Raw genomic sequence first — 502333 nt, forward strand, 5'->3', positions numbered from 1 at the left:
AGTGATCAAGTTGAAACATAAAATTCTCAAGAGGCTTGACAAGATAGATGCTGAAAACATGCTTCCACTGGCTGGGGAATCTAGAACACAGCGTGACAGTTTCAGAGTAAATGTATTGGCCATTTAAGATTGAGATAAAGAGGAATTTCTTCCAAGGTATGTGATTCTTTGGAATTCCCTACTCCAGAAATCTGTGGATACGTAGCTGTTGAGGGTGAGAGATATTTGGGAATTAAGGACATAATGGGAGAAAATGATAATACAGAAAGATGGAGTTGGAGGTAAAATATTGCCCAGGATCTTCTTGAATGGTGGAGCAAGCTCAAAGAGCTTAATGGCCTACTCCTGTTCCTACTTCAGAAGTTCTTATGTTATTATGAAAGGCACATCTGTCAAACACAGTGCTATTCTGGGCGCGATTCAGTGGACAAATGTTAAAGTCCGCTTTTGGGCGGGGTGTTTTTGGGAGGCTGCAGCGCTGAGAAACATCCCATTATTGAAAGGCGCTTTGCTGTTTTTTTCTGGCCTCAGGGAGTTTCTCCCCACTAAAGCCACACTCAGAGAGATTTCAGAGCGATGCGAGCTGATCTCGCCAGCAGGAATAGCTGCCCGCAGATCAGGGCACCATTTTGAATGGCGGCCTCGATCTTTCCTGCACGCACCTCCTTTTTCAGGCCCCCCGTCCGCTTCATCAACCCCTGCCCCTCTTCACGCCCCCCCCCCCCCCCCCCACCTTGTCGAGGCCCCTGGACCCCCCCCCCCCCCCAATTCGCAAGATTCCCCTGCCCGGGCCTGACCCCTGGCAGTGCCAACCTGGCACACAGGCACCCTGGCATTGGTAGCCTGGCACCTTGGCAGTGGCCCTAGCATGATGCCTGGGTGGCACTGTCAGGGTGCCAGGCTGGCAGTGCCAAGGTTCCTAGGTGCCACAGGGAGGTTCCAGGATGCCACCCTGCCCTATCCCCAATTACCTGGGGGAATCCAATGCTCTGCAAGAGCCCACAAAGTGCTACTATGCCTGGTTTTGCGAGGTCTCACAGGTGCGGCCGTTAAGTCCTGTGCGCCAGGTGAATCGATTAAGCTCATTTAAATATGCTGATCTGCACCGGGCTGACTCGTGATCGGCCCGATGCAGAGCCTGATTTGGGGCTCTTGCGCGATCACTTGTGCAATGGGGGTCACTGAATCGGGCCCTCTACTTCTCCCTTGCAGAACAAGATGGTATGCTATAGAAGTGAGCAATGCGGAACTGATGGGGATAAGGACAACCCCTGAGCCTTATGGAGGAGATGTTTCCCTGGATCCAACTTCACTCACACCATGAAGGATAATGATATGTTCACTTGTGAGATGTGGGAGATTCATGACACTTCCAGCATTCCAAACAAGTACATCTGCAGGAAGTGTATCCAATTGTGGCTCCTCACAGACCGCATGGATCGGTTGGAGCAGCAGTTGGATGCACTGAGGAGCTTGCAGGTGACGGAAAGTGCCATAGACAAGAGTTTTAGAGACATGGTCACACCCAAAATGCAGGCAGGCAGATGGGTAACTGCTAGAAGGGGCAGGCAGTCAGTGCAGGAATCCCCCATGACTGTCCCCCTCTCTAACAGGTATACCATTTTGGATACTGTTTGGGGGGGGGGGGGCTATCAGGGGAAAACAACACTGCAGCCAGAGCAGTGGCACCACAGCTGGCTCTGTTTTTCAGCAGGGAGGGCCAAAGCGCAGAAGAACAATAGCTATAGAGGACTCGATAGTCAGGGGCACAGATAGACGCTTCCTTGGACGTGTAAGAGACTCCATGATAGTATGTTGCCTCCCTGGTGCCAGGGTCAAAGATGTCTCTGAACGGGCACAGGGCACTCTGAAAGGGAGGGTGATAAGGCAGAAGTCATGGTACAAGTTGGTATCAATGACATAGGTAGAAAGAGCGATGAGGTCTTACATCAAGAATTCAGGGAGGTAGGTAGTAGACTAAAAAGCAGAATCTTTCAAGTTGTAATCTCTGGATTACTCCCAATGCCACATGCTAGCAAGTACAGAAAAGGAGGATAGCGCAGATGAGTGCGTGGCTTAAGAGTTGCTGCAGGAGAGATTCCTGGACTACTGGGACCGTTTCTGGGGAAGGTGGGATCTGTACAAGCGGGAAGGTCTATATCTGAACCAGAGTGGGACTAACATCCTTGATGCCGGGTTTGCTAGTGCTGTTGGGAGGATTCTAAACTAATTTGGCGGGGGGGGGGGGAAGGGATGCAGACTGTTAGCAGAATAGGGACACAGCATAACACAGAAAAGCAGTCAAGTCAGAGGGAATACAGCGGTAGTAAGTTTCAAGGGAGTAAGACAAGATTGGATAGCCTCTACTTTAATGCCAGGAGTATTACAGATAAACAGTTGAGTTAAGGGCGAGGATTGACATGTGGAATTGTGATATAGTAGCCATCACGGAGATTTGGTTGAGGGAGGGGCAGGATTGGCAGCTCAAAATCCCTGGCTATAGAATCTACAGGCAAGACAGCGGAGGGGATAAAAGAGAAGGAGGCATTGTATTATTAGTTAAGGAGTCAGTTATTGCGGTAAGGGGAGATGATATCTTGGAGGGGACATCAATGAAGCTTTGTGGGTAGAGCTTAGGAACAAAAAAGGGACAGCCACATTACTTGGTGTTTATTATACACCCCCAGATAGTCAGCTGGAAATTGAGGAGCAAATATGTGCGCAGGTCGAAGAGGTGTGTAAAAATAATAATAGGGCAATTATATTAGGTGATTTCAACTTTCCAACATTAATTGGGATAGTCACTGTGTTAAGGGCTTCAATGGAGTGGAGTTCTTAAAATATATACAGGAGAACCTTTTAGGTCAATATGTAGAAGGTCCAACAAGGACGGTATAGTGCTGAACATTCTGGGGAATGAAGCTGGGCAGGTGGTTGATGGGGGAGCAATTTTGGTGATAGCGGCCACAACATAGTGCAATTTAAGTTTGTTATGGATAATGAAGTGGACAAGTTGCAAAAAAGATTGGGGAAGAGATGATTTTAATAAAATAAGGCAGGATCTGACCACGGTCGACTGGAAAGAGTTACTTGTGCGAAAATCTACAGAAGAGCAGTAGGAGGCATTCAAAAAGGAAATTGGGAGGGTACAAGCCCAACATGTTCCCTCTAGGGTAATTGGAAGGCATAACAAATCCACAGAACCACGGATGACCAGAAACATTCAGGATACAATGAGAAGGAAAAGAGAGGCATTGAACAAGTATAAGGTTAGCAAATCAATGGAGGATTAGTGAAGTACAGAAAGTGCAGGATGGAGTTTAAGAAAGCCATTAGGAGAGCAAAGAGGGGATATGAGAAAGCTCTGGCTGGTAAAAGTAGGGAAAATCCCAAGATATTCTATAAATATATCAATGGGAAGTGACTAACCGGGGAAAGAGTAGGGCCCATTAGGGACCAAAGGGAAATCGGTGACTGGAGCCAGAAGACATTGGTAGGGTGTTAAATGAATATTTCACATCTGTCTTCACCCAAGAGAATGAGAAGGTAGATATAGAACTCAGGGAGAGAGACTGTGAGGTTATTGAGCAAATTGTCAAAGGGAGTGACAAGGTATTGGAGGTGTTGGCAGGCTCAAAAGTGGACAGATCTCCAGGTCCAGATGAATTGTGTCCCAGGCTGCTGTAGGAAACAAGGGAGGAGATTGCAGGGGCTCTGACTCAAATTTATAATTCCTATCTGGCCTCAGGGGATGTGCCAGAGGACTGGAGAGGTTGAGTGTCTTGGGTTACAGGACGATATAGTCAGAATATTCAAAGGGGCAGAAAGGTGGCTGGTTGAATTTAACTGTGAAAAGTGTGAGGTGATACACTTTGGAGGGAGTAATGTGACAAGGAAGTATTCAATGAATGGCATGACACTGGGAAGTTCTGAGGAGCAAAGGAACCTTGGTGTGTTTGTCCATAGATCTCTGAAGGCAGAAGGGCAGGTTAATAGGGTGGTGAAAAAGTCATATGGGACACTTGCCTTTATCAATCCAGGCATAAATTACAAAAGCAAGGAGGTAATGTTGAAGTTGTATAGAACTTTGGGGAGGCCACAGCTGGAGTACTGTGTGCAATTGTGGTCGCCACAATTATAGGAACTATGTTATTGCACTGGAGGGGGTGAAGCGGCGATTTGTCAGGATGTTGCCTGGGATGGAATATTTAAGTTATAAAGAGAGGTTGGATAGGCTTGGGTTGTTTTCGCTGGAGCAGAGAAGATTGAGGGGCGACTTGAGGTGCACAAGATTATGAGGGGCATGGACAGGGTGGATAGGGAGCAGCTGTTCCCCTTAGTTGAAGGGTCAGTCACGAGTGGACACAAGTTCAAGGTCAGGGGCAGGAGGATTTGAGGAAAAACCTTTTTATCCAAAGGGTGGTGACAGTCTGGAATGCACTGCCTGGAAGGGTGGTAGAAGCGGGTTGCCTCACATCTTTTAAACCATACCTGGATGTGCACTCAGCGCATTGTAACATTCAAGGCTATGGGCCAAGTGCTGGCAAATGAGATAATGTAGGCAGGTCAGGTGTTTTTCATGCATTGGTGCAGACTCAATGGGCCGAAGGGCCTCTTCTGTGCTGTATTATTCTGTGATTCTGTAGTCACAACATATCGGCAACATCCAGCTATCTGGAATAATAAGAAAGTTGTTGATGATGTGACTATGCTTCTCACCCCACCCTCCAACCCTCACGCCAATCTTCAGCCTCTGAGTTCTTGCTTTAAGACACCCACATACAAGAGCCCCTGGAGAAGGAAAGAGAACAGAACAGCACCAATGAAGACACCCTGCAATTGTTTATTCCTTCTTGGGATGTGAGCATCACTGACAAAGCCAGAATTTATTGCCTATCCCTACATTCCCTGGAGAAGGTGGTGATGAGCAACCTTCATGAACAGCTGCAGCCCATCTGCTGTAGGTACATCCATAGTGCTGTTAAGGAGTAAGCTCTAGGATTTTGCCCTGACTTGCTGGACTATGTTATCATTGAGGATGCGGATGTTTTTGGAGCCTTCTCCTATGGTTAGTTGTTAAACTGTACAGTACCATTAACTGTTCAAACCGTTCAGGATGTGGCAGGACTGCAGATCATTGATTAGATCCATTGGTTGTGGGACTGTTTAGTTCTGTCCACATGCTGTTTCCACATTTAAGCATTCATGTAGCCTTGTATTCTCGCTTCATCTGGTTACTATCTAATTTTTAGGTATGCCTGATGCTGTCTACTGTAATGACTGAGATTCTCCTGACTCAAATCGAAGTGCTTCGGCCAGCGGGAACTGGTGTGTGTAAAAGCTTTAAACTGCATTGTTTACATTCAATTTCATGGTCCATTACCTAGTGCAAGCCTCTTGATTGGCAGGTCCAGGCCATTTCAAAGGAGCGATTAGCTAGTGTTTTTATAACTCTTCATGATCCATTCATTCTTTTGAACAAGAGCTCTTTCTAACCGCAGTTTTTTTTAAAGGGGCTGTTTCTTTGTTCTGAAGAGCTTCCTAGAAAGACCAAGGTGCGATTCAAAACTTTTAGGCCTCTTAACATGCCCAGAGACGTGAAAAAGTTAAAGGGGAATGATATTTACTGTGAAAAAAAACTTCAAATGTTTCCAAGACATCAAATGGAAGAATTTCACTTTCATCCTACAGATCATTGATATTCACATGCTGGGAGAGATATCAACAGTTTCTGACACATCAAAGGGAAGACTTTCACCTTTGTCACTTGACATGCTGGCAGACAGTTTAATGATTTTCAAAGCTGCCGAGGGAAGACCTGCCACACAACTTCATCCCGGAACAGGCACATCATCAGCCCCTCCAGCCCAGCCCTAGCCCCCGGATCCTCACCTCTCCTGAAGGAGACCCTCAGAACCCTGGAGATAAGTGTGAAAAGGGTACTCTACTTACCCTCTTGCCTCTCCTCATGTCCACGGTACCTGGTCTCCGCTTGACTTGGGACTTCCAGCATTTTCAGTGCCGGGGGGGGGGGGGGGGGCTGGTGTTTGCGGTAGGAGCATACTGGGAGGCTTCAAACCTGATCATGACATTTAAATTCATGGAAATTAGTTTTAACCAGGTCTCACCTGATCAGGTAGGAGCAACAGGCCGGGAAACTCGCAACGGATTTGAGACCCAGCAAGAATCCCATTTTGGCACTGATGCCCCATTCAACGGGACATTGGGAATCCTGCCTGGGGCTAGCAACCCCAGAGAATCACGGCCAACATTTGTAGCCACCAGCTCAAACATGTACCTTGGACACTGGTATTGAGTTGGAATCCGCAGGTGTTGAGTTTCTTGGAACGAGTGGGCTGCAGCCAGGCCGGAGTAATGGATGGTTTGTTTTCCAGCTTCTTGGAGGGTGAAGTCACAAATCGGTACTGCTGCAAAAGGCTCAGATGAGGATCCTAATTGGGGTCACATACAGGAGAGCACTGATGTGCATGCACTGAGTTGTTGGGTGCATTGGCTGACCTGGCAGACAGCCTCCTGTCTCTTTCAAGGAGTACAGAGGAGTCGAGCTCCGGGTTGGCAGAGCCTACCCTCTCTGCAGCCTCTTCTCCATCTCCCTGTTGTGCCACATACCCAACGGCACCGTCACTGCTGCCCCACATCTGTTGCAGCTTTTGTGTGCAGAGGTCACCTAATCCTCTACCCTACCCCCATCCACATACATCCATGGGTCTGCAGTAACACTCTGGAAAATCCATGATCTCTCAAAACACTTCCAAGATACTCTCGGAGTACTTCCTGACTTTTCAATAGAAAATTTTGCAAAACATGAATTACCTGCAGTTCCCGGGTCACTGCCCATGTGGAGTTTGCACATTCTCCCCATGTTTGCGTGGGCCTCATCCCCACAACCCTAAGGATGCGTAGGCTAGGTGGATTGGCCACACTAAATTGCCCCTTAATTGAAAAAAGAAAATTGGGTCCTTTAAATTTATTTTTAAAAAACTTACCTGCAATTACAGTGCCCTCCCTTTAGGTAACACTGCTACAGTAAATAATGCACCCACTGCCTGGGCATTCATTGTCCAAATTTGGGATCTTGGTATAACTTCAGCAGTTGGGCTGTGTGACAGTAGAATGATGGTGAGTCAAAGCCTTCCAAGGTAAGCAGGGGACATGCCTACATGCATCCTTATTCTGGGACCGGCAGTGTTAAGTAACACACATGACACTGGTAGAGCAGTACAGTGGTGTGGCATAAGGCTTTTCCTTGCCCCTAATCTTATGGCTAAAATGCAAAAAACTGAACTACACCCTTCCGTACAGCTACAACAGCTCTGATTCTATTATCAGCTATTGAGACATCGAATTTGATAAATTCTTGCCTATTCCGTTCATGAAAGGACTGCTGTTACTGTGACACTAACTTCAGAAGCTACAGCATTTGTAACTACAATTTCTCATAATATATTCCCTGACCTATTTTGAAATGCAAAAGGAATGGAATTATAATACTTTAGCGCTGTTTGTCTTACCACTCCAGTGTCCGGTGTTTCTGCATCAACAAACATTGAAATGCAAGGTGAAGACAGTTAAACCTGACCTGACCATCCATATTTTAGTGGATCTGAAATAGCACAGGGATTAAGTTAAGGTGGATTGGTGTTAATATTAGATTTTAAACTGTGCTGCATGGAAGCAAAATCCAATCCCACCCCAGCAGTCTCCTCTCAATCATCAGCTAAGTGATGGACGGTATTGACAGTGTCATCAGTTGACATTTATTCGGTAATAACCAGTGCACCAATGCTCAGTTCGGGTTCCACCCGTCTGCTCAGTTGTAGCCCTCATTACAGGCTGGGTTCAAACTAGGCAAAAGAACTGAACTCCAGAGTTTGATTGAGAGTGATCGCCCTTGATGTTAAGGAAGCATTTGGCCAAGTGTGAAATCAAGGAGTCCTTGCCCCCCGCCCCCCCAGGACCCCGGAGCCCGCCCGCGCCGCCTTCTCCCGCCGGTAAGAGAGGTGGTTTGATTCTCGCCGGCGGGACAGGTATTCCAGCAGCTGGACTTCGGCCCATCGCGGGCCGGAGAATCGCCGGGGGGGGGCCCGCCAACCGGCGCGGCGCGATTCCCACCCCCGCCGAATATCCGGTGCCGGAGAATTCGTCAACCAGCGGGGGTGGGATTCACGCCTGCCCCCGGCGATTCTCCGACCTGGCGGGGGGTCGGAGAATCCCACCCCTGTTCCTCATAATCCCTGTTCCCAATGGGAACTTCTAAGCACTTCTGTGTTTTAGTGGATATACATGAGTTGTCTCCAATTACTTGAGCATTTCTCTGAGGTTTCTGAATTTGAGGGGTAGCTGGAGTCACTGTGAAACATTAGTAAGGATGACAGCTTGCTTGATCTTACGTTTCAGGTAGTGGTCACCTTACAGGTAGCAAGAGTTCAGGATGGTAGATGGGGTGGCCATCTGAAATTGTACGAAGTGGAAGTACAGGAGCCTTCGAGGTGTGGGTCACTCTCAAACAATACTCGGAACCGGAGACTGCTAGGAGTGAAAGCATGACCTTGGCTCTAATGGGCAAGGGACCTCACAGGATGGACCAGAAAACAGTTAAAATGCAGTGATTTTCAGGGATTCCAAAGTTAGGAGGACAGATAAGCATTACTGTAAATATCTTGATGTGTCCTGCAAAGGGGGGGGGGGGGCCTCCCTGGTGTACAGGACATCATGGAGACAGTTTAAATATTCTGCAGGGGAAAGCGAGTGAGACAAAGGTAACAACAACCATGGAGAAGGGAGGTTTTGAGGTTCTATTTTCAGGAGTTAGGTAGGAAGTTAAAAAGTAGGGCCTCAGAGGGAGTTAGCTATGGATTACTCCCTGTGCCATGCACTAATGAGAGTAAAAATGGGAAGATGATGAGGATGTGTGTGTGATTTGAGGCATGGTGTTGGAGAGATGGCTTCAGATTCAGGAGACACTGGGATCAGTTCTGGGACAGGAGGCACCTATTAAAAAGGGATCAGTTGCACCGATCCAAAAAGGGTCAGTTGCACCGAAACAGGACTGCGGCCGATGCTCTCAAGAGCAGGTTCACTAGTATGATTATGGAGGGCTTAAGCTAAATTGGCAGAGGAATGGGACCAGTGTACAGGAAGTATAAAAGAGGAATGAAGAGCACAAAGTGAGAAAGTTGGATAATACAAGAGAAAGCCATATTAGTTGAAATGAGACAAAGATTAAGTACAAGGAATAATACAAAGAATGGTTTAGAATGCATTAATATATATATGGACGCAGTGTGGTGATTATGATATGATGGGAATAACAGAGCATGGCTATAAAATGGTACGGACATAATATGCAAGGATATGCAAGGGTGGTTGTAGAGGGTTGTTTTTCAAACTGGAGGCCTGTGACCAGTGGTGTGCCTCAGGGATCGGTGCTGGGTCCACTGTTATTTGTGATTTATATTAATGATTTGGATGAGAATTTAGGAGGCATGGTTAGTAAGTTTGCAGATGACACCAAGATTGGTGGCATAGTGGATAGTGAAGAAGGTTATCTAGGATTGCAACGGGATCTTGATCAATTAGGCCAGTGGGCCGACGAATGGCAGATGGAGTTTAATTTAGATAAATGTGAGGTGATGCATTTTGGCAGATCGAATCAGGCCAGGACCTACTCAGTTAATGGTATGGCGTTGGGGAGAGTTATAGAACAAAGAGATCTAGGAGTACAGGTTCATAGCTCCTTGAAGGTGGAGTCGCAGGTGGACAGGGTGGTGAAGAAGGCATTCGGCATGCTTGGTTTCATTGGTCAGAACATTGAATATAGGAGTTGGGACGTCTTGTTGAAGTTGTACAAGACATTGGTACGGCCACACTTGGAATACTGTGTGCAGTTCTGGTCACCCTATTATAGAAAGGATATTATTAAACTAGAAAGAGTGCAGAAAAGATTTACTAGGATGTTGCCGGGACTTGATGGTTTGAGTTATAAGGAGAGGCTGGATAGACTGGGACTTTTTTCCCTGGAGCGTAGGAGGCTTAGGGGTGATCTTATAGAGGTCTATAAAATAATGAGGGGCATAGATAAGGTAGATAGTCAACATCTTTTCCCAAAGGTAGGGGAGTCTAAAACTAGAGGGCATAGGTTTAAGGTGAGAGGGGAGAGATTCAGAAGGGCCCAGAGGGGCAATTTCTTCACTCAGAGGGTAGTGAGTGTCTGGAATGGGCTGCCAGAGGTAGTAGTAGAAGCGGGTACAATTGTGTCTTTCAAAAAGCATTTAGATGGTTCCATGGGTAAGATGGGTATAGAGGGTTATGGGCCAAGTGCGGGCAACTGGGACTAGCTTAATGGTAAAAAACTGGGCGGCATGGACTGGTTGGGCCGAAGGGCCTGTTTCCATGCTGTAAACTTCTATGATTCTATGATTCTATGATACATTGGGCGGGATTCTCCCAGCCCTGGGCCGGGCCGGAGAATACCCGCGAACAGGCCACGCCGCCCCGACGCTGGCACGAGATTCTCCGCAGTGCGGAGAATTGGCGCCATTGGCGCCGGCGTGGTTGGTGCCGGTCGCAGGCTACTCTATGTGGCCGGCCCGCCGATTCTCGGCCCGGGATGGGCCGAGCGACCGTCAGAAAAGAGCCGAGTCCAGCCGGCGCTGTTCTACCCTGCTCTGGGCCGGTGGGACCTCGGCGTGTAAGGGTCGGGTGGTGGCCTTTGGGTGGGGGAGGGGGGGTCCGACCCCAGGGGGGCCTCCGATGTGGCCTGGCCCGCGATCGTGACCCACCGATCGGCGGGCCGGCCTCTGTGGCTGGGGGCTCCTTTCCTACACGCCGGCCCCTGTAGTCCTGCGCCATGTGTCATAGTCGGCACGTTGAAGGAGGCCACTGCACATGGGTGCGTTGGCGCAGACGCAACTGTGCATTTCCTCATTGGCGCTGGCGCAACTGCACATGCGCAGATCCCGCGGCGCACAGTTCGCGCCGGGATCTGCAGCTGGAGTGGCGCGAACCGCTCCAGCGACGTGCTGGCCTCCTGTAGAGGCCAGAATTAGTCGTGGGAGCAGCCCGTTCACACCGTCGTAAAACACGACGGCGTTTACGACGGTGTGGACACTCTGCTGCGGGATTGGAGAATTCTGCCCAAAGTGTTCATTTAAGATAGAATAAAAGGGAGATGAGTTGCAGTAATGATTAGAGAAGACATTGTAGTATTGGAAAGAGGGGAGGTCCTTGAGGGGGAGAGCACATTTACAAAGGAAGAGGATGCTGATGAAACATAGGTAGAAGTAGAGATGGTCGAAGTAACAGATGAGAAAAGATTGATGGGCATGATGAAGTGGAGTGCTTGGACTGAATACATCATCTGGTCTGATGGCTTGCATCCCAGGTTGCTAAAGGAAATGGCCCTGGAAATAGCGGAAGGGCCTGTTATAATCTTCCAATCTTTTCTCGATATCTCGGGGGTGGAGGATGCGACTGGAGGAGGGGATGCGGTTGGCAAGGTGCCAGAGAATCGGAGAGTGGCAAGCGCGACACTCTTATTCAAGAAAGGGTGCAAGGACAGTCCTAGTAACTACAGGCTGGCAAGTTTACCAGCATTTGTGGGTAAGGTTTGAAAAATAATAATCAGGGGATAAAACCAACAGGTACTTGGAGAAGTTTGAGTTCATTAAGACGAGCCAGCACAGATTTGTAAAAGGCAGATCGTACTTGACGATTTGAATGGAATTTTTGATGAAGTAACAGAAAAGGTTGATGAAGGGTGATGGATGTGACAGATGGTGTCCACATCAATTTTAAGAAAACAGTTGGCAAAATACCACGTAAAAAGTTGGTTAACAAAACTGAAGATCGTAGAATAGGAAGGTCAGTGTCAGTTTGGATAAAAAGCTGATTGAAGAACAGAAACAAATGTCATGGTAAATTATCGTTTTTTAGGTAGGAGGATGGTAGACAATGGTGTTTCCCAAGAAAGTAATTATCAATGGGTTTCATAAATAGAGGTATTGAGTCCAGAGGCAACAAAGCTGTGCTGAACCTTTATATAGAACTGGTTAAAGCTCTGACAGATGTCATTAGATTTGGGGAAATGTGAGCTCATCCACTTTGGATCTGAGAAAGAAAACTTGAACTATTTACTCAATATTGAGAGGCTAGGAACTGTGGAAAAGCGAAGTTTTAGTGGTTATTGCACATGGATACCTGAACATTAATGCACAGTTACAAGATGTAATAGAAAGTAGAGAAGCTTTGCAACAGCTGTGCAGGGCCTTGGTGAGACTGCATCAAGAGTACTGTGTACAGTTTGGTTTCCTTACTTAAGAAAGGATATAATTGCATTAGAAGCAGTTCAGCGAAGGTTCACTCGACTGATTCCTTGGATGAAGGAGTTAGCTTATGAGGAAAGGGTGAGCAGGTTGGGCCTGTATCCAATGGAGTTTAGAAGAATGAGAAGTGATCTTACTGAAACATAAGATAGCAGAATTAACCAAGAATACATTGTTCAAATCACAAGAATATATGAGTTGGGAGCAGGAGTAGGCCATTAAGCCCCTCGCCCCTGCTCCCCCATTCAATAATATCATGGCTGATCTCATTGTGGCCTCAACTTCACTCACCTCTCAGCCCCAATAACCCTGACTCCACTATTGATCAAAAATCTATCTAACTCAGCCTTGAATATTTTCAATGATCTAGCCTTCACTGCTCTCTGGGGAAGAGAAATCCAAAGACTAATGATCCTCTGAAAAACAAATTCTCCTCATCTCAGTCTTAAATGGGAGACCCCCAATTTTAAAACGTGTGCCCTAGTTCCAGACTTCCCCACAAGGGGAGACATTCTCTCGGCATCCACCCTATCAAGTCCCCTCATTTTCTTATATGTTTGGGGCTCTCCCGCAATTCACCCGTCGCGCAGTCATGCACGACGTGGTGGGAAAATTGGGCCCAATATTTCAATACCTCAAAAGTCATTAAAAACATTGATGCACGATCAATTACACAAAGACGAGAGTAGGATGTAATTGAGGCTTTATTACACGGAGATGTGTGGCCTCCTACAGCAGCTGACGAAATGGCTGCTGTACTGGGAGCACACATATTTATACTCCGCCTATTGGGCGGAACCAGCAGGCAGGGATCTACCCCCGTACCTGGACAGGGGCCTTACCGTAAAGCACCTATATCAACATCCTATATATACAATATATATCAGTGGTGACTACCACAAGCACAAGCTAAAGTGGGATAATTGAAGTCAGTGGAAAAGACTCTTGAGAATCATGTACAAAATAAAACAGATTACTGACTCATTATGAGCCTATTACACATTTCTGTCCTGGTAATTTCACCGCATAAAGCCTGCTCACAATAAACATCCATTAGCAACAATATAAACTGAACTCCAGCAATGATTCCATCCTCTAGTCACAAGTTAATTATGGATGACAAGAGCCATCTAGCCCAGATCATCTCATCTATCCAGAATGACATCTAAACATCCATATTAAGAGCAGAAGTGAGCGATTCAACCCCTCTTGCCTTCCCCACCATTTGATAACATTGCCTACATTATACCAGTGACTTCAACACAGAAATACTGAGCGACTTGGGAGATTGTGAAAGGTGCTGTCTAAAGGTAGGTTTTGTCTTTCTATCATTAGACAGAGGGCTGGATTCTCCGCCGTCGGGATGCTCCGTTTTGCTGGCAGCCCGAGGGTTTCCCGACGGCGTGGGGCTGCCCCACAATGGGAAACCCCATTGACCAGCCGACGAAACGGAGAATCCCGCCTGCGTGCTGAACCAGAAATCTGGCGCAGAGGGACGGAGAATCCAGCCCAGAGTGTCTGTAACAATGGAAAAATTGGAGGCTCTGTGCTGACCCTGTAAGGATACTTAATCGCAGAGAAATCAATTGATATTAGGAAATTAATACATTTAGAAAACAATTCAACTCTGTAGCTAATACAAACTTCTCTGGAGCCAACCCACAATAGCCCATGAATGGCACCTGCCCTTTTTACACTATTGACCTTATGCCCAGGATTTGTTAGACGACTTCCAGCAGCACAAGAAAAATGTAAATTGAATTGCTGATCTAAATTTTTTAGAGGAGAATGATACATGGTACAAAAATTCATTGCGACCTTAACTGAAGAATTGGATTGTTTCCCCTTCCCCCAGAAGCTGTCATACAAATTGTGCTGTACACTGTGAATTAACAGCCTGTCTGGGTGAACCAATGATAGAGAAACATTTCTTCAAACAATCTCCTCGTAACAAATAGGGGTTTAATTCCAAGACTTTGCAAAACTGATAAAATGGATGATAGTGAAGCAACATCCTGTTTTGCACCACTCCCAGTATTTAGGTTTTTACATCTTTTGATGAGGCTCAAGAGACTCAACATTCTGGCACACCAACATCATCTGATTTCTGCCGACCTACTTGAGGGCATAAAGAAAATTTAGTTTGCTATTTACATGTTGGTTTAAATTCGAAAGAGCAAGGGCAGCACGGTGACACAGTGGTTAACACTGCTGCCTCACGGTGCCGAGGACCCGGCCCCGGGCCACTGTCCATGTGGAGTTTGTACATTCTCCTTGTGTCTATGTGGGTCTCACCCGCCACAACCCAAGGATGTGCAGGGTAGGTGGATTGGCCACGCTAAATTACCCCTTAATTGGAAAACAAAATTGGCACTTTCGAATAAATAAATTCAAAAGAGCATTTTGGGGAACAGTGCAGTATTTAATTTTGCTAGAATTAAATGTTAAAAGTGATCTTCTCAACCCCGACCACCCCACTCATACATTCCCCCTCACCAATCCTTCACCCCCACCATCATCTCAAACCCCATGCCCCCATCCTCTCACTCACCACCCCCCACATCCTCCCAACTCCCCACTCCTCCTCATCCCCACACCTCTCACACCTATCAATCCCTCGCCGAAGCGCCCCCTCCCCCTCTCTCCCCAATCACAGCATCCAATTTGTCTCTAGAATAATTACAACAAACACTCTCCTAACAACAGCTGGGAATAGTAACTGCTTCCAACCTTCTGGTAGTTTTGTGGCTTTCTAGCAGGTTTAAAGTAAAATTGGACCCACAAGGCTGCCTGAAGGCCGGAGACAGCAGTGCAGCAACTCAGCAAAATTAACTTGACAGACCGCCTTTAAAGAATTGGAACTATCAGGCTGACAGGCTTTCAGGTCTGCTCTCTGGCTGCTCAATCTGGATAACGAGAAATTCTGTTCACAACACTGAATGCGGACCACCCCCGAGGCCCTGGGCCCTGGTGTTTGGCCCTGCATGCACTTCCCTTTCCAGGACCCTGCTGCCAAGTGGACTTGTGATGGAGTGGGTCTTAGGAAGCAGAGTGAGAAGGTAGTGTGATTACCACATTGGGATGTCAGTGAGCTAGGCATTGTACTCATCCTTCTTGCCGTGCTTAGGTCATAAACTCTTTTCAGCATTGAATTCATGAGCATGGCACCAGGTTCCTGCTGTTGACCGTGTGGACAAACTCCAGCCACACCTTCCAAAAGCAAAGGACTGTGGAGACTGGAAATCTGAAATAAAAACAAAAAATGCTGGAAATACTCAGCAGGTCTGGCAGCATCTGTGGAGAGAAAAATGAGTTAACGTTTCAGGTGGTGACATTTCATCAGACAATTTGGGTTATTAAATGAAAGCAAGCACAGATTTGTTAAAAGAAAATTCTGTTTAACTGCAGGAGTTCCTCAGGGTAGTCTCCTAGGTCCAATCATTTTCAGCTGCTTCATCAATGATCTTCTCTCTGTCACAAGGACAGAAGTGGGGATGTCTGCTGATGATTGCATGATGTTCAGCACCATTCACAACTCCTCAGGTACTGAAGCAATCAATGGACATATGTATCTACACCTGAGTATTCAGTCTTGGATCGAGATGTGGTAAGTTACATTCGTACCAAGCAAGCGCCAAGCAATGATTATCTCCAGCAAGAGAGAATCTAATCATCGCCCCTTGACAGTCAATGACATTAGCATCATGAAACCCCCACTATCAAAATCCTGGAGGTTACCATTAACCAGAATCAGCTGGAGCAGCCATACAACTATTGTGAGTGTACGAGTAGATCAGACGCTGGGAATTCTGTGACGAGACTCCCCGAATCTGTCCACTATCTACAAGGCACAAATCAGGAGTGTGATGGATTACTCTCCACTTGCCTGAATGAGTGACAGCTCCAACAGCACCCCCAAGAAGCTTGACATCATCTACGGTTAGCCCACTTGATTGGCATCCCATCCACCACCTTCAACATTTACTCCCTCTGCCATTGACGCACAGTGGCAGCAGTGAGTGTCATCTACAAGAAGCACATCAGCAACTCACCAGCGTTTCCTTCACCGCACTTTCCAAATCTGTGACCTCTACCACCTAGAAGGACAAGTGTAACGGAAGCATGGGAACACCAGCTCCTGCAAGTTCTCCTCCAAGCCAGACACCATCCTGATCAATGGAACTATATGACCGTTCCTTCACTATGGATGGGTCAATATCCTGGAGAATAAATGCTGGCCTTGACAGTGACGCCCACATCCTGTGAAAGAATGAATAAATAACTCAGCTGAGTTATTTGATGATGAATGGAGAAGGTTGATGATTTTTTTCCTTCTATAATTCTAATAAATTTATGCAATGCATGAAGAAGGTAAATGGCATGTTGATCTATATTTAAGAAGGTGGGAGTAGAAGAATAAAAAAGTCTTGTTACAATTGCACAGGAGTTCGGTGAGACCTGCAGAACCGTGCACGGTTTTTGACTCCTTATGTAAAGAAAGATATTCTTGTCTTGGAGGCGGTGCAATGAAGGTTCACTAAATTGATTGTCATATGATGACAGGTTGAATAAATTCGGCCTACACTATCTGCAGTTTAGAAGGATGAAAGGTGATCGCGTTGAAATATGTAAAATTCTGGAGGCTTGACAAAGCAGATATCGAAAGGCTGTTTTCTTTGGCTGGATAGACTAGGGCTAGGGGTTATAGTCTTACGATAAGGGATTGACCATTTAAGGCTGAGATGAGAAAGAACGTCTTCACTCAGTAGGTTATGAATCTTTGAAATTTTCTACTCCAGAGGCTCAATCATTGTGCATATTCAAGGCAGATATAAATAGCGTTTTTGAATCAAAGGATATAGGGATTGGGCAGTAGAATGGAATTGAGGTTGAAGATCAGCTATGATCTTTTTGAATATTAGAGCAGACTCTGAGGGCTGAATTGCCTACTCCTGCTGCTATGTCTTATGTAGACTCTTCGGAATTACATAAATGTAAATGAGATAATATGGGCTTGATTCTCCCAAAAGGGAACAAAGTCCCCTCGCCAGCGCGTTTAGCCTCATGTTTCCGGGCCCTCACAGTACAACTCGCATTGGATAAGGGGCCTGGACGGGGAATGTGCGGCTGAACTGCGCATGCCCTGTTTTGTACAGGGGCTCGCCGGACCTCCCTAGTGTGGCGAGGTCTCTGAAACGATCTGGGACCTCTCCCCCAGCCCGAACGCACTATGGGAGGGTCCCCCCACTCCCCAACACCCACGCTGGACACCCCCACTCTGATCGTGCATGCACAAAAATGCCAGATTGGCACCTGGGCAGTGCCAACATGGTACCCTGTCAGTGCCCGTGCCAGCTGGCAGTGCCACCTGGGCACCACCAGGCTGGCACCAAGATGCCACTGCCAAGGTGCTAGATTGGCACTACTAGGGCACCACCCTGCCCAAAGGACATGCAGCTGGGGGCCTCCGATCCCCTGGGAGACCCCCACGAATGTCATTCCATTTGATCGGCCGAGGTCTCTGAGGTGAAGAGGTGAATCCCAAGGCCTCAGATACTCGGGAATCTGCACATTAGAATAAGGCTAGCTGCCTCGCTCGAATATTCAGATTTGCCAAAACGTGATCCTGCCCACAATGGGCGGGATTTACATCGCAACATCTCATGAGATTGCGTTGCATTTCGAAAGGCATGGCGAGCTATGTAGATCCAGGGAGCAGGGTCTCCCAGCTTTCATCAGATATGCTGCGCTGCGGCAAACTGCTTTTCGGGCTGTTGCTAACTTTTGGTTGGTTCAATTTGCTCTGTTTTATAACCTTTGCTCTAGAGTCACCAGGTATCTTTATACCGCCACGAGGTTCAAGTTCAAGTACTGATCAATAACTCAACACACCAATTAGTAAGATTCAAATCAAAACACATTTATTATACACAGTCAATCGCTACTCATGCATAAATTCTACTTAATAAACTATCTTTATCACTAACAGGCCTATACTTAGCTTTGGACTGGCCCACCAGGTCAGGGGAACAAATGGCCTTTCGTTCGGGTTATGAAACTGCAACACGGTAGCATTGTGGATAGCTTCACAGCTCCAGGGTCAGAGGTTCGATCCCGGCTTGGGTCACTGTCTGTGCGGAGTCTGCACATCCTCCCCGTGTGTGCGGGGGTTTCCTCCAGGTGCTCCGGTTTCCTCCCACAGTCCAAAGATGTGCAGGTTAGGTGGATTGGCCATGATAAAATTGCCCTTAGTGTCCAAAATTGCCCTTAGTGTTGGGTGGGGTTACTGGGTTATGGGGATAGGGTGGAGGTGTTGACCTTGGGTAGGGTGCTCTTTCCAAGAGACGGTGCAGACTCGATGGGCCGAATGGCCTCCTTCTGCACTGTAAATTCTATGATAATCTATGATTCAAAAGCTGGTATGGACTGGGAGCTAGGAGCACCTATCTTATAGCGTGCATTGACTGGAGACTTACTTGGTTGATGCGGCATCTTGGGCAGTTCACTCTCAAGGGTTGATTCGCTGCTGAGTGACCCTGCCAAGAAGAACAATTTGAACTTGGGGGCTCTACTTTATAATCCACAGGTGCTATATCCCGAGAAATTTCCAAACTCCCTCAATATCTGCATGGCCTCTGTCATCCCCCCCCACTGGGTCCGTCACATACAGCAGTAGGTCATCCGCGTAGAGTGACACTCGGTGTTCCTCTCCCCCTCTAATCACCCCTCTCCATTTTCTGGAGTCTCTCAGCGCTATGGCCAGTGGTTCAATTGCCAGCGCGAACAGTAATGGGGACAACGGGCGTCCCTGTCTTGTTCCCCTGTGTAGTCGAAAATACTCCGACCTTTGCCGATTTGTGACCATGCTTGCCGTTGGGGCCCCATATAGGATTTTAACCCAACTGACAAACCCCTCCCCGAACCCGAACCTCCTCAGCACCTCCCATAGATATTCCCACTCCACCCTATCAAATGCCTTCTCTGCATCCATTGCCGCCACTATCTCTGCCTCCCCCTCTGCTGGGGGCATCATTATCACCCCTAATAGTCGTCGCACATTGACATTTAATTGTCTCCCCTTTACGAACCCTGTCTGGTCTTCGTGCACCACCCCGGGGACACAATCCTCCATCCTCGTTGCCAGCACCTTTGGCAGCAACTTGGCGTCCACATTTAGCAGTGAGATAGGCCTATAGGACCCGCACTGCAGCGGATCTTTATCGCGCTTCAAGATTAGCGATATCGTCGCCTCCGACATTGTCGGGGGTACCGTCCCCCCTTCTCTGGCCTCGTTAAAGGTCCTTACCAGCAGCGGGGCCAACAAATCCACATATTTTCTATAGAATTCCACCGGGAACCCATCTGGTCCCGGGGCCTTCCCTGCCTGCATGTTCCCCAGCCCCTTGGTAACCTCGTCCACCCCAATCGGCGCCCCCAGGCCTTCCACCTCCTGCTCCTCCACCCTCGGGAACCTTAATTGGTCCAAAAACTGCCGCATCCCCTCTTTTCCCTCCGGGGGTTGGGACCTATATAGTCTCTCGTAAAAGGTCTGAAACACCTCGTTTATCTTCCCTGCTCTCCGCACCGTGGCTCCCATTTCATCCCTAATTCCCCCTATCTCCCTTGCCGCTGTCCTCTTTCGCAGCTGGTGGGCCAACAGGCGACTCGCCTTTTCCCCATATTCATATCTCATCCCCTGTGCCTTCCTCCACTGTGCCTCCGCCCTCCCTGTGGTCAACAGGTCGAACTCCGTCTGGAGTCGTCGCCTCTCCCAGTATAGTCCTTCATCCGGGGCTTCCGCATATTTTTTATCTACCCTCAAAATCTCCCCCAGTAGTCTTTCCCTTTCCTTGGCCTCTGTTTTCCCCTTGTGGGCCCTGATGGAGATCAGCTCTCCTCTGACCACCGCCTTTAGTGCTTCCCATACTACTCCCACTCAAACCTCCCCGTCGTCATTAGCCTCCAGGTACCTTTCGATACATCCCCGCACCCTTCCGCAGACTCCCTCATCTGCCAATAATCCCACATCCAGTCGCCAGAGTGGACGCTGCTCCCTCTCCTCTCCTAGTTCCAGGTCCACCCAGTGTGGGGCATGATCTGAAACAGCTATAGCTGAGTACTCAGTTCCTTCCACCCTCGAGATCAGTGACCTTCCCAAAACAAAGAAATCTATCCGGGAGTACACCTTGTGGACATGGGAGAAGAAGGAGAACTCTTTGGCCATCGGCCTAACAAATTGCCATGGATCCACTCCCCCCATTTGGTCCATAAACCCCCTAAGCACCTTGGCCGCTGCCGGCCTTCTTCCGGTCCTTGATCTAGATCTATCTAACCCTGGGTCCAGCACGGTGTTGAAGTCCCCCCCCATTATCAGGTTTCCTACCTCCAGGTCCGGGATACGTCCCAGCATCCGCTTCATAAATCCCGCATCACCCCAATTCGGGGCATATACGTTAACCAACACGACCTCCATTCCCTGCAGTCTGCCACTCACCATCACATATCTGCCACCGCTGTCTGCTACAGTGTTCCTAGCCTCGAATGACACCCGTTTCCCCACCAGTATGGCCACCCCTCTGTTCTTTGCATCCAGCCCTGAGTGGAACACCTGTCCCACCCATCCTTTCCTTAACCTAACTTGGTCCGCCACCTTCAGGTGCGTCTCCTGAAGCATGGCCACGTCTGCCCTCAGTCCTTTCAAGTGCACGAACACTCGGGCCCTCTTAATCGGCCCATTTAGGCCTCTCATGTTCCACGTGATCAGCCGAACTGGGGGGCTGCCTGCCCCCCTCCCCTGTCGACTAGCCATCACCCTCTCTGGGCCAGTCCCACGTCCCGGTTACGCGCACCCACCCGTTCCCCAGGCGGCGCAATCCCGCCCCGACCACCTTTTCTTTTACCAGTTCCTTTTCGATCTCTGCAGCAGCAACCCAGTTATCCCCCCCACCCCCCCCCCCCCCCCCCATCCACTAGATCCACATCTAGCATGGTTACTCCCCCCATATTGCTTCCGAAAGTCAGCTGACTTCAACTGACCCTGGCTTCTCACACTCTCTCCTTGACCCCCCCATGTGGGGAACTCCCATCTACCTTGCGCCTATCTTCCCGCCATCATCTTTCTGGCGCGGGAACAAGAAAAACAAGCCCCGTGTTCTCTAGAGTCGTCCCACCCCTCGTGGCGCAGCTCCCTCTGCCGCCCCACTCCCATTCCCCATCCCCTGCCTATGTCTCTTCTTCCCCACTACCGGCGCCCACATTTCTCAGTGTCCCCCCTCTCCAATTTACATCTCTATATACATCAGCATTGTCGTTTCCCCTCCAACATCAGTTCCTCAGTACTGATCCAGTTTCTCGTTTTTAATGAAGGTCCATGCTTCTTCCGCCGTTTCGAAGGAGTGATGCCTCTCCTGGTGCGTGACCCACAGTCGCGCCGGCTGCAACATCCCGAACTTCATCTTCTTCTTGTGTAGCACCTCCTTGGCTCGATTAAAACTCGCCCTCCTTCTCGCCACCTCCGCACTCCAATCCTGGTACACTCGTACCACCGCATTCTCCCATCTACTACTTCGTACCTTTTGGCCCATCTCAGAACCACCTCTCTGTCATTGAAGCGGTGAAATCGCATAATCATCGCCCTAGGTGGTTCTCCCGCCTTTGGTCTCCTCGCAGGGACCCGATGGGCCCCTTCCACTTCCAAGGGGCCCGAGGGGGCCTCAGCTCCCATTAGCGAGCGTAGCATCGTGCTCACGTAAGCCCCGCCGTCCGCTCCTTCCACTCCCTCGGGGAGACCCAGGATCCGGAGGTTCTTTCTCCGTGATCTGTTTTCTAGGACTTCAATCCTTTCAATGCACTTTTTGTGGAGCGCCTCGTGCATCTGCATTTTGACCGCCAGGCCCAGAATCTCGTCCTCGTTGTCCGTCACCTTCTGCTCCACTACACGGAGCTCCATCTCCTGGGTCTTTTGTGTCTCCTTAAGCCCCTCAATTGCTTGTAGCATCGGGGCCAGCACCTCCTTTTTAAGCAGCTCCACACACCGTCTTAAAAATTTGTCTTGGTCCGGCCCCCATGTCTCATGGGCTCCCTCCGCTGCCATCTTGCTCCTTTTTTCCTTCTGCCCCTGTCCTCAAGGATTCTTCGCGATCTAGCCGCCGCCGCCGATATTTTGCTTTTTCGCTGGGGGGGACTCCCTGTTGTCTCACCCCACACCGGGTTTCGTCCCGAAAAAATTCCCCGTTGGGGCTCTTAAAAGAGCCCGAAGTTCCGTTCGAGCTGGAGCCGCCGAAACGTGCGGCTTAGCTGGTCATCGCCGCAACCGGAAGTCCGTTAGGCCACTTCTAAGTCGGATCCCGTCAGATGTCACCAGTAATATGTTGCTAACTTTTGGTTGGTTCAATTTGCTCTGTTATATAACCTTTGGTCTAGAGTCGCCAGGCATCTTTATGATACCGCCACGAGGTTCAAGTTCAAGTACTGATCAATAACTCAACACACCAATTAGTAAGATTCAAATCAAAACACATTTATTATACACAGTCAATCGCTACTCATGCATAAATTCTACTTAATAAACTATCTCTATCATTAACAGGCCTATACTTAGCTTTGGACTGGCCCACCAGGTCAGGGGAACAAATGGCCTTTCGTTCGGGTTATGAAACTGCAGGATTCAAAAGATGGTATGGACTGGTAGCTAGGAGTGCCTATCTCGTAGCGTGCGTTGACTGGAGACTTAGTTGATACGGCAGCTTGGGCAGTTCACTCTCAAGGGTTGATTCGCTGCTGAGTGACCCTGCCAAGAAGAACGATTTGAACTTGGGGGCTCTACTTTATAGTCCCCAGGGGCTTTGCGCCCTTCGGGGCAGACCCCATACCTGGTTCCAAGTGATTGGACTACATTCCGATCACTTGGATCGATTTCTCCAATACTGGAGTTGTTCCCTGATCGCTGGGCGGTCCCTGAGTGTCCGTTGGCCTTTCTTTGTCTTGGCTCCTGCTGGCGCCGAGGAGTCTGGCTTGGCCTTATTCACCTGAAGTGTATCAATTGTGACTGGGAATCGCTCATTACTATGCAGATGGCTGCTGGTTTCAGTGCTGTCTGGTTTTTGCAAGTTCCAATACACAGGATTTCTGCACTTGCTCGTTTCTGCCTGTGTTGGCTGAATTTCCCTTTAGTCTTTGCGGTTCTCCATTTTAAGTCGGGAAGTGGCCTACCCAGGTGGCTACAGGGCGCAGTGTGGCCGTTGGATCAAGCTCCATATGTATACTGTATAAGTTAAACAGAAATTATACATATAGATGTCTCAGCAACTTGGTGATAATTTTCACCACAAGAGCTACCCAGGTTGATCAAAATAAAAATCTCTAGTACAGTAAATGATTAACTTTAATAGGAAACTGGAGTCAGTCTTAATTGTTGAAGCCAGGCAGCATATTGACCATCTATTTTACACATTTCAATAGAAAATGAAACCAGACCAGGTGTAAATCAGGATAACAGAGTCACAACCATTTGTTTCCTACCTGTCAGGAACAGTCAAAATTAACCCACTATTTTGTCCATAAATTACTTTTAAGAATCTTAAAATTGAGATTTTAAGATCTATATATCAGAAAACAATATATCAGAAAAATTGTTCGATCAAATATTGTTCACAAGGAAAGATTACATGGCGGGGTTTCTCACAGTCAGTCAAAGAAGAATAATTGCTACAAATGGAGGCGGACCATTTATTGTGTGTTATTTCAATGTCATTGTCATCTTCCCAGACGGAAAATTTCAGAGGATGAACCACACATTCCTGTAATTTTCCGACTAATTCTATTGATCAGTACACATGTCTGCATTATTCGAAGCAAAGCATCTTTCTTGTATCTCTTCATATTGACTTACCATTCCACGAGTACTAATACGGCCAAGTAATTTCTTCATGTAAGTCGAAATATTAATGGGGGATATTTGGATTAGGCGAGAAAATGGTACCAGAATAAATATGCTGCTGCTTGAATTGAGGATATCCCTGCATCTATTGGTAGCAATTCAGGCAGCAGCAAACAATTGGTGCCTGTTAATTAAAATCAGAGTTGTGCGCAGTCCAGTCTTAAGCACACTGAATGGCTGTATGCCTCAACGTGGGGCCCAGGTTTCTGAGACTTTTGCACCAGTTAAAGCTAAGCCTGCATTACGTGCAGCCAGCCTACATCTGTTAAAGGCTAGTACAGCCTGATTACATTGTCAGAAAAGCTGAAATCTAGAGGTTCATGCAGGTTCAAATTGCTGCTATCACACTCCAGGAAAGCAGTAGTGGCTCTTTGCGGCTCCTGTTCTCTCTCAGGATGACAATATTTGAGCTCCCCCCACCCCCAATATGCCCCTATTGTTGCCCATCAGCCATCCTGGACTGCTGCTGCCTATGTCAAGATGATACAGCTGGGCCTTCTGAAAGTCAGTCATCTTCCATCAGCCATGTTGCAACAACTGATGTAGGACTGTGGGCGAAATTCTCCGTCTCGCGCCACCGGTAGTAGAGTGCCGTGAAGAAAACAGGAATGGTTTCCGATACTCTGGCCCCCCCGCTGGCAGCAGAATTGAGGTTCATGGTCTGCACCAGCGGGAGGATGCAATTGGGTCATTAAAATCCATTTGCATCCACTTAGTGGGCTAAATTGAACAATGCTGACAGCTGGGGAGTGTGGAAGCTGTCAATCACAGCCTAGTAAAATGAATTACAAAGAGAAATTAATGAATGGCTTGCAGATCAAAGATCCAAGGGAGTTTAAACACAGCTGACTGGTTTTCTCTTTCCAGGCATTCACAGTGCTGCTTCCTCACCCACCCTGGTCTGAGCCAGCAGGTGTATTGCCCAGGTGAGTGTTAAAGCAGTGATTTTTTTTTTCACTGCCTCTGTCTGGACTGCACTCCAGCTGCCAGACAGGGGTCTCTCTTCTGGGAGGTCTCTTTATTTAAGGGGTCTTTGGGGTGGTATCCTCATTTAGGGGGTCTCTGTAGGGGCCTCCTGATTTAGGAGGTCTCTGGGGGGGGGGGGGGGGGGGGTCTCTTTATTTAGAGTTCTCTGGGGGATCTCTTTACTTAGGGAGTCTCTGGGGTGGGGAACCTAGGAAATCCAGGGGTGGGAGGCTGAATTGTGCTGCGGGGTGAGGGTGGGGGGGGTAGCCTCGGGACCTCGCTATCAGGCCGCCCGTTCAAGCTGGCGGCCGGATAGCAGGACCTCGCCATGCATAAATTTGTTAACGATTGGGAATCACTTCCTGATCTGCGCTCCCGGGGTGCAATTCAGCTCTGGTGGGAGAATTGAGGGCGTGATTCTCCGGAAGCTGTGGGAGCAAGTGAGAACTGCCGTGAGCTTCTCAGTGATCAGCCTGGCGAGGCTGTTCAACGCTAATTGGTCCACTTAACAAGACCCCCACGGGCTTCTCGCCGCAAATGAACGCTCGCTGATTCGCCGGCATCAAGCTCGCCAGCTCCCCACTAACAAGATCGGGCAGTACTTAAACAGCAGTTGCACAACCAGCCCCACTTACCTCACAGCCATGGCACCAAAAAGACCGGCCCCAAGATTCGAGGATGCAGACCTTTTTTGTTAATAAACATTTTATTGAGGTATTTTTGGTTTTACAACAACGGCAAAATAAACAATGTACATGAGTCTATAAACATAGTGCAAAAAGCCTGCTTCCTCCCTTACAGGTCCCACCTTTGTTAACCCCCTACTCTAAGCTAAACTAACCCCCCCCTTCAGCTGATGATTAATTTGCTGCAAAGAAGTCGATGAACGATTGCCACCTCCTGGCGAACCCCAATAGTGACCCGCTCAAGACGAACTTGATTTTCTCCAAACAGAGAAAACTAGCCATGTCAGATGGTCAGGTCTCCGACTTTAGGGGCTTTGAGTCCCTACAAGCTAATAATATTCGTCTCCAGGCTATCAGGGAAGCAAAGGCCAGAACGTCTGCCTCTTGCTCCTCCTGGATTCCCAGACCTTCCAACACCCCGAAAATCGCCACCTCCGGACTCGGTGCCATCCTTGTTTTTAACACCGTGGACATGACATCTGCAAACCCCTGCCAGAATCCCCTGAGCTTTGGACATGTCCAAAACATGTGGACATGGTTCGCTGGCCCCCCCGCACACTGTGCGCACCTATCTTCTACCTGTAATGTGAGCCTAACTGTATTAGGCTGAACCTGGCGCATGTTGTGGACGCGTTGACACTACTCAACGCATCCGCCCAGAGACCATCCTCTATCTCTCCTCCTAACTCCTCTTCCCATTTGCGCTTCAGCTCCTCAGTCTGCGTGTCCTCTGACCCCATGAGTTCCTTATATATGTCAGAGACCTTCCCTTCTCCCACCCCCACTCTGGAAACTACCCTATCCTATATCTCCCTAGGTGGTAGGAGAGGGAAGGTTGATACCTGCCTATGTAGGAAGTCCCGCACCTGCAGGTACCTGAATTTGTTTCCCCTCACCAATCCAAATTTCTCCTCCAGCTCCCTCAAGCTAGGAAGGCTCCCCTCTATAAACATATCCCCCATCCTCTCAATTCCTGCCCTCTGCCATCTCCGAAATCCCCCGTCCATCCTTCCCGGGGCAAACCGGTGATTATTACAAATTGGAGACCAAACCGATGCTCTCTCCGCTCCCACATGTTTCCTCCATTGCCCCCAGACTCTCAGGGCCGCCACCACCATGGGGCTGGTGGAGTACCGTGCCGGTGGGAACAGCAGAGGCGCCGTTATCAACCCCCCCAAACTGGTGCCCTTACATGAGGCTGCTTCCATAAGCTCCCATGCCAACCCTCCCCCCACCACCCACTTCCTAATCATGGCTATATTCGCCACCCAATAATAGTCACTGAAGTTTGGCAGCGCCAGCCTGCCCTCTCCCCGGCTCCGCTCAAGCATCCCTTTTTTTACTCGTGGGGTCTTGCCCGCCCATACAAAGCCAGTGATAACTTTGTTAACCTGTTTAAAAAAGGACCACGGAATAAAAATGGGGAGACACTGGAACACAAATAGGAATCTCGGAAAGACCATCACCTTCACCGTCTGGACCCTCCCAGCTAATGACAACGGGAGCGCGTCCCACCTTCGGAAATCGTCCTTCATTTGGTCTACTAGTCGGGCCAGATTTAAGTTTGTGCTGCCGTTCCCATTCCCGTGCCACTTGGATGCCGAGATACCTAAAGCTTCCTCCTACCACTCTAAACGTTAGTTCCCCTAGTCGCCTCTCCTGTCCCTTTGCCTGGATCGCAAACATCTCGCTTTTCCCCATATTTAGTTTGTACCCCGAAAACCTGCCAAATTCCCCCAGAATCCTCATGATTTCTTCCATCCCCTCTACTGGGTTGGAAACATACAGGAGCAGGTCGGCTGCGTAAAGCGAGACTCTGTGTTCCACTCCCCCCCGAACCAGCCCCTTCCAGCCCCTTGAGGCTCTTAGTGCAATTGCCAACGGCTCTATAGCTAACGTGAACAACATTGCGGAGAGGGGGAATCCCTGTCTCGTCCCCCGATGTAGCCTAAAATAGTCCGATGTTGTCCTATTCGTCCGTACGCGCGCCACAGGAGCCTGATACAGCAACCTGACCCAGTCAATAAAGCCCCGCCCAAATCCAAGTCCCAGTATCTCCCACAGATATTCCCATTCTACTCGATCAAAAGCCTTCTCTGCGTCCATTGCGACTACTACCTCCACCTCCCTGCCTTCTGGAGGCATCAAGATCGCATTTAGCAACTTTCTTACATTGGTCACCAACTGCCTTCCCTTAACGAACCCCGTCTGGTCCCCCCCCAATCACGTCCGGAACGCAGTCTTCAATCCTAGAGGACAAAATTTTGGCCAGCAATTTGGCGTCCACATTCAATAGGGATATCGGCCTGTAGGACCCACACAGCTCCGGATCCTTGTCCCGCTTCAGGATCAGTGAGATTGTGGCGTTACATCGTCAGGGGCAGCACCCCTCTCTCCCTAGCTTCATTGCATGTCCTCATCAACAGCGGCCCAAATATCCCAGAGAATTTTTTATAGAACTCCACTGGGTACCCATCCGGCCCTGGGGCTTTATCCGACTGCATGGTCTTCAACCCCTCCCCTATCTCTTTGATCCCGATCGGGGCCCCCAGCCCTTCTACAGGGAGTCTACCTTCGGGAAATTCAGCCGCCCGAGGAAGTGCTTTATCCCCTCCGGCCCTGGTGGGGGTTCCGATCCGTACAGCCTACTATAAAACTCCTTAAATGCCTTATTCACCCCTGCTGAGTCTCCCACCAGGTTCCCGTCTCCATCCTTTACTTTCCCTATCTCCCTGGCTGCCTCCCTCTTTCTAAGCAACTGTGCAGGCATTCTGCTGGCCATCTCTCCATGCTCATAAATCGCCCCCTCGCCTTTCTCAGCTGCTCTACCGCCCTTCCTGTGGTTAACAAGCCGAACTCTGCCTGTAGCCTCCGCCGTTCCCTTACAAGCCCTGCCTCTGGGGTCTCCGCATACCTCCTGTCAACCTGTAGTATCTCCTTTACTAGTCGGTCCATCTCTACCCTGTCTACCTTCTCCCTGTGGGCCCGTATCGAGATCAGCTCCCCTCTAACCACCGCCTTCAATGCCTCACGAAATTGGGGGATGCAGACCTGGGGAGGCTCCTCGATGCGGTGGAAGCCAGGAGGGATGTCCTGTTCCATCGTAGGTCCCGGAGGGTGAGCCACAGGGTGGCCAGTGCCACCAGGGATGAGGTGGCAGCGGCCGTCAGCTCGGGAAGCATGACCAGGAGGACCGGCACCCAGTGTTGTAAGAAGCTCAACTACTAACACCGGGCAGTATGGGTGAGTTGACACCAATGTGCCCCCCCCTCGCCCAAGATCTTTCCAGCCCCAAGTGAGAATCCACCCGCCCCCAATCCTCCATGCGGTCTCCAACCCTCCCTTCACTCCCCCTCTCCCTTCAACCCCACCAATCCTTCCTTCACACCCCTCACCACTGTGTACCAACCGTGCAACTAATGATGCCCTCTCTGTGTTTCCGCAGAAGCTCTCCCACAAGCTCTCCCAAATTTACACCCACCAACAATCAATAATCGGTAACAAATATGTCAATCCCCATATCAATAACAACGATCGCATCCTCCCACCAAACCCCAAACATTAGCCCGCATGTTCACATAAACAAATGACAAAAAGGAATTAGGGATCACCCATAGTCGCCATTAACATACACAGCCCCCCAACCCTCCCACCCACACACCCCAACTAATGTTCGATGTTATCCAGTTCTTGAAAGTGCATGATGAATAATGCCCATGAATTGTAGAACCCCTCCATCCTTCCCCTCAGTTCAAAACTAACCTTCTCAAGAGTCAAGAATTCCAACAGGTCCCCCCGCCATGCCAGGGCACAGAGTGGAGAGGTTGATCTCCCACCCATCAGGATCCGCCTTCGGGCGATCAACAAGGCGGAGGCTACAACATTTGCCTCCGCACCAGGTTCCAACCCTGGCTGGTCTGGCACCCCGAATATGACCTCCCGGGGCCCGGGTCCAGTTTCACGTGCACCACTTTAGAAATTACCGTAAAAACCTCCTTCCAGTAATCCTCTAGATTTGGACAGGACCAAAACATATGAACGTGATTGGCGGGGCCCCCCCCCGCAATGTTCACAAACATCTTGTGCAGGTTAGGTGGATTGGCCATGATAAAATTGCCCTTAGTGTCCAAAATTGCCCTTAGTGTTGGGTGGGGCTACTGGGTTATGGAATTGGGTGGAGGTGTTGACCTTGGGTAGGGTGCTCTTTCCAAGAGCCGGTGCAGACTCGATGGGCCGAATGGCCTCCTCCTGTCCTGTAAATTCTATGATAATCTATGATTAATCTAGGACAAAGGTTTGGCACAACATCGTGGGCCGAAGGGCCTGTTCTGTGCTGTATTTTTCTATGTTCTATGTTCTATCTTCTGCTCCTTCAAAGAATTGGCTCATCCTCGTCCTCGTGAGGTGTGCCCTGTATACCACCTTTAACTGTATCACCCCCAACCTCGTGCAAGAGGTGGAGGCATTCACTCTACGGAGCACCTCACACCAGAACCCCTCCTCCATATCCTCTCCCAACTCTTCCTCCCACTTTGCATTGATCCCTGCCAGTGGTGCCTTCTCCTCTTCCAAAATAGCTCCGTAAACCACCGACAATACCCGCTCCTCCAGTCCCCTTGTCGTCAGCACCTCCTCCAGCAATGTGGAGGCCGTCTCCACTGGGAAGCTCTGTATCTCCTTTCTGGCAAAATCTCGAACCTGCATGTATCAGGGGCTGGGTTAACACAGGGCTAAATCGCTGGCTTTGAAAGCAGACCAAGGCAGGCCAGCAGCACAGTTCAATTCCCGTACCAGCCTCCCTGAACAGGCGCCGGAATGTGGCGACTAGGGCCTTTTCACAGTAACTTCATTTGAAGCCTACTTGTGACAATAAGCAATTTTCATTTCATTTCATCTAAACATTTTCCCCTGCTTCAGCCCATACTTTTCGTTTCCAGCTCCGTCAATCCTGCAAACCGACCCCTAAGAAACAAATCTTTTCGTGCCTTAATCCCCTTCTCCTCCCATTTCTGAAAATTTCCATCCCACTTCCCTGGCTCAAATCTCTGGTTCCCCCAAATCGGCATTTCCCTTGACACTGCCCTCAACCCGAAGTGTTGGCGAAACTGCCTCCAAATTGTCAATGAAGCTGCTATTACCGGATTCCCTGAGTATTTCCCCGGGGCCATCAGGAGCGGCGCTGTTGCTAGTGATTTCAATCCCAACCCCCTGCACAAACTCTCCTCCATTCTGACCCACTGGGAATCAACCCCTCTGACCCAGCTCCGCACCTTCTCCATATTCGCCGCCCAGTAGTAATACATCAGGTTCGGAAGATCCAAACCCCCTGCCTGCCTTCCCCTCTGTAGCAGCACCTTTCTAACACTGGCCACCTTCCCTCTCCATATGAACAAAATAATCCTTCCCTCAATCTCTCTGAAAAAAGCCTTTGGCAGGAAAATCGGCAGGCATTGAAAAATAAACAGAAATCGCAGCAACACGTTCATTTTAACCACCTGTACCCGACCTGCCAGTGACAGAGGGAGACCATCCCACCTTGCCAGATCAGCTTTCACTCTCCCCACCAAACTGGAAATGTTGTACCTGCACCCTCAGGTACCTAAAGTGAGTCCCTGCCCTACAGAATGGCAGCCCACCCCACCCCCGGCCGAGACACCACAAAATACTCACTCTTGTCTAGATTTAGTTTGTACCTCGAGAAAGACCCAAACACTCGAAGCAGCTCCAATATTCCCCTTATCGACACACTCGGTTCCGACACGTATAACAGCAAGTCATCGGCATATAAGGACACCCTATGACTTCATTGCAGTGTTAATGTAAGCCTACTTGTGACAATAAAGATTATTATTATTAAAGACTGGTGGAGGGGCACCGGACATGCAAATTCTCACCATCTTCGAGGAGTGGGCCCAGGAGGTGACGGGAGTGGCTGAGGACAGAGCGGTCACCAATGCAGAGGTTGGCGAACGCCACAGACCTGAGGATCCCACCCAGACAACCTGTTATACTAGAGTTGTTATTGCCAACCTGACTGATCCATCTCTCCCACTGACCACATGTTCATTCCATGTCCATTCTCCCGCAGGTCCTCCAGCCGACAGCACCAGCCCATTCCGGGCGACACCCTCGCCAGCTTCCCATGAGACCACCTTGGAGGAGACTACGGGAATTCCACGTTCAACGTATCACAGCTGTCAACCCCACCCTCCGCCATCGCAGATACACACACCTCGGTGGGAAACGTTAGTGGACAGGCTTCTGGGGCACAATATGGTGAGCACAACACAGCTGCTGATGTTTCTCAGCAGGAACGCCCAAGCAAGACAGCACTCAGAAGTCTGCTGGATCCCAGGTCCCAACTGGGTTCCAGCCTTTGCTGAGCCTCTGGTACAGGGTTACATGGAGCTGATGGAGACATTAGGGTGCAGCCTGGACATTCAGAGGGAGATGTCAGCGACACTCCAACAGGCCCATAGCCGATTGGAGGAGTCCCAGAGGCTACGGGCAGAGGAGATGTCACGCGCAATGCATGGCACAGAGGGCAACACTGCTAAGGTGGTGACCACAGTGAGCCTGATGCACAACGTCGGCAGCATAAGTAAAAGTGTCCAAGGTCGGTGATGGCCATGGCTGAGGGCCTCAGGAGAATGTCCGGCTCGCTGGGGTTGTTATCCAGTACTAGGCTGATCTTGATGAGATGACATGTCCCGCTCGCAGGGTGGGGGCGGGATGAGGGTGTCGTGGGGAGAGTGGGGCAGCACCATTGAGAGAGTGGGGCATTGTTGGACACCTGTGACACGTTAAAAATCCTTGGCCACAAGCAGTATGACACCTCTATCACTTTCTTCCACAATGTGGCCCAAACTCCGAACCCTTGGCCCATCTTTCCAGGCATCCACCCTCCCTGTAGCACTCACCCACTCTCCAGCCGTGGGCATGTCCTCGGAGCTGTGTTCCATCCCCTGAGTGTTCGGATGTTGGCCGATGAATCACGTGAGGCCTTTAATTGCATGGAAATAAGTGGTGATAATTTGTTTATCGCCACACTACGGTGAGATCCCGATTTTGCCTACGGGAGCGGGCTGGTTGCAAACTGTTTGGCGCCTGGCGTGGTTCTCGTTTTCGGCCTCTCTCACTATTCACCGGCCACATTTCACTCGAGCGAGAGCACAACAAGGCCAGAGAATCGCGCCCATAGTTTCCCAAACAGAGTATCTCGCCCTGTGTTGGAGTATGAAGCAAGGAAAAAGCAACTGCAATAAAGATACAAAGAGAATCACAAGGATGACAACTTGACATTTGTTTAGAATATTGCATGATATGTTGGATAAAGTTGGTTTAGAATTTTTATTTTCTGGTGATTTTTATTCAACATTGTCGCCAAAAGTACGCTTGATGGCACAGAACCGAGAAATGGTAAAGTTACAAATGGGGATTTGAGTATTCAGAAGCAGGCTGTCAATTCCTCCGTTACAATCACCTTGATTGTAGGTCCATTAGGGCATATTGTAGTGCACCATGCCATTTGAGTTTAGCTAACTCAGTATAAGCCAAGGGTTAAATGTAGTAGCTTCCTGTTTTTTTTATTTTTCTATTTCTTGTTTGCATTTCCATTACTGAGAACTGTGTGACAGAAACCAGGAAATAAGTGCAAGATTGCAAGCAGTACCTCTAGTACACATTTACTGCACAAAACAGCCCTATCAAATGAATGGGGTATAAAAGCCATCCACACAACAGTTAATATTTTCTCCATAACATTATCTAAATTAAAACCAGACCTGCTACGCCTGCCTGCAGCAAAAATAACTCACATAAGTCTTGTAGTTTCACATACACACATACTGCCACATCTCTGTTTCCTCTCCTGTATATATGAAGAAAATTTTAATGAAATACTGCTGCCTTAAATGCTTCTCCCTCCTTTTCCATGGTTTTTGTAGAACCTTCAAGTTGTTGTTACTGCTTTCTGCATAGCCTGCAATTGGTTCATACTTCCAGTTATCACTTGCCCATTGTTTTCGCTCCAACCCACAGGAGCTTCAGCAGTTCAAGAAGATACCTCACAACACTTTCTCAAGGGCAATTAGGGATAGGTAATAAATGCTGGCCTAGCCAATGATTCCTATATCCCATTAGCAAATAAAACATAACCCTCCTATTATGCACTAAGCTCATTGGGGCACGTCATGTTTTCTGATTTCCATACGTTAGAAATAATCACAAAATGGATTGCAAATTTAGGACTAAGGTGTGGGCCTTGATTTCACATCTGGCACAGGTGTGCAGAGGCGACAATCTCAGAGATGGTATCGGGCACACCACCCCAGATACTAATGAGAGACTGCCGCAGGGGCTGCCGAGTGCTAAGACAGGCTGTTTAAAAGGCCCAGCTTGGTTTTCTGAGATTCCACCTCAGTTGTTTTGTTAAGCAGGAGACCCTCACCCCTCACAACCCCCTCAACTCCCCTACATTCTCCCCATGCCCATACATGCCAACTCATTCCACCACCCACATCCACGGCCCTTGGCAGCCCCTATAACAACGTACACAGTATCCACCATGTGCAGACCTCAGGAGCCATGCTGAGATGAAATAAAATAGTTCTAAATATCTTTGACAGATTTCACTATATAATTCATTCATGAATTAATTAATTTGAATTCCCTCAAGTATTTAATCCTTATAAAAACAAACATTTGTATTCATAACACCCCATCAAAAAGTTAATTTTTTAATAATCTATTTGAATTGTCAATCAAACTGTGAACTTACAGCATTCCCCCTCCCACAATGGTGTGATGATGATAGATTGTGGAAAGCAGTAAGGTATTAATAATGCTATAATTATAGCATTTAGGATTACGTAAACAGCTATTAAAGCAGAATTTCTTTAACTTTTAGAGGCGCAGACAAGCATTTTTTAAAAGGGCTGGAGATTCAAATAACTTCACAGCTTGACAGTTCTATATATCTGCCTTCAAGAGCGTTTACATGTATTCTAAAAATTTGCGGTTTACACACCGCAGGATAAAGCCTCAGCTGCAGCGAAAATGGGGTATGTTTGAACTCAGCACGGAATTCAAATTACCCTGTTGAGTTTGGTTTCCCTCATGTTAGTCACGTCCCCCCCCCCCCCCCCCCCCGCCCAGCCCTCCCTAGCAAAAATAGTTTCTGCTGGATATGAGGGCAGGGGCTCTGGATTAGGGGTCCGAATGCTATTTTGGGTTCACCATGGAGACTCCATGACTTGACAAATATCCAGGTCAAGGAGAAACTTCTTTATTGTTGTGTATTCTTGGAATTCCCACCTCAAGAGGGCTGTGAATATTCAATTGATTAGTATATGTAAGACAGTGATCTTGGTTTTTGCACAGTAAGTGATATGGGACAATGCAGCAATGTGCAGTTGAGATAAATATTCAGCAATGATTTTGTCATGATAGCACAGTGGTTAGCACTGTTGCTTCACAGCGCCAGGCTCGATTACCGGCTTGGGTCACTGTCTGTGCGGAATCTGCACATTCTCCCCTTGTCTGCGTGGGTTTCCTCCGGGGGCTCTGGTTTCCTCCCACAAGTCCTGAAAGACGTGCTGTTCGGTGAATTGGACATTCTGAATTCTCGCTGTGTACCCGAACAGACGCCAGAATGCAGCGACTAGGGGCTTTTTACAGTAACTTCATTGCAGTGTTAATATAAGCCTACTTGTGACAATAAAGATTATATTAAAAAATATTAAATAGCAAGGCAGGGTTCATGGGCTGTGTGGCCTATTCCTTTTCTTGTTTCTTATGGAACCAAATACTGAATTTCATTAATTGTAATGTCTTAGGCTATTGATGGACATAGGAACAAAAGGTAGCCATTTAGCCCCTCAATCTATTCTTCTGCAATTCAATCAGATATTGATTGATCTGGACCTGAACTTCATTTATCCACCATTGCTCCAAATCCTTGCCGAACAAAAAATTATCTTGGCTTTGATATTTTCAATTAGAACATAGAACTTACACTGCAGGAGGCCATTCGGCCCATCAAGTCTGCACCGACCCACTTAAGCCCTCACTTGCACCCTATCCCCGTAACCCAATAACCCCTCCTAACCTTTTTGGTCACTAAGGGCAATTTATCATGGCCAATCCACTTAACCTGCACATCTTTGGACTGTGGGAGGAAACCGGAGGAGACCTACGCAGGCACGGGGAGAACGTGCAGACTCCACACAGTGACCCAGCAGGGAATCGAACCTGGAACCCTGGCACTATGAAGCCACAGTACTATCCACTTGTGCTACCGTGCTGCGCTAGGCTTGACCTAGGCTTGACAGCTTTAAGCGAGATTGTTCCAGATTTTCACAACCACTTATTGTCATGATATTCAAACACACACATCATGATGGACACACTAACAGGCAAATCAGAGTACACAACACCACAACCAATCACAGACAAGAACACCAACCACATAAAAAGCACGAGCACGACACCTGGAGGTCAGGAGGTCTGGGGAGAAGGGAACAGAAAGAGCTGATGAAACACCACAAGCAGGGAGCCCCCCACGTGCAGAGTGCAAAGACCAAGTTGTAAATAGTGAGTTTAAATAAAGAAGTGTTGTACCATATGCAACTGTGTTGGCTCATCTGTGTGTCAGAACACCCAACACCACATGGTACAGGAGTGGATCGATACCTGCCTACTAACCTGCCATTCTGGACATGGACCACACCGGCAAACCGCAGCCGATGCAAGTCACGGGGAACCTAGGCACCAACTGGAAGCTCTACAGGCAGCGATTTGACCTGTACATCCGTGCCACCGAAAAACAGAATGCCTCGGATGATTCGAAGATTGCAATGCTCCTCTTCTACGCAGGCCCCCACCCGAACGATGTCTTTAATTCACTGGTGTTCGAAGAAGGCGAAAACCAGGCCAAATATGACACGGTCATCCTCAAACTGGACCAGCACTTTCAAACTGAAGTAAACGAAACTTTTGAAAGATACATCTTTCAGCAACGCCTGCAAGGTAAGGAGGAGCTTTTTCAACCCTTTTTGACGCACCTCCGGATTCTAGCGCAGTCCTGCGGTTACGGCACCACTACAGAGTCCATGATCAGGGACCAGATTGTTTTTGGCGTTGCCTCTAGTGGCCTACGCCAGCAGCTTCTTAAAATAAAGAGCCTCACCTTAGCGTCTGCTGTGGAAGCCTGTGTCCTCCATGAAAATGCTACCTGCCGTTTTGCCCGATTTCAGGCGTCCGAGTTGGCACGGAGGGGGTCCCCAGCCGTCGAATCGGCAAGCCAGGCCGCCCACGACGTTGAACGCATCCAGGCCGTCGATTTCTTCCCGCCCCACGGCCCGGACGACAGCGGCCGCTTCCCGCGCTTTTCGCGGTCTCCCGCGCAGGTGCGCGCCAAAAATAACGGCCACAACGAGGGACGCACTGCGCAGGCGCGCCCACCGCAAGATCGCACTGCGCATGCGCAGTGGCGCAACGAACGCCGTGACGTCATGACGTGCAGAAATTGTGGAGGTCTACACTTAAAAGGGCAATGTCCTGCAAAATACCGACAGTGCAACAGATGTGCCATGATAGGCCACTACGCAGCCCGCTGTCGTGCGGCTCAACCCATGGATCCGGCGCATCCTCGACAACCTCGCACACGAGTCAGGACCGTCCAGCCCACGCATCAAGACTTCCAATTAAGTGATGCAGATGACCAGGATGACTTCCGAGTTGCCGTCATTGATGTCAACAAGGTCAATGCCATCAATCCAGACGATGAGTGGTGTGCCACCCTGACGGTCAACCGATCGCGCGTCGCCTTCCGTCTGGACACCGGCGCATCCGCCAACCTGATTGCTTACTCTGCAGTCCAGGCCATGAAGGTCAAACCACCCATCACACCATCCCGGCTTAAGATGGTTGACTATAACGGGAACGTTATCCCGTCCATAGGATCTTGCCAGCTACAGGTGACTCACAAGAGGTACACGGCCACACTCCCCTTCGAAGTTGTGGGCTCATCAAAGGACTCGTTACTGGGCGCACAAGCGTGTAAGGTCCTTCACCTGGTACAGCGCATCATGTCTCTCTCTCCAGATGAGATATCCGACTTCCCGGATGCTGAGTTCCACGCGAATCTCCATTCCCTCCTCGCTCACAACCAGGAGGTTTTTGAAGGCATGGGGACATTGCCACACACGTACAAGATTCGACTCAGACCGGACGCCATCCCTGTCGTTCACGCACCTCGCAGGGTTCCTGCGCCTCTCAAAGACCGCCTCAAGGCACAACTGCAGATTCTTCAGGACCAAGGGGTCCTATCCAAGGTCACGGAGCCCACGCCATGGGTCAGCTCCATGGTCTGTGTAAAGAAGCCCTCTGGCGAGCTCCGTATATGTATAGATCCAAAAGATCTGAACAACAACATCATGCGGGAACACTATCCCATCCCGAAACGAGAAGACCTCACCAGCGAGATGGCGCGAGCCAACATATTCACTAAATTGGATGCGTCCAAAGGATTCTGGCAGATCAAACTGGACCCGGCCAGCCGAAGACTATGCACATTCAACACCCCTTTTGGCAGATTCTGCTACAACCGGATGCCATTCGGCATCATTTCGGCATCTGAAGTATTCCACCGCATTATGGAACAGATGATGGAAGGCATCGAAGGGGTACGTGTATATGTGGACGATATCATCATTTGGTCCACCACTCCGCAGGAACACATGCATCGTCTTCGACGTGTCTTCACCCGCATACGGCAAAATGGCCTGCGTCTCAACCGTGCGAAGTGTGCTTTCGGCCAGACGGAGCTGAAATTCCTCGGGGACCACATCTCAAGGTCCGGGGTCCGTCCCGATGCAGACAAGGTTAGCGCCATCACAGCCATGCCACGACCGGCTGACAAGAAGGCTGTCTTAAGATTCCTCGGCATGGTCAACTTCCTTGGGAAGTTCATTCCCAACCTGGCTTCTCATACAACAAACATGCGCCATCTCGTAAAAAAATCGACGGAATTCAACTGGCACCAGTCGCATCAGCGGGAATGGGAGGAGCTCAAGCACAAACTGGTCACGGCACCAGTGCTGGCCTTCTTTGACACGACTCGCCCTACAAAGATCTCAACAGACGCCAGCCAATCTGGTATTGGAGCGGTACTCCTCCAAAAAGACAGCACGTCATCATGGGCCCCGGTTGCGTATGCCTCACGAGCCATGACCCCTACCGAACAGCGCTACGCGCAAATCGAAAAAGAATGCCTGGGCTTGTTAACTGGACTGGACAAGTTCCACGACTATGTGTATGGCCTGCCACGATTCACGGTCGAAACTGACCACCGCCCCCTGGTCAACATCATTAACAAAGACCTGAACGACATGACTCCTCGCCTCCAGCGCATCTTACTCAAACTCAGGAGGTACGATTTTGAACTGATCTACACTCCGGGGAAGGAACTCATCGTGGCGGACACTCTTTCCCGAGCAGTGAGCACACCACCAGATGCAGAGGGGTTCGTGCGTCAAATTGAGGCACACGTGACTCTGACAGCAGCAAATATGCCAGCTGATGATCCTAGTCTGGCCCACATACGCGCAGAGACGGCGACTGACCCTCTGCTGCAGCGAGTGATGCGCCACATGACGGAAGGGTGGCTAAAAGGGCAGTGCCCCCAGTTTTATAATGTGCGAGATGATCTCACCAATATAGACGGGGTCCTTATGAAATCGCATAGGATCGTCATTCCACACAGTGTGCGCCAGATGATTCTTCGTCAACTACACGAAGGCCACTTGGGCGTCGAAAAATGCAGACGAAGGGCCCGGGAGGCGGTATATTGGCCGGGTATTAATGAAGACATAGCCAACATGGTGCTCAACTGCACAACCTGTCAGAGGTTTCAGCCAGCGCAACCTCCGGAAACACTTCTACCACACGAGATGGTGACGTCCCCCTGGGCGAAGGTGGGTGTTGACCTATTTCACGCGCTCGGCAGAGATTACATTGTTATTATAGACTACTTCTCAAACTACCCGGAAGTCATGCCTCTCCATGATCTGACGTCGTCCGCAGTCATTGGGGCCTGCAAGGAAACGTTTGCTCGCCATGGCATTCCAAGGACTGTCATGTCAGACAATGGACCTTGTTTTGCCAGCCGTGAATGGTCGTCCTTTGCCGCAGCATATGGTTTCACTCATGTGACATCCAGCCCTCTGCATCCACAATCGAACGGGAAGGCTGAAAAGGGTGTCCACATCGCAAAGCGGCTCCTGTGCAAGGCGGCTGATGCCGGATCGGACTTTAACCTTGCCTTGCTGGCCTATCGATCGGCCCCGTTATCCACGGGCCTCTCGCCAGCGCAGCTACTAATGGGTCGCTCCCTCAGGACGACGGTACCTTCCGTCCTGGCACCGACAACAGACCATGAGGCGGTTCTTCGGAACATGCAACTGCAGCGTGATCGCCAGAAAGGTCGGTACGACACACGAGCGACGGACCTGCCCCCCCTGTCCTCCGGAGACAAAGTACGCGTCCATCAACCGTATGGTGGCTGGTCAGCACCGGCCGAAGTCCTCCGACAAGTGGCTCCCCGCTCGTTCCTGGTTCGCATGCCGGATGGTTCCGTGCGTCGCCGCAATCGGCGCGCCCTTCGCCGACTTCCACGCTCACAGCCACACAACACGCCAGATCCTCAACAGGCTTCCGAGGATGACTTTGTGGAGCTGCCGCACATCACGCCCTTTCCATCGCCACCCATGGCCATGCCTGCACAGCAGCCGGTGGTTCTTGATCCACCCTTAAGGCGGTCAACCCGAATTCGTCGCAAACCCATTAGAATGGACTTATAATACAGTTCATATGTTTAATAAGTTGGACAATTTTACATGATAACCTGTTGTTGTTTATCGTTCCAGATGTCGTCTGACTGGACAACTGATCAAATTTTTTTTTCTTCTTCTCTCGTTCGCATTTCTGTTATGTTATGGTACAACTGGATTCATGTGACGCACTCGACATCGCCCCATGTACATAGTTCCGTCATAGACACATGCTGCACACGACACACACACACTCTTAGATGCACTCACGTCACGATCATATTTATTACCACGTAGGCACATATCTTTGTAAAAAGGGGGGATGTCATGATATTCAAACACACACATCATGATGGACACACTAACAGGCAAATCAGAGTACACAACACCACAACCAATCACAGACAAGAACACCAACCACATAAAAAGCACGAGCACGACACCTGGAGGTCAGGAGGTCTGGGGAGAAGGGAACAGAAAGAGCTGATGAAACACCACAAGCAGGGAGCCCCCCACGTGCAGAGTGCAAAGACCAAGTTGTAAATAGTGAGTTTAAATAAAGAAGTGTTGTACCATATGCAACTGTGTTGGCTCATCTGTGTGTCAGAACACCCAACACCACACTTATGTGAAGAAAAACTTCCCAACTTCATCCAGCTGTAATTGGAGTTCTGGACTTTCAGAAGAGGAAATATTTTCAATTTACCCTTTCAAATCCTTTAATCATCTTAAACCTCATTTAGATGATCTCTTAATCTTCTATACTCAAGGGAGTACATGCCAAGTTTATACAACCGGTCTTCATAATTTAACTCTTTCACTCCAAGTATCTGTGCTGCACTTCCACCCAGTCTTTCCATTTCCTTCGCCCCACTGTGCTCCCTCTGCACGTTTAGCCAATGTGGTGCAGCCAGTGCTCTGAACAAGCATAACATGCGCTTCTTTGTATTCCAGCTTGGATACATTATTAACTACTCATTATAGATTTTAGTGATTTCTATGCATGGACCTCTAAAGATCTTTGTTTCTCCAGTTCCTGGGTAGCTTCCTTTGGTCCGAAGTAACTTCCCACTCCTCCAGTAAACTCCATCTGCCAGAGTTTTGCACGCTCACTTAATCTAGCCATATTCCGTTGCAACTTTCTGCTTCCAACGTTACTTGCTCTGCCACCTTATTGAATGTTATCATCAAACTTGAATATATGACTCTTTATTCCTTCATGCTTACTTGTTGCAGAATTGTCTTGCACGTGGTACTGAGGTGTGTTATTTTATTATTTGCTTAGGGCAAGAAGAGACGTGAAATAAATGCAAACGAGAGTGGCTTATTTTAGCTCATTTATGCAGAAAGAAACACCCAGTTCCACATCATTGGCGAGATAGCAAAGGATATTTCTAACCGAGTCTTCACTAACTGCCTGACAGTGACCATGAGAATCCCACGAACTATAATATTTATCACACAACTGATTCCAGGTCTGCACATAGTGTTACATGTCCGATTGCAAGAAAATAACTTGGTCAAGTGAATTACATTTTTGCTTCAACGATATCTCTCAAACAAAACGTTGCACATATTAATAATGTTTGCCACTTGAGGTCAGGGGATTTGAACAGAAAAATCACATGACGCCAACAGCCATTTTGTGAATAAATTTGCAGAATTTGGCTTCAGATGTCGTCAGTGTCGCAAAATAAGACTTCGAGACAAAACATTTAAACGTGGCTGCGCGGAAGATGCCTTATTTCCACTAATTGTTTAGGAGACATTTAAAGTCTGTCAGAATATCTCCTCTTAATTTTTTTTTGCAAAAACTAACCATAGCGGAACAATGATGTCACATCAGCAGATTTTGCAATTGGCTTAGTCAAAGCCAGGGCACGAGCTCCAATGGGCTGCTGATGTTTTTCGGATCGAATTAAGCTAAAGTTTCACCGAATTTTAATTCTCCAATTAGCAGGCCAATTTGTTGGTCCCCGCCGTTAATATTTTGATAGTCTCCCCAAAATTATTTCTCTCTGGCGTAGATTGCGCATTTGTTGGCCTCGGGCGCGAAGGTCGGCGCCCCATTGGCTGGCCGCTGCGTCAGTCACCCCGCCGCCCCGCCCCATCGGCCCGCCCGATTGGCCGCCTCCGACTGCAGCGCGGACGCGTGGATTGGCTTGTGCGCGCCTCATCGTCCGATTGGTCGGAGGCCACGTCAATCGCGCAAGCCCCTCTCCGTCCCTGCGTCCAATTGGCCCGCGCGAACGCCACTCATCGCCCCACCCGCCCGGAGCCCAGTGGCCGCCTCATATAGCGCTCCATCTCGAGGTCGCGCTCATTCAGTGGCGAAGCATCATCCAGAAGGTGGTTGTATGAGCAATTCATTTGTACAAAACCAACTTCAATTTTTGAGAAACATAAAATTCTAGCATCTAGAAATAGGTTTTAGTTTACTGAGCAAAATTAAACAGTATATTTCATATATCAGCGAAAAAAATAAAGCAAAAGGCAACAATGGTGGATTCCGCTGGAACAGGATGCGCTGGCACAAAGACTAAAGATGTGGTTGTAAACGGCATTAATGGCCATATCGAAAGCGCTATGCAAGACGGAAAGACCGTGAAAGGTGTTAGAGCCCCGGAGGAGAGGGAAGCTATGCTGACCGGCGATGTGAAGCCGATCCAGACGCAGATTTACTGCAAGCGGTTCCTCATCCTAGCCGTGTTCAGCCTCTACTCCATGGTGAACGCCTTCCAGTGGATCCAGTACAGCATCATCGCCAACATCTTCTGCCATTTTTACCAAATCTCCTACGAGCAGGCCGACTGGCTCTCGGTGGTCTACATGCTCGTCTACGTGCCCCTCATCTTCCCCGCCGCCTGGCTGCTGGATAAGAAGGGCTTGCGCACCGTGGCGCTGCTGGGCTCCGGCCTCAACTGCATCGGAGCCTGGATTAAGATCGCCAGCGTGAGGCAGGACCTGTTCGGGGTGACCATGTTCGCCCAGACGGTCTGCTCCATCGCTCAGATTTTTATCCTTGGGTTGCCCTCTAGAGTGGCATCAGTATGGTTCGGGCCTAAGGAGGTATCTACAGCGTGTGCTACCGCCGTCCTGGGTAATCAGGTAAGGAGCATAGAGTGTGAGGGGCTTACTGCAGATTCGCGGGCATGTTTTTTAAAGAGGACATCGGGGTGCGGGCCCCCTCCCAACGCCGGCGCTGCGGAAAATCCCACCCGGCCGTGGGTTTTGGCGGGACGGCCGCCATTCGACACGTTTCCGCCCGGGGTGGGGGTGCGTTTCGCTCGGAGAATGTTCCACAAGCCGCGCCCGTCCCTCAGCGAAACCGGTCACGACTCCTCTCCCTAACGCCCCCTTTCCCCACCCCAGTCAGGCTGGAGCGCGATCATATTTGAATCGTCCTCAAATCGCTAAAACATTATTATTGCCGCTCCCCGCCCCAAGAACAGAAATGACCGGTTTGGCAACCTCGGGCGGGTTGTTTTTTTAAATAACATCCACAGGCAGATGTTTGAACTTGGCTTTATCTTGATTTCCAAGTCGTTATCTGCCAGTTGCATACCCTTCCCAGCCACGATGCCAGCTTTTCCAAGACCACATTTACTCCCCCCGCCTCCCAGCTGTGTCGCGCTTTCATGAACACGTTCGTTTCTTAAGTGGAATTCATCACCAACGTGATTAAAGCAGGAAACCTTCAAAGAAGATGGCAGCTTAAGAGAACACGGCAGAAGAAAATGGTGTCCTGACTAACATCCAGTTTGAGTTTGTAATCGGTATCTTGCACCCATTGTTTAACGAGTTTTAACAACGAAATCAGAGTACATGGGCAATCTTGCACAAGATCCCTTTTTCTTTAAAAAAAAATCGTTCACTGGAGGTAGATCAGCTGGGAGCTGCTTCCTCGCCCTCCTGCCTCGGCAGCTTAGAATGACAGGTCATATGGAGCAAGTCATTATTTTTGTCACCACAAGTTCCTGAAACTCTGGTCTTTTATTGGAACCAGTTTGGTCAGTGAGCTTTCATCTGTTTGAAGGATTGGCTATTTGAGTCAGAAGTGTGATAATCCTTCATTTGCTGCACTTTTTGGGTCACTCTTTTTTGATATTTCCAGATTTCTTATCCGCGTTTTGCAATTACTACACAATTTAGTCAATGTTATTTTGAGGGGTTGATGAATTTAGGTTGGCAAAACCCCTCCCCATTCTGTTCAGGCAGTTTTATCACCCTATGATGCTCTCTATTTCATGTTCTTAATGATTAATTCTGCATCTGTCAATCAGTGACTTTTTTCACACCCTCCATTCTTACTTTTTTTGATTGGGGGTTTTACATGTCACTACATTTGGTGTCCACTGTTTGTTTGAACGGCCATTTTTGTTACTATTTGTGTATGCTTAACATGTCTTCTATTTTTTCTTAAAATCTGACAATAAAAATTTTTATGGAAGGAAAATTTCAGAACATTTCTGTGCGGTATGCTGAACTTAATAACTAAAAAATTCACGAAATGGGAACAAGGATCTCCTATAATTTTTACAGCTGATACAGATGTTGATCAGTTCTCTTGGACTGAAGGAGAAAATGGATTCAGACATTGAATTTTCTGATTGATTCAGACATCGACATAACAAGTATGCCATTCTGTTTTTAATATTAAGAGTAGCAGAAACAGGTGAGACAGACTCTTGACACAGATATGAGCAAACCTTGTGCTGAAGAAAAACATAGAATGTTTAGACCAGCTAGACAGAAACTACAGTGAGCCGCTAGACATGTGTATGTCAGCTTCCATAAATAAACAGCTGCATGAAAAATCACGTGATACCATCCATGGGCATAGATTGAACATTGGAAACATCTGATTTGCAAGCTTCAGGCATGGAACAAACGCAGCATTGTAATAACACCCATAAACAAATAGCATCGTCAAATGTTTCTGATGGTAATAACTCCTGCAGAGAACAAGTACCCTGCCAGAGGCAAACACTGCAGAATGTGCAATAAACAAAATTGCTTTGCATAATTCTGTCATTCCAAATCATGGAACAGTTCTACAAAACAACGGAACCCAAGACTTCAGAAGACGGTGTACGAAATAACGCAACCAGAGGGTGGTGACCTAGGCTTTCCAGACCTTAATACAAAGTAGGTGATGAATATGTCAAGTAACCTATTCAAATCACTGGTGATTGAGCAAGGAATGATAGACACCAGAGTAAGTGCAAGCTTACTCAACAAGAGTGCCTATAACAAACGAGCATCAACATGTTTCATTGGATGGCAGCCAGCTCTGGTTGAATAATACATCTTGTGATACTATTCGGAGCCACAGTTTTTGAAACTTTACCTCCTCACAATACTGTAGAATTAGCTCCCAAATCCAGGTACATAAATATATTTCAGAAGTTATGAACAACGTAATAATGGAATTTCTTCAGCATCATTCCAAAATGCTATCCAACATACTTTATTGGCACACCTGGATACCGATGTTCCATGCAGCCCAAGTGAGGTAAGAAGCCTACTGGGAATGATAAATGATTGTGCCAGATTTATACCTGATTTTTGCCACAATCACCCAATCCATTACATGAATTAACACAAAAATTGTTAGTTGCCACTGGGAGCTGAAACGATGACTGTTGAGATACAGAAGAACCAAATAGTGAGTAACACAGTAATGGCATACTTGCACCCAGCCAAGTTGGCTGAATGTTATGATAGAGGCAAATCTAGTAAGCCTGGGAGATATTCTTTTGTATCCAAAGGTTCCAGTTTCTGGATACAGCTGGTGTAATCGATTATTCAGTCATTGACACCTGACGTACATCATTTACTTAAAAATAGAATATGGACTGACCAGCACATGGAGCTTTGGACACTTTCATTTATACAATTTCTCGTGCTCAATCCATATGGAGACTGATCAATAAACTTCTCCCTGATATGACAACTAGAATCACCAACCTTTAGACTGTTTATGTAATAGTTTCATGAGCAGATTAAAATGCTGCATCACACTCCATTTTTACTTCATCCTCACTGGCATCAATCTGCACCAAAATTAGTTATTACTTCATTCAAGAGCAGTTTGAGTCAATCTGGAGGGTGGAGGAGTCCAACTTTTTTGTTTGGTCTATTTTCTTGATTTTTCTCTCTCAACCTCTGGAAGGGGGGATTTCATCGGTGCAATATGCTGTGGTAGCCCTCCACTGTCTTTTCCACCATTGGTTGTCCTTATTTATGAATTAGGATAATAAGCGTGGGCTATTCGATTCAGGAACGTAACTTCAACTCCTTTTGTCACCAGGTTCCCACAATTGCTGTAAAATTCCACTCGTTGTTACTGGACCAGTAATCTAAAGGCCTGAATGAATGATCTAGTGATGAGTTCAAATCCTATACTGGGAGCTGGAAAATTTTAAATTCAAGCTAATCTGGTAAACCTGGAATAAGAGAGTAGTTTTAGTCATGTTTACCCTGAACCTACCTAATTACCATAAAATTCCCTCTTATTCCTTTGACTTTACCTGGTATGGCCTGTATGTAATTGACCCAACAATGTTGCTACCTCTGAATGGTCCTCTGAAATGGCCCCTGTTGTCTCACTGCTGCAACAAAAGTTAGAATAAAGCTGCATGGACCAGCTGTTATCAGCTCTAGACAAGACATCTGATTCAAACATGACCAAGCAAACCCAGTCAACTCTGCAAAGCCCTCACATCCAAGGGCTTGTGCTAAATTTGAGAGAACTGTCCCATAGACTTGACATGCGACAGCTTGATACAGTCAGGTACATAAAATGAAATGTTTCAACCAATGTCCAAAACGGCATCATCACTCCCTGGGTCTGCCTGTCCCACCAGAGATGGCTAAACAGTGCGTGCAGTGAGGAAGGGCTAATCCTGGAAGCACTCAACATTGACTTTGGACACCATGAGGTCTCACTGGATCAGCTTAAAGTTGAATAATCGAACCCCTTGTTGGTAAATCTCTCAGCAGTTGAATTTGTCCTTCCCCCATTTTAAACACCACTGACGAAGCTCTGAGGGATTGTGTAAGGGCACAAGGAGAGGTTTCAATGTCCTGTCATCAAGAATTGCTTGGTAGCACCACTGCTGATCAAGTATTGAAGGACATCACTGCAGAATTGGTGTAATGGCAAGTGATTAGAAAACCTAATTGTCCTCGTCCTTACCAATTTACCTGCCACAGTTGCGACTGCCCAGTATTGGTGGAGTGATCACTGCAAGGTCCTTGTGGAGGCAAAGTACTGTCCTCGGACTATGGACAGCCTCCATTGTGTTGCATCGCACCACAACTGTAAAGTGGGAAAGATTCCGATAAGATCTATCAGCTCAACTGGACAGCCTTAAGACCCTGTGGGCAATCAGCAGCAAAATTATATTCCACCGCAACCTATCCTTCTGGTTCAGCATATCCCTAACTGTCCCTTACCTGGTAAAGCTGCAGCACAGGACTACATGCATGCTAAACCTGCTAGTCATCGCTAAGTGATTAAATGACATTGAAACAAAGCTCTGCAGTTCTGCCATACCCAATTATGGTGCAATTAAACCATGAATAGAGCAGGTGTGGGAATAGTGGAAGAATAGGAGGAATCTTCCGTGATGGCAGAGCCCATGTTGAATGCAGAGAACAAGGTTGAAGCACTTGCTTTGTCCAGAAGTGGCGGCAAAGTAGTATGCACTACTACATTATAGTGCCAGGAACCCAGGTTTGATTCAGACCTTAGATGACTGGAATTCATGCTCTCCCTATGTCTGCGTGGGTTTTCTCCCACAGTCCAAAGATGTGCCAGGTAGGTGGATTAGCCTTGCTAAATTGCTACATAGGTTAGATGGGGGATAGGGCGAGTGAGTGGGCCGGGAGTTCTTTCAGATTTGATTGGCCAAATGGCCTCCTTTTGCACTGAAGGGATTCTATGGAAAGTGCTGAAAGGATATCCATCTCAGTCACGTCCTGAGGTTCCCCACCATCATCTATGCCAGTCTTCAGACAATTCTATTCACTCCACCTAATAACAAGAAGCAGCTGAGTGCATTGGATTAGGCTATGGGCAACAACAGCATCCTAGCTGAGGTGCTGAAGTCTGGAACAAGCAATCCCTCTAACCATGATACTGCTTTACAGCTGCAGCTGGCAGCAGGGGAAGTTGAGGGTGATTTCCCTGCTGGCTAAGATCCTACCTAACTTAAAGGAAGATAGATAGGGTTGTTACCTGTGTCCTACTTCCATCTATTTGCCTTTTCCCCCATCATAAGGTTAAAAAAAAGTAATTATTGCAGTTTGAAGTCTCATTTGCATCTCCTCCAATGCGAGTCAATAATGACTCCAACAAGTACATCTAGCCACGTCCTCTTGCCACTCTGGCATTAAATTCTGGGGGTCATCATTGATCAAACATTTAAATGTACCAACCGCATTATATACTGTTACCACAACAGCAGGTGAGTATTCAACACTAAGTGACTTGTCTCTTGACTCCAAAAATCCTTTCTTGAGGTAGACAATTCAGGTGGGCAAGGAAGACTCAGCTTGCCTGGGTGGGTGCGGCTCCAATAGCATAACTTGACCCCATCCAGGGAAAAGCAGTCTGCTTGATTGGCACCCTTTCCAATGCCTTTAAATGGTCAATCTATCCACATTTGGTGCACTGTGGCTGCAGTGTGTGCAATCTGCATGATGCACTGTAGCAACTCACCAAGGCTACATTAACAGTACTTCCCAATCCTCTGGCCTATACCACTAAAGACGGACAAGAGCAATATTCGCATGTGAGCGGCATCTCCAATTTCTCCTCTGAAATCTTGTACTATTCTGACTTGAATGTATTTCTGGGTCAAAGTCCTGCAACAACTTCCTTACAGGAGTACCTTCACGGGGACTGCAGCAGTCACAGGTGGACAATAAATGTTGGTCTTGCCAGTGATGCCCACATCCTATAAATAAATTCTGCTGTTGAGTGGCTGTTCAGCTACTTCAGAAGTTGGTTAAGAGTGTGATATATGTGTTATATTCTAAGTCCCTGTGGCGCTTCGATACTCACCAACGCAGCCATGATTCAAGTTGGATTCAAGGGGAATTGGATAGTTCAGGTGCGAAAAACCCTGTCCTCCGAGGGATCCACATGCACACTTTAGTGGTGTTTTTTGAGCAGAAATTATTTCCCACTCCACCCAAGTCTTCAAGATGGTGCAAAAAATAAAATGCCTACCATTTAGTAATACTTGATCTTGTTTTTTGATTTCTTCAGGCAAAATGTCACCTGTTGCATTCTCAATGAATGGGAAGAGCAGGAAACCTTTATCTAGCAATTTTGGCGTTTACTTAAGTTTTCCTTTTCTGGTTTTGCATTTTTGTAAAGGCGCCTTCCACCACCTTTATTTCGTTTGAGCGTTGTGTTTCATTTAACAATAGAAAATACAGCTACTCGGATCTGGCAAATAATGAAAGATACCTAACGAAACTACCTTTCTATATGCGACATGTGCCAAAATTAACTATTAAACTTCAAACGAGGCTAAATTATAGTTCCCAGTTGTGAAGTTTCTGATTTTAATATTTGTACAAAGAAGTTGCCAACAGTGGCTAGGCTATCTGTAGGAAGAAAAACTTATTTTATAATACATCAGTTCTGGTTTGTTCCAAAAGCTGGGATTATCCCCACCAATAAAATACTCCTAGCTGCTAAAAAGGAAACCGCACTGAACATCAGCTCTGTCTTCACCGATTAGACAGGCTGTGAAGGGAGACCCAAGACAGATGAAACAATAAGCGATCAAAGGCCACAGGTTTAGTGAAGAGATGCTTCAAATGTAGACCTTGGGCTGTGTTATCCTTGGCATGCAACTATTGTGCTTTTCTAATTGGGAGTCCTAATGAGCAATTGATTCTCCTTTTGAAGTGATATTTTGTAATTCATCAAAATATCGATTGGAATCTTTGTATTTTGAAGTAGATGGGTTTTTTTCTGTTCATCAGTGTGATCGGTTCATGAAATATAAGCAGAATCTCATCAAAGTAGCATTTTGTGCATATAGAACATTACAATGCAGTACAGGCCCTTCAGCCCTCGCTGTTGCACCAACCTGTGAAACCACTCTAATGCCCATCTACACTATTCCGGTCACGTTCTGCAATGTTTGTATTTCTTCATTCAAAATAATGTGACGATTACATTTTGACTTATTCACCGTTAATGCTTTTAGGTGACACTTAAATTTCAAGTAGATTATTTTGAGAATGCACAAGCAATTTAGACAATCTTAGGTTTAAATGAAAACTAGAAAGTATTTGCAAATATTAGTGTTTTGACCAAAATGAGGTCTTGAGAAAAAACATTGAGCGTAACTAGCTAAATTCGACAATCTAGAGTTTCTTCCTTGGGCGCAACATGGAAATTAGACCTGAAAATGTGTCTAATGTTTTCCTTGTTTTGCTAATGTCAAGTACTCCCAAATATCCTCCCAATCTTATTAGAATGCGCCCAAATTCAAAATGGGTATTAACCAGTTGAATGCTCAGGAAATGCCAAGCCCATTCATGTGCAACATATTTAAGAAACTAAAATGTTCAACTTGTACTGTGCCTTCAGAAGTATAAATCAGGTCTCAGGATAAATTGAGGAAATGCACTCCAAAAATTGAAGCTGGCTATAATCTTGAGGTGTTTCACTGCCCCCTCTCCAACCTCCAATGGAATGTATTTGCAGGGCACTCATTCAAGATCAATCTTATGGCTGCAGGTTTAATTACTGGATGTAAAAGAAACTTGGGCGTACTGTAGTTGGGTGGATAGCTCACTCATGGTCAACAAACCCCCCCCCCCCCCACTCTTCCCCCCCCCCCCCCCCCCCAATCATCTTTGAGCCTATGTAATTAATTAAAATGAAGTGGAGACTTTTGAACTCAAATTACCATTATTGAATCTTCCTAACTCTACAATAGATGCTATATTTTTATATTTGATTTGTTTTTTTTCACAGCTTGGTGTGGCTTTTGGTTTTCTTTTGCCTCCAATTTTGGTGCCTAATACTAAAGATGATATTAACCTTATGGCAAAAAATATAAGTGTATTGTTCTATGGAACAGCAACAGTAGCCACAGTGCTCTTCATCTTGGTTGTAGCAGGTAAGTTTATTTTGTTCTAAGAATTTGAAGTCAAGTGACAGTTTATATTGATGGCTGGTACCGGAAGGTTTTTTAAAATTCATTTGAGTTTGTGGTTGCTGGCTAGACTAGCAGCATTTATTGCCCATTCCTAGTTGCTGTTGACTGGGTGACAGCTGCTTTCTTGAGCCACTGTCATCCTTGATGTGTAGGTACACCCACATGTGCTGTTACGGAGAATTCCGGGATTTAGGAACGGTGATATTTCCAAGTCAGGATGTAGAGTGACTTGGAAAGGAATCTGCATGTGGTAGTGTTCCTCGGTATCTGCTGCCCATGACATAGATGGTCGTGATCATGGGTTTGGTAGGTGCTGCCTATGGGACCTAGGTGAGTTCCTGCAGTGCATCTTGTAGATGGTACATACTGCTGCCACTGTTCACCTGTAGTGGGGGGAGTGAATGTTTGTGGAAGGAGTAGGTGTTCTGGGTGGTGTCGAACTTCGAGTGTTGTCGGAGCTGCACTGATCAGATACATTGAGATTATTCCATCATGCTCTGACTTGTGGCTTTTAGATGATGGACAGCCATTGAGGAGTCAGGCGGTGAGTTACCGCAGGATTCCAGCCTTGGAGCCACAGTATTTATATGGCTAATTCAGTTCAATTCCTGGCCAGTGGTAACCATAGGATGTTGATAATGGGGGTTTCAGTGGCGGTAATGCCAGAGAATGTCACGGGGTAATGGTTAGATCCTCTCTTGTTGGAGAGTCATTGCCTGACACTTCTGTAGTGCAAATGTTACATGCCACTTGTCAACCCCAACTTGGTTATTGTCTGGGCCTTGCTGCATTTGGGCATGGACTGCTTCAGTGTCTGAGGAGTTGCAACTGGTGCTGAACATTGTTCAGTCATCTGCAAACATCCCCACGTCTGACCTTCTGATCGAAGGAAGGCATCTGATGAAGCAACTGAAGGTGATTGGGCCTAGGACACTACGCTGAGGAATTCTCATATCCACAGGCTTGATATAAAAAATAACGTGCCATGGTGTAGGAGCACTAATTTTTTTACACCATGAAAAACAAACATTTACTCCTGAATAGGAAGTCAGCAGCTAACAGCATGAGTTGTAAGAGGCTTTGTTGGAATAACGTTCTGAAATCATGTAATTACTTGCTGAACCACACTGATTTAAATTTGTGTCCAGTAACTCGATAAGATTGATTTGGCAGTTATAAAGATACAGACTACAATCAGAATCACATCTGATATTGTTTGGTAAAGCATCAAAGCTGCTACAGAAGTCAACCATGGATGTTCAAGACATGGGTGTGATGCCAGAACATCAGAACATAGTGCTTTGCTTACAAAGAGATACAAAATATTTCAAGGCCATTTTGGCCAAATTAAAGCAATGATTTGCAGTGCAGCTAAACTCAGGAAGCTCTTATGGTGCAGTGAGTAACGTTCCTGCATCTGATTAGAAGTTCCCGGTTCAAGTCTTTCTGCAGGACCTAATGGCCACAAAGCCAAACCAGTTGCTTATCAGCCTGTATGTCCTTCCAATATGCCTGGTGGCAGGCAGTAAGAGCAGGTGCATTTCCTGGTCAGCAATTCTGCAGTACTTTACCAAGCACAATTATGGAGTAATCCAGTGGAAATGCATGGTTGCCAATGCCCTCTTGGGGCATGATACCAGGAGGAGGGGTTCTGGATATCCTATGTTCAAATGAAACTTAATGCATTGTTTCACATGACTAATGTTAAATTATAAATAAACCTTAGGACTTCTTGGTGATCTCTAAGTAGCTCCTGGATTAAAGTATCTGGGCCAAGGGTCTACTGTTTTTTCCCTTGTTAGAACCTGCTGATGCATGAGCTAGAATCTGGAGATCCATGTAGAAATTGAAAATGCCTTGCCTTAATGTACAAATAGATTTTGTAAAGAAATACAAATGAATGCTAATATTTCAAGAGAATAGAAACTCACCATTCTAGAATTGATACAACCCCCCCCCCCCCCCGACCTCCATAATATATATTTACAACACAGCTGGTTAGTTTAGCTGCGTAATTTACTTCTCTCCTGGTCCCTCTATCGCCCCCTATAATCGCATGGTGATAATTGAAGCCGCACTTATCTACACACAATCATGGTTTTAGTTTTTGATAAGCTGAAATTTTATGAACTATGCTTTGTTTCTTGATTTTCTTTTTTTTTTTCTTCCAATAGTATTCAAGGAAAAGCCTCCACTTCCTCCAAGTCAATCCCAAGCAGTGCTTTTGGATACTCCTGATGATTATTCCTACAAACAATCAATTATAAACTTGTTCAGAAATGTTCCATTTGTGCTGCTACTGCTAAGTTATGGTGAGTAATTCCATAATTATTGTTTTAGATTGGATTATTCGGCATTTCAGCAATATGTTTCAAACCGTTCACTCCATTCTTTTGTTATAGTTAACCTTTACTTCGTTGAATGTTCTGTATAACTCAGTGGTCCGTTCTGAAGTTTTTCTAATTTTCTTGATCCAGGTCTTGTCATAGAAAATGACTCGCAATATATATAAATTACCAATTACTGTTGAAAGAAAAGTACTGAAATACTGTGGTGCCACCATGGCCTTGTAGAAAAACACTAATTAACTAGTGTGATTTTTCTTTTGCTTTCATAACCGATAGTGTGTTTGCCTGAGTGCATGGTCTTGTGTCCAAGTTTTGCTTTGTAACTTAGTCTGCTAACAATTCACTGGTATGCATTACTTCTTAACCATTGAACACTTCAATTTTGCTGAAAAATGAAAGGATTTTACATTTATAAAATACACTGTTTTTAAAATTTATTTTTGTTTATCCTGACTTTGAAAATATTTTGAGCATATTTCCAAGCAACCCATCCCCCCCCCCCCCAACTCTGGTTTCCTGGAGGTGGTTACTCTTGTGTTGGCGTCGAGCCTAATAGGTGTTTTAAGTCCTCTGGTAGCTTGTCATTCTTGTGAAAGCCTTTGCAATATAGGCAAACTCATTTAACTGAATGGCATTGCAGCTGACCCTGTCCTAGCTCTATGTTTGGGTTACTTTCCAGGATAATTTCAGTGGCTGAAGCTTAGGGTTATTTAACCCAGGTACTGCAATGAGATGCCTAACTAGCACACAAAGAAAATTCATATACTGGTTGATGTGGTTTAGTTAATGGCATACTTGTTTAAATTTTATCGAGGGTTTGTAGTTTGTTTTGGCTATGTGGTCCAATGTGTGTTGATTCCCAGCATGCATTAATTGGACATGTTGAGCATAGGGTTGATTAAGACTTCCAAATATTTTTCAATGCCATCTAAGGAAGTAGCAAGAAAGATGGAAGTACACTAAAATTAAGTTAGCTAAATAAAATTCATAGTTTTAAGAAATTGATTGTTATTATCAGCTAAGGTATTACATATGTTATTATTTTTTTAGGTATACTGACGGGGTCCTATTATTCTGTCGGAACACTATTAAATCAAATGATCATTACTTACTATGAGGTAAGTTGATAACCAGTATATAAAAAAAACTTAATTTTTCTTGAAATGCTACCTTTTATTAACCATAAAGCAAATGATTTATTTGTGAAATGTTTGATCTCCATCGGCAAACTGCATGTTTACTTGGACCAAAATTCAGTGGCCTTCTTTCCTTAGCAAAAAGTAGGTTTCTGAAAGCTCATTACTTTTAAAACAGATACATTTGTAGGCATGTGGCATATTTTTGGTTTAAATTTTATTAATACTGAAAAAACATATTTTAGTTTTTTTTTAAAAAAAAGCTATTACAAAATTCTCGAGACAGTTACTAATTAAATTGGGTATGAACTGAACGTAAGCAGGTAGTGTTTTAGGATTTAAGCCCTCACTGATGATTGAATCCGACATTAGCAAACTTTGCTACATGCATTTATTTAACTCTATTAATGTAGTTGCATTCTCTCATACACTGTTTCTGTCCACCATATTAGTTTGCTAAAGAGTCGACACTGAATTTAGTTCTTGATTCCTTATTGTAAGAAGTCTTGCAACAGCAGGTTAAAGTCCAACAGATTTGTTTCAAATCACTAGCTTTCGGAGCACTGCTCCTTCCTCAGATTCACCTGAGGAAGGAGCAGTGCTCCGAAAGCTAGTGATTTGAAACAAACCTGTTGGACTTTGACCTGGTGTTATAAGACTTCTTACTGTGCTTACCCCAGTCCAACGCTGATATCTCCACATCATTGATTCCTTATGGTGATTTAGAGCTCCACGTTCATATTACTTCTCCATCCTTCATTAATTAATTAATCCTTTATTAATTGTGTGTATAGTATCAGTTTTCTACACATTGTTACAGCTGCCAAACTACTTTGACTTTCATTTCTTTTCATAAAAGAAAGTCACTTCCTAATGGATTCTTCAGCCAAATTGGTACAAACAGCCATAGTTGCCCTCTGACCTAAGACGAGAAAGTTGTAGTTTAAATGCTAACAACGAACAATATTTCAGTTCAGTCTGTTTTTATTTCAAGGGAGAAGAATTGAATGCTGGGAGAATTGGACTTACTTTAGTGGTATCAGGGATGGTAGGTTCCATCATCGCTGGTTTCTGGGTGGACCGTACAAAGACATACAAGTGAGTATAATTGTGTCAGCACTCACTGCAGTTAGTGTAAGTGGTGAAGAAACCAAATTTGACAATGCTCTGTAAGCATTGGATACGATTATTCCAAGCTTCAGGCGTCAGACTAAATGTGATAATGACTCAGCATGTTTGTGCACATCCTTGATTTTCAGTACTATACTTCTCAAACTTTTTTGCTGCTGCCAATTTGTGTGTGGTTTGTTTAAGCATTGTACCGTTAGGCCTACAAAAGAGTCCTATCCTGTAAATAGCTTATGGATTGTGGCAGGAATGACTACTACACTGACTAAACTATGGCTTGCAACCCAAGTATTTTACCACTATATCTGAGGTCTTGAATTATTAGGTTTCTGCTCATTGAGATTATAATGTATAAACACTTTATGAAAATAACATTCTGCTTTCAGTTTGTATTGTGGTAATCTGCATGTATTTTAGAATGTAAATATATTTCTTTATAATGTGTGTCTTTCTACTCTTTCTCTCCTCTCTCTGCCCCCTCATTTCTTCCGTATTATTGGCTGAAAAAGCTGACCCATCCAATCTGGATAGAAATCTGGTTCTTCAATCTCGAGACTTTTTCCTTTGCAAAGCTATTTTTGGACTCCATCCATCCCCTTCTTGCCATTCAGTCTTTGGTTAGATTTAATCCCAAACTGGCATTTTAACAGTTTTTCTCCCTTACAAACAATAACCCCCCCCCCTCGTAACAAAAAAAAACAAAAACGAGAAATCGCGCAGAGCAAGATATATACATGGCAAAATGATATATTTACACAGCTTTGTACACTGGCCCTCACCCGTACGTGCCAGTTTCCCCAACCCTTCATGTTGTCTCTTGCTCATCCACCCTCCCAGGCAGTCTCTTTTCCCACCCCCCCCCCCCCAAGGTTGCTGCTGCTGCTGACCGACCTTCCTCTAACGCTCCGCGAGGTAGTCTAGGAATGGTTGCCACCGCCTGTAGAACCCCTGCGCAGACCCTCTCAAGGCAAACTTAATTCTCTCCAACTTTATGAACCCAGCCATATCATTTCTCCAGGCTGGGGGGGCTTCGCCTCCTTCCATATCAGCAAGATCCTTCGCCGGGCTACTAGGGACGCAAAGGCCAGAATGCCGACCTCTTTCGCCTCCTGCACTCCCGGTTCGTCCACTACTCCAAATATTGTTAGCCCCCAGCTTGGCTTGACCCGGACTTTCACCACCTGAGATATTGCTCCCGCCACTCCTCTCCAGAACCCCTCCAGTGCCGGGCATGACCAAAACATATGGACATGGTTCGCCGGGCTCCCTGAGCACCTTCCACATCTGTCCTCTACCCCAAAGAACCTACTCAACCTCGCCCCCGTCAAGTGCGCTCTGTGGACCACCTTCAATTGTATCAGGCTGAGCCTGGCACATGAGGAGGAATTAACCCTACCTAGGGCATCAGCCCACAGACCTTCCTCAATCTCCTCCCCCAGCTCCTCCTCCCATTTACCCTTCAACTCTTCTAGCAGCGCTTCCCCCTCTTCTTTCAACTCCTGGTGTATTTCCGACACCTTGCCCTCCCCGACCCATACACCCGAGATCACCCTATCTTGAACTTCTTGTGCCGGGAGCAACGGGAATTCCCTCACATGTCGCCTCACAAAAGCCCTCACCTGCATACATCTAAAGGCATTTCCCGGGGGTAACTCGAACTTCTCCTCCAGTGACCCTAGGCTCGCAAACGTCCCGTCGATGAACAGGTCCCCCATTCTTCCAATCCCCGCCCGATGCCAGCTCTGGAACCCCCCGTCCATCTTCCCCGGGACAAACGGGTGGTTACCCCTGATCGGGGACCACACCGATGCTCCCATTGCACCCCGGTGCTGTCTCCACTGGCCCCAGATCCTTAGCGTTGCCGCCACCACTGGGCTCGTGGTATACTTTGTCGGCGAGAGCGGCAGCGGTGCCGTCACCAACGCCCCCAGGCTCGTTCCTTTACAGGACGCCATCTCCATCCTCTTCCATGCCGCCCCCTCTCCCTCCATAACCCACTTGCGGATCATCGCCACATTTGCTGCCCAGTAGTAGCTCCCCAGGTTTGGCAGCGCCAACCCTCCTTGGTCCCTGCTGCGTTCCAGGAACCCTCTCCTTACTCTCGGGGTCTTATTCGCCCACACAAACCCCATAATCCTCCTGCCTACTCTCTTAAAAAAGGCCTTCGTGATCACGATGGGAAGGCACTGACACAAACAGAAACCTCGGAAGGACCACCATTTTGACCGACTGCACTCTACCCGCCAGCGAGAGCGGTAACATGTCTCATCTTTTGAAATCCTCCTCCATTTGCTCCACCAACCTCGTCAAATTCAGTTTATGTAGGGTCCCCCAACTCCTGGCTATCTGGATCCCCAGATACCGAAAGCTCCCCTCCGCCCTCCTCAGCGGTAGGTCCCCTATCCCTCTTTCCTGGTCCCCCGCCTGTAATACAAAGAGCTCACTCTTCCCTACATTGAGCTTATAGCCCGAAAACTCCCCAAACTCCCTTAGAGTCTGCATAGCCTCCACCATCCCCTCCATTGGATCCGCCACGTACAGCAACAGGTCATCCGCAATTAGCGACACCCGATGCTCTTCTCCCCCTCGGACCACCCCCCTCCATTTATTAGACTCCCTCAATGACATGGCCAATGGTTCGATCGCCAATGCGAACAACAGGGGGGACAGGGGGCACCCCTGCCTTGTCCCTCGGTACAGTCGAAAGTACTCCGACCTCCGCCGGTTCGTCACTACACTCGCCATCGGGGCTCTGTAAAGGAGCTTAACTCAATTGATAAACCCTACCCCGAACCCAAACCTACGCAGCACCTCCCAGAGGTACTCCCACTCTACTCGGTCAAAGGCCTTCTCCGTGTCCATAGCTGCCACTATCTCTGCCTCCCCCTCCTCCGATGGCATCATTATCACGTTAAACACATTGGTGTTTAGTTGCCTGCCCTTTACAAATCCCGTCTGGTCCTCGTGGATTACCCCCGGGACACAGTCCTCGATCCTCGTGGCCAGCACTTTTGCCAGCAACTTTGCATCCACATTGAGGAGTGAGATCAGCCTGTACGATCCACATTGCAGTGGGTCATTGTCCCGCTTTAGGATCAAATAAATTGTCGCTTCCGACATTGTCGGGGGCAGGGTCCCCTCCTCTCTTGCCTCATTAAAGGTCCTCACCAGTAGCGGGGCCAACAGGTCTGCGTAAGTCCTGTAGAACTCCACCGGGAATCCGTCCGGTCCCGGGGCCTTCCCCGCCTGCATGCTCCCCAAACCCTTGCTCAGCTACTCCAACCCAATTGGTGCCCCCAAACCAGCCACCTCTTGCTCCTCCACCCTCGGGAATCTCAGCTGATCTAGGAATCGTCTCATCCCCTCTTCCCCCGCTGGGGGCTGGGATCTGTACAGCTCTTCATAAAAGGCCTTGAATACCTCGTTTATTTTCGTTGCACTCCGAACCGTGGCTCCCCTTCTATCTTTGACTCCCCCTATTTCCCTCGCTGCCATCCTCTTACGGAGCTGGTGTGCCAGCATCTGACTAGCCTTTTCCCCATACTCGTAGGTCGCCCCCTGCGCTTTCCTCCACTGTGCCTCCGCCTTCCCTGTGGTCAACAGGTCAAACGCCGTCTGGAGCCGTCGTCTTTCCCCAAGTAATCTTTCCTCCGGGGCCTCTGCGTAACTCCTGTCCACTCTCAAAATCTCCCCCACTAACCTCTCCCTTTCCATACCCTCTGTCTTCTCCCTATGAGCCCTAATGGAAATTAGCTCTCCCCTGATCACCGCCTTCAACGCCTCCCATACCACCCCCACCTGCACCTCCCCGTTGTCGTTGGCCTCCAAGTACCTTTCGATACACCCCCTCACCTTCCCACACACTCGTCCGCCAGCAGTCCCACATCCAGCCGCCACAACGGGTGTTGGTCCCTCTCCTCTCCCAGCTCCAGTTCCACCCAGTGCGGGGCATGGTCCGAAACGGCTATAGCCGAATACTCCGTCCCCTCCACCCTCTGGGTGAGCGCCCTACCCAGATCAAAGAAATCTATCCGGGAGTAGGCTTTGTGTACATGGGAGAAGAAAGAAAATTCCCTGGCCTGTGGCCTTGCAAACCGCCATGGGTCCACTCCCCCCATCTGATCCATAAACCCCCTAAGTACCTTGGCCGCCGCCGGCCTCTTTCCAGTCCTTGATTTGGAGCGGTCCAGTGCTGGATCCAACACTGTATTGAAGTCCCCTCCCATTATCAGGCCTCCTATCTCCAGGTCCGGAAAGCGCCCCAACATGCACTTCATGAATCCTGCATCATCCCAGTTCGGGGCGTATACCACCCACGTCCCTTGCAGCCTACCGCTCACCATTACATATCGCCCTCCATTGTCCGCTACAATAGTCTTGGCCTCAAATGACACCCGCTTTCCCACCAATATTGCCACCCCTCTATTCTTCGCGTCCAGTCCCGAGTGGAATACCTGTCCTACCCATCCCTTTCTTAGCCTGACCTGGTCCGCCACCTTCAGGTGTGTCTCTTGGAGCATGGCCACGTCCGCCTTCAGTCCCTTTAAGTGCGCAAACACTCGAGCCCTCTTCACCGGCCCATTCAGGCCCCTCACATTCCACGTTATCAGCCGGATTGGAGGGGCTCTCACCCACGCCCTGCCGACTAGCCATCTCCTTTTCTGGGCCAGTCCCGTGTCCACGCCTCACTCACCCTCCAGTCCCCAGAGGGGGGACCCCCGTCCCGACCACCTCTTCTGTGTCCCATTCCCTTTCAGCCAGTGCAGCAGCAACCCTTTTTCTCCCCCCCCCCCCCCGCTAGACCTCTGTCTAGCTTTTTTGCTCCCCCCATGTACTCCCGTAAGTCAGCTGACTCCTGCTGACCCCTGCTTCCCCCACCGTCCCATTGACCTCCCCGTGTGGGAGTCTCCCAATCCATATGCATTCCTTCGTTCCCCTTCTCGCCTTTCTTCGCGCGCGCGGGAAAACACCCCGCGCTTTCCAAAGCCCGCTCCGCCCCCTCTGGCGCAGCTCCTGTCGCGGCCTTGTCTCTCTCCCCCAGCCCATGTAACATTTCCTGCGTGTAATTGACCCCCTATATACAACAACCATCACACATCAAACACCAAAACATCCCCCCCCACCCTCACAAACCCTCAGGTTATGTAGAGTCCAACTTTTCGGCTTGTACAAAGGTCCACGCCTCTTCAGGCGTTTTGAAGTAATAGTGTTGGCCCTTCTATGTGACCCACAGTCGCGCTGGCTGCAGCATTCCGAATTTCACTTCTTTCCGGTACAACGCCGCTTTGGCCCGGTTGAAACCCGCTCTCCGCTTTGCAACCTCCGTGCTCCAGTCCGGGTATATTCGGATCTCTGCATTGTCCCACTTACTACTCCGCTCCTTCTTGACCCATCTCAGGACCCACTCTCTGTCCATGAACCGGTGGAACCTCACCACCATCGCCCTTGGCGGCTCATTTGCCTGGGGCTTCTTCGCCAGCACCCGATGTGCCCCGTCCAACTCCAGCGGCCTCGAAGGGGCCTTCGTGCCCATCATTGCCTCGAGCATCGTGCTTCTGTATGCCCCGGCATCAGCCCCCTCCACTCCCTCAAGGAGACCCAGGATTTGCAGATTCTTTCTCCTCGGCCTGTTCTCCAGGTCTTCGAGTCTTCCCGCCCACCTCTTGTATAGCGCCTCGTTCTGCTCCACTCTCACCGCCAGGCCCACGAGCTTGTCCTCGTTCTGACTGACTCTTTTCTGTACCTCCTGGATCTTAGCTTCGTGGGCCTTCTGGCTGATCCCAAGTCCTTCAATTGCCGAAAGCGTAGGCGCCAACATCTCCTTGCGCATCTCCTCGCGCTGCTCCTCGAAGCAGCGCTTGATGAACTCCTGCAGCTCCCCTTTGTCCCTGGCCGCCGCCATTTTGTTTTCTTTCCCTCGCTTCTCCCGTTGCTCCAGTGCCGCTCCGTTGGCCGTTACACTTCTGGTCCGTTTCATAGAAGTTGGAGGGGGACCTCTCTCTTCCCTTCCCCACGGGTTGCGTCCAAAAAAAAAAGGTTCGGTTGGGGCTCCTCTAACGAGCCCGAAAGTCCGTGGTAGCGGGAGCTGCCGAATCGTGCAGCTTAGCTCCGCATAGCCGCAACCGGAAGTCGAGAGGGAATCCTTTTGGCAGTGTTCACTTCACCAGTCTGCCCCAAAAAGTCTATGGAAACTCCTGAAAAAGGTCTGCGAGTCGGTTCCAGACTGGAGCTGCCGAATGCGCGACCTACTCCTTCATGGCCGCCACCGGAAGCCTCGTCCCTGCTTCTTCATTGGCCTTGGTAGATCTTTTCACAGTTGTTCCCTCTGCTGCTAGAATTCACCTTTGATAGAGTCAAGTCAGATTGCAGCTTTAAGCTTGCCCTTCCCCCGCTTGCATGCTGGAAGAGGCTTTGGTCTATTCCTGCAGCTCAAGCCAAATCTTTTACTGTTTCTGCCGGGTCTGGTAGCCAAAAGACATAACATTCCTGGGGGATGCTGCAGTCTTCTTCCCACACTGGGAAATGTCAAACAAATGCCGTGGGGGCCCTGTAAAAGAGCCCAAAAGTCTGTTCCAAGCGGGAGCTACCGAATATGCGACCTAGCTCTGCATAGCTGCACCCGGAAGTTCAGTAACTAATTCCTTAATCAGTTATCCTAATATTCTACAACACAATGCCTAAAATTCTAAGAGTCAGCTAATTAAAGAGTGAGAGAATAATCATTGAAGCCTACTTGTGACACGCGATTGTTATTATTATTAATGCAAAATTGCAACAGAAAACAGGAGCTCAATCCGTATCAAAATTTAAAGTTCATGGATGGGCAAGAAAATTAGCCGGATTTTTCCGAGGATTTCAAATTAAATCCTTTATTGATGTACAAGTCCAGTAAGCACGTCACCTGGCCATATTCTTAATAGCTTATTGTAGAGCACTGCTGCTTCACAGCTCCAGGGACCCAGGTTCAATTCCCGCCTCGGGTGACTGTGGAGTTTGCACTTTCTCCCCGTGTCTGCATGGGTTTAGTTTGGGTGGTCCGGTTTCTTCCCACAGTCCAAAGATGTGCAAGTTAGGTGAATTGGCCATGCTAAATTTCCCAAAAGGTTAGATGGGGTTATGAGGATAGGGTGGAGGCATGGGCTTAAGTAGGTGTTCTTTCCAAGGGCCGGTGCAGACTCGATGGGGCGAATGGTCTCCTGCATTGTAAATTCTAGGAGTAATCTGAATATTTGTGCCCAAATTCCCAAGTCAAATTTGTTATAATTGACTGAACGAACAATGGCAATTCATTGCAATTCTAATTGTTAACTGGTATTTCAAAGCCTGAAACAGGACCTGAACATGTTTTCGCTCGGTTTTTCAAAAACAGAACTAGGATTTGGTTAAAATTGAGATTAATGCAAGCTACTTGAATTGCTGCGTTCGTATGGACTTGCACAGTGTGCAAGTGTTTACCAACCACAACCCATGAATGTCCACAATTTATGATGAGCCATTGGTCCTCTGCCATAGTACTTACCATTCATTCTCTTAAACCTGGTTTGCCTGCCGTTGGCCCATATCCTTTGATAACTTGATGGAAACAAAGCCAGCAGAAACTGGGAATTTGAAATAAGATTTGTTCGTTATGCCATGGCCACAATTAGAAAAAAATTCCAAGCATTTAAAGAGGCCTTTCAATTGTTAATGCTCAGTCCAAGCTCCATGGCAGCCAATGCTCTCTGAGCATGTGACTCTGCTGGGGCCATGACCCACAGTTTGGGGAGCCCTGATTTAAACCATGGTGTAAATTTGGGACATCTGCACTTTATCTTGCAGTATAACCGAAGCGTCACATCTGCACCTGTGTCTTACGCAACACGGTAGCATTGTGGATAGCACAATTGCTTCACAGCTCCAGGGTCCCAGGTTCGATTCCGGCTTGGGTCACTGTCTGTGCGGAGTTTGCACATCCTCCCTGTGTGTGCGTGGGTTTCCTCCGGGTGCTCCGGTTTCCTCCCACAGTCCAAAGATGTGCAGGTTAGGTGGATTGGCCATGATAAATTGCCCTTAGTGTTCAAAATTGCCCTTAGTGTTGGGTGGGGTTACTGGGTTATGGGGATAGGGTGGCGGTGTTGACCTTGGGTAGGGTGCTCTTTCCAAGAGCCGGTGCAGTCTCGATGGGCCGAGTGGCGTCCTTCTGCACTGTAGATTCTATGTTACAATCCCTATGAGTAAAGGCCTATATTCCATTTGCCTTATGGAATACTTTTTGTACGTTATTTGCATTTACATTGGCCTTTTTTTCATTGTAACATCTATAATAAATGTTGGACCTTTAGATGGGCATATATTCTGTGCGCTAGAAGATGGGTCGTCAGTTGCACTTACGTTTGTTGAAGGAAGAATGTTGGCCAGGATACTGGGAGTTTCTCATGGACCAGTATGCAATAGTGTAACTCTTGACTCCAGTGGGGAACTGTAGGGGTAAAATGTTGACCGTAAACCAGAGTTTGAAGGAGTTATTGCACATTTGTTCACTTCTCTAACCAAAAAATAATTTATATTTATTACAGTAGCCCAAAATTGGTGTTTTTATTACATTTAGACTTTACATTTATTTTTCAAAATGGGGAACTTTGTAACCCTTTTTGCCTGTGCTTTGTGACAGTGGGCAGCAGTGTCTGTTCTATTGTCTGCTAACATCAGTCATTGAAGACTATTACTCACTGACGTCAATTAGTGGGCAATAGTGAAAACGTTCTGATATGAAACAACTCTTCAGCCAATTGTGTTTAGCATTTCAGTGAAAGGTATGATTTAAAAAAAACACTTAACACTGTATCAACCCTATTAGAAATATGTCTGCTTATATGTACATAAATTGGCATGAACCAATGGCCCAGAATTTGCTGGGGAAATTAAGTTTAAGGTGCATGCCATTTTTAGTATGTAAATTATCCAGCAATTTGTGATAAGGACGGCAGCTCATCATCAACCTCAGAGTTTCAGGAAATGGATACATTTACACAGCAATTACCAATTACTTTGGCCATAGAGAGTTGGTGCTGGTACTTGGAAGTGTTGGGATACTTTGAATTACTCGATTATGTTCCTACAATGTCTCTCAACTCCACTAGCACAGAAAAGGATTTATTAAAACTGGAAACTGATTCATGCAGGTAGCAAGTTATTCTTCAAATTTTTTAAAAAACAACTCTTGCTTTGGATTTGGTTTGGTTATTGTCACATGTACCGAGGTACAGTGAAAGGTATTGTCCTTCCTACAGTTCAGACAGATTGTTCCACACATGAAAAGAAAATACATAGGGCAAACATAAAATACACAATGTGAATACATAGACACAGGCATCGGTGAAGCATACAGGAGTGTAGTACTACGACTCAGTAGAGACGTTGTGTGAGGAGATCAACACACTCCGTAAGGGTCGTTTAGGAGTCTGGTAACAGCAGGGAAGAAGCTGTTTTTGAATCTGTTGCGTTTTCTCAGACTTTTGTATCTCCTCCTTGCCTGCCCGATGGAAGAAGTTGGGAAGAGTGAATAAGCCGGGTGGGAGGGGCCTCTGATTATGCTGCCCACTTTCTCAATGCAGCGGGAGGTGTAGACAGTGTCAATTGATGGGAGGCGGATTTGTGTGATGGACTGTGCAATGTTCACGACTCTTTAGTTTCTTGCAGTCTTGGGCCGAGCAGTTGCCATACCAGGCTGTGATGTAGCCAGATAGAATGCTTTCTGTGGTACATATATAGAAATTTGTAAGAGTCGTTGTGGACATTCCGAATTTCCTTAGTTTCCTGAGGAAGAATAGGCGCTGTTGTGCTTTCTTGGTCGTAGGGTTGACGTGGATAGACCAGAACAGATTGGCGATGTGCACACGTAGGAAGCTGTCAACCATCTCGGCCTCGTTGATGCAGACAGGGGTGTGTGCAATACTTTGCTTCCTGAAGTCAATGACCAGCTCTTTAATTTTGATGGCATTGAGGGAGAGATTGTTGTCGTTACACCACTCCACGAGGTTCTCTATCTCCCACATGTATTCTGATTCATTGTTGTTTGAGATCCAACCCACTACGGTCGTGACGTCAGCAAACTTGTAGAGTGAATTGGAGCCAAATTTTGCCACACCGTAATGTGTATATAGGGAGTATAGTAGGGGGCTAAGTACGCAGCCTTGGGGGGCATATTGAGGACTATCGTGGAGGTGGTATTGTTGTTTATCCTTGCTGATTGTGGTCCATGGGTCAGAAAGCAGAGGATCCGGTTGCAGAGTGAGGAGCCAAGTCCTAGGTTTTGGAGCTTCGATATGAGCTTGGTGTTGAAGACGGAACTGTAGTCACTAAATAGGAGACTGATATAAGAGTCTTTGTTGTAGACATGCTCCAGGGATGAGTATAGGGCCAGGGAGATGCTGTGGATCGGTTGTGGCAGTATGGGCATTGGAGTGGATCTTTCCTTTTATCTGTTAATCTAATCTTTTCTTCCCTCTATTTCTTTCTGTATCTAATTTACTCTAAATCACCCTACATTCTTCTGTCATTTCCTGTTTTTTGTCCTTAAATCTTATTGGTTAAGGAGAATAGACTGTTGGTCCTGTCATTCACCAAGGTCCCAGCTACCCAGTTGTAATTCAATTTGCAACACATCTTTTGGGCTGGAGGTAAGGGGAAAAGTCTAAACTAGCAGGGCACGCTTCAGCAAATTCTGGGCCAGTGTCTCTTTCAATGTTCCCTTGAAAAATTTTGAATACTTATCTAGAAATTTGTTCTTAGCAAACATACTTCTTCATTTGTTAAATATGTGCATGTTTTCCCCCAGTTGTCCAGAATTAATGTACTGATATAAATGTTGTATGGGAACCCGGTCTTAAATTATTTTTCTAATTTGCAGGCAAACCACCCTTGCAGTCTACATTATCGCATTTATTGGGATGCTCGTTTTCACCTTCACATTAAATCTTGGTTACCTCCAAGTAATCTTTGTCACAGCAGGTTCCTTGGGGTAAGAAACCATTCTTTGTTTCAACGAAATAGGCCCTGGAATGTCCTTAGTGTGTTTTGTCTATCTCTTTACAAATTCAGAAAACTGAGACTGTCATTGCGTCTACTGTCGCAATGAAAATGTTAATTGTCAGAAATGTTATATTGAACTGATAGTTTGAAGCTGTATCTATTTTAGATTAACTTGTTAAATGATCATGTTAAATTTGCAGCTGGATTAACTTAAATCTTTTAAGATACAGTATTTAATCATATGGAAATTTGCCAGACCATTTTGGTGACCCTCTTCTCCTTGCCAACTTTTCTGCTTGCTCCATTGGCATTGACTCCTTGATGGGGTCTAGTTTCAGATGGGTTATGTGTAAACCTTGATGCAGATTATCATCAGAGTATTCTTCATTTGGTATCAGATTTCAGTCCTACCTGTACCTACTCACTTAAATTTTCTGTAAGGGTCAAACTGAGATTTTGTCGTCTTTCCATTCACCCCTCTACACCACAGGAGTAAGGTCCATTCTATTGTCTATACCCCTCTATTGGGTAAAATTAGATAAAAACGCAGGAACCTCATCTCGAGCTATTCACTAAATAAACTTGTCGAGTCACCAGGGGAGACTGATGATTCGTCACCAGATGTATTGTAGTGAGTGAGCAAATACTGGTAATTAGGTGACTTTTGCAGCTTACTTTTTTAATGCTGTGAGTTGGTAATTTTTGGAAAGGTGTAACTATATCTTGGGATTAGAATTCATAGAAGTACTAATTCAGAATCCCCGCAAGTGCAGTGACAGCACTGACAGCAGCTCGTACTCGACATCTCCAGTCTGACTTTAAAAGACTTGCAGTCAATAAAAAGGAAACTTTTTTTTTTTAAAAATATATTTTATTCAAATTTTTCGGCCAAACAAAACAATACAAAGGTTTTCCTTTTTACAACAATAAAACAATATAAATAACAGTGGCCGTTTTAACAAATAAATAAATAATATATAAACTAAATGGCAACTGCCATAACAAAAATAATAACTCTCCAAAAATAAAATCAAACAATCCATTATACATAACCTAGTACAAATATCTATACAAAAACACCCCGGAGGGCCCACCCGAGCCCCCCCCCCCCCCCCCCCCCCAGGTTGCTGCTGTTACCTTCCCATTTCCTTTATCGTTCTGCGAGGTAGTCAATGAACGGTTGCCACCTCCTGGTGAACCCTTGAGCCGAACCCCTTAGTGCGAACTTTATCCGTTCTAGTTTTATAAATCCTGCCATGTCATTTATCCAGGTCTCCACGCCCGGGGGTTTGGCTTCCTTCCACATAAGCAATATCCTTCGCCGGGCTACTAGGGACGCAAAGGCCAAGACATCAGCCTCTTTCGCCTCCTGCACTCCCGGCTCTTCTGCAACCCCGAATATAGCCAACCCCCAGCCTGGCTCGACCCGAACCCCCACCACCTTCGAAAGCACCTTTGCCACCCCCACCCAGAACCCCTGCAGTGCCGGACATGACCAAAACATGTGGTTGTGGTTTGCTGGGCTTCTCGAGCATCTCCCACACCTATCCTCTACCCCGAAAAATTTACTGAGCCTTGCTCCGGTCTTATGCGCCCTGTGTAAAACCTTGAATTGTATCAGGCTTAGCCTGGCACCCTACGACGAGTTTACCCTACGTAGGGCATCAGCCCACAGCCCCTCCTCAATCTCTTCCCCCAGCTCTTCTTCCCATTTCCCCTTCAGCTCATCTACCATGATCTCCCCCTCGTCCCTCATTTCCCTGTATATATCCGACACCCTACCATCCCCCACCCATGTCCCTGAGATCACTCTATCTTGAATATCCTGCGTCGGGAGCTGCGGGAATTCCCTCACCTGCTGCCTCGCAAAAGCCCTCAGTTGCATGTATCGAAATTCATTCCCTTGGGGCAACCCATATTTTTCCGTCAGCGCTCCCAGACTCGCAAACGTCCCGTCTACGAACGGATCTCTCAGTTGCACAACCCCAGCTCTGCCATGCTCCAAATCCCCCATCCATTCTCCCCGGGACAAACCTATGGTTATTTCTTATCGGGGACTGCACCGAGGCTCCCGTCCTTCCCCTATGTCGTCTCCACTGCCCCCAAATGTTTAGTGTTACCACCACCACTGGACTTGTGGTGTATTTCTTCGGGGAGAACGGCAACGGCGCCGTCACCATTGCTTTTAGGCTGGTTCCTTTGCAGGACGCCATCTCCAATCTCTTCCATGCCGCTCCCTCCCCTTCTCCCATCCACTTACACACCATTGAGATATTGGCGGCCTAGTAGTATTCACTTAGGCTCGGTAGTGCCAGCCCCCCCCCTATACCTGCTACGCTGCAAGAACCCCCTCCTCACTCTCGGGGTCTTCCCGGCCCACACACAGCTCATGACACTTCTCAATTTTCTTGAAAAAAGCCTTCGTGACTATCACCGGAAGGCACTGAAACACAAAAAGGAATCTCGGGAGGACTACCATTTTGACCGCCTGCACCCTACCCACCAGTGACAGGGGCACCATGTCCCATCTCTTAAAATCCTCCTCCATCTGTTCCACCAATCTTGTTAAATTAAGCCTATGTAAGGTTCCCCAACTCCTGGCTATCTGAATCCCTAAGTACCGGAAATCTCTTGTTACCTTCCTCAGCGGTAAGTCATCTATTCCCCTGCTCTGCTCCCCCGGATGTACCACAAACAACTCACTCTTCCCCATATTCAATTTGTACCCCGAAAATTCCCCAAACTCCCTGAGTGTCTGCATTATCTCAGGCATCCCCTCCACTGGGTCCGCAACATACAGCAATAAATCATCTGCATACAAAGATACCCGGTGATCTTCTCCTCCCCTGAGTACCCTCCTCCACTTCCTGGAGCCCCTCAGTGCTATGGCCAGGGGCTCAATCGCCAATGCAAACAGTAACGGAGACAGGGGACACCCCTGCCTCGTCCCTCTATGAAGACGGAAGTAGTCAGACCTCTGTCTGTTCGTGACCACGCTCGCCACCGGGGCCCCATACAGCAGCTGTACCCATCCAATAAACCCTTCTCCAAAACCAAATCTCCTCAGCACCTCCCACAGATAATCCCACTCCACTCTGTCGAATGCTTTCTCGGCGTCCATCGCCACCACTATCTCCGCCTCCCCCTCTGGTGGGGGCATCATCATTACCCCTAGCAACCTCCGTATGTTTGTGTTCAGCTGTCTCCCCTTAACGAACCCAGTTTGATCCTCGTGGACCACCTCCGGGACACAGTCCTCTATCCTCATCGCCATCACCTTGGCCAAGAGCTTAGCATCTACATTTAAAAGGGAAATGGGCCTGTAGGACCCACACTGCAGCGGGCCTTTTCTTCAAAAGGAGCGATATCGTTGCCTCCGACATAGTTGGGGGCAGCTGCCCCCTTTCCCTGGCCTCATTAAAGGTTCTCGTCAAAAGCGGGGCCAGTAGGTCCATATATTTCCTATAAAATTCCACCGGGAATCCGTCTGGTCCCGGGGCCTTCCCTGCCTGCATGCTCCCAATCCCTTTTACCACCTCCATCTCAGTCTGTGCTCCCAGTCCCGCCCTCTCCTGCTCCTCCACCTTAGGGAATTCCAGCTGATCCAAGAAACACATCATTCCCTCCCCTTCCGGGGGCTGAGCCTTATATAACCTCTCATAAAATGCCTTGAACACCCCGTTCACTCTCTCCGCTCCCCGTTCCATCTCTCCCTCCTCATCTCTCACCCCACCTATCTCCCTCGCTGTTCCCCTCTTCCTCAATTGGTGGGCCAGTAGCCGACTCACCTTCTCTCCATACTCATACTGTACACCCTGTGCTCTCCATACCCATACTGTACACCCTGTGCCCTCCTCCACTGTGCCTCTGCCTTACCCGTGGTCAGCAGGTCAAATTCCACATGTAGCCTTTGTCTTTCCCTGTACAGTCCCTCCTCCGGTGCCTCCGCATATTGCCTGTCCACCCTCAAAAGTTCTTTCAACAATCGCTCCCTTTCTTTACCCTCTTGCTTCCCTTTATGTGCCCTTATGGCTATCAGTTCCCCTTTAACCACCGCCTTCAACGCCTCCCAGAGCACTCCCACCTGAACCTCTCCATTGTCATTAAGCTCCAAGTACCTTTCGATGCACCCCCTCACCCTTAAACATACCCCCTCATCCGCCAATAAGCCCATATCCATTATCCAGAGTAGGTGCTGTTCTTTTTCCTCTCCTACCTCCAGGTCTACCCAATGTGGAGCATGGTCCGAAATGGCTATGGCCGTATATTCCGTCCCTGTCGCCTTCGGAATCAGTGCCCTTCCCAAGACAAAAAAGTCTATCTGTGAGTATACTTTGTGAACATGGGAGAAAAATGAGAACTCCTTACTCCGAGGCCTACTAAATCTCCAGGGGTCTACCCCTCCCATCTGCTCCATGAAGTCCTTGAGCACCCTGGCCGCTGCCGGCTTCCTCCCGGTCCTGGACCTCAACCGGTCCAGCCCTGGATCCAGCACCGTATTGAAGTCTTCCCCCCATTACCAACTTTCCCGCCTCCAGGTCCGGGATACGTCCCAACATACGCCTCATAAAATTTGCATCATCCCCGATCGGGGCGTATACGTTCACCAGAACCACCGCAGCCTCCCCTTGCAATCTGCCACTCACCATCACATATCTACCCCCACTGTCGGCCACTATGGTCTTTGCCTCAAACAGTACCCGTTTCCCCACTAAGATAGCCACCCCCCTGTTCTTCGCATCTAAACCCGAATGAAGCACCTGCCCCACCCATCCTTTACGTAGTCTGACCTGGTCTATCAGTTTCAGATGCGTCTCCTGCAACATAACCACATCTGCCTTTAATTTCTTTAGGTGTGCGAGTACCCATGCCCTTTAAATCGGTCCGTTCAGCCCTCATGTTCCACGTGATCAGCCGGGTTGGGGGGCTCTTTACCCCCCCCCCCCTTGTCGACTAGCCATCCCCTTTTTTAACCCAGCTCATCACCCGGTTCCCACGTACCCGTATATCCCCCCCCCCCCCCCGTCGGCGTCCTCCCGCCTCGACCTCGGAGGTCTTCCCCCTTCTCCTTACCAGCAGCAACCCAGTTTAAACCCCCCCCATCCCCCCTCCGCTAGATCCCCTTCTAGCGTAGTTGCACCCCCCCATGTTGCTCCCAGAAGTCGGCGAACTCTGGCTGACCTCGGCTTCCCCCCTTGTCCTCGACCCCCACTGTGCGAGGCCCCCTCCTTCCTGCGTCCCTGTTCCCGCCATAATTACCATAGCGCGGGAACAAAGCCTGTGTTTCCCACTCGGCCCCGCCCCTAATGGCCGGCGCCCACAGTTCCTCGTACCCCCCCCCCCCCCAACATGGGGAAGAGAGAAAAGTTACAGGATCACAAAATTAACAAATTGATAAATCATCCCCCCCCTTTTCTCGCCCCACATAATCACCCCACCACTTTGTCCCAAAAGCTCTTTCTCTCGCCAGACTATTCCAGCTTCTCGTCCACAATGAATGTCCACGCCTCTTCTGCCGTCTCAAAGTAGTGGTGCTTCCCTTGGTGTGTGACCCACAATCTCGCTGGTTGCAACATTCCAAACTGGATCATCTTTTTGTGAAGCACCGCCTTAGCCCGATTAAAGCTTGCCCTCCTTCTCGCCACCTCCGCACTCCAATCCTGGTATACGCGGATCACCGCGTTCTCCCACCTACAGCTCCGAATTTTCTTCGCCCATCTGAGGACCATCTCTCTGTCATTGTAGCGGAGAAACCTCACCGCTATAGCTCGAGGTATTTCTCCAGCCTTCGGTCTTCTCGCCAGAACTCGATAAGCTCCCTCCACCTCCAAAGGGCCCGCCGGGGCCTCCGATCCCATTAGCGAGTGAAGCATCGTGCTCACATATGTCCCGACGTCCGCCCCTTCTGCGCCTTCGGGAAGACCCAGGACTCTTAAATTCTTCCTCCTCGAATTATTCTCCAGTACTTCCAACCTTTCCACACACCTTTTGTGCTGTGCCTCGTGCGTCTCTGTCTTCACCACCAGGCCCTGTATTTCATCTTCGTTTTCAGCAGCCTTTGCCTTCACGACCCGAAGCTCCAGCTCTTGGGTCCTCTGTTCCTCCTTTAGCCCTTCAATCGCCTGTAATATCGGGGCCAACAGCTCCTTCTTCAGCTCTTCCACACAGCGCCGCAGGAACTCTTGTTGGTCCGGGCCCCATAACAAACGGCCACCTTCCGACGCCATCTTGCTTTGAGCTTGCCTTCCTTGCCGCTGCTCCAGAGGATCCTCCGCAATCGGGCCGCTATCCTTTCCCTTATTCATGCGTGTCCGTGGGGATTCCCTTCTGGTTTACCGCACAGTGTTTTTGGCCGTTTAAATTGCCGGTGGAGCTCCTATTAAGAGCCCAAAAGTCCGTTCCAACGGGAGCTGCCGAAACGTGCGACTTAGCTGGTCATCGCCGCACCCGGAAGTCAATAAAAAGGAAACTTAATTGACATCCTAGATAATAAAATAGAACTTGGAACCATAACTTAGAACCTTTTTTAACCATTTTGAATCGGTGCATCTATTAATAAACAAAACTTAGTACTGCACTTAGAAATAAATTGTAATACCAATTATGACCCCCTCTCCAATTTAAATGTAACAGCGTAACTGGCTATAGTTTTGCTGTTGGCTTTCGTTTTGATGATTGTTGGCCCTGCTGTAGCAGTCACACTGAGTCACAACATTTCAAAGATCACAGAATTTACAATGCAGAAGGCGGCCATTCGGCCCATCGAATCTGCACCGGCCCTTGGAAAGAGCACCCTACTTAACCCCACACTTCCACCCTATCCCAGTAACCCCACCTAACCTTTTTGGACACTAAGGGCAATTTAGCATTTCAAATCCACCTAACCTGCACACCTTTGGACTGTGGGAGGAAACCGGAGCACCTGAGGAAACCCATGCAGACACGGGGAGGACGTGCAGACTCTGCACAGACAGTGACCCAGCCGGGAATTGAACCTGGGACCCTGGAGCTGTGAAGCTACTGTGCTACCGTGCTGCCCTTTGTTACCATGCTGCCCTCATTTGTATTCAAGTAACATTTTGTTTTTATACAATACATGGGACATCCATATTTTCTTTAATGCTGCATTGAGGGTGAAAAATGGGACATTCCAGGATTATTATTAGCTGCTTAGCAGTTATTTTCATTTCATTTATACAGCCGAATCAGTCAAATCAATAAAACTCAATTAATTAAGTATCATTTATGTGGGAATGAGCTTGCCCATTGAACCCTCCATTGAGTTGTAATGGAATCTTTATCAAGTTTATTTGTGACAATGTATCCGCTTTTTACTGTTCTTTAATACCTGTTAGGGACATAATGTTTTTTAAAATGTTTGTAGGTGGCCCAGTGGTGTACTAACATGTTGCGCCACAGAGTAATGGACATGGGTTCACCGCGCGATTCCTTGTATGGTGAGTTCTTGATCTCAACCAGTTAGTCTAAGGGAGGGACTTCCCCAGAGCAAGGGAGGGAAGTCACCTGCACACCTCCGAACAGCTGGTTCAAGAGCACTATTAACAAAAGCTTGGGAAGAGGTGGCCACCCCACCTTAATTAAGGAAAATCTATGCCATGCAGGTTGAGAAAATAAGTCTCAGAGCTGAATGGAGTAATTAGATTCCTGCCCTAGCTTTGAACTCTTGAGAAGGTTTGACTTTCTCATTCAGAGGTGAGCATACCAAGTTAATGAATTGTGTCTACAGCGCACATTTACTGAGAGCTGGGTACATTGGAGCAGTTACCCTTACAGTTGTCTGTAAGAGTTTGTCAGCTAAAGCTCCAGGACCATGCAATAAGTAAGAAATAAAAATATTCCTTTTACAGTGGTTTTATTAACCTGTTGAAAATTTGTTCCTTTCCACTTCTAGAATGTAAAATATAAGTTAATAGTTGTGAACATAGTATATGTTGTTGCTAGTTTCAGTTTACTTACGAAGTGAATGAGATTCTTCATGATGTTCCCTCTACTGTAGGATGAAGTAATGTATTTTGTTTGTTGCTTTTGATTGATAATCACTAAATTTACTTCACTGACTATTCAATGAAATGTAGATTGAATAGATTTGTTTGCACTCGATTAGTGTAACCTATTATTTCTAATGTGACATGTCTAAAATACCATATGATGTACAATTAATTAACTGCACTGTTAAATTATGAACTATCAGTTTTCCAACCTTTTCCTTCATGTGGTGCCCTATTTGTAGTGGTGAACAAGAGCTGAATAAGCACGCAGTTTGGTCGTCTTGGTGACTATAAACCACACAAGCGAAAAAGACGATTCACTGGAAGCTCACTTCAGTACGTGCCCAAAAATCGAAGGGGTCAGACATCACTTGATGTTTTTCTCTTTTTTTTTAAAGCCACTTTATTTTTGTCAGTTTAACTGTCCTGTGCTCCTTGTAGTGCAGGTCTGTCAGAATCTGGAGGTACATAGCATGTTTCATATATAGTTTTTTTTTAAATCAGTACTTTTTCTAATAGAACTTGAGCACTCTTGTGGAGGATGCTGGTAAAAGTACTGACACCGAAGTAACTTGTGAGTTATGCTGCAAATATCGCAGTTGTACCGAAAAGAGATTTGAATGGTACATAAATTTAGTTGTTTCAGCAAGGTAATATAGATGTTAGTATCTAGAAGCTTCATTTCAGCAGTGAGTCAAATCCATGTGTTGTCCTTTCCCAAGAAAGGTGGTTTTACCGCAAATGTTATTTGCTTTCTGCTGGACTTTGAGAGCAGCATTGAGGTTCCTTGCATGGGTTTGATTTCTATGGCTACTTTATAGTATCCCTTTGTTATCCAAATATTAATCCTTAACGGATTAATTCTTGCCTCAGGTGTAGGAATAAATTGATCTGACCCAAACACAGATTTCTAATATGAGGGGAAAATAACCGTGTAAATTCAGGCATAAGAAAGGGATATGCACCAGGAAATGTTTATCGTATAACTGATAATTTAGGGATGATATGCAACTCTTCCCCACCCCTTCCTCTAATGCCAATCTTATTCTTTCTCCATCTATCTGGCTAGGTTTGCGATTTAAAACCAACCAAGGCTGCTATTACAGTCTTGTCCTAAATTAAGTTATTTTGACCATACTATTTCAGTTATTGATGCCTGCATGTCAATATCATTGACTTAATAATTTGGGAACAAATGGGAAAATCTGAAGGCATACAGTGCAGGGAGGAATGAATAGTGGGTATCGGCGTCCACTTGAAATTCCCGAGTCAAATTTGGATGTGTATTACACTGTAGTTAGATATTTTTTTAATTGTAGGAAGATAAATTTTGAATTTGAGAGTAAATTAATTAAAGAAAAGGAAAATAGCTTTGTTTATATTACTTGCATACTGGACTGGAAAAGTTCAGTACAAACACAATTTAAAGAAGTGTTTGCACATTAATGCAAGCAACAAGGTTTAACTACAGTAAATTCTCTCCCACATAAACCCAAAACAAGGCAGTTTGTTTGAATATGCAGCAGAAATTGTAGTTCATGCTGGTCTAGGACATTTATTTTCTCTAATTTGAAGCAAAATCTAACTATTGCAACAATATTCTAAGATGCATAAATAGATTATGCTCCAAGTGGGGTTTCTATGGGATTGTATGTAAAGGTTTTAGTCTACAAGTTATTGTGGGCTTTTATATCAACTTACATGGCAAATGCGCCTATTATACTAACTAAATTATTTGATGGTCTACACATTGTGCATTTGCAACTCTTGGGGGTGAACTTGTAAAATCTGAAAAATAACTCCATGTTTCAATGCTAGATCTATCTTTTTGGCTACATTTTTTTATAACTTACACTAAAAATCCTAGATCTGCTAAATATTGGAATCCAAATTATAAACATTCATGCCCATTAGAATATTATAAGCATTTATAAATCTTTATAAAATAGTTGAAAGTATTTTTGTATATGAATAAAATGTTTTGCATTTACTCAACATTTCACAGCTGATATTAAAACTGGACAATTTGAAAGTTCACAGTCGTCAAAGGATTCAAAAAATGGTTTGACATTGGTTATTGGTTGTGTTCCCTGTGCAAAGTGACTAAATACATTTTTATATTTTCAGTTTTTTCATGACTGGTTATCTTCCATTGGGCTTTGAATTTGGTGTAGAAATAACCTATCCAGAACCCGAGGGGACATCATCTGGACTTCTCAATGCATCTGCACAGGTAAGAGGTTAAAACGGCCATTATGTTTGTAACAGGAGGGCCATTAAAGTTAGTTGATTATCTTGATAAAATAAGTACCTTTATAATTGGTAAATAAGCAAATGAACAATATAATTCTTGCTTTCTAGTCATTTTAGTTTGTTTCAACACTGAATGATGTGGTGTGATTGTAGTACACAATAGCTTAATTGCAGTGTTAATGTAAGCCTACTTGTGATACTAATAGAAGATTATCAATTATGTGAGATCTGCAACATCAGGTATGCAATGTTAAATATATTCTGTTCTGTCTTAACTGTGAGACGTATTAATATGTTGTGCTAAATTAGGTTTGGCCAACTTCAGTTTCAAATTTTTTCCCCCACTCGGTGCTGTTGAGCAATGAATTATAAAAAATATATTGGCTCACACCTAAAGTTTTTTTTAAAATCCGCCAAATGCAGAACAGTGGTTTGGCACAACATTAAACATGAATTTTTTTTAAGCCTGATTTATGAAAAGAGGCAAATTATTGCACAAAAGCAATACGTTCCTAATTTTTAAAAAAATAAATGAACATGATTATTATGGGGTCGGTGTGTTTGTACCCGGCTCACACTCAGTCTCGGGATGCTCACTCACCCACTGTGAGTGTGTTGATGTTTGTGGGGTGAGTCTGAATGAGAGCCTTGAGATTGGAATGAACCAGACACAGACACCTGCTCTCCTGTCTCCCGCGCGCATGCATCCACTCGCACGCAGTTGGGCCTTGCCCTCCCCTTCGCATGCAGTAAGGCCCTCCCCTCCCCCTCACATGGTGTGCCCCCGCCCCTAGAGTTTTAGCATCTAATTAAAACCTGATGGAATGGGACTTCACACTTGTATTGTTCTCATTGTGTGGCATTTGGCAATTATATTGTTTAAGTACGCAGCACACCATAGGGAATTGACATGCTATGTAACTGGATTTTTTTTCCTACTCTGGACTATATTTGTGTAGTTGCTGATAGAACCCCCAGGTGTGACTTCATAAATGTTTACATGCGTGAGGGTGCAATATTGTAAAATATAATCTTTATTATTGTCACAAGTAGGCTTACATTAACTCTGCAATGAAGATACTGTGAAAATCTCCTAGTCTCCACACTCCGGCACCTGTTAGAGTGCACTGAGGGAGAATTCAGAATGTCTAATTCACCTAACGAGCACATCTTTTGGGACTTGTGGGAGGAAACCTGTGCAGACTCCACACACGGTGACCCAAGCCAGGAATTGAACCTGCAGTTGTGAAGCAAGAGTGCTAACCACTATGCTACCTCAGTGTACCCGAAGAGGCACCGGAGTGTGGTGCCAAGGGAATTTTCACAGTATCTTCATTGCAGAGTTAAACCCAAATAGACTGGAAACTTGAGAATCAAACATTGGAACTTCCTTGATTGCAAAGGGATAAGTCACAGCACTCACTCTGTATTGGGCCTCTTGGCCTCATTTACACAATCCTAATGAGCTGCCTGCTAGCTACCAAAATTAATGGTGGAGTAGATTTAAATTTTGGGCTGCTGCATCACCCGGGTGGGGAGGGGTGCAGATGACTGTGGGGGATAGGCAAGGGGGAGTATGCAAGGATCTGCAATAGTCTTGCACTGCAGTGGGTATGCTCCTCCCAACAAATCTAACTTCAGATGCTGGAGCACAGAATCCAGGATTGTGTTCCAGAAGCAATACTGAAGGAACACTGCATTGTCAGAGGTACATTTAGAGCCCTGCCTGCTCCCATCAAGTGAGTTAAAAGATTCATGACGTTGTTCTAAGAATAGGAGAATTCTCCTGACCAACATTTTTTCCTCAACCAGTGTCACTAAACCCTGTTAGTCTTGCACTATCTCAATGTGGCAGCATGCTGTGTGAAAATTGATTGCTGCATTTCCTACATTACGAGTAGAGACTAAATTATTTAGTCCATTGGGTGTCCTGAAGTCATGAAAAACGCTTCATGAAAGCTCTTCCTTTCTTTCATTTCTGGTGGCAACCTTCAAAGGATGTCTGATGTTAGGCCATGTGTAAATACAAAGTGCACATTTAAGGCAATAGCCTGTGCCTTCCTGCTGCCTTTAGGTGGGTGCTATATTTATGGCACCAGAGCGTGCATGTCATTACCAGTCAAAGTAGACTTTCCAGGCTTTAGCGTATCTGGTACTTACTAACAAATGCTAATTTTATACCTCATGGGATTGACAAATCGCATTGTGTATGCTTGTTTTAAAAAATATATATATGTTAAATGGGACTAACTTCGTTGGTTGTTTGAAGTGAAGTAAGACTAATTATTAAGTTGCAGTTGTGGATTTAGAATGATACATTTGGTATTAGGGGCACAACATAGTCTTGCCCCTCTGGTTCTTGTTCTGTGTTGTATGGCAATACGTGCTAACGTTGTATATGCTGATACCCTGAGGAAATAATTGTTTTTTGGTAAGATGCAATAGAGTTATTTGCCAGCATTAGTACATCTTTAATAAGCACTTTAGTGAGGTATTGTCGGGGAATTGTGGAACTGCTCATTCCTTCTGGAAGAACCTGGACAGTTATTTCAATTTTGAGTTTTATATAATTGCAGCTATTTGGAATTGTGTTCACGTTGGCCCAAGGAAAGTTGAAAGCAAATTATGGCACATTAACAGGAAATCTCTTTCTTTGTTCTTGGATCTTTGTGGGAATCATTCTTACAGGTAATTAGTGGCTTTTACTATTTGAAAATTGTTGTGTAATACATTTTTGTCTGAGGGAAGCAGCGCCTTAATCTGTCAATCGTATAAAACGTATTATGGAACAAGAAAAAGGCTGTTCAGCCCATCAAAAGGCCATTCCCTCCACAGATCTTGTACGTTCTCTCCTATTCAGGACCACTCAGCCCCATCAATCTTAAGAAGGAGGCAGCCAACAACTGATAAACTCCAAGAAGAAAAAGCTCTGAAATTTTACTCAGATCCACTCTGTTCTTGCTCTTTTTATCTTTCCACAAGCCACTCCTCCTGGCCTCCCACATGAAGGGTAATGAAGCAAAATCTCTGGATCATTCCAATCCTGCAATGTGCACTACTCAATGCCGACTAGCTCCACTTAGTCTCTGTTGTGCTTAGAACCTTCACAATGGTTCTTTAAATATATTTATCTGACTTTTTAAAAGAGTGAACCACTTTTGCTGCGAACCTACGTATGGAGAAGGGAGAGAAAGATGCTTTTCTTCAATCTCTTAGTCAGCTTCGAGGGTTGCTAATTTCCTTTTACTTTCATGATAGTCCATGTTCAGGAATAGTTTTCTCTTTGCAACTTAGGGCCCCAAGTCTCCCAGTTATCTTCATTGCCCTATGAACATCTTGCAGTGCATCAGGGTCATTTATGTGCAATGTTCCCAGTGAGATTTCATCAGTAAGTTACACTGGACCAAACAAACCTTATTTCAGTTTAGTTATTTGAGCTACTATTGGTAGTTTGACTAACTGGTAAGAGCTTTGCATTAGCTGAATTTTTTCAGAGAAAAGTTAGTCTCCACCTAAATTCCTTTCCATAATTCATAATGCACATTTCTTACGCGCGCAAGCCAAGTATTACCTGTTCTAGCTTGTCCATCTGATTTTCCTTCCACGGTCACTTTAAACCACCTAGATTTCTTGAAATGCTTTCAATCTGCTGTTTGACTATTTTCATGGCATTGTCAACAAAATTTAAAATCATCCCGATCATGTTAAATAGCACAGCAGGGAAGTCAAAACAGTCTACTGCATAATGTCTCTCCGATTCATCTTTTTTCTATCATTGGCAATCGTCACTCTTATTCTTGGTCAATTTGTGTTAATTTTCAAGAAATGAAGTCAGTCTCTTCCCATTTGGAACTTGTATCCAATGTTTCCTGAAGATTCAAATAATCACCGGACCTTCCCTTTCTCAATTTAATTACAACCTTAACTAATTTCATATTTATGGGGCATAACCTATTGCTTGTAAAACCATATTGATTACTCTTTAATGCCCCATTAAAATCATCATGCTTCTGTCCCCATCTAGCCACTGCATGGAGCTCATGCAGTGGTAGATATATTAGTGTCTTATGGCTTAATCTTTGATTGTTCTAGGGAGTATCATTTAACATGTGCCTTTCTGATCATGTTTACGTGAGATTTTTTAAGCAATTTGACTGTTCCTGGAATTTGTCTAGTTTTTTTGAATGGCGAATGACATGAATATTAATACTAAGGTCATTAATTGACCTGTCTATCCAGCCTTGCACAAGAACCTACCAACTTATTTCTTCGAATTGCGTTAGGTTATTTTGCATTTTTCTAACTGCTATCTTCAGTCTTCATTTCCATTATTATGGAAGTATGGTTTCTATTTCATTAGTTGTTTCTTGCTGTTTGACAACACATTTTCTTTTAATGCTCCTTATTCAAGTACTGTAATATCGGGTTCCAGTTTTTCTCCTAGGAATTAACTTTTCTTTTTAACTTCTCCCTTTACTCCATTATGGAGGAATTCAGTCCAAGTTCACTACTCGTGCCCAACTTAATTAGGATATCAAGTGCACTTATTCCCAAGTGTTTCACACCTTTCTAGATTTATTAGTCATTTCTGATGGATTGATGAATCTGCATCTATTTCTAGATCTACTGCAGTACTGCTTCCCATGTTAAGAAAAGTAACTTAACTGTATCTATGAAATTGTTCATCCCCTTCCATTCAGTTAACCCTAGATTGCCCCAGGGTATCTAACTCTTCCATTTTAATAGTTTTATTTACCGAAGCGTCTGAACATCTTTCATCACTTGATTATTGTGCTTTTATTAATTTCTGCCCTTTATTGGTTTTGCCAATAGATTGTTGCATTCATTCCGTGATACCTGTAGTTGTTTTATCATCACTCAGTAACACTGGCTGTCTGCCTAGTTTTATCATTCAGAAACATTCCATCATTGTAGCTTCATCTCTTGCGAATCATGTGTTTGCAGCTGTGATTTTATGCATTTTTATTAACTGCATATCTAACCTACTTCAATTATTTATTTTTGTTAAATGCAAAAGCATTTATTTTTTCTACCTGGTTGTGTGGTCATTCTCTTCCCCCCCCCCCCCCCAAAAAAGTCAGTTCCCTTCAGGACAAAAACAATCACTGAACTAAGGTATCCTGCCTGTTTGTACCCTGGGTGACTCACATTACACTCTCATTGTTCTCTCTTGTTTCTGATACTTTCTAACTTTTTTTCTTCTCTACAAGATCTCTGGTTCAACTTTACTCCTTTAATGGAACATCAACCCTTATTTCTTTGGCCCTTTTGCTCCTGGCAAATTATGTCCTGCACTTGATATTCATACACAAATCACTTTTATATACTACACTTCCTGTTAAAATGGCAAGAATTAACTGATGTGCCATTAAATCATCTGTACCATTTTGCTCTGACATGCTTTCATTGATTCAACAATGAGGCAACGTGCACTTTCTTTCACGCTTTTACTGAGGAATTTGGTAGTTTCTACCTGCTAGATGTCTGCGTAACTTGCAGTTCTTCCATCATTTTACTTGTAGATCTCACTCAACTCCTGTCATTTAACTTTCTTTTTACAAAATATTTGTTCATAACACGATCCCTACACCCAAAATGTCTCTTACTTGTATTTATCTGTCACATTCATCCTTTTTAAGTAATAGGTATGCCTTAAGAATCTACTGTGTTTCATCCTATTTTGATTCTCTGGTATCCCTGGAGGTTCCATATTCAGCTTCCTTTATTTTTGGATTTCTTAAGTTCCAGTATTGTCTGTCAGCAACTTCATTTTGAAAATCCTTGCTGCACTCATTGGGCTTTTACTCACTGGGGGGAAAAAGCTGCAGCTAATCTTGAACTTTGCAAACTCAAAACTTAGATCTGTGTACCTTCAAAGTTTGTTGATAAAAATATTCAACTGACTGTAACTGTAAACATTGTGCACACTCTCCACCCAAAATATTGTATATTCTTAACCAATTTACCCAGTTTTTTTCCTAATAAATCGCAGAGCTCCTTTTACCAGCTGCTCCTCTCTCCAGCACAGGAAGTATATAGCCAGTTCAACAAACTACAGGTACTAAGTTTTGATTGTATGTTGAGTACTGTAAATACATATAGTAAACTACAGTAGGTTTTCACAGCATTTATGCAAAATCTATATCAGCTAGGTGAATCAGTTAATTAGATAGTTGTATGCAAGTTATTAGTAGCGGATAGTGAGAGAGTTTTGAGACAGGGGATCAAACAATAGTTGGAACTCGAGACCGTGAAAAGACCGTCTTATTTTTGGAGAATAATGTTAGATCCTGTTCTTGAAGTACATGGCTGAAGAATGAAATTCAGAGAAAATAAGTTTAGAAAACGTCACTCCATATTCCTTGAAATGCTGGTGGAATAGATCACTGAAGAACTTTTGACAAAACTGGAAAGAGACCAACTTCCTTATAGCGATATAAACGGCCTGCAACCCAACGTGCTCTTCTGGTCATCCAGATGCAGCTCTGGGTGTATAAACCAACATCTCACCTTTCTTGAAATTTAGACAAGATGTGAGAGCAAGAGGCCCTATGCAATAGTTGAGATTCCATAATGATGAGTTGCTCTCCTATGGGAGGCTGCTACCGGTTGTCCCAAGACTGAAGTTGTGCACAAATACTCAACTAAGTATACTGACACCAACAGAACTTCTTGATTGTTTTGCAACTTTCTAACAGATTTCCAGTATCTTCTCTATACAGTGCGTGAATATTAAAATGCTGATCACTCTTCTGTCACTTGAAATAAAGGCATGTGGCAAAACATGGTGGCTATCAAGTGGCGGTAAGAAAAAAGCAGTGGTAAGGACAGAAGTTCACTTAATGGATAAATGTGAATGGAAAGCTCAATGAAAGGGAGACAGAATAATGTAAATTATAAAGACAGGTGGAGCACTTTTCAAAACTTAACTCCTTTTCAGAGACATTGTGATATTCATAAATTATTACGCCTTCATTCTTGCAGTTTGACATCCTGTGAACTCTTGTGTGTTCTGAAACATTGAGACACACTCAGTTCTTGTTTGGTTTACTGACATGTTTGTATTAACAAGTCAATTGTGAAGCTAGTCTGTTTAGGTTTTAGGCAAGGAATATAACCAGTCTACATGAACGAACCAAGATTGTGACTGTCCATGGAAAATCGTGTACAGGGTAAGGCGGCGTTATGCTGCTGCTAGTAACAGAAACCATCGTGTAACCAGAAACAATTCTGATGGGGATTTGATGGTGCTGTGGATTGGAACACTGTCCTCTCACCTCTGGGACATGTGTTGAAATAAGGCTGAATGTATGGAATGAAAGCCTCCTTTTGGTTTTAAAGACGTTAAATGATGTGAATCCTGTATGCACATAATTCCACAGCACAAGGCTGCCTGTATACTTGACACCAGTCAGCAACCTGACTCTTGAGGCTATAAAAAAAGCTGAAGAGGAAAATCGCACTGGTGTTCTGAGGTTGCTGTTAAGACACTTGTTGGGGCAGTTTAAAGGGAGTTTTACTCTGCATCTGACCAATACTTGACCTTGGCAGGAGTGCATGATGCTGGCTGGGGATGATAAAAATGAGTTTCTAACTCTAACTTTACTTACTAGCACAAAGAAACCCTGATCATCTGACCTGCTATGAACACTATTCTGTACACTTCAAAACAAGATAGTGTCAGTTTATTTTTTTGTTTCTCCAGCAGAAGGTTCATACTCTAGTCTGTCCACCCTCTGATGTGGAAAAGTGACAATTTTTTTCCTCCAGCCACTAGACATGGTATGCAACTGTTGTTGTTACAGGTAATGAATCTGTAGGGATATGGCTTAAAAGTGAAATGTCTTTCTTTTAAAATCCCTTTCCATGTTAAATGTGCACACAGTTACTGAGGGCAGTTGGGAAAACTGCATATGTTATCAAAGTCACAGATTCTTCTAACAACTATAAAATCTAGTGGGTAGCATTTACTGCATGCACAAATAATCCTTTGATTAAACTTTAGTTTAAAGCATAAACTTGAAAAAAGAGCGGAGCCACTGCACAACTGCCATAACTCAAATCTACACACACTCCGCATCAGTCATGCAGGTATAATATGGTTAATTAGCTTCTGTACTTGAGATTGGATGTAGTTTTTAATCCACACTGAATGGACAAGAAGGAATAGCTGGGAGTGATTGAGGCAATAATTTATTTGTAGTTTTTCATAAATTACAACATAAATCTCATAGCTTCTTAAGTCATCCACCAATCAATTCTTTGTAACACTTTAAACTTCTCAACCAGCACTCTGCAATGTTTTGTATCTCTCATAAGCAGCTATCAAAATAACTGGTGCTGCATGTGATGGATGATGATAATGCCAGTGTCTGTTGAGGCCAATTTCAACAGCAGGAAGTATACTTGTATTGTAGTTGCATCAAATGTTAGTACTATGAGGACACTCCACAAGCAATTCTCCCTTCATTCTTCGCAACTCGTGCTCCAAACACGCATCTTGGGCTGTTATTGTGAAAAATGGAACTGACCTGCATGATAGTACCAGTTAACAGCTCTAGAAATAAGCACTTGTAAATGTTTTAAAGTTCTTGTATAATTCAAAACGTACACTTGAGAGCCTCTAGTTTGCGGAAAATAATCCAACAATCTCAGGCAATTTTAAATCACACCGTGGCACTGAGCATGTGTTTTTGTGGCAGCTGTTGCACAATTTTATTTTGATACACCTTCATATTCTTTTATATGGCCTTGCAATCACTCCCTTCTATTGGTGACTTCTAATATATGCTGGACATTTTTATTTCTAAATTGGTTAGTCTTATTTCAGCCAGTGTTCTGTCTGGAAGCTGTGTGAGGTAAGGACTCTGCAAAACTGTAAAGTCAATACTTATTGTTGCGTGTGTGGTGCTGCTATTCGATTAAATTAAAATACATTCCTTGTCAGCAATTTTTTTTTGGTAAAAGAAAGGGTGACAGAAGCTGATTGCAAATTATTTGTTCCTTGCTGGTTTCTGTGAAAAATTGACACAATTGTGTAACATCCACAAAGATATTGAGGCAAATGTAATTGATTACAATGGAATTGTCATAACAAGAACAACTCCTGTTTAAAGAATATAAATGAGACGTGTTTCAATAATACTTCTCTAATGTTACTTCTAATAACCAGAAATGCTTTGTAACATATTAGTTTGTATGATGGAAACTATGAAAATCTTCATTTTAAGTTGTGCATTTTTGAAAGTTTCGTATTTTCATGGTTTAAAAAGTTGTGAAATAGAGTTTGCTGTACCAAATGTTATAAAATGTTATGGTTTAATTGACTATGTAAGTAAACTAACCAATCTTCTTTTAGAAGGTTGAAAGTGTTCACTTTCATAGGTCCCATTGCTGATAAAAATGTGCATATAACAGGAAATAGATTGTTTCATCATTTCTATTTTCTTTACAGTTTTCATAAAATCAGACTTAAGAAGACAACGAGCAAACTTAGCTGCAGGTGCACAGGTAGGTTGATCAATATTCAGTTTCACTTGTGGAAAAGGATAATGGAGTATTTGTTTGATAAACATCTTATGGATGAGGATCCAAGAGTTTAGGTTCCTACCATCCACCTATAAGAAAAGTGATCCTTGAATTGTGAATCGCCACAAGTTGCTGGCTGATTTGCACTGTTTGTCATTAACTTTGCAAAAATCGAACCTTACATTTGTGATTTTCATGGATGTTGCTACATTTGAACAAGAATTGTTCATTAAACTCACCACAAATCAGCACAAGTACTGGTTTGATGATGTGATAATTATTAATGACTAATCATTCACTCTTGCCCAGAAAGTAAAGTTTTAAAGGTGACATCTCATTTCTTAAATTTTGAATTGTTTTAGGTAATTTTGAAATGTCAAATTTTCCTTTTTGCTTTTTTTTTTCTCTTTCAATTTCTATACCAACCGAGGTCACTGCTGAGGGGCAGCAGTGCTAACCTCTGCCACCATGCTGCCATAAATGATAAGTCACTCCAAATCCCTGATTTGAAATTGAATTAACCCACTGACATTGGACCATATGCTCAGCCCTATCTTTATTACTGAGACAATTCTTTTCCAAGATATGACCAACACTGCTGTTGACTGTATAAAAAAACAACTTCAGTATACACAATGAAGACAATTTCAAACTGGCTAGCCAATTGACAACCGTCCAAGCTTAATTCTTGGAAACGCAAAGAACACACCTAAAATGCATAGCCATCCAACTATAAATTTGAACATGGTGGATACCAACAGAAATCTGAATACACTGGCCTTCCACTTCTTCGTAGCGTAAGGAATCTGGGATCATTCCCTTAACAGATATAAACTGCAGAGGAATTTCCATGGTGCGTGAGTAGTCCTTAACTTGTTAGCCACATCGGGCAGCACGGTGGCGCAGTGGGTTAGCCCTGCAGCCTCACTGCGCCGAGGTCCCAGGTTCGATCCCTGCTCTGGTACACTGTCCGTGTGGAGTTTGCACATTCTCCCCATGTTTGCGTGGGTTTCGCCCCCACAACCCAAAGATGTGCAGGTTAGATGGATTGGCCACGCTAAATTGCTCATGAATTGGAAAAAATCAATTGGGTACTCTAAATTTATATTTAAAAAAACAAACTTGTTAGCCACCTCAATAGATTGGCGAAGTAACGAATAATTTATCCACACGGACCATGAAGATCCCTGTTCAATGATAGAGCTAGTTACAATGAAGGGAAATTTCTTGATCCTAATCTCCATGCTGGAAATTTGTTGAAGTGAAAAGCTGATTCAAGGCCCTATTAGCCGAACGCAGTAGACCTCCGGATTCACGTGCAATACCAAACCAGAATCTTAGACGAGGATTCCAACCTAACGTTCAAAACCTATCCCTTAAATGCCTACAAAAAACTCTAGCCCTCAAAGTTCAATGCATGGTTGATTAACACTGCTGACCGTGTAGGTGTCTTAGCCTCCAATTTAAATAATTCAAGAATCATAGCAGCAGGGAATCTTATTAGTGGACCTGCCATATGTGTCCAACTTCCATTTGGTAAAGTTAATTTGCTTTCAATGGGCATCCTCTCTTGGCAGGTGATGTGGATTGGTTTACTGAAAATAGCACAAGTTCACCTCTGCACCCAGTTGTTCAATGTTTTCCAAGATGACTCCTTGCAAAATGTATTCACTATCTTTAATTGGAATGTCCTGTCTTCAAATAATATTGCTTTGATATTGCCTATTAATCTTGAGTGTGCTGTTTTGATCTGGATATCTAGTGATAGTACAGAATCTTTCATGGAACCATAGAATCCCTATAGTGCAGAAGGACACTATTAAATAGTTTCAAGAAGGAGATAGACATATTTCTGATTTTGGAAAACAGATTAAAGGGATATGGGGAACAGGGAGGGAGGTGGATTTGAGATCAGGAAGAAATAAACCTTGATCCGATTGAATGACGGAGCAGGTTTGAAGAGCTAAATTGCCTACTCCGAATTTCTGTGCACTTTGTAGGCAAAGCTAGAAATGGAAGCATATACTCAATGGAAAAAATGGAAGAATAGTGGTGAACAAGACCATCAGAATTAAATGTACACAACTTAAATGTGTCAAGTGAAGGAGCTAATGCCATATAAAATAGCAACCAACACTTTAAATTTAAAAGTATGAAAACTTGTTTATGAACATTCAACAGTGGCAACTGTCAAGTTACATGGTATTTTTTTTTTCTCCAGCTTGCCGTTCGAGATTCACTAGAAAAAGTTTCGACTTCACAAAATGAACTACGAGCACCAGCAGAAACTTCAATCTGATTATAATGGGAGAATGGATAGCAGTGGTACAACGCACAACTAGTACATAGCACTGAATAAAATATGAACAGCTGCTAAGGGTGCAATGGTTAGAAAACTGTGATAATTTATTAACGGTGACCAATATTTATTAGAAGTTCTTAATAATTGACTCATTTTAACAGGTTTCAAGAGCATTACATTGTTGTATCCCAGTAACTGGATCAGGTTTACATTTTAAGTGTAAAAAGCCTGCTAATCTGAACATCATTTTCATTCCTGCATATCTTTTTGCTGTCTGAATGTCATTTTTAATGTGTTCAGTATTTTTCCAGGTGAAGCACACAGAATTTTCAACATTATTCTGGGGCAAGTTGATCTTGTGATTTTTGTTAGTTATTGCTCTTGGGCATGTTGAATGAGTATCAAGAACTGGTCAGTGTTTTGTAAAGTATTCTGTGGATTGAATCCTCCACAAAGTAAACTTTCTAGCCGCCTTAACATTCAAAGAGAAGCTATTTTTTTTTAGTTAAATTGTGTATAAATGACGTGCACAATTTGTAACATTGTAAAAGCAATTTCAATGGAAATGCACTTGATTCTTGTTAAATAGTCAAAACTGTATGTGCTTAGCAAGTAGCTTGCACAGATTTGATAGGTTTTATATATATATATCTGCAGTGAGTTACAATTTTTGATCTGTAATGAAATGCTACAGATGTCTATGTATGTAAGGATGCTAGTGGACAGAAATAATTTGCACTTAAATCTATTAAATTCACAGGAATACAGTAGATTTAAGATTCACAAATTATGTTCTATCTTGAACTTCATGTGAAGCTAGAGAGTTAAAAAGTGTACAGTTTGTTGTCCAGTGCAGTTTATGTACTGTAAACCCCCAAGGGGTGGGGGGAACAAATATCTGTTCATCAAAATAGATGTGCCTTTAATATTGATATGAGAAGATGTAACAGATTTCAAATGTGTTAGATGCATTGAATTCTAAGAACTGTGTTACGGTCCAAATGATCAAACTCATGCAAGATCATTAGTCCCTAGAAGCTGGATGGTACTGTATATATTGACAACGTAGAACCAAAGGTATTTTTTCCCTTTCCTCTTCTCATCAGTGCTAACCTGAACAATTCTATGTTTTTGTCCAATTGCAAAGACTCTTAGTTCTCTTATTGCTACCAGGTGATGCTGTCAATTTATAAACCAGTCACTGTGGAAGTTGACATTGTAGTTATTTTGGTTTAAGTTTTACATATCTGTATATAATTGTAAAGATTTTCTTCCAAGTGATTTTAATACACAATGAAATTTTTATTTTGCATACAATGATTTGTTGTGGGTTTTTTTTCTCCCTCTCTTCCCCAGATAGCTTAGCTGAAATCAGGAATTGGTTATGTAGAGAATTGTAGTGTCCTGTCTACAGTCCACCATTGTGCAGTACAGCTTATGATTGCACCTATGTGTGTCAGAGTGTTTTCATGTTTATTTTTTTTTGCCTGAGAGCAGGTCGGTTACACTTAAAAAGACAATCCATTTTTTCTCTGTTGGTGACCTTGCTGTGAAGTATGAACTGCATGTTGAATTTATGCAGTCTAAGCCAATTTTTAAAAGTATTTTGAAGCTGCTTCATACTAATATGTCATGATGAATGCATTTTAGGAAAAACATACTGTCCTGGTTAAAATTTCAATTGAAATTTAAAAAAAATTAACTTTAGACACAGACACCAACATTTTAGTAGCCATTTATATTTATGCCCCTCGTGGCAATAAATTGTCCATTAAATATTAGTAGTTCTGTAATCTCACTTGCAGGGGATAGCTGGTGTACATTACTGCATTGTCCTTTCATCACCTGGATTCCAATCATACCCAGTCTAACTGAATGAAAATCTCATGACTCTGGCAGAGTCCCATGTGGAATAAAGCTAAATTGTCTTATTAATCCAGTTCTTGCATCAGGCCTACAAAGCACAATTATTTAGCATAAATTGGAAATCAGATCGTAGAAAGTGGCAAAAAAATAAATTTTAAAAATCTGATGCATGTTCTTGTGCTGTTAAGATTAAGGTGGATGTGAGCCTAATTCGGCCTTTTCAAATCTGACCTGGGAGTATTTAATTTTAAGAGCACCTAAACATGCGGCTTATTTCTCACCACAGGAGACTGCTCAGTTGTTAGGTCTTCCTCAGCCAATCCTTCGGAAGATTTTTTGTCACTGCATTAAGCTGAATTTTCTTCTGAACAACTATTTAGTAAATGCATGGGAGGCGTTAAAGCTCCCTAATAGTTGATTGTAAGCTATTAAATGAATTTGTACCACTTTTGTAGGTCCTACTTGCTCGTGCTGTGTGTAGATGCTGTGCATTGCCATGAAAGATGGTAGCATAGTGGTTAGATTACTGGACAAGCAATCTAGATGTCTAGACTGAAGATCTGGGAACAGGAAAGCATATGCCAACATCAATTAATTAAAGCCAGAATAGAAAGCTAATAACAGTAACCATGACCATGAAGCTATTGGAATGTTGTAAAAGAAGGTCCTCATTGCCCCCCTAAGAAGCCTAGCAAGCCACTCTATTGCCTTGAAGGAATTTGGAGATGGGCATTAAATGCTGGTCTCGTCAACAACCTCAGCCCATGAATTTTAAATGTACCTTGGTGAACTGTTTGGTCCCAGCGAGTGACAATTTGTGAATCTAACCATTTTCTCTCTTTAATGGCATATGTTTTCAGGGGTTCTAATTCCTTTACCTGCCAAGCTGGTATTCATTTGCGAATATGGTCGATGAGGTTAATAAATGTTTCGATCACCGGGACGATCACAGTTGAACCCATATGCACTTAGGAGGCTCCAGTGAGGTTTCTGGAACCCCCTAAGTTTTTTTTGTTCCCTTCAGATCCACTGGTATCTTGGTAACTTCAATCAGACTGATGTTCTAGACAGTGCTATTAATATTCAGTATGGTCCATGGGCAGAATTTCTCACTGCCCTCATGGAGGCGGTTGCAGCCCACCATTTATTGGCAGTGGGACCTTGCGTTCCGTTATTCGCATCCTGTAACAGCAGGGGATTACCATTGGTGGTTCCAGAAGATCCTGCCAGCAGGAATGGCTGGAAATTCCCACTCTGTATGCAGGAAGTGCCTTATGTCGAGAGAGTAGAATAGGCCTATATTTCCTCGAATTTAAACGGTGTGATCTAATCGAAACATAAAATTGGGACTTGACGGGATAGATTATAAAAATGTCTCCCTTGGCTGGTGAGTATAGAACTAAGGGTCACAGTCTCAGAATAAGTGGTTGGCCAGTCAGCACTTGGATGAGGAGAGATGCCTTCACTCAAGAGGTTGTGGATGATCACCCTAGAGAGTTGTGGATGGTGAGGCATTGAGTAAATTCAATACATAATTGAGGAATATGGGGATAGTGCAGGAAGATGGGGTGTAGAAGGAAGATCTGCTATGATCTTCAATGGCAGAGCAGGCTCAAATGGTCTATTGCTCCAACCTATGAATATAGACGGTCATCCAAGAGAAATGCATGGCATTTATCCAACATTAACGTTACGAGAATGCTATCCCGTACCAGCCTCCCCGAACAGGTGCTGGAATTTGGCGACTAGGAGCTTTTCACAGTAACTTTATTGAAGTCTACTCGTGACAATAAGCGATTTTCATTTCATTTCAATTGAGTTGACACCATGCTGATTTGACTGCACATTGCTTTGTCAGGATTAGGATTCTAAACCACATTGGTTTGAGATATAGTATATTTTCCATTCATAACTTCAAGCTTCCAAGTTTATACATCTTAACATATCTTTAGTTCATCTCTATTTGATCACACATTCATTTTTGGTATGATTTTGTAGTTGTGATTGAATACCTTGGCATACAAAAAAGATCGAAGCCAAATGACCTTTCCTTTAAAAATACCTAGCACGCATCTTGGGGAAGTAGTTGGCTTTATTGAAAAATTAGATTCAAATGAGCACACTCAATTATTTAGTACTGGCTTCCCAACAACAGAGGTTATTTTGACCGAACTGACTGACTGCATTGGTTCGGCCATTGTTTCAAATCCCATCTGATTTGACTGCTTTCGAAGTTGGTGCAAAGCTGATCCAATCCATTCTTCTGCCAGGTGGTTTGAGTTGAAATTATACCTGTGTGTTTGTAGATTTGAGTAGTTTTAATCTAATGGCCATTGTTCGTATCTGATTAATTCATTTTCAGAAGTCACATTATAAGATATGAAAGCCACCTATCCTTTGGTGATTAGAGAGAAGTTATTATCCACATTTGATTTGTGTCAGAGATCTCATTTTCTCTCAGCTTGAGAAATATATATGTTGATTGAGGGAAACGGTGTGAGATTGTTGCTTTTTTAAAAAGTAACTCTAATCTCGCCAATAGTTCACTTGCTATTTGAAGTGAAAATTGCTGAACTCTTGCCTGCAAATGCTTGTACCTAATTTTGAGAGTTGTGACCTGCAAAGCAAAATATCAAACTCATTTCCAAATGTTTTAATTTGTAACGATCTGAATGCTAAACAGCATTGCTGCAACTTAATGAGTTTTGTTTGATGGAAGCTGAGAGCAGCTAGTAAAAGGAAATTAATTTGTGTCCTAATTTGAGTATTACTTGTTTTTACCCAAATAAACAAATTCACAGATTAATTGCTGCTGAATGTACTAGAGTTGTCGCCATTCTTTCCCTTACTCAAAAAATAGTTTTCTCTAATGCTTATTAGCTCAACTGTATCAATCTTCTATTAACTAATATAGCGTGTTCTAATTTAGTATTTGGTCCATTGAGCATCTGAGGCTCTCTGGGAATAACTGAGTTCCCCTTTTGAAAGCTATGATTGAATATGCATCTGCTCAAGCAGTGTATTCCAGATATAATTATTTCATTCTGGGTTTCTTGCCAGTTACCTTAAATCTATGTCCACAAGCTATCAACCACTCACCCATGGAAATAGATTTTCCTGGTTTGCACGATCAAGGTCCCTTGCAATTTTGAAGTCCCTACTAAATATTAACAGGAGATATTGTTTTAGGAAAATTTCTCCTTGCTGTGTGCAATCAATTGTTATTGTCTACCAGCATTCCTTATTCAACTGAGGAGTTTGGGCCCAGTTTTATGTTGTAGTATGCTATCTGCAAATATTTAGTACTTATTTTATTTCGAGAGATAATCTGAAAAATGTAGCAGTGAACATTTTTAATGCATAAAATTAAGCAGCTAAGATTTCTGGGGTGATATGCAGTGAGAGAGGGGGATATGAGTTAATGGTTATAGTTTCCCGATTCTTCCATTGTCTAAATACACCCACACTTCCTGATCTCAGCTGTGCTATTGGAGAACCATCTGACCCCTGGTACTTTTCCTTTTTCTTCTTACCCCTCCATCCAAAATAAGTCAATGGTTTCCTTCAGTTCGTAGAAAACTAGAATTTTGAGTTCTGCGCCAAGGAAACGTGTGGGAAGAAAATTGTGCTGAAAGGACAATTTGAACCTCATTTGTTAGTCACATTCCAATTAATTTTATATATACAAAGATTCATAAAAGGGCTCCACTTTATAGAACAATAGAAGAATGGTCAAATGGTTTAGCAATTGGGTTTTGGTAATATATTTTAATTTGTCTTTCTTAACTGATTTATCATTTGGCGCCCTCGCGCACATTCTCCAGCTCAGAGTTGAGCAGTGTTCTTTTCCGCATTGAAGAGATTGAGCTTTCACAACTGTAAATACTGTAATATATAATTGTGTACATGTGTGTATATGTTTTATATATATATATATATATATGATGTATAATAATGGTTGTTATACACAATGTTCAAGTGAATTAGGTGTTTTTAAATGCCCTAATAGAAGGAATCCGCTTTCAATGCCCAGACTGCTACCATAACCAAATTTGTTGCACCACGCACTTCAAAAGCTTAACATCTTGTAACTCAGCATGTGATGGATACATGAGCAGAGTTTAAAAGCCTTTTTTGAAACATGAAATTGAAATCTGTTTGATGATATCATTAATCCAGCAAATACCATAATGAATGGGAGAAAAACATAGCTATAAGGCTCCCCTTTAGATGAATATTTCTCACCATCAAGGGTGTCAGTTACAAGATGTTTTTCTCATTAGTGATGCATGTAGTTTTGATTGACCATAACAGTATTCTAAGTGAAATGAATTTAGTGTGCATGTTTCCCAAAGTATTTGCTGAATCACCAGTGCCCAGTATAATTCTTGGGGTGATCATAATTCCGATCTATTGAGTGGCTTTGAAGTTGCAAATTTACTGCTTTTTAACTTAAATCCCACACCATCTCAAACTTATTGCAGGTTGAAACAAATAACTGACCATGGTTTCTAGATTTATACCCTTGAGTAGTTATTCCCATCAATGTTCTTCTATAAAGTGTTGCCTCTTTTAAAATAAATAGTGTTGAATTTATTTTTCACAAAACCTTGCATTTTTTTATAGCTATACATCTGAATTCTGAGAGCATAACTGAATTCTGTTGAACTTCTAAGTTAGCTCTGTTGAACTTGTAAGTTAGCTAACATGTTTGACTTACCAAAGTGTTTTTTTTAAGTGATTTATTTTGCCTTTACAACTTAAAACTATTATGTAGTTTTCAAACTTTTTAAATCTGTATGATAAAATTCCACTATTTTTGACTTGTGGAACAATAATTATCAATGTAGTTCAAAAAGCAAAATACATGCATTGCTCAAGTTGGTCGACCACTGAACAAAAGTGCTGTGGTTGGAACTGTTGCATCATTGCAGTATATATGTTGGCTAGAAGAGGGCAATTAAAATGAGTCAAATATGCCTTATTCAGGTTACGTAACTAAGCTGTTCAATGTTGTGCTTTGTGTACCAGATGTTATCTTTAAATACTCTGCTTTTGTCTGTCTGAATTATATCATAACACCTCATGCTGGAAACACTGGATGATTGATTTCAAATTGATTATGCATGTGTTCTACAAGTTGCTTCAGAATTTTAATTTCAAGATCAAAATGTTTGGTGCTTTATTGTGTGTGTTTGGCAAAACCATATTACAGCTTTGGAAGAAAGTAACCTAGTAAACATTTATAAAAGATTCATATTTTTCCATTTGGTTAGCTAGGTAGTATGTTTAGTGCTTTATAATCCTCTTGTCCCCCTTTGGAAAAGGATCAATTCACTCCAGTTTCTAGTGAAACTATTTCCAAAAATGTACAAGCATGCTATTTTTACTGCATTGTAGCTTGGTGATAATTGCAACTGGTACACTCTGTATGTAGTTTGAACAGCACTGATTGGAGGCCAAGATGCAATTGTGTTTCAATTTACTTGTCCATAAAGGTAGGAAAACCAGTCTCATTCCAATATATACTTCCGAAATAACCTATGTTAGGCACAATTCATGTATCATTTCAAATTGCTCAATTCCTGCAGTGCGTATTTGCTATTGAACCCATTTTCTGACATACATAATCTTAATGCAAGCTATTTAAGTTCAGCCAAATGTAATAATTGTGTTTTTGTGCTGTTTTATGTTCTGTAATAATATGGCACAACCATGGTTCTTTTAACATGTGAGCTACCTTTGAAGCAGGAGGGATCCATGAGTACTCTTGAACATTTTCTTATTCTAACCAAAATCACTCGGTATATTTAGTATCTCCATTGATTTTTTAAAAAGTTAGTCACCATTATTCCAAACCATTGGCGTGTGTTTTTGAAGACAGTTAAAAACTGGTAATTTTTAGAAGATAATTTTTTTTTTTAACTATCCTGGAAATGAGTTCACATGGAGGAGTAGAGGGGATATCAGTTTTTACTTTGAAAATTTCTCATGAGTTTGTAGGAGCTTTCTGTCAAAGCTACATTAACGTGAGGATTGGAGGTCTAGTACAATTGTTTGTTACTTCTGTTGTCTTGCTTTCTATTGGACTTGGATTGAAACTTTGTGCCGAGCAGTCCATGAATCATGTGAATGTGAATCATCGTATTTGACTTTCAAGAGGAAATTGAATTGCTTAATCCATCTAAATATCGATTGCATAAAGACTTAGTAGTTTGAATGGGTGCATTATTTACTTCTACTGAAGAAGTATCAAAAAGTAACCATCGTTAAAAGATGAGCAAGATTTTATTACTTTCTATATAAGCAAAATAAAAATTTGGATTAATTTGTCGTTCTCTAAATAGAGAGAAAGTTTGTAAAGTTCTCTGCATCCTAGAAAAATGGTCCAACAATGAAATACTCTGCTTGAGCAGAATGGCATATTCCAACACACTTAACAAATATAGCTGGATATCAGTGAAACGGGAACATTTGCCCTTCAGCAAGCACCTCCAATTCAGTTCGTTAAGGAGGTCCATGGCCTTGTGAAGTGTAACACATTTCAACTGATAATCTGAAACTTTTCAGACCACTGAAGCTCCATCTTCAGGGGTGATCAAAACCCTATGAAAATTGCTAGTGTCTTAAATACCAATAAAACGGAAAGACTTTTCAAATATAGCCATTCTGTGTAACTCTAAATGCATTAGGAAGCTATGGGCAGTAGAGCATTACCTGTGCCAAAAGCATACTTTAGTTTATAATGGTTGGACAGTTTGAAAGGGGAGGGTGCACCCATCTAGTTTTTACCCCTTTTTTTCTTTGTCGCTCTTCTACTACTGTTCTTTCCTAGAACCTTGGTTAAGGAGAGTTTATTTATTGTCTACATTAGATTTGAATCATTTAACTGCATTTAGCAATGTGTATAACAACTGTATATTTAGTGTTTTGCTTCTTGGAAGCTATATTGTAATTATGTCCTGTTGTACACATGCTGTATTATCTCTTGTTTTTCATGAAATATTTAAAATAAAAAGTTTTAAAATAAAATAAATGTCTCCAGTCAAATTTGTTTAGAGTGCACAGTTTAACTTGAACAGAGGAAAGCTTTTAAAGTTGATATGAATCAGTGTTTTCTCTAAGCCTTGCAACACCCCATAACTTTCAGTGCAAGCCGCATACCAATGCTGGAAGTGCGCGTTGTTCAAGAATTTAAGGGGCCTATACACTTGAGGAAATCACCGATCACTGTTTATCTGAAGGTGTTTTTCGTTCAAAGGAATGTATCTGGCATAAGGCATTGGTCACCAATACAGTATAGTTTTGGTTTTAGTTGGCTTGTGTGACAGTTTTCAGTTTCCTGGAAAAAAAACCTTCAGTCAGCTGTCCCAAGAACATTTAATATAGTTGTTTGCTTTAATATGGGAAGATCAAATTGCGTCAACATAACATATGACTGGATGCTATTCAAAAAATAATTAAGAACTTGTGCTGTGCTTTCTGTTTTTTAAAATGGCATTTTCTGCAATGTTTCAAACTATTTTGGTTCCACTGCTGTTGGGTAATCATCTTGTAGCTTGCTCAGACATGGCTTTTTCCATGTGTGAACCTGTATGGAATTGTAAAGTTACCTAACAAGGAAGATTTCAGCCCATTGCACTTCTAGTACAGTTTTTCAGCTAGCACAGTCTGGTTTACAGTAAATATCATACAATTTTGACCCTGGCGGCTAAGGCCAATTATGTCCTTTCGAGATGACTACATGTATGTATTCGCAACTTTTTTAATTTGCCTCTGGATTACTTAATGGTTGAGTTTTTTTGGTGCTAATGTTGTGGAAAGACACCTTAAATTCTAATTTGTGGAATATTTCTCAGGAAATTATTTGGTGGAGTGGATTGCATCGTCATTGGGTTCCTAGTTTCCTATTAAGTATTTGAAATACATATCTGCATAAATCTTCCTGTCAGAATATATCTTGTGGGTAACTCACCTGACTCCTGTCACCTGACTCTCCAAAGCCTGTCTACAAGACACAAGTAAGGAGGTGATGGAATGCTCATCACTTGTCTGGATGAGTGCAGATACAAGAACACTCAAGATGTTTAACACCATCCAGGACAAATACCCCATCCACCACCTTCAACATTCACTCCCTCCAGCACCAATGCACAGTAACAGCAGTGTGTCCCATTTACAGGATGCACTCCCAACTCACCAAGTCTTCAACCAGTGACCCCTTACCACCGAGAAGGGCAGCACGGTAACATAGTGGTTAGCACAATTGCTTCACATTTCCAGGGTCCCAGGTTCGATTCCCACTTTGGTCACTGCTGAGTCTGCACGTTCCCCGTGTCTGAGTGGGTTTCTTCTGGGTGCTCCGGTTTCCTTCCACAGTCCAAAGACGTGCAGGTTAGGTCAATTAGCCATGCTAAATTGCCCATAGTGTCCACACAAAAAAAGGTTGGGTTACAGGGATATGGTGGAGGTGTACAGATAGGGTTGAGTGTAGGCATAGGTACGGTGCTCTTTTTTAAGGGACGGTGCAGACTAGCCAAATGGCCTTCTGAACTGTAAATTCTATAGAAGGAGAAGAGCAGCCGAGCATGTGAACCAACCGGTACCTGCATGTTCCCCTCTAAGCCACATACTATGATTTGGAGCTCTTGCCATTCCTTCACTGTCGCTGGGTCAAAATCTTACAGTTCCTTCCCTAACAGTACTCTGGTATGTACCAACGCCATCAGGACTGCAGCAGTTCAAGAAAGCTCACCGCCACTTTCTCTAGGGCAATTAGGGTTTGGCAATAATGCCAGTGACACCCCCAAAATACAGCAAATATATTGGTTGTGGTTAATTAGCCAAGTGCTTACAAATTTCATAGCGCAATTATGAAGGTAGATTTTTATTCAACTCAGATTTCTGAATATTCTGACTTTATCCCCTTTCATATTTGATCTATGGCTTTTTATTCTTCTAACCATCCCAAAACTGGAATCAAAGGTAAACATGCTGACAAAGACTCATTAAAAGCAAATCTGCATTTTTCAATAATTTTTAAAAAATTTAAAGTACCCAATATTCTTTCCAATTAAAGGGCAACTTAGCATAGCCAACCCACCTACCCTGCACATCTTTGAGTTGTGGGGGTGAAACCCATGCAAACACTGGAAGACCTGGGAGAATGCACAACTGGGACCAGGATCGAAACCTGACTGCACGGGGGACCCGGGTTCAATTACGGCCCCCTGTCACTGTTCTTACGGAGTTTGCACATTCTCCCCGTGTCTGCATGGGTCTTGCCCCCACAATCCAAAGATGTGCAGGGTAGGTGGATTGGCCTGCTAAATTCCCCCTTAATTGGAAAAAAATAATTGGGTACTCTATGCTGTGTCTCTTCAACATCAAATTGCATGGTTTAGTGAAAGACTTGGTGCAGCAATTGTTCTGTGTACAGTCCAGGCAGATCGTTCCATACATGAAAAAACATACGATATATGATAGATGACAATGTGTAGACATAAACATCTGGTGAAACAAACAGAGTGTAGTACTAAAGTAAAGATGTGTGGAGAGATCAGTTCAGTCCATAAGTGGGTCATTCAGGAGTTGGGTAACAGCGGGGAAGAGCTGTTTTTGAATCTGTTAGTGTATGTTCTGAGACTTCTGTATCTTCTGCCCGATGGAAGAAATAGGAAGAGTGAATAAACCGGGTGGAAGGGGTCTTTAATTATGCTACCCGCTTTCCCAAAGCAGCGGGAGGTGCAGACAGTCAATGGATGGGAGGCAGTGCGTTAGACTGGGCTATACTTACGACTAGTTTCTTACGATCTTGGGCTGAGCAGTTGCCATACCAGGCTGTGATGCAGCCAGATAGGATGCTTTCTATGGTGCATCTGTAAAAATTGGTAAGAGTGTGGTGGTGGGGGGAGGGCTATCTGGACTCTACCCATGTATATTATTCAGAATAACAAAATTTGGAATTTGTTTTGACAATATGTCACTTTGAACGAAAGATGTTGGAGTATCCCTTCATCAGTTCAAGCATCACCAGATTCCACCCCCCTCCCCAGTTCTAAACCCAAACTCCAAACACGAGTGCTGTATTTGTAGCCATTCCCTTCTGAATAAAGTGAGCAACTGGAAGTTGTCTGCTTGCCACAATTGACAGATCTGTTTTTTGAGTCAAGTAGTTATAAATCTAAACCCTATATGAAGAATTGATTTAGGGTAATATTCCAGTGCAGTACTGCATTGTAAGAAGTGTCCTTCTTGAAGTGAGCAGCTAACCTTAGGCCTCGTTATAGTTCATTTTTCTTCAAGTTATTTTATTATTTGCTACAAGAAGGCAGTTTCCCTTAGTGCATCTGGATTACTAAGAAATACAAAATACTGCTGATGCTGGTCATCAGAAAAACTCACGTCTGGCAGCACCTCTGGGAAGAGAAAGATTTGGGAGCGGATTCTCCGTTTCAGAGACCAAGGTCGTGATTCTCTGGATTTCTAAGTGTTAGCCAGCGGGGATTGCCGCGAGTATCCCGGCGCTCGGCCCAGCGAGGCCGGCAATGCTCTTCAACGTTAATTGGTCCACTTAACGAAGCCTCACGGGCTTCTCGCCCCAAATAAACGCTCACCAGCTGATTTGCGAGGACTGTGCTGGCCAGCCTCCCCGCTAACAAGGTTGAGCAGCACTTAGGCTGCACTTGCTCAGCAAACCCCAGCCAGCTCGCAACTGCCGAGGAGACCAGCCCCAAGATTCGGGGATGCTGACGTGGGAGGCTCCTGGATGCGGTGGAGGCCAGGAGGGATGTCCTGTTTCCCTGCGGATCCAGGAGGGTCAGCCACAAGGCAGCCAGTGCTGCCTGGGTGAGGTGACGGCAGCTGTCAGCATAGGAAGTATAACCTGGCCTCCAGTGTCGGAAGAAGGTCAACAACCTACACCGGGCAGCACGATTGGGTAGACAACGTCCCAACCCCCAAAGGAGCATACCCCCCACCCCCCCCCCCCCCCAAAACTCCCTCCACGCACCACTTCAACCCTCCCTCCACCCACTAATATGAACCATGTGTGTGGCTAGCGATGCCCTCTGTCTCCTCCGGTCAAGTTCTCCCATAATCGGCGGGAGAGGGCCCAGACTGGCGGTGGGGTGCCAGACAGGAGAATCCTCAGCTCCTTCGAGGAGCAGGCCCGAAAGGTGTTCGGTGTGGCTGAGGACACGGTGGTCACCCATGCAGAGGCTGGCGGATGTCGCAGAGGTGAGGAACCACCAGGCTCCGACCGGACGACCTACTGATCGCCTTACTGACTGACCCATCTTTCCCACTGAGGTCCTCCAACCAACAGTGCCGGCACATCCCAGACGGCACTCTCCTGACTCCGGGCAAACACCAAGGGGGGCATTGATGACTACCTTGTAGGCCGCTGCAATTGCGGCCCGGGCCTGGACACCCCCCTGGATCCAGGGTCATTCTGATGCCATGGCCCATCCCCTGGTCACCCCTATCCACCCCTGCTACAACCCCCCCCCCCCCCCTCCCCCCGACCCTTGTGAGACGCAACCCCACCCCCTGAGCCAGCCATGTCAGCGGCAGGACCAGCAGCCTATGGTCGCGCCTCTGGAAAAGTCCTACATCCTGTTTCCCTCCGCACCCACTGCGCCTGTTTTCCGATTTTTAAAATGACAAGTGAAACTCGCTGTTGGTAATTCCAACTAGTGGAGGCGGAGTTGGGCCCTTTAACCCTTTCATGATATTTTCCAGCAGCATTTACTGTACGTGCGGAGTAGAATGCATTGACGTCGCTGTTGAAGTCGGAGCATGGCAGTCCGTCGGGAACTCCGTACTGGTCACGATTTTTGACTTGCGGTTCTCCGCCCAATCGCGTTTTTCAATTCAGGTGTCGCCGGATGGAGAATCCCGCCCTTGATGTTTCAGATTGATGACCTTTTGGTTATGACCTGACTAAAAGTGATCGACCTGAAACATAAACTCCTCCTCTCCCCACAGATACTGCCAAACTGTGTATTTTCAGTGTGTTCTTTTTCATTCCACTCTCAGCTAAAGCCTATGGGCTGGATTCTCCGCCGGCGAGATGCTCTGTTTTGTTTCCCAACGGCGTGTGGCAACCCACAATGGGAAACCCCGTTGACCGGCCAGCGTAATGGAGCATCTCGCCGGTGGGGTGAAACAGAAATGGGGGGGACGGAGAATCCAGCCCTACATCTTTATTCTCCACCTTGTACAGGTTCATGGCTCCTGGTTTAACCATTAGGAAGTGCAATGCATTCACTCAAGATAAAAGGTGTAACAAAAAAATTCTAAATTCTTGCCGGGTGGCTGGCACGATTCTGATCTCAATCCACCCACACTTCAAATCTTTTTTGGAGGGAAGGAATTTATGCACCGACACTGAGGTGGGGGGCCTAAACACACCAGCTGGCCTGGCTTCACAGAGAAATAGAAAGGACGGCCCAATCTGAAAGCGACAGTAAAGTCCCCCCGCCCCCGACACACATTGCTGACATCGGGACTTAAGTGCTCCCCCTGCCATGCCTCAAAGTACGCTGCTAGACCAATGTATACAGCTAATCTATTTTGTCAAATTTGTGGGTGAGGTACAAAAACTGCAACAATAAGATACTAATGGAACTCCGTAACCAGATTTACGTAATTTGTAAATTCAGTTGATAATCCCAAGAAAGTCGTAGAAACATTCGGCCCTTCAAGCCCGCTCTGCCATTCATTATGATCATGGCTGATCATCCAACTCAATTGCCAAATCCCGCTTTCCCCCATATCCTTTGATCCCCTTCATCCTAATTGTTTCTTGAAAACAAACGTTTCTGCGGACGCAAACGAGAATCCAGGTTGGTACGTTGCCTCCCTGGTGCAAGGGTCAAGGATGTCTCGGAGCGGCTGCAGGGCATTCTGGAAGGGGAGGGTGAACAGCCAGCTGTCGTGGTGCATATAGGCACCAACGATATAGGTAAAAAACGGGATGAGGTCCTACAAGCTGAATTTAGGGAGTTCAGAGTTAAACTAAAAAGTAGGACCTCAAAGGTAGTAATCTCAGGATTGCTACCAGTGCCACGTGATAGTCAGAGTAGGAATGACAGGATAGCTAGGATGAATACGTGGCTTGAGAGATGGTGCAAGAGGGAGGGTTTCAAATTCCTGGGACATTGGGGCCAGTTCTGGGGAAGGTGGGACCTGTACAAATCGGACGGTTGCATCTGGGTGGGACCAGAACCAATGTTCTCGGGGGTGTGTTTGCTAGTGCAGTTGGGGTGGGTTTAAACTAATGTGGCAGGGGGATGGGAACCGATGTAGGAAGTCAGTGGGGACAGAAACAAAAGGCAGGAAGGGAGAGTGTGTAAAGCTTGACCAGAGAAAGCAGGGCAGAGAGCAAGGAAAGTCTACATTAAACTGCATTTATTTCCATGCAAGGGGCCTGACGGGCAAAGCGGATGAACTCAGGGCATGGACGGGCACATGGGACTGGGATATTATAGCTATGACTGAAACATGGCTAAGGGAGGGGCAGGACTGGCAGCTCAATGTTCCGGGGTACAGATGCTATAGAAAGGATAGAACAGGAGGTAAGAGAGGAGGGGGAGTGGCGTTTTTGATTAGGGAGAACATCACGGCAGTACTTAGAGGGGATATATCTGAGGGTTCGCCCACTGAGTCTATATGGGTGGAACTGAAAAATAAGAAGGGAGAGATCATCTTGGTAGGACTGTACTACAGGCCCCCAAATAGTCAGCGGGAAATTGAGGAGCAAATATGTAAGGAGACTACAGATAGCTGCAAGAATAATAGGGTGGTAGTAGTAGGGGACTTTAACTTTCCCAACATTGACTGGGACAGCCATAGCATTAGGGGCTTGGATGGAGGGAAATTTGTTGAGTGTATTCAGGAGGAATTTCTCATTCAGTATGTGGATGGACCGACTAGAGAGGGGGCAAAACTTGACCTCGTCTTGGGAAATAAGGAAGGGCAAGTGACAGAAGTGCTAGTGAGGGATCACTTTGGGACAAGTGACCATAACTCCAGTAGTTTTAAGATAGCTATGGAGAATGATAGGTCTGGCCCAAGAGTTAAAATTCTTAATTGGGGCAAGGCCAATTTTGATGGTATCAGACAGGAACTTTCAGAGGTAGATTGGGGGAGACTGTTGGCAGGCAAAGGGACAGCTGGTAAATGGGAGGCTTTTAAAAATGTGTTAACCAGGGTGCAGGGTAAGCACATTCCCTTTAGAATGAAGGGCAAGGCTGGTAGAAGTAGGGAACCCTGGATGACTCGAGATATTGAGACTCTGATCAAAAAGAAGGAGGCATATGACGTACATAAGCAACTGGGATCAAGTGGATCCCTTGAAGAGTATAGAGATTGTCGAAATAGAGTTAAGAGGGAAATCAGGAGGGCAAAAATGGGACATGAAATTGCTTTGGCAAATAATGCAAGGGAGAATCCAAAGAGATTCTACAGATACATAAAGGGGAAAAGAGTAACTAGGGACAGAGTAGGGCCTCTTAAGGATCAACAAGGACATCTATGTGCAGAGCCACAAGAGTTGGGTGAGATCCTGAATGAATATTTCTCATCGGTATTCACAGTGGAGAAAGGCATGGATGTTAGGAAACTAAGGGAAATAAATAGTGATGTCTTGAGAAGTGTGCATATTACAGAGGAGGAGGTGCTGGAAGTCTTAAAGCGCATCAAGGTAGATAAATCCCCGGGACCTGATGAAATGTATCCCAGGATGTTGTGGGAGGCTAGGGAGGAAATTGCGGGTCCCCTAACAGATATTTGAATCATCGGCAGCCACAGGTGAGGTGCCTGAAGATTGGAGAGTGGCGAATGTTGTGCCCTTGTTTAAGAAGGGCAGCAGGGAAAAGCCTGGGAACTACAGACCGGTGAGCCTAACGTCTGTAGTAGGTAAGTTGCTAGAAGGTATTCTGAGAGACAGGATCTACAAGCATTTTGAGAGGCAAGGACTGATTCGGGGCAGTCAGCATAGCTTTGTGCGTGGAAAATCATGTCTCACAAATTTGATTGAGTTTTTTGAGGGGGTGACCAAGAAGGTAGATGAGGGCAGTGCAGTAGACGTTGTCTACATGGACTTTAGCAAAGCCTTTGACAAGGTACCGCATGGTAGGTTGTTGCAGAAGGTTAAAACTCACGGGATCCAGGGTGAGGTTGCCAATTGGATTCAAAATTGGCTGGACGACAGAAGGTGGTTGTAGAGGGTTGTTTTTCAAACTGGAGGCCTGTGACCAGTGGTGTGCCTCAGGGATCGGTGCTGGGTCCACTGTTATTTGTGATTTATATTAATGATTTGGATGAGAATTTAGGAGGCATGGTTAGTAAGTTTGCAGATGACACCAAGATTGGTGGCACAGTGGATAGTGAAGAAGGTTATCTAGGATTGCAACGGGATCTTGATCAATTAGGCCAGTGGGCCGACGAATGGCAGATGGAGTTTAATTTAGATAAATGTGAGGTGATGCATTTTGGCAGATCGAATCAGGCCAGGACCTACTCAGTTAATGGTATGGCGTTGGGGAGAGTTATAGAACAAAGAGATCTAGGAGTACAGGTTCATAGCTCCTTGAAGGTGGAGTCGCAGGTGGACAGGGTGGTGAAGAAGGCATTCGGCATGCTTGGTTTCATTGGTCAGAACATTGAATACAGGAGTTGGGACGTCTTGTTGAAGTTGTACAAGACATTGGTACGGCCACACTTGGAATACTGTGTGCAGTTCTGGTCACCCTATTATAGAAAGGATATTATTAAACTAGAAAGAGTGCAGAAAAGATTTACTAGGATGTTGCCGGGACTTGATGGTTTGAGTTATAAGGAGAGGCTGGATAGACTGGGACTTTTTTCCCTGGAGCGTAGGAGGCTTAGGGGTGAACTTATAGAAGTCTATAAAATAATGAGGGGCATAGATAAGGTAGATAGTCAACATCTTTTCCCAAAGGTAGGGGAGTCTAAAACTAGAGGGCATAGGTTTAAGGTGAGAGGGGAGAGATTCAGAAGGGCCCAGAGGGGCAATTTCTTCACTCAGAGGGTAGTGAGTGTCTGGAATGGGCTGCCAGAGGTAGTAGTAGAGACGGGTACAATTGTGTCTTTTAAAAAGCATTTAGATAGTTACATGGGTAAGATGGGTATCGAGGGTTATGGGCCAAGTGCGGGCAACTGGGACTAGCTTAATGGTAAAAGCTGAGCGGCATGGACTGGTTGGGCCGAAGGGCCTGTTTCCATGCTGTAAACTTCTATGATTCTATGAAACATTTCCTTTTGCTGATTGAATAATTTCTCAAGGAAATCAAGAGATCACCATTTTAACATTAATGAAAATGGTGTGAATAGGTGAATCTTCTCCATAGCCGTTGGTGTTTATCTTGGGGCGACTTCTCAAGAGTGTTTTGTGCCGCCTCGCTTGTTTCAAATGGGCCCTGTGACCTAGCGTTTACTTTCTTCAGTCACCACGCTTGGGTTCCTATTTGGTGTTGAAAGGGTTGACATCCAGATAGTAGTTTGAAAAATTGCAATGGCATCCATTCCTTCAACTGGTTCCCTTGCAGCAGCTCATGCCTATTACAGGAGGCGCCTTGGTTCTGCTTCCAGTAATAGTTCATGTGGTAGCTCTGAGCACGTTGGAGAAGTGATTCCATACCATCCAGGATCACCAAAGTCTACAGCGGGCCAATGGTGGATCAGTTTTTTCTTTGGGAAAACTCAGAACCATCCAGTAATGACAACCCTGTCGGAGTGCTCTGAGTGTGGCAAGATAAACTGTATCCTGCCTCAAGAGATGGTGAGGAAACGACATGCCAGTGAGCCCAGCAAACCTTCATCTTAATGATTTGGCTTCTGAAGACGACGTTAGGAATTTCAGGCATTCCAAAATATTAATCTTTAAAATAAAGGCTGCTTTAGTTTCTAGTCATGCTTTTTTAATAAATCCTTGTTTTTAAATCGGTGGGGGATTGTTGCAAGTGTATGTCCATTTGGCATTCTTTGAACATCTAATAAATGAAATACTTAAGCAGCCAAAAAAACAAAAACAAAAAAAGAAAATGGTGTAAATTGAGATTTTTGGATTGACTAAATTGTTGGTAATTGGAAAAGAACTGTCGCCTTCAGGGGAAATTGTGATCGAAAAATATCCCATGTTTTTCAACACATCTGTAACCTGCTTGAAAAACAGCAGTTTACTAGAACATTGAATCAGACATATTGGCCCAGAACTTTTGATCTCTGGAGGGTTATGCCATGCAGATATCCCAGAAGTTACACTGGGGGGACCTGCAGAAGTCCCTTTACAAGGGCGCCACAGGAATTGCCCAGGAAGTTTAAGCTTCTGATGGGCAATTGCCCTTCAACTAGAATCATTTGAAATTCCGATTTAAATCAGAGACCTCAGATGGTTCAAAATCCCTCAGCAGAATAATTACCCAGGAAAGGTTAAAATAATTAAAACCACTTCTAACTCCTGGGTACCTATGGTACTGGACTCCTGCCCCACCCCATATCCCTCACCACCTGAGTGCTCTCTACAACTGAACCTTCGACATTACCCAAGCCCCCTGCCTGACCACCCGACCCTCCCAACCTCCCTGACCAACTTACCCCAATCACATGACTACCCTCCTGATCATGTGACCACCGTCTCACCCCATGACTACCATCTGACCCCTCCCTACCCCCCGACTACTAATAATCTTTATTAGTGTCACAAGTAGGCTTATATTAACACTGCAATGAAGTTACTGTGAAAATCCCCTCGTCTCCACACGACGGCACCTGTTCGGGTACACTGAGGGAGAATTCCGAATGTCCAATTTGCCTAACAAGCACATCTTTCGGAACTTGTGGGAATAAACTGGAGCACCTGGAGGAAACCCACGCAGATACAGGGAGATCATGCAGAGTCCATATAGATAGGGACCCAAGCCGGGAATTGATCCTGGGTCCCTGGCGCTGTGAAGCAACAGTGCCTATCCTCACACCCAAACTATTCCCCCCACACCGAACCTCCCTCAACCAAATACCCCGACACCAACCAGCCTAACCCCCCCTCCCCCACCAACTTACTCTGCGCATTTACCTCTCCTGAGCTGCTTTACAGTAGTTGATGCTGTAAAATGTATTTGGGCTATGTTTACCTAACCATTACATATTTAAATTCTGTCTGTATCCCATCTCCTTTTCTTTAATGCACTCTTTCTGTGACATATATTGTTTTATAGTCAGATTTTCCCCATCATTCTGTTGAAAGCACTCTATTATACAATCAGACTTAAGTTCAGCAATGCCACAGGAGAGTTAGTAAAATATCAGAAGTCTTGCTTCTACAAGCGTACCAATTACTTTTTGTAACATTTTTTGTTGCAATTTTAATTAGAGTTTTTAATGTTATTTCCATTACAATTCCAATGATCTTCCCATACCTAGTGATGCACTAAGGCAGAAGTTCATCTGTTTCCATAGCTAGTAATTCCCGGAGCAGGTCACTAGCCTGTCGCCAGGGGTTTATAGCTTGAGGGGAGCCACTCCACATTCAAGCGTGGCTGACCAGGGGTGTCTCCCGCTCTTACCGCTAGCCATTGACTTGAATGGGAGGATTTATAGGTTGACACTCAATCTACGTGACCATATTATGAACGCCCTTACCTTGACCATCAAGACCTAAGGTGGAACTTGAACCCAGAACTTCCAGCTTAGAGGCAGGGGCTCTACCCACACTTAACTTCAGTGTGGTGTGATGATGTTATGATTAAAAAGGCACTACATAAAATACACATCTTTCTCCTGCATTTCCCCCCCACCCCTCTCCCATTGATCTAGCGTTGTCCGAAACTTGAGCCACCTAGTCACTGTGCTCTGGAAGTCCTCCTTAAACCTCTCCTCCTCCCTATCTTCCATATAAACCCTTCTTAAAACCAAGTGTTTGGTCACCCAATCTAGCATCCCATTCTTTGGCTCAGTGGCTGTTTTTTGATTACACTCCTGGGAAATACCTTATAACTTGTATTTTTCTAAGCTAAAATGAGTATTGTTTTGCAACACTTTGGGATTATTGAATGTTTTGTTCACATTCTAGGGAGGTGCTATGGGACTGGGCATGGTTGCATGGATAAGGTAGCAAGAGCATGAAGGAATGTAAAGATCTGAATTTGCTGGAGTGAGCATCTCACTTGGTGCCCTGTGAGTTAGACATGTTCCTCCACCCTTCAGCTTAGAAATGTTTACACGCAAATGTTGAATGAGTGCAAGGTCAACAGGGCATCTGGGACCTTGGGGAAAGATGAGACCAATAGTCTATCGCCTTAACCAATGAGATTAAAGGATCGAGATATAAACCGATGAAGGCCTGGGAAGAAGAAATCTGCAGATGGATTTGATATCAAATCAGACACAGAAAGAGCAGTAAAGGCTGCAGTATTAAACCCGGCAGGACCCTTGTGTTGTATGTTGTATGAGATACCATCTGTTCTGCTGCAGAGGCAAGTAAATAAAGTTAGTACAATAATGTCTGACTGCAACATGTTAATTTTAGTGCAGCACACAACAGAACAATATCAAAGAAGCTGGTGGGGGGGACTTCCGGTGGCGTGGGTGAGCAGGGCGGCCGCAAAAAAAAGAGCTCCTGCCGGTGGCCGCGATTCGCGGCGATTTCGGGGAAGTCTTCACGGTTTAAAAACAGACGAAGAACCCCCGCGCGGGTGTCGGGCGGCAGGGGCTGAGGCGCCGGGCCTGGCAGGTCAGAGCAGTGGGGGCGGAGCTACGAGGAGGCCTGTTGCTCTTATTAGCCTTACTTTTATTGGCTCTGATTATGTCACCTTTGCTCACAAGTCGCCAGGTATCTTTCTGATACCACCACGTGGTTCAAGCTCGAGTTATGATTAATAAGACAGCACACCGCTTAGTAAGATCGAAATCAACGGTCATTTATTATGTACAGCAATAAATACTTACACAATAATCCTACTTTCAATATCACTACCTACCACGACTGGCCAATACTTAACTTTTGGGAATGGCCCACCAGGTCAGGGAAACAAATGGTTTATCGAATTGGGTCTGGCCTGTGGGATTCAAAGGCTGATACAGGTCGATGGCTAGGAGTCTCTATCGGGTAGCGATCGCTGGAGTCAAACTTACGGTTTCTGATCGATGGTTCTTGCGAAGGTTGCGAGCAGGAGAAGAAGGGAGAGAAGGTCGATCTGAACTTGGCCCCTCATTTTATAGGGCCCAGGGGCTTCCTGCCTCTCGGGGCGGACCTTGACCCTGAGCCCAAGTGATTGGACTTGTTCCCAATCACTGGGTTCGATATGCTCCAATAATGGGGCGATTCCTCGATCGGGGGGTGGTCGTTCACCTGTCTTTGTCTCGGCCACTGCTGGCACCGAGAGGTCTGGCCCGGCATTCAATTGCTAATATGTTGCAATTGTTCCCGGGGATAGCCGATTAAACTGCAGATGTCTGTGTTGATGTGCTGCTAATGGTCGCAGGTATCGATCTGGGCCGACTTCCCCAGAGCCGAATACGCTATTCTGTCTGCAGCTGTCCGTTTGTGCCCTGTTGGCTGCTTTTCCCATCAGCCTTTTTGGTTAGCCATTTTATATCGGGTTTGGCCAAATTAATCGGGAATCAGCCATTTTAGGTGGCTACAGGCCGAGGCGTCAGGCCCGAGGCCAGGGCACCATGTAGGGAGGGTGCTCCACGTCGGATGGCTCCCAGATAGGAAGAAGAAAGAAGGTTGAAGCCTGGTCCCAGGTGAATGCAGAGGAGAACAAAAAAAGATTTAAGGAAGTTTGGTAAAAGTTTTTTTTTTCAAAAAAGAAGAATGACAGATTGATGAAGGGCAGGAGGGTGAAGGGGGAGAGAGGAGAAAGGAAAGAAGATAAAAAACAATAAGCCGCTAAAGGATGCGAAAAGCAGCGTCGATGAAAGGAGGAAACGCGGTTTCTCCGCCGAAGGAGAGGACGAGCAAAAGTGTTGACAGGGTGGCGGAAGCCAAACTGCAAGGCGGGGCCGCACTACTGACGGTGGAGAAGGTGACCGAGGTGATGGTGGTGGAGCTGGAACAACGTTTGGTGAGGCACATGGAGGTCCTGAGGAAAGAGATGGCGGTCGTGTTGAGGTCATTGTTGGAGGAGGCAATCGGCCCGATGAGGGTGGAGGTGGCAAAGGCATTGGCCGAGGTGAGAGAGCAGGGCGAGAAGATGAAGGTGGAGGAGGCCGTGACACGACAGCGACCAGGTCACCTCGATGGGGGACGAGCTGCGGAGGGTGGTGGAGGTTAACAGAGGACTCCGAGCAAAGCTGGAAGACTTGGTAAACCGCTCAAGGCGGCACAATTTGAGAATTGTGGGCTTGCCCGAAGGGACAGAGGGCCCAAGGCCAACGCAATACTTCGCTAAGAAGTTGGCGGAGCTGATGGGGGAGGGCGAGAGCCCCACCCTGTACAAGCTAGACCGAGTGAACGAGCCGCCAAGGGCAGTAATTATCTGCTTCCATAAGTTTTGCATAAAGGAGAAAGTATTAAGCTGGGCGAAGCAGGAGCGTGAGGTGCTGTGGGATGGTACTGCGGTTCGGATCTACCAGGACTGGACGGTGGAGTTGGCAAAAAGATGAGCGGCGTTTGGGCGAGTGAAGGCGGCTTTGTACAAGAAGGGGGTGCGATTTGGTGTGGTGTACCCGGCGAAGTTGAGAGTAACATATAACGCCAAAGACTTTTATTTTGAGACAGCGGAGGCGGCTGAGGCGTTTGTGAGGGCAGAAGGCTTGGGACAGACGTGAAGAGCGGAACTGGAAGAGAGACTGTGGACTGTGTTTGAGCGGCTGGAAAATGTACAAATGTTACAACTTTCATTTTACTGATTTGTATTGAAATTTACTTCTCTTTGCATTGTTACAGAGTTCATGTTAATGGCGTTCTGTGTTGCGACGGTTAAATGTTATGTTAGTGAATTGTAGGGGTTGGACTGTTGGGTTTGTTTTGGTGTTTCTTTCTCTGGGACTGGGTGGAAGGGGCCGAGAGGTCTTGGCGGGGGGAGCCACCCGTGCTAGCTCACTAAAGTCAGTTAGTGAACGGGGGTGAGGTGAGAGTAGGACTGCGGACGTTGGAGCCTGGATAGCAGGCTTCAATGGGCCTACGAGGCAAGCAAGAGGGGGTGGAGGGATGGATGTTGGGGGATGTTTTTGTAGGGGGGGTTCTTGGGAGGGGGGGAAGGGGTTCGATGTTAACAATGGACAGGGGCGGGTCAGGCTTATGAGGCAGGGCCCGGGGGTATGGTGATGGTGGATAAGAAAGGTGGGGGGTGGGGGGGGGGGGGGGGGGGGGGGGGGGGTGAGAGACCCCCAGTAAGGATAATCACATGGAACGTGAGAGGGCTAGGAGGGCCGGTCAAAAGGTCAAGGGTGCTTGCACATCTTAAAAATTTGAAAGCCGATGTAGCAATGCTGCAGGAGACTCACTTGAGGGTGAAGGACCAGGTGAGACTTAAAAAGGGCTGGGTTAGCCAAGTGTTTCACTCCGGATTTGATGGAAGGGCTCGAGGGGTAGCGGTGCTGGTCAGCAAAAGGGTACGCTTCCAGATGGAGAAGGTGGTGGCAGATCAGGGGGGTAGATATGTGATTGTGACAGGGGCACTGGAGGGGAGATTAGTGGTGCTGTTAAGTGTATACGGTCCCAATTGGAACAATGTGGGATTCGCGAGGAAGGTGTTTGGGGCTATTCCCGACTTGGACACGCATGAGTTGATTGTGGGGGGACACTGGAACTTAGTGCAGGAGCCAAGGTTGGACAGATCACGGCCGCGCTCGCTGGTCCCATCAGGGGGGGGCGAAGGCGCTGGCTGGGCTAATGGTGGAAATGGGAGGGGTGGACCCTTGGAGGTTCCTGCACCCAAGGGAACGGGAGTATTCGTTTTTCTCAGCGGTCCATAAGGTATACTCGCGGATCGACTTTTTTGTGGTGGGGAAGGCTTTGCTGGCTGGAATCAAGGGGTCGGAATACTCTGCAATTGCAGTGTCAGATCACGCTCCACATTGGGTGGATATGGTGCTGGAGAAGGGGGCAGCGCAGAGACCGGGGTGGAAACTGGATTTGGGGCTTTTGGGGAACCAAGTGTTCTGTGAGAAATTTGAAAAGGTAATTAAGGAATATGTAGGTTTCAACTGTACGGGTGAGGTGTCGAAGGCAGTCGCCTGAGAGGCTCTAAAGGCGGTGGTGAGAGGTGAGGTAATTTTGTTTAAGGCCAGGGTGGATAAAGAGGAGAGGTTGGAGCGGCAGAGGGTAATAGATGAGATGTTGGAGGTAGATAGGAGGTATGCAGAGGATGGGGACCCGGCGAAGCTGGAAAAGAGGAAGGAACTCCAGGCGAGCTTCGACCGACTGTCCATCAGGAAGGTGGTGCGCCAACTGAGATGAGCAAGGGGTGCAGTTTATGAACATGGAGATAAGGCGGGGTGGCCTTCCTCTGTCACTGGTGAGTCGGGTACAGACGGTTAAAATGAATGTGTTGCCGCGATTCCTGTTTATTTTTCAATGCCTACAGATTTTCCTGCCAAAGTCTTTTTTCAGGGAGATTGAGGGAAGGATTACCTCATTCATAAGGGGAGGGAAGGTGGCCAGAGTGAGAAAGGTGCTGCTACAGAGGGGAAGGCAGGCAGGGGGTTTGGGTCTCCCGAACCTGTTGTACTACTACTGGGCAGCGAACGTGGAGAAAGTGCGGAGCTGGGTCAGAGGGGTTGATTCTCAGTGGGTCAGAATGGAGGAGAGTTTGTGCAGGGGGTCGGGGCTGAAGGCACTTGCAACAGCGCCGCTCCCGATAGCTCCAGGGAAATACTCAGGGAGTCCGGTAATAATAGCTTCACTGAAAATCTGGAGGCAGTTTCGCCAACATTTCGGATTGGGTTTAGGGTCAAGGGAAATGCCGATTCGGGGGAACCACAGATTTGAGCCAGGGGGGTGGGACGAAAGTTTTCGGAAATGGGAAGAGAAGGGGATTAAGACGCTAAAAGATTTGTTTCTTCGGGGTCGGTTTGCAGGATTGAGGGAGCTGGAAACAAAGTATGGGCTGGAGCAGGGAGAAGTGTTTAGGTACATGCAGGGTCAGGATTTTGCCAGGAAGGAGATACAGAGCTTCCCAGAGGAACCGGCCTCCACAATGCTGGAGGAGGTGTTGACGACAAAGGGACTGGAGAAGGGGGCAGTGTCAGCGGTGTACGGAGCTATTCTGGAAGAGGATAAGGCACCACTGGAAGGGATCAAAGCAAAGTGGGAGGAAGAGCTGGGAGAGGTCCTGTCCAAAGCTAGGGGAGTACTGGAAGGAGGTGTTTAGGGTAATTTCCAAGGTGGTGTGTGTGAAACTGGACCCGGGTCCCCAGGAGGCCATATTCGGGGTGTCGGACCAGCCAGGGTTGGAAACGGGAGCGGAGGCAGATATCATAGCCTTCGCCTCGTTGATCGCCCAAAGGCGGATCCTGCTGGGATGGAGAGCAGCCTCTCCACCCAGTGCCCTGGCGTGGCAGGGGGACCTGTTGGAATACTTGACCCTTGAGAAGGTTAAGTTCGAACTGAGGGGAAGCTCGGAGGGGTTCTGCAAATCATGGGCACTATTTATTATGCACTTTCAAGAACTGGATAACATCGAACATTAGTTGGGGGTGTGTGTGTGGGGGGGGGGGGGGGGGTGCTGTGTAGATTAAGAGTGACTACGGCTAATCCCTGATTCCTTTTTGTCATTTGTTTATGTAAGCATGCGGGCTGATGTTTGGGTGTTGGTGGGCGGATGGGATCATTGTTGTTATGGGGATTGACATATCTTGCTGATTAATGTTTATTGTTGATGGGTGTAAATGTGGGAGAAAATGTGAAAAAGGAGAATAAAAATATTTTTTTAAAAAAGAAGCTGGTGGGGAATTTTCTTTTATGCTTCATTTGAGAACAGCATTGTGATACATTTTTGGAACTCCTAAAGTTGGTTTGAGGAAATTGGAGCGAAATGCGTGATTGCTTCTTGTGCACTTGTCGTGTTCGAGTACACAGTGAACAGAATTCTCCAGACCAGCTCATGGTGGGCATGGTGACTCTGGCAGGAGCCTATTAAAATCTCAGACCAGAACCCAACAGTTGCCAGGATACCAGACAGAAGCTCCATTTTTTTATTTAGTTTGTAAAATTGTGAGGAAAGGATAATTTGCTACAGGACTGATTCCACACACAAATAGGGATATGGAGTATCAAAACAAACTTTATTACTAACACAGTATTACTAACTTTAACATCATAAAGACAATAGTTTACAATTACCAGTTAAACAATGCTGTACAATGCAATGAAACAATAACCCTTAACTGCTACCTTTATTTCCACTCAAACAACACCCATCTCAGATCAAAATCCACTTTTATATACACTTAGCAGACCCAAGTGTAGCCACCTGGGTTGGCCACTTCCCGACTTAAAATGGAGATCCGCAAAGAATACAGGGAAATTCAGTCAAGCCAGGAAAAACTAGCAGGTGCAAAGTTTCCTGTGTATTAGAACTTGCAGAAACCCAGACATCACTGAAACCAACAGCCATCTGCATATTAATGAGCGATCCCCAGGAACAATTGAAACATGTAAGGTGAATAAGGCCAAGCCAGACTCCTCGGTGCCAGCAGGAGCCAAGACAAAGGAAGGCCAACGGACACTTGGGGACCGCCCAATGATCAGGGAACAACTCCAGTATTGGAGAAATCGATCCAAGTGATCGGAACGTAGTCCAATCACTTGGAACCAGATACGGGGTCCGCCCCGTACGGCGCGAAGCCCCTGGGGACTATAAAGTAGAGTCCCCAAGTTCAATTCGTCCTTCTTGGCAGGGTCACTCAGCAGCTCGAAACAACCCTTGACAGTGACCTGCCTCGCTGCCGCATCAACCAAGTAAGTCTCCAGTCAACGCACGCTACAAGATAGGCGCTCCTAGCTACTAGTCCATACCAGCTTTGAATCCTGCAGACTCAGAATCGAACGAAAGGCCATTTGTCCCCCTGACCTGGTGGGCCAGTTCCGAAGCTAAGTATAGGCCTTTCAGTGTTAGAGATCGTCTAGTAAGTAGAGTTTTATGCATGAGTAATGATTGACTATGTATAATAAATGTGTTTTGATTTGAATCTTACTAATTGGTGTGTTGAGTTATTGATCAGCACTTGAACTTGAATGTCGTGGCGGTATCATAAAGATAGCTGGCGACTCTAGAGCAAAGGTTATAGAAACAGAGCAAATTAAGTAAAGACACAACGAGCAATGAATTAAGAGCCAACCAAAGTTAGCAACATTTACTGGCGACATTCTGATGGGACCCGACTTAGAAGTGGCCTAACCACTCCTGGAGAACACAAACTTTGAATTAAGAATCCAATTGGGAACAGAAAAACCACAAGTGTTCAAGCAGTTCTGCTCAATCCTCATAATTCGGAAACGTGTTAATGCATGCATAACTATCAGGGCTATAAGGTAAAACTGATAGATTTTTGTTGCAAAAACTTTTGGGAGTTTGTATTCCGGAAAATAGCGCACGCCATACCCGTGTTTACAGCACCGCCTTTGTACCCCTCGTTCCAAATTTTAAAAGAGAGCATTCAGATGAGAGAAATGGCAATGAAGGCAATGGAACGCCTCATGAACCCTCAGGAATTCGAGGTCGCAGCGACCAGCAATAGAGTAGGACAGTGTCCCGTTTGGGAAGAAGACATCAGACAATATCTCAAAGGGAAAGGATGGCCCCTTTGGAGTGAATTCTGTGATAATGAGGAAACAGGTCCCGGGAGTATAGGACATACTTGGTGGGAGAACCTGAGGGAAATCCATAAGAAGACCTTAGGGAAAGCTCGCAAGCTGATGGCAATCGTGTCCTGTCTGGCACAATTGCGAGGCACAGAGGAGGTCGTTCGGACGCTCCGCAAAGAGATAGAAGAGAGACATCGAATGAGCAAGGTCGATGTTAGTGAGATCGAGAGAGCGAATATAGATTTGAGAAGGAAGTTAGAACATAGAACATAGAACAATACAGCGCAGTACAGGCCCTTCGGCCCACGATGTTGCACCGAAACAAAAGCCATCTAACCTACACTATGCCATTATCATCCATATGTTTATCCAATAAACTTTTAAATGCCCTCAATGTTGGCGAGTTCACTACTGTAGCAGGTAGGGCATTCCATGGCCTCACTACTCTTTGCGTAAAGAACCTACCTCTGACCTCTGTCCTATATCTATTACCCCTCAGTTTAAAGTTATGTCCCCTCGTGCCAGCCATATCCATCCGCGGGAGAAGGCTCTCACTGTCCACCCTATCCAACCCCCTGATCATTTTGTATGCCTCTATTAAGTCTCCTCTTAACCTTCTTCTCTCCAACGAAAACAACCTCAAGTCCGTCAGCCTTTCCTCATAAGATTTTCCCTCCATACCAGGCAACATCCTGGTAAATCTCCTCTGCACCCGTTCCAAAGCCTCCACGTCCTTCCTATAATGCGGTGACCAGAACTGTACGCAATACTCCAAATGCGGCCGGACCAGAGTTCTGTACAGCTGCAACATGACCTCCCGACTCCGGAACTCAATCCCTCTACCAAGTTAGCAGCAAAGGACGCAGAGATGGATGATGCCAAGGGGGCACACCAGTCTTGTCTAGCGCATCTAAGCAGCTTCCAAACTCAATACGATAAGGCCTATCAGGACACGCAACGTGCAGTCCTGGTAAGAGAAGAGACAGAGAAACAGGTAGAGGCATTGCAAAGGCAGTGGAGCAATCTAAAAGCAGCGTTAAGAGCACTCCATGCTGCTACCACGGAGCACAGACAAAGCTCAGTGGATCATGCAAAATGTAGGAAGCAGATTGCAGAACTGTAGTCTTTGCTTTCAGTGCAAAATGGGTTTCAAAGCACCTTTGGATCCCAATTAGATGAAGAAGACGACCCTGATTGGCAAGAACTAAACAAAACCGCGCATAGATATGTACAGGGAACATATGCGCAAGAAAAGCCCCAAATGAGAAAAGCACCCCAACCCCCCACAGAGCAGATAGATCAGGCACCCATGAATCCAGTAACCACCCACTGCACATTAACATCGGAAGGAGACGCGGAATTCCTTTACACCACCCCCTTAACCGTGACCCAATTACGGGACGCGTGCAAAAAGATCACACCGTTCCTCCCCACCTCAGATCCCCACCACTTCTTTGTGAGAGTAAAGCAGCAGGCGACCATGTACGGCCTGGATGAGCGTGAGCAAGCGAAGCTCACAATTTTAAGCTTAGACCCTTCGGTTGTAGCAGCCCTTCCTGACCCACAGAATGTAGGAGGAGGCACCCTTGCAGAGATGCACACGGTGATTCTAGACGTGATCGGTTATAACAGAGGTGACCCAGTAGAAGGCCTGAATAAGTGAGGCAGAAGAAAACAGAACACCCCACAGCGTTCGCTGGACGCCTGTGGATCCATTTTACAGCCGTTTTCGGAAACTTAGACCGCGCACATTTGTCCCCAGACAACATGGCCAAATGGACCCGCACCCTTATCTCCCATTCCACAGAGGCAGGACAAAAATCTTGTACCAATTATGACCCCTCGGAAGAAACGCGCACCGAAAAGTGGGTTTTAAAAAGGTTGTCCCGCACCTGGGAGCAATCTGTCTAAAACAAACCCGTGATTAGGAAACCCGAAGAACAGCAGGCAGAGGCAGATATCCAAGCAGTGAAAGCGCACCAGTACCCCGTATGGGTGAACAAAGGCAGGAACTGCCCCCCACAGAAACCACAGGAGTGTTACAACTGTGGACAATTAAGTCACTTTGCACGAGATTGCAATGCCCCACGAAAGCCACAGGGAGCCCAGCAGGCAGGCACTCTGAATGGAAACAGGACAAAGCCCATACATAGTGTAGGCATCCGTTCGGATCAGACAGACATGAACGGAACTGACTGACGGTGTTCGGACTTCCCGACTTGGGTCTGCGACACCCTTTGGGATAGGTCCGGCCAACCAGTCGTTGCAGCGAAAATACGGGGACAGCCCATCGAATTTCTCTGGGACACAGGAGGGTCCCGCACCACAGTTAATTCCTCCACCATGTTCCAAAAAGACACGTGGCCCACTATAGCCACCATCACCCTCAGTGGCTTCACAGGTCACTCACAACAGGGACACATCACAGCCCCTGTACCCATTCAAATTGGCAACATTACGACAAAACACCCCATAGTTTTGGTCGATCTGGACCACACAGCAGAACACATTTTGGGCATCGATTTCATGAGCTCCCACAACCTTTCATTTGACCCCGTAAATCAATGTGTCTGGAAAATGACAAAGTCAGCAAGAGCCCCCGCAACGCTCACAGTAGGTGAGTATGCTAATAAGATTAGCGCAGTCGGCGATTTTTGGTTTGACCCGACCACGGTTAGTGCAGACAAACAGGTTAGGGCAGTTCTTCAGAAGAACAGGACCGCATTTGCAAGTCATAAACATGACTGCGGCAGGATGGTTGGTTCGGTTCAAATAACAGGACCTGACCCTGGACCCCAAAAGCAATATGGTTTTCCCCAAGAGGCAGAGGGAGAAATCTCAAAGGTTATTGATAGCTTATTAGAAGAAGGCGTACTTAGATCAGTAGCCTCTACTAATAATGCCCCGATTTGGCCAGTGAGAAAGCCCGATGGATCATGGCGACTGACCATCGATTACCGGGAACTCAACAAAGTCACCCCCGCAGCAGCCACCACGGTAGCCACAAGTCCCGAGACCATGCTCAAACAGGGACTCAACTCATGATATTTTACGGTTTTGGACATCAGTAACGGATTCTGGTCCATTCCATTGGCAAAGGCGTGCCGGTATAAATTTGCCTTCACTTTTAAAGGTCAGCAGTACACGTGGACATGCCTTCCACAAGGATTCCACAACTGCCCCTCCATTTTCCACCAACAGCTGTCTAATGGTTTATCAAAATATTCTCGCCCCGAATGTCTGGTCCAGTATGTAGACAAATGATTACTGCAGACAGACACCAAGGCAGAGCACATCGCGCTTCTGGCCGAACTCCTGGAACTCCTACAGCAAATTGGATGTAAAGTGAACCCCAAGAAAGCCCAAATTTTGGAAAACAAAGTGGTATATTTGGGAACGATTATCACGCATGGTAAACGCAAGATCGAGCATAAAAGAATTGACTCGATTAGCAAATTGCCCCTTCCTCAGAATGTTTCAGCCCTCGGTCATTTTTAGGACTGGTTGGCTACTGCCGAAACCATATTGACGGTTTCACCACCAAGGCAGCACCCCTCTAGGAACTCCTAAAGAAAGGAGCCCCTTGGGAATGGCTTCCGCGGCACACAGGTGCTGTAGATGTTTTAAAGCGCGCACTCATTGCAACCCCCGCACTACAGGTTCCAGACCCACTTTCCCCCTATGCTATAGAGATAGCTAGCACAGATCGTACCCTTTCGGCCGTGCTCCTCCAGGAACGGCACGAACAGTTAAGACCCGTGGCTTTCGCCTCCAGAGTTTTAGATCCTGTGGAGCAGGGATTTTCGACCTGTGAAAGGCACCTGCTTGCAGTTTTCTGGGCAATTCAATACTTTTCATACATCACCGAACTAAACCCCATCACAATCCTCACGGAACACCCCCCCACCCAACTTTTACTAGACGGACGACTAAAGGACGGTACAGTCAGCCAGATTAGAGCAGCCTGATGTACCCTTCTTTTGCAGGGACGGGACATCACTGTTAAAAGGACCAAGACCCACACTTTCCTGGCCGACAACCTTCAGTACCCAGGCACCCCCCACCAATGTGAAATCATCTCACCGCACCACAACACAGGCTTCTTTATCGCGAAAACATCCCCCCAAAAGATAAGTAGTTCACCCCAGAGCCCCCAGCACACAGACACGTGCGCACCTTTGAGAATATATGTGGATGGTTCTTCCACTGTATTAAACGGGAAGCACATTACAGGATGCGGCATCTATATTGAGGACGCGCAGGGACGCGCTCTAGAAGAAACTCCTTAAAACTACCAGGCCACTTAGACGCACAGGCGGCAGAACTAGCAGCCATTGCGTACATTATAGATCACCCAGATTCCTTCCCCAGCCCAGCAGACATATACTCGGACAGCCTCTATGTCTGTAACAGCCTCACAGAATTCCTACCCCTGTGGAAAACAAGAGGATTTGTTTCCGTGAACGGAAAACCCCTCCCTTCAGCCCCATTGGTCCGGCATATTTTGGAACAAAGCACAGGACAGGACATTTGGTATCATTAAAGTACGAAGTCACCACCGTTCCTCCCCACCTGGAAATGTAAAAGCCGACGCACTGGCTAAAGCAGGTTCCAGACACGGACATTTTTGGAACCCCCCCCCGAAAGCACCCCAGTGAATGCAGTTCAGGTCTCACAGACTAATATCGAGGATTTAGTGCAGGCCCAGAAGCAAGATAGTAATCTCAGGGAGATTTTAAAAGGAAACTTTCCAATTTATTATTTATGTACAGGGGGGAGGGAGGTAGGGAGGGTTGCTTTTCTAGACCGTGTTTTGTACTTAACCCTGTTGGGTTCCTTTTTCATTTTGTTATTGATATTTTATGAAAACCTTAATAAAAATTTTTTTTTACGATAGGTTTAAAAATGCACTGACCACACATGACGGTGTGGTCCTAAAAGACACCCTTTATGTGGTTCCTGAACAGGACAGGAATCAGCTTATTTGTTTGTTCCATGATAGTCATGGGCATCAGGGAATTGACCCCACTACAGCCCACCTCAGGCAGATCCGTTGGTGGCAGAATTTAAAGGAAGATGTCACGCACTATGTTGAAAATTGCCTTATCTGTGCCCAAAACAATCCGGACAGATATGCAAAGAAAGCTCAGCTTAGCCACACCCGCCCCGTTAATGGCCCCTGGACTAACCTCCAGATTGATTTTATAGGACCATTGCCCCCTAGCAGGAATGGTCACAAGTACGTGTTAGTTAAGCATTCCCAGCCCGCACAAACACGGCAAAGACTACAGCGAAGATTTTAACCCACCACATATTTACAAGATGGGGACTCCCCCGCAGCATTGAATCCGACCAAGGTTCCCATTTTACGGGACGTGTCATGAAGAACGTCCTCACGATATTTGGCATTACCCAAAAATCCCACATCGCATACCACCCCCAATCAAGAGGTATCGTGGAGCGAATGAATCGGATCCTAAAAACAACCCTCAGGAAAATGGTCCAACAAAACAGCACCACTTGGGATTCAGTCCTCCCCTTTGCACTAATGTTTCTGCGTAACACTGTTTTGACATCCACAGGATATACCCCACACACTCTCATGACCGGACGCCCCATGAAAGGCACAGAATTTTTATTAGGACTTGACTTGACCAGCCCCGAAGTGACGGCCCTCACACACGAGAATGCAGTAAAACAATTAGTTGAGAATGTAAAAACGGCTCAGTAGGCAGCCGCAGTAAGATTAGGCACCAGGAAGAAACAGAGCAAAGCCTGTTTCGACAAGACAGTACATGCGACTGAGTTTGATGTAGGACAGCAGGTCATGCTCACCATTTACAACCCAGCACTTTCTTTTCACACAAGTATTTGGGTCTGTACTCCGTTGCGGACAAAGTTAGCCCCTCCGTTTATAAGATCAAGTACCCAAACGGGAAGACCACGTGGTTTCATATTAACCAGCTCAAGGCATATGGGTCGCAGTCTAACCACCCACACCACGTCATGCTCAACGCAGCAGACCACGCCCCGCCCACAGCCCACGTATCCCCACCCTCCCCCAACACGTCCACCCCATCCACGGAATCGACCTCGACTCCACCCCCGAACTCTAGACTCCGCCCCGGAACGCCCATAGACAGCAGCAGCAACGACAACGACTGTGACACAGGCAACAGCCACAGCACGCCTCCCTACTATCCCCATGCAACAGGACCCACACGCAGCGAATCTGAACACGATTCGAGTGATCCCTTCCTGATCACATTCCTTGACAAACCTCACCAAAGACCACCGCCCTACGATGACGACCCCAACTCCATCTCCACAGAATTAGGTACAACTTTTTGGCACCGCGACAATTCGTACAGGCTCGTCCGAAACGACGAGATGGCCCCTAAGTCACACTATGCAGCTTTAGCAACCCTCATCCACTCACGAGTATGATATCCGGGAGAAGATGATGACTTTGAGTCTGACTCCCAAAACGAGAACCCCTTTGCGACCCTGTTCGCAACTGATAACTGAGGTGTCCAGATGATGTTTTAAAGGAACCGCTTGGGAGAAACGGTGTCCTTTCTGATGGAACCTGCAGCATGTTTGTTCAATGTTTGGTCGTTAATGTTATCGTTAAGTGTTGTTTGTAAACTCGGAAGTTTCACGGCCCCACGCCACCACTCCGTTGACGCCCGGCTGTTAATGGAACAGGTTTGTCCCAGACAATAGTTCAGAGCAACTAGTCTGTCGACAGAAAATTGTTAATGGAACAAGTCTGTCCCAGACAACAGTTCAGAGCAACTAGTCTGTCGACTGAAAATGGTTAAAGGTACAAGTTTGTCCCAGACAACAGTTCAGAGGAACTAGTCTGTCGGCAGACAACAATCATAACTACTCTCCTGATTCGAAGGTAATCACGAGAGGCAGCCCCCACGACGACCACATTCTTACCCGTTCTTGCCAGTTGCTCAGGCAGTGGAGAAACGGCATTGGTCTCCGCCCTGCCTGAGGACCCCCCTCTGGTCAGCTACGCTCGGGTAGAGCACATACGGCATTGATCACCCTCCTACCCGGGGATTCCATCCAAATCTTACCCGCCGCGGCCCATACGCACCCCATTTTGGCTTGATTACATTCAAAATTCTTTTGTTTGGTTTAGCAACCCTTAGGATTGCTTCGCTACGCTATTTACATCCTCAAACACTGGGATGGTAAATCACACAGGCTGCGAGACGGTTCACAGTACGGCAGTATTTCTTTAGATGTCTAGTCCAAATATTTGGTTAAGAACATTTTTTTAAAATGAGGGAGTCACACATGGTGACCAATTATAAAGGGAAATTGGCACTAAAAGACAGACATGCTAACGTTCAAGATATCAAACAAGATAGTAACAGAAACTATGCTTGATTTACAGAATTCCAGAAGCTCCAGGAAGAGAGAAGAGATGAAACGGAAGAGAAGAGCAGAAAGAAGAGAACAATGAAGACATCATACGTGTTTTTCGTTACCATGATAATTTGTATTCGGTTACGCGTGGACACGAACCCCCTGACCCCAAACCCCCCGGCCGTCAATGATTCATTTCCCCATAGCACCCAGAGCCCAGTGACAAGTAACAACGCACCATCATGGTGTGATAGGTTTATAACATGGTACTCCCTTTCATACATAATTGAATCCCTTTTAGTATTGGTGATATTCTGCAGCTTTGTGCAGACTATCCGCATGAGAAAATGGCGAAGGAGAGCCTACCACTCTCGCACCCCAGTATACAGGATGAGATCCCCTATTTTCGGTTTTCTCCAGGCCCCCGAACCCCTTGATCTACAATAAAGGACATTCGTTCGGCGTCATTTTGTGAATAAAGACAACTGAAAGATTGTACAACTCTGAGCTTAACCGTCAAGCCAGAGGGAAATGTGAATGCTGCTATTATTTTTGTATTGTTAGGAAGTTAGTATGATCGGATGTTTAAGTGAGTGTAATTTATCGAAGATAGTTCGAGGTACCGTTTTTATGTATGTTGTAATGCATGTCCCTGTTGTGACATAGTGCCACTTAGAACTGTCAGTTAAAAATTTCTTACATAGTTATGGTCAGTGTAGAGGCCATGGAAGAGTGCTCGCTGGGTCAGGAAGTGAAGACGACGCAGTTACATGATCCTTCACGCTTCGCGTTAGGGATCACAAGGAGGGTGTGTAGCCACCTGGGTTGGCCACTTCCCAACTTAAAATGGAGATCCGCAAAGAATACAGGGAATTTCAGTCAAGCCAGGAAAAACTAGTTTCCTGTGTATTAGAACTTGCAGAAACCCAGAAAGCACTGAAACCAACAGCCAGCTGCATATTAATGAGAGATCCCCGGGAACAATTGAAACATTTAAGGTGAATAAGGCCAAGCCAGACTCCTCGGCGCCAGCAGGAGCCAAGACAAAGAAAGGCCAACGGACACTTAGGGACTGCCCAACGATCAGGGAACAACTCCAGTATTGGAGAAATCGATCCAAGTGATCGGAACCTAATCCAATCACTTGGGACCAGGTACGGGGTCCGCCCCGAACGGCGCAAAGCCCCTGGGGACTATAAAGTAGAGTCCCCAAGTTCAATTTGTCCTTCTTGGCAGGGTCACTCAGCAGCTCGAAACAACCCTTGACAGTGACCTGCCTAGCTGCCGCATCAACCAAGTAAGTCTCCAGTCAACGCACGCTACAAGATAGGCGCTCCTAGCTACCAGTCTAGTCCAGCTTTGAATCCTGCAGACTCAGAATCGAACGAAAGGCCATTTGTTCCCCTGACCTGGTGGGCCAGTTCCGAAGCTAAGTATAGGCCTTTCAGTGTTAGAGATAGTCGAGTAAGTAGAGTTTTATGCATGAGTAGTGATTGACTGTGTATAATAAATGTGTTTTGATTTGAATCTTGCTAATTGGTGTGTTGAGTTATTGATCAGCACTTGAACTTGAACCTCATGGCGGTATCATAAAGATACCTGGCGACTCTAGAGCAAAGTTTATAGAAACAGAACAAATTAAGTAAAGACACAACGAGCAACGAATTAAGAGCCAACCAAAGTTAGCAACACAAGAATACTTGCTTAATAGAGATAATAATCTTTATTATAATAATTATCTTGATTAGTATCACAGGTAGACTTACATTAGCACTGCAATGAACTTACTGTGACAATCCCCTAGTCACCACACTACGTCGCCTGCTCGGGTACACTGAGGGAGAATTGAGAATGTTCAATTCACCTAACAAGCACATCTTTCAGGATTTGTGGGAGGAAACCGGAGCACCCGGAGGAAACCCATGCAGACACGGGGCGAATGTGCAGACTCCGCATAGACAGTGACCCCAAGCCGGGAATCGAACCCGGATCCCTGGCTCTGTGAAGCAACAGTGCTAACCGCTGTGCTACCATGCTGCTCATGTTTTGGATACTCTGCTTTGAGAAAGAGATATCCATCCGGACCGAGCTTGCAGATTCATGCCTGTTTCAAACTACTGTTTAACCTACGAGCCTTTGAGAAACTGCTCCCGTCCTGTTCACAGGCAAATCTTTAACTCACCGTTTTGAGAGACATTGGTCCTGTTCATAGATAGCTCAAAAACTCACTTTTCAGCAAAGCTGCTTGTCAGTCTGCATCCCAATCTATAACTGAATTTCAAAACTGAAAAATCAACACCTGACTGCTTCAGTCCCTGGCTTCTCCCATTAACTGCATCATTTTACTAAGCTGAACACAATCGGCAGAATTCTCCGTTTTAGCAAGAAAGTGTTGACGCTGGGACTGCATCGGTGGTGTTCTACGGCAGCACAATTGGTGCCGTTACCAGACCAATTTGGTTAATGTGCTAGCACTGGCGCCACATGGAACATGGCTGATTCTAATGAAAAACAGTGTCTGATTCGCCAGACACTGGATTGACACTCGAGAGGCTGACAAGCTGCAGCCACATATAAGCACACCACTCGTCGCACACTCATCCCAGCCAAGAAGATGGCAACAAGGAGCGCAGCACCACGTTTCATCGTTGTGGAGCTCAAGACCCTGTTGGGTGCCGTAGAGGAGAGGCGGTCCACCCTGTACCCTGGGGTAGGGAGGCAGTTCCGCCCACTGGGCCTGGGTGCAGGTGGGGGAGGTCGTAAGCGCCATGGGCAACACCACCAGGACCGGCCAGCAGTGCCATAAAAAGCTGCATGACTTCCTCAGGGCAGCCAGGGTGAGTAGGCAGCCCTGTGCCCCTGGCACTAGCTCCAACCCACACACCGCAACCTTTCCCATGCCCCACCCCTTACAACCCCCCCCGTGATTTCTACCGGCCTCACTACAGGGTGCGGTCCCTGGGTTGGCAGTAACAGTGGGTCTGATCCATAGGATGGAGGATGATGACCACCCGCTCTGTGATGAGCTCTGGTGCTCCACATCATTCGACAATGCTGACTCCTGCCCACGGTAGCACTTTCCACCGTTCACCTGGGTGATTCCTGCATCTGAGCTGGCCATTCCGTCACACGGTCCCATCAAATCCTTCGGATGGCAGAGGTGAGGACGGTGGGGTAGACAGAGGATTGGGGGTGGGACACCGGAGCTGTGAGTGCTGGCTGAACTGCGGTCCCTGGGCTCCCAATGTCCGTACATCCCCTTCACCACCACCCACCTGCCACTCTGTGGCCAGCCCAGCCCATCCCTCACACCCTTCTGACAGAGCACCGAGGCAGGTTGTAACGTTGTGAACAGGTGTTTAATTGAACAAGTGAATATATATATATATATCATAGTAAATAGCTTTATGCCCTAGCCCCTATCACTATACTGTGTTTGCACCCATGCCAATTAAACTGGTGTCAGCTTTCTGGCCTTACGGGCCCTAACTCTATGTGTAGGTGGATCTCCAGGTGGTACATCAGGAGTGGAGGCGGTCTGCTGTGATTCCCACCCTGTGACCTGAGTCCCCTTTGGCAGCCGTCTTCCGGTATGACCAGACCTGGATGGGCCCGGCTACTGCTCGGGTTTCCCAGGTGGTTAGGTGCCACCCTGTTCTGCCCACAGTCCACCAGATTCACCCGGATCAGGGGGGAGTCACCGGCACAGGCCCCAACACCTCCTCCTCCCCTGGGGTGCCAAAGGCCTCTGGGCTACTCCATGGGACAGAGATGCGAGCGGAGGAAACACCTGAGGCTTCCCCGCTACCTGGCACTGCCGGTCCTGGAGGCCCATTCCCACCCCAACAGGGTTTCAATGCTCACGGCCGTGGAGCACAGGGAGTGGACCACCTCCCTCTGGGAATCTGCCATATCACCCTGGGACTGTGCTACCACCTTCTGGGACTGTGCCACATCAGCCAGTGACTGCACCACCTCCCTCTGTGTCTGTGCCACGATGGCCAGCAACCTGGCAATGCCACAGATTCCGTCAGCCATGACGCGCAGTGATTGGGCCACGCTCTGGATTGCAGCTGCAATGTCGGCAGCCCTGTAGGCCTCGGCCACTGCTGGCACCCAAATGCCCCAGGCCTTGGACATCCTGACCCATGGCTGTAACCTTCTCCCCCAAGGTCTCCACCATGGTTGCACACCAGCTGCACGTTCATCGAGTGGAACCCCTTCAGTTTGTAAAGACCGGCCTGTCATGAACCGGTGCTCGTAGGGCGACATGCATCCCGTCAATCACCCCCTGGAGCATCTCGGCGATGATGGTGAATCCCGCTGCCAGGGCATCCTGGTGGGCTCGGCCGTGTTTGAAATTGATGTATTCTGGTGACCAAGATTATAGGGCTCCGGACAGGTCCCCCCTCGACACCTGGAAGGACCCCATGGCGTAAACTTTCAGGGTGACCGTCACCTTGACGGCCATCGGGAGTGGGTGTCTTCCCACATTCCGCCACGGTACTAGGTGCGCCATGATCTGGCAGATATGTCACACTGCCTCCCTGCTCAGCTGGAGTCTTCGATTGCATGCCCGGTCCAACAGGTCCTCGAATGACAGGTGGTGCCAGTACACACAGGGCCTCATGCGTCATCTCCTTTGCACCTTCTCCTTCTCGGCCTGTTGGGCGGCAGGCTCTCCACACTCACCGGCTGCCTCCTGTTCCTCTGGGGCAGGCTCCGCAGTTTCAGGGTCCCCGTCGAACAGTGCCAACGCATACAGCCTCAGTGCATCCTGCAGCGAGCAGGATGAAGGCCACCATTCTAGGTTGGATTCCGAAGTCCATTATCTGAGGGGGTGAAAGTCAGGCATGTTTGGATGGTGCATACCCCCATGCCCAACAAGATCCTGCAGGCTACATGGTGGCCCCAGTCTGCACTGCAGCACCTGCCCCGCATTTATTCTCCCCTCCTGCCCCATCCCCATTGCCACGCCCACCTCTTGCTGTCTCCCCGGCACCATGCCCTTCCCAGCCCTGGCCCTGTCTGTGCCCGGCACCGTGGGGCCTCTGGCACCTGTCCCTACTGCCAGATGTACCATTGGCTGGCGCTACCCATGCCAGTGCCCTCCTGCAGGAGCTACTATTGCCCCTGCCCTTGGGTGGGCAATGTGCTACTTCCCAGGCGGGTGGCGGCCGGTTGGGGAGGGGAGTTGGTGGGGTGGGAGGTGGCGTGCGGGGGGTGGTAGGGTGAGGGCACCCATACGGCTGGTGATATTCTGCATGAACCATGTTTGGCAGTCAGTGGGGGGGTGCATGGCTGCCTTGCAGACCGCGGCAATGGCGGTCCATGCCTGGATTCCCCGGACCCGTGGAGGGTCACCCCGACCCCACTGCACATCCTCTAGTCACCCCTGTCACTACCTGCTGTCCCCCCCTGGGCCTAGTGGAGGCCCACGGTCATTCCTCTACATGTCCTACCTCCTCTCTCTCCCTCATCAACCATGGCGCCTGTTTCACGATTTTTAAAACCACAATGAAACACACCGTCGGGAATTCCTCGCAGCAGAGCAGGAGAATCGTGGAGGACCCGGAGAATGCTGGGTCTGGCCCACTAATGATAAGCGAATGGCATTTACTGTACGTAGAACTCATTGACGCCGCTGTCGAGGCACCAGAGCATGGCAATCTGCCGTGTGCCCGGCGCCCGCCACAATTCTGGCTTCACGGCCGATTCTCCGCCCAATTGCCTTTCCCGATTTCGGAGTCAGCTAATGGAGAATTCCACCCAATGTCTCTAATTACCTATTCAGGAAATTGCTCTTTATCTAAACAAAATCCCAATAGCCCAACTTTTACGATGCTTTAATTGCAACTCTGTCACCAAAGAGCCTGCTGCCTTTCAAATCAGGATTGGCTGCAGCAGTCACATACTAACCCAGGTTTTTAACTCTTACAGCACCAACTACATATAACACAATGTATCTGAAATTCCTATATTTAGAACAAGCCAAAAAGTTAGAAACCCACCCATTTCAGTTCCCTCAAAGGCAGGTCAATGGCGGGTCACTTTTCCCATTGCTAGGTGGCGCAAGTGCTATTTACATTCATTTGCATTTCATGAATGCTCACAGTTGCCCATTAGTGTCTCGTCAGGCCTTTCAACTTTGAGTCATGCCAGTGTGAAATTACGTTGGTGTGCAGTGCGGTGGAGCAATGGTTAGCACTGCTGCCTACGGCGCCGAGGACCCGGATTCAATCCCGGCCCCAGTTCACTGTCTGTGTGGAATTTGCACATTCTCCCTGTATCCGTGTGGGTTTCACTCCCGCAACCCAAAGATGTGCAGGTTAGGTGGATTGGCCACACTAAATTGCCCCTTAATTGGAAAAAGATAATTGGGTACTCGGATCAGTACTGTGCGTGGTGTCACACAGCGGATGGATGAAGACTTCAGATGCGGCGGGTCGAGGTGCAAATGGGATATGGGTGCCTCACAGGCGGTGGGAGCCTGGTTGAATCAAATAACAGGTTTGTTGCGGGTGCTAGCCTTTTTCCTCAGGGTTGCTGACATCCTGTATGGCCTGGTGAAGACACGTAGGCTGGGGAGAATTATATGAGTCTGCTGGACTGGTATTTAAATATGGCGTCGGGACCTTCGACCCTGTCAGCTTAGGGCAAGCAGATGAATCAGATGCTGGCTGAATCTGAATCAGAATCAGAGGGGAACTTGCTTGTGCATAATTAATGAGCCTCCAAGAACTTCATCTGGTGCGGGATCCTGCTATTCTAGTCAGCGGGACAGACATCAGTGGAGTCTCCCACTACTGCACTTAGTCTCAAAATGTGACACTTCCACCCAGTGAATCTACATGGTGGGTAATTGAAAAAATACCAGTGAAGGCATATTTAGGGACATGGGGGAATTCAACCCTAAAAGAGGAGAGATACAGTGACAATGAAAGGTTTCACATTTGGCTGAAAGGTAGTAGGAGATGAGGATAAAGTAAATACTTTTCCCCGCACCGATTGAGCAGTATGCTTTTGATGTAATTTTTAGCCAACTTTCTGTCATAATATACACCAGTATATCATGGTGCAGACACACGCTCATACACTGATGGACACGCAGTGGGACCAATCAGCATACACAACACCGCAGCCAATCACCAGTGAGAGCACACGCACTATAAAGACGGGGACAGGAGAGTTCCCGCTCATTCTAGTAGCAGCCAGCTCAGAGCACAGAGCTCACAGCCTACAACACAGACATTCACCATGTGCTGAGTGCATCACCTGGTTAGGACTAGGCAAGGGTCAACAGTGAAAGCTGGTGTTGCATTTACCCACAGTTCATGTTAATATAGTTAACCTTATAATAAAATAGAGTTGCACCACTTCCAGTGTTGGTGACCTGTTTGTGATCCAGAACACCCAACACATCACTTTCCCTTTGAGAAATTCTGGACTCATATTATGGCACAACTAAAAATGAGATTACATAAGTCATTGCATTATGTGAAGGGAAGAAATTGTCACTTGAGAGTAAGTGAAACTGTGGCAGATTGAGTTCAATGTGGAGATAGGTGAGTTTATCCTCTTTAAGCCTGAGGAAAATAGATTAGACTATGTTCTAAATGGTGATAAACTATAAGCTCAACTTCTAGGTTTCTAGATTTAAAGGTCCAAATACAGAAATAATTTAAAACCAGTTGAAAGAAACAAAAATGAAAAAGGTTAATGGAACGCTAGTCTTCATCTCAGATAGATAGGAGAGGAAGTTACGTGGCAGTGTGTGAAGCTTTGGTTTGAATGCATGTCTCGTACTGCATTTAATTCTGGGCACTGCACCTCAAGAAGGTGTTGCACAAATTCACCAGAATGATTGCAAATTCAAAAGGGCTAAATTATAAGGAAAGGGTACATAGACGAGGCTTTTATTCTTATTATTTATTCTTGGAACGTGGGCATTTTTCCCCATCCCTAATTGCCCTAGAGGAACGTAGGAAATAGGAGCAGGAGGAGGCCATTCGGCCCTTCGAGCTTGCTCCGCCATTCATTGTGATCATGGCTGATCATCCAATGCAATAGCCTGATCCCACCTCCGCCCCCCCACCCCCCCCCCCCCCCCCCCCCACCCCCACCAGATCCTTTGCTCCCCTGTGTCCCAAGTGCTATATCTAACTGCTTCTTCAAAACATACAACGTTTTGGCCTCAACTACTTTCTGTGGTAGCGCATTCCACAGGCCAACTACTCTCTGAGTGAAGAAATTTCTTCTCATCTCTGTCTTAAACGGTCTATCTCCTATCCTCAGATTGTGATCCGTGGTTCTGGACATCCTCATCATCGGGAACATCCGTCCTGCATCTACGCTGTTTAGTCCTGTTAGAATTTTACAGGTTTGTATGAGATCCCCTTTCATTCCTCTGAACTCCAGCGAATACAATTCTAACCAACTCAATCTCTCCTCATACATCAGTCCCATCATCCCAGGAATCAGTCTGGTAAACCTTCGCTGCACTCCCTCTCGTGCAAGAACATCCTTCCTCAGATATGGAGACCAAAACTGCATACAATATTCCAGGTGTGGCCTCACCAAGGTCCTGTATAATTTCAGCAAAACACCCCTGCTCCTGCACTCAAATCCTCTCGCTATGAAGGCCAACATACCATTTGACTTTGTTACTGCCTGCTGCAGTGGGTGGTGGTGAGCTGCCATCTTGAATTGCTGCGGTCCATGTTGTCTAGTTAGCTGGATAGCTGCAGAACAAGGCCAACAGCACAGGTTCAATTCCCGTACTGGCTGAGGTTATTCAGCCTTCTCAACCTTGCCCCTCGCCTGAGATGTGATGATGCTCATGTTAAACCACCACCAATCAGCTCTCCCCATCAAAGGGGAAAGCAGCCTATGGTAATCTGGGACCATGGCGACTTTACCTTTACACCCACAGTTTTGTAGGGAGAGAGTTCTAGAATTTTGACCCACTGACAGTGAAGGAACAGCGAAATATTTCCAAGTCAGGCTGGTGAGTGGCTTTGAGGGAAACTTTCAGGTGGCGGAGTTCCGAGGTATTTGCTGCCCACCTCCTTCTACACGGTGGAGGGAGTGAATGTTTGTGGATGGGGAGCCAATCAAGTGGGCCACTTTGTCCTGGATGGTACCAAGCTTCTTAAGTGTTGAAGCTGCACTCATCCAGGCAAGTGGACAGTATTCCATCACATTCCTGATGTGTACTTTGTAGATGGTGCACAGGCTTTGGGGAGTCAGGTGGTGAATTACACGCCTCAGGATTCCTAGCTTCTGATCTGCTCTTGTAGCCATGGTGCGTATATGGCTAGTCCTGTTCAGTTTCTGGTCAATGGTAACTCCACAGGATGTTGATAGTGGATGATTCAGTGATGTTAATGCCATTGAATGTCAAGGGGCAATGGTTAGATTCTCTGTTGTTAGAGATTATCATTGCCTGACATTTGTGTGGCACGAATGTTACTTGTCACTTTTCCAGCCAATATAGGAAATTAAGGAGTGGTGAACTATTTGCAGTGTTTAAAACAATTAAATGATCTGATTGATGTAAGGGTTCTTCCTGTTGATTCCCTTATTTTCCATTTCTTTTATTTTGCCATTATCATTTTTGATCCATGGATGGTTAATGGATATATACTTTTAAGTTGAGCAGAGGAAGTGAGGAAATCAAAAGTTGCAAAATAGTACACTGCTAGCTTTCGAACAGCAGAACTCAGACTTTTTGTATCCGAGAGATCGGAGTAACCACGTTCAATTGTGTGGCTGGTGGCCAATGAATTGGCCTAAAGGGCATATCCTGCCCGGCAACAGGTGGTGATTGGGTCCAACCCAAGTGGGATAGTTTTCAGAGAACTGAGGAAGGGACAGTCAGGTCCTGGAAGCTGAGGGAAGAAACTGTGCTGAAGCTATGAAGCTGCATAACTTCGGTATTTCTGAATCTACAGAGAACCTTGATGAATCTACAATGAAAATCATTACAGACTGAAAGCAGAAACCTCAAACTAAAAGCCTAGACTGAAGGAAGGTGTGCTGGAAGACAAACATCTGAAACAAAGACTCTTATCCTTTTACTTTCATCATTATTTTTACACCCCTCTTTTCCCCTCTGTATTTGTCTCTCTGTTTTGTATGTGTGTAGAGTGTGGGGCGAGATAAAGATGGGGGGGGGGGGGGGGGGGTGTAGCCACGTAAAATGGCTGCGTTCCGATTAATCTGGCCAAAACCCAGTTTGAAATGGTTAACCCGAAAGACTGCTGGGAAAAGCTAACAAGACACAAGCAGGCAGCTGCAGACAGTATTGCATATTCGGCTCTGGGGAAGTTAGCCCAGATCGATACTCAGGGCTATCAACAGCCCATCAAACCAGGTATTTGCAGTTACATTCAGGACTGTTTGCAGCCCATCTATTCAGACATCCACAGTTAAATCGGCTATCCCCGGGAACAATTGCAATATATTAGCAATTGAATACCGGGCCAGACCTGTCGGCGCCTGCAGTGGCCGAAACAAAGACAGGTGAGCGACCACCCCCCGATCGAGGAATCGCCTCACCATTGGACACATCGACCCCAGGGATTGGGGACAAATCCAATCACTTGGGACTCAGGGTCAAGGGCCGCCCCGGGAGGCGGGAAGCCCCTGGGCCCTATAAAAGTGAGGGGCCAAGTTCAGATCTCTCTCTCTCTCCTCTTCGCCTGCTCGAGACCTTCGCAAGAACAGCAACCGGCAACAGTAAGTTTGAATCCAGCGATCGCTATCCGGTAGAGACACCTAGCCACCGACCTGTAGCAGCCTTTTGAATCCCGCGGGCCAGATCTGATTGGACAAGCCATTCGTTTCCCTGACCTGGTGGGCTCTTCCTAAGTTGCGTATTGGCCAGTAGTGATAGGTTTATTATATAGAAAGTAGTATTAGGGTATTAATATTGCTTGTTGTATATAATAAATGACCGTTGTTTTAATCGTTACTATGCGGTGTGCTGTATTATTAATCATAACCTGAACTTGAACCATGTGGCGGTATCATAAAGATACCTGGCGACTCGTGAGCAAAGGTGACGTAATCAGAGCCAATAGACTAAGGTTAAAAAGAGCAACAGGGGGTTAGTAATTAGATAATAGTTAACCAGTTGTATTTGCTGCATATTTAATTATAGTTACTGTTATTAATAAAATTAATTGTGTTTAATTTACAAACCTGGTGACTAGTTATTGGGCAGCTAAGGGCTAAAGACTTTGGGTGTTTTTCTATTATTTGTTAATTTGAATTGTGTTGCGATTCCAGGTCAAGTGGGGCTGGAATTGACGGTGCTCTAGCACATGAGGTCATAACATTGATTAGATAGAAACTATTTCCTCTGGTGAAGGTGCCATGGGAGTGTCCCTTTAAGAAATGTTTTTGTCTTATCACATGGCTTCAGTGATGTCATTATGTGGGTGGAGCTGGGCTGTGGCTCTGGGAGTTGGTTTTACTTTCGCTTTGGTTTGGGGCTTGTTTGTGGCTCTGAGTTTTTTGCTTTCGTTTTCACATTTGGCTGCTGTACTCAGAAAGAGAAGTCTTGGCCTGTCACTCTATCTTCAGTTTAAAAGCTGTTTCCAGATTACTTGGTAACTTAAAAGTGATAACTGTGTTCTGGAAGGAACTCAAACCTGCTGTTTTGGAAAGGAAACAAAAGCATCCATAACAGGTTTTGAGTGCTGTGTGCTGGGCCACACCTTTGAAAAGGGGGTACTTGTTTATGGGATCTTGTTATTAAATTGGAACAGTTAAAGGGGGGAATTTATTAAGGGTTATACATAGATTACTGTAACTGTGCGGGGTATTTACGTTTGCAGTTGATAAAAATGCTTAATGGGTGTGTTTATAAAAATGTTGCTTAAATTCGAAAAATAAAGCTTGTTCTTGATTAAAAGTGCTTAAGTCCGACTTCCAGCTATGCCGAGGTAGGTCGCATGTTCGGCAGCTCCCGCCAGGAACGGACTTTTGGGCTCTTCAGAGGGGCCCCAACGGCAATTGTTCGACGGCTCCCAGTGTGGGAAGGTGACAGCAAGGTTCCCCCGGCACTATATGGATTGGACCAGGAGTGGAGCGGTTAAAAAAGTGATCCTGGTGCAGCGGAAAGTGCGAGGGAGGAAAAATAAGATGGCGGCGGGTGGAGACCAAGCAGTGTGGGTGCAGTGGTCGCAGGAGCAGCAGGAGTTCATTACACGCTGCTTTGCGGAGCTGAAGACAGAAATGCTGGTGCCAATGAAGGCGGCGATTGAGAAGCTTGTGGAGACCCAGAAGGCCCAAGGGGCGGCGATCCGGGAGGTGCAGCAAAAAGCCTCGGAGAACGAGGACGAGATCTTGGGCCTGGCGGTGAAGGTGGAGGCGCACGAGGCGCTGAACAAGAGATGGCAGTAAAATTTGAGGACCTGGAGAATAGGTTGAGGAGGAAGAATCTTCGGATTCTGGGTCTCCCTGAAGGAGTGGAGGGGCCCGATGCCAGGGCATATATGAGCTGATGGGCGCGGGAGCTTTCCCGAGGCCCCTGGAGCTGAATGGAGCTCATCAGGTCCTGGCAAGGAGACCCAAAGCCAACGAGCCGCCAAGGGCTGTAGTGGTGAGGTTCCACCGCTTTATGGACAGAGAGTGTGTCCTGAGGTGGGCCAAAAAAGAACGGAGCAGCAGGTGGGAGAACACGGAGATCCGAATCTACCAGGACTGGAGTGCGGAGGTGGCTAAGAAGAGGGCTGGTTTTAACCGGGCTAAGGCAGTTCTCCATCGGAAGGGGGTGAAGTTCGGGATGCTGCAGCCAGCGCGATTGTGGGTCACGTTCCAAGATCGGCACCACTATTTTGAAACGCCTGATGGGGCATGGAACTTTATACAGACTGAAAAGTTGGACTCAACCTGAGGGTTTGTCGTGGGGGGATGTTTACATGTTTACTGTGTTTACTGCGTTTGGGGAATGTTCTTTTTGTTTTGGTGCTGGGTGGGGATGGGTGAATGGATTTGATGTGGGGACTGTGGGAGAGTGTGGGCGTCGGTGTTGGAGGGCCAGGGCCCCGTGGAGGAACAGGGACGGGTGGAGGCCCGGGGATGGGGAGTTGGGGTAAGGCCGCAAAAAGGAGCTGCGCCAGAGGGGGTGGGGCCGGCTCAGACAGAAAGCGCAGGCTTTTTCCCACGTTAGGGAAGGATGGGGGCGGGGCCGGGGGAACGGCGGCCCTGGAGAGGAGCGCACACAGACTGCCAAGGGGTAGCGGGATTCTCACACTGGGGGGGTCGATGGAATGGTGGGAGAGGCCGGGGTCAGCAGGAGTCAACTGACTTACGGGAGTGTCATGGGGGAGCAAAATGGCTAGATGAGGATCTAGCGGGGGGGGGGGGGGGGGGGGGGGGGGACTGGGTTGCTGCTGCATTGGCCAAAGGGGAGCTGGAATTAGGAGAGGTAGTAGGTGTGGGGCTCCGCCGCCTGGGGGACTGGAGGGTGCGGGAGGCGTGGGCAGGTGGCTGGCCTAGAAAAGGAGATGGCTAGTTGGCAGGGGTGGGGGGACGAGTAGCCCCCTGATCCGGCTGATAACTTGGAATGTGAGGGGCCTGAAAGGGCCGGTCAAGAGGGCCCGGGTGTTCGCGCACTTAAAGGGACTGAAGGCAGACGTGGTTATGCTCCCGGAGACACATCTGAAGGTGGCAGATCAGGTTAGGCTGAGAAAGGGATGGGTAGGGCAGGTCTTTCATTCAGGGCTGAATGCGAAGAACAGAGGGGTTGCAATACTGGTGGGGAAGTGGGTGTCGTTTGAGGTACTGAATATTGTAGTGGATAATGGAGGTCGATATGTGATGGTGAGCGGTAGGTTGCAGGGGGTGCGGGTGGTAGTGGTGAGTGTATATGCCCAGAATTGAGATGATGCCGGATTTATGAAACGCATGCTGGGTCGGATTCCGGATCTGGAGGTGGGAAGCTTGATAATGGGTGGGGACTTCAACACGGTGCTGGACCCAGCACTGGACCGTTCTAGGTCCAGGACGGGTAAGAGGCCGGATGCGGCCAAGGTGCTCAGGGGGTTTATGGAACAGATGGGGGGAGTGGATCCATGGAGGTTTGCAAGACCGCATGCCAGGGAATTTTCCTTCTTTTCCCATGTCCATAGAGCTTACTCCCGGATAGATGTTTTCATTTTGAGTAGGGCGCTAATCCCGAAAGTGGAGGGAACGGAGTATTCGGCCATAGCCATCTCGGACCACGCCTCGCATTGGGTGGAGCTGGAGTTGGGGGAGGAGAGGGACCAGCGCCCGCTGTTGCGCCTCGATTTGGGACTGTTGGCGGATGAGGCGGTGTGCGGGCGGGTGCAGGGGTGTATTGAAAGATATTTGGAGGCCAATGACAACGGGGAGGTGCAGGTGGGGGTAGTCTGGGAGGCGTTGAAGGCGGTGGTCAGGGGAGAGCTAATCTCCATTAGGGCCCACAGGGAGAAGAGAGAGAGGAGGAAGAGGGAGAGGTTGGTGGGGAGATTTTAAGGGTGGACAGGAGTTATGCAGAGGCCCCCGAGAAGGGGCTACTTTTTTTTAATATATAATTTTTATTAGGATTTTCACAAAATATCAAAATATCAACAACAGAATGAAAAAGAAACCCAATAGAATTAAATACAGAACAAAGTAAAACAACCCCCGCGCCCCCCTCCCCCCTATACATAAATAATAAATTAACACCCCGAGTTAACACAAAGCAAACATAGCAAATATATACACTCCCTCAGATCCCCCAGGGTAAATAAACAAAAATAAAATAGACCCCCCCCCCCCCCCCCCCCCGGGTTGCTGCTGCTGACCATTGTCTATCGTTCTGCCAGGAAGTCCAAGAACGGTTGCCACCGCCTAAAGACCCCTTGTACCGATCCCCTTAAGGCGAATTTCACCCTCTCCAATTTAATGAACCCCGCCATATCGTTGATCCAGGATCCACGCTTGGGGACCTCGCATCCCTCCACCGAAGAAGAATCCTTCGCCGGGCTACCAGGGACGCAAAGGCCAGAATTCCGGCCTCTTTCGCCTCCTGCACTCCCGGCTCCCCTGCAACCCCAAATATTGCAAGCCCCCAGCACGGCTTGACCCTGGATCCTACCACCCTCGACACCGTCCTCGCCACGCCCTTCCAAAATTCCTCCAGCGCTGGGCATGCCCAGAACATATGGGTGTGATTTGCTGGGCTCCCTGAGCACCTAACACACCTGTCCTCACCCCCAAAGAACCGGCTCATCCTTGTCCCAGTCATGTGTGTCCTGTGCAGCACCTTAAACTGTATGAGGCTGAGCCTCGCGCACGAAGAGGAAGAGTTCACCCTCCCTAGGGCATCTGCCCACGTCCCCTCTTCGATCTCCTCTCCCAACTCCTCCTCCCACTTACCTTTCAACTCCACCACCGAGGCCTCCTCCTCCTCCTGCATCACCTGGGAAGTTTCCGAGATCTTCCCCACTCCAACCCCCACCCCGAGAGCACCCTGTCCTGTACTGTGTGTGGCAGAATTCCACCACTTGCTGCCTGGCAAACGCCCTTACCTGTAAATAACTGAAAGTGTTCCCCTGGGGGAGTCCATACTTCTCCCCCAGTTCACCCAGGCTCGCGAACTTCCCGTACACAAACAGGTCCCCCAACCTTCTTATCCCTGCCCTGTGCCACCCCGAAAACCCTCCATCTATTCTCCCTGGGACAAACTGGTGGTTCCCCCACATTGGGGTCCACACCAAGGCTCCAACTTCCCTCCTGTGCCGCCTCCACTGCCCCCAGATTTTGAGGGTAGCCGCCACTACCGGGCTCGTGGTATACCTCATTGGAGGGAGTGGCAGCGGCACCGTTGCCAGCGCCTTCAGACTCGTACCCTCACAAGACGCCGTCTCCAGCCTCTTCCATGTAGCCCCCTCCCCCTCCGTCACCCACTTGGCGGCCCACTGAGGTTGGGCAGTGCCAGCACCCCCCTATCTCTACTCCGCTCCAGGAACACCCTTTTCATCCTCGGAGTCCCTCGCGCCCACACAAACCCCGTTATGCTCCTGTTGACCCGCCTAAAGAAGGCCTTCAGGATAAGCATGGGGTGGCACTGGAACAGGAACAAAAACCTTGGGAGCACCGTCATCTTAACTGACTGCACCCTACCCGCCAGGGACAGCGGCAATGCGTCCCACCTCTTGAACTCCTCCTCCATTTGCTCCACCAGCCTCGTGAAATTAAGTCAATGTATGGCCCCCCAGCTCCTGGCCACCTGGACCCCCAAGTACCTGACGTTCCTCTCCGCCCTTTTTAGTGGGAGCTCGCCAATCCCCCTCTCTTGGTCCCCTGGGTGAACCACGAACAATTCGCTCTTCCCCATGTTGAGCTTGTACCCTGAGAAATCCCCAAACTCCCTGAGGATCCTCATTACCTCTGGCATTCCCCCCACCGGGTCCGCCACATACAGCAGCAAGTCGTCCGCATAAAGCGACACCCTATGCTCCTCCCTGCCCCGCACCAGCCCCTCCAGATCCTCGACTCCCTCAGTGCCATAGCCAGGGGTTCAATCGCCAGTGCGAAGAGCAGGGGGGGCAGGGGACACCCCTGTCTCGTCTCTCGATGCAACCGAAAGTACTCAGACCTCCTCTTATTCATGGCCACACTCACCATCGAGACCTCGTACAACAACCTAACCCACCTGACAAACCCCTCCCCAAACCTGAACCTCTTCAGCACCTCCCACAAGTACCCCCATGTGGTAGTATGCATTAGGGGTCATGTGGGACTGTGCAGCCATGATGTCATTGGCTGACAGATCCCGGGTCCTGGTTGGACGTTGACCTCTAGCTCCGCCCTGAAGGCGGAGTATAAGTACCTGGAGTCCTCCCCCGCAGGCAGTCTACTACCGAACTGCGGGGGAAACAGTCACGCTTAATAAAGCCTCATCAACTTCACTCTATTCGTCTCTCGGAGTCTTTGTGCGCTACAATTTATTAAGCGTGACTAAAGGACTATGGAGCTCAGGATCATCCCGGAATGCCTGAGGATCAGCCCCCACGCAGTGAACGCGGCAGCAGCTTTCAAGCACTGGCAGACTTGTTTTGAGGCCTACCTCAGAACGGCCACCGGCCGGGTCACAGAAGACCAAAAACTACAGGTCCTGCACTCGAGGTTAAGCACGGAGATTTTCTCTTTCATCGAAGATGCAGAGGATTTCCAGACGGCGTTCGCAGCACTAAAAAGTCTCTATGTCCGCCCAGTAAACCAGATCTACGCTCGCTATCAACTCGCAACGAGACGGCAAAGTCCCGGAGAATCGATAGATGAATTCTACGCCGCGCTACTAATTTTGGGACGAGCCTGCAGCTGCCCGTCGGTGAACGCAAATGAACACATGGACATGTTAATGCGCGATGCTTTTGTGGCAGGTATGAATTCCTCCCAAATCCGCCAAAGACTTCTAGAAAAAGAGTCGCTAGGACTCTCAGAGGCACGGGCCCTAGCAGCCTCCCTAGACGTGGCCGCGCGAAATACCCGCGCCTACGGCCCCGACCGCGCGGCAGCCCATTGGGCTCCGTACGTACCCGCCGCGACAAACCCACCCCCCCCCCCCGGACACCCCACAGGCTTGCGCGGTCCAAACGCCAAGTCGCACCGGGGGCGCCCGCTGCTATTTCTGCGGCCAGGCGAAACACCATCGGCAGCGCTGCCCGGCCCCCGCAGCGATCTGCAGCACGGTAGCATTGTGGATAGCACAATTGCTTCACAGCTCCAGGGTCCCAGGTTCGATTCCGGCTTGGGTCACTGTCTGTGCGGAGTCTGCACATCCTCCCCGTGTGTGCGTGGGTTTCCTCCGGGTGCTCCGGTTTCCTCCCACAGTCCAAAGATGTGCAGGTTAGGTGGATTGGCCATGATAAATCGCCCTTAGTGTCCAAAATTGCCCTTAGGGTTGGGTGGGGTTACTGAGTTATGGGGATGGGGTGGAGGTGTGGACCTTGGGTGGGGTGCTCTTTCCAAGAGCCGGTGCAGACTCGATGGGCCGAATGGCCTCCTTCTGCACTGTAAATTCTATGATAAAAGCTGCGGAAAAAAGGGCCATTTCGCGGTTGTGTGCCGGTCCCGCGAGGTCGCCGCTGTCCCGGGAGAACAGGGAGCCCTGCACGCCGCTTACGCTCCCCAACCCCCCCAGCGCCCCATGTACGACCCGCAGGCGCAGCCACTCTGGGTCCCGACCACCGCGGTCCCGGGAGAACAGGGAGCCCTGCACGCCGCTTATGCTCCCCAACCCCCCGCCCCCGCGCCCCATGTATGACCCACCGGCGCTACCACTTTGGGTCCCGACCACCGCTCTCCCCGGAGAAGAGGGAGTTCTGTGCGCCTCTAACGCCCCCCAAACCCCCCCCCTCCCCCGCGCCCCACGTATGACCCGCCGGCGCTACCAATTTGGGTCCCGACCACCGCTGTCCCCAGAGATGAGGGAGCCCCGCGCGTTCCTAACGCTCCCCAACCCCCCCACCGCCCCATGTGCGACCCGCAGACGCCGCCATTTTGGGTCCCGGCCACCACAAGGGGAGGAAGGGCGCCGCCATCTTGGACCACCCCAGACCTGTACGACGCATGGGTCGGCCATTTTGTCCACCCCCGCCGCCATCTTGTGACCCCCCAGCCATGTGCGATGCATGGTGCAGCCATTTTGTTCACCCCCGACGCCATCTTGGACGGCAACAACGGACCCCAGTGTCGACGGCTCCACGGGGTTCGAAGAAGACGCTCAACTACTACAACCACGTCTCGCTTCAATAACGCTGGACCAAGCTCGGCCCCGGACACTCCAGACGACGACGACAACGGTGCTGATAAACGGGCACGAGACACCATGCCTAGTCGACTCCGGGAGCATGGAGAGCTTTATCTACCCTGACACGGTAAGACGCTGTTCTTTGACCACCCATCCCAGCGCACAAAAGATTTCCCTAGCTGCAGGATCCCACTCCGTACAGATCAAAGGCTTCTGCATAGTTACCCTAACGGTGCAGGGGAGGGAGTTCAAAAACTACAGGCTCTACGTCCTTCCCCAACTCTGCGCCCCCACATTACTGGGATTAGACTTCCAGTGCAATCTACAGAGCCTTATCTTCAAATTCGGCGGCCCAATACCCCCACTCACTATCTGCGGCCTCGCAACCCTCAAGGTGCAACCCCCGCCCTTGTTTGCAAACCTCACCCCGGATTGCAAACCCGTCACCACTAGGAGCAGACGGTACAGCGCCCAGGACCGGACCTTCATTCGGTCCGAAGTCCAGTGGCTACTAAAGGAAGGCATAATCCAGGCCAGCAATAGTCCCTGGAGAGCACAGGTGGTAGTAGTAAAGACAGGGGAGAAGCAAAGGATGGTCATAGACTATAGCCAGACCATCAACAGGTACACACAACTAGACGCGTACCCTCTGCCCCACATATCCGACATGGTCAATCGGATTGCCCAATATAAAGTCTTCTCCACCGTGGACCTCAAGTCCGCCTACCATCAGCTCCCCATCCGCCCAAGTGACCGCAAGTACACAGCCTTCGAGGCAGACGGGCGATTATACCATTTCCTAAGGGTCCCATTTGGCGTCACAAACGGGGTCTCGGTCTTCCAACGAGAGATGGACCGAATGGTTGATCAACACGGGTTGCGGGCCACGTTCCCGTATCTCGACAATGTAACCATCTGCGGCCACGATCAGCAGGACCACGACGCCAACCTCCAAAAACTCCTCCAGACCGCTCAAGCCTTGAACCTCACGTACAACGAGGACAAGTGCGTTTTTAGCACCAACCGGCTAGCCATCCTGGGCTACGTAGTGCGCAATGGGATAATAGGCCCCGACCCCGAACGTATGCGCGCCCTCATGGAATTTCCCTCCCGCACTGCTCAAAAGCCCTGAAACGCTGCCTGGGGTTTTTTTCATACTACGCCCAGTGGGTCCCCCAGTACGCAGACAAGGCCCGCCCCCTAATACAGACCACGACCTTCCCTCTGTCGACAGAGGCTTGCCAGGCCTTCAGCCGCATCAAAGCGGATATCGCAAAGGCCATGATGCACGCCATCGACGAGTCCCTCCCCTTCCAGGTCGAGAGCGACGCCTCCGACGTAGCTCTAGCGGCCACCCTTAACCAAACGGGCAGACCCGTGGCCTTTTTCTCCCGAACCCTCCACGCTTCAGAAATCCGCCACTCCTCAGTGGAAAAGGAAGCCCAAGCCATAGTGGAAGCTATGCGACATTGGAGGCATTACCTGGCCGGCAGGAGATTCACTCTCCTCACGGACCAATGGTCGGTAGCCTTCATGTTCAATAATGCACAGCGGGGCAAAATCAAAAACGACAAGATCTTAAGGTGGAGGATCGAGCTCTCCACCTTCAACTACGAGATCTTGTATCGTCCCGGAAAGCTGAACGAGCCGTCCGATGCCCTGTCCCGCGGCACATGTGCCAACGCACAAATTAACCGCCTCCAAACCCTCCACGAGGACCTCTGCCACCCGGGGGTCACTCGGTTTTACCACTTTATCAAGTCCCGCAACCTCCCATACTCCTTAGAGGAGGTCCGTACAGTCACAAGGAACTGCCACATCTCCGCAGAGTGCAAACCGCATTTTTTCAGGCCGGATGGTGCGCACCTGATTAAGGCTTCCCGCCCCTTTGAATGCCTTAGTCTGGATTTCAAAGGACCCCTCCCCTCCACCGACCGCAACATATACTTCCTTAATGTGGTGGACGAGTACTCCCGCTTCCCATTCGCCATCCCCTGTTCTGACATGTCCGCGGCCACAGTCATTAAAGCCCTGAACACCATATTCACACTGTTCGGTTGCCCCGCATACGTCCACAGCGACAGGGGGTCCTCCTTCATGAGTGACGAGCTGCGCCAGTTCCTGCTCAGCAACGGGATAGCCTCGAGCAGGACGACCAGCTACAACCCCCGGGGGAACGGGTAAGTAGAGAGGGAGAACGGCACAGTCTGGAAGACCGTCCTACTGGCCCTACGGTCCAGGGACCTCCCAGTTTCACGGTGGCAGGAGGTCCTTCCGGACGCCCTCCACTCCATCCGGTCACTACTGTGTACTAGCACTAACCAAACGCCTCATGAGCGCCTCCTTGTCTTCCCCAGGAAGTCCTCCTCTGGGACGTCGCTGCCGACCTGGCTGGTGGCCCCAGGACCCATCTTGCTCCGAAAGCACGTGCGGGCGCACAAGTCGGACCCGTTGGTCGAAATGGTTCACCTCCTTCACGCGAACCCGCAGTACGCTTACGTGGAGTACCCCGACGGCCGACAGGACACGGTCTCTCTGCGAGATCTGGCGCCCGCCGGCAACACACACACCCCCCCGACACCAATCACCCAACCCCCCCCCCTTCCTGCCACCGCCGCACCCCGCGACCGCCCCCTTCCCAGGAGGATCAGTCCTCCTCCCAGGCCCGACCAGGAATAAAGCCCAAGCTGAAACCATAAGGCTCCCGGAGACGACAACACCGGAACAAGCACCACCACCACCACCGGGGCCGAGGCGATCGACACGGACGACCAGACCGCCCGACCGACTCGTGGCGTCGATCTAACAGTACAATGTGGACTTTTAACAAGAAAATTTTGTCTTTTCCTGACGATTACTGTAAATAGTTTGAAACAAAAAAAAAAACCTTGTACATACTGTTATAACATGTGAAAGTTTTCCTCCCAGGACCAGCCTTGTAAACCCTTACCACCATGCGAAGCATCACCCCGCCGGGTTCATTTTTAACAAGGGGTGAATGTGGTAATATGCATTAGGGGTCATGTGGGACTGTGCAGCCATGATGTCATTGGCTGACAGATCCCGGGTCCTGGTTGGACATTGACCTCTAGCTCCGCCCTGAAGGCGGAGTATAAGTACCTGGAGTCCTCCCCCGCAGGCAGTCTACTACCGAACTGCGGGGGAAACAGTCACGCTTAATAAAGCCTCATCGACTTCACTCTATTCGTCTCTCGGAGTCTTTGTGCGCTACACCCCACTCTACCCTATCGAAGGCCTTCTCAGCATCCATTGCCACCACTATCTCCACCTCCCCCTCCCTCACCGGCATCATAATAACGTTCAGGAGCCTCCGCACATTCGCGTTCAACTGCCTCCCCTTCACGAATCCCGTCTGGTCTTTGTGGATCACCTGCGGCACACAGTCCTCAATTCTCGTGGCTAAGACCTTCGCCAGCACCTTGGCATCTACATTTAACAACGAAATCGGCCTGTAAGACCCACACTGCAGGGGATCCTTGTCCCGCTTCAGGATCAAGGAGATCAGTGCCCAGGACATTGTCGGGGGCAAAGCCACCCCCTCCCTTGCCTCATTGAAGGTCCTAACTAGCAACGGGCCCAACAGGTCCACATATTTCTTGTAGAATTCGACTGGGAATCCGTCCGGCCCCGGTGCCTTCCCCGCCTGCATGCTCCCTATCCCTTTGGCCAGCTCCTCCAGCCCAATCGGGGCCCCCAATCCCACTACCAGTCCCTCCTCCACCTTCGGAAACCTCATTTGGTCCAGAAAGCGGCCCATCCCTCCCTCCTCCCGTGGGGGCTCGGACTGATACAATTCCTCATAAAAGTCCCCGAAGACACCGTTGATGTCAACCCCACTCCGTATCACACTCCCTCCCCTGTCCTTAATTCCCCCGATCTCCCTAGGTGCGTCCCGCTTCCGAAGCTGATGCGCCAGCATCCGACTTGCCTTTTCCCCATACTCATAAATTGCCCCCTGGGCCTTCCGCCACTGCACCTCCGCCTTCCTGGTGGTCAACAGGTCGAATTCGGCCTGGAGGCTAAGCCTCTTCCTCAACAGTCCCTCCTCCGGCACCTCCGCATACCTCCTGTCTATCCTCACCATCTCCCCCACCAGCCTCTCCCACTCCCTCTGCTCTCTCCTCTCCTTGTGGGCCCTAATGGAGATCAGCTCTCCCCTAACCACTGCCTTCAGCGCCTCCCATACCATCCCCATTCGGACCTCCCCGTTATCATTGGCCTCCAGATATCTCTCTATGCTTCCTCGGACCCGCTCACTCACCTCCTCGTCCGCCAACAGCCCCACCTCCAAGCGCCACAACGGGCGCTGGTCCCTCTCCTCCCCCAGCTCTAGGTCTACCCAATGCAGGGCGTGATCCGAAATGGCTATCGCCGAGTACTCGGTATCCTCTACTCTCGCTATCAGTGCGCTACTCATAATAAAGAAGTCGATCCGGGAATAAGCCTTAAGAACATGCGAGAAGAATGAAAATTCCCTAGCCCCCGGCCTTGCAAATCTCCAAGGGCCCACCCCTCCCATCTGGTCCATAAACCCCCTCAGCACCTTAGCCACCTCCGGCCTCTTACCCGTCCTAGACCTGGAGCGATCCAGTGCCGGATCCAACACCGTGTTAAAGTCTCCCCCCCCCCCCATTATCAGGCCCCCCACTTCCAAGTCCGGGATCCGACCCAACATACGCCGCATAAAACCCGCATCGTCCCAGTTCGGGGCATACACATTGACCAGCACCACCCTCGCCCCTTGCAGCTTACCACTTACCATTACGTACCTGCCGCCATTGTCTGTCACAATGCTCGACGCCTCGAACGACACCCTCTTTCCCACCAAGATCGCCACCCTCCGATTTTTGGCATCCAGTCCCGAGTTAAACACCTGACCTACCCACCCCTTCCTCAATCTTACCTGGTCTGCCACCTTCAGGTGTGTCTCCTGGAGCATGACCACATCCGCCTTCAGCCCCTTCAGATGCGTGAGCACCCGGGCCCGCTTGACCGGCCCGTTCACTCCCCTTACATTCCAGGTTATCAGCCGGATCGGGAGGCTACTCACCCCCCTCCCCGCCGACTAGCCATAACCCCTCCTTGGCCATCCACGCGCCCGCACCCCACGCCCGGCCCGTTCCCCACGACGGCAGACCCCCTTCCCAACCCCCGCTACTCGCTCCAGCTCCCCCTTGACCATAGCAGCAGCAATCTGGTTCGCCCCCCACCCACCCCCCCACTCCCACCCCAGCTAGGATCTCTCCCAGCTGCTTTACTCCCCGCATTGCACTGCCGCAAGTCAGCTGACTCCTGCTGAACCTGGCTACTCCCTCCTCTCCTTCGATTCCTCCCATTGTGGGACATACCCTCCTCCTCCATTACCCATCCACAGGCTCTCTGCCTCCCCCTTCCATCCCAAGCGCGGGAAACAATCCTTGCTTCCCCACCCCGGCCCCGCCCCCTCCAGCCTTCAGCGCGGGAAAAAGCCCGCGCTTTCCACCTGCCCGGCCCCGCCACCTCTGTGGTCGCTCCTTTTACAGGCCCAGTCCCCTCACTTGGGCTTCACCCTCTCCCACGGGGCCCCATCTCCCCTACCGGCCATCCACCCCTACTCCATTTACTTACCCCCCTCCAAGAGCCCACCCGACAGACCCAACCAAAACAGTGCCCAACCCACCCTAACCACCCTCATCGAAACAAACAGAAATAAGAGCAAAGAACCCCCCCCCCTCAAAGTGTAACACCCCAACAGCAATCCCTGACCACCCATCACGACCCTCAGTTTGTGTCCAGTTTCTCGGCCTGAACAAAGGCCCACGCCTCCTCCGGAGACACAAAATAATGGTGCCGGTCCTTGTAGGTGACCCACAGTTGCACCGGCTGCAGCATGCCAAACTTCACCCCCTTTCTGTGCAGCACCGCCTTTGCCCGATTGTACCCGGCCCTTTTCTTCGTCACCTCCGCACTCCAGTCCTGGTATATTCGAACCTCCGCTTTCTCCCACCTGCTGCTCCTCTCTTTCTTGGCCCACCTGAGCACACACTCCCGATCAGCAAACCGATGAATCCGCACCAGCACCGCCCGCGGCGGCTCGTTAGCCTTGGGCCTCCTCGCCAGCACTCTATGGGTTCCTTCCAGCTCCAGGGGCCCCTGGAAGGACCCCGCTCCCATCAGCGAGTTTAGCATGGTGACCACGTAGGCCCCCACGACCGACCCCTCCAGCCGCTCCGGGAGGCCCAGAATCCGCAAATTCTTCCGCCTCGACCAATTCTCCATCTCCTCGAACCGTTCTTGCCATTTCTTGTGCAGCGCCTCGTGCGCCTCCACCTTCACCGCAAGGCCTAAGATCTCGTCCTCGTTGTCGGAGACCTTTTGTCGGACTTCGCGGATCGCCACCCCCTGGGCCGCCTGGGTCTCCAGTAGCTTGTCGATAGAAGCCTTCATCGGCTCCAGCAGGTCCGCTTTAATCTCCCTGAAGCAGCGCTGGATAACCTCCTGCTGCTCCTGCGCCCACTGCATCCACGCTGCCTGGTCCCCACCCGCCGCCATTTTGCTCTTCTTCCCTCACTCCTTCTTTGGGTTCACCACCACTTTTTTAGTCGCCCCGCTCCTGGTCCAAGCCATACACTGTTGGGGAACTATTGCAATCTCCTTCCCACACCGGGAAACGTCGAAAAAAATGCCGTTTGGGGCTCTGGAAAGAGCCCAAAAGTCCGTTTTTAGCGGGAGCTGCCGAAGGTGCGACTTAGCTCCGCATAGCCGCGATCGGAAGTGAGGAGGGGCTACTTAGGGAGCGACGGAACCTCCAGACGGAATTCGACCTGATGACCATGGGGAAAGCAGAGGCACAGTGGAGGAAAGCGCAAGGGGCGGTTTATGAGTATGGGGAGAAGGCAAGTTGGATGCTGGCACATCAGCTTCGTAAGAGGGAGGCAGCGAGGGAGATTGGTGGAGTTAGGGATAGAGGGGGGAATACGGTGCGGAGTGCGGTGAGAATAAACAAGGTATTTAGGGACTTCTATGGGGATCTGTACAGGTCTGAGCCCCCAGCGGGAGAGGAGGGGATGCAATGATTCCTAGATCAGCTGAGGTTCCCGAGGGTGGAGGAGGAGCAGGTGGCTGGTTTGGGGCGCCGATTGGGCTGGAGGAGCTGGTTAAAGGATTGGGGAACATGCAGGCGGGGAAGGCTCGGGACTGGATGGGTTCCCGGTTGAATTTTACAGGAAATACGTGGCCCTGCTGGGCCCGTTGCTAGTGAGGACTTTTAATAAGGCGGGGGAGGAGGCGACCTTTCCCCCGACAATGTCCAGGGCGCTGATTTCTTTGATTTTGAAGCGGGACAAGGATCCATTGCAATGAGGGTCGTATAGACCGATCTCGCTCCTCAATGTTGACGCTAAGTTGCTGGCGAAATTGCTGGCTACGAGAATTGAGGACTGTGTCCCAGGGGTGATTCAGGATGAACCGGACGGGATTTGTGAAGGGTAGGCAGCTAAATACAAATGTGCGGAGGCTCCTCAATGTGATTATGATGCCTTCGGTGGAGGGGGAAGTGGAGGTAGTGGCAGCTATGGACGCGGAGAAGGCCTTTGATCGGGTGGAGTGGGAGTATCTATGGGAAGTGTTGCGGAGGTTTGAGTTCGGGGAGGGGTTCATCAGTTGGGTCAGACTGCTATATAGAGCCCCGGTGGCTTGTGTGGCTACGAACCGGTGGAGGTCGGAGTACTTTTGGCTGTACCGAGGGACGAGGCAGGGGTGCCCCCTATCCCCCTTGTTGTCTGCATTGGCAATTGAGCCGCTGGCCATGGCACTGAGGGAGTCCAGGAAATGGAGGGGATTGGTTCGGGGGGAGAGGAACACCAGGTGTCGTTGTATGCCGATGGCCCTGTTGTATGTTGCGGATCCAGTGGAGGGGATGGCAGAGGTCATGCGGATCCTTAGGGAGTTTGGGGACTTTTCGGGGTATAAACTCAACGTAGGGAAGAGTGAGCTCTTTGTGGTGCATTCAGGAGACCAGCGAAGCGGGATAGGCGAGCTACCATTGAATAGGGCGGAAAGGAGCTTTCGGTACCTGGGGATCCAAGTAGCTAGGAGTTGGGGGGCCCTGCACAAGCTTAATTTGACGCGGTTGGTGGAGCAGATGGAGGAGGATTTTAAAAGATGGGATGAGCTGCCACTCTCACTAGCGGGTAGGGTGCAGTCGGTCAAAATGACAGTCCTCCCGAGGTTTCTCTTTGTGTTCCAGTGCCTTCCCATTTTGATCCCCAAGGCCTTTTTCAAACGGGTAAGCAGGAGCATCATGGGATTTCTGTGGGCGAATAAGACCCCGAGAGTGAAGAGGGTGTTTCTGGAGCGTAGCAGGGACAGGGGGGTGCTGGCACTGCCGAATCTATGTGGCTATTATTGGGCAGCCAATGTGGCGATGATCCGTAAGTGGGTAATGGAGGGAGAGGGGGCGGCGTGGAAGAGGCTAGAGATGGCGGTGGCAACCGTTCCTAGACTATCTCGCGGAGCGTTAGGAGGAGGTCAGCAGCAGCAGCCCAGGGGCCGGGGGGAGGGAGGGGGGGTTTCTTTTGGGGTGGCGTTTGGGTTAAGGTGGGGGGTTTCCCTATTTGTGTTTTTTACTGTTATATGGGGGGTTATTGCATATGGGGGAAATCCAATGTATAACTTCTGCTTGTTGTGTTCTTGTTTTTTGGGTTTTTTTTTCTTGTTGGGGGGGGGGTTTGTTGAAAATTTGTTGAAAAATGTGAATAAATATATTTTCAAAAAAAAATGTGCTTAAGGCCTCTGTTGAATAACACCTGAAAGATGGGCTCTTGTGCTCATCATAACCAAAATCGATAAATAGTTGTATGTCAGGTGAACTCCATGATATACTTTGGAGTTTGCTAAATCCTTTTTTTTCTAAACCCTAGTTTTCTTGGGGTTGGTTTAGCACAGGGCTAAACAGCTGGCTTTTAAAGCAGACCAAGGCAGGCCAGCAGCGTGGGTTCAATTTCCGTACTGGCCTCCTCGAACAGGTGCCGGAATGTGGCGACTAGGGGCTTTTCACAGTAACTTCATTTGAAGCCTACTTGTGACAATAAGCGATTTTTATTTCATTCAACCCTGCCCATAACAAAGGAGCCAAACAAGGCCATAACCTTAAAATTAAAGCTAGTCTATTCAGTGGTAATGCCAAGGAGCACTTCTTCACTAAAAGGGTAGTGGAAATCTGAAATTCTCCAAAAGATTGTTTGTTAGGCATAAGTATGGGATTTGGAACCAAGAATAGTAGAATAATTGAGTTAAAATACAAATCAACTGGGGGTCACGTGATGTGAGTGCAGGAGCAGATGCATTCTCGCAAGCTCTGGCTCTGCTCATCATGTAATCCATTATTTTATCCTAGTGCCCATTTCATATTTGTTTTCTGTTTGGGATAAATGTCATGCCCTACGTCCCTGGTTGATCCAGATTGGAGGAGCTGAGTTAAATCATAGGGAATCCTTGTTTAACCGTGGGGTCAGAGTTGACTGAGGTGGGGCCCCAGATTGCAGTGGTATTGTTGCTAGTGAGCAGTCCTTTGCCTAGCAGTGCTGTGTGCATCAGGTTGATGTCCACCATTGAGAATGCTGTTCTGTCTAAGGGTCTCGGCTCCATGGATCCCCATGTCCTTGGAGGTCACTTTGAGGAACTGAGAGGTATCCTTGGGAGAATGGTTGAGGCACAGGATCGAATCCTTGTATTCAAGAGAGCACTTTCCCTTGTAAGGGTCCGCCTTTTGATTTGTTGCGATCCTGGTGTGTTGTCCATCCTTTTCTTAAAATTTAGAGTATCCAATTCTTTTTTTTTCCAATTAAGGGGCAATTTAGCGTGGTCAATCCACCTACCCTGCATATAGACCATAAGACCATAAGACATAGGAGCGGAAGTAAGGCCATTCGGCCCATCGAGTCCACTCCACCATTCAATCATGGCTGATTTCAACTCCATTTACCCGCTCTCTCTCCATAGCCATTAATTCCTCGAGAAATCAAGAATTTATCAACTTCTGTCTTAAAGACACTCAACGTCCCGGCCTCCACCGCCCTCTGTGGCAATGAATTCCACAGACCCACCACTCTCTGGCTGAAGAAATTTCTCCTCATCTCTGTTCTAAAGTGACTCCCTTTTATTCTAAGGCTGTGCCCCCGGGTCCTAGTATCCCCTGCTAATGGAAACAACTTCCCTACGTCCACCCTATCTAAGCCATTCATTATCTTGTAAGTTTCTATTAGATCTCCCCTCAACCTCCTAAACTCCAATGAATATAATCCCAGGAACCTCAGACGTTCATCGTATGTTAGGCCTACCATTCCTGGGATAATCCGTGTGAATCTCCGCTGGACCCGCTCCAGTGCCAGTATGTCCTTCCTGAGGTGTGGGGCCCAAAATAGCTCACAGTATTCTAAATGGGGCCTAACTAATGCTTTATAAAGCTTCAGAAGTACATCCCTGCTTTTATATTCCAAGCCTCTTGAGATAAATGACAACATTGCATTTGCTTTCTTAATTACGGACTCAACCTGCAAGTTTACCTTTAGAGAATCCTGGACTAGGACTCCCAAGTCCCTTTGCACTTCAGCATTATGAATTTTGTCACCGTTTAGAAAATAGTCCATGCCTCTATTCTTTTTTCCAAAGTGCAAGACCTCGCACTTGCCCACGTTGAATTTCATCAGCCATTTCTTGGACCACTCTCCTAAACTGTCTAAATCTTTCTGCAGCCTCCCCACCTCCTCCATACTACCTGCCCCTCCACCTATCTTTGTATCATCGGCAAACTTAGCCAGAATGCCCCCAGTCCCGTCATCTAGATCATTAATATATAAAGAGAACAGCTGTGGCCCCAACACTGAACCCTGCGGGACACCACTCGTCATCGGTTGCCATTCCGAAAAGGAACCTTTTATCCCAACTCTCTGCCTTCTGCCTGACAGCCAATCGTCAATTCATGTTAGTACCTTGCCTCGAATACCATGGGCCCTTATTTTACTCAGCAGTCTCCCGTGAAGGCCTTATCAAAGGCCTTTTGGAAGTCAAGATAGATAACATCCATTGGCTCTCCTTGGTCTAACCTATTTGCTATCTCTTCAAAGAACGCTAACAGGTTTGTCAGGCACGACCTCCTCTTACTAAATCCATGCTGACTTGTCCTAATCCGACCCTGCACTTCCAAGAATTTAGAAATCTCATTCTTAACAATGGATTCCAGAATCTTGCCAACAACCGAGGTTAGGCTAATTGGCCTATAATTTTCCATCTTTTTCCTTGTTCCCTTCTTGAACAGGGGGGTCACAACAGCGATTTTCCAATCCTCTGGGACTTTCCCTGACTCCAGTGACTTTTGAAAGATCATAACGCCCCCACTATTTCTTCAGCTATCTCCTTTAGAACTCTAGGATATAGAACATAGATAGAACATTACAGCGCAGTACAGGCCCTTCGGCCCTCGATGTTGCACCGACCTGTGAAACCACTGTAAAGCCCATCCACACTATTCCCTTATCGACCTTATGTCTATCCAATGACCATTTGAATGCTCTTAGTGTTGGCGAGTCCACTACTGTTGCAGGCAGGGCATTCCACGCCCTTACTACTCTCTGATTAAAGAACCTACCTCTGACATCTGTCTTATATCTATCTCCCCTCAATTTAAAGCTATGTCCCCTCGTGCTCGACATCACCATCCGAGGAAAAAGGCTCTCACTGTCCACCCTATCCAATCCTCTGATCATTTTGTATGCCTCAATTAAGTCACCTCTTAACCTTCTCCTCTGTAGAGGGTTCCATCTCTGCTACTCCACTACTGGGCCGATATCTGGGGTTTGAGTATCTGTGTGTGTCTCTCTCCAGCTGGCACTGAAACTTTAGAGGCCAGGGGATGCCGCACTGGGACACCTCCACGGAAGAGAGCACTGAATCAAGCCTGCCGTTTATCCCTAACCGGAAGCCTGAGGCTTATATCACACAGATATCCAGACCCCCACCAATGCCCAGGTGATTCTCTCTCTTGCCGGTGGTGCAACACCCACCCGGTTCCTACTTCGCTGGAGTAGCTTTCCCAAGAGAGAGAATAGGACACTGCTGTTTATTACCTAACCAGCAGCCTGTCCTGAGTGAACGGGTTTGAATCGTTCAAGATGACCCTAGATTCTCGACCCCGGAATTAAGGTGAGGAATATCTTAACAATGACTTGGTCAGAGATCGCTGGTGAGAGATTGAAGAATTTAAACGACTCCAATTATCAGCAAATTGAGGTTTCTTGCAAAACCCAGGTCAAAATCATCAAACAGAAGAAATTATAATAAAATCTTAAACTCTAACACAAACTAAGTCTATTCAGAAAGTACTATAATGGACACAACGTAAAATCTTATTGTTACACAATTTTAGCAAGGGCACAAAACACAAATCAAGCCCCCTTCCCCAAAGCCTCAACCACTATCAAAGTCAAGGGAGTTTTGCACGCCGCTGCAGGGTACTTACGGTCACAGGCTGCGAGAGGTCAAGTCGAAGGTGGAGAGGTCAAGCCAAGAGACCCTCAATCCCAACACAGCCCCTTTTATATCTGTTTTACCTGGCTTTTTCCTGTGTTCAGCCAGTCCCTTTTGCATTGAATTGGTAACGTTTAAAGTTCCCGCTGGTCCCGCCCCCTTTGAGCCGGTCAGACCTGTTGACGTCCGGGTTCTCCTCGCAGGTCCGCTCCTTCCAGCCAGGCAGACCTGCCGCGATTTGAATTTGGCGCGGGCTCCGCCCCCTCCACCCAGTGAGTTCCTGCCGGTGGCTTCTGTCAAGATTGGAGTACCTCCCCAGGTCCGCCTCCAACTTGGTTTTTTCTACCGTTTATCTTCAAGGGGCTTTTCCAGCGCAACATACTGAGCCCAGACTGTCTGCTTTTTGGGATAACAAGGTTAAGCTCTCTTGTGAAGATTTTCAAAGTCTTCCATCTGCTCCGGAGATCGCTGCTATTCTCACCTTGCTATGTTGATGGGGTGTTGATTGGATTTTGCGCTGGTGGAGGCCAAGTCATTTACATCTGCATGGGGCTATGACCATCCCATTGTCCTGCTTGCAGGCAGGCCCCCTGTGTATTCCCGTGCCCCTTTGTCTGTGTTTTAATCTTATCTAGTTGTCTGGCTCCTTCTTCCTTGTAGCTCCTGGGGGGGTTTGTAAATACCTATGCCCCTACTTGGCTCAGCGGACCAAGCCTGCTGGGAAATCTGGTTACGTTCTTTTGGCTGACAAGTGTCCAGTTTACAGTCTCTGGGTTTTATTCCTGGGCAGTCCAAAAAGGGCCGGATTGCCCGAAAACCTTACACCTCTCTAACGAAAACAGCCTCAAGTCCTTTAGCCTTTCCTCATAAGATCTTCCCTCCATACCAGGCAACATTTTGGTAAATCGCCTCTGCACCCTTTCCAATGCTTCCACATCCTTCCTATAATGCGGTTACCAGAATTGCACACAATACTCCAAATGCGGCCGCACCAGAGTTTTGTACAGCTGCAACATGACCTCATGGCTCCGAAACTCAATCCCTCTACCAATAAAAGCTAACACACCGTACGCCTTCTTAACAACCCTCTCAACCTGGGTGGCAACTTTCAGGGGTCTATGTACATGGACACCGAGATCTCTCTGCTCATCCACACTGCCAAGAATCTTACCATTAGCCCAGTACTCTGTCTTCCTGTTATTCCTTCCAAAATGAATCACCCCACACTTTTCTGCATTAAACTCCATTTGCCACCTCACAGCCCAGCTCTGCAGCTTATCTATGTCCCTCTCTAACTTGTAACATCCTTCCACACTGTCCACAACTCCACCAACTTTAGTGTCATCTGCAAATTTACTCACCCATCCTTCTACGCCCTCCTTCAGTTCATTTATAAAAATGACAAACAGCTGTGGCCCCAAAACAGATCCTTGTGGTACACCACTAGTAACTGGACTCCAGTCTGAACATTTCCCATCAACCACCACCCTTTGTCTTCTTCCAGCTAGCCAAAACTGCTAAATCACCCTGAATCTCATGCCTCCGTATTTTCTGCAGTAGCCTACCATGGGGAACCTTATCAAATGCTTTACTGAAATCCATATACACCACATCAACTGCTTTACCCTCATCCACCTGTTTGGTCACCTTCTCAAAGAACTCAATAAAGTTTGTGAGGCATGACCTACCCGTCACAAAACCGTGTTGACTATCTCTAATCAAATTATTCCTTTCCAGATGATTATACATCCTATCTCTTATAAACCATTCCAAGACTTTGCCCACAACAGAAGTAAGGCTCACTGGTCTATAGTTACCGGGGTTGTCTCTGCTCCCCTTCTTGAACAAGGGGACAACATTTGCTATCCTCCAGTCTTCTGGCACTATTCCTGTAGATAAAGATGACTTAAAGATCAAAGCCAAGGGCTCAGCAATCTCCTCCCTAGCTTCCCAGAGAATCCTAGGATAAATCCCATCCGGCCCAGGGGACTTATCTATTTTCACACTTTCCAGAATTGCTAACACCTCCTCCTTCTGAACCTCAATATCTTTTGGGTTGTGGGGTTGAGACCTACGCAGACACGGGATAATGTGCAAACTCCGCACAGACAGTGACCTGGGGCTGGGATCGAACCCTGGTCCTCTGTGCCGTGAGACAGCAGTGCTAACTACTGCCCCATTATGCCGCCCCTTGTGTGTTGTCTATCCTGACGGGTTTGGGAGCTAGCGGCTAGGCACAAAGTGTCTGTGAGCCAATCCCTGGCGAGAAGTGGGAGGCGTGATTCTGATTGAGTTTGAAAATTGACTGCCATGCTTTAGTAATTGGGCGTATCAGATTCGATGGAGCAGAATGTCCAGTCTTCAAGGCCTGGGGTGGGTTGGGCCCCCAACCACTGGTCCTATAATTATCCTGTTCTCGATGCTCGTCATGAGGTTTGGAGGTGGCCGATCATGATGCATCATATTTCCCCACCCCCACCCCAATCGGGGCCTAGGTTGTGGATCACTTGGGCGTCGGGATGGTAGCGTGGTGGACGTGAAGGTGCTTCGTTTGTTGGTATCCTCGAGACCCTGAGGAGTTTTCAATGATCCTGTCATGGGTTAGCCCTTTTCAAGCAACATAGACGGTGTTATTATCCTGCAGTTCTTCAATAATCCTGGATGTTACTCCATTGTGATTATGTTGCTGATTATTTGTTGTCTTTTCTCCTGCGAGGGCGAGTGAGGTGTGAGCACGAGGACATGAGTCGCCTGTTATCCTGCTGCAGCAAAATCATATTGAGCTGATTTGGTGAAATGTGGTCTGTGTAGTTTTACTCTTTTTTTATTATGTGGTGTGATGCTTGTGGTTCTGGGAAGCGAGTGTATTTTGGACATTTCTCATCTCGTTTATAATGAAGATGAGTGGAGCCACGGCAGGGTGATGGGTTGACTGGTGTGGAGTTGGGTGGTAGGGTGAGTTAAGTCCTCACTGAGATTGAAGATAGCCCCACAGCTATTTTGTTACATTGAATTTAAGAATCTGTGCTAGTGTCCTTCAAAGGCTGAGGCAGATTAAATCTCATGTGGAGGATTGGGTTCCTTCTGACTTTTCCTTGAGGTTGGAGTTTGTTTTGCAGGGTGCCTTTTTTGTCCTGAGAGCTAATAGAATAGGAGGATTTGAGTGGTGGTGCACACCAAGGTGGGCTTGATCAATCCTTGACTGATTTGTTGAAGAGCGAGACTGTTTGCCATGTGTCCACATTGTTGGAGCCCTTCTCTCCTGTGGCGCGGGTTTGATGGGAGAGTTAGGCACCCTCCTCTAAGAGGTCCTCTTTGGTGGTTTTCTGAGTGTCCTCCTCATTGTGGTTGGGTTTTTCATGCGGAACCAATGTTTGTGACTGTGTTGAGGCAGCACTGTCACTTCCCTGAATACCCTTCTTGAGTCGGCATGTAGTGCGTGGCAGTGCCTAATATTCCAAGGTCAGTTCGGGTGTTCTTCCCTGAAAGGTATTTTTTTCTTCTCTTCACCTGGGTGAGCAGTGTGCTGCTATAAATCCTGGTCCAGTCAGGTGGGTCTATGGGAAGTTACCCTTATGGTACAGGAGAGGAGGGATCCAGTCTCCCCCTCCTCCCACGACGGCCAATTATTGGGGGCCTTGAAGATTTTTCTCTTTGGTGATGGGGTCTCCTCAGCTGGGGCTGGAGTAAACCTTTTTTATTTTGGTATAGATGGGGATGCTGCAATGCTCTGGGTGTGGTTGGTACGGTGCAGGATCGGCTGGGCTGTAGATTTTAGGTTGCGCTGGAGGTCCTGGGAGTACAGATTCCTGTGTTAGAATGTGCTGGGCTAGGCTAGGTCTGGTGCTATGGTTGCTATCCTTTTATCCCCTGGAGCTTGGAATGTCACTTCTTCAAGGCACTTATTAGGGATATCCTGAGAGACCGGGTTTTGCTTCATCTGTGCACGGAGATCTGGGGTGGAGCCGAGTCTTGTACTTGGGTTGATATCCTGCTGCCCTCCTAATGGTTGGGATACTTTTATATTGCATTGTGTGCTATATATGTAACACCCTTTAGAACTGGGATTCTCGAGTATATTTGTAGTATGTTTCCTTATTTTTACGGGTGGGTATAAAAATCCGTGATTGGTTCCTGCATGGGTGCAGATGGATCAGCACGGTAGGGGCAGCACAGTAGCATAGTAGTTAGAACAATTGCTTCACAGCTCCAGGGTCCCAGGTTCAATTCCCGGCTTGGGTCACTGTCTGTGCGGAGTCTGCACGATCTCCCCGTGTGTGCGTGGGTTTCCTCCGGGTGCTTCGGTTTCCTCCCACAGTCCAAAGATGTGCAGGTTAGGTGGATTGGCCATGATAAATTGCCCTTAGTGTCCAAAATTGCCCTTAGTGTTGGGTGGGGTTCCTAGGTTATGGGGATAGGGTGGATGTATGGGCTTGGATAGTGTGATCTTTCCAAGAGCTGGTGCAGACTCGATGGGCCAAATGGCCTCCTCCTCCACTATAAATTCTATGATTCTATGATCTGGTATCCGAGGGGAGGAGGTTGCGGTGTGTCATTGGTGCTTCTGGTGCTGCTGGAGTGGAGGGTGATATGTGTTGGTGCGTGCCCAAACACGGTGCAAAAAATCTATCCTGGACTCTTGTGGCAACTGCGAAAATTCGCTGCTGGAGAAGATGTGCACCATTTTACTATTTTTTCATGGCCTTACCTGTTTCTCCCTTGTTCTCTGGGCTTAAAGAGGCATCAAGTTATATCTAACCATTGTATCGAACTAGTTATATTTCTGTTTTCCTGTCCCCCTCTGTATCCATGTATGCCAAGTTTTTTTTATTTGCATGCAGTGTTGTAGCATTCTTGTGGTTTTGTTGCATGTTGTTAAAATGTTAAACCTCAATAAATATATTTTTAAAAATACAGATCAACCATGATCTAATTTAATGGCAGTACAGGCTTGAGATTTTGAATGGGCCTACTTTTGCTCCTATGTTCCGAGTTGCAGAAACCAGTCTCCAGGCTCTTGTCTCTGCAACTCTCAGAATTTATTTTCTGTTTGTCTACATGACTGATTACGTAGTGTGCATCATAAAATTTGTTTTTGAAAGCCCTGGTCCTGCCTGTCCTATATCCAATGAAAGAATGCTGACACTGAACAGAGCCACATTTGGCAGCAGTGAAAATAATATTTTTTTTTGTGTAAGAAAAGCCAAAGGTAGAAAAATCTTTCACATTTTCCTCAGCTGACTCGGCTGGGAAAACGTATATTCACAATTTGGTTAGCAAATACTGTAAATTAAAATATAACATTTTGAAATGTTGCCATGGTAATGTTTGTTTACACTTTGTAATTCAATCCATTGTAACGGCGTTTCTTGCACTTCTGGATATCTGAGAGAGATGTCAAAAATAATTTGTAGTAAAAAACCTGATTCATCGAAACAGCAAATTCTAGAGAGTGCCATTATTCAAGGTTCTGAGTAAATGTCCTAAATTTAAACATAGTTATTTGAACAGAATAATAAAGAAAATGTCAGTGCTGGAAGTACAAAATAAAAGGAGCAAATACTAGAAATATACAGCAGATTAGCATCTGTGTACAGAAAAAAAAGATGATCAATCATGCAGAGGAGATCATGTATCAAATGACCTGCAGGATGCCTATTAGAGAATGTGAGGTAAGCAGATGCATAGAAAGTGTAAAATTGCAAGCAATGGAGAGCACAGTAGTATAGTGGTTAGCACAGTTTCTGTGGCCAAGGGAACGTACACAGTACATACAGAGTAGACAAAAGAATAATCGAAAGGGTACATCAATAAATGGGAGGATACCGAGAGGTGCGGAGGAAGTTGGGGATATTGTGTGAAGATCCACTGGTTCCTGAAGGTAGCAAAACAGATTGAAAGATGGTTAAGAAGAAATATGGAATCCTTTTCTTTATTAGCAGAGGAATAGAATATAAGAACAAGGAGATTATGCAGGAACTATATAAAACTCTAGTTAGGCCACATCTTGAGTACTGTGTGCCATTCTGGTCACCTCACTACAGAAAGGATGCAATTTCATTAGAGAGGGTACAGAAGAGATTTATAAGGCTGTTGCCAGGACTGGAAGATTGCAGTTGTAAGGGAAAATCGGATAGGCTGGGGTTGTTCTCCTTGGAACAAAGGAGGTTGAGGGGAGATATGACTGTGATGAACAAAATTGTGAGGGACCTGGATAGAATGGATGGTAAAGGCCTATTTATGTTAGCAGAGAGGTTAATGACTAGAGGATACGCATTTAAAGTGATTGGTAGAAGGATTAGAGGGGAGATGAAGGAAAATGATTTTAACCAGAGGGTGGTAGGTTCAAGAGCTCACAGCCTGAAAAAGTAGTAGAGGCAGAAATGCTGAGCTCATTTAAATGGTGCGTGGATGTGCATCTGAAGTACTGTAGCCTCTGGGGCTTTAGGCCAAAGATTTTGAGGCTATGGCAAAGAGCAAGAGAGTGGGACTCTTGCAAAGAGTTGATACAGGCAGGACAGGCTGACTGGCCTTCTTGATAACACTAAGAGCTGCTCCAGAAATATTATGGAAAGAGGGATAGATGTGCTTTACATACATACAAACATAGGAGCAGGAGTGGGCAATTCAACTCCTCAAGCCTGCTTCACCATTCAATTGGATCATGGCTGATCTGACTGTAACCTCAACCCCACATTTCCACTACCACCCCCCACTCTTTTTAAAAATCAAGAATCTATCTGGATGTGCCTTTAAAATACTTGTAGACTCTTCTTCCACTGCCTTTTGAGGAAGAGGGTTCCAAAGATTTACAACCCTCTGAGAGAATTGTTTTCCCCTAATCTCTGTGCTAAATGTGCGACCACTTATTTTGAAACAGCGACCCCCTAGTTTCAGATTCCCCCACACGAGGAAACATCCACTTTACATCCACTCTGTCCAGAACCATCAGGGTCTTATATGTTTCAATCAACTCGCCACTTACTCTTTTAAACTCCAGCGGATACAAGCCCAGTTTGTCCAATCTTTCCTTAGAAGACAACCCTCCCATTCCAGGTATTATTCTGGTAAACCTTCTCTGAGTTGCATTTACACCCTTTCTTAAATAAGGAGACCTCAAACAGTCCTCCAGATATGATCTCAACAAGTTAATTTTTTTTCTCAGCTTTTATATTCCTTAGGTCTGGCACTTAAAGGTTATTCTCCAAACAGATGTAGCAGCGTTATCCTCGGTTCTGCCCCCCTGATGACCCATGTACAGATTAATTGTTATGTGGAATTTGTATGTGCAGAAAATAACTATGCATTTGTAATAAGTCATGAAAGCATTCTTTTATTTCCCCAAGTCGTTGAATTAGCATGTCATTATCTCTTAGCATATCCCTCAAATGTGCGTTTCATATCCATTCGTCCTCCTTTGCGTTCATTCTTCTAAGAGCATAAATTCTGATTTAACATGTGCAGTGCCCACAGATGTGGTGATGTAGATTTATTTATTTCTAATTGCTATTATTGTATTTATTTGATTTTGATATTCTTTAACACAGCGTTATGCCTTTGTTAGGAGTCTATATTAAAAGCTAAAGTGAATATCCAATCTTTCATATCCATATATATATAAATTGTTGGTCTGACTAGGGAGGAAGCCAGCGGGTGGCAGTAGTGCAGACCCACTTGTAAAGAACACAGGACCGACCCTCAATATGTTACAGACGACTTGGCGCCCATTTACTGTGCTACGCGAGGTCACAATCGAGGTTCAGGAGAGATCTTAATTTATGTTTATTTATTCACTTTTAGCCCCGCCTTACAATTAACTCGCAGCCAATGGAATCGTCGTGAATGTCATTACTGCCGCTTCATTCGATGGCAGCAGCCAATGTGACCGCACGGATGACTCATGGCCACGCCTACCAGCTCCTGGGATCAGCCAATATGAATGAGTGAAACTGACCGACTGCTGGGTAACGGAGTAACAAAATCTGGTTTGTAACAAGCAGGGGAAGACGGTGACTCCGGATTGTGATCATGGGAATCGCTGAGGCAGCAATTTCAATGAATTTGGAAGGAAGCGATTAAAACCATATCGCTGCGATGAATCCATCATAGATGAACATTGGACTGAAGGGCAGGGAAAGGGAATCGGGGGGTGCCAGGATATATTAACATGACAGGAGTCAGTGGCAAGAGCGTTGGTGTTAAAGTAGGCAAGCAAACCAGATCAAAGGCTGCTAATACTACAGGTGTAAATCCGGGAACAGCTTCGAGTAACAATGCCAGCAAATCTTCCGGAGAAGAAGACGAGAAAGATGGTGGGGTGCTTTTCTATGTGAATAAAAGTGGCTTCCCGATTGATGAGCGAACTTGGCAAAGAATGTGGATGCATGTGGCAAAAATACACCCGGGAGGGAAGGAGATGGAGGAGAGTATACGGAAAGCTACGTGTGTACCCCGTGTAAGTGAAAGTCTCTCGCTGTGCAGGCAATGGCATTTTACTAATGGACAAATCAGGTTGTTCTTTCTGTTACCACCAGTGCTTCGCATATTTTGCAATGTGGGAATATGTATGTGATTTGGACAGATCATTTCTAGTACATAAATCGATGCGGACGGGAAGTGATTGTAGTGTGTCCACTAACTTGAGTAGAAATTCTTCGCTTGGATTGAAAATGGGTACATTGACATTGATTGTTTTGCTTCTTGGAGAAGCACAGCAAATCGGAATGAATGTTACTGATGTCTCTTCATGTTTTCGTTATGTTTATTAAGAATTATACTCTTTCAGTGAGGCATTTAAAAAAATTACTTGGGTAAAGTTAGAACAAAGTATGACATTCTCAGAGCAGTTTAAAATGTTGTCCATGAACTTTCACTTAAGTAGCAATTCTAAAAATGCAATAAAATATCATGAAGAGAAATTACAAGTTTATCTTAATGGGAACATACATTGTACTCAAATTAGCAAAATAACATTTTATGAATATGTTACAGTGAATATATTGGGTTGGCAACCCAGATCTTGTTTTCTATGTGTGTGTATGTGTGTGATTTGGACATATACGTCCTAGGGATAGTTTGTGATACAAATGTATTGGTTAAGACCACATATATAATTTAACTTGCTTGCCGTTTCTGATGAAATGCTAAATTGTTATGAATGTGCAGCTATTCAGCATGTCTACTTCCTCTGGTCTGAATTGTCAGCTATGTTTATAACCAAGAATAGGCGGTCTCACATGTTCATTGATTCAGATGTACACTGTTTAAGCAAGTGTGACGGGTGAAGCCTTGCATTTGAAATTTCGCATTGCTTTTTTTTAGTGCTCCGAGTGTAAGAAATACATCTGAAACAGAACACTTAAATAAGAACAGCAGGGCAAAGGTAAATCTGAAGAAGATACATTTTAAATGACCGATTGATTAAGAAAGGAGTATTAAATAACACTTACTGAATTTAGCCCTCACCAGGCTTAGCCAATGAATATCTATTAGAATGACTGATCTTCCTGCACGTTCATCTCTGGAATCCATCCGCGATGGCCTCATCACATCCGAACTCTGACGCCCCCCAGCCTGACAACGGTTCAAGATTTCTGTGTTCTTCCAGTTCTGGCCTCCTGTGCATTCCTGATTTTCATCGCTCCCCCATCGATGGTTATGTCTTCAGCTGTCTAGGTCCTAAGCTCCGAGATTTCCCCTTTAAATCGGTCCTCAAAACCTCATCACTCTAACCAAGCTTTCAGCCACCTGTGCTAATACATCAATGTGGCTCCGTTTCAAATTGCATCAGATAACGTTCCACAAGTCCTGTGGGTTTTCTTTGCCATGTTAAAGGCTCTATTTAACTGCAAGTTATTGTTGAGTCTCCCAGGGAATTTACCCGTAGCCCATTCCTATTCCTCACCCTCCTGCTGCTCAAGGGTAAAATCACCCAAAAAACTGAATGTCTAGTTTTGTGTGGATGCTGACAACACCCAACTTTACTGCACTGCACCTTTCCCCTCCACTGTTATCAGCTTGTTCATTCAGGATCCAGTCTTAAGAACAAAGAAATGTACAGCGCAGGAACAGTCCCTTCGGCCCTACAAGCCTGCGCCGACCATGCTGCCCGTCTAAACTAAAATCTTCTACACTTCTGGGGTCCGTATCCCTCTATTCCCATCCTATTCATGTATTTGTCAAGATGCCCCTTAAACGTCACTATCGTCTCTGCTTCCACCACCTCCTCCGGTAGTGAGTTCCAGGCACCCACTACCCTCTGCCCTCTGAACCAGTCTTGAACCAAACATTCCTCCAGTTAAACATTGGCAAATCCAAAGCCTTGTCTTTGGTTCCCACTACTTACTGTATTCCCTAGCTAATAATTAAATCACCCTCTTTGGCTACATTCTCACGTTTAACCAGACTGCTCACAGCATTGAACTATATGACCTGAGCTGAGCTTCCGATACGGTTTCCACCCCATCACCCGGACCGCCTACTTCCACTGTCACAATATCACCTGAAGCCATCTCTGTCTCAGCCCACATACTGATGAAACCCACATATATAATTATTTATTCTCTCCATTCTTCCAATGCTCCTTTGGCATTGATTTAAATAAAAACATAAAAAACAAATTTAAAACTAATTAAATAAAATAGAGATGGAGTGTCAGGTGATGTGTTGTTCCTGCATGATGTGGGAGCTGGTGGACCCCATTGTAGTTCCCAGTGACCACGTCTGCAGTAAGTGTTGGTTGCTTGAGGAACTTCGGCTCAGAGTTGATGAGCTGGATTCTGAGCTTCGGATGCTGCAACACATCAGGGAAGGGGCGGGTTACCTGGACACTGTGTCCAGGAGGCAGTCACACCCCTTAGATTATATACCTTGAATTCGGCCAGTCGTCAGCGACAGGGGTGTGTGGCTGCAAGTGAGGCAGGTAGAGGGATCCAGGTGGTAGGGTTGCAGGAGCCTCAGCCCATGGCCCTGTCCAACAGTAAGAAGTCTTACAACACCAAGTTAAAGTCCAACAGGTTTGTTTCAAATCACTAGCTTTCGGAGCGCAGCTCCTTCCTCAGGTGAATGAAGAGGTGGGTTCCAATTGGCCGGTACGATGTTGTGAGTATCACAAGAGACGTGGTTGCAAGGGGATCAGGGCTGGGATCTAAATATACAAGGAAATGTGTCTTATCGAAAGGACAGGCAGATATGCAAAGGGGGCGGTGTTGCATTGTGTTGCTAACTTTTGCCTTAGTTCAATTGCTCTGTTTTATCACCTTTGCTCTTGAGTCGCCAGGTATCATTATGATACCGCCACGTGATTCAAGTCCGAGTACTGATCAATAATCCAATACACCGAGGAGCGCCTATCTCGTAGCGAGCGTTGAAGTAAGACTTACTGGATATCGGAGGCGGCTGAACCGGTCACTGTCAAGGGTTGGTTCGTGTTGCTGAGTGACCCGGTCAAGAAGAACGATTTGAACTTGGGCTTAATTCTTATAGTCCCCAGGGGCTTCCCGCCTTTCGGGGCGGACCCTGTACCTGGTTCCAAGTGATTGGACTTTGTCCCAATCACTTGGTTCGATTTTCTCCAATGCTGGAGCGGTTCCCCGATCGATGGGCGGTCCTGAGGTGGTCGTTCACCCCCTTTTGTGTAGGCTTCTGCTGGCGCGAAAGAGTCTGGTTTTGCTTTATGTGTCTAAATGTTGCTCATTGTTCCCGGGGATTGCTCATTAATATGCAGATGGCTGGTGTTTTGTTATGCTGTTGGTTGCTGGTATCGATCTTGTCTGGCCTTTCCAGAGGTAAATACACACTCAACCTGCAGCTGCTTGTTTGTGTACTGTTGGCTGACTTTCCCATCAGCCTTTGCCGTTCGCCATTTTAAATCGGGAGTTAGCCATTTTAAATCGGGAGTTAGCCATTTTAACTGGCTGCATTCCCTCCTTGTGATCCTAACGCGAAGCGTGAAGGATCACATAACTATGTTGCTTTCCATTCCCTGACCTGGGGGGACACTTCCTTCATGGCCTCTGCACTGACCATAGCTATGCAAAATTTTTTTAACTAACAATTCTAAGTGCGCTATGTCAAACAGGGACCTGCATTACAAAACAATAAACTGGGAACCTCTAACTATTCTTAATACACTACACTCACTTAAACATTTCATCATCCTAACTTCCTCAACCATACAAACAAAATCATAGCATTTTATACATCAGTCTTCCTGGCTTGGCAGTCAAGCTCAGGATCGTACAATTTACTCATGAACAGTTCTTTACATTTCTTTATTTACAATAAACGCAAGTGAATGCTCTTTATTATAGATCGCGGGGGTCGGGGGTCTGGTCGTATCTGAACATAGGGGATCTGATCTGATATACCGGGGTTCGAGCGCGGTAGTCTCTCCTTCTCCATTTCCGTAGACGCATAGTCTGCACGATGCAGCAGAGTATCGCTAATACCAGTAATGTTTCTATTACATATGCCAGAGAGTACCAGGTTATAAACCTGGCACACCAAGATGATGTGGTGTCGCTGGTGACTGGGCCCTGGGTACTGGGGGGAAGTGAAACATTAACGGCTGGCGGGCTTGAAGTCATGGGGTTCGCGTTCATTCGCAACCAAATGTTTGTAAAGGTGATGATCCATATGAAGGAAGTCCTCATGGCTCTTCTCTTTCCTTTTCTTTCTTCTCTTCTCCGGTCCTGGAGCTTCTGTAGTTCTGTGGAAATAAGCATAGTGTCTGTAACTATCTTTGTTTAATATCTCGTACGATAGTGTGTCTGTCCTGTAGTGCCAATTACTCCCTTTATAATTGGTCACTATGTGTGACTCCCTCATTTTTTTTTCAGAAAACGAATTTTAGGACAAGACACACTTCCCAATAATGAAATAGAGCGAGCCGTCCCGCAGACTGTGCAATTTACCATCCAAATGTTTCAGGATGTAAATAGCATGTGGTTGGCAACCTAAAGGTTACCTAAACAAAACAAAACTTTTTGAACTGAAAGTGCCAAAATGAGGTGCGTATGGGCCGCGACGGGTAAGAGTTGGATGGAGTCCCCGGGTAGGACGGCTACCAATGCCGTGTCTCTCCTACCCGAGCGTAGTTGACCAGAGGGGGGTTCCCAGGCAGGGTGGGTCCCAAGCCGTTTCTCCACTGCCTGAGCAACCGACAAGAACGGGCAAGATATGTAGTCATCGTGGTGGGGCTGCCGTAGTGGTTCTACCTTCGAACCAGAAGGGCAGTTACGAACGGGCATCTGGTTCCTTAACCAGTCTCTGTAGACAAGCTAGTTCCGCTGAACTAGTGTCTGCCAATAGTGAGTCTCTGTCGGCAAGTCCTCAGAGGTTTCGGCCGAATAGGTGTGGGGCAGTGAAATATTTTTCCTGTCTGACAAACAACATGTAACAGACTTACAAACAACATAAAACATTCTGCAGGTTCCATCAGAAAGGACACCACTTCTCCCAAGCGGTTCCTTTTAGAACATCATCAGGACACCTCAGTTCTCGGTTGCGAACAGGGTCGCAAAGGGGTTCTCGGTTTGGGAGTCAGACCCAAGGTCCTCATCTTCTCCCGGGTGCCAAACTCTTGAGTGTATCAGGGCTGAAAGGGCTGCATGGTGTGACGAGGGGTCGCTCTCGTCATTGCGGACGTGTCGGAACGAGTTATCTCGGTGCCAATAGCTGGTGTCTAGTTGTGTGGGGACAGAATCGGGGTCCTCAGTGTGGTTCGGTGGTCGGTGGTGGGGTTTGTTCAGGAAAGTGATCATGAAGGGATCACTTGGATCGTAGTCGGAATCGCTGGGTGTGGGTCCTGTTGCATGGGGATAGTAGGGAGGTGTGCTGTGGCTATCGTCCGAGTCACAGTCGCTGTCTCTGCTGCTGCAGTCTGTGGGCGTTCCGGGGCGGAGTGTATACTTCGGGGGTGGAGTCGAGGTCGAGTCCGTGGCTGGGCTGGACGTGTTGGGGGATGGTAGGGTTACGTTGGCTGTGGGCGGGGCATGGTGTGCTGCGTCGAGCATGACGTGGTGTGCGTGGTTCGACTGTGTTCCATATGCCTTCAGCTGGTTTATATGGAACCACGCAGTCTTACCGTTGGGGTACTTTATTTTGTACACGGAAGGGCTTACTTTATCCGCAATGGAGTACGGACCCGAGTATTTTGGTGACAGGAATGTTCTGCGGTTATATACAGAGAGCATAACTTGCTGTCTTATACTGTACTCAGTCGCATGCACTGTCTTGTCGAAACAAGCCTTGCTCTTTTTCTTCCTTGTGCCCAATTTTACTGCGGCTGCTAGCTGAGCCGTTTTAACATTTTCCACTAATTGCTGTACTGCTTTCTCGTGTGTGAGGGCCGTCACTTCGGGGCTGGTCAAGTCCAAACCTAATAAATATTCTGTGCCTTTCATGGGGCGTCCGGTCATGAGAGTGTGTGGGGTGTAACCTGTGGAAGTTGAAATTGTGTTACATAAAAACATCAGCGCAAAAGGGAGGACTGAGTCCCAAGTGGTGTTGTTCTGCTGGACCATTTTTCTGAGGGTGGATTTTAGGGTCCGATTCATGCGCTCCTCGATACCACTCGGCTGTGGGTGGTATGCTATGTGGAATTTTTGGGTGATGCCAAATATCATGAGGACGTTCTGCATGACACGTCCCGTAAAATGGGAACCTTGGTCTGATTCAATGCTACGGGGGAGTCCCCATCTTGTAAAGATGTGGTGGGTCAAAATCTTGGCTGTGGTTTTTGCGGTGTTTGTGCGGGCTGGGAATGCTTCCACCCATTTTGTAAATGTGTCAATTACCAGAAGTACATATTTATAGCCATTCCTGCAAGGGGACAATGGTCCTATAAAATCGATCTGGAGGTTAGTCCAGGGGCCATTAACGGGTCGGGTGTGGCTGAGTTGAACCCTTTTGGCATATCTGTCCGGATTATTCTGGGCACAGATAAGAAATTCTCGATGTAGTGATTTACATCATCCTTTAAATTCGGCCACCAACAAAGTTGCTTGAGATGGGCTGTAGTGGGATCGATTCCCTGATGTCCATGACCGTCATGGAACAAACAAATCAGTTGTTTCCTGTCCTGTTCAGAAACCACATAAAAGGTGTCTTTTAACACCACACCGTCATGTGTGGTCAGTGCATTTCTAAATCTCTCATAGGGAGCTGGATATTGTCCTTTCACAATCTCCTTGAGATTGTTGTCCTGTTTCTGGGCCTGCACTAGATCCTCGATCTTTGTCTGTGAGACCTGAACTGCACTCACTGGTGCGATTTTGGGGGGTGTCCAAAGGTATCCATGCCTGGAACCTGCTTTAGCCAGTGCGTCGGCGTTTACATTTCCAGGGTGGGAGGAACGATGGTGACTGCGGACTTTGATTATCCCAAAGGTCCTGTTCTGGGCTCTCTGTAAAATATGACGGAGCAATGGGGCTGAGGGGAGGGGTTTTCCGTCTGCGGAAACAAATCCTCTTGCTTTCCACAGGGGCAGAAATTCCGTGAGGCTGTTGCAGACATAGAGGCTGTCCGAGTATATGTCTGCTGGGCTGGGGAAGGAATCTGGGTGTTCCACTATATACGCGATGACCGCGGGCACTGCTGCCTGCGCGCCTTAGTAGCCTGGAGGTTTTAACGATATTTCCTCAAGGGCGCGTCCCTCCGCGTCCTCGACATATATACCGCAACCTGTTATGCGCTTCCCATCCAAGACTGTGGAAGATCCATCCACATAGATCTTTATGGGCTCACACGTGTCCGTGTGCTGGGGGCTCTGGGTTGAACTACCTATCTTTCTGGGGGGTGTTTTAGCAATAAGGGGGCCTGTGTTGTGGTGGGGAGAGATAATCTCGCGTTCATGGGGGGGTTCCGGGGTACTGTAAGTTGTTGGCTAAATAGGTGTGTGTCTTTGTCCTTTTAACAGTGATGTCCCGTCCCTGCAAAAGAAGGGTCCATCTAGCTGCTCTTATTTGACTGTCGGTACCGTCCTTGAGTCGTCCGTCCAGTAAAAGTTGGGTGGGGGTGTATTCGGTGAGAATTGTGATGGGGTTCAGTCCGGTAATATATGAAAAATACTGGACTGCCCAGAATACTTCTATAAGACCATAAGACATAGGAGCGGAAGTAAGGCCATTCGGCCCATCGAGTCCACTCCACCATTCAATCATGGCTGATTTCAACTCCATTTACCCGCTCTCTCTCCATAGCCCTTAATTCCTCGAGAAATCAAGAATTTATCAACTTCTATACTGCGAGCAGGTGCCTCTCACAGGCTGAAAATCCCTGCTCCGCAGCATCTAAAACTCTGGAGGCGAAAGCTACGGGCCTTAACTGATCGTGCCTCTCCTGGAGGAGCACGGCTGAAGGGGTGCGGTCTGTGGTCGCTACCTCTATGGCGTAAGGGGAAAGCGGGTCTGGAACTTGTAGTGCGGGGGCTGCTATGAGTGCCTGTTTTAAAGAGTCCACAGCATCCGTATGCTGCGGGAGCCATTCCCAGGGGGCTCCCTTCTTTAGGAAGTCTGAGAGGAGTGCTGCCTTGCTGGCGAAACCGTCAATGTGGTTTCGGCAGTAGCCAACCAGTCCTAAAAACGACCGGAGGGCTGAAACGTTCTGGGGAAGGGGCAATTTAGCAATCGAGTCAATCCTTTTATGCTCGATCTCGCGTTTACCGTGCGTGATAATTGTTCCCAAATATATCACTTTTTCTTCCAAAATCTGGGCCTTTTTGGGGTTGACTTTACAACCAATTGAGTGCAAGAGTTCGGACAGAAGCTTTCCTTGGTGTCTGGCTGCAGTAGTAGGTCGTCTACGTACTGAACCAGACATTCGGGGCGAGAAAATTTGGCTAAGCCATTTGCCAGCTGTCGGTGGAAAATGGAGGGGGAGTTGTGGATGCCTTGTGGCAGGCATGTGCTTTAAAGGTGAAGGCAAATTTGTACTGGCACGCCTTTGCCAATGGAATGGACCAGAATCCATTACTGATGTCCAAAACCGTAAAGAATCGGGAATTGAGTCCCAGCTTGAGCATGATCTCAGGACTTGTTGCTACTGTGGGGGCTGCTGCGGGGGTGACTTTGTTGAGTTCCCGGTAATCGATGGTCAGTTGCCATGATCCATCGGGCTTTCTCACTGGCCAAATCGGGGCATTATTTGTGGAGGCTACTGATCGAAGTACGCCCTGCTCTAATAAGCTTTCTACTACCTTTGAGATTTCTCCCTCTGCCTCTTGGGGAAATCCATATTGTTTTTGGGGTCTAGGGTCAGGTCCTGTTACTTGTACGGAGCCAGTCATCCGTCCACAGTCGTGCTTGTGGGTCGCGAATGCTGCCCTGTTCTTTTGCAGAACCGCCCTAACCTGCTTGTCCGTACTAAGCATGGTCGGGTTGAACCAGAATTCGCCTACTGCGCTAATTTTGTTCGCATACTCTCCTATGTTGAACGTTGCGGGGGCTCTTGTGGATTTTGTCATCTTCCAGACACACTGGTTGATTGGATCGAATGAAAGATTGAACCAAAATTCGGCTACTGCGCTAATTATGTTCGCATCCTCTCCTATGTTGAGTGTTGCGGATTTTGCCATCTTCCAGACACACTGGTTGACTGGATCGAATGAAAAATCTTTCTGAGGGGTTTTTTTGCAATAAAGGGGCCTGTGTTGTGGTGTGGAGAGATAATCTCACATTCGTGGGGGGTTCCGGGGTACTGTAAGTTGTCGGCTAAATAGGTGTGCGTTTTTGTCCTTTTAACAGTGCTGTCCCGTCCCTGCAAGAGAAGGGTCCATCTCGCTGCTCTAATCTGGCTTACTGTACCGTCCTTGAGTCGTCCGTCCAGTAAAAGTTGGGTGGGGGTGTGTTCTGTGAGGATTGTGATGGGGTTCAGTCCGGTAATATATGAAAAATACTGCACTGCCCAAAATACTGCGAGCAGGTGCCTCTCACAGGCTGAAAATCCCTGCTCCACAGCATCTAAAATTCTGGAGGCATAAGCTACGGGCCTTAACTGGTCGTGCCGTTCCTGCAGGAGCACAGCCGAAAGGGTGCGGTCTGTGGTCGCTACCTCTATGGCGTAAGGGGAAAGCGGGTCTGGAACTTGTAGTGCTTGTAGCCTGCTATGAGTGCTTGTTTTAAAGAGTCCACAGCATCCGTATGTTGCGGAAGCCATTCCCAGGGGGCTCCTTTCTTTAGGAAGTCTGAGAGGGGCGCTGCCTTGCTGGCGAAACCGTCAATGTGGTTTCTGCAGTAGCCAACCAGTCCTAAAAACGACCGGAGGGCCGAAACGTTCTGGGGAAGGGGTAATTTAGCAATCAAGTCAATCCTTTTATGCTCGATCTCACGTTTACCATGTGTGATAATTGTTCCCAAATATATCACCTTATCTTCCAAAATCTGGGCCTTTTTGGGGTTGACTTTACAACCGATTGAGTAAGAGTTCCAGGAGTTCGGACAGAAGCTCAATGTGCTCTTCCTTGGTGTCTGTCTGCAGTAGTAGGTCGTCTACGTACTGAACCAGACATTCGGGGCGAGAAAATTTGGCTAAACCATTTGCCAGCTGTCGGTGGAAAATGGAGGGGGAGTTGTGGAAGCCTTGTGGCAGGCATGTCCACGTGTACTGCTGTGCTTTAAAGGTGAAGGCAAATTTGTACTGGCAAGCCTTTGCCAATGGAATGGACCAGAATCCATTACTGATGTCCAAAACCGTGAAGTAGCGGGAATTGAGTCCCTGCTTGAGCATGGTCTCGGGACATGTTGCTACTGTGGGGGCTGCTGCGGGGGTGACTTTGTTGAGTTCCCGGTAATCGATGGTCAGTCGCCATGATCCATCGGGCTTTCTCACTGGCCAAATCGGGGCATTATTAGTGGAGGCTACTGATCTAAGTACGCCCTGCTCTAATAAGCTTTCTATTACCTTGGAAATTTCTCCCTCTGCTTCTTGGGGAAATCCATACTGTTTTGGGGGTCTAGGGTCAGGTCCTGTTGTCTGTACGGAGCCAGTCATCCATCCACAGTCGTGCTTGTGGGTCGCGAATGCTGCCCTGTTCTTTTGCAGAACTGCCCTAACCTGCTTGTCCGTACTAAGTGTGGTCGGGTTGAACCAAAATTCGCCTACTGCGCTAATTTTGTTCGTGTACTCTCCTATGTTGAGCGTTGCGGGGGCTCTTGCGGATTTTGCCATTTTCCAGACACACTGGTTGACTGGATCGAATGAAAGATTATGGGAATTCATGAAATCGATTCCCAGAACGTGTTCTGCTGTGTGGGGCAGGTCAACTAAAACTACGGGGTGCTTGGTGGTGATGGTATCGATTTGAATGGGTACAGGGGCTGTGATGTGTCCTTGCTGTGAGTGGCCTGTAAAGCCGCTGAGGGTGATAGTGGCTGTAGTGGGCCACGTGTCCTTTTGGAACATGGTGGAGGAATTTATTGTGGTGCGGGACCCTCCTGTGTTCCATAGAAATTCGATGGGCTGTCCCCGAATTTTTGCTGCAACTACCTGTCGTCCGGACCTATCCCAACGGAGTCGCCAAATAATGTTGCTAACTTTGCCTTAGTTTAATTGCTCTGTTTTATCACCTTTGCTCTTGAGTCGCCAGGTATCTTTATGATACCGCCACGTGGTTCAAGTCTGAGTAATGATCAATAATCCAATACACCGATTAGTAAGATTTAAATCAAAGCACATTTATTATACACAGTAATCACTACTCATGCACAAATTCTACGTCTAAGCTACTTCTACAACTAACAGGCCTATACTTAACTTGGAACTGGCCCACCAGGTCAGGGAAACAAATGGCCTTTTGTTCGGGTTCGGAGCCTGCGGGATTCGAAGTTGGTACAGGTTGGTAGCTAGGAGCGCCTATCTCGTAGCGAGCGTTGAAGTAAAACTTACAGGTTCGATCGGCTGCCGAAGAGTGAAGAGAGCTGGAGAAGTGGTGGTGAAGATGTGAAGAGAGTGCGATTTGAACTTGGGGCTCAATTCTTATAGTCCCCAGGGGCTTCCCGCCTTTCGGGGCGGACCCTGTACCTGGTCCCAAGTGATTGGACTTCGTCCCAATCACTTGGTTCGATTTTCTCCAATGCTGGAGTGGTTCCCTGATCGATGGGGGGTCTTGGGGTGGTCGTTCACCCCCTTTTGTGTAGGCTCCTGCTGGCGCCGAAGAGTCTGGTTTTGCTTTGTGTGTCTAAATGTTGTTCATTGTTCCCGGGGATTGCTCATTAGTATGCAAATGGCTGTTGTTTTGTTATGCTGATGGTTGCTGGTATCGATCTTGTCTGGCCTTTCCAGAGGTAAATACACACTCAATCTGCAGCTGCTCGTTTTTGTCCTGTTGGCTGACTTTCCCATCAGCCTTTGCCGTTCGCCATTTTGAATCGGGTGTTGGCCATTTTAAGTGGCTACACTATATGAATGAAAATTGTTAGTATTGTTAAACATGATAAACTAACAGCTCTTTGATAAGTTTTGTTTATTGCCCTTTACCAGCGCAGACTCAATGGGCCGAATGGCCTTTTCTGTGCTCTATGACTCTATGCTCTTTTCTGTGCTCTATGACTCTATGACTCAATACCAGTGAGTAAATATGCAAAGATCCTGAATTTCTCACTTCTGCCACACTTTATCTGCCGTTTTGCTCACTATTTCATCCTATTTTACCTTTAATTACAAGAAATGAAGAAGGTCAATTACTCAGAAAAAGAGATACCTGACAAATCTAATGTGGCCTTTTGAGAATCTAACTAATAGGGTAGATAAAGGAAAGCCAGTAGATCGAGTATACTTTGTTTTCTAAAAGGCTTTCGATAAGGTGCCGTGTAAAAGGTAAGGTTCGTGGAGTTGTGGGATAATTGACATGGATGGAGGATTGGTTAATGGCAGGAAGCAGACTGTAGGGGATTAATGGGGCAAAGAATGCTGCTACAGCTGTAACCAAAGGGTGCTTCCCCTCTGACCCCCGGTCTCTGAATGTTTAACTTTTAAAAACATCCTGGTTGGAGGCTCGAGGTCTCCAGTCCGTCTCAGGAGAGCCCAACTCTCCTAATGGTGTTGTTGAGGCTTCAGTACTGCTGGCCTTCTGATTGGACTGACAGCATCAGGAACCTGCACACTGTCCTTAATTGGATGGCTCTCAGGCAGCCAATTAGGAGACCACCTGTGATAAAATTGTCGAGCTAGTCCTGCCTCCAACGATTGTGGGTTCTGGACCCACTTTTTGAACTAAAGTCAGTATCTCACCATGTGCAGATCTACCTCTATGCCACCCTCTAAATTACAGGCAATGGGCAGTATTTTCCAGCCTCCCAGCCACATGTTTCCCGCTATTCACTGGCGGCGGGTTTCTCTGCTCTCGCCGCTGCTAATGAGAATTCCCATTAAAGCCACTGCACCTTGCAGGGAAACCCACGGGTGAGGGTGCGCTGCCAGCGGGGCCAGAGAATCCTGGCACCAGCGAACGGCCGGACAATTTCAACCAATGTCAGCATGTGGAGCTGCTGGCTAGAAATGTAAAAATTGAGTGACAGCGCATCTGCACATCATTCCCTTTTTGCCATTTCTCCATTGCCTGACCAGATTGTACCTCTTGGGGAATCTGAATGGAGAAAGGAACAAGTGTAATATTGTGGTGCAAGAGTGGGGGCGGGGGTGGAGGAGGGTAAGATGTACATACAGGCGGCATGGTAGCGTAGTGATTAGCACTGTTGCTTCACAGCGCCAGGCTTGGGTCACTGTCTGTGCGGAGTCTGCACGTTCTCCCTGTGTCTGTGTGGGTTTCCTCCAGGTGCTCCAGTTTCCTCCCACAAGTCCCGAAAGAAAATGAAATGAAATGAAAATTGCTTATTGTCACAAGTAGGCTTCAAATGAAGTTACTGTGAAAAGGCCCTAGTTGCCACATTCCGGCGCCTGTTCAGGGAGGCTGGTACGGGAATTGAACCCACGCTGCTGGCCTGCCTTGGTCTTCTTTAAAAGCCAGTTATTTAGCCCAGTGTGCTAAACCAGCCTGATGTGCTGTTAGGTGAATTGGACATTCTGAATTCTCCCTCCGTGTACCCGAACAGGCGCCGGAATGTGGCGACTAGGGGCTTTTCACAGTAACTTAATTGCAGTGTTAATATAAGCCTACTTGTGACAATAATAAAAGATTATTATTACTATTACATATAAACAGTTAAGAATTCAAGCCAGGGGCTATTTCCATACTTGTTTGTGCACACTGCTCTGTCCAACATTAGACTGGGTTCTACATCACTGTGTGGGTGGTACTGTACTCAGTCCCATGTTAACCCTATGCATGCCAGACTCTTATCTACAGTGTTGCCTTCCATTAACAAGGGCCTTGGTGACTAACTCCTTTCAAGTGGAGCTTCAAGAAATTTCCGTTACACCTGTAATTCACAAGTGTAGTTATAACTGATCTAAACCTCCACTGTGAAACTTGTAAGTTCCAGTTTTATTGGTGCCATAGAAACGTCATCTGTGGAATGTCACTTATCATTGCGGGATAATGATAGATATCCGAGAGATTTTTTGCCTGGTTTTGCTTTTGGGATCAAAAAAAACGTTCTAATTTTCGTCCGAAGTGTTATTGAGCTATTTGTTCTGACAATTTGCATACATGTGGAAAATTAAGAGCTTGTGACTATACACATTTTACAAGCTCCTATGGCTAATTCTATGTTCCACATAATATGTGTGAAGCTATTCTATTGCTCTTAGGTCCAAAGTAACATTTGAGCCCTTCCCCACCTTAAAACTGTAGAAGCTGGTACAAGCTCTGGTGAAAGTGAAATGACACAACAGGGACAAGGAGTAAGAGCGACATTTTACAAAGGCAGCTCTTGTGTCATGTGGCACGCACAGTTTCTGAGGGTATGTTAGAGATCCCTGCAATCCAACTTAGCTCTGCTACCACAAAAATATTTTTATGGCATCACTGAGATACAGCATAAGAGGGCCAATAACACCAGGGCCTGGATAGTTGATTGTTGGGAAGTATGTTTCCCGGGGTGTTTATTTGCTGTAACCTGTTTTGATACACGTTTGTAATAAAAATACATTAAAAAAAAAACAAATTCCACTCCCCGAAGGGTCTCTCTCCCTTCTTGACCTGCACTCAGGTCGGGGTTTTTATACGAATGATCTAATTCCCTGTTAAGGGAAAGCCTGCCCCCGTTACCAGGGAAGCTCACATTCAATGGAGGTTAAAGGGAATCTGATAGTCCTGATGCAGTGACCTCTGTGAGAGTTATAACAATGGGCCCTTTAATTCTGCAGATACAACATGTTGAGTGATGTTAGTCTAATATAAAGTACCATCAGGGAATCTGGAAATGTATCACCGGAACTGCTTGACATACAAGCCTCCATGTTATCGAGGAAGTATGTGCCAGGTCTCCCACCATAGATGCAGCATTCAAACATAAACCATCACTTGTACCTCTGTGTGCTTGTGCTAGACGATTCACCCTGCTAGAATTCCGCAGATCGTGGAACCTCTTCCCACATTGAATCTACAATTAGTGATGGCCCCCTGCTGCACTCGTAGCTGAGGCTATCTCTTGCCACCCCATCATGATAACTGTAGATATAATATTGTGCACTGGCTCTGGACATCTTCCACCAGGATCTGGGCTCCTGGTCACTGCAGTGAGTCACAGCCCCTCTCGCTCCTTCACCAGTTTCTCTTGGCTGAGACATTCAACATGAGGAATGGAGGAAAAAAAGCATGTAAAGCTTCCAGATTCCGCTGGTCTCATATATCTGCTAACGTATACAAACCATATTCTCTACCTCAGCAATGCCGAATGTGTGTGTGGGGGTGTGGGGGGGGGGGGTGCAGTGGCGTGGGTCTGGATGAATGTAAGGCAGCCCAACTTCAGTTCCTGTGACTCCCAGATGACAGGCTATGCTCCCAATCACTAATTACCCTGCTGGCTTGCTCCCTCTGAGTCAGAGTGTTGTGCCATGACAGTGTGCAGCTGTGAGGATCCTGGGCAAGGCTCAATTGCTTGGGGACACCTTGAGAGACACGTGTAAAGAGGGTAAGTGGTAGGTTGTGACAAATGCGGTGCATATCAGCCATACCCCGAGGTATTATAGTAAATGGAGGTAGGAAGGGAATCCCAGATTTTCTGGGCAGCTGAATCATGGTCACCAATAGTAGGGTGATCAAAATTGAAGATGCTCAAGTGGCCAGAATTAGATGGGTGTAGATATCTCGGGGGATTGTGCAGCTGGAGGAGATTGCAGAAATAAGGTGGTTGGTGTGAATTAAGATATTGTCACGACAACTTGGGCGAGTGTGCGGGCAGTTCCAGCTCACTCGACAAAAGTGAATTACCAAATAATTCTTAGAAATGTGTTGAGGTTTTGGCCCTAGACTGCTGCAATGGGATGCAGACACCTGGGGCAAAATTCTCCCCCAATGGCGCGATGTCCGCCGACTGGCGCCAAAAACGGCGCCAATCAGACGGGCATCGCGCCGGCCCAAAGGTGCGGAATGCTCCGCATCTTTGGGGGCCGAGCCCCAACATTGAGGGGCTAGGCTGGCGCCGGAGGGATTTCCGCCCCGCCAGCTGGCGGAAATGGCGTTTGTTGCCCCGCCAGCTGGCGGAAATGGCGTTTGTTGCCCCGCCAGCTGGCGGAAATGGCGTTTGTTGCCCCGCCAGCTGGCGGAAATGGCATTTGGTGCCCCGCCAGCTGGCGTGGAAATGCGGCGCATGCGCGGGAGCATCAGCGGCGGCCGACAGTTTCCCGCGCATGCGCAGTGGGGAGAGTCACTTCCGCCTCCGCCATGGTGGAGGCCGTGGCGGAGGCGGAAGGGAAAGAGTGCCCCCACGGCACAGGCCCGCCCGCGGATCGGCGGGCCCCGATCGCGGGCCAGGTCACCGTGGGGGCACCCCCCGGGGTCAGATCGCCCCGCGCCCCCTCCAGGACCCCGGAGCCTGCCCACGCCGCCTGGTCCCGCCGGTAAATACCAGCTTTGATTTACGCCGGCGGGACAGGCAATTTCTCGGCGGGACTTCGGCCCATCCGGGCCGGAGAATTGAGCGGGGGGTCCCGCCAACCGGCGTGGCCCGATTCCCGCCCCCGCCCAATCTCCGGTACCGGAGACTTCGGCGGGGGCGGGATTCACGGCGGCCAACGGCCATTCGCCGACCCGGCGGGGGGGGGGGGGTCGGAGAATGACGCCCCAGATTTATAAGTAAAAACGTTAACAAACTGTTTATTAATAACAAGAGGAAAAGATGAATATATGAAGAAATAACAGAATAATGTTATAACAATCTACCTAATCCCCAAATCCCATCCCACCCTCCACCCAGGCACACACGGAGGAAATTGGGGGCGTGGAGGAAGGTTTAAAATGAAAAAGGGATTAATAGGCATGAGTTTGTTCTTTATTGCCGATGTAGCTCTTTGTCGCCAGCAATTTCCAAATGGTGTCTTCAAACAGAACCTGAAGATGGTAGAATGCTCTCTAAATGAACAAGGAGGGCGAGAGAGAGAGAGAGAGAGGGAGAGCACTGTCTCATGCCTGTATCTCGTCACAGATCAGCAGACAAAAATGGCACTCTGGAACTTTCTGTCTGGCCTCACCAATCACAGGCCCAATAGAAGAAGGCTGCAAATTGCCCATTTCCTGATTAGCTGCTTGCCAAATCTATCAAATCGACCTCACCTGTGGTTGTACCACAGAACCTAAAGGGGATGTCTTGGCCTGGTCCATCACAATAGGGGTGTTTGAACTCTGCCTAAAATCTGTAAATTAGACAGAAATCCCAGATGGTGTAGCAACATTGTAGCAGCTAACCGGAAGACTAGATTAAAGCAGGCAGCAGAGCGGGGTAAAAAGGGGAACACAGGGCAGACAAAAGGTTTTACAACAGTACCATAACAATATGGGCAGCAGTTTTGGATGACCACAAGGTTACAGAAGGTAGAATGCAGAGACCAACCAGGAGTGCGCTGGCATACAAAACCTGGATGCTGGAAATCTGAAATAAAAACAAAAAAATACTGGAAATTATCAGCTGGTCAGGCAGCATCTGTGGAGAGAGGAGCAGACCTTTGATGACCTTTCATCAGAACTGAAGAAATATATAAATGTTAGAGTTTTTAAGTCAGTAGAAGGGGGGAGGGGGCAAGAAGAACAAAGGGGACAACCTGTGAAATGGTGGAGGACAAGAGAGAATTTTTGAATGTTTCATAGTGAAAAAAACAACAAGAGTGGTAATGGGTACAGTAAAGAGGCAATGTGTCCAAATAAGGTGTGAATGGCAATATCACAATCATCCGAATGTAAGATGAGTGGGTAATAAGAGAAACAAAAAAACAAAACACTTGAAACAAGATGGGGGCAGAGGTTATGATCTAAAGTTGTTGAACTTAATATTGAGTACAAAGGCTGTAAGAGTGCCGGGACGAAAGGTGAGGTGTTGTTCCTCAAACTTGCGTTAAGCTTCAGTGGAACTCTTGAACAGGCCGCGGAGTTGGAATAATCGGGTCTGGAAGTAACAAAGACATCAATGAGGGTTTCAGCAGCAGATGAGCTCAAACAGGGACAAAGTCGGGCGATGTTTCCGGGGGGTGGAAATCGGCAGTGTTAATGATGGCACAAATGAATGGCCAGGAACTCATCTCAAGCTCAAATATATTGTGTGCAGACTCTAAACTAAGATTGTTGCTGAAGAGAGGGATGAAGTCAGTAGCGGGGAAGAAGAGCTTGGAGTGGGGACCTGAAACAATGTCTTCAGTCTTCCCCAAATTTAATTGGGGCAAGTATTTGCTCATCCGGTACTGAATGTCAGCTAAGAAGTCTGATAATTCAGTAAAAGTGGAGGGGTCAACAGAGGTGGTGGCAAGGTAGAGCTGGGCGTGAAAACTAATGCCCTTTGGATATCATTGTCAAGGGGCAGTATGTAGATGAGAGGGGAGGAGAAGCCATTACCAACGGAACTCTGGTTATGATTAGATAGATAAGAACTGAAGCAGCTGGGAGTAGCTGGATGACAGTGGAGAGGCTTTGGATGAGGAAGGTATGGTCAACCACGTCAGAGGCTGCAGGAAGTCAAAGGTTTACCTTTGTCACAGCCACATAGAACAAAGAACAAAGAAAAGTACAGCACAGGAACAGGCCCTTCGGCCCTTCAAGCCCGTGCCGACCATGCTGCCCGTCTAAACTACAATCTTCGACACTTCCTGGGTCCGTATCCTTCTATTCCCATCCTATTCATGTATTTGCCAAGATGCCCCTTAAATGTCACTATCGTCCCTGCTTCCACCACCTCCTCCGGCTGCGGGTTCCAGGCACCCACTACCCTCTGTGTAAAAAACTTGCCTCCTACATCTACTCTAAACCTTGCCCCTCACACCTTAAACCTATGCCCCCTCGTAATTGACCCCTCTACCCTGGGGAAAAGCCTCTGACTAACCACTCTGTCTATGCCCCTCATAATTTTGTAGACCTCTATCAGGTCGCCTCTCAACCTCCGTCGTTCCAGTGAGAACAAACCGAGTTTATTCAACCGCTCCTCATAGATAATGCCCTCCATACCAGGCAACATCCTGGTAAATCTCTTCTGCACCCTCTCTAAAGCCTCCACATCCTCCTGGTAGTGTGGCGACCAGAATTGAACACTATACTCCGACTGTGGCCTAACTAAGATTCTATACAGCTGCAACATGACTTGCCAATTCTTATACTCAATGCCCCGGCGAATGAAGGCAAGCATGCCATACGCCTTCTTGACTACCTTCTCCACCTGTGTTGCCCCTTTCAGTGACCTGTGGACCTGTACACCTAGATCTCTCTGACTTTCAATACTTTTGAGGGTTCTACCATTCACTGTATATTCCCTATCTGCATTAGACCTTCCAAAATGCATTACCTCACATTTGTCCGGATTAAACGCCATCTGCCATCTCCCCGCCCAAGTCTCCAAACAATCTAAATCCTGCTGTATCCTCTGACAGTCCTCATCGCTATCTGCAATTCCACCAACCTTTGTGTCATCTGCAAACTTACTAATCAGACCAGTTACATTTTCCTCCAAATCATTTATATATACTACGAACAGCAAAGATCCCAGCACTGATCCCTGTGGAACACCACTAGTCACAGCCCTCCAATTAGAAAAGCACCCTTCCATTGCTACTCTCTGCATTCTATGACCTAGCCAGTTCTGTATCCACCTTGCCAGCTCACCCCTGATCCCATGTGACTTCACCTTTTGTACCATGAGGGACCTTGTCAAAGAAATGAATGAAAATGAAAATCGCTTATTGTCACAAGTAGGCTTCAAATGAAGTTACTGTGAAAAGCCCCTAGTCGCCACATTCTGGCACCTGTTCGGGGAGGCTGGTACGGGAATTGAACCGTGCTGCTGGCCTGCCATGGTCTGCTTTCAAAGCCAGCGATTTAGCCCAGTGTGCTAACCCACTGCCCTACCTGCATCAATCATCTTTGTGACCTCTTCGAAAAACTCTATCAAGTTAGTGAGACGCGATCTGCCTCTCACTAATACGTCCATTTGCTTCCAAATAGGGGTAGACCCTGTCTCGAAGAATTCTCTCCAGTAATTTCCCTACCACTGACGTAAGGCTCACCGGCCTGTAGTTCCCTGGATTATCCATGCTACCCTTCTTAAACAAAGGAACAACATTGGCTATTCTCCAGTCCTCCGGGACATCACCTGAAGACAGTGAGGATACAAAGATTTCTGATAAGGCCTCAGCAATTTCCTTTCTAGCCTCCTTCAGTATTTTGGGGTAGATCCCATCCGGCCCTGGGGACTTAACTACCTTAATATTTTTCAAGACGCCCAACACCTCGTCTTTTTGGATCTCAATGTGATCCAGGCTATCTACACACCCTTCTCCAGACTCAACATCCACCAATTCCTTCTCTTTGGTGAATACTGATGCAAAGTCTTCATTTAGTACCTCGCCCATTTCCTCTGGCTCCACACATAGATTCCCTCCCCTGTCCTTCAGTGGGCCAACCCTTTCCCTGACTACCCTCTTGCTTTTTATGTATGTGTAAAAAGCCTTGGGATTTTCCTTAACCCTATTTGCCAATGACTTTTCGTGACCTCTTCTGGCCCTCCTGACTCCTTGCTTAAGTTCCTTCCTACTTTCCTTATATTCCACACAGGCTTCGTCTGTTCCCAGTCTTCTAGCCCTGACAAATGCCTCCTTATTCTTTTTGACGAAGCCTGCAATATCTCTCGTTATCGAAGGTTCCCGAAATTTGCTGTATTTATCCATCTTCCGCACAGGAACATGCCGGTCCTGAATTCCTTTTAACTGACATTTGAAAGCCTCCCACATGTCAGATGTTGATTTATCCTGAAACATCCACCCCCAATCTATGTTCTCAGTTCCCGCCTAATATTGTTATAATTAGCCTTCCCCCAATTTAGCACATTCACCCTAGGACCACTCTTATCCTTGTCCACCAGCACTTTAAAACTTACTGAATTGTGGTCACTGTTCCAAAAATGCTCCCCTACTGAAACTTTTACCACCTGGCCGGGCTCATTCCCCAATACCAGGTCCAGTACAGCCCCTTCCCTAGTTGGACTGTCTACATATTGTTTTAAGAAGCCCTTCTGGATGCTCCTTACAAACTCTGCCCCGTCCAGGCCCCTAGCACTGAGTGAGTCCCAGTCAATATTGGGGAAGTTGAAGTCTCCCATCACAACAACCCTGTTGTTTTTACTCGTTTCCAAAATCTGTCTACCTATCTGCTCCTCTATCTCCCGCTGGCTGTTGGGAGGCCTGTAGTAAACCCCCAACATTGTGATTGCACCCTTCTTATTCCTGATCTCTACCCATATAGCCTCGCTGCCCTCTGAGGTGTCCTCCCATAGTACAGCTGTGATATTCTCCCTAACCAGTAGCGCAACTCCGCCACCCCTTTTACATCCCCCTCTATCCCGCCTGAAATATCTAAATCCTGAACGTTTAGCTGCCAATCCTGTCCTCTCAACCAGGTCTCTGTAATGGCAACAACATCATAGTTCCAAGTACTAATCCAAGCTCTAAGTTCATCTGCCTTACCCGTAATACTTCTTGCATTAAAACATATGCACTTCAGGCCACCAGACCCGCTGTTTTCAGCAACATCTCCCTGTCTGCTCTTCCTCAGAGCCATACTGGCCCTATTCCCTCGTTCTCCCTCAATGCTTTCACCTTCTGACCTATTGCTCCGATACCCACCCCCCTGCCATACTAGTTTAAACCCTCCCGTGTGACACTAGCAAACCTTGCGGCCAGGATATTTATGCCTCTCCAGTTTAGATGCAACCCGTCCTTCTTATGCAGGTCACACCTCCCCGGAAGAGCTCCCAGTGATCCAGATAACGGAAACCCTCCTTTCCTACACCATCTGTTTAGCCACGTGTTTAGCTGCTCTATCTTCCTATTTCTAGCCTCACTGGCACGTGACACAGGGAGTAATCCCGAGATTACAATCCCAGAGGTCCTGTCTTTTAACTTTCTGCCTAGCTCCCTGAACTCCTGCTGCAGGACCTCATGCCCTTAGGAGGCATAGGAGGTCTTTGATAAGAGATGTTTTAACACAGGGGCAGGGGCAAAAACCTGATTGGAGGATTTCAAACATGGCGTCCCAAGAAAGTTGGGCATGGATTTGGGAGGTGATAACATGTTTAAACACTTTGGAGCGGGAAGGACTTTGGAGATGAGATGGTAGTTTTCAAGGACAGTGGGGTTAAGGTTTTTTTTTATGAAGCGGGCAGATTTTCAGCAGAGGAAGAGGGACAACACCCAAAGAGGCAACCATTAACAATATCCCCTAGTGGAGGGCCGGGAGAGGACATTGGGTGCTCAGCAATTTAGTGGGAATCGGGTCAAGGAAGTAGGAGGGAAGAGTCTGAACTTGCTTTAAGCTTCAGTGGAACATTCGAACAGGCATGGAATAGGAATAGTCGAGTCTAGAGGTAACAAAGGCATCAATTAGGGTTTCAGCAACAGATGAGCTCAGACAGGGGCAAAGTCCAACTCAGAGAGGGCATGAGGGGAGATGAAAGGGCAACTAGAGAAAGGTGTGAGTTCAGGGCTAGCCCACGGAGCTTTGGAGGAGCTTTGAGTGGCTTTAAAGTAGTCAGCGATGAAAAGCAATGTTTATAAACATCAAGCTATGATTGACAGCTCTTGGACCATATCAAAGAGAGTTAAGTTCTATCTGTTAATTTCACAGCCGACTCCTTCAAAGCCACAAGTGTGAAGGGAGATGAATGAAATAATGCAGACAGCTGGGTGTGTGTAAGTGTCAATCACAGCCTAGAGAAAACAATTTTACAGAGAGATGAATGAAAGGCGTGCACATCAAAGATCTTAGGGGGTTTAAACCTATCTGACTAGTTTTCTCTTTCCAGGAATTGACAGGCGCTGCTTCCTGTGTCTGAGCCAGCAGGTGTATTGCATGGTCGAGTTTTCAAGCAGTAATTATTTTCAGTGCCTCTGGCTGCACTGCTCTCTACCTTCCAGTCAGGAGTCTCTCTTCTGGGAGGGGGGGTTCCAGACAGGGGTCTCTCTTCTGGGGGGGGGGGGGTCCAGACAGGGGTCTCTCTTCTGTGGGGGGGGGGGTCCAGACAGGGGTCTCTCTTCTGGGGGCTTCCAGACAGGAATCTCTCTTCTGGGGGGGGGGGGGGGTCCAGACAGGGGTCTCTCTTCTGGGGGCTTCCAGACAGGAATCTCTCTTCTGGGGGGGGGGGGGGTGTCCAGACAGGGGTCTCTCTTCTGGGGGCTTCCAGACAGGAGTCTCACTTCTGGGAGGGGGGTTCCAGACAGGAATCTCTCTTCTGAGGGCTTCCAGCTGGGGTCTCTCTTCTGAGGCGGGGAGGGTCAAGCAGGGGTCTCTCTTCTGGGGGGCTCCCAGACAGGAGCCTCTCTTCTGGAGGGGGAGGTTCCAGACAGGAATTTCTCTTCTGGGGGGTTCCAGACAGGAGTCTCTTTAATTAGGGGCTCTCTGGTGGGGTCTCTGTAACTAGGGCTCTCTGGTGGAGTCTCTGTAACTAGGGCTCTCTGGTGGGGTCTCTTTAACAAGGGGCTCTCTGGGTGGGTTCTCTTTAACCAGGGGCTCTCTGGTGGGGTCTCTTTAATTATGGTCTCTCTGGTGGGTGGGGTCTCTGTAACTACGGGCTCTCTGGTGGGGTCTCTTTCATTAGGGGCTCTCTGGGTGGGTTCTCTTTAACTAGGGGCTCTCTGGTGGGGTCTCTTTCACTAGGGGCTCTCTGGTGGGGTCTCTTTAATTAGGGGCTCTCTGGGAGGGTTCTCTTTAATAAGGGGCTCTGGTGGGGTCTCTTTAATTATGGTCTCTCTGGTGGGGTCTCTTTCATTAGGGACTCTGGTGGGGTTTTTAACTACGGGCTCTCTGGTGTGGTCTCTTTCATTAGGGGCTTTCTGGGGGGGTTCTCTTTAACTACGGGCTCTCTTTAACTAGGGGCTCTGGTGGGGTCTCTTTAACTAGGGGCTCTCTGGGGGGTTCTCTTTAACTAGGGGCTCTCTGGTGGGGTCTCCTTAACTAGGGTCTCTGGTGGATTTCTTTAACTAGGGGCTCTTTGGTGTGGTCTCTTTAACTAGGGGATTTGTGCAGTGGTCTCTTTAACTAGGGGATTTCTGCTGTGGTCTCTTTAACTAGGGCTCTCTTAACTGGGGTCTATGGAGTGGTCTCTTTAGCTAGGGGATTTCTGGTGGGGTGTCTTTAGCTAGGGGCTCCCTGGTGGGGCTCTCTTTAACTAGGGGCTCTCTGGTTTGGGGGGGTGGTAGCAGGGAGGGTTCAGGCCACCCCGTACTGTGATGGTGGGTTGGGCAGGGAGAAGGGGGAGCAGGGATGGGTAACCCAGAAAATCCCAGGGGGAGGGGCTTCAATTGCATTGCGGGGGTGTGGGGTGATCTCAGCTGCCGGACCTCGCTATCGGGCTTCCCGCTCAAAATGGCGATCCGTAGTGAATCCCTCTAAATCCTTACCTTGCAAAAATTTGCATGGCAAACGATTGGGACTTGCTTCCTGATTTGTGTTCACAGCGTGGGCGCAAATCAGGTGTGATTTAGCTCCAGCGGGGGAACATACTCTCCTAAATGGAAAATCTCGGCCTATATCTTTGATTTGTAGTTAAGCCCAACATTGTTTTTTTCAAAAAATTGTTCACAGACCGCCAGCGGGATTCTCGGACCCCCGCCGGGTGGGAGAATTCCTGGGGGGGGGGGGGGGGGGCGGTGCGAATCCCGCCCTGCTGCCCCGACGCCGGCTGCCGTATTCTCCGGTGCCATTTTTAGGATGGGGGCCGTTGGTAGCGGCCCCCCCCCGGCAATTCTCCGGACCCCGATGGGCCGAACGGCTGTCCGATTTTGGCCAGTCCCGTCGGAGTGGGTTAGACATGCTCCCACACGGCGGGACCTGGCAGGTAAGTTGGCGGGAGCGGTCCTCGGGGCGCGCGTGGGAATCCAACTCCGGGGGGGCCCCACGGTGGCCTGGCCCGCGATCGGGGCCCACCGATCTGCGTGCGGGCCTGTGCCGTGGGGGCACTCCTTTGTACCGCGTCGGCCCCTGTAGGGCTCCACCATGGCCGAGATCACGCTGGCTCTTTGGCGCATGCGCGAACTCGCGCAGTCCCTTTGATGTCGGCTGGCTCGGAGCCAACCCCTCTGGCGTCCACCTAGCCCCCGGAAGTGCAGAGAAATCTGCACTTTCGGGGGCTATTGATGCCGGAGTGGTTCACGCCAGTTTTCCCGCCGGCGTGGGGACCTAGTCCCCGGAAAGGAGAATCCCGCCCTGCGTCTTAGGCAAATCCATCCCTTATTGGCCATTACCAACAACCCTTAAGAAGATGGCGGTGAGACATTTTTTTGAACTGCTGCAGTCCATGTGGTGTAGGTACACCCATAGTGCTGTTATGGAGAGAGTTCCAGGATTTTGACCCAGTGACAGGGAAGGAAAGGCAATATGTTTCCAGGTCAGAATGGTGTGTGACATGAAGATGAACTTGCAAGTGGTGATGCTCCCCTGCATCTGCTACCCTTGTTCATATTAGTGGTAAAGGTTGTGGGTTTGGAAGGTGCTATTGTAGGAGCCTTGGGGAGCTGCTGCAGTCTACCTTGTAGATTGCGCACACAGCAGACATGCTGTGCCAGTGGTGGAGGGAATGAATGCTTAAGGTGGTGGATGGAGTGCCAATCAAGCAGGTTACTTTCTCCTGGATGGTGTCAAGCTTCTTGAGGGTTGTTGGAGCTGCACTCATCCAGGCAAGTGGAGAGTATTCCTTCACACACCTGACTTGCGCCTTGTAGATGGTGGACAGGCTTTAGAGGGTTGGGAGGTGAGTTATTCCCTACTGAATTCCCAGCCTCTGACCAGCTCTTGTCGTCACAGTATTTATTTGACTGGTTGAGTTAAGTTTCTGGTCAATAGTAACCCCAGGAAGGTGATAACAGGGGATTCAGCCATGGTAATCATGTTAGGCTCTTTCTTTTTGGAGATGGTCATTGCCTGGCACTTGTGTGGCATGGGTGACACCACTTTTCTGCCCAAGCCTGAATATTGCCCAGGTCTTGCTGCATATGGACGTGGACTGCTTCAGCATTTGAAGAGTTTTGAATGGAACTGAGCACCATGCAATCACCAGTGAACACTCCCAATTCTGCCTTTGTGGTGGTCATTGATGAAGCAGCTGAAGATATTTGGGGCCCGAACACTGTCCTGAGGAACTCCTGCAGCAATGTCATGGGGTTGGGATGATTGACGTCCAATAACCATTACCACCTTCCTTTATGTTAGGTATGACTCCAGCCAGTGGAGAGACTTTCCACTTATTCCCATTGACTTAAATTTTAGCCGAGGATCCGACACAACCTTCACTTTTCTGCTGATTGAGAGTAAACTGGCAGAGCAAACCTTGGCTAGATTGGATTTGCCCTGCTGTTTTTTGTGGGCAGCTCACACTTGGGAAATGTTCCACTTTGTTGGGTATGTGCCAGTGTTTCAGCTGCACTGGAGCAGCTTCTCTAGGTCAGGAATGCAAGTATTTAGCAATGCAGCTCGCGTGTTAGAACTAAGTTAACAGCTTCCTGCAAAATATTTCTTGTGGCCTTGTGGCTGAGTTGAGGAACTCCTATGCTGAACCTTATCAAATGCCTTCCTGAAGTTCCCTAGCGACAACACTCCTTTATCCACTATCCCCTCAAAACATTCAACTGTCAGACATGACTAATCCTTCTCGAGTCAAAATGTTGATTCTGATCAACTGACGCTAATATACACATAAATCATCTATTTTAGGATTCCAGTCATGTTTTTGTAATAGAAGCTAAGCAAACCAAATATATATTTAAAAGGACAGGTTATAAAAAATTATAATGGAAAAATGTGTATGGGCATTATTCTCCCATCCTGCCCGGGGGCGGGTTTAAGGTGGGTGGCAGAATCCAGTGGCAGGGAACAAGTCAGAAACCCACCGGTATAAAAATAGTTTATAACTCCCGCAATGGCGAGTTAATGGCAGGTCAGGCATCCTGCTGACTGACAACGTGAACGCCATTTGCTTTTGTCATCATCTCATGAATGCCAGAATCATGTGCCATCTTCCAATCTTCTCAACAGTGGGATATCACCATGGTCTGAGTCCTGTAGGAAAAAAGGTGGCAAGCACACACCAGACCTCACTTCCCTCGAGACTTTGAGGTGATGCAACACAATTGACGCAGTGCTAGTCTGGTTGAAATGCTGCTGGAATTCCACACTGCTGGTATATGGGTTGGTTTGCTCCCAGTGTAAACACAAGGACATAACTGTGCAGCGGTGCTTAGGCAAGCCTCAACTTTCAGCACTGAGACCAGGGGTGAGGTTTATGGGTGGTCCCCTCCCAGTGGGTGTCACCATTATCCAGAAGGACACCACTGTGCAGCGGCACTCAGGCAGGGAAGAGCATTCAGAAACCAGCATATCGACTGGAGATGAGTTGGGAGGTGGGGGGCGGGAGGGGGAGGCTGAACTCATGGGGAGCAATGGTGAAAGAAAGGGAGGGTGGGGTGGAAAAGGCTGAACACTCTGAGGGAAATGAGAAAGGAAGGCTTTGCAAGAAGTTGGGGGAAAGCGGCAAGATGGAAGCCAGAGGGGCAGGAAGACTTTGCAAGATAGTGGAGGACGAGGGTGAATGACGGGAGGCAGAGTGTAGATCGAGGGATAGGAAGCTGGACCCCACAAGGGTAAATGAAATGTGAACAAACAAGGGCATGACAGGGATACCATGGGCTGGATTCTCCGATTTATTTATTTTTCTTCTTTTTTTAAATATAAATTTAGAGTACCCAATTCATTTTTTTTCCCCAATTAAGGGGCAATTTAGTGTGGCCAATCCACCTAGCCTGCACATGTTTTGGGTTGGGGGGGGGCGATACCCACACAAACACGGGGAGAATGTGCAAACTCCACACGGACAGTGACCCAGAACCGGGATCGAACCTGGGACCTCGGCGCCATGAGGCTGCAGGGCTAACCCACTGTGCCACCGTGCTGCCCTGATTCTCCGATTTTGAGGCTATGTCCTGAAGCCAGCGTGGGAACGGTGGTCTTTTACCACCAAAGATTTGGCGCAAAACGGTCAGCGATCCTCTGTTTGGCTGGGGGCTAGCAGCCGAGCAGTGTAGAACACCTGGCTTTAGCTGCCGATATGGCCCGGAGAATTGCCGGGTTCATGGCCGTCATGTGCACAGCGGCGGCCTGCGCACGGACCCGGCCTGCAAAATAGTGCTCCCCTTTGGTCTGCTCGCGAGCCCCGGACCAACCCCCCCACAGTGCCCCAGCCCCTGACAAAGTCTCCGCTGCTCACGGATCGGCTCTCCCCTGACTGAGTCTGCAGCTGGACTGAGTCTGCAGCTTTTTCCTACTTGCCAAAAAAGAGAGTGGAGATGTTTTTAGGTGAAACTCTGCCCCTAAAAATGCCTGCTGGCTGTGACCTCACTGGGTTTATTCTCTTTCTTGTTACTTTTTTTAAATATAAGTTTAGAGTACCCAATTAATTTTTTCCAATTAAGGGGCAATTTAGCTCGGCCAATCCGCCTACCCTGCACATCTTTGGGTTGTGGGGGCGAAACCCACGCAAACACATATAGAATGTACAAACTCCACACGGCCAGTGACCCAGAGCCAGGATCGAACCTGGGATCTTTCTTGCTACTTGGCTGATTTTTTTTCTCTTAATGCCTCTCTTTCGCCGATCTATGCTTTTCTATATTCAATATTTTCCACTTGATTTTCTTTTGTATTTGAGCTGTCACACATCTGCTTTTTGAGTCTCATTTGAATTTTTAATATCTCCACCATTTAAGGAACTCTAGCTTTTGCTGTGCCTCCTTTAATTTTTGTGGGAATGGGTTGAGATTCTATCCCACACACCTCCCATTCGAAAGATTTCCATTCTGTAACCTTTTATTCATCGACCAGTTCTTCTTTCCAGTTTATTTAGGCTACTTACCTTTTTATCTTGTTGTCTTGTCTACAGCAGAACATAAATTGACTGAAGATAAGTATTGCTTGACTGAAAGCAATGGGAGCAAGGTTACGCAAGATGCTGTTGTGTAAGGCTGCCTGAACCTTGGACATTTGTCAAGCTTTCTAACTAGATTTATTTTCACTGCAGCAGCAGAGACTGGGTCAGCATTGTCCATATCGACAGCAAAATTAAACAGCTATGTTTGATCGGAGTTGAGATTAAGGAACTATTCTTTCTAATCCTGTTGAGAATTAATCTAGGGGTTTTTGCAAAACAGCATTTACTTTGAGACAGGGGCATGTTATTGCTTCTGGAGATTGCTAAAGTCAATAATTTACAACAAAACAAATAGGTGTGAATGAATTTCATTAGAAATGCACTTACACCATCAGCCCCAGACTACTGCAGACACAGAAATCAGAATTTCAAGGATCAGTAATAATCCAGTAAAAAAAACCATAACTGAAGCAGCATTTTAAGCTTTCTTGTGGTTTAATTATTACTGTGTGATGCTCGGTGTGGGTGGGCACTGCTAAGCAAATAAAGCACACTGTCAAAACATGTTGAAGTGACTGTAAGAGCATGATTTGTTTTCACTTCAGCTCCTACCTTGCAATATCTTCAGGGAAATGAGTTTCAATCCTTTGTTGAACAAAACTGAAATGAGAGGAAAGGCAATCCTGAAACATTGGCAGTCTAATGAAGGGATGAGCAACATTACTGTATCAAGTGTTTACTATGCAACACAATGGGCGGGATTCTCCCAAAATGGGGCTATGTCCCCATGCCGGCGTAAAAACACAGGCGTTTCACTCCGGAGTTTCCGAAAAAAAAAGATAAGACAATTCACTCACCTGCAGGGGGCTAGCAGGGGCCCAGAGTGACTCACGCAGCTTTCCCTGCGGTTATGGGCCCCCGCACATCCGGTTTCGAGTCTGCGCGTGCGCATGGCGGCGGCCTCCAGCGGCCGCGCCAAGCGCCATGGCGGACTCGAACCGCGGAGGCAGCTGCAAAATGTAGGTTGCCCCGATCAGCTGTGCGCCTGAAGATCCAACCGGCCTGATCTGTCCCCCGGCCGCCCATAAGGCCCCCCCCCCCCCCCCCCCGATGTCTGATCCACCCGCCCACTACCAGGGTAGCCGCGGACTGAATCTGCAGCCGCCACGCGAGCTTCCCGAACGGCGATAGGTGGTTCGAACCCCGGCATCGGGAACTCGGCCGGTCGGGAGCGGAGGATCGCTGGGCGTGCCTCTGGCAATGGCCCCCCAGCCGCGCGGAGTACTCCGCGAATACGGCGATTCTCGGGTCCCGGAGAATCACCGGACCGGCACGGGCCCGATTTCGGCATGAAAGTTGATTCTCCGCCCCTCGCACCAAACGTGATTTCAGCGCGGGGCTGCGGAGAATCCAGCCGAATGTTTTTTTTCACACATTGGAAATGTTGTACCAGACTCTGCATTCATCATGATGCAGGCAGAATACAACGCAAACATAACATTTTGTAAATTGCAAAATTCAGCTCTAATATCTTTTGTATTTTTGGTGCAGGTTTAGGAGAAAAATGGCACCTACTACCATCCACTTCCAGCACAGCCCATGCCAGACATCATGTTGTTGAGGGCAATTGCTCTCAATAAACCTACCCTGGAAGTTTGCAGAATAGGCAGATTGTGACATCAGTCAGCATCTAATGCTGATTTGACACATGGGGTGGGATTTTCCGGCCCTTCCCACCGGAGACGTTCCCCCATATGGGCAGGTGAGCCATACAAAACGTCATTGACCTCACCGGGACTGGAAGATCCCGCAGGCAGCCTCCTCCGCCAGAAAACATGGTGGGATGTGTGTGTGAGTGGGGGGGGGGGGGGGGGGGGGGGGGGGGGGGGGGTGCGGGGGGGGGGGGGGGGGGATGCTGAGGAGGGGGGCTGTAAAATCCCCGTGATGGTTTGCACAATTTTCAACCTCAGTGCTCTAGTGAACAGCTTCCCTTAAACACACCCAGCTGCACGCATTCAGCAACACAAGGGACCCCCGTGAGTGTTAATTAAAGCATTATCATCCAACTTGCAGGGGGCAGCAGGGTGGCGCAGTGGGTTCGCATTGTGGTCTCAGGGCAGTGTGAGGATGGTGATGCCAATGGCCATCAAGGTGACTGAATTTGTTCACCAGTGGATCCTTCTAGGTTGCAATAAGTGACATTGCAAACATCTCCCAGTCACTGTCCATCACTGTATCTGATGAGAACAGTTTCACTGTCCTCTCTCTAAACAAAAAGAAGCAGATATAGCACACCATGGCTTTGCCAGGTTAGCAGGCTTTCCCCAAGGTGCAAGATGTCATCAATCACACACACCTGGCTTTGCAGGAGCTGCATCTCAATGCTGAGATGTATCAAAACCACCAAGGGTACCACTTACTCAATGTTCAACGTTTGTGTGAGCACAACAAGAACACCATGCTTGGGACATTGGTAACAGTCATGATGCATTCATCTCACTCCAGTCCACTCTTCCAGCTACCACTTTGAACCAAAGGGGATCTGCTCAACAATGAGTGCTATCCACTCTTCACCCATTGATGATTCTATTCTACAACCCCACCACTTGTGGGCCAGCACTCATACAATAGGAGCCACAAGGAATGGCATTGCTGCATTTTAAAGCAATGCTGCCTGACCTTCTGGAGAGGAGCCCGCCAAACTCACAGGAGAAGGCACTTCCAATCTGTGGTGGTCTGTTGCATCCTCCATGATCTAGGTATCATGAGGGTGCAGCTCTTGCCACCATGGATTTGATGAGCACATCAGGAGGAGGAGCAGGAGGAGGCAGCCAGCATAACCAAATGAGTTGTCCCTGAGAACGTCATCTGACTCTGGTTACCCTGAATGAAACCCAAGATCGCTATTTATTCAACAGCTCCATAGAATCCCTACAGTGCAGAGGGAGGCCATTTGGCCCAACGAGACTGAACCGACCCGACTCAGGTCAAAGACCACCCTATCTAGGCGCAATCTCCGTAGCCCCACCTAACCTGCAAATCCCTGGACACTAAGGGGCAATTTAGCATGGCCAGTTCACTTAACCTGCCATCTATCTCGCTGTGACAGACTTCTTTCTCGGCTGCAATCCTGAAAAAAGCTGGCGCAAAGCAATCTGTCCATAATAACTTTATCCAATGACATGTCTCAGAAGGAAGAAAACAGTAAAAATTGGGAAATAAGAATGCTGGTCTGAACTGTTTGTTCCTATTGAGACGTACCAAACCGAACCATTCAATCTTGTGCATCCGCTTTGTGCCTGTCTCGTGGATGCAGCCTCTGAGGAAACACTGGGGAGGAGCACTAAGCTAGGCAAAGCCAAAAGACACTGCAACTTGGTCCTCTGGTGGAACTGACTGTCATGGCCACCTGCTCCCCCCACCCCCCCCCCCCCCCCCCCCCCCCTTGTCCCTGTGCCAATTCTTCAGGGAGTTTTGGGTCTTCCAGCCAGAATGCACCTGGCTTTTAAGAGGTGTGATCTGATTTTAAGCAGTGCAGACCAATCTTTAAAGGATTGCGGGGCGCGGGGGAGGGATGCTGGGCTGCTCACTACCATCATTATAATTAAAAGGCAGTATAAGATTAGTGCATTGCTTGCATCGCTTTCAACAGGCACATTTTAATCAGACATCGCAATCCCCACACCCGATTTTGGGAGCCATCCTGTTTTGCAGTTTTGATCCCAACACTTTCCTCTTCTTCCCTCAATTCTTTCCTTTATCCATATTTTTTGTAGAAAGCGGGCAGCACGGCAGCACAAGTGGCTAGCACTGTGGCTTCACAGCACCAGGGTCCCAGGTTCGATTCCTTGCTGGGTCACTGCCTGTGTGGAGTCTGCACGTTCTCCCCGTGCTGCGTGGGTTTCCTCCGGGTGCTCCGGTTTCCTCCCACAGTCCAAAGACGTGCAGGTTAGGTGGATTGGCCATGATAAATTGCCCTTAGTGTCCAAAAGGTTAGGAGGGGTTATTGGGTTACGGGGATAGGGTGGAAGTGATAGCTTAAGTGAGTCGGTGCAGACTCGATGGGCCAAATGGCCTCCTTCTGCACTGTATGTTCTATGTTCTATGTAAATATTGTCATGGTGCTGTTCCACAGTTGCTGAAAGTCCCAGCAAGCTATTCGACTGCCAATATCACAGCCTCCAATCTCACCTGATAAAATGCTGATTTTCCTGCACCTTTACTATTCAGTCCAGCCTAAACTCCAAATCAGACTTCCCGAGCTGTGATTAAAAGATTCCTTTAAAAACTCTTCATCTATTTCTGCTTGTATACAAAGAATTGAAGATTAATTGAAGATTGTGAATTTATCTGCACATACTCGTTGCTGCTCGGACCTAAACTATTGACAGCCTCTAGCTTAGTGTCTTTCCACTCCTATTCCCCAATCTCTATCAGAATTGATTCACTTCCACTCCCTGGTTTGTGAAGCTCACCACAATATTTGTAAACATCTAGCTATAATTGACAGGTCCTTGCCGGATCAAAAGTAGTTAAGTGCTCTTTGCTGAGAATGTTTATAAACATTGTGGTTAGCTTCACAGCTGGGAGTTTGAGATGCATGAAGGGAAATGATAATAAACAATCCAGACACCTGGCTGTCTGGAAACTATTGTCCTGTCAATTACAGCCGACTAAAAGCTATTTCTCTTTGAAAGTGGACAGAGGCCTTGTGATGTGTTTTTTTGCTTTCTGTGAAGTAAAAGCTGCTGCTTTCTACACCTTTGTCTGACGTAGCAGGTGTAAGGGGATGGTAAATGACAAAGCAGTGATTTTCCACTGTTTCTGCCTGGACTCCTAGCTCCATAAGACTCCAAGGCAAAGTGAGCCGTAATAAGCCAATGTATATAAACAATTAGCAACAAACAATACACAGTTATTTTCCAATTATTTGAAATAAATAGATCCTTTTCCGATTGACAGGCAGTGACTAGTGGGGCACCGCACTAGTCACTAGTCACAGACTCCAACTGTTCACATTATATATTAATGGTTTGGACAAGGGAACTAAATGTGTTATCTCCAAATTTGCAGATGATACCAAGTTGGGTGGGAGGGTGAGCTGTGAGGAGGATACAGAGATGCTACAGTGGGGTTTGGACAGGCTGAGTGAGTGGACACATGCATGGCAGATGCAGTATAATGTGGACAAATGTGAGGTTATCCACTTTGGTAGCAAAAATAGGAAGGCAGATTATTACTTGAATGGGTGTAAATTGAGAGAGTTGGATGCTCAGTGAGACCTTGGTGTCCTGGTGTATCAATCGCTGAAAGTAAGTGCACAGGTACAGAAGGCAGTAAAGAAAGCAAATGGTATGTTGTCCTTCATAGCGAGAGGATATGAATAGGGATGTTTTACTGCAATTGTATAGAGCATTGGTGAAGCCACATCTGGAGTTTTGGTGTCCTTATCTGAGGAAGGATGTTCTTGCTATGGAGGGAGTGCAGCAAAGGTTCACCAGGCTGATTTCTGGGATGGCGGTATTGTCATATGAGGAAAGACTAAATCGGTTAGGATTATATTCATTAGAGTTGAAGAAGAGTGAGAGGGGATCTCATAGAAACTTATAAAATTCTAACAGGACTGGACAGGGTAGATTCAGAAAGAATGTTCTCAATGGTGGGGGAGTCCAGAACTAGGGGTCATAGTTTGAGAATAAGGGGTAACCCATTTAGGACTGAGGTGAGGATAAATTTCTTCACCCAGAGAGTGATAAATCTGTGGAATTCGTTACCACAGAAAGTAGTTGAGGCCAAAACGTTGTGTAAATTCAAAAAGGAATTAGATATAGCTCTTGGGACTAAAGGGATCAAGGAATATGGAGGAAGGCAGGATCAGGGCATTGAACTGGATGATCAGCCATGATCATAATGAATGGTGGAGCAGGCTCGAAGGTCCGAATGGTCTCCTCCTGCTTCTATTTTCTATGTTTGTTTCTACGTAATGAATAATTGTGCATTGGGGAAAGAATCTCTCAAAGTTCACCAAAGGGACTGTTGTGGAACTGAGGCCTTCCTCAGGGCATTAAACGTGATAGTTTTGAAATCTAGCAGAAATTATGAAGCTTTAAATATCAGAGACATTCTCTTTTGGTCCTTCCCTGCCTCTGTACTTGCTGCAAAGCTGTTACATCGCCAACTTCGAGTTGAGTTGAAAGGTGATCAACCTGCAAAGTTAACGCTGTTTCACTCTCCACAGATGCTGTCAGGCCTGCTGACTATTTCCAGCATTTACTGTTTTTATTTCAGATTTCCAGCATCTGCAGGATTTTGCTTTTGTTCTTTGGGTTTCTTTTTTGCACCGTGGGCCCATTTTGTTTTCACATTTCACGACTCACATCACCGTGGTAAACCACTGTATTGTATTGTACTGTTGTATTGTTACATGCCTGGGCTTGTCCCTACTGGCTCCGCCTGTGGCTCCTCCCCTCGGGCTCATGTATAAAGGTGGCCAACCTCCAGCCCTGCCCTCATTCTGGGACCGGCTGCCAGCAGGTGTCTTTAAGCTGATTAAAGCCACAGTTTTTCTCCCGACTCCTCATCTGTCGTCAATTGATTGTACATCAATTTAATCAGCTTAAAATTTTCAGATGGATCCATCGCTAAAACCTGATCGCCTGGAGCTGGACCCCCAAGCAGCCGATGCCACTATTACGTTTGAACACTGGCTATGCTGCTTCAAATCGTATGTCGAGTCCTCCGCGATCGCCGTCGCCGAGACCCACAAGCTGCGAATCCTCAACTTCCGGGTGAGCCTGCAAGTATTCCTTATCATCAGGGACACTGACACGTACGAGGATGCGATAACGCTGTTGAAAGGACAGTATGTTAAGGGAGTCAACGAGGTGTATGCTAGGCATCTCCTTGCCACGATGCGACAGCGCCCCGGAGAATCGTAAGCCGAATTTCTGCGCGCATTGCGGGTACTCGGCCGGAACTGCAGTTGTCAGGTGGTATCGGCTGCCAAGCACACAGAGCTGCTGATCCGGGACGCCTATGTCGCAGGCATAAAATCGAATTACATCCGCCAGCGCCTACTAGAAGGGGGTACACTCGACCTCCAAGAAACAGTACGGATTTCGGACTCATTAGAAGTGGCCTTCTGCAACTTGGATGCCTACACCTCCGACCATGCGGCACCCTCGTGGACGCCGTGGGCACCGCCATCACCCGACCTGGGGGCGCCGCAAGCCTGTGCCGCGCAGCAACCTGCCAATCCCGGAAGCCCAAAATGCTACTTCTGTGGCCAGGCAACGCTGTCCAGCGAGGAGCGTGATCTGCAATGGGTGCGGTAAGAAGGGCCACTTCTCTAAAGTCTGCCAGGCCCGACCTGTTTGTAAGCCCAGCAGCGTTGCGTGTAACTTGTGGAGGCCGCCTTCTTCAACACCACCCGCCACGTGCGACCCTTGGGGGCCGCCATCTTTGCCGCCATCTTCGACGCCACCCACCACGTGCGACCTGTGGGGGCCGCCATCTTGGCCTCCATCTTCGATGCCACCCGCCACGTGCGGGCTGCCATCTTTGCCGCCATCTTCGATGCCACCCGCCACGTGCGACCCGTGGGGGCCGCCATCTTGGCCACCATTTTCGACGCCACCCGCCACGTGCGACTCGCGGGGGCCGCCATCTTTGATTACCCCGCCGCCTCCCGGAACCCCTGCTCATCCGATCGGCCCGCCCACCTTCCAAAGATCGCCTCCATCATCCTCGACCTCATCACCTTGCCAAATCCATGATGGCAGTCTGGATCTACGGTCACGAGGCGACCTGCCTGTTCGACTCCGGGAGCACAGAGAGTTTTATTCACCCAGATACGGTATGGCGCTGCTCCCTCCCAAACTTACCCGTGACCCAGAAAATTTCCCTGGCTTCCGAATCTCATTCCATGGAAGTCCATCGGTACTGTGTTGCAACCCTTACAGTACGGGGCGTTGAGTTCAAAGGGTTCAAACTCTACGTCCTCCCACAACTCTGCGCTGCCGTGCTACTAGGTCTTGACTTCCAGCGTCACCTCAAAAGTCTTACCCTGGAGTTCGATGGACCCCTGCCCGCCCTCACCGTATGCAACCTCTCGACCCTTAAAGTCGCCCCACCCCCGCCCTTCGCTAACCTCACCCCGGACTGTAAGCCCGTCGCCACTAGGAGCAAACGATACAGTGCTCGGGACAAGGCCTTTATCAGGTCGGAGGTCCAGCGACTCCTGCGGGAAGGGATCATAGAGGCCAGTACCAGCCCCTGGAGAGCCCAAGTGGTGGTCGTCAAAACTGGGGAGAAGCGCCGGATGGTCATCGACTAGTCAGACCATCAACCGGTACACGCAGCTTGATGCATACCCCCTCCCCGGCATATCTGACATGGTCAACCAGATTGCGCAGTACCGAGCCTTCTCCACCATCGACTTGAAGTCTGCGTACCACCAGCTCCCTATCCGCCCGGAGGATCGCCAAGACACTGCCTTCGAGGCAGGTGGCTGCCTCTACCACTTCCTCAGGGTCCCCTTCGGCGTCACCAATGGGGTCTCGGTCTTCCAATGGGAGATGGACCAAATGGTTGATCAGTACGGGCTGCGGGCCACGTTCCCGTATCTGGCTAATGTCACCATCTGCGGCCATGACTAGCAGGACCATGACGCCAACCTCCAAAAATTCCTCCACACCGCCAAGCTCCTTAACCTCACATACAATAAGGAGAAATGCGTTTTCCGCACAACCCGCCTCGCCATCCTTGGCTACGTTGTGGAAAACGGAGTCCTAAGGCCCGACCCCGACTGCATGCACGCCCTCCTGGAACTTTCCCTCCCCCACTGCCCCAAGGCCCTGAAGAGATGCCTGGGGTTCCTCCCTACTACGCCCAGTGGGTCCCCAATTATGCGGACAAGGCCCGCCCACTTATTAAATCCACCCTTTTTCCCCTGACGGCTGAGGCCCGCCTGGCCTTCAACCGCATCAAAGCAGATATTGCCAAAGCCGCGATGCACGCAGTAGACGAGTCCATCCCGTTCCAGGTGGAGAGCGATGCGTCGGACTTCGCCCTGGCCGCTACCCTCAACCAGGCGGGCAGGCCCGTGGCTTTCTTCTCCCATACCCTCAAGGGCTCCGAAATTCGACACTCCTCTGTCGAAAAGGAAGCCCAGGCCATTGTGGAAGCTGTGCAACATTGGAGGCATTACCTGGCCGGCAGGCGATTCACTCGCCTCACTGACCAATGGTTGGTTGCCTTCATGTTCAATAACACACAGCGGGGCAAGATCAAGAATGACAAGATCTTAACGTGGAGGATCAAACTCTCCACCTATAATTATGATATCTTGTATCGACCTGGGAAGCTCAATGAGCCCCAGATGCCCTATCCCGCGGTACATGTGCCAGCGCACAAGCAGACCGACTTCGGGCCCTCCACAATGACCTCTGTCACCCAGGGGTCACCCGGGTCTTCCACTTCATCAAGGCCCGCAACCTGCCTTACTCCATCGAGGAGGTCAGGACCATGACCAGGGACTGCCAGGTCTGCGCGGAGTGCAAACCGCACTTCTATCGGCCAGACAGAGCACACCTAGTAAAGGCCTCCTGCCCCTTCGAGCACCTCAGCGTCGATTTAAAAGGGACCCTCCCTTCCACTGACCGTAACGTGTACTTCCTCAACATCATTGATGAGTACTCCCGTTTCCCTTTCACCATCCCATGCCCTGACATGACCTCTGCCACAGTCATCAAGGCCCTGCACAGTCTCTTCACCTTGTTCGGTTTCCCCACTTATATCCATAGTGATCGGGGTTCCTCTTTCATGAGTGATGAGCTGCGTCAGTTCCTGCTTAGCAAGAGCATCGCCTCAAGCAGGACAACCAGCTACAACCCCCGGGGTAACGAACAGGTGGAGAGGGAAAACGCGACGGTCTGGAAGGCCGTCCTTCTTGCCCTACGGTCTAGAAGTCTCCCTGTCTCCCACTGGCAGGAGGTCCTTCCCGATGCGCTCCACTCCATCCGGTCGCTCCTGTGTACCGCCACCAATGTGACCCCTCATGAGACGATGTTTGTTTTCCCCAGGAAATCCACCTCAGCGGTATCGCTTCCATCTTGGCTGCCGGTCCCAGGGCCCGTCTTCCTCCGGAAGCATGCGAGGAGTCATAAGTCGGATCCACTGGTCGAAAAAGTCCTTCTCCTCCATGCTAATCCCCTATATGCCTATGTGACACCATGACGGGCGGGAGGACACAGTCTCCCTTCGGGATTTGGCACCCGCAGGTTCCCCAGTGACCATCACCACTACCCCCGACCCTACACCGTCTCCCCCCATTGCTACTCATGTACTACAAGACGCAGAAGATGACACGCTACTGGACACGCAGGCCTCAACACCTCATCTGACACCAATATCCACACCACAGCCGGGACTGAGTCAGTCACAGCGGAAAGTCAAAGCTACTGATAGACTCGATCTATAATTCAACCCATCCACTTCACCCCCGCCGGACTCTTTTTTTTAAACAGGGGGTGAATGTGGTAAACCACTGTATTGTATTGTTACATGCCTGGGCTTGTCCCTGCTGGCTCCACCTGTGGCTCCTCCCCTCGGGCTCATATATAAAGGTGGCCAACCTCCAGCCCTGCCCTCATTCTGGGACCGGCTGCCAGCAGGTGTCTTTAAGCTGATTAAAGCCACAGTTTTTCTCCCGACTCCTCGTTTGTCGTCAATTGATGGTACATCAATCACTTGATGGGCTGGGTTCTTCCACCCCGCCCGCCGCAAGATCGGCACGTGTGGTACAGGGACCATGTAAAGGTCCATTGACCTCGGGCAGGAGTTTCCGGTCGCCAGGCAGGCGCGGACGGAGAATCCCGCCCGATATGTACAAATCAGATTGCATAGATATGAGTTGTTGCTGGCCAGAAATCTTAGAGTGGGGATTGCATATGAAAATATAAATACTTTTAAGACCTATACCTTGGTTATAACATTTGCCCATTGTGTTGTTTCAGCCTCCAGTTCCATTACTGCCAAAATACACGCCATCCACATCAATCCCAGAATGGCTACGCACAATACAAGTCTACATGAAGCTTCTGCAGTATCCTTTCTACTTTAATCTTTTGACCAACAATTTAGCTGTGCTACTCTGCAGTGTCAGGAAATAAATTAATCTGTGGTATCCAAATACAGGGCTGTTCTGGAGGTTAAATTTGATGCACGTCAGATCTCAATCTCTGACGCAAATTCCTCATTCCAGTCATTATTTAGGAACTTTGATTCTGACCTTCTGTTGCTAACTATCCTTATCTGTATTATTTACAGTATTATTATTGTCTTTTTAAACTGGGGTTCTTTTGATCACAGATAATTTATATAATTGACTATTCTCAAAGCTGCCTTTAATGACATTGCAAACACTGAATAATTAAATTGTGGTCTTTCTGAAGTAAATGTTCCACAAGTCTATCTAACTAAGAATATTTGTTAAGCGAGCATTTACATTTTGAAATAAACTTCCTTTTTGTTTTGCCTTCTCAAAATGATAAAATTGATATTGAGTAAGTATAAGTAGCTACACTACTTGTTCATTGTTGTGGTCTTTTGTAACTGTGTAATGTATTTCTCCTTGAGCCTATAATTACAACCCCACTTTTAGGGAACTTTGTTATCAAGGTTATTTGAATATAGTTATCAATTATTACATGGTCATAAATAGGTGTAAATATCTTGCCTTTTTAAAGAAGCCTTTTTAAAGAAGGCAGGCACCTCTCACATTATACAATCTAATTGATGGTTCAATGATTGATTGCAAAAGTCTCAGAGATCTTTTTTGTATCTGTTCTTGGGTGGACGTCCTAAATCTGCATTGGCCATTATAACCATGGCCGGAATTGGTCGTTGAGATTCACTTTTCCCGCCAACAGTGCACCTCGGCCAGCGGCTTCAATGGGACATTCCATTGACAAACAGCAGGAAGATAGAATCCTGCCGTCAGCGAATGGCACGCAGCCGAAAAACACACGGCTGGGGAACCGGAGAATCCAACCCCATGTGATTGGATCCTTGTCCCATTCACCTATCACCCTTGTGCTCATTGATTTGTACTGGCCCCTGTTCAAATAACATCCTGACATTAAGATTCGTGTCCTTGAGCAGGATTCTCCTTTTGGGAGACTGAGGGTGTGATTTTCCCAAAAGGCAACAAAGTCCCGTAATCAGCTTGTTTAGCTGTGTGTTTCCTGGCGCTCGCAATGCCGCGTTGAATAAGGGGCCTGAACGGGGAATGCACGGCCGAGGCCACATATAGCCCCGTTTTTTACAATGGGGAACTCCCCATGGACCAGCACTCTGTCGGCGCAAATCCAGAGTCAATTCCCGGCCCAGTGGCATCCTAACTGCTGGGGCCGGAGTTAGCGCTAAAGTGTCTTGGAGCTGGAGCTGTTTTTAAGCGCTCCACTGACCACATACTCACTGCAGCCACCAAGATGGTTCACAGAGATGTGCCCCCCTGAGGTCGGGAGTCCCAGGTGGACCCACAGCACCAAGCCAGTGAGGGAAAGAGAAACACCTTCTTCCCCAGGTTAGGCTGCAGACGCAAGCCTGCCCTCCTGAACAGCACCTGGGAGATGGTGGCAGAGGCAGTCAGTGCTGTCAGCTTCACCAAGAGGAGACAACGCTGCCAGCCTCACCAGGAGGAGATAGTTGACGATCTGGCGGGCTGGAGGGCACTAGTGAGGACTCTGCCCTAAGTGGGACAGAGAACCAGGGAGGGTCCAAAGGCCACGGTGCAGGTGCCCTCCGGTTGGGCTGAGCTCTGCTGATCTCCTGCTTCCACTGCAGTGGGGCAGCGCTTCTGAGGAGTGCAAACCTGGTGGGTCCCAGATTGAGGTTGACCATGCCCATACCCTTGATGTTACAGCTGGGGTATGAGAGTGTCCAGAGGGGTGACCTAGGTGGCCTCCCAGATGACAAGAGGCCTTCTAAGCATTCATAGGACACAGGCAGAACTCAGCAGTGTGAGAAGCCAGTATCCTGCAAGTAGCACCAAAGGGGTGCATTTAAAAGACAGACATGCAGCAAATATCAGTCTGAGCCAGGCCAATCCCGCGGGGCACACCCCGAGTCCATGAAGTCGAGAACAAAGTCCCCGCTACTGCCCCCGGCCTGGGCAGCCACCCCCCAGCAAGCCTGACAGTTTTCAATGGTTTTTCAGTGTTTTAGTAGCCTCCCGCTCCCCCTCCACAGCCATGGCATTCGCACCTGCAAGACATACATGAGCATCGCGGAAGTGTGGAGCATGTTGTGTCCAAGCCACTAATCGCATTTAAATGCATGCAAATGCTGGTTCTGCATGCCCTTGCCGGCAGGGGATGAAAACGTTGTCTTCGCCGCCGGGGAGGGTCTGGAGCATGGCCCCCGAATCGATGCCGGGCGCAAACCTCAATTTTTGCCAAATGTCTGATTCTCCGCTTGATCGTGATCCGCAATTCCGGTATCGCGAGGCGGAGAATCCAGCCCCTTGTTTCTGAATCCCTCCGTGGTCTTGCCCCGTGATGCACAATCACTCACCTCAGAAACGAGATTGGAGACAGTTGAAGGCTTTAATACGCTCGATGTTTCCCCCAGCAGCGCAGGTACAGAAGAGAGCTGCTGGGGTGGCACGGGCTCTTATACCCCACCTTGCAGGGCGGAGCTGACATACAAGCTTAACCAATGGGAACAAGTACATTCTCCACCAATTGTATTCCGGCATTACTAGGTACCGTAATCCTCCTAACACTGACTACCACATTCACCCCCTGTTAAAAAAGAGTCCAGCGGGGGTGGTAGCTTCGTATTACAATGTGGTAAAAGTGGTAGAAGTTACAGTTATGAAGTTGCCGTAATGCCTTCGTACAGCGTTTTGCCTCATTACAACTCTTAACTATTTACATCAGTAATGTCCATTTCAAAAGGAAGCAATTAGTCGATCGGGGGCCCTGGTCGTCCTCTGCGATTGTCGTAGCTTTGGTGGTGATGGCGGTGGAGGAGCGGGCATCTGTGACTCCGGGAGCGTGGTTTCGGCTTCTGTGGCAGCTTCATCACCCCTAGACATGGCTGGTGGAAGGGCCGACTGACCTGGGAAGGGGGCGGCTGTGGGGTGCACCGATGGGCAGGGCCTAGACGGGGCCAGTGGAAGAACCGATCCACCTGGGAAGGGGGCGGCTGTGGGATGCGCCGGTGGAAGGGAGGGTGGGACTGGTGGCAGGGTTGTGTGTGGGGATCCAGCGGGCGGCAGGTCCCGTAGGGAGACCATATCTTGTCGGTCGTCGGGGTACGCCACGTAGGCGTACTGAGGGTTAGCGTGGAGGAGATGGACCCTCTCAACCAATGGGTCCGATTTGTGCGCCCGCACGTGTTTTCGGAGCAGGACGGTTCTGGGAGCTGCCAGCCAGGTCGGGAGCGAGGTCCCAGAGGAGGACTTCCTGGGGAAGACAAGGAGACGTTCGTGGGGTGTTTCGTTGGTCGTGGTACCCAGCAGTGACCGGATGGAGTGGAATGCATCCGGGAGGACTTCCTGCCAGCGGGAGACTCCTGGACCTCAGGGCCAGTAGGACGGTCTTCCAGACCGTTCTGTTCTCCCTCTCTACCTATCCGTTTCCCCGGGGGTTGTAACTGGTCGTCCTGCTCGAGGCAATGCCCTTGCTGAGCAGGAATTGACGCAGTTCGTCGCTCATAAAGGAGGAACCCCTATCACTGTGTATGTAGGCGGGGAAACCGAACAGCGTAAAGATACTATGGAGGGCTTTTATGACGGTGGTTGCGGTCTTGTCGGGGCGGGGATGGCGAATGGGAACCGGGAGTACTCGTCAATCACATTCAGGAAGTACATGTTGCGGTCGGAGGAGGGGAGGGGGCCTTTGAAATCCATACTGAGGCGTTCAAAGGGACGTGAAGCCTTTATCAGGTGCGCTTTCTCTGGCCTGTAGAAGTGCGGCTTGCACTCCATGCAGATTTGGCAATTCCTGGTGGCTGTCCTGACCTCCTCGATGGAGCAGGGCAGGTTGCGGGTCTTGATGATGTGGAAAAAAGAATCAAGTGACCCCCGGGTGGCAGAGGTCCTCGTGGAGGGCTCGGAGGCAGTCCACTTGTGTGTTGGCACATGTGCCGGGGGATAGGGCATCAGGAGGCTCGTTTAGCTTCCCGGGACGATACAAGATCTTATAGTTGTAGGTGGAGAGTTCGATCCTCCACCGTAAGATCTTGTCGTTTTTTATTTTGCCCCGCTGTGCATTATCAAACATGAAAGCAACCGACCGTTGGTCAGTGAGGAGAGTGAATCTCCTGCCGGCCAGGTAATGCCTTCAATGTCGCACAGCTTCTACTATGGCCTGGGCCTCCTTTTCGACTGAGGAATGGCGGATTTCAGAGGCGTGGAGTGTGCGTGAGAAGAAGGCCACGGGTCTGCCCGCTTGGTTGAGGGTGGCCGCCAGAGCTACGTTGGACGCGTCGCTCTCAACCTGGAAGGGGAGGGACTCGTCGATGGCGTGCATCATGGCCTTTGCAATGTCTGCTTTGATGCGGCTGAAGGCCTGGCGGGCCTCTATCGACTGGGGAAAAACTGTGGATTGGATCAGTGGACGGGCCTTGTCCGCATAGTTGGGGACCCACTGGGCATAGTAGGGAAAAAACCCTGGACAGCGCTTCAGGGCCTTGGAGCAGTGCGAGAGGGGGAACTCCATGCGTTCAGGGTTGGGACCTATCACTCCATTACGCACTACGTAGCCGAGGATGGCTAGGCGGTCGGTGCTAAACATGTATTTATCCTTGTTATACGTTAGGTTAAGGATTTTTGCGGTTTGGAGGAATTTTCGGAGGTTGGTGTTGTGGTCCTGCTGGTCGTGGCTGCAAATAGTGACATTATCGAGGTACGGGAATGTGGCTCGTAAACCGTACCGGTCAACCATTCGGTCCATCTCTCGTTGGAAGATCGAGACCCCATTAGTGATACCGAAGGGAACCCTTAAGAAGTGGTAGAGCCGCCCATCTGCTTCGAAGGCAGTGTATTTGCGGTCACTCGTGCGAATGGGGAGCTGGTGGTATGCGAAGTCCGCCGTGGAGAAGACTTTGTAATGCACGTTGCTGCTGACCAGGTCGGATATGCGGGAGAGAGGGTACGCGTCGAGCTGCGTAAACCTGTTGATGGTCTGACTGCAGTCGATGACCATCCTATGCTTCTCCCCGGTCTTTACAACCACTACTTGGGCTCTCCAGGGGCTGTTGCTAGCCTCAATTACACCTTCCTTCAGTAACGGTTGGACCTCTAACATAATAAAGATCCGATTCTGGGCACTACACCGTCTGCTCCTGGTGGCGACGGGTTTGCAATCGGGGGTGAGGCTCGCAAACAGGGAAGACGGATCGACCTTGAGGGTCGCGAGGCTGCAGACAGTGAGGGGGGGTATAGGGCCAGCGAATTTGAAAGATAGACTTTGGAGGTTGCACTGAAAATCCAACCCTAGCAGTGTGGCCGTGCAGAGGTGGGGAAGGACGTAGAGTCGGTAGTTTTTGAACTCCCTTCCTTGGACCGTGAGGTTAGCTACACAAAACCCCTTGATCTCTACTGAGTGAGATCCGGAGGCCAGGGAAATTTTTTGATTAACGGGGTGGACGGGGAGAGAACAGCGTCTTACCGTGTTGGGGTGTATGAATCTCTCCGTGCTCCCAGAGTCGATTAGGCAGGACGTTTCATGCTCATTGATAAGCACCGTCGTCGTAGCAGTCGATAGTGTTCGGGGCCGAGACTGGTCCAGGGTCACCGAGGCTACTCGTGGCAGCAGTTGAATGTTTTCTTTGGGCAGTGTGTGGTCAGCCGAGCTGGGAGTCCATCCAAGATGGCGGCGCCCATTGGTCGCACATGGCTGGGGGTGCACAGAATGGTGGCGCCCATCCATCGCACGTGGCGTCCGCGGGACAAGATGGTGGCGCCCGGAGGCCGCACGTGGCCCTGGAGGAGGAAGATGGCGGCACCCGCTGGCTGCACGGGGACCGTGGATAGGATTGTGGTGGTGGTCCGCATTCGCCACCGGAGACCGCAGCGACCGCCCGGGCCTGGCATACCGCTACGAAGTGGCCCTTTTTACCGCACCCTTGCAGGTGGATGCACAGCGCTATCGGGGGTGCTTGGCCTGCCCGCAAAAATAGCAGCGGGGCCCCGGGGTTGCCAGGCCGTCTTTCAGCACAAGCTTGTGGGGGGATGGGAGATGCTCAGGGTCGGCCGCGGGGGGGGTTCCACGCTGCCCAGGGGGCTGCCACGCGGTCGTGTACGTAAGTGCGGGCATTTCGGGAAGCCGGCAAGTGCCCGTGCTTCGTTGAGGCCTAGTGTCTCTTTCTCCAGCAATCACTGGCGGATTTGGGAGGACAGCATCCCTGCTACGAAAGCATCCCGGATCACAAGTTCTGTGTGGTCGCTTGCCGAAACTTGCGGGCAGCTGCAGTTTCTTCCCAACATCAGGAGCGCACGGTAGAATTCTTCCAGCGATTCCCCAGGGATTTGTCGCCTCGTCGCTAGCAGATGTCGGGCGTAGACCTGGTTTACAGGGCGAATATGATGTCGTTTCAGCAGCTCCATTGCTGCATCGAAATCGTCTGCGTCCTCGATGAGGGTGTAGATTTCTGGGCTCACCCTTGAGTGCAGAACTTGCAGTTTCTGTTCTCACGTGGGTGTGTTTTCGGCCGTTCCGACATATCCGTTGAAACACGCCAGCCAGTGCTTGAAGGTTGCCGCTCAGTTTGCCGTGTGGGGGCTGAGTTGCAGACACTCAGGCTTGATGCGGAGCTCCATTCTTTTAAATCTAGCGCATTAAATTGATGCACAATCAATAACCTCAGAAACGAGATTGGAGACAATTGAAAGCTTTAATACGCTAGATGTTTCCCCCAGCAGCGCAGGTACAGCAGAAAGATGTTGGGGTGGCACGGGCTCTTATACCCCGCCTTGCAGGGTGGAGCTAACATACAAGCTTATCCAATGGGAACAAGTACCTTCTCCAGCAATGGTATTCCGGCATTACTAGGTACCGTAATCCTCCTAACACAGACTACCACACCCCGCCCTCTGCTGCAGCCCCACCACCCTCAGACAAGGCTATATTCTTTTAATTCTGGCCTCTTGTGCATTCGCAATTATAATTGATGCACCATTGATGGCTGCGTTTTCAGTTGCCTAGGCCTCAAACTCTGGTATTCCCTCCCTTCTCTGCCTCTACCTCACTTTCCTCCTTTTTAAGACACTCAGTAAAAGCTACCTCATTTACCAACCTTTTGATCTTCAGACCTAATATCTCCTTATGTGAATTAGGATATTGTTGCTATTACGGAGATATGACAGGCTGAAATGCAGCACAGTGGGTGGCACTCCTGCTTCACAGCACCAAGGTCCCAGGATCGATTCCCAGCTTGGGTCACTGTCTGTGTGGAGTCCGCACCTTCTCCCCGTTTCTGCGTGGGTTTCCTCCGGGTGCTCCGGTTTACTCCCACAAGTCCCGAAAGACGCGCTGTTAGGTGAATTGGACAGTCTGAATTCTCCCTCTAGATACCCAAACAGGCGGTGGTATGTGGTGACTAGGGGCTTTTCACAGTAACTTCATTGCAGTGTTAATGTAAGCCTACTTGGGACAATAAAGATTATATTATTAAATTAAAGGTTGCTTAATGGTCCGGGATATCGATGTATTAGACAAGACAGAGGGGGATAGTAGAAATGGTGGGAGTGTTGCAATACTGGTTAGGGAACAAATCACAGCAGTGATGAGGGAGAATATGTAGAAGGGATCCTGCAGTGAGGCATTATTGGTAGAGCTCACAAATAGAATGGGTGCAATCACAATGTTGAGGCTGTATTATTGGCCTCCCAACAGCCAGTGGAATACAGTGGAACAGATAATAATCTTTATTACAGCCACAAGTAGGCTTACATTACCACTGCAATGAAGTTACTGTGAAAATCTCCTAGTCGCCACATTCCGGCGCCTGTTCGGTTACACTGAGGGAGAATTCAGAATGTCCAAATTACCTAACAGCATGTCTTTCTGGACTTGTGGCAGGAAACTGGAGCACCCAGAGGAAACCCACATGGGGAGAACGTGCAGACTCCACACAGACAGCGACCCAAGCTGGGAATCGAACCTGGGGCCCTGGCGCTGTGAAGCATCAGTGCTAACCACTGTGTTACCGTGCCGCCCATATGTCGTCAGATTCTGGAAAAATGAGAAAATAGCAGGGTTGTTGTGATGGGTGATTTTAATTTCCCCCATATTGACTGGGACTCCCTTAATGTCAGAGGTTCAGATGGAGAGTAATTTGTTAGGTGTGTCCAAGAGGTTTTTGAAACAGTATGTTGATAGTCCAACCAAGGAGTGGGCCTTACTGGACCTAGTATTGGGGAATGAGCCCAGCCAGGTGACCAAATTTTCAGTAGGGGAAAATTTTGGGAATAGTGATCATAATTCCCGAAGTTTTCAAATACTCATGGATAAGGGAAAGAGTGGTCCTTGAGTGACAGTGCTAAATTAGGGGAAAGCTAACTGCAACAGAATTCGGCAAGAGCTGAAGAATGGATTGGGAGTGGCTGTTTGAGGGTAAATCCACATTGACATGTGGGAGTCTTTTAAAGACTAGTTAATTAGATTGCAGGACAGGCATATCCCTGTGAAAATGAAGGACAGAAATGGCAGGATTGGGGAACCATGGATGACAGGGGAAATTGTGAGACTAGTCAAAAAGAAAAAGGAAGCATACATAAGGTCTGGGCAACTAAAAACAGACAAAGCTTTTGAAGAATATAGGGAAAGTAGGTACAAATTCAAACGAGGAGTTAGGAGGGCTAAAAGAGGCTATGAAAAGTAATTGGCAAACAGGATCAAGGAAAATCCGAAGGCCTTTTATACATTTATAAGGAGCAAGAGGGTAGTTAGGGAAAGAGTAGGCCCACTCAAGTACAAAGGAGGGAAGTTATGAAGTGGGTGAGACCCTTAATGATCCTTATTCACCAAGGAGAGGGACATGGCGGATGTTGAGGTTAGGGATGAGTGGGTGAATACTCTAGGACATGTTGGCAAAATGAAGGAGGAAGTGTTAGATATCTTAAAATGCATTAAAGGTAGACAAGTCCCCTGGGCCAGGTGGGATATATCCCTGTGGGAGGCATGAGAGGAAATAGCTGGGGCCTTAACATCTTTGCATCATCTTTGACTCCAGGCAAGGTTCCAGAGGACGGGAGAATAGCCATCGTTGTCCCTTTTTTAAGGAGGGAAGCAGGGATAATCCAGGTAATTATAGGCCAGTGAACCTGACGTCAGTGGTGGGGAGGCTGTTGGAGAAGCTACTGAGGGACAGGATTTATTCACATTTGTAAGCCAATGGATTTGTTAGTGATAGGCAACATGGTTTTGTGTGGGGAAGGTCATGTCTTACCAACTTGCTATGTTTTTTGGGTTGGTGACAAAATTAATTGATGAGGGAAAGGCTGTGAATGTCGTCTACATAGACTTTAGTAGGCGTTTGACAAGGTCCCTCATGGCAGACAGGTACAAAAGGTAAAGTTGCATGGGATTTGGGGTGTGCTAGCTAGATGGATAAAGAACTGGCTTGGCAATAGGAGACAAAGTAATAGTGGAAGGGAGTTTTTCAGAATGGAGATCAGTAACTAGTGATGTTCCACAAGGATCAGTGCTGGGACCACTGTTGTTTGTAATATATATAAATGAACTGGAGGAAAATGTAGATGGTCTAATTAGCAAGTTTGCAGATGACACTGAGATAGATGGAGTTGGAGATAGTGAAGAGACTGTCAGAGAATACAGCAGAATATACATAGATTGGAGAGTTGGGCAGAGAAATAGCAGATGGAGTTCAATTCTTTGGTCAGAACATTGAATACAGGAGTTGGGAAGTCTTGTTGAAGTTGTACAAGACATTAGTAAGGCCACACTTGGAATACTGAGTACAGTTCTGGTCACCCTATTATAGAAAGGATATTGTTCAACTAGAAAGAGTGCAGAAAAGATTTACTTGGATGCTACCGGAACTTGATGGCTTGCCTGTAAGGAGAGGCTAGATAGACTGGAACATTTGTCCCTGGAGCGTAGGAGGCTTAGGGGTGATCATATAGAGGTCTATAAAATAATGAAGGGCATAGATAACATCTTTTCCCAAAGGTAGGGAAGTCTAAAACTATAGGGCGTAGGTTTAAGATGAGAGGGAAGAGATACAAAAGGGTCCATAGGGCAATTATTTCAAACAGAGGGTGCTGAGTGTCAGGAACAAGCTGCCAGAGGCAGTAGCAGAGGTGGGTACAATTTTGTCTTTTAAAGAGCATTTAAACAGTTATATGGGTAAGATGGGTATAGAGGGATATGCGCCAAATGTGGGCAATTGGGATTAGCTTAGTGGTAAAAACTGGGCGGCATGGACAAGATGGGCGGAAGGGCCTGTTTCCATCCTGAAAACCTCTATGACTATAATTCGGACAAATGCGAGGTGATGCATTTTGGAAGATCAAATTCAGGTGTGAATTTAACAGGAGCTGTTTAGCACAGGGCTAAATCGCTGGCTTTGAAAGCAGACCAAAGCAGGCCAGCAGCATGGTTCAATTCCTGCACCAGCCTCCCTGTACCAGCCTCCCCGAACAGGCACAGGAATGTGGTGACTAGGGGCTTTTCACAGTAACTTCATTGAAGTCTACTTGTGACAATAAGTGATTTTCATTTCATTTTTAAATGGCAGACCCCTTAAGGAACATTGACATACAGAGGGATCTGGGCATTCAGGTCCATAGTTCCATGAAAGTGGTAATACAGGTGGATAAGGTGGTCAAGAAGGCATACGGCATGCTTGCCTTCATCGGCAGGGCATTGAGTACAAGAGTTGGCAGGTCATGTTGCAGTTGTACAAAACTTTAGTTAGGCCACATTTGGAATATTGCGTGCAGTTATGGTCGCCACACTACCAGAAGGACGAGAGAGTGCAAAGAAGGTTTACCCGGATGTTGTCTGGTCTGGAGAGTGTTAGCTAAGAGGTGAGGTTGAATGTTAGAATCATAGAATTTACAGTGCAGAAGTAGGTCATTTGGTCCATCGAGTCTGCACCGCCCCTGGGAAAGAGCACCAACTTAAACCCACGCCTCCACCCTATCCCCGGAACCCAGTAACCCCACCTAACCTTTTGGACACTAAGGGGCACGTTAGTATGGCCAATCCATATAACCTGCACATCTTTGGACTGTGGGAGGAAACCAGATCACCTGGAGGAAACCCACACTGACACGGGGAGAAAGTGCAAACTCCACATAGACAGTCACCCGAGGTCAGAATTGAATCCGGGGCCCTGGAGCTGTGAGTCAGCAGTGCTAACTACTGTGCTACCGTGCCGCCCCTGTGCCACCGTGCTGCCCCTGTGCCACCGTGCCACGCCTGTGCCACCCTGCCGCCCCTGTGCCACCGTGCTACCCTAGCGGGAGATTGGATAAACTCGGATTGTTCTCGTTGGAAAGGTGGCGGCTGAGGGGAGACCCGATTGAGAATTATGAGAGAATCATAGAATTTACAGTGCAGAAGAGGCCATTCGGCCCATCGAGTCTGCAGCAGCCCTTGGAAAGAGCACCCTACCCCATCCCACACCTCCACCCTAGGTGGAGGTATGTATAGGGAGGTATAGACAGGGTGAATAGTCAGAAGTTTTTCCCAGGCTGGAAGACTCAATTACAAGGGGGCACAGGGTCAAGGTGAGAGGGGGAAAGTTTAGGGGAGATGTGCGGGGAAAGTTTTTAACGCAGAGGGTGGTGGGTGCCTGGAACCCAATGCTAGTGGAGGTGGTGGAGGCAGGCACGATCGCAACGCTTAAGATGTATCTAGATAGACACATGAACGGGCGGGGAACGGAGGGATATAGATCATTTGGGCAATAAGTAATAGGTCTAAATAAGGAATTTGGATCGGTGCAGGCGTGGTGGGCCGAAGGGCCTGTTCCTGTGCTGTAATGCTCTTTGTTCTTTGTTCTACATTTCCGATTCAAATTAATTGTGTTTTTATTCAAAATTCAGTTTTAAAAATTAATCACAAGCAATACTCTCATCTCTCGCTCTCCTCCATGATCTCCCAGTAGCAGCCTTTTGTACAGTTTCCTTCAGTGCAGAGCACAGGGAGAACAACTAAGGTTTTGTAGGCCACCCCTTTTGTCGGCACTGATAGGCGAGCGAGGCTGTATTAGGTTATTTGATCATTTCCTTCTTCCCATTGTACGCCACTGTTGCCAGGGATCCTGTCATCAGTATTCAGCAATCAACAAAGCTCATTGTAAAGTGAGCTGAGAGATTTAAATGTCAGAACAGCCTGCGCGTTAAAGCCACAGTATTGAAATGCACTACCACACCAGCCTGTATTTAAATATACAGCTTGTAGTTGCACATTTGTTTTTCACAGTAAGTACATTTAAAAATGCATTCAGCATTGAACAAACGATGACAGCTTTCCCGGATCTTTGCCAATTCTTTCTCATGTGCTATAATACTGCCAGTCTTAGTCCAGGAACCAAGTTGTCCAGTTGTGTCAAATTCATTTTTTTTTCTTTGTCCACAGCAGACATCCTTTTCAGCTGAATATCTGGCGAACTTAAAATTGACCTCATAAAGACTATTCTGCAATTTGCGGAATAATTCTGGGTGAAACGTAACCATGACAGAAGACCAAATAGTAACTGGTGCTTTTTGTTTTTGGCTACTGTCTCTAAAGGGGAAAAAAGCTGTTCCAGCTAGGCTCGGTATGCAACATTTCCTTAGCTTACTAAATGACAGATACAATCACACTGGAACCCAGTTCTTTGAGATTAAGAAAATCAGACCTTTGAGTTGGTAAGTAACAACATTGTCCTGCTGGGAAGTCTGATCATATTTCAGTGCTTGAGAAAACTTTCAGAGAATACATACAATGTTTAACATTTATTTTTATTTGGGTAAAAATGATTTGTTGGAGTCAGAATTGTAGAAGACTAGAAACCCATTTTCACATGCTGTTCTGTGGTAGATGTTTAGCCAATAGGCTTCAGTACAAGAGGTCCTCTTTGGATTTTAGCGTTACGATGGACTTTAACATTTTGGCAAAATCAATGATGCAGATTAATTAAAGCTTTCATGCATAAATTACCATGGCAATGGCTTTGTTTACTTCCAACCTTTTTTAAAGCACGTTCAGAGGTCTATTATTGTTGTTTTTCACAAATTCATCTATCTCATCTTGGATACTGTGTCAAATGGAAAAGTAAGTTCATATGACTTTCCACAAAATAAATTCAGATTTAAATATTACATTGTTTACAGAGAATCAAGACCAGGGAAAAAATGTAATACCGCCCTCCCACCCCCTCACCTTCCCTCAGGTGGGTTCTGAGACAGGGTGGGGGTGGGGGGCTGTGTGATTGGGTGGGAAGGTGCGAGCTAGACGCTCCTTCAGAGCATGGCCTTCCCAGCCGAGACCACTTGAGGCATTTAAGTGGCCAGCCTGCCGGCGCTAGTATTTGGCATGGAGGGCTTGAGGGGCCATTGGGGGCATACCATGGCAGAGAGGTTATGAGGAGCATGGATGGGGCATGGGGATGTGTGTGGGTGTGTCAGGAGTGAGGGCGAGAGCACCTTCCTGTTTTAATTTTAACTGGGACAAAGCCCCAAAGAACCGAGGCAGGCCTTTCACACAGCCCACTTTAGCACCCAGCCTGAACTCTTTCTGGGCAGCGGGCCTGACACTTGTTAGCAACCCCTCTCCCACAATACAAAAATCCCATAATTGCAGATTTCTCCTGAGGTGGGTGTGCCAAGCTGGAAAAATTCCCGACTTCCACTACCCGTGTTTAATAAATCCAGCCCATTATCTATAACGCTTTCCTCCCTGCCCATATTAGACTCAGTCAAAGCTGTCACTTAAGCTGCCTTCTGGGAGTTATAGCCCATCAGAGTGACAAGCTCAGTGCCATTAGTGATTCTGGAAATTGTAGTCCACTAGCCTGATGTACCAAAGCCAACTACTCCATTCAGACCTGGGTACATACAATGTTGATGAGAATGCACCAAAACAAGCTCCTGGTCTCAAAAATGGCTAACCTTACTGAAATGTTGCTTGCCTCCCCTATTCAAATTGGCAGTTGTTCAGCTCCTCCTTTGATTGTCAGTCTACCATGGGTATGACCTGAGTGCTTGGACAACCTTAATATATGTATATCCAGCACCGAACAACAGTGTATGAAGAAAATTAGCATCCAAGGAGGAATACCAGAGACCAGGAAAATGAATCAGTAGGTCTTGGACACGATTTTACGGCTGCGTTGTGCATGAGCATACAATTAACAGGAACGACGCCCTATCTAACAGCCTCCTGTGATCTAACCGCCTCCTCAGCCAGTGGTCACACGGGCGCTGATTAGGCGTGAAGCTGGCGGAATGGCTGCTATGGGGATCCGAGGAGGTGAATAGTCATCTTCGCTCCTAGGCAATGAGCCCGGGTGCACTGGGGTTGCTGCCCAGGTGCTTGGGAGGGGTGGAGAACCCCCGTGGGAGGGGGGAGTAGGAGTGGCGGGCAGGCCAGTGCCAGGGGACTGGTGCCCACCCACCCGTGTGGCCCGGTGATTTCTTTGATCTTCTTACGGCACTGGGTGCCGGTCCTCCCCAAGCTGCGGCCACTGCCACTTCCTGCCAGCCAGCATCAGCCGCCCTGTGGCTCATCCAGTGAGCCCCTCAGGGGAACAGGGCATCCCATCTGGACTCGACCGCGCCCAACAATCTGGACAGGTCAGCATCCCCGAATTGTGGGGCTGGTCTCCGCGGTGGCATGGTTGCGAGCTGTGTGGGGTTTGCTCTGCGAGATCGGTTTAAGTGCTGCTCCCTATTGTTGGCGGGGAGCTGGAGGACGCAATCCCAGCAAATCTGTCGGCGGGACCGTCATTTGCAACCTGAAGGAACTTGGCATGGCAACTGTTCGGCACAAGATCGCAAGAAACTGCAGTGTGGTGAACTCAGCCCAATGCATCACACAAGCTTTCTACCCTTCCATTAATTCTGTCTACACCTCCCACTGCCTCAGGAGGCAGACAGCATTGTCAGAGACCCCTCGCACCCAGGCTTTGCCCTCTTCTAGACTCTTCCATCAGAAGATACAGAAGTCTGACATAGGAACAGCTTCTTCCCCATAGTTACTAGATTCCTCAACGACTCTCCCTCGGACTGTTCCCTGTAAGAACACTATTCATGACGCCCTATGCTGCTCTTGCTCATGTCGTATATGCTTGTTTGGCCCTTGTCCCGCAATGTAACCAATTATTTATTTGTCAATGTACTTTGTCGATTATTCTTTTTGTCTACTGTGTACGTACTGTGTACATTCCCTAGGCCGCAGAAAAATACTTTTCACTGTACTTCGATACATGTGACAATAAATCAATCAACCAATCAAGCCCGTGGGGCCTCGTTAAGTGGCCCAATTAACATTTGATACCGGTGACGACCTCGCCGGGTCAAGGGTCAGGAAGCTCGTGGCAGCATAGCTTAGAAACCTTTCCATTAAATCGGTACTGCATATGCTACTTGAAATGTGTATGTCCTACTTTAAGGTCATCTATAACCATCTACTCCACTTGCCTGATTGGCTTACAAGCTCAGGTTACTTTTATCTGTTAACCTCGCAGATTCACTTAAGTACAGATAGATACTAAAAGCTGCCATATGTATCTTCAAAGCATGCAAAAACACAATTGCACATTTCATAGAATCATCTGGGCTGTAACCATGTGGCCCCCTGTCCATACCAGCTTTCTGCAAGAGCAACAGGGCTAGACCTTGGCCATCGCCCTTTCCTGCTATATTTTCCTCTTCAGGTGCTTATCAAATTCCCTTTTCAAAACCATAGATTGGATCTGCATCCACCATATTCCCAGGCAGTGCATTCCAGATCCCAACCATCCTCTGCATTAAAGTCTTTCTCCTTATGTTACCTTTGATCCTTTTGCATTTGAAAGTGACCAATAAGGATTCGACATCCACCACAAAACTTGGAATGTTTAACTTTTTAAATCCAGCCTGAAAGTAAAATTGTGGTGATTTTCAACCTGAATTTTTCCACTGTAACTCTGATAGGTAGAGGAGACTCCAGCTACTGGATTGAAAAGTGATGGAACACGATATGGGAAGGGGAAGCCTGAAGGAGGAGGAAGTAGGGCGACGGCAGGAACAGGATATGGAAAGGGGAAGGGTGGGAAAGGACCGGGGGGGACGAGAGCAAACATGGGATAGAGGAAAAGGAAAGCTGAGATAGGGGCAGTGCAAGGGCAGAAACACCAAACTTTACTATTTGGGAGCACCAACCAGTGAGTTCTACGAGGGTGGCACGGTGGCACAGTAATTAGCGCTGCTACCTCACAGCACCAGGACATGGGTTGAATTCCAGTCTTGGGTAACTGTCTGTGTGGAGTTTGCACTTTCTCCCCGTGTCTGTGTGGTTTTCTCCGGGTGCTCCGGTTTCCTCCCACAGTCCAATGGTGTGCAGTTTAGGTGGATTGGCCATGATAAAATTGTCCCTAAGTGCCCAGGGATGTACTGGTTAGGTGGGGTTACAGGATTAAGGCTAGGGGGGGAGGGGGAAGGAGCCGAGATAGGGTTCTCTTACAGAGGGTCGGTGCAGATTCGATGGGCCAAATGACCTCTTTCTTCAATGTAGAGATTCTATTCTATGTTAGGTTAGTTGGCTGGACAGCTGGTTCGTGATGCAGAGCGAGGCCAACAGCGTGGGTTCAATTCCAGTACCAGCTGAGGTTATCCATGAAGGCCCCACCTTCTCAATCTTGCCCCTTGTCTGGGATGTGGCGAGCCTCAGGTTAAATCACCACCAATCAGCTCTCCCCCTCAAAGGGGAAAGCAGCCTACAGTCATCTGGGGAATGGCGACTTTACTCTACTCTGCACCTCATTAGCTTTACTAAAGACTGAGAATGATTAGAAATATAACTTTTCATTTATTTCTCTTTAGTCTTCTTTCTTTTGAGTATCATGCTGTTAATTCAAACATGTCGAACCACCAATAGTCCTTGTTTTAATTTATCCAGTTTATAATCACCCTTGATCCCTACGAATAAAACATCCGCCCAGAAACAGTAAAGACTGATGCATTGGTACACAGGCCAAAACTGATACCGATATAACTAACATGCCAGCCAGAAACAATAAAAGTTGGCTTGTAAATTCTTAGTGTCAATTAAGAGTGTGATTAAGCATAACATTACAAAGAGACAGATTAGATGAATTGGCAGAACCATGGCAAATGGATTTCAACATAGGCAAATGTGAGGCCATCCACTTCGAACCTAAAAAGAGTCCTTTCTGAATCATGAGAAGCTAGAAATAGTGGTAGGCCAAAGCGACTTGAAGATCCATGTATGAATAGATTATTATAATACCATGGCAGGTACAGAAAATAATCAAAAGGTAATGCTGGCCTTTATACCTGGAGGACTAGAATGATGGAATAGGATTCTATTTATTAGTTTTTATTTATTCTTTCATGGGGTATGGGTGTCACTGGAAAAGTCAGTATTTGTTGCCCATCCAAAATTGCTCTTGCTGGGCCATTTCAGAGGCCAGTTAAGAATCAGCCACTTGGTGTGGGTCTGGAGTCACATGTAGGCCAGACCAGGTAAGGATGGCAGATTTGCAACATCCCCGGGTTTCCATAACCTTCCAACAGGCTATAGTGGGCCAAAGGCCCATTGCCATTCCAGTATGTTTGCACCATAACCCTGATGTGCCAGATCCCAGACTTAACCGAGAGCCTCTGCTGCCCAAAAAATTAATAGTAGTATTGGAGGGGGAGTGACCCAGGCTGCAGTTTCCTGCAATTTCAACTTCGGGAATGTTGTGAAGAGCATTGGCTGTCAGTACACCCTGTGAAAAGAGGCATAGCGGTCTGCCAAATGCAAATTTGGGGCACTCCTGTGGGTCCAGATAAATGAATGCCATCGACCAGTAATTAGATGTGCCTTTGCACTTTTAATCCTGTGATATTTGGCGTAGCACGTTGCAGCAAGTGTATGCTGATAACATTGTAGTGAGGGGCAACCAGGAACCTGGAACCTGTTCTGGACCGGCTGCTAAGGGTTTAAAGAAAAATTAATATGCTATCTTGGGCACCACCTATCTCACTGACCTTGAGCAGCCATCTTCTGCTCTTTCAGTGTTGGAGGATCTCCTATTGGCTCTACAGGTTCAAGAGGCCACCCAATGTCCTTATTGAAGGGTGAGCCCATCCTCTAGCCACCAATTGGCCAATTCGGGAAACATCACAAATGAGTGACAGAAGTGCAGGCTTCTGATCCCCATTTGAGCCTGACGGTGGATTCCTGAAACATGCAGGGAAATTCCTGTCCCAGATTTCTGTTTCTGTTGATGTCACTGATGGTCACCCAATGTCAATGCCTGTTTTAAATAAATTTTGAGTACCTAATTCATTTTTTCCAATTAAGGGGTAATTTAGCTTGGCCAATCCACCTACCCTGCACATCTTTGGGGTGTGGGGGTGAAACCCACGCAAACCCGGGGAGAATGTACAAACGCCACACAGACAGTGACCTAGAGCCGGGATCGAACCTAGGTCCTCGGTGCCGTGAGGCAGCAGGGCTAACCCACTGCGCTACTGTGCTGCCCGCCCAATGTCAATGTTGACCCCTAGGTCTTTAGGTATTACAATCTGACAAAATGGTGCTCATTTGAGTGGGATGCAGAATTTATCCAATGGAGTAGCAGATCTCCTGTGTTGGTTTAACAATTTGGTTGATTGATTATTAAATAAGAACATGTTGTTCAGAATGTGTTGTGCTCAGAAAGGCTTCTGGCTCACCAAGGGCCATAAAGCATAGGTATAATGGGCTGAAGTCAATTAGCGTTTAATTGATGTTAGTTAAATTAGAATCAGAATGATGTCAGACTACAGATCAAAAGAGAGCACCATTTTTAGCATTAGTAGTTCCGCATTTCCAATGAAGTGTATGTTTTTTTTGTTCCCTTGATGTGGGTCGTCTTAGAAAGATGCAATTAATGCTCATCCCTAGTTGTCCTGAGGAAAAGGAAGGAAACTGTTTGGCAGAGCAGAGAGGGCAGCCTGTCAGGGCAGCACGATAGCACAAGTGGCTAGCACTGTGGCTTCACAGCGCCAGGGTCCCAGGTTCGATTCCCCGCTGGGTTACTGTCTGTGTGGAGTCTGCACGTTCTTCCCGTGTCTGCGTGGGTTTCCTCCGGGTGCTCCGGTTTCCTCCCACAGTCCAAAGACGTGCAGGTTAGGTGGATTGGTCATGCTAAATTGCCCTTGGTGTCCAAAAAAGTTAGGAGGGGTTATTGGGTTACGGGGATAGGGTGGAAGTGAGAGCTTAAGTGGGTCGGTGCAGACTCGGTGGGCCAAATGGCCTCCTTCTGCACTGTATGTTCTATGTTCTATGCAACCATAGCAATATCTTTCCATTGAATGCTGCTTGGGATACTCAAGTGTCTATAGATCAAACATTACTCAATCCTACAGCTGATCAGGAAAAAAAGTAACCACCTGAATAGGCATTAGCTACCGCCCAAAGAACACAGTGTCACCACTCATTCTGTGTTTCTGATAAACAACATGTACATTCTGTAGGATGACGTTGATTTTGTCATCTGCAGCTCACCAATGAACTCTGACTTTGCAATCTCTGAAAGAACAGCATATGAGAAAAGAGCAATACACTGGGCTATTTACAAAAATCACATCGTTAACATTTAGTTATACAACCTAAAACTTGGAAGTTAGCTCTTGTATTCGTAGAGTAATGTTAGAAGTTCAAAATGGATGTTCATTATTCTTTTGAAAGGCACCTGCGCAACTCGCTAATGATTTTGCACTCTGAAATAATGCAATGACCTTACGGTGAAAAAAAGATTTATTTTTGTTTCAATAGAATTTTTAACTTGTATTTTATATTGTTAAAAATTTGCTGTTCTGAAAAAGTCATATTCCACTCGAAATGTTTCCTCGCCATAGCTACTTTAAAAAAATTTGTTCATGGGACGTGGGCATCGCAGGCTGTGCCAGCATTCATTTCCCATCCCTAATTGTCCTTTAGGGGGCAGTTAAGAGTCAACAACATTGCTGTGGGTCTGGAGTCACGTAGGCCAGACCAGGTAAGGACGGCAGATTTCCTTCCCTAAAGGACATTAGTGAACTCAGATGCTGCCAGACCTGCTGAGTTTTTCCAGCACTTGCTGTTTTTTATTTCAAATGTCACAGGTGGCCTGGGCAACTGTGAATTGACTTAACTACCTTTTGGATCTGACTGCAATAGCCTCCACAACAAATTCCAATTTAGAGAACTCTGCTGGAGCCCCCACTCTCCCACCTTCACTCGGCAGTAAATTGTCATGTCCAGGTAGAAGGTAAGGGCCTCCTGGCTGTTATATCAAGTTGAATGGTCATTGTATCAGACAGATGGTTCGGAATATATTGTGCGAAGGTGGAGCAGTAGTTCTTTAAAAGCCAGAGAGTCTAATTGTTCAATAAACAAATGGAAGCCGTTTCAACTGTTAATATCAAATAAAAATAGAAAATGCGAGAAACACTCTGCCAGCCTCAGTGGAGAGAGAATTTGAGTCAAAGCGGGGTGTGGGGATGGTGGGGGTGGGGGTGGGAGGGATGGCATTTATGAAGCCCACAAGAGTGGGAAACATGAGGTGTGATGATGAGTTGAGATGCAGTGATCATGGGCAGGATTTACCCCGCAGCCCGCCACGTGTTTTTCGCTGGGGGCGGGGGCCAGTGGGATTTTCCAGTCCCGCCGTTGTCAACGGAATTTCCTGTTGACAACACTCCTCATCGCCGGGAAACACGGGACAGGTTTTCCCCGCTGGCATGAATAGCCATCAAATCCTGCCCTAAGTCAGTGTCATGTTGCATGGTGTCGCGTTTTACACTGGCCAAGGTTCCCACTTGTAATATATTGCATGCCATGAATATTCTTTTTTTATATATAAATTTAGAGTACCCAATTCACTTTTTCCAATTAAGGGGCAATTTAGCGTGGCCAATCCACCTACCCTGCACACCTTTGGGTTGTGGGGACGAAACCTACGCAAACACGGGGAGAATGTGCAAACTCCAGAGTCGGGATCGAACCTGGGACCTCGGCACCGTGAGGCAGCAGTGCTAACCACTGCGCCACTGTGCTGCCCTTGTCATGAATATTCAATGGAAAAAAATATTTTTTAACAACAGTCCCATTTTCAGCATAAAGTCAATGGCACATGAGAATTTTGGTTCACATCCATTTAAAGGTGGCATGCACCAGTCGGCTTTGGGTAATTGTCTCTGAGCTCCGTGCTTTTCCTTGTTGAACTCTGCAGCACAAGAGAGGCGAACAGGAGAATGGAGTGGCTTGCATGGAGGATTACGGCTGGCAAGTGTGACTTTAAGGTTCGGGGAGATGGAGCACATGGAATGGGGTCAGGAGCATGGAGGAATGGAAGAAGGAAGCACCGCCCTGGGTGTGGTGGTGAGAGGGGAAGTGGGAACAATCAATCGAGCTAAAGTGAAGGGCCCTAAAGGCAGTGTCAATGCTGTCCTATGTGGGTCGCTCTCAGGGTGTTGGCTGACAGAGTCCTTAAAGGACTTTGAGTTCACCTACAACATTTCAATTATTCCTGTGAGAACGATCTCAGACAATGTCCTTTTCAGTGCACAGAAGGGAGGGACACCTGAGCTGACAAACTCGAGTACATCACTGGACAGTAACATGAACATTGTCACCACTTCTTCCATAATTTATGTCCTAACTCCCCTGTAACCATCAATATTTGCCAACCATGAGATGTGCCAGTATGTTTAGATCTCTGACCAAGCTAGTCCTAACAAATAACAATGATGCCAACATGAATGTGAATTATTTACAAGTAAAATTTAAATTTGAAAAAAAAACTGTGCCTCCTTTGTGGTCTCAATAAGTTGTTTGTTAATCATCATAGAATTTACAGTGCAGAAGGAAGCCATTCGGCCCATCGAGCCTGCACCGGCCCTTGGAAAGAGCACCCTACCTAAGATCAGACCTCCACCCTATCCCCGCAACCCCACCTAAGGGGCAATTTAACATGGCTAATCCACCTAACCTGCACATCTTTGGACTGTGGGAGGAAACCAGAGCACCCGGAGGAAACCCACCCTCCTTCTACCAGCTCATTGGGCTAAAGTTCCCTGCTGGCTTACATCTTTTTCTAGTTTCTCTCCTATCTCTCACACCCCATCTGAGCTCATCTTGTCCACAAGATTCATTTCCTACTCCCTCAACCAAACGTATCCAAATGAGGCATGAATTGCTAAATAAAAAGACCGACTCAACAAAATAAAAAAAATAAAAAACACACAATGGAGACAGAGGTTATGATCTAAAGTTGTTCAATTCAACATTGAGTCCAGAAGACTGTAGAGAGCCAAAACAAGTGCAAATGGCAAGGGAGTTGAGCAGGAAAGTATTGACCCTGATGTAGAGCTTCCCTGTTTGACCCGGAGGCTCAGTTATAGCTGCAGCGTAGTCAGCTGATGGCGGGTTTCACCACCGAGAAACATCCCCCACTGCGTGATCACATGTGTTTCCTGAGCATTAGAATGACTTGGGAAGCAGCAAAAAGCCAGAGAGTGGAAGTGGTGCACAATTTATGTTCGGCCTACAGGAATGGTGCATCATAGTTAAAAGTCTACCCACCATTTCAGATCGATGACACTTCATCAAAAGTGGAAGATGTTGGACTGGAAGAGTTTGCTGCTATCGGGCTGGTAAATCTTGTGAATTGGAATGAGCTGCAGCTTCAAACAGCACTGAAAATGCATGCACCATTTTAAGCATGTTTTGCAACTTGAAGAAAGTGTGTTTATAAAATTTGTGCTCTGGATGTGCACAATGGATTTACCATCCATAGTAGCCTGAGAAGGTGGTAGTTAGCATTCTTGATGTACTTCAGTCCTTGGGGTGATTGTGCAGTTGCAATGTGATAGGTCGAACATTGACACAGTTACGATGAAATCATGGCAGTATACATTCACGTGTGACATTCTGGAACCAGGGAATGAGAGTGAAAGGAAACGATCCAGGGTCCCTACTCCTGTTTACTGCTCTGTGTGCGCACGTGTATACAGTAATGAGGGGAAGGAGCAGGGTTTTTAGATCCATCATGCAACCACTGTTGAATATGCTTCATCACTTGCAATTGAAGCTCATTCGTGAAGATTGGGAATGTGGCTGAGGTGCCAGGTGGCAGTGTGGGGGAACTAAACAGTTGCAAAAAGCTGCCACTTTCAGGAGAGGAGGAAACAAGGGTAGAAAATGTGACGATAAACTAAAGCAGCTGAAGAAGAGGTTATAAGGCGCGATTTACTGGCCGCATGCCGCAGGAATCGGAACGGTACGCGGCTGGTAGATCCACGAGAGGCCTCTCGACCGGCCTTGCCAAGGAGACAAATGGCAGAATGGTACTTGGCGGGGTCTCCCAGGCAATCGGAAGCTCCGGCTGGTTGGCCTCTGGTCAGTCTGGCATCCTGACACCGCTGGTGTCACCCGGGCATCTTGACACTGCCAGCCTGACACCCTGGCAGTATCACCCTGGCTACAAGTGCTGGGAATGACCCAGCTAATCCTGCCCAGAACAGACTCTGATTTTCATTTTGATTAAATTACGCCCAAAGAATCTGTGGGGTGGAGCAGGGTAGATAGTCAGTAGCAATAGCGACATCTTTCCATTAGAGAGCGGCTTGGGATACTCAAGTGTCTGCAGATCAAATATTACTCAGCCCTACAGCTGTTCAACAATAAACATTAACCACCTGAATAGCCATTAGCCGTCACCCAAAGAACACCGTGTCTCCAGCAATGGGGGGGTTGGTGAGCCAGAGGTAAATAGAGTCAGCATATTTTATATGTTCAGGTTTATTTAAGCTTATTTCATCGATGAATATTGGAATTTATTAATGTAAAGTACTTGAACCTAAAGGGTATAATGTTTTCATCTTTTATCTAATAAGAAAGGCCCTACAGAACATAACTGCAGCATTTATATTGGGGGAGATTTTGCACCGAGGCTAACCTTGAGTGCAAATGGCGATATGGGTACAAAATCCCTTGGGAATCGGAAAACGAGATCCTCGCCGGCGATATCTCGTTTTCCAATTTCCCTGCCCATCGTCAGTGATATCATAAGGTAAGGGCGGGAACCTCACTTCAATACATTTTAACAAACTATCATATAATTGAAAGGCTTCTCCACCATATGTTCCCCCCCAAATTTAGAATTACTGTCACATTGACAATGTTCACAACTGCTTTTCAAAAATGTGAAGCGATCGAGGGGGCCATGCCAGGGGGCACAATGGTAAGTGCAGCCCCCGGGATAAGAGAATGCAGTGCCAGGGTAAGGCCTTCTGGGGAGCTCTATTGGGTAGGGGAGTCCGCCTTCTCTGTGAGGCGATGTTGTCCTGGTGCTGCTGGGGGGCGTTCCCCCTATCTGTGAGGGGGGGGTTTGCCCCGGATTGTTGTCACGGTGCTTATGGAGGGGGAGGGGGGTCCGCCTTATCCGTGGGGCAGGGGACTGACCGGTGCTTGTGGGGGGTATTTTTTTCAGCACAGATTGAGGCGTCTTTAAAAATGGCACCCCGCACTTCCCGTTGCGGCGATGCGGAGTTAAGCCTTTCGGCAGCTTCCGCTAGAACGGACTTTTGGGCCCCTTCCCGTGTGGGAAGGTGAAGTAAGGTCCCCCTTCCGTTGTCTATGGAGGGATCTGGAAGTGGAGGGACATAAAAAGAGGCTTTGGAGCAGCGGCAGAAACGAGGGGGAGAAAACAAGATGGCGGAGGGCGGAGATCGAGCAGCATGGGGGCCGGACCAGCAGGAGTTTCTCAGGCGCTGTGTGGAGGAGCTTAAAAAGGAGGTGCTGCCGCTGATGCTGTTGGCAATTGAGGGGCTGAAGGAGACCCAGAAGGCCCAGGCGATAGCGCTCCGAGAGGTGAAGGAAAAAACTAATGAGAACGAGGACGAGATCTTGGGCCTGGCGGTGAAGATGGAGGCGCACAAGGCGCTGCACGAGCGGTGGGCCGAGAGATTCGAAGTCCTGGAGAACAGGTCGCGGAGGAAGGATCTCCGGATTCTGGGTCTCCCCGAAGGAGTGGAGGGGGCTGATGTTGGGGCGTAATTTTGCACGACGCTCCATTCGCTGAAGGAGCTCACCGGGTCCTTGCGAGGAGACCCAAGGCTGATGAGCCGCCAAGGGTGATAGTGGCGAGGTTCCATCGTTTCGCGGACAGAGAGAGTCCTGAAATGGGCCAAGAAGGAGCGGAGCAGTAGATGGGAGAATGCGGTGATCCGAGTCTACCAGGACTGGAGCGCGGAGGTGGCAAAGAGGAGAGCTGGCTTCAATCGGGCCAAGGTGGTGCTGCATAAAAAAAGGGTGATATTCGGAATGCTGCAGCCAGCGTGACTGTGGGTCACGTACCAGGACCGACACCACTATTTTGAAACGCCAGAAGAGGCTTGGACCTTTATCCAAACGGAAAAATTGGACTCGAACTGAGGGTCTGTGGTAGTGGGGGAGATGTTGAATGTAAAGAGGATTGTAAATATGGGTAAAGAATGTTTTACGGGTGGGACGATGGATGGGGATGGGGGAAGAGTTTTTGATGGGGAGACAGTGAGGAATGTGGGCGTCGGTGCTGGAGGGAGGTGAGACTCGGGGATGGGGTAATTAAGATAAGGCCGCAACAGGAGCTGCGCCACAGGGGGCGGGGCTGGCTCAGGAAAGCGCAGGCTTTTTCCTGCGCTAGGAAGGGGGGGGATGGAGGAGCGCAAGGAGGAGGAGGGATTTCCACACGGGGGGGTCAACGGGAATGCGGGGGAAGCCGGGGTCAGCAGGAGTCAGCTGACTTACGGAAGTATTATGGGGGGAGCAAAAGAGCCAGATTTGGATCTAGCGGGGAGGGGGGGAGGGGAGGGGGGGAGAGGGGGGACAATAGGGTTGCTGCTGCAATGTCTGAGGGGGAACTGAAAACAGAAGAGGTGGTCGGGGCAGGGGTTCCCCGTCTGGGGGACTGGAGGGAGCGGGAGACGCGGGCACGGGACTGGCCTAAAATAGGAGATGGCTAGTCGGCAAGGGGGGTGGGGGAGGGGAGGGGAGGGGGGGGTAGCCCCCCAGTCCGGCTGATCACGTGGAATGTGAGAGGCCTAAATGGGCCGGTTAAGAGGGCCCGAGTGTTCACGCACTGAAAGGGACTGAAGGCAGACGTGGTCATGCTTCAGGAGACACATCTGAAGGTGGCAGATCAGGTCAGGTTAAGAAAGGGATGGATAGGACAGGTGTTCCATTCGGGGCAGGGTGCGAAGAATAGAGGGGTGGCAATACTGGTGGGGAAGCGGGTGTCGTTTGAGGCCAAGAACATAGTGGTGGACAACGGAGGCCGATACGTGATGGTGAGTGGTAGGTTGCAGGGGACGGAGGTGGTATTGGTAAATGTATACGCCCCGAATTGGGACGACGCTGGATTCATGAAACGTATTTGGGGCGTATTCCGGACTTGGAGGTAGGAAGTTTGATAATGGGTGGGGACTTCAACACGGTGTTGGACCCAGCACTGGATCGCTCCAGATCCAGGACTGGAAAGAGGCCGGCTGCGGCCAAGGTGCTCAGGGGGTTTATGGACCAGATGGGGGGAGTAGATCCGTGGAGATTTGCCAGGCCTCTGGCCAGAGAATTCTCTTTTTTCTCCCATGTACACAAGGCCTACTCCCGGATAGATTTTTTTGTTCTGGGCAGGGCATTGATCTCGAAAATGGAGGGGACGGAGTATTCGGCCATAGCCGTTTCGGACCACGCCCCGCACTGGGTGGAATTAGAGCTGGGGGAGGAGAGGGACCAACACCCGCTGTGGCGGTTGGATGTGGGACTGCTGGCAGACGAGGAAGTGTGCGGGAGGGTGCGGGGTGCGTCGAAAGGTATCTGGAGGCCAACGACAACGGGGAGGTGCAGGTGGGAGTAGTATGGGAGGCGCTGAAAGCGGTGGTTAGGGGAGAGTTAATCTCCATTCGGGCTCATAGGGAGAAGAGAGAGGGCAGGGAAAGGGAGAGGTTAGTGGGGGAGATTTTAAGAGTGGACAGGAGATATGCAGAGGCTCCGGATGAGGGACTACTCAGGGAGAAGCGAAATCTCCAGACGGCGTTCGACCTGTTGACCACAGGGAAGGCAGAGGCACAGTGGAGGAAGGCACAGGGGGCGATGTATGAATATGGGGAGAAGGCGAGCCGGATGCTGGCACATCAGCTCGGTGAGAGGATGGCAGAGAGGGAAATAGGTGGAGTCAAGGATGGAAGGGGAACTACGGTGCGGAGTGCGGTGAAAGTGAATGAGGCATTCAAGGCCATCTACGAGGAGCTGTATAGGTCCCAGCCCCCAGGGGGAAAAGAGGGGATGCGACGATTCTTGGACCAACTGAGGTTCCCGAGGGTGGAGGAGCAGGAGGTGGCTGGTTTGGGGGCGCCAATTGGGGTGGAGGAGCTGGTTAAAGGACTGGGGAGCATGCAGGCAGGGAAGGCCCAGGGACCGGATGGGTTCCCGGCGGAGTTCTATAGAAAATATGTAGACCTGTTAGCCCCGTTGCTGGGAAGGACATTCAATGAGGCAAGGGAGGGGGGGACCCTGCCCCCGACAATGTCAGAGGCGACAATCTCTTTGATCCTGAAGCGGGATAAGGACCCACTGCAATGCGGATCGTATAGGCCGATCTCGCTCCTCAACGTAGATGCTAAGTTGTTAAGATGCAAAAGTGTTAGCTACGAGGATTGAGGACTGTGTCCCGGGAATGATTCGCGAGGACCAGACGGGATTTGTAAAGGGCAGGCAGCGAAATACCAATGTGCGGAGGCTACTGAATGTGATTATGATGCCATTGGTGGAGGGAGAGGCGGAGATAGTGGCAGCCATGGACGCGGAGAAGGCCTTTGACCGAGTAGAGTGGGAGTATCTCTGGGAAGTGTTGAGGAGGTTTGGGTTCGGGGGAGGGTTTATTAGTCGGGTTAGGCTCCTGTATAGAGCCCCGGTGGTGAGTGTGGTCACGAACCGGCGGAGGTCGGAGTATTTCCGGCTGTATCTGCTGTTTGCATTAGCAATTGAAACTTTGGCAATGGTGTTAAGGGAGTCGGGGAAATGGAGGGCGGTGGTCCGAGGGGGAGAGGAACATTGAGTGTCGCTGTACGCAGACGACCTGTTGCTGTATGTGGCGGATCCAGTGGAGAGGATGGTTGAGGTCATGCAGATCCTAAGGGAGTTTGGGGACTTCTCGGGCTACAAGCTCAATGTGGGAAAGAGTGAGCTCTTTGTGGTGCATCCGGGGGATCAGGGAAGAGGGATAGACGATGTACCGTTGAGGAGGGCGGAAAGGAGCTTTCGATACTTGGGGATCCAGGTAGCTAGGAGCTGGGGGACACTGCACAAACTTAATTTGACACGGCTGGTGGAACAGATGGAGGAGGACTTTAAAAGGTGGGACATGTTGTCACTCTCGCTAGCGGGCAGGGTACAGTTGATTAAAATGGTGGTCCTCCCGAGGTTTCTTTTTGTATTCCAATGCCTCCCAATTGTGATTACCAAGGCCTTTTTAAAGAGGGTAAGCAGGAGCATTATGGGATTTGTGTGGGCGAGCACGACCCCGAGGGTAAAGAGGAGGTTCCTGGAGGGTAGTAGAGATAGAGGAGGGCTGGCGTTGCCGAATCTGAGTGGCTACTACTGGGCAGCCAACGTGGCGATGATCTGTAAGTGGGTGATGGAGGGAGAGGGGGCAGCATGGAAGAGGTTGGAGATGGCGTCCTGCAAAGGAACGAGCCTGGGGGCGCTGGTGACGGCACCGCTGCCGCTCTCGCCGACAAGGTACACCACGAGCCCGGTGGTGGCAGCAACGCTAAAGATCTGGGGGCAGTGGAGACGGCATAGGGGCGCAATGGGAGCCTCGGTGTGGTCCCCGATCAGGGATAACCATCGGTTTGTCCCAGGAAGGATGGACGGGGGTTTCAGAGCTGGCATCGGGCAGGGATTAGAAGAATGGGGGACCTGTTCATCGATGGGACGTTTGTGAGTTTAGGGGCGCTGGAGGAGAAATTTGGACTACCCCCGGGAAATGCCTTCAGGTACATGCAAGTGAGGGCGTTTGTGAGGTGGCAGGTGAGGGAATTCCCGCTGCTCCTGGCACAGGGGATTCAAGACAGGGTGATTTTGGGCGTATGGGTCGGAGAGGGCAAGGTGTCGGCGATATACCAGGAGATGAAATAAGAGGGGGAGGCTTTGGTAGAGGGGCTGAAGGGTAAATGGGAAGAGGAGCTGGGGGAGGAGATTGAGGAGGGGTTATGGGCTGATGCCCTAAGTAGGGTTAATTCCTCTTCCTCGTGTGCCAGGCTTAGCCTGATACAATTTAAGGTGGTTCATAGAGCGCATATGATGGGGGCGAGGCTGAGTAGGTTCTTTGGGGTGGAGGACAGATGTGGGAGGTGCTCAGGAAGCCCGGCGAACCATGTCCATATGTTTTGGTCATGCCCGGCACTGGAGGGGTTCTGGAGGGGAGTGGCGGGAGCAATATCTCAGGTGGTGAAAGTCCGGGTCAAGCCAAGCTGGGGACTAGCAATATTTGGAGTAGCGGACGAGCCGGGAATGCAGGAGGCGAAAGAGGCTGGCATTCTGGCCTTTGCGTCCCTGGTAGCCCGGCGAAGGATCTTGTTCGTGTGGAAAGATGCGAAGCCCCCCAGTGTGGAAGCCTGGATAAATGATATGGCAGGGTTTCTCAGGTTGGAAAGGATAAAGTTTGCCTTGAGAGGGTCTGTGCAGGGGTTCTCCAGGCGGTGGCAACCGTTCCTCAACTATCTCGCGGAGCGTTAGATGGAGTTCGGCCGACAGTAGCAGCAACCCGGGGGGGGGGGGGGGGGAGGAGGAGGAGGAGGAGGGGGGGGAAGAGGAGGGGGGGGGACATCTCTTTCTGTGGGGGAGGGGAAGAGGGAGGGATAGGGAAGGGGGGTTCTTCGGGGGGGCATCTGAGCAAGAAAAACATAAACGATCTGGAAAACTGATATGTACGGGAGGAATCCAATGTACAAAGTTCTGTATCATATTGACTTGCCATGTTTATGTCTTGCTATGCAAGTTTTTTCTTCTTTTTTGTTACGGGGCGGGGGGGGGGGGGGTTTGTTTATATGGTTGAAAATTGTGTTAAAAATTCTTAATAAACATATTTTTAAAAATGGCACCCCGATCTCTGCATAGTTGGTGTTGCCGGCTCTATCAGGTCCATCCGACCAGAATGGTGGCGAAAACCATCTCCATAATCTTTGTGCACAGAGTGCCAGAGAATATGGAGAGAAAGCTCAGCTGTGCAGTTGGAGGGCTGGACGCCGGTTTTCTCGCCCAACCAGCACTCTGTGCACAGAGTGCAAAATTCTACCCATTGGTTGCCATGGGAAAATCCGATTTGCTTAATATTGTTTCCTTTAAAGTTGCACTTTTCAGGAATGCAAGTACACATTTAGGCAACGACTTGCTATAATGCATACCCTGATGATAAACAATGATTTTTTGTCGCAATTGAATCTTTAACTTCTTTTGTTAGAAATATCATGTGCAAGGAGTTAAAAGCTGAGGCCACAGGTTGAAAAGCCCTCAGGCCAGAGCACAGACAGGATGACCACAGTACTGTCCATGATATTGATTAGATCACCCTCAGCCTTCTAAATCCGGGGAATACAAGACACATTAATAATTTAACGCATTAAATTCCAATGTTATTCTTGTGTAAATTTAATATAGTATACTGACCAAGGCTTTGTCCAGCTGAAACATTCCTCTCCTTTATACTCCAGGCTCCATGTGAAAAAAAGCCAACATTCCCATTCACCTTTGAGGCAGTGTTTTTTTTGTTCCTGTAAACTGGCTTTCAAAGAAATTGCGTCCAAACTGCTATAAAAAGGAATGGTGACTGGAGATTTACTTGTAGCTTTCTGGGACACTATAAGGCATCATTCCTTATCTCTGCACTGTGAGTAGACTGAGTTGTAATTACACTGCAATGCAGTCCTGGGTCTTTTGTGTTTGGAGTAGATATTGCAGTGTTCAATACTGCATCAGTACTCAGTCACTTGGAGAAGCACCATGTGATGAATGACCATCTCTCACTACAGCTAGCTGATTCAAATCTTATACATCTTCTGCTTTGCAACTGAAAGCTGAGTGGACTGCAAGGATTTTCTTTTCACCTTCACAGCACCAACATGGAAAATCGCATTATGTTCCGACTCTCATCTATTTTTAACTAATTTTTTTAATTCTGGTTTTGGTACCTGTAATGACTTCATGGTACAGGTTGCTGCAGGCCCTATGTGAGTCTGTCACAGTCGATATTGATTTTACAAGCACAACGCCACAAATTTTCTCTCGCCCTCAGCTATACATTGAGGTTAACAGGGGAGCCAAAAAGCTGCAGTGCAAAGGTGGTGACCTAAAGCTTTGCCCAAGAAACTCAAGTGGTCGAACAATCTAAATGGCACTCCAGCGAGAAGTCAGCATCTGAAATTCTGTCAAACCTCCTGGGAGGGTGAAGAATTCTGCATCGGGATTGTGAACAATCTGTGCTGTATTTCACAGATGTTCCTTTAACAACTGTTCCCTTAAGATCATATTGAAGGGAATTCATTAGACACATCAATGATATCCTTCGAGCACAGAGATTGCAACGTGAACCCAGTCACTTGGAGTCCATGGTAATCGGATGGATCTTTATACAGTAGTTGAGTTATATTTCTAGTCGTAAGACATGTAAAATAAAAACAGAGGGCAAAATTCTACCAAAATTTGTCAGAGTGTCAGACCTGACTGGAAACCAACATGTATCTCTCCAGATGCACAGTCAACTTTTCAGACCAGATTTTCTGGCACAGTGCACAAAAAGTCTGGGGGTGTGGTTTACGCTGCCACTCTGGCAGGGCGGGGCCTAATGGAGCCGGCAAAGCCAGCCCCACAGAGATCAAAGATGGCGCCCCGATCAGCGCTGAAAATGAACCCCCCCCCCCCCCCACCTCCGCAACAGACACGGAGGATCATTCAACCATCATCGGGGTGCCTGCCCCCCCACCCACCATCACGGAGGTATTAGGGGCCTCTCCTCGCCCCCACCCACCGCTCCTCCCACACAGGTATTAGGGGCTCTAACCCTTCAAAGGCATCAGCCCTTCCCGCCAAGTTACCACTGCCAGGTTAGCACTGCCAAGAAGTAGTACCAGCCCATGCCAGGCACTGCCTGGGCATGTTCCTCCCATCCCGCACCGGCGGCTATACTTACCATGGCGCCCCTGGCAGGTTCCCTTGGACTGATTCCCGTATTTTAATATAGCTGTTGTGGCATCATGTTGGCGAGGTACGAATATTAAGTCAGGGTGGATCATATGACTGTGAAGTCATTTAATTAGATGAATCTCCCCTGCATCTTTTCCAGTGCAATCACTTCCTATAGTGTGGCGACCAGAACTGCACACAGTACTCTAGCTAACAGGCATTTTATACAACTCCATCATAACTTCTGCTATTTTATTCTGTGCTTCGGCAAATAAAGGCAAGTGTCCCATATACCTTCTTAACCACCTTATCTACCTGTCGTGCTACTTTCAGGGATCTTTGGAATACACTCGAAGATCCTTCTGGTCCTCTGTGTTTCCTATCGTCCTCCCGTTCATTGTGTGTTCCCTTGCCTTGTTAGTTCTCCTACAATGTATCACCTCATACTTTTCAGGGTTTCAATTCCATTTGCCACTGTTCTGCTCACCTGACCAGCCTGTCTATATCGCCCTGTAATCTGAGGCTTTCCTCCTCGTTATTTACCACACCACCAATTTTTGTTTTATCTGCGAGCCTACTGATCATACATCCTACGTTCCCATCTAGATCATTAATATACACAACAAGGGACCCAACACCGATCCGTGTGGAACACCACTGGGCACAGTCTTCCAATCATAAAAACAACTTCCGACCATCACTCTCAGCCTCAAGGCAATGGGCCAAGTGCTGGCAAATGGGATTCGGTAGGTAGGTCAGGTGTTTTTCATACTTGGTGCGGACTCGATGGGCCGAAGGGCCTTTTCTGCACTGTATTTTCTGTGATTCTGTGCCTTTGCAACTAAGCCAATTTTGGATTCAATTTGCCAAATTTCCCTGGATCCCATGGACTCTTACATTCTTGACCATTCTTGCATGTGAAACCTTTTCAAAAGCCTTACTGAAGTTCATGTAGACTGCATCAACTGCACTACTCTCAATTGCACACCCAGTCATCGCCTCGAAAAATTCAATCAAATTTTTTAGACATTTGGGTGGCACAGTGGTTAGCACTGCTGCCTCACAGCACCAGGGACCAAGGTTCAATTCCGGCCTTGGGTAACTGTCTCTGAGTTTGAACGTTCTCCCCGTGTCTCCATGGGTTTCCTCCGGATGCTCCGGTTTCTTCCCACAGTCCAAAGATGTGCAGGTTAGGTGGATTGGCCATACTAAATTGCCCCTTAGTGTTCAAAAAAGATGTGTAGATTAGGTTAAGGGATTATTGGGATAGGGCAGGGAAGCAAATTTGGGTGCAATACTCTTTCAGAGGGTCGGTGCGGATGCAATGGGGCAAATGGCCTCCTTCTACATTGTATGATCTATGATCTCCCCTTGACAAAGCCATGTTGATTGTCCTCGATTGATCCTAGCCTCAGATCAATTCTGTCCCTCAGAACCTTTTCCAATAATTTCTCTCCCACTCCTTTAATTACCTGTTTTTCCCCATTTCCCTTCTTGAATTACAATATTTGGACTCTTTCCACCACTTTTTGTTTTTATTTCAGATTCCCAGCATCTGCAGTATTTTGCTTTAATCTAAGACCATTGTCTTGTTTCTTATCTGACATCCAAGGTGAGGTCATCATCTCATCCAAGCTTGGGTACAAATGTAACAAAGTATCCATTTTAAAGGATGGCGTGCTATTTCTCAATGATATATCAGACTCGTGTATCTAATTTTATTCGGGGACGATATTGTATTCTATGACCTGGCTCTTATTTTTCAGTATACCTGTCTGGATTCCACCCCACTAGAGTTATTGCAGCATTTCTATTGATCGAAACTGGGATAGGGGGCGAAATTCTCCGTTATCGGCGGAAAGTCCGCCGATCGGCGCAAAAAATGGCGCAAATCCGACTTGCGTCACGTCGGAAAAATGGGTCGATAGTCTCCAGCCCGAAATGGGCTAGCAGTGACGTAACGGGATCCGCGCTTGCGCAGTGGTTCACGCCGTGCAGCGTCATACGCGCTGCACGGCGTGACGGCTCATAAGGCCGCGCTGCTCCCCCCACCGGACCGGAACACCCGACCGCAACACCCGACTGGATGGCTGGCCGTCGCTCAGCCCCGAGGTTCGAGTCACGCGATGTAGAGGCGCTCCTGGACGCGGTGGAGCAGAGGAGGGCCGCCCTGTATCCCGGGCACGGCCGCAGAGTTGCCCCACGCCACAGCAGGCGTCTGTGAAGGGAAGTGGCAGAGGCCGTCACCGCTGTGGCCCTGACACCACAGACAGGCACCCAGTGCCACAAGAAGGTGAACGACCTCGTCAGAGCAGGCAGGGTGAGCCTCCCCCATATCCCCCCCTCCCCCATATCCCCCATATCCCCATATCCCCCCTCCCCCATATCCCCCCCCCATATCCCCCCATATCCCACATATCCCCCCTCCCCCATATCCCCCATATCCCCCTCCCCCATATCCCCCCTCCCCCATATCCCCCCTCCCCCATATCCCCCATATCCCCCCTCCCCATATCCCCCTCCCCATATCCCCCTCCCCCATATCCCCCCCTCCCCATATCCCCCCTCCCCATATTCCCCCTCCCCATATCCCCCCACCCCCATATCCCCCTCCCCCATATCCCCCTCCCCCATATCCCCCATATCCCCCCTCCCCATATCCCCCCTCCCCCATATCCCCCTTCCCCCATGTCCCCCATATCCCCCCTCCCCCATATCCCCCTCCCCATATCCCCCCTCCCCATATCCCCCCTCCCCATATCCCCCCTCTCCCATATCCCCCCTCCCCATATCCCCCCTCCCCATATCCCCCGTATCCCCCCTCCCCATATCCCACCTCCCCATATCCCCTCCCCCATATCCCCCCTCCCCCATATCCCCCATACCCCCCTCCCCCATATCCCCCCTCCCCATATCCCCATATCCCCCCTCCCCCATATCCCCCTCCCCCATATCCCCCCTCCCCATATCCCCCCTCCCCCATATCCCCCTCCCCATATCCCCCCTCCCCCATATCCCCCATATCCCCCCTCCCCCATATCCCCCCTCCCCCATATCCCCCTCCCCATATCCCCCCTCCCCATATCCCCCCTCCCCCATATCCCCCTCCCCCATATCGCCCCTCCCCCATATCCCCCCTCCCCATATCCCCCCCTCCCCATATCCCCATATCCCCCCTCCCCCATATGCCCCCCTCCCCCATATCCCCCATATCCCCCCTCCCCCATATCCCCCCTCCCCCATATCCCCCCTCCCCCATATCCCCAAGTGAATCCAGCTCTAACCTTAACCTCTGCAATGCACGCGCAACCGATGGCGTGCATTCATATACCTGCCTAACACTGTTGCCTTTTACCCCTGCCCCCCCCCCCACAGGAGAAGCGCGCACACAACAATAGGGAGCATGTGAGGACTGGAGGAGGGCCCGCTGATGAGAGGCCACTGACCGTACACGAGGAAAGGGCCCTGGAACTGGCTGGCGGACCTGAGGACCGGGAGGTTGCTGATGCAGAGGTCGGGGGCGTACGAGCAAGTGAGCCACCGACAGCCCGTCCCCATATCCCCCCTCTCCTATATCCCCCTCCCCCGTATCACCTGATCACTGCCTGATGTCTAACCATGCATGCATCATTGTGTATCGCAGGACCAAACGTCCAGGCACCCATCCCCGCAGATGCAGACCGCCCGCAGGATGCCCCTCGGAGACCACAGGAGACGGAGAGACCCGCACCCTCCAGCATGCGATGCCCGCAGGATGCCACTCGGAGACCACGGGAGACGGAGAGACCCGGACCCTCCAGCATGCGACGCCCGCAGGATGCCCCTCGGAGACCACGGGAGACGGAGAGACCCGGACCCTCCAGCATGCGACGCCCGCAGGATGCCCCTCGGAGACCACGGGAGACGGAGAGACCCGGACCTCCAGCATGCGACGCCCGCAGGATGCCCCTCGCACACCACGGGAGACGGAGAGACCTGGAGCAACAGGGAGACGACACCCCCGTCACGTGCGGGAGCGACCACCCAGCGACGAGGGGGGCAGCCACAGGCCCCCGTCACATCCGAGCCAGGACACCACTACCCAGGACACCACTACCCAGGACACCACTACCCAGGACACCACTACCCAGGACACCCCTACCCGGGACAGCACTACCCAGGAAGACGAAATACCGGACAGTGACTCAAAGTGGATGGGTGGAGACGAACCCCTACCCCAAAGTGCCATGGACTCAGAGTGGGACGAAGAGCACGACACAACGCCACTGCTGTCACCAACACCCTCCACCATCGCAGAAACACTCACCACGGTTGGGCACTTTAGTGATGAGGCGTCTGGTACACTCACTGGTGCGCACAACACAGCCGTCCCGGTACAGCAGGTGGAGGTAGGAGCAGCAGAGGGACCGGGCGGTCGGAGGGCAGCCCAGCCCAAGCGAACATCTGCCGCCCAGATGGATCCCGGGTTCCTGCAGTTACCACACCCACACATAGATCCGATGCAACCACCGACCCGGAGACGAGCGAAGAGGGTGACGGGCGGCTTGCCCGTGGACGGCTTGGACGGGAGGAGTCCACCCGCATCCAGGAGCTGGGAGTTGTGCCGGTCATGCGTGCCACCCAGGCCGACACCGCACGGGTGGCGTCCGCGGTGGAGGCAATGGGTGCGACGGTGTCAGACATGGGGAACGGTTTGCGAGGCCTGGGGCCTTCCGTGCAGGCGGCGTCTGTGGCCCAGGAAATGGCTGCCCTCTCACAGGAGGCCATGAGCCAGTGCCAGCGCCAGATGGCAGAGGCGCTCAACGCCATAGCCCAGTCTCAGCAGGCCATGGCCCAGTCTCTGCAGGCCATGGCCCAGTCTCAGCAGGCCATGGCCCAGTCTCTGCAGGCCATCGCTGAGGGCATCGGCGCCAGTGGCCATGTGCGAGCCGGCGTCGCACTGTCACAGACAGGGTTTGCCAACCCCCTGGGCTCCATGGCTGCAAACCTGCAGACCCCTGTCGATACCAGCACGGGCCTCCAGGACTGGCAGCGCCAGATGTCGGGGGGGCGTCGGATGGCCAGTCCGTTCGCATCCCCCCACCCATGTAGAGGCCTGGGGGCCATCGGGCACCCCGAGGGAGGAGGAGGTGGTGTGGTCCGTCCCGGCTCCCTCTGTAGGGGAGGTCCCGGTACAACCGCGACACCTCGGACTCCCCCCCCCTTCCGTCCCAGGTGCATCGGGTGGGCAATGGGCAGGACAGGCTGGCAGCTCGCCATCCCAGTCGCCCGGGCCGCAGACTGGCCCATCTAGGCCAGGACGCCCCAGGAAACGGCCGCCAAAGGGATCCAGTGTCAGAGGGCAGGAATCACAGGAGTCCACCTCCAGTTCTGCTGTACCGACTGGGGAACCACGTAGACGTAGTCAAAGGGCCCGTAAGGCCAAACAATTAGACACTGAGTACGTTGGCACGGGTGCAGGGCACAGATGTGTTTTAGGGGCTAGGGCACGTGCATGAACTCCTTTGGTTATTAAAGTCAATGTTACACCTACCGAAGCTGCCTTTGTGCTCTGTCCAAAGTGTGCGGGGGTGTCATGTACGTTGAGCGCAAGTGTGTGTGTGAGGGGTGGTCTTACCTCAGCCCCAGGTGAGTCTGCCCCCTTCCCCCTGGGCCGCCATCAACATCCCCCGGGCAGAGGACGGGACCGTGTGCTGCAGTGTCACAGCCGCATGCAGGGATGGTCCGGGTGGATGGTGGTACTGTGGCCATGGGTCAGACATAGTCCAACGATGTAGAGCCAGGAGCTCATTGCAGGGCGGTTTGTCATCATCCTCCATGGCCTGCGATAGACACGCGTCCACCCGCAACTGTGAGCCCGGCCCGTTGTGCCGCAGGTGGATCGGCAATGGGGGGGGTGGTGGTGTGCATGTGGGTGGGGTGGGTGGGGTTGGGGAGGGGGGTGAGGGTGCTGGGTGGGTGGATGGGTGGGGGGTGTGGGTGGTCGGCTGTTGCCATGGTGTACGGTCTGTGGCCATACTACCCGATTCACACGCCCATCGAGTCAGTGAAGCGGGCGTCTATCAGTCTGTCCCATGCCCGCTGGGCCAGCCGGTAACGGTGGACAGCCACCCGCCTGTGTCTACCCCGTCTGCCCTGACCATTGCCCCCAACCCCCTCATCTGGGGAGGACTGGGCCTCTTCCTGCTGCTCCTCCACTCCGCCCACCTCTGCCTGCGGCACATCGCCCCTCTGCTGGGCTATGTTGTGCAGGACGCAGCACACCACAATGATGCGGCCGACCCTATCTGACCGATACTGGAGGGCGCCCCCAGAGAGGTCCAGGCACCTGAAACGCATCTTCAGCACGCCAAAGCACCTCTCGATCACTCCCCTTGTCGCTACATGGGCATCATTGTAGCGGTTCTCCGCCTCATTGCGTGGCCTCCGTATAGGCATCATCAGCCACGATCGCAATGGGTAGCCCCTGTCGCCCAGCAACCAGCCCCTCAGCCGGGGATGGCGTCCCTCGTACATGCCGGGGATGGATGACCGCGACAACACGAATGAGTCGTGTAAACTGCCTGGGTGACGGGCGCAGACGTGCAGGATCATCATGCGGTGGTCGCAGACCACCTGTACGTTCATCGAATAGGTCCCCTTCCTATTAGTGAACACGGCCCTGTTATCTGCAGGTGGCCGCACGGCGACGTGCATCCCATCGATCGCGCCCTGGACCATGGGGAACCCGGCCACGGCAGAGAAACCCACGGCCCGGGCATCTTGGCTGGCCAGGTCCACGGGGAAGCGGATGTAGCGGTGCGCCATGGCATATAGGGCATCTGTCACTGCCCGGATGCACCGGTGCACCGATGTCTGCGATATGCCGGACAGGTCCCCACTCGGTGCCTGGAATGACCCCGTTGCATAAAAGTTCAGGGCCACCGTAACCTTGACGGACACGGGGAGAGGGTGTCCCCCGCCAGTGCCACGCGGTGACAGGTGTGCCAGCAGGTGGCAGATGTGTGCCACGGTTTCCCGGCTCATCCGGAGTCTCCTCCTGCATTCCCGGTCCGTGAGGTCCTGGTATGACTGCCGGGGCCGGTACACATGGGGCGCCCTCGGGTGCCTCCGTTGCCGTGGGGCCGCGACGTCCTCCTCCCCCTCCTCGTCCTGTCGGTCAGGTGTCCCTCCAGCCTGGGCGGCTGCCGCCTGCCCCTCTGCGGCAGCCTGCGCCGCCTCTCTGGCACGCTCCTCCTCCTCCTCCTCCACCTCCTCATCCAGGGCAACATAGACATGAGCGGCTGCCACCACGGCGGCCAACATCGCTGGATGATCTGAAAACATGACGGCCTGGTGGGGGGGGGAGGGGAACGACGACATGTCATCATTGCCCATATCCCCTCCTCCCCCCAGCCAGGTGGCATGGACCGCATGGGTCAAACTGTTGGAGGCTGGCACCTGGCCAGGTGGACCAACTCACTTGCCCTCCCATCCCCCTCCTCGGCACGGACCCCCCCTCAACCTCCACCCCAGCACGGACCCCCCCCCCCAACCTCCACCCCAGCACGGACCCCCCCCCCAACCTCCACCCCGGCACGGACCCCCCCCCAACCTCCGCCCAAGCACGGCCCCCCCCCAACCTCACCCCGGCACGGCACGGACCCCCCCCCAACCTCTATCCCGGCACGGACCCCACCCCCCCCCCAACCTCCACCCCAGCACGGACCCCCCCCCCCTCCCAACCTCCACCCCAGCACGGACCCCCCCCCAACCTCACCCCGGCACGGACCCCCCCCCCAACCTCACCCCGGCACGGACCCCCCCCCAACCTCCACCCCAGCACGGAACCCCCCCCAACCTCACCCCGGCACGGACCCCCCCCCCCAACCTCCACCCCAGCACGGACCCCCCCAACCTCCACCCCGGCACGACACGGACCCCCCCCAACCTCCACCCCGGCACGGACCCCCCCCCAACCTCCACCCCAGCATGGACCCCCCCCAACCTCACCCCGGCACGGACCCCCCCCCAACCTCCACCCCAGCACGGACCCCCCCCCAACCTCCACCCCGGCACGGCACAGACCCCCCCCAACCTCCACCCCGGCACGGACCCCCCATCCACCTCCCCGGCACGGACCCCCTCCCGGCACTCCCCCGGAGCCCAGCCTACTCTAACCAAACCCCCCCCCCCCCACCCCCGGCCGCACACACACACACACAACCCGAGACACACCTCTCCTCACGCATTCAGACTGCGGCCACGCCATTGCCTGCCCAGAGCCAACCCCCCAGGCCGTCACTCACCTCCACGCTGGTCGGCGTGAGCCTGGAGCACCGGGTCACGCCGATGAAAAGGAGGTTTGATTCACGTCGACGTGAACGGTCATCACGTCGACGGGACTTCGGTCCATCCGGAAGGGAGAATATCGGCAGGCCGAAAATCGGCTGCCTTGCGCAGACCCGTGACATTCTCCGCGGCAGCGGCGACATTAACGCCCCGCCGACTTTTCTCCCTTCGGAGACTTCGGCAACCGGCGGGGGCGGGATTCAGGGCGGCCAACGGCCATTCTCCGACCCTCTAGGGGGGCGGAGAATGACGCCCCGGGTTTCATTCAGTCTTTTTGTGCAGTGACTGATTGTAAAGGGGAAAATACCAAGGCAATTGAAACAGAGGAACTTCATTTTTACACTCCAAAGTGATGCCACTGGACACAAAAAGTGCAAGACCTTGCATTCTCCTCACATAAACTGGAAAACGTGGAAGCTTCAACTCTCTAAGGTCACCTGACTGTTAAGGCTAATTCCTGATTGGTGTAAGAAAAAGAGTCTGAGGCCTGATTGGCCAAAAGGAAGCCGCTTTTCCAGTCTTACAAAACCAGGAAGTTTCCAGAGCTGAGGAATAATGGGCTTTTGGCATAAATGCTGTAGAGTTTATGAAACAGTCAAGTGTAAAAACGTGACTCATATACCCACCCAGGCTACTGTTTTATAAGAACATTTTTTCTTGGAAGATGCTTCACAGGAATGCCTTAAAAGCAAAACCTGACACGAAACCACAGAAGGAAATATTGGAGAAGGTGACCAAAATGTTGACCAAAGACGCAGATTTTAAGGAGCATCTTGAAGAAGTAAAGAAAGAGAGAGAAGGGGGAATTCCAGAGCTTAAGATCTTGACAGCTGACAGCAAGAGGGGGGAGGGAAAATTTACCTCCGTCACAATTACACCGGACATCATTGTACCTTTGATAAAAGCAGTTTCAGTATTGGCAATTACACTGAAGGGATTCAAACATGGAGTTCTGGGAAAGAGAGACACACATTTGGGAAGCGGCAATATATTGAAAGATTTTGGCGAGGTAAGGGGAATGTGATGGTAGTTGCAGTTGGAATGGTAGTTTGCAAGATCGGTGGGGTCAAGGTGGAGAGGTGATGGCAGCAGATTTGAAGGAAAGTGGAGCTGTATCTGAAGAGAGGACCGTTAATGATGCCAGTTAACACGGGAGCTGGGAATGGAAGTTGGATGCTGAGCAGTTTAGTGGTAGCACAGTGGTTAGCACAATTGCTTCACAGCTCCAGGGTCCCAGGTTCGATTCCCGGCTTGGGTCACTGTCTGTGTGGAGCCTGCACATCCTCCCCATGTCTGCGTGGGTTTCCTCCGGATGCTCCGGTTTCCTCCCACAGTCCAAAGATGTGCAGATTAGGTGGATTGGCCATGCTAAATTGCCCTTAGTGTCCAAAAAGGTTAGTTGGGGTTACTGGGTTACAGGGATAGGGTGGAGATGTGGGTTTAGTGGGATGATCTTTCCAAGGGCCGGTGCAGACTCTATGTTCCGAATGGCCTCCTTCTGCACTGTAAATTCTATGATTTGAAAAAGGATATAATTGCGTTAGAAGCAATTCAAAGAAGGTTCAGTCGACTCATACCTCTTCAATGGGTTTGTTTTATGAAGAAAGGTTGACCAGGTTGAGTCCATACTCACTGACGTTTAGAAGAAGTATGCCAAACATATAAGATCCTGGGGCAACTTGATAGGATGGAGAGTGCTACACTTGTGTGGTAGACTAGACACAGTTTATGGATACGTTGTCTTTCTTTCAAGGTAGAGGGTGGGATTCTCCGGCCGTGCCTGCCCGGCGACCGGAAATTCCCGCCCAATATCAATGGACCTTTACATATCCACGTCCCGCCCATGGCGATCTTGCGGCGGCGGAGCGGAAGAATCCAGCCCAGATTTCTTTTCTCTCAGAGGATTGATCATCTGGAATTCCCTTTCTGAGAAGGCAGTGGAGGCTGAGTCATTGAAATTATTCAATGCTGTGTTAGATCGATTCGTGATTGACAAGGGAGTCAATGATGATGGGGGAGAATCAGGAAAGTCAGGGCCACAACCAGACCAGTCAAGATCTGATTGAATGGTGGAGCAGACTACGGGGCTGAGTGGCCCACTGCTCCTAAGTCCTACGTTCCTATTTTCCAGGATAATATTGAAATAGTGAGCAGTTTTGTCAGGTGAGAGCATGACCCAGTGGTTCTTTATGTGGTCCAGCCAGGTCTTTGATCATTAACTCTTGTTCATGTAAATAGAATCCCAACACTGTTATTGTTAGAATGTTACATTCAGGTCTTTGTTCAGCTGGTTCCAGCCTGGCTTGGTTATTCCCTTGACTCTTAACTGGACAAAAAGATAACTGCGGACTGACACATGTATTACTGAAATTATATTCACAACAGTGTGTATCTGGCGGCCTTACTTTAGTAGGTCAGTAATCTTATGACTCAGCACAAGTTTCAGTTATAGATTCATATAAATCATTTAAAAATAGGACCTGAGCTGTGCTGCTATTGTTCTATTGGATATATAATGATTTCCAATCTGATTTATCTCCAGGTACACAGAAATAGATCAGAGAAACAGCCCATTCAGTACAACCGGTCTGTGTCGGTGTTTGCCTTGCACTTGAGCAAATAATTAAGCACATTTGCCTACCCTGTTCTCTAGACCTTTTTCTCCACCCACCTATCCAACCTAATCTCGAATGTTGACACAGGCATCACGTTCCTTGCCGACCTGCCGACAAACATTGGCTGGTCTGGCACCCATTTTCCAACCCACCTGATTTAATGGCAAGAAAAATTGAACAAAGTTTTAAATGAGCACATATTTGTCAGCATCGGTCTATTGTTGCGATCTCAATTCTGGAGTCTGAAGGTTCTAGCCCCACTCCAAAACTTGAGCACAATTTCTGGGCCACTGCTCTGTGCATTGCTTTGAGAACACTGGATTGTTCAAGGCACTGCTATCTTCTGGATGAAATGTTGAACTGAGGCTCCATCTGCCTGTTTGGTTTGACAGAAGCGATCTATCAGCACAGTTTGAAGAGGAGCCCTGTTCAACATTTATGTCTCATAAAGTGAGATTAACTGGGCATTTATCATGATGCTGTTTGGGGAATCTTGCTGTGTACAAATTGGGTGGAAACAAGAGTAACAAATTTCCTGTAAAACATCCTGCTGATGGGAAAGGTGCTGTATAAATGCAAGTTTTTCTTTCTGTGTAATTCGTAACAGTGCAGAAATAGTAGGCATTGCTTTCCGTTACCAGTTACTCTTGAACATCCAGCTTGCTGTTTTGTGCAAGCACAGCTAGTTTTAGTTTTTTGCAGAGAATGGAGAAAATGTCAAAGCTGCAGATCTGTGATGCCTCGTTTCCTTTTTTTTTGCTGCTCATTTGAAGCATTTGTTTTTAAAAAATTTTTGCTGTCATTAATTATCTTCCTATTCCTGTACTCCTCAGGTTAATGGACACAGCCAGAGAAATGACTCGCGAATCATTGCCAATTAAATGCCTTGAAGCTGTGATTCTTGGAATGTATCCTTATTTTACGGGTTTATGTAGTTTTTGTGAGTCATTTTGTGAACTAAAGACTCATTAATCGGGATAATCCATGTGCTGGGTCTATAAAAATTGACATTAAACTAGAAGGAAGGTCATGTCAGGCAGTCCTGTTGCTAGGAGACCAAAGGTGAATTCCAACGCAGGAAACCAGGAAAATGAAATCTTTACGCAAGAGTTCATTTTGTTCCATCGATTATCATCAAGTCGTTTAAATTAGGTCAACTGCCAGCTACTTAGAAAAGCAGGATAGATTGCAGTTTAACTCTTGGCAGGTTTTATTTAACTGTCTGAGCATAAAAGGCAGGAAAGAACAAGATTCAATATTCACAAAAAATTGACATGTATAACCGAGACAATGTTGGATATTTAACATTTCTTTTGACCTTTTGACTTCCTCAAAATAAAATCCATTACTTTCCATCCACATTTCCTCAGCTGATTTATGAATTGAGCTTTCCAATTCTTCATTGAGAAGTAAGGCATTTTGTCACCATTTTCTTGAGTAGATAGAGGACAAGTACTTTGAACACAATTACAATGTGAGGTAAAGTCGCCATAGCCCCAGATGATCATAGGCTGCTCTCCCCTTTTAGGAGGAGAGTTGACTCGTGGTGGTTTAACCTGAGGGTCACCACACCTCAGGCGAGGGGCAAGGTTGAGAGGCAGGGCCTTCATGAATAACCTCAGCCGGTACGGGAATTGAAGCAATTCTGCATTGAGCAAGATTATAATATCATACTTATCTGTTTGATCACCATTCTTCGGAAGTGAGCTTCAAAATTTTACAACTAAACCATTTACAACTGTAGAGGTGAACAAGGTATCACACATTATGATTTACTTAATAAGCTACTGGTGACCAAACAAAGAATTTTAGGTACTGAGACCAATAATGTGGATCAACACAAAACCGGTGAAACGTGGTAATATTATTCACCATTTCATTCTGTCCCATTTGCAGTACTCGCTGAGAAAGTTTTTTTCCATTGCAACCTCCAGTTACAAAATTGTGAGATAATTGAGCCAAGATATTTGAGTCCCCTTACGGGTGCTGTCTCTGTGATCAGCTGAGGCGTGTGTGTGTTGGAGTGCTTGAAGAAACCACAGGATCTGGACTTCACTGAGCACTGCATGTTTCATCCATTGAGCTTTATGTGTTCGGACATGATTTGACAGCATTTTCTTAAAGATCATTTTTAACCTCTGCAGCATTGAAAGCCAAGGTCAATTGGTTTGGTCATTGTTTTTGCTATACTCCTGATGTTCATTGGTTCTGATGCTTACCGGATATTGTAAGGTAGGAGTAAGATTTGTCTTATCTCTCGCTCATAGATAAGTCTGGTGTGATTGAATGTAAAGCAAAGTTTATTTCTTAAAAACACATTTTGGTACATTCACACAAAATTAACTGGAAAGTGCTTTTTCCCGTGTCTCTCGAAATGTCCTCAAGCACCAAGTAGAAACAAAAACTTCAAGATAAAAGTGACTTCAGATTTACAAAATTAAAAGTAATTTCAACAAAGGTCTTTAAAAGTAATGGGCAGAATTCTCCCCGCCACGCCGGGTGGGAGAATTGCCTGGGCGCCGCGCGTGTCCCGCCACGCCGCCCCGACGCCCGCACGCGATTCTCCCACCCCCTCCAAACCGGCGTGGCAAGAATCACGGCTGGATGCTGGGAGAATCGCCGCTTGCCGTTGGTAACGGGCGAGCGGTGATTCTCCGGCCCGGATGGGCCGAGCGGCCTGCCCAATACGACAGGTTCCCACCGGCGCCATCCACACCTGGCCGCTGCCGGCGGGAACAGCGCGGGAACCCTGGGGGGGGGGGGCGGCCTGTGGGGGGGTGAGGGGGGGTCCTGCACCGGGGGGGGTGCTCAAAAGGGGTCTGGCCTGCGATCGGTGCCCACCGATCGGCGGGCCGACCTCTCTGAAGGAGGACCTCCTTTCCTCTGCTGCCCTGCAAGATCCATCCAACATCTTCTTGCGGGGCGGCCTCGGGGAGGACGGCAACCGCGCATGCGCAGGTTGGCGCCGGCCATCCCGCGCATGCGCGGGTGGCGTCTTTTATGTGGCGCCGGCTGCGTCATTTACGCGGCGCTGTTTTTACACGGCGCCAATGCCCGGTGCGCGTAAATGACGCGACACCGCTCCTAGCCCCCCGGGGGCGGGAGATTAGGGGGCTGGGAGCGGGCTCTGACGTGGGAGTGAAACACTCCGGTTTTCATTCCGGCGTCGGCACTTAGACTCCCGATGGGAGAATTACGCCCAATGTTTATTCTCCGACAGCTATAATTTTCTCTGCAAATCAGTTAGATGGATCACGGGCGAAATTCTCCCCCAACGGCGGGATGCCCGCCGACTGGCGCCAAAGCCGGCGCCAATCAGACGGGCATCGCGCCGGCAAAAAGGTGCGGAAGTCTCCGCATCTTTGGCGGCCTAGCCCCAACATTGAGGGGCTAGGCCGACCTCGGAGGGATTTCCGCCCCGCCAGCTGGCGGAAATGGCGTTTGTTGCCCCGCCAGCTGGCGTGGAAATGCAGCGCAAGCGCGGGAGCGTCAGCGGCCGCTGTCAGTTTCCCAGCGCATGCGCGGGAGCGTCAGCGGCCACTGTCAGTTTCCCAGCGCATGCGCGGGAGCGTCAGCGGCCACTGTCAGTTTCCCGCGCATGCGCAGTGGGGAGAGTCTCTTCCGCCTCCGCCATGGTGGAGGCCGTAGCGGAGGCGGAAGGGAAAGAGTGCCCCCACGGCACAGGCCCGCCCACGGATCGGTGGGCCCCGATCGCGGGCCAGGCCACCGTGGGGGCACCCCCCGGGGTCAGATCGCCCCGCGCCCCCCCCCCCCCAGGACCCCGGAGCACGCCCACGCCGCCTGGTCCCGCCGGTAAATACCAGGTTTGATTTACGTCGGCGGGACAGGCAATTCCTGGGCGGGACTTCGGCCCATCCGGGCCGGAGAATCCAGCGGGGGGTCCCGCCAACCGGCGCAGCCGGATTCCCGCCCCCACCCAATCTCCGGGAGCGGAGACTTCGGCGGGGGCGGGATTCACGGCGGCCAACGGACATTCTCCGACCCGGCGGGGGGTCGGAGAATGACGCCCCTCATTCTTAAGGGAATCCTGGGGCGAAATTCTCCGGAAACGGCGCGATGTCCGCCGACTGGCGCCCAAAACGGCGCAAATCAGTTGGGCATCGCGCCGTTTTGGCCCAGCGGGGGGTCGGAGAATCTCGCCCCAGATCTGGGGCGAAATTCTCCTACCCGCCCCGCCACATTTCTGCCCCAACTGGCCGGCGGGAGTCTCCGTAACACCGGCCGGTCAACGGGGTTTCCCATTGTGGGGCAGCCCCACGCCGTCGGGAAACCCCCAGGCGCCGGCAAAACGGAGACTTCCGCCAGCGGAGAATGACGCCCCAGGGTTTAGCCCCTTACTTAGTTTCATTGATCCTAATTCTCAGCTGAGACCCCCTTGATTTGTTCAGGAAAGTGTCAGTCACTTAACAGGCGATTGGTTAATTATACATTAATCAATTACTCCAAATTAATTAACCATCCCATGACTTTTGTCCCACGTTCAAACTCCCTATGTCACATCTTATCTCAGCTACGATATTGTTTCAAGCTTGTTGAATGTACCTTCCATATCATATCATATCAGAACTTGTAGAACATTATTCGTAACATTTGAGACAGTCATGGACAGTATTCAAACAATTATAACTTACTCATATTTCTACAAATTTAGTAGTTTTCAAGAATAATTTTAGCTAATATTTTAAAGGACCCCCCTCTATAATTGTTGAATCCAACAGTAGGTATTAAGAATATTCACTGCTGATGTGTAACTTCACACACCCTGAGGCCTGCTGGGAATCTGGAGTGTGAGCCCAGTGGCATTTCCAGGAATTTCTGCCGACTAAAATGAGTTGTAGCTATGTAATCCCAGCATTTGAAACTCAGTGCCAGATTTGAAATTAACAACATCTAGTGTGCCGATTAAAACTTTCACAGAAGGAAGAAGTTCCTGATCAAAATGGGAATTAATCACACTGTCTTTTCAGCTGTGGGACATGGGGCAGTTGTGGTGGTTGGAGGGCAATCATCTCAGGCCCAGGACATCCCTGCTGGAGTTTCTCAGGGTTGTGTCCAAGGCCCAAGCATCTTCAGCTGCTTCAATAGCCTTCCTTCCATTATGAGATTAGAAGTGAGGATGTTCGCTGATGACTGCACAATGTTCAGCAGCATTCGTGACTCCTCAGATACTGACACAGTCCATATCAAAATGCAGCAAGACCTGGACAATCTCCAGGCTTGGGCTGACAGTGGCAAGTAATATTCGCACCATAAAAGTGCCAGGCAATAGCCATCTATAATAATAATCTTTATTAGTTGTAGTGATGTCATGGTTGTGTTGTAATTCACCGACTGGCCACTAGGAGTCTCAATAGTATATAAGCGAATGTTAGAGTCAGGTGACCTCAGACTGATGAGGGAGCTAGGACAGAGATAGTGGCTTGTGCCTGTTCATGCTGAGATTCATCTTTTGTTTGTATATATTTGGCCCACAGTTAATGTTAATGTTCTTGTCGGATGGCTTGATTTATATTACAAGAACACTTGTAGCTAAAGAACAACAAAGAACAAAGAAATGTACAGCACAGGAACAGGCCCTTCGGCCCTCCAAGCCCGTGCCGACCATACTGCCCGACTAAACTACAATCTTCTACACTTCCTGGGTCCGTATCCTTCTATTCCCATCCTATTCATATATTTGTCAAGATGCCCCTTAAATGTCCCTATCGTCCCTGCTTCCACTACCTCCTCCGGTAGTGAGTTCCAGGCACCCACTACCCTCTGCGTAAAAAACTTGCCTCGTACATCTACTCTAAACCTTGCCCCTCTCACCTTAAACCTATGCCCCCTAGTAATTGACCCCTCTACCCTCGGGAAAAGCCTCTGACTATCCACTCTGTCTATGCCCCTCATAATTTTGTATACCTCTATCAGGTCGCCCCTCAACCTCCTTCGTTCCAGTGAGAACAAACCGAGTTTATTCAATCGCTCCTCATAGCTTATGCCCTCCATACCAGGCAACATTCTGGTAAATCTCTTCTGCACCCTCTCTAAAGCCTCCACGTCCTTCTGGTAGTGTGGCGACCAGAATTGAACACTATACTCCAAGTGTGGCCTAACTAAGGTTCTATACAGCTGCAACATGACTTGCCAATTCTTATACTCAATGCCCCGGCCAATGAAGGCAAGCATGCCGTATGCCTTCTTGACTACCTTCTCCACCTGTGTTGCCCCTTTCAATGACCTGTGGACCTGTACTCCTAGATCTCTTTGACTTTCAATACTCTTGAGGGTTCTACCATTCACTGTATATTCCCTTCCTGCATTAGCCCTTCCAAAATGCATTAAAGCTATAAAGGATTTATTAACATTAACTGTGGGTCAAATATATAAAAACACCAATTGAATAACAGTATAAACATGCTCAAGCCACTATCTCTGATCTAGCTCCCTCATCAGTCTGAGGTCACCTGACTCTAACATTCACTTATATACTAATGAGACTCCTAGTGGTCAGTCAGTGAATTATAACACAACCATGATGTCACTACATTAGTGTTACAAGTAGGCTTATATTAGGAGGAGTATAAGGGTATACCCCCCACTTGCCTGGTTGAGTGCAGCTCCAACAACACTCAAGAAACTTGATACCATCCAGGACAAAGAGCCCTGCTTGATTGCTCCCCATTCCACAGACATTCAATCCTTCCTCCACTGACAAACAGTGGCAGCCATGAGTGCCATCTACAAGATGCACTTCAGTCACTCACCAAGGTTCCTTAGACAGCACCTTCCAAACCCATGAAGCCTACCATCTAGAAGGACAAGAGCAGCAGATACCTGGGAACCCCACCACCTGGAGGTTCCCCTCCAAATCACTCATCATCCTGACTTGGAAATATATCACCGTTCCTTCACTGTCGCTAGGTCAAAATCTTGGAATTTCCTCCCCAACAGCACAGTGGGTGTACCCACACCTCAGGGACTGCAGGGCTTTCAAGAAGGCAGCTAACCACCATCTTCTGAAGGGCAACTAGAGTTGGGCAATAAATGCTGACCTAACCAGTGACGCCCACATCCCGTAAATTAATTTTTCTGTTCCTGCCCTTAATTATTGGATAATATTCTGATAATGGAATTAATTTGAAATGACTTCAGTTTGTTCCAGTGCCTGTCCAATTGACTGCGAGTGTTACTACAGCGCAAGTGCCATTTGACAGAAATCTGTGAGTGGGAGTACAGAACTGTGTATTGCTGATTGCTGGAAGTGAGGGATAAAACAAACAGGACAAGTACACTGTAGGGCCTTTGACCCTAGTCACGGTTGCACAGTGGTTAACACTGTTGCTTCACAGCGCCAGGGACCCAAGTTCAATTCCAGACTTGGGTCACTGTCTGTGTGGAGTCTGCACGTTCTTCTGCACTGTAAATTCAATGATAATCTATGATTAATCTAGGACAAAGGATCGGCACAACATCGTGGGCTGAAGGGCCTGTTCTGTGCTGTATTTTTCTATGTTCTATGTTCTCCCTGTGACTGCATGGGTTTCCTCTGGGTGCTCCCGTTTCCTCCCATTAGTCCCGAAAGACGTGCCTGTTAAGTGAATTGGACATTCTGAATTCTCCCTGAGTGTACCCGAACTGGCGCCGGAATGTGGTGACTGGGGGATTTTCACAGTAACGTCATTACGGTGTTAATGTACCTGTGACACCAATAAAGATTATTATTATTAGATCCTGAACAATGTTATTTTAATGTGGTTGGTATCCTATTTAAAATTAAATGGATCATGCCCATCGCCAAATCTGGAATTTGACAGAGAAATTGGATTGTCTGTATTGTGACACTGTGAACACTTGAGGATGATGAAAGGTCCAAATCGGTAAGTTTGTTGTGCACAGTTGGATTCATGTTGCATTACTGCGGCATGTAATCCCAGGACCAATGTTACCTGCAAGCGGTAATCTTCCACCACAACTTCTGCACATTAGCTGTAGTATAAATACAGCTGTTGTAAAACTGACTTTTTAAACTTACTAGTTTCGAACCTGCAAAAGGCTTTGATGTCCCAGTGTATCATCTTTTAAGTTTCCAATAAAAGAAAAGAGCTAAGGTGATGTTCCTTTCCACTACAATATTTGATGTTTGAGTTCTCCGTGACACAGTGGTCCAGTGGGTAAGTTCACCATCTAGAACATAGAACATAGAACGATACAGCGCAGTACAGGCCCTTCGGCCCACGATGTTGCACCAAAACAAAAGCCATCTAACCTACACTATGCCATTATCATCCATATGTTTATCCAATAAACTTTTAAATGCCCTCAATGTTGGCGAATTCACTACTGTTGCAGGTAGGGCATTCCACGGCCTCACTATTTGCGTAAAGAACCTACCTCTGACCTACATCTGATGTAATTCAAATTGGGTAAGTACCAAATTCACTTTCTGCTTTATACTGTTAGGTGATTTCAGTAGTAGTTGAGAGAGAGTACAATATGCTTGAATTTCGTCTTCCTGTACTAGAAAGAAACAAAAATCAACCAGGTGTCCTGCTCCTGAATTGCCAACTTCTCAGTCGACCTCCCTCTCCTTCCATTAAGGCCCTGATCCAGACAGGTTCCAGACAGCGATAATTAGGTTGAAGCTGCGCTCCAGGATTACCCCTACTCAATGCTGCTGCACGTTTGCAGGGGAGGCAATGGTGTGGTGGTATTATCGCTGGACTAGTAATCCAGAGACCCAGAGTCATGCTCTGGGGACCCAGGTTCGAATCCCGCCATGGCAGATGGTGAAATTTGAATTCAATAAAAGCCTGAAAGGTGACTGAAAGGTCATTGTCGATTGTCATAAAAACCCACCTGGTTCACTAATGTCCTTTAGGGAAGGGAATCTGTCAACCTCACCTTATCTGGCCTTCATGTGACTCCAGATCCACAGTGTTGTTTGGAAAGAGGTTCCAGGATTTTGACCCAGGAACAGTGATATGTTTCCAAGTCAGGCTGTGAGTGGCTTGGAGGGGGGGTCTTCTTGCTGGTGGTGTTCCCATGTATCTGCTACCCTTGTCCTTTTAAATGGTAGTGGTCGTGGGTTTGGAAGTTGCTGTCTAAGGAGCCATGGTGAGTTCCTGCAGTGCTTCTTGTAGATGGTACACACGGTTGCCACTGTTCGTCCGTGGTGAAGGGAGTAAATGTTTGTGGAAGGAGGAGCAATCAAGTGGGCAGCTTTGTCCTGGATGGTGTCGATCTTAAGTGTTGGTGGAGTTCCAGGCATCACCCTCCTGACTTGTGCCTTGCAGATGATGGACAGGCTGGGGGGATCAGGAGGTGCGTTTCTCGCCACTGGATTCCCAGCCGCTGACCTGCTCTTGTATCCGGAGTATTTATATGGCTTCAATTTCTGGGTCTTCCAAGTCCACCTGGCAGAGAAATACACAGCCAACATCTCTTGGAAAACTCTGCCAGGGCAGGACCAAGTCAGGGGTAGACAGGACGTACCCTTTTTACAGCACCAAGACGTCATTTGTAAGTTTAATGGCCCAGTCTTTGAAAGTTAGTGAATGGATGAATGAGTGAATGAGTTAATGGTAGTAGGTAAGGTGGGTAGATGGGTGAGGTGGATGAGTGGATAGTCGGATTGAGGGTTAGCCAGGTGGTCGGGATAGTTGGGACAGGGTGGACTTAATCATATTGTTGAGGGTGTAGTCAAGTCAGGAGGGGGTATTTGGAGGATCAGTTGTGGATTTACCGCGTGTTAGACTAGGTTCTATTCTGTCTAACATTTCATGGTAACTATCCAGAACAGAACCGCAGAACTGCCCAACGTCTCCGACTCAGAGTTGAAGACATTCATGGAGGATTTCCAGACAGCAGGAGAATTGTTCATTGGGAGTTTAAACTTCCCAGGCAATTCCCATTTCTTCTGTGTGCCAGGACTTCCATCGGGTCCCGATGCGCATCTTCAATCACATGTCTGGCCTCTGATGATCCATTGCATAATTTCTTCTCTGGTGATGTACACAGAAGACATAACCACACCTGCTTAAAGGTGTACCACAACATCCCCCTTTTTAAAATACATAACTCCCCCCTTACAAATAGCCATGTCTATTTATAATACATGAAAATGCTTTTTTACATATGACAGAGTAACAAGTTAAGAAACTCAGACTTATAAGTCGCTGAAGCGTATTGATGGCCAGCTTGTATGCCCCAACTTAGCAACTCAGCTTGAGGTTGTTGAATTATCTCAGTGGCCTTTGGGAGTGTTACACTTGGATGGTTGTTTGGATTTTGCCTTGCATCGTGTCTTGGATGCAATTGAATTATAATGCAGTTGAAGATTTGATAACTCCCTCTACCATCTCACAGTTGTACCATTGACTGTGATAACCTTCTATGGTCTCAGCTCTGGACAGATCCTCATCACATACCTTCCATGGAATGCTGAATTCAAACCTGTTGTTCTACCTTTGAACTTAGCAACGCTTTACCTGCATTCCTGTCATGCACGTCTATCACCTTTTACTGTTTTTTCAAAAGTTCTTCTATAATTTCTGAAAGGGAAAATTAATGAAAACTAGGTGGAATTGTTTACGCTGGTCTGACAAACACGAGTTTGATGTTTGATGGAATGGTTGCACTTAGAGGTGTTGCCCTAAGGTGTAGTATTGCAATTTATCGAACCTGTTTGGTCTGTCTATGCTTTAGAATGAAAGATTTTACTGTATGAATCATTCTTTTGGCCATGCTGTTAGAACTCATAGAATTATCATAGAATTTACAGTGCAGAAGGAGGCCATTCGGCCCATCGAGTCTGCACTGGCTCTTGGAAAGAGCACCATACCCAAGGTCAACACTTCCACCCTATCCCCATATCCCAGTAACCCCACCCAACACTAAGGGCAATTTTGGACACTAAGGGCAATTTATCATGGCCAATCCACCTAACCTGCATATCTTTGGACTGTGGGAGGAAACCGGAGCACCCGGAGGAAACCCACGCACACACGGGGAGAACGTGCAGACTCCGCACAGACAGTGACCCAAGCCGGAATCAAACCTGGGACCCTGGAGCTGTGAAGCAATTGTGCTATCCACAATGCTACCGTGCTGCCCCGACTGGGGAGGTGTGGAGAAGAAGTAATGTGATTGATATGCCTGGCACATCTTGATAATCCCAAAATTATCTCCTGTGCTCGTGGACATGCTGATTGAAGTCTGGCTATTCTTTGATAATTGTTTTCCAGAGTTGCTGCAGAGTGGAGTTGTTTGCTTCCTCCACCTGTATTTGCTGACACTTCTGTTGTGCAAAATCCATCAGGTGAAAGTGTAGAACAATTTCGAATTCAATGCTGATCAAGTCGACCTGTACATCTATGGACACATCTGTGTCTTCACAGGATTGGGCAACCCGCTGAGCTGTGACCATTCAAATACCAGGTTTGTACAGAATCTCGCCATCATAGCGCTGTACCTTTACCAGTTGGTGTTCCAGTCTCTATGGAGTCATTTGTTTGAATCCCATCGACGCCTTTGTGTTATGTTTTACTCTTTGTAATTATTTACTAGTTAAACATCATCCAACCATGCATAGAGGATCAGCTTACACAAAAATATCTTGTTTACTTATTACCCCCACAACCTTGGGCATTGCCTTGGAGAAGGCTGTCCAGAACCCAGCAAGCTTGGGGCAAGCCCAAAACACGTGGGTGTGGTTGGCCGGGCCCCTCTGACACCGCTCACATTTGTCCTCCACCTCCGGGAAGAACCTGCTCATTCGGGTTCTGGTCAGGTGTGTTCAGTGCACCACTTTGAGCTGCATTAGGCTTAGCCTTGCACAGGAGGGGGTGGAGCTCACCCTGCTCAGTGCTTCGCTCCAGAGGCCCCATCCTACCTCTGTCCCCAGTTCATCCTCCCATTTTTGTCTGGTCCTGTCCAGTGGTGTTCGGGCTCTGTCCAGTAGCTGTCCGTATATTTTCCCACATAGCCCCCCTTTCTCGCTGCTTGTGCCTATCAGGTCCTCTAGTAGTGTGCTTTCTGGGGCCCCGGGGTACCCTACTGTCTCTTTGCGGAGGAAGTGCTTGATTTGGAGGTGTCTCAATTCCTGTCCTCTTGCTAGTTTCCACTTCCTCGTCAGTTCGTCCAGTGTCACCAGTATGCGCCCTGCGTAGAAGTCCCCGATCGTCAGTGTGCCCCCGTCCCGCCTCCATGTTTTGAAGGTGGTCATGGCTGGGGTGAATCTGTGATTGCCGCAGTTGGGGGCCATAAGGGACATTTTGGTTATCCCGAAGTGCTGTCTCAACTGGGTCCATGTTCTCAGCGTTGCCGCTACCACTGGGCTCGTTGTGTACCTTGTTGAGGAGGATGGGAGTGTTGCTGTGGCCAGGGCCCGGAGGGTTGTTCCTTTGCAGGATGCCTCCTCCATTTGTACCCAATCTGTGTCAGGTTCTTGTACCCATCCCCTCACTTTTTCTGCCGTTGCTGCTCAGTGGTAGTATTGTAGGTGGGACCTTGGATTCATGTTGCATTACATTCACTCCGACCATCTGGCCTGGGCTTGCAAAATCCTACCAACTGTCCTGGCTTGAGACAATTCACACCTCTTTAACCTGTGATTATCCCTCTCTCCAGTCACTCCATCTAGACCTGTAAAGACTTAATTATCTGCAAAGACTCGCATTCAAAGTCTCGTCTTGCATCATTGACTTTGTCAATATATGTGTTTGTGGAACCCACCTCTTCATTCACCTGAGGAAGGAGCAGTGCTCCGAAAGCTAGCGATTCAAAACAAACCTGTTGGACTTTAACCTGGTGTAAGATTTCTTGCTGTATTAAAATAAAAATAGGAGTCCGTAAATGCAAATGATTAGATCAACATTACCATTGCACCGTCCTGTTTCTAATTAAGACTAACATCTGGACAGCACTTTTGTTGATTTTTTACCTTTCACACGAGGTACTAAACTTGGTATTGCGGATCAGCGTCATTGAAGTCAATGGAAAGGAAGATCAAATGGGATGTATAACAGGCAGCCTATCCAGCTTCACCATTTGGCAGTAAAATCTTTGTCATTTGATCCAGTCACAGTAACAGGAGAAGGCCAATCAGCAGATTGAGCCTGTTCTGCCATTTAATTATGTCATGGGTGATCTACATCTTAATTCCATTCGTATGACTTGGTTTCTTAACCTTTTACACCCTTGACTAACGAACATCTGTCGCACTCCATTCTGAAATTTTCAACTGAACTAGCCTCAGTAACTTTCTGGGGTCTTTGTGTGAAGAAGTCCTTCCTGAGACCATGGCCTAGCTGTAATTTTAAGCTTACCTCCCAGTTCTGGACCCTTTCACCAGAGGAAATGGTTTCTCTTTACAAATACCATCAATTCCTTCACTCATTTTAAACACCTCTTCTGAAATGAAGGGAGTACAAACCTGTCTTTATAACCTAACCCGTTTAGACACCGTATCATTCCAATGAATGAACACTAGCCTCTCCAAGGCCAATATATCATTTTCGAGCAGAAACTGAACACAGTGCTCCCATTGATTGATGCAATGGATTGATAATTTATTTCTTCATGGGATGGGAGAATCACTGCGAAAGCCAACATTTGTTGCAATGTGGAAAATTGACCAGGTGTGTTTTGTACACGAGAAACACCCAGTCAATTACCATCCTATCATTAGTAAAGTGATGGAAGTAGTTGTCATAATATACACCAGTATATCATGGTGCAGATACACACACACTGATGGACACACAGCAAGACCAATCAACACACACAACACCGCAGCCAATCACCAGTTAGAGCACACTCACTATAAAGACAGGGGGCATCAGAGTTCCCACTCATTCGGGATGCAGCCTCCTACAAGGACAGGGCTTACAGCTTACAGCACAGATCCTCACCATGTGCTGAGTGCATAGACTGGTTCGGACAGGCATAGGTCTTTAGTTTAATCTAACATCGTGTTAACCCACAGTGAAAGTATGTTCAACAGTTTCTAACTTAATAAAATAGTGTTGCACTATTTTAAGTGTTGGTGGCCTGTATGTGTTCCACGGATCCAGAGCACCCAACACATCATGATACCAGGAGTTGAGGGATATTAGAACTTCTTAGACCTACCTGCAAGTGATCTGCCTTCCACCAGCATATAGTCATCCTGCAAAATGGACAGCTTATGCCCGCCGCTCCGCATCACCGGTAACCTGGGGGCCAACTGGAAGGTTTTCAAACAATGCTTCCAGCTCTACCTGGAAGCCACAGACCGGGAAGATGCCTCGGACACCAGGAAGATCGGTCTCTTCCTATCCATGGCCGGGCAACATGCCATCCACATTTTCAATTCTCACACCTTTGCTGATGATGAAGATAAATCAAAATTCAAGACGGTCCTCCTCAAGTTTGACACTCACTGCAACATAGAGGTGAATGAAAGTTCCGAGCGCTGTGTATTCCAACAGTGTTTGCAGGGTAAGGGTGAACCTTTCCAGTCCTTTCTCACCCATCTTCGCATCCTTGCACAGTCCTGTAATTACGGGCCCACCTCCGACTCCATGACACGCGACCAGATCGTTTTCGGTGTTCAGTCGGACCCCCGACGCCAGCAGCTCCTCAAGGTAAAGCAGCTCACCCTAGCGACTGCCATCGAGACCTGCGTGCTACACGAGCACGCCACTAGTCGGTATTCCCACATCCAAGCGGCTAAAACGGCGCGGCAAGGTCCCCATGAGGCAGAACGGGTCCAGGCAATCGAGCAACTCCAGGGCCTCAGCCTGGATGAGGGTGGCCATTTTGTGCGCTTTTCGCGGACTACCGCGCTTGTGCGCACCGAACAAGGGGACGGCGACGTCGACGAACGTAATGCGCAGGCACGCACCACGTACGGCCACACCGCGCATGCGCGGTGGCGCAGCGAACGTACTGACGCTACAACGTGTGGCAACTGTGGCTCCGCCCACTTAAAACGGCAATGCCCTGCCAAATCCCGACAATGCCTGAGATGTGGCAAACTTGGCCAGTATGCTGCTTTATGCAGATCAGCTCGGCCTGCCAATTCGTATCGTTCCGGCCAGCCTCGCAGGAATGTCCGAGCCATTCAACCCACGGTCACCGAGTCCGATGCAGACCTACTACCCGATATTGACACCGAGGACCCAGAGGCACCTTTTCGAATTGGTATCGTTACAAAAAACAGGGTGTCCCCAAAGCAAAGAATCCAGCCTCTATCGGTATACAGCATCGATCCAGACGATGAGTCGTGTGCCACCCTTATGGTCAACCGGTCCCAATACGATTCCGCCTGGACACTGGTGCCTCCGCCAATCTCATTGTGCGGTCTGACCTTCAAAGTCTTCGTGTCAAACCAGCCATCCTCCCATCATCCTGCCAGCTATTAGATTACAATGGCAATGCCATTGCTGCCAGCGGCTCGTGTCAGCTCGAAGTGACGCACAGGTCACGCAAAGCCACCCTTCCCTTTGAAATCGTGGGCTCCTCGAAAGCCTCCCTGCTTGGCACGCAGGCATGCAAGCTGTTGAACCTAGTTCAGAGAGTTCACTCTCTCTCTCCTGTTGACGCGTCTGCCTTTCAGGACACCGACTTCAGGGCGCTGCTCGACGCCATTATCAACCAGCACCACGATGTCTTCGAGGGCATGGGCACGCTCCCGTACACCTACAGGATTGTATTAAAACCGAATGCCACGCCTGTTGTGCACGCACCTCGCAGGGTCCCAGCACCCCTTAAGGACCGCCTCAAGCAGCAGCTGCAAGACCTCCAGAACCAAGGAGTGATTTCCAAAATCACGGAACCGACCGACTGGGTCAGTTCCATGGTATGTGTAAAAAAGCCTTCCGGTGAATTGAGAATTTGCATTGATCCCAAAGATCTAAATCGCAATATCATGAGGGAGCATTGTCCAATTCCCAAGCGCGAAGGGCTCACATGTGAGATGGCTCGCGCCAAGCTCTTCACCAAACTCGACGCATCAAAAGGATTCTGGCAAATCCAGCTCGATAAATCCAGCAGGAAACATTGCACATTGAATACCCCCTTTGGCAGATATTGTTACAACAGGATGCCATTTGGGATCATATCTGCATCAGAAGTGTTCCATCGGATTATGGAACGAATGATGGAAGGCATTGAAGGTGTTCGCGTCTATGTCGATGACATAATCATTTGGCCCACCACCCTGCAGGAGCATGTTAGTCGCCTCCAGCACGTATTCAGACGTATACATGAGCATGGCCTCCGCCTCAACAGGGCCAAATGCTCTTTTGGTCAGACGGAACTCAAGTTCCTTGGGGACCACATCTCCCAATTGGGTGTGCAGCCGGATGCGGACAAGGTAGCTGCCATCACAGCTATGAAAACACCAGAGGACAAGAATGCGGTCCTCCGATTTCTGGGCATGGTCAATTTTTTAGGGAAATTTATCCCTAACCTCGCCTCTCATACCACGGCTCTCAGGAACCTGGTCAGGAAGACAACAGACTTCCAATGGCTCCCTGCCCACGAGCGCGAATGGAGAGAACTCAAAGTAAAACTGACCTCTGTCTTAGCTTTCTTTGATCCAGCAAAGGGGACCAAAATTTCGACCGATGCCAGCCAATCCGGCATTGGGGCAGTGCTCCTCCAACGTGATGAGGCCTCATCATGGGCCCCCGTTGCATATGCATCACGTGCGATGACCCCCACGGAGCAGCGCTACGCGCAGATAGAAAAGGAGTGCCTGGGCCTTCTGACCGGTGTGGTTAAGTTTCACGATTATGTCTACGGACTTCCTCAATTCACCGTCGAGACCAACCGTCACCCGCTGGTCAATATAATACAGAAAGACTTGAACGACATGACGCCCTGCCTCCAGCGTATTCTTCTCAAGCTCTGGCGATATGACTTCCAGATGGTATACATCCCAGGCAAAGACCTCATCATTGCTGACGCTCTCTCCAGGGCAGTCAACACGCCATGTGACCCAGCGGGATTTGTCTGCCAGTTTGACGCCCATGTGGCATTCGCGGCCTCTAATCTACCTGACACGGATGAACGCCTCGTCCAAATTCGCCGCGAGACGGCGGCTGACCCCTTGCTACAGCGAGTCATGCGCCACCTAACAGACGGGTGGCTCAAGGGCCAATGCCCTCAGTTCTATAATGTCAAAGATGATCTGGCGGTAGTAGACGGGGTTCTTCTAAAACTGGACCGCATTGTCATCCCGCATAGCATGCGCCAGCTCGTCCTGCAACAGCTACACAAGGGCCACCTTGGCGTGGAAAAGTGCCGTTGACGGGCCCGAGAGGCAGTGTACTGGCCCGGCATCAATGAGGACATCGCCAACACAGTGCTCAACTGCCCCACTTGTCAGTGCTTCCAGCCGGCCCAACCACGTGAGACCCTGCAGCCCCATGAGTTGGTCACGTCACCATGGACCAAGGTGGGCATCGACCTGTTCCAAGCGCTGGGTAGAGACTATGTCCTGATCGTGGACTACTTTTCAAATTACCGGGAGGTGATACGGTTGCACGACATCACCTCGTCTGCAGTCATTTGTGCATGTAAAGAAACATTTGCTCGACACGGCATCCCGCTCACAGTTATGTCGGACAATGGCCCCTGCTTCGCCAGCCAGGAATGGTCCAACTTTGTCAGGCGGTACAATTTTGCCCATGTGACATCCAGTCTCCTTTACCCCCAATCCAATGGCAAAGCGGAGAAGGGAGTACATATAGTCAAACAGCTCCTATGCAAGGCTGCCGATGCTGGGTCCGATTTCTACCTTGCCTTGCTGGCCTATCACTCCGCCCCGCTGTCCACTGGCCTGTCGCCAGCCCAGTTACTCATGGGTCGTACCCTGAGGACGACGGTGCCGTCCATCCATGTCCCAGACCTCGACCACGTTCCGGTCCTTCGCCGGATGCAGCTGTCTCGTGCACAGCACAAGGCGGCTCATGACTCCCGTCCAGCTGATCCCCCTGCTCTGGCTCCAGATGACAACGTCCGCGTCCATCTTCCGGATGGGGGCTGGTCTGCAACCGCTGGTGTCCTCCGGCAGGTGGCCCCCCACTCGTTCCTGATTCGTCTACCGGATGGCTCTATTCTGCGCCGCAATCGACGCGCCCATCGTCACGTTCCACACTCGCCACGTGATCCTCCACTGTCGCCTCGCCCTCCTGCTGACCCTGCCACGGACTATGCAGAGCTCCCTGTCAATCTGCATCCCCCTGAATCTGACGCAGTCCAGCCCGCTCCTGAACCGGCGGCTCGCGACCCACCCTTGAGGCGGTCAACCAGAATTCGTCGCCCACATCAGAGACTTAATTTATGAACTTTGCGGACTTATAGACTCTCTGAATTGTTTTGTTGCTTTGTTTGATCGTTTCCCTGGTTTGTATATAGTGTTGATCTCATTATTCTTTTTGCATACTGCTTCTCTGCACCAGGCACCTTCCCATGTAAATAGCTTAGTTCTCATGTACGTAGTCCTGTAAATATGTCTTCGCACCTCACAAGTAGTTTTAGGAACATTCTCACCATACATTATATATTGCCACACACATACATTCTTTTATAAAAGGGGGGATGTCGTAATATACACCAGTATATCATGGTGCAGATACACACACACTGATGGACACACAGCAAGACCAATCAACACACACAACACCGCAGCCAATCACCAGTTAGAGCACACTCACTATAAAGACAGGGGGCATCAGAGTTCCCGCTCATTTGGGATGCAGCCTCCTACAAGGACAGAGCTTACAGCTTACAGCACAGATCCTCACCATGTGCTGAGTGCATAGACTGGTTCGGACAGGCATAGGTCTTTAGTTTAATCTAACATTGTGTTAACCCACAGTGAAAGTATGTTCAACAGTTTCTAACTTAACAAAATAGTGTTGCACTATTTTAAGTGTTGGTGGCCTGTATGTATTCCACGGATCCAGAGCAGCCAACACATCAGTAGTCATCAACAGTGCTATCAAGCGACACTTGCTCAGCAATAACCTGCTCACGGAAGCTCAGTTTGTGTTCCGCCAGGATCACTACAGCCTTGGTTCAAACATGGACAAAAGAGCTGAAAGCCAGAGGTGAGATGAGACTGACTGCCCTTAACATCAAGGCAGCATTTGACCGAGTATGGCATCAAGGAGCCTTAAACTGGAGTCAATGGGAATCGGAGGGTAAAATCTCCGCTGTTTGGAGTCATATCTGGCACAAAGGTAGATGGTTATGGCGGTTGGAGGTCAATCATCTCAGCTCCAGGTCATCGCTGCAGGTTCCTCAGTATAGTGTCCTAGTCCCAACCATCTTCAGCTGCTACATCAATGGCTTCCCTTTCATCATAAGGTCAGAAATAGGGATGTTTGCGGATGACTGCACAATATTCAGCACCATTCGCGACTCCTCAGTTAATGAAGCAGTTCATGTCCAAATGAGCAAGACCTGGACAATATGCAGGCTTGGGCTGACAAGATGGAGCTTAATTTGGATAAATGTGAGGTGATGCATTTTGGTAGATCAAATCAGTATAGGACCTACTCAGTTAATGGTGCAGTGTTGGGGAGAGTTACAGAACAAAGAGATCAAGGGGTACAGGTTCACTTTGAAGGTGGAGTCGCAGGTGGACAGGGTGGTGAAGAAGGCATTCAGCATTCTAGGTTTTATTGGTCAGAATATTGAATACAGGAGTTGGGACGTCTTGTTGAAGTTGTGCAAGATATTGGTAAGACCACACATGGAATACGGTGTTCAGTTCTGGTCACCCTATTATAGGAAGCATATTGTTAAACTAGAAAGAGTGCAGAAGAGATTTATGAGAATGCTACCAGGACTTGATGATCTGAGTTGTAAGGAGAGGTTGAATAGGCTGGGACTTTCTTCCCTGGAGCTTAGGCAGTGGGTATAGAATAACTCACCTCCTGACTCCCCCCCCCCCCCCCCCCTCCCCCGCGCGCGCGCCCCCCCCCCCCCTCCAAAACAAAAGGCCTGACCACCATATACAAGGCACAAGTCTGGACTGTAATGGAATACTCTCCACTTGCCTGGATGGGTACAGCTCCAACAACACTCAAGAAGCTTGACACCATCCAGGACAAAGCAGCCTGCTTAATTGCTCGCCCTTCCACAGACATTGAAATCCTCCGCCACTGATGAACAGTGGCAGCCGTGTGTACCATCCACAAGATGCACTGCAGTAACTCACCAAGGCTCCTTGGACAGCACCTTCCAAACCCACGACCACTGGAGGTTCCCCTCTCAGCCACTCACCACCCTGACTTGGAAATGTATTGCGTTCTTTCACTGTTGCTAGGGAAACATCCTGGAACTCCCATCCCAACAGCACAGTGGGTGTACCTACACCTCAGGGACTGCAGCGGTTCAAGAAGGCAACTCGCCTTCTGAAGGGCAACTAAGGATGGGCAATAAATGCTGGCCTAACCAGCGTCGCCCAAATCCCGTAAATGAATTTTTTAAAGTTGCCTTTTCTAGGTCATCTCAGTTAAGAGTCAACCACATTGCTGTGGGGTTAGAGTCACATGTTGGCCAGAACAGGAAAGGATGGCAGATTTCCTTCCCTAAAGAGCATTATGAACCAAATGGGTTTTTACAACAATTATCACTGTGACAAACTTTATGTTCTGTATTTTTTTTATTAACTGAATTCAAATTCCACCAGCTGCCGTGGTGGAATTTGAACCCATGTTAATTGAAAGATACAAGATCCTGAGGGTCTAGACAGAGCTGATGTGGAGAGGGTGGCGGGGATTCTCCAGTCTGAGTTTGCCCACCACCGCTGCCAGTCAGAATGGAGAATTTGGCATTCAGCCAAAACTGCATTCACTGCAGTGGAACTGGGCAATCCCGGCAGATTGAACGGACGGAGAGTTCCGACCGACATTTCCTCTTGTGGAAGAATCTAGAACTAGGGTTTAAAAACAAGGTGTCGTCCATTTAAAATGCATATGAGGCAAAATATTTTCTCTCAGTGGGTGGAACTCTCTTCCTTAAAAGGCAATAGAAGCAGGAGCTTTGAATATTTTTAAGGCACCAATGGATAGATTTGTGATCAGCAAGGGGGGAGGGTAATAGGTCATCGGGAGAAGGCAGGGTGCAGATTTGAGGTTACAAACAGATCAGCCATGATCTTATTAAATGGCGGAACAGGCTTGAGGAGCTGAATGTCCTACACCTGCTCCTTGTTCATATGTCCGTAAGTCCCGGAGCATTCGCCTGGGAATCTGGATTACTAGTCCAGCGACCTCGCCACTACACCACCATCTGTCCCTACATCTCCTCCTTCCTACAAAAGCAAAGATTTATCTATTAGATTATCAATCAGCTTTATTATTATTTGTTACCACAGTTAGCACATTGGAGCAGGCACATTGGATCTATATCCATTTAATTGCGGTTTCCTGTATTTGATTTTAAGTTACAATTATTTAATGAATGCATGGAATGCAGTGTTTGGCAATTATACAGTATTTCTGCTTCTGCTTTAGTTGTATTGGCATCACAGCCCATATTCCACCAAAATTTATGTTGGCGGCACGGGCTAAACCAGGCATGACTGGCTGAGATGGCAATCCTGACAATGAAAACTTTTTAACGGAAATAAGCAGCTGTTGTGAGAGTTTGGTGGAGTTGGGAATCAAACTGTCTTGGAATTCCAGACACAGATGACTACGTTGTTGGCCTGATTCATGGCTTGGACTAAACATAGCTGTAGGTTTTGGGCCCTCAGAAGGTAGTGTGCGTGTTTTTTTTGTGTGTGTACGTGTTGCCTCTCACACATCATTTGAAATTCTTTATTTGAAAGCCAGGGTTCCCAGCCCTCAACAGGAACGTACTGATGAAAGATTTGTGTGTTCCATGTAGGCTTAAATTAAATGCAGTCTTGGATAAGTATGAATACATTAAAGCTGTTGTGCTGTTTTGCTTAATACTGAGTGCTTCATTTAACAGGTAGTTATACAATTATACCCTATTTTTATTAGCCTTGAATATAATTATTTTGTTATTACGTAGTTCAAACATTACTACTCAAAAAAAAACATTACAGTATCCAATTCTTTTTTTCAATTAAAGGGCAATTTAGCATGGCCAATCTACCTACCCTGCACATCTTTTGGGTTGGGGCGGTGAGACCCATGCAGACACTGGGAGAATGTGCAAACTCCACACGGACAGTGACCCAGAGCCGTGATCGAACCTGGGACCTCGGTGTCGTGAGACAGCAATGCTAACCACTGCGCCACCATTCCATCCATCTCATTTATTCATTTTAAGTACTACCTACCTTGTTATAAAGTAGCTGGGAACCAGGGGCAAAAGTTATTTACTAACTGTTAGCGGTTGGGTGAAATGGCGGGGTGGGGGGTGATTAGCACAGGCAACCTGGTCATTTTAAAATCTGAAACAAATTAACATGAGCGAAGATAGGGGAAATGGACTGCGGAAAAATGTGTCCACTCTATCTTGGGGATGTAGCTTTATTTTAGAGCTATCGGGAAATACGAAACCTGTTCCCTTTGGGTCATTGTCACATCGCTGGCAATATGGAATATTTATTTACACTGTTTTCCTCTCATGTTTATGGTACATATTGGGGTTGTATATTGTGCATTGCGAATGCATCTTATACACAGATGGGAAGCCTTGCTTCAATAGAAGTAATTTTGATATAATTAGTGGTTTCTAGTGGTCGTATTGTTACTATCCAAGCCTCAGGCTTTTCCATGTGAATGCGGACCAGGAACGGGCTGCACGTGCCCAGTACAGCATTTGCTATCCTTCAAGCTGAGGACATGGCGCCTTCTAAACATCTGATCAGGAACAATGTGCCATATTTGGAGAAAATTCCCAGGCAGAATACAGGGAGAGGACCCATTGAGAGGAAAGGGGAGCAATGAAAGAGGATCCAAGCAGAAAAGGGGCCGTGGTTGGCAGACTTTAAGTGGGATTCTCCTATTCCGGCGTGATGGCCCGACGCCAGTGTAAAAGACAGCGTGAACCACTCCGGCGTCGGGCCGACCGGAAGTTACCGAATTCTCCGCACTTCCGGGGGCTAGGCTAGTGGCGGAGGGGTTGGCGCCACGCCAGCCGGCGCCGAAGGGACGACGCGAGTTCGTGCATGTGCAGAACCGCTGCCGTGGTTCAGCGCATGCGCAGACCGGCAGGCATATCCTGGCACATGCGCAAGGGGTGTCTTCTCCGCGCCGGCCATGGCGGAGCCCTACAGGGTCTGGCACGGAAGGCAGAAGTGCCTCCATGGCACAGGCCCGCCCGCAGATCGGTGGGCCCCGATCGCGGGCCAGGCCACCGTGGGGGCCCCCCTGGGGTCGGATCGCCCCACGCCCGCCCTGAGGACCGCACCAGCCAACTTACCGGCCAGGTCCCGCCGTATGGGACCATGTCCAATCCACGCCGGCGGGACTGGCTGAAACTGACGGCCGCTCGGCCCATCTGGGCCCGGAGAATTGCCCGGGGGGGGGCGCTGCCAACGGCCTCCGACCGGCGTGGTGTGGTCCCCGCCCCGCCCGAAAACCTGCACTGGAGAATACGGCAGCCGGCGTTGGAGCGGCGGGGCGTGATTCACGCCGGCCCCCCAGAGATTCTCCGACCCGGTGAGGGTTCGGAGAATCCTGCCCTTTAAGTGGAGTTTAAATTCGGATTCAGAATAAACAGCTTCTGAGGTGCCGGAAAGCAAAGTCAGATTCAATGATCCCATTCCCGTTGGCAAGGTTTTGTGAGTATTTTGCTTGCTTTTTGTAGCAGTTTCTTTGCACTGGTACTTGGCACATTCTGACATCTTTTATCACTATTCTCCTCAGAAAGCATTTGTAAAATGTTGTAACCTGCCCGGATCATATTGGCTGTTCCACCATTAAGCAGGATACCACTGAGGATAAAGTGGTTTACCTAATTGGCCCTCCATCCAACAGTTCAAAAAGAACATCCACCACCACCTCCTCTAGGGAAATTAGCATTGACCTTGCCAGTGACGTCCTATTTTGAGAATTTAGAAACCTGAGGGAGAGAGATAGGAGATGGAATTTTAACAGACAAATAATATCCTACAGCAAGAGCTGAAGCATGTCATATTGGGATTAAGTTGCGCCTTTGACTGCTACGAGTGCCCGTTGAATTCCAAAGACATCTGTGGCGTTTGGTACACTTGTGCCATGAACTTCACTGTGCCATATTGGTGCCCCTGCAGTGAATGTCCACGGAAAGTTGATGGAACAGACAGGATCATGATGCCAATCAGCATGCTACACTGATGTCTAGCCTGCCCTTTACCAGAACTGAAAGAGATTCCACTCCCTCAATGTCTAGCTGGTATGTAACCATAGGCAGGTTTCCTGGCAGCAGTCATGATGCCTTGATTCTGTGGCAATCTGCTGTGCCAGCTGCATTTGAACCCCCATGACAAACCATAGGATGACTACTGGGTAGGAACATGGGAACGGGAGTAGGCATTCATCCTGTGGAGCCTGCTGTGCCATTCAGGACGATCTTGGCTGATTGGACACTTCAAGCCTTTTATATCCCCAGAACCCTTTACGTTATTGTCAGAAATCTAACAATCTCTGCTTAATATATACACAGTACTGAGCTTCCACAGACCTCTGGGTGAAGAATTCTAAAGATTCACAACCCTCTGTGTGAAGAAATTTCTCCTCATCTCGGTCCTAAGTGGCATTCCCCTTATTTTGAAATTTTGCCCCCAGTACTAGACTCTCCAGCTAAGGGAAACATCTTACCTGCATCTACCCCGTCCATTCCTTTAAGTATTTTGTAGGTTTCCATGTGATCACTTCTCATTCTTCGAAACGCTAGAGAATACAGGCCCAGTTTGCCCAATCTCTTTTCATTAAGACAGTCCTGCTGAATCATCGTTGCACTCCCTCTCTGGCAATAATATTCTTTCGGAGGTAAGGGGGCCAAAACTGCACAAGCAATACTTTAGGTGTGGTCTATCCAAGCTTCTATGTAATTGAAGCAAAACTTCACTACTCCTGTACTCAAATTCCCTTGCGATAAAGGTTAACATCCCCGGGCGCGATCTAACTAAAATAGCCCCCGGCCTGGGTGGGATTAGCGGGGTCCCTCCTGGCATTTGTAGTTTGATGGCACTCTGTTTGACTTTATTTCCCTGGCGGGGAACATCACCCCCCCCCCCCCCCCCCCCTACCAAGGCTGTACTTAGTATAATTTCCTCCAGCCCCCCCTCCCCCTACCTGGCACAACCCTCGACCCCCCCTCCCCCCAATTCACCTATAAGGGGTCATCGAGCCCCTCTGCATCCCACCTCACATGGGCAGGGCATCCCCGGCCCGATCCCGGTGCAGGCAAAATGCCAGCCTGGCACATTTTTACTGCCAACCTGGCACCCTGGCAGTGCTCCTACCAGCCTAGCAGTGCCACCAGTCACCCTGGCAGTGCCAAGCTGGCACCCAGGTGGCTGCCAGGGTGGTGCTGGCAAAGTCGAGCTGCCTGAGTGGCACCAGCAGTGCCAGGAGCCCCCGACTGTCTGGGAGACCCCGCGGGTACCGTTCCACCTGGTCCCAGTTTGTAGAATTGCATCCAGCTGGGGTTACCTCGGCGAGACTGATAGATGCCAGGCGGTGATTCAATCCGGCACGAGCATGACTAAGCGGGTTCTTAAACTGGCTTAACCATGTGAGACTGGGTCCTACCTATTGCCGTCGGGAATTCCGGGCGTGGCCTCTCCTGGAATCTACAGGCCGCGTCGCGCCCCAGCTCCGGTGGGACATGGCCAGTAGACCACGCCGTCCTTTGGCCTTCCTAGTAGCATGCTGTACCTTCATGCTAATCTTCAATGATTTATGGAAAAGGACACCCAGCACCCTCTGTACATCTACATTTTCTACTCTCTTACCATTCAAGAAATACTCTGCACACCTGTTCTTTCTACCAAAGTGTATTACCTCACATTTTTCCACATTATATTCCATCTGACATGTTCTTGCCCACTCACTAAATCTGTTCAAATCCTCCTGTAGCCTCTTTACATCTTCCTCACAACACACTTTCCTGTCCAGCTTTGTATCGTCTGCGAACTTGCAAATATTACATTGAAATATAACAAGGACTATCCACTGATGATATGGTCGATTACTTTGGTGTGTTACCCGCACGCATGTGTGTCAGTTACAATGTTCTTCCTTGTTAAGAATTTCAGGCTAGCTTAAAGCAATATCTTTAAGTAATGTCAGCCAGGCACAGGTACTTTCCCCCCTGTTGGTGTGTCTAGTTAATCTACAGCATGGTTAGCAGTGGCTGGATACTAAAATCATTGAAATAAGTAGGCAACACAAAGTTGCAATCAACGGGTGCGGGTTAATCGTGGATCAAAATCCTGTGCCTGTCTTGAGGGGCTATTGAAATTGAGCTCCAAAAGTATTCATTCAACGCATCTGCAGAATAAGAGCGGGATTCTCAATGAGGGGCTGGTGTAGCACACTGGGCTAAATCGCTGGCTTTGAAAGCAGACCAAGGCAGGCCAGCAGCACGGTTCAATTCCCGTACCAGCCTCCCCGACCAGGTGCCGGAATGTGGCGACTAGGGGCTTTTCACAGCAACTTCATTTGAAGCCCACTTGTGACAATGAGCGATTTTCATTTTTTTCATTTCATTCCGTCACATTCGTTTTCTGGTGCAGCGTGCTCCCGCTGGCACCTGGATCGTCCGTCCCGGCAGTCGGCCAATGGGGTTTCCCATTGTGGGCACCTCCACGCCATCGGGAAATCCGTGGGCGTGAGTGCGCTGCCAGCGAAACGGAGGAACCCGCCGACGGAGAATCCTGTTGTGTGTTTAAGACGTGTGCTCAAACTTCTGGCAAAATGAGCAGCTGTATTTCTGAATGCAGTCAGATTGACAGCTGAATGCACTGAATTTTTGTGTTTTTACAACCTGTTAAAAAATTAAGTGCATTCAGCAGCATTAATGCAAAATTCCCATGTTTCGACCACCCCAGTTTATGTGCATCAGAATTCCAAATGCAAGAAGCTAACAAAGGGTTTTTTGTTATATAATCAGTACTAATTGGAGCTTGCATCCATCAGCATTGTGAGCACAAACCGCAGCTCAAAGGAATATTAATACATCTCGCCCACTGATAAAGCGGAATGTTAAGTTTAAACATTTCACAGCTATTCAGGAATTTATTTTTATAGACTGGATTCAGATGCCTTGTTTTAGCTGCTGGAATTCAATTAACTTTTTCGTCTCGGTGACCAAGTATGTTTGCATGCATGGAAGGCTAGTTTATGTGAGGAGCTGTTAATCTGAAAATGTGAATGTTGCCATAGTCCCAGAGAACGATATGCTGCCCATTCTCAGAGCTGACTAGTGGTGTTTTAACCTGAGGGTCACCACACCTCCGGTGAGGGATAAGGTTGAGAAGACAGGGCCTTCATGAATAAACCTACACTGTTGGCGTCGCTCCGCATCACAAACCAACCGTCCAGCCAACTGAGCTAACCAATCTTTCCCCTGCCACTGCCCTGAGATCTGAGAGTGGGTCATTCCAAAGGAGTTTGTTGGTTGAAATAAAACTGGTGCTACGCTACCACAGAAGGTTTGTTTTCAAAATGGCTTCTGTTGAAAAGTGGTTCTTCTTTCAGAGAAGATTTAAGCATTTGTGCCTTTGTCAGTGAAACTATATAAACAGCAGCTATGGTTAATTATAAAAATAAGCAAAATGGATTGTGACATTTTCACTTTTTACTTTGTGCTCATCATTATAGGAGATACATTTGTCAATCATTTGAATCCAGTTTTGATCTTCATGTCTTAATGGTCTTTATTTAGATGAGTGGCAGCCTTAAGCACACTAGAAATCGGAGCAGAGTGTGCCATTCAGCCCCTCGAGCCAGCTCTGCCATTCAAAAAGATTATGGTCTTAGTTCCACTTTCCTGCCCACGGTCCCTCGCCCCATGATGCTTGACTACCTTGTCAATCAAAAATCTACCTAACTCAGTCTTGAATATATTCAATGACCCCGGGCCCCACTGCTTGGGGAATTCAAAATCTTCACAAAAAATGCATTCCATTGATAAATACAAACAGGGTGAGAAAGACCCATTTGTGGCTCACTCAGGAAGTTAAAACCAGTAATAGATTAAAAGAAGAGACTTACAATGTTGCAAAAAAACAGTAGCGAGTCTGAGAATTGGGAGTGTTTTAGACACAAGCAGAAGGCTACCAAAGAGCTGATGAAAATGAAAAAAAAAAGCAGAGGAGAGTAAACCAACCAGAAATATGTAAACAAATTGTAAGAGCTTTTGTAAGTATATAAAGGGGAAGAGAGTAGCTAAAGCAAAGGGTTTTCTCTCTCCGGTTTTTCTAGAAAAGTGGTGTAACATTTGCCAACTTCCAATCTAATGGGACCATTCCCAAATCGAAGGAATTTTGGAAAACCCCTTAGGAGCAGAGACAGGAGAAATTATCTTGGGAATGAAGAAATAGCAGAGGCATTGAACAAATACTTTGGCTGGTATTTTCTGGCCCTGCCTGTCACTGGAACATTCCAGTCCTACAGAAAGTCAGTAAACTTTTGGCTGCCTCTTCGCATTCCTTGAGTCGGGTCCCGCCACAGTAGGGCTGGAAAAATCTCGGTCTTTGTGTCTACCTTCACAGCAGAAGACACAAGTTTCATACCAGAAATAGACGGTAATCTAGGGGCTAAATAGAGTGAGAAATTGTGGAAATTAATAACAACGGAGAGAAAGTATTGGTGGAACTAAGGGAGTAAAATCCTACCCCCCACCCCACCCACCTGGCAGGTGACCAGGTTACTGTGTGGAACCATCCCGGACTGGTGATCTGTCGCGGATTGCATGCTTTGCTGCCCACAGCTCCCTGGTAACGATCCTGAAAATGGCTGTGGCCTTTTACTGTGGCCTTGGACGAGTGCCATGGGTATATGACTAACTTTGAGCCAAAGTTGCAAATCTCCTTCCACCCCAACATTCACAGATGCTTCTATCGAATGTAGCCAAACCAGACTCTAGCTGTACTGAAAGTATATCAGGCAGCATCAAAAATCCGAACACAAGGCCGCCGGGCGTTTGTGAACAACAAATCTATTTTCCATTGGGTTGTTTGATGTGCTGTGGATGAGCACAGCACAGATAATGTGCTCAGATTATGTGCTGGAGACTGGAGGAGGACAAACTGACACAGTCTCTTTGTGATTGCTACACAATCTTCAATTAGGCTGACATACACATGGCTCCTTTTAAACCTTCAAAGGAAGCTTTCAACCCCCCTTTTTGAAGAGAAGTTTGTATTTATAACTTTCAAATTACAGCTTCCTCTTGAAGAATGACAAGCCAAAGTCGCCCAGAGTGCTCTTAAATCACCACTTTGTAACAATTTTCACAACAACCTCTTGTTCTAAAATTCTGCCTTGAAAATGAAAGGTTACTCCATGTCCTGAAATATATTACAAGCCACAGAAGAGACAGAACTCGTCATGGTAATAAAGATGAAAATGGAGAGTTCAAATGTTGCATGAGAGTTGGATGTTCCAAAAACGTTGGAATTGGCAAAGAACAAAAAATTAAATTATTGTTTTCCTATTTTGTGCTGTCAGAAGCCAGTGCTCATTCCATACTTCAAGGCAGACAGGACACATGTTGGCAGGTTTCGTCCTGTTCCCGTCTAAGGTAGCTTAACCAGCTCCCCGAATGGGTCCCATTGCTTTGTCCCCATGTTGTTGCGGCTCGATGGTAGCACTCTGGCCTCTCGGGTCAGATGACTGTGGGATCTCATTTCCACTCCAGGAGATTGAGCAGAATGTATAGGTGGGCAGAGGTCATAGGAACAAGAGCACACCATTTAGCCCCCTCAGGCCTGCTCCACCATTTAACTGGATCATGGCCGATCTTCTATTCAATACCATCTCCCCACTCTATCCCCGTATCGCTAATGTCATTGATATCTTGAATTCTATTGACTTCTGCTTTGAACATACTCAATGACTGAGACCACTGCAGTGTAGTTCTGTATTACTCTGTGTGGATAAGATGTTGAAATTGAGTCTCCGGGCAGGATCTGCCTAAAAGTGAAAAAAGTCCCCGAGCGAGTGCGTTTAGCCACGGGTTTCTGGCACTCGCAGTGCCGAGAAACACATGGCTATTCAACGCGACTCGCTTTGAATAAGGGGCCTGAATGGGGAACGCGTGGCCGAGGCTGCACACAGCCCCGTTTTTTACAATGCGGAACTCCGCTCACCGGAACTCCCTGTTGTAGTGAGAGATCGGGATGCCAATTTTAAATGATGTTCCAATCTCCGAGACCAAAAACAAATCCCCCACTTCCCCCCCCCGCAGACCAAAACGCAACAAGGAAGGGTCTCCCGACATCCCCCAGCACCCATACCGAGCAACCCCGGCCTGATTGCGCTTGCAAAAAATGCCAGATTGGCAACCGCAACCTGGCAGCACCCCTGCCAACTGATAGTGTCAACTGGGCACCTTGGCAGAGCCTAGCTGGCACCCAGGTGGCACTGCCAAGGTGCGCTGGTGGCACTATCAGGATGCCCAGCTGGCCCCAGCAATTGCACCACCCTACCAATGGGCATGCAGCTGGGGGCCCCCGGTCCCCTTGGAGACCCCCATGAGTGACATTCTATTTGGTCCCCATTTGTGGGGACCAGTGCTGAAAGGCGCTCAGCCAAAGTCCCCAAGGCGAAGGGATTAAATCCCAAAGTACTCCCTCCATAGGGACCCTACCTCAGATAAGGACATCTAAACTGCACACAATACTCCAGGTGTGGCCTCACCAATGTCTTATACAATTGCAGTAAAACATCTCTATTCCTAAACTCAAATCCTCTCGCTATGATGATCAACACACCATTTGCCTTGATTACGGACTGCTGTACCTGCGCGCTTACTTTCAGTAACTGGTGCACGAGGACATCAAGGTCTTGCTGAGTATCCACCTCTCTCAATTTACACCCATTCAAATAATAATCTGCTTTCCTATTTTTGCTACTGAAGTGGATAACCTTACATTTATCCAGATTATATTGCATATGCCATGCATGCGCCCACTCACTCAGCCTGCCCAAATCCCGCTGAAGCATCTCTGAATCCTCCTCACAGCTCATCCTCCCACTCAATTTTAATTCATCTGCAAATTTGGAGATAATACATTTTGTTCTCTCATCCAATTCATTAATATATAATGTGAACAGTTGGGGTTTTAACACAGATCCCTGTGGTAAGCCACTAGTCACTGCCTGTCAATCAGAAAAAGACCCATTTATTCCAACTTTTTGCTTCCTGTCTGCTAATCAGCTTTCTATCCATTTCAAGACACTACCCGTAGTCCCATGCGCTTTAACTTTACATATTAATCTGCTATGTGAGACCTTGTTGAAAGCCTTCTGAAAGTCTAAATAAACCACATCCACCCGTTCTCCCTGGTCAACTCTACTAGTTACAGCTTCAAAGAATTCTAGTAGATATGTCAAGCGTGATTTTCCTTTCGTAATTCCATGCTGACTTTGTCTGATTATGCCACTGCTTTCCAAATGCTGTGCTATGAAATCCTTGATAATTGACTCCAGCAACTTCCCTAGTACTGACGTTAGGCTCAATGGTCTATAGTTCCCTGTTTTCTATCTACCTCCCTTTTCGACTAGCGGAATTACATTCGCTGTCCTCAAATCTGTGATAACCATTCCAGAGTCAAAAGAATTTTGGAAAATGACCATTGGATCTACTATTTCTAGGGTCACTTTCTTAAGTACTCTGGGATGAAGAGTATCAGGCCCTGGAGATTTGTCCACCTTCAATCCCATTAATTTCCCCAAAACCATTTCTTTACTAATATTAATTTCCTTCAGCTCACTGAAACTTGTGTTTCTCAGAACTTCCGTTAATTATTCATGTCTTTCTTCGTGAAGACAGACAGAAAGTATTAATTTAGTTCCTCAGCCATTCTTTGTTCCCTGATATGAATTCCCCCGTTTCTAACTGTAAGGAGCTTACATTAGTTTTTATTAATCTTTTTCTCTTTACATACCTATTGAAACATTTACAGTCAATTTTTATGTTCCAGCTAGTTTACTTTCCAATTGTATTTTCCCCCTCTTAATCAATCCCTTGATCTGCCTTTGCTGAATTATAAACTGTTCCCAATCCTCAGGTCCATTGCTTTTTCATGCAAATTTGTATGTCTCTTCTTTGAATCAAATACTATCTCTAATTTCCCATGTGAGCCTTGGTTCAGCCACAGTTCCTTTCTACTCTTGTGCCAAATAGGAATAAACAACTATTGGAGTTCACCTATTCATTCCTTGAGTGCCTGTTCGCTGTCCTACCTTTCAGTAATGTTTCCCAGTCCATCATAGCCAGCTCACCTCATACTATCATAATTACCTTTATTGAGGTTCAGGACCTTGGTTAGGATAGGTGGTGGAACATACAGACAAGCTTCAGAGAGGAGGAAGGTATGAATCCCAGTAAATGTTGGGATACCAATATCATGTGTGTGGTGAGTGTGTTAAACCATCTTTATTTTTATAAAGTCCAATATGAGCCTGAACAGTTACGTCTTTTGTCAGAATACGCCCAATGTTCTCCTCACCAGCTGAATCCGGTCGGAGTGAGGACAGAGTGACTGCTGGGTAAGTTGTAAAGATTTAAATTGTTTGTGTGGGCCCATAACAGCTGATTGCTGTTCTCGTGCTGGGCGCAGTGGTTGCTGAGTGAGTGCTTGCTGGGAAGGGGAGTACATTTAAAAAAAAACTTATTGTTGGGAGTTTCCAGCTGAATCCGGTCTGAGTGAGGACAGAGTGACTGCTGGGTAAGTAGTAAAGATTTAAATTGTTTGCGCGGGCCCATAACAGCTGATTGCTGTTCTCGTGTGGGGTGCAGTGGTTGCTGGTTAAGTGTTTTATTTTTTACCTGTATTTAGGTTCGGCGGTTCCTAAACCATAGACACTACACTTGTAATGTCCCCCACCCTTCCACCTCCTCTGACCTAAGGGGTAGAGTGAATAACAGGTAAGCTCTTTCTTTTTCTTGTTTTATCTAGAGGAGATGGCAGGGAAGGCAGTGCAATGTTCCTCCTGCAGAATGTTGGAGGTGAGGGACGCCATCAGTGTCCCTGCTGATTTCACCTGTGGGAAGTGCACCCATCTCCAGCTCCTCAGAAACCGTGTTAGGGAACTGGAGCTGGAGCTGGATGAACTTCGAATCATTCGGAAGGCAGAGGTGGTCATAGATAGAAGCTTCAGGGATGTAATTACTCCGAAGAATCAAGATAGATGGGTGATGGTGAGAGGGGCTGGGAGGAAGCAGTGCAGGGATCCTCTGTGGTCGTTCCCCTCAGTAACAAGTATATCGCTTTGGATACTGTTGAGGGGGACGACCTACCAGGGGTAAGCCACGGTGAACGGATCTCCAGCACTGAGTCCGTCCCTGTGGCTCAGAAGGGAAGGAGCGAGAGCAAGAGAGCAATAGTTATTGGGGACTCGATAGTTAGAGGGACAGATAGACGGTTCTGTGGCAATGAACAGACTCACGGATAGTATGTTGCCTCCCGGGTGCCAGGGTCCGTGACTTCTCGGACCGTGTTTTCAGAATCCTTAAGGGGGAGGGGGAACAATCACAAGACGTGGTACACATCGGTACCAACGACATAGGTAAGAGAAGGGCCGGGAATTTAAAACAGGAATTTAGGGAGCTAGGGTGGAAGCTGAGAGCCAGGACAAACCATGTTGTCATCTCTGGTTTGTTGCCGGTGCCACGTGCTAGCGAGGTGAGGAACTGGGAGAGAGTGCAGATAAACACGTGGCTTCAGGGATGGTGTAGGAGGGAGGGTTTCAGTTACGTGGATAATTGGACCACATTCTGGGGAAGGTGGGACCTGTACAGACAGGACGCTTTGCACCTGAACCAGAGGGGCATCAATATCCTGGGAGGGAAATTTGCTACGGCTCTTCAGGGGGGTTTAAACTAATTTGTCAGGGGGATGGGAAAACGAGCTGTAGTCCAGAAACCAGTGTTGAGTGTAGTGAGGTACTGAGAAGAGTATCAAGGTCGCAGGAGTGTACCGGCAGACAGAAAGGTGGGTTGAAGTGTGTCTACTTCAATGCAAGGAGCATCCAGAATAAGGTAGGTGAACTTGGAGCGTGGATTGGTACTTGGGACTACGATGTTGTGGCCATTACGGAGACATGGTTAGAACAGGGACAGGAATGGTTGTTGGAAGTTCCGGGGTATAGATGTTTCAGTAAGAGTTCAGTAAGGGAAGGTGGTAAAAGAGGTGGAGGAGTAGTATTGTTAATCAAGGATAGTTTAACGGCTGCAGAAAGGCAGTTCGAAGGGGATCTGCCTACTGAGGTAATATGGGCCGAAGTTAGAAATAGGAAAGGAGTAGTCACATTGTTAGGAGTTTTCTATAGGCCCCCAAATACTAATACAGATGTGGAGGAAGAAATTGCAAAACAAATTATGGATAGGTGTGGAGGTCTCAGGGTAGTTGTCATGGGTGACTTTAACTTTCCAAATATTGATTGGAACCTCTATAGGTCGAACAGTTCGGATGGGGCAGTTTTTGTACAGTGTGTGCAGGAGGGTTCCTGACACAATATGTGGATAGGCCGACAAGAGGGGGGGCCACATTGGATTTGGTACTGGGTAATGAACCGGGCCAAGTGTTAGATTTGTTTGTGGGAGAGCACTTTGGAGATAGTGACCACAATTCGGTGCCTTTCACTATTGCAATTGAGAGGGATAGGGCCATACGGCAGGGCAAGGTTTATAATTGGGGGAGGGGTAATTATGATGCGATTATGCAAGAATTAGGGAGCATAAGATGGGATCAGAAACTGTCAGGGAAAGGCACAAATGAAAAGTGGAGCTTGTTCAAGGAACAAATACTGTTTGTCCTTGATAGGTATGTCCCTGTCAGGCAGGGAGGAAATGGCCGTGTGAGGGAACCATGGTTCACAAAAGAGGTTGAATGTCTTGTCAAGAGGAAAAAGGAAGCGTAAGTAAGGATGAGAAAACAAGGTTCAGTTGGGTCGCTTGAGGGTTACAAGGTAGCAAGGAATGAGCTAAAAAAAAGGGCTTAGGAGAGCTAGGAGGGGGCATGAGAAGTCCTTGGCGGGTCAGATCAAGGAAAACCCCAAGGCTTTTTATTCTTATGTGAGAAATAAAAGAATGACCAGGGTGAGGTTAGGGCCGGTCAAGGACAGTAGTGGGAACTTGTGCATGGACTCAGAAGAAATAGGAGAGGCGTTGAATGAATACTTTTCTTCAGTGTTCACCAAGGAGAGGGGCCATGTTTTTGAGGATGAGAGTGTGATACAGGCGGGTAGGCTGGAGGAGGCAGATGTTCTGTTGAAGGATGTATTAGCAATTTTGAAAAACCTTAGAGTCGACAAGTCCCCTGGGCCAGATGGGATATATCCAAGGATTCTTTGGGAGGCAAGGGATGAGATTGCAGAGCCTTTGGCTTTGATCTTTGGGTCCTCACTGTCCACGGGGATAGTGCCAGAGGACTGGAGAGAGGCGAATGTTGTTCCTCTGTTCAAGAAAGGGAATAGGAATGACCCTGGTAATTATAGGCCGGTTAGACTTACTTCGGTGGTCGGTAAGTTAATGGAAAAGGTCCTGAAGGATAGGATTTATGACCAGTTGGAAAGGTGCAGCTTAATCTGGGATAGTCAACACGGATTTGTGAAGGGTAAGTCTTGCCTCACAAATTTGATTGAATTCTTTGAGGAGGTAACTAAGTGTGTAGATGAAGGTAGAGCAGTTGATGTCGTATACATGGATTTTAGTAAGGTGTTTGATAAGGTTCCCCATGGTCGGCTTATGAAGAAAGTAAGGAGGTGTGGGATAGAGGGAAATTTGGCCAATTGGATAAGTAACTTGCTATCACATAGAGGGTGGTGATGGATGGAAAATTTTCAGACTGGAGACCAGTTACCAGTGGTGTACCACAGGGATCAGTGCTGGGTCCTCTGCTATTTGTGATTTTATCAATGACTTGGAGGAGGGGGCTGAAGGGTCAGTAAATTTTCTGATGACACCAAGATTGGTGGAGTAGTGGATGAGGTGGAGGACTGTTGTAGGCTGCAAAGAGACATTGATAGGATGCAAAGCTGGGCCGAAAAATGGCAGGTGGAGTTGAACCCTGATAAGTGCGAGGTGATTCATTTTGGTAGAAAAAAATTTGAATGCGGATTACAGGGTCAACGGCAGGGTTCTGAGGAATGTGGAGGAACAGAGCGATCTTGGGGTTCTTGTCCACAGATCTCTGAAGGTTACACTCAAGTGGATAGAGCCGTGAAGAAGGCCTATAGTGTGTTAACCTTTATTAACAGGGGGCTTGAATTTAAGAGCCGCAGGGTTATGCTGTAACTGTACATGACCCTGGTGAGACCACATTTGGAGTATTGTGTGCAGTTCTGGTCACCTCACTATAGGAAGGATGTGGAAGCATTGGAAAGGGTGCAAAGGAGATTTACCAGGATGCTGCCTGGTTTGCAGGATAGGTCTTCTGAGGAAAGGTTGAGGGAGCTAGGGCTTTTCTCTTTGGAGCGGAGGAGGATGAGAGGCGACTTAATAGAGGTTTATAAGATGATGAGCGGGATAGATAGAGTGGAAGTTCAGAGACTATTTCCTCGGGTGGATGTAGCTGTTACAAGGGGGCATAACTATAAGGTTCAGGGTGGGAGATATAGGAGGGATGTCCGAGGTAGGTTCTTTACTCAGAGAGTGGTCAGGGTGTGGAATCGACTGCCTGTTATGATAGTGGAGTCGGACACTTTAGGAACTTTCAAGCAGTTATTGGATAGGCACATGGAGCACACCAGAATGACAGAGAGTGGGATAGCTTGATCTTGGTTTTGGACAATGCTCGGCACAACATCGAGGGCCGAAGGGCCTGTTCTGTGCTGTACTGTTCTATGTTCTATGTTCTACCCCATGTTCCTACCACCTGCTGAGCTCCACAACACACCTGGGTTACATTTTGCTTACAGACAGAAATACAAGAGATATCAAAATGCCTTCCACAGAAGACAGGGGTGCAATGGTAGCTGAGAAGGGTGAAAATTTTAAGTCTACTCACAAAGTGCATGTCAGTCAAGAAAGTCAAAACGATTGGAGGGCAAAGGAATTAGGATTGATGCTAATATAGATATTGCAATTGGCTTGTTAAAAATGTTAAAAAGGTGAAGGCAAGGGCTTTTTGAAGGGCATTTCTGATCTCTGATCTCCCTCTCAGGCCTCCAAACGTGCCCGTCCTCAAGGCCTCCATCATTCTCCAAGGCCATAACGCCACCCATGCCAAGTCTTCTGATCTCCCACTTCCCTCCTCCCTTCAATACTCTTAAAATGGCCACCCCACAAGCCTCCTATCTCCACTGGCCAAGGTCTCTGTTCTCCCCCTACCCCCCATCATGTCTCTACCATCTCCCACCACTGAAGCACACTGGACCCCAGAATCAAACACCCCATCCTGGGATTCCAGGATTGCAATTCCTGCCCATCCATGGACAGGATCTCCTCCACATCCCACTCCCCTCAGACCCTGGACTAGACCCCACCACCCCCACTCACCCATGAGAATCACACCCTCCAATGTAACCCAGAATTCCAGAGGCTCTGCTAAATTATCTTCCCCCCACCATCTCATCACAGTGATGGTAAACTGTAGGCAGGGAGACAGCGAGTTGAACCAAGTCAAAGACATAGGATTATGTCCACGGAGACAATTGGGCACGCAAGTGGGAGAGGAACCATTGACCAACGAATGAGAAAGGTTCAGGTTCAGAATGATAGTGATGCGAGGGTGGATCTAGCAACCACTGCAGCAGTGAGAGAATCAGTTGATGGCACCGATGGAATTTTTCACCGGAATATCCACTGGATTCAGAGAACTGAACAAAGAACAAAGAAAATTACAGCACAGGAACAGGCCCTTCGGCCCTCCCAGCCTGCGCCGATCCCGATCCTTTATCTAAACCTGTCGCCTATTTTCCAAGGATCTTTCATATATCTGTCTAGATGCATCTTAAATGATGCTATTGTGCCCGCCTCTACCACCTCCGCTGGCAAAGCGTTCCAGGCACCCACCACCCTCTGCGTAAAAAACTTTCCACGCACATCTCCCTTAAACTTTCCCCCTCTCACCTTGAAATCGTGACCCCCTTGTAATTGACACCTCCATCCACTCTTGGAAAAAGCTTGTTGTTATCTACCCTGTCCATACCTCTCATAATTTTGTAGACCTCAATAAGGTCCCCCCTCAACCTCCGTCTTTCCAACGAAAACAATCCTAATCTACTCAATCTTTCTTCATAGCTAGCACCCTCCATACCAGGCAACATCCTGGTGAACCTCCGAGCTGCACCCTCTCTAAAGCATCCACATCCTTCTGGTAATGTGGCGACCAGAACTGCACGCAGTATTCCAAATGTGGTCTAACCAAAGTCCTATACAACTGTAACATGACCTGCTGACTCTTGTACTCAATACCCCGTCCGATGAAGGCAAACATGCCGTATGCCTTCTTGACCACTCTATCGACCTGCGTTGCCACCTTCAGGGTACAATGGACCTGAACTCCCAGATCTCTCTCTACATCAATTTTCCCCAGGACTCTTCCATTGACCGTATAGTCCGCTCTTGAATTAGATCTTCCAAAATGCATCACCTCGCATTTGCCTGGATTGAACTCCATCTGCCATTTCTCTGCCCAACTCTCCAATCTATTTATATTTTGCTGTATTCTCTTACAGTCCTCCTCGCTATCTGCAACTCCACCAATCTTAGTATCATCTGCAAACTTGCTAATCAGGCCACCTATACCTTCGTCCAGATCATTTATGTATATCACAAACAAAAGTGGTCCGAGCACGGATCCCTGTGGAACACCACTAGTCACCTTTCTCCATTTTGAGACACCCCCTTCCACCACTACTCTCTGTCTCCTGTTGCCCAGCCAGTTCTTTATCCATCGAGCTAGTACACCCTGAACCCCATACGACTTCACTTTTTCCATCAACCTTCCATGGGAAACTTTATCAAAAGCCTTACTGAAGTCCATGTATATGACATCTACAGCCCTTCCCTCATCAATTAACGTTGTCACTTCCTCAAAGAATTCGATTAGGTTTGTAAGACATGACCTTCCCTGCACAAAACCATGCTGCCTATCACTGATAAGTCTATTTTCTTCCAAATGTGAATAGATCCTATCCCTCAGTATCTTCTCCAACCGTTTGCCTGCCACTGACGCCAAGCTCACAGGTTTATAATTCCCTGGATTATCCCTGCTACCCTTCTTAAACAAACAAGGAAGAATGGAAAGTTTCCTAGGAACTAGCTGGGATTATAATCCTGTAGCCTGGCAGTTTAGAATAGAATTCCTACAGGGCAGAAGCAGGCCACTCGGCCCATCGAGTCTGCACTGACCCTCTGAAAGAGCACCCTACCTAGGCCCATTCCCCTGCCATATCCTCATAATGCCATAACCCCACCTAACCTGCACATGCCTGGACACTATGGGGCAATTTAGCATGACCAATCCACCTAACCGGCATTTCTTTGGACTGTGGGAGAAAACCGGAGCACCCGGAGGAAACCCACGCAGACACGGGGAGAACGTGCAGACTCCGCACAGACAGTGACCCAAGGCTGGAATTGAACCCAGGTCGCTGGAGCTGTGAGGCAGCTGTGCTAACCACTGTGCCACCATTTACATGGAGTTAAGTGGTTTCTGTGTTTATTTCAAATCAAATACAGAAGATATCTACAAGATTTTAAGAATTTCAACAAGTCATTTAAAAAATAATGAGAACAGAGGTTTCTTTTGGTGAAAGAGTTGGAAAGAGCCGGCGTCGTGTTGAAGATGATTATTCACTGGAGACAGTTCCAGTTGAGGGTGTTTTGTGTTTGTGTGTGACACAATAAAGTGATGATTTGACATATTTATATTCAAAACACTTCAAGGGTGTTTCAGTTCAGGATATAACAATATTGAAGTGCTATTGTTTCCAATATGTGAGGGTTTTTTTAAAGTTGAGAAATTGGCCAGACAACTAACAGAACAAAATGCATTCCTGTGGCTCTGCATTCCAGTTCAGTTTAAGAATAAAAGCCCTCATTGTTCTGTTTCAAGAGCTCTTTCTCAGGTGGTGAAAATTCAAAAGATATCTCTCTTTTTTTCTGCAGTGACAAAAATATACACAATGGCGGGCATTGGGGGTGAGGGGGGGGGGGGGGCGGGGGGGGGGGGGGGGGTAGGGAGGAAGGTGGGGGGAGCAGCTAAAATGGGGTGGGTGCCAATCCCACCACTTTCCCGCCCAATTCCAACTTCTTCCCCATAATACAGGGGAGGGGCGCCAAAGTCAGCAGTCAATAAGGCTTGTTTTTCAAGCCATTTGACCCTGATAATGCACTACCCACGTCATCAAACGTTTGATGTGGGCAGCAGGGTGGCAGCAGAAGCCCGATTTTTAAACTTAAATGTTTAAAGAGTGGGAAAGAAGGGGAGGGTTGCTCTGCAGGGGCAGACCATCCTTAGCTCAACCCCTCCCCCTTCCTACTTGCTCCCTCCCTTATGTTGCAAGGAATATTAGTAAGTCTGAGAATTGAGAATGTTTTAGAGGCCAGCAAACTTGATAAAAAGGGGAAAAAATAGAATGTACAAGTAAACTAGCCAGGGATATGAGCTATTACAAGTATATAAAAAGGAAGAGAGTAGCTAAAGTTAATATTTGATCCCTTAGAAGCAAAGACAGAAGAAAATACTTTGGGGAATGAAGAAATGGCAGAGACATTGGAACAAATATTTTGTGTCTGTCATCACAATAGCAAACATTAGTTAGATAACAGAAACAGAGGATAAATTAGGGGATAAAAAGAGTGAGGAATATTAACGGAGATAAAGTATTGGAGAAACTTAAGGGACTAAAATTCAATTAATCCAGTGAACCTGATGACCTAGATCCCAGGGTTCTAAAATAGACAGTTGCAGAGATAGTGGATGTGTTGGCTATCATTTTCCAAAATTCAGAGATTCCGGTATGGTCCCTGCAGATTGGAAAATTGACTCATGTAACGCCGCTATTCAGAAAAGGAAGGAGCGAGAAAATAGGGAACTGCTGGCCAGTTGGCCTAATGTCAGTTGTTGGGAAAATGCTGGAATCTATTTTTGAGGAAGTCTTAACAATGCACTTTCAAAAAATCATAGTCTGGTTAGACAACGTGAACATTGCTTTACAAAATGGAAATTGTGTTTGACAAATTTAGACAATTCCATGAGGAAATTTGAAACCTGGAGTCTTGTGGCAGTTGGGTATTTCACAATTAGGTGTATTTTCTAAGGTATACTTGTTTGTACTTTGCTTTAGCAATGATCAATTTTAACACAAATAAACACAGTTAAATGATTGCATATTAATCCTATTTTGTTATGTTGAAAAGTCTTGCTGCAATGCCTAGCCAGTACAGGTGGCCAAGAGGAATTGGCACTGTATCACAACCCATAATAAATGTATCCAGAAATAATAATTTACTCCCTGTCACCAATTTCCAGTTACTGCCTGATTTTCTGCATGTCTCTGGCACCTCCTATCGGACATTGGGTGGGTAAATGGTGGAAAACATAGGGACTAGGTTCAGGTACACACATCAAGTCTCTACCTTCATCACCCATTTGCACTTTTCCTTTTTTGGGATTGGATTCACTACCTTCTCCAATTCACCCAAAAAGGAGAGTGGTCACAGCCAGAGGAGAGGGATCTCCCAAGTCAGGATTTTCCTTTGTCACCAGACTAGGATGAGTTGCCAGCCTAGTATGCCAGGGGAAAGGACATTTTCCGGCCAACTGACTATGGAATTGGGGCTCATCTGGAAGTCCAGGATCATTTAATTTTGCAAAGCTTTTTTTTCTTTCTCACTGTAGCCCACAATGATTAACCTTCTGGTTAATCCCCATCTGTTGCACCCCGTAGAGCCATTTTTTCTGCCTCCTCTGCAAATGGTGAACATCAAAGGTGTGCCCATAGGGCATGGATACTTGCCAGAAAAATGTACATTACAGAACCTACCCTTGACCCCAGAAAATACGGTGGCATTAACAATAGAGATTCATGGGAGGCAAGTCCCTGCACATATGCAAGAATTATGGTCGGTCTCACAATATTTATTTAACCTACTATATTGCAATAGTAATGAAAAGTCTATAGTTGAAGATATGCTGCCTTTGGTTCTAAGAAGTGATTCAAAAAATTGAACTGAGTTATTGTTAGGATTCCAACATGTCAAGAATAACATTTGTGAATAGTAAAAATATTATTTTATGGTGTGTAGGAAAAATACCAGAGTCACTGAATCAGGAAGCCGACAACCCCATAGGGGAACGCTGGGAAATTGCAGGTTAATTGAAAAGGAATATTTTCTATCAATTGAATTGAGTTGCAGAGAAAGGCAGATCCCTGAGGAATAAACGAGTGATCAGACAGTTCAGCTCCACAAGGCTAAGCAGAAATATTAAAATTTGGCAGGCTCACTTGACTGACCTCAAAAGCATGTTGAGACACAATGGGGAAAGTCCAGTCAATAGAAGAAAGCGTCTGACAAATGAACAGAAATGATGACAGGGTCTCAGTCAGGGAGAACAGATTGAATTATAGATGCTAGAATTGGAATTTTTTTGTTTTTAATTTGCAAATTATGCCACTTCACCCATGTCCAAAAATGCTTAGCAGATCTGGCAGCAACTGTGGACAGAGAAGGAATCTTACCAGAATTTGGCAAAGTGTCAGGCTCAGACTGGAACTGGCATGGAACGCTCCAGTTGCAAAGACCAGTTTTCTCTCCAAACATTGAGCCTCTTGGAGAAAGAAAAAGGAGTGGGCGTGGTTTACGCGTCACTCTGGCGGAGCAGGGCAACTGGCTCCACAGAGTACAGAGCGCCATCTTTAGGCACTGCAGCCTAATGGCCCTCAGCCCCCATTGCAGCGGTATCAGGGGCTCTCCCATCCCCCTCCCCTCAGTGTCCGCTCTCCATCACACATACATGCACCATCCCATGGAACTTCCACTAGGGCCCGCTTCGGCCACTAGCCCCTGGCACAGGTAGGCACAGTGCCAACCTGGCAGTACCAATTTGTGCCGGGGGTAGTGCATCCCCCGTCACCCCCACCCCACGGTGCTATACTTACCTCTGTGCTCCTGGAAGGATCTCCTCAACTGCTTCGAGTTTGGTCAAACCTGCTGTAAACTCACCGACGTGATGTCACGTCAGCGAGGTATGAATATTTAGCGAGGGAGAATCATGTGGCGGGGGGAATGTTAAAAATATTTAAATTAGTGGAAATCTAAAGGTCGTGAACCTCATGACGGCACCGGTGAGGGGTGGGAAAATCAGGAAACGCGTTTCCCAATTCTCGTGGCACTTTCCGCCTGCGACACCAATCCCGCTCATGGCGAGTGTAGGCTCAAAATCGACCCCAGAGTAAACGTTTCGAGTCCCATCTGATTTTTCTTTGGAACTGGAGAAAGGTACAAATGTCAACTTGCTATATGCATTTTGTTGAAGGGACCCTGAATTAAACTCTGAGGGCGCGATCCTCTGGCCACGCTGTGCCAGTAAAGCTGCTCGCCATGGCTGAGCGTGGCTGGTGAAAGCCGGGAGAACCCGCTCCCAGGATCTACCCGGTTGGCAACACCTCGCGAGATTCAACGCAATCTCACAAGACATTGCAAGGGGAATCCCAGCCACAATGGGCAGGATCATGTTTTAGCAAATCTGCATATTAGAGCGAGGCAGTAAGCCTTACTCTAATGTGCAGATTCCCAAAGTACCTGAGGCTTTGGGATTCAATCCCTACGCCTCGGGGACCTCGGATGGAACGGCACTCGTGGGGGTCTCCCATGGGATCGGAGGCCCTCAGCTGCATGTCCTTTGGGCAGTGTGGTGCCCTGGCACTTCTGGTGCCACCTGGGTACCAGCCTGGGTGCCAAGCTGGCATTTTCTGCGTGTGCGCGATGGGGCTGGGGTTGCCTGGTGTTGGGGGGTGGGCGCGGGGGTCTCTCCAAAGTTGCATTCGGGCTGGGACGAGGTCGGGGGGTTCTTTTCAGGGCCTCGGAGATCGGGACGCTATTTTTAAATCTCTCGCTACAACGGGGAGTTCTGGCGAGCGGAGCTCCCCATTGTAAAAAATGGGGCTATATGCGGCCTTGACCGTGCATTCCCAATTCAGGCCTCTTATTCAAAGCAAGTCACGTTGAATAACCATATGTTTCTCGGCACATGGGAAACACGCGGCTAAACGTGTTCGTTTGTGGACTTTGTTACCTTTTGGGAAGATTGCGTCCTGAGTATCTGTCAAAGAATCAATTAGATGCTGGCGAAAATAATGTAGTGAAAATGCACTTAGCCCTGTATCAGAGTGAAACAGGTAAGGTTAATTTATAAGGTGAATTAAAGGGATGGATGGACTATGATTACTCTACATCTTGAATTGAATGCTACTTTGAAAACGGACTTTCTTTCTTGTTTCTGCATGTTTTCTAATTGAACTGCACGGAATGTAAAACCAACCTTTCCCAAAGCGCTGTTCAAGAAATTGATATTGAAGAGAAAATTTATAGTGATGCTTTCCATTAAAACACAGCAATAAATTCAAATTAGGAACAGAGAATAACATGGAAGAACTGTAATGACTTGAAATGATGACCTTTGGATAGGTGATTGATGGAATACGTTAGCAATTCGCCATGGCGATGACTGCCATGGGATGTAGACAGCATTTCACCTCAGGAGCAAATGCCAAAAGAAACATTTTTGAGTGTGAATGACTTTCAAATGTTTTGTCCTTTTTTTTTTGTTGCTTTTCTCCTGTCTACATCTCCAGAAGGATTGAGATTCTTTTAATTTTTAAATGGGTAATCTTCGTATGTGAACCTGGACAGTGAGGAGGTATTTAGCAGACGCGACAGAGGTCTCATCTGCCATCTGGCAAGCCAGCGAGAGCCCTGCATCACCTCTTTTTGGGAAGGCCCACTGTATTAACTCTGCAGCAGTGGGCCTTCCCCGGATTAAGGAGCCTAGATGCAGAAGTACTTCCCACTGGGAACTACTGTCAAATCAGAGACTTAGGATTACTGATGGATCCAGGTGGGCGATGGTGAGCTGGGGATTGGGGGTCGCAGGGGATAATGGGGGAGGTATATCAGCAACAAGGGCAGGATGAAGGTTCTCCCCTGCCTGTTGCTGGGCTAATACCAGCAGCAGTGTAACAAGACCCTTATGTGGGCATTAATTACCCCATAAGGGTTTCAATTGATAGTGGGGCAGGAAGGCTGTCGGTAGGCCTTCCCTCCAAGGATTTAATCGAGGATTTGGTGGCAAGGTCTCCACCTGATTAACTACCCCCCACCACCACCAAACTCACCATGGGGTTGGGGGGGGGCAATAAGTTCTGCCCTGAGTGTGGGAAGACTATAGGTCCAGGTGCCGGATAGGGGAATTACAAATAACTCCAATGCTGTCCTTGTCTGTTCTCCCCACAGGTACTTTCCAGCCAGAGTCACTTGATAACTGTGAGGAAATCTAACAAAGTGATTTTTTTTTCTTTCTTTATGAGTGTGAGAGCCATTTTCAGTGCTTGTACTGCTTTCAGACATCATCTAACATAGCACAGACCAGCAATACAAGCAGTGTAGAATAATCTTTGACATGTTTTGGTTTCGGTTAAGTTCATCCAAAGTTTCCACCAGGATTGTCTATACATAACCTACAACTGAATTATTTAGTCAAGTCATTAATACTGTGTTTTATTATTTATCACAATGATCTCAAACAATCATTCTCTATATAGAGCTGTGCTGAGCAATGTGCATGTTTTACAATATATATATTCTTAATATTTATTTTAATCCTTAATATAATCATAAGATACCTTACAAATGGACTCGCAGCCGTAGAACGCTTCCCAATCAGCTTTAAAACTCAGTTCTCAGGGAACTGCTTTCACCATGTGGTGCTTGGTGTCTATTATAATGGTCGCTTTGGTACGCTAGGCATGAGCAGAAGAGAGGACTTGATGGACAAGCCCTTGACCTTTCGAACTCTCAGTGACCTGTTCTTTGAATTTGAAGACTCTTACAGGAAGTACCTGCATACTGTGAAAAAAGTGAAGATTGGCCTGTATGTATCGCATGACCCGCACAGCTTCCAGCAAATCGAGTGGAAGCATTTGGTTCTCAACACGGGAAAGATGAGCAAAGAAGAGACAAGGAAAGAATTGGAAAAGCATGCTCGAGAGATGAGAATGAAGGTAATTGTGCAGATGTGTGATGCCGTCATCGTTAATAGATCTTAACTGACATGGGGTGGAACCTTGTGCCGTTCCCCGTGGGGAGTTTGGTGGCAGGATGTGCATTTAAGTGGGCGAGAAGGTGCTGGATGCGGACCACCATCCCACCACCACCTCCATTAAATCCATGGGAGGAAGGCCTCTGGATACCCTACCCATACTGCCACCAATTGAGGCCCTTAAATGGGCAACTGATGCTTAATCAAGGGACCCATCTTGTTGTCAGTGGTATTGGTCTTGCGTGCTGGGGCTCTCACCATGTGGGGATCATGACAAATAAACCCATGCATGCTTGTGGGCTCCCGGGGGAGGGCAGATCTCCTGTTCACAGCCACCCAGTGCCTGATTGAGAGTCAAGGCATTGGGAAGGGGAGATCGCTGACAGCTACCCCCCCGCCCCACACTGGCTTCCGACCCTCCTCCCCTGTGACCCCACCCCATGAACCCTCCTCCCATCCCCCACCTATAGCCTGGGATCCAGTGATGGCCTGAGTCATGGGTTGATGTCATACCAGTAACAGCCATCACATCCCTGGTTGTGCTGCCAGTCAGTAGAGCTGGTGACCTCTGATTAGCTGGCAGATCTCAACCTGGTCATCCATGTCCAGAGTCCTTGATCTTGAGGGAAGGCCCGGCGCTTGCCTGTCGCGAGTGGATAAGATGTGACGGGCCTACCCAAAAATAATCAACACGGGACTATTTTTAGTTCTCCAGCAGTAGCCAAGACCCTTGTTACTTCCACAAGGTTCTATTTATAATCTCTCTCTCTCCAATATAACCTCTGTATAGATGTATCTCTATACATATCAAATTCTTTGCCCCCCCTATCTATATTTCTCTCTCTGAACAGGGTGGTAACTTTTGGAAAGTTAATCAGGAGATTGTTTCCTGAGTTCTGACATTTAGGTGTGAATTTTTAGGATGGTGGGGGGCTCAGCCATCCCCACATCCCTGCCTACTCCACTTGCCCCGCAGCCATTTTACACTCAAATGTGCATTGATTGGCAATAGGCGGGACTTCCACTCCTCAGATTGGCCAGCAGTTCTCCAGTGCCTGCAGCAACAGCACTGCAGTGGCTGGAAAAGGAACTACATGGAGCTGCCTATGACTATGTCCCAGGAACCGGACACCCAGCTAAGTGTCAGGGGGCCCAGAGTAGGAGAGTAGGGAAGGCCTGTGGGATTGCGAGTGGGGTGATCATGGTTTGGGGGGTATAGGCCAGGGGGTGGGGTGGGGGGGTTGGTGAGGTGGGTCCGGAGGTCATCCAACTTTAAGGGGAGGATGTCCTCAGTCAGAAGGGGGCTCCTGATGGAGGCGTCACCCAGCCTTCCCACCCGAGATCTAACTTTCTTTATTTAAGGTTTCCTACATGGATCTTCAATTCGCACACCAGTCTAAAAATTGAGGCTGGGTGGGAAATGACTATTAAGTGGCCATTTATGTTACAATTATAGAGAACGTTGGTTAGGCCACATTTGGAATACTGTGTCCAATTCTGGTCACTGCTCTACCAAAAGGACGTGGAGGCTTTGGCGAGAGTACAGTAAAGGTTTACCAGGACGTTGCCTGGTATGGAGGGTATTAGCTAGGAGGAGAGATTGAATCAACTGGGATTGTTCTCCCCAGAGAGACGGAGGCTGAGGGCAGACCTGATAGAGGTTTATAAAATTATTAGGGGTATAGATAGGGTGAACAGTTGGAGGCTTTTTCCCAGAACTGAAATGACAATTACAAGGTGAGGGGGAGGGGGGGAGGGGGGGGAAGGTTCAGTGGAGATGGGCGGGGGAAGTTTTTTTACACAGAGGGTGGTGGTGGCCTGGAATGCGCTGCCAAGTGAGGTGGTTGAGGCAGATACGTTAGCGATCTTTAAGACTTATCTGGATAGACACATGAACAGACAGGGCACAGGCAGTTGGTCTACATAGGACACATGATCGGCGCAGGCTTGGAGGGCCGAAGGGCCTGTTCCTGTGCTGTAGTGTTCTTTGTTCTAAGGGCCTCAACTGGGGCAAGGGCAGACTTTATAACTCAACCCAGTGTAAAATTGCTGCAAGGGAGAGGGAATATCTTCCTTGCAATTTCACCCCGCTTCCCCCACCCTCTTGCCTAAAATCTCACTGGGGGTGGGGGGAGCATAAAATACTGTCTTCACTTTTCCGGAATTGGACATGCACCCAACTCCTCAGTAAGTTGAGGATCTAAAGTCTTGTCAGGCACACAGATAAATGAAAAAGAGATAGATTTGTTTGGGGAAAAATAGCATCTGGCTTAATTCTTAGCATTTTCTGGGCACCCTAAAAGAGAAACTGCTTCAACCTATAACCAGGCTGGTGCCAATGCTATCCATGTACACGTATACTCATTCTTGTTGATGTAACAAGTGACTGATATTTTGCAGAATTCCAAAATGCATTTGATAAAGTGCCTCTTGACAGATTTGTGAGCAAAATTAGAATTCATGGAATAATAGGGACAGTGTTAACACGGATACAAACTTGGCTCACTGACAGGAAATATAGAGTAGTGGTTAATGGATGTTTTTCAGACTGGAGGAAGTTTCGCAATTAAGTTCTCCAGGGTTGGTGTCAGGAACCCTGCTCTTCTTGATATATATCAGTTACCTAGACTTTGGTGTAAAGGGCACATTTTCAAAACATGCAGATGATACAAACCCTGGAAGCATTATGAACAGTGAGGAGGATAGTCTAGAACTTCAAAAGGACAGAGGCACGTTGGTGGAATGGGCGGACAAGCGGCAGATGAAAAGCTAACGCAGACAAGTGTGGGGTGTCATGTGGTGCAGTGGTTAGCACTGGAATTTCAGCATTGAGGACTCGGGTTCGAATCCCGGCCCTGGGTCACTGTCCGTGTGGAGTTTGCACATTCTCCCGATGGCTGTGTGGGTTGCACCCCCACAACCCAAAGATGTGCAGGTTAGGTGGATTGGCCACGCTAAATTGCCCCTTAATTGGAGAAAAAAAATAATTGGGTACTCTAAAAAAAATTTTTTTTTAATGCAGACAATTGTGAAGTGATTCACCTTGGTAGGAAGAATGCAGAGTGGTAATATAAAATGAAAGGTACAATTCTGTGATTGGAGGAGTTGCATAATGCCTACCCGGGCATAACTAAAATGAAGATGTTGGCACAGAGCTACGTGTGGTGGCCCAGCATCGATGCCGACATCACTAGCATGGTCGAGCATCGCGACCAGTGTCAAGAATAGTGGAATTTTCTTGCTGCCTCCCCTCTGCATCTCTGGGAATGGCCCGGTACTCCTTGGGTGAGGGTACACGTCGACTTTGTGGGGCCTTTGATGTGTACCATGTTCCTTTTGTTGGTAGACATCCACTCGAAATGGATGGATTTGTACCAGATGTGGTCCACTACATCTTTTGCGACCATCGAGTGCTTGTGCCAGTGTTTTTGTGTCCATGGTATACACGTGGTCCTCGTTTCGGACAATGGTTTACAGTATGAAACTCCAGCAGTTTACATCTTTCAATGGAATCAGGCACATAAAATCAGCACCTTACCACCTATCATCAAACGGATTGGCGGAAAACGCTGTGCAGACCTTCAAAGCCGGAATGAGGAAGCAGTTGGTGGCTTCCTTGGATATCAAAATTTCAGGTTTTTGTTGTCGTGTTGGTTTACCCCACATTGAGGGGCAGCACGGTGGCACAGTGGTTAGCACTACTGCCTCACAGCGCTGAGGACCCGAGTTTGATCCCAGCCCCAGGTCACTGTCCATGTGAAGTTTGCATATTCTCCCTGTGTCTGCATGGGTCTCACCCCTACAACCCAAAGATGTGCAGGGTAGGTGAATTGGCCACCCTTATGTTGCCCCTTAATTGGAAAAAAAAAATAATTGGACACGTTAAATTTTAAAAGAAAAAAAAAGGATTACTTCTACATTCCATGACAGGAGTTGCCCCAGCGAAGCTACTGATGGGGCCTTCATTTGTGGAACTGACTGAGACTGATGTTTCTGAATTTGGCAGGGAGGATGGGGTCCAGACAAGATCACCAAAAAATGAACCATGACTCGTCAAGGGCAGAGAGAGCAATTGAAGTAAATTATCCGGTTTTCGTAAGGAATATTGGAAATGGCCATAGCTGGGCCTTGGGCTTTGTTGTAGCCAAGACAGGCTTGGCGTCATATGTTGTACGGACCCAGGATACGATCCTGTGGAAGCATTTGGATCATTTAAGAAGAAAGGAGCCTTCGCTAGTGGCAATAGCCTTTTCAACATCCAACCTACCCATGGTTAATACTGATCAATGGCTTGAGGTGGCTGAACAGGCCGTCATGAGTCCAAATACTGTGGTAACTGGGAAAGAGGAGGGGAGGCCAAGGAGCTACCAGTACCCAGAGAAGAAATTGGAGAAATCGGCCAAAACAAGACAACTCCTGAGGGAGAGCCCCAAATAGTGGTACTTTGTTGCTCCCGATGTGAACGGAAGGCCCCAGATAGCCTGAGCTATTGAGATCTCCAGCACTTGGTGGGAGGTACTTGTACAAAGAACAAAGAAATGTACAGCACAGGAACAGGCCCTTCGGCCCTCCAAGCCCGTGCCGACCATGTTGCCCGACTAAACTACAATCTTCTTCACTTCCTGGGTCCGTATCCCTCTATTCCCATCCTATTCATGTATTTGTCAAGATGCCCCTTAAATGTCACTCTCGTCCCTGCTTCCACCACCTCCTCCAGTAGCGAGTTCCAGGCACCCACTACCCTCTGTGTAAAAAACTTGCCTTGTACATCTACTCTAAACCTTGCCCCTCTCACCTTAAACCTATGCCCCCTAGTAATTGACCCCTCTACCCTCGGGAAAAGCCTCTGACTATCCACTGTCTATGCCCCTCATAATTTTGTAGACCTCTATCAGGTCGCCCCTCAACCTCCTTCGTTCCAGTGAGAACAAACCAAGTTTATTCAACCGCTCCTCATAGCTAATGCCCTCCATACCAGGCAACATTCTGGTAAATCTCTTCTGCACCCTCTCTAAAGCCTCCACATCCTCCTGGTAGTGTGGCGACCAGAATTGAACATTGTACTCCAAGTGTGGCCTAACTAAGGTTCTATACAGCTGCAACATGACTTGCCAATTCTTATACTCAATGCACCGGCCAATGAAGGCAAGCATGCCGTATGCCTTCTTGACTACCTTCTCCACCTGTGTTGCCCCTTTCAGTGACCTGTGGACCTGTACTCCTAGATCTCTTTGACTTTCAATACTCTTGAGGGTTCTACCATTCACTGTATATTCCCTACCTGCATTAGACCTTCCAAAATGCATTACCTCACATTTGTCCGGATTAAACTCCATCTGCCATCTCTCCGCCCAAGTCTCCAAACAATCTAAATCCTGCTGTATCCTCCGACAGTCCTCATCGCTATCTGCAATTCCACTAACCTTTGTGTCGTCTGCAAACTTACTAATCAGACCAGTTACATTTTCCTCCAAATCATTTATATATACTACTATTGCCGGTTGGGATACTCGCGTGGCGGCTGCGGACTCAGTCCGCGGCCGCCCTGGTCGGGGGCGGGCCGATCGGAGGCCGGGGGGGCCTTATAGGCGGCCGGGGAGTGCTTGTGTAGGGATTGAGAGTCGAGCGCGCGGCCGATCAGGGGGGGGTCTCTTTCTTGGGTCAGGCTCCACAGTCCAAGTCCGCCGTGCGCATGCGCGGCCTCCGACCCGGAAGTGCGGGGGCCCGTATCTGCAGCAAAACATGCAAGATTTACTCCAGGTCCCTGCTAGCCCCCTGTAGGGCTTTGAATTCGTGTCCCTTTTGTCCCAGATTTTCAGGATTAAAACCCCCCATTTTGACACCGGCGTGGGGACATAGTCCCAATAATGGAGAATCCAACCCTTTGCCTCTAACTGTCTGTTGCTGTTATCCACTGATGGTTGCCTGGAGTTTGGTTCTCTGGCTGCATTGCGCCCAGCGCCCCATGCAATTCTCACCAGGTGTGCTGTTTGACTGCATTTCTTTCACTGATTTACGAGACCAGCACTCTACCCACTGAGCTATGGAGCTCATTGCTTTTCTTTCACAGTGTTTTTTTCCTTCTCTGAAGTGTTTCCGAGAAAGAACAGGTGCTCTGTCTGAGTGCTTTTGTTTTAGACTGAATCTTTTTCAACCTCTGATGCCTGAACAGCACGCCTGCACTGGAGGAACCTTTCCAACATTAAAGCAGCTGTCACCACTCAGACATCGAAGTGCAAGGATTCCTCAATTAATCTTTCCCACAGCCACTGTTGAATTCTCTGGCTAGGCGTGATGACCACACCCACCTGGCACTGCCAAGGGTGGGGCCGGCAGGATAGGACTGGGGTGGGAGGCCCTAAAAGGGAGGGGGTTTTGAAGAGGGGGAGACCTCATCACTTGGTGTTGCTCAATGGGGGGGAGGGGTGTATTTGCAGTGATTGGTGGAGGGCCTTGCCAGTGATTGGAGGTAGCCTTGCCAGCAATTTAGGGGGGGGGGGGTATTTCCAGCGATAGGGGGGTGGGGGGGATCCCTGATCGTTGAGCATCCAGCCTTGCCGGCCTATTCGGCTCACAGGACGCAAATCACCCCTGACTCCCAAAAAATTTCTAAGTGTGGGTGTATTGCAATCTGGACCACGCTGATCCATTCAGCGGGAATTGCACCTCACTTCCCACCATAGACCACACTTTGGGCTCCCGCCTAATGTGTCTGTGCTGTAACCATTCTATAATTGCGTGATAAATAATGAAGATTTTTAGCTTAATGGATCTATATTTTATTGTATTTTTGATTTTCCACATTGCTATATTTTTTTTAGAGTGGAACATTTTCACTGCAGTCTGTTATGTGTGTCAGTTAACACATTAGATTGTAGCAATGTATTTATAACAGTGCTAAGGGAGCAGAAGGCCTTAGGGAAAGAACACCTTAAAAAGCTGTTAAGATACAAGATGGATGGAGCTGTGCCTATTACTGATTACGAAAGACAGAATTGCTCAAGGGATTGTCTGTCACTTGGGAAACTTGCAAATGGATTGACTTGCCCATACAAATATTCTGAAGATCTGTCCAGATTTCACTTTATACAATACTAAAAGTAGTGTAAAAATGGTTAATCATAACATGGTTTGATTTATTGAATTTGATCACATAAAGTAAATTTAAATTTATATAAATATAACTGTGAAAGTATTGTGTTTACATTGTGATTGTTCCCCCGAATCTCAGACTGCTACATTTAATTTACTTCCAAGCTGTTAGCCTCTCAAAGAACCCGGTTCCTTTTACTGCTCCTCCTAAAAATCTCAAAGCTGTTTTCGTATCAGATGTATATATTTTCCTGCATGAAACCCCCTCAACACACAATTGACAATTTGATGGAGCATCGGTCGCATATATTGCAGTTTTAATCTTGCAATTTTACTCGTATTCCAATTTTGATATGTGATTTTATTTATAGTTAGATTTTATTTAATTCAAGGAAAAGGCATCAATTTTTCTAACCTTAAGTTGAGTTTAATGTGGGCGCGATTTAATGAAAAAAACAAGAGTCCCGTTGTGGCCGGGTTTAGTGGGACGTTTCTTGATGCTTGCAGTGCCAGGAACGGCCCCACTATCGAACAGGACCCTGTTTTTTTTAAGGCCTCAGTGGGGAAGGCTTGCCAAGGCCTTACCTTCATTTCCTGAGGAACTTGGCTCCCTGGTCCCCTGATTCTCCCAACACAACCCCCAGACAACCCCCCCCCCCCCCCCCCCCCCCACACTCCTGTTGGGGGGTCCTCGAGCACCTCCCCACCACCCCTCCCACCTGATAAGGGCAGGGCAACCCTAAGCCTGATCCCCTGGCATGAGCTCCTCAGTGCAGTGAGAGATCAGGATAACATTTTACAATGCCCCCCATCCCCCATCCCCCCCCGAACCCCTTCCCCACTCCCAATCCTCAAGTCACCTATAAGGGGCTGCTCACCTAACCCTCACATCCTCCCCTGCACCTGCACAGGGCACCCCCTGGCCTGATCTCTGTCACAAGAAAAATGCCAGCTTGGCACCTTGGCTCTGCCAGCCTCACACCCTGGCAGTGCCCCACCAATGCAACCTGGGCAGTGTCAGGCTGGCACACAGGTGGCACTGTCAGGGTGCTGTGCCAGGGTACCACACTGCCCATAGGGCAAGCACCTGGGCACCTTCGATCCCCTGGGAGACTTCCACAAGTGCTGTTCCGTCAGGTCCCCGTTTGTGGCAAATAGCACAGAACGGCACACAGCCAAGGTCTCCAAGGCAAGGGGGTTAGATCCCACGCCTTGGTTAGGTCCGGCAATGCACATTAGAGTGACACTAGCTGTCTCACACTAATATGCAGAGTTGCCAGAAAGTGATCCCACAATGGGCGGGATTCACATCACGACGTCTCACAAGGTCATATTAGTTCTCATGAGGCATGGCGAGCCGGGTAGATCCCAGAAGAGGGATCTCCTGGCATCTACAAACTGTGCCACACTGCTTTTTGGGGGCAATGCAGCTGGTAGATCTCACCTATGCCTGCAATTTTGTAAGGAGATGAAGTTGAGTTTTGAAAGTATATTTTCTATAATCAGATATAAACGTTATAATTTAACCCAAATGGGGACTGGATTGTCATATTACACTGGGGTGTATGATTGAGGAGAGAAGGTTATTTGCCCCGAGGATCCCATTTTTCACTGATACTGATTTTCCAAATGTTCAGAACATTATTGAAGTTGGGGAAAAAAGCACGTCTTACTAGGTGTCTTTTTATAGACGAGATGAGAATGTTTATTGTTTATGAATCAACCTGCCATTAAAAGCTGTTTTGTTTATTGGCCTTGATGAAAACATTTATCATACAATAGTCAAGCTATCGCACAAGCTATCACATTTTATCGAGCACTAATATTATTATTATTATTTGATTTCTTATTTGGAACTAGATTATAAAAACCTCAGGAACCCAGTCTCCAGTTAAAGAACGACAAAGGGGAAAATCCTTATCACCACGTCGTCGGCAGATGAGCCCTCAGAGACGACTTAACCGAAGAGATAAATCGTAAGTCATTTGCTTTTAGATGATGGGTTGTATCTGAGATGGACCAGCTCCAGTAATGGAATTACACATTCTTTCATATTGTTGCATATCAATATAAAGCAGTCTGCAGTATTGTGTACAGCAGAATTTTGAGGTCTTTTGTTTCTTTTACCTTCCAGCTGTTCACCAAATTCCTATGGTTCATTTAGGCCAGAGATAGTTCAATTAAGTAATGTATGAGTATATGCAAATATACATGTATTGTAGTGTGTTGTTATAGTTAATGATTATCAATCATATTTTTCCTCTATTCCCTGATAATGTTTATTGCACCATAATATCACAATGACTGGCAAGCAGAAGTTTTTCTATTTGATAATGATTGCCAAAGTTAGTTCTAGATAGATAAAGCCTTTAAGGATGAAAGTTTAATTTAATTGTTATATTGCCTGAAATTGCCACAGCATAGAGCCAGTGTCACTCAACAATCCTAATGATCTGTTGGAGGGCACCATTCTCTGTTAACCTGCAAACAAACCCCTTTGAACACTGGTATCCACACCCATTAGGACAGTGAACTTCCACTGCAGTCTTCAGATGTTGGTTGGCTGCTTTTTATGCTGCGATGGAAACTGAAAGGTCAGTTACCAGACCCTGCATTCTGGTTGGTTGGTTGGTCCCACACGTGAGCTGATGGAGTTGGACACGACATCCATGCTGGAACGGCTGGGCTCCAAGCTCTGCACAAAGCTCTGTGTCAAATTGGTGCTGGATTCTGACTTTGGTGGCAGGCTTTCTGGCAGATGTCTCAAAGCCCAGGCATTTTGGTGCGTGCATCAACAGCTTTTTTCTGTAGCTTGACCCATTGAAGTCCTCATCCAGGTCCTCTGCTGCAGAACTCGTGTGGGACATTGCCCTCCAGTGAGTTGGGGCCTAACTATCCTTGCCCCTACCATGGATGCAGTGGACTTGTGCTCAATGTTTGACAGCAGATCTGATATCTATGCTATTCTCTGAGTTACGTGCAATGTCATAACTAAACTGGTGGCTGCTAGCGTCACATTGTGTGATGATGTATCTTCACCATCACAGTCTTTCTGTTCTTCCTCTACTCCTGGACAGGTTACAGTTACCTGAAAGGAAAAAAGGAAAAGATTGTGATTGCAGAGTAAAGAAAATACACCATCAGCAGCTTGTAAAGCAAAATAATTTTTTGGATGAAGGGGAGGTGGAATGTGAGAAGGAGGTATTCGATATGGGATACCATTGTCTTCAGTGGATTCAGTCCATCTGGTGGCCACGGACTCAGTATTTACCCTTCCCTTAATGGCCCTTCTTCATGAGGTTTAGAAGATGTAAGTGCACTTGTCCCCTCCAGTTAGTTGCTGCTGCCTCCTGTTGTGCACCACCTTTTCCTACAAGAGGCTGGGTAGCGTGTGAGTGAGTGTCATTGATGCGCGACGTGGCCGTTGTGGCCGAATAGCTGCAAAGTGTGAGATGTGGCATGAGGTTTGCAGCAGTGTTAAGTGTGTGAGGGTTAAGGAAGCCAGTGATGTTTGGTGTGAGTCCTGATTGATAGAGATTGTTGATGGGTGAATGACCGGGGTGTGGTGAATTGATCAATGATTGAGACTCGTGCTTACTGTTGGCAGGATTCAATTGAATTGAACTTGATTTATTCTCACGTGTACCGAGGTACGGTGGAAAGTATTGTTTTGCGTACATTCTAGACAGATCGTTCCATACATGAAAAAACATCGTATATGCATAAGTACACAATGTAAATACATAGACACAGCCATCGGGTGCAGCAACTGGAACACAGTACTAATCCGGAGAGAAGATGTGTGAAGAGGGTCAATTCGGATTCTGGTAACAGCGGGGAAGAAGCTGGGTGGGATTATCTGTTGCCCAACACCTATATTGTAATCGTCGATTGGGCGGAGAATCGACTCCGGTGCCCAAATCGGGGCCGGCGCCGGTTTGACGCCGGTCAGCCATGCTCCGCCCCCCTCGGAAACGGCGTCATTGTGTTGCACGCCGTTGCAACGACGTTGGCGTGTCATCGGCCCACGATGCTCCGCCCCCAATGGAGCGAGTTCCCGACGGCGCGGGACACGTCTGGTGTCAATGGTCGGGAACCCGGCGTGGCGGCTGCGAACTGTGTCCAGCGCCAGCACACTCAGCCGGGATCCGTGCCACTGGCCGGGAGAGGGGCTTCTGCGAGGGCTGGGGGGACTGGTGGGGGGTGGCCAGGGGGTGGGCTGGAGGGTGTCGGATGCGGGTCGGGTCCGCACACAGCCGGCGCCATGTTGCACGATGCGACCGCTGAAGGTCGTCAGCCATGCGCATGCGCGGCCAGAGACCTGGCCATTCTCTGGCCGTTTTTGGCGCGGGAGCCGGGAGTTTCACCCGGCACCGCTGCTAACCCCTCACTGGTCCAGAATCAGTGAGGGGTTGGCGGCGGTTGTTTCCACGTAAACCTCCCATGGATTCACCGCTCGAGCCGGCACTTAGCCGCTGAAATGGAACATCCAGCCCACTGTTTTTGAACCTGTTAGTACATGTTCTCAGACCTTTGTATCCCCTGCCCGATGGAAGAAGGAAGAGAGAATAATCCAGGTGGGAGGGGTCTTTGATTATGCTATCCGCTTTCTCAAGGCAGCGGGAGGGAGGTGTAGACAGAGTCAATGGATGGGAGGCGGTTTCGTATGATGGACTGGGCTGTGTTAATGACTCTCTGTTGGTTCTTACGTTCTTGGGCTGGGCAGTTGCCATACCAGGCTGTGATGCCACCAGATAGGACGCTTTCTGTGGTGCATCTGTAAAAATTGGTAAGAGTCAATGTAGACATGCTGAATTTCATTAGTTTCCTGAGGAAGTATAGGTGCTGCTGTGCATTCTCGGTCATGGCATTCATAGTCCTTGACCATTTGTGTGAGACCGTTAAACTTATCATGGCTTGCATACAGTTCCTTAAGACTATTCTCCTGCTGTTGACCCCTGCACTGTCTGTTCCCATTACCTTTCCAATGTGCCTGGAGGACCTCTTGGCCCTCTGAGGATACAAGAGATCGCACCTCCTTCACCTGGACCCCCATTGCTGAGCATCAAGACCTGGTTGTTCACTCTCTTTCACGATAAGTCAATCTCCAGTCTCTTGTAAGTTAGATTGTATAGAACCACAGAGGGGGATCATTCGGCCCACATTTTCAATGCCTACCCTGAGCCACCGAAGTGCCCTTTCTAATCCTATCTTCCTGCACAAGGCCAGTAGCCCTGCAGTTTACAGCATTTACGCTGCAGATCCAGGTAGTTTTTAAAAAGTGTTTAGGGTCTCTGCCTCCACCACCAATTCAAGCAGCACATTCCAGACACCCACCACCCTCTGTGTAAATGACCCCTCTAATCCTGCTGCCACTTAGCTTGAATCTATTAACCCTGATTTTTAAACTCTCTACCAAGGGAAACAGGTTCCTCCTGTCTAATCTCTACCCCTCATCATTTTGTATACCTCAATCATGTCACCCTTCAGTCTTACCCGTTACCAGGAAAACAACCCCAATCTATCCAATCTCTCCTTGTAATTGCAATTCTCCAGCCCTGGCAACATTCGAGTAAATCATCTCTGCACTTTCTCCAGAGCAATTATGCCCTTTCCGTAATGTGGTAACCAGAACTCCGCCCAATAAAGATAACAGTAATCCTTAGGTGAAGGTGCTAAATTGGTGAAGGCTAATTATAAAAATATTCGGCAGGAACTGATGATTGGGGGTGGATGTTTGAGGGTAAATCAACATCTGGCAAATGGGAGGCTTTCAAATGTCAGTCGATAGGAATTCAGGACCGGCATGTTCTTATGAGGAAGAAGGATATGTATGGCAAGTTTCGGGAACCTTGGATAAGTAGGGATATTGTGAGCCTAGTCGAAAAGAAAAAGGAAGCATTTGTAAGGGCTAGAAGGCTGGGAACAGACAAAGCCTGTGTGGAATATAAGGAAAGTAGGAAGGAACTGCAAGGAGTCAGGAGGGCTAAAAGGGGTTATGCAAAGTCATTGGCAAACAGGATTAAGGAAAATCCCAAGGCTTTTTACATGTATATAAAGAGCAACAGGGTAGCCAAGGAAAGGGTTGACCCACTCAAGGACAGGAGAGGGAATCTAAGTGTGGAACCAGAGGAAATGGGTGAAATACTGAATGAGTACTTTGCATCAGTATTCACCAAAGAGAAGGACATAGTGCATGAGTTTTTGCACTGAGTGCTGAATTTGGTGCTTTTTGAGTGCGATAGTGAGAGTTTGGTGTCCGAGGGAGTATAAGGCTTCATTTTTATCTAAAGTTTAGTCTTTCTTTTATTTAGTTAATTAACTTAAAAGTTGCTGTTTGGTTTAGAAGAAGGTGAATTTTCAATCAGCTTTAAACAGGCTTCTACTTCGAGGCACTTGCAGCTGGAGCTTGTTAATTAGTTAATTGGATTAGGCCAGTTTTCAGAGGCTAGATTCACAGTATAAAAGTGATCCCCTACAGTGCAGACTTTGTTTGCACTGAGTGCTGAATTTGGTGCTTTTTGAGTGCGATAGTGAGAGTTTGGTGACCGAGGGAGTGCTGAATTTGGTGCTTTTTGAGTGCGATAGTGAGAGTTTGGTGACCGAGGGAGTGCTGAATTTGGTGCTTTTTGAGTGCGATAGTGAGAGTTTGGTGACCGAGGGAGTGCTGAATTTGGCGCTTTTTGAGTGCGATAGTGAGAGTTTGGTGACCGAGGGAGTGCTGAATTTGGTGCATTTGAGTGCGATAGTGAGAGTTTGGTGACCGAGGGAGTGCTGAATTTGGTGCTTTTTGAGTGCGATAGTGAGAGTTTGGTGACCGAGGGAGTTAGGTGAGGAGGGAGTAAGGTGCTCCTTTCATTTTGTTTCCGACATTTCCGCAAAGAGTGAGAAGAGAGCCAGGAGTTTACAGGAAGTGTAGCTGACTGGGAGCAGAGTCGGAGGGCGGAGATCTAGTTAGTCCACACAGCAGCTATATTCTGTCAGGTAAGAGGAGATGGAGGCTAGGCCAGTTACATGCTCCTCCTGTAGGATGTGGGTGGTGAGGGATACCACCGGTGTCCCCACTGACTATACCTGCGGGAAGTGCACCCAACTTCAGCTCCTCAAAGACCGTGTTAGGGAACTGGAGCTGAAGCTGGATGAACTTCGGATCATCCGGGAGGCAGAGGGGGTGATTGAGAAGCGTTACAGGGAGGTAACCACACCCAAGGTACAGGACAAGAATAGCTGGGTTACAGTCAGGGGGAAAAAAACAAACCGGCAGACAGTGCAGGGATCCCTCGTGGCCGTTCCCCTTCAAAACAAGTATACCGTTTTGGATGCTGTTGGGGGGGATGACCTACCGGGGGAAGGCCCTAGCGGCCAGGTCTCTGGCACTGAGTCTGGCTCTGGGGCTCAGAAGGGAAGGGGGGAGAATAGAAAAGCAATAGTTGTAGGAGATTCAATGGTTAGGGGAATAGATAGGAGATTCTGTGGTCGCGAGCGAGACTCCCGGAAGGTATGTTGCCTCCCGGGTGCCAGGGCCAGGGATGTCTCGGATCGTGTCTTCAGGATCCTTAAGGGGGAGGGTGAGCAGCCAGAAGTCGTGGTGCACATTGGTACCAACGACATAGGTAGGAAAAGGGGTGTGGAGGTAATAAACAAGTTTAGGGAGTTAGGCTGGAAGTTGAAAGCCAGGACAGACAGAGTTGTCATCTCTGGTTTGTTGCCGGTGCCACGTGATAGCGAGGCTAGGAATAGGGAGAGAGTGCAGTTGGACACGTGGCTGCAGGAATGGTGTAGGAGGGAGGGCTTCAGGTATTTGGATAATTGGAGCGCATTCTGGGGAAGGTGGGACCTGTACAAGCAGGACGGGTTGCATCTGAACCAGAGGGGCACCAATATCCTGGGAGGGAGGTTTGCTAGTACTCTTCGGGAGGGTTTAAACTAATTTGGCAGGGGAATGGGAACCGGATTTGTAGTCCAGCAACTAAGGTAGCCGATATTCAGGACGCCAAAGCATGTAATGAGGCAGTGGGGAAGGGAACACTGACAAAGGAGAGTATTTGCAGGCACGGAGATGGGTTGAAGTGTGTATACTTCAACGCAAGAAGCATCAGGAATAAGGTGGGTGAACTTAACGCATGGATCGGTACTTGGGACTACGATGTGGTGGCCATCACGGAAACTTGGATAGAAGAGGGGCAGAAATGGTTGTTGGAGGTCCCTGGTTATAGATGTTTCAATAAGATTAGGGAGGGTGGTAAAAGAGGTGGGGGGGGGTGGCATTATTAATTAGAGATAGTATAACAGCTGCAGAAAGGCAGTTCGAGGAGTATCACCCTATTGAGGTAGTATGGGTTGAAGTCAGAAATAGGAAAGGAGCAGTCACCTTGTTAGGAGTTTTCTATAGGCCCCCCAATAGTAGCAGAGATGTGGAGGAACAGAATGGGAAACAGATTTTGGAAAGGTGCAGAAGTCATAGGATAGTAGTCATGGGCGACTTTAACTTTCCAAATATTGAGTGGAAATTCTTTAGATCAAATAGTTTGGATGGGGTGGTGTTTGTGCAGTGTGTCCAGGAAGCTTTTCTAACACAGTATGTAGATTGTCCGACCAGAGGAGGGGCAATATTGGATTTAGTACTGGGTAATGAGCCAGGGCAAGTGATAGATTTGTTAGTGGAGGAGCATTTTGGAGATAGTGACCACAATTCTGTGACTTTCACTTTAGTAATGGAGAGGGATAGGTACGTGCAACAGGGCAAGGTTTACAATTGGAGGAAGGGTAAATACGATGTTGTCAGACAAGAATTGAAGTGCATAAGTTGGGAACATAGGCTGGCAGGGAAGGACACAAGTGAAATGTGGAACTTGTTCAAGGAACAGGTGCTACGTGTCCTTGATATGTATGTCCCTGTCAGGCAGGGAAGAGATGGTCGAGTGAGGGAACCATGGTTGACAAGAGAGGTTGAATGTCTTGTTAAGAGAAAAAAGGTGACTTATGTAAGGCTGAAGAAACAAGGTTCAGACAGGGCATTGGAGGGATACAAGATAGCCAGGAGGGAACTGAAGAAAGGGATTAGGAGAGCTAAGAGAGGGCATGAACAATCTTTGGCGGGTAGGATCAAGGAAAACCCCAAGGCCTTTTACACATATGTGAGAAATATGAGAATGACTAGAGCGAGGGTAGGTCCGATCAAGGATAGTAGCGGGAGATTGTGTATTGAGTCTGAAGAGATAGGAGAGGTCTTGAATGAGTACTTTTCTTCTGTATTTACAAATGAGAGGGGCGATATTGTTGGAGAGGACAGTGTGAAACAGATTGGTGAGCTCAAGGAAATACTTGTTAGGAAGGAAGATGTGTTGGGCATTTTGAAAAACTTGAGGATAGACAAGTCCCCCGGGCCTGACGGGATATATCCAAGGATTCTATGGGAAGCAAGAGATGAAATTGCAGAGCCGTTGGCAATTATCTTTTCGTCCTCACTGTCAACAGGGGTGGTACCAGGGGATTGGAGAGTGGCGAATGTCGTGCCCCTGTTCAAAAAAGGAACTAGGGATAACCCTGGGAATTACAGGCCAGTTAGTCTTACTTCGGTGGTAGGCAAAGTAATGGAAAGGGTACTGAAGGATAGGATTTCTGAGCATCTGGAAAGACACTGCTTGATTCGGGATAGTCAGCACGGATTTGTGAGGGGTAGGTCTTGCCTTCCAAATCTTATTGAATTCTTTGAGGAGGTGACCAAGCATGTGGATGAAGGTAAAGCAGTGGATGTAGTGTACATGGATTTTAGTAAGGCATTTGATAAAGTTCGCTATGGTAGGCTTCTGCACAAAGTAAGGAGGCATGGGATAGTGGGAAATTTGGCCAGTTGGATAACGAACTGGCTAACCGATAGAAGTCAGAGAGTGGTGGTGGATGGCAAATATTCAGCCTGGATCCCCGTTACCAGTGGTGTACCGCAGGGATCAGTTCTGGGTCCTCTGCTGTTTGTGATTTTCATTAATGACTTGGATGAGGGAGTTGAAGGGTGGACCAGTAAATTTGCAGACGATACGAAGATTGGTGGAGTTGTGGATAGTAAGGAGGGCTGTTGTCGGCTGCAAAGAGACATAGATAGGATGCAGAGCTGGGCTGAGAAGTGGCAGATGGAGTTTAACCCTGAAAAGTGTGAGGTTGTCCATTTTGGAAGGACAAATATGAATGCGGAATACAGGGTTAACGGTAGAGTTCTTGGCATTGTGGAGGAGCAGAGAGACCTTGGGGTCTATGTTCATACATCTTTGAAAGTTGCCACTCAAGTGGATAGAGCTGTGAAGAAGGCCTATGGTGTGCTCGCGTTCATTAACAGAGGGATTGAATTCAAGAGCCGTGAGGTGATGATGCAGCTGTACAAAACTTTGGTAAGGCCACATTTGGAGTACTGTGTACAGTTCTGGTCGCCTCATTTTAGGAAGGATGTGGAAGCTCTGGAAAAGGTGCAAAGAAGATTTACCAGGATGTTGCCTGGAATGGAGAGTAGGTCTTACGAGGAAAGGTTGAGGGTGCTAGGCCTTTTCTCATTAGAGCGGAGAAGGATGAGGGGCGACTTGATAGAGGTTTATAAGATGATCAGGGGAATAGATAGAGTAGACAGTCAGAGACTTTTTCCCCAGGTGGAACACACCATTACAAGGGGACATAAATTTAAGGTGAAAGGTGGAAGATATAGGAGGGATATCAGAGGTAGGTTCTTTACCCAGAGAGTAGTGGGGGCATGGAATGCACTGCCTGTGGAAGTAGTTGAGTTGGAAACATTAGGGACCTTCAAGCAGCTGTTGGATAGGTACATGGATTACGGGAAAATGATATAGTGTAGATTCATTTGTTCTTAAGGGCAGCACGGTAGCATTGTGGATAGCACAATTGCTTCACAGATCCATGGTCCCAGGTTCGATTCCGGCTTGGGTCATTGTCTGTGCGGAGTCTGCACGTCCTCCCCGTGTCTGCGTGGGTTTCCTCCGGGTGCTCCGGTTTCCTCCCACAGTCCAAAGATGTGCGGGTTAGGTGAATTGGCCAATGATAAATTGCCCTTAATGTCCAAATTGCCCTTGGTGTTGGGTGGAGGTGTTGAGTTTGGGTAGGGTGCTCTTTCCAAGAGCTGGTGCAGACTCAAAGGGCCGAATGGCCTCCTTCTGCACTGTAAATTCAATGATAATCTATGATTAATCTAGGACAAAGGTTCGGCACAACATTGTGGGCCGAAGGGCCTGTTCTGTGCTGTATTTTCTATGTTCTATGTTCTATGATGAGTCTGGGGAAGGGTGTGTAGATGGTCTGGGTTGCATTGAGATCAAAAAGGAACTGTTAGGCGTCTTGAAAGACATTAAGGTAGATAAGTCCCCAGGGCCTGATGGGATCTAATCCAGAATACTGAGGAAGGCAAGGAGGAAATTTCGGGGGTCTCGACAGAAATCTTTGTATCCTCACTGGCTACAGGTGAAGCCTCAGAGGACTGGAGAATAGTTAATGTTGTTCCTTTGTTTAAGAAGGGTAGCAAGGATAATCCAAGAAATCACAGGCTGGTGAGCCTTACGTCAGTGGTGGGGAAATTATTGAAGAGAATTCTTCGAGGCAGGAGTTAATCCCATTTGGAAGCAAATGGACATATCAGTGAGAGGCAGCATGGTTTTGTGAAGGGGAGGTCGTGTCTCACTAACTTGATAGAGTTTTTTGAGGAAGTGACAAAGGTGATTGATGAAGGTAGGGTAGTGGATGTTGTCTACATGGATTTCAGTAAGACATTTGACAAGGTCCCTCATGGCAAACTGGTCCAGAAGGTGAAGTCACACTGGATCAGAGGTGAGCTGGCAAGATGGATACAGAACTGGCTCGGTCATAGAAAACATCGGGTAGCAGTGGAAAGCTGCTTTTCTGAATGGACTAGTGGTGTTCCGCAGGGATCAGTGCTGGGACCTTTGCTGTTCGTAGTATATACAAATGATTTGGAGGATAATGTAACTGGTCTGATTAGTAAGTTTGCGGACGACACAAAGGTTGGTGGAATTGCGGATAGTGATGAGGACTGTGATGAGGATAGAGCAGGGTATAAATTGTTGGAGACTTGGGCGCAGAGATGGCAGATGGAATTTAATCTCGACAAATGTAAGGTAATGCATTTTGGAAGGTGGTAAATATACAGTAAATGGCAGACACCTTAAGGGTATTGACAGGCAGAAGGATGTGGGTGTACAGGTTCACAGATCACTGAAAGTGGCAACGTAGATGGAGAAGGTAGTCAAGAAGGCATGCGGCATAGAATATAGAATAGTACAGCACAGTACAGGCCCTTCGGCCCACAATGTTGTGCCGCCAACTATCCTAATCTCAGATCACCTAACCTACACCCCTTCAATTTACTGCTGTCCATGTGCCTGTCCAAGAGTCGCGTAAATGTCCCTAATGACACTGACTCCACCACCTCTGCTGGCAGTGCATTCCACACACCCACCACCCTCTGTGTAAAGAACCGATCTCTGCTATCTCCCCTATACCTTCCTCCAATCCCGCCATGAAGCCGGCGGACGTATTCTCCGGCACCGGTTTTCCGGCGGGGGCGGGAATCGTGCCACCCCAGTCGGGGCCCGTTGGCGGCTCCCCGCCGATTCTCCGGCCCGCGATGGGCCGAGTGGCCGCCCGTTTTCGGCGGGTCCCGCCGGCGTAAAATGCGCCAGGTCCGTACCAGCTGGACCTGGCTCTGTGGGCGGCCCGCGGAATCCTCAGGGGGGCGCGGGGAGATCTGGCCCCGGAGGGGGCTCCCACGGTGGCCTGGCCCGCGATCGGGGCCCACCGACTCTTTCCCTCCGCCTCGGCCGGTGTAATGGTCCGCCATGGCTGGTGCAGAGAAGAACCCCCCTGCGCATGCGCTGGGAGGACGCCAGCACACTCTGGCGCTCCCGCGCATGCGCCAGCCAGCGGAGGCCCTTCGGCACCGGTTGGCGCGGCACCAAGCTCTTTGACGCCCACTGGTGCGGTGCCAACCCACCGGCGCCGGCCTAGCCCCTGAAGGTGCGGAGATTCCGCACCTTCCAGGCGGCCCGACGCCAGAGTGGTTCACGCCACTCCTCGGCACCGGTACGGCTCGCCCCGCTGGGTATGGGAGAATCCCGCCCAGTATTCCAAGTGTGGTCTAAGCTTGCCTTCATTGGCCGGGGCATTGAGTATAAAAATTGGCTAGTCATGTTGCAACTGTATGGAACCTTAGTTAGGCCACACTTGGAAGAGAGTGTTCAATTCTGGTCACCACACTACAGAAGGATGTGGAGGCTTTGGAGAGGCTACAGAAGAGGTTTACCAGGATGCTGCCTGGCGTGAAGGGTATTAGCTATGAGGAGAGGTTGGATAAACTTGGCTTGTTCTCACTGGAATGATGGAGGTTGAGGGGCAACCTGATAGAAATCTACAAAATTAGTGTATAGTGCGCATCTTACAAGGGCGAGGATGAGCCGGCTCTTTGAGGGGGTAGGAGATGTATATGAATGTTGCGGCGGGGGGCGCATACCACGTTCATTGGAGGATTACTGGAAGGAGGTGTTCAGGGTAATCTTTAAAGTGGGGCACGTGAAACTGGACCCGAACCCTCCGGGGGCCATATTTGGGGTGTCGGACCTGCCGGGGTTGGAAAAGAGTGCGGGGGCAGATGTTGTGTCCTTCGCCTCTTTGATTGTCCAAAGGCAGATCCTGTTGGGGTGGAGATCAACCTCTCCATCCTGTGCCCTGGTGTGGGGACCATCTGGAATTCCTGACACTTGAAAAGGTCAAATTTGAGCTGAGGGGAAGGATGGAGGGGTTCTACAATTCATAGACTTATTCATTCTGCACTTTTGAGAATTGGATCACATCGAACATTAGGGGGGTTGGGTGCTGGGAGGGTTGGGGGGAGGGGGACTGTATGTGTTAATGGTGACTGTGGGGCATTCCTGATTCTTTTTTGTCATTTGTTTATGTTAACATGCGGGCCAATGGGGTTTGGTGGGAGAATGGGATCGTTGTTATTGATATGGGGATTGACATTACATTCGTTACTGATTATTGTTTATTGTCGGGGGCAAATTTGGGAGAAAATGTGAAAAAAGGAGGAAAATAAAAAAATATTAAAAAAAAAAAAGAAATTTATAAAATTTACATGGACAGAGTGGATAGTCAGAGACTTTTTCCCTGTGTGAAAGAGTCCATTACTAGGGGACATAGTACGAAGTCTTACAACACCAGGTTAAAGTCAACAGGTTTGTTTCGATGTCACTAGCTTTCGGAGCGCTGCTCCTTCCTCAGGTGAATGAAGAGGTCTGTTCCAGAAACACATATATAGACAAATTCAAAGATGCCAAACAATGCTTGGAATGCGAGCATTAGCAGGTGATTAAACCTTTACAGATCCAGAGATGGGGTAACCCCAGGTTAAAGAGGTGTGAATTGTACCAAGCCAGGACAGTTGGTAGGATTTCGCAGGCCAGATGGTGGGGGATGAATGTAATGCGACATGAATCCCAGGTCCCGGTTGAGGCCGCACTCATGTGTGCGGAACTTGGCTATAAGTTTCTGCTCGGCGATTCTGCGTTGTCGCGGGTCCTGAAGGCCGCCTTGGAGAACGCTTACCCGGAGATCAGAGGCTGAATTTGACTGCTGAAGTGTTCCCCGACTGGAAGGGAACATTCCTGCCTGGTGATTGTTGCGCGATGTCCGTTCATTCGTTGTCGCAGCGTCTGCATGGTCTCGCCAATGTACCACGCTTCGGGACATCCTTTCCTGCAGCGTATGAGGTAGACAACGTTGGCCGAGTCGCACGAGTATGTACCGCGTACCTGGTGGGTGGTGTTCTCACGTTTAATAGTGGTATCCATGTCGATGATCTGGCACGTCTTGCAGAGATTGCCATGACAGGGTTGTGTGGTGTCGTGGTCACTGTTCTGAAGACTGGGTAGTTTGCTGCAAACAATGGTTCGTTTGAGGTTGCGCGGTTGTTTGAAGGCAAGTAGTGGGGGTGTGGGGATGACCTTGGCAAGATGTTCATCGTCATCAATGACGTGTTGAAGGCTGTGAAGAAGATGACGTAGTTTCTCCGCTCCGGGGAAGTACTGGACGACGAAGGGTATTCTGTCGGTTGTGTCCCATGTTTGTCTTCTGAGGAGGTCGGTCCGGTTTTTCGCTGTGGCGCGTTGGAACTGTCGATCGATGAGTCGAGTGCCATATCCCGTTCGTACGAGGGCATCTTTCAACGTCTGTAGATGTCTGTTACGCTCCTCCTCATCTGAGCAGATCCTGTGTATACGGAGCGCTTGTCCATAGGGGATGGCTTCTTTAATGTGTTTAGGGTGGAAGCTGGAGAAGTGGAGCATCATGAGGTTATCCGTAGGTTTGCGGTAAAGCAAAGTGCTGAGGTGACCGTCCTTGATGGAGACGAGTGTGTCCAAGAATGCAACTGATTTTGGAGAGTAGTCCATGGTGAGTCTGATGGTTGGATATAGGTTTAAGGTGCGAGGGCCAAAGGTTAGAAGAGATGTGCAAAGGAAGTTCTTTACACAGAGGGTAATGGGTGCCTGGAACTCGCACGGTAGTGACGTTTAAGGGGCGTCTTGACAAATACATGAATAGGATGTGAATAGAGGAATATGGACCCTGGAAGTGTAGGAGGTTTTGGGTTAGAAGGCAGCATCCTCGGCGCAGGCTTGGAGGGCCGAAGGGTCTGTTCCTGTGCTGTACTTTTCTTTGTTCTTTGTTCAATACTCCAGTTGTGACTTCACTCGTGCCTCATACAATTCCACCATTATATCCTTATTCTATACCCCTGCCAAAGAAGACAAGGATTCCATATGCCTTCTTTACAACCTTAGCTACCTGTATTGCTAGAGACCTGTGCACTTTCACACCAAGATCTCTCACTTCACGTATATTCCTCTCAGTATATTCCCATTTATTCTGCATTCCCTTTTACTCTTTGATCTCCCTAAATGCATTACCTCATACTTATCTGAGTTGAACACCAGCTGCCACTTTCCTGCCCACTCCACCAATCCATCTATATCTTTTTGGAGCTTACAGCTCTCATCTGCACTATCCACTACACAGACAATTTTTGTGTCTGCAAATTTTCCAATCCATTTTTAAAAAAAAAAATGTATTCGCCATATTTTCATAATTTTCACCATACAAAAAAACCCCACAAACAGAACAGCCCCAACAATATAAAAAAGGTCTCCCCCAAACCCACCCCCCTCCCATCCTCAGCAATCAATGGCAACCAATTCCCAAAAGTACACAATAAACAAACCCCAAGAATTGTAGAACCCCTCCTTCTCCCCCTCAGCTCAAGCGTCACCTTCTCCAGGGTCAAAAACTCTAGCAGGGCCTCCGCCACGACTGACCTCCACCCTAACAGGACCCGTCTATGAGCGATCCGCGTGGCAAAGGTTAAAACATCCGTCCTCACACCCGCCTGCAACTCGGGCCAGTCAGACATCCCGAAAATGGCTTCTAGGGAACCGGACTCCACATCCATGTGCAAGACCCCCAAGATTGTGCTAAATTTCACCCTCTAGAACCTTTCCAGCTTCGGGCAGGATCAAAAGATATGAACGTGGCTTGTGGAGCCCCTCCCATATCGCTCACTGACATCCTCCACCCCCTCAAACACTCCTTGCCTATCTTAATTTCCCAAGACTAATCACGTATTGTTTCAAAACATTTCCCGGACACAGTACATGAATTTGTCACCCTCAATGCCCCTTACATTGTTTTCTGCAGTATATTCCTAGTAATGTGATTGCCCATTTTTATTCCTAAGCTCAACTCATAAAGCCTCATTTATTAATCGGTTTAGTATTTCATCACCTCTTTAATTTCCTTTGCTGGATGCTTTTTAACCCTCATTTCTTTTGTCATTTCGAGTCACTGGCTACATCACTAATTAATGTTCTATCTCCCGTTTCCTTATCTAAAACTGACCCATCGAAGCCTATCCTTGGATTCCCATCCACCATACTAGTTTGTAATCTCCCCAACTGAACTAGCAAAATCCCCCCCTGATACACGATCAATAACTACTAAAACGAGGTTGTAGTACAACTGAAGGCTTTAATAAGCTAGAACTGTTCCTCAGCAGCTCAGGTACAGAATGAGGACTGCTGGGACGGCACGGGTTCTTATACCCCGCCTATCAGGGCGGAGCTACTATACTATACAGCCAATGGTAAACCCCTAGGTTTAACCAATGGTGCTTCAGCCTCTCAGGTACCGTAATACCTGATAATACCACATTCATCCCCTGTTAAAAAGAGTCCGGCGGGGGTGGTGGCCAGTAACAACAAAATGTAACAACATGGTATGATTAGATATGGAGGTACCGTGATACCTCCTTACAGCGAATATTTACAAGCATGGCGGGTATATACATTCATTAAAATGAAGCAATCGCCATCCGGTTGCGGTGATGCACTGCTAAGCCGCACGTTTCGGCAGCTCCCGTTCTAACGGACTTTTGGGCTCTTATCGGGAGCCCCAACGGAATTTTTTTCCGGCCTAATCCAGTGTGGGGTGACGAAGGAAGGAGTCCCCCCCGGGTGTGTATGGAAAGGAGCGGCGGTAGTGGCCAGATTGCGAAGGATCCTTTGGAGCAGCGGCAGAAAAGAGAAGGGAGAAGCAAGATGGCAGCGGATGGAGCCCAGATGGTATGGGGCCCGGACCAGCAGGAGTTTCTCCGACGATGTGTGGAGGAGCTCAAGAAAGAGGTGCTGGCGCCGATGCTACTGGCAATCGAGGGACTGAAGGAAACACAAAAGGTCCAGGCGATGGAGCTCCTTGGAGTGAAGGTAAAGGCAGCCGAAAATGAAGATGAGATACAGGGCCTGGTGGTAAAAACGGAGACACACGAGGCACTACACAAGAGGTGCATAGAAAGGCTGGAAGCCCTGGAGAACAGCACGAGGAGGAAAAACCTACGGATTCTAGGTCTCACCGAAGGAGCAGAGGGAGCTGATGTTGGGGCCTATGTGAGCACAATGCTCCACATACTAATGGGAGCTGAGGCCTCAACGGGCCCCCTGGAAGTGGAGGGAGCGTACCGGGTCCTCGTGAGAAGACCAAAGGCAGGTGAAACATCAAGAGCAATAGTGGTGAAGTTCCATCGCTACAGGGACAGAGAGATGGTCCTGAGCTGGGCCAAGAAAGCACGGAGTAGCAAATGGGAGAATGCGGTGATACGTGTGTATCAGGACTGGAGTGCGGAGGTGGCGAGAAGGAGGGCGAGCTTTAACCGGGCCAAGGCGGTGCTCCATAGGAAGAAAATAAAATTTGGGATGCTGCAGCCGGCGCGATTGTGGGTCACGCACCAGGGCAAACACCACTACTTCGAGACGGCGGATGAGGCATGGACATTCATCCAAGAAGAGAAACTGGACTAGATTTGAGAGTTTGATGTTTGGAGAGAAGCAGCGAGGTGGTGGTACAGAAATGTAAAGTGGGGAAAGGGGAGGGCGATTGTACAGCAATGTTGGACGGGGAATATTTCTCCCCCCGATGGGGGGGGACACGAAGAAATGTGGGCGCCGGTGGGAAAAGGGACAGGGAAGGGGAATGAGGGAACTGTGCCATAGGGGGCGGGGCCGAGAGGAAAGCGCGGGTATTTTCCCGCGCTATGGAAATTATAGCGGGAAAACGGGCGCAGGAAGGAAGGGAGCCCCACACGCAGGGAGGTCAAAGAGCGAACGGGGGAAGCCGAGGTCAGCCAGAGTTAGCTGACTTCCGGAAGCAATATGGGGGGAGTAACCAAGCTAGAGGGGGATCTAGTGCGTGGGGGGGTGTGCGGGTGGGTGGATTAACTGAGTTGCTGCTGCTGAGTGCAAGGGGGAGCTGGTAAGAGATGAGGTGGTCGGAGCGGGAAGGCGCTGCCTGGGGGACAGACGGGTGCGCGGGACCTGGATGAGGAGATGGCCTAAAAAGGGGGATGGCTAGTCGACGAGGGGTAGGGGTGAATGGCCCCCCAATCTGGCTGATCACGTGGAATGTGAGAGGCTTAAATGGGCCGATTAAGAGGGCATGGGTGTTTGCGCACTTAAAGAGACTGAAGGCGGACGTAGTCATGCTCCAGGAGACGCATCTGAAGGTGGCGGATCAGGTTAGACTAACAAAAGGATGGGTGGGACAGATATTCCACTCAGGGTTGGACGCGAAAAACAGGGGTGGCAATTTTGGTGGGGAAACGTGTATCATTCGAGGCTAAGAATATAGTGGTGGACAGTGGGGGCAGATATGTGATGGCGAGTGGCAGACTGCAGGGGGAGGCGGTTGTGCTGGTGAATGTATAATGCCCCGAACTGGGATGACGCGGGATTCATGAAGCGAATGCTGGGACGTATCCCGGACCTGGAGGTGGGAAATTTCCACAGTGCTGGATCCAGGGCTGGACCGGTCCAGATCCAGGACCGGGAGAAGGCCGGCAGCGGCCAAGGTGCTTAAGGGATTTATGGAACAAATGGGGGGAGTGGATCCGTGGAGATTCGCCAGGGGCCGATGGCTAAAGAGTTCTCTTTCTTCTCCCACGTCCATAAGGTATACTCCCGGATAGACTTTTTCGTTTTGGGAAGGGCACTGATCCCGAAAGTGGCAGGAACGGAGTACTCGGCCAAAGCCGTTTCAGACCACGCCCCGCATTGGGTGGATCTGGAACTAGGAGAGGATAGGGAGCAGCGCCCACTCTGGCGACTAGATATGGGACTACTGGCGGACGAGGGGGTCTGCGGAAGGGTGAGGTGTATTGAGCGATACCTGGAGGTCAACGACGATGGGGAGGTTCAGGTGGGGGTAGTATGTATGGGAAGCGCTGAAGGCGGTGGTTAGAGGAGAGCTGATCTCCATCAGAGCCCACAAGCGGAAACAAGAGGGCAAAGAAAGAGAGAGATTAGTGGGGGAAATTTTGAGGGTGGATAAAAAATATGCGGAGGCCCCAGACGAAGGGCTATACAGAGAAAGACGAAGACTACAGACGGAGTTTGACCTGCTGACCACGGGAAAGGCAGAGGCACAGTGGAGGAAGGCACAGGGGATGCAATATGAGTATGGGGAAAAGGCGAGCCGGCAGTTGGCCCATCAACTTCGGAAGAGGATGGCGGCGAGAGAGATCGGGGGAGTTAGGGACGAAATGGGAAATATGGAGCAGAGAGCAGGGAAAGTGAACGAGGTGTTCAAGACCTTTTATGAGAGGCTATATAAGTCCCAACCCCCGGGGGAAAAGAAGGAATGCTACACTTTCTGGACCAGCTAAGGTTCCCGAAGGTGAAGGGGCAGGAGGTGGCAGGTCTGGGGGCGCCAATCGAGGTGGATGAGGTGATTAAAGGACTGGGGAACATGCAGGCAGGGAAGGCCCCGGGACCAGGCGGGTCTCCGGTGGAATTCTACAGGAAGTATATGGATCTGTTGGCCCCGCTTTTGGCGAGAACCTTTAATGAGGCTAAGGAAAGGGGGATGCTACCCCCGACAATGTCGGAGGCGACGATATCGCTAATCCTGAAACGAGATACAAAGACCCGCTGCAATGCGGGTCATACAGGCCTATCTCACGCCTAAATGTAGATGCCAAACTGCTGGCCAAAGTGATGGCGACAAGGATAGAGGATTGCGTCCCAGGGGTGGTGCATGACGATCAGACAGGGTTTGTAAAGGGGAGACAACTGAATGTTAATGTACGAAGGTTGCTGGGGGTGATGATGACGCCCCCACCGGAGGGAGAGGCAGAGATAGTGGCGGTGATGGATGCAGAGAAGGCATTCGATAGGGTGGAGTGGGACTATCTGTGGGAGGTGCTGAAGAGGTTTGGGTTCGGTGAGGGGTTTATTAGATGGGTCAGACTCTTATATGGGGCCCCGATGGCAAGCGTAGTCACAAACCGGCAAAGATCGGGGTATTTTCGGCTACATAGGGGTACAAGACAAGGGTGTCCCCTGTCCCCGTTACTGTTCGCGTTGGCAATTGAACCACTGGCCATAGCGCTGAGGGATTCTAAGAAGTGGAGGGGGGGTGCTTAGAGGGGGAGAGGAACACCGAGTGTCGCTCTACGCAGATGATCTACTGCTGTACGTTGCGGACCCGGTAGAGGGGATGCCAGAAGTAATGCAGATACTTAGGGAGTTTGGAGAGTTCTCGGGATATAAACTAAATATGGGGAAGAACAAGCTTTTTGTAATGCACCCCAGGGAACAGGGTAGGGGGATAGATGCTCTGCCGCTGAGGAGAGTGGTAAGGAACTTCCAATACCTGGGGATCCAGGTGGCCAGGAACTGGGGAACCCTGCATAGACTTAACCTGACGCGACTGGTGGAGCAGATGGAGGAGGACTTTAAGAGGTGGGATATGGTGCCGCTGTCGCCTATGGGCAGAGTGCAGGCAGTTAAAATGGTGGTCCTCCTGAGGTTCCTTTTCGTGTTTCAGTGCCTCCCCATTCTGATCACAAAGGCCTTTTTTAAAAAAATAGATAGGAGCATTACGAGCTTTGTGTGGGCAGGAAAGACCCCGAGAGTAAAGAGGGGGTTCCTGCAGCGCAGTAGGGACAGAGGGGGACTGGCGCTGCCGAGTTTGAGCGACTACTATTGGGCCGCCAATGTGTCGATGGTTCGCAAGTGGATGAGGGAGGAAGAGGGAGCAGGGTGGAAGAAGCTGGAGATGGCGTCCTGTAAGGGAACGAGCCTAAAAGCACTGGTGACGGCGCTGCTGCCGTTCTCCCCGAAAAGGTACACCACAAACCCAGTGGTGGTGGCAACCTTGAGGATCTGGGGGCAGTGGAGGCGACATAGGGGGGTGACGGGTGCCTCGGTGTGGTCCCCGATAAGGAATAACCACCGGTTTGTCCCAGGGAGGATGGATGGGGGGTTCCAGTGCTAGCAGCGAGCAGGAATTAGGAAGCTGAGGGACCTGTTTATAGACGGGACGTTTGCAAGTCTGGGAGCGCTAGAAGAAAAATATAAGTTGCCCCCAGGGAACGCCTTCCGGTATATGCAAGTGAGGGCATTTACGAGGCAACAGGTGAGGGAATTTCCGCAGCTCCCGACGCAGGGGATCCAAGATAGAGTGATTTTGGGGGCATGGGTTGGAGATGGCAAAGTGTCCGAAATATACCGGGAGATGAGGGACGAGGGGGAGGCGATGATAGAGGAGCTGAAGGGAAAATGGGAAGAAGAGCTGGGGGAAGAGATCGAGGAGGAGCTATGGGCGGATGCCCTAAGTAGGGTAAATTCCTCGTCCTCGTGTGCCAGGCTTAGCCTGATTCAATTTAAGGTTCTACATAGAGCACATATGACGGGAGCAAGACTGAGTAGGTTTTTCGGGGTCGAGGACAGGTGTGGGAGGTGCTCAGGAAGCTCGGCGAACCACACACACATGTTCTGGTCGTGTCCGGCACTGCAGGAGTTCTGGGGGTGTGTGGCAAGGGTAATTTCAAAGGTGGTGAAGGTCCGGGTCAAGCCAGGTGGGGGTTAGCTATATTTGAGGTTGCAGAAGAACCGGGAGTGCAGGAGGCGAAAGAAGCCGATATTTTGGCCTTTGCGTCCCTAGTAGCCCGGCGTAGGATTCTACTCATGTGGAAGGAAGCGAAACCCCCGGGCGTGGAGGCCTGGATAAACGACATGGCAGGGTTCATAAGATTGGAACGAATAAAATTTGCGTTGAGAGGATCGGCTCAGGGGTTCTCCAGGCGGTGGCAACCGTTCCTTGACTATCTCGCGGAACGATAATGAAAAGATAGAAATGACAGCAGCAGCAACCCAGGGGGGAGGGGGGGGGGGAGGGGGGAGCACTATTCTGTGTTTTTGCTATTTGTTTTTCTTTTTTAGTTTTTGTTGTAAGTTCACTATATTATTTAAACAATGTTATTTACCAGTTAATGTATAATCCCTTGTTGAGTTGTAAAAACGGAAACATTTTTGTTTGAAAAATTTAATAAAATATATGTATTTTTTTTTAAATGAAGCAATCAGTCGGTCGGGTGCCCTGGTCATCCTCTGGGATCGTCTGAGCCTCGATGGTGATTCCGGTGGGGGCCCGGGCGTCTGCGACTCCGGGAGCGTGGTTTCGGCCTCCATGGCAGCTTCGTCACCCTTAGACGGCGCTGGTGGGAAAAACGGCTGACCTGGGAAGGGGGCGCCTGTAGGGGGCGTCGGTGGGTGGGGGGGCCTAGGCAGGGGCGGTGGGAGGACTGATCCTCCTGTAAGGTGCTGCGATGAAGGGGAGGGTGGGACTCGTGGCTGCGATGTACATGGGATTCCGGCGGGCGCCAGATCCCGTAGGGAGACCGTATCTTGTCGGCCGTCAGGGAACGCTGCGTAGGCGTACGGGGGGTTAGCGTGCAGCAGGTGGACTCTCTCGACCAACGGGTCCGACTTGTGCGCCCGCACGTGTTTTCGGAGCAGGATGGGTCCGGGTGCTGCCAGCCACGTCGGGAGCGAGGTCCCGGAGGAGGACTTCCTGGGGAAGACCACGAGACGTTCGTGAGGTGTCTGATTGGTGGTCGTACAAAGCAGTGACCAGATGGCGTGGAGGACCTCCGGGAGAACTTCCTGCCAGCGGGAGACTGGGAGGTTCCTGGACCGTAGGGCCAGTAGAACGGTCTTCCAGACCGTTCCGTTCTCCCTCTCTACCTGTCCGTTTACCCGGGGGTTGTAACTGGTCATCCTGCTCGAGGCGATGCCCTTGCTGAGCAGGAATTGGCGCAGTTCGTCACTCATGAAGGAGGACCTCCTATCACTGTGTATGAACGCGGGGAAACCGATCAGTGCAAAAATGCTATGTAGGGCCTTGATGACGGTGGTTGTGGTCATGTCGTGGCAGGGGATGGCGAATGGGAACCGGGAGTACTCGTCAATCACATTCCGGAAGTACGTGTTGCGGTCGGTGGAGGGGAGGGGGGCCTTTGAAGTCCATGCTGAGGCGTTCAAAGGGACAGGAAACCTTAATCAGGTGCGCCCTCTCTGGCCGGTAGAAGTGCGGTTTGCACTCCGCGCAGATTTGGCTGTCTCTGGTGGCTGTCCTGACCTCCTCGATGGAGTAGGGCAGGTTGCGGGTTTTAACAAAATGGATAAAGCGAGTGACCCCCGGGTGGCAGAGGTCCTCGTGGAGGGCTCGGAGGCGGTCCACTTGTGCGGTAGCACATGTGCCGCGGGACCGGGCATCAGGAGGCTCGTTTAGCTTCCCGGGACGATACAAGATCTCATAGTTGTAGGTGGAGTGTTCGATCCTCCACCGCAAGATCTTGTCGTTTTTTATCTTGCCCCGCTGTGCATTATCGAACATGAAGGCAACCGACCGTTGGTCAGTGAGGAGAGTGAATCTCCTGCCGGCCAGGTAATGCCTCCAATGTCGCACAGCTACTACTATGGCCTTGGCCTCCTTTTCGACTGAGGAGTGGCGGATTTCGGAAGCATGGAGGGTACGGGAGAAGAAGGCCACGGGTCTGCCTGCTTGGTTGAGCGTGGCCGCCAGAGCTACATCGGACGCATCGCTCTCGACTTTGAAGGGGAGGGACTTGTCGATGGCGTGCATCGTGGCCTTTGCAATGTCTGCTTTGATGCGGCTGAAGGCCTGGCGGGCCTCTATCGACAGGGGGAAAGTTGTGGATTGGATCAGGGGATGGTCTTTGTCTGCGTAGTTGGGGACCCACTGGGCGTAATAACTGAAAAACCCTAGGCGGCGCTTCAGGGCCTTGGGGCAGCGGGAGAGGGGGAACTCCATAAGGGGGCGCATGCGTTCAGGGTCGGGGCCTATAACTCCATTTCGCACTACGTAGCCGAAAATGGCTAGACGATCGGTGCTAAACACGCATTTATCCTTATTGTACGTTAGGTTAAGGATTTTAGCGGTCTGGAGAAGTTTTCGGAGGTTGGTGTCGTGGTCCTGCTGGTCGTGGCCGCAGATGGTGACATTTTCGAGATACGGGAACGTTGCCCGTAAATCGTACCGGCCAATCATTTGGTCCATCTCGCGCTGGAAGACCGAGACCCCATTAGTGACACCAAAGGGAACCCTTAAGAAGTGATAGAGCCGCCCGTCTGCCTCGAAGGCAGTGTATTTGCGGTCACTAGTAAGGAGGGGTAGCTGGTGGTAGGCGGACTTGAGGTCCACCGTGGAGAAGACCCTATAATGCGCGATCCTGTTTACAAGGTCGGATATGCAGGGGAGAGGGTACGCATCCAGCTGCGTAAACCTGTTGATGGTCTGACTGTAGTCGATGACCATCCTATGTTTCTCCCTGGTCTTTACCACCACTACTTGAGCTCTCCAGGGACTGTTGCTGGCTTCAATGACCCCTTCCCTCAGTAACCTTTGTACCTCTGACCTGATAAAGATCCGGTCCTGGGCACTGTACCGTCTGCTCCTGGTGGCGACGGGTTTGCAATCCGGGGTGAGGTTCGTAAACAGGTAAGGCGGGTCGACCTTAAGTTTAGCGAGGCCGCAGACAGTCAGGGGGGTATAGAGCCGCCGAATTGGAAGGTCAGACTTTGCAGGTTACACTGGAAGTCTAAACCCAGGAGTGTAGCCGCGCAGAGGTGGGGAAGAACATAAAGGCGGAAGTTTTTGAATTCCCTTCCCTGGACTGTGAGGTTTGCTAAACAGAACCCCTTTATCTCTACAGAGTGAGAACTGGAGGCAAGGGAGATTCTTTGATTAACAGGGTGGATAAAGAGGGAACAGCGCCTTACCGTGTCGGGGTGTATAAATCTCTCTGTGCTCCCAGAGTCGATCAGGCAGGACGCCTCGTGGCCGTTGATGAAGACGGTCATCGTTGTTGTTCAGAGTGTTTGAGGTCGAGTTTGGTCCAGGGTCACAGAGGCCAGACGCAGTAGTTGTGGATTTCGTTCAAGCAGTGCGTGGTCAGCCGAGCTGGGGTCCTGGGGCATCCAAGATGGCATCTCCCATTGGTTGCACATGGTGGTCGGGCGTGGACAAAATGGCGGCACCCATCCGTCCAGCGTGGTGTCCGAGGGACAAGATGGCGGCGCCCGGGGTCCGCACGTGGGCCTGGGATACAGGGGTGGCGGCGACCGCTGGCCGCCCGGGGCCCCTAGAGAAGTTCGCTGTGGCGGTCCGGAGTCACCGCTGGAGACCACGGCCACCGCTTGTGCCTGGCAGCCCCCCACGAAATGGCCCTTTTTGCCGCACCCCCTGCAGATGGATATGGGGGCCGGGCAGCGCTGGCAGGGGTGTTTTCCCTGCCCGCAAAAGAAGCAGCGGGGTCCATCAGGGTTGGCGGACCGCCTTACAGCGCAGGCCTGCGGGGAAGCGGGGAAGGTCTCTGGGACGGCCGCTGCGGGATTCCACGCTGCCCAGGGGGCCGCCGCGCGGTCGGGCATGTAGGATCGGGCGTTCTTGGAGGCAACGTCCATGGACCCTGCAAGGGCCCATGCCTCCCTAGGTCCCAGGGTGTCTTTCTCTAAAAGAGGCTGGTGGATTTCTGAAGAGCTCATACCTGCTACAAAGACGTCCCGGACTAGGAGTTCCGTGTAATATAATTATTTAAAGTTAGTTCCTTGTGTTTCAGTTCATCCATTTGCTGTATAAAATATCCTACATTGTGCAATAGCATCAGTTCTTTCACCTAGTCAAGTGCAAGCTTTCAATTATTTGACTGCTATAAGGGTATATACTAGAGGGCAGGAGACTCCACTGGGGTTATACAGAAGGAGATAAGACACTTCTGTACTAGTTACCATGAAGAGCTGCTGTGCTTAACTGAGCTTTCTGTTTCTGCCACTTGTTCCAGCTCTTTAACTTTGATTGTTGGAGTTGTTTTGATGTTTAAAGATGAACTGGGTACATTTTAGCAGAAATATTTCTCATTTTATTATTTCCATAAACTTCAGCATTAACTTACCTGGAGCAAGATCTCCTGTATAGTGTCTCCAGGAGGTTTATAGAATTCATGTAACCTAATCTCAGTTCCATAGATTTCACCTTTTGGCAGCTTCAGTGTGTTGCTTTTGTTAAGGGGAGGTGATCACATGGACCAATGGAAGGGACTGCCAATCCCAGGAGGAAATACAGTTTCTGAGGCAAGGGGTGCACGATCAGTGCTGGTACAGGGAGGTAGGTGGAAAATTGGAGGCCTCAAGAAGGTCACTGGGGAATGAGGGAATGGAAACAGATCCTTGACACTTTAATCTTCATTTGATCCAAACCTGTTCCTTTTAGTTAAAATTCAGCCCAAAGCCAATAGAAGAGCAGCCCTTAATATTTGTAAGGATTTCTATAGGGCCCTGCAACAGGATTCATTGGGAATTAAGCTATTTATCTTTCTTCATTGTTGGGATGTGTGCATTGCTACCAAGGTTGGCAAGGTTGGCAGCACAGTGGTTAGCACAGTTGCTTCAGAGCTCCAGGGTCCTAGGTTCGATTCCCAGCTTGGGTTGTAGTCTGTGTGGAATCTGCACATTCTCCCCGTGTCTGTGTGGGTTTCCTCCGGGTGCTCCGGTTTCCTCCCACAGCCCAAAGATGTGCAGGTTAGGAGGATTGGCCATGCTAAATTGCGCTTAGTGTCCAAAAAGGTTAGGTGGGGTTACTGGGTTATGGGGATAGGTTGGAAGTGTGGGCTTAAATGGGGTGCTCTTTCCAAGGGCTGCTGCAGACTCGATGGGCCGAATGGCCTCCTTCTGTAAATTCTTTGATTCTATGATATCTTGTCTGCCCAAGTTGTCCTTGAGAATGTGATGGTGGACGCCTTCCTCAATCACCATCGTCCATGTTGGGAGATGCTCCTACAGCACTATTAAGTAGGAAATTTCAGGCCGGTAATAATACGGGAACGACAATATATGTGCATCTGAGAATGTAGTGGGACTTCAAGGTGATTGTGTTGCCATGCACAAGTGAAACTTGACTTTCTGTATGGTGACAAACTGATGAAAAATATTTTGCAACGTAATTTTTAAAAATCTCATCGCAATAAAAAATATTCCTTGATTTTGTTTTTAGAGTGGTAACCTGGTGCAGTTTTATTAATAGAGTTGAAAATAGGTTTATTCAAAAATTTTGTATTTTTATCTGATGGAGTTATCTGACTTTAAATAACTTAAAATAACACCAACAAACCATTGGGGACCATTTACTAAAAACATTGGTGCACAGTGGTTAGTTCCTTAGAAAATTAAGAAATAACACTTAAAATCTTTTAAAACGTGTCTATTAATGTCCTAAGGCCTAAAAAACAGAAGTCTTAGGGCTTGGTTTAAAGTTGGCGCTCAATTGGCTTGGGCCTTCCCCGGGATTCAGGACCGCAGGGATGGAAATCACACCCACCGAAAGCTGCCGGCAAAAGAGAAACCAGCAGCTCCCCATTGCCGGCAGTGCCACAGGGAGCGGTGGCTGTCTGCTGCTGGTAAGGCTCCAAAGACTTCATCAATAGGTTCCTGGATGTACGTGAATCAGGGTGGGATGAGGATTTCAGGGAGGGTACTGCAAGAGTGAAGGGGGCAGGGGGTCGGAGACGAGGACAGGGACGTTTTTCAGCATCCTACCTCCCTGATGCTGGGTCCCTCAATCAGGATGAGTGCCTGACAATGAGGGGGCCCTCTCAGTGAGCTGCTGGCTGACCTCACAGGGTTGGCTGAGAGCTTTTCAGGAATCATGGGAAAGCTGTGTGACTCCCATTTTACTCTCTGAGCCACTGTTAAATTCCAATGGGCTCAAGGATAATTGGTCAACCCATACCCAGATTAACCCCCTCCAAGTTGCTATGAAATTCCACCCCAACCGAGTTGGCAAAATGTGACAGTCCCTCGTTTGCAGAGGTGGAAGAGGCGGGTTACCTACCACTTGCTAAACCAAGCTGCTGCACTGAATACGTCAGAAATAATCCTCTTTCCAACTGTGTTTGTACATTATTTAGTGGTATTTGGTTACTTCATTGAGTGAAATAAGCTCATATTGTTCTTTCGGCATGCCAGGGACTTTAAAATTAATGAATTGGCTGTATCCCAGCAATTTTCCCTGATAGATGTTGGGTCTATTTTAATGTGGTTGGAAAATGTATTAAATTTCAAAAAAGGGGCAGGCTAGTTTGAAGGTAGAAGACCTAACATTTTTTGTGAATAAAGACAATTGTAAAAATCCTGACAAACTAATTTCATACTAAAATGTTAAACTGTCATTTCTCTAAGGTTACCAAAAGTAATTCCCACAATCTTACCAGCTCTTTGTCATTCTGCTGCTATCAGTCAAGCCAGCATCAAAGGAAATTTGCAGCAGACAAGAAGATTATTGGAGGGAGGGAATGACAGAAGCAGAAGAGGCAGGAGTTTGAGCTTTAACAACTTCAAAAGACTGGATGCAGATCAAATGAAGAGTTATAATGAAGGATGTATACTGATTGGGAGAGCTGGTGCAACAGGGACATCTACATTGACCAAGAGGCAAAGAGGCAGTGAAAATGTGCTGAGGTGAAATAAATGGCAGAAAACATGTAGAACGGAGAATCAGAAAAGTGTAGAAAAAAAGGAAGATTTAAATCAGATTTAAAGGTGGACTAAAATAAAGGAAAGAGAAATGAAGATAACCTACAATGTAAATAAGGGCCAAGCCAAGAAACTGGGAATGAAAGATCAGTGTAGCACTTTAGAATTTAAAATGAAGTGTAAAGGAAACAAATCTATGTGGAAATCAGGAGTAAACGGAATATGGACATAAATGTTTAGAAAAAAAACTGCTGTAGTTAATGTTATAGAACAAATCTGTTAAATTAAGAGTTCTTCAAAATAACTTGGTAGTAAATTAGTACGGCACTAGGGCCAGATGAAATACATCCAAGGATATTGAGTGAAGTGAAGGTGGAAATTGCAGAGGCGCTGGCCATAATTTTTCATCTTCCTTAGACAGAGGACTGGAGAATTGCAAACAACCCAGGAACTTACAGGCCAATCAGTTTAACCTGGTGGTGGGGAAACCTTGTGAAACAATAATTTGGGACAAAATTAATAGTCACATGGGTTAGTCATGGATAGACAGCATAGGTTTTATGAGGATAAATCATGTTTAACTAACTTGCTGGAGTTTTGTGAGGCGGTAACAGAGAGGGTTGATGAGGGGCAAATCATGTGATGCACATGGACGTCCTGACGGTGTTTGATGCAATGCCGCGCAACAGACTTGTGATCAAGGGTTTTGCTCATGGAATAAAAGGGACAGTAGCATCATGGATACAGAATTGGCTGGTAGTTAGGAAACAGAGAGTACTGGTTAATGAATATTTTTCAGGCTGGAGGAAGGTTTGTCATGAAATTTCCCAGGGGTCAGTGTTGGAACTCTTGCTTTTCCTGATACATATTAATGACCTAGACCTTGGTATACAAAGAACTATTTCTAATTTGCAGATGGTACAAGAGTTGGAAGCATTGTGAATCTTGAGAATGATAGTGTAGGACCTCAAAGGGACATAGAAGACAAATTGGTGCAATGGGCAGACAGGTGGCAGATGAAGTTCAATGCACAGAAGTGTGAGGTGATTCATTTTGGTCGGACAACATAGAGGGACAATATAAAATAAAAGGTATATATGTGCAGAAATCATTGAAGGTGCCAGGAAAGGTTGAGAGAGCAGTTAACAAAGCGTACAGTATCCTAGGCTTTAATAATAGAGGCATAGAGTACAAGAACAAAGAAGTTATGTTGAACTTGCATAGGACACTAGTTTGGCTTTAGCTGGAGTACTGTGTTTAGTTCTGGGCACTGTAATTGTGGTGTATAGCCCAAAACAAAGGTCACAGGCCTGATTAAAGAATAAAAAATGCTGGAAATGCTCAGCAGGTCTGGAGACAAACAGAAATAATGGCCGGAATTTAATTCAGGTGTTGAGGGTGGGTCTCACCTATCAATTGGAGGATCAATGGGAGCCCTGTGTCACTTCCATTGGGAAGGTCCTATCAAATCAAGCGCTTATTAGGAATTTAACTGACCATCTTCAGGGTATTCCCGGAATTTGGAGTTCCAGGGACAAAATTGCACCCATTGAGAGCTGCAAGCCAATGAGAAGTCAGCAGCTCCCAGTTGCTGGTGATGCTGGTGGGAGCTGCAACTGCTGCCAGTAATGCTCCCAGGACTGCAGCAATTTCTCTGGACATGGGTGAGTGGGGCGGGATGGGGGAAAGAAGGAGGTGCCCACAGGAGAGGGGCAGGAAGGATGGAGGCAAGGGCAGGGGTGTTTTCAGTGGCTGCCCACTTCCAGATGCCAGGCCCCTTTATTGGGCACTGAACGCTTGTGAATGAGGAAAACACCCCAGCACATATGATGATGCCAATCCTTCAGCACCAAAAATCATGTTTACGCTTACACTCGACATATAAGCCTCCCCCCCCCCCCTTTTTTTGCACTTTTGAAATACTTTTTACTCACCTTATAAGTTGGCGCAAGGGATCAAGCAGGGTATACTAGGCGTGTTGCTGAGAAGATGTGTGGGTGTTTAAGACACACCCACTTGGAGCAGTCTGCGCGTGGTGAACGTCGAATAGAAATGGATCCTCCAGCAAGACGAATAGCTGGTTTCAAGCTAAAATTTGTAACATTTGCAAACTCGTCGACTAACTGTGATGCAACAAGGGAATTTGGTTTTCGTGAAAAACTGGTGCAAGAATAATAGAGGAAGCAATTGGCCCTGAATGCCCAAGACCAAGTCTACCATCAGAGACATGTATCGGAGTGGGTCCTCGAAAATCGTCAGAAGGGCTATATCCACCAAAAATACAATGTGTGTGACTGAGTCCAACAAACATTTTAGATTAACAACTAATTGGTGTAGTCCTTTTATGGAACGAAAATGTCTAGTGTCGCAGCACAATACCAAGATCGCTCAGAGAATACCAAAAGATTTCAGTGCCAAAATTACCATTTCCAGCTATTCATCATAAGTGTGATAAACGTAGGAATTTCAGATATATTGTATTATACGTATTTGGTGCAGTAAAGTTAAAAGCCTGGGTTAGAGTGTGCTTGACTTCTGAAGCCATCAAAAGATTCTTGGTTTGAAAGACAACAAAGCTGTTAGGAGCCAGAGGTGCGATTAGCCATGGTAAAAAAAACTTGGGCTAATGCAATTTTGTTTTGATTAAGGGGATTACCTGGGGAGTTAATTAGTTTTCAACTTGGTGAGATGATGCCATTGTTGTGTGGAGCTAAGGCACCAGGCTTTTTGAGAAAGCATTCTTAGTTCAGTTCTGCGCCGAATGGAGCTGTGTGCACAAGTGAGGCAGTTTTGCTCTCACTGTAAGTTAGTTAAAAGACATTGACAGTATTTAATGCAGCGCAGACTTGTCTGAGGACAAGGCAGAGCTGGAACAAGCCGGTTGAAATTGCTTTTGAAGACATGCAGCCAGAGGTTCTGACAGGAGTCAGGGGCGAGATTCTCCGACCCTCCGCCGGGTCGGAGAATCGCCGGGGACCAACGTGAATCCCGTCCCCGCTGGTTGCCGAAGTCTCCGGCACCGGATATTCGTCGGGGGCGGGAATCGCGCTGCGCCGGTTGGCGGGCCCCCCCGCTCGATTCTCCTGCCCGGATGGGCCGAAGTCCCGCCGCTAAAATGCCTGTCCCGCCGGCGTAAATTAAACCACCTACCTTACCGGCGGGACAAGGCGGCGCGGGCGGGCTCCGGGGTCCTGGGGGGGGGGGGCGCGGGGCGATCTGGCCCTGGGGCCCACCGATCCGCGGGCGGGCCTGTGCTGTGGGGGCACTCTTTCCCTTCCGCCTCCGCCACGGTCTCCAACATGGCGGAGGCAGAAGAGACTCCCTCTACTGCGCATGCGCGGGAATGCCGTCAGCGGCCGCTGACGCTCCCGCGCATGCGCCGCCCAGAGATGTCATTTCCGCGCCAGCTGGCGGGGCACCAAATGCCTTTTCCGCCAGCTGGCGGGGCGGAAATCCATCCGGCGCCGACCTAGCCCCTCAAGGTTGGGGCTCGGCCCCCAAAGATGCGGAGCATTCCGCACCTTTGGGGCGGCGCGATGCCCGTCTGATTTGCGCCGTTTTGGGTGCCAGTCGGCGAACAACGCGCCGTTTCCGGAGAATTTCGCCCCAGATCTTTTCTGTAAAGCAGTGTAAAGAGATCTGTCTCAAAGAATAACTCTGTAAAGCAAGTATTCCTCTGTGCCATTGTTATTTAAGGTGGTTTGAGAGCTGAGATAGTTGTTTTCTTGTTGTTTAAGTGGAAACAAACATTTCAGTTAAGGGTATTGTATTCACTGAATTCAGTATTATTTGTTTAGGGGGTAATTATAAGCTTTTTTTCGAGTGTGATATTAAAGATTTAAATACTGTGTTAGTAAAAACGTTTTTTTTAATATACCATATCCCTATTTCTTTGTGTAATCACTCCTGGGGCGAAGAATCCTTTCCTCACAGTCTTACAAGATTAAAATAAAATATTGGGGTTTCTGTCCAGTATCCTAGCCACTGTTGGAATCTTGACTGGGATCATGATATAAAACAGTTTAAAAAAATGCCTACCCATTATGCCACATTGGCAACATGGATGAAATGTCCATGATTTTTATGTGCCCAGCAACTGAACCATGGAGTTGAAGCCACAGCACAGGAGAAGATAAGGTTCACGGTGGTACTGGCCTGCAATGTCGACAGAAGGAAGTTGAAGGATTTGGTAATTTTCAAATGTAAAACCCTGCAGAGGTTTTTGTGTACGTCCTTGAGAACACAAAATGGATGGATGAGGATGGAGTGAAGTTATGCATTTCTAATGTGTGAATAGGTGTCCCAGTGGCCTACATAAAGAATACAGCTTATTAGTATGGGACGTGTTCAGATTCCATATAACCGATGAGTACAAGAGGGAGCTATATTGCAGTTATATCAGGGCGACTAATGTCCATAATTCAACAATTGGATGGATGCCTCAACACGTCATTTAAGGATGATGTTCACACCGAATGGAATAGGTGAATGTTGACGGGGAAAAAACCTTCACAGAGTGGAAATGTGCGTGCTGACCCGCTTGTTGTTTAGTGCGGTTTCATCATCAAATCATGGTATGCTATTCGTGCACAAATTGTCATGTAATCATCAGAAAATATGGAATAATCAATTCAGTGGCTGGAAAGGATAATGATTGGTTAAGGAGGGACGGTCGTGAAACCAAAAGTGCCAAATCTGACCCAGAGTGGGGTCCTTATGGTGATGCCATCGCCAAAGTGATTCAGATTGAATTTGATGAACTCCACATGCCGAAGATGATGGGCGGGATTCTCTGTTGGCTGACGCTGAAATCGGGAACGCGATTGAGCGGAGAATAGGTTCCGCCGCCAAAATCGCGGCAGGCGCCGGTTTGATGCCAAATCGCAATTCTCCATCACCTCGACAGAAGCATCAATGCGGTCCGGAATGTACGTACAGTAAACACCCTTTGCATATCATCAGCAGGCCTGACACAGTATTCTCTGGGGCCTTCGCGATTCTTTGTCTCCGATGGGACGAGTTCCTGAAGGCGCGGTTCACTACTGCTTTTAAAAATCGTGAAACCGGCGTCGTGGCTGCTGAGGGAGAGAGAGGGGGTATGAAAGGTGTCCAACATCGCCATTGTTTGCTGACCTTTTTGCCGCTGGCCGGGGGCTTCTGCCAGGGCCGGGGAGGAGTAGCAGGGGGTGGCCAGGCGGTGGGCTGTGGGGTTGGGGTGGACGGGGACGGAACACCATTGCAGCAGCCGGAAAGGCAACCATGCAGCTGCGCACGCCGCTGACATGTGAACTTAGGACCACGGGTCGTATGGGTGTGCCCCCCCCCCCCCAGTCGTTCCCCCCCCCCCCCCCCCTCCCCCCGCCAGGTGCCCTTTGGCTCCAGCTGACTGATTAGCTGTATGGGCGTGCTCCAGCACAACCAATGCCATCTTGGCTGGGATGAGTGTGTGTTGGGAGTGAAGTGTGTATATACGGATGCAGGTTGTCAGCCCCCCCAAGTGTCAATCACGGACCCGCCGAATCTCACACCATTTTTCATTAGAATCAATTGTGCTCGCCCCTCCACAGTCGCTGAATCGGTTCAGGTTTGGCGCAAGTTTTGCTGTCGTGAAAGTCCACGAATTCTGCACTGGCGTCAACACTTAGGGTCCGATTCCCCGGCCACGTTGTGCTCAAGAGAGAACATAGAGCGACCGGAGAATCCCAAGAGAGACCTCCAGCGAGCCTCCCGACAGCCTTTGCGCCTCCCGGGATTCACCGAAGTCCTGCGAAACGTCGGAGTTGGAACTCTGCCCCAAATGGGCGTGTCCAAACGCCGCTCCCAGAAGCAGGTCGGAAATCTACTTATGACTTACCTGGCTGGGATCCATGGGCCTCCATCGATTCTGCGGCCTGCCAAATGAGGCTGCAGCCTCAGAGATTAGGGCACCCTTTTAAAATGGCGGCCCGATCTCTGAGTTCAGCTTCCCAGTGCGAAAACAAATTTGAAGTGTGCGTTAAACCGGTGAGAAACTTTCCAGGGCCCAAAAAAGTGATTAAGTGTCATTGAATAGCGGTGGGGAACTCGATGGCAGAGCCGGCGGGAAACTCCCTGAAAAACTAACTTCGACATTTTTGGGAGAATCGTGCCCTTAGTCTCAGAAATGGCGAATCCCGCCCGATGAATTTGATGGTTTTAAAAACGTTTTGATTAAAAATATCCTTATAGAATTAAGCCATTCAATAAAATGTGTCACATTGATTTAATTTGAATTGCTGGGGTTATGTCTTTTTTCGCATTTCAAAATGGCGACCATCTACACCAACACTGACGGTTCACATTTTATATTTGACATATAAGGATTTTTTTGGGAGGGTTTTTTGAGATTTTAAAATTCGACTTATACATCATGATCTACGATAATTGGTGCCAAGTGTCCCATTAAGGAGCTTAATTGACATCCATCCCGTAAACAGGCGAATTGTGTGCATCTGCCCCTTCCCACCTGGGTCCAATCCTGGGAGGCTTTCCTGCAGCTGGCAGACTGGCATGCAGCCTCACGCATGTGTAGTGAGCTTTGCCGCCATGTTTCCCGCCACTGGGCTGCATTAAATTCAACCAGTTTGCACTAGATTATCTAATCTCAGCTGGGAGAGTGGTCGGAGCATTAGATTTGGCGTCAGTATCTCTGGATTAGAGAAGAAAACGTTGGCCAGATTCGCCTTGTTGGGTTTTAACAAATGACTTTTGGGTCTGTGTGAATCTAGAGTGAGAATTACAGAAAGGCATGGTTATGATGCCCTGACAACTCATTAACCTCACAACATTCAATGTCAGATTCATACATGGCAAGTGAACATTTGGGTGAAATACTGAAGGCATCCACTCCTTGATGTGATGCAACCAAAGCAAGGTGTCGAACCTTCGAAAGAGGAAGCGGAAGAGGAAAGTTACATGGTGGAAAATAAACAAGGAAAACATAATCATTCCTTTATTTAAATTACTTATTTTAATCTATGCTGGCATATAGGGGGAGGTGTTAGGTTGCAGTGGTAGCACCTTACCTTATCCCTGGACCAGATTTTCAAGTTCAAGTCCCACTTCAGCACTTGATGGAAGGTGTGTTCATAATGTGGCAAGACAGGTTGATTATCAGCCTATAAATCCATCTGCTACACCTGATGATCGGTGATAAGAACAGGAGGGTTTCCTGGTCAACGATACTGCAGAAGGCAACAGAAATCACAGCAGTACTTTGCAAAGCATAATCATGGACCAATCAAATGGAAGTCCATGTTGCCAATGCCCTCTTCAGGCATGGCATCTGAAGGAGGAGGAGGCTGGTATATATAATGGTCGGATGTAATAAATATACTCATTTCCAACTATGTTAATTTCACACTCAGGTAGTTTTTCTTATGGAAATATTTATGGGAATATTTGGACCTGATATTTTTGGCTGCCATTTCAAACATAAAGTGGTGCCTGCACCCTGCACACACATCGGGGGCTGGATTCCTGCACCCCAACGCCAAAAGTGCAGCCGGCGCCAGGGCAGAGCATCCATTTTGGTGCACGGAATCGGGACCGCCGCCAGTTCCCTGATTCTCCAGACCCCTTAAATAAGGAGACATTCCCACAGACCCCCCCCCCCCCTCCACAGAAATGTGACCCCTATCAGAAAGCCCACCACAAGAGAGACCCTTGTCTGGAAGTTAAAGAGCAGTTCAGTCACAGCCAGTGAAAATATTTACTGCTTTAACACTCACCTGGGCATACACCTGCTTGCTCAGACACAGGAAGCAGCACCTGTCAATTCCTGGAAAGAGAAAACCAGTCAGCTGGGTTTAAACCCCCTCAGATCTTTGATCTGCAATCATTTCATTCATTTCTCTGTGATATTGATTTTACGAGACTGTGATTGACAGCTTCTACATACCCCAGTTGTCAGCATTGTTCCATTCATCTCCCTTGACAGTTAAGTAACTCTGACATGCTCTAACTGCAATGTTTCTAATCATCAAGCTTTGATTGACAAGTCCTGGACTACTTCAAACAGTATTAAGTGCTTTCCAATCACCTCCCTTCAGGTTTGAGTGATTTTGAAGTGGTCAGCTGGAAATTGACAGCACTTAATTCCTGCTGGTGTGGGATGCAAACCTCGAACCCAATGCCAGCGGGGGGGTCAGAGCATCAGAAATGCTGTAGCAATCCCGTTGTTTCACCACCGCTGGATTCTCCACCTCATCAGGGACTCGGCTACTAGCGGGGCGAGGCGGAGAATTTCACCACCATGTTGGGTAGGTCATTGTTAGTATCTAATAGGCTCTGTTGATGAATGTTAAATGCTAAATAGCATAATGTAATATGTGTTAGATATTGATTATTGAGGGAAGTCAGTGACTTGGACGAGAGTCTAACACAAGTCACATATCTTTTATTTTTGACTTGATGTGATGACTGGGACAAAATTGACTTGGCAACAATCCTCAGTCTGAAAAAGCAGTACTTTTCTTGCTCTCACCTTGATACGGTCGATCGATGTTTGTTTGAGTGTAAACCGTGATGTGTGGAATATGGCACAAGTTGTATTCTGCTTCTGCCTGTGCTCACTCATTTATGCCACTGATTGGCTGCTTTGGAAGAAGCAGGTGTGATGATATGCATAAAGCAATTCTCTACATAATATTACGCATGACTTCCAACCACCAGGTGGCAGTGTAAACCCACCATGTGACCCTGTGTCTGAGGAGTTGGGAGTAAGTCGTGTTGGAGGATAAATGTATTTTGCAGTAGCTCCATAATAGTTTACTAATGTTAGTAGTTTGTTATTTTCTTTATTCTAGTTATCTTTATCATGTAGTTGTTTCATAATAAACTATTTAAACTAGATGTTCTGTAGTTCATCATCCATATCGGCCAGTCGACAGAATATGACATGGCACCGAGATTGATGATTGACGAAGAACAAGAAGATTCTGGGAAAAAATCCAAACCATTAAAGATAACTTTGAAGGATAAGAAAGAAAACACGTTTTTTCTAATAACCTTGCAAGCTACTGGCAACTGCTGCTCAATGCACGGTAAAACATCGAAGCCCGGAATGGAAAGTATCAAGGCACCTTAACAGCTTTGGTTTATCGGTAACGTGGACAAGAATTGGAGGGTGTTTAAGCAACAGTTCAGCCCTTGGTCTGAATGAGAGGCGTATTGCGTTGCTGCTCACTGAAGCAGGCCCCCAAGCAATTGAAATTTTCAACACCTTTGTCGTCAAAAGCAAGGCAGACAGTAAGAACTTCGACAAAATTCTCAAGCAATTCAATCAGCTTTGCTCTCCTAAAAAAAATTAAACCTTTGAGCGCTATATATTTCGTACATGTGCCCAGAACGCGGGAAGGCATTTAATAGCTTCCTCACCAACTTGCGATTGAAGACGCAGTCATGCAATTTTAGCACACTCAAGTCGTCAATGATCCGCGATCAGATTGTTTTCGGGATCGCCAAAGAAAAGGTGCACGATCGGCTTCTACGGGAAACAGAGCTTTAACTCGAAATGCTATCCAAATATGTAATGCTACTGAGCTTGTAGCAAAACGGACCAGCACATTGAATCTCTGGCATTGTGGCACAAAAGTAGAAGAGACGGCCAACGCCATTAGTGTGGTGACGCAGTTTAGTAAGAAACATGCTCCCAGTGTGTGCGGCCATTTTGTGCGGTCAACCCAATCCTCCATCTTATGTCCACGATGTGGCAAATGGCATTTGCCACGACAATGCCCAGTGCTTGGAAAAACATGTTCAAACTGTAATGGCAGAAATCATTTTACGACACAATGTTTTTCCAGGAGAAGGCCTGAAGAAACAAAGAATATCAATGCAGTTGATGAAGCTTGCCTCGAGGACACATTTTTTGTAGACATGATCTCCAGCAAAGACAAGGAGACTCAAGTCATGCCAAACGGCAATGCGTTTGTACCAATTTGTAGCAATAGTGAATTAAAGGCAGATAATCATAAGGATAAATGGACAGTGCCATTGAAGATAAATGGCACATGATAACAGTCAAACTCGATGCCGGTGCGAGGGCCAACCTCATCAATTTGTCTGACGTAAAAAAGCTACGAATTGAACCAAAAGTAGTTAACAAAACAGTATTGTTAAGAGATTACAATGGTAATGAAATCATGACATTAGTGAGCTCGATGTCAATGTAAAACAGAATTCACAATTTGAAATTTTCCATGATGGCAGCGGAATCAGAATCTTTGATTGCAGTAGAAGTGCGTGAGGAGCTGTAGCTAGTTAAATGAGTCTACAGTGCAGACGGCACTGCAACAAGCCCTCATACCTCAGGAGACTCCATATGAAATGATTTCCGTGAGATTTTCCAAGGTTTTGGTGCTTTATCACATATGTACACGATTCAATGAAAGGAGAATGCAAAACCTGTGATTCATGCGCCGAGACGTGTACCAGCTCCGTTGAGAGATGAACTAAAGGCTGAGCTGGAGAGAACGACTGCTTTGGGTGTCATTAAACGCATAGACGAACCTACAGACTGGGTTAATTCCATGGTCTGTGCCAAAAAACGCAATGGATACCTACAAATCTGTATGGACACTAAGGATTTGAATCTTAATATTAAAAGGGACCATAACCCTATACCAAAAAGGGAGGAGATAACGTGCGAGATGGCAGGAGCAACTTGCTCAGCAAATTAAATGCATCACAAGGCTTCTGGCAACTTAAACTAGATAAAGAAAGCACTAAATTATGCACGTTCAACACAACCTTAGGAAGATATTGCTTGTTAAGAATGCCTTCGGCATAATTTCTGCTTCAGAAATTTTTCATCGTGCCATGGAGCATATAGTTGAAAGGATAAGGGTAGCACGGTGGCGCTGTGGGTTAGCTCTGGGCCACTGTCCGTGTGGAATTTGCACATTCTCCCCGTGTTTGCGTGGGTTTCGCCTCCACAACCCAAAAGATGTGCAGAGTAGGTGGAGTGGTCATGCTAAATTGCCCCTTAATTGGAAAAAAATGAATTGGGTATTCTAAATTTTAAAAAAAAAATAGTTGAAAGGATTCCAGGGGTCCGAGTTCATGTGGATGACATAATTATTTGGGAATCGACACGGGAAGGGCATGATAGACGGTTTCTCAGAGTCCTAAAAAGTATCAAGAAAAACGGTCTGAAGTTGAACAGGGCGAAATATCAAATCAATGTGCACAGCATCACCTTCCTGGGAGACAAGCTCTCCGCACAAGGCGTTCAGCCCGATCTAGACAAAATAAGGGAAGTTCTGCAGATGCCATGTCAATATGCAACGGCATATTAAGAATGCGAGGGATGATACATTTTGTGAGCAAATTCATTCCCAACTTGGCGTCTAAAACTGCACATCTTAGAGAGACTATAAAGAAAGATGCAAAGTCCCAGTGACCCAGCAGCCATGAATAAGAGAGGCAGGCATTGCAAGTTTCGCTCACTACAGCGCCAGTCCTGACGTTTTTTGACTCAGCTAAAAATACGAAAATCTTGACGGGTGCATCAAAGGATGGTTTGGGAACGGTCCGACTCCAACAGGATCTGGAAGAAAACTGGCTTCCAGTAGCATTTGCACCCAGATCGATGTCTAATACTGAATGCGGATATGCATAAATCTAAAAGGAATGCCTCGGGTTGATTAATGGGTTGACGACGTTCCATGATTATGTGTATGGTCTTCCAATGTTTATCGTGGAGACTGACCACAGGCCACTGGTCGCCATCATTAAAAAAAATCTCAACGAGATGTCCCTGAGGATTCAACGAATGATCATGAAGTTGCAACTGTATGACTTTGAGTTGGTTTCTACACCGGGAAAGCATCTCATTGTTGCTGATATGCTATTTAGAGCCGCCGGCATTGAGGAACCACTCCAGTTAGATGAGGATGTGCAGGTCCATGGAAAGCTGCTAAGTAAGTCTCTGCCAGTATCTGACAACAAGTCAAAAATAATTAAAGAAGAAACTGTCAAGGACACAGTCCTGCAGAAAGTGAAAAAGTATCTCCACGAAGGTTGGCCCAAAGGATCCTGCTCAAGCTTCTACAATGTACGAGCAGAGTTAAGTGATGTGAACGGATTTTTGCTGCGGAATCAACGGATTGTAATTCCACAGGCACTACGGTCAATGATCCTCATGAAACTCCATGGGGATGAAAAAGTGCAAGCATCAAGCCAAGGAGCATCATCCAGCAGAGGGCAGTAGAGCAGAGCTGCTGATTGGCTGTTGTGGGGGAAATTTGCATACGTCCGTGTGCTCACCCTAACTTGAAGGTAGTTTGTGGAGGAGGTGTTGTAAAGTGACACTTAAACCCGAATCACTTCTTCAGTGTTTCCCTCCCTACCCCCTCCTCTAACCAAAAAAAAACAACCACTGTAAAGATCAAGAGGAAGGCTCGAGGGCAGGTAGAAGTAGAAAGAAGTTGAACCGTGACGTCGCAGACTGCAGGTAAGGGATTGGCTGGTGACTGGTAAGTAGTTTTTCTTTTATTTTCCCTCAGGTGTTATCGTGCGGGGCGCAGAGGTTGCTGAGTGAGTGCTTGCTGAGAAGGGGAGTGAATAACAGGTAAGCTCTTTCTTTCTTTTTCTTTTTTTTATCTAGAGGGGATGGCAGGGATGGTAGTGCAATGTTCCTCCTGCAGAATGTTTGAGGTGAGGGACGCCATCAGTGTCCCTGCTGATTTCATCTGTGGGAAGTACACCCATCTCCAGCTCCTCAGAAACCGCATTCAGGAACTGGAGCTGGAGCTGGATGAACTTTGGATCATTCGGGAGGCAGAGGTGGTCATAGATAGAAGCTTCAGGGATGTAGTTACTCCGAAGAATAAAGAGATGGGTGACAGTGAGAGGGGCTGGGAGGAAGCAGTCAGTACAGGGATCCCCTGTGGTCGCTCCCCTTCGTAACAAGTATACTGCTTTGGATACTGTTTGGGGGGGGGGGCTTACCAGGGGTAAGCCATGGGGTACAGGTCTCTGGCACAGAGTCTGTCCCTGTTGCTGAGAAGGGAAGGGGGGAGAGGAGTAGAGCATTAGTCATTGGAGACTCCATAGTTAGGGGGATAGATAGGAGATTCTGTGGGAACGAGAGAGACTCGCGGTTGGTGTGTTGCCTCCCAGGTGCCAGGGTGCAAGATGTCTCGGATCGTGTTTTCAGGATCCTTAAGGGAGAGGGGGAGCAGCCCCAAGTCGTGGTCCACATAGGTACCAACGACATAGGTAGGAAAATGGATAGGGATGTAAGGCAGGAATTCAGGGAGCTAGGGTGGAAACTTAGATCTAGGACAAACAGAGTTATTATCTCTGGGTTGTTACCCGTGCCACATGATAGCGAGACGAGGAATAGGGAGAGAGAGGAGTTGAACACGTGGCTACAGGGATGGTGCAGGAGGGAGGGTTTGAGATTTCTGGATAATTGGGGCTCATTCTGGGGTTGGTGGGACCTCTACAAACGGGATGGGACCAGAGGGGTACCAATATCCTGGGGGGAGAATTTGCTAATGCTCTTCGGGAGGGTTTAAACTAGTTCAGCAGGGGCTTGGGAACCTGAATTGTAGCTCCAGTATACAGGAGGTTGAGAGTAGTGAGGTCATGAGTAAGGTTTCAAAGTTGCAGGAGTGTACCGGCAGGCAGGAAGGTGGTTTAAAGTGTCTTCTTCAATGCCAGGAGCATCCGGAATAAGGTGGGTGAACTTGCGGCATGGGTTGGTACCTGGGACTTCGATGTTGTGCCCATTTCAGAGACATGGATAGAGCAGGGACAGGAATGGTTGTTGCAGGTGCCGGGGTTTAGATATTTCAATAAGCTCAGGGAAGGTGGTAAAAGAGGGGGAGGGGTGGCATTGTTAGTCAAGGACATTATTACGGTGGCAGAAAGGACGTTTGATGAGGACTCGTCTACTGAGGTAGTATGGGCTGAGGTTAGAAACAGGAAAGGAGAGATCACCCTGTTAGGGGTTTTCAATAGGCCTCTGAAAAGTTCCAGAGATGTAGAGGAAAGGATTGCAAAGATGATTCTGGATAGGAGCGAAAGCAACAGGGTAGTTGTTATGGGGGACTTTAACTTTCCAAATATGGACTGGAAAGGCTATAGTTCGAGTACTTTAGATGGGTCCGTTTTTGTCCAATGTGTGCAGGAGGGTTTCCTGACACAGATAGGCCAACGAGAGGTGAGGCCATATTGGATTTGGTACTGGGTAATGAACCAGGACAGGTGTTAGATTTGGAGGTAGGTTCGCACTTTGGTGATAGTGACCACAATTCGATTACGTTTACTTTAGTGATGGAAATGGATAGGTATATACCGCAGGGCAAGAGTTATATCTGAGGGAAAGGCAATTATGATGCGATGAGGCGTGACTTAGGATGCATCGGATGGAGAGGAATGCTGCAGGGGATGGGCACAATGGAAATGTGGAGCTTGTTCAAGGAACAGCTACTGCGTGTCCTTGATAAGTATGTACCTGTCAGGCAGGGAGCAAGTGTTCGAGCAAGGGAACCGTGGTTTACTAAAGCAGTCGAAACACTTGTCAAGAGGAAGAAGGAGGCTTATGTAAAGATGAGACATGAAGGTTCAGTTAAGGCGCTCAAGAGTTACAAGTTAGCTCGGAAGGACCTAAAGAGAGAGCTAAGAAGAGCCAGGAGGGGACATGAGAAGTCTTTGGCAGGTAGGATCAAGGATAACCCTAAAGCTTTCTGTAGATATGTCAGGAATAAACGAATGACTCGGGTAAGAGTAGGGCCAGTCAAGGACAGTAGTGGGAAGTTGTGCTTGGAGTCCGAGGAGATAGGAGAGGTGCTAAATGAATATTTTTCATCAGTATTCACACAGGAAAAAGACAATGTTGTTGAGGAGAAACTGAGATTCAGGCTATTAGACTAGAAAGGCTTGAGGTTCATAAGGAGGAGGTGTTAGCAATTCTGCAAAGTGTGAAAATAGATAAGTCCCATGGGCCGGATGGGATTTATCCTAGGATTCTCTGGGAAGCTAGGGAGGAGATTGCTGAGCCTTTGGCTTTGATCTTTAAGTCATCTTTGTCTACAGGAATAGTGCCAGAAGACTGGAGGATAGCAAATGTTGTCCCCTTGTTCAAGAAGGGCAGTAGAGACAACCCCGGTAACTATACCCAGTGAGCCTTACTTCTGTTGTGGGCAAAATCGTGGAAAGGTTTATAAGAGATAGGATGTATAATCATCTGGAAAGAATAATTTGATTAGAGATAGTCAACACGGTTTTGTGAAGGGTAGGTCGTGCCTCACAAACCTTATTGAGTTCTTTGAGAAGGTGACCAAACAGGTGGATGAGGGTAAAGCAGTTGATATGGTGTATATGGATTTCAGTAAAGCGTTTGATAAGGTTCCCCACGGTAGGCTACTGCAGAAAATACAGAGGCATGGGATTCAGGGTGATTTAGCAGTTTGGATCAGAAATTGGCTAACTGGAAGAAGACAAAGGGTGGTGGTTGATGGGAAATGTTCAGACTGGAGTCCAGTTACTAGTGGTGTACCAGAAGGATCTGTTTTGGGGCCACTGCTGTTTGTTATTTTTATAAATGACCTGGAGGAGGGTGTAGAAGGATATGTGAGTAAATTTGCAGATGACACTAAAGTCGGTGGAGTTGTGGACAGTGCGGAAGGATGTTACAAGTTACAGAGGGACATAGATAAGCTGCAGCGCTGGGCTGAAAGGTGGCAAATGGAGTTTGATACAGAAAAATGTGAGGTGATTCATTTTGGAAGGAATAACAGGAAGACAGAGTGCTGGGCTTATTATAAGATTCTTGGCAATGTGAGTGAGCTTTTATTGGTAGAGGGATTGAGTTTCAGAGCCATGAGGTCATGTTGCAGCTGTACAAAACTCTGGTGCGGTCGCATTTGGAGTATTGCGTGCAATTCTGGTCGCCGCATTATAGGAAGGATGTGGAAGCATTGGAAAGGGTGCAGAGGAGATTTACCAGAATGTTGCCTGGTATGGAGGGAAGATCTTATGAGGAAAGGCTGAGGGACTTGAGGCTGTTTTCGTTAGAGAGAAGAAGGTTAAGAGGTGACTTAATTGAGGCATACAAGATGATCAGAGGATTGGATAGGGTGGACAGTGAGAGTCTTCTTCCTCAGATGGTGATGTCTAGCACGAGGGGACATAGCTTTAAATTGAGGGGAGATAGATATAAGACAGATGTCAGAGGTAGGTTCTTTATTCAGAGAGTAGTAAGGGCGTGGAATGCCCTGCCTGCAACAGTAGTGGACTCGCCAATACTAAGGGCATTCAAATGGTCATTGGATAGACATATGGACGATAAGGGAATAGTGTAGATGGGCTTTAGAATGGTTTCACAGGTCGGCGCAACATCGAGGGCCGAAGGATCTGTACTGCGCTGTAATGTTCTATGTTCTATGAGACAGTCAATTGGCCAGGGATAAACCACAACATTGAAATGATGGTGGATAACTGCGAAACATGCCAAAGATTTCAGCGCAGGCAGAGCAAGGAGCCGATGCAGATGGCCGAGACAGTCACAACTCCGTGGCAGAAGGTTGGCAAGGATCTTTTCTACTTAAATGGGAAGGAGTACCCTCTGGTCATAGACTATTTCTCTAACTACCCGGAGATAGCACAGCTGTCGAATTCTACGGCCCGATGTGTCATTAAGAATGTCAAAGAGAGTTTTGCGCACCATGGTATTCCGAATGTGGTCATGAGTGACAATGGTCCCTGTTTTGATGGTTATGAGGGGACAGGATTTACGCGGCAGTATGATTTCCAACATGTAACCTCCAGTCCTCTCTACCCTCAGTCGAATGGCAAGGCTGAAAAAGGCATTCATATCGTTAAACAATTTCTAAAAAAAGCACTAGACAACCGAGGTGACACCTTACTCATGCTCCTAAGTTATTGTACGGCACCACTAATCAATGGGCTCTCGCCGGTTCAGATGCTGATGAACAGGCAACTGAGAACGACCTCACCCCATATTCCTCAAGAACCAGTGAACCACACATTACGGAGACAACTGATGTTGATAAAATGGAGGCAGAAGGTATTCTACAATAGATCTCTGAAAAGAATCCAACCCCTGCAGCCAGAAGACACGGTTCGATTAGAAGATTCCAAAGGAAATGGATGGTCTAAGCAGGCGAAGGTAGTGTGACAAGCAGGTCCAAACTCGTATTTTGTCATTACGGATGAAGGTGGTGTCTTGAGAAGGAATAGAAGAGCTCAGCTCAAAGTTAGGCAACCGTTTGTAATGCAACCACCAGGAGAAGTATGCAAGAGTCTGAAAACAGCTGAGGAACATACAGTGCAGCATATTGAACAACTACAACAAGATAAAGACACCATGACACATGAAGAATTACAAACAGCATCAACAAACACAAAAGAAAATGAAATAACTTTGCAAGTTCAGCAGCCACTTAGAAGGTCAACAAGGCTAAGGCGCTAACCCGAAAGACTGAACTTAGACAAACTGTAAACATTCTAAAGATATAAATAGTTATGCATATCATAGTGAATTGTAAAAAATGATCTAATGAGTGTAAATAATTTCATTTTCCAAAGGAAAGAGGATTTGATGATATGCATAAAGCAATTCTGTACATAATAGTATACACAACGTCTGACCACCGGGTGGCAGTGTAAACCTACCACGTGACCCTGTGTCTGGGGAGTTGGGAGTAAGTCGTATTGGAGGATAGACATATTTTGCAGTAGCTCTATGATAGTTAGTTAGTGAGTAGTTTGTAATTTTATTTTTGTAGTTATCTTTATCACGCAGTTGTTTCATAATAAATTATTTAAACGAGATGTTCTGTAGTTCATCTTTTCTATCGGCCAGTCGACAGAACATGACAGCAGGGAAAGAGGGATGTAGGGTGCAGGGTGAAGGAAGAGGGGCAGGAGAGCAGGCCATCAGCACATACAAGTGAAACCTCAACAGTGTTACATTTATTATAGGCATTGAATTCTGAAATGCTGCAGTCACTTTGGTAATTGTCTTGCGAGTAACATGCTATATAGCAATCATGTTGTCACCAAATGTCATATAATTTGGTTATACAAGGTATGAAAGATCAGTCACAAAGAAAATGGCTCACTGCTGCCTCACGGCGCTGAGGACCCGGTTTGATCCCGGCTCCGGGTCACTGTCTGAATTTGCACATTCGCCCTGTATCTGTATGGATCTCACCCCCACAACCCAAGATGTGCAGGGTAGGTGAATTGGCCATGTTAAATTGCCCCTTGATTGGGAAAAAAATAATTGGGTACTCTAAATTTAATAAACAAAGAAAATGGCTGTCTGTCAAAGAAAGTCGAACGAACGTGATTGATGGTCTTGTGATGACATCCCATTGTGTTCACTATCTGAAAAGCCAGCCTGAAAAATAAGCTTTAACATTATTTATTTTCACAAATTAAACACAATTATTGCATGTGCTTACATTTGAAGAAACAACACCTTTTTTCCGAATTTATCACTCTGAATGACTTCAGATATTATATTTGTTGTAATATTGCCATTGAAATTTTCCACCATGAATGTAAAAAGTTCCATGTAACATTTAGGCTATTATTAAATTTATTATCCTGACACTAATGTCAAAAAGGTTGGATCTGGTAAATAAGCAAAGTTCATTTAATAGAAAATGGCCTACAGACAAGGATTATCTTTACTCAATCAACAAATGAAATAAAGTAAAGGCATCTTCAGCTTCCGTGTTTGCATTTTAGTGCCTATCAGATTTGCAGAGTCTGGTGAAGTATAGTGTAAGGTGACATGTTACTGGTTTTCACATAAAAAAAAGACTTGGAACTTGACTTGGGAGGAAATATCTTACATTCCATACAACTAATCATCTTGGTGGATTTCCTTAGTATCAGCCTTCCATGTACCATTGTGCATCCTAATGCATTTACACAGTGCTACTGTAACTGTAGCTGGCTGCTAGGAGACTGCTGACTTTCAGTGAAGATTACAGATGTGGTCGTGAAGTCACCTTCAAGCAGCTCTGGATCTAGAAGGCCTGGTTTTGGGCTGTGCCACCTTGGCATGGATAGCAGCAGACTGGCTGACAGGCACTAGTGGCAGTGGTTGGATGATGAATGATGTCATCCTGAGAGAGGACAACATGTTCTTGCTCCACCATGCCACTGCCACTGCCTCAGAGCAGTGCCTCAGCAATTCTGGATTGCTGCAAGACCCGACAAGCCCCTTTGTGTAATGGTAAGCACGATTCTGGCAGCATTCTGAGTGTGTCGGGGAGCTAAATTAGCCATCTGCCTTCTACGTAGCAGACAGACATTGAATGGCTTCAGCTTGTATTACAACTGAAGCTTGGACAATGACCATAGATGCTGCACCATGGCTGAGTCTGCCAACCAACTATTCGAGTTGGCCACCATTTGCATGCCGGAAAGAATGGACTACAAACTACAAAGTCCTGTGCTAAGTTGGTGTCAGACTTCATACTTCCTGACGCTAATTACATGCTTTCTAGCAACTTGCCAATGCACCAAGCATTCCCTTATGTATGTATTAATGTTCTCCCTCCAGGCCATCTCATTGACGCTGTCATCTGACTCCTGTGTGTCAGAACACGTGTGCAACCTCTTCTTCTAGGAAGTTGGCACCTTTTCCGTTCTTAATTCCTACTTTGGCTGAAAACTGCTTGTGGTGTCTCAACATGTGCAGATCCTGCCTCTAAGCTATCCACTGAAATACGCAGTGTTGATATCTGAGTTGGTGGATATGAGTGTGAGTGACAGGGCTTCTTTATCCACAGACTCCTTTCCCTCTTGCTCCTGCACCACTGTCTGGTCAGCTTGAAGTTCTTGGGTCTCTAAGAGGGAAAGGGAACAAATGTAGTGCTTGATGAGGGGATGGGGGGATTATGCCAAGAGGTTGGGACTTTTCCAATCCCATTTGTGCTGTTCATTCTTCTGGCTGGAAACTCAGTGTGAATGAAAATGATTGGTAGTATCGTAACAAATTATATCCTACTGCCTTACTCGACGAACGACTAGCTCCATTGGTTCGATCCCTATGACCTGTCTGAGAGTATATGAGAATGAACTAGTAATGGCCAGAATCTGGGAGCGAAATGCTCCGGAAACGGCGCGATGTCCACCGACTGGCGCCCAAAATGGCGCAAATCAGTCGGGCATCGCGCTGCCCCAAAGGTGCGGAATGCTCCGCATCTTTGGGGGCCGAGCCCCAACCTTAAGGGGGCTAGGTCGGCGCCGGACAAATTTCCGCCCCGCCAGCTGGCGGAAAAGGCCTTTGGTGCCCCGCCAGCTGGCGCGGAAATGACATCTCCGGGCGGCACATGCGCAGGAGCGTCAGCGGCCGCTGACGGCATTCCTGCGCATGCGCAGTGGAGGGAGTCTCTTCCGCCTCCGCCATGGTGGAGACCTTGGCGGAGGCGGAAGGGAAAGAGTGCCCCCACGGCACAGGCCCGCCCGCGGATCGGTGGGCCCCGATCGCGGGCCAGGCCGCCTTGGGGGCACCCCCCGGGGCCAGATAGCCCCGCGCCCCCCCCCAGGACCCCGGAGCCCGCCCGCGCCGCCTTGTCCCGCCGGTAAGGTAGGTGGTTTAATCCACGCCGGCGGGACAGGCATTTTAGCGGCGGGACTTCGGCCCATTCGGGCCGGAGAATCGTGCGGGGGGCCCGCCAACCGGCGCGCCGCGATTCCCGCCCCCGCCGAATCTCCGGTGCCGGAGACTTCGGCAACCAGCGGGGGCGGGATTCACGCCAGCCCCCGACGATTCTCCTACCCGGCGGGGGGTCGGAGAATCTCGCCCCCTGGTCTCACTTTGAGGGCAGCTTCTAAGACAGGACAGTGTTAACTATCCTTATGTCTGTTTTAAATGTTAAAATTGCCTGAGCTTGATGAGCACCAGCTGATCAATCACTCCTCCTCCACATGTGATCTCACACAACGTACACCACTGACTCTAGACTTCTTGAAGTCACAGGATCATATGCTAACCAGTCACCAGCTTCCATTCCTCCACACTGACCAACATCTGGATTTTTGATCTGAGCTAATTTTAGGACATCTCTTTAGAATATTCAGTGACTATCTGTATTCTATATTAATTAAGGGTGTCACGGTGGCACCGTGGTTAACACTGCTGCCTCACAGCGGCAAGGACCGCATTGGATTCCGGCCTTGGGTGACTGTCTCTGTGGAATTTGCACGTTCTCCCTGAGTCTGCGTGGATTTCCTCCGGGTGCTCCGGTTTCCTCCCACAGTCCACAGATGAGTGTGGTAGTCACCACTGTTGTATTATATTGTATAAATGGGTATTACGGTAAGGCCCCTGTACTACAGGTACGGGGGTAGATCCCTGCCTGCTGGCTCTGCCCAGTAGGTGGAGTATAAATGTGTGTGCTCTCCGAACAGCAGCCATTTCGTAAGCTGCTGTAGGAGGCACCACATCTCTGTGTAATAAAGCCTCGATTACATTCTACTCTCGTCTCGTCATAATTGATAGTGCATCAATTTATTACACAGAGATTTTTCAGAGATGGATCTCCGCATCAAGCCGGATCGCCTGCAGTTGCATCCTCAAGCAGGACTTCCAACATTGGTTAGCCTGCTTTGAAGCATACACCGGGTCTGCGCCAGCCCCAATCCCAGAAGCACAGAAGCTCCAGATTCTGTACACGCGGCTGAGCTCCAACGTTTTTCCCCTCGTCCAGGACATGCCGACCTACGCAGAGGCCATGGCGCTACTGAAGGAGAATTACGCTCAGCAGACCAACAAGACCTACGCCAGGCACCTCCTGTCCACGCGGAACCAACTTCCCGGTGAGTCTGTGGAAGATTTCTGGCGTGCCCTGCTCGCCCTGGTGAGAGACTGTGACTGCAAGGCCGATTCGGCCACTGAACATTCGAACCTGCTAATGAAAGACGCGTTTGTTACGGGCATAGGGTCTGACTACATCCACCAGCGCCTCTTAGAAGGGGCCACGCTTGACCTCACGGCGACCAAGAAACTAGTGCTCTCGCTCACGGTCGCCTCGCGCAACGTACAGGCTTATGCCCCCGACTGCACGGCCCACCCCCCCTGTGCATTGTGGACCCCGTCAGCGGCCACCCCATCGTGGACCCCATTAGCGACAGCCCTCAGCCAACCAACCCCGGGGGACCCAAGTGCTATTTCTGCGGACAGACAAAACACCCCCGGCAGCGCTGCCCGGCACGGAGAGCGCTCTGCAAGGCCTGTGGCAAGAAGGGACATTTTGCTGCAGTGTGCCAGGACCGCTCAATCGCCGCTATTGTCCCTGCAACCCCCGTGGGTGGTCAGTGGGCGCCGCCATCTTCCTTTCCTCAGATGACGTGCGGCCTGTGGGCGCCGCCATCTTGCTCTGCTCACAACACGTGCGGCAAGTGGGCGCCGCCATCTTGCTTGCCTCAGAACCAATGGGCGCTGCCCTCTTGCCTGCCCCAGGACACGTGCGGCCCGTGGGCGCCGCCATCTTATCTGCCTCAGAACCTCTGCCCGTAGGGCACCTCATCGGGCCGCTCATCGCCTGCAACCGCCAACCTGACCAGCCGCGCCTCGCCTCGGTCACGATCGACCAGTCTCGACCACACAACCTCGCGACCGCTTCGACAAAGGTGAAGGTCGACGGGCACGAGATATGCTGCCTTCTGGACTCCGGGAGCACTGAGAGCTTCATCCACCCCGATACGGTAAGGCGCTGCTCCCTCACGGTACACCCCATTAACCAAAGAATCTCCCTGGCCTCCGGATCCCACTCCGTGGCGATCCGGGGGTACTGCATCGCCACCCTCACCATCCAGGGCGTAGAGTTCAGCTGCTTCCGGCTCTACGTCCTCCCCAACCTCTGTGCTGCCTTGCTACTCGGCCTGGACTTCCAGTGCAACCTCCAGAGTCTAACCCTGAAATTTGGCGGGCCACTACCACCCCTTACTGTTTGCGGCCTCACGACCCTTAAGGTCGATTCATCTTCCCTTTTTACAAACCTCACCCCGGATTGCAAACCCATCGCCGCCAGGAGCAGATGGTACAGCGCCCAGGACAGGACCTTCATCAGGTCTGAGGTCCAGCGGCTGCTGCGCGAAGGTATCATCGAGGCCAGCAGCAGCCACTGGAGAGCCCAAGTGGTAGTGGTGAAAACTGGGGAGGATCACAGGATGGTCGTTGACTACAGTCAGACCATCAATCGGTACACGCAGCTCGACGCGTACCTGCCCACTCCCACGTACATCTGATATGGTCAATCAGATTGCACAGTACCGGGTCTTCTCAACAGTGGATCTGAAATCTGCCTACCACCAGCTCATTATTCACAAGGCGGACCACCCGTACACCGCGTTTGAAGCAGACGGCCGCCTTTACCATTTCCTTAGGGTTCCCTTCGGCGTCACCAACGGGGTCTCGTTCTTCCAACGGGAGATGGACCGAATGGTTGACCGGTATGGGCTGCGGGCCACTTTCCCGTACCTGGATAACGTCACCATCTGCGGCCACGACCAGCAGGACCACGCGCTAACCTTTCCAAATTTCTCCACACCGCCACATTCCTCAACCTAACTTACAACAAGGAGAAGTGTGTGTTCAGCACGAACCGATTAGCCATCCTCGGCTATGTGGGTCAGAACAGAGTTCTAGGGCCGAACCCCGACCGCATGCACCCCCTCATGGAACTCCCCCTCCCCCACTGCCCCAAGGCCTTCAAACGATGCCTGGGATTCTTTTCGTATTACGCCCAGTGGGTCCCAAACTATGCGGACAAGGCCCGCCCACTCATTCAATCCACTGCTTTCCCACTGACGGCCAAGGCTCACCAGGCCTTCAACCGTATCAAGGCCAACATCGCCAAGACTGCGATGCATGCGGTCGACGAGACGCTCCTCTTCCAAGTCGAGAGCGATGCATCAGACGTCGCTCTGGCCACCACCCTCAACCAGGCAGGCAGGCTTGTGGCATTCTTTTCCCGCACCCTCCCATGCCTCCGAAATTCGGCACTCCTCCGTCGAAAAGGAGGCCCAAGCGATCGTTGAAGCTGTGCGACATTGGAGGCATTACCTGGCCGGCAGGAGATTCACTCTCCTCACTGACCAATGGTCGGTTGCCTTCATGTTTAACAACACACAGCGGGGTAAGATCAAAAATGATAAGATCTTGAGGTGAAGGATCGAGCTCTCCAACCACAATTACGAGACCCCCCCCCCCCGATGCCCTGTGCCAAGGTACATGTGCCAGCGCACAAGTGGACCGACTCCGGACCCTGCACGACGATCTCTGTCACCCAGGAGTCACCTGCTTGTACCACTTCATTAAGGCCCGCAATCTGCCCTACTCCATCGAGGAAGTCAGGGCTATCACCAGAGACTGCCAGGTCTGCGCGGAGTCTAAACCGCACTTCTACCGGCCAGACCATGCGCGCCTGGTGAAGGCCTCCCGCCCCTTTGAACACCTCAGCGTCGAATTCAAAGGGCCCCTCCCCTCCACTGACTACAACACGTACTTTCTTAATGTGGTCGACGAGTATTCTCGATTCCCTTTTGCCGTCCCATGCCCCGATATGACGTCTGCCACCGTCATCAAAGCCCTCAACACATCTTCGCTCTGTTCGGTTTCCCCGCCTACATCCACAGAGACCGGGGTTCCTCATTTATGAGCGATGAGCTGCGCCAGTACCTGCTCAACAGGAGCATTGCCTGGAGCAGGATGACCATCTACAACCCCAGGGGAAACGGGCAGGTGGAGCGGGAGAATGGGACGGTCTGGAGGCCCGTCCAGCTGGCCCTACGTTCCAGAAATCTCCCAGCCTCCCGCTGGCAGGAGGTCCTCCCCGATGCACTTCACTCCATTTGGTCGCTCCTGTGCACCACGACCAACGAAACCCCCCATGAAAGTCTCTTTGCCTTCCCCAGGAAGTCCACCTCCGGGGTTTCACTCCTAACGTGGCTGGCAGCTCCAGGACCTGTTCTCCTCCGCAAGCATGTGCGGCTCCACAAGGCGGACCCGTTGGTTGAGAGGGTACAGCTACTCCATGCGAACCCGCAGTACGCCTACATAGCGTACCCCGATGGCCGCCAAGACACAGTCTCCCTTGGATCTGGCACCAGCTGGGTCCCCCCCCCTGCCCCGGCGCCACCCTCCCCTCCCCTGGCGCACCCCACCGCAGCCCCCGCTCCAGGACAATCCGTCCTCCCCTTGCTCCCACCCGGGGATGAAGAGGATGTCGACACGCTCCCGGAGTCACCGAAGACCGAGCTGACGCCTGACTCGGCACCAGCACTGCGGCGCTCTCAACGACAGGTCAAGGTGCCCGATCGTCTAAATTTGTAACCCTCTCTGTAATTTTAAAACCAATCTGTGTGTATATAGTTTTCCACCACGCCCGCTGGACTCATTTTTAACAGGGGGTGAATGTGGTAGTCACCACTTTTGTATTATATTGTATACATGGGTATTACGTAAGGCCCCTGTACTACAGGTATGGGGGTAGATCCCTGCCTGCTGGCTCCGCTCAGGAGGAGGAGTATAAATGTGTGTGCTCTCCGAACAGCAGCCATTTCGTAAGCTGCTGTAGGAGGCCACACATCTCTGTGTAATAAAGTCTCGATTACTTCTACTCTCGTCTCATTGATAGTGCATCACTGTGCAGGTTAGGTGGATTGGCCCTGATCACTGTGCGGGGTTACGGGGATAGGATCGGGGAGTGGATCTAGGTAGAGTGCTCAATTTGGGGGGGTTTCGACACAGACTCGATGGACCGAATGGCCTTCTTTTCCACTGTAGAGATTCTATGGATTCTAAAGGTGAATTTCTTTTTGTAGAAGTGTTAGGATAGTTGCTGATCAGTGCTAAAACTCAAAATAGAAGCGGTACCACATTTTATATTGTCTCCAAAGTTGCAGGTTTACTGGTTTCTGTGAGAGAATACAGCAGGGTGGTTAAAAAGACAATGCAATGCTGATAATACTGTTTGAAGAATAATAGGCTTCTGCTTACCCCTTAACATTGGTCGGCATCCTCCGGCAGTTCGATTCACTTTTCCCACCGGCAGCCCACCCCTGCCTGCGGGTTTCCCGGTGGCGTGGGGTAGCTTCAATGGGGAAATACCATTTTTTTACACTTTTACATTTCCCACCGGCAGCCCACCCTGCACATCTTTAGGTTGTGGGGGTGTATGGTACATTTAGTGTATGGTACATTTAGTGCATGGTACAATTAGTGTATGGTACATGTAGTGCATGGTACAATTAGTGCATGGTACATTTAGTGCATGGTACAATTTGTGTATGGTATATGTAGTGCATGGTACATTGAGTGCATGGTACAATTAGTGCATGGTACAATTAGTGCATGGTACATGTAGTGCATGGTACATTTAGTGCATGGTACAATTAGTGCATGGTACAATTAGTGTATGGTACATTTAGTGCATGGTACATTTAGTGCATGGTACAGCTAGTGTATGGTACAATTAGTGTATGATATATTTAGTGTACGGCACATTTAGTGAATGGTATATTTAGCGTACGGAACATTTAGTGTATGGTATCTTTAGTGTATGGTATATTTAGTGCGGTATATTTAGTGTATGGAACATTTAGTGCATGGTATATTTAGAGTATGGAATGTTTAGTGTGTGGTATATTTAGTATATGGAACATTTAGTGTATGGTATATTTAGTGTATGGTGTATTTAGCGTATGGTGTATTTAGTGTATGGAACATTTAGTGTATGGTATAAGTAGTGCATGGTGTATTTAGTGTGTGGTGTATTTAGTGTATGACTAAACTGTTTGAGATCAGAGTTGCTTATCCACACACGTCAACCTCCAATATTCAGAAGATCTGTCACCGTGCTGCATTGATTTGTGTGCAGAGGGCTACATTATTAGTTCCAGGTAGGTCATTCAATAAAACGTTTTTTCACAGATATTTCATTCACTTAAGTAAGCTGTTTGCTTGAATGGATTCCGCTATATTGAGAGAAGCTGAAGGTCATCATTAAATTCTATTGGTACGAAGCAGACACTTGTATCAAAGTGTATGCTTTCACAATCATCTGATTATGATTCTAAATGCTATGTTCTACACTCGGTTTATAATGCTAGCAGAATAGTTAAGCATTGCAGTAAATAAGTGAAGGAAATGTAGCTGGAAGATATACCTTATGGTGCTCAATGGATTTATGGATGTGCTATTTCTGCAACTAGAATGTTTCTACTGAAAGAGAGTAGCGAAATTCTCATGTCTGTTAGTCTTGTATACAGCTGTTTAAACCATCATTCTCACTTTGTTTCTCTTGATAGAATTCTAGTTTTAAAAAAGTCTGTTTGTTGCCATTAGCAGCAGATATTTAAGGGTGGTTTTGGAATTCAAATCTGTAAAGAATATGACAGCGTTGACTGAAGTATAAGAAGAGGTTTTCTGGAACAACAGCTTCAGAGCCCTGTAGCTATTCACTTCGGGCATTGAGGCAATGGAATGTGAACATGTTCATTTTCGTTGCAAATTCTTTTTGACAAGTCTCTCATCCTATCGCTGCTGTTGCTTACGGCTGTCATACTGTAAGCTTCGGTTTTCAGGGTGTGTCCGCTGAGGCCATAGGCTGCAAGAGTGAAGCCCAAAGTGAAAAGTGGCTTTTAGCGGACATAGCAAAGAAGCAGCTCGTGGGCAGTTGTTTTTTACAAGGCAGTGATGGAAAAAAATCAAGTGCTAAAAATTTGTTTGGACCCATTTTTGGGGGCAGGGTCACAATTCGAAATCTGTCCATTGAGGTTCCATTTCCGCTGCAGCCCAGTCTTCCCCACACTGCTGGCTGGCTGAGTACTCAGTAACATGCGAGGTCAGCACACATGATGCTGCATTCTGCGAATAAACCAATTATCAAGAGAATTATTAATATCCATGTTCATCCTTCACCAATAACTGCCATGAGATTGGTTTAACATACATGCGTGTGCCAATTACAAATCCACATAGGAAATTGTTATTTTTTAGTATTTATAACTAGTACTAATATTGACAAGTGTGGTATTGATGAGTGAAGCCCCTGCAAGCCCTAATGGTCTTTGCCTCACCCACATTTCGCTGTAGACCTGAGCACAACTTGATCAGACTCCCTCTAGAATACCCTCCGGTCCTGAGAGCTCGACCACTGAGAAGGTTAAGGGCTGTAGGTGTTTGGGAACCACACCTCCATCTACAGAGTCCCTTCAAAGCCACACACCCTCCTGGACTTGGAACTAAGGCTGGAATGCTTCTGATATAAGACTCTACCGTTTCTGACAGCTGTATAACAGGATGTCTTTAGTGTTGTGAACTCTGGCTGGACACATTCTGGGAGATATCGCCCAGAAGAAACTCAATTTTCTTCCCTCCTTCTTTGATCTCTCTGACCCCCCACCCACCCACCACCCCCCAAGAAAATTGTGATGCTGGGCAGCGAGGGGTTGCAGTCAGGAAGATCAATTAAGGAGGGAAGAGAATTTTAGAGAATTGTAGGAGAGGGACCGGGAGGAATTCACATGTGTGAGAGGACATTGGGAGGATATCTGATCACAGGGTTGGGTGTTTAATGTTTGTTTGTTTCTTCTGAGGGATATGTCCCGCCTTTCTGTAAGGGGATCAGATGTTTTCAGTAAATCTTACCCTGGTCTCTGGCAGTTCTTCAGAACAGCCAATAAATTCAAATGGTTAAATGTTTTAGTTTAAAATCAAAAATTGCTATTCCACCTACTAAGGTTCTTAGGAAATTCTTTGGAACTCTCGAGTACATTGATTTTAGGAGAGGATTGATCAGCACTTATTAAGTTATCATCCAAAAATAAAATCTGTTATATGCTTTTATTACACCGCTTTATATTAAAGTTAACTTGTTGGAACTTTTCATAAACAAGTTGATTTGGTAAAAAAGTGCTTTCAGGATTTGGTTCAAATTTAATGGGCTGAATTCTCTGTTTGGGAGACTGTTCTACTACCGGAGATGAATCGCCTCTGATTTGCACTCGTGCTGAGGGCGAGAATCCAGAGGCGATTCATTATCCCTTACCTTGCAAATTTACGCGTGGCGGAGATTGTGATGGATTCCCTCATGAATCACACTATTGGGCTACCATTTTTAGTGGGCAACCCAATAGCCAGGTCCGGCAGAGGGGCCACCTACCCCCCCACCCTCCCCCACCCCGGCAACGCAATTCCGCCCCCTCCCACCATATCACGGGATTTTCTGGGTCACACCCCGACCAGATGGAGGTGACCTGATACCCCCACCAGACACCCCACATAAGAGAGACCTTGACCAGAAACCCCCCAATACAGAGACCCCTGCCTGGAAGGCCCCCATTACAGAGACCCCTGCCTGGATGCTAGAGAACAGTCCAGACAGAGATAGTGAAAATAATCACTGCTTTAAAACTCACCTGTACAATACACTTGCTGGCTCAGGCAGAGGAAGCAGCACTCGTAAATTTGTAGAACGGGAAAACCACATCAGCTGGGTTTAAACTGCCTTAGATCTTTGATCCGCAAGGCTTTTATTCACATCAATGTGAAATTAACTTTACTAGGTTGTGATTGACAGCTTGCACACTTGCTGGCTGGATTGCTCAATCTCATTTCTGTTCACACGTTTAAAAAAAAGTAAATTTGAAGTACCCAATTATCTTTTTTTCCTAATTAAGGGGCAATTTAGCGTGGCCAATCCACCTATCCTGCACATCTTTGAGTTGTGGGGGTGAAACCCACGCAAACATGGGGAGAGTGTGCAAACTCCACACGGACAATGACCCGGGAATGAACCCAGGTCCTCTGTGCCATAGGCAGCAGTGCTACCCACTGCGCCACCGTGCCACTCTCTTTCCATTCACACTTGAGTAGACTTCAAGTAGCCTGCTGTGAAACTAACCCCAATGTTTGTAACATCTAGCTATGAGTGACATTCTTGGGCCAAAGCTAAGGCAGTTAAGTGCTTTCTGCAGAGAAAAAGAGGAAATTAGAGCACTTAACTGCCTTTAAAGTGATCCAAGAGGTGTTAATCATAGCTGGATGTTTTTAAACATTGTGGGGGGGGGGGGGGGGGGTGAGGGGGAGGGGAGGGGGGAGGGAGGCCATCAATGGACTTTGGTGGCAACACCCTAAAAGAGTTACCCCCTTTGTCCACTATTAGGCCCACAACGCCAGGGCCACACACACTGGGAAATATCTGCACCAATTCTCGCCCAGAGGGCCAGAGATTCACCACAGGCTTGGAGAATCCGGTCCCTGGCCTGTTAATAGGATGCAAATGGTCAATTTGGCCGATTTGCAGATCGCCGCTGTGTGGGGCGTGAACCTCGATGCCATCACCAGCGAGGGACCAGAGCATTGAAACAGGCACCATTTTTTTGACGATGCTGCATTCTCTGCCGCATCGGGAACACCACTACCGGCGGTGGGTGGCGAAGAACCCAGCCCAGTAGGTTTTTGCATAAAATGACATTCAAGTAAATTAGTGGCTAAATCCGAGTGTTAATTGGCTTTCTCTGATCACTGAGACATTTTTGAGAAAGCTTTGCTTTTCAGGTGAGCACTGCCTCATCATACTAAAGGAATTCTGACTTCTGTCATTTAGTTTATGTCTTTCAGAAATAGGCTAGGCAACATCAATTATAATCCACGCAGTATGAAGGAAAGCCTCAGGGAGTTTCTCAAACTCCAGCTGCCTCTTTATTTGCTGTCCCAGCACATGTTGCATCTTGTTAAAATGGGCGAGCCAAGTGTCTACTGGTGGGGTAGGTTCAACTCCATCTACGAGGGTTCAATATGTACTCAAGTTTTGATGTTTGTACCTGGATATCATATCACATCTGAGATCAAGAACAAGAGGTAGCAGATTTTAAGTGATTTGCAAAAGAAGCAAATGTGAAGCTTTTTCACACAGTGAGCTGTTCGGGTCTGGAACGCACTGCTTGGGCGTGTGGTGGAGACAGGTTCAATCGAGGCATCCAAGGGGGCATTCGATGATAACTTGAATAACAAGTTATGCAGCGGTTATGGAGAAAAGGCAGTGAAATGGCACGAAGGCATGACGCTCATTTGGAGAGCCGGTGCAAATGCGATGGGCCAAATGGCCTCCTTCTGCGGCATAACTTCTGCGATTGGACTGAACGGCTGAAGGTATTTTTATGGCTTAACATTGTTGGCTTTCTAATGCAGCTGTTACTGTGAACTCTGCACTCAGCAGTCATTTTGTCCTCATCTTGCGACAGTGTCAGCCCAAAACAACCTGCACTGGGACAGCACTGTAACCAATATCAGGTTGGGAATGTCGCTGCTTCACGTATCATTTGCAGCAGATGTTTCCCTGACTGAATGGGAGTCAAATATTAGGACCCAGGAATGTATGGTATCTGTGAGCTGGCCCCTTGCACTGTTTGGTCAGGTAGGAGTGTGGGGACTTTGCAGATGGGGAGGGTCTCAGTGGAGCTGAGTAATCTGGAGAAAACTACCTGGACACCAGGACGCTTACGGAAGAGCCTAGCCTGTCTCTGCCGAACCAGGACAGCAAGCCACACTACTGTGGCTCTAGCCTCGAGCTGCCCAACAGCTAACCTACCTGTCAATCTGGCTGTCTGTGGCTGAGACACAAAATAGCATGTGGTCCTGCTGTTGAATTCGAACCCCTTCCAACTTGCCTGCCTTCAAAACGGCATCAGCTGCCACCAAACATCCCGCCGCTCCCTCCTCACCTCCCTTTCATTACAGTGTTTCAGCACAATGGGCGGGATTCTCCGACCCCCCGCCGGGTCGGAAAATCGCCGGGCGGGGGGCGGAGTGAATCCTGCCCCCGCCGGATGCCGACTTCTCCGGCGCTGGGGATTTGGCGGGCGTGGGAATCGCGTTGCGCCGGTCAGCGGCCGCTGGCAGCGCCCCCCCCGGCGATACTCCGGCCCGCGATGGGACAAGTGGCCACCCGTTTTCGGCGGGTCCCGCCGGAAAATACCTGTCGGAACATACGCCAGCGGGACCTGCTGAAAATGGGTGGGCACTGAGCCATCGCGGGCCAGAGTATCACCGGGGGGGCCACTGCCAACAGCCACCGACCGGTGCGATGCGCCAAATACCTGTCGTAACAAAAGCCGGCGGGACCTGGCTCCGCGGGCGGCCTCCAGCGTCCTCGGGGGGGCGCGGGGGGATCTAGCCCCGGGGGGCTGCCCCCATGGTGGCCTGGCCCGCGATCGGAGCTCACTGATCCGCGGGCGGGCCTGTGCCGTGGGGGCACTCTATTCCTCTGTGCCGGCTGGTGTACCGGTCCGCGATGGCCGCCGCGGAGATGAACCACCCCCGCGCATGCGCCAACTGGAGGCCCTTCGGCGCCGGCCAACGCTGCGCAAACCACTCCGCCGCTGGCCTAGCCCTGAAGGTGCCGGAGTGATTCACGCCATCCTTCGCGCCGGAGTTGCTTGCCCCGCCGATTTCCGAAGAACTCCCCCCTATGTCTTTCGTCATAACTGGGCTGACCTCCATAGAATCCTTACGGTGCAGAAGGAGGCCTTTCGGCCCATCGCGTCTGCACCGACCCTCTGAAAGAGCACCCTAACTAGCCCCACTCCCCCGCCCTATCCCTGTAACCCCACATAACCTGCATATCTTTGTACAGTGGGAGGAAACTGGAGCACCCGGACAAAACCCACGCAGACACGGGGAGCCGTGCAAACTCCGCACAGACAGTCATCCAAGGCCGTAATTGAACTCGGCGCTGTGAGGCAGCAGTGCTAACTACCAGGCCGCCCAACCTCTTTGTAAGATCTTTCGAGACACGTTAGAACTCAAGACATTGGGACTTCCGGTTGCGGTGATGCCTAGCTAGCCGCACGTTTCGGCAGCTCCAGCTCCGACGGACCTTCGGGCTCTTTTAAGAGCCCCAACGGGGAATTTTTCGACGACGCAACCCGGTGTGGGGTGTGTGAGAAGGGAGTCCCCCCCAAACGAAGGGGGAAACAACCGGCGGCGGCGGCTGCAGTGCGAGGAATCGTCGACCAAAGGGTCAGAAAGAGAGAAGTACAAGATGGCGGCGGAGAAAGCGCAGGCGACATGGGGGCCTGAGCAGGATGGAATTGTGAGACGGTTCGTGGAGCTGCTGAAGAGGGAGGTGCTGACACCGATGCTACAGGCAATTGAGGGGCTCAAGGAGACACTAAAGACCCAGGAGACAGAGCTCCGCGTGGTGGAGCAGAAGGTGACAGATATTGAGGGCGAGATCCTGGGCCTGGCGGTTAAGACACAGATGCATGAGGCACTTCATAAAAAGTGTACTGAAAGGATCGAGGCCCTAGAAAACGGAGCACGAAGGAAGAACCTTCGGATACTGGGTCTCCCTGAGGGTGTGGAAGGAGTGGACTGTGGAGCGTATGCAAGTACGATGCTGAGCTCACTGATGGGTGCTGAGGCCCCTACGGGCCCCTTGGAGGTGGAGTGGGCAAATCGGATTCCGGCGAGAAGACCAAAAGCGGGAGAACCACCCAGGGCGATAATCGTGCGATTTTACCACCTTAAGGATAGAGAAGAGGTCCTGAGATGGGCTAAAAAGGTGTGGAGTAGCAGATGGGAGAATGCAGTGGTACGGATATACCAGGATTGGAGTGCAGAGGTGGCGAGAAGGAGGGCAAGCTTCAACCGAGCCAAAGAGGTGTTGCATAAAAGGAGGGTGAAGTTCGGGATGCTGCAGCCGGCAAGACTATGGGTCACGTATCAGGAGAGACACCATTATTTCGAGACGGCAGAGGAAGCATGGACCTTCATCAAAGAAGAGAAATTGGATCGGAACTGAGGGACTGATGCTGCAGGAAATGTTATTGTTAATGTTATGGTTGAAGTTAATTGAGAAGTAAATTGGGAAGGGGGGAGACATTGGGGAAATGTGGGCGCCGGTGAGGGCGGAAAGACGGGACATAGTTGGAGAATGGGGAAGGGGAGGGGAGGGGAAAGGGAGCTGCGCCATAAGAGGCGGGTCAGGTAAAGGGATGTTCCCGCGCCAGAAAGAATAAGGCGGGAAGACAGGCGCAAGGCGGATGGGAGTTCCCCACACGGGGGGGTCGAGGAGCGAGCAGGAGTAGCCGGGGTCAGTTGAAGTCAGCTGACTTACAGAAGTAATATGGGGGGAGCAATCATGCTAGAAAAAGATCTAGCGGGGGAGGGGGGGGAGGGGGAGGGGGGGGGGACAACTGGGTTGCTGCTGCGGAAATCCAAAAGGAAATGGCTAAAGAGTGGGTGGGCGGGGATGGTGTGCGACGCTGGGGGAGTGAGCGGGAGCACGGAGGCGGGATATGGGACTGGCCTAGAGAAGGTAATGGCTAGTCGACACGGGAGGGGGGGCAGGTAGCCCCCTAGTGAGGCTGATCACGTGGAACGTGAGAGGCCTGAACGGACCTTCAATGACGACGGGGAGGTCCGTGTGGGAGTGGTATGGGAAGCACTAAAAGCGGTGGTCAGAGGAGAGCTGATCTCCATTGGGGCCCACAAAAGGAAAACAGAGGCCAAGGAAAGGGAAAGATTACTGGGGGAGATTTTAAGGGTGGTTAAGGAATTTGCAGAGATCCCGGAGGAGGAATTGTACAGGGAGAGGAGACGACTCCAGACGGAATTTGACCTTCTGACCACCAGAAAGGCGGAGGTACTGTGGAGGAAGGCACAGGGGAGGAGGTATGAATATGGGGAAAAGGCTAGTCGCCTGTTGGCTCATCAATTGCGAAAGAGGGCAGCAGCGAGGGAGATAGGGGGAATTAGAGACGAAAGGGGAGGAAAGATAAATGAGGTGTTCAAGACCTTCTATGAGGAACTGTATAGGTCTCAACCCCCAGAGGGAGAGGAGGGGATGCAGCAGTTCCTGGACCAATTGAGGTTCCCGAAAGTGGAGGAGCGGGGGGTGGTAGGCCTGGGTACACCGATTGGGGTGGACGAGGTTATTAAGGGACTGGGAAGCATGCAAGCAGGGAAGGCCCCGGGACCAGACGGGTTCCCGGTGGAATATTACAGAAAATATGTGGACTTGTTGGCCCCGTTGATGGTGAGGACGTTCAATGAGGCCAGGGAAGGGGGGACTCTACCCCCGACGATGTCGGAGGCGACGATATCATTAATTTTGAAGAGGGATAAAGATCCGTTGCAGTGCGGGTCCTATAGACCCATTTCATTATTGAACGCGGACGCCATTATTGAACGATGCCATTACCTTTGTTGGCAAAGGTAATGGCATCGAGGATAGAGGACTGTGTCCCGGGGGTGGTGCACGAAGACCAGACAGGGTTCGTAAAAGGGAGACAACTGAATGTTAACATGCGACGACTATTAGGGGTGATAATGATGCCCCCAGTGGAGGGGGAGGCAGAGATAGTGGCGGCAATGGACGCAGAGAAGGCATTTGATAGGGTGGAGTGGGAGTATTTATGGGAAGTGTTAAGGAGGTTTGGGTTTGAGAACGGGTTTATTAGCTGGGTTAGACTTCTTTATGGGGCTCCAACGGCAAGCGTAGTTACAGGTCGACATAGATCGGAGTATTTCCGACTAAATAGGGGAACAAGACAGGGATGCCCGCTGTCTCCATTGTTGTTCGCGTTGGCAATTGAACCTCTGGCCATGGCGTTGAGAGACTCCAGGAAATGGAGAGGGGTGATTAGAGGGGGAGAAGAACACCGAGTCTCGTTATACGCGGATGACCTATTGTTATACATGTCGGACCCAGCGGGGGGTGATAGAGGTTATGCGAATTTTGAGGGGGTTCGGGGATTTCTCGGGGTATAGGCTAAACATGGGGAAGAGTGAATTATTTGTGATACATCCAGGGGACCAGAGTAGAGAGATAGAAGGCTTGCCTCTAAGGAAAGTGGAAAGAAACTTCCGATACCTGGGGATTCAGATCGCTAGGAGCTGGGGAACCTTGCACAGACTTAATCTGACACGGTTGGTAGAACAAATGGAGGAGGACTTCAAGAGGTGGGACATGCAGCCTCTATCGCTGGCGGGCAGGGTGCAAGCAATTAAGATGATGGTCCTCCCGAGGTTCTTATTTGTATTTCAATGTCTCCCTATACTAATCACCAAGACCTTTTTTAATAAAATAGACAGGAGCATCACGAGCTTCGTGTGGGCAGGGAAAGTTCCGAGAGTAAGGAGGGGGTTCCTTCAGCGTAGTAGGGACAGAGGAGGATTGGCACTACCGAACTTGGGCGATTACTATTGGGCCGCCAGTGTGGCAATGATACGTAAATGGATGATGGAGGGTGAGGGAGCGGCGTGGAAAAGACTGGAGAGAAAGTCCTGTAAAGGGACAAGTTTAGAGGCGCTGGTGATGGCGCCGCTACCGATCTCACCTCAAAAGTTTACCACGAACCCGGTGGTGGCGGCAACATTGAATATCTGGGGACAGTGGAGGCGACAGAGAGGGGTGCGGGGAGCCCTGGTGGGGTCCCCAATCAGGAACAACCATAGGTTCGCCCCAGGAAGAATGGATGGAGGATTTCAGAGCTGGTACCAGTTGGGAATTAGGAGGGTGGGAGATTTATTCATAGATGGGACTTTTGCAAGCTTGGGAGCATTGGAGGAAAAGTATAAGTTGCCCCGGGGAAATTTCTTGAGATATATGCAGGTGAGGGCGTTTACTAGACAACAGGCGAGGGAATTTCCGTTGCTCCCGACACAGGGGATACAGGACAGGGTGCTTTCAGGGGTGTGGGTCGGAGAGGGCAAGGTGTCAGAGATTTACTGAGAGATGAGGGAAGAGGGGGAGGAGTCGGTGGGCGAACTAAAAGGAAAGTGGGAAGAAGAACTAGGGGAGGAGATAGAGGAGGGTATGTGGGCTGATGCCCTAAGCAGGGTAAATTCCTCTTCCTCATGCGCCAGGCTTAGCCTGATTCAATTTAAGGTGCTACATAGAGCACACATAACGGGAGCAAGATTGAGCAGGTTCTTTGGAGTGGAGGACAAATGTGGGAGGTGCGGCGGAAGCCCAGAAAACCATGCACATATGTTTTGGTCGTGCCCGGCACTGGAGGGGTATTGGAAGGGAGTGACGGGAGTGATTTCCAAGGTGGTGAAGGCCCGGGTCAAACCAGGCTGGGGGTTAGCTCTATTTGGAGTTGCGGAAGAGCCGGGAGTGCAGGAGGCGAAAGAGGCCGACGTTGTGGCCTTTGCGTCCCTAGTAGCCCGGCGCAGGATCCTACTCATGTGGAAGGAGGCGAAACCCCCCGGACTGGAGGCCTGGGTAAATGATATGGCGGGGTTCATTAAACTGGAGCAGATAAAGTTTGCCCTGAGAGGATCGGCTCAAGGGTTCACCAGGCGGTGGCAGCCATTTCTCGACTACCTAGGGGAACGTTAGAGGGAAGACAGATGACCAGCAGCAGCAGCCCAGCGGGGGGGGGGGGGGGGAGGGGGGAGGGGGGTTTAGTTTAGTTTAGGTCAAAGATAATGGGGTTTTGTTACTTGTGTATTGTTAAAAATTTCTGTATTGTTATTGCGTTTGCTTTGTAAGAGGGGAAAAATTGTTGTTTGGGGAAAATTTTTCAATAAAACATATTTATTAAAAAAAAGAACTCAAGACATTGGCAAACTGAAGCACTTTTAATTACACCATTCAAGCACTGACTGTGCTTGAACAACTGAAATTTCCTTTAGTTCCAAAGCTTTGAAATGAAATCCGTATCCTTTTAAACAATTAATGCAGTAAATTGTATCAGCCGATAGGAACAGGAATAAATGTACTCAACTGCATGTTAATTGGTGTTAGCCTGACCAGCTAAATTTATATTCCTGTCTCTTTCGAAATGAGTAACAGAAACAAAACTCCCCCTGTGGTTACCGTATTCAACAGCAAACCAGCCAATAAACGAACACAGCCAGAAACACTTCTGTTTTGTCACAATCTAGCAATTCTTTGCTGAAAGCTGGATATGAATAAAAGGCTGTTGTTGTTTCATCTCAAACCTGATGCAAGGTTATGGATATAATGTAATTTGTGTAATGTTAATACGATTAACAGAGCTAAAATTAGAATAATCTGATCCAGTATTTTGTGCAAGCAGATTCCCCTCAGAAGTATAAGATGAACATAACAAGAGACATAAGATTGACTAATCTTCTTTAATGATTCTTGGTTTGCTGATTGAGGCTAAACCACAGGGAAATAAGGAACATTAATGAGCATTAATTCTAATTCGCCAGAACCCGTGCTGGGAGTTGGCTATCAGTGGATTGTAATGCAACATTCTCACCATTTTAGATTTTGTCTACTGACATTAATACCATCCATTGACAATCTTGAGGTTCTCCAGAGCAAATATGCTGCTATTATTGTTTTTCTCTAAAACCTGTGAAAGATGCATCAACAATTACTTTGCTCATGCCATTAATTAAATTCAATTAGACAGTCCATTGAAGCAGGAAGTGTATATGTGTTTTTGATGGTGAAACAGATGCAGGACACTTCAGAATGGGAGCACAGAATTGAGATACAGCAATGTGCAAGGTACAATCGACTCAAGAATGCATGTTAACTCAACCAGCACTGGGCAAAGTTGGTGCCAGAATATATTGCATTGTTCCAGCCAATTACAATAATAAATATTCAAATCAAGTAATAAACACTGCAACGGTCAGTAGCTTAAATTAAAGAAGCCTGGGCTGGACTCTCCCAGCACCGTGGAAACGGTGTTGGAGGTGAGGGTGGCTGGGAAAATCGTGGGGAGCCATGTCGATGCAACTCCCTGATGCATCCCGCTTGCCGGGGTCTTACCCAGGAGCAGGCTATGAACTGTCAGCTGCCTACTCCATGGAAATGGGCAGCCAATTACGACAATGTATGCCTCCTGCACAGGCCATTTGGAACAGTTGCAGGTATTTTTCATACATTGGAACAAACACCACTGCCCCTCCAACCCCCACCATGTTTGTTATGTTACCCAGCAAGGGTGCCTCCTTGTTGATGCGCCCTTGCAATCTCTGGCCTACCTCAGCAGTGTCTATCTCTCCTGGTGGGGTTGCCGAGGTTCCAGGGCTTCCAGCCTTTGAATTGAACCAGCGGAATTGGGGGCCCGAGAATGCAGAGTCATCCAATTGAGGGCCGTCTGCTGAAAGAATGTGTCACTAACTTTGCTGCCAGAGAATGTGGGCTCAGGGCTGTCTATTTAGACTTGTGTCAGGGTCCCAAAGCCCACGGTAAAATCCAGCACCTTATTTCTTGGAAGGTTAATAGAGATCCGCAGTTTTAACAGAGTAAATCTTCTTAATCATATTGACGTCTTATAACTTGGCTGGCAGCACCTGTGTGCTAGATGCTTTGCGTTCAATCCCACTCCAGGACTTGTTGGCCATGGAAATAATGTTCATGATGTGATTCAAAAGGTTGGCAATTAATCCACTAATCAATTCCAAAAGGAGCAAAATGTGTGTGAAGATACAAAACAAACATGTCAAGGTTTATAATACAATAGAAAATCAAAATCCGAACTATAGAAGAGATCTGGGGCGGGGCACAACACGTGAATCGCAGGAGAGGCCCAAATCGGGCTTTGTGCCGAGCGCGAAAAGTGATGGGGCGTGGGGAGGAATTGGGGCAGCCTTCCAAAATGGCGGCCTGATCTGTGAGCAGCCTTTCCTGCTGGTGAGTTGAAGCAGCAGAAAATCCCTTTCAGTACGGTCTCGGTGGAGAGCATCTCCCTGAGGCCAAATAAAACCGCAAAGTGCCGTTAATTAGTGGGGGTTGACTCAGTGGCAGCACAAAAAGCCATAAATTAAATTTTTGAAAATCTCAATGTTAGATAAAAGTGCCTCCTGCTGACTTCATCTATATACTGCAGCCTTTTGAAAATTCCACACCCAGCACAAACCAAGGATTATTGAATGGTGGTATTTTCATTGAAGGTAGCATCATCATCTATTTAACTGGTGAGTATTGTCCTAAAATTTAAGAATTCCGCACCTAGAATACTCTGAATAGTTTTGGTCTAGTAACAGTTGAAGATCAATGCAGATAAGTCTTGAGGTGATTTATTTTGGTAGGAAGAACACTGAAAGACAAAATAAAGGATACAATTCGAAAGGGAATGCAGGAGCAGGGGTCCTGAGTCCATACGTGCACAAGTCATTGAAGGTGGCAGTTAATTTTTTTTAAATGTTTTTATTAAGGCATTTTATATATATATATATATATATACATCAAACACAACCAAAAAAGGAACAGGAAATCACATAACAAATAAATAACCAACACCCCATGCCCCACATTCCTTGCCGTAACCCTCTACCCACTCTGCCTCCTTTTTTAATCCCAAGCACACCCCCTTCCCTCCCCCTGCTGACTTCTTAACTATCCTTGAAGAAGTTGATAAGCAGTTTCCATCTCTGGGCAAACCCCTCCACAGTCCCTCTCAAGGCGAAGTTGATTTTTTCCAACCTAAGGAATTCTGCGAGGTCTCTCACCCACACCCCTGGGTTTAGCGGCCCCAAGTCCCTCCATTCCAACAGGATCCGTCTCCGGGCTGCCAGAGAGGCAAAGGCCAAAACGTCGGCCTCTCTCACCCCCTGGACTCCCAGGCCTTCAGACACTCCAAAAATTGTCACTTCTGGACTCGGGACCACCTTCATCTCAGCACCGCAGACATCACATCGGCGAACCCCTGCCAGAATTCCTCCAGTTTCGGACAGGCCCAAAACATGTGGACATAGTTTGCGGGCCCCCCCCCCCCCCCCCCCGCACACTGCCCACACCTATCCTCCACCCCCTCAAAAAAACTGGTGATTCTGGTCACCATTATATGCATCCTGTAGACTACTTTAAATTAAATGAGGCTAAGCCTAGCGCATGAAGAAGATGCATTCACCCTTCTCCGAGCCTCCTCCCATAATCCAGCCTCCAACACCCTCCCCAGCTCTTCCTCCAACCTCCGCTTAACGTCTCCTATCGGGACGCCCTCCCAGCCCATTAATTCTTTATAAATCTCCGACACCCTGCCCTCACCAACCCCTGTTTTCGACACCACTTCGTCCTGCAACCCCGGGGCCAGCAGGTCAGGAAAGGAAGGCACCTGTTTCCTCACATAGTTTTGCACCTGTAAGTACCGGAACCCGTTCCCGATGGGCAGCTCATACTCCTCTACCAGTCCCTCGAAGCTCGGGAAGCTGCCCCCCATGAATAGGTCTCCAAACTGCTCAATCCCCTCCCACTGCCACTCCCAGAACCCCATGTCCAGCCCCCCTCCTTCCCGCTGGGAAAACCTGTGGGGCGGGATCCTCTAATCCCGCGGCAGAGTGTCCACGGCGTCGTAAACACCATCGCGTTTTACGATGACATGAACGGGCCAACCTGACGACGAATTCTGGCCCGCAAAAGAGGCCAGCATGGCACTGGAGCGGTTCATGCCGCTCCAGCTGCTGATTCCGGCGCGAACTGGGAGCCACGGGATCCGCGCATGCGCAGTGGCGCTGGCACCAACACGCACGTGTGCAGTGGCTTCCTTCAACGTGCCGGCATCTGTAGTCCTGCGCCATGTTGCGTCGGGGCCAGTTTGGGACCTCTGAGGCAAAGAGCAATGGGGAGAATGGGCATCCATGCCCCATTCCACGATGCAGCCTAAAATACCCCAAACGCACCCGGTTCGTCCGCACACTCACTGCCGCCGCCCGATACAATAACCGGACCCAATCCACAAACCCCTGCCTGAACCCAAACTGCCCCAATACCTCCCACAAATAGTCCCATTCTACCCGGTCAAAGGCCTTCTCCGCATCCATAGCGACTGCCACCTCCAAGATAGCAGTTAATAAAGCATATGGTATACTGAGCTTTGTTAATAGGGGCAGAGAGTAAGGAGGTTATGTTGAACTTGTATATGACCCTAGTTTAGCCTCAGCCCTAGACACCGTACTTCAGGGAAGATGTGAAGGTGCAGAAAGGATTCAGGAGAATGGTTCCAGAGATGAGCGACTTCAATTAGGAAGATAGATTGGAGTAGTTAGGACTTAGTTTTCCTTGGCTGTGAGGAGATTTGATGGAGGTGTTCACAATCATGAGGTGTTTGCACATAGTACGGAAAAATTGTTCTAACTTTGAGACTGAGAGGGCACAGGTTTAAGGCAATTAGCAAAAAAAGCAATGGTGGTATCAACTTTTTCACACAGTGAGTGGTTAGGATTGGGAATAAAATGCCTTAATGTGGTGGAGGCAGTTTCAATCCAGGCATTTTAAAGAGTATTAAATTGTTGGGCTGAATATTGCAGCAGGACGAATGGTTCCCCCTCCCACCGGAAGCAATGCGAGCAAGGAGTCGCTCGCTGCACGGCAGCCTGCCTCGCAGCCATGTTGGGCTGTGGGCAGGCTAAGCAGGGCCAGAATGGGATCTCCACCGCTCATGAGGACAAAGCCCCACCCTGCTGGGCAATCGGATTGGTCGGCAGCTCAACCAGTCCCAAGAACATGTTAGTGGGTGCAGCTGGGACTGTCAGCGGAGGGATAAGAAACCGCAGGTATCCCCAGAAACAGGTAAGTTCGGGACCTCGGTCAGGGAGTGTTTGAGCAGGTCAGAGAGGGGTAGAGGGTTGGGAGGGCGGGTTTAATGCTACGGTTGGGTAGGAAGAAAGGGTTGGTTTATCTTGGGGGGGCGGGACGCCCCTCCAATTGGCATTTCCTTCGAAGAATTTGTTTCAAAAATTGGACTTTCCGCTCACTATCCCCTCGATTGTCCATTCCCAATTTTTGATGGCATGGGCAGCATATTATCAGGGTCAACTGGCAGGGTAATGAGCCAATTATCAATTATTTATTATTCATTTAAATTTGATGGGCTAGCTGCCAATTTTGGCACCAGCCTACCAACCTTCCCCATTTATGGGGATGAGCACGTATGTGGGTGGGAAGGTGGCACGGTGGGTACCTGCCCTACTTTACGCACCCCTTCTATCAGAAACATGCCTGGTGGGACACGTAAAATACAGCCCGTTATCTAAAAGGGAGAAATGTGCAGGGTTATGTGGAGAAGGCAGGGGAATGGCACGAAGTGAATTGCTCATGAGGAGACATGATGCAGGCATAATAATAATAATCGCTTATTGTCACAAGTAGGCTTCAATTAAGTTACCGTGAAAAGCCTCTAGTCGCCACATTCCGGCGCCTATTTGGGGAAGGAATTAAACCCGTGCTGCTGGCCTTGTTCTGCATTACAAGCCAGCGTTTACCCACTGTGCTAAACCAGCCCTGGATGATGGGCCGAATGGCCTCCTTCTGCTCTGTAACAATTCTGTGAGCTGAGGCTGCAGCCAAAGAGCCCCATATCATTGGCGCTGATGTTCATGAAGAACACACATTAGGAGGCAGAGTGAGGAGAGATTGTGTTGCCTTTGGTTCTGGTGCCCACCCTCCCCATCCCACCCCACCAGGCTTCCTGACTCCCCTCCAAATGTTTGTTTCCATTTTGAGTTGACTTTCTAATGGCTGAAAGGCAGCTACCTGCAACCAGTGAAATTAACAGCATTCTCACTTCAGCTGGCAGCAGCTTGTCTATTGTAGGGAAAGAAACACTGTGGCCATTCGTTGTTCTGCTATTTGTTTAGTTTCATTACCACATGATCACTGAAGCTGGGGCTGATGCCAATGAAGAGAGCATGATAAAACTTATGCATCACCCAATTATTCACCAAAACTGGAAATTTTACAGCTGCTCCCATTGGGGGTCAGCTTCAGTTCAATTCAGATTGTAGCTAAGGGAAGATTTGTTCCATTGCATTTAGCTCCGAAGCTAAGCATAATATAGGCTGCAGCAGGGAGCTGAAGATCAGTATGATTGTAAATGCAGCATCTTGGTCTCTTTGACACCTCCTCTTTCACTGTGGATTCATGCAGTTTCATGGATCACTCGAGTCATTTTTGGAATAGACTGGAAAACGGTCAGTTATTTTGAAGGCCTTTCAGTGCTGAGAATTCTACTGTTTTTTGGCAGAGAAACAGGTTTGCAGAAGAGGAAGGAATTTTGTTATCTCTGCTTCCAGGAACTGGCCTTTCCTTAATGAAGTTGCCATACAGTGAAACATCTGTTGTCGTTTAATTTCCTGTTAGGTTGTATTTTTTTAAACAAATTGAGTACCCAATTATTTTTTTTATCCCAATTGTCATGTTATTCACCCTGGGGTAACACGGACTGCAACTGGATGTAGATGTACTGGAAAGCAGACACCAAACTTAGACGTTGGTTCAATACGATTTATTGAACTTCTGTAACAATGCACACAGCTTGCTGTGGGTTGACACTCTACTACTCTAAGTGTGCTAACTCTAACTAACTAGACCAGACTAGCTCTGAGCCACGTGTAGAAGGTGCTAACTTGTATATACACCCTGACTGTCACTACAGTTGTCACCAGTGGAAAGAGGCGGAGTGCTGATGCCTCATGTGTTTTATAGTAGAAAGCCCCCCTCTAGTGTTCTGCCTGGTTATTGGTTGTGTTCCGTCTTGTGCGTTGATTGGCTAACCTGGGTGTCTGTCACTGCCTGTCTTTACCTCATGATGTGCATGAGTGCATATGCTTGGGCAGCATGGTAGCATTGTGGATAGCACAATTGCTTCACAGCTCCAGGGTCCCAAGTTCGATTCTGGCTTGGGTCACTGTCTGTGCGGAGTCTGCACATCCTCCCCGTGTGTGCGTGGGTTTCCTCCGGGTGCTCCGGTTTCCTCCCACAGTCCAAAGATGTGCGGGTTAGGTGGATTGGCCATGATAAATTGCCCTTAGTGTCCAAAATTGCCCTTAGTGTTGGGTGGGGTTACTGGGTTATGGGGATAGGGTGGCGGTGTTGACCTTGGGTAGGGTGCTCTTTCCAAGAGCCGGTGCAGACTCGATGGGCTGAATGGCCTCCTTCTGCACTGTAAATTCTATGATAAATTCTATGATAAATGTGTGTGCTCGCCGGTGCTGCATTCATTCTATGATAAATATTATGACACCAATTAAGGGGCAATTTAGCGTGGCCAATCCACCTATCCTGCACATCTTTGGGTTATGGGGGTGAGACCCACGCAGACACTGGAAGAATGTGCAAACTCCACATGGACAGTGACCCGGGACTGAGATCGAAACCCGGGTCCTCAGCTCCATGAAGCAGCAGTGCTAACCGCTGTGCCAAAGTGCTGCCCCTTGGTTGTATTTTTTAAATGATTACATTATTGGATTGTCCAATGCAGCAGGATGGTTTATTTGCTCTGTCCCTTCATAGTTAAACCTGCTGCTACTGACCTGTTAACTTTCCTAGCAGCACTGCATTCTTAGTCAGGGGCTGCAGTTACAGTGCAGTAATGGAGAGTCATGTTGACAGCAGAAAGTATAGATGGCTGCTCTTGCACGCCGCTATCTTTCCAGCTGCACGCGAGCTAAGTGCACAACCCTCCTATTGTTTTCACATTATAGGGCTGTACAGATTTTCTCAGTCATCTGGGGAATGCTCACGGCCAAGAATAAACAATATTCTTTTACGCCTATTCACCAGTGCTGTGGAATCTGCTTCGCATTTTAAGTGGTGTGAATTCTCAAGTGTGGGTGCCCCAGCATTTTGTAAAACTGCTTCTGCTTGAAGGAGTTCTGCGTTACAACAGGCTCGGGAAAGGGCCACAGCTGGAAGCTGCTTGGCATTTCGGTAGTACAGTGGTTAGCACAGTTGCTCCACAGCTCCAGGGTCCCAGGTTCGATTCCCGGCTTGGGTCACTGTCTGTGCGGAGTCTGCACATCCTCCCCGTGTGTGCGTGGGTTTCCTCCGGGTGCTCCGGTTTCCACCCACAGTCCAAAGATGTGCAGGTTAGGTGGATTGGCCAACACTAAATTTCCGTTAGTGTCCAAAAAAGGCTAGGTGCGGTTACGGGGATAGGGTGGAGGTGTGGGGATAGGATGGAGGCATGGGCTTAGGTAGGGTGCTCTTTCCAAAGGCCGGTGCAGTCTCGATGGGCCGAATGGCCTCCTGCACTGTAAATTCTATTTTACAATTTATGATTTGCCTGTATTAAGAATTGCTGGCAGCTAATGTTTACATGGTGCAAGTCTTAAAAAGAAATTCTAAACTATCCACCCAGTTTTGATTAGGGCAGAGATTAGACATTGTTTCATGGGATCAAACAAAATTAAGTTTCAAAATGTGTCACTGTTTCTAATGCTGGTCGATAAAGTACCACTTACATGTAATAGATGTAAGTGGAATGAAATAACTATTCTGTTCTATCAGTTTTACGAACTCAATGGAATTGTGTGTGAATAGAGCTGCCTATCTGGTAAACAATCAGTGAAAGCCATTTGCACCAAACCTGGCTGCTTTCAGAGACAACTGAGTCTTATATTTAAGCAAATGTTGAGGTAAAGGTGTTACTGGAATTTTAATTGTGGGTTTGTGCCAATAAGAATAGGACTTTTATGTCTGTTAGATTTAAATGTAATTTGCTCCTCATGCCCGAAGTGTATCGAGCAAATCTATTTATAAAGCAAGTGCTTATGATTTTTGCTACAATCTGACCATCACTGGATTGTGGACAGGCAAGCAGCAACTGCAGAAGTTCACACTTCAAACCTGTGGAGCGTATGGCGTGTCCTTGCTGTGGTCAGGAAGTGGAGGGGGCAGTGAACTCTTACAATTTATGTGAATTGTGCTGTTCATGTTGAGCTTCTATCATCTGCTGTCCAGCACCTATAGAGAACTCAAATGTGTGCTTGTTATTTGGTCGCTGGTCAATTAGTGACCATCCTCCTGCGGTGAAGGGTCAACATGACTCCAAAATTCTGCATTTGGTGATGAACCAAGCGAGGTATCCATGGCAAACCTAGTAACCTAAGACCAAACACAGACAGGTTCACGGGACCACAGGATATTGTTATTATTTGTCTTCCAGTCTGGCTCATTCATCAGAGCTGGAGGATGTCTATCACTGGGGGATCAGGATCCTTCTCACTCACTTCCAGATAACCTTGTCAAGGTTTCAAGGATTAGAGTGGCTCTGATGGACACTGAGCGATATTTTGTTCTGATGAGCTGTGTTCACTGTATGCTTGCCAATCTGGACCAAAGCTCTCTGACCTGAGGTAAATGGGATGTATCTTTGTGGGGAAGGAGTGCACACTTCATATTGGGAAAATGAACCCGAAAAGTAGATTTTGTAACTGCTTGAATTGGAGACTCTTAAACATGGGGGGGATTTTGAGCCTTTGTTCACTGCAGGATTTTGTTTCCCAATTTTCCCCCACCCCTCTCGTGTGACGTAACAAAGTGCCTGCCCAGAAAAGGCAGGGACCTCAATTTAATAAATTTTAATATATTTACATACTATTAAAGGGCTTCCCAGCCACATCTTCGCCCCTCACTAAATATTCATACCTCACCGATGTGAGGTTCACAACAGCTATATATGAACAGTAATCAGTCAAAGGGAACCCACCGGGGGCACCCAGGTAAGTATCGCCCTCAGGGGAGAGCGACATGCCTGGCTTGATCCCCATGGGGGGAGGGGTTCTCTTTATGTGTGTTGGGGGGGGGGGGGGGGTGCGCAGATGTCTGTGAGCAGGAGTCTCCTACTGCCACGATGGTGAACGAGAGAGCCCCTGATACTGCCATGATTGGGAGGGGGGGGGAGAGAGAGAGAGAGTGCCCCCGATATTGCCATGATGACGGGGCACCCCGATGCTTGTAAGGGGGGGGGGGGGGGGTGGGAGGTAAATATATTTTTAGTGAAGATCGGGGCACCCGTTAAATATGCCCCGATCTCTGTGGAGCCAGCCTTGCCAGCTCTATCAGGCACCACCCTGCCAGGGTGACGACGCAAACCATGTCCCCAGAGTGCCAGAAAATCTAGTGTGAAAACATGGCAGTGCATCAGGAGAGATACACGCCGGTTTTCAGTCAGAGCCTGACACTCAGACACATTGGGGTAAGATTCTGCCCATGGTATTTATTTTTACAGGTGTCAAATGTACAACTGATCAAAAGGAAACTGACAGGCAGAATCTGCATTGTTTGTGTCGAGCATGTTATTTCTGGTGCAGTAGACAAATGAAAATGTCTTTACAATGCTGGCATTGTTTTGAAGTGTCACTCTCAGCAGAAAATCTCACTCCCCATCCAGAACATTCCAGGTGAAGAAATCATGTTGGACTCAAAAGGTTTGGTTTCTCTCTCCACAGATGATGCCAAATCTTCTGCATTTTCTCAGAATTTTCTTTCTTTAAATTTTCTTTTTTGTATTTTCCACTTTTAACAATTCAACTTTTAGGCATAATATTTACAGAATGAGAAGGTTCTTATGTACAATTTACATGCTCCCCTTTCATCAGCCCTCCCTAGCTCCCCCTTCCCCCCCCCCCCCCCCCCTCCCCCTATTTTTAATCAGGCTCCATCTTGGCCCCTTCTTTCGCCATGGGTGTTGTGGTCTTTCTTTCATTTTGTATTTGTTGCTCTTCCCCCTATGGTTTTGCTGGAGGGAACTCTCTGCGCCCCCCCCTCGCTCTTTTCATGTGTCCCCTCCAGATATTTCCCTGGGTTCCTTCCTTGCTGCCCACTTCTCCCTTGTTCCTGTCTGTTATGTATGAAACGAAAGAGAAAATGCTGGAAAATCTCAGCAGGTCTGGCAGCATGTTAGACTTGAAACGTTAGCTCTCTTCTCTCCCTACAGATGGTGCCAGACCTGCTGAGATTTTCCAGCATTTTCTCTTTAGTTTCAGATTCCAGCATTCGCAGTAATTTGCGTTTATCCAGTGTTCTGTGTGATCCTGTCTGCCCTCTTTGCCCCCCTCCCCCCCTTCCTATTCGCTATAGGCTTCAAACAGGTCTTGGAACAGGCTGATGAATAGCCCCCACACTTTGTGGACGCCCTCATCTGACCCTCGGATGGTGTATTTGATCTTCTCCAGATGGAGAAATTCTGACAGGTCTGCCAGCCAGTCTGCAGCTGTGGGTGGTGATGCTGATCGCCAGCCGAGCAGGATTCTCCGGCGGGCGATTAAGGAAGCAAAAGCAAGGGCATTGGCCCTCTTCCCCATATGTAGTTCTGGCTGGTCCGTCACCCGGAATACTGCCACTCTTGGGCACGGCTCCACCCTCACCCCCACAACCTTGGACATTATCTCGAAGAAGGCTGTCCAGAACTCGACAAGTCTGGGGCAAGACCAGAACATGTGAGTGTGGTTGGCCGGGCCTCCCTGGCACCGTTCACACTTGACCTCCACCTCTGGGAAGAATTTTTGGTTTGATTTCATTTGATTTGATTTATTGTCACATGTACTGAAGTACAGTGAAAAGTATTTTTCTGCGGCCTAGGGAATGTACACAGTACGTACATAGTGGACAAAAAAAGAATAATCGACAGAGAACATTGACAAATGGTACATCGACAAACAGTGATCGGTTACAGTGCAGAACAAGGGGACAAACAGAGCAGCACAGGATGTCGTGAATAGTGTTCTTACAGGGAGCAGATCAGTCCGGGAGGGAGTCATTGAGGCGTCTTGTAGCTGTGGGGAAGAAGCTGTTCCTATGTCTGCATGTGCGGGTCTTCAGATTTCTGCATCTTCTGCCTGATGGAAGGGTCTGGAAGAGGGCAAAGCCTGGGTGGGAGGGGTCTCTGTCAATGCTGTCTGCCTTCCTGAGGCAGCAGGAGGTGTAGACAGAATCAATGTGTGGGTGGAAAGCTTGTGTGATGCATTGGGCTGAGTTTTCCACACTCTGCAGTTCCTTGCGATCTTGGGCTGAGCAGTTGCCATACCAAGCTGTGATGCAGCCGGGTAGTATAATCTGTATGGCACATCTGTAGAGGTTTGTGAGAGCCGATGCAGACATGCCAAATTTCTTTAGCTTCCATAGGAAGTAGAGACGTTGTTGGGCTTTCTTGACTGTTACATCAACGTGAGTGGACCAGGACAGACTGTTGGTGATGGTGACCCCCAGGAACTTAAAACTATCGATCATCTCCACTTCAGAGCCATTGATGCAGACAGTGGGGAGGGGGTGTCGTGCTACGCTTCCTGAAGTCGATGATCAGTTCCTTGGTCGTCCGACATTTAGAGAGAGGTTGTTTTCGGTATACCATGCAACCAAGTGATTAATCTCCCTTCTGTAGTCTGATTCATCTTTGTATGAGATACCACCGAACACAGTCGTATCATCTGCAAACGTATAGATCGCATTGGAGTTAAATCTTGCCACACAGTCGTGTGTGTGTAGGGAGTACAGTAGAGGACTGAGCACACATCCTTGTGGGGTCCCAGTGTTGAGGACTATTGTGGAGGAGGTGTTGTTGCCTATCCTGACAGATTGCGGTCTGTTGGTGAGGAAGTCCAGGATCCAGCTGCACAGGGAGGGGTCAAGTAAAAGATAGCAGAGTTGGTTATGTCTTGTCGGGATAATGGTGTTGAAGGCGGAAGCGGGTTCTGGTTAGGTGTGCTCTGTGCATCACTTTTAACTTCAAGAAGCTTAGCCTTGCCCAGGGGGAGGTGGAGTTGGCCCTACTTAGTGCATCGCTCCAGAGTCCCCACCCTACTTTCGTCCCAGGTTCGTCCTCCCATTTCTGTCTTGCTCCATCTAGTGGTGTTCTCGCCCTTTCTAAAAGTTGTCCGTAAATGTCCCCACAGTTCCCTTTCTCCATACTGCCTGGCCAGCAGTTCCTCCAGCATTGTGTCTCTCGGGGCCCGAGAGTACCTCGTCGTCCCCTTGCGGAGAAAGTTTTTGATTTGTAAATGTTGGAGCTCCTGTCCGCTCGGTAGCTCCAGTCTCTCCGTCAGCTCGCCTGGAGTTGCGAGTCTGTCCCCTATGTCGAAGTCTCTGATCGCCAGCATCCCCTGGCCTGTCTCCACTTCTTAAAAGTGGCGTCTAGCATGGCTGGTGGGAATTTGTGGTTACCGCAGATGGGGCCATGGTGGACATCTCAGTTGAACCAAAGTGTTGTCTCATCTGGTCCAAGTTTTTGGCATTGCTACCACCACTGAGCTGGGCGTGTACTTTGCCAGGGCGGGGGGGAGGGCATGGGAGCACTGGGGGATGGGAGCGTCACCATGGTGCGGGTAGGAGGGCCGTTCCCTTACAGGAGGACTCCTCCAGCCTCACCCATCCCCTCACTCTCAGCTGTGGCTGCCCAGTGGTAGTATTGCAAGTTCGGAAGGGTCAGGCCGCCCATGTTTCTTCTCCTCTGCAGTGTAGTCTTGGGAACACACTCACAAATGCCATGATCATTTCATCTATTCCTTGGAAAAAGGCCTTGAGGGTGAAGGTCGGTATGGATTTAATCAGGAAGAGGAATCTTAGCAGGACATTCATTTAGATCACCTGCATTCTCTCTGCCAGGGAGAGGGGGAGTGCATCCAATCTCTGTAGATCCTTTTTAACTTCCTCCACCAGACTGGTCAGGTTTCACTTGTGGATCCGTGTCCAGTCCCGGGCTATCTGAATCCCCAGGTAGCAGGATTTGCTTTGGGATAGTTTGAATGGGAGACCTTCCAGCTCCGTCCCTCCCCCGTTCGGGTTCACCGGGAATATCTCGCTTTTGCCCGGATTGAGTTTGTAGCCGAGAAGGCCCGAACTCTTCCTGGAGCTTTATGATTACCTTCAAGCCGTTCTGCGGGTCCAAGATGTAGAGGAGCAGGTCATCCACATAGAGTGAGATTCTGTGTTCTCTGCCCTCTGCCTCCCCATCGGATGCCCTTCCAGCCTCTTGCATCTCGCAGAGCCATTGCCAGGAGTTTGATTGCCAGGGTGTACAGGAGCGGGGACAGTGGGCACCCCTGCCTTGTGCCTTTGTGCAGCTGAAAGTATTCACAGCTGGTGGTATTGGTCCGTACACTCGTCTTGGGGGCGTTGTACAGGGGTTTCACCCACGGGGTGAACGTTGTCCCTAGCCAAACCACTCTAGTACCTCTATGAGATACTTCCACTCGACTCTGTTGAGGCCTTTTCTGCATCCAGGGAGACGATCACCTCTGGTGTTCTCTGGATGGGGTCAGTGTCACATTCAGCAGCCATCTGATGTTTGCAGTTAGCTGTCTACCCTTGACAAAGCCCGTCTGGTCCTCTGCAACCACCTCCAGTACGCAGTTCTCCAGTCTCTTGGCCAGGACTTTTGCGAGTATTTTCGCGTCTCCGTTGAGCAGCAAAATGGGTCTATACGATCCACATTCCATTGGGCTTTGTCTTTCTTGAGTATCAGCGATATAGTGGCCTGTGTTAGTATAGGCGGCAGGATGCCCCTTGCTAGAGAGTTTGCGAACATCTCCCTTAAGTGCAGGGCCAGAGCTGGTGCGAATGTTTTGTCGAAGTCCGCCGGGAACCTATCGGGTCCTGGCACCTTCCTCGCCTGCATGGATCTGATGCTCTCCATGACCTCCCCCAGTCCTAGCGGTGCTTCCAGCCCCCTCGATGTATCGTTCCCTGACTTGCATGTCCAGTCCATCGAGGAACCATTTCATTCCTGAGACCCCATCGAGGGATTCGGAGGTGTACAGTTCCCGGTAGAAGGCCTCAAACGCTTGGTTGATCTTTTTTGGTTCGGCTACCGGTCTGCCTCTATTGTCCTTCACCTGCGATATTTCTCTCGTGGATGCCTGCTTTCTCAGCTGGTGAGCCAACAGGCGGCTAGCCTTCTCTTCGTGTTCATAGAAGTTCCCCAGTGTCTGACTGAGTTGGTGCACTGCCTTCCTGATGGATAGCAGGTTAAAGTCCATTTGCAGTTTTTTCGTCTCCGCCAGAACTCTACAGTCGGGGAGTCGGAGTATTTTTTGCAAACTTCAGGATGGAGTCGATCAGTTGTGCCCAGCCACCCTCTTTTCCCTGTCTCTATGAGTCTTGTAGGTTATAATCTCTCCCCTAATCACCGCCATCAGTGCCTCCCAGAATGTGGAAGATAAGACTTCCCCGTTCTGGTTAGTAGTAACGTACTCGCTTATGGTTTGTGCTGTTTTCTGGCAGAAGGCCTTGTCGGCCAAAAGGGTCGTGTCCAGCCTCCATGCGGGGCACAGCCCGTCTCTAACCTCATATCTAGGAGGTGCAGGAGTGTGGGCAGAGCTGACTATTGTTGAGTATTCCACTCTAACTCTTTCTGGAAGCACCGATTTCCCCACTGCCACAAAGTCGATGCGGGTGTATACCTTGTGGACTAGTGAGAAGAACGAGAATTCCTTCTCACCAGGGTGTAGGAACCTCCACGGGTCCACTGCCCCCATCTGCTCCATGAACATTCATTTTTCCTCCCCGCCCAGAATCGGTCTGTGTTTGTCGATGTCGGGGATTTCCGCCATGGTCTTCTTTATGAAGTCTGTACCATCCCAGTTGGGCGCGTACACATTTACCAGGACTACCGGTGCCCCGTCTAGTACACCGCTGACAATGACGTACCGTCGCCCTGTGTCCATGACCATCCTTGTTGCCGTAAACTAATCGGGATAGCTACCCCCCTAGTCCTCATCCCGTAACATGAATGATACGTCTGTCCCACCGAACCCTTCCTTACCCGCAGTCGGTCCTTCTCCCTCAGGTGTGTCTCTTGGAGGAAGACGATGTTGGTTTTCAAACTCCTCAAATGGATTAACCTCTGGATCTTTTTACTGGGCCGTTAAGTCCCTTGACATTCCAGGTGATAATCCTGGTAGGGGTTTTTTGCCCCCCTCTTCCTGTGGGATCAACCATACTTACCTGGTTGATGCGCTCCTGCACTCTGGGGTTTCCATTTGCTAGGGGGCCAACTAAAATGACAACGGTCACCATTCTCACCATGAGGCTGTGGGCCCCTGTGCTTTTGTTTCCCTTTGTCCAGGGGGCACTCAACATGGCCGCCAACTGTGTGTATGCCATGTGGGTGTGCCCCTGCACTCCGGGGTCTCCTTTTGTCCAGGGACCTTCTAAAGTGGCTGCTTGTGGCACCATCTTGTTCCCTCAACCTGCACCTTACCTGCTAAAGCCAATCTGAAAACCATCCCTTTCTTATCCTTGTACTTGTATTTCCCATGTGTTCCCCCTTCCCCCCTCTGCCCCCCCTGCTACCCACTCCCCACCCCATATGTCTCTCCTTCCCTATCTCCCTCCTTGCACTCCCCATCCCTGCCGCTGTGATCCACGCCACGCCCCTGCCAGACGCTCCCTCGCTACCAGGAGGTTCACCATAGCCCTCCTTGTTCTCATACATCCTGCGCTAGCTTTCCCCACTAGTGTGGTGCCCCCCCCCTCCCTGGGCTGATCTCACCCCTTTCCTGTACTCGCTAGACAGCTGTTCCCTCTTCCCCCTCGCCTGCGCTCTGCTACCTTCGCTCTTTCCTGTGGTTTAACATTTCTGTTCAAAGCGAGGCAGTACAGTCCCGCGCAAACATGGTATAGGTCCATCATAGTTCTTTTCTTTCGCCCCTTTTTCTTCCTCTGTTTCGCACTCAGCGCTGCCTTGCCTGCCCCTTGTCCAGGCCTTTCGTCCGCACAAACCCGTCTGCCTCTGCTGGGGTGTTTGCCTTGCCCACCGAAGGATCCTCTCCCGGTCCTGATATCAATGTAATTTGGCAATTATTGCCCTTGGCTGCTCCCTTGCTTTGGGCTTTGGCCGGAGCGATCTGTGAGCCTGTGGTAAATTAAGACAATACAATTAGTCTGAGCATCCCGAGGATAGACGGCTGAAAAATTGGCCTATTGCACTTACACCAAATCACCATACAGAAAACCCTGCCTTCACTACCAGAACTCTTGCTCGCCAGAGACCGATTTTGTGCTGTACTTGTGTAAGGTAATCATATTGAAATAAAAACAGGAAATGCTGGGAAGACTTCCAGTGGCGGTGATGTGCTGAGCAGTCGCACATCAAGTGGCTCTCCTTCAGAACACAACCAAACAAGGGCGGTAAGGTAACACAGTGGTTAGCAATGTTGCTTCACAGAGCCAGGGTCCCAGGTTTGATTCCCGCTTGGGTCACTGTCTGTGCGGAGTCTGCACGTTCTCCCTGTGACTGCGTGGGTTTCCTGCCACAGTCCAAAGATGTGCGGGTTAGATGAATTGGCCATGCTAAATTGCCCAAGGTTAGGTGGGGTTACAGGGAATGGAGTGGGGGGATAGGTAGTGTGCTTCATCAGAGCAAGGGCCGGTGCAGACTCGATGGGCCAAATAGCCTCTTTCTGCACTGTAGGGATTCTATGATTTCAGCTGTAGTTCAAAAAATTACAATTCAAAATTGAAACCTGCTGTGCTAAAAGCTAACAATTATGCTTTCTGCTATTCTTTAACATCAGCCAAGCTGTTTCAGTAGACAGGTCACACATAAATAAGTGCCCACAGTGCATAAGAGAATGACTTCAGCAGTTAAGTGAAACATTCAGAAATTAGATGATGATGTGGGCACTATAACATGCCTGACCTGAGCAATTAACCCTGTGGGCCAAGTGCAGTGTTGCCCTTCAGCAACTGAGTATTCCCAGAATAGGAACGTGAAAGGCATGAGGAGACAAATGCCGTGAACCTTTGTTCTCCTGACTTTCTCTTGGGATCCAAGTGATTTTCTAATGGCTCTATCTTGTACCGCTGTGCATTGGCAAACCAAGGTCACCTTCTTTGACTCGGTTTTACTTCAAGTTCAGTGTTATAATACAGAGTTTACTTAGAAATTAGCAAAAGACATACAGACAGCAGTTACATCACTTACTGTCAGGAAACAAGTGCTGTAATTCAAAGGCGGGGCTGTACAGCCTCTAGTCATCTAACCATGGCGGTGTTTGTATGCCAGCGCGCTAGGGCTTGGGACTGTTTGTTCTTCTGGTTCTCTCTAGGGCAGCACCATCATTGTAATTACTTTGTTTATATGTACATATTCCTAAAAATACTTGTGGTCGAAACTTTCACTTGATTATGCCAGTTGATTTTCTTCTCTCTCCCTGCCAATTATTTCTGATCATGTCATCATATTTTGAAGGGAGTAACACTCCTTTGAATTGTTCTTGTGCTCAGTAAAAAAAAATGTATGACGATTAAAAAGAACTTTGGGCTGGATTCTCCCTTCCTGCGTCTAAGTGCTGACGCCAATGGAGGATCCTTGGAGTTCCACGTCGGAGAAATCAGCGGCACTCCTGCACCGATTCTGCTGCCAGTGAGGGGCTGGCACCAGCGGCGCATGGAACACCCGTAGAATATGCGAAAAATAGTGGGGGGGTCACCGGGTCCATGATGGACACGCAAAGGGCTGGCAAGCTGCAGTCGTGTGTACATTTACACCCTCCACACTCGCACCGATCGCTCCTGAAAAGGTGGTGCCGGTTGTGCTGGACCGCGTACCCATCCACCCGACCCCACAGCCCACCCCCCACTACTGCCCCCAACCCTGGTAGAAGCTCCCTGGCCAGCGGCACGATTGTTGGCGAAGTATGGCGGTGCTGGACACTGTCCTCTCTCTCACTCCGCAGCCACCACACCAGGTTCACGACTGTTGAGACCACATGTGGCCCGCGCCGTCGGGAACTCGCCCCATCGGAGGCGGAGCATCGTGGGTGGGCCCGATAATGAGATGCAAACGTGATTGCAATTACGCGCAGCACAATGGCGCCAATTTGGAGGGGGCGGAGGATCGCAACCCGGTGTCAAGCAGCACCTGCGGGAAGAAACCTTGGCGGGAAGAAACTCCCCGAGGCCAAAAGAAACTGCAAAGTGCCTTTGAATAGCAGAATAATTCTCGGCACTGCAGCCGCTGATAAACACCCCGCCAGGCGCTCCGAAAAGCAGGCTTATTGGTGTTCACTGAATTGTGGCCAAGTGACAGAATTAGAATCAGACAGGCACATGGCAGTCATGACTTGATGCCAACAGTGACTGAAATATGATTACATGCCTATTGGTAACAAAGCATTCTTACCTTGACAGTAGTCATTCGTGTTTTTTATCTTCCTCACATTTATCTTCCTCACAGGACTTTCTCACATCCATTAGAAAGTGGTTGTGTCACCCACCGTGACAACAGCATCTCAGAGGAAGGCACTCACTTCAATTTGCACCATCATAGGATAGATGCTAGCCTCAATACAGGCATGATTTTATGTAAACTAAAGGATCGCTTCATAATTGCTTGTAGTGCCTAAAGAGAACTCCAGACACTCAAATTAAATGGGTGCTCTTTGGAATCTCTTTCCCATATTCTGGCTTTTTAGCTATAACAGGGTGGGTGTTTTTGCTTGCTTGTAATTATTGATGACTCAACCACAGGGTTCATTATCAGGGTTAAGCAGTCCCAGATGCCTATTGATTTGAGTAAAGATGAATAGACTATGCTTGCCTGCCGTCCAAACACAATAGGTCAATTGAAACGCATTTTTAAAGTATAAGATTCTATTGCTCCATATTGCAACTTATTTCTTCTATAAGTTTGAAAGGGACTATTGAAAGAATGCTGTTGCCTTTCTGAAGTAATTTGAAAGACTTCATGAAAACCATCAGATTGTAAAGCTTTTTAATTTGTGGGTATTTGTGAATGAAGGAAAACTGCTGAGTGGGATAGAGTTTGCATCTTATGTAGATTCAAGTTATTCATGTGGCGTGACTGTCATGTTGCAATTTTTGTGCTCGCCTATTGGTTGGACCTAATTATTGATTGTACGCAGGGTCTTATATTTGGAGCATTAGTTAATTCACTGACCATTAATCTCAATCTTTTACCCACCATTGACTGCACAGCTGTTACTGCTCCTGTGGGTATTTGATTCAACACTTTGAGTTGGCCACCATGATGCAAACCATCGTCTTACAAGATGGAAAGCTGCCCTTGAAGGGTATTTGATGTACTGTGTCCATTATAGCTGTAGAATCCAACAGAAGAGATGCAGGAACGCACGGTAGGATAGGAAGGAACAAAGGTTTATTACGGTGTACACAATAATTAAAAAAGTAACAATCCTCTCCCTGAAGGGCCACCCTCCCCATCCTACACGGGTCGGGGTTTTTATACTGAGAGGTTCCCTCCTGGTTAAGCGGGAACCCCATCCTCAATTCCGGGGGAGTTCATACTCTGAGGTAAAGGAGAGGAAATCGTATAGAACACAGTTCATGCCCCCCCGAGGGGGTCGTAATAGTAGCGACTGTAACCTGCTTATGCTTTGCCTGAAAAGTTCATGGCATATTTTAAATGTCAAAGCAAATTTGTCGTCATTCTGAGTGAGTATTTAAATCTGGAAAGGTCTCAAGTCTTGAATCTGACAGACAATTACTCCACATTTTGGGGCCTGTAGATGGGACAAAGGTTTATTTTATTTTTATGTTTATTTTGTAAATGTGGTCCAGGTTTTTCCATTCTGGCCAGGTATCTGTTTATCTTCACTGCTAGCCCGAACTACAATTTCAGGCCAGTGCAGTGAGCCTGATTTCAGACGGGCCCAGATTTTAAATATATGGATAATGCTGGCTGTTCATAGTAGTCTGGAGGAAACTCCGAGCCAGGTTTTTTAATGGAGCAAAGCCCATGCTGTTCAACAGGATGTACCTTTGTTTACAACTGATGGGCTGGACAATGATAAAAGGCAAAGATTGTTCAGAATTGCAATCGCTATTTGCTCAGATATGTGCCCACTTTTATTTTTGTGTTTGTTTATTTTGCTTTAAGTTCCACTCTCAGCACAACGATGTCCTTCGAATAATAGCCCTGCTGGCTAAGATGGGTGATCCTCAGTTGTATAACTGAGTTACACATTACTACAAATAATGATTGTACAGATGCCGAAAACAAAAATGATATCAAATTTCTTTAAAACAGTCAAAACTTATTTAAATACTTTAAACCAGTGATGGGCAACCTGCGGCCCGGGGACCACACTGGGGATATCAGGATTAGCTCAGTTGGCTGGACAGCTGGTTCATGATGCAGAGTGAGGCCAACAGCATGGGTTTAGTTCCCGCACCAGCTGAAGTTATTCATGAAGGCCCACCTTCTCAATCTTGACTCTCGCCTGTGGTGTGGTGACCCTTAGGTTAAATCACCACCAGTCAGCTCTCCCCCTCAAAGGGGAAAGCAGCCCATGGCCATCTGGGACTATGGTGACTTTATTTATAATTTGCTATGAAATATTTGGCATGCATTAAATGTATTCAATTTTATTCAAGGGTCATATTTAGTGAACATGCCCAAGTTCAATCTTGCGGCCCACTGAGATGATGGAGGGCCACACATGCAGTCTGCTCATTAGCCTAGGTCGCTCATCACTGCTTTAAACCAAAGGATGTTAAAAAAGGAAGAGCACAACTGCCATACAGTAGGCCACAAAGGTTCCAGTTTACTTGTGAACGTACAGCAGCTGTGAACATGTCTTCATAAGTTTCCATAGCTCCTGATTGTCTGCACTTCTCTTTCATGTCTGTGTGGAATTATATTTTAAATGCAATTTGTTCTTTAAACTTAACTCCATTGAAAATGAATCTTTACATCCATGGACTAAATCTAAAGTCTGCAAAGTAATGTTTGTTGCCTACAGCACTGTGGCATATTACATGGGCACCGGTGGCTCTGTTATGGAATGTTCCGGCATATCTAGGATCTGGTGCATGACCCATGTTTGAATATGGTTCTGTGCATTAGACCTAGTGCAGGCCCAAGGTTTATGTAAGCGAAGGGATTACTCCATAATGTTCCTGTAGTTCCTGAAGAGTGCTCCCAACATTCAGTACCCAAGTGAAATGAATGCCTTAGCTTTAACAAGGTAGATATCCTGGTTGCAACTAGTTATGAGCTACTTTGCTGGTTACCTGTTGACATGAATCTGTCTAACTGCTTTGCAAGAAATACATTTAGACAGTGTCCTAGAACTGGACCCGATCTGTGCCTCTGACTTGCTTCTCACACTTTTTTAACGTTTTCCGCCAGTTCCCCATTAAGGGCAGCCACCATCCCCCTTTTGAGCCCTGGATACTTTGTGTCCCTCTGTTTTCTGTAATCTTTGTGTGTTCCTAGTGAATCATGCTCTGTGCACAATGCTAATATTTGAAGCAGCTGAACTTGTATCATTGCACAGGTCAGCTTCCATCAGTGTCAGAGTGCCCGAAGAGCAATGATCCCATGTTGCGGTGACCAGACCATGTCATTCTCCTCCTCCTGTTGTCAAGCCAAGATTGATTTTGGTCGTAATTATACTGAACCTTTCAAATCAGTGAGTGGTGTGAGTGATTGATCTGAGTTTTAGTTGCGTGTTTATAGACTCTGTAGTCAAATCTGATTCATAAGCTGTTATTTCTGTTGATCTTTCAGACCTGCAATAACAGAACGGAAGCCAGCAGAACTCAGCACACTGAATGATGTTGGATATCAAATCCGTATCTAAAGAAGCCATGGAGTGAAAGCTTGTACTTTTTCACAATCTTCAATGGTGCTCGATCTTGCACTTTACCTACCAGTCATGTGTTTTAACAGATCAAGATTATTTATGAAGTCTCGTGTACACTTCGTTTGGACTACAGAACTCAGAAGGTCAAAGAAGTGGAGCGCTGTTCTATTCATCTAGTTTATTTAATAGAAAATGTACAGAATTCAATTCCCCAATTGCAGCACTGTGTTTAGTATTCCCATGATTGGTTTGCGGTTGCTGGGAGGCACTACAGTGTGAGCCTCACGCTTGATCGAAAATCAGACGGCAGTGCTTCCTCAATGCTAAAACAGTGGATGATACTTGGGGTTCTGTAAATAGGAATATGTGAGTCATTTTAAAGTTAAGTAAAGCAATAGAGAACAGCTATGGGAAAACGTTTACTTTCCAGTGCTCGAAGTAGCCAATGAAAGAAAAGAAGCACTCTCCAGAGCGACTGCTAGTAATAATTTTCAATGTGATTTGTAACGTTTTTTAATACAACCTAGGCAAAATGGAAGAAACCAGCATTTTGGGTAATTTTCAGTGGGGGTCAATATATAAAACTGACCAGGAAGGTACCTAGTTTGACCTCTGGCCTGCGTTTGGTTTCCTAATTTCAGCCTGGCGCACAGTGTGGGCATAATTGTCCTCAGTGTCTCTTGGTCAATAAGGGTAAATAAATGAATACGGTCCTACTTCTGATTCTTTGAAAATAGGTGGGTTGTTAGTTGAGGACAGATAAAGAGCTTGACTGTGATTTCCCCCAGTGTTGAGCATTCTAAGACAATCATTGTACATGTTTACAAATGAAGAATGGCTACTTGGGTGTGTATCTGTGCCAGAACATGAGGGATGGGAAAGGGGTGGGGGGAGGGGTGTGGTGAAGACAAGTTAATAAGCTTCAGATCCTTACAAAATTATTTCTTATGAAATCTTCTGTTTAATCAGTGGGAACATTTTGTAATTACTCACTAGATAGTGATAGACAAAGATGTGTGAAGGTGAGAAATCTTTTCAAGGGGAAGGGGAAAAACAAAAATCAATGGAGCGAAGAATATGGATTGGCCCTGATGCCATTTTAACTATTCATTACCCCAAAATGGTCACATGGTCATTTCAGGTTAGGAAAATCTGAAGGGATTTTATTGTTTTATAATGGGCTTCAAAAATTGCTGTGAAAGATTTCATAGTGCCCTGTGCGCAGTTGGGAGCTGAGTTCTAGTAAGCAGTGTGGAGCGGGTGCATGTCAGACTTTTATTTTTCTGATTATGCAATTTTATTTAGAATTTCAAACATATGTAATTACAATTGCAGAAACCTCACCTTGATGTAATCAAACACTCCCTCACACACCTAATAGTAAGAAATGTTCAAATACTACCCATAACCATCCTCGTAATTAACTGTAATTTTCAACATCAATCAAAGTTGTAAGGTATTCCAACAAGCTGAGGGCTGAAAATTCTTTGAATGGCAATCCTAGCAGCTGCACTGGGATTGCACTCCAACCCTGACCTCTGCCAGAGCTTTTGGGCTCACTGGGCAGGCAAGTCATTTAAATCTGACTAACCTGCCACTCCTTTCGTACCCCGTACATCAGAGGTGGTAGCGTTGTGGTATTGTCACTGGAGTCATAATCCAGAGACTCGGAGTAATGCTCTGGGGACCCGGGTTCAAATCCCACCATGGCAGATGGTGAAATTTGAATTCAATAAAATAATCTGGAATTGAAAGACAATGAAACCATTATGTCCCCTTAGAGAAGGAAATCTGCTAGACTTACCTGGCTGGATTCAGACCCACAGCAATAATGTCCACACCACATGAATGAATTCAAGCAAAAGAAAACTGGGGTGGCCAACTACCCATAGGCTCGCAGGCAACCTCCCACTCTTCCCCAGCAAACTATGCCTTTGTCAGGTCCATATCAGATAGTTTGCCTTGTGAAGGCTGGTTTGCCTCATCTCTCTCGGTACATTAGCCAAACATTCAAGACTCTGTGGGAGATATGTCCAGTTTACGGAATCTCTCCCCTGGAATAAGGAATCATCAAAGTTCTGCCGATAAAAGCCAATGTGAGAACTGACAGAATTAGTGGTGGTCTGATGTAACTGGGTCTCCCTTGTGTCTGGGTCTGGGTTATAACAGGAGACTGGGAGAATCCCACTTAGTAACTGGTGACAAGGAATCTGATGCTTTTCAAAAGTTTAGCAAATTGGTCAGCCTCTTAATCATAGAATTTACAGAGCAGAAGGAGGCCATTTGGCCCATCGAGTCTACTGGCCCTTGGAAAGAGCACCCTCCTTAAGCCCACGCTTCCACCCTATCCCCATAACCCGTCCTAGTGTTTTGGACCCTAAGTGGCAATTTAGCATGGCCAATCCACCTAACCTGCATTTCTTTGGACTGTGGGAGGAAACCGGAGCACCCGGAGGAAACCCACGCAGACACGGGGAGAAAGTGCAAATTTCACACAGTCACCTGAGGCCGGAATTAAACCCAGGTCCCTGGAGTTGTGAAGCTGCAGTGCTACCCACTGTGCAACCGTGCCGCCCTGCTCTTGAAGCAAATATAGCTGAGAGGATTCTGACCTTTGGACTTGGGATTGCTTATTTTAACCAGCCCACTATCTCTCTCTAAAGCACCTTACTGGCAGGATAGTTCCCTGGTATATGAATCATATCACTCTCTTCCTTTCCACACCTCTTGCGGGAGTCTAAATAGATAGCCAAAGTGTTGTTATTGTCTTTATATCTTCACCTATATCCCTTCGAAGGGAGTATTGGGGAAGACGTGAAAACAACAATCTGACACAACTTAACATGAGCACTTCTTTGATGGCCATAACTATCTCTATCAGCCAATAGGGTAGCTAGTCCTATACCAGGGACGGTATATGGGCTTCCACAATCAATAGAGTGAGGGGGCCACACCCATCCACTGGCTGTCAATCCAGAATTTAAAGCTGGAGCTCTGGAGCGAGATTCTCCGACCCCCCGCCGGGGGGTGAATCCCGCCCCCGCCAGTTGCCGAAGTCTCCGGCACCAGAGACTTAAATCTCTGCATGCGCCGCCCAGAGATGTCATTTCCGCGCCAGCTGGCGGGGCACCAAAGGCCTTTTCCGCCAGCTGGCGGTGCGGAAATTCGTCCGGCGCCGACCTAGCCCCTTAAGGTTGGGGCTCGGCCCCCAAAGATGCGGAGCATTCCACACCTTTGGGGCGGCGCGATGCCCGTCTGATTTGCGCCATTTTGGGCGCCAGTCGGCGGACATCGCGCCGTTTCCGGAGAATTTCGCCCCTGATCTCCACTTACCAGGGTTGAGAATCCTGCAAATTCAGTCAGAGACAGGAATGTGAGCACTTAAGCCAAATGCTCATTCCTGTCAAATCTTAGTGATAACATTCTACATTTGGTATAGCATGTCAAGTTGAATATACAAAGAGTTATTTATTTTATACTAGACCACGAGGTGGGATTGAGAAAAGGAAACGCAGATTATCTTTAATAGCTTTGAGATCACAAATCCCTCAATGATATATCGCCTGGAGTCTTCACTTTAGATTTACAGTGACCATCTAGCGGATTGGACACAAAGTTGTCTTTGATCTTAACTGCAAGTCTTGATGATTAAGACATTGCCATGTGTATTCATTGGGAAATCTGGAAATTCAATACAATTATGTCTCAACTTGCTCCAGAAATCCTGTTAACTTCTACTTCTCTCTGTATTTTCCAGTTGCAGATGTTACTGTCAGGATTGTCCAGCTGGACCAAACTCTTTGATTGGCCCCTCTCACTTTGCTGCACTTTTTGTTCTTGTTATATATTTAACATTGATTGCAATAATAGTTTTCTGCTTCAATTTTAGAATACACTTTATTGGAAGAATCCAATTGCTGGATGTTTTAAGGGTGCTTTCTTCATGCTCTAATATAGATAATGTGAAGCTTTTTAAAAAAGTATATTTATTAAGATTTTACATTTTAACAAACAATGCACCAAGACCACAAAAATAATAAAGCATTGCAAGTAAAAAAAAAGACTCGGCATACATGGATACAGAGGGGGACAGGAGAACCCTAACGTCATCGCACTTCAAGGAGAGCTTCAGAGTTTCTTAAAGCATTTTCATAGTCCACCCTAGAACCCTGGCCGTAGGACAGTTGTGAACATCTGGCAGGGGAGAAGCTTTTCAGCCATTCAGACACACTGTCCAAATCCAATTCTTGTCAAGCTGGCTTCAAGATGCTAATGTTTGTTTGATGATCCTCCCATTCAATTCAGAGGCGGGGTGGAGGCATTGCTGCTGGAATTTCTCTGGTGTCCTTACATGTTGCTGATACAAAGTCCAGGTCTCACTGCAGCATAGGGGTGTGGTGCCAACAACTGCCCAGTGCACTAGGACCTTTGATCCGCTATAATCTTGCTGAATGACAGAGCAGGCTCGAGGGGCCATATGGCCTACTCCTGTTCACAAGTACTTACGTTCATTTAGTTACGTATCCAGCAGAACTTCTATCTCTTCATTCCCTGATTTATGAACGTATATGAAACCAAGAAATCTAAGAGGGAAGTTGAAAGGCGATGAGCAAAGACAGGTGCAGAGAGGTGAAGAATGGATAAAGTCTCAAAGCAGATTATTTTCAGTAGCCAGCTTGGTAAAACTGTCAGTGGGTTTTTCAGGTTGAAGAAACCTGAGGGTACTTTTGTGTTATAACTTCAACGTCCAAAATTGTAAATCCTGTGGGACATTCAGTCATAAGGGATAAAAAGCACCTTCCATGCAATACTGTCTGAGGGAACTGTGTGCGTATATGCATGTGTGTATACATGCGTGAAGCTCAATTGGCTAGTCAGCTGATTTGTGGTGCAACGTGAGGCCAACAGCATGGATTCAATTCCCGTACCGGCTGAGGTTATTCATTAGGGCCCCGCCTTCTCAACCTTACCCCTTGCCTGAGGTCTGGTGATCCTCAGGATAAATGACCACCGTTCAGTCCTCCCTCTCAAAGGGGAAAATAGCTTCTGGTCCTCTGGGACAATGGTGACTCTACTATGTGTTTGTATGTGTGTATATATTTCTGATTTATGAAGGAGAACCCAACAGCGCATGTTGTACCAGTATCCATGATTTGTCCAAGTGTGTGAAAGTGAGGGAACAGTAACTTCCTCTGTATAACCTGCCTATAGAAAGCCATATGGTCTGGTTAAATCTCACCATTACTTTCATGTGCCAATAACTGGACCCTAACTTAGCTGAAAACTATTTTATCCATTGCATGCCTTTTTCTTGATGATGCCTTTGAACTAAAAATACAATAAACATTCATAAAAGGTAGATGGATACTGGGAACAAATGAAGTTGACAGATGCGTTCTTAGGTATGATAGTGTAATGATTATGTTACTTACATAGCAGTGGTCAAATCTGACCACAGCAGTTTGAGAACTTGAAATTTTAAACGCTGAAGTCAGGTTTTATTTTTTTAAAATGCAAGTAACTATGAAGCAATCTTCAACAACATGGTTGACTCTTAACTCTGAAGCAACATGGTGAGCCATTCAGTTGTTTCAAACCTTCCACTTCAACTAGTCAAGCGGAAGGCACACCACCATTTTATGGGGACGAACAAGAAATGTCAGTCTTGCCAGCAAAGCCCACATCCTGAGAATTAATTCAACAAAGTATGAGTATAGATTTGAATATGGATTAGAGAATAGATTAGAGTATAGATTAAAGTATAGGCAGGTATAGATTAGAAAGATACATTTTATAAAAGCAATCTTAATCTTGAACGACAGCAACACTTCCTCAATGATTTTTATTATTACATTTAATGTTTGACAGGTCTTTGAACCTCTACTTCAATATTGATAACGTTTTTTAAAAAGGATGTTGTGTGACACTGATCGAAAGCTGTACAGCAAAAGTCAGCATTTGGGACTATTAGAATTATTGCAGGGGGGCTGAGTTAAAAATGTGAGAACGGACATCGATGCACAAGCTCCAATTAATTTTCTTAAGCATTTCTTGAATGAGAATTTTTTATTATGCAACTTCAAATATGTGAAACCTTCGATCACGAAATGATTTTTTTTATCAAAGTGATTGTTAGCTGAACTTGGTTAAAATGTTTCTATTTATTACACTTGTGAACTGGATTTTTAATGACTACAAGAATAGATGTCTGTCTCAGACTGTTAGTTTGCATGTTTCAATGATGCGAAAAAGTGTACGTTTTACACTGTGCATGAGTTGTTTTAATAAAGTTGTCAAAATCAAACCCTTTCCAAAGGTGTTTGAATATGTAATTTATTTACTATCAAATAAATAGGGTGGCACAGTGATTAGCACTGCTGCCTCACAGCACCAGGGACACGGGTCAGGATTCTCCAAAATCCCAGCCAAGAGTTGACGCCGGCGTAAACACCGGAGTGGTGAACGCCGGCATCAACGGGCCTCCTGGCCCAGCAATTCACCGGTGTCCAGGGGGTCAGTAGAGCGCCGGAGTGCTGCGTGCTGCTCCGGGGCTGAAAGACAGTCCTGCACGGCCGGCGCGGGTCCACTCATTCACGCGACAGCCTCCGCGCCGACGCATGCGCGTGGTTGCCGTCTCCACGCCAGCGCGGAGCAACATGTCGGGAACCTTACAGTGGGCTGCGCGGAAGGAGGTAGGCCCCCTCCAGATCGCAGCCGCCAGACAGTCAGAACCCCCCGACCCCCACCAGGACGTCCACCGTGGCCGCGGGTCCGAGCTCCCACCGGGTGGTACCAGATTGGAACCACGCCGGCGGGACTCGGCGGAAATTCGGCCTATTTCAGCGGTTCCCGACCAGCACCGCGGTGACCGCGTGGTGTAGCCACCTGGGTAGGCCACTTCCCGACTTTAAATGTAGATCCGCTAAGAATGCAGGGAAATTCAGTCAAACGCAGGAAAAACAAGCCGGTGCAAAGTTTCCTGTATATTAGAACTTGCAGGAACCCAGACAGCATTGAAACTAACAACCATCTACATATTGATGAGCGATCCCCGGGAACAATTGGAAACAGTTAAGATAAACAAGGCCAAGCCAGACTCCTCGGTGCCAACAGGAGCCAAGACAAAGGAAGGCCAATGGACACTTAGGAACCGCCCAGCGATCAGGGAACAGCTCCAGTATTGAAAAAATCGATCCAAGTGATCAGAACTTAGTCCAATTATTTGGAACCAGGTACGGGGTCCGCCGAAAAGGGCGCGGAGCCCCTGGGGACTATAAAATAGAGTCCCCAAGTTCAATTCGTCCTTCTTGGCAGGGCCTCTCAGCAGCTCGAAACAACCCTTGACCGTGACCTGCCTAGCAGCTGCACCAACCAAGTAAGTCTCCAGTCAACGCCGCTACGAGATAGGCGCTCCTAGCTACCAGTCTATACCAGCTTTGAAGCCTGCAGACTCAGAATCGGATGAAAGGCCATTTGTTCCCCTGACCTGGTGGGCCAGTTCCAAAGCTAAGTATAGGCCTCTTAGTGTTAGAGATAGTCTAGTAAGTAGAGTTTTATACATGAGCATTGATTGCCTGTGTATAATAAATGTGTTTTGATTTGAAACTTACTAACTAGTGTATTGAGTTATTGATCAGTACTTGAACTTGAACCTCGTGGTGGTATCATAAAGATACCTGGTAACTCTAGAGCAAAGGTTATAAAACAAAGCAAATTAAGTAAAGACACAACGAGCAACTGTGGGCATGATTGGCGCCGATTCTCCGGTCGCCGGAGAATCACATCAAGGCGTCGGAGCGGAGTGGTGGGAATTTCCCGCGCCCCCGCCAATTCTCCGACCCGGCGCGGGCTCGGAGAATCCCGCCCATGGACTTGATTCCGGCCTTAGGTGATTGTCTATGTGGAGTTTAAATGTTTTCCCTGTGTCTGCACGGTTTTCCTCCGGGTGCTCCGGTTTCCTCCAACCTCCCACAGTTCAAAGATATTCAGGTTAAATGCATTGGTCATGATCAATGTGCGGGGTTATGGAGATAGTGCGGGGGAGTGGGCCTAGGCAGTATGCTCTTTTGGAGGGCCGGTACAGACTCGATGGGCCGAATGGCCTCCTTCTTTACTGTACGGGTTTTATGCATTCAAATCTGATTTCGGGAGATATTCCCTCAATAATGTTTACTCTAGGGGATTGAAAGTAGGGAAGTTCTGCGTAATTGCAATGATCTTCACTAATTGAACTGCTGTGTGTTGCTCATGGGTATTCTAGATCCTGGAGTCCAACATTCTCATTCCAATAGTTACTGTGGTCCTGCTGCAGTTTAATAGTGATAGTAGTTCACATAGAAACTAGAAGGAGTAGGCCATTCAGCCCTTCGAGCCTGCTCCTTACCCTGAGACTGTGTCCCCTGGTTCTAGATTCCCCAACCTGGGAAAACTTCCTCCCTGCACCTAGTCTGTCCAGCCCTGTTCAAAATTTTATGGGTGGGATTCTCCGTCGGCTGATGCCAGAATCGGGAAGCACGATTGGGCGGAGAATCGGTCTGACGCCGAATGCTTGGTGGGTGCCAGTTTCACGGGGCCTGACCCGGTATTCTTCGGGGCCTCCACGATTCACCGCCTGCACTGGCGTGGAATTCCCAATGGCGAGGTTCACTTGTGCTTGTAAAAACTGAGAAACAGATGCTGTGGCTGATGAGGGAGAGAGGGGAGGTAGGACATGAAGAGGCGTGACCGTGGGTTGCCGGTCCTGACGCTGGTCGGGCTGGCTGGGGTGAGGGGGGGGTCCTGCCAGGACCCAGGGTAGAGGGGGGGGTGACGGAGGAACACGTCATAAGGCCCGGGTGACTCCCCACAGGACTGGGGCGATGTCCAGGCATGGACCGCCATTGCTGCGATCTGCAAGGCAGCCATCTTGCTGTGCAGCCCACTGACCACCCACCTTGGCCATGGTTCTGCAGCATGCCACCGGCCGTATGGGTGCCCCAGCCCACAACCCCCAGCACCTCCATCTCCCGCCCCCCCCCCCCCCCCGCCCCCCCCCCCACCCCCACCCCACCCTCCATATCACCCTCCCCGACAAACTGGCCGCCATCATGCCCGCCCAAGGGCAATGCCCCCAGTCGCCCCTCCAGGGTGGTGCTGGACGAAGGGCTCCTTCCAGGCGGCAAGTGGAACCCGACCGGGATCTCACAGACCTCGGTGCGCAAATGCATCCACGCCGTCATGGAGGCCCAATATGTCCAGTCGGCTCAATACATCCGTTTCAATGAGGACTGAGCCCACCAGGATGCCTGGGAAGCAGGGTTCGTCGCCATCGCCAAGATGCTCCGGGTCCAGGGGGTGATCGATGGGATGCATGTCGGCCTATGAGCACCTGCAGATGACAGGCCGATCTTCACAAACCGAAAGGGGTTCCACTCGATGAACCTGCAGCTGGTGTGTGACCTTCAGATGCGCATCATGCACGCCTGCGCCCGTTACATGGCCAATGTGCATGACGCCTTCATCCTGGCACACTTGATGATTCCCGGCCTATTCAAGGCATCCCCGGCTGTGGGGTCGGCTCCTGGGTGACAGGGGTTATCCGCTGCGGTCGTGCCTGATGATACCTATATGCAGGCCACAGACCAATGAGGAGACACACTACAACGACGCCCAAGCAGCGACCAGGGGCGTGATCGAGCGGTGCTTCGGCATCCAGACGATGTGGTTCAGGTGCCTGGACTATTCTGAAGGGCCCTCCTGTATGGCGCTGGGAGGGTCGCCCTCATCATGGCGGCCGGCTGCATCCTCCACAGCATCGTAAAGCAGAGGGGTGACGTGCTGGAGGAAGAGGATGAATGCCAGTCCACGTTTGACAGGAAGGATGTGGGGGAGGGGGAGGATGGACAGGGCAAAGGAGCCCCAGGAGGCCGCTCGACGTGTGCGCCAGGGCCAATGTGCACAGAACGCTCTGATCACCTCCAGGTTTGCCGAATGGGGGAGGGGGCTGGCCAGGGGCATGGACACTTCATTCCACCGCCACATCCACACCTCTCTCACCCAGACCCCCACCCCAGCTGACCACCCCCTCTGCACGCTTGCAACCCCTTCCATTATACATACCTGCTGCACTATGGGTGGAGGCCCTGGGTTGGCAGTAATAGCGGATCTAATCCATGGGATGAAGGATGAAGACAACCCGCTCTGCGATGGGTGCTGGTGCTCCGCATCCGTCCTGTGGCCTGGGTCCTTATTGGGAGGTATCTTCAGGGGCGACAGAGCCTGGAAGGGCCCGACTGATGCTCGGGTGTCCCAGTTGGCATGGTGCCACCCTGTTCTGCCCACTGCCTAGCAATTGCGCCAGGGATAGGAGGGGGTGGGGGGTGTCCGAAGTGCTGCGGTGTTCCAGCACCTCCCCTGTGGGAGTCACCGGCACGGGCCCCATCACTTCCTCCTTCCTCGAGGTGCCCGACGGCCCCTGGGCTACTCCATGGGATGGTGGTGCGAGAGGAGTTAACCCCTGAGGACCCCCACTTCCTGGCGCTGCCAGTCCTGGAGGCTCACTGCGTCTCCGCCAGGGTCCGCTATGCTCGCGACCATGGAGCACAGGGGGTGGACCACCTCCATCTGGGACGGCGCCACATCCCTCTGTGTCTGCGCCACGTCAGGCAGCTCCTGGGCAATGTCACCGACACTCTCAGGCATGGCCCGCTGTGACTGAGCCACGCTCAGAAGCCCTGCTGCAATGTCCAGGTGACTCTGGCAGATGGCTGCCTATGAGGCGGCCACCCTGTCCTGGGCCTCAGCCATCACCTGCACAAATTGACCCAGGCCTTGGACATGCTGATCCATTGCCAAAACACTCGTCCCCAACGCGTCCACAACGAGTGCCGCCCATGCGGTATGTCCTGGGTGGCACCCGTGGTCGGCACCACCTCCTGCCCGAAATCCATCTGGACTGCAGCTAGTCTCTGGGGAAGGCCTTCCCTCCGACTGTCCACCCCCTCGGGAGTTTCTACCTCCACCTGCAGTACTGGAACACGTGTGGTGCGCACCTGAGAGTGTCCCAGGAGCCACTTCATTGAAGTGCCCAACTGAGGTGAACGTCTCTGGGATGGTGGAGGGTGACGGGAAATGAGTGCCATCCTCGGATTTGAGCGCTGAGTGTCTTGGGTCTCGGGTCTATGGATTGTGTCGTTGTCCCCGAACTTGCTCGGCTCGCGGGACTGTGGCTGTGGCTGTGGCTGGGGGCAGGGGACACCAGAAGGGCCCGCCCCATCACCACCAACTCCCGCAAGACACAAGACAAGACTCGCCATTAGACAGCGGGCTGTGGGGGTGTGGGGGTGTGGGGGGTGTGGGAGTGGTGTGAGGGTGGGGTGGGGGTAAGGGTGGTGTGGGGATGAGGGTGGTGTTTGGGGAGGGGGGGGTGACACACGTGTCACAGGGAACTGCAACTCAGAGGGACCTCACTTCCTCACCTCACGTTGACCTCCACCCTGGTGACTGTCCTTTCCCTGGGCCCGCCGACCACGTCCATGCCCTCTGCTCTGCCGCGGTAAGGGGCCACAGGTCTGGCAGTCACCCTGCAGTCTTCTCCCGCTCTGCTGGCCGGTCCGGACGGCGTTGCTCACAGCGTTTACAGCCTCTGCCACCTGTGCCCAGGCACGGTGAATGGCGGCGGCTGGCAGTCTCCTTCTGGGCTGGGGTACAGGGTCGCCCACCTCTCCTCCAAGGCATCCAGCAGGGTCTCGAGGTCGGTGTCTGTATAATGGGGTGCCGCTCTCCTTAACTGCATTGCAATGTTAATGTAAGCCCACTTGTGACAATAATGAAGATTATGATGATCTTGTTGGCTGGGATGGTGTGTGTGGGGAGTGAAGTGTGGATTGCAGTTGCAGCTTGTCAGCTTCCTGAGTGTCAATCGCGAATCAGGTGAATCCAGCACCGTTTCTCATTGGAATCGATTGTCTTCCATGTTGCGCCGGTGCGAGTCCCTCAATGGTCTTTGAATCAGTTAAGGTGCGGCGCCAGTTTTGCTATCGTATAATTACGTGATTCCTGCGTCGATACTTAGTCTCAGGAACGGAGAATTCCACCATATATGTTTCAAACAGATCTCCTCTCATCCTGCTAAACTCTAGTTAAAACGGGCCAAGTTGAACTAAACCCTCCTCATAGGACAGTTCTGGCAAGACCGGTTTCAGCCTTGTGAACCTCCGCTGCACTCCCTCTATGGCAACTATATCCTTTTCTAGGTAGGGAAATCAAAACTGCATGCAATACTCCACGTTGTATCACCAAGGTGCTGTATAACTGCAGTAAGACAGATCTACTTCTGAACTCAAATCCTCTTGCAATGAAGGCGAACATACCAGTTGTCTTCCTTATTGCCTGTTGAACCTGCCTCTCCACTTTCGTTGAATAGTGTACAAGGACACCCAGATCTCTTTGTACATCCACAATTCCCAATAGATTACCATTTAAATAATGCTCGTCAAAGAACAAAGTACAAAGCACAGGTACAGGCCCTTCAGCCCTCCAAGCCTGCGCGCCGCCCATGGTACCTGTCTAAATTAAAACTGTCTGCGCTTACGGAGTCCGTCTCCTTCCATTCCCACCCTTCCTTTCTGTCTTTCACACCGAAGTGTTTACCGTCACATTCAGCCACGTTGTACTGAACCCACCATGTGTTTGCCCACTCACTCAACTTGTCTAAATCGCCTTGAAGCCTCTTTATATCCTCCTCAAAACTCACAATTCTGCCCCGTTTGGTGTCATCAGCAAACTTGGAAATGTTACATTTGGTTCCCTCATCCAGGTCATTCCTATATATCGTAAACAATAGGGGCCCAAGCACTGATCCTTGCAGTACCACACAGTTCCCAGTGGAGCTGCTGGGATAGGTGGAGGTGAGCTTGTCCCTCACCTTTATGCTGGCCACCAGTATAAAATTCAGCCCATAGAGTCATGAGGAGGAATCTTTTACCTTGGTTGGTGGTGATCTTGAAGGGCAATTAGGCAGGATGGTGGCATACCAAAACCACATTGCCTTCCCGCCTCTGTCAGTATTAAGTTCCGGGCAAAAGGCCTGCAGTGGATCTTCCAACCCCACGACTTATTGAGTCCGTTAAGTGGCTAATTAATGACCACTTAAAGGCCTTATCCTGCTGTCAATGGCATTAACCCAGGGGCAGAAGGACCTGCCAACATGTAGCGTGCACAACAGAGAAAATTGTGCAGCCAGCTGCCCTGCGGAGGTTGGCCGTTGCTGCCAACCCCCAAAAAACCTCCCCCAGCAACTCTCCTGCAAAACCCCCAACCCCCACATACCTTACCTGTGACCTGGGTTCTCTCCACAATCCTGGGACTCTGGTAAGTTTTTTTCCTGCAACAGCCACTGTCTCTGCTGTGGTGCTGCTGAGCACAAGAGATGTGGGTCTCTGATTGGTGAATAGCTCTTGGTAGGCGGGACATCTGCACCTTGCCCCTCCTCTCCGGGGCCTTGATTCAAGGGCAACACCCACCTCTGGCCACACCACCACCCGATAGGCCTGTGGTTCAGCAGGCCCTCCTGGAAAGAGGCAGCAGGGGTTACTTGCGTGCTGGCGACCCCAACCCCCTCAACAAGATTCCACCCATAGAGTCATGAAAATGAGGTTAGGTTGGAAATTGAAAGCACAGTTGACTAAATATTCTCGTCTGAGGGAGAGCAGGACTTTACCAATTCAGTCATCAATTTCCTGGAAAAAAAAGAGATGAAGAGATTTAGTAGAACTAGAATGAAAAATGTTTTGCACAGTCGACAAAAAAGCAAGTGTGGCCAGGACCCACATGCATTTCCATAGAAATGCCTTTTAGTTTGAAGAATTGAATAGAATTAAAGGAGAAGTTGCTCAATGTGAACATACTTCTGTTTCACATTCATTCTTTTTATGTCAGCTTCTTGTTAATCCACCAAATTGTGTAAATGTGATTCCATTATTTCGTAGAACAGGAGAATTGACAGAAACATCGCTGTAATGTTGAATCTATGGCAGCTGCTTGTTCTTTATTCATGTCGCATTTTCCTGTCAGCTTCAGCACATTCTCCACATTCCTTTTTAAAGTATTTACCAACCTCCAGCCCTCAGGGATTAGCTGAGACATGTTGCCAATAATTTTATCTGAACATGCTTTGCTAAATTATATCAGTGTGCAGTGATCAAATATCAAGGCCGGTTGAGCCACTCTTCCACAGTTAAATGAATAAATCATACCATTCCCAGTCAGCTCCGATGAGAGCCGTCCTTGTGATTTTATTATTCACCATTTGAGCTCTGGAGACACCATCTTACTCGAGACCAGTCTGAAATAACAAGATTTTAAAATTAAAGTCCCACGATGTCTCAAAACCACTTCATTAATACTATCCATTTTCTTTTCCATCTTCTGAATGATTTGTTTTGTGTTGAATAAAATGATGGGAAATGGAACAATTTGGCATTCTTTGCACTTGATGCCAGTCTGATCATTACCTGCCAAGGGCGTTGGGTAGAACTCCCTCAGCTCTGACTCAAGAACACATCCCAACCTCCAATCAAGGAGAGTATGACACCAGTGAATTTACTGTGTTTCCTACACCAGTAGATTGGATTGACTGGAGCCTTCAGTTAGCGCTGAATTTGTTTCCTAACATATTCAGGTGTTTTAGAACAACAAAGAACAAAGAAATGTACAGCACAGGAACAGGCCCTTCGGCCCTCCAAGCCCGTGCCGACCATGCTGCCCGACTAAACTACAATCTTCTACACTTCCTGGGTCCGTATCCCTCTATTCCCATCCTATTCATGTATTTGTCAAGATGCCCCTTAAATGTCACTATCATCCCTGCTTCCACCACCTCCTTCGGTAGCGAGTTCCAGGCACACACTTCCCTCTGCGTAAAAAACTTGCCTCACACGCCTACTCTAAACGGTGCCCCTCTCACCTTAAACCTATGCCCCCTAGTAATTGACCCCTCTACCCCGGGGAAAAGCCTATGACTATCCACTCTGTCTATGCCCCTCATAATTTTGTAGACCTCTATCAGGTCGCCCCTCAACCTCCTTCGTTCCAGTGAGAACAAACCGAGTTTATTCAACCGCTCCTCATAGCTAATGCCCTCCATACCAGGCAACATTCTGGTAAATCTCTTCTGCACCCTCTCTAAAGCCTCCACATCCTTCTGGTAGTGTGGCGACCAGAATTGAACACGATACTCCAAGTGTGGCCTAACTAAGGTTCTATACAGCTGCAACATGACTTGCCAATTCTTATACTCAATGCCCCGGCCAATGAAGGCAAGCATGCCGTATGCCTTCTTGACTACCTTCTCCACCTGTGTTGCCCCTTTCAGTGACCTGTGGACCTGTACTCCGAGATCTCTTTGACTTTCAATACTCTTGAGGGTTCTACCATTCACTGTATATTCCCTACCTGCATTAGACCTTCCAAAATGCATTACCTCACATTTGTCCGGATTAAACTCCATCTGCCATCTCTCCGCCCAAGTCTCCAAACAATCTAAATCCTGCTGTATCCTCTGACAGTCCTCATCGCTATCCGCAATTCCACCAACCTTTGTGTCGTCTGCAAACTTACTAATCAGACCAGTTACATTTTCCTCCAAATCATTTATATATACTACAAACAGCAAAGGGCCCAGCACTGATCCCTGTGGAACACCACTGGTCACAGCCCTCCAATTAGAAAAGCATCCTTCCATTGCTACTCTCTGCCTTCTATGACCTAGCCAGTTCTGTATCCACCTTGCCAGCTCACCCCTGATCCCGTGTGACTTCACCTTTTGTACTAGTCTACCATGAGGGACCTTGTCAAAGGCCTTACTGAAGTCCATATAGACAACATTTTAGGCAGTTGTCTGGGTGCCATTGAAAATCAGACTCAATACACATCAATTTCTATTCCAGGGAGGTAGGCTACAGACAAAGCAATAGCAGATGACAGAGATGCAGATTTTGGCCCTGAACAGAATGTGGAGAGATAGAGACCATGGGTGAAATTTAATGGAGATGATGGGGGTCACACCTGCCAGAGAGCTGGTGGGAGCCCACTGCATCAAATGTCAATCAGGCACCTAGCTGGGAAAGGCCTGGCCATTCCTGGGATCAAGGGCCATGAAGGCAGAGGTCCTGCCACCAAGAGCCCCTGGCCAATCAGAGACTGGTAGCTCTTTGTTGCTCAGCAGCACCATTGAGTAGGCAGTGGTTTCGACCAGTACTGCACCTACCCATGTCTCAGGATCACTGAACAGCCCAGAACACAGATGAGTGGTGGTGGGAGGGGGAATTGCACCCCCACACTCTTCCTCCCTCCAGAAGCCCACAAGCAGCCCCAACAGGGTTTGCTTTTCAAGCTTTCCACATAGAAAATTCCATGCCCCCAGCGACGGTGAGATGAGGCCCTTAAGTGGACATGAATTGCTCTTAATTGGTGGCTATCCATGAACCTTCCTGCAAATGACTCAACCAGGGAAAAGGCATGGAGGTGATGGGGCCCCGCCTACCACTGCCCTACTCAGCTGAATGCCCTCCTACCACCAAACTCACCATGGGGGAGGGGTCTAAATTCAGGCCCAAGTGCGGAATTTAATAGGTGATAGGGGTCTCGCCCACTGGATGGGGCGGCCGGAGTCATATATTTTCGGGAAGGACAGCCTCATTAAGTGCCAATGCACTTAACTGGGCAACAACAGACCTTCAGCAGGACCAAGGACCTATACTAAACTGTACTAAGATTAAGCTTCACATCTCTATCTTATTTTGCCTATTTTCTTGTCTATCCCAAATTCCAACGGAACCAGATTTTTTAGAAATATATTTCCACTGATACTGTTGAAGCCACTAGAACCAACAAATTTGCATTGATCTGACGCTAGCCACGATATCTCCAACTTGTGAATGGTATAATAAACTATATATTACAGCACTGGTCTGCATAGGACTGCCGAACCCAGCTTCCGAAAGGTTAAACAAGGAAAATACAATGTTAGAGAAAATGGTTGTACAAACTGTATGGACACAGGCTGTAGCCACGTTATCCGGTAGAGACACCTAGCCACCGACCTGTAGCAGCCTTTTGAATCCCACGGGCCAGATTTGATTGGACAAGCCATTCGTTTCCCTGACCTGGTGGGCTCTTCCTAAGTTAAGTATTGGCCAGTAGTGATAGGTTTATTGTATAGAAAGTAGTATTAGGGTATTAATATTGCTTGTTGTATATAATAAATGACCGTTGTTTTAATCCATACTAAGCGGTGTGCTGTATTATTAATCATAACCTAAACTTGAACCACGTGGCGGTATCATAAAGATACCTGGCGACTCATGAGCAAAGGTGACCTATAACAGAGCAAATAGACTAAAGCTAGAAAGAGCAACATAATTGGCGACATCCTGACGGGACCCGACTTAGAAGTGGAAAACCACTCCGGGAGAACCCCAACATTTTTAATTAGAAGTCCAATCGGAAACAAAAAAAAAAAACCCACAAGTGTTCAAGAGGTTCTGGTTAATAATTCACAATTCGGAAGTGTGTATATGCATGCGTAACTAACAGGGTTATAAGGCAAAACTGATAGCTTTTTTTGTTGCGTCAAAACTATCGGCAGTAGGTATTTCGGAAATTAGCGCAAGCCGTACCCGTATCTACCACACCACCTTGACCCCCTGTTCCAAATTCGAACGTACCGAGCAGATAAGAGAGAGCCATGCAGGCAATGCAAGCGATGCAGCGCCTCATGAACCCCGAAGATTTTGCTGTCGCACCAGTCAGCAGCGTAGGAGCGGGACAGTGTCCCGTTTGGGAAGTGGAAATCCCCAAATTTCTGCAGGGCAAAGGATGGCCCGTGTGGAAGGATTTCTGCAATAACGACGACTCAGGTCCTGGAAGTATAGGGCATACTTGGTGGGAGAACCTGAGTGAGATTCACAGAAAGAGTTTAGCAAAAGCGCGCAAGCCGATGGCAATTGTGTCCTGTCTGGCACAATTGCGAGGCACAGAGGAGGTCATCAGGACGCTCCGCAAGGAAATAGAAGGCATACATCGGATAAGTAAAACCGATATATGTGAAATTCAGAAAGAGAACCAGGAATTGAAAGGGAAATTAGCCGCAAAGGACCAAGAGGTGGCTGACGCCAAACGGGGTCACCAATCTTGTCTGGCGCACTTGAGTAGTTTCCAGTCACAGTATGAGAAGGCTTATCAGGACCTGCAGCGTGCAGTCCTGGTAAAGAAAGAAACAGAAAACCAGTTAGAGAAGCTCCAGAAACAATGCAGTGATCTCAAGGCAGCCTTGAGAGCGCTCCACGCTACAACAACGGAACAAAGGCAGAGTACTTTGGACCATGCAAAGTGCTGAAAGCAGATTGCAGACATGAAAGCACTGCTTTCTGTCCAAAAGGGATTTCAAGAAACCTTTGGGGAAAGTTTAGAACAGGAAGACGGCCCTGATTGGGAAGAATTGCAAGAGACAGCGCAGAGATATGTTCAGGGAGCATGTGCGCAGGGAAAACCCCAAAGGAGGAAAGCACCCCCACCCCCCACACAACAGGTAATACAGGCTCCCATGAACCCTGTAACAACCCACCGCACCGCCACAGCAGACGCGGCGGACGTCTTATATTCCACCCCCCTCACAGTGACCCGATTACGGGACGCGTGTGCCAAAATCACACCGTTCCTCCCCGCTTCAGACCCACACCATTTCTTTGCCACCGTCAAACACCAGGCGACCATGTACGGCCTGGATGAGAAAGAGCAGGTAAAGCTCACGGTCCTCAGCTTAGACCCATCGGTCGCAGCAGCCCTTCCCGACCCACAGAATGTAGGAGGAGGCACCCTTGCAGAAATGCATACCGCGATCCTGGATGCGATCGGATACAACCGGGGCGACCCCGTAGACGGTCTGAATAAATGCAGACAGAAAAAGTCTGAACACCCCACAGCGTTCGCAGGGCGCTTGTGGATTCATTTTGAAGCCGTTTTCAGCAGCGTAGATCGTACCCATTTGTCCCCAGACAATATGGCCAAGTGGACCCGCACCCTTATCTCCCATGCCATGGAAGCAGGACAGAATGCCTGTAGCAATTATGACCCCTTGGAGGAGGCTCATAATGAGAAGTGGGTGGTCAAGAGATTGTCCCGCGTTTGGGAACAAGCGGCTCACAGTAAATCAGCCACTAGAACACCCGAGGAAAACCAAGCTGCCGCAGACGTGCAGGCAGTAAGAACCACTCTTCACAACCCCGCCTGGGTAAACGAGGGAAGAACAGCCCCCCAGCCAAACTGCAAGAGTGCTACAATTGCGGAAAATTGGGACATTTTGCTAGAGAATGCAATGGCCCTAAGAAACCACAGAGTGCCGAACCGACAGGCACTCTCGATAAGAAAAAGGCAGAGCCCGTAGCGACCGAGAACTGAGGTGTCCACATGATGATTTAAAGGAGACACTTGGTGAAAAGTGTTGTCCTTTCTGATGGAACCTGCAGAATGTTTTATGTTGTCTGTCTGTTTGTTAAATGTTGTTCGTCCTACAGGAGAATGTTCTCACCGCCCCACACCCATTCACCTGAACTTTTTAACTTTTCCCACTGACACCCACCGCGGCCACACGCCCATTCTGCCGAAACCTCTGAGGACTTGCCTCAGACACCCACCACCGCCACATGCCCATTCGGCCGATACCTCTGAGGACTTGCCTCAGAGGCCCACCAGACCAGACGCCCGATCGTAGCTACTCTTCTGATTGGATGGTAGAATCAGAACAGTAACCCCACCATGATGACTACATTTTTGTCCGTTCTTTGGTCGCTCAGGCAGTGGAGAAACGGCATGAGACCCGCCCTGCCTGGGGACCCCCCCCGTTGGTCAAAAACGCTCGGGTAGGGGAGATACGGTATTGGTAGCTGTCCTACCCGGGGACTCCACCCAAATCGTACCCGTCGCGGCCCACACGCACCTCATTCGAACTTTACTTTCAAAAACAGTTTTATTTTATTTAGGCAACCTTTGGGTTGCTGCCACATGTTATTTACATCCTAGAGCATTTGAATGATAAAGTTAGCACTGGTCCACCATTGGGAAGTGTGCCGTGTCCAAACATTTGTTTTGAAAAAAAAATGGGGGGAGAGTCACATACTGTGACCAATTATAAGGGTTTAATTGGCCCCAAGAAGGACAGACACACTAACACACCGGATATTAAACCGAAGTATTTACACACACTACGCTTGTCTTACAGAACTCCAGAAGCTCCAAGTCCGGAGAAAACCAGCAACAACAGGAAAAGGAAAGAAAGAAGATAGCCATGAGGACTCCTTTCTTCGTGCTCAACATATTTATAATGGACTTTTTGTTGCGCGGGAACGCGAACCCCATTACTCCAAACCCCCCTGCCGTTAACGCTTCACTGCCCAGTAGTACCGAGGGCCCAGTCACCAACCACGCTGCATTATCCTGGTGTGCCAAGTTCATAACTTGGTACTCTCTATCATACATCATTGAGGCACTGTTGGCATTGACTATACTCAGTTGTGCAGTACAGACCATGCGCCTCCGCAAGTGGAAAAGGAGAGCGTACCGCGCTCGAACCCCGGTATATCGGATCCGATCCCCGATATTCGGCTATGACCAGACCCCAGACCCCCGCGACCTATAAAGAATAAAGAGTATTCGCGTGCATTATTCCTGTAAATAAAGAAATATACGGAACGTTTCATTAAAAAAAATGTATGATCCTGAGCTTGACTGCCAAGCCAGAAAAGAGTATATTAAAGGTTGTGATTGTTGTTGTATGTTTTAGGAAGATAGGATAATGCAATGTTTAGGAGTATAGAGTGTTTAGGTAAAATTAGAGGTTCCCAGTTTATTTTTTTATAGATACATGCCCCTGCCTGACATAGCGCCCTCAAGAATTGTTTAGGTAACTTTTTGTGCATAGCTAGGGTCAGAGTAGTGGCCATGGGGGAGGTGCCCCCCACCCAGTCGGGAAACGAAGAGGACAAAATTTATGTGATCCTTCACGCTTCGCGTTAGGATCACAAGGCGGGAATGTAGCCATATAAAATGGCTGCGTTCCGATTAATCTGGCCAAAACCCAGTTTAAAATGGCTAACCCGAAAGACTGCTGGGAAAAGCAGCCAAGAAGACACAGGCAGGCAGCTGCAGACAGGTTTGCATATTCAGCTCTGGGAACGTAGCCCAGATCGATACTCAGGGCTATCAACAACCCTTCAACCCAAGTATCCGCAGTTTCATTCTGGACTGTTTACACCTAATCAACCCAGACATCCACAGTTAAATCGGCTATCCCCGGGAACAATTGCAACATATTAGCAATTGAATACCGGGCCAGACCTGTCGGCGCCTGCAGTGGCCGAAACAAAGACAGGTGAGCGACCACTCCCCGATCAAGGAATCGCCTCACCATTGGACACATCGAGCCCAGAGACTGGGGACAGAATCCAATCACTTGGGACTCAGGGTCAATGGCCGCCCCGGGAGGCGGGAAGCCCCTGGGCCCTATAAAAGTAAAGGTCCAAGTTCAGATCTCTCTCTCTCTCATCTTCGCCTGCTCGAGACTTCGGAAGACCAGCCACCGGCCACTGTAAGTGTGAATCCAACGATCGCTATCCGGTAGAGACACCTAGCCACCGACCTGTAGCAGCCTTTTGAATCCCGCGGGCCAGATTTGATTGGACAAGCCATTCGTTTCCCTGACCTGGTGGGCTCTTCCTAAGTTAAGTATTGGCCAGTAGTGATAGGTTTATTGTATAGAAAATAGTATTAGGGTATTAATATTGCTTGTTGTATATAATAAATGACCGTTGTTTTAATCCTTACTAAGCGGTGTGCTGTGTTATTAATCATAACCTAAACTTGAACCACGTGGCGGTATCATTAAGATACCTGGCGACTCATGAGCAAAGGTGACCGAAACAGAGCAAATAGAATAAAGCTAGAAAGAGCAACAAGGCTTATCCCCACGATAGACATTAACAGTGAGAAGTTTATTGTAGAGAAAGAAAATCTATCTCGAGAAGCAAATATAAAACACAATCTGCACGTGTATTATTCTCCATTTGAGCGATCCTACTGAATGCCACCCATAGATGTACCAAAAGGAATCAATTTAAAAGTGAAAAAATATTGAATAACAATTAATCAATCACTCTGTACCTTATTGCAATCCTTCTTAATCTATCAGGGGCCTTTTAAGGTTAGCAACACTAGTGAAAAGTTTCTCTTTGTAAGCTTTTAAGCTGTCTGTGGTGATATCTCCGCGAATCACATGACATTTTCATTGTTTTTACAATCTTCCTTTAGAAGAACTCTGAACGGGCAGCACGATGGCGCAATGATTAGCACTGCTGCCTCACGGCGCCGAGGTCCCAAGTTCGATCCCAGCTCTGGGACACTGTCCGTGTGGAGTTTGCACATTCTCTCCGTGTTTGCGTGGGTTTCACCCCCACAACCCAATGATGTGCAGGGTAAGTGGATTGATTACGCTAAATTGCCCCTTAATTGGAAAAAATGAATTGGGTACTCTAAATTTATTTTAAAAAAAGAACTCTGAACTTTGGAGTGAAATGAAACAGACTTAGATACTTTGGCTCAGATTCTCCGGCCTCGTTGCACTCGAGCGAGAGCGCGACAAGGCCGGTGCATAGCGGGAGAGGTCAAAAATGAGAACTGCGTCGGGCGGCAAAAGGTTTGCGATGCAATCAACCTGCTCCCGTAGGTGAAATCGGGATCGATTGTTGAGAAACCAATAATCACCACTTAAGCCCTATTTCCATACAATTAATGGGAGCCACCCATATCCAATGGCTTCCCGTCATTCAGCGACCTCCCCAGCAAGTCGTCACACTGGCGCCAATCAGTACTCCTTTTGAAAAAGGGCATCTGCAGGGAGCTGAGGAGGTGAGTAGCCACCTTTGCTCTCAGGCAAAGAACCCGGGGGCACTGACTTTGCCACCCCAGTGCTCGGCGGGGATGAGGGTCAGCCTCGGGTGGGGGGGCACCCTCGGCTGGGGTGGGGGGGCTGCTGGAAGTGGAGGGGGGGGGGCAAACGCATGTGGCTCCACCATGCCAAACTCTGGATCGTATGTACCCATTCCGAGGGCAACCCTTGTCCCTGCCTGTCTGCCCCAGCGACCACCCGTAAGCCCCAGCGACTGCTGAGGCCTCTGAATTGATTGCTGAATTGACAATCCTGGTTAAGTGAGCACTTCAATCATCCTGAGTGGAATCCCGCGGGTGGGCGGGCCATGTAGCATGTGGGAGTTCTTGCCTGCCGTCCCAATCAGTCTGCGAAGCCTGAACCCTGCGGGAGGCCACACCATGGACACGGCAGCCAACATCCGAACACCCATGGGGTGGGACACAGCTCCGGCCAGAGGGTGTGTGAGTGCAACGGGGAGGGGAACAGCGCTCAGTCCAGGTAACATTATGTGCAGGTGTCAGGGGTACAGGGTCTGGGGTCAGTTGGGGGGGGTGCTGCAGCCGGGAGTGCATGGGCAGGGCATTCCGGATTTGGGGGAGGGGTGAGGGGAAGTGGGGGAGATCAATGGCGTGTCCCGGTGTGGGAGCCACCACTGCTTGTCAGACTCACACCCTCTCCCAATTCCTTACAATATATTGAACGGTATTTTGGACCATGCAGAACAGGCCCCAGTTGTGCCGCTGGTAGGTCGGGCGGCCAGATGCCACAGATGGTGGCAGCAGCGTCCGGAGAGGCTCGAGGCGACGGCCCATGTGGTGGACCTGCCCTGAGGACCCGGCCGCCCATCAAGCCAGGATAAGACCCAGATATGGAGTCCTGGGCCGTCGCCTCGAGCCTCTGCAGACGCTGCAGCTGCCACCATCTGTACAAGTGTCATTCAAACAGACAATGGACAACGCGTGCTGCAGGAGGCTCACCTGAACAAGAAGATGGCGTGATACCTGTGCCATGTCCTCGCGGTCTTGGCATCACATGGAGGAGGAGGACACCCAATATCTGTGGCCATAAGGTCACCGCAGCCCTGAACCTTTACGTCTCGGGATCATTCCAAGGCTCGAGTGGGTACCTGTGCAGCATCTCGCAGGCCACAGCCCACAGGTGCATCCGACAGGTCACAGTTGCCCAGTTTTCCCGGGCGGAAAACTATATAAACTTTGACATGGACTAAGCCCAACAAGATGCCCGGGCAGCAGGATTTTCCGCTATCGCCGGGATGCCCCATGTTGACGGGTTGATAGACAGCATGCATGTCGCCTTGCGTGCACCAGGCCAGCTGGGAGTGCTCTACGTCAACAGGAAGGGGTTCCACTCCCTGAACATACAGCTCATGGATGACCATCATATGCCGGTCATACACGTGTGTGCACGCTTCCCAGGGTGTGTGCACGACAGCTATATCCTGAGACTGTGGGACATCCCAGGCCTCTACAAGGGCCACCCCAGGATGACCGGTTGACTCTTGGGGGATAAGGGGTACCCGCTTAGGACCTGGCTAATGACGCCAGTACAGAGGCAGGAGACTGAAGTGGAGACCCGGTACAAAGAGGCCCATATGGCCATCCGGGCTGTCATTGAGCAATGCATCGGACTGGTCAAAATATGGTTCGGATGCCTTGACCGCTCTGGTGGTGCCCTGTAGTACACTGCCCGGAGGGTCACCCACTTTGTGGTGATCTGCTGTGTCCTCCACACCTGGCACAGCAGCGGGGTGACATGCTGAAGGTGGGGATGAGGAACATGTGGCCACCGAGGAGGAGGACAACGATGATGAGGAGACGTCGGACCAGCAGGGACTGGAGGACAATCCTGGGGATGAACTGGGGGACCAGCCAGGGGCTGCAGGACAGGCGGCAGTGGCGAGGGTTTGGCAAGCGCGGAGGGCCAGGAAAGCCTTAATACTCGCCCGCTTCAGTAAGGATGTGGCGTGGTCTATTATCGGTGCCTTCCCCACCCCCCTCCCCCTAATTCCCACCCACCCAGGAGGTAGTGGGGGGGGGGCATGCCTGGAGAAACGGGTCAAGGGTTTGGAGGTCGGCCCGCATTGTGGAGGAAAGCAACAGAGGTGTCATACTGGTTCTGGTGAAGGGTTTTTGATGTTTCACAGTTGTCCAGTAATGCCCCACTCTCCTGATGGCAACCCCCCACCCCCCACTCTCCCCATCAACCCCTCACCCCTGGTGAGGTGTGGTGCTCAGCGGTTTGTGCCCCAGAAGCCTGACTACTAACATTGCTGACCAAGATATGCGCCTCTGTGCTGGTGGAGGTGGGGATGACAGGTGTGACGCATCGATTGTGGCATTCACAGAGCTCTCCTCCGAGGCGATCTCATGGGAGGCAGGAGCGAGGGCCACAAAGCTGGGCTGGCGCCATCGGCTGGAGGACCTGTGGGAGAATGGACATATGGTCAATGGGAGGGATGGGTCAGTGTGTATGGCATTAACAACTCACGTTTGACATGTCCTCTGGGTGGGTCCCGATGGATCCTCACTTCTGCGGCGTGCGACAACCTCTACATCGGTGACAGCTCTGTCCTCAGCCACCCCCGTAACCTCTAGGGCCTATTCTCGAAGGGCATGAGGATTTTTATGTCTGGCATCCCTCCGCCAGTCTGGGCCCCCTCCCGATTGTGGAAGAGCTTTGCCTGCGGAGACACATCGATGGCATCATTAGCCGCATGCATGGTTCACAGTGGCGGGGGCGCGGAGGTGGTGAAGGAAGTGTTGGGGAGGCGTTGAATGGAGGGGGGCTGAAGGGAGGGTTTGGGGCCGCATGGACGGTTGGGGGGGGGCATACTTGCGTGGCGGCGGAAAGGTCTCCAGGGTGGAGGGGGAGCGATTAGTGTGAACTCGCCCATTCTGCCTGGTGTAGGTCTTTGACCTTCTTGCGGCACTGGAAGAGTGGTCACGCTTCCCGAGCAGATGGCCGCTGCACGTTGTCCCAAGTGGCACTGGCTGCTCTGTGGCTCACCTTCCGGGACCAGTGGGGGAACAGGACATCTTGCTTGGCCTCGACCGCATCTAGGAGTCTCCCTAGGTCCTTGTCTCCAAACCTTGGGGCAAGTCGTCTTGGCGCCATGGCTGCGAGCTGAGTGGGGTTGGCTGTGCAAGAGCTGTTTAAGTGCTGCTCGCTCTTCTTAGTGGGGGGGTGGCTGCCGAGCCCGGTCCCAGCGAATCAGCTGGCGGACCTTCATTTGCGCCGTGATGCCCATGGGGCCTTGTTAAGTGGGGAATTAAGATTGTATTGCGTTGCCGCCTCGCTGGGCTGAGCACTGGGAAGCCCGTGGCAGCTCGCTAACACACTTTGAAATCTTATCGGAGAATCGCACCAATTAATGCGGAATCTCTGGAAAGATTATTTTTCAAAGTAAGTATTTATATGTGACATATTATTATGTATTAGGAAGAACTCTAAGGGCAGTCCTTTCCCCAGTTATTACAAGTCCTATTATTAGTTTCCAGTCACCACTGAAATCTGTTCCTCTCCATTCAGCAAGATAATTGTAACCTTTCCCATTAAATTCCAGAATTCTGAAAGGTTTTCTCAATCAAACACAGACATTTTAACCCAGAGCTTCAAAAGGTGATCGCTGCTCTTGGCGAAGTCTACCTACGGGAAGTGCTCTCAATAAATCCTTGGTGAGTAGGGACTTCCGTCAAAAGTCCTCTTCCTCCTGCTTCTACACAGGGCTTCCCTGCTTTGCATCCTCAGCTCCATTTCCTGATCATATTGCATGCAGATCAAGAGGCAGTGCCACCACAGCCCCCATACCCGGGTCAGGTATTCCTTTCATCACACCTCCCGCCCATCAACCCACTCGACTGTTAGCACCACCTCTGAAATACCAACGCCAAACACAAAGCACAATGCTTCCACAAGCCCAAACAGAAGCTGGTCGGAAACAGCTGCAGTTTTGATGCAGGGCCCATTTTGCAGCTGAATGCGCGATCTCTGTCGGATTTTCTGCAAATTCATTCAATGGGCCTGCTTGGTCCAAATTTGTAAAATGGCTACGTGGTGTTGTGTTCTTCCCAGTTCATTTGCTCCTGCCACTTGTGGGGGATGAATTGGATTGGATTGGATTTTGTTTATTGTCACGTGTACCAAGGTACAGTGAAAAATATGTTTCTGCGAGCGGCTCAACAGATCTTTAAGGACATGAAAATACATAATAGGGTAACACAAGATACACAATGTAACTACATAGGCACCGGCATCGAGTGAAGCATACAGGGGTGTAGTGTTAATGAGGTCAGTCCATAAGAGGGTCATTTAGGAGTCTGGTGACAGTGGGGAAGAAGCTGTTTTTGAGTCTGATCGTCCGTGTTCTCAGACTTCTGTATCTCTTGCCCGATGGAAGAAGTTGGAACAGTGAGTTAGCTGGGTGGGAGGGGTCTTTGATTATGCTACCCGCTGGAGTCAGTGGATGGAAGGCAGGTTCGTGTGATGGACTGGGCTGTGTTCACGACTCTCTGAAGTTTCTTGTGGTCTTGGGCCGAGCAGTGGCCATACCAGGCTGTGATGCAGCCGGATAGGATGCTTTCTATGGTGTATCTGTAAAGGTTCCAAAGCATCGTCTTGCATCTTTGACTTTTGTCTCTATATATGTTTCTGGAACCTACCTCTTCATTCACCTGAGGAAGGAGCAGTGTTCCGAAAGCTCGTGATTTGAAATAAACCTGTTGGACTTTAACACGGTGTTGTAAGACTTCTTACTGTAAAAGTTGGTAAGAGTTAATGTGGACATTCCGAATTTCCTTAGTTTCCTGAGGAAGTATAGGTGCTGTTGTGCTTTCTTGGTGGTAGCATCGAAGTGGGTGGACCAGATATTTGGAGATGTGTACCCCTAGGAAATTGAAACTTCTAACCATCTCCACCTCGGCCCCGTTGATGCTGACAGGGGTGTGTACAGTACTTTGCTTCTTGAAGTCAATGACCAGCTCTTTAGTTTTGCTGGCATTGAGGGATAGATTGTTGTCACTGCACCCTCCACCAGTTTCTCAATCTCCCTCCTGTATTTTGACTCGTCGTTATTCGAGATCCGGCCCACTTTGGTCATATCGTCAGCAAACTTGTAGAAGGAGTTGGAACCAAATTTTGCCACACAGTTGTGGATACGGACACAACTACTTTTCAAGATAGGGGCTGGATCCTCCACACCCCGATGCTGAAATCACGTTCGGCGACGGGGCGGAGAATTTGTTTCCGTGCACAAAACCTGGACCGGAGCCGGTTTCGCAATTCTCCGCCCCCCAAAAATCGGCGTACTCATGGAGTACGCCACGCCGAGTATCCACTGCCTCAGGCCATTGCCTGAGGCCCGCCCTGCGATTCTCCGTCCACAACCGGCCAAATTCCCAACGGTGTGGTTCTAACGTGGTCCCCATGTCCCAATTACTCACGTGTCGGGGGAGGGCCGATCGGAGGGCAGCTGGTCTTCATTCGGGACTGGGGGCAATATGTGCGGGTGGTCCGGGGCGTGCGAGTGGCCGATGCGGGGCACTATTTCGCCGGTCCAGATCCGCGGGTTGAGTCCGCCATGGAGCACGGTGCGGCCGTTGGGGCCGCCGCAATGCGCATGCGTGGCCTCTGACCCAGAAGTGCAGGGGACCGTATCGGGAGCTAGAGCTGTGAGCTCTATGACAAATGCCTGCTAGCCCCCGGTGAATCTGTGGCCTTTTGACGGCAATTTTCCTGGCGTAAAAGACCACAGTTTTCACGACAGCGAGGTGACATAGTCCCAAAAATGGACCACAGTCGGAGGATCCTCAGTTCAGGAGAAAGGAAGACATGTCTGAAGTGCCGCTTTGGAAGACAGCATCACTGGAACAGGAAGAATAGGATGGAGTCCTTGGAAAAAGTGGGTACGAGGAACTGTAGTCAAGGTAACTGTGGGAGGTGGCAGGTTTGTAATGAATATTGGTAGACAGTCAATCCTCAGAAATGGAGACATGGAGAACAAGGAAGGGAAGGACCATCAGATGGACCATGTGCAGGTGAGAGAGGGATGTAACTAGGAAGCAAATGTGATCACTTTTATCCAAGTCCAGACAAGCGGATGAAAGTGCACCAATACAGTCATCAATGTATCAGAAACAAAGCTGTGGGAAGGGGCCTGAGTAGGACTGGAACAAGGAATGTTTCACACAACTCACAAAAAGACAGGCATACCTGAGGGACCTTGTGCGGAGGCAGGTTTCGACCTTCCCGCACCTGCTGCCCCAGGGGGTTCAGGACAAGGTAATGTCGAAAATGGGAATGGGGGGAGGGGAAAGTCTCAGACATTTATTCAGATCGCATGGAATGGGGGGGAGCCCCGATAGGGAAGGTGAAGTGAAAGTGGGAGGAAGAACTGGGCAGGGAATTGGAGGCGGGGTTGGGGGAGGATGCCCTGAGTAGAGTCAACGCGTCCTCGTCGTGTGCCAGGCTTAGCCTGATACAATTTAACGTGGTCCACAGGGCGCATATGACTCTGGTCGAATGAGCAGGTGCTTTGAAGTGGTGGAGGACAGGTGTGGGCGGTTTGCGGGAGGGCCCGCAAATCATTTCCATATGTTTTGGGTATGTCCGAGGTTTAGGGGATTTTGGCAGGGATTTGCCAATGTCATGTCAAAGGTCCTGAAGGTACGGGTGGTTCCGAATCCAGAGGTGGCGATTTCTGGTGTGTCGGAAGACGTGGGGGTCCAGGGGAAATGAGAGAGAGGCTGATGTTTTGGTCTTTGCCTCCCTGGTAGCCCGGAGATGGATCTTATTGGCCTGGAGGGACTCGGAACCCCCGAAATCGGGGGTATGGGTTAGTGATATGGCCGGGTTTCTCAGGCTTGAGAATATCAATTTGTCCTGAGGGGATCAATGCTAGGGTTTGCCCAGAGGTGGCAGCCCTTTATCAACTTCCTTGGGGAAAATTAAGCTGTCAGCATGGCTACTCATAGCCATACCTTTTATTTGAAGGAAGTGAGACGTTAAAGGAGAAATTATTTTGTGACAGAACAGGTTTAGCCATGCAGAGGAGAGTAGTGGGGGCTAGGGATTGTCTCTGCTCAAGGAAGAAGCGGAGAGCCCTCAGAACATCATGGTTCTGATGGAGGTGTAGAAGGAATGGACATCTATAACAAAGTGGAGGCAGTTAAGACCAGGGAACTGGAAATTGTTGATATAACGCATGGCATCAGAGGTTTTGTGAAAAGAGGTGGCAAGAGACTGGACAAGCGAAGAGAGAATGGAGTCAAGATAGGAAGAAATAAGTTCTGCGGGGCAGCAACAGGCTAATATGATGTGTCTACCAGGACAGTCATGTTTGTGGATTTTGGGAAGGAGGTAGAAGTGGGCTGTGTGGGGCTGAGGGATTGGGAGGTTGGAGGCTGTGGAGGGAAGATCACCAGAGGTGATGAGGTGAGTGGTCATCCTGGAAAAATGGCTTGATATTCGGTGGTGGGGTCATGGTCTAAGGGAGGTAGGACGAAATGTCCAAGAGTTGCCGCTCAGTGGCAGCACGGTGGCGCAGTGGTTCGCACTGCTGCCTCACAGCGCCGAGGTCCCAGGTTCGATCCCGGCTCCGGGTCACTGTCCGTGCGGAGTTTGCACATTCTCCCCGTATATGCGTGGGTTTCACCCCCACAACCCAAAGGTGTGCAGGGTAGCTGGATTGGCCACACTACATTGGCCCTTAATTGGAAAAAATGAATTGGGTACTCTAAATTTATAAAAGAAAAGGAGTTGGCGCTCAGCCTCTGCGCAGTAGGGTCAGTACGCCAAACAACAGCAATAGCACCCTTTTCCGCTGGTTTGATGACAAGGTCAGGATTGGACTTAAGAGAACGGAGTGCAGCAAGTTCAGTGGGTGACACGTTGGGAGTGAGTGAGAGGGGCAGAGAAATTGAAATGGCCAATGTCGCACCGACAGTTCTCAATGAAAAGAGCAAGAGCAGGTAGGAGGTCAGACGGAGGGTTCTAGCTGGAGGAAGAACATTGGAAACGGTGAATGGATCCATTGAATTGGGGAGCACAGAGACAAAGGTGATGGAAGGACAGTTCAGCATTGAAATTCATTGAGTTGAGGATGCAACGGGGTGAAACTGAGTCCTTTGCTGAGTACAGATCATTCGGCATCATACACACAGCAAGGGCTGGGATTGGAAGCAGGGATGTGGTCAGAGGGACAGGAAGGCGTGAAGGGTCCCGGATGGGCAGTAGTATCCGTAACTTCCTTAACACCTGAAAGGAAGAGGAAACGTTCTTTGTTAAGGCGCAGATGGGATGAAGAATAAAATGGAGCTGGGACCAAAGATAGCTTTGAGATAGGGTGAGTCAGTGTTGCTGGAGAAAGATTTTGAATGTGTACATATGGCAGCGTATGGCTTTGAGTGTGGATCTCAGGATGCGACGAGAACAACAGCCTGAGGAGCGTTGTATATCCTGGAGATACCTGCAATCTTGGGTGGATTCGAAACACGAGGGATGGCACTTCCGTTGGAATCCACATAGGGTGAGTCAGAGATGGAGACAGTCATTGAGGGAGGGCATGTGGCTGAGGAAGTGAGTTTTTGCAAACAACTTGTCAAACACCTGGAGGAAAATGGAAAGCAATGAAGGTGCACATGGGAAAAGTGACAAACAGGAATCCCGTCGGAGAGAAGAGCAGTACTTCTTCAAGGTACAGTAAGAAGTCTTACAACACTAGGTTAAAGTCCAACAGGTTTCTTTCAAATCACAAGCTTTCGGAGCACTGCTCCTTCATCAGGGGAATGAAGAGGTAGGTTCCATATAGGGCGGGATTCTCCGCGAACCGGCGGGGTGGGCAACTCCGGCGCGAAGGACTGGCGTGAACCACTCCGGCGTCGGGCCGCCCGAAGGTGTGGAATCCTCCGTGCCTTCAGGGGCTAGCCGGCGCCAGAGTGGTTTGCGCCACGCCAGCCGTCGCGGAAGGAGCTTGGCGCCACGCCAACCGGTGGCGAAGGGCCTCCGCCGGCCGGCACGAGTTGGTGCATGTGCGGGAGCGCCAGCGTGTGAATGCTGGCGTCATCCCAGCGCATGCGTAGGGGGGTTCTTCTCCGTGCCGGCCATCGTGCACCGTTACACCGGCCGGCGCGGAGGAATAGAGTGCCCCCACGGCACAGGCCCGCCCGCGGATCAGTGGGCTCCGATCGCGGGCCAGGCCACCGTGGGGGCACCTCCCGGGGCCAGTTTAACTCAGGGCTAAATCGCTGGCTTTGAAAGCAGACCAAGGCAGGCCAGCAGCACGGTTCAATTCCCGTACCAGCCTCCCCGAACAGGGGCCGAACTTCATTTGAAGCCTACTTGTGAAAATAAGCGATTTTCATTTCATCCCCCCGCACCCCCCCGAGGACCCCGGACGCCGCCCACGGAGCCAGGTCCTGCCGGTAAGTACCTGTTGTAATTTACGCCGTCGGGACCGGCCGTAAACGGGCGGCCACTCGGCCCATCGCGGGACGGAGAATTGACGGGGTGGGGCGCTGCCAGCGGCCGCCGACTGGCACGGCACGATTCCTGCCCTCGCCAAATCACCGGCGCCGGAGAATTCGGTGATATTCGGCTCCCCGGTGATTCTCCATCCCGCCCATATATACACAAGTCAAAGATGCAAGACGATACTTTGAATGCGAGCATTTGCAGGTATTTAAGTCTTTACAGATCCAGAGAGAGAGGTAGTCCCAGGTTACAGAGGTGTGAATTGTCCCAAGCCAGGACAGTTGGTAGGATTTTGCAAGGCCAGGCCAGATGGTGGGGGATGAATATAATGCAACATGAATCCAAGGTCCCGGTTGAGGCTGTACTTCATGTGTGTGGAACTTGGCTCTAAGTTTCTGCACGGCGACTCTGCGTTGTTCAAGGTATGCATTCCTGGAAGAGAAATGGCAATTAATTAAACACTAAAATAAGAACAAAATACTGTGGATGCTGGAAATTTGAAATAAAAACAGAAAATACTAGAAAACCTCAGTACGTCAGGCAGCATCTGTGAAGAGAGAACATTATCATTAATATTCCCTTTGTCCTGCGTCTATGACATCTTTGTCAAATCCCTCCTGAGTTCCAACCTGGCCTACTATTTTGCTGCACCTACTCCACCCACTCTTAAACAGTATAAAATCCATCACATTTCTCCCTCTCTTTAGCTCTGAAGAAGAGTCATACGTTAACTCTGTTTCTCTCGCCACAGATGCTGACAGACCTGTGTCGTTTTTCCAGCATTTTCTGTGTTCCATTATGTCTGAGTCAGCGCCCACATCCCTTAGAAATTCTCATTCTACAACCGCTGCAGAGGGGTAAAACTCACTCACCAATCTGATGATGCTGATAACCCCGGAGTAATTCCCCAACAAAACACCTTTATATGTTAATGGTCTATTCAGGAAATACTGTGAATGCTGAAAATCTGAAATAATTTGAGGAAGGCGTCATGGGCAAAGGGAAAATGGACTTAATGATAGTGTTCTCTCTCCACAGATGCTGCAGAATTGAAACCAGATTTAAGACGTTACAATCAAAAGAGAGGGAATTTGTGACAATCATTGTCACAGGTATGATTTCTTCGTGCTCTCAGAAGTGTATGTTTCGGGTCAAGAGAGCAATTTGCAAGGGTAGCCACAGGCCAGTTGGATTAGGGCTGATTTAGCTCAGTGCGCTAGACAGCTGGTTTGTAATTCAGAACAAGGCCAGCAGCGCCCAGGGGGCACCCCACCCAGCCGGCAGCACCCACCGGTGGATGGATCCAGGGCCGCACCCACGGCAGCCCCCGGTGAGGGCAGTGCCATCAAACGGTGGCCCTGGCAGGAGGGACAGGAGTTGGGGCACCGAGGGGGTGGGCGGGGGTGGGGGCATGTGTGGCTGGGGCGCGAGCTGCCAATCAGAGTGACCATGTAGGCCATGGCACCGGGTTGTGGAGGGGGGTATGCGCCATGATTAAACTTTGTATACCCCCACCCCCTACAGACCATAATATTTGTGTATCTGCCAGCAATGTTGGCCGCTGTGACGGGGGCCGCTGCCCTGCATGAAGCCGTGTGGGAGCTGGAGCAGGGGCATGGCAGGAAGGAGGCAGAGGCTGCAGCAGAGGAGCGGGCCGCAGAGGGGCAAGTGGTAGCCGCTCAGGCTGGAGGGCCGCCCGCCTGACAGGCGCAGGAGGAGGAGATGACCAAGATGAGGGGGAGCCACAGGACGAGGATGACGATGAGGAAAAGGAGGGGGGGGGGAGGAGGAGCTGGTGCCACGGAGGCGCCTGATGAGGCCTCGTGTGTACCAGCGCCGCATGTCGTTCCAGGAACTCCCAGGCCGGGCATGCAGGAGGAGACTCCGAATGAGCTGGGAAACCGTCACCCATATCTGCCACATGATGGCACACCTGGCACCGCGTGGGACTGGGGGGAGGGGGGCACCTCTCCCGGTGGCCATCAAGGTGACGGAAGTCCTAAACTTCTACGCGACGGGCTTGTTCCAGTCATCGAGTGGGGACCTGTCCGGCATCTCCCAGACATCGGTGCACAGGTGACTGACGCCCTGTATGACCTTGCGGACCAGTACATTCAGTTCCCTGTGGACCGCGCCCACCAGGATGCCCAGGCATTGGGTTTCGCTGCCATCGTCAGGTTACCCATGGTACAGGGGGTGATCGATGGGGTGCACGTCGCCATGCAACAGGAAGGGGTACCACTCCATGAACATTCAGGTGGTCTGTGACCACCAGATGAAGATCCTGCACGTCTGCGCCCGGTACCCGGGCAGTGTGCATGACTCGTTTAATCCATGACTGGCGTAATCATTCATCCCCGGCATGTTCGAGGGACCCCCCCCCCCCCCCCCCCCCCACGCCTTTCCCCGGCTGGGGGCTGTTGCTGGACGACATGGGTTACCTGTTGCGGTCATGGCTGATGAAGCCTATACGTAATGTTTAGACCAGATTAAGACATAGATTGACCGGGTGGAACAATGACTAGAAGGCCAGGGACTGGCGATCCAGAAGGTGGAAGAGAAGATGGCTGAGCACGAGGACCGCTAACCGCGATGGAGGTGGAGATGGGGCTGATGAGGGACCGCCAGAAAAGGCTGCAGGCGAAGGTGGAGGATCTGGAGAACAGGTCCCGCAGGCAGAATCTGAGGATCGTTGGCCTCCCGGGATCGGACGCAGGGGCATATGTGGCGCACATGTTTGGAAAGCTGCTGGGCGATGGGGTGTTTGCTTGACCCTTGGAAGTGGACAGGGCGCATAGAGCGCTTGCGAGGAAGCCGCACATGAATGAGCCGCCGAGGGTGATGGTGGTGCGAAAACACCGGCTCCTGGATAAGGAACAGATTTTGCGATGAGCCAAGCAGACACAGAGCTGCAAATGGGATAATAACGAGCTGCGCATCTGTCAGGACTTGGATCCGGAACTGGCCAAAAGAAGAGCTTTAATAGGGTAAAATTCAAGAAGGGAGTAAAGTTCGGTATATTGTACCCAGCTCGTTTGTGGGTCACCTACAATAGTCATGAACATTACTTTGGATCGCTGGACGAGGCGATGGACTTTGTTAAGGACAAAAGACTGGCAGGTGATTGAGGACATTGGATTTGGGGGGCGAGTAATGCCATGCCTGTGCTGTTCAATTTATTTTCATTTTGGGCTATACATGGAGTGCTTTTTGTATCAGTTTTTGGGCAGCTGCTCAGTTTTGTATGTGAGTTAACTTTGTTCTTCTGGGAGGATGGTGGGTTGAGTTTTCTTCTTTGTGTTTGTTGGGGAATGTGATGTTTTGAATATGTACATTCGAGCGGGAGGGAGGGAGAACAATATGGCGTAGGATGTTCGGCGCCATGGGCGGGGGCTATCAGGCTAGCTGGGCGGGCTAGGTCACGGAAGCACAGTGGGGGGCGAGCAGGTGATAAGTTTTCTAAGGGGGGTTGGGATTGTTGTTTTGTTAATGGGGGGGAAGGGTGTGGGACTTTTGTTGGGAGACAAATTGGAGGTCAAGGACGATGGGCACCCGAGGGCAGGCCTGAGGAGGCGCGGGACGAGAGCTGGAGGCTGGCCGAAGAAGGATGATGGTTGATCGGCAGGGAGGAGTTTGCCCCCGACCTGGCTGATCACATGGAACATTAGAGGGCTGAATGGGCCGGTCAAGAGAGCTCGCGTGTTCGCACATTTGAGGAGGCTGAAGGCGGATGTGGCAATGCTACAAGAGACACACCTGAGGGTTGCGGATCAGATTAGACGGAGGAAGGGGTGGGTCGGGCAAGTATTTCATTCGGGGTTAGACTCTAAGATCCTGATCAATAAATGAGACATTTGAGATAGGGAATGTAGTTATGGTCTCGGGGGGTAGGTATATCATGGTGAGCGGGAAGTTGGATGGGATGCCGGTGGTGTTAGTAAATATTTACGCACCAAATTGGGACAATGCGGAGTTTATGAGGCGGGTGTTAGGGAAGATTCCAGACCTGGACTCGCATAAGCTGATCATGGTGGGGGGTTTCAATATGGTCATTGATCCGAGGTTGGATCAGTCGAGTTCAAGGACAGGGAGGGTGCCAGCCGCGGCGAAGGAACTAAAGGGGTTTATGGAACAGATGGGGGGGGGGTAGACCCATGGAGGTTCGGACGGCCAAGAGCGAAGGAGCTTTCTTTCTTTTCCCACGTGCACAAAGTATACTCCCGGATTGGTTTTCTCATTCTAAACAGGGCTCTACCGTCGGGTTTGGTGGAAACTGAGTATTCGGCGATTGCTGTGTCGGACCATGCCCCACACTGGGTGGATCTCCGGGTGAGCAAGGAGGGGGGTCAGCGCCCGCAATGGAGGTTGGATGTAGAACTGTTAGCGGATGAGGGGGTCTGTGGACGTGTGAGGGAGGCCATCCAGAACTACTTGGAAATAAACGATACGGGGGAAGTCTCAGCAGCAACGGTGTGGGAAGCACTGACGCAGTGGTTAGTGGGGAGCTAATTTTGATACAGGCCCATAAGGAGAAGGCGGAATGAACTGAGATAGATAGACTGTTTAGAGACATACTCCAGGTGGACAGGAGATATTCGGAGGCCCCGGAGTCAGGTTTATTGAAGGAGCGGCAGAAGCTACAGATGGAGTTTGGTCTGTTATCTACAGGGAAGGTGGTGGAGCAGCTGAGGAAGGCAAGGGGGGCGATATATGAGTATGGGGAGAAGGCCAGTAGGATGCTTGCACACCAGCTAAGGAAACGGGAGGCGGCCAGGAAAATAGGAAGAGTGAAGGACGGCGGAGGAAATACGGTCTTGGACCCAGCAGGAGTGAACGGGGTGTTTAAGGAGTTTTATAGTCGGCTGTATGAATCGGAACCCCCAGCTGGGGTGGAGGGCATGAGGCAATTCTTGGAGGGTTTGAAGTTTCCGAAGGTGGAGGGGTTGGGAACCCCGATCGGGATTGCAGAAGTAGTAGAGGGATTGGAGGCCATGCAGTCGGGCAAGGCCCCGGGCTCGGGCGGATACCCTGTGGAATTTTGTAAGAGGTTTTCTGGGATACTGGGCCCACTGCTGGTGAGGGCATTTAATGAGGCCAGGGAATGGGGTGTCCTTCCCCCACCAATGTCGCAGGCTTCACTATCATTGATCCTGAAGCGGGAGAAGGACCAGAGTTATGCAGGTCATACATCTCCTCACTGAATGTTGATGCCAAACTGCTGGCTAAAATCTTGGCCTCAAGGATAGAAGATTGTATCCCGGAGGTGATAGGGGAAGACCAGCGACGGGGTTTGTTAATGGCAGGCAGCTAACGGCCAACATTAGAAATCTCTTAAGTGTGATCATGATGCCCTCCAAGGTGATGGAGATGGAGGTCGTGGTCGCTATGGATGCGGAAAAGGCCTTCGACAGGTTGGAGTGGAATTATTTGTGGGAGGTGTTGGGACGGTTTGGGCAGGGCTTTATTGACTGGGTTCAGTTGCTACATCAGGCACCAGTGGTGAGCGTACAGACGAATTGGCTGACGTTGGACTACTTTAAACTGCACCGGGGGACAAGGCAAGGATGTCCTCTCTCCCCACTGTTGTTTGCTTTGGCCTTAGGGCCACCGGCGATGGCGCTAAGAGCATCAAAGGAATGGAAGGGAATAGTCTGGGGGGGGAGGGGGGGGCGGGTAACATAGGGTCTCGCTATATGCAGACGACCTGCTCCTATATATTTCCGACCAGTTGGGGGGATGGGGGAGATTATGTGGATCTTGGGGGAATTTGGCCGGTTTTCGGGGTACAAATTGAATATGGGTAAAAGGGACGTGTTTGTGATCCAGACGAGGGAATAGGATAGGAGATTGGGAGAGTTGCCATTCAGAGTGGTGGGTGGGAGTTTCCGTCATTTGGGAATTCAGGTGGCATGGGGATGGGAGCAGCTACATAAGTTAAATTTGTCTCCCCGTCTGGGTCGAAAAATGCCAAGACGGGTGCAGTGGTGAGCTTGGCTTTCAGCTCCAACCATTCTGCCTGATGGGCTGCCTTCCACTCAAAGGCAGTGGACTTCTTCACCAGGTTTCGTAGGGCCGTGGTGTGTGAGGCCAGGTTTGGGATGAACTTGCCCAGAAAATTGATCATGCCCAGGAAGTGCAACACCGCCTTCTTGTCTTCCGGGACCTTAATGACTGTGATGGCCTTGATCTTGTCTGTGTCCGGGCGAATGCCCTGCTGAGAGATCTGGTCACCTAGGAACTTGAGTGTCGACATGCCAAAGCAACATTTGGACTTTTCAGCTTCAGGCCATTGGCATGGACAGGACGGAATACTTGCTGGAGACAGGAAACATGCTCTTCAAGGGTCGTGGACCATATGATGATGTCGTCCACGTACACACGAACCCCTTCGATGCCCTCCATCATCTGCTCCATGATGCGATGGAAGATCTCCGATGCCGAGACAATGCCAAATGGCATGCGGTTATAGCAGTATCTGCCAAACAGTGTGTTGAAGGTGCAGAGCTTTCTGCTGGACCCATCCAGCTGGATTTGCCAAAATCCATGTGACGCATCTAACTTGATGAAAAATGTGCGTGTGCCATCTCACTGGTGAGTTCCTCCCGCTTCGGGATGGGGTAGTGTCCACGCATTATATTCTTATTGAGATCCTTGGCATCAATGCAGATGCGCGGGTCTCCCGAAGGCTTTCTAACACATACCCTCGAGCTGACCCAGTCAGTCGGTTCGGTTACCTTGGAAATGATGCCCTGTTGCTGAAGATCCTTGAGCTGTGCCTTCAGGCGCCCCCTCAGGCATGCGCACCAAGTAGGGATGCCCTGTCTGGTTTGACTATTTCAAAACGTATCCATGGGTGCTCCGGTTGGAGATGAGTAGATGGCAGGATCCCAGTGCCGTGATGGCATTTCCGTTGTAGTCCAGGAGCCTGCAGGCTGCTGGAAGGACCTTGGGGGGCTTCTTGATGCGTTTGAAATCTGCCTGTGAGAGGTGATTGGCAGAAGCACCTGTGTCCAGCTTAAACTGGATGGAGCAGCGGTTGACCTGCATCACCGCATGCCATTCGTCCGCAGAATCCACAGCGAGGATGGATTGACTTTGTGATGAGTTGGATGTGGCATATTCACATTTGGTAATGATGCCCACACAGTAGGCGGAGTCCAGGCATTCTTCCTGTGGATCCGTTGTGCTGCCAGGATCAGAATCCTGTAATCGTTGTTGCACACTCTGAACGCGCCGTTGTCGGACTTGGGAGAACTGGCCCCTGACTGGTGGTGCAGACCTGCACAAGGCTGCATAGTGTCCAGGCTTCCCGCAGTTGAAACATCGCCTGCCTCTTGCAGGGCAGTGTTTCTTTAAGTGGGCGTTGCCGCAGTTCGAGCACATCATGACGTCGGCGTCCTGACGCTCCGCGCGTCGTCACACATGCGCAGTGTGGGTGTCGGCCGCTTTGTTATCCCGTTCGCATCGCGCATGCGTGGGGCCCTGGGAAAAGCGTGCAAAATGGCCACTTTCATCAATGCTGAGGCGCTGCATTGGGAGGTGGCCTGCACACTCTCTGCCTCGTGGGAGGCAAGTTTCTCATTTTCAGCCGATTTGTACTGGGCATAGCGATTTCTGACGTGCTCATGCACTGTGCATATTTTCAATCCCGACTGGCAGGGTCATATGCTTGATTTTCAGTAGCTGCTCTCTCAGAGGATCAGATTGAACTCCAAAAATGATTTGGTCTCTGATCATGGAGTCAGCAATATCACCAAAGTTGTTGGACAGCGCTAGCAGGCGGAAGTTAGTTAAGAAGGAGTTGAAAGATTCATCTTTACCTTGTAGACGCTGTTTGAATATGTAGCGCTCGAAGATTTCATTGGTGTCCCCTTCACAGTCACTGTCAAACTTGTCCAGGCGGTCTGAAACTTTGTCTTGTCCTGGCCTTCGGTGAAGTGAAAAGAGTGGAAGAGTTCGATGGCTTGATAACCCGCTGTTGAGAGGAGAAGCGCGATCTTCCTTGCATCAGATGCACCCACGAGGTCCAAAGCTTCGATGTACAGCAGAAACTTTTACTTGAATGTCCGCCAGTTGGCTCTGAGATTGCCGGAGGTCCTGAGCTGATGAGGAGCCTGAATCTTCTCCATGGTGCCGGGATACATTCGCTGGTCGTCACGGAATGGACTGAGGTAAAGCACCTAGATTGAGCAGTCTCCTGGTAGCATGGTGTGTTATGTGCTCTGGGATAACACAGGCTGCCACTGGATGCAGCTTTAACCAAAAGATACTCCAGACCTTGAAGTTAGTTCAATCTGATATATTGAACCAGTCGCACAGTTAGCACAGTTCTCTATGAGCTCGACTCTCTGCTAACCTAAGTGTGGTTACTCTGTCTGACTGAACCAGACTAGCTCTTAGCCACGTGCTGAAGATGTGATACTGTACATACACCCTGACTCACTCTATAGATGTTCATCAGTGGAAAGAGGCGGAGTGTTAGTGCCTTGTGCCTTTTATAGTGAGATACCACCCCTGACTGTCCTGCCTGCTCATTGGTCATGTCCTGTTCTCTGTGTTCATTAGCTGCATGTCTGTGCCTGTCTGTATATCATTATCTGCATGTCTGCATATCATGACAGACGTGTCTCTGAGCTCCCACATCGCACACGAGGAGCATGACACGGGTCTGGGATCGCCATGTCTTAAACCTTGGGTTAACTTATACAACTACAATTCCAAAAATCGAAAGAAAAAATAAATAAATATACAAATGAAAAGAAAAACTACTTACCAGTCACTTACCAGGGATAGAAAGCACCTTCTCCCTGTCATGATATGCATTCATGCACATAATGAGATACAGACAGGCAGTGACAGACACCCAGTACAGCCAATCAACACACAGGACAGAACCCAACCAATCACCAGGCAGAACACTAGAGGGTGGTCTCCCACTATAAAACACATGAGACATCAGCACTCTGCCTCTTTCCACTGGTGACAACTGTAGTGACAGTCAGGGTGTACATATCAGTTAGCACCTTCTACACGTGGCTCAGAGCTAGTCTGGCCTAGTTAGTTATAGTAAGCACGCTTAGATTAGTAGAGTGTCAAACCCACAGCAAACTGTGTGCATTGCTTAACAAGTTCAATAAAGCGTATTGAACTACATCAAAGTTTGGAGTCTACTTTCAAGTACAACTGCATCCAGTTGCAGTCCGTGTTACCCCAGGGTGAATAACACAACATGGTACCAGTAGTCTACTATCTCTAAGTGGTTTACCTCGAGTGATTCCGTGACAACCAGCAAGTGCCTTCCAGCGGCATGGAGCAGATCCAGGCCCCTCCACAGCTACGGATCTTTGGCAATCTCGGCGCTAACTGGCGGGTCTTCAAGCAAAGGTTCCTTTCCTACATTGAGGCCTCAGGCCTCGAGGATGCGTCCGATGCCAGTAAAATCGTGCTGCTTCTATCAACTGCGGGGGACCAAGCCATCCAGATTTTCAACTCGCTTAATTTTACCGACGGCCAGGATAAGACCAAATTCAAGACCGTTTTGGAGAAGTTCGACAGTCACTGTGAAGTCGAAACAAATGAGACTGTTGAGCGCTATATCTTCCAGCAATGCCTTCAGCGTAAGGATGAACTGTTCCAATCCTTTCTAACTCAGCTCCGTATATTAGCGCAGTCCTGCAATTATGGTGCAACCGCTGATTCCATGATCAGGGATCAGATCGTGTTTGGGGTGCACTCCGATTCCTTGCAGGTGCAACTCTTCAAAATTAAGCCCATGACCCTGCCAGTCACAATCGAGACGTGTATAGTGCATGAGCATGCGAGAAATCGGTACTCCCATTTCAAATTGGCAGAATACGAAAAACTTGCCTCCTACGAGGCAGAGAGTGTACAGGCCATCGCCCGGTTGCAGCGCCTCAGTATCGATGAAGGCGGCCATTTCGCGCGCTTTTCCCGGGGTCCCACGCATGCGCAACACGAACGGAAGAACGAAGCGGCCGACAACCAAACTGCGCAGGTGCGAACGTCGGTTGACCGCAGTGCGCATGTGCGACGACGCACAGAGCATAACGACGTCAACGTCATGACATGCCCGAACTGCAGCACCGCGCACTTAAAGCCTTGCAAAAGGCAGGCGATGTTTAAATTGCGGGAAGCCTTGACATTATGCAGCCTTGTGCAGGTCTGCACCACCAGTCAAGGGCCAGCGCTCCCAATTCCAACGCAACCACGTTCGATGTGTACAGCAAGGTTTACTGGATTCTGATCCTGGTAGCACTACGGATCCAGAGGACGACTTCCTGGAGTCCCCCTATCGTGTGGGCACCATCACTACATGTGAGTATGCCTCCTCAAATTAAGCAAGACGCCTATCTACCCTCAATGTGGATTCTGCGGACGAATGGCGTGCTGTCATACACGTTAGCCAATGCAGCATCCAGTTGAAGCTGAACAGTGGTGCTTCTGCCAATCTCATCTCTCAAGCTGATTTTGACCGCATTAAAAAGCAACCCAAAATTCTTCCGCCAGCCTGCCAGCTCCTTGATTATAATGGCAATGCCATAACTGCACTAGGATCTTGTCATCTATTCGTCTCCAACAAGACCATCAATGTCACACCGCGATTCAAAATCGTCAAGCTTGATAAGGCATCACTGCTCGGTGCCCATGCATGCAAGCTACTCAACCTCGTACAGCGAATCCATGCCATGTCCTCTTCCAATGTGGATCTTCAGGCTGACATTGATGACATCCTTGCTCAATATCCGGATGTGTTTGATTGAATGGGCACTCTGCCATACTGCTACAAGATCCTACTTAGGCCTGCTGCCACGCCTGTAATCCATGCACCACACCGGGTGCCCTCCTCTGAAGGAACACTTAAAGGCACAGCTACAGGAGCTCCAATACCAGGGCATCATCTCCAAAGTGACGGAACCGACTGACTGGATCAGTTCGATGGTCTGTGTGGCGAAGCCCTCAGGAGAGTTGCGGATATGCATAGATCCCAAAGATCTTAACCGGAACATAATGCGGGAACACTACCCGATCCCGAAGCGGGAGGAACTGACCAGTGAGATGGCACACGCCACAGTCTTCATGAAGCTAGATGCATCGCGTGGTTTCTGGCAGATACAACTGAACGAATCCAGCAGGAAGTTCTGCATGTTCAACACATCGTTTGGCAGGTACTGTTATGCCATTCGGCATTGTCTCAGCCTCTGAAATCTTCCACAGGATCATGGAGCAGATGATGCAGGGCATTGAAGGTGTGCGTGTCTACGTAGATAATGTAATCATATGGTCCATGACCCCCGAGGAACACATATCTCGTCTCAAACAAGTCTTTCAACGTATCCATGCAAACGGCCTCATGCTGAACAAGGCCAAGTGCTCCTTTGGCATGTCAACCATCACAGTTCTTGGGCGACCAGATATCCCAGCAGGGTGTGCGACCAGATTCGGACAAGGTCAAGGCCATTAACGCCATGAAGACCCCGGATGACAAGACGCTTCCTTGGAATGGTGAACTTCTGGGGAAAATACATTTCCAACATGGCTTCACACACCACGGCTCTCAGGCAACTGGTGAAGAAGTCCACTGCATTCCAGTGGCTACCCACACATCAAGCAGAGTGGCTCTAATTAAAAGCAAAGCTCACCACTGCTCCGGTACTAGTGTTTTTTGACCCGGACAGGGAAACAAAAATCTCCACGGACCCAAGCCAGGACGGCACTGGTGCAGTGCTCCTCCAGAGGGATGACTCCTCGTCCTGGGCTCCAGTTGCTTATGCGCCAAGGGCCATGACTCCTACTGAACAGAGGTATGCCCAGATAGAAAAAGAATGCCTGGGACTCCGAACCGGCATTTTAAAGTTCCATGACTATGTCTACGGTCTACCAACCTTCACAGTGGAGACTGACCACAGACCCTTGGTCCATATCATTCATAAGGACTTGAATGACATGACGCCCAGGCTTCAGCGTATTCTCCTTCGACGCCGCAGGTACGATTTTGACCTTGTATACACACCAGGCAAGGAGCTAATAATTGCGGATGCCCTGTCCCGCTCCATCACCTTGCCCTGTGAACAGGTTGACTTCATTCACCAGATTGAGGCACAGGTGCAGCTGTGTGCCAGTAACCTCCCGGCCTCAGATGAAAGAGTGATCAGCATTCGTGAAGAGACTGCCAAAGACCTTCTGCTGCAGCGTGTAATGCTCCACCTCGCAAATGGCTGGCACAAAGGGCAATGCCCTCAGTTCTTTAATGTGAAGGACGACCTGACAGTCGTCGAGGGGATCCTCCTCAAGCTAGATCGTATCGTTATTCCTCACAGTCTGCAGAGCTTAGTGCTCAAACAAATCCATGAGGGACACCTCAGTGTCGAAAAGTGTAGTGCAGGGCCCTGCAGGCTGTCTATTGGCCTGGAATCAACCAGGACATATCCAACATGGTCCTCAATTGTGCGACCTGCCAGTGCTTCCAGCCTGCTCAGGCGAAAGAAACACTCCAGCAACACGAGATTGTGACCACTCCGTGGTCCAAGGTGGAAATCGACCTTTTTCACGCCACTGGGCATGACTATGTGCTCATCATAGATTACTTCTCAAATTACCCGGAAGTTGTGAAGCTGTCAGACCTCACATCAAAGACAGTCATCAAGGCCTGCAAGGAGACATTTGCGAGGCATGGTATTCCACTCACTGTCATGAGTGACAATGGTCCCTGCTTCCACAGCCAAGAGTGGTCCAATTTCGCCAAGTCGTATCAATTCAAACACATTACCTCAAGCCCACACTACCCGCAGCCCAACGGGAAGGTCGGGAAAGGGGTCCATAGAGTGAGGTAACTGCTCTGCAAGGCTGCGGACTCTGCTTCTGACTTCAACTTTGCGCTGTTGGCGTACAGGGCAACCCCTCTGTCCACCGGTATGTCTGCGGCACAACACCTCATGAATAGAGACCTGTGGACGACTGTTCCGCCCATACATTTACCAGACCTGGATCAACTCCCAGTGCTGCAAGAGGTGAAGCAACTCAGGAACCAGCAAAAGCTGACGTACGATGTTCATACTACTGATTTGCCTGTGCTATGTTCGGATCCAGCTACCTGATGGATGCTGGTCAGCTCCAGCTGTTGTTGTTCAACAGGCTGCTCCCAGATCGTTTGTAGTTTGTATGGCTGATGGTTCCATTGTCAGGCGCAACAGAAGGGCACTGCGCAAAGTTGCCTGCCCACCACCTGATCTTACTTTTCCAGATGTTGTTATGCCTCCTCCGGACACCTCGCACCACGAGGCCACCAATCTGGCAGCCATCCCGCCTGTCAAGGCGCGGTCGTCCCCACCTCCACCTCTCAGGCGGTCGACAAGGATCAGACGCAAGCCCCAAAGATTGGACTTATATGCACTTCTCTTGTAAATTTTGTTCTGAATCTGCATGCTAGACACCTCTTATGTATATATTCATCCACTCGCTTTCATCCACTCGCCACTTAATGTAAATAGTCATACATGTAAATACAGTCGCATATGCTCCAAGCAACCAACATTTTTTTTAAAAAGGGGAGATATCATGATATGCACTCATGCACATAATGAGATACAGACAGGCAGTGACAGACACCCAGTACAGCCAATCAACACACAGGACAGAACACAACCAATCACCAGGCAGAACACCAGAAGGTGGTCTCGCACTATAAAACACACGAGGCATCAACACTCTGCCTCTTTCCACTGGTGACAACTGTAGTGACAGTCAGGGTGTCTGTTAGCACCTTCTACAAGTGGCTCAGAGCTAGTCTGGTCTAGTTAGTTATAGTAAGCATGCTTAGATTAATAGAGTGTCAAACTCACAGCAAGCTGTGTGCACTGCTTAACAAGTTCAATAAAGCGTATTGAACTACATCAAAGTTTGGAGTCTACTTTCAAGTTCAACTGCATCCAGTTGCAGTCCGTGTTACCACAGGGTGAATAACACGACTCTCCCCACCCAGCTTCGAATTCCCACCTAGCTTCAAATTCCCAAACTCACTCTTCGCTGTGTCTCACTCTGGCTGTGTCTTCTCTGGCTCACTGGGAGAACTCACTGGGGGTGAGTTAAAGTTGCTCTTTTTAAATTGGCCTGAGTTGACTTCCCCCCCCCCCCACCTGCTTTTAGATCAAAGTAGCTTAAGGTGACTGACACTTAACTGCATGGTTTACCAGTATACGAATTAAGAGCAGGAGTAGGCCCCTTGGCCCTTCGAGCCTGCTCCGCCATTCAGTAGGATCTTGGTTGATTGATTGTAACATTAACATCACATTCCTGCCTACCTCCAATAACCTTTCACCCCATTGCTTATCAAAAATCTCTCGAGTTCTGCCTTAAAAATATTTGTCGACTCTGCTTCCAACATCTTTTGAGGAAGAGAGTGCCAAAGATTCACAACCCTCAGGGAAACATTCTCCTCATCTCTGTCCTAAATGGGTGATTCCTTATTTTAAAACAGTGGCCCCTAATATTAGATATTGCCACCCAATGAAACAACCTCTCCGCATTAACCCTGCAAAGGCCCCTCAAGACCTGATGTTTCAATATTCCTGCTTACTCTTGTAAACTCCAGCAGGTACAAGTCAAACCTGTCCAACCTTTCCTCATAGCACAGCTGCCCAATTCAGGTATTAGTTTAGTAAACCATCTTTGAACTGTTTCTAATGCATTTCCATCCTTCCTTCAATATAAGGAGACAATACTGAATGCAGTACTCCAGATGTGGGCCGGGATTTTCCTACCCCCAGCGGCGTGTTTTCTGGTGATGGAGGTGGCTCATCATTAGCCGGCGGTGGGATCTTCCAGTCCTGCCAAGGTTTATGGCATTTTGTGTGACTCGCTGTCTGCCGCGAGGGAGGTGGCTTTCAGCCAGCGGGAAGGGCTGGAAATTCCCATCCGTGGTCTCACCAATGCCTTGTATAATTCAGATTCACTTTTCTTCGCAATAAATGCGAACATTTGATTGACTTTCCTAAATACTCGCTGTACCTGCACATTTGCCTTTTGCGATTCACGCACCAATGTTCGGAAAGAGTTCATGTTCACCAGAGCTTAAGCTAGAATTGGATCTTCAATTGTTTAATAGGCCACACTTCTTGTTTGATAGACTGCACATATGTAAAGGGGATGCAGGTAACACTGTGGAGTTGGAGGAGAGGTGATTGTAGACCACAACAAAATTGGAGTTGAAGAAGTCAAGATTGCTTTCTAGTTCTTATTACGGAGATACCATCGGAGCGTAACAACTAGGACACCTAGATCCTTCTGCATTTTGAAGCTTTTTAATCTCTCACCATTTAGGTATTAGGTTCCTTTTTTAATTTTCCTGCCAAAATGGATTATATCACATTTTCCCACATTATGCTCCATTTGCCAGATCTTTGCCCACCTGCTTAACCTATTTATATGTCTTTGTAGCCTCCTTATGTCCTCTTCACAACTTACTTTCCTATTAATCTTTGTGTCATTTGCAAATTTATTAACCATATCCTCAGTCCCTTCATCCAAGTCACTTATAACATTGTAAAATGTTGAGACCACATCACTGATCCCTGTGGCATATCACCCGTTAGATCTTACCACCCAGGAAAAGACCCATTTTTCCTACCCTTATTTTCTAACCATGCAAATATGCAATCTCTTACACCATGAGCTTTTATTTTTTGCAATAACCTTTGATGTGGTACTTTATCAAATGCCTCTGGAAATCTAAGCACAGGAAATCTAGTGGCTCCCCTTTATCCATAGCATATATTACTTCTTCAAAGAAATTCAATAAATTGGTTAAACATTATTTCCCTTTCACAAAACCATGTTTCCTCTGCCTGATTATCCTAATGTTTTCCAAATGCCCTGCTGTAACACCTTTAATAATAGCTTCTAGCATTTTCCTGTGACAGATGTTACGTTAACTGGCCTGTAGTTTCATGCTTTCTATCTCCCTTCCTTTTTTTTTGTTTAAATTTAGAGTACCCAATTATTTTTTTTTCAATTAAGGGGCAATTTGGCATGGCCAATCCACTTACCCTGCACATCTTTGGGTTGTGGGGGTGCAACCCACACAGACACGGGGAGAATGTGCAAGCCCCACACGGACAGTAACCCAGGGCCGGGATTCGAACCCCGATCCTCAGCGCCGCAGTCCCAGTGCTAACCATTGCACCACCGTGCTGCCCCCTTCCTTTTTGAATAAAGGAGTTACATTCATTATTTTCCAATCGAATGGAGCCTTCCCCAAATGTAGGGCATTCCGGAAAATGAAAACCATCGGATCAATTATCTCATCAGCACTTCTTTTAAGACCCTAGAATGAAGTAGAGCAGGACCCTGGGACTTGTCAGCCTGCAGTTCCAACAATTTTCTCAGTATCACATCTCAGATGATTGAAATTTGCCTGAGTTCCTCCCTCCCTTCCATTTCCGGATTTACAGGTATTCTGGGATGTTAATTGCATCCTGTAGAGTGAAGGCGGATGAAAAATACCTATTCTTATGTCATCTCCTTATTTTCCATTTTTAATTCCCCTGGCTCATTTTCTATAGGAACAAAGCTCACTTTGCTAATTATTTTCTTTTTAAAGTATCTGTCGAATCTCTTACTATCTGTTTTTATATTTCTAGACAGCTTTCTCTCATACTCTAACTTTTCCTTCCATATCAATCTTTTGTTCATTCATTGCTGCTTTTACATTCTATCCAATCTTCTGACCTGTCACCCATCTTGGTGCAATCATACGCATTTTCTTTGAATTTGAAACTATCTTTACCATGGAATCTCTCTTTCTCAGACGCTCTGTGCCTTTTGAAATATCCCCTTAAAAATCTGCCACTGTATCCCTTAACATAATTTGCCGGTTTACATTAACTAGCTGTGCTTTCATACATTCATAATTGTCCTTACTTAAGTTTAAAATACTAGCCTTGGACCCACTCTTCTCTCCCTCAAACTGAATGTAAAATTGAATCGCATTATGATCACTGCTACTTAGGGCACCTTCACTGAGGGAGGAGTAGTGCTCCGAAAGCTAGTGTTTGAAACAAACCTGTTGGACTTTAACCTGGTGTTGTAAGACTTCTTACTGTGCTCACCCCAGTCCCACGCCGGCATCTCCACATCATCACCTTCACTATGGGGTCATGAATTAATCCTATTTTGCCACATATACCAGCTCTATTATGTCCTGCTCACTGGTAGGTGCCAGACGTGCTGTTTGAAGAAACTATTCCAAAAACAATCTATGAATTCCTCATCTAGGTAATTTTTACACCCAGTTTCCGCTGCATATGACTTTTCTGCCTGCTGTATTTTGTGAAATTGTGCATATTTTATGTCACAGTCTCAACAAGGTCTCAGAATACATACACAAATATTTAAATAAACTTTTGGTGTAGATTTGTGACCATTGTAATAAGGATGTACTTATTAACTGAGAGAGCCTATTTTGCATGAATGTAAGTGAAGCTAATGTCCACGCTTCCCACTTAGTTGTAACCATGCACAAAGGCAACGGTAAAGGAGAATATCTTTGTGATTTATTTGCTTGTCATGCTTGCAACAACTTTTCAGCATTTTTTTATTGCCGAGTTGACATTTTTATTCAGGAACTGAACTTTGGAATAACATAAGCCAGAAGAGCAAAATTAGGCCACATTCAATCATGGCTGATATTTTCTCATCCCCATTCTCCTACCTTCTCCCAATAACACCGATCCCCTTATCCATTAAGAACCTATCTATCACTTAAAGACACTCAGTGATTTGGCCTCCACAGCCTTCTGCGGCAGTTTCACAGATTCACCACCCTCTGGCTAAAGAAATTCCTCCTCAGCTCTGTTTTAAAGGATCGCCCCTTCAGTCTGAGGCTGTGCATAGGGTTCTAGTCTCTCCTACTAGTGGAGACATCCTCTACATGTAATAATAATCTTTATTATTATCTCAAGTAGACTTACATTAACACTGCAATGAAGTTACTGTAAAAATCCCCAAGCCGCCACACTCCGGCGCCTGTTTGGGTACACTGAGGGAAAATTCAGAATGTCCAATTCACCCATCAGCACGTCTTTTAGGACATGGGAGGAAACCGGAGCACCTGGAGGAAACCCACGCGACACAGGGAGAACGTGCAGACTCTGCACAGACAGTGATCCTCGCCGGGAATCGAACCCGGGACCCTGGCGCTGTGAAGCAACAGTGCTAACCACTGTGCTACCGCGTGTTCACTCTATATAGGCCTCTCAGTAACTTCTGTGTTTTGATGAGATTCCTCCCCCCCCCCCCTCATCCTTCCAAACCCCATCGAGTACAGACCTCTGGGGGATGGGAACATCCTCTAATACATAATCCATTATTGCCAACCCAGTTACTGGAAAAACTAACATTTACAGGATTTAATTTCATAGGTGAAATTTAGAAAACATGAAAAGGATCCTTCAAATACCAATTTTCACACTTGCTGAGGGAGTCACAATGGGGGGAGTTCTCCGCCCCGCTGCACCCGTTTTTTATTGTGGCATGCCCCGGCTGACAGCGGGATCCTCCTTCCCGGCAGACAGTCAATGGGGTTTCCCATTGTGGGCACCCCCACGCCATCGGGAAACCTGTGGGCATGAGTGTGCAATGGAAGATCCCGCCGATAGAGAATCCAGCCCAATGTAATTCGATACAAAGTGTCTATTGTGGGCAGCAATTGAAGGTTAAGTAATGAATGGAAGTGGTTTTCATGCATCCTGAAATAAAGAGTTTAATGACTGAAGGGGAACAAGATAAATAAAGACACGTTAGGGAGAGAGAAGGCTTGCTCTCATCACAATTTTCTAATGGAATAAAACATATCTGCTAGTGTTGACAGAGTAATTTACTAATGAAGGACAAATGGCTCCTTAGGTTCTGGGTCAGCAGGATGTCAGATACAGAGCTTTGACATCTGCTGCAAGAACATTTGCAACTAACCTGCAATCTTGGCACTGCATTGCAAATTCAGCAGCACCTTCTATTTTTCTGCCTCCATTTCATTCCGGCTAGGACTATTAAGCCAAGTAATTTTACTGCTCACACAAACATTAAAACAGAGAACTAATGCATTGGTGATGATAGTCAGCACTTTCAATTCCTTTCCTATTGAAGAGCTATAGGAGAATGGCATGCTGCTTAATTTGACTACCCTGTTGCTTTTGAGAAATACCAGAGTTCACCGATGCTGCCATATTGTCACTCAACCAGCAAATTGATTTTCCTCTTCACAGTGGGACTCACCCGGTAATACGATTACAAGTTCATAAATTGTATCCTCCAGGGTGTGTGTAGCTTTGTTGGTGATGGAAGTACAGGTGAGAAGGACTTGGGTAGCAAGTAACAGTCATGCCACATATGTTCCAGGCAATTACCATTTCCAACAAGAGAGAATCCAACCATTTCCCCTCGACATTCAATGGCAATACTATCTCTGAATTCCCCACTATCAACATCCTAAGGGCTACCATTGAACAGAAACTGAACTGAAATAGCCATTTTACAAGAGCAAGTCAGAGGCTGGGAATTCTGCAGGGAGTAACTCACCTCCTGACTCCCCAAAGCCTGTCCACCATCTTCAAGGCACAAGTCAGGGGTGTGATGGAATACTCTCTGTTTGCCTGAATCTGTGCGGTTCCAACAACACTCAAGACGCTCAACACCATCCAAGACAAAGCTGCTCGCTTTTTTGGCACCTCAACCACCACCTTCAACATTCATTCTCTTCACCAATCATGCACAGGGGCAGGATTGTGTACCGTCTAGAAGATGCATTGCAGCAGCTTACTGTAATGACCAGCACGGGACATATCGTGTGGGGATGATTATTTTCCCGTGCTCCTTCAGGAGCACGAGCTTCCCCGCTAAGGGCGGGGTAGCTTATCCATACTTGTATAAAAGTTCATCCAGTGTGGAACCAACCGGCAGGAGAGAGTACCCGGTGAGGTTCAACCGGTAGTCATGTATATAACTTTTGTAAAATAAATGTTGGACCTCTGTTCCTTATTAAACTCACCGAGGCTCCTTTGACAGCACCTTCCAAACTCACCACCTTCTTCAAAGAAGAACCAGGCAAGGTGCCTCAATGACTACCATCCGGTGGCCTTGACATCGATCATTATGAAATGCTTCAAGAGGTTGGTCACGAGACACATCAACTCCATACTCCCAGAATGCCTTGATCCACTGCAATTAGCATATCGCCACAACAGAGCCACAGCAGATACTATTTCCCTGGCTCTACACTCATCCCTGGAGCATCTCGAGAACAAGGACTCCTAAGTCAGAGTTTTATTCATTGACTATGGCTCTGCCTTCAACACCATAATCCCAGCCAAGTTCATATCAAAACTGCAGAAGCTAGGATTTGGCTCCTCCCTGTGCAACTGGACCCTCAACCTCCTGACACATAGACCACAATCAGTAGGGATAAACAACAACATCTCCGCCACAATAGCCCTCAATACTGGGGCCCCGCAAGGCTGCGTACTTGCCCCATACTATACTCCCTATACACACACGACTGCGTGGCAAAATTTGGTTCCAACTCCATCTACACGTTTGCTGATGACACGACCATGGTGGGTCGGATCTCGAACAACGATGAGTCAGAGTACAGCACGGAGATAGAGAACCTAGTGGCATGGTATAACGACAACAGTCTCTCCCTCAACATCGGCAAAACTAAGGAGCTGTTCATTGACTTCAGGAAGCGAAGCATCATACACACCCCTGTCTGCATCAATGGGGCCGAGGTGGAGATGGTTGACAGCTTCAAATTCCTAGGTGCGCACATCACCAACAATCTGTCCTGGTCCACCCACGTCGACGCTACGACCAAGAAAGCACCACAGTGCCTATACCTCCTCAGGAAACTAAGGGAATTCGGCATGTCTACATTGACTCTTACCAATTTTTACAGATGCAACATAGAAAGCATCCTATCTGGCTGCATCACAGCCTGGAATGGCAACTGCTTGGCCCAAGACCATAAGAAACTACAGAGAGTCGTGAACACAACCCAGTCCACCACACAAACCTGCCTCCCATCCATTGACTCAGTCTTCACCTTCCGCTGCCTTGGCAAAGTGGGCTGCATAATCAAAGACCCCACCCACGCAGGTTATTCTCTCTACCAACCTCTTCCATTGGACAGGAGATACAAAAGTCTGGGAACATGAGAACCCCAAAGTGCATCATGGAGTTCACCTGACCCACAACTTTTAATAGATTGTGGAATGGGGAGCACACGGCCCACTCTACAGATGTGGTACAGCAGAAATGGAAAAGTAATTTTTAAAAGCAAAACAATGTTTATTCTATGAACTCAAGTTAACCTTTTTAAAACATACAGTGAACATCTTAGCAACCATCAATTCAAATACACCCCCCAAAGAATACAACACTAAGTAATGCTTACGCTATCCTTTTAACATCCAGAAGACTTACAAAAAACATAACCTTTAACAGAAGCACATCAGGTTAAAGTCACTACTGAGAACATTTATAATTCTGAATTCACCAAATGATCAAGAGATACTCTTTTCATGGTAGAGAGAACAGAAGTACACCTGCTTTGTCTGGCTTCAGCTCCAACACTGAAAATGAAACCAAAAAGACACAGACACACCCAAGCTTTTCTCAAGGTGAAACTAAAAAACAGAGCCAGAGCTCAGCTCCACCCACACTCTGACATCACTGCAGTAACCTGAGCAGTCAAACATTTCTTAAAGTGACATTCTCATGACACTGTTACCAGACTCCTGAATGACCCTCTGATGGACTGAACTGATCTTTCCATGCATCTTCTCTACTGAGTAGTGCTACACTCCGTATGCTTCACCCGATGTCTATGTATTTACATTGCGTATCTATCATATGTCCTATGTTTTTCATGTATAGAATAATCTGACTGTACTGTACGCAGAACAATACTTTTCAGTGCATCTCGGTACACATGACAATAAACCCAAATCCAATCCAACCTAGAAGTACAAGGGCAGCAGATGCATGGGAACACCACCACCTGAATGTTCCGTTCCTAGTGACGCACCATCCTGACTTGAAAATACATCGCCACTTTTTCACTGCCGCTGTGTCAAAATCCTGGTACGCCCAACCTAACAGCACTGTCGGTGTACCAACATCACATGGTACAAGAAGTCAGCTCACTACCACTTTCTGAAGGACAATTAGGGATTGACAATAGATGCTGGCCCAGCCAGCGACACCCACATCCAGCAAAATAATTAAAAACAAATTCCTAATTTTGCATTATAACAAAATTATTGCTTGGTCTTGCACTTTTGAAATCACGAGGTTTATGTGAATAAGAAAGAGTAGTGGTCCCAAAGGTGAGCCTTCGGGCACCCCACTGGGAGCTCCCTGCACTCAGACATACTCCTGTAACAAGTGCTCATCATATATTCTATCCTTGGCAAGACATGTTGCAGCTGTATAGAACCTTAGTTAGGCCACACTTGGAGTATAGTGTTCAATTCTGGTCGCCACACTACCAGAAGGATGTGGAAGCTTTAGAGCGGGTGCAGAAGAGATTTACCAGGATGTTGCTTGGTATGGAGGGCATTAGCTATGAGGAGAGGTTGAATAAACTCAGTTTGTTCTCATTGGAACGAAGGAGGTTGAAGGGCGACCTGATAGAGGTCAACATAATTATGAGGGGCATAGACAGAGTGGATAGTCAGAGACGTTTTTCCAGGGTAGAGGGGTCAATTATTAGGGGGCATAGGTTTAAGGTGCGAGGGGCAAGGTTTAGAGGAGATGTACGAGGCAAGTTTTTTACATAGAGGGTATTGGGTGCCTGGAACTTGCTGCCGGAGGAGGTGGTGGAAGCAGGGACGATAGTGACGTTTCAGGGGCACCTTGACAAATACATGAATAGGATGGGAATAGAGGGATACGGACCCCGGAAGTCTAGAAGATTTTAGTTTAGACGGGCAGCATGGACGGTGCAGGCTTGGAGGGCCGAAGGGCCTGTTCCTGTGCTGTACTTTTCTTTGTTCTTTGTTCACCCAGTTTCCTATCCATTTCTAATACTTACCCCCAATTCTCACAGCTTTCAGTATAATTAACAGCCTTTTGCATGGAACTTTGTTGAATTCCTTTTGGCGCACTCTTGACTGGCCTCTCATATTCTATCCTCCGTAAGCAGGATGTTATCTAAAACTCTGCTGCCGGTATCCTAACTTACACCAAGCCGTGTAAACCCTTTGCCCTGTGAACATTGTCCGATATTGACTCCTGGTTAAGAAAATCCTGGATTTTGAAATTCTCATGCTTGTTTTCAGATCTCTCCCCATGCTCCTTGCACCATCCCTATCTCTGTAATCTCCTCCAGCTGTACAAACCACCCAGGTTATCTGCAGTCCTCGGATTTTGGTCTCTTGAACATCCTTGACTTTTAGTTGCTCCACAATTAGCTGACGTGTCATCAGCTGCCAAAACCTCCAGCTTTGAATTCTTTCCCTCAGCCTCTCTACCTCTCTTTCTTCCTCAAAGTCACCCTTGAAAACTTCCTTCTTTGCCCAAGCCCTTGGATATTGGACCTATTGGGTGCGGTCTTCCAAAAAAATTTCCAAGTGCCGAAGCGAGCGGGAATTGCCGTGTGTTTCCCAGCAGTTAGGAGGGATTATTGGGTTATGGGGATAGGATGGAAGTGAGGGTTTAAGTGGGTTGGTGCAGACTCGATGGGCCGAATGGCTTCCTTCCGCACTGTATGTTCTATGGTTGGCACGGCGAGGCCGGCAACACTATTCAGCGCTAATTAGTCCACTTAATGAGGCCTCACGAGCTTCCCGCCCCGAATGCTGGCTTGCCAGCTGATTCACCGGCACCGTGCTCGTCAGCTGCCCACTAAGAACGTCGAGCAGCACTTAAGCTGCACTTGCTCAGCCAACGCGATCCAGCTCGCAACAATGGTGCCAAGGAGTCCGACCCCAAGATTCGGGGATGCTGACCTAGGGAGACTTCTGGATGCGGTGGAGGTCAGGAGGGATGTCCTGTTTCCCCGAGGGTCCTGGAGGGTGAGCCACAAGGCAGCCAGTGCTGCCTAGGACAAGGTGGCAGCAGCCGTCAGCTCGGGCAGTGTGACCAGGAGGACTGGCATCCAGTGTCGGAAGGAGGTCAACGACCTACACCGGGCAGCCAGAGTGAGTAGACACCAACATCCCACCCCCTAACCCCCCCAAGGGAGCATCCCTGCACAAGTCACAGTGACCCAAAACCCTCCCTCCATCGTCCTCCCCCTTTGTCCCCCTTCCGCCCCTCCAACCCTCCCTCCACCCCAACCCTCCCCTCACACCGCCCCCCACAACTGTGGACCATGCGTGTGGCTAACGATGCTCTCTGTGTCCCCTCAGGAAAAGCTCTCCCATAATCAGCGGGAGAGGGCCCAGACTGGCGGTGGGGTGCCGGACTTGAGAATCCTCACCTCCTTCGAGGAGCGGGCCCTTAAGGTGGCCACCCATGCGGAGGCTGGCGGACACCGCAGAGGTGAGGGACCACCAGGATCCACCCGGAGGACCTGTCAAACGTGAGTAGTGATTGCCTTACTGACTGACCCTCCCACTGACCACATGCCCATTCTCCTGCAGATCCTCCAGCCGATGGCGCCAGCCCATCCCGGGCAGCCCCCCTCTTGACTCCGGGGAGAACACCTCGGAAGAGGGCTCCGAGGATGCAACTGTTATAGTCGCGGCACAGCTGCCATCCCCACCCTCCGCCAGTGCAGATACACACACCTCGGTGGGAAAGGTTAGTGGTCAGGCTTCTGGGGCACAATGTGGTGAGCACCGCACTGCTGCTGATGTACATCCAGGGGAGGTAGGAACACCCAGGTGAGACAGCAGTTGGAGATCCGCTGGGTCCCACACTGATGCTGCGCCCCTGGCACAGAGTTTCCACGAGCTGATGGAGATGATAGGGAGTGGCCGGGACATTTAGAGGGAGATGTCAGCGTCACTCCAGCAGATCCATAGCCAATTGGAGGAGTCACAGAACATAGAACATAGAGCATAGAACATACAGGGCAGAAGGAGGCCACTCGACACATTGAGTCTGCGCCAACCCACTTAAGCCCTCACTTCCACCCTACCCCCGTAACCCAATAACTCCTCCTAACTTTTTGGTCACTGAGGGAAATTTAGCATGGCCAATTCACCTAACCTGCATGTCTTTGGACTGTGGGAGGAAACTGGAGCACCCGGAGGAATCCCACGCAGACACGGGGAGAACGTGCAGACTCCGCACAGACAGTGACCCAGCGGGGAATCGAATCTGGGACCCTGGTGCTGTGAAGCCACAGTGCTAGCCACTTGTGCTACCGTGCTGCCCATAGGCTACATCCCAGAGTCTCAGAGGCTACGGGCACAGGAGATTGTGCCGGCAATGAGTAACACTGAGGCCAACACTGCTAGGGTGGCGACCGCAGTGGAGAGCCTGATGCGCGACGTTGGCACCATGAGTGAAGGCGTCCAAAGCATTGCGCAATTGGTGACAGCCATGACTGAGGGTCTCGGCAGAATGACTGCCTCGCTGGGGGATGTCACCCAGTACCAGGCCGACCTTGATGAGGTTTGGCGGGACATGTCCTGCTCTCAGCTGGGGATGGCCAAAGGGCTGCGGAGCCTGTCCTAGTCGCAGGTGGTCATGGCTGAGGCACTGCAGAGCATGGCGCAGTCACTGGGAGATGTGTCCCAGTCACTGAGGGGCATCACTGAGGGCGCTGACACGATGATGTGGACTATGGGGAACCACCAGGGCTGGCACAGCCAGATGGTGCATTGGCAGCCGGGACCCGAACCAGCTGCCCCTCCAACCCAAGGTGAACCCCAGGGCGCTATGGGCACCGACCGGGAGGAGGGGTTGCTGAGTCCCAACCCAGGCCCATCCCATTGGGCGACGACAGTGGCCACCAGCACTCCCGAGTTTCACCCCTCTGATGAGGCCACGTCTCGGGATTAGCACAATGGACAGGGGGCTAGGCTCTGCATGTGCCGCTGGCAAGTGGGCTGGGGCCCTCTGGCCCCAGAGCTCTGAGAGGATGCCCGCCAGGGGCATTGAAGGCCACAGGACGAGGTAAGCAGTTGGCTGTCCCCACCTCAGCTGTGCATCCCGCGGAAACACCAAGACGTAGTGGTAGATCTAGGAGGACCAGGCACCTTGAGCATCACTGAGAGCACCGGGGCAGGGAGAGGGGTTAGGTAGGGGTTGGGGAGGGGGTGGGGTTGTGGACTGGGGGGGGGTTGAGGGGTGGCACTATCGGGAATGGGGTATTGTACAGCACATTAAACAACTCTTAGTATAAACATGATGATGCCTCTGTCACTTTCTTCCACAATGCAGGATGACCCCTGGACCCTTTGCCTGTCTCTCCAGGCGGCCACCCCTCCCCATGGCACCCACCCACCTTCCGTCCGAGTTTGTGTCCCGGGAGCTGTGTCCCATCCCCTGGGTGTTTGGATGGTGGCTGCTGCGTATGTGGAGCTGACCTCCATACAGTGTCCAGGCATCAAGGTGCGATCGGAATGCTGGGCAATGACTCCCACATGCTAAATGGCCCACCTACCCAGGGGAACCCACTTGGCATGTATCAAGTGCTCACTTAACCACAATTGCCAGTTCTCTATTAGCGATAGCCTTCAGCTCAGCAGTCGGTGGGGGTTATGGGTGATTGGTGGGGTAGACGGGCAGGGACAGGGGTTGCCCTCGGCATTGGCCTGGAATCCAAGGGTTGGCATGGTGGTGCCGATAGTGTTTGCCACCCCCAGTTGACCCCCCAGTGCCGCCCCACCCTCCCATGGCAGCTCACTCCAGCCGAGGGTCTCCGACCCTCCACCGGGCACTAGGGTGGCAAGGCCAGAACCCCAGGTCTCTTTGCCCGTGAGTAAAGATTGCTACTCCCCTCCTTGGCTCGCCACAGAAGCCCTTCCATCAGGTTCCCGTTTTTAAAAAGGAGTACTAATCAGCGCCAGTGTGAGCACCTGCTGGGGAGGCTGTGAATGACAGGAGGCCGTTGGATGATGGCCGTTCTCGTTAATTGCATGGGAATGGGCCTTAAGTGGTGATAATTGGTGTCTCGCCACGTTAAAGCGGGATTCTGAATTCGCCTACAGGAGCGGGCTGGTTGCACTGCAAACTGTTTGGCGCCTGCCGTGGTTCCCGTTTTTGGCCTTTCCCGATATTCACCGGCCTTGTTACGTTTGAGCGGGAGCGTAATGAGGCCGGATGATCGAGCCCATTGTTTCCTTTTGTGGTTTGCTGTCAAATTTTGTTTGATAATGCCCCTGTGAAGTGCTTTGGGATGTTTTCCTACGTTAAAGGCGCTATGAAATACAATTTGTTGTTGTTGGTGGTCTTCCTCAGTCCGCTTACAATATCACTTCCACAAAGAAGCTGAATGTTGGACAAACAGGCCCTCTGCCACCTGAGTGCTGTTTAATGGGTTATTATTGCACAGATGATGCTTAAGTTTACTTCTGAAAACGAATTCCATTGTATTGCATTTGAAAGAAGTAAAGCTAATGGGTCTGTCATTCAGTGTGATCATGGCTGATCTAAGACATCACCTCCACTTTCCACACACTCCCCATATCCTTTCATTCTCTGAGACACCCAAAATGTCTTTTGTAAGAGCATGTTGACTTGTTCTAATCACACCATGCTTGTCTAAGTGCACTGTTAAGTGTCCTGGATTACCCTGGGGTTAAGGATTGACCTGCAGTAGATTGCTGTGAGCAACCCAGGAGATAGGTCATAAGGCCCTTAAAAATTATTGCCTGTTTTCTTTTATTTTCTTTGACTTCTTTTGCTAATTCATTATAAATATATTGGAGGTTATCAAAGAGAATTGTCCAATCAGATAACAAAGTGTCTGTTCACATTCCAATTGATGTGTGAAGGTGACTTGAAATTACACATATTGGGTGATCGCTGAAGGGCACATCAGGGATAGTTGCAGGAAGAAGGTCCAGGAATATGTCCAAACAGAGATGGAGCCCACCAGTGACTCCCTCCTGATGGGTGTCAGAATCTCACAAATCTCGGCCCTCATTCTCTTCAGAACTCTGGAATGCATTCCATCTATCCAGCGGATTTATTGGTTTTGAATCCTTTTTGCCTGTCTACAATTTCCACATCTCATTTGTACTGGAATTTGTGGATTTTTTTGCATAATAAGTTCCTGTCAGCCAACTATCAAAAAAACCTGGTACCCTGAACAGAGGATCTGGGGTCAGTGTCAACAGGGAATGCAATATATATCTCCTTAAGGCAATCAGATTACTGAATCATCTGTAAATAGTGCATAGTTTGAGCCAGGATACAGATAGCAAAATAAAGGGAGGGAAAGAACGATTAGATTGAGACAAAAGAGAGTAAGAAAAGGTTGAACAAATTATTATTTTTTTAAATTTCCAACAATAATTAAAATCTTAAAATATTGAGACTTCACACTTATTTAAGTTGATATCCAGTTCCACAGAAGTTTTATTTTTGATAGCAATTAAGGTATAAAATGCTGTTAAAAAGGATATTTACGAGGATAAAGGACTGTGTCCCGGGGGTGGTGCACGAAGACCAGACAGGGTTCGTAAAAGGGGGACAACTGAATGTTAACGTGCGACGACTATTAGGGGTGATAATGATGCCCCCAGTGGAGGGGGAGGCAGAGATAGTGGCGGCAATGGACGCAGAGAAGGCATTTGATAGGGTGGAGTGGGAGTATTTATGGGAAGTGTTAAGGAGGTTTGGGTTTGGGAACGGGTTTATTAGCTGGGTTAGACTTCTTTATGGGGCTCCAATGGCAAGCGTAGTTACAGGTCGACATAGATCGGAGTATTTCCGACTATATAGGGGAACAAGACAGGGATGCCCGCTGTCTCCATTGTTGTTCGCGTTGGCAATTGAACCTCTGGCCATGGCGTTGAGAGACTCCAGGAAATGGAGAGGGGTGATTAGAGGGGGAGAAGAACACCGAGTCTCGTTATACGCGGATGACCTATTGTTATACGTGTCGGACCCAGCGGGGGGGGGATGATAGAGGTTATGCGAATTTTGAGGGGGTTTGGGGATTTCTCGGGGTATAGGCTAAACATGGGGAAGAGTGAATTATTTGTGATACATCCAGGGGACCAGAGTAGAGAGATAGAAGGCTTGCCTCTAAGGAAAGTGGAAAGAAACTTCCGATACCTGGGGATTCAGATCGCTAGGAGCTGGGGAACCTTGCGCAGACTTAATCTGACACAGTTGGTAGAACAAATGGAGGAGGACTTCAAGAGGTGGGACATGCAGCCTCTATCGCTGGCGGGCAGGGTGCAAGCAATTAAGATGATGGTCCTCCCGAGGTTCTTATTTGTATTTCAATGTCTCCCTATACTAATCACCAAGACCTTTTTTAATAAAATAGACAGGAGCATCACGAGCTTCGTGTGGGCAGGGAAAGTTCCGAGAGTAAGGAGGGGGTTCCTTCAGCGTAGTAGGGACAGAGGAGGATTGGCACTACCGAACTTGGGCGATTACTATTGGGCCGCCAATGTGGCAATGATACGTAAATGGATGATGGAGGGCGAGGGAGCGGCGTGGAAAAGACTGGAGAGAAAGTCCTGTAAAGGGACGAGTTTAGAGGCGCTGGTGACGGCGCCGCTACCGATCTCACCTAAAAAGTTTACCACGAACCCGGTGGTGGCGGCAACATTGAATATCTGGGGACAGTGGAGGCGACAGAGAGGGGTGCGGGGAGCCCTGGTGGGGTCCCCAATCAGGAACAACCATAGGTTCGCCCCAGGAAGAATGGATGGAGGATTTCAGAGCTGGTACCAGTTGGGAATTAGGAGGGTGGGAGATTTATTTATAGATGGGACTTTTGCGAGCTTGGGAGCATTGGAGGAAAAGTATAAGTTGCCCCGGGGAAATTTCTTGAGATATATGCAGGTGAGGGCGTTTACTAGACAACAGGTGAGGGAATTTCCATTGCTCCCGACACAGGGGATACAGGACAGGGTGCTTTCAGGGGTGTGGGTCGGAGAGGGCAAGGTGTCAGAGATTTACCGAGAGATGAGGGAAGAGGGGGAGGAGTCGGTGGGCGAACTAAAAGGAAAGTGGGAAGAAGAACTAGGGGAGGAGATAGAGGAGGGTATGTGGGCTGATGCCCTAAGCAGGGTAAATTCCTCTTCCTCATGCGCCAGGCTTAGCCTGATTCAATTTAAGGTGCTACATAGAGCACACATAACGGGAGCAAGATTGAGCAGGTTCTTTGGAGTGGAGGACAAATGTGGGAGGTGTGGCGGGAGCCCGGCAAACCACGCACATATGTTTTGGGCGTGTCCGGCACTGGAAGGGTATTGGAAGGGAGTGACGGGAGTGATTTCGCGGGTGGTGAAGGCCCGGGTCAAACCAGGCTGGGGGTTAGCTCTATTTGGAGTTGCGGAAGAGCCGGGAGTGCAGGAGGCGAAAGAGGCCGACGTTGTGGCCTTTGCGTCCCTAGTAGCCCGGCGCAGGATCCTACTCATGTGGAAGGAGGCGAAACCCCCCGGACTGGAGGCCTGGGTAAATGATATGACAGGGTTCATTAAACTGGAGCAGATAAAGTTTGCCCTGAGAGGATCGGCTCAAGGGTTCACCAGGCGGTGGCAGCCATTTCTCGACTACCTAGGGGAACGTTAGAGGGAAGACAGATGACCAGCAGCAGCAACCCAGGGGGAAGGGGGGGGGGGGTTAGTTTAGTTTAGGTCAAAGATAAAGGGGTTTTGTTACTTGTGTATTGTTAAAAATTTCTGTATTGTTATTGTTGCGTTTGCTTTGTAAGAGGGGAAAAATTGTTGTTTGGGAAAAAAATTTCAATAAAACATATTTTTTAAAAAAAAGGATATTTACACTGGATTGAACAAACGCAAGCCTAGCTTGTATTGATGAGGCGAGTAGGTATATATTATGTTGGGACAGCAACAGCATGTCATTCCATGTATTTCAATGCTGAATCTCTCAGCAGGGTACTCACTATTGCTCAACTGATTCAGGAGTTTGGCATCCCAGACAGAAACTTCCTGATTTATACATTTAACAGCCCATATATGGGTGTTTGCACTGGAATGCTGACTTTGGGCTGCATTAGAGTGCTAAAGTGAGAATTTGGTGACTGAGGGAGTTTGGTGAGGAGGGAGTGAGGTCCTCCTTTCATTTCCTACATTTCCTCAAAGAGCGTGACAGTTGGTTGCGGGTTGGATAGGTGTTGTTCACTTTGGGTTTTTTTCTTGAAAATTGTAAAAATTATAAATGCCTTAATAAAAATATATATTTTTTAAAAAGAGCGTGACAGGAGCTCGGAGTTTACAAAGAGTGCAACTGACTGGGAGCAGAGTCAGAGGGCGGAGTTCCAGCCGGTGAGTAAACAGAGTAACTGACCTCAGGTGAAAAGAACTGAAAAAGTGACATCGCAGGAAAGCTGTGACCTCTTTGGCTGGTAGGGAATCTGGGGCGAGATTCTCCAACCCTCCCGCCGGGTCGGAGAATCGCCAGGGGCTGGCGTGAATCCCGCCGGTTGCCAAATTCTCCGGCACCGGAGATTCGGCGGGGGCGGGAATCGCGCCGCGCCATTTGGCGCCCCCCCCCCCGCGATTCTCCGGCCCGGATGGGCCGAAGTCCCGCTGCTAGAATGCCTGTCCCGCCGGCGTGGATTAAACCACCTCTCCTACCGGCGGGACAAGGCGGCGCGGGCGGGCTCTGGGATCCTGGGGGGGGCGCGGGGCGATCTGGCCCCGGGGGGTGCCCCCACGGTGGCCTGGCCCGCGATCGGGGCCCACCAATCCGCGGGTGGGCCTGTGCCGTGGGGGCACTCTTTTCCTTCCGCCTTCGCCAAGGTCTCCACCATGGCGGAGGCGGAAGAGACTCCCTCCACAGCGCATGCGCGGGTTGCCGTGAGCGGCCACTAACGCTCCCGCGCGTGCGCCACCCGGCAATGTCATTTCCGCGCCAGCTGACGGGGCACCAAAGGCCTTTTCCGCCAGCTGGCGGGGTGGAAATCAGTCCGGCTCGGGCCTAGCCCCTCAATGTGAGGGCTCGGCCGGTCAAGAGACGGAGGATTCCGCACCTTTGGAGCGGCGCGATGCCGGACTGATTTGCGCCGTTTTTGGCGCCAGTCAGCTGACATCGCGCCGATACCAGAGAATTTCGCCCCTGCACTTCATTTGAAAATAAAACATTGTTATACTTAATGATCTGTTGAGCTGCTCGCAGGAAAATACTTTTCACTGTACCTCGGTACACGTGACAATAAACAAATCCAATCCAATCCAATCCTAATTAAACCTAATTCATTAATTACTTAATCATAAGTAGAGGGGTATCTAAACCAGAGGCAGGAGATTACCATTTTAGCATTTTACATTTATCGTAGAAATTTAGTGCAAGGAAACATATAGTTAACTGTAACTTATTGTAATTTAATAAATATTTATTTTTGAATTTATTTAATTAGTTCTAGAAATGGCAGTTAGAGGGGTAAAATGCTTCACTTGTGAGATGTGTGAGGTCCGTGAAGCGTCCAGCATTACGCACAACTACATCTGCAGAAAGTGCATCCGCAGCAAAGCAGCTGCTCACAGACCTCATGGCTCGGTTAGAGCAGCAGTTGGATGCACTTAGGAGCATGCAGGTGGCAGAAAGCATCATAGTCAGGAGCTTTAGAGATGTGGTTACACCCAACTTGCAGGAAGATAGGTAGGTGACCGCTAGAAGGGCCATTAGTGCAGGAATCCCCTGTGACTGTCCCCCTCTCTAACATTTTGGATACTGTTGGGGGCATTGGCCTACCTGGGGAAAATAGCAGCAACAGCCAGAGTAGTAGCACCACGGCCGGCTCTGTTGTTAAGCAGGGAGGGACAAAGCACAGAAGAGCAATAGTTAAAGGGGACTCTATAGCCAGGGGCACACATAGGCGCTTCTGTGGATGTGAAAGAAACTCCTGGATGGTATGTTGCTTCCCTTGTGCCAGGGTTCAGGATGTCTCTGAATGGGCAAGGGGTGCTCTGAAGGGGAGGGTGAACAGCCAGAGTTTGTGGTACATATTGGTACAAATGACATAGGCAGAAGAGTGACGAGGTCCTGCAGCAGGAGTTCAGGTAGTTAGGTAGGAAGTTAAAAAACAGGTCCTCTAGGATTGTAATCTAGGGATTTCTCAATGGAGCATTTCGGGAACAGTGACCATAACTCATTAAGTTTTAAGGTACTGTTGGATAAAAATAAGGGTAATCCTCGGGTGAAGGTGCTAAATTGGGGGAAGGCTAATTATAACAATATTAGGCAGGAACTGAAGAATCTAGATTGGGGGCAGATGTTTGAGGCTAAATCAACATCTGGCATGTGGCTTTCAAATGTCAGCTAATAGGAATTCAGAACCGGCATGTTCCTGTGAGGAAGAAGGATAAATATGACAAGATTTGGAACCTTGGATAACAAGGGATATTGAGAGTCTAAAAGGGCTAAATGGGCTCACGAAAAGTCACTAGCAACTAGGATTAAGGAAAATCCGAAGTCTTTTTATACATATACAAAGAGCAAGAGGGTAGCCAGGGAAAGGATTGGCCCACTCAAAAGCAGGGGAGCGAATCTATCTGTGGAACCAGAGGAAATGGCTGAAGTACTGAATGAGTACTTTGCATCAGTATTCACCAAAGAGAAGGACTTGGTGGATGATGAGTCTGGGGAAGGGTGTGTAGATAGTCTGGGTCACATGAGATCAAAAAGGAAAAAGTGTTGGCTGTCTTGAAAAACATTAAGGTAGATAAGTCCACAGGGCCTGATGGGGTCTACCCCAGAATACTGAGGGAGGCAATGGAGGAAATAGCAGGGGCCTTGACAGCAATCTTTGTATCCTCACTGGCTACAGGTGAGGTCCCAGAGGATTGAAGAATAGCCAATGTTGTTCCTTTGATCAGGAGGGTAGCAAGGATAATCCAGGAAGTTATAGGCCAGTGTGCCTTACGACGGTGGTAGGGAAATTATTAGAGTGGATTTTTCGAATCAGGCTTTATTCCCATATGGAAGCAAGTGGACATATTAGTGAGATATAGCATGGTTTTATGAAGGGATGGTCATGTCTCACTAACATGGTTGGGTTTTTCGAGGAAGTGATGAAGATGATTGATGAAGGTAGGGCAGTGGATGTTGTCTGCATGGACTTCAGTAAGGCCTTTGAAAATGTCCCTTATGGCAGGTTGGTACAGAAGATGAAGTCACGTGAAATCAGAGGTGAGCTGGCAAGCTGGAAACAGAATTGGCTTGGTCATAGAAGACAGAGGGTAGCAGTGGAAGGATGCTTTTCCGAATGGAGCATTGTGACTAGGGATGTTCCGCAGAGATCAGTGCTGGGACCTTTGCTGATGTATATATAAATGATTTGGAGGAAAATATAACTGGCCTGATTAGTAAGTTTGCGGATGACACAAAGGTTGGTGGAATTGAGGATAGTAATGACGACTGTCAGAGGATATAGCAGGAAATAGATCGATTAGAGATTTGGGCTGAGAGATGGCAGATGGAGTTTAATCTGGACAATTGTGAGGTAATGCATTTTGGAAGGTCTAATCCAGCCGGGGAAAATACAGTAAATGTCAGAACCGTTAAGAGAATTGACAGGCAGAGGGATCATGATGTACAGATCTACAGGTCATTGAAAGTAGCAACACAGGTGGAGAAGTTAGTCAAGAAGACATACGGCATGCTTGCCTTCATTGGCCGGGGCATTGAGTATAAAAATTGGCAAGTCAAATTGCAGCTGTATAGAACCTTATTTAGGTTCTTGGAATATAGTGCTCAATTCTGGTTGTCACACTACCAGAAGGATGTGCAGGCTTTGGAGAGAGTACAGAAGAGGTTTACTAGGATGTTGTCTGGTGTGGAGGGCATTAGCTATGAGGAGAAATTGGATAAACTCGATTTGTTCTCACTGGAACAACAGAGGTTGAGGGGCGGATAGAAGTCTAGGAAATTATGAGGGGCATGGACAGAGTGGATAGTCAGTAGCTTTTTCCCAGGGTGGAAGAGTCAAATACTAGGGGACATATGTTTAAGTTGCGAGGGGCAAAGTTGAGAGGAGATGTGCGAGGGTAGTGGGTGCCTGGAACTCGCTGCCAGGGGAGATGGCGGAAGCACGTACGATAGTGATGTTTAAGGGGCGTCTTGACAAATACATGAATAGGATGGAAATAGAGGTAGACATGTAGAAGGTTTTAGGTTATAGAATTTACAGTGCAGAAGGAGGCCACTTGGCCCATCGAGTCTGCACCAGCTCTTGGAAAGGTTAGATGGGTAGCATGGTTGACGCAGTCTTGGAGGGCCGAAGGGCCTGTTCTTGTGCTGTACTTTGCTTTGTTCTTTGTTATAGGGTTACTGGAAGTTGCTGTCCGATTTACATGGTAATAAATGTGAGCACTGTTACCTCATCATTATTTCAGCAGAAAATCCAGCCAAATGGCAATTGCCTTTTGGGAAGAGCATATTCAACATGGTTTTCCCTTGCAAATACTTAAAGGAAGTAATCATCCAGGGTTACAGCAAACACTTCATAATCTGCCTAATTCAAATGATTTCAGGCTACTTCCATAGGGAAAAAGAGGCATGTTTCTCTTTTGCCCCAATGACAAGAAAAATACTTCAGTGCAACTGTAAATAATTACTTTATAATTACAAAATAGGATGTTCTCCAGTCCTGTAATTCTCATTCTAAAGAAATAAATGCTTTCCTTGGTGTGGTCCACAACCACTAATCCTGCCTTTCTAGTGACTCCATTCCAATGGTTTGCATTTCCTCTAATATTGCTCTGGAAAGTTCAAAAGTAGAACCATTACCAGATTTTCTTTAGCTTAGAAGTAAATAGATTTATCTTGGAGCTATAGAAGGCTGTCTGTTTTCCTCCCTCCCTTGCAGCAGGCTATTATTTTATCTCTTTAAAACCAGCATTTAAGCAATTATTTTTTATAATAGAAGCTTGCAACAGGGAATAATGTCACAGTTGCCAAATGACCTCATTTTGAATGTTTGGCTAAGCACCAGGGATGGTTAATGGACTCAGCCCTGTAGGCAATATTTATACAGATTTCAGGAGAGTGCTAGTTTCATTCAATTGGCATCCTTTACATTGTCATAACCTGATCTCTCTTTGAAGAATTTTTTGAATGCCTATGTGTTTATTTGTATGCGATCAAGAGGTATGACGTGGATTGAAGGTTTCTTGTGATTGACTGACAGCTTAATGAGGAGGTAATGTTTTCAAATAGAAAGTTGAATGGCTGATTTTTCTTTTGGTTCCCAACTTGGGATTAGGGTACTACTGTGGTTCAGGACTCTGCTGAGGTGCCATGAACCATATCTAATGAAACTGGCCTGGCTCTATCAAAAATGTGAGGCAGGAGCTTTAAAATACCTACCTCGCAATGGAACTGACAAGGGCAGGAGAGCTGCATGCGGGCTAGCTACCTTCACCCTTATCTTGTGCCAGAAAATAATGCCAGAAATAGTAATGGGGGTGGGAATCTAGGAATCGGGTCCTGCCCATCATTTTTAAGGGACATGGTCTGACTTCAAGCAATTCGAACCTTTATGAAACAATTGTAAATAAATTCAAGGTGTAAAGTATTGAAAGAAAGATAAATACATGGAATAGAGAGATGGCAGGGAATGTAAAGCAAAAAGAATAAGTAAATTTTATTTTGGATGAGGAGGTATAATATGATGAAATTAGGATGCAAAGCAAACTGACAAGAATGTAGACGTTTGTGTGTCAGGTTAATAGAGGGGGCAGCGAGGTGGAAGATGCAGTTCAATGTGAAAAGATGTGCTGCAGTGCATTCTATGGATGTATCCTAAACAGGAAGATTCTTAAAAGGTGGAGTAACAGAGAGATCTCTCCTGGATATAAATCTTCAAAATGGAAGCCATTAGCAAAGGCCATAAAAACACAAATGTGATTTCTGGGTTTAATACATAGTGCACTGAATTTAAAAACAAGGAAACAACACTGAATTTGTTAGATATTGGTTAGATCACATACTCCACCATTGTTCTGGGAACTGCCTTGCTGGAAGGTCATTAGAATCACTGAATTGCAGTGATGATAAAGTGGTATGTGGCCCAGGATTGAAGTTACATTTCTGAAGAAAGACGGAGATATGTCACTTTTCTGCACAGTCACTGAGCGGGATTCTCCATTGGCTGACAACAAAATCGGGAAACAGGATTGGGCGGAGAATAAGTTCCGGCAAAATTGTGGCGGTTGCCGATTTGACTCCAAATCGCAATTCTGACAGTGTCGTCAATTTGGTCCGGAACACTGTTTACAGGGCAGCACGGTGGAATAGTGGTTAGCACAGTTGCTTCAAAGCTCCAGGGTCCCAGGTTCGATTCCTGGCTTGGGTCACTGTCTGTGCGGAGTCTGCACGTTCTCCCCTTGTGTGCGTGGGCTTCCTCCAGGTGCTCCGGTTTCCTCCCACAGTCCAAAGATGTGCAGGTTAGGTGGATTGGCCATGATAAATTGCCCTTAGTGTTCAAAAAGGTTGGGTGAGGTTACGGGGAGGTTGGAGGTGTAGGCTTGTGTCAGGTGTCCTTTTGAAGGGCCGGTGCAGACTCGATGGGCTGAATGGCCCCCTTCTGCACTGTAAATTCTCTGATTCTATGATATCATTAGTGGACCTGACCCAGTATTCCCTGGGGCCTCCGCGATTCTCCGCCTCCAATGGGCCGAGTTCCCGAGAGCGCGGTTCACTTGCGCTTTTAAAAATCGTGAAACCGGCATCATGGCTGCTGAGGGAGAGAGAGGGGGTACGGAAAGTGTCCAACAGTTTGCTGACAGTTGTGCCGCTGGCTAGGGGCCTTTTGTCAGGGCCGGGGCGAGTAGCGGGGACTGGAGATGGGCTGTGGAGTTGGGGTGGACGGGCAGGGAACACCATTGCCGCAGCCGGAAAGGCAGCCATGCAGCTGCTCGGACTGCTGACAGCCCACTGTGATCTTAGGGTCATGGGTCGTATAGGTGCCCCCGCCAGGGCACGGGTCGTATAGGTGCCCCCCCCAGGGCACAGGTCGTATAGGTACCCCCCAGGGCATGGGTCGTATAGGTGCCCCCCAGGGCACGGGTCGTATAGGTGCCCCCCAGGGCACGGGTCGTATAGGTGCCCACCCCCAGGGCACGGGTCGTATTGGTGCCCCCCAGGGTACGGGTCGTATAGGTGCCCCCAGGGCATGGGTCGTATAGGTGCCCCCCAGGGCACGGGTCGTATAGGTGCCCCCAGGGCATGGGTCGTATAGGTGCCCCCCAGGGCATGGGTCGTATAGGTGCCCCCCAGGGCACCGGTCGTATAGGTGCCCCCCCCAGGGCACGGGTCGTATAAGTGCCCCCCAGGGCATGGGTCGTATAGGTGCCCCCCAGGGCACCGGTCGTATAGGTGCCCCCCCCAGGGCACAGGTCGTATAGGTGTCCCCCCCCAGGGCACGGGTTATATAGGTGTCCCCCCCCCAGGGCACGGGTTGCCTAGGTGCCCCCCAGGGCATGGGTCTTATAGGTGTCCGCCCCAGGGCATGGGTCGTATAGGTGCACCCCAGGGCACCGGTCGTATAGGTGCCTCCCAGGGCATGGGTCGTATAGGTGCCCCCCAGGGCACCGCTCGTATAGGTGCCCCCCAGGGCACGGGCCGTATAGGTGCCTCCCAGGGCATGGGTCGTATAGGTGCCCCCCAGGGCACGGGTCGTATAAGTGTCCCCCCAGGGCAATTCCCTAGGAACGCTCTGGCCCCAGCCAACACATCAGCTTTATGTGCGTGCTCCAGCGCAACCAGTTGGATTGGGATGAGTGTGTGTGGGATTGTAATGTGTATATGGGGCTGCAGCTTGTCCGCCTCCCGAGTGTCAATCACGGCCCCGGCGAATCCCCGGCGAATCCTGCACCATTTTTCATTGGAATCGATTGTGCTCTACGTGGCGCCGGTGCTATTCCCTCCACAGACACTGAAACAGTCCAGGTTTGGCACCAGTTTTACTGTTGTGAAAGTTCATGGGCGGGATTCTCACATACTACAGCTATGTCCCCATGCCAGCGTCAAAACGCCATTCTCCAACCTGCAGGGGGCTTGCAGGGCCCCGGAGTGCTTCTCGCAGCTCTGGCTGTGGATACGTGGCCCTACACTTCCGGTCGGGAGTCCGCACATGCGCATTGCGGCGGCCTCCGGCGGCTGCCCCGTGTGACATGGCGGTCTCGCACTGCGGACCCTGATGCAAGAAGTAGGTTCCCCCTCGAGATCGCACAAGCCCGCGGATCGGTGCCGCCCAATCGCTTGCCTGGCCATCCATGAGGCCCCCCCCGGTGAAGGATCCCCCTGCCCCCAGCAGGCGGCCGCGGACTGAGTCCGCAGCCGTCACCGACCGTTCCCGACAAGTAAAAAGTGGTTAGAACCACGATGGGAACTCAGCCGGTTTTCCTCGGAGAATCGCTGGGGGGGGGGGGCCTCTGTCAATGGCCCCCTACCCGAGCCGCATAGACCGCACGCCCGCAATTAACGCGATTCCCCAGAGAATCGCACTTGGTCTACGCGGCCCCATTAGTGGAGAATCCAGCCCCATGAATCTTGCCCTGGCGCCAACACTTAGAGCGCGATTGTCCCAAAATATTTCTAAGTTAAACTGTGGCGGGTTTTTCAGGGTGTTTCCCACTAGCTCGGTGATGCGACCATCAATTCACACGAGACAAAGAGTTGAAGTGAACAGTGGTTTTGATCAGCTAGAACTGTTCCTGCCAGTGACTGCTCTGTACTGAGTACCGCCTACAGGCTGCAGCTCTATATACCTCCCCCGAGGGGGCAAAGCCCACAAGGGCATCAACATAATACAATACAATGTAATGCAATTACAATGGTGAATGGGAGCAGTAATACATTCACCACATTCACCCCCTGTTAAAAATTGAAGTCCAGCGGGGGTGAAGTGGGCTCACAGATCGATTATGTCCGGCACCTTGATCATTCGCTGCGATCGCCTGAGCTCTGGTTTCGCTGCGGGCACGGATGTTGAACTCGTCGTTGCGGGCACGGGTGTTGGGCTCGTTGACTCCGGGAACGCCTCTTCTGGATCTTCATCACTGTAGGTTGGCGATGGGGTGAGGGGGGGTGTAGGCCATGTAGGGGTGGGGGCGGTGTTCGGCATGGGGGGTGGGGGGGGGGGGGGTAGGTGATGGTCGCAGGGGAACCGGCGGTTGCCTGATCCCGGAGAGAGACTGTATCTTGTCGGCCGTCGTGGTGCACCACATAGGCATACTGGGGGTTGGCGTGAAGGAACTGGACCCTCTCGACCAGGGGATCAGACTTATGGCTCCTCACGTGCTTTTGGAGGAGGACAGGCCCTGGTGTTGTCAGCCAGGATGGAAGCGCGACACCGGAGGTGGATTTTCTGTGGAAAACAAATAGGCGGTCATGAGTGGTCTCGTTCGTGGCTGTGCAGAGGAGTGACCTAATGGAGTGGAGCGTGTCGGGGAGGACATCCTGCCAGTGGGAAACTAGGAGACTCCTAGGCCATAATGCCAGAAAGATGGCCTTCCATACCGTTGCGTTCTCCCTCTCCACCTGTCCGTTGCCCCGGGGGTTGTAGCTAGTAGTCCTGCTCGAGGCAATGCCCTTACCGAGCAGGTACTGACGCAGCTCATCGCTCATAAACGAGGAGCCCTGGTCACTGTGGACGTAAGTGGGGAAACCGAACAGGGTGAAGATACTATGCAGGGCCTTAATGACAGTGGCCGAGGTCATGTCGGTGCATGGTATGGCAAAGGGGAAACGGGAATACCCGTCAACCACGTTAAGAAAATACGTGTTGCGGTCAGTGGAGGGGAGGGGCCCTTTGAAATCAATGCTGAGGCACTCAAAGGGCCGGGGTCCTTCACTAGGTGGGCCTTGTCTGGACGATAGAAGTGCGGCTTACACTCGGCACAGACTTGGCAGTCCCTGGTCATGGCCCTGACCTCCTCGGTGGATTAGGGCAGGTTGCGGGCCTTGATATAATGGATGAGCCGGGTGACCCCCGGGTGACAGAGGTCATTGTGGATGGCCCGGAGTCGGTCATCTTGCGCGCTGGCGCATGTGCCGCGGGACAGGGCATCTGGGGGCTTGTTGAGCTTCCCGGGCCGATACACAATATCGTAATTATAGATGGAGAGTTCGACCCTCCACCTCATAACTTTATCATTCTTGATCTTGCTCGCTGTGTATTGTTGAACATAAAGGCTACCGACCGTTGGCCGGTGACGAGGGTGAACCTCCTATCAGCCAGGTAGTGCCTCCAATACCGCACAGCTTCCACAATGGCTTGAGCTTCTTTTTCGACAGAGGAGTGTTGAATCTCGTAGGTGTTGAGGGTATGGGAAAAAAAGGCTACGGGCCTGCCTGCCTGGTTAAGGGTAGCGGCCAAGGCGACATCTGACGCGTCGCTCTCCAGCTGGAAGGGGGTGGACTAGTCCACTGCGTGCATCGCGGCTTTGGTAATATCTGCCTTGATGTGGCTGAAGGCCAGGCGGGCCTCAGTCGTCAGGGGGAAGATGGTGGCTTTGATCAGTGGGCGGGCTTTGTCCGCATATTTGGGGACCCACTGGGTATAATATGAAAAGAACCCGAGGCATCTTTTCAGGGCCTTGGGGTAGTGAGGGAGGGGGAGTTGCAGGAGGGGGCAGATGCGGTCGGGGTCGGGCCCTAGGACTCCGTTTTCCACGACATAGCCGAGGATGGCCAGTCGGGTTGTGCGGAAAACGCATTTCTCCTTGTTATAGGTGAGATTGAGGGCTTCGGCGGTTTGAAGAAACTTCTGAAGGTTGGCGTCGTGGTCCTGCTGATCATGGCCGCAGATGGTGACGTTGCCCAAGTACGGAAATGTGGCCCGCAGCCCGTACTGGTCCACCATTCGGTCCATTGTTCTTTGGAAGACCGAGACCCCGTTGGTGACGCCAAAGGGGACTCAGAGGAAGCGGAAGAGGCGGCCGTCTGCCTCAAAGGCCGTGTAGTGGCGCTCTTCCGGGCGGAATGGAAGCTGGTGGTATGCGGACTTCAGATCTACCATGGAGAACACCCGGTAGTGTCAAATCTGATTCACCATGTCCGTTATCCGGGGAAGGGGGTACGCATCGAGTTGCGTGTACCGGTTTATGGTTTGGCTTTAGTCTACAACCATCCGGTTCTTTTCCCCGTTCCCGACGACCACCACTTGGGCTCTCCAGGGGCTATTACTGGCCTCGATGACCCCCTCCCTCAAAAGCCGCTGGACCTCTAACTTGATAAACGTCCTGTCCTGGGCATTGTACCGCCTGCTCCTGGTGGCGAGGGGTTTACAGTCGGCGGTGAGGTTCGCGAAGAGCGGGTGGGCGGCGACCTTAAGGGTCACGAGGCTACATACCGTGAGAGGGGGTAGGGGCCCGCCGAACTTCAGGGTCAGGCTCATGAGGTTGCACTGGATGTCCAGTCCTAACAGGAGAGGAGCGCAGAGGTCGGGGAGGACATATAGTTTAAAATTGGTGTACTCGACGCCCTGTATCGTGAGGTTCGCGGCACAGTACCCCCGGATCTGCAGTGAATGCGATCCGGAAGCGAGGGAGATTGTTTGGAATGCGGGGGAAATTTGGAGAGAACAGCGCCTTACCCTGACTGGATGTATGAAGCTCTCCGTCCTCCCAGAGTCAAACAGGCAGGGTGTTTCGTGCCCATTGACCCGGACGGTCACCATTGAGTTCCTGAGGTGCTTGGGCTGTGACTGGTCGAGGGTGACAGCACCGAGCTGCGGGTAGCTGGCGTGGTCAGAGGTGGTGGGGTGGTCCCAAGATGGCGGCCCCCTGTCGGTCGCACGTGTCGGGCAGCGTTGAAGATGGCAGCCAAGATGGCGGACCCCATGAGTCGCACGTGTTGGGTAGGGTTAAAGATGGCTGCCCCCACGGACAGCACGAGGCTGATGACGCGTCCAAAGGGGGCGGTACTGGCAGGCACGCTGCCACGCTGCGAGGTCTGCGGGCCTGTGAGTCTGAAAGTCGGGCCTGTGATTTAGGAGCTTTGGATCTGGCCAGGCAGACTTTGGCAAAGTGTCCTTTCTTGCCACAGACGCTACAGGTCGCGTTCCGAGCCGGGCAACGCTGCCTGAGGTGCTGGTTCTGACCGCAGAAATAGCAACGCAGCCCCCGGGTTGGGCGGGCAGCCGCGCGGCACAGGCCTGGGACACCCTCTGGTCGGGTGTCCACGAGGGGATCGCGTAGTCGGAGGGGAAAGCGTTGAGACTCTGCAACGCTACTTCTAAGGAGGTGGATAGTTTTACCGTCTCTTCTAGGTCGAGGGCTCCCTTTTCGAGCAAGCGCTGTCTGACGTGGTTGGACAGGACTCCAGCCACATAGGTGTCCCGGATGGCGAGTTCCATATGCTGCAAGGCCGTGACGTCCTTGTAGTTGCAGTTTCGAGTGAGTACCTTCAGATCGCGTAGGTATTCCTCCAGCGATTCCCTGGGGCGTTGACGACGGATGGTGAGGAAATGCCGCGCGAACACTTCGTTCACCGGACTCACGTACTGCCTTTTCAGGATCGCGACCACGTCTGCGTACGTGGTCGCTTCCTCGATCTGCACGGAGATTCTGTGGCTCACCCGGGCGTGGAGGAGACTCAGTTTCTGTTCGGCGGTGACGGTGGGCGAGGAGGAGGCAGCGAGGTAGGCCGCAAAACAGCGTAGCCAGTGCGGAAAAATTCCTTTGGCTTCAGCTGCCTGTGGGTTGAGTTCCAGTCGATCAGGTTTGAGGGCTGCTTCCATCGCGATATTGTAGCTGATTAAATTGAATCAATTCACACGTGACGAAGAGTTGAAGTGAACAGTGGTTTTAATCAGCTAGAACTGTGCCTGCCTGCCACTGCTATTCAATGACACTTTGTCACTTTTTGGGCCCTGGGATGTTTCTCACCTGTTTAGCCCACACTTAGAATTTATTTTAGCACTGGGGAACTGAACTCAGATCAGGCCGCCGTTTTGAAAGGGTGCCTCGACCTCTAAGTGAGCTTGTGAGTCGCCCACCCCCCCACACAATGTGCAATGTCATCCCCCCAAACACATGGACACTACCCCACACCCCCCAAGTGAGGACACCTCGCTATGGGGTCCTTGGGGGTCCCCACTCTTCAGGCACCCTTACAGCACCCCCTCTCTTCTAGGATCCTCATCCATCACCCACCTAACTTCACAAACACCCCTACTTACCTGCCCTGCGCTCCCCCACCCTTCAAACCACCCTCTCCAACCTCATTTCATGGGTATGGCCCCCCTCACCCCCTAACCCTTGGCAGTGCCATCCTGGCACTCAGGCACCCTTCCACTGCCACCCTGGCATCCAGTCAGTGCTCCTGCTGGCTTGGTGACATCATCCGGGGAGTGCCAAGGTGCCTACATTCCAGGGGTAGGACCAGGTTGCCACCCTGCACTTACCCTGACCACCCAGGGGTCTCCGCTGGCCCGGGAGACTCCCCAGGTGCCCTTCCGCCTAATCCAAGTTTGTGTGGATCAGCACTGATCGGCGCCTGGCTGCAGCCTCCCTTGGGAGGCCAGAGAATCAGCGGAGGTCGTTGGAACCCATGCAGGTAGCTTGTAAGTAGGTTTACGGCCTATGTAAGGAGCGGCGTTTGGTCACGGCCATTTGGGGAGGAGTTCCATCTCTAACATCTCCCAGGGCATTGGTGAATCCCGGGAGACATGGAGGCTTTCTGGAGGCTCACTGCAAGCCTCTCCCAGCATACTCTGGCCGTGTTGCGCTCAAGCGAGAGCACCGTGGCTGGAGAATTGCTCCCGTTATCTATTCATTCACTACAAGCTGTGGCCTGTTATATGTGTGCTGGCACACAGCAGTAAGAGCACTGTTGACTGCCAACAGAATGAGATGGTGGTATGTCGAAGTGAATACCAGGGCAAAGGGTTCCACAGTAATGGGTGTGGTGCTTGAGGCGTTACTGGTGCAGGTGGACAGGAAGAGGGACGCCATCCTTTCACAGGAGAATCTGGAAGCCCAGACTGAAGAGAGAGTGGGACTAAATGGCCAGGGAGGTCAACTCCCAGAGTCTGAACTTGAGGAAGTGGTAGAAGGGCCGCAAGATGTCCAATGGCTTCATGCACATGGTCAACAGCAGTGAATACACCTTTGCCTCCCTAACAGCACTGTGCGTTTACCTACATGGGGGCTGTAGAGTTTGAAGAAGGCAACTCACCACCAACTTCTCAAGGGCATTTAGGAATGTGCAATAAATGTTGGCTGAGCCAGCAATGCCCAGATCCCGTAAATAAATAATAAAGACCTACCTATCACGGCAACAGTCTCTCACGCTGCTCAATACACCACAACCTTGATGTGTTATGTACTCTGGGATAACACAGGCTGCAACTGGATGCAGCTTTAACCAAAAGACACTCCAGACCTTGAAGTTAGTTCAATCTGATTTATTGAACCAGTAGCACAGTTAGCACATTTCTCTGTGAGTTCGACTCTCTGCTAACCTAAGTGTGTTACTCTGTCTGACTGAACCAGACTAGCTCTTAGCCACGTGTTGGAGGTGTGATACTGTACATACACCCTGACTCACTCTGCAGATGTTCATCAGTGGAAAGGCGGAGTGTGAGTACCGCGTGCTTTTTATAGTGAGATACCACCCCTGAGTGTCCTGCCTGTTCATTGGTCATGTCCTGTTCTCTGTGTTCATTAGCTGCCTGTCTGTATATCATTATCTGCATGTCTGCATATCATGACAAACCTCATTAGTGACCTCGCAGCATTCCCTGGCATTGAGGATTCAGGCCTAACATCCAGATACCACACTCTCACAAAACTACCAATGCTGATGGTTCCATATCCACCACACACTGCTGCCACATACCGTCAGCTATGGCAGGTGCACCATCCAAACAATCACCAACATTTTTCCTTTCCTTTGCAGGACAAGTCAGCACAGAACAAAAAGGAGCAGAGCAGAACTGAGGCAGGGAAGCTGCAAGTTGTGAAGCCACATCATGGCGCTGGCTTGACAAAGCCTGTGGCGTACGACGTCACGAAGAACATTGAGGATGATGTTATGTTCCTGCCTTCTGCCCCTTCTCAATTGCCAGCTCACCCTGCTATCTGGCACGCTGAGCAGGCTACTGGTGTTGTGGTCATGAACCACTTGCTTTTCACCCAACCCCCGCTTCTCTCAAATTAACCTTCCCCTTCTGCCACTTCCTTTACCAGTGTAGAATCAGTATCGGCACATTGTGAGTCACAGGACCCGAGAGGGCTGCAGCCATGCCAGAGAGAAAGGACGGTTTAATTACCCAGTTCATCAGTGCATGAGGCAATAGCTGAGTACTACTGCAGAGGACCCAGATGAGGACCTCAATGGTGTGGCGTGGAGGCGAGTGCTGATTGGGCATGCCCACACCAAGAGGCGGGGCATTTTGCCTGGCCTGCTAGATATCCTCCTGTCATGGAAGGAGCATGGAGGAATCCGTCTCCATACTGGCAGAGGGCATTGTACTGAGTTTGTACTCTGCTGCCTCTGCTCCATTCCCCTGTCATCCTGCAGACCCAGATTCACTGCTTCTGCAACCCTGCCACCCCCACCCCACTTCCATTACAAGCCTTTGTGTAGACTTCTCTGTCGTCCCTGTGAGGATGTGGTGACACTCAATGGCAATTCTAGAAACCCACCAAAACACTTCAAAAAACTGATTCTGGCTACTGCCAGACACTTTACCCTTAGAAAAGATCCAAAAAATGTATTTCCCCGCCATCAGATGCCTAGTCCTTTAATTAACACACGTGTAAGATTCATCCTGCAGCTTCATTCATGTATCTATATTTGAATGAACAATGAAAAGTGTTTTTGAAAACTCACCACTATTCTTAGAAGTCCCCCTATACCAAAAAAAAGTGTCGATATTCTAAATGGTGAACAGGGATTCTCACTCCCCGACTCTGATGCAAGCTTCAGTGGGTTCTATTCAGGTCAAACTATGTTTTCAAGTTATCCCCTGGTATAAGCCATACCTTCACCGAAGATTTCAGCTACTTACCACTTAGTAGCATCTATCCTGGGCCCCGCATTGCTAAGTAAGTAAAGTACTTTTGGAATAACCACTATTTCAGGTTAAATTAAGTTATTTTATTATTATATTTTTTCTTTTAAAAGCTGCAAATACTTTATTTACAGAAAGGAAAAAGATCTTGCTTCTGGATCCTTCTGGTTGGTTGAAGGGACCTTCAGGGCCAACTTGACAATCAATCTTCTTTAAAGTCTGGTCTTCTTTAGATGTATTCGCTGATGAGCTTGGTTGCTGTGTCCTATCTTTCCCATGTACAGAGCTGTGAGAGCTTACTCTGCTGGCTATCTCTGAGCTGACTGAACTGAATTTGCCTACTCTTTAAATTCTAGTCTTCCTTAGATGTATGAGCTATTTTAGCTTGGCTGCTTTGCCCAGTCTCTTTCCCATGGCCGAGCTGACTGTAATCTGAGTCTGCTTCTCCCCTCTCTCACTCTGAGTTCTGGTTCTGGTTCCCTTTCTTCGGGTTTATATATTTTTCTAACAGTTATCTAGTTTTTATGACGTTATTGTAAAGTAACTCCTGATTTTCTTTGATTGTAAAAGGTATCTTTGATCTAAGCTTTCTAATCCAACTAAGTACTCATTTTGACATGACTTCATCTCATAGATCTGATTACATTGTTTCCTTTGTGATGCTCAAAATGCTTTGGTTTCAATAGAGGTGTGAATTTTAATTCCTGTCATTTCTATAGTTTTATTTTCCAATTGTGTCCTCAGCTCATAATTTTGACTTTGAATTATGTTTCTCGTAGACTGATAGTCTCCAGTTTTCTTTAATGAAATGAAATGAAATGAATGAAATGAAATGAAAATTGCTTATTGTCACAAGTAGGCTTCAATGAAGTTACTGTGAAAAGTCCCTAGTCGCCACATTCCGGCGTCTGTTCGGGGAGGCTGGTACGGGAATCGAACCGTGCTGCTGGCCTGCCTTGGTCTGCTTTAAAAGCCAGCGATTTAGCCCAGTGTGCTAAACCCGCCCCTAGTGTGCTAAACCAGCCCCTGGTATTTACCTGGTATTAGCAAATTTTCACACCTAGAATTATCACCAAATTCAACTGAACCTCATCCATTCTTTTCCAGCTGCTAACTAAGATAGTTACTTTCAATGAAAGTGTGAGCCATTGTTTTGGGCTTCATTCAAAATCCTGTTTGTCTTGTTTGCTAAGCCTGCTTGACCAAGGCTATCTGCATTTTACAATCCTGCTCTGGCAGCTGCTGTTAACCCTTTGTGGGATTTTGCCCTGTATTCTCTCATGTTTCTCTCAGACCAGATATTGCCAGACTTCCATGTTTCAAATGACACATCTTTCCATATTTTCAATAACAAGAGGCAGCTTGCACATCTTGCTGAGTTCTGCAGCATTAGGATATCACAGAATCAATATCTACCGGGCACACGTGTGTCTTCATCCTCAAAGAACATCACTTGGGCCATGCAGGAAACACCAGGCAGCGCGGGTCATACATAAAAGGTAGTCCAAAAAAGTGACTAAGTGTCATTGAATAGCGGCGGGTAACTCCCTGAAAAACCCGCCACAAATTAATTATTTGGGAGAATCGCACCCCATGAAGTCAATCGTACCTCAGTGATTTCTGTGTGACATTTATTGATTGCTGGCTCTTATATCGGGAGAAGAAATCCACCTACAAAACACTGCAAAGTAATTTGTTATGTCTGAAGCAACTGGAGATTGTTATGAGAGAAGTAAGAAGTTGCTCTAAAATTGTCAGCTTTTTTCCCTTTCCTTTCTACGAATGACAGCTCTTTTCCCTGAACTGATAACTGAGAAATTCGTCTTAATTAATTGGACAGGATGACCATAAATGGATGGGGATTATTAAGCAAGAGAAGAAGGGGCTTTTCACAGTAACTTCATTGCAGTGTTAATGTAGGTCTACTTGTGACAATAAAAGATTATTAAAAAAATATCTTTGCTAAGCCTTTGGAGTCTCTGAACAAATGCCAAAAAAACATAAGGGGGGAATTCAATGGCCATGGCAGTGGGCCTGTTCTCCTGCTGAAGAGCCAGTGGCAGCATTGGAGCAGCCATTTTCGTCCCCTGACCCAATTTAATGCCACTCAGGCACTTGGCTGGTCCTTAGCATATTCAGGAGCTATTTCCGCCTCCACGAGCTTTCAGCCGATCAGAGGCCAGCAATTCTGCATTTTCAGCAACACCACTGGGATCGGTGGCCACTGTTATGGTAGTAGGTAGATCATCACTGGAGTCCTGGAGGAAAGATAGGTCAAGTTGGATCACTTGGGCAAATCAGGCAGATCCTGTTGAGGGCAGTGTGTGTGCGTGGGGTGGGGGAGGTGGGTCAGCTTAAAAGGCAGGCAAGAGTCGTCCTCCATGGGCTTTCCATTGGGCATGGGCTGCCTAAGTAGGAGGGACCCACATTACCAGGCCACAGGCCAAGGTTTATTTGCTCCCATCATGCAGCCCCTGATGAGGCCCTTAAGTGCTCAGTTAAGAGTCCCAATTGGCCTCTGCGTAGAAAGGCTGTTCTCGACACTTCCTATCCTGGAATTGGGGGAGTGGGTAAAGTGATGGGGTTACTGACCCCCACATTTCCACCTGATTAAATCGTTCCCCCACCTACAAGCCCACCTCCGAGGATCATTAAGTTCCACTCAGAGGATCTATAACCTTCTTGGAAGTATTGTGAACTATGAAGAGGATTGTGACTGTTTAAAAAAGGAGGTAGGCAGAAAGCTGGTAATTATAGGCCAGTGAGCTTAACTTCGGTAGTAGGGAAGATGCTGGAATCTATCATCAAGGAAGAAATAGCGAGGCATCTGGATGGAAATTGTCCCATTGGACAGACGCAGCATGGGTTCATAAAGGGCAGGTCGTGCCTAACTAATTTAGTGGAATTTTTTGAGGACATTAACAGTGCGGTAGATAACGGGGAGCCAATGGATGTGGTATATCTGGATTTCCAGAAAGCCTTTGACAAGGTGCCACACAAAAAGTTGTTGCATAAGATAAAGATGCATGGCATTAAGGGGAAAGTAGTAGCATGGATAGAGGATTGGTTAATTAATAGAAAGCAAAGAGTGGGGATTAATGGGTGTTTCTCTGGTTGGCAATCAGTAGCTAGTGGTGTCCCTCAGGGATCAGTGTTGGGCCCACAACTGTTCACAATTTACATAGATGATTTGGAGTTGGGGACCAAGGGCAATGTGTCCAAGTTTGCAGACGACACAAAGATAAGTGGTAAAGCAAAAAGTGCAGAGGATACTGGAAGTCTGCAGGGGGATTTGGATAGGCTAAGTGAATGGGCTAGGGTCTGGCAGATGGAATACAATGTTGACAAATGTGAGGTTATCCATTTTGGTAGGAATAACAGCAAAAGGGATTATTATTTAAATGATAAAATATTAAAACATGCTGCTGTGCAGAGAGACCTGGGTGTGCTAGTGCATGAGTCGCAGAAAGTTGGTTTTCAGGTGCAACAGGTGATTAAGAAGGCAAATGGAATTTTGTCCTTCATTGCTAGAGGGATGGAGTTTAAGACTAGGGAGGTTCTGCTGCAATTGTATAAGGTGTTAGTGAGGCCACACCTGGAGTATTGTGTTCAGTTTTGGTCTCCTTACTTGAGAAAGGACGTACTGGCACTGGAGGGTGTGCAGAGGAGATTCAATAGGTTAATCCCAGAGTTGAAGGGGTTGGATTACGAGGAGAGGTTGAGTAGACTGGGACTGTACTCGTTGGAATTTAGAAGGATGAGGGGGGATCTTATAGAAACATATAAGATTATGAAGGGAATAGATAGGATAGATGCGGGCAGGTTGTTTCCACTGGCAGGTGAAAGCAGAACTAGGGGGCATAGCCTCAAAATAAGGGGAAGTAGATTTAGGACTGCATTTAGGAGGAACTTCTTCACCCAAAGGGTTGCGAATCTATGGAATTCCTTGCCCAGTGAAGCAGTAGAGGCTCCTTCATTAAATGTTTTTAAGATAAAGATAGATAGTTTTTTGAAGAATAAAGGGATTAAGAGTTATGGTGTTTGGGCCGGAAAGTGGAGCTGAGTCCACAAAAGATCAGCCATGATCTCATTGAATGGTGGAGCAGGCTCGAGGGGCCAGATGGCCTACTCCTGCTCCTAGTTCTTATGTTCTTATGATAGACTTTGTGGGGATATAGCATGTTGGTGAGAAGTGCAGTCAGGTAGTAGATTAACTTAATACAGGGCAATATAAAAAAGGGTACAATTCTAAAGAGGGTGCAGGAAAAAACATCAAGGGTTGTATACGCACAAATCACTGAAAGTTGTATGTCAGGTTGGAAAGTATTTAAAAAGGCATGCATTATAAATCGAACCATAGTGTACAAGAGAAAGAAAGCTTTGGTGAAACTTTATAAGACACTGGTTCGGCTTCAACTGGGGTATTGTGTCCAATTCTGAACACCACACTTCGGACTTAATATTCACAAAGTCGGAAGGATTCTGTGCCTTCGCCACAGTGGTGACTGAGCCCCAATTCCAAAGGTCCCGCCCTGAAAACCGGCACTGGAGGAAGTGGGGCAGGACATATTTTTCACATCTGCAGTTCACAGAGGCTGCCACACGTTTAAAAGGCATTCAGTCAGAAGCAATTTCCATCATCAAAATTTCTGAAATGTGACTTGTAGGATTTACAAATCTGAGGAAAATGTCTAAACCTGCCAGAGGTCAGGTACCCTTCTGGAGAGGTTCAGGTGCCCCTTCAGAGTAGACAGAATCTGCATAATAGGTGGAATAGCTCCATGGAACTGTCAAGGCGTTTAGTCATTTAAATCCCCTACTCTTTAAAGTTTGAAAATAAAGCCCACAGTTTAAAAAAATCTGTTCTTGAAATTTCAATAGACATTTGTTGACATAAACCTGAGGGCTACCATTCTGGCATTAGTACTATTTGACTGTTTCAACACCCTATCATTCTCATAGTAGAGTGCTAGTAATTTTACAATTTTATTGACAGCTCCAACTGTTTTCTTTTTAAGTATTTTTATTTAAATTTTTATCATTTTAACATTTGAAAAACTTTACAACACAAAATAAACCCACTACAAACCCCCTCCCCCAGACTCTCTATCTGCCCAATCCACCAAACCCCACCCTAACAGTTCTCCAAAGTGCAGAATAAACAAACCCCATCTCTTGTGGAATCCCACATTCGCCCCTCTTGGGGCAAATTTCACCTTCTCTGAATGTACAAACTACATTAGAACACCCAGCCACACCGAGGCACAGGGTTGAGAAGCTGACCTCAACCCCAACAAAACCCACCTGCGAACGATCAGCGAGGCGAAGGGTGGAACATCTTCTCCTACTCCCACCTGCAACTCCGGCACGTCTGACAGCCCGAATATGGCCCCCAGGGGTATAGGCTCGAGGCCACATGCAAGATCGCTGACATGGTGCTGAAAAACAACCTTCAAAATTTCCCCAACTTCGTGCTGGACCAGAACATATGTACATGATTTGTGGGGCCCTCCCAAACCATTCACAAATATTCTCTACCCCCCCGAAAAGCTGGCTCATCCTCGATTTCGTCAGGTGTGTCCTGTGTGCCACCTTTAGCTGTATCAATCCCAGCTTCGCACACAAGATTGAGGCATTTATCCTCTGCAGCATCATCCCCAGCTCCTCCTCCCACTTGACCTAAACCCCCTCCAAATTTCCTCCAAAATCCTCCCATAAATCGCTGAGCTACTCCACCCTCCAACCCCATCAACGACAATGCCTCCTCCGTCAACGAGGAGGAAAGAGCTACCGAAACAGTTGGAGAAACCTTTTTCGCAAAGTCCCGCAACTGCATGTACCTGAAACCCTTCCCACATGGGAACCCAAACTTCACTCCCAAATTTGCGAACCGCCTTTCCGAAAACAAGTCCTTCATCTTCATCACCCCTCTTTCCTCCCATCCCTGAAACCTCACACCCATCCTCCCAGGCTCAAACCCATGATACCCTCAAATTAGCATCAACCTCAACCTCACCCCTAACCTAAAGTGCTGGCAAATTTCCCTCCATATTTTCAGTGTGGCAACCACCACAGGACTCCCTAAATACCTACCTGGGGTAAATGGAAGCAGAACCGTTGCCAGTGCCCACAACCTTGACCCCCCTTCAAGAACATGTCTCCATCCTCACCTACAAAGCCTCTGTCTCCTAGTCTAACCCCTTCTCTGCATTTGCCACCCAGTAATAGTACAAGAAGTTCAGAAGGCCCCCCCCCCCCAACTCCCGACTGCCGCCCTCTCAATCCTAGCCACCTTACCCACCCAGACAAATGACAAGTCCAGCCTGTCCACCCCCCTAAATAGTGACTTCAGCAACATGACCGGCAGGCACCAAAATAAAAACAAAAACTGTGGCAAAATATTCATCTTCACTGCCTGCACACAACTGGCCAACGACAGGGGAAGAGTATCCCACCTCAGTAGATCCGCCTTAACCCCTACCTACCAGACTCGTAAAGTTCAACTTACAAAGCCGGTCCAATACTGGGCTACCTGCACTCTTAAATACCTGAATTGAGTTGTTGCCACCCAAAATGGTAAACCCCCCCACAACGGCTCCCACCCCGGAGATGACACCACAAAACTCTCACTTTTATACAAGTTCAGCTTTTAGCCTGAAAATGCCCCAAATCTCCTACGCAGTCCCATTATATCCTCCAGATCAGCATACAGGGACACCCTATGCTCCACCACCACCCGTATTGTGGAGAAGGAATGGAGGGTGGGGGCATGGGCTGGCATAAGGGTATTAAATTGGAAAAGGGCAATAAAGGGCAATGGGGGTGAGGAGAGGGGCATGAGCGTCATTGGGGTGAGTGGGTGCATGCTGCGATACAAGTTTGACATGAACGTGTATGGGCCGTTGTGTGGTCTACTGCTTTTATTACAACTTTGGCGAAGTCCCAGAGCACCAAAGTGGGCTGATTAAAAAGCCCACCTTGGCACCCAGCACCCCTGCCTCTGGGGTCAGAGAGCCTGACCTCAGTTAGTGGTTCCTGGTTATAGCGATGGATATGAACACAAAAGTGTTATCTCACATTTACTCACCTCCATAAATTTGTCTTCCTGATCTGAACTAAGCAGCTCTATCAGAACACTCCGTTAAGTCCCATCACCATTTGGATACAGTAAGTCCAGTGCTTTAACAGGTCTGGGCACAGACAATACTTCCCAACACAGTATCACACATCATTGTGGTTTTCTGCATTCTTCACACTTTTTCCCGTGCAATGGAGACCATATATAGAGATGTCAGTTCAACAACACATTTAAATAGCACTTTTAGCACAGTAAAACAATCCCATGGTACTTCACAGGAATGCTACCAAACATTTTTCGACACAGAGCCACATATGGAGATGTTAGGGCAGGTTTAAATGAGCATCTTAGAGGAGAGGTAAAGATGTGAAGAGTCTTGGAATGAATTTCGAAAGCTTTACGATCTGTACACAGCTCAAAGTTGCAAATGATGCTGCAATGAAAATTCAGATGTGCAAGAAGCCAGAATTAGAGGCATGCACAGTTCTCGGATGGATACAGGGAGGAGCGAAGGCATGGAGGAATTTAAAAGCAAGGATGAAAATTTTAAGATCGTGGCATTGCTGGGCTGGGAGTCAATGTCGGGCAGAAGGAACAGGAGTGATAGACAGCCAGGATTTTGTGCAAATCAGCACATGGCAGCAGAGTTTGGAGCAATCACAGAGGATTTGCGAGGTGTGAAACTGGCCAGGAAAGCATTGGAATCATTGAATCTAACGAATCAAAGGTATGGATGAAGCTACATAACTTTTGACCAAGGTTATTTCTGTCCCAGTCACAAACAAGTCCAGTTCTGTCTTCAAGGAATTAAAATTTTTTTTAAAAAATTCTTTAAAAAAAAAAATTTTCTTTATTCTCCTCCTTTTTCGCATTTTCTCCCAAATTTACACCCACCAACAATAAACAATAATCAGTAATAAACAATAATCAGTAACAAATATGTCAATCCCCATATCAATAACAATGATTCAGGCGATCAACGAGGCGAAGGCTGCAACATCTGCCTCCGCATCCGTTTCCAACCCTGGCTGGTCCGACACCCCGAATATGGCCTCCCGGGGGCCTGGGTCCAGTTTCATATGCACCACTTTAGAAATTATCCTAAAAACCTCCTTCCAGTAATCCTCTAGCTTTGGACAGGATCAAAACATATGAACTTGATTAGCGCCCCCCCCCCCCCCCCAAGCAATATTCACACACATCTTCTACTCTTTCAAAGAATCGGCTCATCCTCGCCCTGTGAGGTGTGCTCTGTATACCACCTTCAGCTGTATCAGCCCCAACCTTGCGCACGAGGTGGAGGCATTCACTCTCCGGAGCACCTCACACCAGAACCCCTCCTCCATGTCCTCTCCCAACTCTTCCTCCCACTTTGTTTTGATCCCTTCCAGTCGTGCCTTCTCCTCCTCCAAAATAGCTCCGTAGACCGCTGACACAACCCCCTTCTCCAGTCCCCCTGTCGTCAGCACCTCCTCCAGCAATGTGGAGGCCGGCTCCTCCGGGAAGTTCTGTATCTCCTTTCTGGCAAAATCTCGAACCTGCATGTATCTAAACATTTTCCCCTGCTCCAGCCCATACTTCGCTTCCAGCTCCTTCAATCCTGCAAACCGACCCCTAGGAAACAAAGCTTTCAATGTCTTAATCCCCTTCTCCTCCCATTTCTGAAAATTTCCATCCCACCTCCCTGGCTCAAATCTGTGGTTTCCCCCAAATCGGTATTTCCTTTGACCCTGCCCCCAACCCGAGGTGTTGGCAAAACTGCCTCCAAATTCTCAATGAAACTATTATTACCGAACTCCCTGAGTACTTCCCCGGGGCTATTGGGAGCGGCACTGTTGCTAATGCTTTCAATCCCGACCCCCTGCACAAACTCTCCTCCATTCTGACCCACTAGGAATCAACTCCTCTGACCCAGCTCCGCACCTTCTCCACATTCCCCGCCCAGCAGTAATACATCAGGTTCGGAAGACCCATACCCTCTGCCTGCCTTCCCCTCTGTAGTAGCACCTTTCTAACTCTGGCCACCTTCTCTCCCCATATGAACGACGTAATCCTTCCCTCAATCTCTCTGAAAAAAGCCTTTGGCAGGAAAATCGGCAGGCATTGAAAAATAAACAGAAATCATGGCAACACATTCATTTTAATCACCTGTACCCGACCCGCCGGTGACAGAGGGAGACCATCCCACCTTGCCAGATCAGCTTTCACTCTCCCCACCAAATTAGAAATGTTGTACCTGCGGAGCCCCCCCCCCCCCCCCCCCCCCCCCACTCCCAGGCAACCCTGCACCCCCAGGTACCTAAAGTGAGTCCCTGCCCTACGGAATGGCAGCCCCTTCACCCCTGCCCCCACAGCCGGCCGAGATACCACAAAATACTCACTCTTGTCTAGATTCAGCTTGTACCCCGAGAAAGACCCAAACACTCGAAGCAGCTCCAATATTCCCCCTACCGACACACTCGGTTCCGACATGTATAACAGCAAGTTATCGGAATATAAGGACACCCTATGCTCTATCCCACCCCCCGCACTATTCCTTTCCATACCCCCAAACTTCTTAATGCGATGGCCAACTGCTTAATCGCGAGTGCAAACAGCAAGGGGGACATAGGTCATCCCTGCCTAGTCCCACGGTGGAGAGAAAAGTATCTTGAGCTGATGTTGTTTGTGCGGACACTCGCCCTCGGCTCCTTATATAGTAACTTTACCCAATTCACAAATCTTGGTCCAATCCCAAACCGCTCCAGAACTGCCACAAGTACCCCCATTCTACCCGGTCAAATGCCTTCTCAGCGTCCAATGCCACAACCACCTGTTTCCTTCCCCGTCTTCAAGGGATTTAATGAACAGTGTTCACCAGATGAGTCAGCAGCCTGTTCTGTGGGGAAAGGTACCATCATTTAGCATCTAACATAGTTTTTGATCTTACATTCCTTGAGATTATGATATACGTTCCTGCCGAACCTGCTAACTTGAAACAAACTGTCTACACAACACAATCTACTCTCTTCATCTTCTTATAAACCTTGATCAAATCATCCCCAAGTCTACGTTTCTCTAAAGTGTGGACCTCCAGATCTTTAAGCCTATCTTATAAACTAGGATGCTTTAATATGGGATTTATGTAACATCGATACCAATTCTTTGATATACTGTATCTCAAAAAATTAGTAAAACAGGAAATGGTCTTTAAAATCCCATATGTTCCTTGCCTTTTGAAGTGTTAACTAATCCATTCCCAGTTTATGGAATCTAGGGCCAGGATTTTAATTCCCTGGCTTTACCTGTATGGGCCCTGTCAGTCTTCTGCCTAAATCCAGAAGGAAGTGTTGGTGCTGCAATGAGTGTGGGGTGGGGGGGTGGGAGGGGTAATTCAGGCAACAAGCAGTCTAAACAAAGAGCATCGGCTGTCTTATAAGTGCTTAGGAGGGGGTCAAATCAGCGTCATGGTGAAGCAGCTGGAGAAGCTTGGACCAGTGAAAGTTCAAAGTTTCCTTTTGACACCAGGAGGAGCAGTCCTATATCCACAAGGAAACAGAGAGACATTTAAATTACTTACCTTTCTGAGGTTCACCTGGTCCTGGAACTGATTGCATCAGAACACTGAAGAAGTCAGATGGACTCGAAACATCAGCTCTCCACAGATGCTGCTAGACCAGCTGAGTTTATCTAGCAGTTTCTGATTTATCTCATATTGCCAGCTTCAGCAGTATTTTCCTTTTATTTAAGAATAAAGCCATTAGGGGCTGGTTTAGCACAGTGGGCTAAACAGCTGGCTTGTAATGCAGAACAAGGCCAGCAGCGCGGGTTCAATTCCTGTACAGGCCTCCCCGAACAGGCACCGGAATGTGGCGATGAGGGGCTTTTCACAGTAACTTAATTGAAGCCAACTTGTGACAATAAGCGATTATTATTATTATAATTATGGCTTCACTGTGTGGCCTCAGGTTATATTAGTCAGCCCTTGTTCTGCCTCCCTTACCCTAAACATAAAATATGCATGTGTGATACATAATACTGTTCTACTTGGATGTCATTGAAAGGAGTGTGATCCGTAAATATGGGTTCTTACAGAAGCGATTGTTGCAAAGTGGATCCTTTTTTGGAAATCCCCATTTCAGCTGGAATGACCCACTTCTTATCCCCAAAGGAGTGGCAAGCAACTGTTTTGAAATTTGTGGCTTCATGTAGACTGGACAGACAGGGGCATATAAATGATGTGGTCATGCCCACTCCCCTTTATATGAATGGCATCCTCTAGATATGGGACAGTCTAGCAGGTGTTCGCCACATGTTTGGGAACAGAGCAGGGAAGCTGAGCGATGTGTGGGAAGCTGAGCGATGTGGATGAAGGTGAAGTATGAGATATGGTTGATTATGTTGGTGTCCTTGAATGAAGGAGGGTGGTGAGTTGAACAGTGTGTTAATTTAGTAATGCAGTTGGGGGGATATAACATTTACAAACCTTGACAATGCTTGTGAAGTCATTGAACTTCTTGCGGCATTGAATCCAGGTCCCTTTGGCTACACTGTTGGCACTGGTCAGCTGTCTGCTCATGGCCTTTGCAGTGCGGTGGCAGATGTCTGTTGACATTGTATTCTCAATATCTGTCTGGAGGGCTCCTATAGAGAGAGGGTCTCTCTCCTCCCAGCCATCTCCTGCACCAAGGTCTCCAGTGCTCTCTCTTTACGTTTAATGTGTGAGGAAAAGTGTCTAATGTGGCTGATATTTATCTTTTGAAGTAACCTGAGATTTAATGGAAATCCGACCTGCTATCTGGCATCAAAATAAGTTCTCATTGTTCAACTGAGGCACTTTATCCCAGATAATTTTGCACACCAGATCATGTTTCAATTCATACAGTAAGAGCTTACCTGCGGAAGTGCACTTTGTATTAGTGACAGGGAGAAAGTAAGTATATGAGCACGAACTGCAGTATTTATCTTATCATGATTTTTATCTTATAATGTACCTGGTGGAAAGTAGTGTTCAACAACAGCAACCTCCTTGCATTGCTCATCAGGAAGCACAATTAGGGAATGGATTGCACCATGAAACTTATATTAACCTTACATGCAGAAGATCCAGTTGCCTGGACAATCTGTGTCACGCAACAAATACGATCTCATTCATAATTAATTACTTTACGCGTTTTCATTTCTTTTCTTTAAAGTGAATCTGTAACTGAGAAACAATGATTTCAGTTTCTGCTACTCGCAAATTCACATGGTTCTGGTTGTGTGTCCATCTTTGCATCATGTTGTGAAACTGAGTCCTAAAGTCTGAAATCAAAGCAAAATACTGCAGGTGCTGGAAATCTGAAATAGAAACTGAAATGCTGGGTAAGCTCAGCAGGTCTGGCTGCATCTGTAAAGAGCGAAAAAGGGTTAACGTTTCCAGTCCATGTGATCCTTCCAGTGTTCCTGAATGGAATTAGCTCTACTGGTTGAGTGTCACCATGTGGAGTGAGGTTTATCTGATAGTAGCTTGTCAGACTGATTAAATTAAGGTCTTCAATCAGAAGATGGCATCTTTAAACCTTTAAGTGTTCCTGTCAGAAAGAATATGCAGAGTTGATGGCAGTCTCTTACCATAAAATGACCATAAGGAGAATTCTTCAGCCACTGCTGGAGTGAACTGGTACTATGGCTTAGAACATAGAACATAGAACATTACAGCGCAGTTACAGGCCCTTCGGCCCTCGATGTTGCGCCGACCTGTGAAACCACTCTAATAATAAGCTTGTACGCTTATAAACAATATGAAAAATCTCAATTATGTTTAGCACAGGGCTAAATCGCTGGCTTTGAAAGCAGGTCAAGGCAGGCCAGCAGCGCGGTTCAATTCCCGTACCAGCCTCCCCGAACAGGGGCGGGAATGTGGCGACTAGGGGCTTTTCACAGTAACTTCATTTGAAGCCTACTTGTGACAATAAGCGATTTTCATTTCATTTCATTTCATGTTTATGGACAGGTGACTTGAAATGCCAAGGGGATTGAATGAGTAGCTTGTGCCATGTGCAGGATTCAACCTGGATTGTTGCAATAAATTTCTTATTGTTGCAGTGTTCAGCAGGAGGGAGGTTTGGGAAGTCTCAAACCAGCTCCTCCTGAGCATGAATTAGTGATGTGAAAAATGGAAAAGTCCTGCTGGTGTTAGAAAGGTTTCCTTCTGCGGTTGGAGATGAAAATAGGAACAGAAATTGGTCTTTCAGCCCCTAGAGGCTATTCTGCCATGCTTTATGTGTATCTCAACCCTGGAGGGAGAGAGGTTAAAAACCCACGAGAGGAGAGGTAAGCGAACGGAGAGCAAGGGGCTAAAAACCCAGGAGAGAAGTGGCGAGAGTGAGAACAGATGGGTCTCTCTGCCACCTCCGCTTCTCTGGGGGAGAGTCGGAGTTTTATTACAACTAGTAATGTGTGTTAAGTATTAGTAAAAGTTTATCAGTACTAGTGAGGTTTATTGGGATTGGGAGGGTTAGGTTTACTATTGGTAAGGTTTTTTTTTCAGTAGTATCAGGGTTAACTAATAAAAAAGGAATGGCAGAGCTCTTTCAACCTCAAGAGCATATGTCCTGTACAATGTGGGAACTCCAGGATGCTTCGTGTGTCCTGGATAATCATTTGTGCAGGAAATGTTGTCAGCTCAGCACTTGAACCCCAGGTTTCAAAACTTGAGCAGCAGTGCAATGCGGTGCATTGGTGAGGCTCAGATATGTGGATACCCAAAGATGTTACCAATCCATGCCACAAGGTTACCTCCAATTCCACAGAGTCTCATTTTTGTCATGGTCTCTTGTGCAGTTGATATAAAATAATTTCTGTTGCACAACAATATAAAAACGTAAGTACATCTCAGGAGGCCAATAAGCAATCTGACTGTAGTTTCACATTAGCTGAACTTGGGTAGACAAAAACATACTGCTGGCAAAAATTCTGTACAATGAAAAGTAAATTGGATGCATTGATTTTTACATTAGCTGCCTTGTTAGGCAAACTTTTTATTTTAAATGTATTCTTTGGTGATTAATAATCCTCTGTTAGTAAGCTCTATGCATCAAGCGTTTGAGTACCACTTTGTCAATGCACGTACCCAGCAGATGCTCATGAAACAAGCACAGCTATACCAGTATAAATCCATTGATTCATTTATGGCACATATAACTTCATTCTTTGTAACTGCTCCACAGTTCTAATTTCAGATCAACACCTCGAGGGCAATGAACACCTTAAGGTATCTGCTGGGGCTGGTAGATGCTGCTGTTAATTATCTGAGTTGACAAATTGAATCTGTGGTATAACCAGATCTCAGCATCATTTGGTACTCACACCTTGACACCATATCAATCACATCATTGAATAAAAACATGTACCAATCAATATGATTCCAGGTTCATTGCATTATTACAAACAAGATATTTAATATATACTTACGCCCCTCTAATGCTATGGTGCTTTTATTCTAGCAAGAAGCTGAACCATTCAGATCACCCCAGGAGTGATGCCTGGTCTGTAATGCGTGCAGCTCAGCCAGGGTATCTAGAGGGAGCTACAACAAGCCTGAAGGGTTAAGCAGGAAGATTAAATAGGTGAGGGCAGAATCAGATGCAATTGTTCCACGGTTGAATAATCTGTCAAGACTAATAATCAAGGCAAACACATAAATGATGGAAGCTAATAACAAGAACCTAAGGAACAGGATATCTGTCCCATAGAACCTGCTCCATTTAATAAGCTATGACCAAATTCCCTTCCCTCCCGATCCCCATATCCCTTAATTCCCTTAGGGCGCGATCTTCCCAAAAGGAACGAAGTCCCCGAGCGAGCGCGTTTAGCCGCGTGTTTCCCGGCACACGCAGTGCCAAGAAACACATGGCTATTTAACGCAACTCGCTTTGAATTAGGGGCCTGAACAGGGAACACGCAGCCAAAGCCTCAAATAGACCCATTTTTTATAATGGAGAACTCTGCTTGCGGGAACTCCCCATTGTAGCGAGGGGTCGGGACGCCATTTTTAAAAGCATCCTGATCTCCGAGGTCCCGAAAAGAATCCACTACCTCTCCCCCAGCTCAAACAGTACATGGGAGGATGGGAGGGTCCCTGCCCCTGCGCCCCCCAAACCAGACAGCCCCGCCCCAATCACCCACGCAGAAACAATGCCAGCTTGAAACCCTGGCAGTGCCAATCTGGCACCTTGGCAGTGCCCCTGCCAACTGGAAAGCCACCTGGGTACCGTGACAGTGCCAGGTTGGTACACACATGGCACTGCCAAGGTGCTAGGCTGGCACTGCCTGGGGACCCATGTGGCACCAGCAGTGCCAGGGCACCACCATGCCCAAAAGGCATGCAGCTGGGGCCTCCAATCCCCCTGGAGACCCTCACAAGTGCCATTCCGTCTGGTCCCCGGTTGTGGGGACCAGCACCAAACTGCACTCGCCCAAGATCCCCGAGGTGAAGGGATCAATTCCAAAGCCTCAGGTACCTTGGGAATCTGCACATTAGATTAAGGTTTACTGCCTTTCTCTAATGCGCAGATTTGCTAAAATGTGACCCCGCCCATTGTGGGCAGAATTTACATCACAACGTCTCGTGAGATTGCGTTGAATCTCGTGAGGCGTTGCGAGCTTGGTAGATCCCAGGAGGGGTTCCCCCGGTTTTCAACAGGCCCCCCCTCCCCACCGCCTCACCTCATCCGGTGAAGTAGTGTGAAACGCGCCACAGGAGCCTGAGAAACTCATTTTAACACATCAGCATGTCATTAGCGAGCACTCTCTCCAAACCTCACAGAATATTCAGCGGACACCGGTCATTCCGGTGTCATTTACAACAGGTTGACAAAACATGACCCTGGCAGCCTCACCTCTGAGGGGGATAACGGAGGTGAATGCTCAGGCGAACATGGTTCTCCAGGGTCTTTACAGTTAAGATTGCACCGGAGAGGACCTGGGGGGCACTGATAAGATCAATTTGGGGTTCAATTGCTCAATCTTGGGGTCGCTAACAGGCCTTACCTTTCATTCACTTTGGGGCACCCCTTGCTCAAAGGGGATCTGGAGGTTGGCATGTAGGCATTGCTTCCTGTGTCGCCCTTGCTGGGCTTGTGGCCGAATCACCGTTGGGGGAGTGCTTTTCTTTATTGGGAGCTGGAAAGAGAATGGGAGGAGATGAATACTGAGGGTAGGCACTGGAGGCAACTGTGATGTTCCTGCGTGCAGTCCCATGAGAGGCCAGGCGGCAAGGGTAGAGTGGAGTTGTCAGGAATGTGCTGCATCCCTGCTTCACGAGGAATAAAGATCCTCTGACTTGGTGAAATATAACTGAACTGTGAGTAGAACCCCACACTCAGGCAGCACTCTGAGGTCCAAGGGGCTAAGCTCCATTGACTTTCTATTGCACTTTTCATGGGAGGTTTGTGTATTAGGAAATAGTGTGTAGGGCTGTGAAATGACAATGAGGGTGCCCAGCATACGGCCACCTCTCCCCCCACCCCTCCCCAACGGTAGCCCTACGTCGGTGGAAAGGCTCCCAAACGGGCAGCACAGACCAGCGGAGAAGGACACACTGATACCGGGCATGGCCGAAGAGAGAGAGAGGAGAACTCCCTTTCCAAACAAGAAAAACAAGGCTCACTGCCACTGACTGGTGTACCAAAGTTGCTGATGTTTCTTCCTGCTGCTGTGTGGAACTGCTGCTGAGAATGAACTGCCTTTCTGTTTGCTGAGGAGTGGGGCCTGGAGGCTGATGAAACCTCTTCTACCTTCTGGAGTTCCCACTGGAGGCAAGAAGTAAACAACTGAAAAACCTTTATTATTATTTGGTTTCAAGAGGAGGGAAGGAACAGCAATTACTTGAGGGAGTGAGGGAAAGAGAGACGCCAGTGGGGTGCTTGACCCAGTGTCTGAGAAGGAGTGGGAGTCTGAGCCAGCATCTCGCTCTGGCCGAGAAACCTGAGGATCCTTGGTGGCATCAGGGCAGAGTCAAGGCTAGTTGGTGGGTCTGTGCCGTCTGCCGCACTCAATGTGGCAGAGGACCCGGATGGCAACTGCCTCGAGGGCAGCTCCTCGGTGGTGGGCACTAGGGATGAATTGGAGTCTATCTGCAGAGGGGCAGTAGACTCCCTCGTGCCTCTCACCGAGTTGGACATCCCCGGGATTCCCTGGGGGGAGGGCCCCAGGCCGGGCTCCTGCAAATCCTCTTCCCTTTGGGTGCCTAGGGGCCCCTGTGCTCCACCATGGGATAGAGGGGCAGCTGGAATGAGATCCAGAAGCCCCGGCATCCTTTGGCGCTGACACTCTTGGATTTCCACCAGTGCTAGCACCAGAACTGAAAATACTGGACAATCGCAGCAGGTCTGACAGCGGAGAGAAAAGGGAGCGAACGTATCGAGTCTGGATGACTCTTTGTTAAAGCTGACAAACCTTTGTCAAAGTGCCTGCACCATGCTGTGAAGCCCTGCACCATGGAACTCATGCCCTCAGCCATGGAGGTCATAAGCTGAGCCATGGAATGGACATACCCTGCCACGAAGGGCACATCCTGCACCAAGGTCACCACTGCGGATGCCACCCTCGCAGTGTTGGCCTCATTCCGTTGCATTGATGGCACCATCTCCTTGGTCAGAAGGCGATTGGACTCCTCCACTCGGCCTTGCAGTCGAGGAGGCATGCAGTCATCCCTTCCTGATTCTTGCGACTCTGCCTTTGCAGGTTCATCAGCTCTGGGCCGACTGGCGCCAGGGGTACGTCATCGGTCAGAGGCCCAGCAGAGTCCAGGGCTCTGGCATCGCTCCGAGTGTCCGATGCCTGGGACTCCCTGCCTCCACCTGCTGTAAGTCATGAGCTATGAGGTGCTCAGCGAGTGACTCAGAAGCCAGCCTACCACTTATTCCCACCAAGGTGTGAGTATCTCCGCCGGTGGTGGGTGCAGTTGACAAATGTGACGCCTCCTCGATGGTGATGTCCGAGAAGTCCCCCTCTGAGCTGCTCAGGCCTGTGGTTTCCAGAGGGCACGAGGATGGTCCAGGCAGCTCTTCTGATTTCCCTGCCAAGGAAGGGAGATGGTATTAGTACATTATAGAAACATAGGAAATAGGTGCAGGAGTAGGCCTTTCGGCCCTTCAAGCCTGCACCAACATTCAATATGATCATGGCTGATCATGCAAATTGGGTATCCCACTCCCGTTTTCCCTCCATACCCCTCGATCCCTTTAGCCGCAAGGGCCACGTCCAGTTCCGTCTTGAATATGTCCAACGAACTGGCCCCAATACCTTTCTGTGGTAGAGAATTCCGCAAGTTCACAACTCTGAGAAGAAGAGGTTCTTCTTCAACTCGGTCCAGAATGACTTACCCCTTATTCTTAGGCTGTTACCCCTAGTTCTGGATGTCCCCAATATCGGGAACATCTTCCCGCATCTAGCCTGTCCAGTCCCATCAGGATTTTATATGTTTCTATGAGATTCCCTCTCATTCTTCTAATCTCCAGTGAATACAAGCCCATCGATCCTGTCTTTCTTCATATGTCAGTCCTGTCATCCCAGGAATTAGTCTGGTGAACCTTCGCTGGACACCCTCAATAGCAAGAATGCCCTTCATCAAACTAGGAGACCAAAACTGCACAAAATATCAAGATGTGGCTTCACCAAGGCCCTGTATAATTGCAGCATGACATCCCTACTCCTATACTCAAATCCTCTCACTATGAAGGCCAGCATGCCATTAGCTTTCCTCACTGCCTGCTGTACCTGCCTGCCAAGTGTGGGGAAAGAAATGATGCGAGATGTTTATCCATGTGAGGTTTGAGAAATTACTATTTGTCCTTGGGGTTCTCACTTTTTCTCGCTGTCCCCACTTCGCCATCAGCACAGGTGATGTCTTGCTCCTCCCCGGCCAGCTCAAAGGCTCTTTCCTCATGGGGGTGGGGGGAGGGGTGAAGGTGCGGAGCTCCCACGTAACTCCTGGTGGCTTTGCCCTCTCATGCCGGGTGTACTTGATTTTGTCCTGTGACGATTCAGATGGGGAGAGTCCTGCCCGTTCAGTGTTGACATGCATGGAACTGGAGTGGGAGCGGGGATTTGAGGATCAGAGTTGGGACTGGGGGGCACCAAGGGGTTGGGGGAGGAGAGAGAGACTCCGAGGTGACTGGGTGAGAGATCACCTTGGAGGTGCAAGGGGTGGTTGAGGGGGTGCAGTGGGAGACTGGAGGTGTGACACTTCCCTGGCTGCGCGAAGGTCTGGTTTTCTTCCTGCACTGTTGCCTTGTTCTCTGAAGTCAGCTGGCACTCACTAATGCTGCTTTGGCCTCCCAGGCGGAGTGCGTCACCTTGCTTGCTGTCTGGTCAGGGTTCCCTTGGAAAACCTTGCAGCAGGCTTCCGAGCTGACATCTCACCTACAACGGATCTGGAACAAGTGATGTTTATATGGAGCTTCCCAGTGATTAGGTTTTCCCGGGGCAAGCGAATCAGTGGGAGGCCGCCAAGAGGGCGGCGCGATTAACGTGGAGAAAAAAAAACTTTTATTTGAGGCTCAAGTTTCTGTGAGAAATTCCGCCCACGATTCGCTCCGTTTTTCTCACCGGAACTGACACTTGGCCATTGTTTGGTCAGATTCTGCCCACTAAATTTAAAAATCTTACAATTCATCCCTTCAGTAAAGCTTGCTATCTTTATTTCTTATAAAGCCTTCGATTTCTCATGATGCTGCTTGACACCATTATCTGAAAATGTGTCAGGTTCCACTTACACAGACAGAGCAACTATGACTACCTCATCATCACCAGTGTTCCCACTAAGATACACTGTCACGCAGCAACCCAAAGGTGTCTCACGGGTCACATTCAAATTGGTCCCTTTAAATTACTATGCAGCCCTCTGAAGGAATATTATCACCACTTCTCTTGAACCCTGCACTATCTACGCATTGTCAGGCTGCTTGTCTGGCCTTCAACCTTGAACAGAAATTTACTCTCATTACATACTGGAAGGCCTGAAGCTATTGTTTTCAGCCCCTGTCTCAAACTTTGTTATCTAGCCATCAATTCCAACTCCCTTCCTGGCTGATGTCTCAGGCTGAACCAGATTGTTTGCAACCTTGGCATCTTATGTGAGCTGAAGCTCTGATCCCATAACTCACCAACACTAAGACGACATACTTTCACCACTGTAAAATCACCTGTCTGTTCCCCTGCTTCAACTCAGCTGCACTCCTCCATGCTTTTACTATTTCCAGTTTCGACAATTCTAAAGTTTTCCTGGCTAGCCCCTGTCTGGTATTCACTATGAACTACAATTCATCCAAAACCCTCCCGCCCATATCCTAATTTCCTCCATGTCCTGTTAACCCATCCTCCCTGTGTTTGCTGACCTTCAGTGGCTCCTGGTCCCTGAAGCTCGTGATTTAAAAACTCTTATATACACTTATTCAAATCCTTCCATTTTCTCACCATTTGCTCCCCGTAAAGTCCCTTAGAAAACACGGTGTTCTTTTAATTCCTGCCCACTTGTGCACCTCAAACTTTTTTCATCTCGTCACTGAAACCCTGGGTCACTGTCCGTATGGAGTGTGAACACTCTCCCCATGTTTCACCCCCACACCCCAAAGATGTGCTGGTTAGGCTGGTTTGGCCACGCTAAATTGCCCCTTAATTGGAAAAGAAAAATAATTGGCTACTCTAAATTTTTTTTAAAAATCTCATCACTGAAAGCAATATCTTCCACTGTCAAGGTCCAAGCTCTGAAATTTCATATCTAAACCTCTCTGTTGCTCTATACTCCTTTCAGACACTCCTTAAAATATATCTCTTCGACCACCATTTTGGTACCTGTCCTAATGTCTCTTACCTCGGTTTAGTGTCAATTTTTCAGTCCCATTGACTCCTGGAATGTGCAATTTTACTTTTTATTTCTTTCTTCTTTTTTAATAAATTTAGAGTACTCAGTTCATTTTTTCCAGGGCAATTTAGCGTGGCCAATCTACCTACCCTGCACATCTTTGGGTTGTCCACACGGACAGTGACCCAGAGCCGGGATCGAACTGAGACCTCGGCGCTGTGAGGCAGCACTGCTAACCACCGCTCCACTTGCAATTTTACTGCTTTAAACATTATATATATATGCAACGTGTTGTCACATTTGATGTAGATTTTTCCTCTTTGGCATTTATTCCAGTGTGCCTCTGTAAAGCACTGTAGGATATCTTTACAAATGAAAGCACTTTGTTAATTACAGTTGTTATAGACACAATGGATTATATGTGGCTGGATTCTCCGATTTTCAGGCTATGTCCGGCGGATCCGTGGCATTTTACTTCAAAAAAAGCGTCGTCGCCAAGCACCGATCCTCCGACCGGTGAGGGACTAGCAGCTGCACCACGTAAAACGCCCGGCCTCCATGATATAAACGGACGGAAAATTGCCAGATCCATGGCTGTGCATGCGCAGTGGTTGCGCCATACAACATGGTGCCAGCTGTGCGCGGACCCGACCTGCCAGATAGTGCCCCCGTGGCCAACCATTGCCGCCCCCTGGCCACCCCCCACCAGCCCTTGCCGAAACTCCCCCAGCCAGCAGCATGGCTCCTGCCCAGCTGTGGTGGCGCTGTACATAGTCCGCAGCCGCCACACCGGGTGGGAACTCGGCCCATCGGGTGCGGAACATCGGGGGAGGGCCTTCATGTGACGTCCCGAGGCCGGCCCAACGGCTTGCGCTGGGATGACGCTGTTTTGGAGGGGCGAAGCGTGTGAAAACAGGCGTGAACCCTGATTCCATCATAAAAAGGGATTCTCTGCCCGATCGCCAATTATGAAATAGCGCCAGGGAACGCCGAATCCCGCCCATAGTGTTTTAAGTGCATTCTCTGAGCACACTATTAAAATAAGAACACCATGGCCGGGATTCTCCGTCAGCTGACACCGGTATCACAAAAAGCGATTGGGTGGAGAATCATTTCCAACGCCGTAATCATGACAGGTGCCAGTTTCACGGGAAATCGCAATTCTCCAGTGCCTCAACAGTGGCATCCATATGTTCCATTCTGCATGTACAGTAAACATCGTTGGCATATCATTAGCGGGCCTGATCCAGTATTCTCCAGGGTCTCTACGATCCTCTGTCTCCACCGGGGGAAATTCCTGACGGCGGGGTTCACTTGTATTTAAAAAAACGAGAAAGAGAGGGGCGTAGGTCACGCAGAGGCATGACCGTGGGCTGCCGGCCCTAACGCTGGTCGGGCTCACTGCAAGGGGAGGGGGGGTATCTGCCAAGGCCCGGGGGGGGGGGGGGGCACGGGAGACCCTCCCACGGGACCGGGTGGCCAGGCACGACCCGCCATTGCCGCGGCCTGCAAGACAGCCATCTTTATGTGCACCCCTCTGACCACCCACCTTGGCCCCTGGTTCTGCAGTGAGACTGGCCATATGGATGCCCCCATCCCCACACCCCAGCCCTCACTGTTGCCTTTTCTGTGGCTCTGCTCTAACTACGGCAATCAGTGAGTTTGCCCTCCTTTCTTTTGATATCTATATTCTAATGCTCAGAGTCGCCAGGTATTAAATGATACCACCACAAGGTTCAACCGGCTATCGGTCAAAGAGCCAAACACCAGTTAGTTAGTTCAAGGTCAAGGGTACTTTATTTACATACAATCAGTCATGCAGCATACACTTCTAGTTAACTACACCTCTCGACTAAGACAACCTGTACTTAACTTCAGGCACCTGGCTTACAGAGGAACAGTGGCCGTTGTTTGCTTCTGGATCTATTGAGTCTGGAGAAGTAACTGCTGCCCAGCTAGGCTCATCCGTCTGGTAGCGGGCGTTGTACTTGGACTTACTTCTGGTGGTGCTGCGATTGGAGATGGTCGTAGCCGGGGCGCCAGCTCCAAAAGAGGACGAACATATGGCGGACTCTCTTCTTATGCTTGGGGGTTTTCGCGCTCTTTTGGGCGGTCCTTCAGTTTGGTCCCCACTAATTGGGTGATCCCCGATCACTATGTTTGATTTCTAACCAATAAATGGGCGGGTGCCTGGATGGCTGGGCACGTCCCAAACGGTCACTGACCCTGTTGTTTACGCTTCCCTAGAACAGGGAGTGGCACCGAAATGTCTGGGACTGTACAGGTCGCTCAAGTACCAGTCCTTTGTCTTGGTGGAGATGGGCCATCAAATGTTAATCGGCCCATCAAAATGCTAATTGGTTGGAGTTTCGATACCGTCTGGACTCCTTGCTTGCAAATATACATTTCAGGCTCTGAGCCTGCCTGAATCTTGCTTTGTCCATTTTATCCGCTATGTTTTGCGAGTTTCTCTGTTCCTGGTTGTAAATGGCCATCCCAGATGGCTACACCACTCATCACCCCACCATCCCCGCACCCCATCCTCTGCCATAGCAACACTCCCAACCGGCCGCGACCCGCCGGTGGGGCAGCACACGGCCTGCCCAAGGGCAACATCAGATGGGGGCCGTGAAGCATACCGCTGGCAGAGTCCGCAGTGCCAACTGGGACCACCATGTAGCCTGTTTGACCTGGTTGGGCACGGGGGTATGCACCATGCTAGCATTTTGGCCTTTCACCCACTGCAAACAATGGATATTCGATTGCAACCAGCAATGGTGGCCTTCCTCTTAGTCGCTGCAGTTCTGAGGGATGTAATGCGGCTATATGAGCTGGAGCTCGAGGAAACTGCAACAGCAGAGTTTACCCCAGAGGAACAGGAGGCAGTCAATGAGGATGGAGAGCCAGCCGCCCAACAGACCAAGGAGGAGGGATTGCAAAGGAGGTGCCACATAAGGCCTCGTGTGCACCGGCAGCGCGTCATTCGAGGACCTGCAGGACCGGGTATGCGGTCGAAGACTCCAGCTGATGAGCGAGATAATGCGACATATCTGCCAGATCATGGCGCACCTGACATCGCTGGGGAAACGGGGGAGGACACCCACTCCCGGTGGCTGTCAAGGTGATGGTCGCCCTGAACTTCTACGTAACGGGGTCCTCCCAGGTGCTGAGTGAGGACCTGTCCGGGATCTCACATAGCTCGGTGCACAGGTTCATCCGCGCCGTCACGGAGGACCTATATGCCCAGTCAGCACGCTACATCCATTTCAATGAGGACCGAGCCCACCAGTTGCCCAGGAAGCAGGGTTCGCCGCCATTGTCAAGATCAGCCCCGCCAGGAGGTGATCGATTGGATGCATGTTGCCCTACGAGCACCTGCAGATGACAGGCCGATCTACACAAACCAAAACGGGTTACACTTGATGAACGTGCAGCTGGTGTGTGATCATCAGATGCGCATCATGCAAGTCTGCGCCTGATACCTGGGCAGTATGCACAACGCCTTCATCCTGACACACTCGGCGCTCCAGGCCTCTTCGAGGCCCACCCCCAGCTGGGGAGTTGGGCTTCTGGGTGATGGGTTATCCACTGCGGTCGTGGCTGATGACGTCTATCCGGAGGCCACAGACAGGCGTGGAGACCGGTTACAATGACGGCCATGCAGCGACCAGGGATGTGACCGAGCGATGCTTCGGCACCTTGAAGATGTGGTTCAGGTACCCGGACCGCTCTGCAGGGGGCCCTCCAATATGGCGACGGGAAGGTCGCCCGCATCGTGGTTGCCTGCTGATCCTCCACAACATTGCGCAGCAGAGGGGCGACATGCTGGAAAAGGACGATGAGGGGCAGACCTCGTCCAACAAGGGGGATGCAAGGGTGAACGCAGATGGGCTGGACATGGGGCTCGGATGGGCACAGGAGGCTGCACAACTAGTGAGCCAAGGCCAGCGTGCGAACGACGCCCTGTGGGGGGGGGTGGGGAACGACTGCCAGGGTAGCAGGTATGGTCCATGGGTCGGAGGATGATGCCAACCCGCTCTGTGATGAGCTCTGGTTCTCCGCATCTTTTGACAACATCTGACTCCTGCCCATGGTAGCACTTCCCACCATCCACCTGGGTGATCCCTGCATGCGAGCTGGCCATTCCATCACACTGTCCCATTCAAATCCCTGGGGTAGCAGAGGTGGGGACGGCAGGGAACAAGAGCGGTGAGCGCTGGCTGAACTGCGGTGCTTGACCCAAGCTTACCCACAACGTTTTCCCCACCCACCGCACCCCTTCTGGGGCCAGCCCACCCCTCACACCCTTCTGACAAGCAGCAAGGCAGGTTGTCAGACTTTGCACAGGTGTTCAATGTGAAAACATATCTATATATTTGTGTCCTAGCCCCTAACGCTAACTTGTGCCCGACACCTGTGCCAACTTAGCTGGTGTCTACTTTTCTTATGGACCCTAACTCTGTGCCTAGGTGGATCCCCAGACAGTACATCAAAAGTGGAGATGGTCTGCTATGATTCCCGCACTGTGACCTGGGTCCCCTCTGGCGGCCATCTTCTGGGCGACCAGACTTGGAAGGGCCCAGCAGAGCTCGGGTGTCCCAGATGTCATGGTGCCGCTCTGATCTGCCCACCAGATGCACCAGGGCAGGAGTGGAATCCGAGGTGCTGTGGAAGTCGCCCGTACAGGCCCCATCACGTCCTCCTCCCTCGGGATGCCCAATGGCCCTTGAGCTACACTATTGGATGGGGGTATGAACAGAGCTAATCCTGAGGCTCCCTTCGTCACCTGCCACTGCCAGTCCTCGAGTCCCGTTGCCGTCTCGACCAGGGTCGGCATGCTCACGGCCGTGGAGCACAGGGAGTGGACCATCTCTGTCTGGGACTGCGCCACATCATGCTACGACTGTGCCATCACTTTCTGGGTCTGTGCCTCATCAGCCAGTGACTGTGCCATCTCTCTCTGGGACTGGGCCACCTCCCTCTGTGTCTGTGCCATGTCGGCGTCTGGCAATGCTGCTGAAGCTCTGAGCCATGGCCTGCTGTGACTGGGCCACACCACTGCAATGTCCAGGTTGCTGTGTTGCATGGCTGTCCTGGGTCTTGATCACCACCTGCATATTGCCACAGGCTTTGGATATGTTGATCCATGGCTGAAACCCTCACCCTCAAGGCCTCTACAGCGGACACCACCTCTGCAGTGTTGGCCTTGGTGGCACTACCACCTGTTCCTACATGCAGTTGGAAATTAAGGGAGTGGAACCCCTTCCTGTTGAACGGTACTCCCTAATGCCACAGAGCACGTGGAGTGACATGAGTGCAGTCAATTGCCCCCTGTACCTGTGGCAAATCAGCTGTGGTGACGAATCCTGAAGCCCTCTCGTCCTGGTCCAGGTTGAAATGGATGACGTCCAATGCTCTCGCATAGAGTGGATGTGTAACCTCATAAATGCATTTTTGCATGGGTGACTGCAAAATGTCACACAGGTCACCCATGAACGAACCCATCACATTGAAGTTGAGGGCTGTCATGACCTTTGCGGCCCTCCGCCTCTACACGGTGCCAAGTTGGACAGAATGTAGCAATATTTTGCGATCAGAACAGGATTTCTGCCCATGGCTAATGGACCTGCTAAATCCCACTCCGTGGCTTCAAGTTGGAACCTTAACAATCAGAGCTGGACGGAAACCAATTCAACCTGAGTAAGTGTGAAGAGCTCCTTCATCATCTCCCTTGAAGACCCAGAAAGATTGGGCAGTTTGCAAAACTACAGAATGAGATGGCAGCAACAACAAAAGAGTATGCCATCTTTGTCTTTAAGATCTTGGGGCCAACATCTTAAAAACGCCACTCAGCTTAATTCCTGTATCTCAAAAGTCCACCAGTATCAAAATGGGGCCTCCTGATACAGTAAACCACCACAAGTTAGTAAACACTCATGTGGAAGCCAGAGTTCCAATGAAACTACTTGACTTACAATGTAACAATCATCTGGGGGAATTTGATGAGAAATGCACAAATGCAGGATAAAAGAGTGCGGCAAGTGGCAGAGACACCAGATAAAAGAGCGTGAGAGCTGCAGAAACACAGGGTAATAAAGCGTGAGGATGAGGAGAGCGATGGACACAATGGGGGAAACAGCGCAAGGAGAGAAATTAGGGAAGTAAACATATGGCTAACTAAAGGAGTGGAGCATTGGCATCAGTATTGGGACAAGAGGGATCTTTACCATTGGGACGTTCTCCCCCGAACTGATCTGGGACCAGTGTTCTAGTGATCACAAGGACTTTAAACTAACAAAGGCGGAGGAGGGAACGGTAAAGTTACAAGAAATATAATGGTTAATCGGAACCAAAGCAGGTAAGCATGTGAGAAGGTAGAGGTCAATAGGATGAACAGGCAGGGTCAGTCTAACTACTACGGAGGGGAAACAGAAAAAAATCAAAATGTAAGGAGACTGTGGGAGTGGAAGTTGGGGAGGAGGCGCAGTGTCATCAGAGATTAATAAGGAGATCAAAATGTCTGAAAAGCAGTGCACAAGAAAATCCTGCATAGGAAAGACAAATCAGTAGGACATATTTAAAAATCTTGTACCTAAATGCACGCAGTGTTTGGAATAAGTTCAATGAGCTGACAGCACAAATAGAGACAAATGGGTATGATTTGGTGGGGATTACTCGAAACATGGTTGCAGGAGGACTGGGACTGGGAGCTGAATGTCCAAGGGTACTCAGTATTCTGAAAGGATAGACAGGATGGACTAGGAGGTGGAGTTGCTTTATGGCTATATTAAGAAATGATATTGGCACTAAGGGCCAAAATGTTGAATCGATCTGGGTGGAAAAAACTCCTTAGTAGGAGTAACTTACAGGCCCTCAAAAAATACTTCCAACGTGGGGCATTGTCTAAAGCAAGAAATAATGAGGGAGAAGGGCACAACGGTAATCATGGGTGATTTTAATATGCATATTGACTGGACTAATCAAATTGGCAAGGGTAGCCTCGAGGGAGATTTCATAGTGTATGAGGGATTGTTTCTTAGAGCAATATGTTACGGATCCATTAGTATTATGTAACAAAGAATGTTAATAGTCTTGTCGTTAAGGATCCTCTTGGAAGGAGAGATCACAGCATGCTAGAATTTTCAAATTCAGATTGAGCACGAGAAGATAGAGTGTCATACTAGAGTTTCAGCATTGGGCAGAGATAATTATACAGGCCAGAGAAAAGAGTTGGCCCAAGTAGACTGGGCAAAAATAATTGAGGGTAGGACAGTTGAGGAACAATGGCGGATATTCAGGGAGATATTAAATACCTCTCAACTAAAGTATATTCCTGAGTGTAAGAGGAATTGTAAAAGGTAGAAAGACATTCCATGGCTCAACAAGGCAGTCAAGGAAGACATAAAGGCAAAATCTAGGTCATACCATACTGCAAAAGCTAGTGGTAAGCTGGAAGATCGGGAGAACTTTAAGGTTCAGCAAAAGGCTACTAAAAATAAAATCAAAAGAGCTAAGGTGAACTATGAAAGAAACTAGCAGAAAACGTCAGTATATAAAGAGGAAGAGAATAGTTGAAGTAAATGTTGGCCCTTTAGAGGACGATACTGGTGAGGTAATAATGGGGAACACAGAGATGGCGGAGGTCCTGAATCAATATTTTGCCTCTGTCTTCACGGTAGAAGATAATTTAAAAATTCCAAAAACTACAGTTAATGCAGAGGAACCTGGTGCAATAACCATCAATATGGAGATAGTATTGGATAAACTACTGGGATTAAAGGCAGGTACGTCTCCGGGACCTGATGGCCTGCACCCTATGGTATTAAGCGAGGTGGCAGCAGAGATAGTGGATGCATTGGTTCTGATATTTCAGAATTCCTTGGATTCTGGAAGGGTCCCAGTGGATTGGAAACACACTAATGTGACGCCTCTATTCAAAAAGGGAGAGAGGCAAAATGTAGGAAACTATAGACCAGTTAGCTTGACCTCTGTGGTGAGGAAGTTGCTGGAGTCAATCATTGAGGAGATGACTGAACATTGGAAAGACAAAGCTCAATCCACCATTGTCAGCGTGGCATTATGAAGGATAAGTCATGCTCGACAAACTTGCTTGAAATCTTTTGAGGATGTAACCAGCAAGGTGGATAATGGGGAACCTGTGGATTTGGTATATCGAGACTTCCAGAAGGCGTTTGACAAGGTGCCACATAAAATACTGATCCAGAAGGTGAACTTGTAGGGGATTGGGTGTAGAGTGCTAGATTGGATTGACGATTGGCTGACTGACAGCAAGCACAGGGTCGGGATAAATGGGTCCTTCTCTGGCTGGTGAACTGTAACCAGTGGGCTGCCACAGGGATCCGTCCTCGGACCTCAACTGTTTACAATCCATATAAATGATCTGCAAGCAGGGACAGATTGTAACATAGCAAAATTTGCGGATGACACTAAAATAGGTGGGAAAGCAGGCAGTGAAAGATTTTACAGATATAGATAGGCTGGGAGATTGGGCCAAAATTTGGCAGATGGCTTTTAAGGTAGCTAAGTAGGAGGTTATCCATTTCAGCTCAAAAAATAGAAAGGCAAATTATCTAAATGGAAAGCAGATTCAAAATATGTCAGGGCAGAGGGATCTGGGTGTCTTTGTTCATGAATCGCAGTCGGTGTGCAGGCACAACATGTAATTAAAAAGGCAAATGGAATGTTTGCGTTTTATTGCAAAAGGACTGAAGTAGAAAAGTAGAGAAGTGTTGTTGCAATTGTATAGGGTGTTGGTGAGACCACATCTGGAGTTTTGTGCCCAGTTTGGTCTCCTTATTTGAGGAAGTATGTGGTGGCATTGGAGGCAGTTCAGAGGATGTTCACCAGATTGATCCCAGGGATGAAAGGGTTGATGTATGAGGAAAGATTAAGCAGTTTGGGCTTGGACACGCTGGAGTTTAGAAGGATGAAAGGGGATCTGATCGTGGTATATAAAATACTAAAAGGGATTGATAAAGTGAACGTAGACCAAATGTTCTACCTTGTGGGGAAATCTAGACAGAGGTCACAGATATAGGTTGAGAAGTGGTAGATTTAGAACTGAGATGAGGAGGCACTGCTTCTCGCAGAGGATGGTGAATTTGTGGAACTCGCTGCCACATAGTGCGGTGGAATCTGAGTCATAAAATAGTTTCAAGAGGGAGATAGATATATTTCTGATACAAAGCAGGTTAAAGGGATACAGGGAACAGGTAGGGGGGTGGATTTGGGACTGAGAAGAGATCAGCCATGATCTGATTGAATAGTGGAGCAGGCTCGCGGGGCTGAATTGCCCACTTCTACTCCTAATTCCTATGTTTGTTCCTAAAGTTCTATTGGGTGGTATCTGTCACCTGGTTTCGAATGTAATGTGTCTGACCACATTTCACCTATTGGTTTACGTGGAATGTGTACTTGCTGAGGACATTAAAGAGTACAAGATATATTTTGCAACTTGTGCTATCCTTCCAAATCTGTATATATTTGTGAAGATGTAGTGGGTGAAGCAATATTATAGTTAAATTTTTCTGGTTTTATAAATGTTTTATCCATTTGTTAAAAGTTAATCAACAGTCCTGTGACTCCATTCATCCATATCCCGAAAGAAAAAGAATAAAAGTTATGATCTATCGAGCTGGAGTTCCGCTCTGGGACCTGAGCAGTAACAT

General features: G+C 48.5%; 2 protein-coding genes and 1 long non-coding RNA gene across 8 annotated transcripts; 2 read left to right on the forward strand and 1 right to left on the reverse strand.

Annotated features, from left to right (window-relative positions):
* Positions 1–22825: 22825 nt before the first annotated feature.
* On the reverse strand, positions 22826–43079 carry LOC140425053 (uncharacterized). The gene is made up of 3 exons (XR_011947753.1): positions 42585–43079; positions 32855–33190; positions 22826–23607 (listed from the first exon to the last, which is right to left on the reverse strand). It is a non-coding gene; the product is annotated as an uncharacterized lncRNA (long non-coding RNA).
* A 22-nt stretch (positions 43080–43101) lies between these two features.
* Positions 43102–91012, forward strand: flvcr1 (FLVCR choline and heme transporter 1). Of its 6 annotated transcripts, none has more exons than XR_011947750.1 (11): positions 43102–43873; positions 51777–51921; positions 54135–54272; positions 55359–55426; positions 56439–56542; positions 67461–67571; positions 77719–77824; positions 80421–80532; positions 83858–85956; positions 87320–87375; positions 89615–91012. XR_011947750.1 is itself a non-coding variant. In XM_072508836.1 (10 exons), the coding sequence occupies exons 1-10, from the start codon at positions 43265–43267 to the stop codon at positions 89690–89692; spliced, it is 1527 nt and encodes a 508-aa protein (XP_072364937.1). In that variant the 5' UTR covers positions 43102–43264; the 3' UTR covers positions 89693–91012. The 6 variants fall into 6 exon arrangements, 1 of the variants encoding a protein (XP_072364937.1); XR_011947749.1 differs by having other exon boundaries at positions 83858–85670; XR_011947751.1 differs by having other exon boundaries at positions 83858–85647.
* A 73940-nt stretch (positions 91013–164952) lies between these two features.
* vash2 (vasohibin 2) lies at positions 164953–398461 on the forward strand. Its single transcript, XM_072508879.1, has 7 exons — positions 164953–165481; positions 205544–205632; positions 218365–218421; positions 249729–249803; positions 294887–295268; positions 304259–304374; positions 392077–398461. Exons 1-7 carry the CDS (start codon positions 165194–165196, stop codon positions 392147–392149), a joined length of 1080 nt encoding a protein of 359 aa, XP_072364980.1. The 5' UTR covers positions 164953–165193; the 3' UTR covers positions 392150–398461.
* Positions 398462–502333: the final 103872 nt, after the last annotated feature.

Source organism: Scyliorhinus torazame, chromosome 1 (genome assembly GCF_047496885.1).
Source record: "Scyliorhinus torazame isolate Kashiwa2021f chromosome 1, sScyTor2.1, whole genome shotgun sequence".
NCBI classification, from domain to species: Eukaryota; Metazoa; Chordata; class Chondrichthyes; order Carcharhiniformes; family Scyliorhinidae; genus Scyliorhinus; species Scyliorhinus torazame.

Coding starts and splice junctions, on each gene's coding strand:
- flvcr1 (XM_072508836.1), top strand. CDS start 43,265: ATGGTGGATTCCGCTGGAACAGGATGCGCTGGCACAAAGACTAAAGAT. Junction 55,427..56,438: donor TGATCATTACTTACTATGAG/GTAAGTTGATAA, acceptor TTTTATTTCAAG/GGAGAAGAATTGAATGCTGG. Junction 87,376..89,614: donor ACTTAGCTGCAGGTGCACAG/GTAGGTTGATCA, acceptor TTTTTTCTCCAG/CTTGCCGTTCGAGATTCACT.
- vash2 (XM_072508879.1), top strand. CDS start 165,194: ATGACAGGAGTCAGTGGCAAGAGCGTTGGTGTTAAAGTAGGCAAGCAA. Junction 165,482..205,543: donor AAGCTACGTGTGTACCCCGT/GTAAGTGAAAGT, acceptor GTGTTGTTTCAG/CCTCCAGTTCCATTACTGCC. Junction 304,375..392,076: donor CTTAACCGAAGAGATAAATC/GTAAGTCATTTG, acceptor TTGATCTTTCAG/ACCTGCAATAACAGAACGGA.